Source organism: Zalophus californianus, chromosome 4 (genome assembly GCF_009762305.2).
Source record: "Zalophus californianus isolate mZalCal1 chromosome 4, mZalCal1.pri.v2, whole genome shotgun sequence".
NCBI lineage: Eukaryota > Metazoa > Chordata > Mammalia > Carnivora > Otariidae > Zalophus > Zalophus californianus.
The window spans coordinates 95,309,138-95,743,020 of record NC_045598.1 but is presented as its reverse complement, the minus strand read 5'-3'; the positions used below and the strand labels follow the sequence as shown (position 1 = coordinate 95,743,020).

Genomic DNA, 433,883 nt, shown 5'->3' with positions numbered 1-433,883 from the left:
ATAGCTAATGTATAATATAAGCCAAATACTTTGTATAGTTGAGTAACTAAATACTTGCCTAGGCTTCTTGACTTTCAGAGACATGTAGAAAAATTCTAAATACCACAATGCCTCACAGAGTATAAGCTTATGGGTCTTTTTATTTTTGGTTCATTGTATTTACAAGTAAGTGGACTTCTGCACTGTAAAATAACACTCTTCCAAATTAATTACATTCACTTTTGAAATGTTTTAGATTTACACACTCATAGTGGGCCAAATGGGTCTGACTCCCAGTATGGCATATGATTTGGGATTATGGAGAAATTCATTAAAGTGAATCTCATGTATGCATGTATTGACTAGTTTAATCATTTAAAGTAATCCTTTGCTTCTTGCAGTTATTGGTGCCCGTCTTGAATAATGAAGTTTGAATTTCACAAATGTGCAATAATTCCATACCTTTCCTGCAGCATGCCTGAGCATATAAGCTGTAATAAGGTATTACTCAAGGTAACAAATGATTGGTGCTTATTAAGGACAAAATAAGCCTCTTGATTTGTGTATTTGCTAATAATAGTTCTGCTTGGCTTTAATGTGAACACTGTGAAATAGACAAATTCCCAAAGGATTCTCTGTCAAAATTACAGGTTTAGGCTAAGCTAAAGCACTTGGCTATGTTTTCGTATTTTTAATGTACATGAGAAAGATTCAGAGTTCTCTAGTGGTTAGAATCACGCTCTTCCCAAAAGGCTCTCTTGCATAGCAACAGTGAAAACAGATCCAAGTTAGTAACTCTCTTAAACTAAGTTAACTAAAGCAAAGATTACAGATTTCATGTAATAATTATGGCATGCTTTGAACAAGTCATTGTATTGCTGACAAACCTTAAGAGCATGACCAGTGAAGAGCTGCCCAAATAAGTAAGTCTGTTATGTTTAACAAACACAGATAGTTCTTAGGCACTGGAGCATACCATGATGATGTAAAAAGGTGCTCTGATGTGTTCTTCATACCAGACCGAAACGTCACATTTTGTGCAAAAGTCCGTGTTTATACCAGTGTTCTGTCGGAGCCATCTATGACTAAGCTTCAGCTTAAACACGTCTTTGTGGAGGTCATTAGACTGTTACACAGCTTAACTAATTTGAATATTCCTTGCTTTTTAAAAATCATATTCTCTTTGAATGTTGGACATACTAACCACGAAATTCTTCATTTGTGCATGTGTTTAAAAGCATTTGGCTTTTTCTATGTGGGAATATCTACTGAAAGGAAGAACCCAAGATATTTTCATGTAGAAATAAAAAGCCAAATGCTTTTGTGTCTGAGACTTCTGAAATAGTTGACCCTGTTCAACAGCTACTTGGTCTATAAAATTTGATGTAACTACGATCTCGGTCTGTCATCTGTAGCAAGACAATGCAGTAGCATCCCAGAACTCCGGGAGAACATATGTCCACCCAAACTATTTTGCTGCCACTTTCTACAGCCTTTGCCATGACCTGCATCTCCACTATGGGACTTCAGGTTTATGGGTTTTTTAGTGTAAGTTAATGCAATGGTAGGAATTTTTTTTTTACCCGCAAGAGTAAAATAACCATGGTTGTGAAATGGGTTTCATTTATTTTTTTTTTGATATGATTAATGCCCAAAACCTGTCAAAACACTGCATTCTGAAAGTAAGTGTAACCCATAGTAAATGAAAAGATTCACTGCTGAAATGCCACAGTCTGATGAATTTTGTGACCTTACAGTAAACTGGACTTACACCACTCTATCCATTAGAACTTCCACTGAACTTCCAAGAAGACAAGTCCTTTTCTCTCCGTTTCTCTCCAACAGTGTAGGAAGCAAGTTATTTTTGCAAAGCTATTTTCTTTATAATGAACAGGCATAACGATAAGCTAATTTCAAGGTTTACATACAGACAGAAGGAAGCTATAACAAGTCATCATTATAAGTCTTCCTGATTGTAGGATTTTGAATGTTTGTGACTTGGAGTAACAACATCTATTTGAGGACTCAGACTGTGATGGGAATTCGCTCTATAAAGGGAAAGCAACATTAAATAAACCTAACAGTAAAAGAAATGCAGGCCATGAACAGTTTTTTGTTTTTGTTTTTTTTAATATCTATATAAAAAATAACGAGCGATTTACAGATCTCTCTAATCAGAACCTCAAGTGTGTATATATAAAGGTACTGTACAATATATAAACATTTACAACCAGTACATCCATATTTTGCTTAGCATTCCAAGGCCACATTGCTAAGTCAGTATATAATCAGTACAGTGACCGGTTACTTAGAAAGAAAAGAGCCACATCAGACTGACAACATATGACATCGAAGTTATGTCACAGTTAACAATAAAAATAGGATTTTTTTATCACTAATTGTGGACTATAGGGAAAATAAATCATTTCTGTGGTGCTAAATTCTCAGCATGGATCAAGCCTCCTAATTTTTCTCTATTCAAGTAGTTACAATAGGTGGGTAAATATAGTTCCGGATGGAAGGGGAGTTCAGAAATCTCACTCTGGGAAGCATGTCTCAGCTACAAGGGTGGCTTCGGTTGGTACGTTAAAGACTTTCACAGTTGGACTCTGAGAGGACAGGGCCTGGATGTACCATGTTTCACAAGAACAAGATGAACCCAGGGGACAGAACAGGTGTGTTCAAATACTCCATAAAATGGTTTTGTTCTGAGATTGTTCCTTTATTCATAGCTGCTACAGGGGCCTGAAAATCCTGGATCTCTTTTATGGAGCTAAAAACGGTCTCTACCTCCCAGCAAACATCTTTACTGAGATTTTTTCAAAGGACTCTGAAAATGTGTACAAGCTAAGCAGATGTCTAGTCTCCCTTTCTTGTTTTTTAAATAAGTTAACACAGCTAGAAATTAAAACGAAATCAGATCTAGCAAGGGCTGTCTACCGCCACGTTGGTCCTCTTGCTGAGCAGGTCTGAACGCAGGCCCTGCCTCGAAACACCTGAGCTCGGACAGCTACTGCCGGAGGCGTGGTCCTCTATCTGGGAAAGTGCCTTGCGATCGAGGCCCTCACGATCTGTACGATGTTTTGACTCTTCCCGTACGCACTATGTAGTAACGACTAACGGATGAGTAGTAGGAGGTCCAACCCAAATATCCAGAAATAGAAACCTGGTAGTTTTTCTCTGAACAGCAGTAAGCAATGTTTCCACATGCTGCTTTCTGGTTTCCTAACAAAATAAACTGAAGAAAAAAGGCCGACCTGAGATGCTAAGACCACACATCAGGGTTGGAGAATAACAGCAGGAGGGGGAACTCTTCATTGCCTAAAGCACTAGCTCATTTTAAACATCGAATTGTAAGTAATATCTGTAAGTTACCTGAAATACCTGATCCAGCCGAATTAAAAACCCTAAGAGAGTGTCGTTATCTGACTCCATTTTGTTTTTCTTTTCAGTAGTGATGTTTTGGAGTTTCATTTTTAAACTGGGCCTGCGCCATCACCTGTAGCTGTTAGAAGAGGCGACTGCCATCTTTTAATGATGAGCTAACAACCCCTTCTTCTGCAAGGACTCAAATGTGTCTCTCTGTAAACATGCAGCATGCTATTGAGAATATCGACTTCCAAGCCAAACCGAGTTTTCTCATTCCTGTGGGAACAGCTGAGTGAGATGGATAAAACAGACATGACACAGTAGATAATCTGGCACAGGTATCAAGGGAGCTGTGACCAGGCCGTGCACGTCCGCTTGCGTCACTTGGGACCCCCGCGGAGGCGGGAGGGCGGCTGCCCGGGGGACGGTTGGTTGGCAGCGGTCCCGAAGGCGCTTCATGCAGCCTGGCTAACCGGATGCTCAAATCAAAATGTGTCGTGTTCCAGAATTTCAGGAAAAATGACTTTGTAGGGTTTTGTTTTGGAAAAATGCCACTTTTTAGTAAGAAAAGATTACAACTTGTTTTTCTTTGTTTTATACCGGAGGTCACAGCCGTTTCTCGGCCACACCAGTAGTGCCTGCTGCTTTGTTTGCACTTGGCACCTTCCAGGGCCCTGGAGTTATGGGTGTTTTCTTAACGGGAGAAGCGCTCTCAGGTTGGAACCCTCCGCTCTCTCTGGTTCTATCGGCTGCCTCTTGTTCTTTTCCTCGGGGAGCTTGGGTTTTGTTTAAAACCATCCTTTCTTCAGGGTCCTGCTTCAGCTTCTTGTCTGATATTCTGGCATTTTCCCCTGGCTTCTTTTTGCTGGAGCTTGTCTCTTCTAAGGCCGCCTTCTTTCCTTTCTCCCTGTCAGATAATACTCTACTAGCAGCGGTACTAGTCTTTTTGGATGGAAGGGACTTTTCATCTATCCTCTTGCTTTTTTTCTCTGGAGACCGTGTTCTGTTTTTTCCAGACTGGCTCTGCTTTGCGTCCCTCTGGACAACACCCGATTCTTCTCTGCCCTCGGAGATCTGCTCGGCCCCGTCCCTCGCACGGCCCCCGCCCCCCTGACTCTCCGACTCTGATGATCGGCCTTTGCTTCCCTCCGTCTTCTGCTGCTTCTTTGGGCTTGAAGACCGTCCTCTGCTTCTTCCGCAGCCATCTTGTCCGGAACCTGGCCTGGTGCCCATCTGCCCCCCTTTACTGTCCCCTTTCCTGGGACTGAGTGATCGATCTCTGGGTCTTCTTTTGGGGTCAGTAGGTAGAGGACTGGGAAGCCTGTGTGAACGTCCTTCTGCATGTCGGCCGGCGGACTTTCTGGGACTGGCAGATCTGCCTCTTTGTGTAACACCGTTTTCTACTCTGAAGAGATTTTTCTTGTCACTCTGCCCATGACTGCTGGGTGGATCCCTTTTATTCACATTTTTCTGGAGAAAAGAGTGCTGCTTTTTATCAGACGGATTTTCATTTAAAGTGCTTTTCTTTTCAGGCACACCATCCTTTAATTCCTCGGTCTTTTCACATGTCTGACCTCTCATTAAAGAGCCTTCAATTACTGGCACGGGAAACTCCTCAAATATGGAAGCAGGACGGGAAGATGGGGGGAAGGGGGGCTGCTCGTCATAAATCACATTTGAAGACGAAGGATTATTAACATCCCAATCACCTACAAAAAGGGATTTGAGTGGAATATCATTACATTTTAGAATTACAAATAGGAACAGTAAGTTCTGAACTCTGACAGCCATTTGGATTGGACTAACTGCTTAAACAAACAGCCTGAGTACAGATGCTGAGCTCTCTCGATAAAGGCAGGTGTGGTTGTACGCGAGGTGGTTGTACTTGTAGGGTGGTTAAATATACACAAAATAACAGTCATTCTTCCCATAACTTATGTATAATTAGTGATATGAAGAATTTATACATCATATATGATAAGCAGTAAAGCCCAATGAAAAAGTCAGAAGAAATAAATAATACAATGGGACCAAATTACTTGGTCCAGGAAGCTCACTAATTTGGCCGTTATCAAAGGATACAGCCTACAGCTATGCAAAATCAGTAATAAAGGAGACCCAACTGTGGTAGCCAGAACGAGGTTCGTGGGCACTTGTAAATAATTTTCTTGCATTAAGCTGTCAACTTTAATGTCAAAAGGGAACTGAAAAGTGCAGAAGATAGAAAGGGATGTATTTAATAGCATCATTTTTAATTAAACAGAAAAAAAAAGAAGGAAGTGATTTACAAGACATGCAAATTTACCAAGTCTTTTTAAGGAAAGACCAAGAAAAGCCCTGAAAGCCTTAATGTTGCTCAGGTTTCACGTAGGAGCACAGACCGGAAGGAGCCAAACCTGAAGAAGGAAGAGAAAAAGCCTAGGACTATGTAAAAAAAAAAGAAAAAAAAAAATCAGCGCAGTTAGCAAAGATGTCACTGGGAACGTATGGTTTACAAGCAGATGGTGGAAGATCACACAGAGAATTATAGGCTGGAAGGGGACTGCAGGAGGTCACGTCTATACTTGTCCCTCAAAATCTCTCCAGGTTGGGGGCAGGGACTGGAAGGGACATGTCCTAGTGGCGTGGTGCTCTCTTTCCAGGCTAGTGCACTCAATTAAACAATGAGTTTCAAATCCTGTGATATTTCAAAACCAAACAGTGAAACCCAGGAAGCTGAGGATCAGTACAGGAGTCCAGACATGGTCCCACGTCCAACTCCCTGACCCCAGGTAGGGCCACAGTAACTTGTTTTCGACAAACGACCAGAAAAACCTAAAGGTCTTAGCATTTGAAGAGATTTCAGATATTTTTCATGGCATTTAAATCACTTGCTTCCGATAGCCTTGTTTTTTTACAGGCACGTTTCTCTACAAAAGCAACTACATGTTTTCTATGGAAATTGCTTCACATATTCCATCCCAACAAAAATCATGCCTGAAGTCGCTTATTTTGTAGTAGTATAACACCTATGCTGTGTAACTAGTTTCAGGCGGTTCTGCTGTTTACCTTTGAACTAGCCAGTCAAGTGTCTCTCCCCTTCCTTTCCTGCGCTGTCCCCTCCCTGACACATCAGCCACGTTTCAGCTCCAGGTGAACGATGTGACTTACCGTGGTCAGGTATCAAGCCAGTTCCTGGCCTCAAAAGCAGAAGAACTTTATTTCCACCGGCCTGAATGAGCTCAATTGCTCGAGTATGTGTGATGCCTTGTGTAGGCTCCCCATTGATTTCGACAATCTGGTCACCCACCTAGAGAGGGAACATTCACAGGAACAACATGAAACAATGCATCCTTCTTCACTTCTGCTCTGTCCGCTCTAGAGCCACCCAAGCTTGCTAAGTGACTCTCAATTGTCAGATGTGTAACTTGTACACAGTGCCATAGTGCTAAGGCTGATGACGAGTGGACAGAGGAGAGCCACAGGAAGAGACAGTGGCCAGCTTTATTTACTCCGTGGAAATCCTACAGGAGAAAGTTTTATATGACTAGTAAACGGGATCCCGGCACCTTGAAATCATGAATCAGATTCTGAGTTTTCTCACTGAAGGATAAGTGCCACAGGAGGTGAGGTCTCGCTAATCCACCTGATACTACAGGGCTGTCACTGAATGATCCACCTGTGAAGGGTACTTTCCAATTTGAGCTGAATCTTGAATTTATTTTCTGAATTCTGGGCAGGTGGGTCCTCATCTTTGAAGGCTTTCTGGGCCTCCGGGGAGAACTGCCCACTCCTTCGTGTTGCCCACACATCCTGTACATGTATGAGGCATTTGATAAATGGAATATTCAGAGACGAAAACTCTGAAAAACTGCAGCTTGGAGAATATATTAATATGAATACTTATTTAAAACCAATAACTGGCTTACACTCATGACTTTAATGTAAAATGATTTCCCTGAGAAACATAAAACTAGGGATCAGAAAAAGATGCCTCAGTATCATTGCTGTTTACTGGAAATGCTGTACAGTTATTTTTTAAAAAAGGGATAATACAGATGAGTCAAGTATAACCTTTGCAAAGGACCTAAAGATAACGATGATAGTGGTTTTAAAACAGGTGACAAACACACGAAGGGTACTGGCTTCAAAAGAGAAAAACTGAACAATGGAAAACTACTGAAATTCCAAGAAGCTCAAATATTTATAAGAGCTTACTAAAATGATCCAGAAATAACACAACACAAGATGGCCCAGTACTTATTTAACAGAGGCTGGGGGGAAGTCTGTATCCACAGATAGCACAAAGCGCAGGGGCCAGGAAGCTGGGCTTTGGCGTCCTAACGTCTGTGGTTCACTCTTGGCTCTTCCTTCTGCTGGCTGGGTGGTCTCTGGTTCCTCCCTGTTAAGTGGGGATAATATCTTGGGGCACCGGGGAGGATTTAATGAGAGAAAACCCGATTACACACCAAACCAAGACAAATGTTACTTTTCAAGTTCTCTATCTCCCCGTCTTGCCAAAAAAGACTTCAAGTGCATCCGGATGAAGGTTTACCTGAGGCTGGAGCCCACTCTCTACATTGCAAAAAATGTCAAGTCAACTATGAGAAAGAAATGAGATTGTTTTGCTTCATATTTATGGAAAAAAATAAAAGAGGAGTCTCTTGAAGAAATGGAGGCTATCAAGCTAGATAGATTGAACATAGAAAAAGGATTGTTAAAATAATAAACATAGGATGGAAAAAAATCATACACAATTAATAAAAAGCTTATATCTAGGATATATGTGAGACAAAAGTCAATACCCAGATTTCCCTAATAAGTGACTGAAGAAAAATTATTTGCATGAGGAAATACACATACTAAGTTAGTACTGGGTATAAAATCCTGCTGATAATTAGAGAAATGAAAATTAAGGCAGACAGTATTGGGAACATGCTTTGGGTGTGTCTTGTGAAACATGACTGAGGTCACTGATTGCAGTCACATTTTCTGGCTTAAATTTACTGTCCTAAGCAGACTATTTCTTACACTTTTAGTACAACAAATGAATCGCAATAAAGCTTGTAATTGAACAGATTTGCCACCAGGTGTCATTTTCGTTTAACTTTAAAACCACATTGTGGAGAAGGACGCTAGAACCCCATGGCTTGAAGATCTCTGGCAGACAGGCCCTCAGAGGGGGAAAACTTCTCTACTGGATTGTACGGAGCTGGAGACCTAAAAAATGGCACCTTTGAGACAGAAATGTGAACATTCTTTGAGAAAATTCTGTTACTTTTAAAAATTTTACATGTGGGGGCACCTGGGTGGCTCAGTTGGTTAAGCGACTGCCCTCGGCTCAGGTCATGATCCTGGAGTCCCGGGATCGAGTCCCGCATCGGGCTCCCTGCTCAGCAGGGAGTCTGCTTCTCCCTCTGACCCTCTTCCCTCTCGTGCTCTCTCTCTATCTCATTCTCTCTCTCAAATAAATAAATAAAATCTATAAAAAAAAAAATTAAAAAAAAATTTTACATGTGGAATGTATCTTTTGGATAATGTGGAATACGTATCGAGGAATACATCTTTTGATAAATAGAACCAATAATGATTCGAGTTCAGGTTTGTATGACTGAAAAATAAAATCATGGGGGACAGAGGAGAGGAGAGAGAGAAATCAGAGGGAGGGAAAGAGAAGAATAGGAGAACCAAAGGGAGAAAAGACATGGGAAGAGGGGCTAGAGAAAAATTATGTTCCTTAAAAAAGTTACTATATTAACAACAGCCGCTAAAAATGTACATTTTGTATTAAAATTACAAAATAATATTTCTAGCACACTGCTTACATGACCTTAGAAGGCCCTGAGAACCTATACGCTTCCCCCAAACAGTCCCATCTAGAAAGACACCAGCCAGGGCCTGACGTGGGAAGCACGAGGCCTGGGCTCACAGGACCAAAGCCTGGGGTCCCACCGCGGCCGCCACAGGCCGAGTGACCCCAGCAAGGGATTAGTCTCCTGGAGCCTCAGTTTTACATCAGTAAGTGGGGATAATGCCACCTCCCTTAGAGGGTTTTTGTGAGACTAAAACTAAGTGGAAACACGTGCTGCCTGGAAGACGCCAGACTCCACATTTTCTAAATCTGATTCTGTCCTACAGTAAAGATCTAACTAAATCCGACACTATCCCCTAATATGAGTTTTTCCCACTCAGCTGATCTCGTTCCCTTCGCCCCGAACACCCTTTTTCACTCCTCTCCAGATCTTAACCAGATTTATGGACGGCTTGAGACTCACTAAATGTAGAGATCCCCTTGACTCTCAACGCCTTTCCATCTGTGTGACAGGCTAACCTTCCCTTGTCTTACTGAACCGCACTCTTACACTGTCTGCCCAGCTGCTTCATCTAGCCCAGTCCCGTCTACGCAGCAGTAAGTTCCAGGAGCTAATCTTGAGAAAAACAATCCTCATTATAAGTATTTTTCATGCATTCTACTCTTTCAACAAACATCTACAGAGCATCTACCATAACCATTCAAGGCCCGGTACCAGGACCGAAGATACTGACATGATAGGTACAGATAACCTACCAGACCAAGCGAGGGAGGGGGGGCGCGTGAGGCGGGGAGGGAGCTGAGGCAGCTCCGCGGTGCAAGTTTGCTGGAGATAAACTCTCCTCATTTGGGCAGTGGCCCCCAGACTCAGTTGTCATCAGTAACAAAGCTCCCATGATCCTTAGCAAGTCAAGATTTTGAGAGTTTGGTAGCCAGAAAAAGAAAGCTTCTCTGAAAAGCTGATTTCTTAGAGTTTAGAACAAACCTGTGCATAATCGTAATAGCTTATTTCCTTTTGTTTTCAAATATCAGAGCTTTTGAAATGAGTTGGTTTAATCATGGAAGTCCAAAGCTCCCATTCATTTGTAAAGAATGGTATGTCTTAGAAACAGACTTTGCCTGCTTCAAGGCCTGTTTGCCTTTTATTTGTTTAGTGAGATTAGTGCATCTGAGGGTTATACTTGGAATCAACGTTTTAAAATTATATCCTAGTTTTTGGCCCCCCCCCCCTTTTTTTATGACACTCAATACAATGGGAGATTTTTTTTTTTTTTAAGTAGGCTCCATGCCAAATGCAGGGCTCAGACTCACGACCCTGAGATCAAGACCTGAGCTGAGATCAGGAGTCAGATGCTCAACCAACTAAGTCGCCCAGGCACCCCTACAATGGGAGATTTTTAAAAAACCAACCGATCTGGGGCGCCTGGGTGGCTCAGTCGTTAAGCATCTGCCTTCGGCTCAGGTCATGGTCCTGGGATCGAGCCCCACATCCGGCTCTCTGCTTAGCGGGAAGCCTGCTTCTCCCTCTCCCATTCCCCCTGCTTGTGTTCCCTCTCTCGCTGTGTCTCTGTCAAATAAATAAATAAAATCTTTAAAAAAACAACAAACCAACAGATTTAAAGTATACCCAAACAAATTTTTAAAAAAGAGGGGAAAGAAAAAGGACCAATCTTTCTCTACTGAAATCTTACCCACTTTCCACTGCCATCCATTCTGTGAGATCTCCACTCATCCTCACCTCTTTGAACTTGTGCACAAGTCTGGTCATTTTTAGGAAGGGTGGTATCTTGTTTTAGGGACCCCCCCCCCCCTTCTCCCAGCTCATTCAGTACTCATTCATAAAAGCTTTGGGTAAAGTAAACACTTAACACATGTTTACCAAGTGAGTAATGGGAGTGGGGCAGTGATGTGGAAAATTCAAAACTGCAATCACCTGGAAGCCTTTTCCAAACATTATTAGAATATACCATCTGATTTTTAAACAAAAATTATCTTCCCTGCTGCCTACGGGTGGGAGAGGGAGGAAATCCAAAGTTCTCTTGAGCAGTAGGGGGAAGGCTGTCTAGAATTTAAAATTTCGAATGTATCACCTAACAGTACCAGTGAATTGTTTTTTTAAAAATCGAGGCCAACACATGTCCCCTACATAACATTCCTCTTGAAGTAACATTCAGAGGCAGGGCGAAAATACCTTATGTGCAGATGCATAGACAGTCTGGTCTGCAGTGCCCCGGTACAAAGCTACGGGGTTTCAGAGTTGAGAACACCTAGGACGGACCATTACCCAAGTGAATTCTAGTCTTTCAAATAATAGTAAAGGTTGGGGGAGTCATGCTTTTTGATCTCTGGCTATCTCTGTGGGTAGCTAAGAGGAAAAAATAATCCTGGGCCTATTATTTCTGGGAAGAAGTTGAAGATTCTGTTTTATCCTGGCTTTTCCAAGACTTTTAATAAGATGAAAGTATATTTTATTTACGAACCCATTTGCCCTCAAACGTTGACGGTGTAAGTAAAAACTAAGTTTCCTTATTGCCCAAAGTCAAGACGGTAAAAACAGCATCAGTGCGGTATCGCCTAGGACACCAGAGCGAGGCCATGAAATCACCAGGCATCGGAAAGTGGAACAAAGAGCAGCTGCTTTCAGGTCTAATGACAGAAAACTTTGCTACTTAGCTTTGGGAGGTTTCTGCACTCCCTTTGATCATCTATTTTCAGTCATTTCCAGTCTGGAGCCAGAAGCAAAGGTCGCGGAAGGAAGCCAACTCACGTGAATCCTGCCGTCTTTGATGGCGGGGCCCTCCTCAGCAAGACGCAGGATGAACAGCCCCATGTTGTACTCCTTCCCCCCGCGGAGGCTGAACCCAAAGCCCCGGGGGCCTCTCTCCAGCTCCACTGGGTAACAACCAAGGCTCTGGGAGAGAAAGAAGTATAAGAAAAACAAGTTCTCGTGGGCTGCTTTATTGACAGCTTGAAGAAAGACTACTTTTAGAGCTGGGACATTATGACTTATACACTCAATATGCATTTCTATATCATAAGAAAGGAATGAAAGTTTTGGTTGAACAGCTACTTTATAAATGCAGTCTAAATTAAGCTGAAGATCACGTTTTCTCTACTAGTTGGTCAATGTGCAACAGGACGATCAGAGAATAGACTTTGGGGAAATGCTTCCTTTAAGGAGATTTTGACGAATTTTCCATGGGGAAAAAAAAATCGAAACCCTCCTTTGGTGAACTCAAACACTGCTATTGCTAAGTACCGGACCCAGGGTGTACATTTCTCCAATTACAGGGTAAACTTTTTCACTCTTTTACGTTCTCTCATGGAGGCTAATGGGATGCCAAACACACAGCAAGTCCTCAAGAATTATTAATCTTGGGAACAAATGTGTCCGAACTGATCTGTAATAAAAATTCACCAGCGTCAGCGATGTAGCAACTGAAAATAACAGTCCATATCTGGGTTGGGGGGTGTGGTATCCGTTTACCTGATTGTGCCGGGTGCCTACAATCGAAATCATTGCCGTGTCAGGCTGGGCAAGGTGCTTGTGGTCAGACCATGAATGTCTGTAAGAAGTGGGGACATCTTTCCCGATTTCACCTTCTAGAGCACTTCTACGAGAGAGAAATCCAGTCACTCTCTGAACTGAGGAAATGAAACCAGTTTGAAAGTAAAGGCGAATTAATTTCTTTTCAAAGCTGAAGCTGGCCATTCTCTGGACAAACCGCCGTGAAGACAGGCCATGCCTAGACCCGGAGATGCTGGGCAAATCTGGTTGTTAACTCCAGCAGCCAGTCTCTCAACACCCCACACTGGTTTGGTTTGGTCTTTGTTTTAAGGGCGTCTCGGTGCAGTTCATAGCAAGGAAAACTGCAGTCAGGTCACTGACCCCGGGGGCCGATGAGCGGACGTCGTCCGTGAGAAACGGCTCTCCGGCAGTGCCAGTGCCCCAACGCTGAGTTTCTGGAAATCTCGTTTTTGTTGCATGGCTAGTATTCTCAACGAGAGAAGAAAGAAATATGTGCAAACACTGCTCTGGTCTGCTCAAGCAGTCTGAGGAGAGAGCAGGCACGTGGGCCTGGGCCCCCACCAAAATGAGGAGGGCCTAGAGGAGCACAGCCAGGCGCTATTGTCCCTTCTTGTTTTCTAACCCCCATTCGTCAGGCACGGCTGGTAATTACGTTGCGCCCTGGGGATGCGGCTGGAGGAGGGATGAGGTACTGAGGGGGTGCAGGGTGTAGGAGCGCATCTGAAGGGGTACCTGTGTGGGGGTGCGGGTGGGGCTGGGTGCTGAAGGGTGGGGCGATGAGACAAAAAAACCCAAAGCTGGGGAGAGCAGCCTCACCTGTCCCCAGCTGTGTGGTTGGTCTGGGACTGCCCCATGGCTCTGTGCTGCAGGGCAGGGCTCTGCCTGGCGGAGTTTGTTCCTGAAGGCGGACCATGATGCTCTGTTCGAGTGAGAAAACAATAAAAATAAGACTTTGCACATAAACACGTAAAGGCCGAGTGGTCTGCGAAGGTGAGACAAGACCACGTGGTTACAGCCTTCCTGACTGTAGTGACTGCAGCACGAGCAGCACGGCCGTCAGCAGGCATGTCTGGAATCGGAACAGTAACGTTTTCTTCCCCCTGTGGCTTTGAGGAATGCTTATGTTTGAAGAGAACAGCAATCCTGTACTTTGGGTCATCCATACAACATGAAAATCAGAAAAGTACACACTGGACAATATTACCTAGAGGACAGAGCTCCAGGAACTATCCTGTAGCCTACACTATGGGCTTCCGGAGCACACCCCTGAAACTGGTAAACAGCTCTAGATGACAAAGGCGGCTCTCAGGAGTGCTGGGACACAGACGCCAGTCTGCAAACCACACACAGGTCTGTGAACCCACGTCTTTTAATGTTGGAGCGATTATTCTGCCTGACACGGACACCTAAGACAAACTTCCAGAACCATCCCGAGTGCTGACAAATGTCTGCGAAGACTTCGCTGCTTCTGTTTTCTGAGGGGACAAATGCAGGGGGAGAAAGGTACCATTTCTTTCTGTATCATCGCCAGCAGCCCCAGACCTCCCTGAAGGCAGGTTTCATAACTGGCTGCATCGAGATGCCAAGTCACGGGAAGCAACAGTTAGGAGACACTCTTAAGGCTGTCACACTCATATTTGTAAAGGTGGAACTTTCGAATGTTTTATCCTGTCCATAATATTAAACACAGGATATTCAAAACATGAGAGAGGGAGCCTAGCTTAGTGAATAAGACCATGAACTCTGCACCAAGACTGGCAGGGGTTAAGCCTGACTCATCCTTTACTAGCTGTGTGTTCTTGAGGAAATTACTTACCTTCTCTGTGCTTCTAATCATCTCATCCATAAAAAGCGAATTATAGCCACCTCATGGGGTTATCGTATTAAACAAGAGTCAAACAGCGCCTGGCATATTATACTCCCTATATAAATGTTTCTATTATCATTATCATAATCACCAAAATGATAAAGTCTTATTTGGGACTATATTTCTCTTAAAGTATATATTCTGAAATACTGACCTTACTTAGCAAAAATGTTCAATGCTTTCAAGTCAAGTGCTCTAGGAAGAGTGGAGTATGAACTTTTTTGGGGGGGGAGGGGACCTGGAAATTTGCTGCTCTTTTAAATTACTATCATGAATTTTATTTTCCTATTTAGCTTGACAAGCTACTTAGGTTGCTCCTCCTTGCTGATCTCCTTACCAAACCCATGTGCACTCCCCGCTTCCTGGAATCCAGTCCTAGCATATCAACTGAAACAAGCCTCTGCCTTGCTTCAAAACTTATGGTAACTTTTTATTGCTCATAAGCTACTACCCAGACTCATCACCTGGGCATTCGTGTCTTCCCACTTCATCTCCTGTTCAGAATATCACCTCTGTGAGATCTCACCTGGCCCTGTAAGCACACTGTCTTCACAGCATTTACCGCCCGATGTGAAGCCAGGAGAACACCTGTTTCTCCTGCTCGACCGTGAACTCCTTGATTGCAGGAATCACACCTCATTTACGTTTATATTCCTGTCCCCACCAGAAATTCCCAGAAGTCCTTCCACCTTTGCTCACTGGGTACATCAATTCCAAGTTCCCTGCCTCTAATCTTAAGTGCCCGTTACATAGCTGAATTCTGGTCTGTCATTGCAAATTCACGGCTACTATTAAGGGAATGGAAACTGATGGGAGAAGTTACTTCTATCAACAAGATGCCCGGGGGATACTTGTACCTTTGTAGGACTCCAACTTAGGTAATTTTTTGGCTCCACTAGCTTGGCTAGCGCAGTGGGTGTTTAACTTCAGGACAGGAAAAAGAAGCTGACCAATTTCATCCTCTCCTCTACCTTTCCCCGAGGATGAGATGCCACTTATGCAGCATCTGGGACCACAGATTGGCTGCAGTCCATGTTCTTTCCTTGTCCTCGTCAAGGTTAAATAAAACTTTCTATCATTGATATTTTTTTTTCAGTTTTAGTCCTCTGACCCATGCTACATGGCTTCTCCAATTTATTTCTGTGTTAAGAACCGTTCTATTTCTCAAAGTTAAATATCCCAAGATGCCAAACAGGCCTATGCTCTCTCAGTTTTATCTGAAATTTCTTCACATAGTAAAGCAATGGGTTAAGTATATCTCTCCTTCAATGAGAATTAAACTTTTGCTGGAGTTTCTGTGTGTAATTATTTAAGAGAAAGTATATTATCAGAGGAAAAACACAAATCCCATAAACTATAGTGACAAACATCATAATGTATTGTGAATCATCCTTTGCAAGAATAAATGAGAACCCTATGAGAGTACTTTCTAAAACTCTACTAAAGGACACAAAAGATGATCTGAATAATTAGAGAGACATCCCATGCTCCCAGGTGTTACAACTTAGTATTTAAAGGTATACATTTTCCCAAAGTTAATATATATTCAAAATATCTGAATAAAAATTGCAGTTGGATTTTTTTGGAAGAACTTAATAATTTGCTCTAAAATTTTATACAGAAAAGTTTTATGAATCTCTAGTCAATTTGGAGGGTGTGTGGGGGGTGGGTGGGTAAAAACTTTCCTGAACAGACAGATATTAGGATATACCACAAAGTTAAAGGTTTTTTTTTTTTAAAGTGTGTGTGGATAGATATACATGCACATACACACTTTAAAAATATATTATGTGAAGAAATATATATGTAAATTAACCCAAGAAAAGATGAATCAATAGAACAGAGCAGCTAGGAGACCCGAGCGGTGGCTCCATGGATCAATGAGATAAAGAAGTGATCTAATAGGTTGTGCCAGAAAAACCTGCTCAGTATGAGAATAAAAAAAATAAAGCTATTCTTCCTAAAACTATATATAAAAGGGAGGCTCCAGATGCATTAAAGAACTAAATGCAAAATTATAAATCGAATAGATGATGATATAAGAGAAAATCTCTGTGACATGGGGTGGGGAAGGTTAACTTCTCTGAAATGAAACTTCAAAAGCATAAGTCATAGGTAAAAATGGGCTAATGGGATCACGTCTCAATTAAGAATCTCTGTACAGTGGAGGGCACCATGGTCGAAGTTAACATACAGATGACAGGAAAAGCTCTTTGTACTTTCTCAAACTAAGCTGGACTATTGCCTACAAAATTCCCAAGGAATCTCTAAATATCAACAAGAAAAAAGACTGAAATCCCACAAGAAAATGAGTCAAGGATGTGAAGAAGCAATCCACAAGAAAAAAACCCCAGAAAACAAGCATCTGATGAGATGCTCAAATTCATGGGTAATAAGAGAAATGCAAGTTTAACACCAATGAGAGGACACTTCCCACACTTGGGCCAGTCTGCAAGTAGGCTCATGCCCCACCCTGGCGGACACGTGCAGCTATAGAACTGTCCATGTTCTGCTGCTGGGAAGGTAGGTGCAGCAATTATGGGGGGCAGTTGGACTGCACCTGGTCAAATTAAGCACATGTATATGCTCTGATCAACCACCTTCACTCCAAGAAATTCTCACACTATTTATAAAGTACGTATATGCAGGTGTTTAGGAAAAATAGAACAGTGGAAGGAAACCCCATAGCAGTACATGCTTTAAAGTCTAGTTCAGGGACACCTGGGTAGCTCAGTCGGTTAAGCATCTGCCAGGAGGGCGTGTGATGATGTGGCTGTCTGGGGGGGGGAGTGGGTGGGTAATATGTTGTAAACATACATTATGAAAAAACTGTCAAGTTGTTAAAAGCAATTGATTGTGTTCCTCCAGCAACCTCCACCAAATCTTAAAATTAGTGCTATGACACCAAAAGCATAAGCAACCAAACAAAATGTAGATTAATCGGACATCATCAACATTAAACTTCTGTGCATCAAAGGACAATATCAAGAGAGCGGAAAGACAACCTGCCGAATGGGAGAAAACACTCGCAGGCACAGATCTGTTAAGGATCTAATATCAGAATATACAAAGAAGTCTTACAATTCAACAATAAAAAAAGACAACTCAATTAAAAGTGAGGAAAATATCTGAACAGACATTTCTCTACAGAAGATATACTGATGGCCGAGAGCACATGAAAAGGCTCAACATCACTAGTCGTCGGGGAAACAAAAATCAAAACCACAACGAGCTACTATGTCACACAGGAAAAAGAAGATGTGACAAATAAATGCCCTGTAAGACCCTGGATCGGATCCTGGAATAATAATGTGACATTAAAGAAACATATGGTTCTGAGAATTTGGAGAAGAAAACCAACATAAAATCTATAGCACAATACTATTTATGTAACTCAAAAATAAGTGTCAACACACACACAATTATGTATTTTAAAAATAACCCGAGGCACACACAACACACTGGAATGGTTGCCAGTGGGAGTAGGGAGAGAAATGACAGTGGAAAATAGAGACAAAGGGAACAAGCAGATAAATAAATGGAAAACAAAGCCAAAAATTGGTGGCAACGCTATCAGAGCTGTCCTAACACGGTCCTCAGGAGCTAGGGTGACCTGTGTCACTCTTAAACATGGGATGGGGGCGCCTGGGTGGCTCAGTCGTTAGGCGTCTGCCTTCGGCTCAGGTCATGGTCCCAGGGTCCTGGGATCGAGCCCCACACCGGGCTCCCTGCTCCGCGGGAAGCCTGCTTCTCCCTCTCCCACTCCCACTGCTTGTGTTCCCTCTCTCGCTGTCTCTCTCTCTGTCAAATAAATGAATAAAATCTTAAAAAAAAAAAAAAAAACCCTAAAAACATGGGATGACCAGGCCCTGGCACGAAAGTAGAAATCAATGTGGAAAAACAGTATGATGTAAAGATTTCTTTACGATCAGCAAGAAGAGCCAGGCACGGTCTATTTCCGTCCCGTTCCAGGACATAGGTCGGCACGGTGGCCGGGCTGCTGACAAGGCTGGGAGCCTCGAGCCACCGACCGGTGGAGTGTTAGAGCAGACGTGACACTTGGTTGTCTGGCTTGGGAACTTGGTTAACCACTTCCCTGGTGCAAAAAACCGTAACTATTCAACAGTATCTGGTAAAAGGGGAAAACAGAATGGAAGGACCAGGTTTTTCTTTTTCCAGCTGTCTTTTATCTACGAACAGTGAATGGCTTCTGGGCAGTAGGGAAGGAGCACCCGAGGGGAAATACCGACTGATCTGAAGGTGTGATTTCTGAAAACAGCTCTAGGGCAATAAATATTCATTTGACTCTTCAGTGCAGTTGATAGATTTCATACCGAATACAATGAGAAACTTGGAAGACTTACAAACTCCACAAATGGGATTTTTATGGACAGAAGAGACACTTTCGACTTTTTTCCCAAGAAAAAGAAGAGATTCTGAATGTTTTCATAGTTTAATAACACTTGAGTATACAATAAAATAAGGTGTAATGCTGAAATGTGATTTTTACGTGTCAAATGTGATTGCATTTTAACAGGCTGTGCCTACATATGAAATACTTTATTTTTTATTTTTATTTTTTTTAAGATTTTATTTATTTGAGAGACAGAGTGAGCGAGAGTGAGAGCACATGAGCAGGGGCAGAGGGAGAGAGAAAAGCAGATTCCCCTGCTGAGCAGGGAGCCCGACATGGGGCTCGATCCAGGGACCCTGGGATCATGACTTGAACCAAAGGCAGATGCTTAACCGACTGAGCTACCCAGGTGTCCCTGAACTAGACTTTAAGGCATGTACTGCTATGGGGTTTCCTTCCACTGTTCTATTTTTCCTAAACACTGATTGGCACTATATAGAAAATCTTGAGTACGTCCAGAAGTATTTGGACCATAGTGTCAAAATTCATTTTTCCTCTAAGAAAAATGCCTGAGCAATTTTGGATAACCTCTCAGAGAAAATACCATCAATGATAAAAGGAAATTTTGGCAAAAAAAAAAAAAAAAAAAAATTCTAATTCTATTACCAAACCCTCTATCCCAGGGCTACTGAGTGTGTGGTTCTTGGGTCAGTCAGCAGTAAGATGTCTATAGATATTGAGAGTAAGCATTTAGAACATTTTCTAATAACTTGACAGAATGATTTTATGTCTTCGTTTTTATTTTTCATTTAACTTTTATGTATTTTACAAAAATGCTGGCTGTGGTGGACTGGAAAAGTCACTGGTCCTTTCGACACATGGTTAGAGAAACACTGAGCCCCAGGACTGCTAGGCCCACTACTTCGGGAAGCTTCTCTCGCTGCTGTACGCCAGGCATGCTGATGTAAGTGTAAGACCTCATTCTCCAAACAGACCTAAAATGTGATCTCCTGGGATGCCGATGCAGCTTTTCTTTGTGGGTCACAGAACAAATTTAAGAATAAAAAGCAGGCTCTGGAGATCGTAGTAAAGAAATCACAGTGAAGAAATGGAGACAAAGAAACCTGACCCAAATCACATTAAGTAACAACGGTCCTTCAAGAACTTTTTTATTGAGCACTTACTACATGCCTGACATTGTTTTAGGCCCTTGGGATTCAGCACTGAACATGACAAGACCTCTAGTTTCAGGAATCTTGTGACTCTACATTCTGGCAGGGGGAGAGGGCAATAAACCACAGCTTACATCATCTCAGGTAGAGATCGGTGCAAGGAAGCAAAGTCAAGCGGGGCGGGCTGTGAGAGCACCAGGGCGGGCAGGGTTATTCTAGATACTGTGGTTGGGGAAGGCATAGCTGTCACGAGCGCAGGTCCTGGGGCTAGTCTGCGGACTCCTACACCGTTTCTGTCATGAGTGTTATGACCGTGGGCAAGTTCTCTAACTGCTCAGGGGCTCAGTGTCCTCATCTACAGAATGGGAAAGTAATAGTGCCTGCCTAGGATTAGTGTGAGCATGAAATAAGTGAACAGATATCCAGCATTTGGGGTAACACCTGCCACATCGTTAAGTGCTCACTAAATATGACTACTCTTTCCTTAGGTGGTGAGCTGTGGCAGAGGCCTAGATGCGGGGGTCAGCCATGCAAAGGTGGGGTGAAATGACACAGCTACCATTAGATGAGCACCTCAGGGTACTTATGCAGACTGGGTACATTTTCACCTGTAATCTTCACGGAGATCCTGAAATAGACATTATCATCCCCATTCCATAGATAAAAACCTGCAGGGTAGAAACATGAACTGGCTTGTTTCAGGTTATCCAACTAGTTGATAAGTGTCCCTGAACTCTGTCAAAGGCCTCACTTCTTCTATTGGGTTTCTAACGCTTCTGCTGTGTACTGGCATAGAACTGAAAGTCTCCTGACTTTTACTTTGTCCCTTTGTTCATTCATCTCCTCAACCCCTCATCGAGGGGATGAATGTTCGTTCATCCATTTAACTCATTTCTTCATTCAAAAAATATTTACTGATGGCCTACTAAGATCACAGTCAACTGATAATATTCTCTGTCTTCAAAAGAGCATTTCGGCAGGGAGACCGTCAGGCAGGAGCAATGCTCAGTGAACTGCAGAGCGGCGGAGTGCGGGCGGGGCTCATGGGGCAGGGGCCGGGGGGGCAGCCCGTGGGCGCAGAGGCCGCAGAGGCCTCGTTCGGGAGTGGCTCCGGAAGGAACCCTGGGAGTTCGATGTAAAAGGTGGCTGGGAGCAAACTCATAAACCGCTTTCTGTGCAGAGGGTGGGAAAGCACTCGGGCTTCTGTGGAGGAGGATTTTAGGAGGAAGGAGTAGCAGAGTCTGGGACAGAGTCTGGGCAGAGTGTGGACCGGACGAGAAAAGGGAAATGGGCCGGGGCGGGGATGTCACCGGGTCCGAGGACTGGAAAAGGCCTCCCTGAGCGGCTGGGGCACTCACGCGCAGGTGCAAATGCCCCTGTGGGCGCTGGGACAGCAGGAGAGTCACGTACTACCTTCGCTATGAACAAGCGGAGGAGACAGGGGCAGAGCAAAGAATGGAAGAATCAAGAGCAAAAAGACCCCAACGCTGACGACACTAGAGGGCCACGGGGCACCGTGGGGCATGAGCACACATCACAGTACAAGGGATTTTAACAGGTAAGATGGACGGACTCTGCATAATTCCACTCTCTGGGGCTTCTCCTCCTCCGTTTTGCAAACTCGGGAAAAATGAGAGGCACATTATGTAACCCTTACCTTGTAATTCATGAACAAAGAGCCCGAACGGGTGCTATTCAAAATTCCTAATTAGAAACCCTTAATGACGAAAAGGCAAGACACTAGATGCATTTTATGCCCTATTTCCCGGCCATTCCTACGTACTGCCCGTCCCCCCACTTAGACAGCGGCTCCCCAGAACAAAGCCCCGGTCACTGGGAGGGGTGCCCTGGGCTCGGCTCTGACAAGAAAGGCTTGGTATCAACAGTTACTATCTTTGAATCTTTAGAGGATTTCCTCTCACTCAAGCAAGCAGACACTGAACACATTATTTTAAGAAAGTAAGATCTGAGAAGTATGACCAATTTCTCTCCCTTCTGGGTGTTTGCTTCTCCAGCACACAGAGAAAGGGCCACCACTCGTGCCGCTCACACGAGCTTGTGCAAGGCGAGGTGCCTGGTTCCTTACCTTCCTCAGCAACGACCGTTAGTGTGACGGTGACGCCAGCGTCTTTGATCAGCTGAACAATGTTATCATGGGACAGTTCAACAATGGACTGCCCATTCACCGCAGAGATGTGATCTCCGATTTTCAGTTTTCCACAGCGATCTGCTGGGCTTCCCTCTATGACTCGGCCAATTTTATGAGGAATAACTAGGGGGAAGAAAACACCCAGGTTTTTCCCTTATTTAAGATACGTTAGCATTGGATTTATCATCATTTAAAAATTCAACATCATGCGGCGCCTGGGTGGCTCAGTCGTTAAGCGTCTGCCTTGGGCTCAGGTCATGATCCCAGTGTCTTGGGATTGAGCCCCGCCATCGGGCTCCTTGCTCGGCAGGAAGCCTGCTTCTCCCTCTCCCGCTCCCCCTGCTTGTGTTCCTGCTGTCACTGTCTCTCTTTGTCAAATAAATAAAATCTTTAAAAAAAAAATTTAAAAAAATAAAAATTCAACATAACATCAAAACACATTCTTTAAAGGTAGAGCAAAAAAGTATCGCATGCGAACATCTTATCCAATTATAACTATCCCCATACTGTCGTCCGCTCTGGGCCCACATGCATACACACTCCTTACATAGCTGCAGTCATAGCACATAAACCTCTGTGCTGTTTTCCACTCATCATAAACCTTTCTCCAATTTTTATACTGCCTTCCTAACAATCCTGTTTGAAGGCTACTGACCTCCCTGATATTTATGATACTCCCTCATGAAACTGATGCTTCTCGCTTATTGTTGGCCATTGAGGCTGCATCCTATTTTGACTATTTCGGAAACTGCCACAATGAGACCATCTTTGGTTCTGCTGAAGGGGCATTTACTCCCACAGGGGGTCTTGTAAATAAATGCAGTTCAAATTCAAGGTTAGAACTCAGAAGTTACTGCTCAGAAATCCAGGCATGGTGAAATGACTGACTGTTAAATCCTACTTAGTTCTGTAGCAAAATTCCTTTTGTTTGTGCCTTTAGATTTTTTTAAATTGGGAAAGGTAAGGGGAATCAGAACATGAAATGTTTAACGTTGAGATTATTTGGTTCAGGGATAAAATCCTGCCCTGAATGCACAAAGCAGAGTCTAAGACATTTGCAAAGACACACCGTACAGTTCTACTGGTTCATGATGCTGAAGGCTTTCCTAGACTATGAAGACACTTTGTTTGCTATTATGGCTTAAAACGAGTTCTCAGACACTCAGGAAATCTTGTCAAAATATCTTTCACCCCTTTGAATAAGGGGCATTTGTATTAAGAAATGTTCCTCCCATGTTCCTTAAGAATTTCCTTACCTGGATCAGTAATCTTGTCGGGCATTTGCCTTCTGCTGACTATTGACTGTTAACGAATAGGGATAATTAATATTTAAAATGGCACTCTATGTTTAATTTTCATAGTAAAATGGGTTCCTTACTAGTATTTCTGAGTCATAGTAGGTATATGTCAGGGATGTTTTAATAGGCCTTCATTTGAACTGGAAGTTATTCTTGGCTGTGATTTATAGCCCCACAGACAGGGCCATTCCCTGGCTCTTCTAAGATTCTACAGTGAGAGATTTTATCCTAAAACAGAGGAAGTCAATGTTGGAAGCAAGTGCCTTTTAGCTCTGAATTATATCAAGCACTTATTATACCATTTTCCTTAAAGTAATTAGAAAAGCACCTGAGCAGTACAGGCCATGTCCTGTGCCAGGCGGTATGAGCAATTTGCAGAGAGGACAGCAGGTCAGAAGCATATGCTGAGGGGCGCCTGGGTGGCTCAGTCGGTTAAGCGTCTGCCTTTGGCTCAAGTCATGATCCTGGCACTCTGGGATCGAGCCCCGCATCGGGCTCCCTGCTTGGCAGGGGCGGCGGGGGGGGGGGGGGTGGTGGAGCCTACCTCTCCCTCTCCTCCCTGCTCATGCTATCTCTCTCTCAAATAAATAAATAAAATCTTTAAAAAAAAAAAAAGGAACATATGCTGAACCAGACAGTGGCCCTGTGGTGACCTTCTACCTCAATACCTTAGTTATTCTCCTTCTTAGAAAAGATCTGCTGGTACATGCTGTTATTCTAGTTGCCCTGAGAAGAAAATCATTCAGCCCCTTGGCACGCTGAAAAGGGTTTGTTCAGACTTGGGAAAGCATCAAACAAAATGAATCTCTGACGTCTCGGTGGTTCCTTTCTCATCATGTGAGCAATGGGCTCAAAAGGAATCAGCAAATCTTGGGACATAACTTCCCGAAGGGTTAGTTGTCTGGGTGAAGGAAGGTAAAAGTAGTCAGATTATCATAGTCTCGGCATTGACAGCTGTATTATCAAAACAGTTAAAAACAGCAAAGAGACCAGTAGAAGGATAACTTTTGAACGGACTGGCAAGTTTTCAAGGTAACCCTGTAGAGTACACATAGCTAGGGAAAAGTCTGAAGTCCTGCCTTGCTTTTGTTGGTTTACAAAGTCCACAGGCGTTTGCCATAAAACCAGTTTATCCGTCTTCATTCATCTTTGGCCTAAATCTTCTCCCAGCCTGGCTTGTCCAGCTGTTGAGGTCACTTCAGTGCTCTTAAAACATTTCTTTCGGGAAAAGAAAGGACAGTAACTGGAAATGTCCCCTCTCAAAGAATCCTTTGCAACCAGAACTGAAAAGTATATGCTAAAGAAAAGAAACACTAAAACCTCTGAAGCACTAGCAAAGCAAAAACTAGCCAAGCCCTTTTCATCCTAAATAGAGGTCTTTTCTAGGTACTCTGTTCACTGAGTACTTGCACAAGCTGGGGCTAGGGCAGTAAGGGTGCTGGACCAGATCGCTGATCTTTGAAAAAGTCAACCACAGAGAATCTCAGAATTTCCTTCCTTCTTTCTTTCTTTTCTTAAAAGATTTTATTTATTTATTTATTTGTCAGAGAGAAAGAGAGAGAGAGTACAAGGAGGGTGAGGGGGGAGAGGAAGAAGCCGATTCCCCACTGAGCAGGGAGCCCGATGTGGGGCTCGATCCCAGGACCCTGGGATCATGACCTGAGCTGAAGGCAGATGCTTAACAGACTGAGCCGCCCAGGCGCCCCGAGAATCTCAGAATTTCATGACTGGTGTCAGAGATGCTGCCGGGAACTCTGCTTGGGACAGATGTCACCAGAAAATACATTTAATCAGAAGAAAGAAAGAATCTATCCTGAACAGAGTACCAATCTACACCAAGACAAGGTCTATAAAGAATGATCTATTCTGAGAGCTTTCCTGCCTTTTCACCAGTGCTAACTCTTGTCTAAAGCACACCTTCTGTGTAATGCAGTGTGCAGGACTGCTCAGTCTTCGGGAGTGAAAGCTCCTCATCCAAGCCCCCCAGGGCCCTCCTTTTATCTAGACGAGACGCATGGGATCCCAAGAAGAAGGCTTGCAGGGCTCAGCATTCCATGAGATTATCAACTAGCATTTCAGTGGAATGACCAATTCTGGGTTTGCACCAATGACTGAAAAACTCAAGTACTTGATATAGAATTCACGGGCACCCGAAGCCTAATTTACCATTCAGGGTGATAATTAATGAGCTGCAAACACTCATTTCCTGCTACACATGAACTGCTGCCTCGATCTTACATTTTACTTGGGCTTTCTTTCCCATCTCGTTACTCAAGTATTGATAAACTTTTTAAAGTTTCTTAAAGAGAAAAAAAAGCAAGAGACAGTGCCAAACAATTTTATAAATAACACGATGGTGATAGCAGCAGAAGCTCCAACAAGCACCAGCAGCTAACATTTATTGAAGGTCCAGGCTAAGGGCTCACATGCATGATCTCCTTTAATCCTCAGACTCGTATGAGACAGGAGGTGTTATCATCATCCTCATCTTACAGAGGAAATTGGAACTCTTGGAGGGTAAGTAATTTGCCCAAGATCAGACAGCTATTAAAAGACGTAAGCAGAGCTTGAATCTGAGTTTGTCTGATTACAGAGCCCAACAGCTAATGACACTATCTTACACAGAGATTCAGCATCTATGGTACACAAAACCATCAAAATAGTAAGAAACAATTAAAGTGAGTAAATATAAAAATATTTGAAAAATTTAAATATAGACAAACACAAAAAGAATATACTTAATACACATTAAGATGCAACATACATTTCAAATATAAACGAATAATATAAAAAGGTTAAACCTATATAAGTAATGCAACTTATTTTACTGAATTCCTCTACACTGCTTTGTTTTATGGTAGGCCCTAGACTCTCCCCTAATTTCAGCAGTCCTAGAAAAGGAGTCTCTTTAGTATAAAAAGCGGCTAGCATCTCTCACACTGAGTAATAATCTTGCACTGTTTTTGTTAATCTGAATGCATGGGATTACTGGATGGCATGAGAATAAAGATACGGTTATCTAAAATGGTTACTTGGTTTGGGAAATACTGATTTCCAAAGCTTTAATACAAAATCCACCAAAAATCTGCTTTCTTTCATTTTTCCAACACAGGCCACATAATCATCCTCAGAGCATCAGTGACAGTTCCAGTTCCAAGTGTTACCATAGCAACTGCTTTTGGAAAATGGAAACTAGTATCCGTGAGCAGTGACCTGATACTATAGTAATAACTCATCCATGTCACAGAATCTTCTTCCTTCACACACTTGCATTAATTTTAGCAAGATTTTTGCAAATTGGCTTGGCTTCCGACACTCCTGCAAGGGTTTTCTTCTTTTTCTAAGATTTTAGTGACCCTCTAGTCTAAGAGGATCTCACTACTCGGGATATAATCAAATCCACCAGCAAAGGCAAGCGCACATTTTCCTGTGGTCAAAGATGTTTACCATTTGACTTGGAAAAATAAAGTCACCAGACAAGTATGATAGATCAATCTCAATTTTCTGGTTCTCATCTTATATTCATTTGGATCTTACAATTATATTTAAAGATGATTATTTCTTAGAAATATAAAGGCAAGACAAATATTTAATTTGCTGGACTGTAACAGCCCTGAACAGACTAGAGGTAAGTCCTCCTTTGTTGAAGGAATTAATATATATACTCATCCTTCCCAGGTGACAGTATTCTGTTAAACTGGATTCAGGATATTTAGATTAATGCTTAAGATTCTGACAAAATTTTTACCTTTCAATGACGCATCTATAAAAGATAAAAATACCTCTTGTCATTCAAGAAGGTTCCTTTATAGCTGGAATGTGGCAATTATGATTAAACAACACAAAAGGACTATTTAAGGCATATTTGGGTCAAGATTTTTCTATTAATCTGTTTTGCTTCTTCTCAACTACTTCTAGCATTTAATTCATTTCTGCATACACAGTTTCTCTTAATTAAAAAAAAAACCAAAAACGTATGCCTCCTTATTTGAAAAAACTCAGCATTGTGCTTTTGCTGAATCTCATAGGGCACGCCCCCCATATCCGGCCACGGTATAATCTGGGTGCGCAAATGGAGCCACTAAGACTGATGTTATGGAATCTGAGATGATAGCTAAACCTGAGGCTTGGAAGTTCAGATTCAGACTACCTGGTTTTGAAAATAAAGAAAATATTCATCATTCTTAAAAAGATAAGTCTCTAAGGCAATTTATACATAATTCCCTAATTAGTTTCACGAAGCCCATTGGGAGACTCAGAAAACTGAAATTGCAGGGACAGTAGGATTCAGCAGCCCTTACCTCCTGGAGGTGGTTTGTTTTTGGAGGTGAGGATGACAAATCCAAATCCTTCATTTTCCTTTCGGTGCAAGACTACATCATAGGCCTCCTGCGGAGCAGGCCTGGCTGGGACCTCTGCTCGGTTCAGGCGGGGCGAGCCATTCTGTGTTGAAAGGAAGGCTTGAGAGCTGTCATCCTCAGGTTGTTTCTCTATAATAAACATGACCAATTCTGATATTTCTGGAACATCATAACTTTTGTTAACTAAAGTGTTTCTGCGCTAAGCCTCTCACAGGAAAATGTAGATTCGAATAACCTATAGCCTAGAGAAGCAATCCCCCCACGTGAGCTCTGGACATCATCGGGTGCAGCTATAGGCTGCATCAGTGTGTCTGACATCTTCAATACTCTGCCAGTGTATAACCGGAAGAATGATGTCCTCTCATTTTAAAGGAAGCTTTTCGAAGCTTCCGTGAAAGTTCATGGTAAACCAATTCTTGAAATTGTCTTAATTCCAGGAGGATTCTGACCAGTAATTTTAATAAAAGTTGGTAATGAAAACTGACCCGGTACACTTCCTTTTAAAATCAACATTAAATATAACTTAGTGCAGGACGAATGTTATATATATATTGTATATAGCATATATATACAATATATATATAATAAAACTGAATAATGTGATGCTGGGGTCACTGCACCAGGGCAGAGGTGCTGCCCCTCACTGGTTGAGAAGTTAGCTGTCAACACAGGATTTGTCTAACAGAATGTGTTTTACAGCTGCAGTCTTCTTGATTGATGATACCAGATGCGCTAACCATCAGCAGTCCTCCGCCTACCCCATCCAGCATATGACAAGCTGTCCACATGAACAGCCAATTCTCCTAGGCATAGAATAGGTCATAGGAATCCCCAGCAAATGGAGAATTAACTTATACCTTATTTTCTTAGTCAAGTATGACATCAGAATTCAAGAAAGAATAACACAAGTTAGTCCTGATTAAAAAAAAAAAAACAGGCAAATTTTGGGCCATAATTTGATCCGAGCCATCATTAACAAAATATACTGCCCTTGAGGAATACCCACTTCTAAGTGCTCTTTTGGCTCAAAATCTACATGATTCTGAGATTATGTTTTTGAATTTCAACAAAATGCTGCCCAACATCCAATCATTAATGAAAAATAAAGGTTTTGTTTTGTTTTTGTATAACGCGTGGTTATAATGAATTAGCTAAATGCCTCCAATAATATCAAACTACTACAAAACTTCTTCATGATGCTTTCCAGGAGAGAGCCAGCCTCTGGTTGTACAACAGCACAGTTTTTACTGCATGTGGTTATGTTCTGACTCCAACACAACACTGCATTAAAATCTGTATGAGTCTCTAAATGCCTGATACTTAGGGAAACAGGCAGGCCTTTCCTTTGGATGTTGCAATCAAAAACACAGTGCCTCATTTTTAAGAGTAATGCAAGTATTCATCAAGTCAACAAACATTCGTTGATGTCCATTCTGTGCTGTCCATTCATTGTGTCCATTCTGTGTTTTATGTGTGGGGGATACAGCAGTTAACTAAATGCATAAATATCCCTACCTCGATGAGGCTTACACTCTTGTGCTACAGGGTTGTCTTTTTAAAATCTTTAAGTGGCGAGAATTCACTTCTAAAAATTCCAATGTAATAGTCACAAAGCTATTGATGAGAAAAATGTATTCATAGCCTCATGTAATGGTTTAGATCCTGGGCTCTACAATTAAACTCCCCGTTTTAATCCCTGGCCCTACTACTCAGCAGTTATGTGTCTCTCAACCATTCTGTGGGTAACTGTAAAACTGAATGACAGTATTTACAGCCTAGTGTTGTAAAGACTAAATAAAAGAATCAGTATGTCTGAGACAGAGTAAAGCACTCATAAATGTTTTTATTTTTTAATGTTAAATGACATTATATTAAAAATTCTCAAATAGAAACATTTGAGGGGAGCCTCTTTGAATACTTAGCAATTCATCAGGATCCAAAATTTTTTTATATTCAGCTCAAGGGATCTCTTGGTATGACTAAAAAACTATATTTGTTTTTAAGAAAACAGATTTAACTTAATAATCCCATCTACAATAGCACCTTGGCAAAATCTGTCAATACGTGAATATAGTCTTAATACAGAGGCCTAAATTTTGTCTCTTTAATAGTAGTATTATTTCTGGATCCTTTTGCCCTTAAATGGCCTTCCATGATGAGGCTCTGGATCACACCAAATGGCTTATCTGATACCCTAGGAAACATACTAAAATACCTGCAAAACCATATAGAAAATGGACTAAGTCTCTTTGTTTCTTGATTAACCTATAAAGCAGGAACAGGCTCACATACCACCATAGAAGATCTTTCTTCTGACAGTTAATAGCACGTGGCCATTTCGAGCCGCCGTTGTCATGAGATCCAAGACTTGTTTGTGAGACTTCCCTTTCACAGGAATCCCATCAATGCACATCAGCTCGTCAGCTGCACGGAGCCGACCATCTTTCTCTGCTGCGCCCAGAGGAATGATGGCCCCGATGTAGATCTGATATGAAAACAAAGTGTAGATTGGTCTCTACAGTCAACAAAGATCTACTACGACCCTTAACTAAGTTAAAGGCTTCCTGACCCAGTACTACACAAACTAACATATTTTGCAGTTCAACTATGAACACTTGAGAAAGGTAGTATCTTAGAAAGTGACCATTCTCTAAAAAGGCGCTTCACATCACCACACTACATGATCCCTTCTGGATCTTCAGGGATGCGCAGACATAAAGTGGAAAATGCAAAGCTGTTCAATAACTTAAAAACTGCCACTATCACTTCTAAGCAATACAACAAAAGACATTAAATTCAGAAAATGCAGTTCTGTGGAGTAACTACTAAAAAGTACAAAAAGTGTATTGAATGCATCAGCAAAGGTTTTCTACACACCGTTCACAGCAACTGGGATAATTCTCAAGAAACTCCCATTACATACGGTTACTAGTGGAAATTCAGTATATACAACCCAGAAACATTTCTTGTTCCTAAATCTCAAAGCAGCAGATGTATCTCAGGGGAACAGAGTGTCCTGAGGTCCACTTACATCGAGGCAAACAGATTTGGCTCATTTTATTTGCCGGCAATTAGAATCCTGTAATTAGGGAATCCTGAATGTTTGGGCTAGTTTCAGAGCTGCTAAAACCTGACATTGAAGAGAAGAGTTTCTCCCAAATTGTTTGAGATAAACTCTGAAAATGTCTTAGTCACCACTATATGTACCAACAAAATAGGAAGCATTAAAACAAAATCATGTCTTCCACCAAGAACAATCAAGGTATTTTATATTTGCCCTGTATAAGTTGACCTGCCTTGAGCTTTATATGTCTCTTATAATTGTTTTAACTATAGCCAATATGGCTAATTAGAACATATTTATAATACATAAATCAACTGTTCTATCCAGAAATAGAAAGACGACTGTCATTTTATTTTAAAAGGTTATTGTTACTCACCTATCTTCCAAGGATGATGATAATGTCTTTCTTATATCACACAGAAAAAACTTAAATATGTTCTCCAACTCTACCAAGTACATTCTTTTTTTTTATAATTTTTATTGTTATGTTAATCACCTACATCATTAGTTTTTGATGTAGTGTTCCATGATTCATTGTTTGTGCATAACACCCAGTGCTCCACGCAGAATGTGCCCTCTTTAATACCCATCACCAGGCTAACCCATCCCCCCACCCCCCTCCCCTCTAGAACCCTCAGTTTGTTTTTCAGAGTCCATCGTCTCAATGGTTCATCTCCCCCTCCGACTTACTCCCCTTCATTCTTCCCCTCCTGCTATCTTCTTCTTTTTTTTTTCTTAACATATATTGCATTATTTGTTTCAGAAGTACAGATCCGTGATTCATCAGTCTTGTACAATTCACAGTGCTCACCATAGCACATACCCTCCCCAATGTCTATCACCCAGCCACCCAATCCCTCCCACTCCCCACCACTCCAGCAACCCTCAGTTTGTTTCCTGAGATTAACAAGTACATTACTTCTCTGTCATTCAAACTAAGGGCAAAACTTAAAAATAGAAGCCATTACATTTGTTCTCTAAACTTTATGTGAGAATTGTGTACGAAGTTCTATATTTTAAATGCTTTACAAACATAACCCTTATGCTTTCTGAACAGAAACATCAATTATTTTCTATTTTCCTAGTTTCATAGGTACAGCAGATGAAATGGCACGCAAAGTACTGAGCATGAAAATGTCAACCCATTAATAAGAGTAACTGACATAATATGCAAAGGCTCATGCCACCTGTTTATGGAGCATTCAAAGGACAGACCAATGGTGCTAAACAGGATGCTTCTTTCTTAGAGAAGGCAAAGGTCTTAAAATTTAACAAAGGCAAAGGGAAATAAAAATTGAAAATAAGCTGTAGGCACATAGAGAAAGACAGAAATTAACTACTGCCCAATTGACAGTGCACATATTCAGTTCTTGCCTTCAGTTCTAGCCTCAGCCACACCTAGGTAACTGGGAGACCATCACACTAACAGAAATGCAGTTCTTCCTCTCATTCATGAGATGCTCAGAGAAAACAAAATCTTAGAAAAAAAAAAAAGAAAACCACCATATTCTACCAAATAGCCACCTAAAAGTTCATAGGAATGGCCAAATTCCGAAGTGTGTGAACTTACAGACTGGTCCGGTCCCTCTCCTCCCAGTACCCGGAAGCCAAACCCCGACTCCTGTTTCCGAAGAAAAACATCCAAGTCCTTGGTGTTTGGTGCTAAGGAAAACCAGAAAAATATACAAATAAATAAGTAAAACACAATACTTTGATTTATTTAAAAAGGATTACAATAAAACAATGCAATTATTTAGTAGGATAATATTACAGAGTTCAATAAACTATAATCTCAGAACTTTCTGGTAGGTGAAAACTTACACAAGAACATACCACTACATTCAATCTTAAATCTTTGTTTTCAGCTCTAAACAAAACTTTGTATCGAGATTGCTCAGAAACATTTACCCCCGCTTCCATTATGCTGCCATTAAGTCCTAATGCTTTCAATTCAATGTTGTGATATTAAATACAGAATCATCCAATTTAAGTTTGGCATTTGATAGGTACAAATTATCTCAATTAACAGTTGGACAAATCCTAGGAAAAGAGAGCCCATAAAATGCCTTAATTCTACTCCTAAACTAATACCTTTGTTTTTGAAAAGCATTCCATATTTGCTTAGCCTAATTTTGCAAACGGGTATTATTTTAAAAGAAAATGATCGCTAACACCTACCATCAGCCCCATTTTCTAGCTGTGGAAACTGAGGCCTCGGTAAGTGGCCCAGTGTCAGGCAGCAAGTAAATGGCAGAGCTGAGATTTCGAGCCAACTTGATTTCTAGGGTCCAGGCTCTTCACCCACCCTATTCTGTCCCCCAAGAGCAGGTCGCATTCATCAGAATATTAAGTCCGGAAAACCTACTTCACAACTAAAATAATTTGATCTTCAAGAAAATATTGATGTTATTCACAAGCAAGAAGTCTTTGCTGGAAAGATGGTGGGGAACTACATAAAACCTGAGATACCGTACAGGGTAAATCTTGATAATGTTCCTCAGAAGGAGTCTCTTTTGAGACATGATTCCTATTAGAATTATAGAACTTTAGGGATAGAAGACTCTGGAGCTCAACTCAGTCACTTTATGGGTGCCGCCTAAAGGGGCTGAGTAGTTTCTACCAATACTAAGAATACATCAGGCTATCAATGGCAAGTCAGAAGAAAGCGATTCCCTATAATTCTATTAATTTAAATTACTGCTTTGCTGTGTTTGCATCTGGTTTTCATCTTTCTGAATATGGCCTGGGCCTACCAAGATAAAGATCTGGAACTGGTTAAATAACTATGAAGTCGATTATACATAATATTTCCACCTGTGTACACAGTTTCCAAGGTAGATTTAGATCTATTTCTCAGAAACAAATTAATTTAAAAAAATTAAGCCTATGTAAGCTGCAATTTTGCTTTGGAAGAGATTTATCATTTTAAGTAAATTAGCACAAAACTGAATCTCTGTCTTCTGCATGCTCTCTGCTCATCATCTCTCAGCTGGGCTCCTCTGAGCGGTCTACTCTGGTTTCCTCCTCAGGCTGCACACCCTCTGATTCACCATCCCTCTTACTCCCGCCAGGAGAATCTCTCTGAAATGCAAGTCCAAGATGATCCCTGTAAACCATTCCGAGGCTCTCCATCCTTTCTATGATGGACTCCCGCTTCCTCAGAATGGCCTCGCCTGCCCCTGCTCTCCCCTCTGGTTTCCTGTGCCAAATGCACCCAGCCGAACTGGGCTACTTGTAGAACTCGGGCCGTGCAAGGTCAATGTGCAAAGGTTACTCCTGCTTTCCTTCCCTTTTTCTCTGTCTCATAAACACCTCTTCGTCTTTGAAGATGTGGTTCTGGCTTAACTTCCTACGTGAAGCAGGATCTGACACTTCCTACCACCCCCAGTGGTAAAATTGACCGTCTCCTCCTTTGGATCCCTGTGAGGCTTATTTGGACTTATTTATACATACTTCTTTGATTGCATATTTGTCTTTTCCATTCAGGGTTAATCATCTTTTTGGGCGCAGGGCCTATGGAACTTATTTATCTCTATATTCCTAACACCTACTTTGGTGTTAGGAAGATAGCAGGTACTTAATCCCTGGTTTTGAAAAAAAATGGATGAACGAATGTTGAATAGAAATGGAAGAAGCCCAGAGTCATGAAAATGGGGATGAAGGAATAACTTTTCAATATGGTTTTGAAAGATGGAAAGGTCCCAGTTTTTAGAAAATTCAAAGTGATTTTGTCACATGCTGTCCTGAAATATTGCACAGCTACTTACGTTTATCTTCATATAAAGTCTTCGATTTCAGGTAGACCTCAGAAGGATCCAATTTCGGGGATCCTGACCTGATAATGCTGGGTGGAAACGGCATAGGCTGGGGAATGGGCTCATTTATGGCCTCCAAACTTCCTGAATGTTCCTTTCTGTCTGTTTTCTGAAATGGAAAAGGGCCTTACTTAGTATTTTAGAAAACCAGATGGTCGATTAGTTCATAAAACTATTGTGTGAACCAGATGTGTCAACTGACGACAGGTGAGGAGGGGTATGGCAGGGTCAAAGCCACTGCAAAGTCTTGTAGGAATTTACCTTCATAGCCGTGTGCCCTTGGTTAAAACATATTTAACTTAAATTAGAAAAGATTTATACTGCTGTCAACCGAAGGGCCTGAATTAGTCCTAAGTTTACATGATCTTGCCCTTTCCTCCACCCCCAAGACACAAACGGACTTTGAGAAGAAGATGAGCAAGGACATAAGCCAGGGCGGCAGCGTGTGGTAAGAGGGGGGCCCCAAGTGAACAGCCTCGTGAAGCTCTTGATCCGCCCCACATCCCCACTCACTCACTTTAATTCCCAGTGCAGATGTTTGAGATGCCATTCTTGCTCAGAAAATGGAGTAGGAAGTGTTACCTCTAATGTGGGCTACAAAGAGGACACTATGAAAACCCGGCATGGCCAATTCAAATACATGAAGGAAAAACGCACAATTGTGTGGGACAATCTGGTAAAGGCAACCAGGGGCATTATGTTCGTATTTTTCCCATTCTTTTCCAAAATAATAGCCAGGCAAAATGATTTAAATAAAATCTGAAAAGAAAAAAAAAAAGGATCCAATAAACAGCCTGAGAAAATAAATATGGTTTTGAGAAGAGCCTGTTCTTCTGCATTCTTGCTGGGGGAGGCAGATTAGGGATGTCAGTTATAAAACAACAAATGCGGACTAGGATGCAGGAGGGAGTGGGGTGAGGACGGTCCCTGCAACGTGCTGTCCCAGAGTCACTGACCCACACCCCGTTGGGTGGCAGGAAGACGAGAGCAGCTTCCTCCCCTCCCCCTGACATGTCCTAGGGTTCTGGCAGAGCAGCACGAGGTCACTGGTAATAAAACATTAGGGTCACCACGGCTGCACTGGCGTCCATTATGAAATAGAACGGTAGCACGGGAGTTAAAAACAATGACCAAAGGAACCAGAGAAACGTAGAAAAACACAGTGCAATTTTAACTACGTGGGCAAAAAAGTATTTCTGTTCACACTGGTTGTAAGTGGTACAGTCTATACAAGTGCAGAATGTTTCTTTCCTGTTGAGCCATAAGACAGCAAATTTGTAGAGGATCCTACTGGGTGGATTAGAAAGAATTCACCCATTTTCTATCAGTTGGTCTTTCCTTTAATAGCCTATGGTGGATGGTTATGGAAGCCCATCTTTCCATTGCGAGATGACAGACTCCAAATCAAGCAAACTAGAACTAAATTAAGATTGTATATATAATTGTCTTTATAGCCAGACCCACGTAATTGTGGATATTTTGGCAGCTACACGTCTGCCCCTAGCCCACTTTCTTTCCTGGCACTGTTTGCTGTACCCTTTTTTAGATCTCATTTGCTATACAGGTCCTTAAATAGGCTACTCAGTTATTCAGAAGAATGCCAAAGAAAACACTGTTACAAGTCTGACAGCCTATCACTTTGATAACAAGCAAATTGAGCACAGAGGCCACAGTTATTCTAGAAAGTCTGGTGTAGTCCATTGTGAGAAGGTTATCTCAATGTGGGTATTTAATGTCCCCAGGAAATGATGTGAAGCTACCGCTCCTTCTCTTTGGGCGTCAGGGAGATGTCACAGGATCTATTCTCTGCCCTAACACGTAGCTACTTCCTTACCCTTGCTCCTCTGAAACACAAAGAAAGCAGAAGGACTTCTAAAAGTGGGCACTTTGGTGTCTTCACGCTTTACCATTTAGAGGACAGGGTTGCTGGCAGTATGGGCCGCTAGCATTCGGTAGAAATACTTAACCAGGAAAGCACGCCTCCTCTCTACCTCACACGCTTTCCCAGAGTTTCTGACACAGGCCCAGGGCAGGATGCCTTCTCACTTCTCCCAGTGGATAATCACCACCACAGAGCGCTGCTATTATGGAAGGGGACACCGTATCTCTCTCGCTGTGTTCGGAAGAAGCATGTGAGGACCACTGTATACTCACCATTTTGGCAGTTTTAGTTGGTGAAGGAGGACCTTAAAAAAAATGAGCCAGATTTTAAAAACAGAGGAAACATTTCCAGATCACAAATACTGCTCATGTTTATGATAAAACTAGCTTCGACTTTTAGTAGATTAGTAAATTCTATGGCCAACACCCGCTGTGTGCCAGGCCTTGGTACATATATTATCTCACTTCATTTTTGCGACAATTCTAAGGCATAAGCGTTACTACCACTTTACAGATCATGTCAACGAAGACTCAAACAGATTACATCACTTCCTCATACCATAGAACAGGTAGCAAGGCAGGAAACTGACATTAGGCCTGTCTGACACCAAACCCTGGTCTCTTTGTTAAAGGTGTTGGAATCCTGGATAACTCTCCAGCACTCACAGAGATCCTCCCCTTACTCTGAGCACATTCTACCATATCATCCAGAGAAGAAACAAAAATAGTTCAAAGAAGTGAGAAAAGTGAAAAATATCCCAATGAAGTTAAATTGCTCATTTGCCTCAAAAATGAAAACTAAAAGCCAGAGAGAGAAGGGTGAAGGGCTAAATTTTATTCTTTAAAATACTAGTCATTCATAGGTAGGGATTTAAGAAAGCCCATCAAAATGCAACTTTATGATTAGTCCTTGGACCTGGATTTATGTCTGCGAGCAGCTCAGGTCAGCTGATGACCCTGGAAAATAAAAATTATATTTCTCTCACACGAGGACTGTGGGGTTTAACTAACATTTATGGACAGAGACTAAAGCTTAAGAGAAAAGCTTCGTGAGCACGAACTACCATGATTGCTTTACAGAGCGATTACACACCATCCAACATTTTGCTTATTCACAGAGATGCTAGCTCTTTCAAAACATCCTCAGCACATCAGAGGCCCAGATGAAGAACCACCAGTGGAAAGCGTCAATTTCTATTACTGCCATCAACAGAGAAAATGAAATTAAGAGGATATATTTCATCTGAAGTAGCACAATACTGTGACTCTCTCTAATCACTAAAGCCATAAATCAGATTAATTTTAAAAAGAATATAGAGGAAAGAAAATCCGTAATGGACACGAATGAAACCACTAATAACTAAAAAAGCTGCTGCAAAAGATACTGCTTATGGAAGCAGTCAGACAGAACCTTGAGGAAAAGGCACACTAATTACCAGTTAAGTCTGCTGGGGAAAAAGATTCTGCCCTGGAAGGAAGGACGATTAACAGATACCAATGCATGAACAATGAAGATTTTTCCTTGTGCTTTTACTCACCTCCTCTTAAGATAAGCAATGGTACATCTGCACCTACGGGAAATTGCTTTAGCACGTCTACCACTTGGAGATGTGTTAAATTCTGCACATTTTGATGGTAAATTTCCTTAATTATATCCCCTTTCTGGAGGCCTTGACACCACTGACTATCCAATATCATTTTGACCTTCTGTCCTGTTGGGCTGTCAGCAATTGCAAACCCAAAGCCTTTAGGGCCCTTAATCAGAGGGATAGTCACTAGTTCAGGCTGGGAGCTGCCCGATGATGCCAGGGATGCTCGCTGCTCGCTCGGGTCCGATGGTCCATTGAGACGGTCACTGATCAAGGTGGGTCCCGGCTTTCCATTCTGGTCCAGGACCACTGCTCCTGACTTAAAATCCTGAGTATTCATGCAAGTCTCTCCCTTGGTTAATGACTGGCCATTGATGACAGGAGTAGCAGCAACAATGTCCACAACAGGGTCTTCATTGTCATCAGGAAGTGGATAACCACGGCAGAGAGTGAGGTTGACATACTGATTGACAGGTACCAATTGAAACATATGGACAACATCTGCATGGGTGTGACCAAGGACACAGCTGCCATTGATGTCTACAATAACATCACCTGTTAAGACATAATCGTATTAAAAATATTAAAACCACCAAGTAAGTTAATGTTTTGTTGGGGCAGGGTGGGACAAAAATAAATTTATCATCTAAATTTGAATTCTGGAAACCTCTTACTATTCATTAACTGCTGAAAAGACAGATTTCGAACACAGACACGTCATTCTCCCTTCTGTGGTTCTTCTCTAAAAAGAATATAAATGTATGAAACCTTAATTATCTTTGCAGCAGAGTGATGACCTCAAGCTCAAGGGAATCATTTGAAAAAAAACTGTGGATTCATACTGTCATTGTTAGTATATCCTCTGAGTCATACCCAAGCGGCCACACAAAGCCAGGTTCATGGCAGCAGGTATTCAGTACATAGAAGAGGAGCAAATAACTCCATCAGCTACTTGTACAAACAGGCGATCTTTCAATACCACCTTCTATTTCTTGATTTTAAGAGGCCAGTAATTACAGGGTACTTAAAAATTCATTCTAGTTTGAAGAATGTAGGGCTGAAGATTAGAATAATGTGACGTTATGAATGTATGTTCCTTTGACATCTTTCTTAATCGTAGAGATTTTCAATTTATTGTAATTTCAGATTTCAAAAGGAGAAACAAGCGACAAGAGAATCCAACACAAGCAAAGAATGTATTATTTAAGACATTGAAAAGTCAGCTAAACGAATTCTTGTAGAAGTTGGTTTTGCTTTCCTGATTTTACATTATTACGACCACCTTGTGGCAGAATCATTATTATTTGACATTCATCAGTGGTGAATTTTTTTAATGCAGCCTTAACTTTAAAAACCTGCCCTCTAATGTCTCATCTGTTTGCTGCTTTTATTTGAATATTGAATATTTAAAAGGTTATTGCCAAATAAAGTGCTTTAATTTGTTCTGATTGCATGTAGGCCTGAAAAAAATCAACATAAATGGTATTTAAAAACAAACGTTAAAGTGTGCAGGAATGTGTTTCATAATCTAAGATGACACAGAAATCAGACTAATAAGAAACAAAGTTTAGACTTTCCCTCCTCTAGTAAAAGTTTAGACTTTCCCTCCCCTAGTAAAAGTTAATTTCCATGGAAGTATTGTATTGCTATGCAAATTAGACATCAGTTTTAGACAAATCTGCATCTATATTATGAAACCCTGACAGCACATTCAACAACTACCAAATGTGTTTTGTGGACAAAATGTTAAAAAAAAAAAAAAAAAAAGTCGAAACTGAGAGCTTAAAAATTTTTACTAGTAATTTTACTCTCTCTAGTTTGTTAATCTTACAAAGTCATAAAGAAGAGCACAAATAATTTTCCTTATAAATATAACTTCTGATTATTTTAACTTTTCTTGTTTTAAGTCTTAAGTCTCTTGTTTTAAGCTTCATGTTTTAAGTCAAGTGGGAAAGCATAATATGAGAGATGCCATATCCTAAATGAAAATAAGTTGATATGTGCCATCAAAAATACTATGGCAACTGAATCGTCCAAATGGGGGGACACATTTGCATTAGCAAATAGTCTAAGAAGCGACCCTATTGGCATAGTAACATCCTTCTAGGAAAAAGTGCTCAAGCCTCCCCCATAACTGTAATTGTTCTTGAACTTCCTCTAACCCCCTCAGCCATAAAAACTGTCAGCCATATAAAAATATCTAACAATTACCAAGACTTAGGGAAAACTATAAAAAGGACAGATTTATATGGCTCTGTAAAAATGGTAATTTCATGTCTATAATTCTTAACATAGGAGTTTAATTTTACTAACAACCAGTAAGACTAAGGAAGCAAAATCCAAACGAAATCAAACAAAACAAAACAGGAGAAAAAAACCGTGGGACATCATTTGTTCACTATAAACATCGCAATGGGTCATTTTTCAAGAAAGATTATAGGTACATTTTAGATCGCTCCCAAAGTACCCTACATCATCGAAGAAAAACTACCAAACAGTTCTCTGAGATGGTTAATCAATCTTTATCTTAGCATACTCGAGGAGTTATCTCGAGATGATACAAATTACTCAAAAAAATCAATACCTTTAATATGCTTTCTCTAGTTGTACACTTATTTATAAAAAATGGCCCTCCTCAAAACTAGTATGCATTGAATTTAGAGGATAACTATTTTAATACAGGAATCTCCCTCCCCAGTAGTGTAATCTAGTTCTCTCTCTATATATAAGCGATATGTATATGTACATATAGTTATTATATATGTAAATACATATTTATTATATATCAGTTTTATAAATATATATGTAAATGAAATCTTTTCACTGTAGTTTTTTAAATTAAATTAATTAATTAATTATTTTTTTTTTATTACGTTGTTAGTCATCATCACCGTAGTTCTTAATACAGCATCACTGCTCTTCAAATCTTTCTGAGAAATTCATTACCTGGTGCAATTTTCCCATCCTGAGCTGCAGGACCATCTTTCAGCACATTTTTTACTTGTAAAAACTCATCAGGCCTATCTCCACCAATAATGGTAAAACCAAATCCCATTGTGCTTTTCTTCAATGATGCTCGAATAAGAATGCCTTTCAGCTGGGAGGGATCTCGAGTAAAGTGGGATTTTTCCATATCTGTACCAAAATGAGAAATGGGTTTGAGAACAAAAATAAAAACAATGAACATGGCCCTCAAAGTCAACCTTTAAGAGAGTCTATATAAACTTAAATATAACAAACCATAAAGGGAAGCACATTAGAGAGAATCTTTAATGTTATGAGACAGAATTTAAATTCATAAACTATTAAAAAAAACTTAGCCAATGACTCAGGTGTCTCTTACAGGCCTTCTCTATGTTATCTGAAAGGTAAAAGCACCTACTTTATCTCCCCCTCATTGCTTTGTTTGTTTGTACTTTTTCTTTAACCCAGAGTCCTTCATATGAAGTCAAAATGATACACCCGCAGGACCACCTTTATTATTAAATTCCTGAAGGTCCTGGACACCATTCAGCTGTACATTTCATTTAAATAAGCATCTACTGAGCTCTACTGAGAAAACACTATTCTGGGAGGATGAAGGCAACTCACACGCTTATGGAAAAGAATATACTGACATATACCGAGAACTTTTTATAATTCACAACTCAGGCTTTCTGCAGCCTTCAGTTTCTATCTGATGAAGGCATGAATTCCTGAACTATCAGTAAATAGCTTCATGTTTCTTTCCCTTTTACTTGTGTTCAGTGAATACTTTGGGGAGAAAGCAAACACAGCTCCACTGAAAAGCCTGTTTTTAGAGGTTTCCTCAGATGATCCTAAAACTGAAAGTGATCCATATTTGCAAATAATGAATTTTTACAACTCCTTCTCTCTCCTCTCCTCTCCTCTCTGGCTGCATTAGGGCACTTTTGAGAACCGTGAAAAGATCTAAGTGTACGATTAATAATGTACAAAGCATTGTTTAAATTAACGTTTCAAAAAATGGTCTAACATTTGCTGCCAAATATTTAATAGTTTTATTGAGATATAATCACATATGATAACTGAGCCACTTTAAGTGTACAAGTCAATGTTGTGCAACCATCACTTAATTTTAGGAACCCCCTGCCCCGAAATCCCCATGCCCATTAGCCACTCCCCATTTCTCCCTGACCTGCACTCACACACCCTAGTGTTAGGCAATCACTAAGCTATTTTTGTCTACAGCTCTGCCCAATCTGGACATTTCATATAAATGGAGTCATGGAATATGTGGTCTTTTGAATGATTTCTTTCACTGAGCGTCATGTTTTTGAGGTTCATCTGTATTTTAGCATGTGTGAGTACTTTATTCCTTTTAATGCCAAGTAATATTCCGCTGTAGGGACATATCGCATTTTACTTATCCAGTTTTCAGCTGACGGACAGCTAGGTTGTTTCCACTTTCTGGCCATTATGAGTGATGCTGCTATGACCACTCATGTACAAGGTTTTGCGTGGACATACATTTTCATTCCTCTTCTGTACATAGTAGGACTGGAAGGGCAGCAGTTACCAATAAACCTACAGTAACTATGTTTAACGTGTTGAAAAACTGCCACACTTTTCCAAAGAGACTGCACCATTTCACATTTCCACCGGCATCTATGAGGGCTCCGATTTCTCCACGGCGTGGCCCACACCGGTTACTGCGTGCTCTCCGGTTCTAGCCGCTCTAGTGGGCATGAATGGTATCTCACCATGGTTTTGGCACTCATTTCCCTAGTGACTTCAACCAACACAGGTGACGTGTTTCATACAGAGCTCACCCTCAGCACTAGTATCGAGCCCAGAGTTATCTGCGTATAGCTGCTGCTGCCCCTCATGGCAAAGGGTTCTGAGAGGCACACATAAAGCCTGTTGCCAGTTAGAAAAGAGTCATCTTTGGGGCTGCCCCATATGGTGGCAGGGACTGAGCAGTGTAAACAGCTCCCTCAAGAGGCAGGGCTGACCTGAAGATACTGACAAAGGCAGGCTTGCGGTGGGAGTAGGTTTACTTTATTTGACCTATTCTTCCCAGTTTTGCTGATCTCTTATAAATAAAAGCACTTGACACGAAATAAAGAAATAAAGAAAGGAAGGAAGGAAGGAAGGAAGGAAAAGAAAGAAAGAAAGAAAAGAAAGAAAGAAAGAAAGAAAGAAAAGAAAGAAAGAAAGAAAGAAAGAAAGAAAGAAAGAAAGAAAGGAAAGAAAAAAGAAAGAAAGAAAGAAAGAAAGAAGAGAAAAGGAAAAAGAAAAAGGAAAAGGAAAAGAAAAGAAAATCAGCTATTTCGGGCTTCTCCAAGTGGAGGACTAGACTCCAGACGGTAGTGTGTTGACCAGCATAAACACTATTTTGGGAGGCCTCTCGAAGCTTGGCCAGTCAGCCTGCTCCTGGTGATCTCTCTGTGTACTGCTGAGCTGAGCTCTTGCTGAGCCTCTGACATTCCAACTAGCCACCAGTCTCTGAACAAATATTACTTAAAAAATATTTGCCACATTCAAAGCCCATTCAGTCGTGTAAATTGATTATGACTGCCCACTGGGGTCACCTACCGGTTGTGGACAAGACCATCTGCTTAATGACCGTGTATGTAGGCAACTGAGAACAAAATCTGATGAAATGTACCTTTCTCGTTTTTAATTGTGACACTTCAAATATTGTGATACTTCTGGTGAGCTATCTCATGCTCTGGTCCTCGTGAATGCTGGAATAAGACTGGCTCCTGAGGGTGAAACTAGAAAATCGGCATATGATGGATGAGATCCAGATGTGCAAAGGGGGAGGGGGAGTTCTGGCTAATACCTAATTTTGCAAAGTATTAATATAAAACAGCCCAAGCTAATGAGAAGTTGGTCAGAATTAGGTCTTATCAGAATTAAACAAAGGGAGAATAAGAAAAGCACAAAGAAACTGTCTTTGATTCTAAAATACCTGATTTTAAATCCAAGCTGTGGGATTTAGTTGAGTGATCTTGGAATGTTATTAGAACTTTTAAAAGTCTCAGTTTCTTCATCTATAAAATAGGGATAATAGTACCTAATTCATGGGATTGTTACAGGGATTAAACTAGGTCAAGCACTGAAGCACAGGCAACAGGGCCTGACAAACAGTAAGTGCTCAATAAATGTAGATGAGCACAAACACATACATCCTGGCTCAGAAACTTGAGTACTCCTGTCCTTGTGGCAAGCATCTCCTTGGAATGGATGCATCCAATGACTGTTAACCAGATGCCATGGAGGCATCTGAGTGGGGACCATAATATTAATAACCTTGCAGAGATATTTTGAGTCTTAGATGAGATGATGTGTACGACGCATCCAATCAAGTACCCGACCCAGTATCTCAATAAATGGTAGCCATCATTCTTCAAGAACTAGCATAACTTCTATCACTTCTAGGAAGTTTTTCTTGCCCTCTCCACAGCCAAATTTAATTTCTCTCTCCTTTGTTCCAACTCTCTCCTTTGTTATGTCTGCTATCATACTGTATTAAAATTAGGTGTCTATTTCCCTGCCTAAATTGTGAGCTCCTGAAAGACAAAGGCTGGGTCATTATTCTCCTTTTAATGCCCAGCTCATAGGAGAGTGCCTGGTTATCCAGATTAATAACACACACGCACGCACGCACGCGCACACGCTCCCTGCCCTCAAGAGGCTTAGAGTTTAGTGAGGGAGAGAAGATCTCCCTTGATATGTGAAGACATGGGCATTCAGGAACTATATGTGATAATACAAAGAACTCTGAATTTAAACTCAGTAAAACTAAGTGCAAATTCTGGCTTGACACTCACTATGATTTTGAGCAAAAGGCTTATCTTTACTAAAGTCTCAGCTTCCTTATGTGCAGGGGGGATTCATGTTTCTCTCCACTTAGTGTCCTCTGTCTACCCTCTTTCAATCAAAGCTATCAAAACCGTTGACCGTACCCTGTCTCTACTTTGTCACCCACCATTCCCTCTTCATTCTACTGCATTTTTACTTCTTTTCCCTTTGATTTTGCAAATGACCTCCACATTGTCAACCTCAGTGTACATTTTTCAATTTCTGCCTTCTGGACTTTTCAGCAACATGGGACACAAACACTCAACTTCTTTTTGAAACTCACTCCTTCTAGTGGTTGCCTCCCCCTACAACCTCATCTCTTATTACTACCCCACAAATACTCTATGTTCTAGCCATTCTTCTCTGTTCTCTGGGCCCTGGACCACCCTTTCATGCCCCTATGGTTTTATACATTCTGTTTCTTCTACCTGGCATGCCTTCTTGCTTCTCTAAAATTATCATCCATCTGATTTAACTTTTCCTGACATTTTAAGATCCACTTCTACTGTGTCCTCTGCTTTGAAAGCTTCCCTGTGTCCTTGACTTTCTCCACCAAAGGAGAGGTGAGCACTCCCTCCTCTATGCCACCTATTAATACGTTTCTATTAATACAACATGTACATCTCTACTAATAACAATGAAAGCTAGTATTTATCAGCCCCTATTTGCCAGACAGCATTGTAAGCACTTTCCACGTATTAATTTGCACGCTCCAAACCACCTAAAGAGGTAAATACTATTCTTATTCCTATTTCATAGATGAAGAAACAGAAGCACAGAGTTTTGGGAACTCATCCAAGGTTATGCATTTGAGATTCACACCTGCTCCACCCTCTGGACATTTAACTGCTCTCCGAGGATGGCACCTAATACCATATATGGTAACCATTAATTTCCTGCGTCAGAATGTGAACTCTTGAGGGCAAGACCTTTCTTACTCCTAATCGTTTTTGAATATCGTGTGACTGGCAGAGCACTAGGCATACAGTAGGTGCTCAAAAATATTTGTTAAATAAAAATGCTTCCTAAATCAAATGCAAAACTTAAGTGACAGGACTATGTTTTTGAAGAGGAGCTATAAGAAACAAGTGCTTCTCTTATGGACAACAGAAGTGAGGAGTCGGCTTGATTAGTACAGTATGACCTTATAGACAGAACCCCGGTTATTGGAACAGACGGAAGAGGGGGAAGTGATGGGGAGTGATGAATAGAATATAAGAAATTCCTGGGCAGCTTTTTCAAAATACACATAGCTAGGCTCATCAAAATGTTAGAACCTATGTATTTTCAAAATATTCCCCAAATGATCCTGAATTTACTGATGCCCTGCCACCCCACTTGAGAATCAATGATACAGGCAAAAAATATGGTGGATTTATGCCAATCAGTTAATAAAGAACCCTGGATGGTTACAGACATTAGACCTAAGCATTACCTTGGGAGAAACTCATATGGATTAGAGATCTCAGACTGTCCTGGCTTGAAACACTGAGAAAGAATGCAATCTTTATATTACAACCTCAAGCCCATAACAAAGCTATTCAATACCTTTTGCCAACAATTTCACACTTTCCATCTAAGCAGCATGGGAAAATCACAGTATTCTCAAAACATTTAGATGTTTTATTAAGATTATTCCCTATCTTTACAGTGACAAAAATTAGACATTCTCTGTTGAACCTCAACACCTCAACAATAAAAAGTTCAAACTTATTTTCATTAATTCAGTATATAAATTTCACAAGGCATTCTTAGAAGAAAAGATTGAGGAAAATGTTCTACCTGGTTTTGAAGACCCAGTATCAGCCTGTCCTAACTGCTTTTTCCTTTTGGCTTCCTCCACTGGATTTTCAAACTGGGTTTTCTGGTTAAGGTGACTGTAAAATGTAGAAAAAAAGGCATTTTGGTTTAAGATGAAAGAGTTACATTATTTTTGAATAGACTGTTATACCATTCCATCCCCGTAGGTTAAGAGGCAAACATGTACCTCTAGACTATGGAACTCAGAGAGGCTGAAAGATGGTAGGGGAAGGACTTTTGGCAACTAAAGAAAGGCCCACGGAAGATGCCTAAAAGTGAAAGCTGCTGAAGCATTCACTATAGCTTCTGCATCGAGGTACCCAACGGAGCCAATAATAGTTTTCAAAACGGTAGGAGACGCCCTCACATCTAATGCAATCAGAACAGTTGGTAATGGATCAGTTCATTTTCTAAAAGGCAGTTAATGGTAGGAGGATTTTAATTCAAGTTTCTTTAAAATGAAGTAGCTGTAAAGATGCTTTTGGAAAAATCTGAGTATAGAAGCTTTCTTGAATTTTACTATTATTTTCCCAACTGACTCACCCACATCAGTTAAGCAGAACAACTGAGAGAGAGATTTGCTTTTACCAATTTGTATTGTAGAACAACTCTTCCACACTCAACTTTTTTCATAATTATATAATAATTAAAATAATTACATAATCATAATATAAATTTAACTGGTATTTCTGATTTGGGAGCATTCACAACTGCCTTGGAAAGCACACAAGTCTGTGGGGGAAAGCAGAACAGCATGCGGAGACCAAGGCTGAGCGATTGGCTAACAAGAGTCGATACATGATGGGCAACAGGATATTTCACTGGGGGAGCAGAGCACTGGTTGGTCTGGCAAATCAGTCAAGGGGAAGTTGGCTAAGAATGCAACTACTGAACAGAAGTTATTTAAATAGGTTCTGATACAGAAGCAATGGGAATTACATTCTAGCACTTCCATGGTACAAATATATTTCAGCCAACTGATAGCATTTTCCAGTAGAATTCATTTTAATGAGAAGTGACATTAGCAAATACCAACAATCAAACATCAAATCATGAGAATCTCAGATTATGACTGCCTTTAGATAGGCTGAATATTACAAAATTTGCATACAAATAGTCATACAACTTGGATAATTACTTTGCCATCTGTGAACATTAATCGTGGTGACGGAGGAGGGTAGCAAGGACCCGTGAGGGCAATGAATGCTGGTTTTCTCTATGTCATTTAGGCTTCTAGTGCATTATTAACTCTGCAACAGATGTAGTTATTTAGTTTCAGAGTTCTATAAACACGGCAAGTTCCACTTGAAATTCTTTGGGTTGCGATTTCACTAAAACTCAAGTATGCTTCTGCTTCCTACCAAGGGGAGCTTTTTAACTGTTAAACCCTCTGGGAAAATGGAGATCTTTGGTATTAACTTAGGGACCATTTTAAACATCATTTATTAGGTACTGACATGTAAAATGTCAGTTTTACATGTCAGTACCTACGATTTTACATATTCTTGAAAGAATAAAACCACCAGAAAGTGACACTTAGAAAAGAATAAACCTGTTTAGAATAAACCCTGGCTCACTTTAACGTCATCAGTTGGAATGACTCATTTTGCCACCTAGGCATTAAAACATAAGAAGTAGTAATTTGTATTTATACTCTTTGTAATGTGTGGGAGAGGAGAGCAGCAGTCTGCAAGTGAGTAATCCCTTTCCTGAAAATTCTTTGACAAAAGAATGTAAGATTTTAGTGCAGGGAGTAATTGCATGTCTCACCTTAAACTACTTAGATTAAAACGCTACCCAAATAACAAAACAAAACATAAAAGTTAAAACATTCTCCTTTTCATTTAGTTACTTATATTCACAATATTGTTAAGATGTAAGAGATTTTGTTTTCCATATAACTAGCTATGGGAAGTAAGATAGGAGAATCTCACAGATTACCGGAAAAATTACACACGGGTAGCAAAGAAGCATGACTAAATATAGGATATATAACTTGGAATGTCATCTGCATTAACATTTTGTGTATAATAGGTGGATTTTAAAAATTCACCTCCACAAACAAAACCCTTATTCTTTCATGATGAATCTGAGATATTCAAACTGATGTATATTTTGACTCTGAAACCTAAGCACACCAAGACATTTAATGCAATAAAAGAAGACAACATTTCTAAATATGTAAGCATTCTTATAGAAGGCCTGCCATTAAATTTTTGGAACAATTTTACTTTCAAAAATAAATTAATCCATTTCAGAATCTCATCCCCGAAAATAAATACTTGCAAAGAAAAAGTGCCATTGCAGTTGGTGTTACTACTACAAGCCTCTGCCAAAAGCAATCATTGTGCCATCTGGTTTGACAAAGTGAGAGAGCCAAAGAGTAGCCATTCAAGTAACAGCTTTTTATCTCCATCAGTAAACTCACTGCAGATTACTATGGTCGGGATTCAAAACCTGACTAATCTGGGAATCAAGCCACATTCCATAGCTCAGCTGACTCCATACTAACGTGCATCTTGAGCACAGCCTGCTCTTTCTTAATCTAATAAATTACCCTCCTGTAAAATGAGCTCGTTCTGGGAACAATCACACAAAATCATGTTGCTGCTGCTGTTGCCCCTAATTCACGCTATTTTACACACGCTCCATGACAAATGGGAGCAGGTCACTTCAGGATTCGCCCTGACGTTGCTTCAATATGATATCTTTGCTTAATGAGAAACAGATCATTTAGCCCAAGATTTTATAACAGGCAAACGACTTTCACCTCTTGACCATGTATTCAAATTTACTTGGAATGGACAATAAGAGAATGAGAATCATTACTGCAGAAATGTTCAGCAGTGTCAATGGCAATTAATAGTCTACTGAAGACAAATTTAAACAGACTAAACAGCTAGGGGGGAAAATCCCACAAAACCTTTCCAGTTGGCCCGCCAATAGTCCTTTGACTGAGAAATGATTGTTTCTTTATTTTAACTAAATATGCTTTAGAAAAAAACAACAGCAATGAAAGAGCTGCTATCTACTTTTCACATGACACTATCAGCAAGACATTAACACAATGAAAATAAAATTAGCAGAGTCTTCCAAAGGAACCAAAGTGTTGACACTGTGAAGTTATATACCTAAGGGTCAAACTGAGTTGTTTTCCTAGGGTTCAAGTTAGATTTTAAGAAATCATTCCAAAACTCTAGCCACAGGGACTCAAAGAACAATCTACACATTAGAATATAGATGTACACTTGAAACAAATGTGACATTGTGTGTCAAGAATACTTTGTTAAAAGAAAAAGACCAGAGTCACAACAGGAGTCAGAGATACTTACTATAGAGATAAATACTAGGAAAGGGCATTTGTTTACACCAAAAAGTGATGAAAAATTAATAAGCAACCATAAAACTAGAAGAGTCCCATGTTTGCTACTTTTTCAGGTAATGATATTTGGCCTTCACTACCTCGGCAGTAGGTCCAGACTCCTAGTTTCTAGGTACACAGTAGCAACGTTTCTGATGTGGTTATTTGCCTGAGGTCAAAATTCTACCTATAGCATTTGGAAAGAAAGCAATCCCTCATCATAACAACGTCGCAACTGGATAAATGAAGAAAAGGGAAAGAAAAATCCGAGGACGCTGATTTCTCTAACACAGGCAGGTGTTCGGTGCTCCACTCTGACATACACTTATGTTTAAATTTAACCATAACAGCTGTGTAAGAAGCAACTCTCTTCCCCCCAAAGTGTTCCTTGATTAACGCCCTAAAAGACAGTACACTTCTAATCTTGTACTCCAAAACTCTGGATCATTACGGTTCACTGCCCTTAGAGTGCTTTCGCTGCCTTCATGACCAAATAGCTCTCTGTGGTGTTGGAAGTGACCTTAACATTTCATCTAGTCCATGCCCTCATTTCACAGTTTTCTATATACTATTTTTCTCTTTAGATGCCGTGGTAGTAATGGTGACCACTTCTAGCTATTCATCAGCATGGTAACTTCCCTCTTGCTCTATTTACTTCAAAGCCAACTTCTGGGGAGCCCCGACCCACTGAAGTAAATGCTCACTGCCCCTACTTCTAATTCCCCTAGTGGAAAAACTTGAAAGCTGGATTGTGGAAACATAAAGTGTTGTATTCGGGTGATTCCCTAAAGCTGTACAGTGAAGGGAAAACGTTTGGGAGAATAGTAACTGAGGTAACAAACTTACTCAACATAGTATGTCCCATACTGCGGGTCCTCTATTTTCTCCCAGCCATAAGGAAGTTCTGGAAAAAAAAAAAAAGGAAATGGAGTAAAAAGCCAGATTCGAAACCAACAGGGAAGTATTCACCATGAGTGAATTTAAGTGTCTTTTATTTCATGACACTCATATTTGGGAGACCGGCAGAAAGCTGAGGACTCGCTTTCAAAGAACAAATATGGTTTGAGTTTGAGTGACTTCTTCAATAGCTAGTGAGTGTCTCAGCAAGTAATTAGGAGCCCAGAACAAAAGATGACATTCAACTCAAAAGTGTTTACCTGAATCAGAAGCCATAAAAATGTTAATTATTTAAAAAATCATCTGGTGTAGATCCTTCATTTAAACAGCTTGATAATGCCGGTGCAAGACACACTTAACCCTCTAGCTCAGTACAAGCAGTGCTGCTTGTTCCGTTCTTCCATGTATAAATAAGACTTGTCAATTATTTCTGTTATTCTGCCCCACTCCTCCCCCTAAAAAAAGGCCAGCCTTGGATTTTTTTCATTTCAGGTAAGCAACTGAGATTTCCTTAAAATCTAAGAAAATACCTACTCTCCCTTGCATGAACTTGACTTGAGCTTTGGGAGGAAAATGTGGAATAACTACCACAGTGCCTTGTGTAGAATCCATATTTGTGTCTGGTAACAAAGAAATATCTTACATAGGATTATTACATATTACTCATTCCAGGTAACTGACCAATGAAAGATACCCAGAAAAACTGAAGGTAGCTGAATTTCTGATAGCTTAAAAAAAAAAAAAAATCTGGTCTCTCCAATAGAAACTGACTCTGTCAAGAAAGAATCCTCATTTCCTTCCCACTCTGTTTTCCAAGTTAAGGCTTCTGAAGAATCATTTTATTAGACCTGGATTAAGTTGGCAGGAATGTTCCTAGCAGGTGGTTTTAGTGCTAACAATTTATACATAGGAGCCCAGCAAGAAGGAGTTTGTTTTTTTTTTTAAACCCACAGTTATACACTATGATGATCCATACTTTCATTTTCAATTTCTTTTAAAGTGTTTTCCTCTGAGGATGCAACACGCACACGCATGCAATATATGCTAGACAGCAAACAGGCTTAGATTATATCCAAAGATTTATTAATTTTCTCCTACTTAGCCGCAGTTTTGATGCACTGACTTTGTAAGTAAAAATGTCATGTACAAACTATTATGCTCTAATAAAATTATTTCACATCCAGAATAAAAGGAGAGAAAAGCTCTGAATCACCTTCACCCCTTTTTTTCCATCATATTTTTCTGCCTGTGTGTGTGTGTGTGTGTGTGTGTGTGTGTGTGTATTGACTGACTGGTGGTTTTGAAGCTTGGTGGGTTTTTGTGGTTTCTCCTTTGAAGGACCTGGTTGAAATGTCTAAGGTGGAAAAGACGGGGACAGTTGAAAATGGCTATGTGAAAACAGAATAAAACAGCTGAGAAGAACTGAGACACTTCAGTTCACTTTGATCCTCCACAGCTATGAAGCAAATAACTGTCAATTCAGTAGGTATAATATTTTATGATCAGGTAACTGTTATGGGGAGAAGAGTATTTGTTGGATTATATCTGTAAAAAAAATGTTCTTTAATAATATTACCAAAGTGTTACCATTAAGGCTCCTCCATGAAAGAGATTTTTTTTCTTTAATAGAGAGTTTCTTGAAACAGCGTGGGAACTGAGCAGTGCTGAGTGAGGATGGACCCTATTACTGCACCACAGCTGGATTTATCCTCTGTCTTTAGGAGTCTGGAGAGCTACAAGAGCCGTAGAAACCATCTGATACCTAAAAAACTCACTAGAAAGAATGTATTAACACTTAATAAGGATAAAAGATCAACATAAATATATTTCAGCATTCATCTGGAAGTTGATTCAGCATTTTAATTAGCAACTGACAGATAAAGCACATCCCTTTTTTAGGAGAGTAAATAAAATGGTAATTTATTTTCTGGGTTACTTTTAGTCATGGCTTTAATCCTTTACCATTAGCCAGTTTTCTGCAGGGCAGATTAACGAATAAAGAAGTGGTTATTATTTGCCCATTCAAAAGAAAGTTAAAAGCAAAACTAAAAAACCCAGCATTTTATACACTATCCAGTGGGTCAATTAATTCACTGGCTTCCTTCCCTTTTTCCCTCTCTCTCTTCCTCCTCTCTTCTTCTTCCTTATGCAAAAATAATTAGAAACACAACACAGTTCTTGAGCTCAAAAAGTTCACAGTCTAAGCAGAAAGGCAGAAAAGATAAACTATATAATAAAGATAAACACCAGCTTCTGGGGGGGTGGTGTGCAGAGGAATGACATCAATTGCCTGGTAAACTAGCAAGAAAGCCTTCTAAAAGAGGGTGATGTTCGAGCAGTCTTAAAGGATGATTTGGAAATGGGGAGAAGTGGGCCATTCCAACAGGTCAAAGAGCACTGAGGGGTTAAGAATGGGTGGCATTTTCCGTAATTACAGATAATTTGATAGGACTGGAGTGAAGGTTGTATGCAAGGTGCTTATCTTATAAGCAAGCACCAAATGACAAGGAGTGCCAGTTAAGGATTGCGATCTTTATTTAGATGACAATGGAACTGATTATGCTGGACAAAGGCAAAATTAAATTTATATTTGAGAGAGATTATGGGCAGCAGTAACAGAGCATGGAATAGATGGCATGGAGAATAAAGACAGACAAATAAGAAAATGGATAATAGCCTAGACAAGGAGTCATGAAGGCCAGAACTAAGGCAGTGGTAGATGGAACAGAGAGAGAGAACGTTTACAGAAGCCAGAGTAACAGGACTCAGTGCTGACCATGAAGCCTGAAGGAGGAAAAGACAAGAGGGGGCCAAGATGATTCCCAGGTTCCTGGCTCTTCTGGCGTGAAACAGGTACGTTATCAAATACTGACTGAACACCTACCATGAGAATAGCTCTGGGAATAGGAAAGCGGTATTCATTTGGATTTGGAGGCATTTAGGGGACAAATAATATGTAAAAAGTGCCTAGTACAGGCCTCAGCACCAGTGGACACTCAAGAGATGGCAAGCATTTAAAAATCAGAACTGAGAGAACAAGATGAAGAGGATACTATGGGTGAGGAGAAAGTTGAGGATGGGAACCGGCTGGGGCCCAGCGAACTGGGAGGATGTGACGTCACTGTTGAGGGCAGAAGGGGAGGGTATACAGAAGACTGAGCTCAGTTTGGAAGGTAACACATTCGAGGGGCCTATGGAACATCCCGGCAGAGATATCTCACAATTTCATGGAAAACAGAAACCTGGTCCTCAAAAGAGCAATGTGGGAAGATAAGGATTTGAGAGACATTGCGTTTAAAAGCCACAGCAGAGCAGGGAGCACTGAGTCTTATAGGCAAACAGTGAATCGTGGAACACTACATCAAAAACTAATGATGGGGCGCCTGGGGGCTCAGTCGTTAAGCGGCTGCCTTCGGCTCAGGTCATGATCCCAGGGTCCTGGGATCGAGCCCCGCATCGGGCTCCCTGCTCCACGGGGAGCCTGCTTCTCCCTCTCCCACTCCCCCTGCTTGTGTTCCCTCTCTCGCTGTGTCTCTGTCAAATAAATAAATAAAATCTTTAAAAAAAAAAAACAAAACAAAAAAACTAATGATGTATGGTGACTAACATGACATAATAAAATTAAATTAAATTAAAAAAATAAATGAATAAAAGCCACAGCAGAGGTGCCTGGGTGGCTCAGTCAGTTAAGCATCTGCCTTCAGCTCAGGTCATGATCTCCAGGTCCTGGGATAGAGCCCTGCATCAGGCTTCCTGCTCAGCAGGGAGTCTGCTTCTCCCCCTCCCTCTGCCCCTCCCTCACCCCTGCTCATGTGCTATCTCTCGCTCTCTCAAATAAATAAATAAAATCTTAAGAAAAAAAAAAGCCACAGGAGTGGACAAGATTACTTGGATAAATTGTGAAGGGAATAAGGTAGAGAACAGAACCTCAGAAGTGTTCACAATTTAAGGAGCAGATGGAGAAAGAAAGAATAGTCAGGTGGAAGGGTGTCAAAGAAGACAGGGGAGGAGAGCATGGTCAACACTAATACATGCTCTGTAAAGCTGTGAGAACCAAAGGGCTGAAAAGAGACCATGAAATCTGGCAAACAGGAGGCTATTCGTGACCTTAAGACAAGCACTTTCACTGAAAAGATAGGGGGCGGAAGTCAGCATATTGTAGTAGTCGGAGGGAAAACAGGAGGTGAAGTCCTTAAGAAGAGATGACTTTTTTTTTTTCCTTTTGAAACTTGGTTGTAAAAAATTAGTTGAGAACTGGCAGGAGTAGGGTCAAGAGAACATGTATTTATCTACTATTGAGAGAGGAAAGACCTAACACCATATCTTTCTGGGCTAGAAGCCAGAGCATTCTCCCCAAAAGCTGATTCAAAAGGAAAAACCATTTCTGGCAATATCAAGCAGCTGGTTGGTTCTACAGCCAATGAATTTATCTTTGTTTCCTCTTGCCCAAATAATGTTTTTCTTATTTAAATATATGAATTGCAATTGTTTTCTCATTGTGGAGCGGTAGTCAATTGATAATTCTTTTTTATCATTCTCTAAACTCCACAATACCATCAGCATTTAATGCTTTTTAGCCTTTAGTAAAAATGGAATCTTTCATCATAAAAAAGGTGAGTTAGGTATAAAACGGATTCCTGATGTTGTATTTTTAAGATAACTATTTAACCAAAACACTTATTTTATTTGAATGAATATAGATATGTACATCAATTAAACCATTAGAGATAGCATCAAGATACAGTTGGGTTCTGAATATCAGAAGACTAGGAAGGAAAAGGGCAAGTTTTAGAAACTAAGGTTTTTCTAGAAGATCTTAAATGTTTAGCAGAATGCAAGCAATAAGCATCTTAAACTATAAAAACTTACATTTAAAATGTCTTCATTATTATTATCCCTTATTGAGCATCTACTCTGCAAAGCACTGTGGAGATCACCAATGTTAAGTCAGATATAGTGTAATGGGAGAGAGTATACTGTGGGGCCATTTCCCCCATTCAGGGAGGAGACCAAGTGCACAGTGGAAGTGGTTAACAGTTGGCTAAGCATCAAACAAATAGGATCAGGGGTCCAAACAGTGTGGTTCCCACAGTAAGTACAGGTGATGTGAGGAAGGCATACCCAGTTGTGGGGATGGAGAGTAGCCCTTCTTTCAAAAAGTTTTGAACATTCTTAGAATACTAAATGCAACTGTGGTTGCTTAGGTTGACCATATAATGTACTGTCCACTTTTGAGTGTAAAAGGGGACAGTATTATTAATTATGCTGGGACAAAAGCAATAAGCTGGGCTAGTCCTGGGCCAACCAAGACATTGTCACTTTTAATGTTAAGAGCATTAAGGGGACACACTGATCCAATTTTTCAAATTTCCATAGAGGGGAAAGAATGGGAGAAACAGTCTAGTTTCTCGGAGCCCCTTTCCTTTCTTCTCCAAGGAAGAAAGTCTATCTTAACTGACTGGAGAGTTTTAGAAATGAATTCAGTACGCTTGGCTCAGGGCCTCTCGAGTTCCCTCACTGTTGCCTGCAGAGAGTGCAGTCTGGTCTGATTTGCCATGCCTGCCTTAGGGGAGGAGGCCCTAGCTGATCAGAGGCCAGAGATTGAGTGCTGAAGGCTGCTTCCCGCAGGGGTAAAATACCAGTAAGCCCACGTAGATGCAGAGCTAGCATTCTAACCCATCCCTCTGCTTCCTGGGTCTTATTTCTCTACTGACTCCCAACAAGTGAACAAAGACAGACTTACTATTTATGGCCTCCGCCCAGAACTTCATAGAGTTTAAAAAATATTTTCAAGAAGGAGACTGAAATAATCTGGGGGATAGAGTAGCTTCTTTCCATTCCTTCTTTTCCTTCTCCCCTCCTTCCAAACATTTAAGCCTCTACTGAAGGGACAGGGAGATGAGTGAGACAAAATCATTGCTCCTACAGAGTATATGTATCTAGTTACACTGCAATGTTAATACATGCTCTAGTAGAAATATGTGATATGGTACTTTTGAGCACAGAGAAGAGAACACCTAATTCTGACCTGCAGAGAATGACAGGAGGTGACAAAGAAATTAGACTCTAGAACCGAGCTTAGGAGGGTGAGTAGGTCTGAGCCAGGTGGACACAGGGAGTGAGCGAGGCTTGTTCCTGGCCGAGGAGATGGGCACATGGCAGAGGCAAAGACAAAAATGATGTCATATTTGTGACATGAAAATACTTGGGGAAAAAAAAAAGAAAATACTTTGAAAAAGAAATACAGAATATGGTTCAATTGTAAACTAGACTTTATTCTGTGACTGCAGGGAGCCATTACAGGTATCTGAGCAAGGGAGAGGTATAAGGCAGTTATATTCTAGAAAGATTCATAGCCAATGTGGCCAAAGATTTTGGATCATGTAGCCTTATCAGCAAAACATTTAACATGTACTTCCAAGATGTATATGGTTATTCATAAATATTTGTCCCATACTACTACTATGTACATAATAAAGCATACACAAAACAGAATAAAAAAGGAGATAAAGATGAAATGAACAATTATCAATTTTACATCAATGTGGTTTTAAAAAGCTCACATGAGGTATGTGAAGCATCAGCTCTCTGCTGTTTACTTATTGTTCGCTTGGGCTTGCATATTTGTATTATGTTCAACAGGCAGTATCTTTGCAGAAATCTTTTTAAGCCACATTTCAGTCGTGTATGAATTAAAAACGAAGTTACAAAGTCTATATATCCCCTTAACTGGGCACAAGTGAACCGTAAAACTTTACAGTGCCCTTGACAAAAGTAACGGTGCTACGTCCACTTTTCCCTCAAGACACTCTGGGTGCTGTACGTGATCATCTGACATACAGAATAAGAAAGAACGCGTTGTCAATCTGTATGCAAAATAGTAAAGAAACTTCCTTTTTTTTCCCAGTAGGAACGTTACGCAAAATAAGTTCTAACATTTTCTTCCTGTACATCAATAGATAATTTGAGCACCATCATTTTGGAGATCCCCAGCACAGAGAACATACTGAAGGAGAAGAAATGACTGTAGGACAAGAGCACCAAGGATACTTCAAGTCTGTGGTGACTGGAGGGATGGAGGAAGATTTAAAAGAAAAAAGATCTAAAAGATATAAAAGCATATGGATAGACAGCTACGTGAGAAAGCCAAAATGGCAAAATGTTCATTGTACTATCTCAGTGGTGGGCAAATTACTATCAAATTCTCTCAATTTTTCTATACATTGGAAAATTTTCATACTAATATATTGGCAAAAAAAGAAAAAGCAATGGGGATTGGGAACTGGATAGGGAACAGAGCAAGAGGAGAGGAAGAAGCAGCAAAATCTGCCTCTGATCACCTGGCCCAGAGGACTGTGAGCACGGCACCTGTGCCAGAAAGAGGGATGGGGATGGGGTGACTTTAGAAGAAAGATGTCAGTTAGTTTTAAACAAGTGTATTAGAAGGACTACTAGGGCAATTTTTTTTTTTTAAGTCTCTACGTGTTTTTAGTTTATGGAGATAAAGTTAATACAAGTTATGTTTTAAAATTAAAAAAATAAATAAAAAAATCTCAAATGCAGTAGGAAATACAGAAACAGAATTCAAAACAGGACAATACTAGAGCTTCAATAATGGGCCAGCTATAGTAAATTAATAATTAGAGCTCTGGCAATAAATTCATTCTGTGAGGGGAAAACAGGAAGAGGCAGAGAAGTGAACTGGAAGGATCAGTGTGCAGGAAAGGCATGAAGACCAGCAAGAGCGACGTGCCTGCGAAGGCTAACACCACATTCACAGGCTTAAAAAAGTCAAGTTATCTGGTATTACATATTCTAGTTTACCTTGACAGTAGCTGATTTCACCATACGGAACTTAATGATGAAAGCCTTATAGACAAGGGCGGTATGTTATTAACATCCAACAAAATACAAGAGATCTTAAGTGCTCGTTCAGTTATAAAAGAAAAAAATGAGTGTGGGCAATTGCATGTGCCTTCCTAACTGCCACCCCAAACAAGGCGGAGAATATATTCATCATTCCAGAGAGTTATTTCAATTCACTCACTTCCCCCTTCCCCGCCTCATTTTCCAACTTCTATCAGCATAGACGAGTCTCCCTGTTCTCGGACTTTAATGGCTAAGTGAGTACCCATTCTTTTGTGTCTGGCTTCTTCTATTCAGCAAGTTTCTGAGATTGTTGAGTGTTATCAACAGTTTTTTTCTTTTTACTGATGAGTTAGTATCTCACTGCATGAATATACCAAAAATCGTTTATCCATTCTTCTGTGGATGGGTATTTGGAATGTCTCCAGGTTTGAGTTATGAATACGGCTGTCGTATCATTCAGGTGGAGTCTTTCTGGGAACGTGTGTTTTCATTTCTCGAGACAAGTCCTCATGGGCAACTGCCAAAAGCTCTCCAAAATGTTCACGTAATGTCACATCACCACCAACTAGTAAAAGTTGCAGCTGCTCTACAGTCTCCCCTGTCTTTGGTGCTCTCAGTGTATTCGACTCCAGCCCTTCCAGGGAACGTGAATGCCTCTCACTGTAGTGATGGCTAATGATCATGAACACCTTTTTCATGTCCTTCCTGTCTAGTCCTCTGTCTTCTTTGGTGAAGTGGCCAAGTTCTTTGGCCATTTTGGAAAAACAACTTTATTGAGGTATATTTTGCATATCATAAAATTAATGTTTTAAGTGTTCAATTCAAGGAGTTTTAATAATTTACTGGGTTGTGCAACCATCACCACAATGCAGTTTGGGAGCATTTATATCACCCCAATAAGATCCCTCATGTAATTTAATCTCTATTCCCATCCTCACCACTGGGCAACCACCACTGATTTGCCCTTCTGTCTCTATAGATTTGCCTATTCCAGACATTTCATACAAATGGAATCCTGTAGTAGCTGGTCTTTTGTGTCTAGTGTCTGTCACTTAGCACAACACACTGAGATTTGCTCATGTTGTAGTATGTAAACTATTTCATTCCTTTTTATTGCTGACTAGTATTCCACTGGATGATTACACATTTTGTTTAACCATTCATTAGTTGGTGGACATTTGAGCTGTTTCCACTTTGGGGCTATTTTGAATAGTGATTCTATGAATATTTATAGACACGTCTTTGTGTGGACATATGTTTTCATTCCTCCTGGGTAGATGACTGGGGAGTAGAATTGTTAGGTGATAGGGTAAATTTGTATTTCACCTTTTAAGGAACTGCCAAACTGTTTTCCAAGGCAGCTGTACCATCTTATATTCTGCCCAGCACTGTACCAGGGTTACCATTTCTTCCCATCCTCACCAACATTTGTTATTATCTGTCTTTTCTGATTATAGTCATTCTCGTGGATATAAGGTGGCGTCTCTCTGTAGTTTTAATTCACATTTCCTCAATGACTAATGATGTTAAGTATCTTCTCTAGTGGTTATTGGGCATTTGCAGATCTTCTTTGGTGAAATGTCTATTTAAATATTTTGCCCATTTAAAAATTTGGTTGTTTGTCTTCTAGTTAATGAGTTATAACCATTCTTTATAGATTCAGGATATAATTCCTTTGTCAGATACATATCACATGCCCTACGACTTTGTCTCTTCATTTTCTTAATGGTGTCTTTTGATGAATAAAAATTTAAAATTTTTATTAAGTCCAATTTATCAAGTTTTCTTTCATGGTTCACACTTTCTGTGGCCTAAGAAATCTTTGCTAATCCTGAAATTATGAAGATATTTGCCTAAATTTTCCTCTAAAAGCTTTAGGGTTCTAGCTTTTATGGTTAGGTCTTTGATCCACCTGAAATTAATTTGTGTATGGAGTGAGGTATAGTTGAAGTTCATTTTTCCTTACGAATATCCACCCAGTTCTTCCAGCACCATTTGTTAAAGATCTTCCTCCTCTCATTGAATTGATTTGGCACCTGGGCTGTAGATTAAGTGATTACATATGTGTGCATCTATCTCTGGATTCTCTATTCTGTTCCAGTGATCTACTTGTCTATTTTTTTTTTTAAATCTAAAGTGAGCCTTGTTATTTATTTATTTTATTATTATTTTTTAAGATTTTATTTATTTATTTGAGAGAGAGAGAGAATGAGAGATAGAGAGCATGAGAGGGAAGAGGGTCAGAGGGAGAAGCAGACTCCCCGCTGAGGAGGGAGCCCGATGTGGGACTCGATCCTGGGACTCCAGGATCATGACCTGAGCCAAAGGCAGTCGCCCAACCAACTGAGCCACCCAGGCGCCCTCTACTTGTCTATTCTTACGTCAATGCCACACTGTCTTGGTTACTGAGCTTTATAGTAACTCTTCAAATCTGGTAGTCTACACCCTTTACCTCTGTCCTTTTAAAAGACTATCTGGCTAACTGGAGCTATATATATTTTAGAATTGGCTCATCAATTTCTTCAAGACAGACTTAGAGGATTTTGATTGGGATTGTGCTAGATCTAGATATCAATTTAAGGAAAATGAACATCATTAACGATACTGTGTCATTCTATCTGTGAACACAGTGTATCTCCTCAATTATTTCAAGTCTTCATTAATTTCTTTCAGGGATATTTTGTTGTTTTCAGTGTGTCTTGTGCATCTTTCAGTAGATTTGTGCACCTTTCAGTGGATTTGCTCCAAGGTATCTAATTTTTTTATATCACTGCAAACAATTTTAAAATAATTCCATTTTCCAATTGGTTGTTCCTAGAAAAATTCTTAATATTGCAGTCATGCTGAACAAAATATATAAATCGTTTAATTTTTTTAATAGATTGGAGTTCAACCTATAGGAGGACTATCTGAAACTCATTCGCAGCCATTCATTTTTAACCAAGGTAAATAATTTCTGATACGGTGATACAAAATGAATGCAAATTTTCTTCATCTTCACTCTATATTCAAGAAGGCATAGCAAACAGTTTTGGTTGGGGTAAAGTCTATATATATGTGCAAGACTATACTATTAAAAACTATATAATACATAAGATAGACAAGCATTATTACCTAAGAATTCTTAGAGAAATTTTTCTACTAGGCAGTAAAAACTGTGTGTGGGTGGGGTGGGGGGTGGGATATATTAGAGACTTTCACTCAGTTTCTACTGATGCTCTAAATGAAAGAATAGCCATAAATACTAACACATCCATCCTCGTGATACTAAATTAAATATATTTTTGAAGGTTCAATAGCCATGATGAGGCTACCCTGTGGTTAAGAATGTATCTAATTTATTAAAATATTTATTTAGAAATTGAAAACTTTTTCTTTAAAACGAATGTGAAAAAAGGGCAATTCATTTTTATTAAGACTCTTAACAAGGATTTCACTGTATAATTCTCAAAAAGAGAGAAATAAAGTCTCTCATAAAATTAGATGCAATGACACAATTGTGAAGAGTCAGCTGAATATGATATCCACCCACTGCTTATGTGCTTATGCACATTATGGTTTGTTTAGGGTTTTGGAAAACTCACTATCCAAGCAAGAAAAACAAGAAGGATTAAGTGAATAAGTACAGTATAAAAGATTTCTGAATCTCTACCTCCGTCTTCACAGTCTTCAGGGGCTTTGGCTTTCTTACAAAGACGAGGATCCAACCAGGTGGTTGTCTTGGTATTGTGGCTGCAGAATAAAGATTTCAATTAGAAACAGTAAAATAAAGAGGGAGGAAAGTATTTCAAAAGCAAAGATTAAAAGTGACTGAAAGGTATATGATGTCTGCACATTTATCTCCTACAGGCTCTGTTTGCACACCTCTGATTCAATAATCCTATTGTTCTCAATCTGCTCCTTCAAAACTGCCATACAGGGAAGGTAATCCTAGAGGCACTAATCTGAGAAAGAAGACGCTAAAAGAAGGGGTAAAATGCCAAGTACAGAATAACAGACACTGACTTAAGCAGTCAAAAATATTTCAAAGGGTGGGCTGGGCACATAGCCCCATACTGTGCATTATCCAGTTGAAAAAGCTGCCTTGAACACTTGGTTTGGTGCTGGCTGAATTCCTTCCTCCCTCCCTTCAAAAAACACTCTATTTCTTGAGTACCTGTCATGTGTGGCACTGTGTGCTGACGGCTGGCGATACAGTGCTAAACAGATTCCCCGGCCCTCAAAAGGGTTCTTTAAAATGAAAGAGTTTCATAAAATAAAAAGTCTTCAAGTATCTATTTCTGCAGCATGAAAGTAAAAATGATGGGTACAGTTAAAGTCTACTCTACAAACTATGGATCATATACTGAATAGAAAAAAGAAGGCGGAACCAAAAGCCCCCCCACCCCCCCACCCCGCCCCTCACACACACTCCTTTTTATGAAGCAGGCAACAGATGCTTCAAGGAGCAGTGTCACCATGCAGTAGATACCAATGCGGAAACAAAGCCATCACACTGCTGAGTAGACAGTGGTATAGTACAAACATCTGAAATATGAGGATATTAAAGAAAGAAAACACCATGGAGGAAAATATACCGGAAGACAACAAAATGTAAATTAAAGTTATTATCAAAGTAGAGTGAGAATAACGTGAATAAAAAATATCATTCATTGGTGTTTTTATCATGAGATAAACTCCCTATCCTTTATATAATTAATTCTTAGGAAATTAAGCCAATGGTTTCAGGGAATTAATCATACCTTCTATGCCTTTTCTAACTCCTGAGCTACTTAGGGCCATTGCAACCCCTTCTTACACATTGCCAGGTATAATACTAGCTGGTAGACTGGTAGAAACACTTCTGTATGTTGAATAATGGATAACCTGCATAGGAGAAACTGGGATTGTTTCTAGAAAGTCTGTGTTATCCATTCTGTCAAAGTGATAATTTCTCCACACTCAAGCCCGTTAAATGGATTTTAGCAACAGGAAAAGGATCAGGACTCCAAAGAGGCTTAGTAGCATGCAGACTGTTAGAAAAAACAAACAAACAAACATGTATGTATCTTGCTAAACCAAATTCAAAATTGCTACTTGAGAAAAGCTTAACTTTGGTTCCAATGCTCCAAAATTTTTATTGCTAAATTAGCAGATGTAGGCAATCTACTAGGATTTTACCCAGTATTTCCCAAGGTAAAGAAATGTCCATAGGGTCTATACCCAAAACATAATAGCTGAAGGCTACAAACCTATTTTCTTACAGATGCGTGATTTAACAGCAGTAGTAACACAGATCAAATACATTAGCTACAGCAGCAAATACTATTCAGCTATATTGTGGTTATAAACCCCTTATCAGATATGGGTTTGCAAATATTTGCTCCTATTCTCCCGGCTGTTTTTCCACTCATTGAGTGCTTCCCTTTGCTGCACAGTTTTTAAGTCTGATGAAGTCCTGATTTGTCTATTTTTGTTTTTGTTGCCTGTAGTTTCTGTATCCAAGAAGTCCCTGCCAAATTCAATGCCATGAAATTTTGCCCCTCTGTTTTCTTTTAGTTCTATGGTTTCAGGTCTTATATCTAGGTCTTTAATGCATTTTAATAATGTTCAACTCTAAAGGCATTTCTTTTATAAATTCTCTCCTCTCTCTACAATTTACTAACCTAACCCCATTTACAGGATAAAGCACTATCAGGTTCAATGTCTCATACTCTGCTTCTGAAGATACTCTAGCCACTTCTGATGACTCCACACCTTACTTGGGGATTTAGTACTGAAATCAGAATGAAAGCCAAAAGTCTAAATTACCCTTGAATAACCCCTCAAATTGTCCAGAGAGAAGAGTATACCTAATTTTGTCTGTTTTGCATAATCCATGTCATTAATGTTTATGTACATGTATAATATAATCAACACTGTACCATGTATGGTAGAAAGAATAAAATTAACACAAAATCTATGTCTTTCAAATACTGTAATTCCACTTGGTAAAGCAAGATGCTCACTCTATGGGAAAGATGTGGAACTTGGGACCAAATGAGGAAACAGATTCAAGTCTCCCACCCCTAACTCATTTTTAAGTATATGTTCCTTGACTGTAGTGTCCAGCCCTCAATATTTTAATTGTTATTTACCTGTTGTATTCTGTAACTTCACTACATTCATATTCTGCCTCTGTGGAAATTATTTTAAAAGATGAGAATTATAGTTGCATAAGAATATAAAAATGCTTCATAATGAAACTTCCAAGAAATTATTGGCATATTATTATTCTCTGGTGTAAACCATATAAAATTTTAGGTTGATCAAATACATGTGGTATTCTATATCTCTATAAATATATTTATATTTACATTAATAGCTCTTTCTCATAAATCAGGGTTTGTCAATTTATATTGTACCAATGAGTCTGAGGATCAGTGATATTTCCCTCCTATATTATTCAACTGTATTGCCTGAATACATCTAGAACTGAAAATATTCAGCTCAGATAATACATATGCCCTCCCTCCACAGGATGGTAATTCTTGAAATGTTCAATAAGTTGGACAATCTATCAAAAGTTTAAAAAAACATCAAGGCAAAACACCCTCCATGCCTACATTTTTCATGATTAGTGATAAAACTGTTTTTAATCCTCCTGTTTTTATAAAACCAGAAGTCCTTTATCCAAGTCAAATAAAAATGAAATATCATCCAGGGAAATCATCAGATTAAAGAATCAACTGTTAACTTGTATGAAAAAATTTTTTAAAGAAAGACAAAAGAAACGGAAGCCTTGTGAATGAGGATAAAGCAATGGTAAGCCAAGCCTCACAGTGACAGGGCGTGTTAGGAGAGATACAGACATTTGCTTACTCAATGAAGTAGACCATCCCCGTGTCGGTGTAGGCCATCTCCCAGTTTTTGGGCAGTGGTTCCAGATTCTCATCTCTCATCATATAATTTCTGAAGTCCATGGAGCTATTAGTTTGGTTATAACTCGGGACAGTCTTCATCCAATCAGATGACTCAGAACGCCTCTCTCCGTTTTCTGCCATTGAACACAGAGCAGCGTGCGAAGCAGGTAAAGTTACACTCCCTTCAAACAGCTCTCTTCATTTCCAACAAAATGACAAACACTTACTGCAAACTTCCATGTGTGTTATGTCCACGTTCTGCTATCATTTTTTTTTAAATTTTATTTATTTATTTGAGAGACAGAGAATGAGAGAGAGAGAGCACATGAGAGGGGGGAGGGTCAGAGGGAGAAGCAGACTCCCCGCCGAGCAGGGAGCCCGATGCGGGAATCGATCCCGGGGCTCCAGGATCATGACCTGAGCCGAAGGCAGTCGCTTAACCAACTGAGCCACCCAGGCACCCTGTTCTGCTATCATTTTTGAGGTAACAAAGAGACATACTGCATTTTTTTCATCTGCTAAGTGACATTAACCCAGTCACAGGACCTCTGACGCCAGTCTGGGAAAGAAGCGACAAGCAACACTGGGATCAACTGGGAATATTGTGAATATGTATCAGTTAGTGTACGACTGGCAGCAACGTCTGCAGGGCCGCTTACACGGTCCTTTCATGGGCCAGGCTCTACTTGGAGCACTTTACATATAGGAACTCATGATCCTCACAGCAGCCCTGTGATGATTTATTATTACTCTTATGTTTTTTAGATTATGGATGAAGAAACTAAGGCACAGTGAGGTTAATTTAGTCAAGGTCACACAGCTGATAACACAAAGTCAGGATTCAAATCTAGGTGGTCCACACTCTGAACTGCTCTACCAACCTGTCTCACACATATTTAACAAAGGCCTTTAACATAATACTAGTTTTTAAAAATTATGCTCAATAGACTTTCTGTCGTTAAGTATAATTCTCTGTTGGTGATACCACAATCCTTCGAGAGTCCCAGAGTCCACGACGTAGGTAAGAATACTAAAATTTGGTTACCATCTAGGGAATTCACAATTCCTGCACTTTGAACTTACGACAACTCCAAACTGCGGGCAATGTCTAGGAATCAGAGAATCTTAGAAGACGCCTTAGATATCATTACATATAGTACTTCCACTCTCACTGTCCTTTATCCAATCAAGTTCTAGAATCCATTAATACAGCTACTTACTACCCTTCACCGTTCCTCACCCCCCATCTGGGCCCTCGCCATGTCCTCATTGTCCTACTCAGGCAACTTAAGTTCCGTGATCAGCCATGATCGTCGCTCCCATGCAAACACTACTGGATCTTTTGCCTCAACCTTACTTCAGCATACGTGCCCGGCTGAGGCATAAGTCTGCTTACATCTCTCCACCTACTCTACAGAGGCACATGTAGCTGATAACTAACCTCAAGAGGGCATTTAATGGTGTATGCTAATCACAGGAAATTCCTTTAGTCCGTTCACTCTGACACTCCCCTGGATAACTACTTCATACTTTTCTTCTTAAATCTACCATTACTTCTCCCTCAGCCCTAACCTCACTGGATGACCCTGTCTCCTCCACATAGCTAAATCCAATGATCAGTTCTCAGTGGCTATCTTATCTGACTTATCGGTGGCATCTGACATAGCTGATCATTCTCTTCCCCTGGCTTCTAGGCCCCTCCACCCTCCTGTGTGCCTTCTATCTCACGGGCTCTTCTCAGTCTCCCTGAGCTCCACGTAGTAGAGGGTCTTCTCAGGGTTCCGTCTCTGGACATTTTCTCTTCTCTTTCTAGAGTTACTTTCTTGGTGATCTCATTGAGTGTCACTGCTCTGCAAGTTTTATGCTGATGATGTCCCAATATGCATCTTCAGACCAGACATCGACTTTTAAATCCAACTTCAAACAGGACATTTGCATTTGGATGTCTAATGAGCATCTCAAGCTTAAATATCCCAACTGGAGCTCCTACTACCCTTTTCCAATCCAAACTGACTCCTCTTACAATCTACCTCATCTCACTAAAGGCAACTCCATTCTTCTGGATACTCAGGTTAAAACCCTTGAAGTGATCTTTGACTCTGCGCTCGCGGACCTCAAATCCAGTCTGTCAGCAAATGTTACTGGCTCAGGCCACTTCTTCTTGTCACACTTTCATCAGGTCCAAACCACTATCTCTCACATAAATTACTGCAATAACCTCTTAATTGGTATCACTATTTATGCCTGCCATCCTACTGCCTATTTTCAATTCAGTAGCCAGAATGAGCCTATTAAAATCCGTTTTATCAGGTTACTCTCCTACTCAAAACCCTATAATGGTTTCTCATCTCAGAATAAAAAGCAAAATTCTTTTTTTAAAAAGCAAAATTCTTCCAACGATGTATAAGATCCTACATAACATAAATGCATTTCCACACACCCCCAATCATTATCTGACTGACCTCATTGTTTACTATTCTATTTCCTTCCATCACTCTGCTCCAACCATATATAATGCATTGTCCACGTTGTATCCAACTATATTGTTTCCTTGCCTTTGTCTGAGTATTCCAGGCATGCTCTCACCTCAGGGCATTTGTACTTAAAATTCCCTCTGGCTGGAATGTTCTCCTCCCAGATATTTTGGGTTTACAGCATCGCTTCTTTCAAAGTCTTCTTCTCAGTGAGATCTTTTCTGCCACTCTATCGAAAAGCCACTACTTTTTATCTCGCTCCTTCTCTGCTTTGTTTTTCTCTTTAGCACTCTCTAATATATCATATGCTATTCATTCATGTTGGATAATTTTTTTCTCTCCCACTAGAAGGCAAAGTTCATGAAGACCAGAGTTTTTGTCTGTTTTGTTCAGTGCTTTATTCTTAGCTGTTAGAAAAATGCCAGCACTTACTAGCCTAGCAGGTGCTCAATAAATATTTGTTGAATGCATAGCTAGAATAAAACCCACGATTCATTCTCCAGGCAAAAAAGTGACAGAAATTAAAAGGCACCCAGTGTGTAAATCAATCTGGAAGGGAGTTACAATCTTGGGACAGAAGTATGTTGGAGGAAAACAAAAGCAACTCTATGATGTCTCATACTTTTCTGAACATAGTTTGAAATGACTGTGTAAAAGAGTTCGCTTAATAGTCAATGACTTGAAAATACAGTTTATGTAACAACCAATACTTGGAAAAAAATTTTAGCATTATTATATAACATATGTCATCCTACATGGGCGTATTAGCATTCTCACATGAATTCTTCAGCAAGATATAAAATAATATACATATTGGGGATACAAATAAATCTTTAACTATCCCCTCACCACTTCCATCCCCAACAATTTTCTGATTTTTCAAGGCAGGAATTCTAGTCCCCAAAAGCAACACAAAAAGCCCATCTCCACAACTTTCAAGAAGTTAACAACTAGAGTTAGTACTTATTCAGAAAAAACCAAGGGCTATTAGTCCTGTCTTTTATTGTTTTCTTTTTCCTTAAAATAGTCCGAATATTTTCTCTTACAAAGAAATATATAATACAGTGGAAGTGCCCTATGGTATCCACACACAAGAGGTAGTATACAAACTGCCTCCCACTCTCGGATACACTCCCTTTAAATGTTAACGTCAAAAAGTTAGTAATGTCTGGTTTAACAACTGGCTTACATGACAAACATAAAGCTATGGGGATCACAGAGAGGTTTCCCTCTGAAGGAACTGCAGTGGTCACTGAGAAGATCTGCATTAGGAAGTAAAAACAGAACATTTTTCCCCCCTCAAAATAAGAATATATAAATTCCCACACTGGGACAGATTCATGGTCTGTAATTCCAGTCTTAAACATTTAAAAATGTTAACAGACTTAATTCTGTGGGAAAACAAAGCTGACATCAATATCAAAAGGCTCTACTGTATGACAATTTCCCTTACCAGCCCCTGAAGAATTAGATGTGAATTCACCTAAACCTTTTAGGCCTTTCTCAGTCTCTACACCCAAGTATACAGGAGTAATTAACTTAACACCAAACATATTACGTATCACAACTATGTGAGGTGTTAGGACTATAAGACAGGACTCCCACTCTGGAGGAGGGCAGAAATGTGGATGTAAGTAAGACAGTAAATACAATATACACAGCAAATTTTAGTAGCTGATGAAAGAAAACATCAGATGGTTTGGGAAAATAATATGGTAATGGGTTCTACAAATTTGGGGATGTAATCAAAGTCATGCATTTTTTGGGTATTAATAAAATATTCTTTTCGTTCCTACTTTGTGCCAGGCACTGTTTATGGTGCAAGGGGTACAGCAATGAACAAAAGCAAAACTTCCAGCCCTCATGAAGTTCATATTCTAGTGTTTTGAATAAACATGTTATAAAACATAGCGCTGAAATTAGTTCTGCTGTGATTCTGTAGCTTCCTACTTATATTCTCAATTAGAAGCGTACGAATTGGGGTGCCCAGGTGGCTCAGTCGGTTAAGCGTCTGCCTTCGGCTCAGGTCATGATCTCAGGGTCCTGGGGTGGAGCCCCGCATCAGGCTCCCTGGTCAGCAGGGAGCCTGCTTCTCCCTACCCCCACCTCCCACCCCCGGCTCTCATGAATAAATAAAGTTTAAAAAAAAGAAGAAGAAGGGTAAGAATCTCCTGAGCAAACACCACATTTTTTAGGGGTACTCAAAGGAAGATTCTTCACCACTAAATTTTTGTTGGTTTTGCATTTAATGAAAAATAAGACAGTCAGGTTTGGAAAATTTTTTTTGAGTGATTCAGAATTTAAACTCAACATAGTGCTAACAAATCTTTCAGATAATTTTTACTGGCATATTTCTAACCCTCTGCAGTTTTAGTTGAAGGTTATATCTTAAAACTGTATTTTGTCCATATCCTGTAAAGTGTGACTTAGGCTAACAAGATTCTTGTATCTTGGAACCTCAAATCTTTTAAGCAGAGGGATCATGGAATGTTATGTTTTTACTAATGAGAAGTTATTACAGACTTATCAAAACTGCCCCTTGGTGCAACCTCACTTCACCTTATACGGTGGTTGACAGGGATACACTTCGTTCCACACACAAGCTCTTAAAAATAATTAGAATTGCATCACTCGCTCTACACATGCTCTGGGAGAGGTTTTACCACTTCCAGTTCAGTGTCATGTTCAAGTCAACCCGGAAGATCAGTTAGAATTTGTTCATCTGTTTACAAACCTGCAGTTCCACTGCCATTAACAGCTTCCTTGTCCTCATCTTCTTCCTCTTCCGGAAGAGAGCTGTCCATTCTTTCCATCTTGCTGACGGACGTAGTTCGCTTTCTTTGGGATTCGGTGTCAAACTCATTATCGAAGAGGACCTGGTCAACTGGATCTGGCTGGAAAGGGCTGGGTTCTGCTGGAGGCTTGGGAGTTCCATAGAAGTTTCCTGAAATGGACAAAATAATGGCAGCTGAAAGGACTGATGCTGAATTGAGAGTCAGAACAATATGGTCCAGTGTATGTCTCTGCCCTGCTGCCTTATACCGAGGCTTCTGAATGGCCAAAAGGAAGCCAAAACGCTTCTTCCTGGGAGCAGAGGAGGGAGAAAGAACAGAAAGAACTAATTTCTCAAGTGCCCATGTATATTCTAACATTATCTAACTTTTTAATACTATTTGTACTAAGGATAGATAGGAAGTTGACTTCATGTACACAGATTGTTTATTCCTATAGGGCTTGCTTTGCATGGGCTCTAAATTAGGGCCTGATTTGTGAATTTAAATGCATCAATGCTCTTGTGTAAGACTAATTGGTATAGGAAGTGGGAGTAAAGGAAGAGAAAACGAACTCAAATAATTTTGTTCTGATATGTAACATAATGAACTATTTTGGTAAGATGAGGAAATATGTGGGTAAAGGATAAAGCTAAGAACCAGTGTGTGCTGAAATGTAGGCTGTTCATGTAAAAGTAATTTTTAGGTTCTCTGAGCATTCTAATTATATTATTTGACAATTTATTGAACAAATAGAGACATTATTAGAATAATTCGATATTGGCTTACTCTCAGGAAAGCAAGAAATACTTTAATATTCTAAGCCTTGAGGATCAAGAATTTTTGCAGTAAAAATAAATGTTCCAGAGTAGAATGAAAACAATTGAATATCTTCTTAATTTGTCATGCAGTTTCCTGTAGGCAGCCAAATACAATGGGAAACCACTCAAAAGGTCTAACTACATTAACAGTTTTTGGCTCCTGCTGGTTTCAACCTTTTATCAGCCACTAAGCTAATGCTATCGAAAAATATGGTTAGGGAATAAAATATTCATGATCTTCTTTCATTGATTTATTTTTAAAATCACACCTTCTAATCAAATTCCTGGGCTCCTAAGGAGGCAATTAAGATGCTCATCACATAAAGTAAATTAATGGGGGTATACAATGAATTATTTGTCCCAGATAATAAAAGTATAGGTTGTTCACCATAATACTGAGGCAAATCTACAGATCAGTTTACCTTTGGTTGTGTGTGCCTTGAGGGAAAAGCATTAAGATAATTCTTTGGACATCTGACTTTGGGTGGTAATTGTCATTAAAATATTCAAGACAAAGCAATGAAATAAAACCAAAAAATTTTTCAACTACATCTTGCCTCTCCCCACTCAACTACTCCCTTGCTCCCAAATCCACATCTGAAATGGAGTTACCCCTGTCAGGCAGATGGATGCGAAGATTTGTATTTAAAACAGACTCAGAGAGTCTTTGCAAACTTTCTAGCCTACAGTAAAACAAGGACCCAGTGAAGAGGCCACCTCACACTTCTCTGGGGCAGAGGGCCCAGAAACGTTCCAAAGAGAGGTCTGGTTGGGGAACAGGATGCTCCAGGATCTCAATTTTTCCTGCACTGTGTCCAACAATCACGCTACCCAGGAATTTGGACATTCCATGACAAAAATCAAACATCCACCTTCCCTAAGGATGGTAGTTCTAGTAGCAACACTAGATACACATTTTACTGTGTAGTCTTAGTACTTATTATCTCACTCTAGGAAGTTTAACCGTTTTCTAGGGTGAAATCAGACAAATTTAGGATATTTTGATTGCCACCCATGATCATTAAGATTTTAGGACTTCATAATAAATTCTGGCAGCTTCCTTATTTAAACACAATTATTGGACTTAAAGAAAACTAGCGTTGCTTATAAGGAAATTAGGCCTATTTTTCTTGAGTTGTTGGTAAGTATCAAGATTTTAGATATAGCAATGCATAAAAATGACATGGTTTGTGAATCATGACTACAGTTATTGACAGAAAAAGGTTTTCATCTTTTTGAAGCTGTTTTGGAAGGGTTTTTTCCCCTTCTTTTTTCTTTTCTGAAGGTTTTTTCATATTTCAAAAAGAACTACCAACTATTAAACATTTTAAATACATACAGAATCAGAGACAATTGTATTAGACGCATCCTTATTTGTTTATTTAACTTTTCCCGGATTCCTTCCAGGTCTCCCTTTTTTCCCCCTCTTTAAGGATATACATACATGGTCACATGTTCAATTAAGGCCCTAACTTCCTGTCAGTCCTTCCCATGTGCTCCCTGAGTTGTCCTGAAGTTGGTATGTGTCATTTCCCTGCACACTGTGTACAACTAGGATGTATGTGTATGCATATATAACATACAAATACCACTGTTTTCATAAAAGGTTCATAAAGGTTTTTCTAACATTTCATATCTTTTTTTATAAGCAGTATGCTGTATGTGTTCTTTTGCAACTTTCTTTTTATACAATTATATTTCTAAGACTTGTTCCTGTTCAATCATGTAGATTCAAGTTTATTTAATTGCTGTATAATAGTCCATTTTCATGAACAAGTTAAAATGCATTTTATGAATTCCCTGACTAAAACAGAGTTGTTTCCATTCTCTCACTATTTCAAATAACGCTGTAATGATTGTTCTGGTATGTGACTACATATGCATATAGATAAAGATTTCCTAGAGCAGGCATCCAGAGAGGGAACTGCTGGGTCAGAGTTAAGTGCATCTTCAAATTTACTAGCTGTTGCCAAAATGCTCCCCAAAGGGATTGTATCATCTTATACTCTTGCCAGCAGTATATGGGAGTTTCCACTTCCCACAATTATCAGACTTTAAAATTTCTGTCAACCTTATGGGTGTGAAATGGTACATTTCAATTTGCATTTCCTTTAAATTTAGCACACAGCATAAATTATAATATGTAATATGACACTTTGTCATTGCCCATGTTCTTATACTTAAGAGAGGAAAATGAGGGAGAATGTCTTTGTGATCTAAGGACAGAGAAGGACTTCTTAAACAAAACTTCAAAAGCACAAACCCTAAGAAAAACAGTGATAAATCTGACATACAAAAATTAAGGATTTCTGCTTAACGAAGAAACACAGGGACAAGCATAATTAAGTGACAGAACGGGAGAAAATATCTATATCCGATAAGGAATTAATGTCTAAATAGATATCTAAATATCTAAGGAATGTCCACAAACTGGAATGTGGATTAAGAGCCCTCTTTTGAAAAAATGTACAGTACAAATGAAAAGACAATTTGCAGAAGTCCAAAACACTAACAAGCATATAAAAAGATATTCCAACTCTCTGACAACCAGAGAAGCTAGAATTAAAAGGAGATCCCACTTCTACCAACCATCAGATTGGCAAAATGATACAGCTGGACGGTGAGGACGTGGAATCCTTACTCTAGCTGCTACAGGAACCAACCCCTCCAGCATGGCTGGCAGGAAAGCAGCTGCAGAGCTGCCTCGACTCCTTCATCAGATTAAGTACCTGCAGACCTTATAGTCCGACAGTTCTGCCCCTGGGTATATGTGCCACAGACATCCTCACACACACCCTCTAGAAAAAGAGGATGCTGCAGCTCTATCTGTGGTGAGGGGGTGCTGGAAGCAATCTAGAAGTCAATTACTAGAAGGGGGGTTAAGTAGAATGCAGTGGATCACTGTGCAGTGGTGTAGAATGCAGTGGGATCACTGTGCAATTACATGTAAATGCACAATATGGAGCGCTGTGCAGTGGTTAAAAAAGCAATGAATTACATGTAAATATAGGGCAGCGACATGGATGAATCTAAAAAAACACTGAAATAACTGAGAACACTTAAAAACTGAAGGAGATATAGAACACAGTCCAGATGCAAATAATACATGCATGCACAGAAGACACATTTTGCGAGAATGCATATGAACAAAAGCATACATATTAAACACACCTGAATGGTTGCCTCTAAGAGGGAGGTGAATGAGGCCAGGCTATTGGCCTCAAAATAAAAAATAAGTAGTGGTCATTTCCTCTCAGAAGTCTTCACTGGCCACTTTATCTAAATAAGACATTTCTACTCTTTTCTTTAAAGCTTTTATTTTTGTTTCCTTTATAACATCTCCTTTTATAGTGATTTTGCTTGTTTTCTGACTGCTTTTCCTACTCGGATATAGGATTTATTAAGGCAGTACCATTTCAGTATTGTTCACCAGAGTATCTCTAGCACATTGTAGGTACTTAATAAATGGTTTGCTGAATGAATTAATGAGTTGTGGGAGCTAAGCCCAGAAAGCACAGCTGGGGCAAACTGAGCAGGCAAAAATGAAATCACAGAAGATTCCGAAGAGGAGACACAAGCGGAGCAGCAGCGGAGGAAGACAAGCATGAGAGCAGTGGGCAGGTGGGTTAGACAGGGGGAAGAAACAGCTGCACTAGCCCAGACATGAGCTTGTCCAGAGTCTACGAGGTGGTGTGAGAGTGAAAAGAAACGCATCCTGAAAGCTGTTACAAAGGAAGAAATGTCTAGATTCGGTGACAGACAGATGGAAACTCTAAGGAAGAGGAGGGAGTAAATGATGAGTCCACCATTTTGAGCCCACGGTATAGCTAAAGAGAGAAATTACAAAGAATTATTCTTTTGGAGAGAACATCAATGCATACTTGGATATGTTGAATTCAAGGTTAGTGTTCATTGAACACCATCTCTAGGCACTGAAGATACTACTAAGACATGATGCGGCTTTCACCAAGCTTGTGAAAAAGGCAACTATAACAGCATGAGAAAGCAATGATGGAGAAGTAGAGCATGGATGGGAGTGGACAAGCTTGCCAGTGAAGAGTGTCAGGTAAGGGAGAACAAAAGAGGGAACACAGCATCATTTAAAAATTGAAACTGATCTTAAGTCTCTACTTCCTAGAAACAAGTGGGTAGAGAAGAGGTATGAAAAGAAAACCAATTATTCCATTTTTGTTGTTTTCCCCCCAATCTACATTCTCTTTTCTCCAAGAGTGCCAAGCTATAGTTTTTTTTAAGTGCACAGCATTTGGATTCCTAACCACAAATAGAAAGCAAACAACAAACACTTGTTGAGTTCATATGATGAATATGAATTACTACAAAATATGCAAACTGGCTGTTTTGAAGGATTTCAGTATATTCTTCACAATCAGCTTTATAATATGATGGAACGCTTCTGCTTAATTACTTAATCCCATTTTAGGTAGTAAATTACAAACAGGCTAACCAAAAGAAACCTTTCCCAAAGACCAACAGAAAACAACTTTAAAAAAAAAATGGTATTTTACTGATCAATTTCCCTTTGAAGTAATTCCAGCCATTCAGATAGTTCTCTGGGTTGCTGCTGTTGTCAATATTTGGGGACATACCGTCATACGTTCCACTTTCTAATAATGCTCCACTTTCTTCCAGTGCTTTGAACTGTTCAACAGAAATGAAATTATAGTCCACCCCTGGTACTTCCCCATCCCTGGGGGCCCTTGTAGTGCCTAAGGAAAAAAAAAAAAACAAGAAAAAAAATAGGTTGCTTTTAAACTTACAAAATATTGAGAATAGAAAATACAGTCTATAGAGAACACATGGGAGAAACACATTACTGAATATATGTACCTTCTAGAAAGACAACCAGAAAATTTTAGGCAACATTTTTAGGTGAAAATAGGACAATAATGTAGGATGACTAAATACACTTTAATATAATCTACAGATAGCTATGAAATTCAAAACACAAAGACTAAAAAGAGTTCTAGTGTCAAAGGAAGCTTAGCTTTCTAAGACATAACAATTCATTCTTTTATCTCAATTATCACTACTTAACATCTGAAGGAAAGATAAATCTACCAATGATAAGACCTCATATTTTGGGGGACATGGTTATTCTTTTTTTTTTTAATTGAAGTACAGTTGACACACAATATTAGTTTCAGGTGTATACAGATTTCATTTTTATCAAGCTACCTTATGTATTTTTCTTCCCCGGTATAAGTGAAGAGAGAAACAATTTTTAAAAGTTCCTTTAATGCACTTTAGTTTTAAAATTTGGACAAATATTAATTATGAAATTATTTTAGTTTAATGAATAAAGGACTTAAGGCTTAAGATAGGTATTCACATATTGCTTCTCAGCCATTATTCTCTTTAAGTAATTTCAAAAATTTAAGAAGTACACTGTTTAATGAAATACACTATGGCAACAGAATAGTAAATTCCTATCAAGGAATTCACACTAAAGTAAAATCTTTTAGATCAAAGTATAAATTCAGGTATGGCAGCATTGCTACATTGGACTGAATTTTACTGAATATGAATCAACGTTTCTGTGAACTGATACTAGAAAAATCATTTCAAATAGTAGAGAATACAAAAAAGAGACCCAAGTATTTAGCCTCGAAACAGAGTTGGGATATTGCAGCAAATCCTGCACAAGAATCCCTTCCCAGATCTTTTCTTCCACTTATACTCCCTAGTCATTAATGGCGCTCCAAGCCAGAGGGCAGAGAGTCCGCCATCTTGGGTTCCTCCCACTATTCCAAATCTGGTCAGTAAATCTGGTTGATTCCATCTCCTCAATACCTCTAGGATTTATACACTTTTCTTCATTCTCACACTCACCTAATTCATATCACTATCTATGGTCTGTTTTGTTGGTCTCATAGGGTCAACCCTTACTTCTGCCTGGCTATGCCCCTTACCTAGACTGCAGCCAGTGACATCTCTAAAACAATCATCTGAGCAAAAATCCTCTAAATCTATCAAAGGTTTCCCATGATCTGTAGCAATAACAATCCTCTTCAGGTTCTTTTTTGCCTTACCCCTTTAACATTCTAGGCTTTAACCATAATAGTTTTGTTTTGTTTTTTTAGTTCTTTTAATGATCCTTGCACTTGCTTACCTCCACAAGGCCTTTCTCCAAGTCATCCCTTTCCCTGGAAGACTTCCTCTTCCCTTTCCCACTCTTAACTCAGCTAACATCTACTCATCCTTTACATCCTGGCTTAAGGAGCTTCTTTAGAGGACCTTCCCTGATTCCCACCTGGGATGGAACATGAAGGAATCATGTCTACATGGTTCAAACTAATAGTCCCAAGTCTTAACACAGTGAAAGAATCATAGTAGGTACTCGATATAGACAGTGGTCAAGTAAATTATGTGAAATTTTACACAAATACAATTAGCACAGTACCTGGAAATATACTATTATTATAATTAATGGAAGATTATTAATTGCTCTTACTTTTTAGTTGTATTACATTCTATTATATTCTGTAACATGAAAAAAATCCACAAAGGTGATAATAAAACATTAATGGTAACAATCTCAGAAAATGATTTAGGCAATACTACAAGCAACAAAGTATATTCAGTAAGTTTCCCCCTTGTTCTTACCCAACTTTTTATTTTAAAATGAGCATTTCTTTATCTGTTTATATCACAGAGGATAAAAAAGCTGGAAAACATAACTTTTTCTGTTAAAATATTTTTGTCAGTCAAATTTTTGTTTTCTCATGCATTGGCTAAACTACATTGTTAGATTCCCCAAATCAACAGCTTTTAGCTCCATATTAACTAAAAATTAACATTGGAAAATAAATTTAATGATTAAATTTAACATTTATAGTTATCTGTGATAGAAAAACGTGGCTACAATATTTTGTACCTCCTCTCATCAAGAGATGGGGCGGCCTACTGCTTCACCTCTGAAATCTGGACTGGATTTATGATTTGTTTTGAAAAATTTAATGTGGAGGATGTGATGTTGTACAAGTTCAGGAGTCTAGACTTCCATTTTTGCTTTCTTGGAATGGTTCCACCACCAAGTATGGAAGTCCAGGTTACACTATGATGAGAGAGCCCCAGCCAACAAACAGCATCAAGGTTCTAGACATGTGAGTGAGGCCATCTTAGCCCCTCCAGCCCCAGTGGAGGTGCCAATGACTGCAGCCACATAAGTGGTCCCCGTTGAGCTCATCTAACTCGTGGAATCATGAGAAATAATACATGATGGTTATTTTAAGCCATTGAGTTCTAGGGTGATTTGTTATGCAGCAAAGGCTAATTGAAATATTATCCAAATAAACTCTACTATAAAATATACTGATTATATAAAACCTGAAAAACCCGATTTAAGAGCAAACCATATTATAGATAATACTATAAAAAGAGCACTGATCCAAGGGGCAGGAAATACTCTGTGTTTTAGTCTGGGATTGTTAGTAATGATACAATTTTAAGCAAGCACTTAATCCCTCTGTGCTTCATTCTCTTTTTGCAAAGTGGTGTTAAGCAAAGGTGATGTTCATGATTCTTTCCATGAGTAGATATGAAATGTCATGTGTGACACATATATATATTTCCAAGACTTAAAAAGGAGCTTTAATGTTACTTCTCTACAAATATAGGTATTACAAATTTTCACATCCTCTCTCCAAAAATGTGTAATCCCATACACATAAAAAGTTGTCTTTCATCTACCCTACCCTATTGCCTTCAGCATTCCAGAAAATTTATATTGATATTTTCCTGATACTCTATATATTTAATGTAAAGCTTTCTATATCACCTCTAGTCCCTACTATATTTCTTTTTACATAAAAATTCCTCCAAGTTCTGTTTACTCACAGTCTCCCAACTCCTCTCTTCTGTCTCTTGAGCCCATTCCAATTAGATCACTGCCCCAACCATTCCACTGAGACAATCTGCTGTGAGACAATCTGCTGTGTTCATCAGGAGTCTCCACTTTGCTTAACCCAATGCTCAAGTCTCAGTCCTCTTATTACCTGACCTATCAACAACATTTGATATACTGATCATTCCCCTCTTTTGTTTTATTCTGAAATATACATACAAGGTACATAAGACATATATGTAAAGTTTGACAAGTAATAATAAAGCAAACCCATCCAAGTGAAGAAACAGTTTCACCAGGAGACCAAAAGCCCCCTTGTACGCCTCCAATCATAACTCTCTCCTTCCCCCCACCCCCAAAAGTAGCCACCTTCCTGACATTTGTGATGATTTCCTTTCTTCTTTAAAAAAATTTTTTTTTTTACCAACTACGTAATGCATTCCTAAGCAACAAAGCTTAGTTTTGCCTCTTTTGTAATTTCATATGAACGGAATCATGCCATATGCATCCTTTTATGTCCACATTAACACTTGTAGTCAGGTTTTTAAACTTCTGCCAACATGAGAAGGCATCTCACTGTGTATTTAATGTGCAACTGATTTATGAGATCACACATTCTTTTTCAAATATTTACTAGCCATAGAGATTTCTTCTGGTGTGAAGTGACTGTTCAAGGCTTTTGCCACTTCTCTGTTGGGTTGCCTATCTTCTAAAACTTGACTTGTAGTTTTTTACTACAGTACTTCATCAAATCTAAGTAATCAACAGCTTCCAAAATGCACCACTATTTTATCACTAAAAAAGAAAAAAAAACTGGCAATTAAAATCAAAAGATTCTATCTACTGTAAGATACAATCCAATTGTAGAGAGGCTAACGTGTGAAATAACTGTGTCTTACTATTGATAAAGCACTGCAGTCCTTTGTCAGATATATATGTTGCAAAGGGGGAGTTTCTGCAAAAATGTGAAATAAGGGGGAGCCTGGGTGGCACAGTCGGTTGGGCATCCGACTACTGGTTTTGACTTGGGTCATGGTCTCCAGCCCCACGGCGGGCTCTGTGCTCAGCATAGTCTGCTTAAGATTCTCTCTCCCTTTCCCTCTGCCCCTCCCACTCGTGCTTTCTCTCTAAAACAAATAAATAAATCTTTTTTAAAAAATGCTTTCTAGAAACAGTACTTTCTGCAAAATCGTGTTCCCCAAATAGTGGAGATTACTGAGAAAATAGGGTCAGGGTTGATTTCTCAAAACCTATTGCAACTTTGTAACCAGAGCCTAGCAAAATCAGTAACAACCCTGATTAAAAATGCTAAGACAGCTTAAAAGATATTTTAAATTCCTGATAAAAATACCAGTGTAAATAAAATATTTTGTCTTTAAGTACCAATTTTAAAAAAAGAAAAGATAGCTTGACAGAAAGGGGTATAAAGACGGTTGGAGCTACTGAATAATGAAGATAAGGCAAAAGGGGCAATAAATGATTAAGATAAAGTACATGTCCAAATTGAGAAAAGAGGCCAAATCGAGGTGAATGGGCATTATGCACAGAGCATGCAACATTCAACTATGTTTGTATATTTTGTTTATTTGCTGCTACTTGATGACACAAAACATTTGCTTGCTGGGGAAAATGGAGTAAGAACCAATATTACCTCCATTAAATTGACATCATTATCCCACCTACTTACCAACCATATATGAACTTGTGTTACAGAAACAAACATTGTAGCAGAATAGACAGTATCTTCTCCCACTCTGTGATCTTTTTCATCTTTTTTAATGGTCTTTTAATGATAGTAGTTTTTCATTTCATTGTAGTCAAATTTATCAATCCTTTTCTTTATAGCTAATGCTTCTGTGTCTTATTGAAGAAATCCTTCCTAAAGCCATGGAGATATTCTATATTCTTTGTAAAAGCATTACAACTTTGCCTTTCACACCTAGTACTTTAATGCACTAAAATAGATTTTTGGCCTGATGGGAGGTAGTAGTCCAATTTCTTTTTTTCCAGATGGCTATTCAACACACTTATTGAAAAGTCAATTATTTTCCCCTCTAATCAGGCAAGTCACTTCTTTCATAGAAATCTCATATAGAAATGCTTAGATACAACTGGATGTGTTATTGGGCTATTACATCCTATGTACCCACTGACCAGTCCTGCACCATTATCATGGTGCTATAATTATATTTCCATGATAAATCTTGGTATAGAATAGAACAAGTTCACCTATTTTGTTTTCTCAATTTACAGCCCTTCTGTATAAAACCTGGAATCAGAGAAATAGGCTAAAAATGCTGGAATTTTTATGGGATTAGAATGAATCTATTAATCAATTTAAGGAGAACTCCTGTCTTCACCATATTGAATCTTTAATCCGGGAACAAGAAATTGGTCAGTATATTCAGATCTTCTTTATGGCCCCTTAATTTTATCTTACAGAAGTCTTTACACTGCTTTAGAGATTAATTTCTAGGTATTTCAAATGCCTATATGCTAAGTATCTTTTTGTAAAGTTTCATTTTCTAATTATTAATGATATAAAAGAAAACAATTGTGGGAATCTACTTGGTCACTTTATTTGAATATAACTGACCCACAATCAAATTCACTAAACTCACAATTCTGTGAGTCTTGGGACTCATCACTCCTAAAGGTTTTCTCAGGACCCTGTGGCAGCTGCTGATCTGCTGTCACTGTAGTTCTGTGATTAACAGAATCTCATATACATAGAATCATACACTGACTCCAGTAGTGGTTTGTACTACCTGGCCTCTTTCACTTAGCATGATGCTTCTGAGATCTATCCATGTTGTGGTTCAATATCCTTTTATTGCCAAGTGGTATTCTATTGTACAGATATACCAAAATTTGATTAGGCATTCACCATCAATGGGCATTTGGGCTGGTTCCAGATATGGGACATTATAAATAAAGCAGCTATAAACTTACAAGTCCTTGGGAAGACATATATTTAAATTTATGTTGAGCTAATACCTAGGAGTGGAAATGCTGGGCCATACGGTAAGTGTATGTTTAAAAGAAAATGTCCCAAAGTAAATATACTTTGCATTCTCACCAACTCTTAGATGAGAGCTGCAGTTGACAGACATTAGTGTTTCCATGTAGGGATCCCTCCTTGAAGTCTCTTGGCCAATTTACTTTTTCTAAATCCCCAGAAAAATCAGTTGATAGGGAAAATGAGGAAACAAAGTATTATAATTCTCCTGTAAAAATTAAAGCTTAATCATCTGACACAGAGATGTTACTGATTTGAAGGAATCTAAAAATATCAACTGAAAGCAAGAGCAGGAAATATTGACAAGTGAAACCGAATGGTCGAGTCGACATTTCCAGACACTAGGACAGAAGCATGTGGGAGAGCAGCATTCAAATCCACTCGTCAGTCTCACTTGCAGCTGTTCCTGAGCTACAAGTGTGAGGTCAAGGCCCTGTCTGCTAACAGTGAGTCTTTCTTGCAAATACAATATTAGTGCGGTTAGATGCATTTATACTTTATATAAATCTTATGAGTGGTGTTCTCCAAAAATCACAGGTTTTGAAGGCTAAAAAGTCCTTAAATCAGCAGTTCTGATGTGTGATTCTATGTAATGATGTTAACCTTGAAGGGGGATCTGAATGTTATTTGAATACTACCCAACAATGTCCCTTGGCATTTTCCACTGCTTAAGTATGCTGCTATGAGTTTCAGTGCTTTGTAAATCCCTTTAATAGAAGAAATGCAGAGAGAAGTGAATGTTGTTGTAGAACACCCCAACCTGAAATCAGAAACTGGTGTAAAATCTGAAGTAAATGCAATATAGACTTCAATGGCAAAACCAAAATCAGAACCAGGATATAACATATTTTCATCATTAAAAAAGAAAACAAGCTTATTCAAATGACCAATGCCTAATGCCCAATCTGAAGATGCTTTTGGACACACTTAACAATTTGAGGAGCATGGACACAAGACGATTTTTTTTTTTTTTTTTTTTTTTTTACTGTCTGGAATACTTGTTACCAAAGTCAAAACTATCAAATAATACAAGTGATACTTTTTGTACAATTTAATTTTAGGAGGGAAAATTTCAAATAGGATATAATGTGTGGATTTATCTTTCAAACTTTTAACTCATTTTTATTTGGCATTTATTTTGTACAAATGTTTCCTTCTTTAACGTTTTCTATTAGCAAATGTATCAAGAAGAGGTAAGTGTTGAAAAGTGTTATTATAGCCTTTTTTTATCGATTTGCAATAATAATAAACCAGGTGATTTTTAAAGTGCTTGGTATACCCAGGAGAATCCATTCCAAGCCATGGTGTTTGTAGCCATCATTCCTGCCATAACAATCAAGGGCAGCAGTCATATGGATTCCCAAGGTTAACCTGATTCAGCTAGTACTTCACCTCAATCAACCACAATTTATACTGTGATTAAATTATGATGCCAGTCGGGGAGCAAGATGGCGGAGGAGTAGGAGACCTGGATTTCCTCTGGTCCCAGGAATTCAGCTAGATAGGAATCAAACCATTCTGAACACCTATGAACTCAACAGGAGATCGAAGAAAAGAATAGCAACAACTCTCTGAACAGAAAGCGACCACTTTCTGGAAGGTAGGAAGTGCGGAGAACTGAATCCGAGGCGATATATGTGAGGACAGTTGGCGGGGCAGGGGGTCTCCATCGGCCCCTTCTGGCAAGTGACAGAGCAGGGCAGCACAAAATTGGAACTTTTAGGAGTCAGCTCCACTGAGGGACATCGCTCCAGGGGCTAAGCGGGGGGTGGAACCCTCATGGGACAGTGGTCCCAGGACCCTCAGGGTCACAGGAAGACAGGGGCTGCCTGAGGGCGGCAGAGCTCCCAGGTATTGGGGCAGGGAAGCCAGGTGCAGAGATGGAGCTGAGGAGCGGGCTCTCAGCTCGGGGTTGCCATAAACTGTGATCCGCGGCACAGTCGGGCCACTGCTCCTCCAGCAGGGACCCAACAAGCAGCAGATCCGGGGAAATTCTCCTTCCTCCCCCAGGAGGAGTGGCGCGGGAGCGCACCGCAGGGATCTGCTGGGTTTGGAGACTACACATGGGGTCGGGCGCCAGAGATAGAAACGCTCACAGGCCAGTGAGCACGGAGTGCAGCCAGAGACCGGGGAGACAGGAGTGACTGCTTTTCTCTGGGGGCGCACTGAGGAGCAGGGCCCCGAGTTCTCGGCTCCTCCAGGGCGGAGATTGGGAGGCCGCCATTATCACGCTCGTTGTCCAAAGCCGAACGGAAAGCTTGCAGGCAACAAAAGCTCCCGAGAGCAAACCCAGGCAGATTACTTAGCCCGGAACCAACAAGGGCGGGGCAATTTGCCTCCAGCAAAGACATTTGGGAACCACGGCAACAGGCCCCTCCCCCAGAAGATCAGCAAGAACAGCCAGCCAAGACCAAGTTTACTGATTAATGAGAACGGCAGAACTCCAGCCCTAGGGGAATACTGCACACAGAATTCATGGCTTTTCTTCCCATGATGCTTTAGTCTTTCAAAGTTAATTTTTTAACTGTCTTTTTTTTTTAAATTTTTCTTTTTCCCTTTTTCAAACATCTTATTGATCCCTTTTTAAAAAAATATTTATTTTTCATTTTTAGAGTCATATTCTATCCCTTCATAGTAGTTACCCGTAATTTGGTATATATATATAAGTTGTTCTCTCTTTAAAATTTCGGGATACAGTTTCTTCTAACAGATCAAAATATACCCTAAATCTCTAGTGTATGGTTTTGTTCTAGTCTCCTGACTGATCACATTCTCTCCCCTTTTTTTTTAAATCCTCTTCTTTCTTTTTAAACCAACTTCTTATCAATTCCTTTTATAAAATCTTTTATACTTTTCATCTTTACAGTCATATTCCAACCCTTTATTGAATTAACCCTTATTTTTGTACATACATGTTTTTCTTTCTTTAAAATTTTGGGAGGCACTTTCTTCTAACAGACCAAAATACGCCCAAAATCTAGTGTGTGGCACTGATTATGCACCAGCCTGATCATGTTTGATCATACTCTGTTTTTTTGTTTTGTTTTTGTTTGTTTTTATCTTTTTCTTTTTCTTTTTTCTTTCTTTCCCTTTCTTTTCCCCCAGTTTCAGGTCTTTTATGATTTGCTTAGAGTATATTTTCTGAGGACGCTGTTACCTTGTTAGCATTTTGTTCTCTCATTCATCTGTTCTCTGGACAAAATGACAAGATGGAAAAAATCACCTCAACAAAAAGAACAAGAGGCAGTACCAACTGCCAGGGACCTAATCAATATGGACATTAGTAAGATGTTGGGACTAGAGTTCAGAATGATGATTTTAAAGATACTAGCTGGGCCTGAAAAAAGCATGGAAGTTATTAGAGAAACCCTTTCTGGAGAAACAAAAGAACTAAAATCTAACCAAGTCAAAATCAAAAAGGCTATTAGTGATGTGCAATCAAAAATGGAGGCTCTAACTGCTAGGATAAATGAGGCAGAAGAGAGAATTAGTGATTTAGAAGACCAAATGATGGAAAATAAAGAAGCTGAGAAAAAACGAGATAAACAATTACTGGATCATGAGGGCAGAATTTGAGAGATACCATAAGATGAAACATTAGAATAATTGGGATCCCAGAAGAAGAAGAAAGAGAGAGAGGGGCAGAAGGTATGTTGGAGCAAGTTATAGCAGAGAACTTCCCTAATTTAGGGAAGGAAACAGGCATCAAAATCCAGAAGGCACAGAGAACCCCTCTCAAAACCAATAAAAATAGGTCAACACTTCGACATTCAATAGTAAAATTTACGGGTCTCAGAGACAAAAGAGAAAATCCTGAAAGCAGCTCGGGAGAAGAGAGATGTAACCTACAATGGTAGACACATTAGATTGGCAACAGACCTATCCACAGAGACCTGGCAGGCTAGAAAGGGCTGGCATGACATATTCAGAGCACTAAATGAGAAAAATATGCAGCCAAGAATACTATATCCAGCTAGGCTGTCATTGAAAATAGAAGGAGAGATAAAAAGCTTCCAGGAGAAACAAAAACCAAAGGAATTTGCAAACACAAAAACAGCCCTACAAGAAATATTGAAAGGGGTCCTCTAAGCAAAGAGAGAGCCTAAAAGCAACACAGACCAGAAAGGAACCCAGACAATATAGCGTAACAGTCACCCTACAGGCAATACAATGGCACTAAATTCATACCTTTCAATAGTTAGCCTGAATGTAAATGGGCTAAATGCCCCAATCAAAAGACACAGGCTATCAGATTGGATAAAAAAAAACAAGACCCATTGATATGCTGTCTGCAAGAGACTCATTTTAGACCCAAAGACACCCCCAGATTGAAAGTGAAGGGGTGGAAAACCATTTACCATGCCAGTGGACACCAAAAGAAGGCTGGGGTGGCAATCCTTATATCAGACAAATTAGATTTTAAACCAAAGACTGTAATAAGAGATGAGGAAGGACACTATATCCTACTTAAAGGGTCTATCCAACAAGAAGATCTAACAATTGTAAATATCTATGCCCCTAACATGGGAGCAGCCAATTATATAAGCCAATTAATAACAAAAGCAAAGAAACACATTGACAACAATACAATAATAGTGGGGAATTTTAACACCCCCTCACTGAAATGGACAGATCATCTAAGCAAAAGATCAACAAGGAAATAAAGACTTTAAATGACAGAACGGACCAAATGGACTTCACAGATCTATTCAGAACATTTCATCCCAAAGCAAAAGAATACACATTTTTCTCTAGTGCCCATGGAACATTCTCCAAAACAGATCACATCCTAGGTCACAAATCAGGTCTCAACCAGTACCAAAAGACTGGGATCACTCCTGCATATTTTCAGACCACAATGCTTTGAAACTAGAACTCAATCACAACAGTAAAGTTGGAAAGAACTCAAATACGTGGAGGCTAAAGAGCATCCTACTAAAGAATGAATGGGTCAGCTAGGAAATTAAAGAATTTAAAAAATTCATGGAAACAAATGAAAATGAAAACATAACTTTCAAAGTCTTTGGGATGCAGCAAAGGCAGTCCTGAGAGGAAAGTATATAACAATTCAAGCCTTTCTCAAGAAACAAGAAAGGTCTCAAATACACAACCTAACCCTACACCTAAAGGAGCTGGAGAGAGAACAGCAAATGAAGCCTAAACCCAGCAGGAGAAGAGAAATAATAAAGATGAGAGCAGAAATCAATGAAATAGCAACCAAAAGAACAGCAGAACAGATCAACGAAACTAGGAACTGGTTCTTTGAAAGGATTAATAAGATTGATAAACCCCTGGCCAGACTTATCAAAAAGAAAAGAGAAATGACCCAAATCAACAAAATCATGAATGAAAGAGATCACAACCAACACCAAAGAAATAAAACAATTATAAGAACATATTATGAGCAACTATATGCCAGCAAATTAGATAATCTGCAAGAAATGGATGCATTCCTAGAGATGTATCAACTACCAAAACTGAACCAGGAAGAAATAGAAAACCTGAACAGGCCTATAACCACTAAGGAAATTGAAGCAGTCATCCAAAATCTCCCAACAAAAGCCCAGGGCCAGATGGCTTCCCAGGGGAATTCTACCAGACATTTAAAGAAGAATTAATATGTATTCTTCTGAAACTGTTCCAAAAAATAGAAATGGAAGGAAAACTTCCAAACTCATTTTATGAGGCCACCATTACCTTGATCCCCAAACGAGACAAAGACCCCATCAAAAAGGAGAATTACAGACCAATATCCTTGATGAACATGGATGCAAAAATTCTCACCAAAATACTAGCCAATAGGATTCAAAAGTACATTAAAAGGATTATTCACCACGACCAAGTGGGATTTATACCTGGGCTGCAAGGTTGGTTCAACATCTGCAAATCAATCAATGTGACACAATACATTAATAAAAGAAAGAACAAGAAGCATATGATCCTCTCAATAGATGCAGAAAAAGCATTTGACAAAGTACAGCATCCTTTCTTGATCAAAACTCTTCAGAGTATAGGGACAGAGGGTACATACCTCCATATCATAAAAGCCATCTATGAAAAACCCACAGCGAATATCATTCTCAATGGGGAAAAACAGAGCTTTCCGCCTAAGGTCAGGAACGCGGCAGGGATGTCCACTATCACCACTGCTATTCAACATAGTATTAGAAGTCCTAGCCACAGCAATCAGACAACAGAAAGAAATAAAAGGCATTCAAATCGGCAAAGAAGAAGTCAAACTCTCACTCTTTGCAGATGATATGATACTGTATGTGGAAAACCCAAAAGACTCTACCCCAAAACTGCTGGAACTCATACAGGAATTCAGTAAAGTGGCAGGATATAAAATTAATGCACAGAAATCAGTGGCATTCCTATACACCAACAACAAGACAGAAGAAAGAGAAATGAAGGAGTCGATCCCATTTACAATTGCACCCAAAATCATAAGATACCTAGGAATAAATCTAACCAAAGAGGCAAAGAATCTGTACTGAGAAAACTATAAAATACTCATGAAAGAAACTGAAGAAGACACAAAGAAATGGAAAAACATTCCATGCTCATGGACTGGAAGAACAAATATTGTGAAGATGTCAGTGCTACCTAGAGCAATCTACACATTCAATGCAATCCCCATCAAAATACCATCCACTTTTTTTCAAAGAAATGGAACAAATAATCCTAAAATTTGTATGGAACCAGAACAGACCCCGAATAGCCAGACGAATGTTGAAAAAGAAAAGCAAAGCTGGCGGCATCACAATTCCGGACTTCCAGCTCAAAGCTGTCATCATCAAGACAGTATGGTACTGGCACAAAAACAGACACATAGATCAATGGAACAGAATCGAGAGCCCAGAAATGGACCCTCAACTCTATGGTCAACTCATCTTTGACAAAGCAGGAAAGAATGTCCAATGAAGAAAAGACAGTCTCTTCAACAAATGGTGTTGGGAAAATTGGACAGCCACATGCAGAAGAATGAAACTGGACCATTTCCTTACACCACACACAAAAACACACTCAAAATGGTTGAAAGACCTAAACGTGAGACAGGAGTCCATCAAAATCCTAAAGGAGAACACAGGCAGCAACCTCTTCGACCTCAGCCGCAGCAACTTCTTCCTAGAAACATCGTCAAAGGCAAGGGAAGCAAGGGCAAAAATGAACTACCGGGACTTCATCAAGATAAAAAGCTTTTGCACAGCAAGAGAAACAGTCAACAAAACCAAAAGACAACCAACAGAATGGGAGAAGATATTTGCAAATGACATATCAAATAAAGGGCTAGTATCCAAAATCTATAAAGAACTTCTTAAACTCAACACCCAAAGAACAAATGATCCAAACAAGAAATGGGCAGAAGACATGAACAGACATTTTTCCAAAGAAGACATCCAAATTGCCAACAGACACATGAAAAAGTGCTCAACATCGCTCGGTATCAGGGAAATCTAAATCAAAACCTCAATGAGATATCACCTCACACCAGTCAGAATGGCTAAAATTAATAAGTCAGGAAACGACAGATGTTGGTGAGGATGCGGAGAAAGGGGAACCCTCCTACACTGTTGGTGGGAATGCAAGCTGGTGCAGCCACTCTGGAAAACAGTATGGAGGTTCCTCAAAAAGTTGAAAATACAGCTACCATATGATCCAGCAATTGCACTACTGGGTATTTACCCCAAAGATACAAATGTAGGGATCCGAAGAGGTACGTGTACCCCGATGTTTACAGCAGCAATGTCCACAATAGCCAAACTGTGGAAAGAGTGAAGATGTCCATCGACAGATAAATAGATGAAGAAGAGATGTGTGTGTGTACACACACACACACACACACACACACACACACACACACACACACACACACACACACTGGAATATTATGCAGCCATCAAAAGGAATGAGATCTTGCTATTTGCAACAACGTGGATGGAACTGGAGGGTACTATGCTGAGCGAAGTAAGTCAATCAGAGAATATGACCTCACTGATATGAGGAATTCTTTATCTCAGGAAACAAACTGAGGGTTGCTGGAGTGGTGGGGGGTGGGAGGGATGGGGTGGCTGGGTGATAGACTTTGGGGAGGGTATGTGCTATGTTAGCGCTGTGAATTGTGCAAGACTGTTGAATCACAGATCTGTACCTCTGAAACAAATAATATATTATATGTTAAAAAAAAAAAAAGGAAGAAGATAGCAGAAGGGGAAGAATGAAGGGGGGGAGAATCGGAGGGGGAAATGAACCATGAGAGACGATGGACTCTGAGAAAGAAACTGAGGGCTCTAGAGGGGAAGGGGGTGGGAGGATGGGTTAGCCTGGTGATGGGTATTAAAGAGGGCATGTTCTGCATGGAGCACTGGGTGCTATACGCAAACAATGAATCATGGAACGCTACATCAAAAACTAATGATATAATGTATGGTGATTAACATAACATAATAATAAAAAAAATTGTGATGCCAGTTCTTGTCCTCAATTACAAGCATCCTACTTTCCATTAGAAGGAACGTGGCACTGTGCTTAAGCCCAAAAACACAACCAACTCTAAAATTCCTTCTTGGAGGGTCTGTCTCCTGGGACTACTACCAGTACCAATTCTGTATCGACCAGGATCCAAACAGGAGAGAGAAACATGGTAAGCTGAACAAGGGGAGCTTAATACAAAAATGATTAACTATTTATAAGGAATTAACTAAGAGGAAATAAAAGAGATCTTTAAAGAATACCACCCTAGAGCTGAGGAAGAATACTCAAATAAGGAACAAACTTGGAAGGGAGGGATGCTCCCACACTCTGGGATTCAGACTTCTTTGGAGAAGGTGTGGTCATAGCCTGGGGACGGATCTGATTCACAGTTGGTAGGTCAAGGCTGGCAGACAAGGAACAGTCTGCTGGGGTACTGATGAAATTCACCAGCAAGCTGCCTGCGATGGGGGCTGTGTCGAACTTCCTAGAAAACCATCTGGGACACTGGCTGGACTTGTCAGAAACCCAGTAGGAAACCACTTGCAAGGAATATTGTTGAAATCTGGGGAGCCATGTGGGGTGCCCATCGAACTCATTATGAAGCTGCAAGGAAGTCAGCAGGTGCACTGGTGGAATTCAGGAAGCCGCCTATGAGGTGGGAAACTGACTGCTGGAGCACTGCTGAAACTTACTGTGTTTCTGCAGGCAGGAGCAAAAAGAAAAAGACACACCGGAACTAGGAAGAGATGACTCTTTTTCCAGTATTCTACCTGCCAGCCCAAAGATAATCTGACGATGTACCTACCAGTTGGCAAAGGAGGAATGCTGCAATATTATACCCAGGCAAAAAAGAGTAATTTGAAGCCAAGAGGCACTAAATTAATAACTGGCAAACTAGTTTTCTGAGCGGTTCTACCATCAAAGGGAGTTGAATTTTGTCAAGTGTTTTTTTCTGCATCTATTTGAGGAGATCATCTGTTTTGTTTTGTTTTTCTTTTCCAGTCTGTTACTATATTAATTTCAAATGTTATCCCAACCGTGCATTCCTAGGACAAATACCCCTTGGTCATAATTTATTATCCTTTTTACACATTGCTATATATTTATTTGCTAAAATATTTTAAGGAGTTTTAAGTCTATGTTCATGAAAAATTGTGGTCTAATATTATTTTCTTTTACTGTCCTTGTCTGGTTTTAGAATCAGGATAATGATCAGATCACAGAATGAGTTGGGAAGTTCCCTCCTCCTCTATTTTCTTAAAGAGTCTGTGTAGAATTAGTATTATTTCTTCTTTAAGTATTCGAAACAAGTCACTCCTACCATCTGGGCCTGACACTTTCTTAATGGGAAAGTTACAAACTACAAATTCAATTCCTTTAACAGATTGAGAACTGTTATTAAGCTCATCTATTTCTTCTTTATTTTTAAAGATTTTATTTATTTAAGAGAGAGTGAGAGAGAACAAGCAGGGGCAGGGAGAGAGGGATATGCAGACTCCCCACCAAACAGGGAGTTCGACTTGGGGCTCGATCCCAGGACACTGGGATCATGACTCGAGTCAAAGGCAGATGCTTAAATGGACTGAGCCACCCAGGCATCCGTCATCTATTTCTTCTTGATTAACTACTGGTAGTTTTTTTCCTCCAAGGAATTTTTTCACTTCATCTGAGTTCAGTTTACTGTCACCAAGTTGTTTAGAATATTCCTGACTGTCCACTTAACATCTGTAGGATTTTTAATGATGCCATCTCTCTCATTCTTAATATTGTTAAACAGTGTTTTTTCTCTCTTTACCTGAGCAGTATGACTAGACGTTTACCAGTTTTACTTATCAGAAAAAAATCAACTTTGGGTTTCATTGATTATTCTGTTTTCTAGGATTTCTGCTTTTATCTTTATTTCCTTTCTTCTACTTAATTTGGGTTTACTTTGCTCTTCTTTTGCTAGAAGTTTAGATCACTGATTGAGATCTTTATTATTTTCTAAGTATTTAACACTATAAATTTCCTGTTATACCAACATCCCACAAATTGGTATGTTGGGCTTGATATGTTTTGAGATGCTGATATGTGTAATATTTTGTATTTTCCTTGTGGCTTCAACTCACAGGTTATGTAGAGGTGTGCTATTTAATTTCCAAATATTCAGAGATTTTCCAGATAATCTTCTGTTAAGTGATTTCCTGCAATTCCATCATGATCACAGAATCTATTTTGTAGGATTTAAATTCTTTTAAATTTATTGGATTTTGTTTTATGGCCCAGAATATGGTCTTCATTTGTAAATGTTCCATGTACACTAGAAAAGAATATTCTTCTATTGTTGGAAGGCATGTTCTAATACATAGCAATTAGATCAAGTTGGTTCAAAGTGTTATTCATGTTATAATCCTACTGATTTTTTGCTTACTTTCCCTAAAGGAGGTACTGAAATCTTAAACTCTAATTATGAAGTTGTCTATTTCCTTTCAGTTCTATCTCCCTGGTATCATTTCCATTACAACTGAAGAATTTCCTTTAGTATTTCTTATAGTGCAAGTCTGCTGGTGAAAAAAAATTTTTTTTTTTGGTCTGAAAAATTCTTTATTTCTCTTGGATATTTTTGTTGTATGTAGAAATCTAGGTTGGCAGTCTTTCCTTTCAGCATGCTGAAAATGACATTTGATTGATTGACTTTTGCCTTGTACTGGTTTCTGTTGACAAGTCTACAGTCATTCATTGTTCCCTTGTATTCAATGTATCTTTTTTCTGTCTGCCTTTCACGTTTTCTCTATCTCTGGTTTTCAGCAATTAGATATGACATATTTATAGATGTGTTTTTTTATGTTTCTTCTGCTTGGGGTTTGTTGAGATCCACAGTTCTGTGGATTTAGTTTTCACCAAATTTGAAAAAATTTCAACCTATTTCTTCATTTGTTTTTTTCTGTATCACTGTTTTGGTTTGACAGTGTGCATAGCTCAATATGAATGGATCACAGTCCTGTTCTATGACCCAATTTCTGAAAATAGTTATTACATATATCTTGCCCAATTTCTAGTTGTTTACAGTAAGAAGGTAAATCCAGTACCAGTTAGTCTTTTCTTTTTTAAGATTTTATTTATTTGACAGAGAGAGACATAGTGAGAGAGGGAACACAAGAGGGAGTGGGAGAGGGAGAAGCAGGCTTCCTGCTGAACAGGGAGCCTGATGTGGGGCTCGATCCCAGGACTCTGGGATCATATCCTGAGCCGAAGGCAGACGCTTAACGACTGAGCCACCCAGGCGCCTCACCAGTTAGTCTCTCATGGCAGAAGTAGAAATGTCTCTCTTTCTCTCTGGTTACTTAAAAAAAACAACAAAAAAAAACTTATGTCTTCAGTCTTTTTCCTGTTTCAGTTTGATTCATTTATATTGCTATGTCTTCAAGTTCATTGATCTTTTCTTCTGCAGTTTCCAATCTGCTGTTAAGCCCATCCATGAATTTTTGAAGTTCCATTTAATTCTTAAAAAAAAAAAATTCCATTTTCTCTTTATTTTATTCATATTTTTCTTTAAATCCTTGAGCATATTTATAATAACTCTAAAATGCATGCTTTGGTCATATCTATCTATATGTCATATATGCCATTTCTGTTTTGTTTTTTCTATTAGCTGACTTTTCTTTGGATTATGGGCCATATTTTATTCTCTTTTGTATTCCTAATAATTTTTATTAGACACTGGGCATTGTAAATACTATGTTATTCAGTGTCGAGATTTTGTTGTCTTCCTTTAAAGGTTGTTGATTTTTCCCCATTCCTCCTCCTATCCTCCCCTCCTTCCTTTCTTTTGGCTAACAGTTAAGTTGTATGCATGTTTGCCTGATCCTTTTGGGGCTTGTTTAATTAAGCTTTGTTAAAATGGGCCCCAAGGAGCTTACACCTATTTTAGCCCTACTAGTAAGCCATGACCCTTGAGGTCTCTCCACTCGGGTAGGCTAGAACTCAGATTCTCCCAGCCCTGTGTAAACTCTAGAAATTGCTAACTTTACAGCTCCCAGAGAATCTTTGCCTGGCCATGTGGAGTCTCATCCTATACATTCTCAGCTTAGTATTCAGCAACAGAGTCAAGGGGGCACCTATGCATATTATTTGAGCTCCTTTTCTTCATAGCTCTCTCCCTCTGACACCCTGTCCTGCAAATCTCAGGCACCTCAGACTTCGTGAACTCAGATTTCCGTCTCCTCAACTCAGAATCCTCTGTACTCTGCCTGGGCTTTCCCTCCTTGTACTATAGTCCAGAAAATGGCTCCAAGCAGAAGGCTGATGAAACCACAGGACTCCTTTGTGCGCAGTCTCTCCTTTCCACTTCTATTAGGGATCACAGTCTTGTCCTTTCAACACTGCAGTATCTGACAATGGTAGAAGTCTTTCTTTCTCTTATTAATTTTGTTGCTCAAATTGTTTCAGATCTTGTCAGTGGGAACCCCTTCTAGATGGCTTTAAAAAAAAAATGTGCTTCTGATATGTCCCCATAGTTTTTTAGGCATTTACATACTTCCTGGGATAATTAGATGTTCCAAGCTCATCTTGTACTTTCCTTGCTCCAGACCTGGAATCAGAATTTTCTCCAAGAAGATTTGGTATCTTTTAGTAAAGAATGGTAATTAAAAACCATTTGGTATGTTAACTGTCACTGATATACCACTGCATTCTTGGAGGAGTTGTGGACACTTCAGTGTGTTGGTTAAAAGTCCTGTTAGGATCTGAAAAGGCTGCAGCTGTTTGGACCCTATGAATGAAAACCAAATAAACTATAACTCCTTTCTAGGACAAAACCTCATACTGAGGAGAAACTGCAAAACTAGGACAGTACAAGTAAAGTTAAAAGAAGATCCAAGTAAAAGTGCAGAGTACAGCAGAAAGTACAAGTACATATTTTTATTAACTTGTTTTAACAAGGGATGAGGGTGCTCTAGAGCTATGAAACTAAAAATGCTACCGTGAGACACCCTATGCAGGCAAAATACCAAGTTATTTATAAGGGAATGAAAATTAGATTGTTTTCAGACTTTTAAAGAGCAATGTTTTATGCCAGAAGACAATCAGATAATCGACTAATAGAATTAAGATAGTCAAGGAAAGAAAATATAAGGCAAAGATTTCATACACATCCAAACAAACTTGAAAGTATAAAGGCCATAGACCAACTGTGATGATCCTCTCTTTCCTGGGGAATCTACTAGTGAAGAAGCAGCTTTAGAAAACCATAGTTATTGAAGAAACACCAACATAAGGATTGGTAGTTACATTCGATGTGTATTTACCTACAGAATAAAGAATAAATGATAATAAAGGGGAGAGTGCAATATGTAATGGCTGTTTGTTTTGTTAATATAGACACAGGTCAATAATCAAAAAAAACAGTGAAAATGAGGAAAGCATATATGAAGTGGAATAAGCTTGCTGATTATCTTTGGGGTAAAAAAAATATTATTTCAAGTCAGATGATGGGAGAGAGAAGGAAGGAGTAAGAAGCAGTAACTAGATCATTTAGGGAGGGAGGGAGAACAGAGTATTATATAAAAGTATAAAGATAGCCATTAGAATAAAGATACAAACCTTTCTAAAGAGAGAGATCAAATAAAATGGACTACGTGGTGAAAGCCTTTTTATATAAAAGATGTGTATATGGGTAAAATAGAAAACCAAGACAAAACAGAGACTAAAGACATGGATCACATCAATAAATATAAAGAAAGTTTCACATTGGCTACAACATCCAACACTATCTGTAAGACAAAGAGCTTCAGAAAGATGAAAGAATAAAAGACAGACAAAGATATACCAGACAAATGCAAAGAAAAGAAGGCAGGAGTGGCAATTCTGAAATCCAACCAGGTAGATTTACAGGAGGAAATCATACATAAGGAGTCGGATTTAAAAACAAAAACCAGAACATTTTATACCATGTTAAAGAGTCTGGACTTGTACTCAGTGAGAGACTTTGAAGGATAAACTGTAGATGGACAAGAGTCAGACATGCACTTACAGACAGACCAGACGGAGGGGATGTGGGGGGTGGGGATGCAGCTGGAACTGGGAAGAGGACAGACAGAGGACAGGCCCGAAGGCCTGCTCCAGGACATGTGGTCTGCCCTCATGTTCTCGTTTTAATTCTTGGAACTCCATGACGTGTCTCTTGTTATTCATATTTTATAGAGGGGGAACTTGTCCAAGGATCAATATTTTTCAGCTATCTCTTTGCCCCTACATATTGTTATCTGTTAAAAAAAAAAAAAAGTTCAAGCAAGAAAGGGTGAGCGTCTAAGGCAGTGCAGAAGGATCAGTATTTAAGGAGCATAATTAGGCAGGCTTGGTGACAGACGGGACACCGTGTAAGAGTAAATAACAAGAAAAAGAAATAAAGAATTCCAGAGCCATTATAAGAGCTACTATCTACAAGAAGTTACAAATATATTGAAAAGGAAAACAAACCAGAACATCCGTTTACGTCCTTTTATTGTTTACTGCTTTTTATTCTTCCCCAGACTTGTCCTAACTAAAATCTAAGCATACGTGGTTTCTTGTTTTGTGTTAAAACACACACACACACACACACACACACACACACACGGCATCCTTTACAACAACAACAACAACAACCTGGTCCTATGAAAACTACCAAGACTGGAATAGATATACAAACATCTAGATAAAAATTCAACATGGATTACTACAAAGAAGGTAGTGCACTCCTCCTTTTTTCCTTTGGGGAAGGGGCAGATCTTAAGTAATGTCCTAATAATACAAAAATGTTTGTTCTCAGTGTACAAGGCACTGAGAGTGAAAAAAAGCTTATTATTTATTCTTACTGAATAAACACTTGGAACTGATTTATAGAAGAAAATTTAGTTAGCAGAATGTACATGGATAGTCTTAAACTCTTATAAAGTCTAATGACTGTGTTTAAAGTTACAATATAGAATCTTCAAGTTTTTCTACTTTAAAAACAAAAGCCCTGCATGTCCTTGGAAAACTTTTCTCCTTATCCAATTTTTGTTTCATTCTAGTGCCCCAACTCAGTCTTCCCAATTTGATATAAGATACTCTACTGAATTAGTTCTACATGTTTGATTAGTTAAATAAGGATACATTGGCCTTTCTTTTATTCAATCTCATACTTACATGGAATGGTTCTCAAGTAGAGATTATCTCTGATCACTTGCTGCAATTTGTGGTCAATTGATCCTTTCTGAAACTGAAGACTCAGGTAATGTCGCAAATCTTTATTAATGACTTTGCCTACGAAAAAAACCACAGAAGACAGAACACATAACTGTTAGATCTCCAGTTAAATATCGATGGTAGTGACTGAATACCCTTAAACCATCTAGCTATAGACAGGAAAAAGAAATCAGAGTATTTTAGTAAAAACAACACTGCTTTACTAAAAAATTATTATAGTATTATAATTAATAACATATACCTATAGTACATAATGTGGGCATCATTTTACAATAGTAGGGGAATGACAAGGTATAGGTCAGAGAATATGACAAATACCCAAGATAATTTCCATCTATAGCTTCAAATACCATCTATATACTGATAACTTCTAGGTTTGTATCATGTCTCCATCCCTGATCTATGCCCACCAAGCTCCAGAGCCATCAAACTCATTCGTATACATTGCAAATATAGAAAGTCATATAAGCACCTCAAATTTCAGACAGCAGAAACAGAACTCTTAATTCCATCCTCCCCCAATTTTTCCTCTGCTCTAGTTTTCCTTGTCTTAAGCAAATAATAGCACCAGCAACCCAGTAGAACAGACCCAAAAGCTAGAAGTCATAAGAAGTTTCTGATTTCTCCTTTTCACTTCTATGCCTCAGATCCAATCCAGTAGCAACTTTTGTCATTTCTACCTCCAAAACATGCCCCATGTCCACTTCTCTCCATTTCCAGAGCCTCCACCCTAATCTAAGCCACCATCATTTCCCATCTCGAATTCTGCAACAGCCTTCTGTCTCCCCTGCATTCTTTCGTGCCTCCTTCCTGCTCCCACCATTTACACAGAAGCCAGAGTGAGACTTCGAACAGAAACCAGATAATCAATACTCTGTTTAGTGCCCCCCACCCCCGCCATGACTTCTTTTTGCACTTGGGATAAAATCCAAACTTCCACATGTTCTAGCTTTGGCCATCTCTGACTCAAACCCATTCACTAACCCCCCACTAGCCATGCTTCCACCCACACTGGCCATCTTCCAAAAGGCCAAATGGACCCTACCTTGGAGCCTTCTGCCTATCACTGACTGAACAGGCATTTTCTGTCCACTCACTTAACTCCTAGATACAAGGTGATTCAATAAGAGAATGAAAGATTTTTTTTTCTTATTTGTGGGGAAAATGGGAGATAAAAAGAGGACTATTAGAGATCTCAAAGAAATGTTAAGCAGAAAAACAGAGGATTGCAGAAATCTGATAGCAGTGAATTTATAGTAAATGTTGAACTTAAAATGAAAACCAAAGTAATCCAAACACTGTTCACTAGATAAGACTTCACAGGATTATAAAAGGGCAATGCTAAAACATGATGGATTACTATATTGAGTAAGAAATGACTAGGCAATTAAAATATACTCTTTGCTTTATTTGGAACAGCTTAATTATGACAAGGATAAGTCAAAAGGTTACTACAGATCAGTTCATTCTTTTAACTATTATTCCATAATGTAGCATTTCTAATCCCCCCTTTTTGGTCTTTTCTCACAGGTATAAACAAGCATAACCAAATGAGAAGGTGTTAATACAAGCAGGAAGCCAGGGTGCTGCTAAAGTTTAGAGATAACATTCAGATCCTAAACTAATAAACACAAACCAAAAAGTCCCTGTTTTGCCTTGCCAAAAATAGATGCTGAAGAAGGGGGACCCCTCTGTGATCAAAGAAGAAAGCCTGAAAGATATTTACAGGGATAACACAGAAGAATCCCTGGCCACAGAAGTGGTTTCTGCCAGGCATTCATGGGCTCTACCAACCTGAGTTCCATTTAGATGGAATCATATTATGCCATTTCTTATTTTTATCACAGTACTTGTTCTTTGCTGAGTGGAAGAAAAAAAACATAATTCATAATCAATACTGTACAGTCTGAGAACCCAGAAATAGACCCTCAACTCTATGGTCAACTAATCTCCAACAAAGCAGGAAAGAATATCCAATGGAAAAAAGACAGTCTCTTCAAGAAATGGTGTTGGGAAAATTGGACAGCCCCATGCAGAAGAATGAAACTGGACCACTTTCTTACACCATACACAAAAATAAACTCAAAATGGATGAAAGACCTAAATGTGAGATAGGAAATCCATCAAAATCCTGTAGGAGAATACAGGCAGCAACCTCTTTGACCTCAGCCACAACAACTTCTTGCTAGACACGTCTCCAAAGGCAAGGGAAACAAAAGCAAAAATGAGCTATTGGGACTTCATCAGGATAAAAAGCTTTCGCACAGCAAAGGAAACAGTCAACAAAACTAACAGGCAATCTATGGAATGGGAGAAAATATTCACAAATGACTTACCAAAGGGCTAGTATCCAAGATCCATAAAGAACTTATCAAACTCAACACCAAAGAACAAATAATCCAGTCAAGAAATGGGCAGAAGACATGAACAGATACTTCTCCAAAGAAGACATCCAAATAGCCAACAGACACATGAAAAAACGCTCAACATCACTCATCATCAGGGAAAGACAAATCAAAACCACATGAGATACCACCTCATACCAGTCAGAATGGCTAAAATTAACAACTCAGGAAACAACAGATGTTGGCGAGGATGTGGAGAAAGGGGAACCCTCTTACACTGTTGGTGGGAATGCAAACTGGTACAGCCACTCTGGAAAACAGTATGGAGGTTCCTCAAAAATAGAACGACCCTATGACCTAGCAACTGACTACTAGGTATTTTTATCCTAAGGATACAAACCTAGTGACTTGAAGGGGCACCTGCACCCCAATGTTTATAGCAGCAATGTCCAAAACAGCCAAACTATAGAAAGAGCCCAAATGTCCATCAACACAGGAATGGATAAAGAATACACACACACACACACACACACAGGAATATTGGAATGGACTATTACTCAGCCATCAAAAAGAATGAACTCTTGCCATTTGCAACGGCATGGACGGAACTAGAGGGTATTATGCTAAGTGAAATAAGTCAGTCAGAGAAAGGCAAATGCCACGTAATTTCACTCATATGTGGGGTTTAAGAAACAAAACAGATGAACATAGGGGAAGGGAAGGAAAAATAAAATAAGATGAAAACAGAGAGGGAGGCAAACTATAAGAGACTCTTAACTATAGGAAACAAACTGAGGGTTGTTGGAGGGGAGGGGGATGGGGGGATGGGGTAACAGGGTGATGGACATTAAGGAGGGCACTTGATATAATGAGCACTGCGTGTTACATGCAACTGATGAATCCCTAAATTCTACCCCTGAAACTAGTAATACAGTATATGTTAACTAAATTCAATTTAAGTTAAAAAAAAATACTGCATAGTCTCATTTTTTATTGAACAAAAACATACCCAATAATGAGTTTATTAAATATTTTAAAAATTAGGTAAGGTATGTTCCAAATGCTTTGTAATAAATATTATGCAAAAGCTTTGATGGGTTGTTATATAGGGGCTTAAAAGTTTTAGTGACATTTGTGGATGTTTAGAGTTCTTGAACAGATAGAGAATGCATCTTGTTTTTTTCCCACTTAAAATAATATAGTACCGGCTCCATTATCTAAAAATCCTCTACCCAACATATTTTCATTAATACACTTAATTTGGATAAAGGATAATGCCTCCATAATTCAAGAAGACAATATGAGTCCACACTTTTTTTTTTTTTAACTCAAGATTTTGTGTTTTAATTTGAAACTTTATATAAGATACGGTATAGCTCACAGAGGTAACTATAAAATGCTGAAAACTCAGATTGGATTTTAATCCAATTAAAATAACAGCCATTAAATCAGATATAATTAAAGACAAAGCCATAATAAACGTCATAGATCACAAGTTACAGCTTAAATGGGTTTCTTAAGGTGGAAATGAAGTTAAGACACCTCATTTCCTGTTTCAAAGGCCTACAAGATCTTAAGACTGAGAGACCAGTTAAAGCAGAAAGAACTAGATTTAAAGAATGGTACCTGGGATTATCTGGGCTGGAACTGCCCTCACTCTCAATTACCACCCACAACTCCTGCTGGGGTTCTGGATGCAATGATGAAATGAACAGTTGCCAAGAAAATGGTGAGGGACAATTTCATAAATGTGGTATTTTATTTAAAATGCGCAAGTCATTCAAAAAAGTCATCACACATCTTCAAGGTTGGAGACAAAATATTACAAATATCAGTGAAATGTCAATTATAAAAGTTAACAATTTAACGGGGTTGGCATTCTTTCAGATTACTAATTAACAGTAAAATATAATGAATATAGTAGTCATCATGAATTTCCTTGCCTCAAGAAACCAAAAGACCTTCTGAAAGGGGACAGAATATTATGGTTCCCTCTTTGATAGGATTCCAGGGAATTTGTTTAAAAAAAAAAAAAAAAAGTACAAATATCCTGAATAGGGAGATGGCTGTGGAATTACTAGAAGGCCAACAGAAACATTAACTTACAAAAACACTGCTGAGTATATCTGTATTATCAAGTTGTATATACACGTCAGCCTTTTATTTAGGCAGAGTTTCACAGAAACTTGACATTTCAAGGGTATGAAAAACATTTACTTGGGGTTAATGCAGTTGTTGCTAAACAAGGAAGAGAAAAAGATTCTTCATAATTTAGCATTCCCACCCATCCAGGCTTTGCTTTAAGTGTTAAGATTATTCCCTGACTTCTAAGTGATTTATTAAGTTTATTCATGGAACTTAAAAATAGATCTATATATCTTACAAATACAGCTCAGGTGGGGAAAAGTCTGTAACTGAAATCTCAATCATATGAATAAATCCAGACACTCAAGTTTCAACATACAAATCCTTAGTCAAAAGAAGCCATTGCTACAAATCCATACTTTCTGAATATATGTGAATTAATATTCACTAGCAGTTATCTTTGAGGAATCTGTGTGTAGAGACACTGGTTATAAATTAGATAAACCTTATGGCATGCCAGCATGGGAGTAGCCATTCAACCAGCTGTAAACTGGTCTAATTGTCAACATTTCACTGCCTTTTCCATAAGGATCGTCTAAGAGACTTTACCAACCACTTCCTTAAATCAAGATGGCACATGACTTTACTATTCTCTAACCCAGTAGTAATTATAAAATTGGGCGGGGGGATGAGATGAGTTTGGCATATCTTGTTCTTATAAAGTCACACTGATTCATAGTGATCATCCCATTCTTCTCTAAACACTTGAAATTTTTTATATTTGTTCAATCTCTTCAATTTTGCCACAGTTTCAAGTTAAGGAAGTTGACTTGAGTTTTTACAATCTACTTCACACCTTTTTGGAAACTGGCACATTTGTCTCTCTTCAGTCTCTCGGGACTTTCCATATTCTCCATGATTTCATAAAGAATACTGACAATAGCTCTGAGATAAATCTTGTGTGCCTTTAACTCCTGGGAGGCAATTCAGTCGAGTTTTGAAAATGTAAATTCATTTAAAGTGAATGAAACTTTTATTATCTTCTCATTTTAATTTCCCCCATTTCAGGCTGCTTGTTTTCCTTTTACTATTTGAAAAGTAATTCTGCTAGTTCAAAATTATGGAAGCAAAGTAAGAATGGTACATGTCTGATTTCTGCCTACAAACAGCTAACATTAACAACATCTTCTGACAGTAAACCTACCTCTTCCTTCCTGTTGCTTTTGCTCCAGACACAACGTTAAAAGCATTTTGTGCTCTCTGAAGTATCTTAGCTCCTTTTGAGCTTTGGCCTGTAGAGAAGAAAATTCTTAAATGCTCATTTCTTACAGTCTACTTAGCTCTGCATAAATGTGATTATGTGCTCCTTCCATTTGTCAATCATATACATCTTTAAAAAAAAAACGTGAGCTGCTCAGAGCATTCTGTGTCCCCATAAAGAATTTCCTCATACAACCTTTGTTTTAGAAATCTCTAGTTTTGGGGCGCCTGTGTGGCTCAGTCGGTTAAGCATCTGCTTCGGCTCCGGTCATGATCCGGGGACCCTGAGACAGAGCCCTGCGTCAGGCTTCCTGCTCAGCAGGGAGCCTGCTTCTCCTTCCCCCTCTGCCTCTCCCCTCCACTAGTGTGTTCTCTATCTCTCTCTCTCAAATAAATAAAATCTTAAAAAAAAAAAAAAGAAAGAAAAATCTCTAGTCTTGGAACCACACCTAGAGATGTGATAAACTTTTAAAAATCTGTTGTCCTCAACAGCAAAAAGTATGGGCATAAGCATGTCCTAGTTCTCTTTACTATGGTGACTATAGGATAGCCTAGTGACTTTCCCCAATCAACTGTTCCATATAACTAGCTCAACACAACGAACGTTACTCAGTAGTCCTTCCCCATTAGACCTAGCGGTGTATGTAATTGCTTCCTCCACCTCTGGAGCTCTACGGTAGTAAGAGAAAGCTGCGTGCAAGTGGTAAGAGAGTACACAGAAGCTTAACTCCAAACTGGCTCCTTGGTTAAGGCAGGATGCTCCTAAAACAAAATAAATCAAATGGTAGTCTACCTGTTGTGAAATGTAAATGGTATTTGAACAAGTCTTCTCTAGAAAGTCAAACCTACACATTTCACAGTAAAATATATTCTCTGACACAGAAGTTACTCAAAGGTATTTTTTTAAAGATTTCTTATTTACTTGAGAGAGAGAGCACGCACACAGGTGGGCTGGAGGGGCAGAGGGAGAGGGAGAAGCAGACTCCCTGCTGAGTAGGGAGCCTGCTGCAGGGATGGATCCCAGGACCCTGGGATCATGACCCAAGACAAAGGCAGACGTTTAACCAACTGAGCCACCCAGGTGCCCCCAAAATTATCTTATACAGTTGTTAAACATACAAGTTTGTCAGCTGAGGGCCCAAGCCATGGTTTGTTTTTACAGAGTTAGTCCTAGTATCTAGCACACAAAATGAGTGAATCAGTTGAATTTTACATTTTTGATTTTTCATTTGACCCTGTCCATCCTTGAATACATGAAATTTTAGAAGAGAATACTCACCTGATAAAGCACTTTTTAGTAGTCTGTATACAACTTTATCCTAAACTGTGTTTCTTAAACAATGAAACCGATTTTATTTTGACTATCAAAACACTAAAATAAATTTACATTGAAGCAGCATGCACTTATAAGTCTTTAAAAGGAGGTTTAACTATAGTTTATATGCTAATTCCTTAAATTACATTCTTTATTTATTAATACTTTTAAATGTATTCACAAAATGGTGTCTGGTTATCCTGAAATATAAAATAAGGCTAAATTAACTATTCGTATCTACTGTGTTCTAGCACCACTGGGGATAACAAGTCCAAGCAGGAAAAAAACCCCAAACCCTTTTGCTTTTCCTGGGGGGAGGGGGGGAAGATGCAGGAATGAGAAGAGGATGGGAAGTAGAGATCACTAGGACTTATTTTAGAAATGTTATTATATATATTACATGCTGTGCGTTTTCACCCCCATGAAAACCTCTGAGGTAGGTGTTACTATTATTTCCACTTCACACAGAAGGGGCTGAGGTATAAAGAGGTTGAGTAACTTGGACAAGGTGACATCATTAAAGGTAGCAGACCTGGGATCTGAACCCAGTCAGCCCGGCTCCAGAACCTATACTGCAGTACTGTGCTAAATGCCCGGCCGCCACCTGTCTGTCTGTCTATCTATATCTTTTGACGAATTTCTTCTCTTGCAAAGCTCTCTCATTAAGACCCTACCCTTCCTTGAAACAGCTGCAACTACTATGTAAACAAGGATGCACCCAGTCCTGGGTAGTAGGCACTTGGGGGTGAAGCCGGAAATAAGAGTTCACCCAAATGAAACCTGAAGGCTCTCAGGGAAGATGAACATTGAAAAAGACGGTTCAAACACAAGAGCATTAGGAAAGATTAGCATAGAGCACTGTGGGAATCCACTATCTAGATCCTAAGTCAGGGCAGCCCAGGAAGACATCACTAAGTAAGTTACACTGGAGCTGAAACCTGAAGGAAGAAACAGGAGCCAGCTGGGCCAAAAAAAAGGGGTGGGGGGAGTTGAGGGAATGGGACATGCAAAGACGCTTACCTGAGGTGGGAAGGAACACAGTAATTACAGGAAGGGAGAGAAATCCAGTATAGCTGGTTCTTAGAAAGTGAGGAAGAGTTCCCACAAGCTGAGACAAGAGTTCCAGGGACCCGTGGGTTGAGTAGCACGTTACAACAGTAAGAACACCAACAACTGAAGTCTGACACCAAGGCCCTTAATAATTGCTTTAAGCTAACAACTACGGATACGTTCTTACTGGCCACCTCTACATTCTGTACTTCAAATGCCATCTCATTATTTCTGTTCTGTCTTCTATCTCTACATTTACGGTCCTCAAGTTGGAAGACCCATACTTACCTAAACCTTTATGCCTCTGTCATTACAGGCAAGTAGGAACTTAATGAATTTTTTAAAATAATGTATATAATTAAATTCTGACTCAGTCCCAAATCTGAAAAGCATGAAATACTCTGGAATCCCTTGAGCCATTTCAGTTTTTATAACTGGTCGGTGTGCAGCACTGTCCCGAGTTAACAGTTTGAAGAAACCCAGACCGAAGCAATGATGCAATGTTGCCATCTCCCGCAGAACACTGCTGTCACCTCACCGGTTAGGAGAAAGCCTCCTGCTCATGGAGGTCACATTCAGTGTTGATTTCTTCCCCAGCTTTATGGAGATATTGTTGACATATAACACAGGTAAGTTTAGGGTGTACAATGCAATGATTTGATACACATATGCTGTGAAATCATTATCACAATAAGGTTAGTTGGCACCTCCAACCCCTCATATAATTACCATTTTTTTTTGTATGTGGTGATAAGATTCAAGATCTATTCTCTTAACTTTCAAGTATATGATACAGTATCATTAAATTATAGTTACCATGTTAGGTATAGTCATGTTAGTTACAGTGAGTCACCCAGAACTTAATTCATCTTACAGATGGAAGTTTGAATCCACTGACCAACATCTCTCCATTTCCCCCACCCGCAGCCCCTCGTGACCACCATTATACTATTTCCATGAGTTTGGCTTTCCTAGATTCCACAAATAAGAGAACACACAGTATTTGTCTTTCTCTGTCAGAGGTCACATTTTTTGCCTATATTATATATTTATGGCAATAGTAGATTGTTAAAATGGAAGTGTCCATTCTCCACTGGTTCCTGGAAGCAGCCATCATAAATACATGGGTCACATTTCATCTTACCTCCCTGGGTCCTACGTCACTGGCAATCTGAGGTCAAGTCTGCTGCTGCGTACCTGGTTCTTGCCCTGTACACCCGAGAAAGGTCTTCTTTTTTCCCTCCCTTTCTTTCCTTCCTTTCTTCCTTCCCCGCCTCCAGAACTGAGAGCATAGCTAAAGAAACAATTCTTTGGTTTAGGTACACTATACATATGAAAAATCTCTGAACTGTACCAAACTAAATGTGTTCATTCCCGAATGCCTAATACTGCATATTACATGTAGAATTCAATGTTAATGCAGCACTGAAACTGCTTCATTATATTCAAATTTTGTATAAGTAAAACACATTATCATGCTTTTTAAAGAAGTTTTCATGGTTTTTATTTGTTTAAATAAAGCAAGTATTTCAAGGTAGGATGTATTTGCAAATAACAATCATTTCTCTAAAAAAAACAAAAACAAAAACAAAAACAAAAAAAAACTCTGATGCATGGCCAGGGATCTGAATTATAAAGAAAAAGAGTGGGTATCCCAGAGGAAAATGCCATTGTACCTTTGTATGTTATTACTTCTGAGGCAACTATACAGGTCCTGTTAACACCCTGCCCTACCCTTCAAACCTCCATCTACAACTATTACCCCTACCAGTTTCAGTTTTCTGTCTACTCTACCTGGCACCCCTAAGTGTTGTGTACATATAAATACTGTCAGAGCAAAAGGTCTGCACACTGGTCACTTGTCCACCTGCTCTTTGAAGCCAAGATTCAAGGAGAACTCAGAAGTCTGCAGTAAGAAGCTCCTGTTTTCATCTCTCCTCCCTGCTGGTTCTTGCTACAGAACAGTGGGGCACACTTCGGCCTCCCTCACTGGGTCTTAGGCCTGTGTGAAGTCAGGAACTATGTTTCGTTCATCTCTCTTCTCTACAACGCCTAGCATAGCGCTGAGTAAATACTTTTACCCAACTGATACTTAAATAATATGGTTGCTATACTGATAGACTTTTAAATGGAATCCATCTCACAAAAAATACTTTTACTGTAATTCTCAAAGACAAAGAAGTCCTTTCATAAAGCAGCAGCATTAAAAATAATGTTTTCAGGGCGCCTGGGTGGCTCAGTTGGTTAAGTGATTGCCTTCGGCTCAGGTCATGATCCTGGAGTCCAGGGATCGAGTCCCACATCGGGCTCCCTGCTCAGCAGGGAGTCTGCTTCTCCCTCTGACCCTCTTCCCTCTCGTGCTCTCTATCTCTCATTCTCTCTCTCTCTCAAATAAAGACAATCTTAAAAAAAAAAAAAGAATTTAAAAAAAATAATGTTTTCAGTATAACAATGTGGTCAAATGCTCATGATATATTTTAAGTGAGAAAAGCAGGTCGCAACACAGAATATTCATTGTGATCTCAAACTGAAACAATCTCAGGACATGCAAATAAAAAACATACATAGGAGAAACTCATATTTAAATAATTAAAAATACTTAAGAGTATTACCACAGGGTATAATAATTGGGTAATTTTTCAAACGTTTTCTTTAAAAACTCTTTTCCTCATGGTTTTTGTATTTGCAATTTTTTTACAGCGAAAACCTATTACTATAATAAGAAAAAACTTTTAGAAATTAGACTATTTTCAAAAACTGTGCCCTTCAAAGGTCATTAGTGGAAAAGGAACCCTGACCCAGTGGACTATTATAACAAAAAATATGCCAAAGTTCTGTGTGAATGCTGAGACTATTTGTGTAGGGTTTTTTTTAATCATTTGTTTTTAAGTATTATTTTTGGGGTGCCTGGGTAGCTCAGTCCGTTAAATATTATCATTTTTGAAGTTTTTAACCTAAAAGCTGCTTTTATCTAAATGCAACTTTCTTTAAGATATCAACATCTCAGGGCGCCTGGGTGGCTCAGTCGGTTAAGCATCAGACTCTTAATTTCCACTCAGGTCACGATCTCAGGGTCATGATGACATCAAGCCCCACTTCAGGCTCTGTGCTGGGTATGGAGCCCGCTTAGGATTCCCTGTCTTCCTCTCTCTCTGCCCCTCCCCTCACGTTTGTGCATGGGCACTCTCTCTCTCTCTCTCTCTCAAAAATAAACGAATAAAAATAAAAGATAAAGTGAGGTATATAATGAAAAATAAGTATTATTTTCACCATACTAGGTTAAATTGCAACCATTTTGCTTTTAACCGAAACTCTCAATTGATAAGCTACCGAACTAAAATCTACCTTTGAAAAACAAGACAGAAATCATCAATCCAGAAAAGACACGACAAAAATCACAATTTTCCCTTAAGAAGTCATTTATCAGGAAGAGCAAAGTAAAATGAACCTTCCTAGCAGAAGAGAGTGGAAAAAATAAGGAATAAATCATCAAAAGTGGGTCCTTTTCTTTTTGAAGCTTTTATCTGATGGGATCATGTAGATTTAGTACTTAAAGAAAAACAGTATTTGTAAAGTGCTATCCTGTGGCTATTTACAATTTTTTCTTTGTGACACTCATGTCAGGAATCATTAGCAAACCTGTCATGATGCCAGATAACCAGCGCCTGGCTGGCACACCAATATCTGAATCACAGTATTAATGCTTCATCCTTTTGACAAGAGGGTACAAAGCCATCTATTGTGCCCTGTCATTTTCCCTGAAAACAGAATAACTGGGTTCAGTAGTCTTTGCAAATCAAAGTTATGTGCATCAACAGAATGTCCAAGACTTGAGGTGGAAGATCTGTTACTAAAGTTTCATTATAACAGCTGATACAGACAGCTGAAAGGGAATACAGATGTACTTGATTAGAGATCTGACGAGAACAATGACTATGAGAGAATTCATATTTTTAAAATGCATCATTATGTAAACAATCTCAATCTCTGGGTTTGGGTAGTAGGCTAAATATGGCTAATCACTACTAAAGAAGCAATTTCATAGACTCTTTTTCTCTGATTGGTTTTAAATATAGGAATTTATACGAATCCTTAGAAATTTTCTAAAGCAGATGGTCACAGGTGCTACAATTATAGTATACACCAAAAGTGATCTGACTCTAGTGGGAATCGACACTCATTAAACAAAATTCTTTAAGTATTTCCCATTTTCATTTCTAATCTCTATGTTTAATCAGGAACATATTTTAAAAGATTTTTAAAGTTATTTTTACAAAATATGGTTATGAAAAATGTCAAAATTCCAAAGAAACATTTTGGGGGATAAATGGCCCCTTCTGTGCCCATCCCCCTCTCCACTAAGAATTCTTTCCCCCACTCACCCTATCTGTAAGGCTGACTGCATCAAGACCTTCCAGAAAATGTCAACATAAACGAAAATGTCAGACGATCTCCAGTCTCCCATTTTCCATTAAAGGATAGGAAGGAAAGAAGAAAGAAATCAATACCCCTAAAACTAAACCAATGGCAAGAAATAAATCTATTCCAAAAGACAATGGAATTTCTATAAATTCCAACATCAATTAGAACTAAGAAACTGCACTCTAAGAACCACAATCAAGAGTACTAAATGGCATTATCTAGCTTGATAATCCTGAATTAGGTTCAAGTACTAAAAGGGAATCTTCTGGGCTATTGGCAGTGTAAGTCACTTTTACCAAAAAAAAAAAACAAAAAACCCCCCAAAAAACCCCAAAATTCTGTCTCCAATATAGAAGAAATAGGATATTATCAAAAATAGAAGGAACACTATATTGTAAACCTGAAACGAATATAACACTGTATGTTAATTATAACGAAATTAAATTAAAAAAAAGTTGAATAAGCTATGGATATCCATCAAAGTGGAAAGCTATGTAGCTATAAAAAAGAAATTAGACTCTCTATAAAAAATTAATCTGGAAAAAAAAAGGAAAAGAGTTAATCTCTGTCCATTCAACATTGACTTTAAAGGATGCAAAACAATTTGGACCACACTGAGAAAATACCAGAAGCTGATATGCAATGCTCTAGCTCATAAGTCCAACACATTCTGCAGACTCTGAGTAGGAAACATTTAGAAGGGCCCCAAAGACATCCCCAGCTCATACGGGCTCTGGGAGGGCATAACAGGGCTGAAGGAAGAATTCGTTGGCCAAGCACTGCCATTTTTCTTTTGACCTAGGTTCTTAAGTGGGAGGTGTAATGGCAGCAGGCAAACCTACTTCAAAGCTGCAGATCAGAGTGACTTTGAGAATGGAATGATACACGTTGATCTCCAAAACAAAATGTGTATGAGCTGCTGCTCCCCATTCCTAAGAGCAGGAGACAGAAGGTTCAGAGAGAAACAGTGACAAAGTTCCCAAAATGTAGCTGCCCTTTGCTCTGGCTCCCTCCCTAACCTGTACCTCACCAGACATCTGATGCTACAGAGACTAGACTCTTCTACATCAAGCTGGAGAGTTCATGTGCTAAGGATAAAAGCCAAGTGGAACCCAGGGACATAGGAAAGGTACTCAAGAAATAGCACTGATGGGCTCTAAGCAGAGAAATAACAAGAGCAGACACGGGCATATTAAAAAGTAACTGGAAAATACACAGGGGAAGGAGCCAAAAACAGCTACGAGGCATACAGTTAAAAGATGAGGGTCACTGTCCAGGTGAGAGATGATTTAGATCAGCAGTGGCACTGGAGAAGAAAAGCAGACAGATTTGAGATTCACTGTTTAAACCAAATATATGAAGAGATTTTCAATACCAAACACTATCTTTAGAAGAAGTAGTTGTGGGCACCTGGGTGGCTCAGTCGGTTAAGCGTCTGCCTTCAGCTCAGGTCATGATTCCAGGGTCCTGGGGATGGAGCTCCACACCAGACTCCCTGCTAAGCTTCTCCCTCTGCCCCTCCCCCAGCTCATTCTCTCTATCTTGAAAAAGTAAATTTAAAAATCTTAAAAAGGAAACAGTCAACAAAACAAAGAGGCAACCCACAGAATGGGAGAAGATATTTGCAAATGACACTACAGATAAAGGGCTGGTATCCAAGATCTATAAAGAACTTCTCAAACTCAACACCCAAAAAACAAATAATCAAGTCAAAAAATGGGCAGAAGACATGAACAGACACTTCTCCGAAGAAGACATACAAATGGCTAATAGACACATGAAAAAATGTTCATCATCATTAGCCATCAGGGAAATTCAAATCAAAACCACATTGAGATACCACCTTCCACCAGGTAGAATGGCAAAAATGGACAGGGAAAGAAACAACAAATGTTGGAGAGGTTGTGGAGAAAGGGGAACCCTCTTACACTGTTCGTGGGAATGCAAGTTGGTACAGCCACTTTGGAAAACAGTGTGGAGGTGCCTCAAAAAATTAAAAAAAGAGCTACCCTATAACCCAGCAATTGCACTCCTGGGTATTTACCCCAAAGACACAGATGTACTGTGTCTTTGGGGTAAAAAGAAGGGCCATATGCACCCCAATGTTCATAACAGCAATGTCCACAATAGCCAAACTGTGGAAAGAGCCGAGATACCCTTCAACAGATGAATGGATAAAGAAGATGTGGTCCATCTATACAATGGAATATTACTCAACCATCAGAAAGGATGAATACCCAGCTTGTACATCAACATGGATGGGACTGGAGGAGATTACGGTAAGTGAAATAAGTCAAGCAGAGAAAGTCAATTATCATATGGTTTCACTTATTTGTGGAACGTAAGGAATAGCATGGAGGACATTAGGGGAAGGAAGGGAAAAATGAAGGGGGGGGGAATCGGAGGGAGAGATGAACGATGAGGGAGAGATGAATGATGAGAGACTATGGACTCTGAGAAACAAACTGAGGGTTCTAGAGGGGAGGGGGACAGGGGGATGGGTTAGCCCGGTGATGGGTATTAAGGAGGGCACGTACTGCATGGAGCACTGGGTGTTATATGAAAACAATGGATCGTGGATCACCACATCAAAACTAATGATGTATGGTGACTAACATAACAACAAAATAAAATTAAATTAAAAAAAATCTTAAAAAAAGTTGTCTTATATTTGAAGCTTACAAAGTCTTGGATTACAGAATGATCTACAAAGTATTTTATTAAAAAAATACAAAGTATTGTCTGGAGAAGACATGTCAGCCGAACCAACAACTGCTTCCAGAGATATTCTGACAGAACTGCTAAGGGTGGAGGTGGGGGTGGGGTAGGGGGAGTAGGCAAATAAAGTAAGATGTAGTGATTATTCCTTGGGGTATGACTTCAGAGTTGCATGTGGTAGATGTTACTGTCAAGCAATCTTTCAATGATCACTTGAACAAAGTGACTTAGTCCATGCTTAGATTATGAGATCATGAATATATGCCAACAGAAAAAGTGAGGGGAAAAAAATTCCACCCTAATTGTACTTGTGGCTGGGATAGCATTATACATGGATTTTATTTTTTTTATTTTTTATTTATTTTTTATTTTATTTACTTGACAGAGAGAGAAGGCAATAGAGGGAACACAAGCAGGGGGAGTGGGAGAGGGAGAAGCAGACTCCCTGCTGAGCAGGGAGCCCGACGTGGGGCTCGATCCCAGGACCCCGGGATCATGACCTGAGCCGAAGGCAGACGCTTAACGACTGAGCCACCCAGGTGCCCCTATACATGGATTTTAAAAACAGTATCTCAAGCAACTTGGATGGAAGGGAGGAGAGGGGTGATCTGGAAAGCCACATTAGAGAACTCATCCCAGTGCTGACAAAATACTTAAGATGTATGTTGAAGAGCTGGAACAAAATGCTTACATGAAATAGTGGGCAAAGTATTTCTAAATTTTACATATATGTAACTAAATTAGATATTAAAAATAGAAATTTGATTCTATCCCTCAAAGTTTAGATTCATGCTGCCTAGTCAAGGGTATTTTTTCAAAGTGTCTTTCTAAAAACTGGGGTAGGGGCGCCTGGGTGGCTCAGTCGTTAAGCATCTACCTTCAGCTCAGGTCATGATCCCAGGGTCCTGGGATCGAGCCCCACATGGGGCTCCCTACTTGGCAGAAAGCCTGATTCTCCCTCTCCCCCTGCTTGTTTTCCCTCTCTCTTGCTGTGTCTCTGTCAAATAAATAAAATCTTTGAAAAAAAAAAAAACAAATTGTGGGGTACCTTAACTCCAGGGTCTCCTAATATTTGGATTTTCGTGATACTGTGTATAGAATACCCATAAGCCTTGGCGATCTGAAGAGTGAGGGAAAAAAGACAATAAAAAAGATCACTTCAGGTGTCTAACTTGAATCAGGTAAATTTGAATTCCATTTAAAAAAAATAAGAAAGGGAAGGAACAGTTTTGGGAATTGAAGCAAGAAATTGGGTTATGATTCGGGGCATGTTATTTGAGATGCTGTTGAGGCAGACACCATGTGAAAATATCAAGACTTCTGAATTTAGAGCTGTAAATTGGGAATCTTCGGCTCACAGGGATTAACTGACAAAAACGTGGCCTTGGTTGGGATGTGGGGCAATAAAAATTTCATGCACTACTGATGGGGATGTAAGTTGCCACAACCTTTCTCAAAGGCATGATGACAACATCTATAGCATGTATTTGCCTATCTTCTCATGGAAGAGGTCTACTAAAGCTCTCTTCACACATAAACATAAACATATGTATAGGATGAGTGTTCATCACAGCATTATTTACAAGGAACTTAAATGTCTAACTACAGGTAACTGGTAACTGTAAATGATGAAACACACCTTCAAATACTGATGGAATCTGACCATATTATTGAGTAAAAAAGAGGAAGCTGGAGAACAGCGTTCAGTGCAAAGTGTCATTTATGAAACAGGTGCATGCTTTTTATGTGTCTCTATGCAAAAAGGTATTCTAAAATGTGCTCATCTCTGAATGGTGAGAGGTTAAATGATTTTTACCCTCATCTTTGTAATTCTCTATTTTGTTTGAGAGGTTTATACAAAAAACCCAAAGCATACCATTTTTAAAGAAATCGATAAAGCTTTTTTCCCCCTTTTTCTTAAGTGTTTAAGAATTAGAGCACAATATAATCTTGGAGGTAAACAATAAAAACAGGAGAGGAAGACCACATTGGCTGAGTACAGCTGGCTTTCAAATTTCAGGGCTGTAAAACTAGAAACACACTGTCAAACTTGGAGCACCATCCCAGGCTTGAGACCAAACAATTAGGCTAGAGAAGTTAGTCCTGGTTGACCTATGCCTGTAATTTGATTACTGAAATGAACTGTGTGACTGGGTATTTAAGAGATCACTCACAGAACTGGTTTCTGAACCCTGACTCAGGGATTGAGTGCGATATTGTGATTTAGGACATGTTACTGTGAGACCACATCTTAAGGATTAGTAAATTACATACAAGAAAACAGACCAGAGAAAAATAATTAAATAGCCTGATGACAATAAATATATTTCCCATGAGAAAGAAAAAAAATAAAAAGATACAATAGAGATCAGCCTCTCCCTTGAAGTAAATAAAACCAAAAGACAGGAGGGTAATAAAACAAAACACCACGCACTGTGCTAGTGTTGAGGCTATAAAAATCATAATGTAGTACCTGCCCCAGTGTTATGGTATCATAGACAAGGATAAACAAATAACTAGAAAATGCAGCTAAGAAGCATGTATAAGGTGCACAAGAGTATGTAGCCAAGAGAAAATAAATAGTTGTGTCTGATGGGGAAAGACAGTTAATCGAGGCTGGGAGTGTGGATGGGGAGGATGGAAAAGGAAGCACAGCAGGCATTCTAGGCAGGGGAAGAGCATGCACAGTGGCATGGGGGTAAAAAGAGTGGTGCTTGATTATAAAACTGTGAAATATCTGGGAAGCTCAGATAACAGAAAGCTTTGCTTGGGAAAACAGAGAGTTGGAATATTACTCTGCAGTGAAGAAGTCACTAAAAATTTTACCAGGGGACCAACATAGCCAGACGTGGTTTAGATGGATCATTCTGGCAACAGTGTAGACTACAGAGACAAGAGAACAGCTGGAGGGCCAGGAGACCAGCGCAGAATGAATTTAGCCACAATCCAATTAATACTGGCACTAGAAGCAGTAATAGAGGAATCAACACAGCAGAAAATTGGATTGAACCAGGAAGCAGTCTCAAGAAACATATACTGAACAGAAGAAATTAACCAAGACATGAAGTGAATGCTTGTAGATTTGCAAAGTGCTCTAATTCAAATTACAGGAGTCACTGAAGGAGAAAAGAAAATGAACAATTAATAAACAAGGAGTCTCGGAGCTGGAAACTTGAAAAATTTAAAAGAAATGAGATTGGAAACAGAAAGGTTCCCACTGTGTCAAGAAAAAGAAAAACAATAGCATCAAGAAGACACAAATTTAAATTCTTTTAGTTTTTTTGGGGGGGGGATCTCTATGCTTCCCAAAAGAAAGAAAAGATATTTAAAGAGTCAAAATCGAGAGAGATTAAGATGACAGCTCCACGGTGAAAGACAGGATGTGATTTGCTTGAAAACAAAGAATCTTTCAGAGTTGTGGGATGGTGGTTAAAAAAATTTTTTTGTTCATCTAACTATCTTTCCTTCAGAGAACAAAGAAAGCTCAAGAAACCCAGAACTCTAGGATTGAAGGTAAAAGAAAGTAAGGTAAACTCTAGGATTGAAGGTAAAAAACAAAACAAAACCTTATAATTTAGAGCTGCTGCAGGCAAATCCTACGTTGTAGTGCTACTGTGATGAAAAAATAAACAGGTGACACATGAAGAAGTAACAAGAGACCTAAGCAAGGTAACAAGACCAATAAATACCAGAAGCAGGCACAAGCCACAAACTACCTTATTTTTCACAGTGGAAAGTCAAAAATTACTGCTTTATAAGAAAAACATAAATTGATCACAATTAGGTTGGAAAAAGTCTGTGGTAAGTTCAAGACTAACATCAATTCTTCTTTGTGACTCCTCAAAAACATGTATGATTATATCATCTTGTTACTAACATTTTGAGTCACTTTTATAATACACACGGCTGGAATTAATGTTTCTAAACTCTCTAAGAAATAATATGATTCGCTTGTGCCTTAACCTCAGTAAATTTCACATACAGTACTTTGTTAAACTTTAAATCTAAAACTAAAACCAAGCCCACTTTTGCAGCTCTTGAAAATACTACCTATCCTATTTAAGAGAAGGACCAGTGGATGACAAAAAACACCACAGAAAATAAAACTATTCTTAATTATTAAGGGCTTTCAAAGAGTCAGATATGATTATTTTAGATGATATCTTATAAGACATATTGGCAAAAATGAAACAGTCATTAGTGATAAGACTGAATGACTGTGCCTTAAGTTTTTGTCTTAAGTGGTTACTATTTTTACAATTAAAAACAACCCAGAAAAAGCCCAAACACAAATATGTAGCTATACTTTGTTTATATCTATGAAGACAAATATATATACATTAATAATGACTGAAAGGGAATTTGCAGAGCTGAAAACATGTTCAGTTCTATTTCTGGGAAGCTGTGTATATTTTTAATATAAAAACAATGAAAAACTGAGATATAAAAGTATTCATAGTTGGCTCTATAAAAATGAAATGCACCATTTTTCTTATCAAAGAATGAATAATAGTTAAGCAGTAAGGCTATATTTATGTGATAACTATTTTAACTAAATTGTCTAGTCAATTCAATTAATAATTGGTGAAGAAACCAATTTAACTGATTTTGTTAAATTAATGATTTCTAATTATTTTAGCCATAATTGTGTATCTGTCATTGAACAATGGTGCATGTATTATAAAATTTAAAATAACTCTATAGCACTGGTTTAAATATTTTTGGAAAAACAGAATTCTATCTTCATAAACATGTTATGAGGAATTCCAGGTATAAAAATGGATTAAGACTGCAGAGTCCAATTTGAAAAGCACTGCTTTTCCAGTATGGATCTACCAGACTAATATACATGAGATTGTTTTAGTTCCTCAAGAGGGCTGCAATATGCCTCAGCCACCTTAAAGGGGGAAACAGAAATTTCTATTAATGACATGTTATGTACTAAGGTTTCCCGTAAGCTTGATCAATTTAGGGTAAGATATAACCCCCCATATAACTTCCATTTAAATACAGAATTCTTTTTTTTATAAATTAAAAAGAAAGGGGGGTAAGCCACTAGGAAAAAAATGGCAAAATAAATGACTAAATAAATGCTAATTAAAACACAGATACCATTGGGTGCCTGGGTGGCTCAGTCGGTTGAGCGACTGCCTTCGGCTCAAGTCATGATCCTGGAGTCCCGGGATCGAGTCCCGCATTGGGCTCCCTGCTCAGCGGGGAGTCTGCCTCTCCCTCTGACCTTCTTCCGTCTCATGCTCTCTCTCTCTCAAATAAATAAATGAAATCTTTAAAAAAAAAAACAGATACCATTTCTTACCCATCAGAATGATGAAACACTCAACACCATTGCTGAGGTTTTGAAAAAACAGGCATTTTTATACACTGTTGGCAGGTGCAGTGGATACCAAGAGTGGGACGGTGGGAACAGCCCAAGCCAGGTGCCCGTAGTAAGAAAGAACATGGTCTACAGAGATTTTACAAACCAAAACTTAAAGTTGACTTGCTTATCATCATGTGCCAGTAATTTTTTAAAAAATATGAGCAATGAAATATTCCCTAAAAAATCTTTTGTTGTTCCTAATTCTAAATAATTGTTGTGGCCGCTGTTGTGTTTTAGTAATATTATGCAAACTCAAAGCAGATGTTTTTATTACTTATTTCTTAAACATTGAATTATATATGGAAGTTAATCTGGAGAACTCCCAGTTTAGCCTCTGATATACATGGACTCAATTCTACATATTCATTTCAGAAATTAAGTTTGTAATGGTTTGATGGTTCAAGCTCCACTTGTGCACAGTCTCAAGCCCCCATGATAGACTACATAGTCCTGCACTGAAACAATAGATTCCAAATAAACAAGGACAGCTGTATGCTATTTCTCTTTTCTAGGTTATCTGTTTTTTTCCTGGTAGGAAGTTTTAGATGAGTTAATCAGACCCCAAAATATTCCCAGACAGCTGGAATCAGCCTCAAACAATGAATAGTAAAACACAAAGCTTTAAACACAGTTATTTAAAGAACAGTGCACGGAAACTGTGGTTAAGGTCATTAACTATACGACAACAAAATGTAAGGAAATGGACATTTACATAGAAGAAGCAAATTTGGAAGAATGGTAGGAGAGACAACAAAAGATGCTACTCTTACTAGAAGAAACCAAAAAGGCAATGTTTATTTGAATGCCTGGTTATAAACTAGTGGATCAAATAACGTCAATATTCACGATCATTCAGTCATTTTTCTCTTCATATTGCAAAAGAAGAAAAAGTTCAGGAGTTTTTAAATCAAATATAATAGAAATTTAAGATGATTTTCTGGCAGAGATATTTTAGTAAATATTTTCTATAATATACTATTTTTAATTTACTTTTACTAGTCATGATTATATATTCAAATGCTCAATAAAAGAAAATAATGTTTCCATTTTGTTTCTATTATTATTATGGTTCATTTTACCTCATAGTTACTACTGAAAATAATTTTATCATATAGAAGAGTGATATACTAAAAATTACTTGCTCCAGACATCAAACACACTAGGTTTGCAGCTGTGGAGTGTAAAATGATACAACCAGCGATGAAGAAAAAAGCAGGGACAGTTAGAGTTTCATAATAACAAAGAGAAACACCGGGGGGCTAAGCCAGAAATTAATAAAAATGGTTACCTACCATGGAAGTGGGGAAAGAACTAAGGTAGGGGGTAGGGATAGAAAAATTGAAGAAAAATTCTAACTATACTTTTTAATATAGTTTGACTTCTGAGCCATACAAATGTTTTATAGTCAAGAGAATAAAACCAAGCAAAAAATCAAAATCAGCAAACCTTAACAATGAAAACAAGTGGAAATGAATGAACTTAAATGCATATCAAGTTAGTAACATAACCACATGAAGACAAAAAATATTTCAGGTCACTTTTTTTTTTTAAGATTTTATTTATTTATTCGACAGAGAGAGACACAGCGAGAGAGGGAACACAAGCAGGTAGAGTGGGAGAGGGAGAAGCAGGCTTCCCACTGAGCAGGGAGCCCAATGTGGGGCTCGATCCCAGGATGCTGGGATCATGACCTGAGTCGAAGGCAGACACTTAACAACTAAGCCACCCAGGTGCCCCTCGGGTCACTTTTGAACAGAGCATTCTGACATATATACTGGGATATATCTTAAGGATAATAAAATGGCAAAGAAATCTTAAACCTCACAAGACAGTTATAGTATTAATATTAGTTTATGTAATTTTGAACCTATTTTATTTGCACTGTACGATAAAACAGGTAGTTATGTAAATACTATTAGGAACCAAGAAGTGTGGCAGAAGACAGAAAACACCATATTGGACTGTGGTATTACATCTGCACAGTTATCAACATGAAGCCATGACTTTAAATACACACGTGCATGTACAAACATAACTAGACAAGTAGTATAATATATATACACAACTTAATTATATCCACTAGAGGTAATGGCATCCCAGTAGCAATGAACATCTCTAATGCTCAGATATTGTTTTCTAAATACCCTTCTCCATTTAAAGGAACCAGGGCTTCTTGAAGAAATGACTGGTTCCAGAACCAGGGCAGGAAAAATATAAGTGAGCATAGTTTATGTTTTTCTGAAAAGTAAGGAAAAAACTAATGAAGGGCTGTCAAAAAGGCCCATGAGAGTCTTTGAGAGGCTCTCACCAGCCACTTGAGAGAATCTGAACAAAAAAGAAAACAGTTATAACTGTTTATAACAAATTGAACAAATAAAAATCCATGAGTCCATAATGATACTCTAATAAGAGAGAGCAGAAAAAAAGAGCTCATGTGTAACCAGAGGTGGAGATTATAACACCAAATTCCGTGTCCTCAAAACTTCACATTAAAAGTAAAGAATTACGCATTTATTCTGCCTTTGGGGTAAGAACTGCTGTTTATCTCCAGCAGAAGAGAAAATGTGCTTTATATCAGCTAACAGATGCAGAAGAAATGATAGAATTAGGTACTGCCAATGAAATAATTGGTTCAGGCAAGAATCATCAATAGATACACTAAGGCATGTGGTATGCAATTATTACCTCACAGATTACTTGCTAATTTCAGAGGGGAAACGTATACTATAACACAGAAAAGATCGAATTTAGCATTGCTAACAGTCTGACAATCTGACATCCCCCTGATGCGGTACAACATGAAGTTCACAGTACCTCCTATAATGTATCCATATTCTTGTCCAAAATTTTAATTTGAATAGAATCAAGCCATTAGACTTATGTTCCAGTTTACAGGAATTCTAAAGGATAGAGGAACAAGATAAACGATACTACCAAGAAACACTCAGACAAATAGAGGATTTAGAATATTCTGGTTTCTTAAAAAGCCAATGCTCCCTTGTAAAACAAAACAATAACAGAAAAAGCATGAAGATGTTCTAGAATGAAAGAAATTATCGAGGTATAACACCCAAAGGCAACATGTGACCCTTGAATTGTTTAGGAAGGGAAAAAAAATCTTTATAAAACATTGAGATAATTGAGAAATCTGAATATGGCCTGAATAGTAAGGGATATTAAGAAATTACTGTTAATTTTCCTAAGCGTGGTAGTGGTATTACAACAAGAAATGCACGCTAGTTAGAAATATTTTAGGAATGAAGTATCACAAAATTTGCAATTTACTTTTAAATGGTTTGGCTAAACATTCAGAGGTGAAGAGTAAAGAATCTAGGTGGGTTATATGGGTGTTCATTGTCCTGTTCCTTTCAAGTTCCTCGTAGTTTTGAAAATTTTCCTAACAAGAAGTTGAAAAAATAGAGAATTCTTTAGTAAACACAATGTTAACTAATTCTAGCAATATGTGTTTCAACAGAACACATAATTCACAAAAAGAACTTAGAACTCACTCTATTTTCTGACAATTCGAAATTGGTCTTACATCTTTTATTTCCCTCAGTCTGAAGCAAAATAGCAGTCAGCTACATCTTCCCCATGTCGGCAAATTTACTTCTCTAGACTTGCAAATTTTCTCAGTGGAGGAAGAATTTTCTTCTACCTGACTGCCACTTAGACCTCAGCTCAATGTCCTCTGAAGCCCAAGTTAATGTAAATGAAGTTGTACTGAAAGCTGAAAGTCTTTTTATAAACCCTCCACTTGGCACCACGTTTTATACCTTGGCTTCTGACTTAAATAATACATTCTTAAAGATAACACAGCCTTTATATGCCTTCCTCCCTATTTATCATGCTCTTCTTTGGGGAGGTGGGTGCGGGGTTGGGGGGGAGTGTCTCATTTACCCCTACAACTTCTCTAACTACCACCTATATTCTAATAATTCCCCAAATGATATCTACTTCCAAACTCTTCAGCCTACTGAATGTTTTTACCTGGGCATCCCAAAAGTTTCTCAAAACCAGCAAGTCCAAATGTGAATTCATCATCCCTCCTCTGCTACCAAAAAAGTACCACAATTTGCCTCAGAGGCCAAACTAGAAACTCAGGCATCAATCTTGGCTCTTCTCCCTCAATGACATATCAAATCAGTAATGATAACAATAATTGCAACTATACGTATATTATATATACGTATAGTATGTATATTAACTCATTTAATCCTCACGACAATCTTCTGAGGTAAATACTGTGATTCTCTTCATTTCACAGATCAGGAAATGAGGTGCTGAGTGGTTTAGGAATCTGCCAAAGTTTACAAAGCTATTCAGTGGCACAGTGTTTGGATTTGAACCCCAATGTTTTGGCTCTAGAGTCTGTTTCTTTAATGCTGTACTTCCTCTCCCATCACCAAAGACTACGGATTTCATCTAAATAGTGCTCAAACTCAGTCAGTTCTCTCCATTGTAACGACAACTAGCCTGATGTGGGTCACCATCATCTCTTGCCTAGTTAAGCCAACAGCTTCCTCACTGGACTCCCTGACACCAGCCCTGTTCTTCAGTGGAGCCAGGGTGAATTTCCTGAAGTACAAATCTGATTATATCACACCTCTACTTTCAGACATAACCTTCCGATGGCTTCCAACAGAACTCATAATAGCAGCCAAATCCTTTAATATGGCTGATGAGGCCTCCAGCTCTCCTCTTCAGCCTCGGCTCCTCTGTAGTTCCCTCTCCATATGCCACACCCCCTGTAATTCTTACATTCCTCAAATGTTCGTTTTTCTCCCAGGGTTTGTATGCAGTGTGCTCTCTCTCTGGACCACTCTTCCTCCAACCCCTGGTCTGGCTATTTCTTGTACACCCTTTAGATTACAGTCATGTGTGTACATGAATGTCATTTCTTTAAAGAAGACTCCCAATCTCCCAATTCTAAGTTTGCTGCCTCTCTTACTTGATGCCCCAGGACCAAACTTACACACACACATGCCTTATCACACTGTACTATAATTGCCTAATTACTTGGCTGTCTCACTCCCATGATTGCAACCATTAGGAGAATACGGATGATGTAGCAAGAGCTCAATAAATACCGAAGAATAAAATATAATGAAGACATATCAGATAAAGGGCTAGTATCCAAGATCTATAAAGAACTTATCAAACTCAACACCCCCAAAACCAAGTAATCCAGTCGAAAAATGGGCAGAAGACATAAACAGACGTTTCTGCAAAGAAGACATACAAATAGCCAACAGACACATGAAAAAATGCTCAACATCACTCATCATCAGGGAAATACAAATCAAAACCACAGGGAAATACAAATCAAAACCTCACACCAGTCAGAATGACTAAAATTAACAACTCAGGAAACAACAGATGTTGGTGAGGATGTGGAGAGAGGGGAACCCTCTTACACTGCTGGTAGGAATGCAAGCTGGTGCAGCCACTCTGGAAAAACACTATGGAGGTTCCTCAAGAAGTTGAAAACAGAGCAACCAACGACCCAGCAATTACACTATTAGGTATTTACCCCAAAGATACAAATGTAGTGATTTGAAGGGGCACCTACACCCCACTGTTTATAGCAGCAATGTCCACAATAGCCAAACTATGGAAAGAGCCCAGATATCCAACAGATGAATGGATTAAGAAGATGTGGTATATCTATACAATGGAATATTACTCATCTATCAGAAAGAATGAAATCTTACCATTTACATCAAAGTGGAAGGAACTGGAGGATATTATTCTGAGTGAAATACGTCAATCAGAGAAAGACAATTATATGGTTTCACTCATATGTGGGAATACAAGAAATAGCACAGAAGATCATAGGGGAAGAGAGGGAAAACTGAATGGGAAGAAATCAGAGAGGGAGACAAAAACCATGAGAGACTCTTAACTATAGGAAAAAACTGAGGGCTGCTGGAGAAGAGGAGGGTGGGGGCATGGGGTAACCGTGTGATGGGCATTAAGGAAGGCACGTGATGGATGAGCACTGGGTGTTATATGCAACTGATGAATTACTGAACTCTACATCTGAAACTGATGATGATACTATATGTTGGCTAATTAGATTTAAATGAAAAAAAAAGCAAAATGTAACAGAACTTAAAACCTCTGTCAAATAAAACAACCTTTTTGGTCTAATCATTTTTTCTTCATAAGTCTAATAAATATCTTATCTTTGGGAATATTCTAATCAAAACATTTATTTTATTTTTAATGATTTTCCAAATCGTTCAAATTATTTCCATTAGTCATTTATCTTCTCAAAACTTTAAATTGTAACAGTTAAGTGGACTATAGAGAGAAGACATAGTTTAACAAAGTCTACTATCTTTTAATCTCTAGATCCAGTTTTCAAAAGAACATCTTACAAAGCAATTGCCCCAGCCTCTTCAAAAATGTCAATGTCATGAAAGGAGAAACAGAAGAAGAAAAGGCAGGAAGATTAGTCTAAATAGACTGAAGAGTCAAGACAAGTAAAGTAAATGTGATTCTTCTTTGATTCCTAGGTTTTAAAAAAGAGAGAGAAAAGAAAAAATAAAGAAAAAAAGTTACAGAGGACATTTTTGGAACAACTGGGTAAATCTGAACATAGACTGCATATTAAATACTTCCACTGTCTCATTCTTACATTTCTTGAGGGTGCAAATGGTATTGTGGTTATGTAGGAAAATGTCCTTATTTTTAGGAGATACATGCTGATGGATCACAATATCACGATGTGTGCACCTCACTTTGAAGTAGTTCACTTCAAAAGATTATACACACACGTGCACGTGCAAACACATGAAGGAGACAAAGCAAATTTGGCATAGGTTAAAAATTAGTCTAAAGCAAAAGGTATATGAACACTTAGTGACTCTTCTTTTCCCATTTTTGAAGATCTGAACTTTAAAAAACGAAGTTGGGTGAAAATAGCTACCATTTATTGAGTGATAAATATGGACTGGACACCATCCTAGCATATTTGCTTGTATTAACTCAATCCTCACAAGACCCCCTGTGAGTCTTAACATTGAACTTACTACCCACATTTGATAGATGAGTAGCCTGAGGCATTGAGAGGTTAGGTAGCTTCAAGTCATACAACTAGTCATATCATGGAGGTGAAGAAGCATCAGCAGGAGGAGGAGAAGGAGAAGAAAAGCACAGCCTCTAAGGGAGCAGAAGGTGAAGACAAACACCAACTAACTATAAAGACAAGTGCAATAAACCAAGGTTTGCACACATGGCACTGTTGGGACTTAAAGTGAAGGGGAAGAAGAGTTAGTGAAGTCTCTGATCCAGAGCCCTTGCCTCCTGGTTTCCCATCTTGTGTTCTTTCGTGGAGCTGTGGACATGACAGAAGAACCTGGTATCAGGTGAGAAGACAGACTGAACCAACCAGCTTAGAGGAATACAGACTGGAAGAAAATTCCAACCCTATCTTGTTAAGATGGCCAAATTAAAAAGGGAAATAAAGACACATGAAAGAAAGCAAAATGGACTCATAATTTGGTAATTCAGGAATAGAGGTGAGAGTATAAACACACACTGGATGGCTGTGATAGGAAACAAAGATGACTGACTTCTTTTCATCTAAAATTGTGTATAAAATCAATATGTGATTACTATTAGTATTGAAGATTAGCATTAAATGCAAAACTTTTCTGAAATCCAGTTACTAAAATGTTTGAGGTATAACAAGCAGAGCATAAATAGGCTCTAGCACAGTGATTTATCACAGCCAAGAATTATATAATCATACACACTACCCGACCTCATTGTCTAACACAAAACTCCAGAAATCTGAACAGGACACTAAAGAAATTTTAAAAAATAAAAGCCTTAAGATTGCAGCATAAGAAAATGTATTTTAAAACATCTTCTAAAATAGTTTGATAAACAGGGGTGCCTGGGTGGCTCAGTCGGTTAAGCGTCTGCCTTCAGCTCAGGTCATGATCCCAGCGTCCTGGGATCCAGTCCCTCATCGGGATCCCTGCTCAGCGGGGAGCCTGCTTCTCCCTCTCCCTCTGCTGCTCCCCCTACTTGTGCTCTCTCGCTCTCTCTGTCAAATAAATAAATATTTCAAAAAAGTAAAAAATAAAAAAAGATAAAATAGTTTGATAAACAAATTGATATCCCCTATGTTAATTTACAAACACTTATAGTTTACATTTCTATCACCTTTGGGAGAATATGGACTTCTTCAAGGCAGGAACCATGCCTGGTTCATTTCTATATCCCTGGTATCTAAAGCAGGGATAGGTACATGGTATGCACTCAAACGTTGCTGAATTTATCATATATGTTTACAGAACTTACACAATGAAGAATTGAGAAAAATACAGTCTCAGTATATTCATTCTGGTCATTTTGTAATATGCAATTTTTTATTTCTATTAAAAAAAATAACCCGGGCGCCTGGGTGGCTCAATTGGTTAAGCGACTGCCTTCGGCTCAGGTCATGATCCTGGAGGCCCGGGATCGAGTCCCACATCGGGCTCCCTGCTCAGCAGGGAGTCTCTTTCTCCCTCTGACCCTCTTCCCTCTCGTGCTATCTCTCATTCTCTCTCTCAAACAAATAAAATCTTTAAAAATAAATAAATAAAAATTAAAAAATTAAAAAAATAACCCATCAGGTCCCAAAGTTAATATGCTTGAAGTATTAAAGTCTGAACTGACCATGTTTATACTTATTTAAAACCATAGATATTAGCTATGATAAAACAGGCATGAATTTATTGTCATCTTCCAAAGTTATAATAATTATGAGAGACAACCTTGACCCATAATCATTCAAGTTATATAGCATGTGGGCAGAAACCACTTAACACAGCAGACCTGACACTGCTGCCCTTAGAAAGGCCAACTGGCAAGACTGGTCCTTGGCTGGCCTCTGGGAATGTGGATTTCGGGAAGGTTCCCACCATTCCCAGATAAGAATGTCTCACTGTGCCTGTTTGTGAAAACAATGTGGTTCAGGCTGAACACGTGCTTTCCCTCTGGGAGTCTAGAACTCTGGTACGTGCTAGGCAGAGGATACCGAAGTGACCAGCCCCCATAAAAATGAGGCACTGACTCTAATGAGCTTCCCTGGTAGACAGTATTTCACACGTGTTGTCATAACTCAATGCTAGATGAAGTAAGGGCATCCTGTGTGACTCCACTGGGAGCATGAACCCGGTTTCCTCCGACTTTGTGCCCTTTGCCTTTTCCTACTGCAATAATAAGTCACAGCTATGAGCAGGACTTTACGCTGAGTCTTGTAGTCCTCCTGGCAAATCACTGAACCTGTGAGTGGTTTTGGAGACCCCTGACACAGGCATACTAGATCAGACAGTAGTCCCATTATTCGGAGATAATGAACGTTATCAAACATTTAACACATTTCCATAAAAAGTCATAACAAAAAGAAATTTAATAGAAGCCATTAAGATTTTGACTTTGGACTGTGTTTTACAATAATTACTTCTATCCAGTGGTTAATATAGGCTTCCCTCATGGGATAAGGAAGCAAAAAGATAATTAATTATGAGAAATTCAATCAAACTTTAAGCTATGAATCAGGTCTCAAGCCTCTAAAGTAATGGAATTATTCTTAAGAAATCTCATTTCTCTCCCAACCCACCTTCAAAAAGTCCATATAAACCCCAAAAGGCATATGTCTAGAACAGGTTTCTGGAGCACAAAGATTACATTTTAAAAGAAAAGTTCCTGAGGGTTTTGTTTCTGTTTGCATACACAGGCTTAGGGTGATGTCAGAAAGCATCAATGCCCTACCCCCCGTTTTCTTTCTCCCAAAACAATGTGTAACTCATAATTATGTGGGGAACAAACAGTTGCTCATTCCTCCGAAGAAATAAAATTTGGAGACAATATATATTCAACAGTTGTTTAGCTGTCTCCTGCATTATATATTTTGATTTATAAATAAGCATTGACATTCACTGAATAAGATGAATAGCATACTTATTTTTAACGGATTTATTTATTTGAGAGAGAGAGAGAGAGAGAGAGAGAGAGAGACACTGTGTGTGGGGGCGGTGGTGAGCAGAGGGAGACAGAATCTCAGACTCCACACTCAGTATGGAGCCCTATGTGGGGCTCAACCTCACGACCCAGAGATCATGATCTGAGCCAAAATCAAGAGTTGGACACCTAGCCGACCAAGCCACCCAGGCACCCCCTAGATGAATAAGCATACCTTACACCAAGTACTAAACAACAGTCTAAATAAATTTAATTACTTTTTAATTAAAATAGTTACATTTAAGATCCCTTTAGAGACAACCCACAATACTCATTTTTATCTATCACAGGGCAATGTACTTTACCTAACAAGCTTCACAGCTATTTTGCTTTGAAATAATTCTGCTAGCTAAGAGAAAGATTAGGTGCTCTGTCAAAACGTTTAATCACGGTATGAATGGAGGTAGCTAATAGGAGTGGGGATGTGCAATTCTGATTGCGGGTGAAATGCTTCAATATCTAATCAAACAGCTAAGTGTAAGATACAAATAATTACGCTTTTATTGTACAATATATAGATGTGTAAGAAGAAACACAGCAAGGTGACTTTTTGACAGGATTTTAACTACTGTGCTTTTCCCAACCACTAAACTGAAATTAAGTATGAGGCTAATCATAATGTTCACTGGAAAGCCATTGCTTTTATAACTAAAAATATTTGGTTACAGGCGCCTTGGGTGGCTCAGTTGGTTAAGCAACTACCTTCAGCTCAGGTCATGATCCCGGGGTCCTGGGATGGAGTCCCACATCAGGCTCCCCTTGCTCTGCAGGGAGCCTGCTTCTCCCTCTGCCTCTGCCTGCCACTCCCCCTGCTTGTGCTCTCTTTCTGTCAAATAAATAAATAAAAATCTTTAAAAAAAAATATTTGGTTACTACTATTGAATGTATAAAGCATTACTCTAAGAAATATCAACGCACAGGAAATCAGTCACGTTGAACACAGTGAATGGAAACTAATCTAACTTCATTCATTCAGTTATTCCATCAACACGAATGAACCATCACTGGGATGGTCTTTGCACTCCAGGAACAATGTGAGCAGTACGTTACTGGTGTTAATTCAGGAGCAGGTAAGATACATGTGGGGACACACAAGAGGAAGGGGTCGATTTTAGAGAGAGCCAAGGGTATGACAGTACAGGAAAATCTTCCTTGCAGCAGTGAGGAACCATTACAGGGTTCAGAGAAAGGGAATTAGAAGGATCAAATTTCTGCTGCAGATCCAGCAGGGACCTAAGATACACTGGGAGGAATCAGACACGCCTGATGCTGAGTCCTGCCTCTGTCATTTAATTACTAGCTAGGTAAGTGGACTTGAGCAATTCACTTACCTCTGCTCCCTCACTTTCCTTAGCTGTAAATGATGATCATATCTATTCTATTCCACAGGGTTGTTTAAGGATTAAATGAGATAGTGAGATAATCATGTAAATGGTCTGGCACATTGGCACAGAGTATGCATTCAAAAAACGTCAGATCACTTCTGGAAGTCACATAGAAGTAAGAAAACAACTTTAGTTGTGAAATTTAACTGCTTTTTAATGTAATGAACTTCTTGACTAATTTTAGACAGTTGAGAAGAGACAGAAAAATTTATGCCCTAGTCTTTTTTTTTTTTTTTAAGATTCTATTTATTTTATTTGAGGGTGGGGGAGGGAAGGAGAGAGGGAGAGGAAGAGAGGATCTGAAGCAGACTCAGCGCTGAGTACAGAGCCTGACATGGGGCAGGATCTCAGGACCCTGAGATCATGATCTGAGCCAAAACCCAGAGTCAGACACTTAACCGACTGAGCCACCCAGGCACCCCATTAATGCCCTAGTCTTCATTCACTCATTCTTTTTATTCAAAACTCTATACCAAGCCTTGCTGCTACCGCTTTATAGGTTAGATTCCATTACAACAAATGTCACATTACAAAAACCAAACATTCCCAAACATTACTCACATCACTCAAATACCACAACAAAATGATAAACATCAGCAGCCTTTGACAGTTTGTTGCAAGGAGATCACAATTTTTTTCTGCCATTTTTACTGAAGAAATGTTTTTCTCCCTCCCATACTTTCATTTTGCCACTGTGAAGGTCTACAGAAGAAAAACTTTTATTCAGAGACCAAAATCAGCAACTACCTGAAAAACTCTTTTGTACCCTTATCAGATTTACTTATAACGACATATCATATATGCTCACAAATATCAGGCAAATGTTGGCAATTAGGGCACTGACCCAGAACTACTAGATGTCAGAATTCATTACAGTATGAAAATTCCTTTCTTACTTGTTCCTCAAATTTTACATTTTAGCCATTATGCTTTGCCATTTTTCACATGCTGGAGGTAATTCTATGTTTGGCATGTGGATCTGTGGCTTAAGAAAGCTACAGGAGTACAAATGTTTTGTGCACCATCATTAAGCAGACCACTGAGAAGAGGACAGCGAAGACAGCAGGTTTTAAAAGTTTTAAACATTGTGGGGCGTCTGGGTGACTCAGTGGGTTAGGTGTCCAACTCTTGATTTCAGCTCTGGTCATGATCTCTGGGTTATGACATCGAGCCCCGCGTTGGGCTCTGTGGTGGGCATTGAACATGCTTAAGATTCTCCCTCTCCCTCCCTCTCTCTTGCTCCCTCTCAAAAAAAAAAAAAAAAATTGACAAAATAAGTAAATAAATAAAAGTTTTAAACATTATGCCCCCAAAGCTTATTTTCATTCCTCTTCCTTATAGATGTAACAAACATAATTTTCGAAGGAAACACAATAAAAGGAACACAGAGAGCTACGGATAGCTTTGCAGAGAGTAATTCTCTCCCTAATTTTCAAACAGAACATTCAAAATTATTTACATCTTTAAATGTCTGCTGCAGTAATAGAGTTAATTATGCTCTCTTCAAGGCCTGCAATTTACAATTAAAGCCAAATAAAGAAAGATCTTAACATTTCATTTTTAAGTCTTTTAGTTTTCAGAATAGAAGATTAATGTGCTTAAACATCGGCAAAGTAGGACTTTGATTTAAAAATCTAACACTTGACATACAGGAAGACTTTTTTTATGATGAATCCCTTAATCCCACAAAGATATATAAATCATTTTACCCACTCTGTCTTTCCCTAAGAATAGTTATTTTATTGATCTTAAATGTGGAGAGTTTTTTTTTTTGCCATTTAAGTATTTTCAAATGGAAGTTTATAATTTAAAACTTAAAGTTTTAAATGTACTTAAAGTACAAAATGACTTCCAACTTTAAAGAGAAATAAAGAAGACTAAAGGGGAAACTTTTTTATTTTTTAAAATTTATCATGCATATAGAACAAGGCCAGGAAATTTGAGCCAGGAACTTCAGCCTCTCCTACGGTTACTTGAGGGGGCTTGGGAGGGTGTAATGGAGATAATTATTTGCAATGATGCTACTGTAATTTTGAAAATCATGCCTTCCCCATTCACCTCAACTTTTCCCATACATTTCAAATAGTTAAATCTTCCATACTTGTAACTGATTAATTCTAACTAAGAGGTAAGAAAGTAGTTTATACTTGACTATAATTGTACTGCTTTTACGGTTCCAATTTGCTGCCACCTGAGAGCAATGCTTCTGAAAGGTGACTTCTTCCTCAATTAATTCAAATTCCATTGGGTCAAAACCAATTAAGTTATAGTCGAATATCAGCTTCATTAAATATCCTTATTAATTTTCATAAAACTAGCCACTTATAACTCCCCAATAAGAACTCTCTCAGATTCCTGATTCAATCCTTTCATTGTATTGTACAAAGAAACTGAGGCACAGAAAAGATGAAGGACTTATGCAAGGTTGCCTAGACAGTGAATACCTTTTTTTTATCTTTAATTTTTTTATTATGTTAATCACTATACATCATTAGTTTTTTGATGTGGTGATCCACGATTCATTGTTTTCGAATACCTAACTTTCTTACAAAATTATCTTCATTCCACTTCCTATTAATTACTACGTAATACAATTATAAATTGTAATACTGGGTTTTAGGGGCCTAAAGCCACAAGAAAATATTGAGAACAAAACAATAACAAGAACGAAACAAACAAAACCATCCTAACTTGACTTCACATAAGAGAACATCCCTACAGTTTAGCAAAAACTAGGGAGGTGGTAGGTGGAGACGGTACTATCAATTTTGCTATTAAAATAATCTAAGCTCTCAGCCATCCATTCATTGAAACACATACCGAGTGCCCCGTTTGTGCCAAACCTTGTGATACGTGATCAAGACAACTGGTTGTCATGTCCATGGTAACAGGGTAAAGCTATCCCTCGGAGCTCTTCAGCAGTTGACCTTCAGGCTGAATGCTAGGAGGTGGCTTCATTTTTTCCTTCAATACTATTTGTGACGTTCAACTTAACTTGATTCTACTTAAGCAAAAATGTTTGGGTCTTTTTTTTGTGGGTGGGAGGTGAATACTAGCATAAATATTCGCCTGATGAATGTAATTATTCAACATAGTCCTATGCCAAATTTTTATGCAGTGATAAGCAAATTTTTATGCAGACAGAACATAAAAATGTAATCAACCTGTAATTACCTCATGGAGGCAGGGAAGACATCTGCCATTTCATGAAGCAGAATCTTCTAAACTAATCACCTAGAGACATAAAAGTGAAAAGTACACACCTAGAACATTTGCACAGCAAATGCTTAAGTTCAGTCATACTTATGTTTAAAATTTGAAACTGATTTGCTGCTGAAAGAAAGGAAACAACAAATTGGATGATATAAGGCAAAACTCATTTTTTTCCCCCTTGAGGCAAGGACACACTAAATCCAACCACCTGCTTCTACTGACTAGCTTCCAAGTAATCAACAGTTGGTACTCCGAACTCAACTATTTTCTAGTTAAGCAAAAACAAAACTCACAAATAACTCAAGAAAGGACAACTTTATAACTTAAGAGTTTGTCTGATTAAAAATGACTATCCCTTCATTCTTTCCCAGGTTGTGCTCATATATGATCACTCTCCTGTAAAAATTACCAGGTAAATTTTAACAAGGTCTTATAGATCATATTTTAAGGATGCCTCTCCTCACCCACAACTAAAATACCAGAATATTCTGAACAGGTGCTACTTTGGAAGAATGTGATAGAAAGAGGACGCTATATTCCTTAAGCATTTTTACAGCTGAAACAAATTCTTTGGGGAGTGAAAAAGTGTTTAAACCATATATATGCACTCAATTCAACATTCGAAGGCGTATGGAACACCTACTATATGTCAGGCACCACAACCAACACAGGAGGGAGAATTTACAAAAATAATGATTAGTCCATATCTTTAAAGAGCCTAATCTAGTGAGAAAGATAGACGCAATCATAAGGTAATGTATTAATGTTATAACAGAGATTTGGACATGTGTTATAAGGATACAGAGTCCTAGAGAAATCAAAGGTCATTTGAATTGCAAAATGAGAGAATGACACTCAGGGAAAACAGTGCCCGTAAAAGTGGAGTCACTGAGGTAAGTTTAGAGAAGCTGTTCAATACGGCTTTAATATGATGTGATGGGGGAGGGGGAAGATCACAGGGCAGATGATGAAACTAGTAAATTAGGCTGAGGCCAGAAAGTTGAGGGACTTCCACGTGAACCTAGAGCTTAGAATTTCTCCTCTACACAATTTAAGATGTTGGAGGTCTTTAGCATGAGTGTGGCATGACCAAGACTTAGCGTTTGGCAAAATAATCTGGCAACAGCGTGAAAGAGAAACAGCTGAAGGATGGAAAAAACTTCACGGAGAGATCCCAATGACAGTTTATTTTTTGTCTTGGTGAAAGATGAAGTTATCAGCAGAAGGGACAGACTCAAGAGTCATGCTGAAAAGACCAAACAGATATTTGGTGATTTGAGTCAAGTGCACATTTACACACTTGAAATGTCACGGGGGTAGATAATAGTCTCCCGAATGAAAAAGAAAACAAGTTCAGTCAAGGCCTAGGATTAACTTTGTATGACACCTCTGTTTATCTTAGAAGCTTACTGTTCTTCTGTGTCATGTCTAGAAGCATCTTAACAAATACTCAGTTCCTATTACTTAAGTAGCAGTTACGATATCAACAATATTCAAGAGATTATGGTTTGGAAATATCTGGTTAAAAAGAACTTAATAATTGCAGAAAAAATGGGGCCATAACTGATGAACAATACAGAAAATGCTCTTCACAGGCAACCTTTGAGACTTATTTGTATGAATTACGGAATAATCATCTCATGCCACAGAGACTGCCTGTGTACAACCATGACATAATTTACATGAAAAGATCATTGAGGAGCATTCATTAGTGATGAATGAAATCGAAACTTTCTCCTAATTTCAGCTGAGAGAATCCATAGTAAGGCAAAAGTAACCATGGAGTCACTCGCTGTAGGATTGAGAAATAGGTTTTTTAAATAATAGGGTTTTTTTTTCTTTTTTCTTTTCTTTTGGTGGGGGGCTGGCTTTGTTGTTTTGCGTTGGGAAAAAATTTCTAGATCTCAAAATGGTAATTTAAGAACAAACAAACCTCTCTCTATCAAAGAGCTTTGATAAATATGCAAACATAACAGCAAAGTCTTCACAAAGACCCTCTTGCTTAACATTTACGGTTGCCTGAGTGAAAATGGAATGGTTTATAAATGATACCATAATTTACTCACTTTGTGTAATTTCCTCCCACTCATTGTTAGGAGGGGGAAAAAAATCAAGAAAGATATTTTCTCCCCATCATTTATGCATAATTGTTTTCCTGTTTTGAAACAGCAATGGCAACATCCAACAAAGGCTCCCAAAGGTTTTTTAAAACATCAATCATTTTCACAGTGGGGAGGAGTGATGTAGGATAAGCAAAGATCAATAAAGCTTAGATGTTTCCTCCTGCTCTGACTCCGCTCTCCCATTAGGCAATGCTTCCTGCACAGGGCAAAATGTGACACAGGTCCATTTAGAGCAACAAGGAGAAGCATGCCGTCTGTCAGAGGGGAGAGCAGATCAGCACTCACACTCTCCCATCTCCCAAATGGTTCCCTGTCTGGTTCTCTTCTGTCTTTCTCACACCTCCTCTACAGTTAACACAAACAAGCTTGGCTGACTGGGAACTGTGATAATTGCCCCTGAGCGAAGTTCAGCTAACAAGGTGAGTTGTGATAGCTTCAAAGTGCATTTATTTACCACTTCAATGGCCCTTTGAGCCTGTGAGGAAAACAGTGGAAAAATGAGCCAAGGCCTGCAAACCCAGCCTCGACTCCAGACCTCTGCCCAGAGAGGTTAAGACCGGCATAAGGAAACCTGAAAAGAGAGGTCTTCACCCTTAAGATTCCCATCTTTCAATCACTCTACAGAGTCCACCTTCTGTCTCTCTTTTTCCCCTTAAAAAAAAAATACTTCCAGGTACACTTCCCATGTTTATGTACCATGTTTCTTTCTTTTTAAAATCTTTTTTTTTTTTTTTGTCTTCACACTTCTTCAATGAATTAGCAGGGATTAAGAAAGAGACTTGCTTGGAAAATCTCTCTTTTGGCCATACTGACAGTTCCAAGAGCCCGGGATGCTCAATAAGGCTGACAGGTAAATACTAGGAGATCGGACCTCTCTCTGTCCACTAGGGTGGCTAAATGGGAACAGTCAGTAGTTGTATTTTCCTGTCTCCTAACAAACCTGCCTTTCTTTAGAAGATAGAGATGATACCACGTTACAAAGAAATTGGTCTCTTCATTTAGTCATTCAGTTAACATTTGCTGAGTATCTGCTCCGTGCTAAGTGTCGTGCTGGGCAGTGTGGACATGAAAGCAAAGCAGTATGATGATTCTACTTTGTGAATAAAAAAATCAAGACCTTATCAGTTCAAAGATTTTTGTGTATCTCCTGGATGTAAAGAGGTCATCTGAGGAACACTGTTTTTATATAAGCTGGCTGGAGTGGAAAATATTATAAAACCTATTGCTGAGCTCTTGCAAAGGCAAAGCAGATAGTGGTAAAATATATGGCAGAAAATAGAGATAAATGCTAAGAGGTCAGCAGCCATGGTTTTTGTCAGCATCTAATATTACCGCAATAGGCTCTCAAATTTAGATTTGGAATCTTGACTTCCCCCTTGAGTTCCATTCTCACGTCTAATTGCCTGGTAATGCGTGTTCCTCTCTCCTCTTCCTAACTCCTGCCACCTTACTATCAGTCCCCAAAACACGTTAACCCCTCTAGTAATGCATTCTTCTACACTGTCACACGCTAATACATTCATATGAAGGTAGACATACATATATAAACCCATAGGTTTTTTTTGTTCTACAAAAGAACAGGATTATCAATACATATTTCTGTACCTATTTCCTTCCTCATTCAATAATACCTCACAGAAAGTCCCTCTAAGTTAGCTCATATAATGTTGTTTTTGATGGCAATATAATATTTTACATTGTGATATACTATAATTTATTTATCCATTCCACTACTAACAGGAATTGTTTGTAACTTTCCAAATTATAATAGGGCTGAAATAAACATTCTTGTACATACCAGTGCTTTTTTCCTGAGAGGCAGATTTCCTGAAGCGGAATTAGTAGGGCACAGAATATGTGTATTTTCAATTGAATAGAGATCGCCAGATTGCCTTCCTAGAAGCAATAACGACTCACATTTCCATCAGCAATGTATGCAAATAACTTCCCACAGCCCCATCCCAAGTAACAGGTGTTTTGGATCATTTTAATTTTTGCCAATCTTATGGATATAACATCATAGTTTGGTATTATTTTAATCTGCATTTCACTGCTCATAAGTCTGCCCATCTTTTGAAATGTTCTTGAACATCTGAATTTGCTTTCCTAAAATTCATACCCTTTTCCTATTTTCCTACTTGATTATCTTCTTATCAAACTGTAAGAGCTCTTTGCATATTATACATACAAACCCTTTTATCTGACATCCCTATTGCAAATATTTTCCAAATTTGTAAGTATTAATTTTATGTTCTATTTGCAATATAAGTTTTAACTTTTATATTGCCAAAATTATTTTTTCTTCTTGTCCAACATCTAGATTTCCTGTTTAGGAAATGATGAATTCTATTTAAATATCAAAGTTCCTTCCTTCCCACATATAATATGAGAAATCCTCCTTAAACTGTACTTAAAGAACCATACCCTTTGGTGTTTTTTTGTTTTTGTTTTTGTTTTTTACATCTAGTTCTTTGGACTCTCTAGCATGCTGTAAAATCTGACTTTCTAATTACTAAAGTAAATAGACTTTTCACAGAAATGTGAAGATAAAAAAGATACTAGATGTCACCTTAAATTTTCTATCCATTACAGGGACTCTCTCTTCAACATCATTGTCAAGGAATAATCTAATCTCTGCTTGCTCATTTCCAGTGAGGAGACACTTATCACTTCTCTAAACCTTAACATTCTATTTTCCAGAAGTTTCTATTCATTTCTTTCAGGGTGATATCTGTACTTTTCATATTCCTACTGAAATAACCAAACTAAGTAAATATAGAAGAGAATGGAAATTGGACTCAGTAATTTAATGGTGATGTTCTCAGTACCTGAAGATTACTCAATTTCTTTTTCCCTTCCTTCCAATGAGTAGCTACTTTATGCCAAATATTAGAAATACAAAGATAAAGGGGAGCCTGGGCGGCTCAGTTGGTTAAGTGTCCAACCCTGTATTTCAGCTCAGTTCTCAATGTCAGGGTCGTGAGTTCACGCCCTGCGTTGGGTGTGGAGCCTATTTAAAAAAAAAAAAAAAAGGAAAGGAAAGAGAGAAAGACAAAGATAGGGAAAACACAGCTTCTGACCTTAAAGTCATGGAAAAGTAGTATGTAGTTAATGTATATATGCATATATCTGAATATATATATTGTATATGGAGGGAAAATACTGTACAATGAAAATGCCTCTCAAGATCTGTTTTAAGGAATTCTAGTGCATATATTAGGTAGTAACTGGAATAATTGCAAATTATAGAAGTTAACCAAGCTGAAGACTGAAAAAGACATTTACAGTATTGAGAAAATTAAAATTTAGCACTGTTTTCTTGAATCTGGTTCAATCAATTAAGCTCTAATTAAATTGTATTACCTAGATGATATTATATTTTGGTCAGGCAATATAATGCATTTTGTAAGAAATCTAAGAAGCCTCAGGCAATAAATCACGTGTCTTAGAGTAATCTGGCCTAGATAAAAATTAATTTATAAAAAAATGTTTCCAGCCTGCAAATTTGCTTGTTTATTAAGGGCCAGGTTTTCCTTGAAAATCAGTACTGAGCAAAAAATTGGAAAAATATAAATACAAACATTTACACATCTTGAAAATCTAAACAACTGAAGATTGGTTCAATGTCATAAAAAAAATAGGGGAAAAATTTCCCAATAAAAGGCAATACTGATAAATACTAAGAAATTAATAAATCAATAAACAGATAAAATAAACAAAGGGCTAGGAAAATACACAAGCAGCTGATTATCAGTGCTTATTCAGTCAAGGCAGTGGTTTGCTCCTTCTGTGAAATTCCAAGAAACTTTGCAGATCCTTACTTGGATTTGGAGAGTAATTTGCTTCCTGATTTACTCAATGCTGACAGCCACATTAAACAGACATATGTAGGAATTCAGAGGCACTGAGCTATTGCAAGCATTTATCCATCCATCCATCCATCCACCCATCCAACTGGCACACCCAATTCCTAATTCTAACATCAAACTTAGAAACATGCAACCTCTTCTAGAACAAAAACACAAGAGAATTCTATTTATATTGGCCAGAAATGTTATTCTTGGCAAAGACAAATTTCAACAAATATTAAATTGAAGTAGTAATCAATTCAAGTATAATATCTACCTGAAAATTGTCTAAAGTCAAAATATTTGAAAACCATAAATAGTACTAATAAAAGGCAAAAAAGTAGCAAGTTAAAACACAATTCCTTTATCAGACTATGAGCCTAAAATAGTATCAGATAAAGGTAAACACAAAGCTGAAAAAAAGATTTTAAAAGATTTTAAGAGATTTAAATTTAAATTTTAGAAGATTTAAAAGCTTCAAAGCCATTTATCTGGTCAATCTGGTCTGTTAAAGAAGACCCAGGAATATCTTAGAGGATAGCACAACTATTTGCCAGGGCCAAGACCTCTATGAATCACTGCAGGTCTGATGATGTCAGCTGTTTTGATTTACATAGTCATAATACAGCTCTGTTTTAATATGGCAGAGTTACCTGAGCTCTCTGCTGTGTTTCCATATTTTCTATGATGATTATATACACTTTATTGTAAGTATTTGTTTACACCTCTGTCTCTGTTAGTCTGTAAGCTCCTAGAGGTAAGACTTTATGTTCCTAACAACAAACACAAACTTTAGTCTTAAATGATAAGTCAGTTTGTTTTATTAATAATATTGCATAAACAGGATCTTAATCAGTTTAGTTCCTACTATGTTTATCTTACCTTCACAGAATTATAACGTTACAAGTTCAAATATGATTATAAACCATCATTAAAAAAAAGGGACAGTATCCTCAAGAACTAAACCAAAACACAACGTCACATTCTTTGGAAATCTACAAGCTAAGTATCTTCTTGAATTCTAAAAAAAGCTTGTGGAACTTTCTCTACCAAGTGTTATATTTATAGGAGAGTCTGGCAAATGGGTTTTAAAACTCTTTAGATACTCTATGACTTCCTTAAGTCCATGTATTTAGTATTGTTTCTAATCAATTAGCAGTTATACGGGCTCCAAATGTTTTTGCATCTCTTGATGCTCCAGAGATGGAGCATCTGCCTGCAGACAATATAGTCTAAGAGGCATTTTATAAAAACTGATTCCTATGAAAACCTAGAAAAAATCAAGTACCACAAAAGACTAAAAAGAGTTTTTCTAATATACATGGGATTTTTAAAATTTGTTTTTGTTTTAATGTATGGTCTTATTTTGAGGATCTATTTAAGCTAGCATAGCAGATCTTGAATCAGGATTTCTTACAAATAACAAAACATGTGAACACAACCTACCTCGTTTAAACCATTATTAACAAAACTCATTAATTTGTATTAAGTATATAAAAGTACTCACATCACCACTCACTAAAGAGCCTTCAGCTGAGCGATCAAAATTCAAAAGGGAAAAGACCCCTAACTAAAACAGAGTTGTTTGTGGACATGTTAACTGAGTTGTCAGTGAGTCAGGCATAAAATGTGAACAGTACTTAAGACTCCTTCGACTTGAAATACTCTAGTACTGGAAATGATCTAAGTTTCTGCCAGGTTTCCTACTCTAGGGAAAGAGATACTTTGATACATCATTTAACATGTATGAACCATTACTAATTTAGAGATTGTGATTTTTTATAATTAGCATTTTCACCTTAGTCATAAATGATCAAACTTAACACCAATAATGAGACAAACTGACCATGATTTTCTGCAGTATTCTTGCCAAAAATGTTTAATCCAAGACTAATCATGAAGAAACAACGAGATGAATCCAAATTGGAGAAACTTCTACAAAACAACCAGCCTAGAACCTAAAGATGTGGATGCCAAGGAAGACCCAAAAAAGGCTGGGAAATGGTTCTAACTTAAAGGAGACCAAATAGGACAACTAAATGCCATATATGACCCTTGAGCAGGGGGGTGGGTCAGCTATAAAGGATTTTACTGGGACACTTGGGAAAAATTAAAATATAGACTCTGTATTACACATTACTCTTTATTACATACATTACATATGTATTAAATTCTCTAGTGTATTATATTCTCTATAATAATTATATTATATAGAAGTCTTTGTTCTTGGGAAATACATGTCAAAGTATTTGAGGGAAAAACTTAATGAAATATTTAGGGAGGAAGAGTCATGATGTCTGAACCTGTTCTCAAATGGTTGGGGGTAGGGGCAAAAGGATTTATATACAGAGATAAAGCAAATGTGGCAAAATGTATTCAAATGATAAATTCAGATAGAGTATATGAGGATTGATTGTTCTTTAAAATTTGAAATTTTCAAATTGTGAAAGGCTTTTCACAATAGACAGCCAAGGGGAAAATAATCAAATGCAAATTCTACAACTGAAAGAGACAATAACTGAAATTAAGAACTTAATACATGGGGTTCGCAAGCATGTTAACAAATTAGTGAACTGGAGGGTAAGTCAGAAAAAATTATCCAGACTAAAATACAGAAAAAAGGTAAGAAAGTATGGCAATGAGTGTATGAGCATGAGACATGGTGAAAAGGTCTCATAGATATAACTGTAGTCCCAGAGGAGAAAGAGGCTGTAGCAGAAGTAATATATGAAGAAAGAGCAGCCAAGAACTTCCCCAAATTGACCTCAGACACCAAACCATAGATTCAAAGCAATATGGACAATTAACAGGATAATCGACACAACAGAAACCATACTTAGCACATCATGGTACAAACTGCTAAAATGAGGAGAAACTCTGAAAAGCAGCAGGGTGGTACCTTCAAAAGAGCAACTCCCACTTCTCAATGGAAAGTATAAGTCAGAAGAAAATTGAATAAAATATTTTAAGAGCTGGGAAAAAATCATGCCCTACCTAAATTCTATACCTAGTAAAAATACTCTTCAAAAAAGGAGGTGGAATAAAGACATTTCTGAACAAATACAAATCAAGGGAATTTATCATCAGAATTGCACTAAAGGGAATAATAATGAAAGGAGTTCTTCCAGCAAACAAAGAATAATCCCAGACAGAAGGAATGACATACGATAACAATGCAGATCAATGGAAAGGGTGAAAATGTGGGTAAATCTCAATGATTATATAAAACAACAAAAATCATATCTTGAGTTTAAAATATACAGAGAATCTAAACTTACTACAAGAACAGCTTAAAGGCAAAATGGTAATAAATGGAGTTGAAGTGTTCCAAAGTCCTCACCTTGTCAGAAAGTGGTAATCAGACTAAATTAAAAAAAAAAAAATGCAAGTTTTAACCTCTAGGAAATCACTAATAGTAAAAAAAAGATACAACTAACAAGTTCATAGGATAAAATGAAATGATAAAAAATAATTCAAAAGAAGGCAAGAAAGGAGACCAAATGGCATAGATCAGGTGGAACAAATAAAAAATAACAAAAAGATTCAAACCAAAATGTTATTATATTAAATGCAAATGGACTAAATATTCCATTAAAAGAAAGATTATTTTACTGGATCAAAACCAAAAGTATAAGCTACTAACAAAAGAGCACCTTAAATATAAGGATGCAGAGAAGCTGAAAACTACAGGATGAGAAACATACCACGCAACATCATCATAATGAATTGGATCTTTATGCTTCTGCACATTCAACCAAGTATTTCATCTACTACAATAACAGTAAAACTCATATATCACTTATTAAGGTCACCACACTACAAAATGGCCTCCAATGATTACTGCCTCTTCCTATTCACCTTGTGAAGCGTGCCCCAAACCTACATTAAGTTGGGCTGGCCTGTGTGACCACTAGAATATTGTAACAGTGACGGTGTGTGGTTTCTAAAGCTAAATTGTAACAGACATTGTGGCTTCTACCTTGCTCTCTCTGGCATCACTTGCTCTGGGAAAAGCCAGAGGAATATTCAACAACCCAATGAAGAGAACCATGTGGTGAAGAACTGAGGCCTCCTGCCAACAATAGCTCAGGCACCAATTTGCTGGCCATGAGAGTAAGTGAGCCATCGTGAAGGTATATCCCCTAACCCCAAATAAAGCCTTCAGATGACTGCAGCCCTGACCTATCTCTTGATTGTCACCTCATGAGAGACTCTGAGCCAGCAAGCCACTCCTAAATTCTTCACATACAGAAACATTATGAGATAAAAACGTTTATTGTTTTCTTATGCCACTTTATTTTGGGGTAATATATTATGCTGCAACAGATAACTTATACATTTACTACGTGGCATGAACTGGCACTTCAACGTTGATTAATTCATTTTATGTAGAACAATCCATAGAGGCAGAAACTGTTATCATCAGTTCACAGATGAGAACACTGAGGCACATAATAGTTCAGCAACCTGCTCAAGATCACAGTAGTGGAAATGGCATTTGAACCCAAGCAATCTTCCACCAGAGCTGGTTTTTTTTTGTTTTTTTAATACTACACTCTACTTTTCACAAACCAGGCACTGGTCCAGGTAGTGAACTTTTCACAAGCCAGACATTGCTCCAGGTAGTGAACAGACCACAAAGCCTACTGGGGGGAAACAGACTAAAATAAGTTAATGTAAATCATGATGTCACGGAGATAAGTGCTATGAATTACAACAGAGCAAGTTAAGGAAATATGCACGATGGGGGAGAATGGGGTAACTGGGTAGATAAGGTAGCCAAGTAAGATTTGAAGAGATAACATCTGAGTTGGTATCTGAATGAACTGAGGGAAGCATTCTGTGGATGACTGTGTGGATATCTGGGGGTGTTTCAGGGGAGGGTAACTAAGAGGGGAGACCCTAAGGCTAGAGTATTCTTGGTAATATTCATGGAAACTAATGCTGGAACTCAAAAACACGGGAGAAAGTGGTAGAAGCTATGGTCAGCGAGGTAGCCAGGCCAGACCATGTAGGGATTTGTAAGCCGTGGTAGGAACTGTGTTACTTTATCCAAAGTGCTGTGAGTGGTCATCGAAGAATTCTAAACAGGGAAGTGTGACAATTGGTTAATGTTTTCAAAAGAAAGAATTTTAAAATCTCTGTAAGAAGTGACTTTTAAGAGGCAAGAGTAGACCTGGGGAAAATCATCAGGAGGCCAGCAGAAATCCAACTCTAGAAGAAAGGTAAGTCAGTTTGACTAGGGTAGGCAGAGGCGGTAAAAAGCTGTCAGATGTGAGATATTCTGAAGTTAAGACCTGCAGAATCTGCTGGTATTAGATACGGAATGTGCGAGAAAGAGAGAAGCTGAAGACAACTCCAAAAGTTTGGGCCTGAATAACTCAACAAATGGAGCTGCCATTTACAATAGAGGGAAACACGTGGAAAGTAACAGGTTGGGTAGAAAGATGGTAACCACGAGTCCTGTTTTAGGTGTGTGATGGCGAGATGCCCATGAAACAACCAGGCAGAGATGGCAAGTAGGTGGTTTAAGAAAGTTGAACCTAGAGACAGCTATTTGAGAATCATGAAAGAAGCTCCAAAGGTATTAAATCTTTTACATTTTTTTAGAAGATTTTATTTACTTATTTGTTTGAGAGAGAGAGAGTGCATGCATGTACACCTATGCGCTCGCATAGTGGAAGGGGCAGTGGGAGAGGAAGACAGTAAGAATCCCAAGCAGAATCCCAGCACAGAGCCAGACTCAGAGCTGGATCTCATGACCCTGAGATCATGACCTGAGCTGAAACCAAGAGTCAGCCACTTAACTGACTGAGCCACCCAGGTGCCCCTGCATACTGTATTTCTATTTTTAATTTTTTAAGGAACTGCCTGCCATCACTGATTTCAATAGCTGCTGCACCATTTTTTTTTAAAGATTTTATTTATTTATTTGAGAGAGAGAGAATGAGAGATAGAGAGCACATGAGAGGGAAGAGGGTCAGAGGGAGAAGCAGACTCCCTGCTGAGCAGGGAGCCCTCCATGGGACTCGATCCCGGGACTCCAGGATCATGACCTGAGCCGAAGGCAGTCGCTTAACCAACTGAGCCACCCAGGCGCCCGCTGCTGCACCATTTTACATGTCCACGAACAGTGCACAAAGGTTCCAATTTCTCCACATCCTCACCAATACTTGTTATTTTCTGTTTTGTTTTTTAATAGTAGCCATCCGAATGGGTGTGAGGTGGCTACTGTATTAAGTTGAATAATATGTTCATATGTGAATGTGCGTGAACATGTGCTTATATATGCACCAAACATCCTATAAAGAAACACAAGAACAGCATAACAGTAACTGCCCCCTAGAAGGGGAACTGGGGAATAATGCGGGGGTAAGAGAAAGAGTTTTTTTCTGTTCAGTATTATATGTCTGAATTACCAATTAAATAGTACACAAAATTTTAATTTTTCTAGATTTTTACTGGTTGTAATGAAATTCTTTTAGCTTTCCCAGTGTGCCAACCACATTTCTTTTTCACTTGCTTCTCATGCCTTTCCCGCTTTTAATAAGTTATTTTATAAAAGTAAAATTATATACAGAAGACTCCTTCCCAATAGTCAACAAAACACTGAATTTTTTAGACTCGATCCAATAGAAGGTTTAAATAATTTAGTAATGGTCTGTTAAAATGTTAGCCACAAATGAGCAAGAGAAATGACAATGAAACCGTTTGGTGTGGTGAACCGTCAGGGTAAAAAAATGAAGGTAGATTTTTCCAAGGAGATAAGTCTGTTCTCTCATCAGCACTTAACCATTTCTGTGATTGTTTTCTCTTTATAAAGACTGAATTCTTTTGTTTGACAATAGGAGATGGTTTTAATAAATCAGGCCACAAGCACTCAATGTTATGCTCCTTTTAAAAATGGTGTTTACAAGGGACGCCTAGGTGGCTTCGGCTTGGGTCATGATCCCAGGATCCTGGGATAGAGTCCGCATCGGGCTCCTTGCTCAGCGGGGAGCCTGCTTCTCCCTCTGCCTGCTACTCCCCCTGCTTGTGCACTCTCTCTCTCTGGCTAATAAATAAATAAAATCTATTAAAATAAATAAATAAAAGGGTGTTTACCAAAATGTGATACTAAAATGAAAAAAACTGGGGCACCTGGGTGGCTCAATTGGTTAAGAGTCTGACTCTTGATTTCAGCTCAGGTCATGAACTCAGTGTCCTGGGATTGAGCCCTAAGTCTGTGCTCAGCAGGGAAACTGCTTGAGATTCTTTCCCTCTTTCCCTCACCTCTCTCTCTTGCTCTCATATAAATAAGTCTTTATTTTTTTTTTAAAGATTTTATTTATTTATTTGAGAGATAGAGAGCACGAGAGGGAAGAGGGTCAGAGGGAGAAGCAGACTCCCCGCTGAGCAGGGAGCCCGATGTGGGACTCGATCCCGGGACTCCAGGATCATGACCTGAGCCGAAGGCAGTCGCTTAACCAACTGAGCCACCCAGGCGCCCTAAATAAATCTTTAAAAAATAAAATAAAATGAAAACATTGCTTATCATTTGAAACAGAATATAATTTACATTTGGCAAGATCTAATGTAAATATACAGACAAGACAGAAGAGATGATGGAAAGAAAATCGAGTGACATTGGCAGGTATTAGCTTTCAATGGGATGGCTATAGATATTTTTCTTGTTAATTTCTACTTCTCTACACTTAAATTTAGTTTAATATATTCTTTTCATTAAAAATTGTAATGGTTATTCGTATTTGCACTATATCACTTACAGGAGCTTCTATTTTTGTTCAGTTACACAAGCCTTGCGCTTATTGATACAGTTAATTCCAGTTAAAATTTTTACATAAACAGGTAAACTACAGTAGAAACCCTGGATTTCTGTTAACAAATATTTACAACCCAGTAAAGCCTATCTGTTCTCTTCTTACCACCCAGCCCACTTTCTTCTTTTTTTGAATTTCCACTGTATTTTGTTAATATATAGATATCTTACTGTTCTCTTCATATACACTTTACTTTCATTTATTGCTTCGTTACTTCTTTCTCCCTTAGAATTCTTAGAGATCAAAGATTATCTCCATATTTCCTAGAGCACCCAGCACGCACAATGTTACATATTTAATAGATAGTTAATATCTGTTCAATTATTGAAACCATAGAATTTTAGAGTTCAAAGAGAACCTAACAAGAAACCTTCCACTCCATTCCCATCTCAAGACTTTGGAGACTCCATGTTCTTATCTTCACAAAAAAGTATGTAAATTATAAGAAAACATCAACAGCACACAGAGTTTAGGACTTCACATGATTTGCTGATAGTTTTGATGCCTAAAACTATACTGAAAATTCACAGCTTGAATTCTCTCTGGCTTTGAACTGTACTCCAGGGCATTCATTTAGAATTTGCCATGGTTTTCACATGATAAATATTTAAAATTCTTTTCAAAGTGATTTTCCTGTTTTCAAAGTGGTAAATGCCCTTTCAAAATCATTTGCTATTTCAGAATCTGAAAAGTGGGGAAATTTGAATATGAACTACATAATACATAATAGTATTGTATCACTGTTAAATTTCCTGAGTGGGATACATGCTAAAATATTTCTAAGTGAAATGTCTGCAACCAACTGTCTAACAATTCGGGGAGAAAAGAATCTGTATTTCTGTCTATACACACACACACACACACACACACACACACACGTTAGTTAATATTTTGCTACATTTATGCACACATTATCAGTGAATATGGGTGAAAGGAAACACAAGTGTTTGTTGTACTCTTCTTGCAACTATGCTGAGGCTTGATATTTTTCAAAATAAAAAGGTAGAGAAAAATATGTATGTTCAAATCCCACCCCACCCCCAACAATATTCATTTCAGGCCTTTAGATCTCTTAAATATCCTTCGAATAACAGAGCTTTGAGGCACTGGCACTTTTATTTAGTAGCAGACTTGAATTTATCTAAACATCACTAAGAAGAAATAGCTTCAGAAGTCAGTTACCTAAGGATAGATCTTATATGTAAATATCAGTACCAGCCTGCTTTTGTACCAAAATGGCATTCACCTGTTAAAATATGAGGCACATTTAAATTTTCCAAAAATCTTTTAAGAGGTACGGAAAGTATAAGTATACTAGACATTCTTATTTCTGATATTGACAAAGCAATTCAAAAAAAGCCTTCACGTTTATAAACATGCTGTCACCTCACAAATACGTTTTCTTTTCCATATGAATTACAAGATTCAAGTCAGAGTAAGATCCCCAGGTACAATGAAAAAATGGGTTGAACAATCTGAACCAAACACGACACTCTCAGACATCTTAACAATTAGAAGATAATTCTCAAAAGACAACAAAAGACCTTTCATGTGTATGAAAAGGAAACTGAACTCCTCAAAGGTTCAGCATCATAATCACAATCACCATTACTGTCACTGTCAATATTAAAGCCTTTCTCTCGTCTCCTGAGCATCACAATTAAATAGAGAGTTGGAATACTGTGACTTAGATAAAACCAGTTATACTGAAGTTTTAGTCACAGAGATTAATTTTATCTCTTCTCAAACTCTAAACTAAATTCCCTGGGATTGCAATCGTATTAAAAGGGATGAGGGGAGAAAAAAGGAATGAGAATTTGTCTAAATTATTTTTTTATTGCTAAAGTCAAGCTGTACTTTATATTCTCTTTAGAAATATATATATATATATATATATATGAGAAATGCTGTAAGAGGCAGAATGCACTCCCAAAGATGTCCCCGTCCTAGGCTGTCCTCCTTCATCAATCTGGGAATATGCTACTTTACATATGACAAAAGGGATTTTGCAGATGTGATGAAGAGTATGAACCTTGAGATGCTGAGATTGCCCTTGAAAATCCCAATGGGCCCATACTAATCACGAGTCTGTAAAAGGAATTTAACTTGCTAGCCTGAGAGAAATGAGACTGAAGGAGGAGGAGAATTTCAGAGCCTGAGGATGACTGAACCTGCTGTCGATGCCTTTGAAAATCAAACAAGGGGCCATAAGCCAAGGGATGTGGGGAGTCTCTGAAAGCTGAGGACAGTTCTCAGTTGACACCCAGCAAGAAAACGGGGTCTCAGTCCCACAAGCAACTGAATTCTGACAACACCTGAATAAGCAAGGAAGCAGGTTTCCTGCTAGAGTCTCCAGAAGGGAAGGCAGCCCCAAGACACTTTGATTTTGGTCTAATGAGACCCATGCTGGACTTCTGAACTTCCAAACTGAAAGATAATAAATGTTTGTGGCTTAAGCCACTAAATTTGTGGTGATTTGCTACAGGAACAGCTCAAAACTAAATATAAATAAAGAATTAAGTTTATTGTACAGGTGACTGATGGGATTCTAAGGAAAATACCAGATTTGATCTGGGAAAGAAAACAGGAATGAGAGATTTGGGTTATATGTCAGACTGAGGAATCTGCCAATCACAGTAACAAAATGCATGCTACCAGCTCCACCTGCCTGAAGTTAAAGATCACGATAGAAGCTTACTTCTCCTTTTCAAAAATCTAAAGCTAAAAAATATAGTCCTCATTAGTTTAAAGCTGCAAGTTCTGTAAAATGATTTTAATCGATTTTAACTGCTAGCATAATTGAACTTAACTGTTGTGAAACTCATCCACTTGTTTCTTTCAATGTGTGGTGTTCATTATTCTACAATAATACCTCTACCTGAACAATTCAGATATATGGGAACAGATTCAGACGGTGAACTACAAAGGCAGACCTAACGAGGCTTATAAGCTTTTGGGGATAAAGTAGAGATCTTCTACAAAGTATCTATAAATCCTTGTGTATTCTTTGCTGAGATGCACATTCTAGAAAGTAATACTCATTACTAACTAGAAAATTGCTGCGGGAAACTCAGAAATTAAAGACAAAACAAAAACAAGCAAGCAATTAGAAAGACTACTGCCAGAAAAGGAAAGGAAAGAGATGTGTAGTATTACTTAAGTAATATGGGGGTAGTGATAATACCAAACTAGGTCTCAATTTGCTTTCAGATTCCCACTTTATTAAAAAGTAGCATATTGGGAATCGAGTCTCTTGTTCCTGGCTTCCTTGGCCCAGGTACTTCTGGCTATACTTCCCACTTCAAAGACACCATCTACGATTCTTAGGATGATAAAAGGTTTGCTACTGGTGGATTCAAAAGCAGTAAAGAGTGGGACATTCTGCTTCTGTGTCTGAGAGACAGAAACACACTGAGAAAGTTGAGGAGAGGAATAAAAGCTCATCTATGAAAGCAGTCTTTTCTAATTCCTATTCATCTCCCAGATCTTTTAAGGATGGAATATCCAGTCTTGGACCTATTCTCTTTATCTACACTTCTTCTCTTGTTTTAAATGCCATTTGTAAACTAGAAGCTACCAAATTAATGTCTTTAGCCAAATCATTTATGCTGAACTCAAAGTTCACATATACAACTGCCTACTCCACATCTTCACTTGGATTAAACAGGTATCTTAAATTTAAAATACCTTGAGGCAAATCCCTGATCATCTCACTCAACATTGTCCAACTTTTTTGTCTTTGTTAATGACAACACTATCTTTCCAGTTGCTTGGGTCAAAAATCTTGATCCCTTCTTCTGATTATTAAACTCTCAGGCATGTGTGGTGGGAACACCATGATCTTTGGGAGTCCAACAGACCTTGAGTTCAAATTCCAGCTCTTCTACTTCTGGATGACCTAACCTGAGCCATTAAAACTCTTTGGATCCCAGTCACGAGGACTCAATGAGAAAAGAGATAAAGCACTTAAGCATAATGTCTAACATACAATAGATGCTGAATAAATGAGAAGTATTCACAGGGCAGAGACTGACAACCTTCCAACACTCATTCTTCTTTTTCTTTTAAAAATATAACACCTGGGGCACCTGGGTGGCTCAGTCGGTTAAGCGTCTGCCTTCAGCTCAGGTCTTAATCCTGGGGTCCTGGGATGGAGCCTCGTGTCGGGCTCCCTGCTCAGCAAGGAGCCTGCTTCTCCCTCTCCCTCTGCCACTCCCCCTGCTTGTGTTCACTCACTCTCACTCTCTCTCAAATAAATAAATAAAATTAAAAAAACAAAAACAAAAACCCCCTACATTTCCGGGCTTCGGAAGCAGACACAGATGTGTCCACGTGACCACGTTCTAGCCAATGGGATAGGAGGCTGAAATGTTGCATGTAACTTCCAGGTCGTATATTTTTTAAAAGCTGCTTGCCGTCCACCTGTTTTTGCCCTCGTCACACAGACTAGAACGTGATTGTGGTGGTGGTGATTTACCATTCATCTCTGCTGGCAAGAGCAACACCTTGCTTAGGGGACAATGGGACAAGAAAAAAGATCCAGGTCCCCAGATGGCAGCGTGGAGCAGATGTGCCAACCCAAGTGCCCGCCAACAGAGACACACACAAGCAAAAGAAAAAACCAACTTTCTGCCTGCAAAATGATGATGCCTACAAGTAAATTCATTTTCACTACCTAGAATCCATCTGACTCCTTCGACATATTTTTCAAGCTAAATTTTCCAGAATACCCTTACAAATGTATGAATCCTCAAAAGGTATGTCACTACTGAAAAGAATAATGTGAACGGGGGAAAAAAACAGCATATATGGGAATTTGCGGCAGCATGTTAAAAATGAAAGGGAATGTATCTTTTCCCTTGAATATTATACCCTGCTGCTTCATGACTATTCATTTGATAAGATTTATTCGGTATAATAGCATACTGGATTTTCAATTAGATATGAAATAAAACTTTCAGTGGGAAATGTTAATAGAAAGCTGAGGAGAAATAAACTTACATCCTTGCCTTTTCACTTCCCCCCAAAAGTAAAGTATTACAGGTCTTGTCACGGAGAAGAAATTTTCCTTATTCATATAAGAAGAAAGGTGATTCCTGGGACCAGTATATAAGCAATCGTCTCATTTTCCTGTTTTGCCAGAAGCCAAATGACAATTTTCACTTATACCCCACCAGTGACAACACTTTCTTTATACTTTTCTATGAGCCGGAAAAAAAAGTCACTAAAAACACAAATATAAGAGCTCACTGAGTGGACAGAAACAGACTTTGACTGCTGAACTTTAATAAATCTTAAAGTAATTAAAAGCAGATTGCAAGTTCTAAGTAAATTTCCTTCATTCCAGGAAAGCAAAGGAATCTAAACACCAAAAGTCCTCCAAGTCTAAGTGTTCCCAAGATTCACTCACACAAATCCTTCCATACCTTCAAAGTAATTAAATAATCATGGATGACCAAATTATCTACTTTATACATCCTTAGCATAGTGGTTAAAAGTACAAACTATGAAGCCAGACTGCCTGAATTCAAGTCATGGGTCAGCCAGTTAATATTTTTGTGTTTTAGGGCAAGTTACTTAATTTCTCTGCCTCAGTTTCCTTTAAATGGAGATTATTAATAAAACCTGCCTCACTGATTAGCCATAGATGCTGTTTCAAGGACTTCATGATTTCCTTATAGAAAGTGCTCTGGAAAAGTGCTAAGACTATTGTGTTTCTAGTGTTTCTTCCTTCTATGTGCAGGTGTGTGTGTTTATGTATAATGTATCAAAATATACTATGAAATAGACCCACACCTAAAGACCTGCAAAGTCACTTTCTTTAATCTAAAGTTTCGATTCTTCAAAAGTCTTCTGGTTACAATTTCTAGAGACAATTTATTTCACTCATTCAACAACTGGTTATTGGGCACCTACAACAGCAGGTGCCATGATGGTTGTGATAAAATGAAAAAGATAAGGTCCTTGCCTACATAGCAGCTAATTGTCAGAGCAGCACTGTCCAAGAGAAATATAATGTGAGCCCCAAATGTGTGCCAAATGTAGAATTCTAAATTGTATCATTTCAATAGCTTATATTTAAAATTATTAATGGCATTCCTTTTTGGTACTGTCTTCAAAATTCAGAGCATATTTTATATTTACAAGCACACTTCAATTCAGATGCTAAACTTTTATGAGAAATACTGATCTTTACCACGTCTTTCCATATTCATCCTACTAGCACACTACAAAGGCTATGAACTATGCTGTCTAACCAAGCAGCTACTAGCCACAGGTTGGCTATTCACATTTAATTTATAGTAAGTAAAGTTAAAAATTCAGTTCTTCAGTTGCAGTAGCCACATTTTAAGTGCTCACTCGCCACTTATGGTTAGCTACTTACTCTATTAGACACTGCAGATCTAGGGAGAAGACAAATGTGCATCAACTATATTTAAATAGTTTCTACAGCAGAAGTATCTGCAGAGTATACCAGGAATATTTAAGAAATAGCACCAAAAGAAATACATTGAGAGAGGGGAACTGTCCCCAGAAATGTAAAGAATAAGTAGGAAGTTGCTAGAGAGGCAAGTTAGGAGACAATACTACAGGTAAAAGGTACCAAAAAAAAAAAAAGAGAGAGAGAGAGAGAGAGAGAGAGAAAAGGCCCACAAGTTTCAAAGGGTTTATTAGCAAAACTTTAGAAGACATGAAACTGGCCAGGTCTTGGGCAGGGACCAAATCTAAAGTATTTTACAGCCCATGATATAATGCTGCAGGATACTAAAGATTTGTTGAAGGAAGCCTTTTCTCCCTAAATTTGTGGTTAAATTTAAAAAGAAAGAACTGTGTGTTGAAATGAGAGGAAAAGGGGAAGAATCAAAGAAGCTAAATACATGTTAAAATACAAAATTTATGAGCATTAACATGTAAAATACTTTGGCAAACATTACACCCCAAATAAGTTTAACTAACCATCTTATCATTAACACCAAAGAATTTTGATATAGTCAACTTTAGAAAATTTTGAGATCTTGCTTCTTTGCAGAGTTTTAGAAACTAGGTTTGGAAATTAGTCTGAAGGGACTTTTGAGAAAGACGCTAAATAATTTCTACATCCAACAATCTCACTTAGTGAAAGCCAACCATGAAAATTTAAAAAGCCAAAAGACATCTGTATTGTTTAACTGCCACTAAGTTCCCAGAATATCACTTAGAACTGTTCCAGAAAGTCTTATTGTCTAAGTAGGCTTACAATATTGAGCTATCACATATAACACAAAGGATTAAGATTTTAACACAAAATAAGTAAAATAAAGAATAAAGATTTAAAGTTATAAAGATGATTTGATTCCTATAAATCATAAAATAATGAAGTTGGCACCACTACCTATCACAAACAACTGAACATGTTCTAAAAATCATATGCCAAATTGAAGGCAGATAAGAAAACCTGGGAAGTGATCAGAGCCAACTTCACTGGGTATAACCCTTACACACTCCGGAGAAATATCATTTTTTAAGGAAACAAAACAGTATCCAAAATAGTTTTTTAAGTTCTGACTGCTTCAAACTGGCCCATTCAATAGATATTTAGTAAATTAGTTTCTACAGTAAAGGTTCTCAAGACTTCCTCAATTTTAATTATTTATAACTCAAAACATAAAATACACTTCAGAACCTTTGTTGTTCATAATCCTAAGCAACATTGATATAAGAAAACAATAGCTAAATTCAAATTTTAGACTAGTCTAAACTAAATGTTATTTCAGTTCATCTTATCATTTAGATAGTAATTATTATAGTTCATACAAGCCCCAAATGATAAGGAAATCTTGCTACCAGTACATTTCACTTAAAGTATTAAATATAGACCAGAAAACTGGTATTTGCTTAAGATTCATTTTTTTCCCTGTTGATTTGCATCAAAAAAAAAAAAAAAACCAGACAAGGCAAGGCAGTGCTTAGTGTTTTGTCTCTAACACACAAAAAAGCAAGTAAAAATCTTACAGTTTTTTAACATCAAAAAAGGAAAAGAGAGGGGAGGGAGGGAGAAACTGAGCAGGGGCTATTCTGTTCTTTCCTAGAGAATATTAATATAGAACCTTATAATATGTTAAAAGGTACCAATATCTCCCTGGCTCACACACCCAATTCTAGGTACTCTACCCATTCCGCTCAATCCCCTAACGTGGATTAAAAGAAACCTCCACCAACTACCCACCATTTCTCTGCTTCCTCTTCACAGCAAAACCTACTGAAAGTTGCCTCTACTTTTTATCTCTACTTCCTCACTTCAATCCATTATAAATGTGCTTTTTACCTCACCACTTCAATGAAACAGCTCTTCTCAAGGTCATCAATGACCCCCCTCCATTTCTTTTTAAGTCCATGGTTAAACTTCTCTGACCTCACTTTTTTTAATTCTCTCTCAACATCCTTTGACCCAATTGATTACTTCCTCCTTAAAAAGCTCTTCTCTAAATATCACAGGGTCCTACCTCACTGATTATACCTTCTCAGAAGCTTCTTTTCCTTCACCAAACTTCTAAAAAGCCTTGTATGCACATACCCTCCCAATTGCTGGTATGTGCTATGGTGAGCGCTGTGAATTGTGTAAGACTGTTGAATCACAGACCTGTACCTCTGAAACAAATAATACATTATATGTTAAAAAAAAAAGAAAGAAAGATAAAGAAGAAGATAGCAGGAAAGGGAAAAATGAAGGGGGGGGAATCGGAGGGGGAGACGAACCACGGAGACTACGGACTCTGAGAAACAAACTGAGGGTTCTAGAGGGGAGGCGGTGGGGGGATGGGTTAGCCTCGTGATGGGTATTAAAGAGGGCACATACTGAATGGAGCACTGGGTATTATACACAAACAATGAATCATGGAACACTACATCAAAAACTAATGATGTAATGTATGGTGATTAACATAACATAAAAAAAAAAAAAGCCTTGTATGCCATGGGTCTATTCCTGGCTCTTTCCTCTTTCCAATCTATACTCTCTTCCCAGGTGACCCCATCTAGACTCAAGGCTTCAAATACCAAAAATGTGTTGATGACTCTCAGATGAAATCTCTAGCCTGGATCTCCCTAGAGCTCCAGCCTCACAGAGACAACAACTACTCCACATTACCACTAGGACACCTAATATGCATTTCAAACTTAGCCCTTGGTAATACCATCGGGGCCTACTGGATCCAAGTTTTTGTTGCTTAATTTCTTTTTTGAGCAGTTCTATTTGTAAGGATTCATATCTCATGACTTTATTTTTTCCTAGAGGTCTTCCAAAGAACAAAGAGAAAATTTACTTTAAAAAATAATAAAAGTCATGTTTTTCTGGCAATTACCATATAACTACATTGGACCCTTTTATAAATCCAAAATATATTATGGGACCTCAGTGTTTTTCCTATATCTTAAAATCTTTTCTAATTCATCATCCTGACAATTACTTCATCATTACTCATCAGTTATTTCCAACTATACTTAAAAATTTAAATACCAAGGAAGAATAATGGAATTGCCTAGAAGGAGGATGCACTACTGTACCATCCTTCAGTTTTCTTATTGCGTTATCCAAAAAGTATTGCCTCATCTTTCAAAAAAAAAAGAAGTCTGGAGAAACCACCCTTATATTCATTTTGGGTTTCAGTGGACATAACTGAGAATTCAGAATATTTCATTATCCACCCATAATGGCAAAGAGATCAATGGAAAAAAATGCTTCACAATTATTAGATGTTGAATGTGAACAGGCAGGTCATAGTAAAATTTCAGATAATGAATCTGCAAACAGCAATAATCCTAGATGAATCTTCTCAAATCTGAGAAGCAGTGAGTTTACAATATATTTTTAAGGACAAAAAGGAAATACAGGATTCATAGTCAATTCAATAAGGACTTTATCATATACTACGTTACAAGAATCTGGACTATCTCATTTACCTAAAAGGATATGTGGTAGTATTCTTTTATCTTTTATTTTTGTACAGCAAAATTTACTTGATAAATGCTGCAGGCAGATATTTGTACAAAGGTGTACAGGAGAGAAGGAAACTGGTGACATAGAAATGAAAAAATCATTGGACAGAGCATTCTAATTGGGAATTTATAAATTTAAAAAGCAAAAATGCTTTTCAACTGATAATGGTTATCCTTTTTTTCAAACAAAATCATCAGCCATCATAATTTTTTAAAGTATTGCTTCTGACAATGAAAATACAAGAACCAGAAGTAATGATAAGCCAAAGCCTACTTAGAAATGTATTTGAAATCTGAAATTAGTATGTATTCAATGTATATGTTCCAGGTTTATCAATGGCAGTTGATGAGTTAATTATTTTTAAGGACTTCTCTCATTTTGAATATGTATATGCCTTCACAACCAGGAAACAAAATAAAAATGAGTTTGACTCCCAGTAAACTATTTTGTGGCTATCGACAAACTGATTCTAAAATTTACATGGACTCTTTCGTCTTGGTATTGGAAACAAGATGATGAAGGCGTCGTTATCATCTGGAAAGTGTTGCAAAAAGATACACATGTGCTACCACTGTGACTCTGAGGTCTACCACCTTCAGAAGTCAACCCATGGCTAATGTGGCTATCCTGCCAAGCAGAAGAGAAAGTATAACTGGAGTGCCAAGGTTAAAAAACGAAATACCTCTGGAACCTGTCAGATGAGGCACCTAAAAATTGTACTGTGCAGATTCAGGCATGGATTCCAGGAAGGAACAACACCTCAACCCAAGAGGGTGACTACTGCAGCATGCAGTTCATTTTAAGGATTTCAAGGATCGGTCACACAATAAATGTGCTGGTTTTAAATAAATAAAGGTTATATGAAGAGGCAAAAGGTTCAGAATAGCTGACATAATATTGAAAGACAAGAACAAACTAACCAACTTCAAGACTTTCAAAGTTACAGTAATTAAATCCGCGTGGAACTGGTGAAAGAATAAACAAATAGATCAATGGAATAGAATAGAGGGCCCAGAAATATACCCACAAAAATATAATCAATTGATCCCTGACAAAAGGGCAAAGTCAACACAATGAAGACAGTCTTCTTTAACAAATGGTGCTGGAATAAATGGACATCAACATGAAAAAAATTAATCTAGACACAGACCTTACACTCTTAAAAAAATGAATTACACGCCTAAATAAAAATGCAAAATTTTAAAACTTCTAGAAGATAACATAGGAAAAAAAAATCTAGATGAATCTTAGGTTTGGTGATGACTTTTTAGCTAAGACATCAAAAGCCCAACCCATGAAAGGACTGATTAAACTGAAGCACTGACTTCATTAAAAATAAAAATTTCTGTTCTGTGAAAGACACTGTCAAAATGATGAGAAGACAAGCCACAGAGTGGGAGAAAATATTTACAAAAGATGTATGTGATGAAAGCCCATTAACCAAACTACACAAAGAACTTTTAAAACTCAACAACAAAAAAACAACTCCATTACAAAATGAGCCACAGGCCTTAACAGATACCTCACCAAGGAAGATATACTAAGATGGCAAATAAGCATATGAAAAGATGCTGAACATCATATGTCACCAAAGAGACACAAATTAAAACTACAGATACCACTACACACCTATTAGAATGGCCGAAATCCAGAACACTGCCAACACTAAATGCTGGTGAGGATGTGGATCAACAGGAATTCTTACTTACTGATGGTGGGAATGCAACATGGCATAGCAACTTTAGAAGAGAGTTTGGAGGTTTCTTACAAAATTAAACATACTCTTACCATACAATCCAGCAACCTTGCTCCTTGATATTTACCTAAAGGAATTAAAAACTTATACCCACACAAATTGGCCTAAGCACGTAGGTTACCCACACAAGTGTTCAGAGAAGCTTTATTCATAATTGCCCAAAGTTGGAAGCAACCAAGATATCCTTCAGTAGGTGAATCAACCAACTGTGGCACATCCAGATAATGGAATATTATTCAGCACTAAAAATAAATGAGCTTCCAAGCCATAAAAAGATATGTAAGAATCTCAAATGCATATTTCTAAGTGAAAGAAGCTATTCTGAAAAGGCTATATAGTATATGATTGTAACTATATGACATTCTGGTCAATGGGCTTTTATCATGCAAATTATTTCTTCTACTCTATGGCTTGTCTTCTCATCATTCTGGAAAAGGCAAAACTATAGAGAGAGTAAAAAGATTAGTGGTTGCTAGGGGTTATGGGAGAGGGAAGAATGAACAGGCACAGCACTGAGTATTTTTAGGGCAGTGAAAATACTCTATGATACTATAATGGTGGATAAGGGTCACTGTACATTTGTCCAAACCCATAGTATATACAACACCAAAAGTGAACCCTAAGGGGAACTATGGACTTTCAGTGATAATACGTCAATGCGCAATCGATGCGCATTGACATATGCGCAAATTCCCCACCAAATACACCAATTTGGTGGGGAATGTTGATAATGGAGGAGGCTGTGCATGAGTGGGGGCAGGGGGCATATGGATTAGCTCTGTACTTTCCGCTCAGTTTTACTATGAACCTAAAATTGCTGGGAAAAAGAAGTATTTTTAAAGTTGAGTTTGATATGTTTAAATTCTTATTAACATTTCTAATAAAGCTATCTTCATTATTCCTGTATATGCACTTCTATACATTATCTATAAAATAACTTAAAAATATAAAATTGAAAGTAAAAAGGGTACAATGGATTCAGATGGTAAATGAGATGACTATTTTTGTTGGTATACAGAGGGCTAATATGGCCCCAACAGAGAGGATGTCCTCAACCTACACTTCTACATCCAACTTCAAGACTTGCCCAATTGAGCAAACAGCACCACTATGCACTTAGTTACTGACACCAAAAAATTAGGGTCATCCTTAACTCCCTCCTTCATACCATTCCAGTCTCTCTGCCAATTTCCACTGGCTTCATTGCTTGAATCTCCACTGTAACCATGGTGATCTAAGCCACCACCATCTCCCCCCCCAACACTAGAAACAGCGTCCTATATGATCTTCCTGCTTCCATTTCTGCTGTCCTCTTGTCTATTTTCCACACGGATTATAAACACCTCACTCTGAAAAACCCTACAAATGTTTTCTGTCACATTTTTAAAAATCCAAACTCCTTCCTGTGGCTTACTAGTGTCCATGTGAACTGGTCCCTGGCTATTTCTCCAACCTTATCTCTTATTCCTCTTCCCCCCTGGCTCACTGTCCTTGAACATACCAGGTTTACTATCACCTTGTAGTTTTTTCTGCTGGGAATGTTCTTATACATGGCCTCTCATGGTTTCCTCATCTTTACCCCTTCAGGTCCCAATCCGAAAGTCACCTCTTCAATGCAGCCTTCTCTGACTCTAACTAAACAGCTCTCACCATACCCTATGACCTTCACAATCTACCAAACCTGTTTTATCTTCTCCATATTTATCAGTATTACCTTACTGATAATTAAAAATATCTTATTTATGTACATGTTGATTATCTATCTACCCTCCCACACACAATCTTCTTTGTTTTTAGTTTGTTTAATTAATTAATTAATTTATTTATTTATTTATGTGACAGAGAGAGAGACACACTGAGAGAGGGAACACAAGCAGGGGGCGTGGGAGAGGGAGAAGCAGGCTTCTCGCTGAGCAGGGAGCCCGATGCAGGGCTGGATCCCAGGACCCTGGAATCGTGACCCGAGCCGAAGGCAGATCAAAAACTATCTCAGGTGGCTCAGCCAGTAGAGCGTCTGACTCTTGGTTTCAGCTCAGGTCATATCTCAGGGTCGTGAGATCAAGCCCCTTGTTGGGCTCCATGCTCAGTGGGAAGACTGCTGGAGATTCTCACTCTCTCCCCTTCCCCAGCCCCCACACATGCTCAATAAATAAATAAATAAATAAAATCCTTTAAAAAAAAAAAAGAGTAGAAAATACCGTGTTCACCACTCCATTCCTACCACCAAGAACAGGGGCTAGCACTTAATAGGTACTCAATAAATACTGGCCATTTAAACAAAAGGGAATCCATGAAAGTTACCATAAACTCCTTGCGGAAGACAAGATGAGAAGTGTATAGGTCGGCACATTACCTCCACACCCACACTTACTCAATTTTCCTTACTGTATAAGGTGTAGAAATGTTTGTATATCAATCCATTATCGTCATACAGTCTCAGACTCAGATGGACTGTCCATAGTATTAAAACATTTAACGTGCGTGGGTCAAATAGGAAACTGCAGATACGTAAGAAAAAGAGAGTAACAGCTCTGCCCTCCTCCAAATCCCTTTCCCTGAAGAAAAGCCTGTTTATAAATATCAAGCAATTGAAAAGCTGCCAAATTTTGATCTCTCTCAACATTCATATTGGTTTAGTTCCATTGAATAGAAAAAATATGACTCAGAACAATGTAGGGGTTGGTCGGGCTCTTTCTTCTCCCCTAACTCATGATTGCACGCTACCAAGCCAACCTGCAGCAAAGACAACTTAGGAAGCACATGGGGGCTTGGAAAGCCTTTGGATGAATCAGCTCAAAAACATCTGTACTATCAGAAAATCAGCCTATAGCGTGTCCTCTACTGACCTACTGACCATGACTAAGTGACACTGTCATTGTTTTCATTCTCAGCATATTAGCTGTTACAAATATCTAGGTATCTCAAGAAAACAATATTAGTGTACTGAAAATATTCAAGACATCTCTTCTTATGAACTTTTGATGGAAAAGCAACGTAAAAACAATAATCCTATGAAACATATTCCTAAAAAGTGATGGATACATTAACCAAAACCCATCAATGATAGCAGCATTTTATGTTTCCCCAAATTAGTGAAACAAGAACTGATATAAGCCTATAAAACTAGTTACATCCTAAAAGCAAGGGTAGGTGAAACTTAGAAACACCTGTAACCCAACGATCAATACTACCTTGAAATTAAAGACTATAAAAAGAACTGCATTTTTAGCCACTGAGGCTGAAGAACTCACAAATGTAGGTAGTATGCTACAGGAGGGGCAAGTCTTTCACTAACACCACAGGATCTCTGGCCCAACGGGTGGAGTTTGATAGTAATCCCTGCTACCAGTAAAAAAAAAAAAAAAAAAAAAAAAAAAAAAAAAAATGCATTCTAGAGCATGAAAACAATTTACCGTATCTTTTGTATTACTCATCACTTTTCAGTAAAAGCATTCTTTCTTTTAAGTACATCCTTCTTTTTAAGATAGGGCGCAAAGGAATAAGAGCTGTGTCTTCTGCTGTTCTTTCTTTTTTTATGCCTTTAAAAATTTTTTAAATCCATCTATATACAGGACAAAGTCCTTGCTATCTATAAAATGTAATGTATCAAATTCTACAAATTACATTCATAATTTGAAACTAAATTCTGGGGCATAACCCCCATTAAATTCCTCAATCAGTAGACAAAAGAAAAGTATGTCCAGATTCCTACTCAGATTACATCTGGGCCATTCTTAGTCATTTGAAATGGTTTCTTTCCCTCCCAGCCCAGCTGCTGAGATAAGCTCTAGTCCCTTGAATTGCCACCCTGCTCCTAGTGTTAACCACTTCCTTGCCAAACAGAGCTATAGGGATTTTTTAAAAAGGAATAAAGACTGAAAAAAATAAAGGCACTAATCTCTCTTTATAGAGAGAAACTAAAAGGTAGTTTCTCAGCAGCCCCAAAGCACAAGGGTTTAGGTTAAAAGGGTCACAGACTTTGAAAACAAAAAGGGATTTTAGGAATCAGTCTACCTACCTCCTTTTACAAATAAGGAAACAGAAACTACTACATATCAAATTAATTCCCTAATTGAACAATTCCTTAAAATTCCATATTTTAGATGAAGAATATCTACCGAAAAATGTAAAGAACAGAAACTTTACAGTAACTTGCTTCAGAAGCATATCCCACTTTTCATCTATTCAATGAGCTTCATTGTGAACTTGATTTGTATGTAGCGCAAGTAAAAGCATTTCATTCATTCCACAAACGTGTGGAGTGCCTACACCATGTGAAAATAGCTGGTGTGGGAGGAGGTACAAAATTCCCAGCCCTCAGTGAGCTTACACCCTAGACAGGGAAAAGAGAAAGACAATAAACAAAAGAAATCAGCAATAAGTGAAACATAGTATGTAAGCTGGGAATAAGTACCATGGAGAAAAATAAAGCAGAGAATAGAAATAGGTAGTAGTGTTGGGGGCTGGCAGTGACTTAAATACAGTAGTCAGGGAATAGCCACATAGATGTCTAGAGGAAAATATTACAGGGAAGGCAAGGTCAAAGCCTGGAATGCTCAAGGAAAGGCAAGGAAGGTAATACAGTTGGAATGCATGAGGTGGAGAAAAGCAGGAGATGAGGTCAGAGAGGTATCAGGAAGCCAGATCTTATAAGTTCCTATAAGGCCACTGTAAGAACTCCAGTAAGATGGACTTATTCTAAGTAAAATGAATATCATACAAGGTATTGAACAGGACAGTGACGTGACCAGACCTACGCTTCAACATAATGACTCTAGCTACTGACATACCAAAGGCAGGTGTAGCATCTCAAGACCAGTTCAAAGTCTAGAACAATTATCTAAACAAAAGATCCTGGAGGCTTGGACTAGAGGAGTAGCACTGGAATAACAAAAGGTCATTGAATTCTGGGTACTTTCTGAAAGTACAGTCAATAGGATGTGCTGACAAACCAGATATGGTACAAGAGAGAAACCTAGAAACAGACAATATATCATGATACATACAACACAGACATACATACATAATAAATTGCATCCATTTCAAGTGTACAATTCAAAGAGTTTTGACAGATGTATGTATCTATGGAACTACTGCCACAATCAAGAAACAGATTTCTTTGACCCCCAAAAGTTTTCTCACACTCCTTTTTCAGTCCCTTGGCAAGCACTGATCTGCTGTTCTCGGTCACTGTAACTTAGCAGTTTTTAGAATTTTATATAAATGGAAATCTTAACAGTACAAGTCTTTAGAGCCTGGCATCTTCCATTCAATATAATAATTATGAGATTTATTTACACTGTTGCATGTCTCACTCGATCATTCCCTTGTATTCCTGAATAGTGGTATATCCCCTAGATAGTTACACCACTTTTTATAATCCATTTATCCACTGATGGACATGTGGGTTGTTTTCAGTTTGGGTCTGGGATATTGTGGTATAAGAAATACATATTTTTAGGGTGCCTGGGTGGCTTACTTGGTTAAGTACCTCATTGGCTGAGGTCATGATCTCAGGGTAATGAGATAGAGCCCCACGTCATGCTTTGCACTCAGGAAGAGTTGGCTTGTCCCTCTCCCTCTGCTCCTCCCCCCACTTGTGATCTCTCTCTCTCAAATAACTAAATAAATAAAATCTTAAAAAAAAAAAGAAATACATATTTTGAAGACATGAAAGCAACTTTAAGCGTCCATCAGTGGATGAATGGATGAAGGGAATGTGGTATATTTACACAACAGAATATTATTCAGCCATTAAAAGAAGGAAATCTTGCCATTTGTTACAACATGGATGGACCTTGAGGGCATTATGCTAAGAAAAATAAATCAGAGAAAGACAAAAACCATATAATCTCACTTATATGTCAAATCTAAGCAAAGAAACAAACTGAACTCATAGACACAGAGAACAGGCTGGTGGTTGCCAGAGGCAAGGGGGCAAGGAGGTGGACAAAATGGACGAAGGGGGTCAAAAGGTACAAACTTCCAGTTATAAAATAAAGAAGTCAGGAGGATGTAACGTGCAGCATGGTGACTATAGTTAATAATACTGTATTGCATATCTGAAAGTTGCTAAGAGTAAATCTTAAAGTTCTTATCACACACACATACAAATTCTATAATTATGTACAGTGATAGATATTAATTAGACTTATTGTGATCATTTTGCAATGTATACAAATTTCAAATCAATATGTTGTGCACCTGAGACTAACAATATATATGTCAATTACACCTCAATTAAAATATACATATTTTGGGCGCCTGGGTGGCTCAGTTGGTTAAGTGACTGCCTTCGGCTCAGGTCATGATCCTGGAGTCCCAGGATCGAGTCCCACAGGGAGTCTGCTTCTCCCTCTGACCCTCTTCCCTCTTGTGCTCTCTATCTCTCATTCTCTCTCTCTCAAATAAATAAAATCTTAAAAATAAATAAATAAATAAAATACATATTTTGTTGGTCTTCCTCCAGTTCTTGGCACAAAGCTCCTAAATCCTTGGAATTTTTTAAGTGATAAGGGTGACAGGAACATCTTCTGTTATTCAGAATAAGCCCCCTCTCAACCATATCTGAGTTCATGTTAATTAAATGACTGCCATGGTCTCCTTGATAGCTACAGAACAGGGGCTGGTTAGCAGGGGAACCAACTATATGACTAGAGGATTGAAACTACCAGCCCTAACCTTGACATCTGTCCTGGAGACAGAGTTCGACCACCAACAGCCAGTGATTTAATCAATCATGCCTACATAATGGAGACTTCACAAAAACCCTAAGTGATGGGGTTTGGAGGATTTCAAGGTTGGTGAACATATCCATGTATCAGCAGGGTAGCACATCCCAAACACCATGCGGAAGGAAGCTCCTGTACTTGGGACTCTCAGATCTCTCACACCTCTTCATCTGGACGCTCATTTGTATCCTTTATAGTATCCTTTATAATAAACCAGTAATTATATGTAAAGCCTTTCATGGAGTTCTATAAGCCATGATATAACAAACTACAGAAGCTGAGAAAGGGGATAAGAACCCTCAATTTGTAGCCAGGTCAGGCTGAAGTGTGGGTAACCTGGGGACCCACTACATGCGATTGGTGCCTAAAGTAGGGAGCAGTCATGTGGGCCTGAACCCTTAACCAGGAGGTCTGTGCTAACTTGTAGACAGTGTCAGAATTGAATTAAATTGTAGAAATCCCATCTGGTATCTGCAGAGAATTGGAGAATTACTTGATGTGGAAAAACCACATTTGGTGTCAGAAGTGTTGTGAGCAAAGAACAGATCTTAGTAGTAAGGGTTAATGTGGATAAAGCTGATATGAACATTTGTGGACCAGTGAACACATGTTTTCATTTCTCTTGGGTAAATAGGAATGAAATAGCTGGATTGTACGATTAGGTGTATGTTTAACTTTTTAAAAGAAGTTGCTGAACAGTTTCCTAAAGTGGTTGTAACGTTTTACATTTCTACCAGCGATTAATGAGAATTCTGTATCTTTATCAACAGTTGGTATTGTCAGGTTTTTTGACTTAGCCATTCTAATAGGTATATATAGGTAGTATCTCATTGGAGTCTTAATTTGCATTTGCCTGATAATTAATAATATCAATCTTTTCATGTGCTTATTGACCATTCATATATCTTTTGTTTTATGAAGCTAATTGCCTGATTTTTAAGTTTCTTTTTATTTACTTATTTATTAAAAAAAATTTTTTTTTTGCCACCCCACCAGCATTTTCTTTTTAAAAGCATGTACTAATTTCTTACATACAGTGAAAGGTCTTTCTGGGCTTATTCAGATAGGTTTGCTTATTCTTCAGTATTCTATTGTTTAAATTGCTTTTTTATAAAAAAAAATGATATTTGGTAATACTATTTCCTCCTGATTACTGTTCACTGAAAATTGTCTTTGTTTTTATCATTTATTCTTCCAAATGAATTTAAATTTTCTGGTCAAATTTCCAAAGAAACACTTTGGGATTTTGGCACAGTGAATATTAACCAATTTTGGAAGCATGCCTATTTTTATTCTGCCATCCCATTCAGGATCATAGTACGACTTTCCATTAAAATTTCTTTATCTTTCAGTAAAATTTTATAATTTTCTTCATTGATTAGCCTTATTTTTTTCATTAAAGTATTCTTTGATGCTATAGTAAATGGAGAACTTTTCCACTACATTACCTTTTTATGTTATAGAAAAGTCACTAACCTTATCTTTTATCCAATGTCAACTTTCACATGAATTCGTATCTATCCTAAGTTTTCCATTTTTTTTCATTTCTAGGTATAATCATCCCACCTGCAAATAATGGGAACTGTATCTATTTTTCCATAAATCCTGCTTCTAATTTCTGTTGTTTCATTATGTTGTCTTGCCCTTGGCAAAAACAAAACAAAAAGTGAACTAATGGTGGTATTACTGAGGCTTTGTTTTATTCTATTTCTACAGAAATGTCTCAGGCATTTCAATACATAGCATAATGTTCGCTACTGGGGTTTGATAGAAATTCTTTTTTAAAAATTTTAACTGAAGTAATCTTCATCCTATTAAAGAATAAATACTGAGTTTTATCAAACTCTTTTGGCATTGGTTGAGATAATCATATAGTTTTTCATATTTGACCCCATACCCACACACATTTTTATTCAATGGAGAAATTCTATCTGATTATGACATTGTTATTTTAATATCCTATTGAATCTGATTTGCTAGAATTTCATATTGGCTTCCCATAACTGAACTAGGTCTATAATAACTACTTTTTGGTGCTTTGTCAAATTCGATATCGGCACAGAATGAACTGAATAGCTTTCCATATGTATATAGGTATACTATGAAACAGTTTAATATAGAAAATGATTTCCCCAAAAGCTTGGAAGAACGTGTCCATAGATCCGTTTAGTTTTGTTTGGAGAAAATGGATTTGTAATTCTCATAATGAAAGAAATGGAAAGGTTATTTGACCATACAGGTATTTATTCAACCAGCAAGTATTTATTAAGTACCCACCTATGCACTAGGCACTAGAGTTCCAACGGCCAAACAGCCATCAACGCTACCCTTGAAGAGACTACAGTCTCGCTGGGGGAAGAGACACAGATAATCACAATCATTGTTAACAGATTAAGTATATGACGAAAAGGTACAGGGAACTATGAAAACATATGACATAAATACCCACACCAAGTCTGTAAAGATTAAGGGACAGTTTCCCCATGGACATGAAATTTTGAATTAAAACCTAAAGATACATAGAAATTAACTGCTCAAAACAAGCGCAACAGTATTCCAGGCAAAACAAGTAGGATGTACAAAAGTCCTGGAGTGAAAGAGGACAGTGTGTGAGACGAACAGAAGAATCGGTCCGGCTAGAGTGCAGGAAGCAAAGGAGTAAGGCCTCAGGCCTGGAGAGGCAGGCAGAAGTCACACACGATTTGAAGGCAAGAAGAAGGTAACTTACGTTGCGAACAATGGAAGCCAGCTAAGGGAATTTCACAGAGGGGTTACAGTCACCTTCTACTTCTCTAGTTGATTTTTATGGTTTACATTTGCTAGGAAGTTTTAGATTTCATCAAGATTTCCAAGAATAGTACCACAAAACTCTGCATAGCAGACTCATAATTTTTTAGATCTCTTCCCAATTTATAGTATTCCTTTTTATTTTTTTAGAGGGGGAGGTGGAGGAGCAGAGAGAAAGAATCTTTTTTTAATTTTATTTTATTTAAATTCAATTGATTAACATATAGTATATCATTAGTTTCAGATGTAGAGTTCAGTGATTCATCAGTTGCATATAACACCCAGTGCTCATTATAGCAAGGGTCCTCAATACCCATCACCCAGTTACCTCATCCCCCCACTCCCCTCCAGCAACCTTCAGCTTGTTTCCTATAGTTAGGAGTCTCTTATGGTTTGTCTCCCTAATTTTGCCTTATTTTTCCCTCCCTTCCTCTATGATCCTCTGCTTTGTTTCTTAAATTCCACATATGAGTGAAATCATATAATTGTCTTTCTCCGACTGACTTATTTCACTTAGCATAATACCCTCTAGTTCCATCCACGTCATTGCAAATGGTAAGATTTCATTTTTTGATGGCTGAGTAATATTCCAGTGTGTGTGTGTGTGTATACATACACACACACACCACATCTTCTTTATCCATTCATCTGTCAATGGACATCTGGGCTCTTTCCATAGTTTGGCTAATTGTGGACATTACTGCTATAAATATTCGGGTGCAGGTGCCCCTTTGGATCACTATGTTTGTATCCTTTGGGTAAATACCTAGTAGTGCAATTGCTGGGTTGCAGGGTAGCTCTATTTTCAACTTTTTGAGGAACCTCCATACTGTTTTCCAGAGTGGAGGGAGGGAGAGAATCTCAAGCAGGCTCCACACCCAGCATGGAGCCCAACACAGGGCTCAATCTCACAACCCTGAGATCATGACCTGAGCTGAAATCAAGGGTCAGACATTTAACTGACTGAGCCACCCAGGCACCTCCCCTAGTATTCCTTTTTAGATTTGTAAAGTCATTTCCTTCTCTTTTTCTCTATTAGATTTGCTATGGGTTCCTGTATTTTGATGGGATTTTTAAAATAAATCCACTCTGGCCTTGCTTAATAATGAATAATCAAAGTAAAAATTCCTGCTATATTCTTTGGGCGTAGTGAGGAAAAAAAACTCTTTTCGTGTACTTGAGTAAAACTTCCTCACTGAATTTTTCTCATCTTGGGTTTTCTTTTGCCCTATTTTTTTTGTTGTTGTTGTTTCTCCCTCATCTTACATTAACCCCCTTACTTTTTGGTCTGTGCCATTTTGCTGAATTGGCACATCACCCTAGAGGTTGTATAATCCTACTTAAATCAAGAGAGGAAAAAAAATATACAACTACAGTGTTTGTGTCTCTCCTTTTGTCACTATAAAATATTAAAGCAGTACTTCTAAGAGATTGTCCTGTATCAGAAGTCACTGCAAAAGGTTTTGGTATACTCTTAAAGATTAAAGAAAAAAGAGAATACCTTTATTGTTGAGGTAAAACTCACAGTACCGCATTTGCATCCTAATGTCTCTTAATAGTATATAAAAAAGGTCAAATAATTAAAAAATAACATTTTTAGAGGACAATGAGATTTCAGTGCATGTGTATGTGTATGCACAGAAGCTAATCCAGTAGAATTAGCACATCAATACTTGGCTAAATCTCATGTCCTAAGGAGTAGTTACAGAGAGATCTTTCGGAGAGGTCATCAATCCTCAAAACAGATTTCAAATTAAAATTTTGCAATGAGCCAGTCAATTGTCTCAAAACTCCAAAATGAACTGATGCCAAATGACTTCACTGCACTTTAATTCCCAAATAGAATCCCTTATGGCTACATACTTTGACTACCTAAAAATTGCACACCAGATCTCCAGGATTGGAACATTATTGCAGTCAGTACTAACTATACTCAGTTTACCTCCTCTCTTATCCCTCCCTCTTCCTGAAAGGGTAAGTTGGGAGAAGTAAGCAAGGTCCTCTCTTTGCAGGAGAAAGAGAAGTCAACAGTTTACACTTCTGCTCAGGAAAGAAAGACACTGAGATCTCTCTCTCCTCTCTGTAAGCAAAGACCATCCTTCCAGGAGCAAAAAAATGATGATTTCAATATGTCTATAATTGGCTACTTTATGAAATAGAATACTTCAGAATCCCTGTTGTGAGCTAAGAAAGCAATCATGAAGAAACATTCATTATCCACCCATCGTCATTTTTGCTTAACCAGTCGGGGGACTGACAATGGGGGATGGGAAGAGAGGAAAAACTACTGTGTACAGACACACAGCCTTGGCAGTTAAGATCACATTTATTTCTACTGCGTGTTTATTTTCTCCGTAGAAAATGAACCAAAATAGAGAAGAAAATGTTACAGAATTAAAACTACACACAATCCCACTATACAGAGGAAACAATATTTAGGAGGATTTTCTCCTGTTCGTTCTATATCCCCAGGGGAATATACCTGCTTGACTGTACTGCCCATCTCAGCCTCAAAAAAGCCTCCTTGAAGGATGTCTGTCTCTTTATGAGGGACAAATCCTCAAGTAAAACCTTGTTCTTGTAGTGATCTTCATCATGACACTTTTAGGAAGACTGGTATCAAAAAGTGAGCCTTATGGAACATCATAAATGAAAGAATGATATAACTGCATATATGGGAAATTTTTTTTAAGTCTATAATACTGGGACACCTGGTGGCTCAGTCAGTTGAGCGTCTACCTTCGGCTGGGTCATGATCCCAGGGTCCTGGGATGGAGTCCCATTCAGCTCCCTGCGCAGCGGGGAGCTCCTACTTCTCCCTCTCCCTCTGCCTGCGGCTCCCCCTGCTTGTGCTCTCTCTCTGTCAAATAAATAAATAAAATCTTAAAAAAAAAAAGTCTATAATACTGTATACAAATTTATTTTAAAGATTTAAAAATCTACAGAGTTTTGGCTCTAGGAAAACATACCTTACAAAAAGTATTTCAAAGAAGACAAAGACTATCTGAAGAGACTCAAAGCCAGAGACTGGAAAAAAGAGTCACTTACCTATATACCCTCAGAGTCATTTAGAATGAGTTCATTTTTAGAAGTTAAAGCCTAAAATAATACATAATCCTTATATAAAGTTAATCAGCTCATTCTATAGACTGACCTAATCCTGATAACGAAATTTAAGAAGAGCCTCCCTAAATACAAAGGCCAAACCAATTTCACTTATGCAGATACATTTTTCTTCTAAAAAACAATCAGCAAATTGAGTACAGATATTAACTGAACTGACTGAAAGAAATAATATATTTGCAGAGAATCTCCCCAGAATTTACAAGTTATTCTGGATGGATATCCTTCCAATTGTTTAGAAATTATAACCGCAAAATGTTAAATGATGAAAAATGTAGCTCCAACCCCCAAATCTCCTAGATAGGTTATCTTGTTTTTTCTTAACATTATATGACTTAAGGATTGAAGCCTACACACACACACACACCCCAAATGTAAAACAACACTTACAAAGAATTCATTACCTGTCCTAACATGAGACTGAATGAGGGAAACTCAGGACTCACACCTCATCTGCCGTGCCACTGTGATGTCACTCTCATCCTCAATCACGATCAGCTACTCCTTATCCATTTTATTTGGCCTAGGCACCTATGTTAGCACTGATCCTTTACCATCCAGTACGTCGCTGGATGTCAGATGGATTACCATCTGCCCCTGCAAATGTTCTTTTCTTTTAAGCAACTAATGTAACATTAAAAAAACACATTTGGATTGGGGCGCCTGGCTGGCTCAGTCAGTAGAGCATGTGACTCTTGATCTTGGGGTTGTGAGTTTAAGCCCCACATTGAGCACAGAGATTAGTTAATGAAAAAAAGAAAACTTCTTAATGCATTTGGATAATACCATAAACCATTACTTTATTTTTTGGAAGATTTTATGTATTTATTTGAGAGAGAGAGAGAGTGCGTGCAGGAGCCGGGGGGAAGGGCAGAGGGAGAGGGTGAAGCAGACTCCCTGCTGAGCAGGGAACCTGACACGGGGCTCAATCCCAGGACCCTGAGATCATGACCTGAGCCGAAGGCAGTCGCTTAACCAACTGAGCCACCCAGGCGCCCTGTAAATCATTACTTTAAAAGAAACGAGGTTTATCTACATAAAGAAATAACACTATTATTCTGAGCAGACATGTCTTAGTAACCTAAGGGCTATAAGATTAGTTTGCAGGACATCATACCTACTAACAAATAAGGAAAAGAATATAGATGTACTACCACACACAGATTATTTATCAATTAAAACAACTTTTCCTACCCATTATGTAAGAGAATACTGACAATTCTGCTCTTACAACCTTAGGAACACTGGTGACTAGTACTATTAAAGGAGAGGCATGGATTGAGGTCCACTTAACTCCCAATCAGCAGCTTGGGTAAAGAAAGAATCTTTACTACAGTAATCATGTTACCCCATGCACAAGGCCTATTCTAATATTAAAACTTAATCCTTATTCTTATATACATCCTCAAGAAATATTTGAGAAAATTAGTCAAATTAGCTGTATATGCTCCCCCCGCCAAAAAAAAATCAACAAAAAGCGCAAGTATGACTTTTAGCACAGAGAACCATTCAAAGTACTCTAACTGCCTTTAAAGAAGCTTCTTGGCTCTATCTCGGTCCAATTGAAGAAAATGATTAAAAGCATTATTTGCTCATTCTTTACTAGTATTTGTCTACTTAAAATACAGTGAATACTACCAAAACTAGCCCAAGACATTTCTTATTATAGCTTATTTTCATTTCATTAAAGTTGCCTTACCCATTTATGTGAACCTACTAAAATGCAACATTTCCATATTTTTAAAAGGAAAGACTTAAAATGCTATTTTCAATTACACTTCTAATCCTGTTTGAATCAACGTGAATATATTGACAAGAGAATTGTTCTTTCACAATCAACATGAACAATGAAAGAAAAAGCAAGTGTTCTGTGAGCTTAAGCACTTATGCCTTAAGTGTATAAAAATAGTAGTTCTCACATGTATTTAGGCGATGGAGTACCAGAAACATTTATGCAACATTTACAAGTGCAACTTTTTAAAGAGCATTTAATTTTATGTATCTGGAGCTGGTATAATTAATAGGTTTCAATTATTTAATAATTATAGAAGAAAATGTAAATTGAGTTAGTTTTCTGCAAACTGGAAAATAATTATTACCTTCATTAATTTAATACTATGTTATAAGGAAACTCATTTATCTTAGATCATTTCTCCCCCACTAGAATGGCTATCATCAAAAAGACATGTAATAACAAGTGTTGGTGAGGATATGGAAGATGTGGACTGCTCATACACTGCACTGCTGGTGGGAATGCAAGATGTCGCAGGCAGTTTGGAAAACAGTCTAGCATGTTCTCAAATGGCTAAACACAGACTTACCACATTACTCAGCAATTCTGCTGCTAGGATTATATCCAAGAGAAAGAGAACATATATTCACATAAAAACTTGTGTACAAATGTTCATAATGACATTATTTGTAATAGTCAAAAAGTGGAAACTCCAATGTCCCATCAGCTGATGAATGGATGACCACAATGTGGTAAAGCCATACAATGGAGCAGGATTCCACTATAAAAAGGAATGAAGAACATGCTACGACATTGATAAACCCTGGAAACATGCTAAGTGAAAGAAACCCAGACACAAAAGGCCACATATTGTGTAAACCCATATGAAATGTTCAGAATAGGCAAATCAATAGGGACAGACAGTAGATCGCTGGCTGCCAGGGGCTGGCCAGAGACATGAAAGGGAGTGCCTGCTAATGGGCATTGGTTTCTTTGTGGGGCGGTAAAAAAATCTCCTGGAATTATAGATTGGTGATGGCTATACAGCTCTGTGGATATACTAACTGCCACTGAATTGCACACTGTAAAAGGGTAAATTTTACTGTTTGTGAATTATACCTCGATTTTTAAAAGTCATGAATAAACACACAAAAAATACAGCTATTGACACTTATGGAGATATTAAATAAAGCCTATTTTAAATATTTTATCTACCATGAAAACTTACCCACCTATACATCTGTTAAGAAACTTTTTATGATGTAAACATTTCTATTAAAAATAATGTCACAACTGGCAGCCAATAACTTTTACATGTTTCAATGTATCCGCCAAAAGTTTAGATTACAAAAGACTTAAAAAGACGTGTTGCAAATTAAAACAAAACCAAGTATAGGATTACACCAGTTATCTGCTTTATCTCTTAGGGTGGTTCATGAATCATTGGTACATTTTGAATACCGTAAAAGATCCTGATTACAGACTTACTTACACAAAGTAAATAACATTAATTTTTGACTCAATCAAATTTCTACCAAGAAGTCAATGACTGTTAATTTTTATTCTGTACCACAATAAATGTCCAAAACCTAATGTGTAAGCTTTTGTTATGTCTCAATTCTGTTAATTCCCTTCTGGAAAAAAGAATTCTACAGGAACTCAGAACTGTAGGTAATAACTTAAAATCTTATTAATTCAAATTAATATTACTAGAGGAATATATGAATTATTACTACATGAAAATAATGTGTGAATTATTAATATACTAAAATAACCTTACTATAGCTACTACACAGAGTAATTCATTTTAATTCTAGCAAAGTATTTTCTGAATTGCCAAGCTAAGAACCTGCCTAGGTCTACCTCATTAAGTCAACGACCATTCTCTAAGCAGTTATGTCCAAAATATTGCAAGGAATACAAAGATATTAGCCCCCAGACTCAAGGAGTCTACAGTATAATACAAGATGAAAGTGAGCAGGTAATATAAACTGGGGACAGACTATAAATGTTGAGAATCTTATAGTTTAACCTATAGGTAGTAAGGAAAGCATTAAATGATCTGAATCATCTACCCCTGTGTTAGACAAGGAGAGAAGAAGTACAGGAAGACCAAACGGGAGACTCACACAATAGTCTGGATGATGAGGATGAAGAATCTAAATTAAAGTAAGGGCAAGGGAAGGACAGATGAGGAAAGGCCCTGAAGTCTTATTTATGAGGTAGAATCAATAGGACTTGGGAGCTGCATAGAGAAAAGGCAATATCATCTAGAAGTTAAGGCTTGCATATGCTTTGATAACACTCCTGGGTGAGAGGTTTGGCTCTGACTCATTTCAGCTGTGTATGCTGGGCAATGACTTCATCTCTATGGGTTTCCGTTTCCTCTGTAAAATGGAGGTAATAATAGTGCCGACATATCATAGGGTTGTCATGAGGCTGAATTAGAAAAGAATGCATGTAAAGCACTTAGCACAGAGCCTGCTACATAGGATGACAAGGTTAACAGTAATCCCACTGACCAGGATAGGAAATACAGGAAGAACTGTAAATAGGGATAAGCGTGGAGATTAGCTAAGTATACTACATTTCTGCTTGCGGTCCAATCTGTAAGTCTAGAGAATGGTGAATACTACAAGAGGATTTGTGAAAGTAAATTAAAATATAACTAAAGATTTCTAGCTATGAAAGGCCTTGAACACCTTGCTATAGGATTTGGACTGAATAAAAAATCTACTGTCTCCTAAATACAAAGTTTAGAGCTCATACAATGTATGATGCCATGTATTTTCCAGGTGAGAAAACGAAGACCCACAAAATGAAGAAACATCCCAAAAGTCACACCAGTCATTGATATACATAGTATGAGCACATTAATAAATTAAATGCTGGCTCTCTCCTCCTCCACATTCGACACACAGTTGCATCTTCTGGTGCAGTGCCAGCCGAGTTCCCAAGACACGGATAGTGGAGTTTGGAGTAAATGGATTTGGCCATTTTGGGTGCCTGGTCACCAGGGCTGCTTTTAACTCTGGCGAAGTGGATACTGTCACCATCAATGAGCCCTTCATTGACCTCGACTACATGGTCTACATGTTCCACGATGACTCCACCCATGGCAAATTCAATGGCCCAGTCAAGGCTGAGAAAGGGAAATTTGTTTTTTTTCGATGGAAAACCCATCTCCATCTTCCAGGAGTGATATCCGGCCAACATCAAGTGGGGTGATGCTGGTACTGCGTATACTGTAGAGTCCACTGGGGTCTTCACCACCATGGAGAAGGCTAGGGCTCCTGCGAAGGGTGGGGCCAAGGGGGTGGGTCATCATCTCTGCCCCCTCCTACTGATGCCACCACGTTTGTGATGGGCGTGAACTATGAGAAGTATGGCAACTCCCTCAAGATTGTCAGTAACGCCTCCTGCACCACCAACTGCTTGACCCCTCTGGCCAAGGTCATCCTTGACAACTTTGGCATCATGGAGGGACTCAAGACTTATGACTCCATGCCATCACTGCCACCCAGAAGACAGTGGACAGTCCCTCTGGGAAGCTGTGGCATGATGATCAAGAGGCTGCCCAGAACATCATCCCTGCTTCTACTGGTGCCACCAAGGCTGTAGGAAAGGTCATACCTGAGCTGAAAAGAAAGCTCACTGGTATGGCCTTCTGTGTCCCCACCTGCAATGTGTCAGTCATGGATCTGCCTAGAGAAAGCTGCCAAATGCAATGACATCAAGAAGGTGGTGAAAGAGGCACTGGAGGGCCCCGTCAAGGGCGTCCTGGACTACACTGAGGACCAGGTTGTCTCTTGGAATTTTTTTTTAAAGATTTTATTTATTTATTTGAGAGAGAGAGAATGAGAGATAGAGAGCACAAGAGGGAAGAGGGTCAGAGGGAGAAGCAGACTCCCTGCTGAGCAGGGAGCCCGATGCGGGACTCGATCCCAGGACTCCAGGATCATGACCTGAGCCGAAGGCAGTCGCTTAACCAACTGAGCCACCCAGGTGCCCCTGTCTCTTGCAATTTTAACAGTGACACCCACTCTTCCACTTTCAGTGCCAGGGCTGGCATTGCCCTCAATGACCACTTTGTCAAGCTCATTCCCTGGTATGACAATGAATTTGGCTACAGCAACCAAGTAGTGGACATTATGGTCCACATAGCCTCCAAGGAGTAAAAGCCCCCTGGACCACCAGCCCCAGCCAGAGCAAGAGGAAGAGAGAGGCTGTCAGATGCTGGGGAGTCCTTGCCAACTCACCCCCCAATTGAGAATCCCACGACCTCCACAGTTTCCAGTTTCTATCCCAAATCCCTAAAGAAGTGGAGGGGCTTGGGGAGTCCTACCCTGTCATGTACCATCAATAAAGTATACTGTACCCAGCCAAAAAAATAAAAAAAAAAATGCTATTCATACTCTTCATTTGCTTAACAAAACTGAGTCCTTATATAAAACTTCCTTCTATCCCCATCCTTGTGATATGGAAAATTTGAAATTACTGGGATAAAAATTAAAAGGATTTAATGTAATGTAGTGGTGATAGTTATAAACAGGTTTTCAACAAATATTATTAAAACTCTTCTTTAGGGGCACCTGGGTGGCAACAAGTCAGTTAAGTGTCTGACTCTTGGTTCGGGTCAGGTCATGATCTCAGGGTTGTGAGATCGAGCCCCATGTCAGGCTTAGGAGTCTGCTTGAGAGTCTCTCTCCCTCTCCCTTTGCCCCTCCCACTCCTGTGCACACACACACTCTCTCTCTAAAATAAATAAATAAATCTTTAACAAATAAATAAAACTCTTCTTTAAAAAATAACTACAGAATTTTAGGAAAACTCAAATTATTTTAATGATGATATAATTTTTATTTATCTTTTTTGAAATTAAAAGAGTACAACTGACATGACAAATTTTAAATATGGAAAATTTCTCTTTAATGATAATTTAAAAATTGTTTTTAATCAGGTAAATATATTGTTACTGAAATTTAACATGTTTTGTTCATTTTGGGAAATAAATTATAGAGACAATAACAATTATAAGAAGCTTTCTTTTTTTATATATGTTTTTTTAAGATTTTATTTATTTATTTGAGAGAGAGAGAGTGCAAGAGTGAGCATGAGCAGGGGGAGGGGCAGAGGGAGAAGCAGACTCCCCAAAGAGCAAGGGAGCCTGACACAGGGCTCGATCCCAGGACATTGGGATCATGACTTGAGCTGAAGGCACACACTTAGCTGACTGAGCCACCCAGGCACCCCAGAAGCTTTCTTTCTGTAGTTCTCTGTAAGACCCCAGTTCACAAAGATACTGTATGAATTAATGGAGTATCTCAAAGACCCTGTAGTAAATCTCTAAATGCCAATAATGACCACTACTTTCCCTCTCTTTCCTTTTTCTTTTTATAATTCACTCCTTTGACTGCATGCAGCCTTCTCTGTCCATTTCCAATCTAAGCTTCATATGGTACTACCAGAATGATGTTTAACCAAAACAAAGTTTCTCTCTCAGTACTCAACAATGCAAACATTACCACATTCTGTGCATAAAACATTTCAACTCCAATCAAAAGCATAGCTATATAGGCAAAAATAAGACCAGCCAATGAGCAAAAGTTTTTGTAGATATCATAACCAGAACAATATTACAAATTATGTGGGCTGCAAAGGCCCTCAGAATCCTAGCTTTTAGTTTAATAATAAGTTATATATTGGGGCACCTGGGTGGCTCAGTCAGTTAAGCATCCAATCTTGGTTCTGGCTCAGGTCATGATCTCAGGTCATGAGATCAAGCCCTGCATTGAGCTCTGCGCTCAGTGAAAGTCTGCTTAAGACTCTCTCTCCTTCTCCCCCGCCCACTCTCTCTTTCTAAGATAAATAAATAAATCTTTTTTTAAAAATACATTATATATAAAGAAACTTTAATACCTTAATCAAAGAATCTCCTTCCGGACCCATAGTATTAGAAGAACTATCTTCATTTAGTTCTTGAATCAAAGAAAAATATGTTTTCAAGTTACTGCACACCATTAATATAAGAATATGAATACCAAAGCTTATTAATTTTTGTGCAGCCTAATTTCATCACACCCACACATTAATAAATGTTTGATTATACTTCTTGTTTTTACTTCAGGCAAATTATATCAGCCTTGATTTCTATAAAGTTTTAAGATATTTCATTTTACTTCTAAGAAAAATCCCATGTTGTGGTTTGCAACATCTCTAATTACTAAGGAAGAAAATCGCTGAGCCAAAAGAAACTAATTACAAAGAGCTGATGTAGTATATAGAAATAATCTATGAGTATAAATTTTCAATTTTTGGTCCTGTAACGGAAAATGGAACAAGATTATTTTAAGTACTAAAGAGTGAACTTTTAGCTTAAGTAGGCCATCCTACAGACTATCATCTATTCAGTCAGAGGAGGAAGACTTTTAGGATGAGAAAACCCTGCCCTTTCTTACCCGAAGACCATGACAGGAAGGGTCAGTGGCGCTTTCCTTTGTATTTAAATGGTTATACATCTAAATTGGGCCAAGAAGCATTTTGATAGAAAATTTTAAAATAACTGATAGATTTGACCCGAAAAAATTCAAACAAGAACTGAACAAGAACAAAACAAAACAAAAAAACTGTTTCATAACATACAGAAGTGCCAATATAAAATTATTTAGATTTATATGCACCCAAGTGAAATTTACTTTACTGATATAACATTTTTCACTAATTCAAAGTGCCAAGACATGTGATGCTAATTTGAGAATGAAGACTCTATGGGTTAACCAATTTTTTTTTTTTTTTGGAAGTGACCTTGGTATGACTTACCCACAACAAAATCAACTTTTCAGTAACACAGATGGTAGACTAGACACTGCCAATGTTTTAAGCTTAGAAAATGCTTTTAATTTTTTTTTTATTTCCCCATGCTGTGCTTACTGCTTTACATCTGTCTCTGACTGCCAAAGAATTGTTAACTAATTGGCATGAGATTCATTTTGTTAGTACACAGCTGGGTACTTTAGTCATACAACATCTGCTTCTCAACAGATCTTCTGCCTTTTGTTCATATACCTCAAAACAGTTTCTCCAAGTTTTCACAGTAAAGCATATATGCCTCTCAATATCTGGAAGCTGAACTTGATCACCATCATTATGTTTATTATTATTTTACAAAATTATCAGTGGCTTCTGAATAACTAAAAACCATTCAGTGAATCTAAGTTGTAGAAAATCTGGCATTAACATCAATTTGTAAAACATAGTTGAGCCAAAGCATGAAACTCAACCCAAGTCATGCAATAATTGGACACTATTCTTTACATACATATCTCTGAGTGTTGCTTTAATGGAAAAATAACTGAACCTTCAAAATATGAGTATTAAAAAGAAAAAATTCTACGAAGTATACACAGGAAAGAATCTAGCACATTCTGCCTCCAAGACTCAGATTTTCTGTGCCCTTTGCTTTTTCTTATACAGGGACTAATTAACCAGTCTACGAGTTATCCATTTCCTTAGCTTCTCCTCCTGGTTTTTCATTTTGGACAAGTGTTACTCCAGCATTCTACCAACATGCAGAAAGGTGAAGCTCAAACATAGGCCATTCAACTCATGTTACACACTGTTCCAAGTGTTTGCTTTCAAACTGGTTGGAAATCATAGACTACTTCTGAATAGGAATAACGGATAATGGCAGTTAGATCTCATGTCAGTCTCCATAATGTAAATGAGCTATAGGTAGATACTATAGATAGTATATAACCCAAATGTCTTTCATACCACTGCTTCTATAGCAAATTCCACTCTAGGACCCAAATGAGGATTTGAGGAACATAACCCCTCATCACCGGCAAAGCGGCAAGAGCTCCATGGTTCAGTTTCCCTTTTCTCCCCAATCGGTCCAAAACCAATAGGGTGAGCAGGTGGAAGGAGGTCTAACAACTGAAAAATTCCAACACCGGGAAGCTGGGCAGTAGGAGGCAGAACTAAAGAAGATCCTGTTTTGAGTCTGATGAGGGTGGCAGGGGAAGTCCCAATGAGATAATAGAGGAGCAGTAGTGACATTAAGAATACCATTGACTTTGGGCCATTGAAGCCGGAGCTTTTGGTCCCTCACAGAAAACAGCAGGAGACATTAAACTATCAGAGGGACTCCAATGACATTATAAGGTTTTGCTGCTGTCTGTCTAGAGGTAATTGTCTACCTGACTTTTGTTGTTTGGTGTGTTGGCGAGCGTAAGGGGGGGGGAGGGTAAAAGGGGGGTAGTCAGGAGCTGCGGCAGTTTTTTGTAAGCATTCTTAAGCCAGTGAGATAAGAAAATGAAAAGCCATTTTGCAAGATGTTAGCACCTAAATAATTCTACAATAAGTACATAACTGATCTACTCTTGGCCCTTACCAGTAGGGACGAAAACAATGCACCATGCTTGCTTGTTCGCTGCTTCAGCCCAATGAAGCGATAAACACACCTTGTGACTGTTTTCAGTGCTAGGTCAGCTACTGTGGAAGGTGCATCTCTAATTTTATGCGAGGGAGCAAAGTGCTCCTCCCTCGTGAAGATAAAAGCTCAAGAATGATTATTGGTCTGATCGCCACCGCCCCCCCCCCCCCCCAGTCGCCACCGTCTGATCTCTCTCCTAGCTGGAGCAAGGGCGGGACTGTGGTTAGGAGAACAGTTAAGCCATTACTGTAGTCCACGCCCCCTCGCTTTCCCCAGCTTTTGATATGATGCCGGAGACTTCACAGATGCCCTGCGACTAGGAGAAAAAGAACCTTCAGTCATTGAAGACTGTCTCCAGACTTCTTATTATGTGAAGCTGTTTAAAATCTGTCTTTGCTTGAACCTTTGTTAGTCTTTCTTTTGCTTATAGCTATATATAGTGCTATCGGATACAAAACCCTCTTCCTACAGGATTTTATTTAATTCTCCCAGCAATCCCCTGAAATAGGTAATGTTATTAGCCACGTTTTTAAAAAGGGATAACGGAGATTTCTAGAGATCGTGAAACTTGCCGGCAGTTGGTTAAATGGCAAATTAGAATTCAAACCCAGATCCATCTGCTGTCCAGGCGCATGTTCTTTGCGCTGCCTTATACCACTGCCCATCGTCACTCACTCACACCATCCGCGTGGTAAAAGGAAATCACCAGAGACTGCAATCAAACCACGCCCGGATTCAAATCCTGGCTCCACCACTTCCTGTACATCACTGGACAAATCAACTTCAGGTTTCTGAACTGTAAAATGGAGATAATAACATGGCCTTGCACATTTTTGTGGCAACAGAATACATCCAACTGTTTCCGAAGGAACGAAGCACGTTCCTGGGCATATGAGACATTCAAACTTCAGTTTCCTCTTCCCTCTCCATTCTATCATTTAAGTGCTCTGTGCAAGCATGGAGAGAGAAAAGAGCCCATCTTACAAAGCTCTCAGACAAGTGAGTTGCAAACAATACTGTAGAGTCATCTTAGAGGCTTACATAAGATGCTGGGGAAGCCCAGAAGAGAAAGAGGTGTCATGAAGTAACTGGAGGAAATGACCTCTGAACATGGTTAAAGGAGCTTGCCAGGTGATGAGAAAGGACAAGGCAAGAGCACAAGAATGCTCTGGGGCGCCTGGGCAGCTCAGTCGTTAAGCGTCAGCCTTCGGCTCAGGTCAGGATCCCAGGGTTCTGGGATCGAGCCCCGCATCGGGCTCTGGGGAGTCTGCTTCTCCCTCAGCCTGCTGCACCCCCTGCTCGTGATCACTCTCTCTCTTCTCCATCAAATAAATAAATAAATAAATCTTAAAAAAAATTTTTTTAAAAAAGGATGATTGCCAGTGAGAGTCGAGGGGGTATACTGAAGAAAGATTTAACGACAAAAAATGTGGTATACAGCTAGAACAAATGAGACAAGCCTCTGAGCTTCTGAACTATTAAAACTATACTGCTCCAAGTAGAAAAAAAATTAATTCTATATGTTTTGGACTGAAAGAGTAACTGAATATATATAGTTTAATGTATCATTTAATATATACAAAGGTAGTACACAGATATTTCTGCCAGTGGCAGACATAGTTTAATAAATAAGTGAATGAAAATCAAGTAATCCCTAAGTTCTATCTTCTTTCCCTTTCTACTATCTGTGGAGGGGGGATCTAAAAAACACAAATTAATTACAAGACAATGAGATGGGCAAGAAAAAGAATGAAGGGAAGAAAGCAAGAGTCTAGAAAAATCAGGCTATTTAATTAGTTATGAAGGAAGAAAGTAGTAATCCACTTAAAAGGGAACATGTGTTTGCTCTAATTCCAACTCTACTATTCCTATTAAACATTAATAGAGGACAAGTTCAATTCCAAGCTTGTAAAGATTAAAAAAGGAATTTTAAAATTTAAACAATACTAATATTAAGCAATAGTTACATAAAATTATGTAAAAAAATAGTTATGTAAAAAGTAGGCCAAGAATGAGGATAAGGAGAAAAAAAAAATCAAAGGAACTAGATTTCTAAGATTATTACTTTTAATTACCTTATTTTATTTTATTTTTTTATTTGAATTCTTTATTAATATAATGTTCAAATCACTCTATAGATGCATGCACATATGCATCTTCATAAAACATGAAATGTCTTAGGGGGAAAAAGGAAGACCTATGCACTTTTTGTATATTATATAGACACACACACAGGACACTTCACTGTGGGAGCAGAGACTAAGTAAAACATAGTATCTAATTCATCTACTCAAAGTAAATACCAGGCTAATAATTATTAGTGCCTTTCCAAGGAGCAGTTTGGAGTTTAGAACTCCTCAATACAAAATGAAAATTGGCCTTCAAAGGGACTGCTTCTTAAATAAAACTTTTCAGAAACAATATTCAGAATTTTAGGAGTGACCCTGCTTTAATATAACAATATAATTTATACAGTTACAATTCCATCCCCAAAGTGTTTCAACAATTCCATCCCCAAAGTGTTTCAACAATTCCATCCCCAAAGTGTTTAAAAAAAAAAAGATGCTTATTTATTAAAGGATTACTGGGAGGGGAAAAAGTACCATTTCCCGTTCCCTTGAAGTAGCAACATTACGCAGATAATAGTTAAAAAACATCCTTTCCATTTTAAGTAAATGAAAAAGTTAACCACCCCCCAAATAGCCTAGCTTTTAATTTTGAATACTTTAAACCTCCTTGCTGACCTATGGATTAATTCATTAATCACGTATCAATAAAAACACAGAATAAAAATCACTTAGGCTTTAAATATATGAGCTGCTATATAGCCTCTTACCCTTCTTATAAACCAACTGGCCATGAGAGAAATGGTCTGCTTTTATCTCATTCATGTTTTCTTGTCTTAATATGGTCCTCTACACATAACAAAATATAATAATGGATGATAATTATACAATTTCACTTATATAAAAGTGTATGTCTTACATAACACACTGAATTATAAAAGGGTTAATGAGAAAAATTGTTTTTCAAATTTTTTCTGATCAAACTATAATTTCTCTAAATCTGCAATCAAAATAGTTTATTATTCTATAAGAAATCTAATTATTCCTCATTTTGAACGGCCCAGATATTAAATAATTCATCTGACATCAGCTGTCATAAAATGCACGTTTATATACGTTTTTCAACAATCATTATTTCCAAACATTTAATTCAATCCCTATACTCACTGCAACAAATATAAGACACTTAAAGATAACCAGATGCTATTAGCATTCCCAAAAATTCATCACTTTTGAATGATCTATAGCCTTATGCTTTCAATTCAAAGTATCAGAATATCATTTGCTACATTTCACAGAATGGTTAAGTGGGATGCCAGAAAAAGTTAAAATCCCATGGAATTTCTTCTTTGCTCTCCTTTTTTCTACTTGGTGAATATTTATATTGTAGCCTTCTGTAATATTTCAAACCTTGGAGATTTAAATATAAAATAAAGACTTCCCTCCACTCATTGACTATGTTTAATTCCTCTCTGTAACACCAGCACCTTGCACAGTGACTGATGTATTATAAGCATTCAAAAAAACGCTTATTAAATAGATGAATGACTGAACCAAAAATGAAAGAATAACTAAATGATATGCCTATCTAATAACATGTTAAAGAGAATCATATTATTATTTCTTTTCAGGTAATAAATCACTTCCCTAAATTGTCCTTAATTACTGCAGGCATCAATTTATAAAATTCAAATGCACATTTTCAAAATGCTTCAAGCAGTTTGGCAACTGCGAAAATAGAGACACTTCCAAATTTATACATTAATATTTTTGAGGGTTGAATGGGAGGAAAGAGAGAAAGTGAGTAATTCAGAATGAAAAGAAGTTATTATAATTATTATACTGAAGGTCAAAAATTTATTTAGCTATTTAAAAGCCAGGCAAGAATAATCATTTTGGGTGAAACTCGATGAAACAGAAAACCAAAGAGGTTATTACCAGGAAAAAATGCTAATTAAGTGCCCATTAGGTATAGGGCACTATAATAAACACTAAAATCAAATTTTCCTTGAGGAAAAAGAATATGGAACCTCAAACCTGTGTTCTAAAATGCGTAAGACATACTGTCCTTGGAGACGGACTACCAAGAATTTTAAAAAAGTGAATGACCAAGAAGAGACTGAACTACTAATCAAAATGGTATATGAATTTCAACATTAACAATTTAGTATGTTTGGTTTTCAAAATACACATATTGCATAACACTAAAGATGCAGCTGTAAAAATCAAAGTGACATAGTAAATGCCTTAAAGATAAAACTTCACAAGACTAAAACACAGAAGACTTACAGGTGAAAAATGGTTTGGAGCCATAATGACAAAACAAAACCTAATATACTAATCTTGCTAGAACAAACAAACAAAAACCAGTATTATTAAGAATACTACTTATGTAGTTCCATGAATGCAAGAACTTTCCTTCCTTGTCTGTTTTGTTTACTTCTACCATTCAGCACAGTGCCTGACAATATCTGTTGACCAGAAATGGAAATATGTCAATGAGGCAGGACCCTTGTCTTCAAACACCTTACTAAGGAGATACTGAACTACTAATCACAATTCAACATTAACCAGTGCTAAAATAGAATATGTCAGAGAATACGTAGAAACAGAGTACAGGGCATACTGTCCAGGAAATGCCTCCAAGAAGTGAGCGAACTTGAAGGAAAATGGAATTAACTAAGAATATGAGCGAAGAAACTCATACTATCTTTTCATTCCATAAATGTTCATAAAGCATGACTAAAGTACAGGAAAGTGAAAAATCAGAGAACTAGTTAGGGTCATGCAACTAGGACAGAATGGCTATTTGGGAGGTATAATGAAACATGAGGATTTATTGCCATCAATAGAATGTATACTCTACAAAGGCAAAGAGCTTTTTGTCTGTTTTTCTACTGTTCGTGGGAGGCAGTAGAAATGGCCATAACTTGTCTCCCCCTTTTATTCGCACCTCCTGAAATGTGATTTCATAGCTCCTCCCATTAAAAAAAATAAAGTCCTTTATTCAATCTGTTGAATTTCAGCCAACTTGTGACTTGCTTTTGCCAACAGAATATAGCAGAAACAACACTATACCAGCTCCAAATGTAAGCTGCAAAAATCTTGTATGCTTCTACTCTCTCGGAACCCTGTTGCTGCCAGAAAAAGCCTAGTCTAGCCTATTGGATGATGAGAGACACATAGCCCAGTCAATTCCTTTTACCTTAGACCAGAGATCATCGAACTTTCTGTAAAGGGACAGATAGTAAAAACTTCAGGCTTTAAGGGCCATATATATATGATCTCTGTCACATAGTCTTCTTTTGTCTTTTATTTTACAACTTTTCAAAAATATACACAACATTCTTAGCTTAGGGACCATAAATGGATTTCCAACCCCTGCCTCAGATGATGGCCAACCAACCAACTCCCAGAAGTAGAACTATCTAGCAGACTGTAACTGACAGCCCAGCCAAGACCAAGAGAACCTCACCTTCATGAGCCCAGTACAAACCAACAACCCAAAGATCATGAACTAAGTAACTGGTTGTTTTTTTGCCACTACATTTTGAGTGGTGAGTTAATCATTAAAAGCTTACAGGTACACTACTCTAGCTTTTGTCCCTAGAACAGTACCTGCCACTTAGTAGACACTCACTAAATACCCAGTGAATAAAATAATGAATAGGAAGAATTACAGGAGTCCCAACATGACATTTTATGCCAGGATTTGCAAACTCAAAGGTCCACAGGAGCCAGACAAGTAAATCAAGTGAAGTCATCAGTATAGAGAATAAATATGAAAACGGTGGCAGAGAATCTACACCGGGAGGCCAGGAAAACACCTGGGAGGCAGTCTAGGTAAGAACAAAGGCAGTGGGAGTGGGAAGAGAAAACAAGGAACAAAGAATCTGAGGTAGAAGCAAAAGATTTTAGGCAGAGACTGTCCAATTGGATAAGAATTCAAGATCTAACTATATGTTGTAAGTAACATACTTTAGATTCAAAGAAATATTCTTTTGCATAAATGGTGCTGGGGCAATTGGATACCCACTTGCAAAAAGATGAATTTTAATCTCTTCCCCACACTATACACAAAAATTAACTCAAACAGACCACACACCTAAATGTAAAACGAAATTATAAAACTCTTGGAAGAAAATATAAGAGTAAATCTTTGAGATCTTGAATTAGGCAATGCTTTCTTTTTTTTTTTTTTAAGATTTTATTTATTTATTTGACCCAGAGAGCGAGCGAGAGCAGGAACACAAGCGGGGGAGTGGGAGAGGGAGAAGCAGGCTTCCTGCCAAGCAGGGAGCCAGATGTGGGGCTCAATCTCAGGACCCTGGGACCATGACCTGAGTGGATAGCAGACGCTTAACGACTGAGCCACCCAGGTGCCCTAGGCAATGCTTTCTTAAATATAACACCAAAGCACAAGAGAACAGACAAAACTGATCAACTGACCTTAATCAAAATTAAAATCTTTTGTGTTTCAAAAGATACCATTCAAGAGAGTACAAAAGGCAAACTCGGCAAATCCCTAGACAGAAAAAAAGTAAGTGGCTGCAGGGGGCTGAAGGGAGTGAGGAAGGGGGAGCGGCTGCTAATGGATATTGGCTTTCTTCTGGAAGTAATGAAAATATTCTCAAATTACCTACTGGTGATGTTTGTACAACCTTGTGAATATACTAAAATCTACTGAACTGTGCACTTTAAAGGAGTCAATATTATGGTATGTGAATTATATCTCAAGTTTTTAAAAAATTTTAGTTAAAAAATAACCCATAGACAAGGAGGAAATATTTGTAAGTCTAATAAGAGACTTGTCTCTAGAATATATAGAGAACTTGTATGGCTCAATAATAAAAAGACAACTAATTCAATTTTAAAATGGGCAAAGGCGGGGTGCCTGGGTGGCTCAGTTGGTTGAGCATCTCTAACTCTTTATTTTGGCTCAGGTCATGATCTCAGGGTCCTGAGATCGAGCCCCCCACCCACCACCTCAGGCTCCGTGCTCAGTGGGAAGTCTGCTTGAAATTCTCTCTCCTCTACTCCTTCCTCCCCCACGCCCCCTCACTTACACACGTGCTCTCTCTCCTCCTCTAAAAATAAATAAAATCTTAAAAATAAATATTAAATAATGGGCAAAGGAAGACACATAAATAGCTAGTAAGCACATGAAAAGATGCTCAACATTGTTAATCATCAGGGAAATACAAATTAAAACCAAATGAAATACCATTTCTCACCCACTAGGATGGCTATAATCAAAAAGACAGTATCAAGTATCAGTGAGGCTGTAGAGAAATCAGAACCTTTTTAAGTTGCTGGTGGAAATATAAAATGGTGTAGCCACTTTGGAAATCAGTTTGGCATTTTCTTTAAAAAGTTAAACACAGATTTACTGTATGCCCCAGCAATTCCACTTTTAGGTATCTACTCAGAAATGAAAACCTATATTCATACAAAGACCCATATACAAATGTTCACAGAAGTATTACTCATAATAGCGAAAACCCAGAAACATCCCAAATGCCCATCAACTATTGATTGAATTGGAAAAATCTGACATATCCATACAATGAAATGCTACTCGGCCATAAAAAGGAACAAAGTAACAGATACAAAATACACCATGAATGAACCATAAAAACGATATGCTCAGTGAAAGAAAACAGACAGAAAAAAACATATTGTATGATTCTATTTACATGAATATTCAAAAAAAAGAGGCAAATATAGAGATAAAAAGTAGATTAATGGTTGCCTAGGATTGGAAATGAAAATGAGCAACTCTAAGTGGTTATGAGGCTTCTTTTCAAGGTGATGGAAAGGTTATAAAATTAGATGTGGTGATGATTGTACCATTCTATAAATATACTAAAGTTTACTGGATTGTACCCTTAAAACAGAGAAATTTTATGTTATGTAAATCATACCTCCATAAAGCTGTTTAAAAAAAAAAGAATCAGCAGAATTTGGTAACTGATTAGCAGTGGTGAAAAACTGGGAGAAATCTCATAAAAAAGAAAAAGAAAGAAAGAAACCTAGATGTTTGGCTTTAACAATTGGTACGGATAGGAGTACCCTTTATTGAAAAGGCAGAGTGGAATGGAGAGGGAACAGGTTTATGGGGGGGGGGGATGATGCATCTGGTTTTGGGCATACTAAATATTATGGACTGATATAAAGACATCCAGCTGAAGATGGCCAAAAGCAGTATGAAAAACAGATTTAAGATTCATTCACTCAACAAATGTGTATTGAATGACCACAACGCACAAGGAGCCCCATTTGGCCCTGGAAATATAGTAGTTGACCAGCAAGATGAAGTCTCTGCTTTCATGGAGCTCACAGTCAGTGGGGATAAAAATTAAAAAGAAGACTTCTTTGATATATTACTATGCAACTGAGAAGAATCAAAGAAGTGATAGTTTAGACAATGGTGTGACTTAAATCATCAAAGAAGGATGTGAACAGAGATTTAATGACTAGTGACTGTACATACAAGAAGTAGAGCCATGAAGATGACAGACAACCAACCAGAGAGAGAAGAAGGAATACCTATGACTGAAGGAGAGTTCGAGAAAGAGGGAGTAGTTAAAAGTACAAAGTATCAGCAAGATGAAGAAGGCAAAAAAAGCATTTAAATGATCTGATTTAGCTCTTCATTCATGCAACAAGCATTTTTTGAGGAGCTATTTTATGCCAGGGACTTTGGCTCTTATTCTGAGTGAACGGCAGGAGCCATTACAGAGTTCTGAGGAGAGGAAAAACATGATTTGACTGAACATTTTTAAAGGTCACTCAGAGAAGATTAAGAACACAAGGGCAGAGCTGGGAGACCAGTTAGGTGGCTCCTGCACTAAACCAAGTAAGAGATGATGGTGACAGCAGTGGAGAAAGGGAGTAAAGGTCAGATTCTGAATAAATTGTAAAGTTAGAGCCAACAGGACTTCCTGATGTATTTCATGTGAGGTTTGAGAGTAACAAGTCAGTCAGTCAGACAAGACTGTAGGGTTTTGGCCTAGACAACAGGAATTGCATTAAATGAAAACAGGATGGCTGCAGATGGAGACATTTGGAGGAGGCAGAGGACAGGAGTTTGTTTACAAACACATTCCATTTGCAATGCCTCTTAGAGATAGGAGTGAAGATGTCTGATGATCACTTGGATAGATGAGTGTAGAGTTCAGAAGAGAGGTGTGGACATTAAGAAGCTAGGGAGAGAGGAACCAGCAAAGCAGAGTGAGAAGAAGCATTAAGTATAAAGGAAGAAAACCAAGAGAAGCAATATCATATCCCCCAAACCCAGAGAAGAAAACATGATCATGGAAGAAAGAGTGTTCTACTATATATACCTGAGGTTCTCAACCAGGGGGGTGACTCTGTCCCCTCAAGGGACATTTGGCAATACCTGGAAGTGTTTTTGATAGTCTGACTGGAGAAGGTAGAGTATGCTACCAGCATCTAGTAGGGAGAGGCCAGGCATAATGCTGAATATTCTATAATGCACAGGAAAATCCTCCTCCTACCCCCTGCTGAAATTCAAACTTCTTTGGAGATGGTGACTCAACTTTTATGTGATTAAATTTCTAAGTAATTACAATTATTTTTTTGGCATAAGAAGTGGAAGCTCTTCTGTTAAAGTGGGATAGTTATCCTCAATCATGTACATAAAGATATAAACACTAAAGACCACAAAGGAATATATTATAAATCACAGTTCCCTAAATAGTTTATTATCACCTACATGTTTGTATTTTCCAAATTTCTCATAATTATGTGTTACTTTGAGAATTAGGTAAATTTTATACTTTTTTTTTTGAAGTATAATGGTCACTAAATATGAATGCGTGGGAATTAAAGCTGTATGGCCTCTTATGTAACAGGATTCTGAATTCTGCTGAAAGAGAATACATTAGAAGGAAATCACTTCTGCAAAGTAAATCCTGAAGTTTTGTTATTTTCTAATAGCTGTGGATTTAGAGAGCATAAATCAAATGTTAATCCGTTCAAATGTTATGACCTGTACCAGCAAATTCAGTGTCCTATTAAATGATTTAGGAGTACAGCTCTAAATGAAGATAAACAAAAAATATCCTAGAAATCAAAAATCGGCCAGAGAAGCAGATCTGATCACAGGTGCTTCTCTAATAAAATTTACAGATACAGGAGTACCTGGAGGTAGACCCACAATCCTCAAAATGCCAATGTCAGCCCCATGTCCTATCCTCTGCAGGCTCTTTGTTGAAGGAAAAATACAAATGGCCATTAATAACAGAAAGCGATGCTTATCCTCACTAAAAATCAAGGATTGCAAATTAAAACCATAAATATACCATTTTATGGCCACCAGGATCAGAAGAAATTCCAATCGTGGGGGAAAATGTGGATCAACAAAAGTCTTATACATTATTAGTGTGGTAGGAATTCGTTATATTTATGATTGCAATCCTTTCCTGTTCTAAGTATTACAAGTATCTTTCGCCAATCTCTGACTTGCCTTTTCAGTTATTTTATGGTACTCCCTGACAAACAGAAGTTCCTAATTTTAAGGCAGCCAAATTTATTGATTTTTTTGTTCCCTTATGAAAAACAAAATCCTTTTAAGAAAAAAAAAATCCTTCCCCATCCTGAGGTCACAAAAACATGCCTCTATATTGAAAAATTTAGGATTCTGTCCTGCTCATTTAAGTAAAAGCAGTATAGCACAGAGGTTAAGGTCACAGACAAATATGGCTCTGCCACTGTGACCCTGGGCAGATTACCTGGTTTCTTTGTGCTTGCCTCAGTTTCTTCACATTAAAAAAAATGGTGGTAATAATAGCACCTACAATTAAAGATAAATGTAATGATCAAAGGACTAAATGTGTGTTAAGTGCTAGAAGATCAAGTATATAATAAGCACAAGAGAAGGGTTAGCGGTTTTTATTAAGGCTTTAATCTGACTGAATTGGATTTCGTATAGGGTGTAAAGTAGATTCCATTCCATTTTCCCCCATATAAACAGCTAATTATTCCAGCAATATATGGTGAATAGTCTATCCTCTTCCCACTAATGGGCAGCACTCTGACATTCTAAGTTTCCATAGAGATCTACTTCTGTGCCTCCCTTCTGCTTCTCTGATCTATTTATCTCTGTGCTTCTACCATACTGCCAAACTACAAGTCCTTGACAGTAATTACTACGCTGGACAGTATAGACCTAGCCCCCACCCCTAACTTGTTCTTCAAGTTTCCAGGATAACTTGTCCTTTGCAAATTTTGAAATAAGATTTCACACTGCATTTTGGTTTTTTAAAAGATTTTATTTATTTATTTGAGAGCGAGAGAGAGAACACGAGCAGGTTGAAGGGCAGAAGGAGAAGCAGACTCCCTGCTGAGCGAGAAGCCCGATACAGGACCTGATCCCCAGGACTCCAGGATCATGACCTGAGCTGAAGGCAGACACTTAACTGACTGAGCCACCCAGGCGCCCCTACATTGCTTTTTTGAAAGCTACTGGAACCTTGAATGAAACGGCATAAACTTACAAATTAATTTGTTAGAAACTGACTAAATTCTTTTATTCAGTCTCCCTATCCATAGACATGATCTTTCTCTCCATTTACTTATGACTTTTTGTTTTCTTTCAATAAAATCTTATTATAGTCCCCATAAAGATCTTATACATTTCTGTTTAACTTACATCTACATATCTGTTTGTGGAATAAATGTTATCTTATTAAAATATATTAAAAAAGATTTCTAATTTATTTAAATGCCATTCATTTTTAGTCATTATTTTATATACAGCAATTAAACTAATAATTCCTCTGCAGACTCCTTGGAGTTTTCTATGTAGACAATGCTATCTTCTATAAATAATGACCATTTTGTTTCCTCCTAATTCTTAAATTCTTTTTTTCTTTAAGATTTATTTATCTGAGACAGAGAGAGAGCACATGAGTGCGGGGAGGGGCAGAAGGAGAGAATCTTCAAGCAGACTCCCCGTTCAGCGTGGAGCCCATTGCAGGGCTTGATCTAATGACCCATCAAATCATGACCTGCACTGAAACCAAGAGTCAGACACTCAAACCGACTGAGCCACCCAGGTGCCCCTCTAATTCTTAAATGAAAGAATTCTTTCAGTGTTTTGTCTTGTCTCATTAAGTTGACTAGAATTTCCAGCTAAAAATATATTTTCAATAACATAACTAATTTATACATTTATAACTTAAAATTTATAACTTCCAATATAATGTAGAAATAGTGATGGTGACCATCTTTGTTATGTCTTTAATTTAAAGAAAAAGAATGTTTCTACTACTTTATTATTGAGTATCTTGCTGTGGGTCTTTAGTTTATTTCAAAGGTTAAGAAAGTTCCTTCTACTCCAAGTTTGCTAGGAATTTTTACCATGAATGGAGACTGGTGAATTTTATCAATTTTTTTTTAATCTATTGAGATGTTACAGTACCTTTGCATTCCTAGCTGGTCATGAAAATATGACCATGCTGGGTTTTTCTTTTTTCTTTTTTTTTTTTTTTGAAGATTTTATTTATTCATTTGCGAGAGAGACAGAGAACAAGCAGCGGAAGAGGCAGAGGGAGAGGGAGAAGCAGACTCCCCGCTGAGCAAGGAGCCCGATGCGGGACTCAATCCCAGGACCCTGGGATCATGACCTGAGCCGAAGGCAGACGCTTAACCATCTGAGCCACCCAGGCGCCCTGGGTTTATCTTTCTTATATACCATTGCTTAATTAGCTAATATTTTGTTTGGGAATTCCGAACCCACATTAATAAGTGAAATGAACTAGTAATTTTCCTCTCTCATGCTGTCCTTATTTGGTTTTAGTATCCAAGAAATACTAATCTCACAGACTAGATTTTCATTTTATTTTAACTTTCTCAGTTTGTATACTACTGGAATTATCATTCCTTTAAAGTTTGAAACACTGACTGAGCCTATTTTCTTTTAGAAAGATCTCAGATTGTTGACAACTTCTTCACTCAAACTTTTGTTTTTTTAATTTCTTCTTCAACCAATTTCGATAAGCTACATTCTTTTAGAAACTTGTCTGTTTCATTTAAATTTTCAAATTTTGCAACATAAGAATGTTCACAGAATTCTCTTTAAAATCTATAGCATAATATCCCATTTTTCATTCCTAATATTGTTTTATTAAGTGCCTTCTTTTTAAAAGAATTTTTGGATTTGCTAGATTTTATCTTATTAACTTCTGCCCTTTATTATTTCCTTCTTTCTACTTAGTTTAAATTTATTCTATTTTCTTTCTTTTTCTAAACTTCTTATGCCACATGATTAGTACATTAGTTTTCAGCCTTTCTTCCTTTATTCCTTTAAGACTGTAAATTGTCCTGTGAACACTGTTTAAACTGCATTCTGCAAGCTTGGATTTATAGTAATTTTATTATTCAGTACTAAGTATTTTTTAAAATTCCCATTATGATTTCTTCTTTGATCAAGAAGTTAGAAAGATTTTTTCCCCCCAGAAGTGTATATGATGGTGTGGAAAGGAGGGTGCTGATTTCTAACTTTGTTCTACTTCAGTCAGAAAATGTAGTCTTTATGATAGGGAGATTTGTTGAGACCTTCATGGCCTTAAGCAGGAGGTGGTAAACTAAGACCCTATATAGGCCAAATCCAGCCAGTCACCTGTATTTGTTAATAAAAGTTTATTGGAATATAGCCACACCCATGTGTTTACACATTGTCTATGGCTGCTTTCACTCTCACAGCAGAGCTGAATATTGCAAAGAAGTTGCAAATAGTTGGGGGGAAAATCCCCATATGACCCACAAAGCAGAAAATACTTAGGATTTGGCCATTTATCAAAAGTTTGCAAAGCCCTGGCCTAAAGCAAGGTCAATTTTCATGAATGTTCAATAGGTGCTTGAAAGAAAGGGGTTACATTTTCCAATTGTTGGGAACAGGGATCTATATACATTCACCAAATTTGTTAATAATGTTCTATCTTCTGTAACTTCACTTTTTTTGTCTGCTAAATCTAGACTTATTAAGATGTGTGTAAAAAATTTCAACTATGATGAAGGATTTGTCAAAATTTTCTTATAGTTCAGTCTACTTTTTTTTTTTTTGATAGTTGGGAGTTAGGCTATTAGGTTCATATAAATTTAGAAACAGCTTCCTACCAAAAATCAACATTTTATCATGATATAGAGCCCTCTCAGATGTTAATAATATTTTGCCATAAAATATATTTCATCTGATAATATCATTACTACACAAGAAATATTTTGGTTAGTATCTGCTATTTTTCCCCCACTGTGTTCAATCTTTTTCCGTTCTCATCCTTTAGGTATTCTCTTATAAATGGCATATAACTAGATTGTTCCCCTTTTCAGTTTGATTTAATACTTAATTTGATTACTGATATTTAGATTTTATTTCTGCCATTTTATCCTGTGCTTTTTATTTTGCCCACATTTTGTTTTTCTCTTTCCTCCCTTCTGTTAAAATTGACTAGTTTTTTCCTAATTTCGTATTTTTTCTTTCCTCATTTAGAATATATCCTGTTTCCATTCTTTTGAATGTTAAGCTTTAACTTTTAACTTCCATATTTATAATACAAAATTTAGCTTCTTCCCAAATAACACAAGGTCCTGAAGATGTTCTAGATCTAGTTATCTCCTTCCCCCTTACACCAAATTATAGTACAGTACTTTATGACTACCCTGATATTACTGAGGTCTTTTGAACTCCATACATTAGATGTTTCTGTTTTGCATCATTAATGTATGTTTAGATTTATCCCCATGTCTACCATCTTACTTCATTATGCTCCTTCTTACATCTCAAACCTCGTTTCTAAGATCAGAAGCAAATCATTCAAAGATACTTGGAGGAATGGGGGTTTTAGCTAAACAGGTAAACTCCCTATTTTTGTTTATCTGAAAATATCTTCATTTTGCCTTCACGTTTCAAAGAACTGTTTCATCCCTAGAAAACAAGCAAGTGTATTTTTGGGCTTCCAAAATGTGAAGATTACAATCTTTTTTCTAAGATCTTTTTCACTTCAAATAGTCAAATACTGTCTCTTCTCCCATTTTCCCCTCTATCATCTTCTGAAATTTACTCCTCTCTTTTTTGTCACAATTTCTACCCCTCGGCCTCTGTCCTATCTTCTTTGTACTAGCTTCAGACCTACATTTTAGTAATTTTTATCCTCTGCTGTGTCTAATCTCTTATTTAACCTTACCATTATTTTTTTTTAATTTGGCATTTCTATAAATTCTAATTGGTTCATTTTCAAAACTGCCTGGTCAATAATAGTCACTTCCTCCTTACTCATGCTATCAATTTCTTTTATTTCTTTAACAACATTAAAATGCTTCATTCATAAACTGCATTTCTATTCCAAGAACTGGAGTCTACTGAGTTTGGTTCTTCAGTATGTTGTTCCTACTGACTTTCACTCATGGTGGCTTATTATGACAGTAATTTGATTGTGTGCTCCTATTTTATGTAACTCTGTGGCAATTCTTTGCAGCTTGATTGAAGATGTTTACTTCCAAGCAGAATTAGAGTATGGTTCCGCCAAGCACGTACAGCATTTATTAAAGACCAGGTCCCATCTTATAATTCTAGACTTAGGCTTTTTCAGATTGTGCAAACAGTATTAATTTAAACCCCAAATGCGCACATGAGGGCAAGTGAGTGGCCACAAATTCTCACGGGAGACTTCTGCTTTTAACCTCCATTCAGAGACAAAACCATAGAGAACCTTTCCTTTGCCTACTTCTGGAGGGTAAGAACGTTTCCCCTTTACGCTTGCTTGCCCTTACCTTAGTCTCCAATCTGACTTCCCAATCTGTGGAAGCCCTGATCTTAGTCCCCAGCGCCTCTGTGTTCTAAAGTTACAGGTTACCTACGTCCATATATGTTCCCAGGGTATCCAATGGCTTCAAAGCCATCTCACTTCCCTGATAGCCTGCTTGTTCCTTGTTGCAGACTCATCCATTCATTCGAAATAACTTTCTGTTGTGGGATTTTTTTTTTAATCAAGCATGTTTTAAATGTTTTAGAACTGAAAGGTTCAGGTAGTTATATGGTCATAAAAAGAAATCCAATGAATACTTTCTTAACTGCTCAACCTAAAATCCAATGAATATTTTCTTGACTGCTCCACCTAATGCCATACCCATATCAAGTTCTTAAACATTTTCTAGCTTAAAAAACTGTGTACATTTCGGGCTTGAACAGTTGATAATCACAACTGTCCTGAAAAGCCTATGCCACTTCATATTATATTTTGTAAATTTGCAGAGTTGCATATAATGAATGGCAGGAACAGTGAGGCTGATGTTTCAGAACCAGTTGTTTAGCTAGGAAAAGAACCAAGGCAACTAACTACCCAAACTCCATATCTCAATATGGTTTTGTTTGTCTTGCTATCATTTATGAGGGTAACATAGTGAACAGTACTAATTATGAAAAAAATGCTAGTGAAAGTTGACAAAGGGATTCTAAAATTTATACGCAAATTTAAAGGATTCATAATAGGCAAGAATAAAGTTGGAGTGCTTATATACCAGATATTAAGACTTATTATAAAACTATAGTAATTAAGACAGCATGTTACTAGAGCAAGGACAGACAACAGAAAAATGAGCTGCACTGTCCAATATAGTGACCACTGACCAACATGTGACCACTGAGCACCTGAAATGTAGCTAGTGCAATTCAGGAAGCAAATTAATATCTTTTTTATTTTAATGAATTTAAATTCAAATTTAAACTTAAGAAACTTAAGTACAGGGATGCCTGGGTGGCTCAGTCAGTTAAGCGTCTGCCTTCGGCTCAGGTCATGATCCCAGGGTTCTGGGATCGAGCCTTGCATCGGGCTCCCTGCTCAGCAGGGAGTCTGCTTCTCCCTCTGCCTGCTGCTCCCCCTGCTTGTGCCCTCTCTCTCTCACAAATAAATAAATGAAATCTTAAAAAAAAGAAAGAAAGAAACTTAAGTACAGTTTGGACCAACTTAAGTATGTGAATCTATTTTTTCAACTTTATATTTTACGAAATCTAAATACAAATCAAGTATTAATAATGATGATTTTATGTGTGAGTTGAGATGTGCAGTAAATGTAAACTACATGCCAGATATCAAAGACAGTACAAAAAATATAAAATATCTCAATAATTCCATATTGATTACATATTAAGATATTATTTTATTATACCAGGCTTAATAAGATATCATTTAAATAAATTTCATCAGTTTCTTTTTACTTTTTTTAACAGGACTACTAGGAAATTTATAGTTACATGTATGGCTCACATTTGTGACTTGCATTATACTTCTACTGAACAGCCCAGGGTATAGTGTGGCCAGAAAAAGACTCACTCATGTATAGCTGATTTATAAGAAAGATTACATTGCAAGTAAGTGGGGGAAAGGATGATCTTTTCAATAAATAGAGGTAAGTGAACTGAAGGGGGGAAAAAAAAAGGAATCTTGAGCCTTCACATAATAAAAATCAATTCCAGTTAGATTGTATACCTAAATGAGAAACTCAAAATAATAAAGCTGTTGGAAGAAAACAAAGAGAGTATCTTCATTACACTGGGTGAGGCAAAGATTTCTAAACAGGTTACAAAGTATTAATCTTGTTTTAAAATTGCTAAATTAGACTACACTAAAATTAAGAACTTCTGCTCATCAAAAGACACCACTAAGGGAATGAAAAGGCAAGCCAGAGTGGGGGAAAAAAGCATTTGAAGGGGGAAGCACTGAAAGAGACGGGAGTATGTGAGACACATGCACACATGTGCACACATACACACAGAACATATCCATTGTATATACACTAATACCTTAATATTTTTAAAGATTTTATTTTTTTTTTTGACAGAGAGAGACAGGGAGAGAGGGAACACAAGCAGGGAAGTGGGAGAGAAAGAAGAAGCAGGCTTCCCACTGAGCAGGGAGCCCAATGCGGGGCTCGATCCCAGGACCCTGGGATCATGACCCGAGCCGAAGGCAGAAGCTTAACGACTGAGTCACCCAGGCTCAGATTTTATTTTTAAGTAATCTCTACACTCAAAGTGGGGCTCGAACTCACAACCCTGAGACCAAGAATCACATGCTCCACTGACTGAGCCAGCCAGGCACCCTAATACCTTAATATTTGACCATAGTTTTCCTGTTAATATGTTTTACTTAAGCAAAATTTCAAGCAACTGAATGTTACCCATTCAAGAAACAAAAATTTTTAACCAATTTTTATTCATTTTATAAATAGTTATATATTTTCTTCGTTGTGAATGTAAAGATAACGCACACAAAATCAACCTTTACGTAGACTACATGAGGTCACTATTGGAGTCAGTATATAAAAAGATATCCTCAAACGAAAGGTATCCTCTGAAAAAGTTACCTTCAAATTAAAAGTAATATTTAAAAACATAATTAGGACTTACAGTCCCAGACAAGATGGCTTAAACTGGTTTCTCCCTACTCCTCCCTCAAGGTAAAACTATAAGCCCTAAAAATAATGCAAGAGACAGTTGGCAGTTGTCTTTTCTTATTCCAGTTTTGAATTTCCAAAGGAGAGCTTTGGAAGGTATCAAAAGGAAGACACACTGGTTTGGGATCCTAGGACTAGAGGAACAATACAGAGGCATGGCTTCTGTGCCCTCCCTTCCATCCAACAGAAGAAGACCTAACCCAGAAGAAGGTGACATAACCCTGGCATGTCCCAATTCCCAACCTAGTACAGAAGACAGTCCAGGTGGGCCAGTTCTTCTCTGGAGTTCAACAAGAATCTCTCCAATGGCACCACCAATTGAGCCCACCACCAAAGGCAAGAAGGTATGACTGGAAGTCCCACTAACAAGCAGCAGTCAGGGGTAACAATCTCCTATCTCTTTCCTTTCAAGAACTGAGATTTCCCCATCCTACAGGGAAATAACAGGATGGCCAGATAACATCGGCAAGAAGGATTCTGCCACAAGTGACCAGCCCGGGGAGCACCTCTGGTCTCAGAGGCCTGAAACTCCCCTCTTCCATACAGAGATATGAGGTGGCCCAGTCTGAGGAAAGCCCTTTCACTTCCTCTGGCAGCACCAACAGGGACCAGGGGGAGCCCCAGAAGCACCAGATAAACTAAGCAGATCAAAATAACACCACAAAGCCTCAGAAAATTAAGCCATCATTGGAACCATATCCCCAAGAGGAGGCAGAATGTCATGCCAAACCTTAACAGAATACCTGTTAAAACAAAACATTTAAATAGGATTCAGAGTGTCCAATATAATAGATAAAATGCCCAGAATACAACAAAAAATCACCTATCACACCAAGAAGTAAGAATATCACAACTGGAATAAGAAAAGACAATCAACTGTCATCAACACAAAGATGAATCAGATGTTAGAATTATCTGACAGGGATTGTAAAGAAGTGGCCATAAATATGTTTCAACAATCAATTTCATATTCTCTTGAAGCAAAAGAAAAAATTAAAACCTCAGGGGAAAAAAGTTATAAAAAGGAGCCAAATGGAAATTACAGAATTGAAAAATATGTTAACAGAAATAAAAAATACTCTCTAAAGGGGCTCAATAGTAGAGATGACAGAGAACAGAATCGCTAAAGCTGAGAAAAGTATGGTAGAATTTAACCAATCTGAGCAACCAAGAAATAGACTGAACACAAATGAAGAAAGCTTCATGGAACCTGCTGGACTCTAATAAAAGAACCAATAACATTTGTATCATCAGACTCCCAGAAAGAGGCAAGAAAGGAGAATAGGACTGAAAGAGTACTCAAAGAAATAATGGCTAGAAATGCCCCCAAACTGGCAAAACACAAACACAGAGATGCTAGGAGCTGAGCAGACACCAAACAGGATAAACCCAAGAAAATCTACAGCAAGACATATCAAAATCAAACTTCTGCAAACTAAAGAAAGAAAAAATCTGGAAAGCAGCCAGAGAAAAACAATGGATTACCTCATCAAACTATGGAGGCCAGAAGTAACACCCATCATTTTTCAAGCACTGAAAGAAAAGAACTGTTAACCACAAATTCTATATCTAGAGAAACTATCCTTCAGGAATGAAGAGAAAAAAAAGACATTACAAACAAGAATTTCTAGAAGAATTTGTCAATAGCAGACATATTCTTAAAGAATGGCTTAAGAAGTTTCTTAAAAGAGAAAGAAACTGATAAAAAAGAAATAAAGGAATCCTGGAGCACCAAGAAGAAAGAGTAACAGAAAGAGCAGAAATATGGGTACATGCAATAAACTATCCTTCTCATGAGTTTTATAGACCATATCTGAAGATGGAAACAAAAATTATATCATCTGGTGTTTAATATTTAAAAGTGGGGAAGATAAAGGAACCTAAGTAGAAGTAAGGTTTTCATACTTTACTCAAAGCGATAGAATCTTGATCCAGGAGACTAAAAATATACCGTCCACTTTAATCTATGGGACGGGCCGGGGGTATTCCAAGTGGATGCCTGAAACTACAGATAATGTCGGAACCTATATATACTATATCTATTCTATACATACATACCTATGATAAAGTTTAAGTTATAAATTAAGTACAGTAACAGATTAAGAATAATAAAATAAAACAATTATAAAATATACTCTAATAAAAGTTATGTGAATGTGGTCTGTCTCTCTCAAATATCTTACTGTCCTGTACTCACCCTTCTTGTGATGACGTGAGGTAATAAAATGCCTACATGACGGCATGAAGTGAAATGAATGATGGGCACTGTGATGAAGCTTTAGTCAACTACTGAGTTCCTAACCTTCGGCAGGAAGAGGATCATCTGCTTCTGGACTACAGGTGACTGCAGGTAGATGAAACTTAGGAAAGTTTAACTGTAAATAAGGGGGACTACTGTGTGTGTGTGTGTGTGTGTGTGTGTGTGTGTGTGAGAAAGAGAGTGAGAAACCCCAAGCAACACTATAAAAACTATACCGAATAGAAATAAAATGGCAGAGGGGCGCCTGGGTGGCTCAGTCGTTAAGCATCTGCCTTCGGCTCAAGTCATGGTCCCGGGGTCCTGGGATCGAGCCCCGCATCAGGCTCCCTGCTCAGTGGGAAGCCTGCTTCTCCCTCTCCCACTCCCCTTGCTTGTGTTCCTGCTCTCGCTATCTCTCTCTCTGTCAAAAAAATAAAATCTTAAAAAAAAAAAGAAAGAAAGAAAATGGCAGACTTAAGCACTAACACAGTAATAATTACTACTATTGCAAAAAATAATAATAATAATTACTACTATTCATACAGGTGAAGCCCTAACCTCTAATGTGACTATATTTGGAGAAAGGGCCTTTAGGATGTAATTAAAGTCACACAAAGTCAAAGTGGGGAGCCCTGATCCAATAGGATTAGTGAAGAAGAGATACTAGAGAACTCCACAATCTCTCTCCCAGACACAAAGAACAGGCCATGTGGGCACAGAGAATGACAGTGGCTACCTACAAGCCAAGAGAAGAGGCCTCACAACAAAATCTACCTTGCCAACACCTTGATCTTGGACTTCTGGGGCTCTAGACTTGTGAGAAAATGTCTACTGCTTAAGTCAACTAGCTTACAACATTTTGTTACAGCAGCCTGAGAAGACTTAAGACAATTACCTTAAAAGTAAATTATCTAAATACTAATCAAGACAGATTGACAGGATGCATTAAAAAAAAAAAAGCGACCTAAATACAAGCTGTCTACAAGAAACTCGGTTCAAATTCAACAACAGAAGTAGGTTGCAAGTAAAAGGACTGGAAAAGGTATGCTATGCAAATGTTAATTTAAGAAAGCGAGAGTGATATCAATATCTGACAAAGTAGAATTCAAAACAAAGAAAATTATGAAAGACAAATAGGGATATTATAGAACAAAAAAAGGATCAATCTACCAGGAAACATAATAAACTTTAATGTGCATGCACCAAAAAACAGAGCCTCAAAACAGAGGAAGTAAAATCTGACAAACCTGAAAAGGGAAATAGACAAATCCACAATTAATAGTTGGAAATTTCAATATCCCCCTCAGCAACAGAATTATTAGAAAGAAAATCAGCAAGGATGTAGAAGATCTAAACAACAAAATTAATCAACAGGATCTAATTGACATAAATAGAACACCACAACCAACAACAGCAGAATACACAATTTTTTTCAAGTACCTGTGGAAAATTCACTGAAAGAGATAATATCATGGGCTTTAAAACAAACCTTCACAAATCTTTAAAAATTGAAATCATATATACTGTGTTCTTTGATTGTAATGGGCTCAACTAGAAATCAATAAAAGAAACAGGATAATTTGTAAACACATGAAAATGAAGCAACCCACTTCTAAATAACCAAACACGTGTCAAACATCAAGTCTCAAAGGAACTTATAAAAAATACACAAAACTGAATGAAAATGAAATTATGGCATACCAAAATATGTAGGATGTAGCTAAAGCAGTACTGACAGGGAAATGTGTAGCCTTAACTATTTACATTAAAAATAAGGGAAGGTCTCAAATAGTCTAAGTTATTACCTCAAGAAATTAGGAAAAAAAAAAAAAAAGATAAACCCAAAGCAAGAGGAAGAAGGAAATAAAGATAAAAGCAAAATCAGTGATAGTGGGAGAGGCCAACAGAGAAATTAAAAAAGCTGGTTCTTTGAAAACATATCATTAAAGCTGATTAACCTCTGTCTATAGGTTAGAGAGCAAACACAAATCACCAATAACAGGAATGAAATATTAGATATCACTACAGATCCCAAAGCCATTAAAAGGATAATAAGTAGGGGTGCCTGGATGGCTCAGCTGGTTAAGCACCTGACTCTTGGTTTTGGCTCAGGTCACGATATCATGGGATCAAGCCCAGTGCTGGGCTCCGTGCTAAGGGGGGAATCTGCTTGGAGATTCTCTCCCTCTGCCCCTCCCCCAACTCACGTGCTCTCTCACTTTCTCTAAAATAAATATTTTTTAAAAATTTTCTGGAAAAAAGGATATTAAGTAAATAGTAGCAAATTTACAACTTTATACTTATAGATTCAATTATTTAGAAGAAAATGGTAATTCCTCAAAAACGACTCAACTAAGATGAAACAGATCTGAATAATCCTACAAACATTAAGGAAATTAAATTTGTAGCTTAAAAACTACAAAAGAAATCTCCAGACTTAGAAGATTTCACTGGAGAATTTTATTAAATATTTAAAGAAAAATTAAAACCAATTTTATACAACCTGTCAAACTCTTCTAGAAAAAAGAGGGAACATTTCCCAACTCATTTTGTGAGGCCAGTGCTACCTTTTCATTTATGTCTACACTAAAACCCGTGCATGAATGAATGTTCATACTATCACTACATGCAACAACTTGAAGAAACATCCAGGAAATTATGCTGAAAAAAGTCAATCCCCCAAAATTACATATTGCATGACTGCATTTATATAACATTTATGAAATGACAAAGTTGTAGAAATGGAAAACAGATTAGTAGTTGCTGGGTTAGGAAGAGGGAGAGTGGGAAGGAGGTGAGTGTGGTTATAAGCAACAACTGGAAAGATCCTTGTGAAGGAATGGTCTTACAGCTTGTCTACAATGGTGGATACGCAAACCTACAGAAATGATAAACCTGTACAGAACTAAATACATACACACACCCACACCCACACACTCCCTTACAGACAGTCAAAGGGTTAAGATAGAGCCAGGCAGGGCAGGTTTTATCTACAACTGTAAAGTCAGTTCACACTAATGGTAGAAGTGAAAATTCCAAAAACAACATGACTTCTATGGAAGCACATGGTCCAGCATCCAGATCACCAAATCCTGTATGAGACAATCAGTAGGCAAAGCCAAATCCAAACACACATAGGAAAACAAACAAACAAACAAACAAAGCGCCAAGGTAGTTACAGACCATAGAGTATAACAAGAACAAAACAAGAGTAGACCAGAAAGACACCACAAAGCTAAGAACCATAAGTAATGACAGAGTCATAGCCCCTTGTAACTGGTTTATTGCACTAGATGTAGATGTTCACTTCTGATTTCCTTCCTAAAATAATCAGAACTCTGTGAGACCTACTTAACCACAAAAATTATTGGCACCCATTATCATAATAGCAATACAGTTCCCTAGCTCTCTTAAGGTTGGTTACTCCCTACAAGCCGCAGATAAATAAAAAAGCCATGTATGTTCAGGATTATATGTTATATTAAGAGTAAAGCCCAAGTGCCTGGTACAAGCTTGACACAGAACATTTATTAAAGAACAGAAATGAGAGATAGAATAATTTATCAATGAATTAATAAAAGTCAGTGGACCCTCGTCCCATAAAAAGATACATTCACAGAAATTTTACACGCAGCTGCCGAGGGTCCTTGAAGGCCCTAAAGCCCAGATTTTATGAAACCTTGGGTTTAGATCCTCCATCTTGAGGAACGTACTCCAGCAATGTAGGTCATTTGCCTCTTTAAAGAAGAGGGTCACCTAAGACAATTTCTCAAAGCCCTCTCCCTCCAATGTTATTATTTAAGGAGTCATACCCTGGTCAAACCACTGATGGGATTACCTCTCTTTCATTCACTGTCTAATAAGTGGTCCAGATTTTTAACTGAACATCTGATTTATTTAACAGAATCCTGAGACATATTTACCATCTGGGACAGGTCTGAAATATAAGTTGGAAGCTAAAGAAATCATGGAAATCTTTTGTGGATTGTTAGTAAAGTCAAAAGATCATTAAGTAGAAAACATGAAGCACAATAGCCTCAGGGGGAGAAAAGGTCAATACCATGATGCTGCCCTATGCCAGACTGGTTAGAAAATATGCTCAATTTAGCTCCGTTTCAGCAAAAATACATCTCAAAGCAAATGCGTAGCCCTCTCAAAAAAAGAGAAAGTTTTAATCTAGAAAACTCATTAAAAATGTATGGAGGAATGAATTTGGTACATAATACATCATGAGATGTCTAAAAGTACACAAACTTTTTCCAGTCTCCCAAAGCAATCTTTATTGACTATCAGCATAAAAGCCACTCCCCAGTGTACAGACCTTTGACTTGGATTCCCTGAGCTGCAAGGTAGCTTTTTGAATATACCTGAAAGTGAATTACTAATAGAGACTAGATCTTCCCAGAGAAACCATAAAATATTCAACATGGATAAACTGACTCTATCCTTATTACTTTCTTCACCTAAAAGTCTTGCCATCAACCTATTGAATTCCAAAAATTTATCTTCGATTTGGAAAACTGCAGGATTATTCAAACTCCTTTACATATAAACTTTTTAGGAATGTCATCTATTCTGTTTTTTAAAAAAGGCTGATTTTTTTTCACCTGAGCAAAAGAATTGGAGTTTTTAAAACAAATGAAAATGGGGCAACTGGGTGGCTCAGTCTGCTAATCATCCAACTCTTGATCTCAGTTCAGGTCTTGATCTCAGTCAGGGTTGTGAGCTCAAGCCCCCCAGTGGGCTCCATGCTGGGTGTGGAGCTTACTTAAAAAAAAAAGAAAAGAAAAGAAGTGAAGATATATTTAATCCACAAGAATGTTTACCAAACAGAATTGGGTCACTGTCTTGGCAGTGAGTTCCTAAATCGTAGCCCTTGTTTTCAATCTCTTGTTTCAGACTTTCATTTGCTGCAATGTTGAAAGAGTGACAAAAGGCAGTAAAGCAACTAATGGAGCCAAAAGGGAATTCCTTAAGGCAGGGGCCATGTTCCATGTCCAAATGCTAATGGACTGGGCTGTGTGTAGAGAATCACTCAGTCTCAGGGCTAGCAAGGAGCCCTGCCTTAGGTCCAGCCAAAGCTGAGATTCTTCTGCAGCAATTCCAATAAGAGGTCATTCCTCCTCTGCTCAACACTGCCAGCGTCTAGGGACACGCTGCTGCTTTCTGAGACTGCCCACTCCATTCTCACAGCTCTGGCTGTTAGAAAGTTCTCTTATAGTGGGTACAAATCTGTCTCTCTGCAATTTCCACCCACGAGTTCTAATTCTATCCCTTGGGACCACACAGAAAAAGCCTAATCCTTCTTCCATTTTCCACATGTCAGCCCTTCAAATATTTGAAGAGAGTTATCAAGTTTCCCATGATCATCACAGTAGGTTGAATACATCCTAATGCCCAGAATCTCCAAGAATGTTATCTTATACGGCAAAAGGGACTTTGCACATGTGATATATTAAGGATCGGGAGATAGAGAGGTTAGCCTGGATTATCCTGGTGGGTCTGACGTAATCACAAGGGTCCTTGTAAGAGGGAAGTAGGGGGGTCAGAGTGAGAGAAGAAGATATGAAGGAGGAAGCAGAGGCTGGAGTGATGCACTATGAAAATGAAGGAAGGGGCTAGAAGCCCAGGAATGCAGGCAGCCTCTGGAAGCTAAAAAAAGGCAAGAAATTAGATTCTTTCCTACAGCATACGGAGGGAATGTAGCCTTGCATACCCATGTAGACTTCTGACCTCTGGAACTGTACAGTAATACATCTTTGCTCATTTAGGCCACTAATAACCTGTTGCAGCAGCAATAGGAAACTAATAGACTCATTCTCTTTCCAGACTGAAAGATTTCTTCAACCACTCTTTAAATGGCACACAATTGCAAGTCTCACCCTTTGAGATACTCCCAATCTTTCTTTTGTCTAAAATCCTATGTGTTTCCTTCATCCTAGGCTTGTAACCTCTTCTCCTGGCCCAAAATAGCTTTAAAATTACCCTCCAGCAATGATGTCTAAAGCCCTATCCATTTGATGCACTGGCCCTTACCAAGTACATTCTCAGAGTAAGTGCTCAATAAACAAGTGTTAAGTTGAAATGAAACTGTTTAGAAATCCCAACAAGTATTGAACACTACATCTGAAACTAATGATGTACTGTATGTTGGCTAATTGAATTTAAATTAAAAAAAAAAAGCAATCCCAACAGTTCTGATTTTCTAACAGATTATTCTTCCTCTTCTTTCCTCCCAAACTCAGTAATAATATAATTTAACCTTTAGAATCCTCAATTTCTTCCCCATCTCTAAGGATTTAACGCAGCACATAGAGGACTTCTCAAATGAGACTTTTAGTCATATGACTCCCTGATTAATAAAACCACTGTGGAATCTGAAGATAAAAGTAAAAGTTCCCTATATTAGGCATATGACTGATGTTTCTTAATATTGAATCTCCTAAACTACATTTATTTTTAATTACCATGCAAACTGTAGAATTTATCACAAAAATCAATTAAATAAAAGTATAGTGTTAGTTAAGCCAAATGTTTTTACAAAATATTTAAATGGCTATATAATAGCTTTATCTGCCAACATTAATTTCTTCCAGCAAAATAATGATATAGCAAAAAAAATAAGTGAAATGTTTGACAAATGCACTCTAATAAGCATTGTACCAACAGTATAATTCATTCTGTAATCTTAAAAGTTGTTCTACCACACTTCTATTCATAGATACTAAAGTTTAGTGCACTCTGATCATTGTATTTCAGAATTATATTGGATATTAAATGATTCACTGTAATACTTTCTCACCGAGCTTCTATGCATGAGGGCAAACAGGTTTCTACTTAACTCTAATCAAATATATGTTTACTGAAGATCACTGAGCCCAAGTCCTACATTAAGGATAGTGGGAAATTCAAATGTGTCTAAGGCATCCCCAGCTCCAACTTGCTTTCAATCTTATACATGAAGATAGCATATTTATTAATAAAAGGAGGAAAAGAGGAATAAATACAAGGCAATATAACAAATGGGCAGCAGAGACAGTGAGTGCCATAAAAGAGTTCAAAAAAGAATGCTTTCAAAGAACTTGAAAGTAGGATGTGACCTGGGGAGAACTCAGAGAGAAATGGAAAAGAAGAACACACCAGACTAGTGAAACAGCACACATAAAGGCAAGGTGGCAAAAGACTTATTCAAAGAACAGCAAGCAACCAAATCAGACGCTGCGGAGAATTTTATGTTGGGAATTAGGAAAAGATGGCACCAAAAGTGGGTTGGGAACAAATTACAGAGCCAAATAAGTCACCCATTACAGTGCACTACATGTATCCGACACTCAAACTTTCTAAATAAAGGTCTTGAATGCTAGGCAAATAAGCTTACATCTTCTCTGGTAAACAAGGAACCACTGAGGTTTCTGGGTAAGAGAATGACTTACATAAAACTGAATTAGCAGTAGTTTACAAGATAAAAGGGAAAAGCAAAAAACTGAAATCAAAGAGCCCCAGATTTGAGGTGAGAAAAGCCCAGACAAGAAAAGTAGATATGAAAATAAATGGATGAGAATATAAAAAAGTATTACAAAGAAAGAACTGACAAAAGTTGGCACTTACTTTTTCTTTTTTTCAGGAGGGGGTGGTTTAAAGAGCCTAATGTTATTCTAAAGTATTTAAGTCCGGACGAGAAGGAACATGCATTCAGAAACTGTTTATTGAGTACCTAGTATGCCAGTCACTGAGCTAGGTGGTGGGGATAAAATAATGATCATGACAATGAGCTACATCAGTGAGGATTAAGGGCTAACAGGGCACAGACAAGTAACTATTGTTATTAACAGTGTGACAAACACTATGGATGAGTAAAGTACATAGGACAAGTACATAACCCTAAAACTGAGAGCAGGAAAGAAATAGATTTTAGGAAGGAAATCAAATAGGGAAGCAGGTGGAGCAAGAAGCAGAAACATGAAAGGACGCATATACATTAGTCTCTTCCTTAAATTACTCAGTTAAATATAAGCTATCAGAAATCAACAAATGTCCCCAATTTAAGACTCCAAATATTTACTGCGATAATAATTTGGTTGAAACCCCAAATTTTTATCTTGATGAAGTATATTACAAGGTAAAATTACATGCTGAAAAGATCACCAACCTATAAAGGGGCACTAGAGAATTTTATGGGTGATGGAAATATTCTGAATTTTGATTGTGATAGTGGTTATATGACCATCCATTCATCAAAACCAACCAAAGTATTTATCTAAAAAAGGGAGAATTTTACTTTAGGTAAATTATATTTTAGTAATCTGACCTAAAAAATCACCAATGATTTAACTGCTGAATTCAGTGGCAATTATTCAAAGGTGATTCAATAGTTATTTAATGTTTTATTAGAAACAAAGTAAATGCCAATATCACCTTTACTATTTATAGTACTATATGCACAGGCTATAAACACATACATTTTCTTAATAAATATATGATTTTATAATTTTTATTTGAATGGTACTCCACATATTTCATCCTGAATTCGAGAAACAAGTCTTTTTTAAGATTTTATTTATTTGTCAGAGAGCGAGAGAGCACAAGCAGGGGGAGTGGCAGAGGGAGAAGCAGACTCCCCACTGAGAAAGGAGCTCCATGCAGAACTCAATCCCAGAGCCCTGGGATCATGACCTAAGCTGAAGGCAGACGCTTAACCAACTGAGCCACCCAGGCATCCGAGAAACAAGTCTTAATGCTCAGGATCAGCATCTAACCTGAGCTCCCCACTCATCTCCTATCATCATCCTAACAAATTTTAAAATCTAAATCATATTCCCCTTAAAGCAGCTGTCCTTTCTTCTGTATTTCAAGATCTGTCACCTTGGATACCTGGTATCTCTTCCTTACCACAGGATCAGTTCTACCTATCCTGGGAAATAGGACTCCTCCTTTAAAGGTTTCCACACTAATCTCTACCCCCTCTACTATGTCCTACACACCAGTGCCAGATTAAGCATATATCCTTTTATTAATTATATAAATCCCAGCTCAAAAACATTTGGTTATTCTCACTGACATCAGGATAAAATGCAAATGTCTCTCACTAGCTTTCAAATCCTCCATAATCTGACCTAATCCTATATATACAACTCTATCCAGAAAGTACAAAATGAACTGATTTAAAAATTATTAGAAAGGCAAGATACCGGGAAAGGGGGTAAAGAGATAACATACTAGAAGTTTTAAAACTTCAAAGAAATACAAGGCATATTCTGGAGTAAGGAACAGGCCAATCTCACTGGTATAGGAGGGGATAATTGGGTGTGAGGTTGCAAAAGCAGGCTAGGTCCACACTCTTAAGACTTACATGCTAACTTGAGGGTTTTAGTACATAACAAGAGAAATCATCATGGATTTTTTTAAAGATCTTACTTATTTATTCTGGGGCGGGGGGCGGAGGGCAGAGGGAGAGGGACAAGCAGACTCCTCACTGAGCATGGAGTCCAATGTGGGGGCTCGATCTCAGGACTCTGAGATCATGACCTGAGCTGAAACCAAGAGTCAGATGCTTAACTGACTGAACCCCCCAGGGGCCCCCACCATGGATGTTTTTGAACACAGGAACGACATAACAAAAATGATGCTCAAGGAAACTATTCTGGGGCTGGAGTACAGGATGTAACGGTGAAGACAAAACAAAAAAGAGAGGCTAAAGGAGATCACAGCCGATGGAAACAGTCTAAACAGGAAGTGAAAAGGACTTGAAGAGGAATTTAGGAAACAAGGGGAAATGATCATTCTAGCTCTTATTGGTAGATGCAAACCTCCCCAAACAACCAGACAGTGGTGGGGGTCCTATCAGGCACTTGTGTAGGGGTGAGTGGGTAGGGATGGTTATAAGATTCATCCATACAGTATTCGATTAAAATTAACAGAAATTATTCCATCTGGAAAGCAAAGGGCCTGGGTAATTCAAAAAACACCCCGAAGTCCTTTACATTTAAATGAACTTTTAGCAAAAAGACTTCAGGAGTTAAACTGCTTACTTTGGTTGTTAGTATTACTCTGTTCCTGAAAAGGCTCCTAGCTAAGCATTTATGAGAGAGCTACCCAAAAACACGGTAGGGAAGAGGGTCTGGGATTAAAAACTGCTTGTTTCTGAAAATGCAAAGATTTGCTTCAGATTTTCATTATTTGGTCTAGTAACACATTCACACAAATACTGTGAAACTTTTAATAGGGTCATCTTATTAAGAATATAATATACAAAATTTCACATCACAATTGGAATTAGTGTTGTAAATATGAAAGAAACTCTTAAGTCTTAATTATAGCATCGAGCAGTGTATTAAACATAAATATCCTTTATTTAAATCTGCTTTTGTAATTTACATTAACTTGAAGTTAATTCACAGAACTATTCTATTACTATTATTATGTAAATATCTAATTTTTATATAGACACTAAACAACAGAACGTTCAACTTCATTCTTTAAAAATACATTTTTCGGGGCGCCTGGGTGGCTCAGTCGTTGAGCGTCTGCCTTCGGCTCGGGTCATGATCCCAGGGTCCTGAGATCGAGCCCCACATCGGGCTCCCTCCTCTGCGGGAAGCCTGCTTCTCCCTCTCCCCGCCCCCCCCCCCCCCCCCCGCTTGTGTCCCCTCTCTCGCTGTGTCTCTCTCTGTCAAATAAATAAATAAAATCTTTTAAAAAAATAAAATTAAAAAATAAATAAAAATACATTTTTCCTCAAGATTCAGGGAGGAAACCAAGGAACAAATCAATTCCCTTCAAAGCAGTTATAAATTAATTTCTAACAAAATTTATAGCTCATTTACTTCATCACTTTTTCAAGAAGCATTGTGAATTAAAAAAGACACTTTCAAATACTACTTGAGGTTAGATATGGGAAGTATCTGAGGCAATAATTCACAAATGTACCAGGACACACATGAAAATCAGCCTTTATTTATGAATTAGCCTCCTGACAAAAGATACAACAGAGATGCCTAATTATACTATCAGAAATCATTAATGAAAATATAAGGTTTAGAAACAAGAATTTAAAAAGGAGGCCTTTTGTAGTTACTAAAATGGAGGTTCTGTATGTGTCGATTTAAAAGCGTACTGCTTTCCACTAGATTAAGGTCAATGTGTCCAAACAGCTCAGCTTTAATACTGAAACACTGCCATTCAACAAAGAGAAGATTAAGTCTCTGAGAACAGGTTGTATATTAGGGTTTTTATATTTGTCAAGGTCATGTTTTTAGACATTTGGGCAATTTATTGGTAGCTTTCCCCCAGTTTGGTTTTGGTTTTTAACTGACTTGCAGATTCAAAATTTAAGACTGATTCAGTTGCTTAAAATGGAAAGATCAACAACTTTGGTTGTATAGCCAAGATTACTTCGCTTTACATGAAGTCCATCTGGCTATCCAAAGGAGGGCAGAAATTGGGAAGTCAGGAGTTAAGTGCCAGAGATCCAAATGAGAGAAGATGTTTATATATAGAACACAAGGACCGTATCTCATGTTGATCAAAGGAATTATCCACGGCAAACTTTTGGGTAGAAGACAGAATACAACCAATCTCCAAGAGCTACTCAGCATCCTCACTGGGCCATTTAGCTACCAAGGCAGGGCTAACAACCTGGAATATCGTGATCATTTATCAACATGCCAGGGACTGCTGTGAGGGAAGGGTTGGAGTTTTCCTGCACTGTTAATAATTTAGTAAATAATCCAAAATAGTGGAAGACCTTTAGAACCAAAAGAAGAAAGAATCTCTTTTTGGCTAAAAGATCTGACATTTGCCTAAAAAAGAAAATAAAACTCCAGAGATATGAAGACAATACGGTATGATGAGAAAGTATTAGGTAACAGTTATCAAGATCCCCAGAAATGTTCCTCTTTTCTTACCAAGTCATGTCATGTCTAGGAATGTCACAGCCAACATAAAATAGTAAAAGAAAAAGTAACGTGAATGATTGCTTCTGGGTGGTACATCACTCAAAGCCATTGTTTTGTCCGAATTCTTTACGAAACTTTTGAATACAGAATTGTGGCAGGGCTGGAGTTCAAATGTAGGATAAACAGCCAAAATCCACACTCTAGACTTCTTTGTAATCTCTTTAGATTTTTAGGTTTGTCAACCCCACACATAGGACTGTCACTCAGGGAAGATGAAGCTGACTTATACTTCAGTCCTTACAATATAATCTCAAAATACAGGGCACTCCCTCAATTTGTTTTGAACAGCAAAACACTGTTACAGAAAGCAATCTGGTGAGACAACAGATGGGGAAAGGTGACCCTCAGGCAAGAGAAGTGCAAGCGCCTGAAAAAACAGGATGTGGAGAAAGGGGGGCTAGGAGCCACAGGGACCTTCCTTACACTTTCCAGAGTCCGTTAAATTAGGCAGAAGAAGTCTAACGGGGCAATTTGAGGAAAAGTTCTTACAGCACTGCTTGAAATTTCGAGTCCTATTGGACACAAAGGGGAAAATGTCCCTGAGTAGGTTTGGCAGTGATAATTTCTCACATCAGTTTAGTGTTAACTTGGGACAGGTTAATCAGAGAACTCTCCAGACACCTACCTATTATATAATGGGAAAGTGCCAAGTGGTAGAGGGTGCCAACCAGGGAGGGGGGTACTGGGACTAGACAGGAGACAGTGTACACACACAGGAAAATAACACCAGGAAGTAAAAATGAGGGTGAGATAAGAGAAAACAGTGTGTGGGGTGGGGGTGGTACCAAATACTAATTCCACTTAAAATCTTAGCTAGCCCTAAGCTCTGTCTCTCCCCAATGAAACGACACTAATGTTTAAGTCTTACCCCAGACATCCTATTTGATTTTGACCAAACTGGTACCAATTATGACAACTTCCCTGTGTTAAGTGTAAAAATTTCTGGGATAGTTCATGGGGATAAATCAGATGTCAAAGAAAAAAATTCATAATATGATAATTTTATTCTTTATAAAACCAGATATTCAGTTTATGGGAACTACATAAATAACATCACATCTCCCTCCTTTACTGGACTTGGTTTCTAAAACTTAAGTTAAAAAAAAAAAAAAGACATCTAACTTGTTTAATTCAAGTAGGTCAAGTCATTTTGTGTTTGTGTTATGTTTTTAAGAACAGGTTTTAAAAAGTCAACTCCTGTTGAAACATACATCCCAAGTAAATTCAAATGGGCATCAATTTTGGCTTCCACTCTCCTCTATATATATATATATTTTTTTTTTTTTTTTAATTTGAGAGAGAGAGAACAAGAGAGAGCACAAGCAGAGTGAAAGGCAGAGGGAGAAGCAGACTCCCCGCTGAGCCGGGAGCCCGAAGCAGAACTTGATCCCGGGACCCTGGAATCATGACCGAGCCAAAGGCAGACGCCTAACCGACTGAGCCACCCAGGCGCCCCTCCCCTCTATACTTTTCTAATTCTTACCCACAAGGAACTGAATTCCACTTGTCAAACCTGGGAGAGTAAACTGTATGTTCTTCTTGAACCTTCCATCAAGGTGGAGCTCTTCTTAGTCAAAGGTAGAGAGTTGCCTTTCGGCCCAGAAAGTGTTTTATTGATTAATGTAAAACTGAACATTTTTTCAGCATTGATAATAGACCAATTTTATCACCATAGTCTATAGTCTGCTGGGTGGAGTCTAAGTTACTGACCTAAAGAGCTATAAAATTAATAACATATTATGGCAAGTACAGAACTATTTAAGTATCCTGGAGTTGCAAAGCATAGGAATAAAATTTGTAAGATTAATCCTAGAAAAATCTCTGAAGGAAATAAGTTTAGGACGAGGTTTTGAAGAAGTATGGCAAATGCTTTAGTTTGGCTATAACAGAGTATCCACACTGGGAAATAATGAGAAATGAGTTTGGAAAGATAAGAGTGGAGAAAGCTGCTGGAGGATATTAAATGTTCGAACAGAGAGCAACCACAGCAAGGAAAGAACACTACGCTCTATTGGGTTAATTTCCTTAAAACCCAAACTATCAGAAGTCAATAAAGAGTGAAAATGTTTATTCTACAAGAAAGCACAAAAATAACATCAATCTAAGATACTGAAGTCTTATGTTTAAAGATAAATGTGTCTCATATTCCTATACCAACTCAAATCATTATTAACTTCCAAGCTTGACATTGACTTTGACAACCTAGCCAGTTGATTCCATCAGACAGGAACTAAAACGGCGTATTTTTCACTCCTTAGAAAATAAGGTGCTCACACAAGGCAAATGAAAAATCTGTAGCCTATGTCTATATGCATACAGAGGCTTTGCCACAGAGGCTGAAATTTTACTTAAATAAACTTCCTAACCCTTTTGAACTACATCTTTAAACAAACATATAGCAAAAGAGGGAGAGAGATTTGAAGAAACTGAAACAAAACTCAAAGGCTAAATTCCTTGAAAGGAAATGAATCATTCCCTGTTGTATCTTGGCCTGGCGTGAGGCTTAGTGCATAGTAGGCATGCAAGGAACATTTGCTAATTAAATGCAAAGGCTTTGCCAACAAGAGGATTAATTCTTGGAAGAATCCCAAGCTACATTCCTGGACCAAATATCTGAAAATGTTCTCAATTCTACATTATACTGTACTTTCCAACAAGTCCTAAGTGATAAGCTAACTTTGTAATCCAATCAAATGCAACAGTATTACCACATCCTTTGCATTTTGTCTTTGAAATTTGGGTCCAAGAGGTTTTTAGCACATACACCAGTTGGCAGCCAAACTTGTCTGGTGTCCAAAATTCACTTTTATTCTTATTTATATGTCAAAATGTAATCAAATTAGAATCCTAGGCTAATGATAACCTGCATGCTAATCCTGGATCCAAAAAATAATTAGCTACATGACCTTGAGCATATCACCTCAGTTTTCTCATCTGTAATATGAGAAAACTGGATATTGGAAAAACCTTCCTTGGGGAAATGTACTGATGACTGCAGGTTACTTTGAAACACATAAAAAATACTGATGAAATGCATAAAAAATACTGAAATGCATTAAAAAAAACCTGATGGATGGCGACCGGGACAGGTTAATATATGATAAAGCAAGGGGGCTAAAAAGTTAGGAAAATAATCTGGATGGTGGATATACCTCTTCTACAAAAAAACTTCTTCACTAGCCTTAATCTCCCATCTTTCCCACTCCTAGGAGTGGCGCTCAAAGCAAAAAAACTAGAAGTTACCCTGAAGTCCACTCCTTCCCCCACTTTGCAACCCATGAGCCCAGTAGTGTTAGCTCCTCCTTCAAGACCTCTCCCAAGTCCCACTTCCTTCAGCGCCCCTCTTCTCATGTTAGTCCAAGCTGACCTCCTCCTCCTTCCCCTCCTCCACTCCTGCCCCTCCCCAATCAAAAACAATGACTTTTTGATATACTGCACATTCACTTTCCAACTCTAAACTTTCTGGTGACACTAATAATATAAATATAACTAAGAATATCCAACCCCTTCCTGGGCTGACAGACCCCCGCTGGCCTCTGCCGACTTCTTCGACCTCATTCCTAGGGCTTCTACCCCTCATTTGCCAGGAATCAGCCACACTGGTCTTTATCGTCCTATGACCCGCCCAGCTCTTACATTAAGGCCTCCATACTTGATAATTCCCTCTGCAAGGCTTCCTTTCAAAAATTTCACTTGGCAGTCATTCTAGTCATTCAACGTGCAACTTCCATGTCCCCTCCTCGGGGAGGCCTTCCCTGACCACCCAAACTAAACAACACACTCTCTATCTCCTCATCCTGATCTATGCTTTTTAGAGGGGCAGAGTATATCACTTATGAACAGAGACTCTGCAGTCACACTGCCCAGATTCAGGGTCCAGCTCAATACTATCCTAAACTGTGTGACCTTGGGCTTCTTAGCTTCTCTGTGCCTAGGTTTTCTCATATGTAAGAGAGAGACAAAACGACTTCATAGGGTCATTGTGAGACTAAATAAATATGAAGGAGAACACTTAAAAGCAATGCCTGGCACATAATAAGAGCTACTGATGTCTTCTTTGATATTATTATTATGGCATTAGCTTATATTTTGTTTATTATCTACCTCTCGCAACTGGAATGCTAACTCCGTAAGAGATCTTGCTTGCTTTGTTTATGGCCATATCCCCAATGCCTAGAACACTGTCAGAGATTTAGCAAATGCTCAGTAAATTTCCACCGAATGAAAGCATTAATATGCTCTTACATTTGACTGTGGCACAACTTCATTTGTCCTCAGTAAACATTTACCTACTGTGTAGCATTTTTTCTTTGGCTTAAGGAGTTTCTCAAATTATCTGGAAAACATAAAGGAAGATCACGCAGCCCTCTGCATCTAAATGGTACACATGAAGGCACAAGTGGGGAACATGAGCAAGGAAACCGTTGTAAGAAAGAGACTTATCACCTACTCTATAATGGTGTAGTCCTTTAGCCTTAGGGAATCTATATAGTAATTAGCTTTTGTTATCTAGCATATTAATTGCTGAAAGAAAAAATATTTAACTACCCATAGCATATGAAGCCACAATTTAATATGTTATACAGAAGGTGATCATTTTAATACACTGACATGTTTCTTAAATAATGTGGATATATTTATCATTATAAAAAATATAGCAGTTTCCTAAAGCACTGTAACAAAGTACCACAAATCAGGTGGCTCAAAACAATAAAAGTCTATTCTCTCAAGAGTTCTGGAAGCTACAAGTCCACAATCAAGGTGTCACCAGGGCCACACTCTCCCTGAGACTCTGGGCCGAGTCTGTGCCTCTTCTAGCTTCTGGGGATAGCTGTCAGTCCTTAGTGCCCCTGGATGTTCTGCCGCAGAACATTATCCCACAGCCCTTCAAGTTCTGCCTCCGTAGTTATGTGGTCACACAGCATCCTCCTCTCCTGAACCTCTGTCTCTTCTCTTAAGAACCCACCCTACTCGGGAGGACTTCATCTTAGCTAATTATGTCTGCAATGACCTTGTTTCCAAACTGCGGTACTGGAAGTAGGATTCGAGATACCTTTTGGGGGCACACAATTCAATCCATAACACATACCTAGGTATACACTGCATTATTACCGAAAGTTGCAAACTTTTCAGCTCACCAAGGTATTTTTCTTTAAGGCAGACCAGGCATATTTCTGAATTTTGGTACTTAATAAGAACAGCTATATTCATGTCTGGTCCCAATTCTCTAAGATAACTCACATTTATCTCTATGGTTGAATTCCCAGCTTCATGATGATGAGAAATGTAATTAAATCAGTAATCTAAAATAGTAAATATTCTAAACCTGTTACAAACAAGTGTCATGAATAAAGTAATGACTTGGGGGGAGCATTTTAAAACAGTTGGGGAAAACACCCTACCCAACTGCAGCTAACACAATGTATTTTTCAACCCTATGAGATATGTAGTATTATACTCACTTTATAGATGAAGAATCTGAGGCCTCTAAGTAATTTGTCCAAGGTAACAGATGATAAGTGGTAGAAACTGAGATCCCACCACAGATCGACTCCAAGCACACATTTTAAAGTCATACAACTTGACTGTGCTTTGCCACAGCTTTATGTAAAATTCCATCAAGCTTTACTAAAAAGCTGTTTAGATTTGGCCCAACGATGGGTTGGAGGTTGTGATTTCACCTCTGTGAATATAATAAAGACAACGGGTCCTAAAATGTGCTGTGTAAAGTAAAATTACATGCACTGAGTGCTGTGTTTCTATTTAGTTATGTTGTTTTTAAAAACGAATGAACAACAAGGACAACAAAAGTGGAGGTACTCTTGTTGCCCCCAGTGAAAAGATTCTGAGAGCAACTTAAGGTGAAAACTGTGTGCAGGAAAGAGACCTGGCCAAGTGATACATGAGGACCACACTCTTGCACAACTGTTCTTTCACTTAGGTTATGAGCAGTAAACTAATGAACAGCTCAGTGAGGCTACACCATTGCTTAAAGAGAGGGGCTCCATGTTAGCACAAAGAAGAAACTCTGACCATATCCTCTCTTCTAATCATCAGGCCCTCAAAGTTAGAAAATGACCACGGAAGGGCTGTGAGCTTTTAATATCATTCCCATAGATGCTTCTCTAATACCACCATGGCCACTGATGGAGAAAAAGTAGTATCTCAGGAGGTGAAAAGTTTGCCAACTGCAGGTAATAAGGCAAATTATACCTATTCCCATTGAGTATTTTGGGGGGAATGATAAAATATTTCTTTTTTAAGATTTTATTTATTTGAGAGGAGAGAGAGAGGGAGATAGAGCACATGAGAGCAGGGGGAGGGGCAGAGGGAGACGGAAAGAATCTCAAGCAGACTCCGCACTCCATGGAGCCAGATGCAGAGCTCAATCTCACAACCCTGAGATCATGACCTGAGCCAAAACCGAGTCAGACGCTTAACCGACTGAGCCACCCAGGCGCCCCAGGGAATGACACAATATTTCTATATTGTTTAGTTATAAGAAGTTCCTTAATACTGATGAAATTCTCATCTGCCTTTTATCACCTTAACAGCAGACTAATATGCCATAAATAGGCAATTTTTTATTCTTTCAATTAGTAAGAAATAATCCTAAGAGATTATCTACTGGCCTTTCACAGATCCTTTTCCAATCACTATTTTTTTTAAGATGACTTTTTCAAAGACAGGGTTTGTTTAGTATGGGCAGTCCAGTTTGAACCTCGAAAACAAGGATATTAAATAAAATATTACCTAGAAACCAGGCTTCTGGCATATTTCCAAATCCAGAAATAGAAAAGACATATACACACATGTTCTGGGGGTACAGAGCAGCTCCTGAGTAGCTAAGCAAGGACAAACATCAAAGAAAATAGAAGAATGCCACCCTAGGTTTCCACCTGACCTCCTAGGAGATTGGACAATCCACCAGGGGAAGTGAAGAAACACTGCAACTGGCTGACAGGATCCCTCCAAGGTCAGTTTTTTCTTTGGAAAGCAGAGATGCGTGGGAGAAGCAATCAGAGTAAAGAGAAAACAAAACTGGAGAGATGAGCAGAGAGTGAGCAGCTGATCAAAGGCAGCTGAGGAGGCTGAGGCGGTGAGCTCCAGATACTAGTGTGTATGTACCTCAGCAGTTCCTAAAGGCATAGGCCGGAGCTGCAGGAGAGAGAGATGCTACCTGTGCCCCAGGACTCTAGATTTTGGGGCTTAGGGCATTTATACAGAAACAAGCTACTCTACGCACAAGCAACTGTAATAGTCTGTGCTATGCTTACACATGAAAAATGCCACAGAATAAAATGTATATATTTAGGCATCCCTTAGTGGAGATTTCAATCTTATTCTACTACAGAATCTACTTGGGGGAGGGATGTGGACCAAAAACTACAAGGTGCAAATGCCTCTCTGAAAATTCCCACATATCACACTGCTCCTGCCCTTCTTGATCTTCTTTACTTCCATCTCCATCCCAGAAAATCTGAACCCAAACTTTCAACAGACCATCCCCTCTTCACGAGTAAAGCCACAGAAACATAAATAAAATACCATAAAATTCCAGAGGGTTCTATTAAGGTCAATGACACAGAGAAATTCACAATTTCACATAATTCCAAGAACAGGGAATAAAACAGGCCTGCATCTCCTGGAGGCTGGAGCTGTAGGATGACTCCAGAATGATTCTGGGCCTTGGAAAGAGGAGTTTGTGGCCCTTCTCTCCGGTGGTCTTCTAGGAACCCCCCTCGGCCCTACAGCATGTGTCAATTGCTTCTGCTCACTCATGGTTTCTTCTCCCAGAATTTTAGTTTGTACATGGTTTAGAACGGCCTTTCCAACCTTGACTCTCCCTCCCCACCTCACAACCGGTGGTGTGTTTTGTAAATGCTAACAACTCCCACCACAGCCATGACAGACAGGGAAAACAGGGCTGGGGAGATAACCTATTACACAGCATTTCTGCCACTCAGAACAAATGTAAAGAGACCCAAGAGAATAGAGTAGTAAAATGTACTAGAATAATTAGGAAAGGGCACGGAATCTTAAAGAAAGAAAAGAAAAAAGGAAAGGAAAGATCAAACTCACAGAAGCAGAGTAGACTGGTGGTTGCCAGGGGCTAGGGTGGGGGGGAGAGGTTGGTAAAAGGCTAACACGAATTACATCTGAGGATCTAATGTATAACATGATGACTACAGTTGATAATACTATATTGCATAACTGAAATGTTAACTTAAGTGTTCTCATCAAAATAGGAAATACCATAAAATTCCAGAGTATTCTATTAAGGTTGGTAACACATAGGAAGGAGTTATGTATATCAAATCATCATACTGTATACTTTAAGTATCTTACAATTTTGTCAGTTGTACCTCAACAGAGCTGAAAATAGTAAGGAAATCACTAACTTTGAGTATTAAGTAACTTTGTTTTTTTTGTTTGTTTGTTTGTTTTATGTGACAGAGAGACACAGCGAGAGAGGGAACACAAGCAGGGGGAGTGGGAGAGGGAGAAGCAGGCTTCCAGCTGAGCAGGGAGCCCGATGCGGGGCTCGATGCCAGGACCCTGGCATCATGACCTGAGCTGAAGGCAGACGCTTAACGACTGAGCCACCCAGGCGCCCCAAGTACTTTTGTTTTTAACATAATTTGCTTAATTGTAATTTTATGCAACTTAATGTTTTCAAATGGCTGTGTTGGACAACTAACTCACTCAATTCCTGAACATTTAACCATCAGGCTCAAGAAAGAGTCCAGCCAACTCCAGTGCATCACTGCAAAACCTCTCAGCTGAAGTCCCTACCCCTAAGTGGAAATGCTTTCCTTTTTGTCTTAGTTCAAATCCCCAGGAAAGATTCTCACTGGCCCCATTCATCTTTCTAAGTCACAGAAATCACAGGTTGCTGACCAGCTTACAAATTGGTTGTTTCAGCAGAGGTGCTCCCCCTGCCCTGGATGCCGGCAGCTTGTAGGGAAGGTTGAGATGAAGTGATAGAAAACACAGATGTCTCAGCAGCAGGGACAGGAGGTAGGACAGACGTAAGCTAGTACCAAGATAGAGATGTTAAAAATCCATCAGTCCTGTGATCATTCCTACCACAGGCCATTTCAAAAAGACAAGTGCACAGAAATGACAGTAAGTTATCAGGGAAAGGATTAAATTATGTTTAAATACTATCTTTAATTAGATGAGCATGTGGGGGCACCTGGGTGGCTCAGTCGTTAAGCGTCTGCCTTCGGCTCAGGTCATGATCTCAGGGTCCTGGAATCAAGCCCCTCATCAGGCTCCCTTGCTCAGTGGGAAGCCTGCTTCTCCCTCTCCCTCTGCTGCTCCCCCTGCTTGTGCTCCCTCTCTCATGCTCTCTGAGTCAAATAAATAAAATCCTTAAAAAAAAGAAGAAGAAGAAGAGCATGTGGGAAAGGGTCAGCAGGCACTCAGCATGAAATGCAGAGGCTGGAAAACTAAAAACTGTATTTCCCAGGTTCCTTTACAGCTAGTATTTGGGATGAAAATTCAGTTCCACCATGTAAGATGTAGGACACAAAACATGGAAGGCAGAAGTGAAGCGGAGCTCCATCAGCCTGGGGCTTTTAGCGGTCTTTAGCCAGCAAAGGAGGCCACAGGCCAGTCAGAATTCACTCTCCAGCTTTGGGGCTGTCGAGGGACAGTGGCAGAAGCTGCAGTGGCAGTAGCTGGTCAGTAGCTCAGAGGCATCAAGAAGCTTGTCACAGCACGGCCAGACACTACCTCCCAGACTTCAAGCAGCTCTGAGGGCCACAGCAGGGGCTGCTACGGTCCCCGTCGTCACAAGGGCCGTGATATTTTCCTGCCTTCACTGCAGTGACAGCCTCCTGATTGCCACTTTCCTGACAGTGGCAGAGGGGGCAGCTCCCATGGCCTTTTGTTCCAAGGTGTCCTAGAAGTCATTCTCAGAGTCCTGGCCTAGAGCCCAGCTCGCCAGCCCTCTCCAAGAGTCCCTAAGCAGCTAATTCCCTGTATTACACCCCTTTCTGTTTCCTGCACTTAAGCCCCACTGATACTACAAGAGTCTGGTAGATTGACTGTAGACAGATCTTTCCAGGTCTACGCTCAGGCTGCTGAGACATACACAAAGGGCCCAAGCAAGACGTTGCTATTCCCATTAGTCATACCTCATGAAAAGAGTCTCCCCAGAACTGCCACCTAAACCACCCTTCTTCAATGTTGCCTCACCCCGGTGAGTAACTTCTTTACTGTGGCCAACTCTCCGAGGCCCGAGACATCTACTTGTCCCGTACCCAACAGGAGCACAGCCCCCCTTCTTGGTCATGTTCACCATCATTACAGCCACACAAGCTCAAGGACCCAGAGCCAAAAGTGCCCTTGATGGTTCATCTACCGCATCCCTGAGCAGTCCCTAGCTTTAAAACTCCTCTACACCCATTGCATCCCCTAGTTAGGCCAAGGGGAAAAAATAAAAGTAGAGCTGGCTCGAATTCAGACTTGCGCTATGGCCCCACCGAGAAGGGCAAAAAGAGCAACAGCGTATGTCTGCCATACAGAGCACCCATTCAGAAGGATTCTACTGAAAGCATTGCGAAGAATCTTTCAGATGGGAGAAATAATTTTTCAAAGCTAAAACACCTAACAAGAACCAATACTTAGATGTACAGCTGTTACACCAGCTAACAGTTTTCTGACTATTTAGATCTTAACCATAAGCTATGATGTTATGTAAGGCTACAAATGTCCTGGAAACCTGTGGCATGTAATGATCAAAATTCTTTTCTGGGTTCCAACCCCTGCATTACTACTACTGTCTCTAGCAACGCACATGCACGCTGACGGCCTAACAGACCGAGTCTAGCCTGTGATACTTCATTGCAAAGCAACACAGATTTCATAAAGAGATGGAATATGTTTAACGGGTTACTTCTCTTTTTCACCAACTGCACTACAATTTCCTTCAGAAAGCCTTGTGCCAGAAACCAAAACAATAAAAGCAACCAGAGTTCCAGTCCACACTCTGCCAGCTTTGTGCTAGGACTCTGAGCAGAGTTACCTGCCCTTGCTAAGCCTCAAATCATTTATCTGCAGACTAAGGGTATTAGTTGGATTGCTGTGGTTCCTTCCAGTTGAATGACTGACTTTAAGCCCAAACAGAAAACATAATAGCACAAACACTTAAAGAACAAGAGGTGCCAATACTCCACAATCTGCTTTAACAGCCTCTTCAATGACGCCACCTTACCATGTAGTACTTGAGGCCCGGAAGAAGAGAGATCTACTTGAACACAATGGGTTATTCTTCCACCTAGCTTGGCTACATTTTATTTAAAAGCAAAGTATACTTTGAACAGAGGCTTCAGACTTAGAAAAAAAATTCCTAGTTCCAAAATTTATTCATTCTTACATTCATCGGAACATTTTTAGGCCACCTGTCTCAAGATAAGCGTGCTAACAAACACCTTCCTGATGAGTCAATTATAGAGTGAGTGGACAGGAAATATGAGAACAAGATCTTATTTGCAGTATCAAGTATACAATTTTCCCAAGTATATCTACCCTCAGAGTATCCAGGCCTTTACAGAGAACAGCTGGAAACATTATCTTACCAAAGGTGGCAAGAATTAATGCTAACTTTCTGTTTGATGGGTAATTGGTAAGTCCTCCATCGGGCAATTCAGCTACACAGATTAAGCCACACTGCTGCAAACTTTGTTTAGAAACAGAGCCAAGCAAGGAAGCTTTTATTTTAAGTACTTGCCCAATGTTTTACTGCATTTTAACACCCACTCAAACAGTTCAGAATTGTGGGGGTTTTTCCTTTTAATAGAGAAAAAGGAAGGCAGATTTTCAGACACAAAGAAATAATGTTCTATCTGAAAAGCGAAGAAGGAAGACTCAAAGCTGCTTCAGTTCACAGTCCTCCAGGTGAGTCTGTGACCTTTGGGGTTCTGGACCTTGGTTTTCTCATGCATAAAAGGGAGAGGATGATGCCTGACTCACGGAGAATGACAACATATAAATTTCTTTACAGGAACACATGTATGCCAACATATACATCCTTATAAACCAAATGAGATGGGTGTATAATGTACAGACATATGATTCTTACTCAGTAAATGGCAGCTAGTATTATCGAGACAAGTCCCCAAGTCAGAATATTCCTATTACACTCAGAGCAAGGCTGCCAACTTAAGAGTCACCGCCAAAGGAAGGCTGATGTGTCATTTCATTCACCAGCATTTCACTATGAGATAGCTCTAGTTGGCAATTCTAAATCTAAGGAAATTAAATTAAGTAGTCTGGACATTCTAACTAAAAAAACTGAAACTCGTGAAAAGTATCCTTAGCTAAAATTAATAATATTTTAACAAATGTCCTTTTGCCCAAAGCTACAGAAGTGGGATAAGATACAGTTCTGTGAGCAGAAATAAGGAAATGGTATTATTTTAACAGTTTTCGTGGCTTAATTAATCAATGTATGGAATTAATACTGGAGAACGCTAATAATATAGGCTTCTGCAATAGAAGCAGTGATTTTCCAAATATGGTTTAAAGACATCCCAAGACAGACATACACTAATCTAAAAATACAGTCATGCTATGATTTTTGATGAATCACACCCAATTCCGTGAATGTTGGCTTTGATGTACAATAGCATATTTACGAATAATTTAACAATATTTAACATTCACTAAAGATACAAACTACCAGACAACACTGAGCCAAACTGCAAAACTCCTACCATGCATGTCATACATAAACTGAAGGTTGATATTAAACTTGTTTTCATGGTACTGAAGTTGAAGATACTCATCTGGTAATCAAGAATATAAAAACAGTGTGAAAAGATATTCAGAGTACCCATCCTTCTCAACCCTCCACCTCTACTCCAAGTACCTTCCTCCAGTGGAGGAAGGAAAAAACAGAGGTGGTCAGATTTTATCCTAGTGTCTGCCAAATAACTTTTTAGGTGATTAAAAAGACACCACATTACACACTTAAACAGTGTTTCAAAGAGTCAGTGAAGCCGTTTCTTTATGTTTGACTTCTATGAGATCATGGTTAAAAGGTATTATTAGAGAACGCTTAGAAATAATGCAATAAAAATGCAGCCTCAATTTATATTTAAAAAGACCATTGTCTTAAAAGCAAAACATCCTGCAGGCACCTGGGTGGCTGAGTTGAGCCTCAGATTCTTGATTTTAGCTCAGGTCTTGATCTCAGGGTGGAGAGTTCAAGCCCCACATCGGGCTCCACGATGGGCATGAAACCTATTTTAAATTAATTAATAAATAAATAAACAGCAAAACATCCTGGAAAGCAATTATTTTAGAATTTCATCTTCAAAATGGTCCAAGAATATTAAATTCAAAAAATTGCATTAACTAGATCAATAATCAGTTTCTCAAAGCCAAAGATAATTAAATGATCCTCCAAAGTATCCTATCCACCTAAGAACAAGCAGCACTGACTTAGAAAATGTTGATGTTAAAGAATACTGGAAAACTACAAGCAGTACTTTTTAATTGCACACATTAAAAAATTGAGATGTTGATATCTTTTTTTAAGATTTATTTATTTGAGAGAGGGAACACACGCAAACACACATGTGCAGGGAGAGGGGAGAAGCAGAGGGAGAAGGAGACAGAGAATCTCAAGCAGACTCCCCGCTGAGTAAAGAGCCTGATGCAGGGCTCAATCCCACGACCCTGATATCATAACCTGAAGAGAAATCAAGAGTCGGATGCTTAACCAACTGAGCCACCCAGGCGCCCCAGGAAAAAAGCATTTGGATAAAAGCAGCCTTTAGATTAAAAACTTCAAAAATTATATTACTTAAGTAAACTAAGTAAAATCAGTGCCTCAGTTTTGGTCTATAGTCAATATCTGGTTTTTAAAAAATGATAGCTTTATGACAACTGTGTACTGCTGTTGGCTTCAAAGCAGGAGAGATTAAATGTTTTAAAAGAGGCCATTTCCTGTAGTGTTGTCTCCCCAGCATCTCATCTTTTGAGGAACTACCCATCCCTTATCTCCTGGGGTTCTAGGACAGTTATTAATCACACTGTGCTTTCTATACCCAACTGCAAGAGTAGACATGTCACTCAGGCCTGGCCAATCATGATACCCCATTGCCCTCTCTTTACAACTGGTCCAAGAGATGGGCACAAAGTCCCCGCATGAAATTTCGTTATTGGATTCCAGAACAAAGATGAGAGGCTTTAAGGACTCCGTATGACTTGGGGGTTCAGAGCTACCTTTCTTGCTACACTGAGAGCTGAGCTGAAAAAGAAGTCAACTCAGAGGAAAAGAGCCAAGTGATAGTCCCAATAACCATCACTTGAGAGCATGAATTTAGCTGTTATAGCCCTAGGGGTGGGTTTTCATGTATGTAAGCCAATAAACTTCCTAGCCTAGATTAACCTCAGTAGTTCCTATCACTTGCTACAGAATCCTTACAAACACAGAAACTGACATGTGAATTAGGATTTTTTTTCCCTTCCTGATGAGATCTGACCTACATTATCACCAGATACCTGTTGTAAACTAGATAACCACATCCAAAGAGTAAGAGATCTCTAGGGCTACTCCATTAAAAGGGATTTTTTTTAGTTATTTTATTAAAGGGAAAAAAGCCAATTTCACTTAATTCTATTTGAAGGTCAGAAATAAAGCATTTATTAATAAATACTTCCTTTTTCCCTTTCAGAGTATTTTCATTCCATAAAACTGTTAAATGTCATCATGTGGATATAAATAACCCCACGGGGGGGGGGGGGCGCCTGGGTGGCTCTGTTGGTTAAGTGTCCAACTTGATTTTGGCTCAGGTCACGATCTCAGCTCATGAGATTGAGCTCCGTGTCAGGCTCAGCACTCAGCAATAAGTCTGCTTGAGATTTTCTCTCTCTCCCTCTCCCTCTGCCCCTCCCCTTGCTCACACACTCTCTCTCTCTCTAAAATAAATAAATTCCTCAAAAGGAAAACAAAAATATTTTTCATAGTCACATATAATTCCCAATCAGAACAACGAGAAACAGGGTACCTGCTCACAAACTTCCTGGAAGCAAGAAAAATAATTATGTGTTTAAAATTATCTCAAAAAAAAATAGCAAAGAACCTAAGATACTGGAGAGTTTTAATTAAATAGATCAGTTACTGTTCATAATGCATACCCAAGACAAGGACAGCCTCCAAATAGAATAGATGCTAATTCTAATAAATTTGAAGAAAAATGTCCTTCCAATATGCATTCCGTAATATTTTTTAAACCCCTAAACTCCAAATACATTATAGCAAAAAGTTTAACCCTCTGTATTTCTGAATCTCTAAAACAATATCTCCAGCATAAGTATTACTAAAACAAGGTACCTTACAATTTACGAGCACCGTCTGTCCTTTCTCAGCTATTACAAGTCAAATTATGGTCCTCAAAATGTAATTCATGCTCCCCTGGCCATGAGGGGATGACTGAAATTGGGGGGGGGGGGCAGGCAAAACAGCTCCTGGGAAACACTGCAGAGTAGCTGCATCAGGACACATTGCTAAGGCTGGGGGTCGGGGGATGGGGATGAAAATATAATGGTGCTACCCTTTTCTCGGAAGCTAGTCAACTGCGACTCTAACAAAAGAGAAGGGGGAGTTAAGGTGGAAATCTATTTTCCAGTTCTCTTTTTACTAGACTAGCAAATTGCATTTTCCTATAAAATTGGCTAGGCTTCCAAGGCAACACAAGAAAGCCTATTACCATAAAGCACAGTACTACTAGTAATATTTCAGCTACATTTTGGGTTAAATAAAAATACTGATTACATTGTGAGTTGAATAAGGCTGAAGGTAGAAATGGCATTAGGCGCTTTACTAGCATTATTTCTAGAAGAAAAAGCATTTCAAGTCCCAATTAAAAAAAAACTTTATATAAGACAATTCATATTAGAACTACCTACATATTTAAACAATTAATGATTCTCCATTTTCCAATTATTCTATAATGCGGATTTTGTGCATTTATACAAAACAAGGTTTTATACACATACACAATTGAGATGAAGTATACTGAAGACCTATCTGTATTGACCACTCTTCTTCTTTTTTTTTTTTTAAGATTATTTATTTATTTATTTGACAGAGAGAGACACAGCGAGAGAGGGAACACAAGCAGGGGGAGCGGAAGAGGGAGAAGCAGGCTTCCTGTGGAGCAGGGAGCCCGATGCGGGGCTCGATCCCAGACCCTGGGACCATGACCTGAGCCGAAGGCAGACACTTAACAACTGAGCCACCCAGGCGCCCCTATATTGAACACTCTTGCCCCATGTTTTTCCTCCTCCTTTCTTACATACTACTGAGAGGATACTAATTTCTCTCAACCAAAACCTATCCATCTCTCAAAGCCAGGCTAAGTTCAAAACTCTTCACAGTTCTCTCCTCAGCTAGCCAAGGCAGAAAATCAGGGCACGAGGCAAGGACCCTAACAAGACACAAAAAGGAATGAAAGCTTTCCTTCACCTCATGGGCACATTTAACTTCTACAAATTCACTATGCACACCCAGATGAGGATAATTTCCTAAAATTAAAAGATGGGTTTTATTAAAAAACAAAAACAAAAAAACCTCTCTTTAATGCAAGCAAACTATTTCATCTGGTGTTCAACCAAAACAGAGCAATTGGTTCCAACGTGGGGGGGTAAACAGGCAAAAAGAACTCGTCCTAGAAATGGTACAATACAAACAGAATTTATAAAATACATTGTGAATAAAACACAGATACAACGCATTTTGAGGGCAATTTAAGGGCTATTCAAAAGATAATTGTGTTTATATTTGATTTCCCTCTTTTTGTAATGACTTGGAAACCCAAATCCTAAGAAGCAGTCCCACACCCCTTTTTTAGAACATTTGTGCTTGGCAACCAGTTAGTCTAGCTTCCACCAAAATTCATACTCAAACTTGTCTAGAGTTTTAAGTACTAGAAGAGTGAAAAACATAAAACTCCTACTACAGGTATTCTTTGCCAATGAAACCTTAAGCTCCCATTAAAGGGTGAGTTTCCCGAAGACAGAGAGATCATTTCTGATTCATTTTTATATCTGTTTTTATATTGCCAGTGCTAGCTCACATGGCTACACCACCAAATGGTTGTTGAGGGAATGAATGTGTGCCAGTAATCAAACTTTTTGTTTTCTCTTTATAAAGTAAAATAAGCCACCTTTTGGGGGAAACATTCTAAATAATATTCTTTCAAGGAGAAGAGCAAGAGTCTTCCCGACAAACACATCTCTCATAACACTAGCCTCTGAGCCACTGAAAATCTTACCCTTAGGAGCAGTTTTAAATAAAAGGCATTCATTCTCTCTGCCAAAATGTAGTACTGGAAGGAAATTATTCCTCAAAAATTCAGAGGGGAAACAAAAGTGCTTAATTAATTAAAAGGGTCACAGTTCTAGTCTTCAATACCAAAACATTTATCCTCTGTCAAATCACAAACAACCAAAAACTGACTTAGGAATTGGCAGAGTTTGGAATTGGTACCTAATACTGAAGTGGTTCATAAAAATGAAATTCTCCTAAAAGACACTCCCCAAACTCCTAAGTGCTCACAAAATTTATAAAGCACTTAGAGGTTATATAGTAAAGATATTATATGAAACTATTCACCTGAGAAGATTATGCACTGACTTCACAAGTCAGATACTGGAGCAAATGTAGATTTGTTTTACCATCATTTTACATAAATTAGAGACCAAGAAACATACACACACACACACACACACACACACACACACACACACACACTGAAATTTGTCTCTTATGAGAGGTTTTATAAAGTACATCCCAGGATCTCAGAGGAAAGACAATTTATATTCCCCAGGAACACAGTTATGTTCCATGAAAATCAGTTTCAGCATTCAGCTGAATAAAATAAAAATGATCTGAAAACTGAAAAGGGCCAATTATTAAGTGTTTCTTCTGCCTCTATGACATAAACCCATTATTCACATGAACTGAAGGTTTCAATGAATAGAGTCCAGAACCTGAAGTTACTTGAGTTACTTGAGACCAATTTTAGACCCAAAAAATTGCTACCAAATTTTAAGAGGACAGGAAAGTTTCCAATTTAAGGTTTATCAAAATTTAACGGGTTTTCCCTAACAAAGAGGCTGCCTCACCCCATCTCTAGGTTTCTATTGTTAAAAAAGAAATTTTTTGTATTGGAAACCTAGGAGGCTATCAATTAAACTCTAATTTCTCTCACCCTTCCCTTCTTCAAATATGACAACCACTTAAACAAAACGCACAAGTTCCAAATTACCCATTAAATCAAAAAGACAAAAAGACCCAAAAGTTAAAAGAAAGGGGTAAAGTTATTCATTATTGGCATAACATAAACACCCTTACTTAAAAGCTTCTAGTAATGTTTCTTCACCAATGGGGAATGGATTTCTAGGAATGTGCTCATTTTAACAAAATTCTTCTAGAAGTCAGATGTCTCAAAGAGTCAGTGGCAAACTTTGACCAATGATTAACTGGCATTAAACAAGATCTATTTCAAATTAGTTTTTGTTTAAACAATAACATTGTTCCTCATGATTTTCATCTTTAGATACAATAGCAGACTTAAGGTAGTTGAAAGCACTGTGCATAATAACGCAGTAGCCAATGGTTTCATGTTCTTAATGTATCAATACTTAATCTCTGGAATACAATCCACATAATTTGCAACCACTGATATACGTGTTTAAGTATATGAAGACGTGAATATTCCATAAAAGTCTGTACATTCATAGTCCAGAGAATTTTAGAACAAAATTAACTACTTCTATCATTAACCAGAAAAGAAATTGCTTAAAAATATGCTCCGAAATAAAATCAAAGAAACTAATCCAGGTCACAGGACTAGATCGTGAAACAATTTCATCAGAGGTCCAAAGTTTAACTTCCTTTACTACTGTGAAACTACAAAGATCAAATTCAATTGAAAACTTTTCTCTCTGCAGATAAGAAAAGAAAGAAGAAAAAGAAAAACAAATAGAAAAAGAAAAAGAAAAAGAATGGAAGGAAGGAAGGAAGAAAAAAGGCAGGGTTGTACTTAAGAAACAGGTGATCAGTTGCGCCAAGGACTAAGTAGAACTAAAGACTGTCCTTGAAGCAGGAATGTACTGACTGCTACGTACTATGTGAATACTAAGTAAGAATAAGATTCCAGTAAGAAATTCCCTAATTCTCTCAAGAAAAGCTCAGGATTAGGAACCATATATTAAAGAGATATTGTTGTTGTTGTTGTTATAATCTTTAATGGAATTTGCAAGTAAGAAAAAAAAATACTAAAGCTCAAATCAAAACTGAAGACAGTCACTGCCAGAGAGAACCTTCCTTAAATCATCCAGGTGTTGATGCTGGCTTTGGCTGAGCTCCCCTTAGCATGCACTAGACAAAAAAGGAGAAAGCTAGGAAGGATCCATACTCATCCTTTTGCCATGGACTTTGTCAGAAGACAATGAATGCGAGATCATTCCACACTAATATTACATCCTACAGAAATGTTAAATATACTCTTGCACTGTACTAGTTTCTAAATGTTATGAATATAGTTTTACAAAGAGTTACTAATCAAGACAAGAGACAGTGAAAGGTACACTTTGCAATTCCTTATTAAAATGGAAAATCCATTTCGCTCACAAAGTTTAGATAAAATAAAAAAAAGCAACGTGCAGAGCAAATTCCTTTTTAAATTTCCTTACTTTGTATTTTCATACTTTTCAAATTTAAGCCTAACAGTATGGAATCCTTGGCTCCTCCAGAGATGATATTTATGCTGTTTTTAATCACACCCAGAGTTCTAGGAATAACCTCTTCTAGTTCCTTAATTTCTAATATTTGAAGTCTTGGGTTTAACCTGCAAAAATCCTGCTATTTTATAACAAATGTTGTTTAAGCAAAGCCATTTAAGAAAGCCATTTCATGGAATGCTTAACATGAGGCTATTAAGAAACTAAGAATACTATTCTTTGAGAAATTAAGATTTTTAAATTACAACTTACTTAGAAACGAGAATAATAATCTTAGAGGACACATAGTGGTATCCTTTAGAAATTACTGAAGCAGAGCATATCTTTAAAAAAAATAAGTGTAGTATTCAGAACTTTTATTATTAATGATCAGAAAATATGCTAAACCCATTAATATAAATTATTCCCTTTTTTGGCTAAACATTTAAAGTAGGAAAGTACGTGCACTTGTCAAGAGGGAAAAATTTTATTACTACAGAAATGTCAACTACATTCTGGGGCATATGATGTTTATTCAACACAGCTAATCTATATTACTGAATACACTCTAAACTTCGAATTATTTTCTTAAATTTGCTATAAACGTTGAGAAATATATAACATGCAGATCAGACTAATATTAAAGATCTTCCCAGTCTTCTAAAAGAATTACAATACTTTGAGACTATATTGACTTCCTCAACCTATTAAATCTTAAACTATTTTTGAAAATAACAGTTACATTCTCATTTATGCCCCCAACTAATCAAAACAAAACACAATGATGCAGATGTTCTCATTATTCCCTGACTCAGGGGATTTGAACTAAATGGCACCTACACTAGTAAACCGTGTATTATATGGTTTTTTTGCATATTACAGACAGTGCCTGACTCACTAAATTACAGCCCCCAAAACCTTTCCTCCACCTTTCACATATGGCTCTGAAAGTTTGAGTTAAGAATTTCTTAATTTGCAAAACTATACAGAAAAAGATGTTTAAAGTCTGCCAAAGTTTTTTAAATTAGCAATAAAAAAGAAAACCTTACATAAACTGTAAGCTTAAAATGAATATGATGAAACAGACCACATGAAGAAAATCTTAATTTCAGATTTGCAGAGACATGTGAGTGCGTGTGTATACACCCACAATACTCACACATATGTATATTGCACCACAAACCATCAGTCCCCATTAAGCCCAAGGACTACGAAAGAGAAATTTTCAAAGTGAGCTGCTGAGAAAGAAAAAAACACTGTGAGGGAGAGAACATGTTAAATTTTTCTCCCGAATTTTCTAGCATTTTGCAGCGAAGGTCTGGACTGATTGCTCCAGCCCAAGTCACAATTAAACAGCCCATTATATTTTGATGCACTATATATTCAGCAGAGCACACTGAGCGAAACTAGTTTGATTTCTAATAACGTTGTGATAATTCCCTCTCCTACAAGCATCTCAGAAAACAGAGCCACCTTCTAACCAACGCTGAACCGACCAACAATGCTGTAGATAACAAATACATAAGAACCATTGCATACTATCAGATTTCACTGTACGCAATCTGATCAATGCTCTGAAACATAAATGTAACGTGCTTTGCAGTAGATCTGACTTGCATAAAAGACACCAGGGCAACGGAGGTCCGTTTTACCCACCACCACTTCTACAAAATGTGTGTAAAATCAGAGATTTAGAAAAGATTTTACTCCGAAGAGACAGCTAGGTCTTCTTCCGAAGCTCAGACTAACAGCTCCCGGGAAGAACACACTACTCGGCCACATATATTGTACAGCGTCTGTACCCAGACATCTGAAACCACCTGAACGGAGTTAGGCTCTCAGCTCTAAGGTGTTGCTAGTGTGTAAGCAACACCGAAGCAGCTAAGCCCTTCTAAGTACACTAGGTGGTAACCTTGGCACCAAGTGCCTCAGTAGTACAAAACCTCTTTCCCTATTAGAAAATGCGTAAGACTTCCAAAGAATCGTGAGGACCTTTTCCACACAGGGGAGCAGCTGAAAAGGCTGGGTTTTTTGTTTGTTTGTTTTTGTTTTTTTTTCTCTCTGGTCAGAAACTCTCGGTAGGACGGGGCTACAAATCTAGGAAACCCAGCTTCTGGTTGCAATACTATGACAGCTTGCAGAGCAGCCCCGCCAAACCAGAGCTCAGTTTTCCTATCAGCAAAATGGGAATCACCACCGCCACCCCTCCCCCCGCGCCAGGGAGTCCGGCGCACCCTGGAAGTCTAAGATTACCCAGGGCGATAAGCGATGAGGAGTGGCCGCCGCTTCCAGGACGCCCACCCCGACTTCCCCCTCCAAGCCCCGAAACAGAAAGGCAGGGCTGGCGTACCTGGCTTCACAGTCTTGAGACGGATGGGCTCTCGGAAGTGGCGGATGACAGCCAGAGTGTCCCGGTTGGTGAGCCCGCTGACAGGCGTCCCGTTCACCTCCAGCAGCACATCCCCAGGGCTGGGCGCCTTGCCCGAGACTACGCAGCAGGTGCCCCCGCCGGGCTCCTCCCGGAGCCGCCCCAGGTAAGGGAACTCGCCGCGCTCCGCGCCGCCCCGGATCTCGGCGCCCAAGTCGCCCGGGGGCCCGGCCCAGGACACAGCGCACTCCTGCACCTTGCTGAGCCAGTGCTTCTTCTTCTTCAGCGTCTTCGACATCCCGAACCCCGCTGCACCATGGGGGAGACCCCGCGCGGGCGGCGGGGGCGCCGCTCCGGCCCCCTCTCAGCCTGGGGGCCCGGCGGCCCGTGCAGCCCGGCGAGGGGGCCTCGACGCTCCGGCGCCCCCACCCCCGACCGCAGCCTGCTAGGGCTGGGCTGCTCCAAGCCCCGAGACGCCCCTCGGACGCCCCTCCCGGCTGCGCTCCCCGGAGCTGACGGGCTCCGCGAGGACCACCCCGGGCTAGGCTGAAGAAAAGGGAGGGGAACTGTCCCCGGGCAGCTCCAGAGGGGTTTCGGGCGGGGTCACGGCCGCCGGCTGGCCCCCGGGCTCCGCGCCGGAGCGGCGGGAAAGACAGAAACAGGGGGGCGGGGAGGTGAACAGGGAAGAGCCGGAACGGGAAAAATCCGTCGGGGGCGCGCAGAAGCGCGCGTAGACCCGTCGCAGGATCGATCGTGGCCGCTGCGGAGCTGGAGCGCGGAGACCAACGCCTGCCCAAGCTGCCAGGAAACTGCCGCTTTCAAACCCGCCGCAACCTCCTCCACCTCCCTCTTCCCTTCCCCCCGCCCTCGCCCATCCCTCATCCAGAGCCCCGCCCCCTCCTGCCGCGCGGCGCCCGGCGCGCTGCCGTCACAGGCCAGGCGCTTGGGAACGAGCCCCAGCACTCGTCTCCCTCGCCGGGGATTGGCCCCCAGCGGGTAGGGGGCGGATCCTAAGCGAGAGTGAGGACCACCTATTGGTCGGTGGGAGTGGAGAAGGCGGGCAACTAGGATGAGTGAAGTTTAAAGAGGGTGGAAAAAAGAAGTTTGAAGAGTGAGGGAGGCCGAAGGGAGGGGCAGGGGAATGGAACTGGCCACACATCGCAGGGCCGAGAGAGGCCCTCCTTACGGCGGCTGGAGCCAAGCGAAAACTCGGACACGGAAGAGCGAAGAGAACTCCGAGGTGGAGGCGTGGCTGGAGAGCCGGACGGAGTAGGGGGTGGAGCCCCGGAGCCTGCACGCGGCGCTTCCAAGAGAGGGTGTACTTTAGAGGGGAGACGACGAGCCGAGTCTACTGCCCGAGGTGGCGGGCTCTCCAGGGTGGCCTGTCACAACCGATCGGTTGCACTCTTGTTCGTTCATTCACTCATTCAGCAAATGTTATTGGACGCCCATGATGGAAGGTAAGATAGAGTTCTGCATACTGCTGTGCGACCTGGGGCAAATTAGACAACCTCTCTGAGCCGCTGCATCTTGGGCTGAAAAGTGGCGATAATTACACCCCTCCAAGCAGTTGTGAAGATTTCATGAGGTACATATAAAATATCTGCACAGTACCTCACAGAAGGTGGGTGCTTACCTTTTGGTAGCTGGTGATCTTAACAATGACTTTATGTCAGAAATTGTGCTAGGTACTGGGTTTCAAAGATGAAGAAAACATCCATCAAGGAGGTCATAGTCTAGTGGGAGAGACCGACAAGTTCACAGACTGCCTGAGATGAGGTAGGGTGATGTGGAAGTAGAAGGTAGGATTAGAACTAGCCCAGGAACTAGCAGACCTGCATGCTACTTACTTGTTGTTTGACCTTGGCCAAATCTCAGCTTCAAGTGTATTCATCCGTGAAGGAGGTGGAGGGAGGACTAACATTGAATAAAGAACATCTTAGGTCCCTTCCAGCTCTAATTTTTCAAAAAACTCCTGAGCATTCTGTCTTCCCTCACTTGACTCATGCTCTCCCAGTCTTTTTGTCTTTTAAAAATCTTACCATCCTCAGTCCAAATGCCATCTCTTCCAGGTAGCCTTCTTTGATTTCTTGTCCTCCAAGTAGAAACTTTTCTTGAGCTATAATACTTTGTTTTACTTTTGCAGAGTGACTCCTAATTATATAGTCTCCTGTCTCCCTTTAATGGTTGAGGAAAGCCCTTATTTACACTATGAATAACTCCACAGAATCTCATCATGTATCAGATAGAGGGGACCAAGTTTCAACCACTGCAGTGATTTTGTTCACACCATTGTATCAGTCAGAGCCTAACAGGAGACAAATGGTACTTTACCAAGATGTGGGCAGGCTGTGGGAAACCACAACGGCAGTGTGGAACCCTAGGGCTACAAGCTCCTAGGTCTTTAGGAGGGGAAGGAACCAAAATTAAGCACCAAAAAGGCAGCCAGACAGGAGCCTGTGAACTTCAGTCAAGGGATGCAGTCAGCCTAAGTAATTGCCCAAGGAGAAAGCTGGGGGATTTATATCTCACTCACCTCCCTCTTCCAGTCTCCTGCTGGTACATCCCAGTGGCCAAATCCAGCCAGAAGCCAGAGGGCAAGAGAACCCTTTGCTGCAGTCCATCTCAGTCAGTCACACAGAGAAGAGGAAACCCTGCATCTGGAGAGAAAAGGGGGAAATATCCAGGACAGACATGTGGATTGCTCAGATTTACCCAGATCTGAGACAAAGCTGGAGTATTTTTTTCTTAAGTATTACCTACACTAACAGATTCCTGGATGAGATCTTGATAACCTCCACATCATCTGCTTTCACAGCACCTCTTGAGAAAATGTCTTTTCCTGCCCAGATTGTATCCGTTAGGATACTTTTGGCCACAAGGAACAAAATATCTAATAGCTTAAAGTATAAGGTCATTAATTCTATCTTTAACACAAGGTTCAGATGTTAAGTAGTCCCAGGGTTAGTTCAGCACCACAATCATGTCACTAGGGACCCAAGTTCTTTTTGTGCCTGCTATCATCATATGCATGTTGGCTTCTATCTCCAGCTTATCACCTCTTGATTGCAATGTGGCTGCCACAGCTCCAGATAGGACATCCTCAGAGGTCACTGTACAAGCAGGAAGGGAAGGCAGTGCTGCTCCCATTTTTATGAAGGAGAATAACCTTTCCCAGACTGTAACCCCCACCCCAACCAGTAGAATCTCCCTTATTGGCCAGAAAACGGTCACATGCCCACTGCAGCCCAGTGACAAAAAGAAAATGAGATTGCCACAGTTCATTAAGTTGATCATGAGTCACCCCAAACAAAATAGGGGTTCTGTTTGAGAGGAGAAAGAATAGGTGTCAAGTAGGCACCCAATAGTGTGTGCCACGTGCCTCAACCAAGAAATTATCTTGACTCTTGGGCAGAAAACTGCAGTGATTAGGATCTTGAGCTCTGGAGTCAGACTGCAAATCCCAGTTTTTCTACTACTAGCTTTGTAATCTTGAGAAAACTATTTAACCTTACCTAAACTCCATTTCCTCATCCATGAAAGGGGTATAATAACAATCTTAGCTAAGTTGTTGTGAGAACTGAATGGAGCTATTTGAGTCAAGGAAGCACTTAACATATGGTCTAGCATAAAAGCAAACATTCAATAAATTAGTTTGTGCTAGTTATATTTATGACAAGGCAAAAAACATTGTTCATCACCTTTGTAACTCTCTAAGTATTAAATTCACCCATCTTAGTAAGCCTAGGTTCCATTTTTAAAAACTTCTAGAAATAAGCTGCCAATGCCAGTGAATTAATTCTGGTAGGATACTATTCTGGAATTACTGCATAATTAAAAGAGTCACATTACAAGTGTCTATCTGTAAAATGGCACCTAACCAAATAATCAAATTTTATGTATGTTTATCACTGCTTCCTAAACTTAATAGTTGCATAATAGTAGTTATGATTTCTACTGGGGAGTATTAATAAGTCAAACAATATGGAAACTGGTTTAACAAAAAGAAATGATACAGTTGAATTTGATGATCTCCAAGGTTTCTTCGAGCTACTTCTAACCATCCATAAGTTAAACATAGGTATGTTTCAAGATGCTGCATACCACAGGAATTAGGTCCCAAGATGGTTGTAGAGATGCCAACACAAGTATCGTAATGTCTAAAGGCGGAAAGGGGGGAAGTGGTTTTCTCCTTTCCCCACTTCTTTTTCAGAAATCAAGGAAACCTTTCCCCAAAGGCTCCAAGCAAGTCTTTCCCTCCAGCTTATTGGGCAAAATGGCCCAAATGCCCTTTCCTACACCGAAGGTACAAAGACTAATGAAATACCCTTATCCAGTTTCACCCTCTGGTGCTCAAAACGAGATCCAGCGTCTTACAAACCACACAGCTGCACGATATCTGAACTTGGGGGTGGGGGAGGGCCTTGTGTGTCTCTTTTCAAATACGAAGAAGGGAAGACTGGGCTTTTAGGTAAGCAATCCACAGTGTCCTCCACAAAGAGACTGCATTGATTTGCTTCTAGTATATATTTCTTCTGACAAGGTGGGGAATTGGTTTTGTTTTATGATATTGCGCAGAGTGCTCCTAATGAGAGTTAAATAAACCCTTCTACTTCGAAAACTTCAGAATGACAGGTATAAATTGCCAATTTTTCTGAAATGACCCATGCTCGCTTACTCCTCTGTACCATCAGAGGTGCCTGTATGGTGGTACGGTTTGTGTGCTGACGGCTCTGGGACCATCACTCACATCAGCGTCCATGTGGATCGTGCTCCTGGAGTTGTGCATGGCTTGGTGCCAAAGCAAGGCACGTGTAGGGAGAAGTGTTCGATTTTATTTATTTCTATACTCTCACTTGTTTCTTTCATAAAAACTTAAATCTCTAGTAATAGTAAATCAAATCATTATTGAGATGAAGTTATTCTCAAGTATTGATGGTGGCAGAGGATCGGGGCGAAGTAGAGTATACAGATAAAACAAGTATTTGCCTTCCCTGCAGAATAGAAGAACATTCATCCTGTTTTTCTTCCCACAGATTATATAATAAAAATTATCTTGAATTTTAAAAATTCTGGTCCACGAAATCTTTCATGTTTGGACAAAAATGTCCATATTTACTGGTATTATGGAAATGATATATGTAATGTAGTCTAACATTAATAATCTAACCAAATTCAGTATTAATGTTCTATTCTATCTTTACATTTTATTAGCATTTTTATTTGCCTAGGTCTATGGGCTAATTTGTATGCTAATGCTAAAATATGCTCAATTACAAAAGCAGTTACATGGAAGATTTTATTTCAGTTAAACAAACTAATTTATTGTCTAAAATCTGTATTACTATGTCTCATACATAAGCGTGCATTTTTGGCCATGGGCACACTTACCTGCAAATGACCAAATGAAACCAGCCCAAATTCACAGAACAAGAGAAACATTCAAAACCAAGTGCAGTGCCAACATGCTTTGAAAGGGCGGTTAGTTAAGCAGTCAGATGTCAAGTTCATCTAACAAAGCAGGACAAAGAGAACATTGAATGAAATAGAAAATACCAAAATACCTATCTTTCAACTTTCAGCTTAAATACAATCTCCTACTCAAGGCCAGCCTTGATTTTCTACAGCTGGATGTCAGTTCTTCCTTCTCCAGAACTAATAACATGTGCATAGAGATGTGCTTTGTTTTCCAATAGACCTCAAGATCCTTGAGAGCAGTGTCGATCTCTGATTCATTCGTGCATCCCCCATTGGTCTGGGTACTTTGTCTTTAGTAGAGTTAGCACACATTCATTCAAAAAACAGAGTACCCGTTATAAACAGGCATTGTTTTAGGTGTTGGTTTACGGCAATGAACAGATTTACAAGGTCCATCATTTCATGGGGAAGAAGACAGTGCAGGGGAAGAAGTTTTCCTCCACCCTGTTAGGGTCCCTGGCTGGGTCTGAAAATTCAACTGACACACATTAACAGAAGAAAAGCACACAACTTTATTTAATATAAGTTTTATGTGACACAGGAGCCTTCGTAAGGAAATAAAGACCAGAAGAAATTATTAAACCTGAGTGGTTTTTGATGAAGAGTTGAAAGTCATGAAAAGATGTGATAGGGCAAAGAATATAAGCTGAGAGTAGTAAACCCAGGAAAGTCAGCAAATTCTGTTCGCTCAGATTCTTGTTGATATCTCTCCATCTTGGATATCTGGATGCTCCTTTTTACTCCAGGTATGGAGAGGGCACCTCTCCCATGAGGGTCTTATGACCTGCTTCAGAGAAGAAGGGCAGGGAGAAGGTCAGAGAGACTGCTTCTCCTATTTTCTCAAACTGCTTCAGTTTAAAATATTCAATACACCAAGCTGCCATATTTTAGGGTATCACATCCTGAACTCCATCAATAGCAAACCCAAAGCAAGTAAATGATCAAGAAAATTTCCAGTAGTAATAGTACTATAATTAAAATAGAAGATAAAACAGAATGAAATGATGGGTATTTAGGAGAAGACACAGGTTACATCAGATGGATATCATGGAGCAGATCTGCTTGAGAAGGTGACAGTTTTGCTGAAACATTAATGACAAGGAAGAGGGAGCCAAGTGAAGCCTGGAGACCTGAACATTCCAGGCCAACAAAGAGACCTCAGACACTGTGAAGTTTTTAGGAGAGGAGTGGTAGAATCTGATTGACATTTTAGACTGATAGTTCTGATGGATCCATGGAGAAGGAAGAGGGTGACAGTGGAATCAGGGAAGCCAGATAAAAACCTGGAACAGGAACCCACCGAGAAAGCTCAGTGCCATGGACCAGGGTAGAAACAATGAAAATGAAAATTTATCAAGTGCACTGTGGAAATCAGAAATTATAGTTTTAATTTCTGAGACTGATCTCAATGAAAGAAATATGTTACAGTTGTATTTAATGAGAAGCTCTGTGAAATGTAATTGCTTTGTTGAAATGTCCCTTCCCAGTGAGAGGGAGGAACTTAGAAAATAAAAAGTGGGGAAAATACTTAAGTTTAAATTTATACAGGTTCTTTCTTTTGCTGTGTTTATGGAGTAGCACGCCTGGAGAGATGAAACGCTACGTTCAAGGTTTTTCTTTAATCTCTTAAGAAAGTAACATCTACTTGAAGTATACAGTGACCTTAAAGTTTGTGAAGCAACATACTGTTCTTTTAATCTACAGGATGTGTTGTTTTAAGAAGTAGAATTTGTTTCCGGACTTATAAAGGAACTCACAAACTTTGTTTTTAAAGAGCTTCACTACCATACAAAAGGAAGAGAGAAGAGAGTTCTCACCAGAAACCAACCATGCTGACACCCTGCTCTCCGAATTCCAGTCCCTAGAACTATGAGAAAATTAATTTGTTGTTTAAGTCACCAATCTATGGTATTTTGTTATGGCAGCAGACCTGGCTTAGACACATGCAATCACAGTGATCCTTTAAAAAATAAATAAATAAATAAGGGGCGCCTGGGTGGCTCAGTCCTTAAGCGTCTGCCTTCCGCTCAGGTCATGGTCCCAGAGGCCTGGGATCGAGCCCCGCATCGGGCTCCCTGCTCAGCGGGAAGCCTGCTTCTCCCTCGCCCACTCCCCCTGCTTGTGTTCCTGCTCTCGCTCTCTCTGTCAAATAAATAAAATCTTTAAAAAAAATAAAAATAAACAAGATGTTACTCCTTGCTCAATACCAATTATATCCCCATTTTACTCAGAGTAAAAAAAAAAAAAAAAAAGCCATTGTTCCTACAATGACCAACAGAACCACCATCATCCAGTTACTTCTCTGATCTCTTTTCCTACTGCCCCCTACCGACCCACTTGTCTCCACTCCAACTATGCTGGGCTTCTTGCAAATCTTTCAACATGCTAGACATGCTCTCACCTCAGCTCTCCCCCTGCCTAGAGTGCCCTTCCACCAGATATCTGTGTGGTTCGTTCTCTTCCCTCCATTTGGCATTGGCTCAAATGTCACTTCTCAATGTGCTCTACTTTACCTTCCTATCTAAAAATGCAACATCCTCTTAACTCTTAGAACTCCTCACTCTCTTCTATCTTTTCTTTCCTTTGTCCACAGCATTTATCATTTTGTTATAAACATAATAATTATATATTATTTTTTCTCTGTTTCGACCTTTGAATGTAAGTTCCAGAAAAACAGCAATCTTTGTTTTGTTCACTAATTTATCCCGGGTGCCTAGAATAGCACCTAGCTTATAGTTGGCTCTCGATAAGTACTTGTCTGCTCGAGTGCTTTCCCTTCAAAATTCTTTCAGATATATTAACTATACTAGATCACTTACTCTTCATAATAATTTTAAAACAGCAATTCAATTTTTGTAATAATCCTATGAGGCAGCTATCATATTCCCATATACTAGTGAATCAGAAAGGTTACTCTGGGCACCCCCACGTTTCTCCACACTAAATGAGAGTCAAAACTTGAACTCAGATATTTATATTCCATATCTAGCCTCCTTCCTTTGCCATGGTGGTCATACTAAGACATTTTCACAGTGGAACAAAATGTCAAGATACTCAAATTAAGAAATCGTGGTCTATTACAACTGCATCAGAATGATTAAAATGAAAAAGACTGACCCTATTAAGTGTTGGCAAAAAAATGTAGACATGTGGACATTCTCATACACTCCAGTGAGAATGTAAATTGGTTCAACCACTTTGGTAAATTGGCTGTTTCTACTAAAGTTAGCAAATGTATATGCTGGGATCCAACAATTCTACTCCTGGGTACAGAAATGAATACTTATGCCCTCCAAAAGATCTATACAAGAATTATTTGTAATAGCCCCAAACTGGAACCCAAATGTCCATTAAGGTTAGAATAGCTACATAAATCTCGGTACGGTCTTAGAATGCTAGACAACAACATAGGAATAAAACTCATCTGCACACAGCAAAATGGATGAATGTCATAGCCATAATTTTAAGCAAAAGAAGACAGACAAAATTATATACTATCAGATTCCATTGATAAGAATTTCAAGAATAGGTCAAACTAATACATGGTGATTAAAGTCAGAATTATGATTACCTTTGAGAGAGTATTGACTGAAGGGAGCACAGAAGACCTTGTGAGGCCCTGGCAATGTTCTAGATCTTAATATGGGTAGTTCTTGAAAGGCTTATCAACATATATAGAAATCAATTTAGCTGTATACTTAAGATTATACATCTTACCATATAAGTTACATACCAATAAACAAGTTTTTTTTTAAAAATGAACACTTTCTATCAGTGAGGAAATGATGGATTATTCGATAAATAGTTACAGAACAAATGACTGGACATCTGAAAAAAATAAATGTTGATCCTTGATCCCTGCCATATTCCTTACCTGAAAATAAATTTCAGATGATCAGATATTTAAGTATAAAAATATCCAGCTACTTTTAGAATAAAAGATGGTAAAATTGTTTTATAATATTGGAGGAAGAAGGCTTTTCTTATCAAGATACAAACAGTAATCTTGAAGAAAGATTCTTAGATTTGACTACAAAAGACTTCGAATGACAGAACATGACAACACAATTACAACAGACAAAGTTTAAAAGAAAATTATACTCTTGGAACAGTATTTGTTGACAAAAGCAAATTTCCTTCATATACAAAAGTTCTTATAAATTAGTAAGTAAGCAAAACAAAACAAAATAGTCCAGTGGAAAGACAGGCTAAGTTATAGGAGAAAAAGCCCGTCTTCAAACATATGAAAAAACATTAACTTAATTTTTAAATAACAATAAAATTCCATTTTTCATACAACATTGCCAAGGATCAAAAACCTTGATAATATGTTGTTGAGACAGGACTATATATTGGTACACTTCTTTGGTGAGTAATAGGCCAGCATCAAAATTTTAAAATTTTCAATGCAGTTCTACTAGGAATTTCCAAAGACTTATGTACTAGCAAGTATTTTGCAGATTGTATGTAGTAGAAAAGGTCTAGAACAGAGACTGGTTAAGTGAATTGTGATGTATACATTCAACAGAATACTGTGCAGAATGAGGTAGAGCTTCATATCCTGATGTGGGAAGATCCTTAAGATAAATTTTTTTTTTTAAAGATTTTATTTATTTGAGAGAGAGAGAGAATGAGAGATAGCACGAGAGGGAAGAGGGTCAGAGGGAGCAGCAGACTCCCCGCTGAGCAGGGAGCCGGATGCGGGACTCGATCCGGGGACTCCAGGATCATGACCTGAGCCGAAGGCAGTCGCTTAACCGACTGAGCCACCCAGGCGCCCAGATAAATTTTTTAAAGTACAGAAGTGTTTTCTCCTATTTGAATTTAAAAAGGAGGTATGGTGGATATTTGCATACACATATATATGCCTGTGTCCTCTGGAGCATCTGGGAGAAATTAATGGCTGTGGTTGTCCCTGGGCAGTGTGACTAGGAGACTGAAAGGGAAAAATGATTTTTGCTAAATACTCTTTTTGCACCATGAATTACGTTTACCAAGTACAATTGATCCTCAAACAAAACCGGTTTGAACTGTGCGGATCCATTTATATGCAGACTTTTTGGGATAAATACAGTACACACTATAAGTGTATTTTCTCTTATGAAATTCTTCAAGTTTTTAATTCCAGTTAGTTAACACTGTGTAATATTAGTTTCAGGTGTGCAATATAGTGATTCAACTTCCATACAACACCCGGTGGTCATCATAACAAGTGCACATCATAACAAGTGCACCCCTTAATCCCCCTCACCCATTTCACCCATCCCTCTGCCCCCTCCCCTCTGGTAACCATCAGTTTGTTCTCTACAGTTTAGAGTCTACTTCTTGGTTTGCCTCTCTCTTTTTTTCCCCTATTATAATTTGTTTCTTAAATTGTTTCTTAAATTCCACATAGGAGTGAAATCATATGGTATTTGTCTTCCTCTGACTGCCTTATTTTGCTTAGCATAATACACTCTAGCTCCATCCAGGTCATTGCAAATGGCAAGATTTCACTTTTTTCTATGGCTGAGTAATATTCCATTGTATATATATATACACACCATATCTTCTTTATCCATTCATCAGTCAATGGACACATGGGCTGTTTCCATATTTGGCTATTGTAGATAACGTTGCTATAAACATTGGGGTGCATGTATCCCTCTGAATTAGTAGTTTTGTATTCTTTGGGTATTATTTTCTTAACCTTTTTTCTCTGGCTTACTTTATTGTAAGAATACAATATATAACACATACAATATATGGACTGTGTTAAACAGCTGTTATTGGTCAAGGCTTCCAGTCAAGAGTTAAGTTTGGGGGGAGTCAAAAGTTATATACAGATTTTTGACTGCACAAGGATTTGAGTTATTCGAGGATTGGCTGTACATGTATTACTTAAAAAAAGACAAAAATAAAAATACTATGTTCAAATAAAAGTAGGAAGAGGAGCAAAAAGGACTGTGGGGAGGGGAAGGGGAAGGAGGAAGAGAAGAAAGAAAAATAATCAAGACCTGCTCTTCTGCATGGCCCACATGGCCTAGCCCATGTCTTACACAGAGTATGCTGGATAAATAAAACTCCCCAATCCAGTCTCCCAGTCTGGAATCTCATCTGAGCACCAGTTCAGTATTTTCAGCTCAGGTTAATCTTTTAAAAACCAAACTACTTGGGGCATGAGATACTTGGCCTAGGGAATTTTCTGGTTCTTGAAGGTAGCCTATGCTGATAAGAAATGAAACCTTACCTAACGCTTACTGTCTTTAGAGGATCTGATGGGTGAGTCAACATTTTGTGAAAACACACACATGTTTGTATATATACCCTATATATATAAAAAACACTAGCATGTTACTTATCCGAAGCTAAAGATGGAGGGGTTAGGAGTCACTCGGACAGTTCAACAGTTCTGTATAGGTGCCAGTTTTGTACTTCTAATGATTTTAGATAAAAAATAGTTTTGCTTTCTGTTGAATTGTATTTTTTTTTTTTTTTACTTATTTGACAGCAAGAGAAGGAACACAAGCAAGGAGAGTGGGAGAGGGAGAAGCAGGCTCCCCGCTGAGCAGGGACCCCCCCCCCAATGTGGGGCTCGATCCCAGGACCCTGGGATCACAACCTGAGCCGAAGGCAGACGCCCAACGACTGAGCCACCCAGGTGCCCCTGTTGAATTGTATTTTAACTAAAAGCTGATGTTTTAAAAAAAGAAATTACTAGAACAAAACCTATTGGCAGAAATTTCATCAACATTAGTTTTTGGAGAGACTTAGGGTTCAGCTAATTTTCTAGACTTGGGGTGTTTGTTCTACAGAAAGTATTCTAGCCCATGTTTATCTTGACCTAGGAGGTTATATGTGTACCAAAAGGAAGTTATTTTAAAGTGAATTTTAACATGGTTTTACAGAATATTGATAGAGCAACAGCCAAGGTAAACAGGTGGTAAAACTTGAGAAATTCTCAAGAATTCAGTTTTGAATATATTAGTGTCAAACTGAATTCTTGAGAATTTCTCAGACAGAAAGACAAATACTATATGATCTCACTTATATGTGGAACCTAAAAAAAAACAAACTCCTAGAAACAGAAGAGATTGGTGGTTGCCAGAAGCGGGGGCGGGAGAGGGGGAAATGAGTGGAGGTGGTCAAAGAGACAAACTTCCAGTTATAAATAAGTTCTGGCAATGTAATGTAGAGCATGGTGATAATTAACAGTACTGTACTGTGAATTAGAAAGTTGCCAAGAATAGATCTTAAAAGTTCTCATCACAAGAAATTTGTAACTATGTGAGTTAATGAACATTAACTTACTGTGGTAATTTCATGTTTTATACTTATGTCAAATGAATATATTGTACACTTTAAACTAATACGATGTTATATGTGAATTATATCTCAGACTCGAAAAAAAATGAAGGTTTTAAGTTAACTTTTGGCTTAAGTCCTTTTGTATAAAACTCAAATAAAATTTACTTGAGTAAACGAGAAAACTGGATAAATACATATATATCTGATTTGGTTATTTTAATATCTAAGAAACAAAGGAAAACTCAATCTATTTTTTAAAGATTTTATTTTTGCGAGATAGCGCGCATGAGCACGCATGCACAAGTGGGGGAAGAGCGAGGGGGGAGGGGCAGAGGGAGAAGCCGACTCCCTGCTGAGCAGGGAGCCCAATGCCAGACTCCATCCCAGGACCCTGGGATCATGACCTGAGCCAAAGGCAAACATTTAACCAAATGAGCCGCCCAGGTGCCTGAAAACATAATCTTTTGGCCTTGTCAACTAGTTCTATATGTTTGCCACAATTAAAAGAGAGAATAAAGCACAAGACAATAGGTTCTGAGTATTCTTTAAAAAAAAAAAAACAAACAAACAGCAACAACAAAAAACAACCAATTCACTTGGGACATCCCAAGTCTGAAAGATTTTATCCATTCCCTTAATAATCACTACAGCAATGATGCATTACACTGAGAACGGTTCTGAGTAGTGACGATAAGACACCAAAAAGCCATAGTTATCAGAGAGAAAGATTCATAGGCTCATAACATTTAAGATGTGGAGGAGTTAAAAATCACCCACTGCCTAGTAATGGGAAATGAATTTGAGCCATTTTCAACAACATAAGGATTGATCCAAAATGTGTATTGCAGTTTAAGTAACTGAACAATTAAATATATGAAAACAATTTTCCATTCCCTTTTACCGACTAAGGCTCTACAATACAAGGGAATTTTACCATGATAGGCTTTCTTAGGTTTGGGGAACACGAGCATAACAAAAAGCCCTCTTTCTCTCCATCCTACAACTCATATGGAGGGACAAATATTCTCTTTTTCAAATCATCTTTGCAGAGGGTCATATATTTTGATACAAAGTATTAGGAAGCATGTGGGATAGAAAATGGAAGGAAGAAATTTAGGAATAGATTTTCATTTGAATCCTAGTCTTGACCACCCATAATGGTATGAGCCGGGGCGGGGGGAAAGGCTACTTTTTAGAAGATTTGGTAAAAATAAGCAAGAGGATAATATTCATCTATCATGAGTAAGAATCTTTCCAGTTATTAAAAAAATCTACACAAAATAATTGACATACAGAACTGATGTTTAGAAACAATGGAGTTACACTTTAGATTACCAAAATTATCTTTTGTAGCTGCAGAGGTAGAGCACGGTGAATGCAGTGTTGTTGAAAAAAAGGACAAGCTTATTCAAGGGACCAAAATTTCTAATTCTAGAAGAATGTGATGCTAGGACCTTTGGGGAACCTCATGCTCCCTGTGCTCAGCTAAACAAGAGGCCTGCTATCACTCCTTCCATCACCACAGAGCAGAAACAAATATCACAGAAACATTATGACCTGTGGAGGCAGATTCTCCCACCTTTTTTTTTAGTTTCCAATCATCCCTTACAGGCTGAACTGCATGCTCTTGATTCTTTTCCTGGATCTCGGCAAAATGCTTATGTAACTTCTTGGCCTTTTCACAAAAATTAAGTTTTGTGCTGGGACAAGTTGCTAGTTGTATCAAGAGTACTAAACCATGAAATCCCAAAATATATTATTGTAAAGGTCTTGAGTGTTCATTCAGATTATAAATAAGGACATCTATACAGAATCCAATCTGAGCTGAAATGTAGGCTATCCAGTGTAGCTGGAGCATAGGGGTCTATGGAGACAAGGTAGTAGACAGAATTCTGGAAAGAATGTTGGAAAACCTTGAATGTCAAGGAGCCCAAACTATGTTCGATAAGCATGGAAAGCCCTTTCAGATTAGAAAACAGTGTAATGATATAATCCAAGTGGTGCTTTTAGGCCATGGAAGATAGAAGTTGAAGGAGAAGAAATTTGTTTTTAAAAATTTACATATGCACTGGAGAATGTCAAGAAAGCATTACAAGTTATTAATAGTAGCTCAGTAATTATCTCCGAGTGATAGAATTATCAGTGCTTTTTATTTTATTCGTGTTGTCTAGTTTTCTGGAGAATGCATAGGAGTTGCTTTGCATTAAAGAAGGTCTAAATGAACCCCACACGTGTGTAACCCAGATTGAACAATTGTCGAGATTTTGCCATATCTGCTCCATTTCTTTTTTCTTTTTCATTCCTTTACCAGTTTCTTGCCCTGGGTGGTTCCTGTGTCTTTCTGACCTGACCCATTAGTTCTTGATAGCTTCCTTGCTTTCCAGCACAGCAAGATATCCCAGACTACTCTTAATTTCCTGCCACAGGCTTGGAATCAGCCTATCTTTCAAGGTGCTTGAGTTTCCTTTCAGTGGGTACTAAAAAAAAAAAAAAAAAATTGTTTTAAGAAATAAAGGTATAAGCAAAAAACCAGTTTTATACAGAAGTGATTTCTGGATAATTGTGGGTGCTACCATCCTGGGGACTTGTAGAGAAAATATTAGAAGTAGCATTAAATAAGTGAAAATATGTAAACATTCTGAAATGAATCTGCTTTTAAAACAAAGCAGACTTGTCAGCATTAAAAACCCCAGAAGGTAACCCTTCTTCAATTGGGGAAATATTCTGCTTCTTTGTGATCTTTGCAGTAAAGATTTCAAGCCAGCTCTCACTGGATAGAATTTAGCATCTGTGACACTAGATCCCTCATTTTCATAAATTGGAGCAAAATGCTAAGTAATATCTAACACCTTCTCCTTTCTGTGTCAGGGGAATCTTCATCCCCTAGTCCAGCCTAAACAGATAACATACCAATGCTCTGTTCACACCATGGAAGGAAAGCTTTAACCTTTAAAGCGGTGATTCTTAACTTTTTCCTCCCCACTGCAAGTGAAGGATACTGAGCTGAACCTCTGTGTGGGGGTAGGGGTGTGTGTTTAAATAGCAGCTAAGCTCTCTTCCTCCTTGGCTGCTTGAAACTTGGCCACCATCATGAACCACACAGTGACTATCTGGACCAGGAGGTTCATGACCAACCGACTACTTCAGCAGAAACAGATGGTCATTGATGTTCTTCACCCTGGAAAGGCAACAGTACCTAAGACAGAAATTCAGGAAAAAGTAGCCAGAAATGGACAAGACCACACCAGATGTCATCTTTGTATTTGGATTCAGAACCAATTTTGGCGGTGGCAAGGCTTTGGCATGCTTTAGGATTCCTTGCATTATGCAAAGAAAAATGAACCCAAACATAGACTTGCAAGACATGGCCTACATGAGAAGAAAAAGAGATCAAGAAAATAGCAAAAGGAATGCAAGAACGGAATGAAAAAACTCAGGGGGACTGCAAAAGCCAATGTTGGTGCTGGCCAAAAAAAAAAAAAAAAAAAAGCGAGCTAGAGATTGGACAACAAAAGGAGTAAAGATTCTGAAGTGACTTTATCTGTGGTGACTATGCAGATTTTTCATCAGAGGATTAATAAACTAAGAACTTAAATAATATAAAGAAAAGCTAAAGCGTAAGGCGTGTTCATGACATCAACACTATTCTCAGTCCTTACATGCATTAGCTCTTTTAATCTTGACAACGCTATGAAGTAGACACTAATTAGCTTCATTTTTATAGATACACACTGAGGAATAAAGCGAAAGAAGAAAGGAGCCTAAGCCGACTCAGCCATGACTTTCATGGAGCCGGAATTTGAATCCAGGCACTCGGACAACAAACTCACTCAGGGTTTTTCCCTTCCCTGAGCAAATGGAAAAATCCTAAATCTCAAAACCCCTGCTGGAGAGAAGTTACTCTATGTAAGAGGGAAATACCAGAACCATTCACTGTGAAAGCAAGAAAACAGGGACGCCTGGGTGGCTCAATTGGTTAAGCATCCAACTCTTGATTTTGGCTCAGGTTGTAATTTCACATCTTGAGATGGGCCCCGAGACGATGGGCCCCACACTCAGCGGGGAGTCTGCTTGAGATTTTTCTCCCCCTGCCCCTCCCCCAATTTTAATAAAATCTTTTTAAAAATTTAAAAATAAAATTAAAAAAAAAAAAAGAAAGCAAGAGAACAAAATGCCCACGGTCACCATTATATCGTTCTGGCTAACCCAACAATATGTTTGGTTGACAAATATATCATTCTTACTCAGAAAAGAACAAAAAAAATGTGTTTGTTGAATGTTCACTATCAGTACAGGGCACTTTTCACATTGTATCATGCAAGCACCTTGAGACCACCTATACGTAAGGACAACATCTTCATTTCTCTAACACAATCAGTCTTGGCACAGAGGAAGTAAACAGTATAAAAGCAAGTAATTTTTGAACAAATTCAATTTGATAAAGAGCTCTGGATCTTACACAAGCCCTGACACGTACACGTGACCATGTCTTGCCCAAATCCACATGCTTTTGAGAGTGAAAGAGGGTGCTAGTGCTTGGACACCAGGACAATGAGCCCTTTCCATCGGAGCAGTGTTGCTGCATTAAAGCACGACCAAATCAGTGGAGTCTCAAGGCAAGGTAATTTATAACTGTGGTAGAGTACTGTATTTTAGAAGAATAAAGGCCAATTTGTAGGACAGATTTGTCAGACCTGCAGCTCCTTCCTCTTTACCTGTTTTTATGAGCCATTAGTGAAAACTTTTCCTGCCATTTTTACAGTCCTTCATTTATGCTGTTGTTCGGTTCTAAACCTGAGTGCCTGCAGATGTCTGCCTGTCCCTTTGGTCTTTGTTCTTAGTTTAAGTTTTAAAATAAACTATAAATACTTTGCAAGGTTTTCAAGGTCAAACGCAAGGAGCACTTTTATCCATAATTCCAATTTTAAAAGATTAAACATTGGGATCATTTACATAACCTTAGGAGTGGCAAAACTTTATAGGCAATTCAGAGAAGTATCTGTTCTTTCTAGTAAAAGAAAAAAAAAGCCCAACTGTGTAATTTTTCGATCTTTGTTTCTGTGGCCAGAAAAAAAAAAAAATCAGTATTTCTGGTTTCTATGAATTCCTTCCATATTCTAGCATTTTGGGACTAGTGGTAGTGGGGGAAATCTGGTTGTTTACATCCTTATAAATGATTAAGCTTTCCTATTTTGCCAACTCAGCCTTTTAAGTCTCCTAGGAGCTAGAGCAAGGATATAATATCATCTGTGGTGTTATTTGCAAACATAAAAGGAAATGACTCTGTGGCTCATAGATACCACTTACATTCCATTGTAGACAAGGAAGCAGGAAACATAAGCATAGTAGTTATAGATTTAAATGGTTTGCCTGTTGTTCCATAAAACACTTGTTTCATTTACTCCTCTAAGTCTGTGCAATTTAGCTCAGCTACTGTGAAGTAGAAAATACTATCAATTAGAGCCGCAGTATGCTGGTCCTGAATCACAGGGCTTCAGTACCCTGGTGTGTTAGGATACCCGAAGCTATACCCTGCTTCCCACCCCAGCACACACATCGTAGCAGGGCTGGATGTGTTCAGGGGCTAGATCTGTACGGAAAATTAATAGAGAGCAAAACCAAAATGGCACAAAGTTAAGAAACAAAAGTTTTTCAGAAGGTAAAGACCTGGAAAATCGTAACAATAAAAATGAAAGAATGATATCTGCCCCACAGCTCTGGCCCCTTTTAGTTCTCTAAGTCTAGATCTCTAAATTGGCAAAATTGGGAGGGACTGACAGGTCAGTTAGGCCCTCACATCAAATTCAAGACGTCTAAAATTGAGCTTATTTTCTCCCTTCTCTGCCATCCTACCCCAGCTGCTCAGTCAATGGCAAGACCACTGGCAAAGGCCAGAAACTGAAGTCATTTTAACTGAAGGCCAAGCCCCTTCCATCTGCACAGCAATCAGTGGGCAAGTGCCGTGGACCATTTCTGTTTTGACATATTTCTTGTATCCTTTGCTCATTCCTCATTTCCACCGCCTCACTCTGGTCCACGGATTCCTTGGTGGACCATTAAAACAGCTCTCTGGCTGGTTCCTCCAGCACCACATCATCCTCTGCTTCTAGTCTGTCCTACATACTCTCCAAGGGACAGGCTCATCTTCCTGAAACTCCACTTTCCCTTTCTTCTGCAGGGAGGGTCAGCAAGCCCATGGACTCCAAAGCCCTCCATAGTCTAGGCTTCCTCCATCCTCCTCAACCCTATCCTACCTTCCAAATATTTATTCTCTGATCTGGTCGAGGTCTTCTCTTCACAAGCCCACAAACAAACTACAATCCCTCCCAGCTATTCACTGGCCTCCTTGTCTGGCATACCCTCCTTTTCTCCCCTGCCGTTTGCAATTCAGCAGCAAGTTCAAGCCCTAATGTCAACCCTTTCTTTCTCTGAATTATATTGTTTGACCAACACTGGATTTTTTTTTTTTTTTTAATCAACAGCAGAGCTGTGCTATCCTTGTGGGTGGTCCTGTCAACCTTGAACAGGGGAGGCAGAGGGAGGGTCATAGTGCTGGTGGGCAGGCTCCCATGCCAGATGTTCTCTTTTAAGAATGTGATCTTGGTATGGAACCTGTGTCCAACAGATGAATGGATAAAGTAGTAGTATATATACACTGGAATATTACTCAGCCATAAAAAAGAATGAGACCTTACCATTTGCAACAACACAGATACACCTAGAGGGTACTGTGCTACATGAAATCAGTCAGACCGAGAAGAACAAATACCACCTGATCTCACTTACATGTGGAATCTAAAAAAACAAGCAGAATCTTACATACAAAGGACAAACTGGTGCTTGCCAGAAAGGAGGTGGGTGGGGCAATGGGTGAAATAGGGGATTATGAGGTACAAACTTCCAGTTATAAAATAAATAAGTCACGGGGATGAAAAGTGCAGCACAGGGAATATAGTCCCTAATATTGTAATAACATTGTATGGGGACAGATGGTGACTACAATTATTGTGGTGAGCATGGGGTAATGTATAAAATTGTCAAATCGATGTTGTACATGTGAAATTAATATAACCTTGTATTTTAATTATACTTCAATTAAAAAAAGAAATATGATCTTGGGTTACTTCTCTCAGCCTCAGTTTATTAATCTGTAAAATGGGGATAATATTAGGACCTACTTCATGGAAGTGTTGCAAGATTAAAAGGGACAATCCAAACGAAGGGGTCAGTGTTATGCCTGATATGGCAGGTGCCCCCAAAATGTTAGCTATTATTACTCATGAGACATTCGCCGAGTCTAAGCTCAAGGACCCTGCCTCCAGAAGTTCACTACCCAGTGGAAGAGAAAGACTTGTATACGTGCATGTGTGCACATGCAGGGCAGGAGGGAGGAGTCAGGGAGGACAGTGAAGCATAAAGGCACCACAAACCAAGGTAACTAAGGAATCCAGGAGAAAGGTCAGGTTCATGGAGGAAAGACCATGTGGTTGGTTTGGGAAATGCTGAGATTGAAGTGCCAGCAGGACATCCATCAATGGAGCCATGCTTGCCACCTATATTTGGTTTGCCCCCTTAGACCTGCTGTCCATTGTCCCCCACTCTGCTCTAGGCTCTAAGCTCTCAGGGTATTCATCTGAGAGACTGCATCTATAGCCTCCTATGCCCCCTGCCTTCTGTTTGAGTTTGGCCAATGGGCAGCCAAGCAGAAGGAGGGAAAAAGGTAAAGTCTAGGTATTTTCTTCTCTGGTTTCTTTCCAAGGAGGCCACCTCAGGCTGGTAGAGTCCCTTGGTAGAAGGTTCTCTCCAGGCAGCCTGTTCTCCACAATGCTCTCTCCTTTTGGTTCTGGTAACCATTCCCTGTCCTTATCCCTTTGGACTTAGGGCTGGTGAAAGCCAGGCTCCCAATAGCCCCTTGTGGGTTCTCCTATCCCCAAACCATTGTAAACAGTCTCTTTGTAAATAAACCCTTCTGGAATTGTCCCAGTTTTGATGTGCCATCTGTTTCCTGTCGAAATCCTGAGTGATACACCATGTTGATCTGGCCATTGGGATTTCAGGTCTAGAATCTGGGAGGGAGATATAAATTAGAGACCAGTCTAAGCTGGAGGGAGTGAAAGACATTGCTGACTGAGAGGGAGAGGAGGAAAAGAGCAAAGGCAGATTGTTGGGAGACCTACTCCCAGTAGGGAGAGAAAGAACATATCAGCTTCGAGGCTGAGAGTAATAACAATGCTCTATTCTTAGGACCCTGATGTTCCTAATAACATCCTTCTAAGAAAGATGTAGAAATGCAATCATCTTATTGATGGGGCAGCCACTTTAAAACATCATCAGGGTGCCTGACAGCTTAGACTTGGCTTGGAAACAAGATTGAGTTCTTTGTGCATACCTATTTGTGTAGGAACTTCACCTTTCAAATTTTAAATTTTTGTTTTTAATAAGCAATACATTCACATGACTCAAAATCAAAAAGTAAAAATAATTATAAAAGGAATACATTGAGCGTCCCTCTCCCATCTCTGTCCCCATTCACCTTGCTTGTCTCCTGCTTTCTCCAGTACTGTTTATTGGTTGCTTATACATTCTTCCCAAGTTTCTTTATGTAAATACAAGCTAATATAACTGTATACTCTTACTTCCCTTTCTCACACAAAAGGTATTATGCTAGATGTACTATATCTTGATTTTTTTTTCACTTAATGATATATCCTAGAGATGGTTCCATCTTCCTCTCCATTTTTTCCCTGTAAATGGTATGGAATCCCATAGACTGGAGGTGCCACTGTTTATTCACCCAGATGTAGAGGAGCCTTGGTGAGTGCTGCCTACCAACCACAGGTCCCTAACTGCAGCTCTGAAGCTCTCCCCACAACCATCCCCACAACCATCCAGTGTCCCACTGCTGCCTGCTCCTCTTCAGGCTTTGTCTCCCACTCAGTGGGGAAAACTGAAGGCTTCAGAAGGATCTCCCTCAATTCCCTACTATCAAATATAAAACCCCCACCTCCATCTGTGCTCACCCTCTCCTTCCCTCAGGCTGCAACTCAGGGCACACTTCACCTCCTGTTTAATGCCAACCCTTTCATCTCCAATTAGGATCCCATCTCTGTTCCGCCTTCTAGGGACCTTACATTACCAATGACCCTAGTTTCCCTCTTGTACCTTAAACTTCTCTCTCGAAACTGAGTCATATCAAAATACAACCACTGCCCTGTCCCTTGACGCTATTCTCCCTCTAGCTATTTCGCCCTCCTTCTCCTTCAGAGTCACACTTCTTGGAAGAGCCGCCCACAGTCAAAGTTTCAACCTCCCTGTTTGCTACTCACTCCTCCATCCATTTCAGCCCATTCCACCTCCATCAACCCACTGAGGCTTTTCACTGAGGCTGATCCTGAGGTCAATCAACATTTCAGTCTTAGCCTCATTTGACTTCATAACATTTGACACTCCGTGATTCTCTCCCCTTTGGAAATTCTTCCTTTGAGGACATTACCTGCTCTTGGATTTCCTCTTTCAAGTCTGGCTTCTTTTGCCATAAACTGGTAATGGTTTTTAACCCACGGTCAGGTGTTCAAGAAATAGCCCCTGAAGTAGAGGGAAGCGAATGAGACATTTGGACTCATTCACTGAGGCACAAAATTTAATGGAGGAGTGGGGTGCTAAATAACTCTGTAAACAGGATATTTTAATGAATAGGTCTAAAAATTCAGTCCATGCAAAAATCCACACTAAAAATATCAAAATTTTAAATGAACACCAGTGCTGTGCTGATTCAGATTGAAGCCCAAGAGGAAAGAAAAAATGTATGTCTCTTTATACATGTTTTGATGTATTTCCTAATAGCTAATTTGTTCCCTGAACACTGGCTAAGTTGGAAAAATACTGAAAAATTGAAAAGTAGATGTGTCAATATGTTGTTTAAATATATTTATACCAACAAGGAAGTGATTATTTTACTTCAATTTAAAAATTATTAAAGATGATCACTTGTCAAAAGAAATTTTAAAACATGGCAATTCGGGCGCCTGGGTGGCTCAGTCGTTAAGCGTCTGCCTTCGGCTCAGGTCATGATCCCAGGGTCCTGGGATCGGGTCCCACATCGGGCTCCCCGCTCAGCGGGAGGCCTGCTTCTCCCTCTCCCACTCCCCCTGCTTGTGTTCCTGCTCTCCCTGTCTCTCTCTGTCAAATAAATAAATAAAATCTTAAAAAAAATAAAAATAAAAAAATAAAAAATAAAACGTGGCAATTCTGTTATCTTAATTGAAAATGAGGAAATCAAAGAAGTAGCTTTTGAAAGTATGGTTGAATTCACCTCCATTAAAGCTGAAGTCCCATTTTTCCTTGGGTCTCAAAATTCAGTATACTGTATTATGGAACTGTCCAGAAACAACATATTGTACTCTATTTATTAAACCAAATTTCAGACTTTTTTCTACTGTCCCGCCAGCTTGGTGAGAACTTTAACCTCAGTCATTTTTGGAGCTTTCCATCCCTAGAGCTGCCACCAGGCACTGAGGGGCACCTTCTGTTCATCGGCCCACTGATTCGTATATCTCCAAAATATGCCTGCCCACGTCCTCCAGGGGCCTTCAGGCTCAGTGCTTCTGTGATGTCTGAGGTCTCTGAAAGGCCCTGGGATCTTTGCTAAGGTTGGGAGCTTGAGCTGTGTGTGGAGGTCTTTATAATTTGAGACCCTCAGGCCTCTGTCTCTTTGCCTCTTAGCTTCTCTTTGCCTTCTGGACATTTATCAAAAACTGCTAGAGGCTTTAACTTCAAGACCCTTTTACTTTAGGCCCTGCCAAGATCCCTGAAGCCAGAAATCATAAAACCAGGCTATCCACTTGAAAGGGGAAAACAAGAGAGAAAACACACATTAATATTTCTAGACTATCCTGCCACATGAGCTTCTTTTTTGGTTCATCTTTCTCCCCCTGGTCATTTGGAAGCTGGGCTCCACACTCTCTCCCAGACAATCCCTTTCACTCTCCATTCTATAGCTTCTACCCATGAGCCTGGGCTCCCTGATTTGTTTCTCTGGCCCAGAGCTCTACACTGAGCCCCAGAGCAGTATGTTCAGCTGCTCAGTACCTCTATGTGGACATGTCTCAGTGACAAACTAACCATGCCCTGTGCCACACTCTGCCTTCTTCCTCCAATCCAGTCCTTTCCCAATCCTTTCCAGTTCATCCCTGAATCCCAGCCACTTCCTCTCCAACACACCTCTTGAATTCTAAGTAGCTCCATTTCCACCACCTCCCCTCTATCAGCTACCCCTGCCTCGACTATTGTGAAAACCTCCTCATTGGTCTTCCCTGCACACCCACATGGGCCTTTTCCAGTCTTGTCTACATGATGCCACCAGAGACACCTTTTTTGAACTACAAATCTGAACATGTCACCCTCTGGCTTAAACTCTTCAAAGGCTTTCCATTGTTCCTGGAAATACACTCAAACGTGCAATGGTCCTGCTTGGTCTGGCCTCCTCCTCTCTCCCACCTGATAGCGTACCTTGCTCCATCTCCCTCCCCAGGCTCTCTGAGCTCTAGCTGCTCAACCTGTTCTTTCCTGCACACGTGTTTCTCATTCTGGCCTGACTTTGGCCTGACTACGTGATTATTGTCTCCTCTCTCTCTAGACTGTATGCTCCATGAGAACAGGAACTGTATGTCCCCAAGACTTCACATAGAGCCTATAACATTATATTTGTTTGTGGAAACATTGATATATTTATTATATTAATATATTATAATAATTATGCATGTAATATATTTATTGACATTATTTCTTTGAGAGTCAAATCCTTCTGAAGTTTAGAACCATATGTCTGAGGAATTTTTCTTTCAATAACATTTGAACATTATAGTGTTCCAGACACTTTTTAAATGCTTTACATGGGGGCGCCTGGGTGGCTCATTTGGCTAAGCATCTGCCTTCGGCTCAGGCCATGTTCCCAACTCTGCATCGGGCTCCCTGCTCAGTGGGGAGACTGCTTCTCCCTCTCCCTCTGACCCTCCCCCCTGCTCACGCTCTCACTCTGTCTCTCTCAAATAAATAAAAATTCTTTAAAAAAAAAACTATAAGTGCTTTATATCTATTAACTCAGCTAATCCTCACTATAAGCCTAGGAGTGTTATTTTTATTCCCATTTTAAAGATACTGAAACTGAAGCACAGAGAGGTCAAATAACTCACTCATGGTCTCATAGCTAATAAGCAGTGGAGCTAGGGCTCAAATCCAAAATTGTTGCATTGGACCTCTCTGTATTTGGCAAATATTACTGAGCAAAGTGCTGGGCACCATGATAGCAATGGGCTAGAACATCTTTCAAAGATAAGAGTATAGAGATTAATGTCTATTAAAACGTAGGAGTCACTATGCAGAATACATACCCCACCCTGTTTGATCCTCTCAAAGTGGAGTAAGCTAGGTATTTTTGTGCCCGTTTCGTAGATAAGGAAACTGAGGCTGAGAAAATCTGCATAACTGCTTGAATATCACATAAGCAATATGACATACCTGGAATTCAAGCCCAAGTCAGTATGACTCGAACACCAACCCTCTTCTCACCAGAGAAAGCTGAGACTGCTTCCTTCCCATCACAAGTCAATTGACCTATCTACTGGGTCAATGATCCACTTGTTAGTGTGCATTAAGAATCACCTAGAAAACTTACTAAACTCCTGTGTTCCTGGGTTTTACCTTTAGAGATTTGGGTGTGGGTGGGGCCCTTTAGTCTGCAATTTTAAACAAGCATCCCAGGTACTTCTGGTCTAGGTGATTTTGGTCTGGTGGTTCCAGAACTTTAGCACTAACCAAAGTCACCTGAATGGGTTGATAGAGGTAAAATTATTGGCTCTACTCCTAGATTTACTGATTCAGAAGATCTGGGGCAGGCTGAGAATCTTAATTTTTAACAAGTTCCTAGTGATGTAGGGACTAGTTTTTGAGATCCACCAAATGTCCTAAGGCAAGATTCTGAGAGGGACTTCACTGGTTATTTAATTCAATTCTCCTGGATTCCACCAGTTTTGAAGCAATTTCCAAAATCTATGTGCCTCCATACTGCCAGTCCTCCAACCGCACCCACCCCCACCCCCACCCCCGACCTTGAGAATTGCAGAAAATTGAAGACCTGGAGAAAATTTATCTTGGGGTAAAATCTTTTAGCAGCTTTAGTTGGAGAATCTCCTACCTTTCAAAATAATGTGACCTTTGCACAAAACTCCAAAATATTAGATGTTTCTAGGTAGGACTGATCCTAGATTAGAAATAGTAAAAGCAGTACTTTTTTTTTTTTTTTTACTCTCTCCTGTTTAAGATTTAAAAGGCAGGGAGATTCTGTTCAACTGTGTGTGTGTGTGTGTGATTGTTTTCAATAAAATATAATTTGCATTTAAAGTTGTTTTTAGCTTTTAGGAACCTAGGAGGCTAAAGTATCAGACATATCCCACTTAATAGAGAAGGATATTTAGGGTGCCTGGGTAGCTCAATCGGTTAAGTGTCTGCCTTTGGCTCAGGTCATGGTCCCAGGGTTCTGGGATGGAGCCCTGCATTGGGCTTCCTGCTCAGTGGGGAGCCTGCTTCTCCCTCTGCCCCTCCCTCACTCGTGCAAAAGCGTGCGCTCTCTCTCTCTCTCAAATAAATAAAATCTTTTTAAAAAATAGCAAAGGATATTTTAAGTCAAAATTAAAAACAGGATTAAAAATTTTAATTTTATACCGTTCCTCTGGGAAAATCACCTTGTCTTAGGTTACATAATAGTGCCTAAGATGAGAAGATAAACTGCGTGTGTGTGTGTGTGTGTGTGTGTGTGTGTGTGTGTGTGTGTGTTAACCTTGGTCCAAACTTAGCCAAGTGCACAAAAGAAGCAAAAAGCATAAAGGATGAAGATCTCGTGGTTCAGGGCCTATTCACTTGATGAATTTTTTATATATGTTAGGTAATCTTTTCAGCATATGTGATCTATGAAGATATTTTTCCATAAAGGCATTTGGTGAATGAGTTCCTGACGAAACGTACTTCCAGACTCTAGTATCTTCAGAAATAATTCAGTACTTCCATATTTTTGAATTAAAAAAAGATTTATCTTCTAGGCATCCATGAGGACAGATGTCAACATTTCATCTTGAAAAATCTTTACTAAGATGGATGTGTCCACAGTGCCTCCTCTCCTGGCTCTCCAGATCCTCATTCCAACACTAAGGACTCCCATCCACTGGAAGCCTGCTTCACTGTAGTTATAACACTCACACATCTGACTTACCTTTTCTAAGTCTTTATGTGCTTCATTGACTGAAAATCAACTCAACTTCATTTATTTCCCCTTTCTCTTTTTACTACTTTCAGCTTAAATACAAATAGAGAACTCTTCTTTCCTACAGCTATCCACAGGAAGTGAAATGTTTTAAAATTACCAAATCAAGTGTCTTGGTGTGTAGGGAATTATGTTTTTGTAGACTCTTGACGATTAAGCCTTCTGAGAATGCCAATGGGTGTTGCAGATTTTTTTCTTTTCCCTATGAAAATAGACCCAATTTCAGAAAAATGTGAGATCTATGGCAGAGAGATATACCCCACTAAGTGCAAGGCTGAACTAATTTGACTCAACACTCAGAGGAAGTGATCGAGGGCAGAGCTGCCAAGCACATGAGCTCTGGAACCAGACTTTGTGAGTTCAAATTCTGGTTCCCACACTTACTCATCATATAAACTTGTACAAGTTACTTCATTTCTCTGCATCTCCTCTGTAAAATGGGATTCTAGCAGTCCCTACTCCAAAGGGTTATTCTGAGGATTATATGTAAAAGACAGTCAGAACAATGCTTTGAACATAATAAATGCTTAGTATTAGCAGTGCTTGTGTGGTTATGATCATTACTGAAAAGTTCATAAGGTGTTAACACAGAAATGAGAAGCATATGATTCTAAAGGAATACATTTTAAGGAAAAATAGGGTAGTTATTAGTTTACGTGATTCCAAATTAAAATGAGAAAGCTCCTTTCTGAAGAAGGCTTCTACATATTGCTAAGAAAGTTAGGAGTCATAAAACATATAACAAACACAATATAGCTCAAAAACATCCCTTTAAAAAAGCCCTAGATTTTAGTGATGAACAGAAGCCATCATATTACTACCTTGAGACATTTGCTGAGAGGGAAGCACAATTATATAATCAAGCATAATGAATGCATATTCATTTATTTACATTGCAACTTATTCCAGAAAGGAATAGAGGTTGCTATAATGAGTGAGTCATAAGAGAAACATAACGACAAGGAAATCTTCAAATGTAGTAGGTTAGCTCTCCCTGCATGCCGAATACATCATGAGAAAATGTTGCAAAGAAATATAAACAAATACAAATAGAAAATGCTCCTTCTACATTTTTACTCCCGGAACCACATTTCCTTTCTTGAAGGATCAAAGTTTTATTTGAATCTTTCCCATCCCTCATTCTCCAAATTCAATCCATAGCCATGACCTATTAGTTTCACCTTTCCAGTATTTTTTGGATTCCAATCTTTTCTTTATTTCTACAGCCAATAGCTTAGTTCATATTACCTCTTTAATACGAGTAGTTTCCTATTCATTGCTTTGCCCCAGTCTCTCCCCTCTCTATCCTCCTTCCCTTTTCTTCTACCACTATAATTCGTCCAGTACAATGCTACTGAACTCATTTTTCTAAAGGACATCTCTGGTCTTGTCCCTTACCTGCTAAAAATTACCTTCTGTGGCTCCTCATCGCTTTCTATTTTTGATACATTATATTTGTACCTCTCCTATGTCAATGAATAGCTTCTACCTTATATTACAATAAACTTCATATACGTTTGAGCTTCTCTACTAGAAAGTAAGCGCCTTGCATTATTTCCCCCACGGCATCTAGCATATTGTCTTAAGGTATTGATATTGAAAAAATAAATAAATAAAGCCCTAGAAGAAAATATTATCTTGTGATATGCATTTCTAACTACAGCAACTCTATCTTTATGATGACACAGTTTAATCAGGACAAGATGGATATAAATCATCAAATTAAGAAAATATAACTAATTCAAGACCTTAATTATAGATTTGCAAGATGGTCACATAATTTCTCTAAATGGAGAACACATTTTCATCTTGTTGCCTGCTATGTAAATTATGCCAACTAAAATATTACTCAAATGTTAAGGAAAGCTGGTAGAATTTTTAAAAAATAAAGTAATTGTAAATAAAAACATTGAAAAAGGTAGCATGACAGCAGAGATTCTAATGAAAATAATAAACTGAAATGCCTTTACATGTAAAGAAGCGAGCTATTTTGTAAGTTGGGTGCTTTTGAGAAGATTTATAAATACATGACCACTGAAAGAGAATAATTCATTTGTGCAGTTATGACTCTGCAGACAAACAGCATTCTTGGCAATGTGCATTTAAATGTTGTGTGACCCCAGAGTACAATTATATGAAGATGAATTTTTAGCTTGTGTGCAATTTGCATTGTAGCATGTTCAGTCTCAGAAGAAAACTCATCCAGGGATTTCAGCAGATGTTAAAAAAGAGCCTAGAAAAATAAGCAGTCATTCCAACAACAACTCAGGTAAGGTAAAGATAACCATTCTCAGTATCTGTAATCATTACAAGGATTAAGGTTTGTGTCTTTCCATACAATGGTAATATCCATAGCTACTTCTAGGGATTACAATTGTTGCTGTATAAAGGTCCACAATATTTTTCTTCATGGCATCCTAAAAGTTTATTGAATTGAATTTGAATGAAAACAGGATCTTTATTATACATTCAGATTTTTGCATGTAAGGTATTTTAAAAGCAAACCACCCCCCACCACCATCACCTTTGAGTGTGGGCTAAATTTTAAAGATTTGCTTACAAAAACCAAGAGTACAAAGAGGGGAAAAATAGTATCTTTATGGGGGAGAAACTCAGCAAATGCCACCTTAACCAAGTGATGAAGGTTAACACCTCCAGTGATGTGTGGATGTTAGGTTCGTCCTGATATCCTGAAAGAAGTTCACCTCTGTTGGATTCTTTCCAAAAACCCATAACCTAGTTTAATCATAGGAGAAACATCAGACAAACCTAAACTGAAGGACACTCTACAAAATACCTGGCCAATACTCCTCCAAACTGTCCAGGTTATGAAAGCCAAGGAAAGACTGAGAAATTGTGACAACCAGGGGAGGCTAAGGACACCTAACAACTAAGTGCAATGTGGTAACCTGGACTGGATCCTGAATCTGAAAGAGGACGCTAATGAAAAAATGGGAAAGCCAAATAAAGTCTGGAGCTTAGTTCATTGTCATGTGCCAACACTGGTTTCTTAGATGCAACAAATGTACCATGGTCATGGACCATGTTAGCCATAGTGGAAACTGGGTGAAGAGTGTGGGAACTTTGTGTAGTATCTCTGCAAATATTTTGTAAATTTACAATGTTTGCAGAATGAAAGCTTCATTTTATTTTATTTTTTATTTTTTTAAAGATTTTATTTATTCATTCATGAGAGACAGGGAGAGAGAGAGAGAGAGAAGCAGAGGGAGAAGCAGGCTCCCACGGAGCAGGGAGCCTGATGCGGGACTCTATCCCATGACCCTGGGATCACGACCTGAGCCGAAGGCAGACGCTTAACCATCTGAGCCACCCAGGCACCCCTGAAAGTTTCATTTAAAAAAAAAATCTTAGTTTCTCTGCCTCTGACACACAGCAGACATATAACCACTATATGCGATTGCCATCCAGGTTAACCTGTATTATCGTTCCGGGAGCGCTTGGTTAACAATGCTGTTCAGTGAAATGGACAAGAAAATGTATGGAAGAAAGCAATTTAAAGACAGGGCATGGGAAAGCTTGAAGAAAATCAGAAGCTTTGGAAACAATATATAATTTAAAAATTTTTTTAAAGAAGTATTGTACTGTTTACAGACAGCCCAGGTAATAGAAATTCACTGCCATTGTATTGTGATTCCATTCAAGTACAAGTAATCTCTATGTTTATGCTTTTCTCAGGAAAGCTTCTGTCCTGTTATCTCTGCATAGAGTTCTAAGCTACCATTACCCTCTGGGGAGAGCTGCGTTTGTTGGATTGTGTGTAACAAGGTTGCAGCCCATATGCACCCTCTGGGAGAATATCTAAGCATTCCAAGATCCTCTTTCCTTCTTTCTTTTTCTTTTTTTAAAGTAGAATTTGGCTGCTGACTTCTTTTAAATGTGAACAAAGGGAGATGCCATTTTAAAAATTGATATAATCCTAAAACTGACGACCAGCAAGCCAGGTCATAGCATTTTCCACCCCATCTTGGTTTCTTCGGTGGCAGATTGTTCTTGTTGAATATTCATGATGACCATGATGAGCTGTTCTTAAATATTTACAAGAATATAATTGTATTAGTGCTTTGGGGAGGCTAGTTCATATTCTCACTGTAAAATTTCTTCTCAATAAATGTTAATAATCCAATAAGCAAGTTTTATTCATGATTACCAGTTTACCTTTAACCACCCCTCTTAATAGATTTTAATCCTTGTCGTATCGTACATTTGCAAACACTAATATATCACTGGTTAACCTCTATTTTCCTTCCACGGGGAAAATTTTAAGAATTACTGCATTTTCGGGGCGCCTGGGTGGCTCAGTTGGTTAAGCGACTGCCTTCGGCTCAGGTCATGATCCTGGAGTCCCAGGATCGAGTCCCGCATCAGGCTCCCTGCTCAGCGGGGAGTCTGCTTCTCCCTCTGACCCTCCCCCTCTCGTGTACTCTCTCTCTCTCTCTTTCTCGTTCTCTCAAACAAATTAATAAATAAATCTTAAAAAAAAAAAGAATTACTGCATTTTCTGCATTTGTAGCTAGATGAATGCCTTTGTATCAGGTCCATTACTGAAAGATTCACTCATCACTGTGCTGGGATGATTACACATATCTCCTAAAATTTGTTCTCATAGAGTTTGCCATTAGGGAGAATGCTGCATATCCAGCCTTATTTTCCTGTGGATTCGGGTAACAAACATTACATGATTTTCAGTGTAGAGGTAGAATGAAGGAACAAAGTCTCTTTGGCATAGGAAGAGCAGTGACAATGAGAAAAAAGTACAGAACATCAGATGGTCAGGATTCCATGGAGCCTGACCCCCACCCCCACCCCCATGAGGAGACAGTACAGGAAGACTGGCTGTTTGTTTTCCCAAGGTTTTCTTCCAGTCTGATGCTTCCCGAGTCCTTGAGCATAATGGGACCTTGGTGGGAGGAAGAGATCACTTCTGAAGGACAGGACTGAGGGGGAAAATGGCTGGTCATCCTTCCTTCATTTTCTTCCCTCCCTCGACTATCACTCGGACATCAGAACTAGGCTGCATTTAAAGGCTGACCTGGGAGACTTGAACTCCCGGGCAGAGCTGGCTCTGCTCTTTGGGATAGGCCCTAGAACACCTGCTGTGCTTAGTACAGGAAATGGCAATATTTGCATTGTTTCGGCATATAAAGAACTCTATGTATTTTATGGTTCAGCTACCGAGATGCCAAAAAGCTGTCTCCAACATGATAGGCATGATTTTCCTTACATTAAAAGACACTTGTGTCACTTAAAAAACAGCTTTCTATGTAGATAATTTTCCTTACATTTAGAACATTTCTGCTTCTAAGAGTTTTGCTTCACTGTGAGGCTAGTATGCCTTGATCTTTATGGATTCCATGTTTTCCAGACACTAGTCTTCTTTAGGATGATTTTATAGGTAACTTTGCATATATTTGTGCTGATTTTTTTCTGCCCTGGCTATGCATTTGCTAAGGAAGCTACTAAGAATGGGGACAGTTTCTTATTTACAGATATTTGTATCTCCAGAGTCTAAGTGCTTGACACATAAAATATGTTTCATTCCTGTTAATCAAAATATGCAGAAAATCATTTTCTTATCCCTTTCATTCTAATGTTGTTTGTCACTATAGTATGCACCAGAATTCAGGGTTCACGATCTTTGGATGATTCTGTGATGTCAAGGGTCCTGCATCATTAATAGGTTCTGGGGAGCTGTGAGCAGACTTACCAAATTTCTTTCCTGTTGGCCTGACATGGGTTCTCACAAATGACCTGATTCTATAGCAAATATCTATTACCTTTTGGTGTCTGTTATCCACTGACCTATTTTTCTGGGGGCCACTTCTTTTCTAACTTCTCAAGTTGTTGAGGTGTTTAGTTGCCTCTATTTCTGACCTCATTTGTGGAGAAGTAGAACAAGTTAGAACACCTATAGAGGCTTTTAGTGAGTTGAAAGGAGTAGACTGACAGATAAAAAATAATAACTCTGATGAAGGGATTCAACAAAGGGTAGGACACAAGGCAGCCAAAACTGTGAGTCAACTGTCAGCTCATCTACCTCCTGAGGAAGACATTTTGTAGACACAAAGAAGCCATTTGGAACCTTAAGATCAGCTTAGTTGCAAACTTCTCTGTTAACTCAATTCTAGTACATTCACTGAAACCCTTCCCCAGTTCCAACATATCCTTTTAATAATCTCAGCTTTGAGGTTCATGCTTCCTTAGTGTGGGGCACATCCCTCCCCATTTCTGCCTCCTCCTCCTAAATCCTCATTTCCCATTCAGCACCGTCTCCACCCAGTTTCCCTTCGCTTGCCCCCTTTCCCTCACCTCCAACACCTTTTACTGTTTTTTGTTTTGCCTGTGTTTGCAACCGACATTATTTTGCAGAAAAATCTACTTGGTCTTATATGAACACTGCTCCCTTTTTTAACTCCTGTTGACTCACTGGGCTGGGTGAAGGGGATCAGCACACTCTGCTCCCCATTTCCTTTCCTATTGTTCCTTCAACGTGTGTCTCCAAATTTCCATTAATGACCCCACTGGGCTCAGTATTTCAAAGACTCAAAAGCAACTTCTTTTCTGTATTAGTCTATGGATTATACTTCTATATGTCATAGTCTTTGCCAGTGCCACCACAAACACTCAGAAACTCTTTTCTGTGCCCCAACTATTTTTGACATCCCAACGAGTCGCCTTGTTGCCACTCCTTCTCCCACTTTTAACCATTGTCCACTCCACATACTGCTTATTTAATCTAAAAAGTCAATTCTGGGGGCACCTGGGTGGCTCAGTTGGTTAAGCGTCTGCCTTCAGCTCAGGTAATAATCTCAGGGTGCTGGGATTGAGCCCCCTGCTCAGGGGGGAGTCTGCTTCTCCCTCTGCCTGCTGCTCCCCCTGCTTGTGTGTGCTCTGTCTCTCTGTCAAATAAATGAATAAAATATTTTAAAAATAAATAAATAAAAATAGAACGTTAATTCTGATGTAGTCAAAGAAGGAGGGGGGAGACGGAAGAGGAGAAGGAGGAGGAGGAAGAAGAAGAGGAAGAGAAACAATCAAGGATTTTTTTGCTTACTGGAGTGAGCGCCAACTCCTCAGTCTGGCATCCATGGCTCCTGATAATATGGTCTCAACATTTAACTGCAGTCTTATCTTTCAGTGTTCTCCCCTTTAACCAATACAGACTATTTTTCCCATCTTGTGGGATTTTCTGGTTTTAATAATGGGAGTAATAATGTCAATTCATAGCTCTACGTTGTAGGCATCGCATTAAGCACTTTCCATTTCATCAACCCAACAACGGTGTAAGGGTAAGGACTACTAACCCATTTTAACAGATGAAAACATTGTTAAAGGGAGTTACAGAAATTTCCTAAATCACATAGCTAGAAGGTGGCAGATACAGATTTGAACCCTATCTGTCTCCACAACCCATGCGCTTTCCTTTGTTTGAAATGTGCTATTCTTGACTTATGACAATTTTCTCATTCTCCAAAAACCATCTCAAATGCATCATACTTCACGAACCCATTTTTTATCCTTCTACCAAATGGGCCCACCCTTCCTCTGCACCCTCACCGTTCTTGAATTGAACCTCTCTTGTGCCACAAAATATTTTGCCGTATCATAAAGTTGTATAGATACTTGGCTTAGCTTTTTCAAAAGTCAAATTGATGATAAGATATGGTTGCTGTCCTACTGGACCTCAGATAGCCTGCGTTACTCATTGCCTTTTGTATTCCTTATGAACATAGTAGGCATTTATTACAGGGCTACTGCACTGAGTCAGTATGTATGTATACATGTTATATGTATCCATCCTTACACCAGGCTATTTTTGTGGAGGAATGTGACAGAATGCTTTCCTAGACCATTTTTCTCGAACACTGTGGCCACAATGGCATTCTGGGGCCTCATTTTTACAGTTGTCATTTGTGTAAAAAAGAGCATGCTCCATGTTCAAGAAATACTTTGTTCAAGTAAAATAATGAGCTGTATATCTCTCTAAGTATAATGAAAGGATACTTGTCATCAGGTTTTTTTTTGTTTTTTTTTTTTTAAGTCCTGCTCCTGGAATCTGATGTGAAGACAGCTTGTTTTTCACTAAACAGCGCTGGGGACAAGCCAGGAGTGAGGAATGAGAGGCAAAAGTGACAATAAGTGGCACAATCAGGATTTAAATCTAGACGCATTTGATGCAAATGCCACAGTTCTTAATCAATATGCTGTACTCTCACAAAACAATTGCCTAGCCATTATGTTGCCTGCAAGTATAGTCTTGTTTTTTTGACAATACATTCTGGCCACTGGGATTAGAATTTGTATTTTCCCAAAACAATTTAGCTGCCCATGGGTAATTTAGGATGTGGGCTCTTTGTTCTTGTTTTGTTTTTGATGTAGAGGAAATGTCCTGCTACTTGTCCGAGAAGAATCCCTTTTAACTGTGCTTTAGAGTCTACCCCAATGGTTGATCTTATTATTTGTCATTTTTTCCTATTACATTTCAGAAGGCAACTTCAAGTTTAAGAGTCACACTCTCGTATCTTCTATCCATATAAACTGAGATTAGGTGTAATTTAGAGAACAAAGAATAATATTTAAATACCCAGCATTTTCCAAAACAGAGATAGACCCAGTTTGCAATCCAGTATAGGGCATATGGGAGAGAAAAGTCAAATTTAACCTGCACATATGATAAGAAATCTATTAAAATGGATCTTGCAGTAGGTCTTCATTGCTTTCAAAAATAGCATGTGAGTTTCTTCCAAAGGTGCATTCCGTTCTTCATAAAATGGTCCTTCTTTACCATTCTAGCCTGTTTTCTCACCATTTATTGAATTTCTTACAGGTCTTCCCAAAACACATGGCTTTTCCTCACCTCTGGAAGTCTGCTCATGCTGAGATTTGCTTCCTTTCCCTCTGCTACCTAACCCCAGTTGATCCTCTAGGACTAAACTTGGGCTGCACTTCCTTCTGGGTTCCCTAACTTCCCCAAAAATGCCATCATGAGGAGGCTTACTCCACTTTTTTCCCATTGGTAACACATGTCCCACTGATTTGCAATTGCCTTTTAGCTCACCTCTCTTCCCAATCACCCTGTAAACCACCCTGAGGACATGACCATGTCTTGTTCACTGTTGCAGTCCCAGGACCTTGGGTGATTTATGGAACATAGTGGGTGCTTGTTACATTTTTATCGGATGGATGAATAAGTGGATGAAAGAATGGACTCCTTTCTAAGATGAGACAATCTGCTCTGTATCTTTTAAGTCTAGATATTATTCCCCATGACCTTACTACTCCCTGAAGGATTTGAATGACTGAATTATAATAGTTAATAGCATCCAGATTATTAAAATATTTGGGAAACTGCCAGATTTTTTTTATCATATGCATTACTTTGCATCTGGATATTTTATTTGCACGGGGATTATTCTTCTGGGAAATAATATAGGCATTCCCAGTGAATAAACCATCAAAAGAGATGGATCAGCCTAAATTAACCTGAGAAACTAAATATAAATGAGTGGAAAGAAATAATGCTTACTGTTATTAAGAGGGAAAGCACACACCATGTTTTTTTCTGTAATCAATTGCAAATTTACATTTCATAACTTGGTTGTTGTTTAATCAAAAATGATTCTCTTCCTTGATTAGGAGTATCTTTTTTAAGGAAAAGGAATTGCTAATTAGTTTGCTAGCTCTCTGTTGAAGGTGTTTGCAATTAAATTGAGGAGGTAAAGAAAGCTGCAAATGATTCCAATGCTGAAATTAGTCACCAACTATTGAAGGAGTTCCTTTTTCAAAGTGTGGGAAGTTTTAAACTTCTTAAAAAAAAAACACACAATAAAAACAGGGGCACCTGGATGACTCAATCCATGAAGTGACCGACTCTTGATTTAGGCTCAGGTCATGATCTCAAGGTCTTGAAATTGAGCCCGGCCTCCAACTCCGTTCTCAGCAGGGAGCCCGCTTGAGATTCTTTCCCTCTGTGCCCCGCCCCCACAGCCCCCTCTTGCGCAGCGTCATGCGCACTCAGGCATTTGTGCGCGCTCTCTCTCAAACAAACAAACAAACAAATAAATCTTTAAAAATAAAAAAGCCCTACTACCCAAAGCTATTCTTACCAAAAAAAAAAGAATCTTGGTTGAGGGTAAAGAGACTAGGTATTCAACATTTTTATTATACCTGTACCTAAGTAGGAAAGCAAATTGCTAGTGTCTATTTAGATACAAGTAGATAAAATCATATCTAACCATTTTGAAGTTGTTCATTCTCTTCATTAGTATGGCACTGACTATGCGTGACAGCGACCTCTGATTAGGTCACTTAAGACTGAGTCCATGAGTCTCCCCAAAGCTGTAGGTTTCACACATCACATGACTTTTATTTCTGTTCCTCTTTTCACCTGGAGACAAGGACAAGGGAGCAATCTAAAATGATGCATTGGTTTCTTTGATAATAACATTTGAAGACATTTGCTTCCTGGAAAATCAAATTGCCTAAAATTAATTCTTTCCATCTTAACCATCTTAGGTGTACAGTTCAATCGCATTCACCATATTCATGTTGTTGTGTGACGGATCTCCAGAACTTTTTCTTCTCGCCAAACTGAAACTCCGTACCCAGGGAACAACAGCTACCCACTTCCACCCTGCCTCCCCGAGTCCTGGCAACCACCATTCTACTTTCTGGGGTTTTCCCTCAATTTTAAAAAAATTGTAATAAAATACACATAAGAAAAAATTTACCATCTTAACCATTTTTAAGCGTGCAGTTCAGTGGTATTAAATGCATTCATAAGGCTGCCCTGCCAAAACCACCATCCATCTCCAGTACACTTTTCATCTTGGAGAACGGAAACTCTACCTATTGAACAATAACTCCCCATTCTCCCCTCCCCTCAGCCCGTGGCAACCATCATTCTACTTTCCGTTTCTATGATTTTGACTCTTTAAGTACGTCATATAAGTGGAGTCACACAGTATTTGTCTTTTTGTGACTGGCTTACTTCACTTAATATAATGTCCTCAACAGCTACATGCAAAAGAATGAAACTGGGCCACATTCTTACACTATACACAAAAATAAACTCAAAATGGAATAATAATTAAAATAAATGTGAGACCTGAAATGATAAAACTCCTAAAAGAAAATATAGGCAGCAATCTCTTGGACATTGGCCTTAGCAACATATTTATGGATATGTCTCCTCAGGCAAGGGAAACAAAAGCAAAAATAAGCTATTGGGGCTACATCAAAATAGAAAGCTTTTGCACAGTGAAGGAAACCATTGACAAAACAAAAAAGGCAACCTACTGAATGGGAGAAGATATTTGCAAATGAAATACTTGATAAGGGGTTAAGACCCAGAATATATAAAGAACTCATACAACTCATCTCAAAAAAAAAACAAAAAACCCAAAACAATCCAATTAAAATATGCGCAAAGGACCTGAGTCCGAATCTTTCCAAAGAAGACATACAGATGGCCAATAAGCACATGAAAGATGCTCAACATCACTAATCATCAGGGAAATGCAAATCAAAACCACAATGAGATATCACCTCACACCTCTCAGAATGGCTAAAATCAAAAACACAAGAAATAACAAATATGGATGAGGATGTAGAGAAAAGGAACCCTCTTGCACTGTTGATGGGAACACAAGTTGGTGCAAACAGTGTGTAAATAATACGATATGATCCAGGGGCCCTTGGATGGCTCAGTTGGTTGAATGTCTGACTCTTGATTTGGCTTAGATCATGATCTCAGGGTCGTGAGATCAGGCCCCACATCTGGCTCTGTGCTGGGCAGGGAGTCTGCTAAAGATTCTCTCTGTCCCTCTCTCCCCCTCTCCCTCTGCCCCCCCCCCACTGCGTTTTCTCTCTCTCTCTCTTTCTCTCTCTCAAATAAATCAAATAAATAAATACTTTTTAAAAAAGAAATACCATATGATCCAATAATTCTATTACTGAGTATTTACCCAAAGAAAATCAAACACTAATTCAAAAAGATACATGCACCTTTACATTTATAGCAGCATTATTTACAATAGCCAAGATATGGAAGCAACCCAAGTGTCCATACATATATGAATGGATAAAGTAGATGTGATATGTATAAATAATGGAATATTACTCTGCCATAAAAGAGAATAAGATCTTGTCATTTGTCACAACATGGATGGACCTAGAAGGCATTATGCTAATTGAAATGTCAGACAAAGAAAGACAAATACCATATAATTTCACTTATATGTGTAATAAAAAAAAGAAATGAACACGCAAAGAAACAGACTCTTAAACACAGAGAACAAACTGATGGTTCCAGGAGGAGGGGCGGAATGGGCAAAATAGATGAAGGAGATTAAGAGATAAAAAACTTCCAATTACAAAATAAATAAGTCACAGAGATGACAAATACAGCCTAGGGAATATGGTCAATAGTATCGTAATAACATCATATGGTGACAGATGGTAACTACACTTACTAAAGTGAGCACTGAGTAATGCCTAAAATTGTCAAATCAGTAGATTATACACCTGAAACTAATATAAAGAGCTCATACAACTCATCTCCAAAAAACCAAACAATCCAATTAAATATGGGCAGAGGATCTGAGTAGATATCATATATATATATACTCATATATATAATAGATTATTATAATATATTATACAATATATAATATGTATTATTCAAATATAAAATGTCAAGATTCATTCATGTTGTAGCATATTGCATAATTTCTTTACTTTGCAAGGCTAAATACTATACTTCGTATTTATATACTACATTTTGTTTCCCTATTCATACATTGATGGACACTTGAGTTGCTTCTACCTCTTGGCTGCTGTGAATAAGACTGCAATGAACATGGGTGTACAAATCTCCCTTTGAGATTCAGTTTTCAATCCTTTTGGAAATATACCCAGAAGTAGAATGCTTGATCATTTGGTAGTTCTATTTTTAATTTTTTGAGGACTGTGTTCCATAATGTCTGTGCCGTTTTACATTCCCACCAACAGTGCATATGAGTTCCAATTTCTCCACGTCCTCACCAACATTTGTTTTCTTGTTTCGATAGTAGCCATCCTAGTGAGTGTGAGGTAGTATCTCACTGTAGTTTTGATTTGCACTTCTCTCATATGTCTGACGTTGAGCAGCTTTTCTTCTGCTTATTGGCCATTTGTATATCTTCTTAAGAGAAATGTCTATTCAAACCATTGGCCCATTTTTAAATTGGGTTGTTTTCTTGTTGTGTCTCTATATTCTAGATAATAGTTTTCAGATATACAGTTTGCAAATATTTTCTCCCATTCGGTGGGTTGCTTTTTTATTCTGTTGAGAGTGTCTTTTGATGCAAATATTTAATTTTTTAAGTCCAATTTATATATATTTTTCTTTTGTTGCCTGTGTCTTTGGTGTCATATCCAAGAAACCCTTTAAAGTCTAGTCTGAATGCTTATGAATTAATCTTATTACCCTGCAATTAAAAAAAATCCACATTAGTGCTTTTGTCTTGGCTTAGCCTAAAAACTAAGCAATGTACTGATCTATAGATGCAACACAATCCATGTCAAAATTCCTGTTGGGCTTCAAAAGACACCATTAAGACAATGAAAAGACAAGCAATAGACTTGGACAAAATGTTTGCAAAACTCATATCTGATAAAGAACTTGTATCTAGGATATACAAAGAATATGTATGACTCAATAATAAGAAGACAAACAACCTATCAAAAATTGGCCAAGAGCAACTTGAATAGACATTTTACCACAGAAGATATATGAATAGTTAATAAGCACATGAAAAGATGTTTAACATCATTTGTCATTAGCAAATGAAAATCACAATGAGATACTATTTTACACCAACTGTAAAGGCTATAATAAGAAAGACAAGGGAGAGAGAGAGAAATGAATATACATTTTTAATAAATAAAAAAATAAATATCTATACATATATAATATAAAAAAGACAACAATGTTGGAAAGACAGGAATCTTCCTACACTGCTGATAGGAATATAAAATGGTACAGCTATTTTACCAAGTAGTGTGGCAATATCTTAAAAAGCTAAACATAAGTTTACTATATGGCCTCACAATTCCATTAGGCTACCCAAGAGAAAGGAAACCATATATCCACACGCAGACTGGTACATGATTGTTCTTAGTAGCATTTTTCAAAAGAGCCAAAAATTGGAAAAAAATTTAAATGTTCATTGATTGGTGAATGGACATATAAAATGTGGTATATTGACACAATGGAATACTATGCAGCAATAAAAGGAACAAGCTACAGACATATGCTTCCACATGGAACAACCTCAAAAATGTTATTCTCACCAAAAAAATAAAACCAGTCACAATAGACTACATATTGTATTATTCCATTTATATGAAATATTCAGAAGGGACAAAGTTATAGAGACAGAAAGTAGATTAGCAGTTGCCTGGAGCAGGAGTGAGGAGGAACAGGATCAACAGTAGATTTCCATGTGAGAGCTTATTGGGGTGATGAAAGTATTCTAAAAATGACTCATGGTGATGGTTGTATGACTTTAATAATCATCAAATGGAATATTTGAAAAGGTTGAATTTTATAAATCACAAAGGCATGCCCAAATAAGGTTAGAAATATCTTTAGATTAAAAAAATCCCTGGCTTTTTTTTTTTTGCAGAAATTGACCAACTGACCCCCAAATTTATATGGAAATGCAAAGACCCAGAATAGCCAAGATAATCATGACAATGAAGAACTAAGAGAATTTACACGTCCCAGCTTTAGTAATTTAGAGAGAGAAAGAGAGAGCATGCAAGTGGGGGGAGGGTTAGAGAAAGAAGGGCAGAGAGAACCTCAAGCAGACTCCTCACTGAGTATGGAGCCCCACATGGGGCTCGATCCTATGACCCCAAGATCATGACCTGAGCCTAAAACAAGAGTCCACCACCTAACGGACTGAGCCACTCAGGTACCCCATACACATCCCAACTTTAAAACTTACTACAAAGCTACAGTAATCAAGACAGTGTGAAGCTTGCATAAAGACAAAGATAAAGATCAGAAGAAATAAGAGCCCATAAATAAGCCCTTACATTTATGGTCAATTGAGTTTTGACCAATGTGCCAAAAAATAGGAAAGAATGGCCTCTTCAACAAATTGTGCTGGGACAATTGGGTATGCATAAGCAAAAAAATGAATAAATTTGGATCTCTTCCTCATACCATACACAAAAATCAGCTCAAAATGGATGAAAAATCTTAATGTAAGAGATAAAACTATAAACATTTTAGAAGAGGGGCGCCTGGGTGGCTCAGTAGGTTAAGCATCTGACACCTGATTTTGGCTCAGGTCCTGATCTCAGGGTCCTGGAATCAAGCTCCACCCCCCTCCTGCTCCGTGGGGAGTCTGCTTGTCTCCCTCTCCCTCTGCCCCTCCCCTGCTCACACTCTCTCTCTAAAAAAATAAATAAATAAATCTTTAAAAAACAGGAAAAAAATCTTTGTGAGCTTGGATTAGGAAAATAATAAAGGAAAGAATTGATAAATTGGATCTAATCAAAACAAAAAACTTTAAAACACACATCAAGAAAGTGAAAAGATAATCTATGGAATTCAATAAACTATTTGCAAATCATATATCCAATAAAGAACATATATCTAGAATATATAAAGTAATCTGATAACTCAGTAATAAAAAAACAACCAAATTTTAAAATGAGCAAAGGATTTGAATGGGCACTTTTCTAAGGAAAATATACAAATGACAACTAAGCATATGAAAAGATGATCAATATCATTATTCATTGAGGAAATGTAAATCAAAACCACAATGAGACACTTCACATTCAGCAGAAATACTATAGTCAATAAGACAGACAATGACCAGTGTTGGCGAGGACTGGAGAAGTTATGCCTGATACATCATGGTGGGAATATAAAATGGTACAGGCACTTTGGGAAACAATTTGGCAGTTTCTCAAAATGTTAAAGATAGAGCCACCACATAGCCCAGCAATTCCATTCCTAGTTATCTACCGAGGAGAAATGAAAATAAATGTCCCCACAAACACTTGTGTGCAAATGTTCATAGCAGCATTATTCACAATAGTCAAAAAGTGGAAATAACACATACGTCCATCATTGGTGAATGAATTAAAAAATGGAATTATACAATACAATTCACCAATAAAAAGGAACAAAGTACTGATACATGCTTCAACACGAATGATCTTTACAGCATGAATGAATCTCAAAAACCTCTTGTTCAGTAAAAGAAGCCAGACACAAAGGAACACACAATGTAAGATTCCATTTATATGGAATATCCCAGAAGGCAAATCAGTAGAGACAGAAAGTATGTTAGTGATTGCCCACAGCTGGGGGTAGGAATGGGAAATGACGTAAATGGGCATGAGCTAGGGATGCCTGGGTGGCTCAGTTGTTAAGCGTCTGCCTTTGGCTCAGGTCATAATCCTAGGGTCCTGGGATTGAGCCCCACATCATTGAGCCCCCACAGCTTCTCCCTCTCCCAGTCCCCTTGCTTGTGTTCCCTCTCTCACTGTGTCTCTCTCTGTCAAATAAATAAATAAAATCTTGAAAAAAAATGGGCATGAGATTCTTGTTTGTAGTGATGGAAACATTCTAGATTCCAATTGTGGTGGTGATGGTTGCACAACTTTATAAATAAACTAAAAGTCATTTAACATACACTTAAAATGGATGGATTTTATAGGATGTAAAGTATACCTCAAAAAAGCTGCTATGAAAAATAATCATTTTAAAAAGCTGTTAGAAATGGAAAGGATCTAGAGATCACCTGGTCTAATCTCATTTTATAGAAGACCTAAATGAGGTCAAGATAGGTTCAGTGATCCACTGAAGGTCATAAAGGCAGCTATTATCCTCATTTAATCTAGAATCCAGGCATTTGGGTTAGCATACTCATCAAGTTTCTTTCTTGGGTATGCATTTCTTGACTACCCAAACTAGGAAGAGTCACCTTTTAAGATGCTCTCAAAGCACTGGGTATATTTCCTTTATGGCCTCAAATACAGATTATCACTGTCCTTTGATGGGACAGACAACTCCTTGAGAGGCCAACTCTCTTCCACTTTTGCTCACCATTTCATCCCTTGTGCCAGGCACAGCGTGCAGAAGTGATAGGGGCTCTCAATAAATATTTGTTGAGTTAATGAATAAATGAATAAACAGATGGACCTGAAGCCCAAACATTCACAATAATCATTGTGAAGTAATGCCTCACAAGGAATCTGCCCTTGGCAAAGACTGGGTGACACCCTTCACAGAGGTCTCCAGAGATGTGTGTTACCCATCTGTAACAAGGTGAAACCGAATATTTTATTGGATTTCAAAATAAGAATTACAGCTTCTTTCGAATGGAAAGAGGGGCCGTTACAGAGGAAAAGACCCATGGGGTTTTGGACAACTGTAAGGAAAGAAGAGAATTTTGGGTGAAGCTTTTGTTTAAGACAACACAAGCCTGAGGGACAGCTAATGTAAGAACTTGACAGGTTTTGCAACTGTTCAGCTGGTTACTTTTGTTATCTTTCTGAATATGTGCTGGGGGGGGGGGACATGAATGCGGGGGAGGGGAGAATCTACAGTTGGGCAAAAGTCACATACTTTTAAATGCTTTTCAATTGTCCTGACAATTTTAAGTATCATGAAGATGACCAGAAAACTAGCTGAACACAGAACTTCCTATTGCAAATAGAAGATTGTGGTTGATTTCTGCTCCTAACAAAACAATATGTTGGTCCCTCCACTGATCATGCCATGTGTCAGTAGTCATAGTTCCTATTCCCAAGGAGCATCCCCAAGAAGCTAGGGGAGGATGGATAAGTAAATTGTCGATTATGGCCTGTAGTGACAAGTGCTGAATCTACCCAGATCCTCAGGGTACAAGCAAAACATGCTAATCTGCTCTCTCAGGCAAAAAACCAAAAAACCAAACAACAACAACAACAACAACAACAAAAACCCCAAAAAACTTAGGGAAGGATATGAGACAGCTCATAAAACTTAAGGAAAAAATGAAGAACCACGCCCTCAAAACAACAGAAACCTGAATAGCACCAAGAATCTAGAGGATAGGAAACAACTGAGAGCCCGTTCAAGGCTCCACAGTTGGAATAAATCAGCGCCATCATTTCCCAATAGTGTGTCTTTCACTCTCGAGCAATGCAAATTTCACAAGAGTCTGATTGGTCCAGGTGGATCACATGCCCATCCCGTGGCCAGGGAACGCCCTGCAGCTTCACTAACAGTCCCACCAAGATTGCATGCAGCAGGGAGGGACAATTCCCCGGAAGAAAAATGCATTTTTGTTCCAGAATAAGGGCAGACCCAAACGACAGACAGCCCCATGAGAGTGTTAGAGGATCCACCGGGCCAGGATTTTGAGAGCATAGCCCTAACGAACTTACAACTGAGAGTCTCAGTTAAGTTTCCAGAGACTTCCTGGAAGAGGTTGCTGTAAAATCCTTTCCATCACATCTGGACAAAAGCAGAATTAGACCTATCAGCTTCTCAAAGTTTTTTGTTTCCTTAAATAAATTCTAAATCTTTGGGTCGTCAGAAGGAACAGGAATTCTTCAATAAATCAGTATTTGATGATAACAGTAGCAGCTGGGCTGGTGTTTCTGATGTGCTTATTGTGCCCCTGACACTATGAATTACATTATTACATTGAAACCTGTAAAGAATCAGTGAGGCTGCCCTACATTCCTACAGGGGAGAAACTCCAGTGTCTGGCGTTCAAACTCACGCTGGTCTGACTCCAAAGTCCATGTTTATAACAAATATGCACTAAACTCCCAACATATTTTCTCTAGAAAAGAAAAGAAAAGAAAAAAATCAATTATAAGTTCTTTTGTTAGTTTGGGTGTTGTTCTAAGTTCAAGTTAGTTTAAGTCGGCTTATTTCTATTTTAATGGTAATATTGTTAAGGCTATAAAAGAAATCTAAAGGAGTCCATATTTCTATACTGACAAATATGCCATAAAGGACTGTAAAATGCTTCCCTTAAATTCAGAAACAATGATTCTTAATATTAAACACTTGCAATGGCAATTGTACAGCCAAGGGGAAGTCTGTCTTCTCCTCAAATCTAGGTTGTTCAACTCTTTTCAATGACTGCTATTACAAATTCCTATGAGTACATTTAAGTTTGCTTCACATTTTTCTGGACTGGCTTGCCCTAACCTACTTTTTAAAATTCTAACCGGGGTGCCTGGGTGGCTCAGTTGGTTAAGTGACTGCCTTCGGCTCAGGTCATGATTTTGGAGTCCCGGGATCGATTCCCTTATTGGGCTCCCTGCTTGGTGGGGAGTCTGCTTCTCCCTCTGACCCTCCCCCCTCTCATGTACCCTCTCTCTCTCTCTCTCACACACACTCAAATAAATAAATAAATAAATAAATCTTTAAAAAAATAAAATAAAATTCTAACCAATCGTTAAACAATTTTTATGCTGAACTTAAATATTCAGTAAAGAATTAAAGATTCTGTTTGGTTTGAATGTGTATGGTTCATTAAACCCCATGGTTTTCATTACAGTAATATTTAGAGGACTAATTATCTTTTAGTAATCAGAGTATGAAGCAATTTAACTGTCATTCCTGGCACAGGTTAGAAGCAAATTTACTTATTAAATTATGAATGTTTTACTTTATACTGGCCACTGAATAATTTAAAAATGAACATGACACTTAATTGCAGAGATGAAAAAATAGATACAATGGCACTAGCCTTGTATCAACTCAGAACAGCCTGGGCTGAGTTGGTTTTCTTAAAAATCGGAAAGTTCTGTATTTTGGAGTTGCCGATTCAAACGTGACTTTCAAATAATTTAGTTTCAAGTAATTTACTAAAAATTTTCAAAAAGTTAGACTCTGTTTTGAAGCTTAAGGAACAGTTTAAAATAGACATTAGCAACTTTTATTTGAAAAAAGGATTTGTTTAGGGGCGCCTGGGTGACTCAGTCAGTTTAGCGGCTGCCTTTGGCTCAGATCCTGATCTCAGGGTCCTGGGATCCAGCTCCACATCGGGCTCCCTGCTCAGTGGGGAGTCTACTTCTCCCTCTGCCCCCCCCCACCCCACTCGTGTGCAAGCATGTGCTCTCTCAAATAAATAAAATCTTTAAAAAAAAAAGATTTGTTTTGTTAGTTGGACAGTGTTAACACAGTGTTAGGCTGAACTCTCTGTTGCTATTTTTGTAAGTAAAACAATGATTGGAAATTGGCAATTCCATAGTGTGATCTAATGAATATACCACAGCAGATGATAGGTCTTTAAAAATAGAAACTAATTTTACAAAATCATAAATAGAATTGAAAACATTACACAAGATTTGGAAAAATAACGAAAAATCCATAATCTCACCACCTAAATATAAGATCTATAATCCTTCCTATATGTTCCTTTCCATTATTTTCTCTGATACATATGTCTATATGTTTGCAGTCACCATACATTAATGTTTGCATATATAAAATTGAAAACCTTACATCAACTGTATTTTTAAATGTGTGATACTATCTTTATATGTGTATAATTTTCAATAATTGTGTAGTCCACTACTTGAATGTACCATAGTTTACTTACTCATTCTCATATTGCTCAACACTAAGGTCTCTTCCAGTTTTTTGATATTACAAATAACTAAAATAGTATGATGAGCATCTTCTGAATTGCTAAGGAAAAGCTGCCTTATATTTATACAACCCATTAAAAAAAATCGATGTCTGTATTTTTCCACTGTTTGGGTATTTTTAATCAAGTAAATTGTGATGAATACTCGTGGTACATCAGGAAATAAAAGGAGTTCCATAAGTTTTTCTTCGTAATTTACCATTACCACTCAAAGCTGACATTTTATAGTCATTAATCCTAAAGACAACATAATAATAATTTTCAGAGCTCACATTCTACTATCAAACTTTCCACTCAGCTTGTAATTAAAATGTCAGAACTCATTCCTGTCCTTGAAAACAATGTTTTGCTTCTGATGATTGATTCAAAACTTTGTTTCGTAGATCTTAATTCTCACATCTTCTATTTGAGCTGCAAAATGAGTCCTCCAGGTAAGGAAGAAAATAGGAGTTTAGAATTTAAAATCCGTTCTTACTAGGTTGACACAGACAACAGGGTTGTCTTTTTGCCCACCCCCCCCCACATTGAAAAATAAAAATTTGAATTGTTGCACAACCTGGAGTTTAAACTTTCATATTGAACTATTTGATAAGTTACAGTTCCTAAATTTTCAAGTGGTATTTTTGTGTAAAGAGAACGTACTCAATTTGTTCTTAACTTAGACTCACACATCTTGGCCTAGGCCAGGTTTTATACTGTCATATTTGATAGTAGAAAAGACTGCTGACACACAGTTGTAAATTTGAGATATTCACCGGTGTCACCTATTATCCACCTTTGACTCTTATTTCTTCTGCAGTCACCAAATTACCTGGAGCTCCAGTGCTCAGGACTCATTTGGAGGACTGTTCACCATTACTCCACCCCCAAAGGGCTAGCACAAGTGTTAGGAAGTGGCTGATTTACAGGTCTCTTTGTTTTGATTATTTAATCCAGAATAATGGTAGTAGGAATACATGTCATCTCTCACTCATCCCCGTTAATCATCCTCGGTGCTAATACTCAATAGTTGGCAATATGTACGTAATTAACAAGGATGCAATATCCAGGCTTAGAATGAATCATTTTTATTGGGAATGCTCCGATCTACTTTCTGCCTCCTACCAAACATGCTATGAGGAGAAATCATTCAATTTGACAAATATCTGAGTGCCTTCTCTATGTAGGGTAAGATATGTATCAAGGAAAGCTGTGTCTCTGGATTTTTTTTTTTCACTTTTTTCCTAGCCTAATAAAGGGCTAAATTCTTCCAAAACACATCCTGTGGCTGAAAATGTTTTTGTTCGCAGTTATGCAACCTTATGAAAAAGCATGGTCTTCTCCAAATTGGACATACTATAAATTGAAGACATTAGTCATAGCTGGTGCATTTTTCTTCCATTTAAAACACACACTTTAATACTTTTTTCAGGTCAGATTTTAAGTGGTATATTGAAATATTGGAGAAGAAATACCATATATAAAAAAAGATAATATTTTAAAAAGCAATCTACATCAGAAGGAGGAGAAATAGCCGTGTCATTTTCTCACATTTGAAGCCCGAGGCATATATGTATAATTTAACAAAATGCAATATGACACAGCACTCATTCATGTGCTCAGCATGTAATTACTGAGCACTTGTCATGGATGTCACACAGGAATCATCTTTGTGGGAGACACAAAGGAAACTAAGGGCCTATCCTTGCCCTCAAGCAGCTTACAGCACCTTTGGGAAGATAAGACAGCATGGGAAAGCTTTGGAGCAGTGTGGAGTACTGACCCCACAACACAGACAACAGTGCTTTGTGCTTTGGGAATGCATGCAGAATGTCTTGGGAAGGCTGCCGAGAAGCAGTGAGGCTTGGGTTGAATCTTCCAGGATGAGTAGGATTTAGCTAGATGAGGACTGCCAGGGAAGGCCCTCTAGACTGAGGAGATTTAAGAAAAGGCAGCATTGTGTAAAATGTTCAGGGGGCGGTGAGTAATAGCCTGGCGGAACTGGAGGGCTGTGTCACGGAAAATTAGACTGGAACAGATTTGGGGGTGGGGAAGCACAGGGAGGGCTACTGAGTCTTACTGCTACCCCCTTTCTGTGCCAGGCCCTACATGTATCTTACTGGGTCCTTCTGACAAGTCTATTACTTCCCAGCTTTATAGAGGAGAAAACAGGCTCAGACAGATGATGTGATTTTTTTTTTCACGGTCATAAGACTAGTCGGTGACAGCATCAGGATTCCAATCCGAGTCTGTGAGCTCTTTCCCTTATGCTAGTTCCTTTACATGTCTTACAGAGGGACTTGAACTTGGTTCTATGTGAATATGTGCCCACGTGACAAAACATAGCCAGATGTGGTGAGCGGCCTTAGCCTCCAGTGGCCTAATATCCTAAACAAGGGTAAAAGAAGTACAAACATGCCCTAACTCTCTTAGCTCACAGAAGCCAGGAATCCCCAGCTTCTGACAATAGAAAAGTCAGGGTGGAGTTCAAGGGTGCTTGGGTTTTATATGTGACATAATTTAACCTAATGTTTTAGTTTTGTTTTATAGAATGTAGTCCTAGTTAAATATTGTTCTGAAAAACTTTCAAGCCTTCCACGGAATTATCCACCCGAAACTTTATGGCAATAAGTTTTCCAGAAGAGGGTGAATATGGATTTTTTTTTTTTTTTTTGGTTTGATAATATTTACAGACATCACCTGATCTCCATTGCTGACGATGGGTATGCTGAAAACTTGGGACAGCACAGGTTCATTGTTTCTAATTAAAAAACAAAACAAAAACAAAAACACCTGACTCTATAGTAAAAAGAGCAAGAATTCCGTTTCTGTCTGCACGGTTTTCCTGCTATCCCTTCTTTGTCATGCAATAGAACAGCCACAACACACTGCACATAAAAAAAGAATGTGGCCACTTGCTAGTCAATGTGTGTGTGTGTTTTTTTTTTCAGCAAATAGCACACTAATGGTTAATTTAACCCAGTTTACAAACTTCAAGTATCTAATTTTTATCTATCATTAATAGATTTCTGCTTTTTCTGAAAAAGAACACATTAGCCTGGCCTTGCTCTGACCTTCTGGCCACCGCCGAAAGCCCATCTGCGGGCCCCAAGAGCTTAGGCTTTAGTAGGACCTCAGGTCTCAGAGTTGGCAAAGTGCAGTAAATGCAGACCAGAGAGTGTAGAGACAGTCTTCCCTCCCTAGGGTCCTACATTCTTTCTTTTTGTTTTTAAAGATTTTATTTATTTATTTGACAGAGAGAGACACCGCGAGCAAGGGAACACAAGCAGGGGGAATGGGAGAGGGAGAAGCAGGCTTCCTGCAGAACAGAGAGCCCGATGCAGGGCTCGATCCCAGGACCCTGGGACCATGACCTGAAGGCAGACGGTTAATGACTGAGCCACCCAGGCACCCCATGGGTCCTACATTCTGAAGGGCCTCACATTTGGCTTACTGCTCTGCTGTCACTGTTTAGAAATTCTTTTTTAATTTTTTAATTCTTAATTTATTTTTATCAATCAATCAGTGAGATTGAGAGAGAGAGAAGAGGAGCAGAGGGAGGGGGACAAGCAGACTCTGTGCTGAGCACGGAACCTGACATGGGGCTTGATCTCAGGACCTTGAGATCATGACCTGAGCCAAAACCAAGAGTTGGACTCTTAACTGAGCCACCCAGTCACCCCCACGGTTTAGAAATTCTTCATAATTTTTGAACTACGGGACTGGCCTCACATTTTCATTGTGTGCCAGGCCCTGCAAATTACGTAGCTGGTCCTGCAGCCTAGTCAAGTATATGGTGGGAAAGATGATCGTTTTGATCAAAGCAAAAGGCTTATATCAAGCTGGCTGAAGAAAAAGAAGGCAACACCAGGAAACAAGAAGTTGATGGAGAAGTGAACAAAGGAAACAGTAGTACTGGGCCTGTTCATGACTAACAATGTTGCATATGCAGCTTGTTCTGAAGGGAAAGGAAATGTGTTTGGAAAGAGAAAATGTATATCTGATGCCTCTTTCTGTGTGGTTACCTTTTAAAAAAAAAATTAATGAATTAATTAATTTGAGAGAGAGGGGAGAGAGAGTGAGCATGAGTGGGGGAAGGGGCAGAAGGAGAGGGAAAGGGACAAGCAGACTCACCAATGAGCGGGGAGCCCCACATGGGACTCAAACCCAGGACCCTGAGATCGTGACCTGAGCCGAAGGCAAACGCTTAACAGACTGAGCCACTCAGGCGCCCCAGTGTGGCTACTTTTTATCCAAATTCTACATTCCTTGTTTATATCCTCCCCATACCTACCCTGCTCTGTGCTAATAGTCTGTTAACTGTATAATTCACAATTGCTGCTGATGTCGGAAGTATCTTATGTTGATACTATTTTTAAAAAAGAAAAAACTGGCCCCAAATAGAGTCCCTTGTGTTAAGCCCATATCACCAGAACAAGACTTAGTACCTAATCTAAATGCAGTTTCAGCCTCTCCCAGGAATGTAATCTTAACTAGTCAGTCTGGAATGACCTGGCCAGCAGCAGTGAGGTAATCCACCTGATAGACCCCTGCTATCCCCCAAAGCCACCTTGTCTGAAATAACCAGCTCTTTGCTGGAATAACTTCCTGTCCCGCCTCCTTCTGCCTACAAGAGTCTTCCATTTTGTAGAGTGCTTTGGACCTCCTTTCTATCAGCTAGATGGAAGGCTGCTCAATTCATGAACTGTTGAATAACGCCAAAGAGATCTTTATACTCCATTGAATTTTGTTTTTTAGCACCATTAAAACCAAGAGTTCTACTATTATTTCTATGTTCTCAAGTATAAAAATAAATGAAGACTAACCAAATTAAAAAAATAAAAAGCAAATGCTGTATATTCTGAGCTTGCTATATAGCAAGGGAGTCAGCCACCGTCACTTGCATTTTGGCAGAGATGCAAAGGTCGGCAGTGAGGTGGGAAAGCTTTATAGTGGAAAGAAGAAGGCTTTCCGGTGTGCCCTGACTGGAGGCTGTTGGCTTAGGGAAGCTGTAGACAGGCTAACTAGAAAGAGGGCACTTATTGGTGCTCTCTTGTTAGAGTCCTAAGTTAGAAGCAGAAACAACATTTAGGGAGGCTGTCAGTCATTAATCATGTCCTGGCCATTTGGGGCCAGTTGTTATAGAAGTTATTATTTAGCTTCCCAGATTGTTACTAGCAATAGCAATCTGGCATTGTGTAGGTCTGACTTACAGCGGGCTGGATTGCTGGGTGGTTTATTGTAGATAAGGAGCTGGTCTTGTGGGCAGGATGCTGCAGGCTGGGGATCAGAGCTCTATTTTTATATATGGTCTGGCCATTGTCCTGCTGTATGTTCAGTCTCTCACATGATACCCCTTAATAACAGGGTTTTGTTAGTCTGGTTACAACAAATTGTCTATGTCAATCCTTACACAACATGTCTTCTTCCCTGCTAGTCTAGGTAACAATCACTTTTCATAATAAATGTGCCAGATAATGTATGGCTTATCTAGTCTTACTGAATAGACCTTATTAGCTGATTCATTTTGAGAGTGTACATGTTAGGGGAAGAAACCAAGCTGATTTAACAATTCTTTTGTTCTGCTTCAGTGAAAATAACATGTATCCCTTAATTTTTTTTTTTTTTCTAAATTGCAACCTTAGCATCCATGAAATGATTCCCGACCTTCAAGGGAGAAAGGGGGTGAATCCAGCATATGTTTGGGACATAATGCTTTTAGCCATCAATTCTTAATATTTACTGGGCATTATTTCTCCCTGCTTGGATCCTGTAGACTAAGAATATGTCTGGCTGAGTTCTTGTTACACCATGATTCCATTTGACAGATGTGGATTTCTGGTTGAAGGTTGTTACAATGATATTTGACGGGCTTTTAAATCTTAACTGAATCTCCCCTTCTTCAATTGGGTTAAAAAATATCCATAATTGGGGCCCCTGGGTAGCTCAGTCAGTAGAGCATTTGACTCTTGACCTCAGGTCTTGATCTCAGGGTTGTGAGTTCAAGCTGCGCAGTGGGCGTGGAAGCTACTTTTTAAAAAACATCCATAATTCATATTAATTTCATCAGTAACATAGATTAAAATTTCAAGACTTGGATCATGAAATAAAGTTAGTAGAAATCATTGTCATTACTGAGATTTATTGATAGCCTTTAAAAATACAATGCTAAAATGTTTGATGGAACATATATTTCTCTAAAAACACATACCATTTATAGAATCGAAAAGGATAAAATAGAATGTAAGACATCAGAATTCGCAGGGCCCTAAAGCTTCTAGCAACCACACTCACAATTCCCACTGTCGCACCTGGGAGCTCAGTGTTTTCTTTCCTCCCCTGCACTCCTGCCAAAGCCAGCATCCTCCACCAAGTCCTCGCAACCTCACATCCAGGTTGTTGAACAGCCCCCTGCCTCCTTTACCCCAGTCCCTCTACACAGCTGCCAAGAAGAGTTTCCACGAACATCCTTCCATTGTGTCCCTCAGCAATGCGGCGGCATAAGCAACAGAATTAACATATGTGGTCCTTCACACATGCCGGGTACCGTGCTGCTGCATAAGCACAATAGTGTAGCAGGTAGGTTCTACCACTTTGAGCTACAGGAACTGCTACTGAGAAGGTCAAGCAACTCACTCAAGATCTCATCACCAGAAAAGTGTGGACCGATGACTTTATGACCCCAAAGCCCAATCTCTTCTCTTAGCCACTTGGGTCTTCTATGTAGTAGAAAGGGCATCAGGGGTGCCTGGGTGGCTCAGATGGTTGGGCATCTGCCTTCGGCTCAGGTCATGATCGAGCCCCTGCTCAACAGGGAGTCTGCTTCTCCCTCTTCCCATGCCTCTCCCCCTGCTTTCACTCTCTCTGCCTCTCTCTCTCTCTCAAATGAATAAATAAATCTTTAAAAAAAGAAAAAAAGAAAAGGCATCAGACAGACTTGGACTTGAACTATCTCTACCACTTACTAGCTATGTGGCTTTGGGCAACTTAACCTATATGGACCTCAGTTTTTTCATATATAAAATGTGAATGTTTTGAGAATTGGATGGTGTAGCAGGGCCGGGATTCAAACTAGTCATTGAGCTCTGGAGTCTGGCTCTTAACCACTACGCCAAGGCAATTTGCATGAAATGCCTAGCACCAAATCTAGAATGGAGTGGATACTCAGTAAATGGTGGTTAACTAGCCAAAACAGCTCCCTAGACTAGTTCTCAAGATTCTCCATCAGTTAGATCCTCCTCCTCCCTGCTAGCTCCTCAGCCTCTCCACCTACACCTCTTTAATCTTAGCAGCTCAGGAAGCAAGCTTGAAAGAAAAGAGAGCACTGCATTAGGGATCTGAACACCTAGGTAGTGGTCTTGACTCCACCCTATGCACTGTGTCACCGTGGCCAAGTATATTTTCCTTGAATCTTGCATTTCTTGTCCATACAATAGGGATTATATATTTCTTGCCTACTTCACAGGGTTATTATGAGGGTTACAGGTGTTATTACATATGAAAGCCCTTTAGAAACATTTAAGTGATATTGATCTGTTTACTTGAAACATACAAGTGATATTGATCTATTTACTTTGGGGAAGCAATTGTGTGTGTGCTGTACCAGGAGCGGGGCTACTCAGCCTACTCAACTCCTTGTAGGAGCTGACACTTGAGGAAGGTGGAGTATTAGCAGGTAAAGAGGGTTCCAGACTGAAGCAACGGTGTGAACAAAGTCAAGGAGATGTGAAGTGGCAGTGTGACCTCAGAGACATTTTATGTATTCTTAGAGCTGGAAGTGAGATGGAGACATGTAGACAGGGGTCAAGTCAGGAGGACCTTGCCAGCTCACGAAGGAACATGAACTCTTACGGCTCTTGAGCCATAAAAGCCACGGAGAGGCTTAAGCAAATGAATCATGTGGTAGGTCAGGGTTGTAAGAAGATTACTCTCAAGGCAGAGTGCAGGATAAAATGGGAGGAAACAAGAATGAAGCTGAGAGAGTGGTCAGGATAAAAGCTTTAGCCAGGGCCAACAGTGGGGGCAGGCAGTAAGACAAGGAGAGGTGATGTCAATAAATATTTAGAAGACAAAACTAGTGGCACTTGGTAATAAGCAATTAGTATCTTGGGATAATAAAAATCAACAGGTTTGATGACTGGTCCTTGGCAAAATGCTATAGTCAATTTTTAGAAATGGCCAATGAGCATTTAATTTAGAAATTAAACTGGTAGATCAATATAACATCAGCATAGGTTGACTATGAACAAATCATAACAAAGGTGCATAATTTCCTTCTTTATAGAACAGTTATTTTTTTCTCTTATAACTTAAGAAATGTTTGTTACAGATAACCTGGAAAAAATAGAAAACCAGGGGAGGAAAAACTTCTGCCCCCCATTAGTGACATTTTGTTGTTAGTATTTTTTTTCTTGGAATATTTTTTAACATGATTATAATCATTCTATACATTATATCTAACAGTCAATATACACTTTTTCTTTTTTAAAATAATTTTTTCTCTTAGTGTGAGGTCTTAAACATGTGTATCTTGTAACAAAATCTGTAAATATCATTTTAAATATTTAGATATTAACTTTCTGTGGATGTTCTTTAATATATTATTGGATATTTAAGTTAATTCTAATTTGGGAACATTTAAAATAGTAATTTGATTGATACCTTTATATATAAAGCACTTTGCCCATGTGGGACAGATTCCCTTCAGTGAGATTTCTATGAAATCGTAGAGCTTTAAAAGATATGACTACTTAAGGCTTTTGCTACATATTATCAAACACTTTCCAAAAGGATTGTAGCAATTTACAATGCCATAAATGATGTAGGGGAATCCATTTCCCATCTTTTCCTGCATAGAGTTTTGTCATTACAAAAAATAAACAAAACCAGGGGCATCTGGGTGGCTCAGTCGTTAAGCGTCTGCCTTCGGCTCAGGTCATGATCCCAGGGTCCTGGGATGGAGCCCCGCATGGGGCTCCCTGCTCGCGGGAGCCTGCTTCTCCCTCTCCCACTCCCCCTGCTTGTGTTCCCTCTCTCGCTTTCTCTCTCTCTGTCAAATAAATAAATAAAATCTTGAAAAAAAAAACCAAAACACTAACTCGATTACTAAAAATGACATCTCACTTAATTTTCTTTGTTCTTAAAAATATGAATAATACATGCATACAAAGAAAAAGCCAAATGGTTTAGAAGGGCATAAAATAAGAAAGCAAAAATCTCCTTCTTTCTGCTAATCCCAAACCTCCTTGCTTCCCCAGAGCAACCACTATAAAAGCTTTCTTGTCTATACCCTTCTGAATTTTTAAAAAAAATTAAAAGTCTTTGCAAACTAGTAGTGGGTACTATTTATATCAGACTATTCTGGATCTTGAAAACCTTTCCATTTCAATGCACATAGCTCTACTCCGTGAATATATGATATTTTCTTTAACAAGTACCCTATTGATTGACATTTAGGTTCTTTTCAATATTCTGCTATTGCAAATAATGCAGCAATGAACATCTTTGAATTAAGATCTTGATAAACTTTTGTAGAATATTCCTACATGTAGAACTGTATAAAATTTTATTTTTTAATTTATTTTTTTAAGATTTTATTTATTTATTTGACAGAGAGAGACACAGCGAGAGAGGGAACACAAGCAGGGGGAGTGGGAGAGGGAGAAGCAGGCTTCCCACTGAGCAGAGAGCCCGATGCGGGGCTCGATCCCAGGACCCTGGGATCATGACCTGAGCCGAAGGCAGATGCTTAACGACTGAGCTACCCAGGCACCCCGGAACTGTATACAATTTTAGACCTAAAAGATGTTTGAGGCAATTTATAATCTCACCAACAATATGCAAATATTTATTTCCCATACTTCCACTGGTAAACCTTGAGTTATCAGGCTTAGTTTCTGTCAATCTGACAGATTAAAGAGTGTCATTTCAGTGTGCATTCACTCATAAATATTTATTGAGTTCCTACTACATGCCTGGCCCTGTTCTAGATGCTTGGGGCACATAAATGAACACCGCAAAGATCTCCTGTGGAGCACAATAAATAATAAACATAACATACAAATGATCAGTGAGTTAGAAGGTAAGTGCCGGGGGCACTAGAATCTCCGCCTTTGAGACGGGTGTCAAGGCTGCGCTTGTACCAGTGTCACCAGAATGGATGTTGGGCAGCCACTCTTCTCAGACTCACTGGATTTTGCTCTAAGTTCGGTCCAAAAGTATCTGATTGGTGAAGCCTAGGTCATGTGACAGCATCTTGCCATAAGGTAAGGATGCCTGGGAAAGTGATCCTATGGAAATTGCAGTTTCTGTGCTGAGTGGAGCTCTGTCTCAGAAGGTGGGGGATTCCTCCAACACAGATGCTGAGTTGTCAAAAGGAAGGACAGATGTCTGCACACTAGGTGCTTGATTCCCTTTCACAGGTGCCTGGGCAAACCTCAGGGAATAAAGTTCCCCTGAATCAAACCGGACTTGGGAAAGTAGGTACCCAGAGTGGCCAGGGGGCAGATTTATGTAATCTGATGGGCAAGTGCAGGCAAGAGCCAAGGTCAGACCTTAAGGAGCATGGTCAGTCATTGGGCCTGAGGGGATAATGCCAGATGTCACAGATGGGAAAGCTACATAGCCCTGGGCACGAGATTTCAGGGAAATGGAGAGCTGGCCTTCATGTGTAGAAGGGTTGTCATATGGAAGAGTGACTATATGTGGGTCACATGTATTTTTGGAAATTGCAGAGGGCAAAGCTACATTTATCATGTATTCAACCAATATTTAGGGAGAACCTGATATATACCACTCACTGGTCTAAGCACCGGAGATAGAACCATGAACAAGGCTCATAAATTCCAACTAATGTAAAACTGATATGTGGGGAAGCAAATGATAAAAAGAGCTCCACACACATATTTATAACATAATATTAGATAGTGCTAGGTGCTCTGAAATAAAATAGCACAGAGTTAAAAAGAAAAGAAAGCATGGAGCATGATGGATAAAGCAGTGGGAGAAGGCCTCTCTGACGTGGTGACATTTGAACAGAGACCTGGATGAGGGGGGAAGCAAGACCTGCAGATATCTGGGAGAAGACATTCCAGGCAAGTGCAAAGGCCCTGAGCTGGGAATGCAGATAGCATATTTGAAAAATATTGAGAGGTTCACGTAGTCAGAGATCGGTGAGTAGTAGGAAATGAGGTTGGAGACACAATCATGAACCAGGTATTTAGAGCCTTAGAAGCCAAGGTCATTGTGTGACTTGTTCTAAATGCTATGAGAAACCATCAGAGCTCCTTGAGCTAGAAGATGACGTGATTTGACTCACATTTTATAAGGTTTACTCCAGTGGCTGCTGGGCGGAGACTAGAGTGTAGGAAGGGCAAGCGTAGAACCACAGAGACTAAGTAGGAAGCTACTGCGCGGTCCAGGTCAGAGATGGTGGTGGTAACAGTGGGTGGGAGTTTCAGGTGGATACAGTGTAGCTTTGTATAAGGAAAACCTCCAGGTATTATAACTATGCAAATATGAATGCGCTGGGTGCTGCCACAAGAGGTTTCTGCATTAGGAGGAGCTTAGTCTAAAGCAGGGGTCAGCAAGTCTGGCCAAATCTGGCCCAGCGCCTTTTTTTTTTTTTTTTTTAGATTTTATTTATTTATTTGTCAGAGAGTGTGCGTGCACAAGCAGGGGGAGCGACAGGCAGAGGGAGAAGCAGGCACCCCGCTGAGCAGGGAGCCTGATGCAGGACTCGATCCCCAGGACTCTGGGATCATGACCTGAGCCAAAGGCAGGCGCTTAACCGACTGAGCCACCCAGGTGGCCCCCAACACCTGTTTGTATAAATAAAGTCTTATTGGAACACAATCACATTCATTATTGTCAATGGCTGCTTTTGTACTAAAATGGCAGAGCTGAATAGCTGCAACAAAAACCATTTGGCCTGCAAAACCCAAAATATTTACTGTCTAACTCTTTACAGAAGAAGTTTGCAGACCACTGGTCTAGAGGACTCCACAGGTGCTTCCTCCCTTCCAGAGTTTCTATCATTCCATATGTAATTGTTCACTTAACACTTTTATGTTGTCTTTGTCCCATCTAGTTAATAAACTCCTCATGAGTACATGGGTATGAAGCTTGTTTTCTACTTCTCAAATCTTTCTTTCTATTACCTGAGTATAAACATCCAGCAGTTTCCTTAAAATATACTCTTATTTAGGAGGTCAAGTATGAAACCATCCTAACTTTGGGGTGGCTCCGTGGCTCAGTCGGTTAAGCGTCTGACTCTTGATCTCAGCTCAGGTCTTGCTCTCAGGGTCATGACTTCAAGCCCTGCGTGGAGCCTACTTAAAAACAAAAACAATCAAAAACCAAGAAAACCCATCCTAACTTTGTGAAAGAATAAAAAATTGTTCCAAACTCCCAAGGGTAAAACTAATTTTTCCCTCTAGAGAAAAAGTCTACGCCATTGGCAGTATCCAGGAAGTAGCTCAGTAGTTTGCTTAATAAAGTCATCTTGATAATTTTAAGAAATGATATGTGGAATTGAGGACCAAATGCTTGAAGCCGGAACCTCGCTCCTGATAATACACCTAGGCCAAGAGTAAAGGAAACAAGTAACTCACCAGCCAAGAGAGGCCGATCCAGTTCTCCAGTTTCTGAAGATATTCCATGCCTGAATAGTCGATTCCATTTCTCTTAAAGAATGAGAAGAATGTTTGTCCAAGATACAAACCAATCTTAATTATCCAAAAAACAAAACAAACAAACAAAAACACCCCAGCCAGAGTTTCATCTCTGCCATGCAAACCTCTGGAATTTGCAATGCAAACAACCTTCATTTTCTCACACAAGGCATAGGGCATCGGGAGAACAACAGAGCTGAACAAAAACAGAAATTCTTCAAAGCAACCTTTTGAAGAAAGGAGAAGATTTCTTCCTTAACAATAGGTTCGAGATCCTGAAAAGGATGAGAGAACAGGGGGCAAGTAATGAGTCATATTGATATTTACTGGTGCTCAGGGAGAGTCAAAGCCAATGCTGTTGGCTCTCTAGAAAGCAGGCTTTCCTCTTCCCTTTGCCTCCACCAACAAAAACATCAGATGGACCTCTCTTAAGAGGGATGGGGGGATGGGCAAAATGGGTGAAAAGGAGTGGGAGATCCAGGCCTCCAGTTATGGAATGAATAAATCCTGGGGATAAAAAGCACAGCATAAGGAATATATTCAATGATAGTGCAGTAGCGTTGTATGGGGACAGATGGTAACTAGACTTGCAGTGAGCCGAGCATAACACAGAGAGAAGTTGAATCACCATGTTCTACACCTGGAACTAATGCAATGTTTTGTGTCAGCTATACTGAGAAAAATTTTTTGTAATGCTATCATTAGGACCAGTTTGAGGAATAGACATTTTTTAAAAAGATTTTATTTATTTATTTGAGAGAGAGAGAGTACAAGCAGGGGGAGGGGGAGGGGCAGAGGGAGAAGCCGACTCCCCACAGAGCAGGGAGCCCAATGCGGAGGATTCGATCCCAGGACCCCGAAATCATGATCTGAGCCGAAGGCAGACGCTTAACTGACTGAACCACCCAGGCGCCCCTAAGGAATAGATTTTTTTAAATTAAAATTTCTTAAATCATTTTCAGTTCTCCATCTAATATACATACAAAATAGTTAAATGAGAGGTTATTATTCAGATAATTCAAACACCAAAAATTCCAAAACCTGTTGTTTTGTGTTCTTTGTGTAGATAATAATAACGATCATAGGAAAATCCTAAAGCAATGTTCACTTTGCCTCAGCAATTGCCTGGGCCCTTCATTTGGGCAGTAGTAATCACTGCAAAATTATTAGGGTCCTCTGTATGTTTAGTGATATGCTAGAGTGACCTCATCGATTTTAAACAGTTTTGTAGAATGTTAATAGGATTGTTGCATAAAAGGCTTTACTTCTGAAACTCAGCTTTATAAATTCTTTATAGAACACCCTTCTTCAAACATATCTAGGCTAATAGCTATTTGGTATGGGACTGTTCCTTTAGGTATCCACACCCATGCTTACTCAGTGCTTTTGTATCGCTTGAGGCAGGTTAATCTGGCTAACCTTTACAAGCTGCATAGCAAGTGTTAATACCAATACCACCTTACACCTCTGTACAGAGGAGAAGCAGAGCACTGGGGAAGGAGTTGTAAAACTTTACCAGGCAGCCTGGGACAAGCCACTGGCCATCTCAGAAATTCTGTTTTTTCCATCTATAAAATGGAAATAGTAATATATATAGGTATATTACCAGAACAAATTATTTTAACATCATAATTGTGAACAGACTAATTATGAATGGATGTCTCAGAGAGGATTATTATCATAAAACACCATGTCTTATATGGGATCCCAGACTTCCTTGGAACGATTCTCTGTCTGGGGAAGAATGTGGTCATTATCAGTAATGGTCTTGGTAAGAAAATATTAGGCGTCAGTCATTATGAATGCCAAGATTTCATTACTAATGTGGGAGACTCTGCAACAGGTCAGAGCCATTCTCTTATAGCAGATTGCAATAACAAATTCCTCGAATTATACCTCTTTTAAAATTTGGGGTTCTCAGGGTGCCTGGGTGGCTCAGTTGTTAAGCATCTGCCTTCAGCTCAGGTCATGATCCCAGGGTCCTGGGATCGAGCCCCTCTTTGGGCTCCCTGCTCAGTGGGAAGCCTGTTTCTCTCTCTCTCACTCCCCCTGTTTGTGGTCCCTCTTTCACTGTGTCTCTGTCTGTCAAATAAATAAATAAAATCTTTAGAAAAAAAATTTGGGGGGTTCTGGTGGCCACAATCTCTAAGTTCCAAATCGGGAGATGTAATTTGACCTGGGATTTTTGTCCTGTGACCAAGTATAAGAGACATTTTGTGAGATACATTGTGAACATCAAATTTATTGGAATTTCTGGGACTTTTTTTTCATGGGAAAGAATCAGAATATTTGAAATCTAGAAAGTCCCTGATAATCAAGGATTTATGGACATGGTACTTAATGACAGCCCACAAATGCCCAATTTTGAGAAACAGGGTTCAACTTTAAATGCAGAAAAATCAGCTGTAACTTGGTTAATACGAGTTTTAATGAGGCAGATGTGCTTTCTGTCCAGCAAATTCAATTGCAAAAAAGAAGGCAGAAAAGCAAACACCCCTTTATTATCAAATGGTTCTCTCAGAGTTTCCTTCAAAGGAACTCTTCAGAATCCTGTGACCCAATGAAGGTGTCACTTTCCTTTCTGATTTGTTCCAGTTTTTTAAAAAAGGGGTCTGGAGTAGGGGGTGGGGAGGGCACAGGGTAGGAATTTGAAAAAGTAAGAAGTCTGTACCACAAACTACATAGATCAAATATTCTAGAACATTTCATGTGAGTGGTTACTGTTATTCTCAGTTTATTTTCTATAAACTCTGCCAAGTTTGGTTTTGAATAGTATTTGGGACTATCAGATTTAGGAAGAGTAAAGGTGGGGAGGGAAAAGAGAGGTGAAAATTATATTTTAGCAGAAACATGGGAGAAGAAAGCTACAGTGTTTGCATCCAAAATTTAGTTTCCTAGTAACCAAGGCAAAGAGGAAAATATGATGAGTTACGTAACCTCTTTTTTCTAGGAGAAGCAAACAGGCCAATTATTCAGGAGACACAAACCTTTTCTGACACTGAACTCTGAAAATGATTTGTCAAAGAGGTTTTTGAATAAGGGACCTTGAACAATTTAATGGATGATATTTTCCAGTTAGGAGATTTTACATATGTATGAGAGCTGAACTGTTAGGGAAATGCTCTTTTGTGCAGGATAGGCAAGACAGCACCTTTATCTCTCTCCCACACCAAACTCCCCCCCACCCCTCACCCCCTCCAGAAACAAACACCTGCAGCCTCATCCATGCACACATACTTCCAAAGAGCACGTGTCCAGATGGACATGGCCATTGAGAAACCACACCTGCGTCATCACTCATGGCTCTTCAGCGAGATGATAAGGCGGGGGTGCTCCCTTTGAAGCTGGCCTAATCATTCACGCCACCCCAACAGCCTACATATGGAAAGTGAGATCTGTAGCAGCTGTTTGGTTTTGCTGCCTCTCCTGCCATTCCTCCTTCTATTGAGAAGTTTAAAAAATAATAATAATAAAAGCTAGGGAAGAAAGGCGGTCACATCATCACTTCCACCCAGCGTGGTTTGCAGCTGGAGTCCTTGGCCTGAAGGACAGGTCTGGATCTCCTTGCTGTGGTCCTAAGGGAGCAGGAAAGTGAACTAAACATGAGACATGCCGGCAGATGTAGACGGAAGTAGGAGGTTCGCTGGACTCCGGGCGTCATAAAGCAGGACACCTTCATAGAGAGATTAGGGGGATGGTGTTGAGGACTGTGCTTCCTCAGAATGCTGCCTTCAGTACTTGGCTGCTTCTTAAAGACCTATCAAAACACAGCCCGAACAGGCCACTAAATGGTGCTTTGGTAGACTGACATGGGGCTGGATCTTACATTCCGAGATTTCAAAGTTCCTTTGAAGTAAGCATATTAGGAAATCACTTTCCAAATTGCACCATGTAAGCGTTAGAAGTTCTCTAATAGCTCTGTCATGAAAATAGAGTTGACTAATTCTGTAGTATTTCACAAGGGGGAAGGAAAAAAAACTTTTTTTTTTTCACGACAAGCACGCAAATAGTAACATTCCCTCACTAATGAACAAAACAACATGGACGTCGCATAGATTTGGCCCAAGGTGATTTTTCTTTCTTCTAAAAATTCATTCCTTTCAGACGTTCAGAACAGTTCTTTTCCCTTGATATGGCTCTACATCTTCATAATCTTAATATTAGGGTAATTCTTTAAAATATTAAAATTTGACTTGTCCTTCAAGTAGCCATTATCACCCTGGATTTTATTAATATCACTTTCGCGACCTTTCTGTCTGAGGGACTTGAAGTCCTTAGTAAGAGGAATTGGTCCTCTGCTTCCTCTTAAGATCACTCAGGTTGACTTGAGGAGTGGGCTGTGTGAACCCTGGAGGACACAGAGGGGAGGGGACAGACTCCTACCGCCAAATGGAGACGATCGGCTTTCCAGGTGTGAGCATGATCGTGGAACACAAATAGTTCCTCGAGAAGCCCTCTTTCCAACCCCAGTGCTCCTTAGAAAAGCGAAAAGTAAATCAGGCAAAAATAAATAAATAAATAAACAAAGGAAAAAAGCATCGGACTCATTAAAGAGTACGTAATAGAAACGCACTGCTATTTTAAGGTGGCTGTAGCATTTGGATATGACTCTAATGACTTTCCTGTTAGCACATCTGTGTGTATTTATAAGCCTATCTCAGCACAAAAACATGCGTCACGACCGATCCCTTGAAAGGAGTCGAGGTTATGGTGTGGGAGATGAACGTGAAATTTAACTACAAGATGAAGCTTCTTAAAAGGTCAGTGGGGTGGAGAATAGTAATTGTTCAGCTGAGCAACTCTCCACAGTGTATTTTTGATGCAATGACTAATTATTGTGATTATTTTCACCAGCAAAGGCTCCTTTCGAGCTAAACATATTCATTTTCTCTTTTCCTCCCTAAAAAATATCTCTAGCCTTGGAGGAATTCCATGTCTTCTACCTATACTTAGGAAGCATGCTTTTGGATGTCTGCACACATGGTGAAGCCACCTTTCCTCTCCCCGCTCTCCTGTCTGTGACACAGTATTTCTCTCTTCTCTGTACCTGCTCTAAAAAGCCAGCCAGAGCTTAACAAAAACAGTTGGCACCTGAGATGATAATCTCCTCATCCACCCTCTGACGACCCCGTCAGCTAACTGTGCACACAGCCTTTAAACAATCAGCTACAGTTTAATATAATGAGTTGACATCATTTGAATAGAAAGAAGTGGTGAGTGTAGAAATTGTGGGGTTTTTTTAAAATTATTTTTAGTCCCTGAAAAATTACTGTCCACAGTTTCACAGTTTTATACCAAATGTGGCCTTTTTACTGAATATTTACCCAAAGAGCTTGCAGAAGAGAGTGGTTTGGGAGCTGATACACCCACGGGGATAGAAAGAATGAAAGATTAACAAAACAATTAGATATAAAATATCACTTGTAACATGATCACCATAATAATTCCTTAAATTCCTGTAATCTCTGAGACTTTTCAGTGGGGTTTCACACACATGCTTGTCTGCTCTTTGTGCAGCTGGAGGTGACATACCTATTGAATTTGAAACCAAATGAGCACAGCTGAAAAACATATTACTCAAGACATGACCCGTGAAGAACAGTGCAATTTTCCAAATTGTGAGCCATCTACACTTCCATAAAGATAAACACTCAAGATGGGGTCTTCGGAAGCAAAATAAAGAAGAAATTTGGGGCATATTCACCAGATTATCATATTCTGTCTCTTTCTATCTCTTCCCCAAACTTTAATTAAGAAAAAAAAAACCGTCTTGGCCTGTGTTGTTTGAATTCATGTTGTTCGATTCATCTGCATTGTTTGAATTCATGGTGTAATTGTCTGTTATTCACTCAAGCAAATATGTGATTAATTTGATTTTTCAGTCTTTGAACAAAATCTTTGGTAGTTTAAAATGTCTGATGAGTGAAAGATTTTGGAACCACCTTTCTTTTCACATGAATTATTTCTGAGAATAATCATGCACAAGAATCAAACTTTGTTTGCTAGAGCCCATATATGTAAACCCAAACACAATGAATTCATTTAGTCAGCAATTTTAAAATTCAGAACTCCAGAATTTTATAACATTGGGATGGGGCAGAAGATCAGTCACAGGGGGATGTTAAGATACCTGTCCATTCAATAAAAATGTGTGAAACTAGACAGAGAATTTATGAGCATGGATTTCAGAAAGTTTCGTTTAAAATGGCACCGGAACTTGCTAATATCTCAGAGAAGACTCTAAATGTCAACATATTTTATACTGTCTTCACTCATAATAGCTCCCCTTATACTCGGATTATGGCTATTTATTGCTTAACAAGTTGTAGTTTTTAAATGTCTTCCGTCTTATCTAGCGATATAACAAGAACCCACCATTATGAGTTTCTTTGCAGGCACTTTGGAAACAATCCCAAACTAGACTCTTCATCTTTGACTGCATAGTATGTCTTCATGGAATGGTTATAATGGTAATTATTTGTATTTATTGTATTTTCCTAAAAATGCTTTAAATACATGTTTCACACTCCATTACTCTGTTACAGTGTAGCATCATAAACTGAAACACTTGTTACAGTACGAGTACTAAACATCTCTATAAAATGGGAATCCTCTTTAAATTACACCTTGCGAAGAACCGTTTTTCTACATCTCTCTACATATCACCTTTCATAACACAATTCCTTTCTGTTTTAACAGTAGTTGGCTTTTCATAAAATCTTAAAGTTGGGAGGTCTATTACTTGGAAGGGTTGCATTCAGCTACCAGAAACAGCAAACTTGACAAACAGTAGCTTAAGAGAGAAGGGCATTTCCTGGGCCCTGATGCCTTCTGCCCAACCTCTTTAGCAAACGGTCTTTGTCTTCATTATCATAATGTGGCTGCTGCACGTCCGGCTTACCATTTTTATTCCAGGATGGAAGAGAAGGAATGGGGGAAAGGACAACAGGCAAGAGGCCTTACTGGTAGGCCAGATTAGTTTCTCTTTCTCTCTCTCTCTCTCTTTTTTTTTTTAAGAGAGAGAGAACATGTGCATGAGCAGGTGGGGGGGGGAGAGCGGAGGGAGAAGGAGAGAATCTCAAGCAGACCCCCGCTGAGCAAGGAGCCCAATGCGGGGCTCAATCTCATGAACCTGAGATCATGACCTGAGCAGAAATCAAGAGTCAGGCGCTTAACCAACTGAGCCACCCAGGTGCCCTTCTTTCTTTTTTGAAAGAGATTTAATTAACATGCCATGAAATTCACCCCTTTAAATTATATAAATCAGTGGCTTTTAGTATATTCAGAAGGTTGTGCAATCATCACCACTATCTAAGTCCAGAATCTTTCCATCATTTCCAAAAGAAACCTGTACCCATTAGCAGCCAATCCGCATCTCCTGCCCCTTCCCCTAGCCCGTGGCAACCACTATCCCCTTTCCCTGTGCCTCTTCTGGACATTTCATATAAATGGAACCATACAGTATGTGGCCTTTTGTGTCTGGTTTCTTTCACTTAGCACAATGTTTTTAAGGTTGTATGCACATTTGGGTTGTTTCCACTTTGAGCTATTCTGAATAACGCTGCTATGAATATTTGTGTACAAGGTTTTATGTAAGCACATGGTAACTGTGTTTTAGCCTTTTTTCCTAAGATTTTATTTATTTAACTGAGAGTGAGAGTGAGCACGAATGAGAGGGAAGGGCAGAGGGAGAGGGAGAAGCAGACTCCCTGCTGAGCAGGGAGCATGATGAAGGGCTGGATCCCAGGACGCTGGGATCATGACCTGAACCACAGGCGGACCCTTAACCGACTGAGCCACCCAGGCGCCCCCGTGTTTTAGGTTTTTGAGGAACTGCCACACTGTTTTCCAAAGTGGCTGTACTACTTTACCTCCCCACCAGCAGTGAAGGAGGGTTCCAAGGAGTCTTTCTTTTTTAAAACCTTATCTCAAAAGCCTCCTTCACCCCTCCTCATCTGCGAACATCTCACTGGCCAGAACTGGGTCACATGGTCCCTGCTCTCTTCAGCTGAGCGTGGCAAAGCTGCGGTCCAGCCTCTCTTGCAGAGAAGGAAAAGGAGGTTGGCATTTTTGCTATAGAAGTGACCCTGGTCATCTTTTCTGTTAGGAAATCCCCTCTTCAAAATCCCCCACAGAAGGGCATCTTGCCTCTGCTTGAACACTGCCAGTGATAAGACTTGTATCTCCAAAGGGAGCCCCCATTCCACATTGGAATGGATCTTATTAAGAGTTCTTCTTGTACCCTGAGTAATATATATCTGGTGTTTTCTTTTCAGGAATAATAAAACAAAGGGAATATGGGAATCGAAGTGAAATAGAGTCATTAATAATGTAAATGTGATGTTCCAACTATTATTGCCTAGCTCACAGGAGGGCTCCGTAATTGTTTGTCTTCCTCCCTTCACCCCTACCCCACCCCGCCATTCCCTTCTTCCCTCTGTAATGGGATGGCAGGGAAGACACGTTTGGTTGTTCTGTTAAATTATACATTTCTAGGACATCGGGGATGGTGTTGTCTAATTGACTTCCATCCACACCTGCTACAACTTAAGCGTGCGCATGCATTCTTGATTTTTTTTTTCCTACAGAAGAGGGGAGAGACAACCGGGGGCAGAAGACACCATTCACAGACCTTGCCATTGGATTATAAGCATGCTGGGTGCTTAATGAGCTGCTGAATAATATAGGGCTGCCTCATGATTAAATGCTATAAATATTTATAATTTATTACTGATGCTTTGGAAAGATTAGGCTTTGGAAGGCCCGTGGATCACAGTGATTCTAAAGGAAAATAAGAAAATACAAACTATATTAAAGCTGCTTATTGACAATGCTGCTCACAGGAGTTATGTAATTTTTCAGAAGCTGGTGGAGGTACAGCTATTCAGCAGCCCTGCCGTTTGAATGGTTTCTTTCATAGTGATAATATATTTCACCTAAGAATATAGTTATAAATAGGAGTTCAAGTGATCAGTCTCTACTAAGAATGCAGTCACCTTTGACTACACGCGCCGGGAAAACAGAGCCGGAAGGTGAGCGTGGGTCGAGCCCTGCAGTTGCGGGGGTGAATTCGGAGGAGTGAGACGCCACCCCCGTGAGAACCTGGAGGCGAGGTGACCAAAGCCACACAATGTCAGTAGTTCTTTCATCCGTCCATGCCAAATGGATCGTGGGGAAGGTGATTGGAACAGCAATGCAAAAAACCGCTAAAGTGAGAGTGACCAGGCTTGTTTTGGATCCCTATTTATTAAAGTATTTTAATAAGTGTAAAACCTACTTGGCTCACGATGCTCTTCAGCAGTGCACAGTTGGGGATATTGTGCTTCTCAAAGCTCTACCTGTTCCACAGACAAAGCACATGAAACATGAACTGGCTGAGATCATTTTCAAAGTTGGACATGTTATAGATCCAGTGACTGGAAAACCCTGTGCAGGAACTACCTACCTCGAAAGCCCAGTCAGCTTGGAAACCACCCGCCTAACCAAAAATCTGGAAGAACTCAATAGCTCTTCAGCACAGTGAAGGAGGATTGGAAGAAGGAGCCAAAGGGAAAGATTTATAAGTTTGCTTTTTGGAAAAAAGAAATTTTTCTAAGTTTCATTACAAAGTGTCCAATTTCTCTTCCAGTATTTATGGAATAGCTAAAAGTAAATGAAGTAAAGGCCTTGTTAAATTCTCAAAAAAAAAAAAAAAAGAATGCACTCACCTTTGAAGGTTCCAGTCAGATGGCAAGAGCAGAGAGCTCGGCATTACATTTACTGCAAGTATGTGCCCACCAGGGAGAGACCAATACCTGGGGCTCTTTTCCCCCAAAGTCAGCGCATATGTCTTTGGGAACCAAGGCATGAGTGAGTCTGCGCCACCAACTGCCGTTGCATCTAATGACCCACTTGCACAACATTTTGCTCCCCGTTTCCCGGGTTCCACTGCTTTAGAGAATGAGTACCCGAGAAACAAGCATTTGCAGAAGATACATGCTGGTGCTTCATGGGCAGCTATGGTGTGGACTCTGAATTCAGAGAACTGTGCTTGATTCCTAACTCCATCGAGCTGCATGGCCCTTAGCAAGTCATATAACCTCTCCGGGCTTCCATTTCTCCGTGGAGTTACCGTGAGGATTGAATGAACGAATGTATGCTAAGCGCTTGCCTATAGTTAAGTGTTCAATGAAATGTTAGGTTTATTATCTCCATTAATAGGGCATCATAAGCAAACCTTTTTAATTACAATATACTTCAGAACAGAGGGGACATCTCTGAGCATTGTACTAGATAGCTTATTGCTCGGACAGGAGGGAAATGTAGCACATAGAGAAAAAGAGAAACATTAAAATGTTTTTCCTGAAACTGATTCCATCCCCTAGTATGTGTACGCAGAAGACAAGGATTGAGGTTGGCCTCTTCACATATCTTACCTCAGTGCATCTTTACACCCATCTTTCGAGATTCTAGTTAGTCTCTCCATTTTAGTATAAATATGAGGAAACCAAGTCCTTGAGAGATGAAGTGATTTGCCCTGAGAGCACAGAACTAATCAACAGAGCCAAGATTTGATCCCGTCTTTCAACCAATCAACTTATACACAGAATGATGGCAGGGATACATTTGCAATTAGTCCCATGTCTATACCTTCAAAGGTGAGTGCGTTTGTATAATTCTCTGTGAAGGTAAAGGATGGGTTCTCCTTGAAAAAGGGTGAACCCAGCCTTCCTGTCATCCAGATATCCATCACACAGTTATGCAAAGCAGATCTCTTTTTTCCTGGGTTTCCCAAATGGACTACTTTTAAGTACAAAGTTCCACTGATTGTGAGTCACCAAGGCAGGGTGCTCAAACAAAATTACAGCTTCTTTTTGTCGGATAGGTGTAGCCTGGGCAGAGTCTAAGAAATCTTTGCATTGCAGACTGAAGTATTTTACTATTGCGTTTACTCATACCATTTAAGTGGAGGATAAAAATTTCGCAATTTCTTATATGTTAATGCAGATGAAGAAAGCAAAAGGCTGCTGGAAATTTGTGACTGACAGCTCAGTGCGCTTAGCCAGCTAATGAAGCCTCTTCTGCGTGCAGAGCTGCCTCGTGTACCAGGGCTGAGGTCAGATATTCATGTCACTGAGGGAATGTCATCTGTTTCCTTATTTGAAAAAGGATTCTTAATACCCCACAATTCCCATATCTCCCTAGTTTTGCTTCAGACAAAAAGGAATTAGATAATCATGTCACACACTGAGAAGAGAGCATTTATAATACCCATGAGATTAAAACCTTTTCAGGACTGAATGGAAGGCCACTCAGCCTCTCTGAAACATAAAGCCCCAACTGGAGGGAGCAAAAAAGCCAGCAAAACCAACCTGGCTAGTTGTATCATGCCATAATTGTTCCAGAAGGGGAAGTCTATGGCAATAAGTAGCATTTATTAAACATTTCATCGGGCAGATACACTATCTGGTTTACTACATCTACTAAATACTATACCTGGTTTACTCCTGCAAACAGCAGGATGAGGCAGAAAATATCTTCATATTAGAGATATGGAAACTGAGGTTTGGAGAAGACACGGGACTAATTCTAGGTCACTCAGACACTAAATGGCATAGCAGGGACTCAAACCCAGGGCCCTCTGGTATCTGTGCCCAGACTCCTTTCAGTTTTCTGCATCTTCTCCTTCTTTCTTCAGCATGTGAAACATCCCCCCCAGCCAGCCGTTTTATCTTTGAGGTGTACAATAGTTACCTATTGCTATATGACAAATTACTACAAACTTAGTGGCTGAAAACAATGCACACACTATCTGTGAGTCAGGAATCTGGACACAGCTTGGCTGGATTGTCCACTTCAAAGTTTCCAACAAGATCACCATCAGGGGGTCAGCCGGGGTTGGAGTCTCAGCCGGGGCTTGACTGGGGAAGGGTCCGCGTCCAAGCTCGCATAGATGTTGGCAGCATTCAGTTACTCGCAGGTTGTTGGACTGAGGGTCTCAACTCCTGAGGGGCTCTATCAGCCAGAGGCTGCCCTTAAGTTTCCTGCTACATGGGCCTCTCCTGTGGCAAGGTACTTGATCAAAGTACACTGAAAGAGAGTCTGCTGGAGAGACTGAAGTTACAATCTTATATAATGTGATCACAATAGTGACATTCCACCACCTTTGCCATATTCTGTTGCTTAGAAGCAAGTTGCAGGTCCTGCCCACACTCAAGGGGAGGGGGATCACATGAGGATGTGGAGAATAGGAGGTGGGGGGGGGGTACATCTTAGAGTCTATCAGTCACAGAAAGAGGTCAAATGTTTCACGTTTTCTTTTCTATCTCTACCAACTCCACAAATTTGTCATAAAGCTCCTTATCCAGAGCTAGAGGAAGATTTATAATTTTTAAAAAATGTTTTAAAATCCCAACTGGGATGTTTATCTCATGCTGGTTGTTAAAAATATTATTATTTATTTCTGAAGACATGGAATTTCATTCTTATTAGTTGTATTATCACCTTGCTTCTGGGAAGAAGCTATTGCTTACAGGACCCCAGGGTTTAGTGGGATTAGCAGGGTCATGAAATAAATATACAGCAGCAGTTCTAAGCCCCGTGTGTGAGCTCTAGCGGCCTTCCAGCCCAGACCCTTCTAGGTCATGCAAAGCCCACCATCATGGGCAATGCAAATAGAGTAGTCCTACAGAAATGCTCTAGCACAGGGCTTCTGGAAGACTAAAGGGACAGGCTTACAGTAAATAGAGAATACCTATAATGAGAAATTGGTTATAGCGATTATAATTATCATTGCTTTTTAGTGTCTCAAACCCAGTTGTACCATTGGAATGCAGCCTTCCTGAATTATAGCAGCTTAAAAAAATCTTTTCATCACCATCACCACATACATATGTCTGTGTGTATATATATGTATGCATGACACCCAAAATTTAGCACCATGAATTCTCACTGCTGCTGCAAAACTCTGTTTCTTCTCAACCCTCTTGACGTACACTGCATCCAAAAGAGGCTTTGGAAATCTTCCAGAGCCCAGTTACATTGGGGGGATGCCAACCCATTTTCCATCTCCCTATAATTTCTTCAATAACTTCAGCATAGAGTGACATTGGTTTACCAAGGAAAAGCTAACAGATTTTTTTCTATAAATAACTGGTTGGCTGTGCTGTGGTGACAATTTATATAATAGAACTCATGCTTAAATAATAAGGTAACAGCTTTGGACTGTGAATTTTAAAATGTTTTATTGAAATGTAGACTGATTAACAGGCAAGATTCTTCTTCTAATTATTTTAATTAGAGGCTCTTAATGACAAGAAGCTGTAGAAATAAAAACACGTTAAAATTGCATTTTTAATGAAGCGGCACCTGGAAACCCCAACTTCTCCAAAGCAGGTAGCAGTAATCTGTTGTTACCTGGAAACAACACATGTGTTCACAGAGGTTAAGAAGATGTTCGTTGTCGTTGGGGGAATAGGATTATTTATGACCCAATTTCTCAGAATGCAAGGAGGATAAAGCAGACACATAGCATGGTAAAAAGGACACTGGACTCAGAGTCAAGAGGCTGACTTCTAGTTCTGGTTCTGTTAAACTGCTTGGCTGTGAGTCCTTTTTACCTCTCTTGGCCGCCATTTTTTCACATGTAAAACATGGAAGTTTTAGCTAATGAGCGCTAAAGCCCATTTAAGCTTTATAATTCCATGATTTAATTGTCTTATTATAAAAGTGACACTTCTTTTTAAAAAGATTTATTTATTTATTTGAGAGAGAGAGAATGAGAGATAGAGAGCATGAGAGGGAAGAGGGTCAGAGGGAGAAGCAGACTCCCTGCCGAGCGGGGAGCCCGATGCAGGACTCGATCCCGGGACTCCAGGATCATGACCTGAGCCGAAGGCAGTTGCTTAACCAACTGAGCCACCCAGGCACCCATAAAAGTGACACTTTTAAGGGAAATAGATCAAACATATCTGTCACAAAATATAAATTCATATGCGTACACAGTGATGTCAGCTTTTAGGACATGGACAGGGCTTTACATGGATTTTTTTCATCAAAACCAAGCTGGACATTTATTCATGTACCCAGCACTGTCCTAAGTACCATGTACATGTGGGTAGTAGGTAAGGTGGCAATTGAGAAAGGATAGTATTCATCCACCTACCCATTCAGTCATTCATTTCCTAAGCAAATACTTATTTGCTTCTATCGGGGAAGGTCTCTGTGATACCGTAACATTTGAAGGGAAATTTAAAGAGAATGTGAGTGATGAGCCATAGAGAGTATCTTGGGGCAAAGCATTTCAAACAGAGAAAGAGCACGTGCAGAGGCTCTAAGGTGGGAGTGGGCTTGTTTTGTTCAAGGATTAGTGAGGCCAGTATGGCTAAAGCAGAATGAGCAAGGAAGAACTCAGTAAAGGATGAAGTCATGGGGTTAGTAAGGAGCTAGATCACGTGAGGCATTCAAAGAAATTTATCCTGTTCAGCATTAGTTGTACCCTTTTATTGTTCTTCAAGTCCAGAAGATTACCAGCCACTGTCTCCACAAATATGTCTTATCTGCCACTCTCTATTCTTTTTTTCGGGAATTCCTATGAGGGCCATGTTGGAGCCTTTCCATCTACTTTCTGTGTTTTCTAACTGGCACCTCATAGGTTTTTTAAAAAAGTTTTTATTTAAATTCCAGTTAGTTAACATACAGTGTAACATTAGTTTCAGGTGTACAATATAGTCAATATAGGGATTCCATAATTCCATACATGCCCGGCGCTCATCACAACAAGGGCCCTCCTCAATCTCCATCACCTGTTTCACCCAGCCCCCACCCCTGCCCCTCTGGTCACCAGCAGCTTGTTCTCTATAGTTAACAGTCTGTTTCTTGGTTTGCCTTGGCATCTCGTGGTTTTAATCTCTTTACCGTTCCATGCTGTGTTCTAGGTGAGTTTCTCAATAGTATTTTCCAGTTCTTTAATGATCTGTTCAAATACATCCAGTCTAGGGTTTACCCCATTCACTCTGATTTTTATTTCAACAAATGCATTTATTGATCCCAGGGTTTTCAGTTAGTTATGTTTTTATATCCACCTGTTTTTGTTTTTGTTTTTTAATCTGGCTGTTTTGTTTCAGCATTTCTTGTTCTTGTTTTTTATGAATGCTCTTCTCCCCTTTATCTCTTTGAGGATCTTAAACATACCTTTTAAAAGACATTTTCATATTATTCCCTTATTTCCATTCCATTTCATCTGCTCCTAGTTATTTATATCTTTAATCTCAGTTTTCCCAATGTGTTTTGGAATTTTGGTTTGAAGGCTCATCGTGGTTAGGAGATTTTATTGTCTCTCTCTCTTTATTCCCCCAGGCTCGGACAATGTTGTGGTTACTTCATCCTGGCCCTCCATGTCCCAGTGTAGATTTCTTTTTCCTTCTTCCCTTCTGCCCTCCCCTCCCTTCCCCTTTCCCCCTTCCTAACAGTTCAGAAGTGCCTGTCCCATTGACATTGAAAAGATTCTGTTACCAACTCAGGGGGGATGCTTGACTCATATTCTTGCTTCAGAATAAGATCCATTATTTCCCACCTTTCAAGACACTCAGCTTCATAGCCTCCACTGCTCCAGGCAAGGGGCCAGTGAATCCTTTCCTCATCTTCCTTTCATTGGGTGGCAAAGTCCACAGAAGCACTGGATCCACTTGGTAAAACTGGCTCTGTTCCCTGCCTCTCATCAGATACATTGGGTCCCCATTCCCACACCAGATATTAACGTCTCACAGCCTGTGCCTACGTTCACACCTAGCAGCCAATGGCTTCAGCCTTGCTCATAGTATTATGTTTGGTCAATAAAAACTTTTATTTAGTTTTTGAGCATGGCCATTTGTATTTGGGTTTCTTTTAACATATTTTTGTCTCCCACTGTTAATGTGTTTGGAGCCCTAGGACACGGTATGGACCGAAAAGTGTTAACTTACATATCATCTTCACCAGAAATCTCTTCGGGCAGAATTTGAGACACAAGGTAGACCTTAAAGAATCGGTAGGCCCTAAGTAGGCTCAGTGAAAATATAATCCCAGGCCTGAAGTCAGGAACATGTGGCACACATGGAGGGCAATGGGAGGAAACCAACCTGGCTAGAGAAGCCAGTGGCAACTGAGACCTAGCGGATCCCAGAGCCAAGGTTAGATGTCCTTTGTGCGTGTCCCTGTAACAAGCTCTGTGTCACACTCATCATTCCTTTGTAATTGCCTGAAGGCAGAGCCACGTATGTCTTATTTACCACTGTGTCCTCTCTACCTTGTATGGAGCCTGGCACTTAGTAGGTACTCAACAAATACGTGTAGAATAAGTGATTCAATACTGGGCAGACAAATTAGGGTGTGAAAAAAAATATTGATCACCTGTCACTCCCTCAAACACGAAGCATTCATTCTTTCCTCTTCAGCTAATCAAAACCTTGCCCATGCTCTCTTCTTTCTAGCAGTATCTTGTAATCCGTCATCCATTCTCAAAACTACTATAAAAATGCTTCACTTGAAAGTCTCCAACAGCCTTCCAGGCACAAAATAAAACTATCTATTTTCAATTTTCATCTCATAAACCTCTTTGCGGTACCCCCGACCTTGGCTTTGGCGGCACCATGCTGCCCTGTCCTGGAGGCTTTGTGACAGCTGCCAGATTGGACAGCTGAAGATACAAATGCCTCATTATAACCAAGCATTTTATCGAGAGCCTTAACAGAGAGTAACTGGACAAAAGCCATATTTTAGAAAATCAGGTCTGAATGTGAGAGACAAGGCCAACTGGAGAAGGGCAAGATTGGGGGCCAGGGACAGTCTACGAGACAACTGCCCCTGACTTACAGGTCTTTCTGGGATCTTTCTTCTCCACGAGACATTTCCTGATCTACAGGTCTTGGTGTTCAAGTGCATGGCCTAGGATTTTAGTTTTTCTTCCTAGGACAAGAATCCCAGTGATGGGTACTTTGTATACCTCTTGCTAAGCATCCTCTCTAGGACTAGGTCTTGTCCCGGAGACCCCAGCCTGCTGTCTGGGGCACTGGTTGCATGTGGGTAAAGAATGGCCACCTCCCTATCCACCTCCTCTACATGGCTCTCCCCGCTGCATTCCCTCCTCCCTACATACTCACCCCCCAGCTTCCTCTGTCCAGGCCCTTCTCACCCTGGTGAGGGAGTGCCTGGTAGCTGTTGCTTGGTTCTGCCTCCCTACTAGTCCCGTGACTGGTTGCCGAGGACCGTGATTGCTGGCACTCCATGCCCATGGGCGACGCAATAGCCTTCAGGGGATGCACGGCTGGGAGCTGGGAGTGGGAGGGATCGGCTTGACCCTGGGCTCTGTTGAGGAGACTCCAATCAAGCGGGATTTGCTCAGCCTGCTCTTCAGAAAACACCCGACGGCGTCTTTTCCGTGTTGCTGTTTCCTGATGCGTTTGTGGAGTTTGGGTATTTTATCTCATGGAGGTAATCGATTCATCATCTGTTTCAAAACCCCCGCATTTCCCGAGTTGATGATCCAAGCCATTAAAAAAGCAGGAAGTTGGCTCTGCTACAAGAAACTGACAGCGATCTCATGTGCTTTCAGACTTACCTCATTGTGAATTCCGAGGCCAAAAAAACGCTCCCGCCCTTCCTGGCTCTGGGTCTCACCTGCCTCGTCTCTTTTCCTTTGAATCTGACTGAGTTGGTTGTGGGATACCTTCACGCGGAGACTTTTCTCCTTGAAATCGGCCTGCGTGTGACCTGGAAGAGGGACGAACTTTCCCTCCCTCTCTCCTTTCTCCCCGCAGGCCCCCTTGTCACTTTCCACTCTCCGCCTGCCAGGGCCAGGTCAGTAGGGGCTTCCAAAGGCATCCTGGCTATTTTGGGAAGTGCTGTTCTTACAAACCAAAATGATTTGGTTGCTTTAGGAAGAGCCGTACAATGATTCATTGGCTCCTCTTCAGCTGTTCCCTCCTCCGAAGGTGCCAGGCCCTGTGCTAGCTGCTGGCCTTGTTTATAACCGCTCCCCCCACCCACCCAGTAAATGAATTCCCCAGTAAGGACTTGTATAACTTAGGGTGAACTTTCCAAGGCCTCCTGGGCTAACTCTCTCCCCTTGTTACTCAGCATCCATCCATTGTGCCTGCCGTTTAAGTGACGATGGCTGAGACTGAGCCCTTTATTGGAAACCTGGTATCTGGGACGGGAGGTCCCCTGATAGTACCTGTGTGAATGCAGCGTGGCGTGACACATGCATTTGAGTTTCCTACAGAGTGTGCTTTCTGTGGAACCAAATGTGGAACCAAATGACTCCCCCTAGCCTCTCTGAAGCTTTGCATCCCTGTTCACTTCCCTTCCTTCAGAGAGTCCGTGAGGAATGTGGCCCCTGGGCCACCCATCTTCGCCTTAGTGTGAGTACCAGCTCTTATCTCCTTTCTCCCTCTTCGGGGAAGGGCCCCTCCTCTGCCAGCCCTGAGGGTTTGTGCCTTTTCATGGGATGTTTCTTATCTCTGATTGCTTCCCGTGCTCCTTTACTGATCTTTGTGTTGTGGCATACAAAACCCTCCAGAAGAGACCATGGGGTGTTTTCTTGCTTCCTCACAGCGTGGGGGTTTGGGCTTTTTGGTTTCCCTTTGGTTTTCAAGGACTGGGGAACATGGCCGCTTGAGCTCCTAAGCAGACTTGGTTGGCAGCTCACCCATCTCCTCGGCTGGAACTCCAGCGCCATGGGAGTTTGCCCCCTCCAACCTGTTTCCTTGGGTCACCACCTTCCCCCAGAGACCAGGCGGCCCTCTATCTTATTCCCACAAGACACCCATGCACTCCAAACTATACGAGGGGACAATTCCAACTTGAACTGAGTGTCAACTCCCACTGATGCCAAGCCCTGCTCTAGGTGCTGGTGATACAAAGATAAACGGGACTCAGGCCTTAACCTTAAGGAGCTCCCACCTCGTGTGGAAAATATACACATGGACTCATCCATTATAATTTGGTGATGGCTAAGGGTCATGACAGCTGCATGCACTGGGGCTCCGGGAGCACAGGCAATTCTTCAGTGAAAACATGGGAAACAGAAGTTAGGTTTTAGAAAGAACGCTCTTAAGCTCTGACGTGTCATGAAGTCTGGTGTGTAAGTGGGAATGGAATGGGGGACAGGGGAGGGGAAGGAGAGGCCTTCCTCAGAATGTGCTATTTGAACACCTGGAATAAATTGCACACTGAACATCAAATAATGGAGGATGCACTTATAGCACCCCCTAAAAAATAGGAACTTTCCAGAAAATGGAGGAAGGGAAGATTGTTATGGGCGGGGGGGAATACCAAATTGCAAAGGCATAGCTGGTGCTTCAGGGTGGTGGGGCATACTGGAGAGTAGAGGGCAAGGGATGGGGAGGGGTGGATGAGGTCAAGGGAGAATGGGCAAGTCTTTGGGGAAAGATGCAAGTCCTGGGTAGCGTGAGGACTGGGTGGATTTGGGGCAGTATTTACTCAGAGCAGCCAGGAAAAGATAGGTTTTAAAGCAGTTTGTTTTCAAACTTTTTTTGCCTATGTGACACAGAAAAAAAAATTTATGTAACAAACCAACACATACACATTGAAAATGTACTCTTATTATGCACCATTTATCCTGGCCTAATTTCTTTCCTACTCCGCCTTTAAAAATGCTAGTCATGACTCTCTCAACTTCTGACCCACTGGGTCATGACTCAAAGTTTAGAGAACACTAAAGGGCAAGTATAATTTACAGTCAGAGAGGGAAGCCAGGGTCAACTCAGTTTGGGAGGCAACTAGAACAGAGGAAACCAGGAACTTACCAGGAAAGAGAGAACATGGCATGGAGTTCGAGATAGAGGTGGTGAAGGCAGCAAGGGTGTTGGGAACCAGTTTTTACATGGGCTGGTTAGCCTAAATGGAGCTCAGGGAGTTGGTCAAAGGCCTTATGTGTTAATGCGTTAAGGAATTCTGGCTTTGTTGTAGAGGTGAATAGAGGCATTGAAGAGTTTTAAATATGTGTATCAGTTAGCTACTGCTGAATAACAAAGCACCCCAAAGCTTAGAGACTTAAAACAACTTCCGATTGTTTTTCACAAGTCTATTCACTGGTGAGGCAGTTCTGTTGCTCTAGGCCAAGCTCACTATGTATTTGTAGGCAGCCAGCAGGTTGGCTGAGGCCTGTCTCATCTAAGGATGGCCCTGCCTGTGACAATGAGACTTTTGTACACGTGTCTCCCACATCCCTCAGCAGGCCAGTGTGGGCATGCTCTGTGGCACTAGCAGAGGTCCAAGAGAGGAGGAAACACCGGCAAGTGCTTTTTCAAGTCTCTGCTTGTATCAAGTTTGTTATTATCCCCTTGGCCCAAAGCAAGTCACAGGCTGAGGCCTAGAGTCAGTGTGGGAAGGCACTATCTGGGGGCATGGGTAGAGAGAGGCATGAAATCAGTCTGCACAGTAGAGAAGGTATAGGGTCAGATTTGTGTTTTAGAAAGATCACATTGGCTGTCCGGATTGGAGGAAGGTGATGCTAGAGGCAAGGAGGCCAGACAGAAGGATATTTTAGTGATCCTGATGAGGGAGGATGGGTGTTCAAACTAAGGGGCTAAGTTTCGGGAGAAAGGGAGTGCTGGAATTCTAGGGAGTCAAGAAATCTATATCCTCTTCCCTCCTGAGTTCAGAACCAATTGAGAGATGGACACGTGGGTCAAACAAGAGAGAGCCCGTCAGAGAATGTGGTTTTAAATCTGCTACCAGAAGAGCTTTCTCTAACTCTCTGGACTCTGCTATTCTCCCTCTCCTAGCCTGGGCCTTGGGTCTTGGGTCAAAGAAGAAAGAAAAGGGGATGACATCTTACAGTCTTTAATTGATTGGCTCTACCCAACCACGAGATTCAGCTGTCAACCAGGAGTTGGAAGAAAAAGCCAGGGACGATATCTAGTGCCGGGGTCACACATTTTCCCTCTCAAGGGCCGCAGAGTCAATGTTTTATATTTTGCAGAGCATTTGGTCTCTGTTGCAACTACTCGATTCTGCCAGGAGAGTATGAAAGCAGCCACGGGCAATATATAAACAAATGAATATGGCTGTGTTCCAATAAAACTTTTTTATGGACTCGGAATTTTCACGTGTCACAAAATATTCTTCTTTTTGATTTATTTTCAACCATTTTAAAGAATGTTAAAAACCATTCTTAGCTCAGGGGTTGCATGTAGCTTGCCAACCCCCGCACTAGAGGAGGTCCTTCGGCAAGAAAATACGATGTCAGGAGAAAGGAGCTCCCTCTTCTATCAGTCAGGGTCTCTGCAAGGGACATAATCAAACTGCGTACCTGAGGAAAACTTAAAAATGGGGTTATTTACAAACGTGTGAGCAGGGTGTAGGGAAACTAACAAGGGACACCCAGGGGTGGCAACTTCGGGAACTGCTGCTACCTCCCAACCCAGGTCATGAAATGGCAAAGGAGGGAGTACAGAGCAGACCCGGAAGAGCTGTGCTAGAGAGGGCTGCTGGGCAGAAGCCATGATCATTTGGTGGAGGGTCACGTATGACCTGCTGTTACCTGCGAGGAAGAGATCTCAGGTTATCAGCATTCTGACTTCAGAATCCTGCACTTTGATACACTTCTGGTGCTTCCCATTAGCCAAATGTAACTGGAAACCAGAGGGCAAGCAAGCACCGTTGATATAATAATCCATACACCTGGGGGTGACCCCCCAGGCTAGGGAGGAGGTTGGGGAAGGATGGTGAGTGGATCTGAATGTGCAGATGGAGAACATCCAGCGTGTTCCCTAACAGGAACCAACTAGAAGGATGGTCAGGAAGTATGGCTCGTAGGACTCTCCCTTCCCCTCAAAGGCCTTAGCTCCTCATCTATGAAACAAGAAGGTAAGATTGAGTGATCTTCAAGAGACAATTCTAACATTTTTTACTTCTATGGTAATGCTCTTGACATTCCTCATTGTGCTAAGGAAGGGGGGGCCTAGAAAAGGAGGGTCTTTCTTGATTTCTGGCCCCGGACCCCGTTTCTTCTAAGGCCCTCACTCCAAGGTTACAAACCCGTGTAACTGTGTGACCTAATGAGACCAGCGTTGTTGTGACATTGTAGGAAATGACTTCTATGATAAGAAGTTCTAGCCAAGTCAGGGGGGCAAGGTGAGGGGGCTGGGAGATGGGCCAGGAAAGAAGGCTATTATAATTTATTAGTGTCTCCTCTATGCCAGATGCTTTGCATATGGTAGTAATCTTTTTCTAAACCATGCCAGGTAGTTTTTATGATCCTCAATTTGCCAGTGAGGAAACAGAATTTCAGAGAGGTTAATTAACTTGCCTAAGGCCACACAGCTAGTTGGGGCAGCTTAAATCCACTGTCCTTTCCCCCTGCACACTGGTATTTTGGTTCCCAGCTCCCACCAGGTAGGCAAACTCCTTTCCAGTCTTCACGGACTTGTGTCCTAACCCAGAATGGCCAGAGAATTGTAGAGCCTTCAAAATACCAGATGGGCACTGGTCCAACAAAAGACAGCTGAGACACTCACACAGATATTTTGGGCCCCAAATGCCCCTTCCTTTCTAAGCGTTAGCCTTCTTGTCTCCAAAGAGGATGGGCAAAGTTTCCCAAGGACGTGGGTTTCCTCCGTTCTCCTTGTGTGTCTCTTCCCAGCACATTTTTTTAAAAAATTGAGGCAAAATTCATATCACATAATACTGACCATCTTAAAGTGTACAATTCAGTGGCATTTAGTGCATTCACAAGGCTGCACAAACACCCACCCCTATCAAGGGTCAAACTTACGGCACATCTTGTCTCATATTTGCGAGATGCTTATCAACTATGCTGGACACTTCATTTCTTGAGGCCACAGTCTCTGTCTGCCTCAGGTACATAATCCGAGAATACCTGGTAAACATTCCATGCCCTACATATCTTACTTGAATAGCATTCCAGATACCCTCTTCCTCATTTCTGCTTCGGAGCAACACTTTAAAGGCTGGATTTGGCATCAGAATCTAGGCCTCCTTCCTGCCATGTACCTTCATTATGCCACTGAATCAAAACAACAAGCTTTATGGTGAAAAAGACTCTCCGTCCCATCTTCTTTGAAGACATTCTTTTCATTCCTTTTTTAATCTGGCTGCACATGGCCCATGTGGATATTAATTTGCATCAAGTCATGGTTAAATTTTCAATGTGCCTCTAAATTTATATGCTATTTCTCAGAGAACTACCACAAATCTGAATATTGAAACTCATTAAATAATTATTTTTTCTAGGATGTCTTCCACTTCAGAGAACAGCAAATTTTATATATACAGAAATATGAACTGAGATCTTGCAAGTGGAGCTGGGTGATATGTGTACATCTTCAGTGCAGAATTAGAAAAATATTAACACATTATGTTTTTCAAATCAATTTATGAGTCAAGAGGTTTACTTAAAAAAAAAAAAAAGACCCTAGCCTATTTATGTCTTCTATAAATTAACAAATGGAAAGTAAACCTTCCAGTTACTGTTACGGAATGTTGTCGTCTCTAGAAATACTATAAATTAGACCCATTCACCATAGGGTTTTCCGCATTATAATTCTATGCAATTTGCATGCTATGCAGATCTTGCTTCACTGAATACCATCTAACACATTTATTCTTCTTCAAAATTAGCTAAACACTGCCTTCTCTTCCACTCAATCATTCCCTCTGCAAAGACAGATGTAAGAACACTTGTCTGACACGTGCTGTTGCTTCTTCGCTCCTCTTTGCCAAAACACATAATGACTGGACGACGGCAAAAAGATCTGTGGAGTCTCATTTGTAAAAACCTAATTTAACATCTGGACGATGCTCAAGGTGTGTTGGAGGACACATGAGAGAATGGAGCCCAAGTTTCTTGGAGGCAGAGGTGGGGACTTGGGACTAGAACACCGACATGTGGGGACTCTATTCACTTATATGCCTATGACCTTTTTTTTTTAATGTCTGTGAGAGAAATGGACTTAATTCCAGAATAGCATTTCTCACCCCTCATCACACTGTAATCATCAGCATTACCTATTGGTTTTATTGGAAGAACTCCATTCTGAAGATGTGTTTGGAGGGCAGTTATTCTCAATCTCTGAGCTTCAATTACACGGCTTGGTGGGAGGGTGCTGGTATAAACAGAGGATTTTTATACCCTGAAGACCAGATATGCTGGACTCAGCAGCCATTTTGCTGAGAAACATAAGGGATCTCGCCTTAGAGCTGGGTAAAGTGAGAAATAGGTTTGACTTTTCTCGAGCAATAGCCATGGCAATCTGAAAGTGCTCTCTGCAGCAGTAATTTAACCGGGAAAGGGTCCCAGAGCTCAATTAGGAAGGAATCAACCCCATCATCAACAATTCTTATGTTGTAAGAAATATGGAAACCATTGCCATCCCACAGGCCCTCCTGGATTCCCCGTTTATGGCTGTTAAGTCCAGGGGAAAGAACCTGATCCAAGAAGGAAGAGCCTGCAACAGGACTGCACGTTTGGGCGGCAGGGCCTGGGAGAGACATCATTTCATGGAGGCCATCCATTTGTCCCGTGCAATGGAAGAAGTAGCAGGACTTAGCGTAAATAACCGAGGCTCTAGAGACAGACAGGGTTCAAGACCCAACCCTTCTATTTGAGCCTTGTGAGCCTGGGGAAGGTAAGCTTTCTCAATCTCACATTTCTCTTTTGATAAATGGAAATAAGATTGCTACCCACCTCACAGAGTTGTTCAAGGTTTAAAGGAAATCAACCACACATAGTGACTGAGAATCAGTGCTCAGAAAGTGCTAGTTTACCCTTAATGGTCAGTCACCTTATTCTCTCCCTACTTATCAGGACTGGGGTGGCCAACCTGACTTATCTAACCAGTAAATGGCTCCCCTTCTCCTCTACTACAAGTTCTTGGTAAGGGCCTTAAATGCAGTTGCATGTCAAATATCTGGGCAGATCCTATGTACTGGCCTAGACTCATTTTAGAAGTGTGCTTGGTTTTACCATTGCGGTAATGCTTCAATGCACAGACCATGTTCCTCTGGTGCTAATAGATCTATAAGAGGTTTATATCTCTGCTCCGTATCTATAAATCTCTGATAGATTTTCTTCCCGGTAATGGTTTGCCCTGGTTTGTCCTGACACTTTCCCAGGTAAATCTCATTTTTCAGTGAAAGATAGGATATAGACATTTAACTTATGTGATACATTTTTATAGTAAGGGCCCTCCATGGATCCTGCCTCCCTGCACTGAGGCCTTTGGGTGGTTGCCCTCCCACTCTGACTCTGGATTTGGTCACATGACTTGTTTGGCCAATGGAATATTAGCAAATTTGATATGAGCAGATGATTGAAGCAGGCTAAGCTTGACTCTCTTGTTGCTGGGAACTCTTCCTGCACCATGGGAAGGAACCCAGAGTAGCCTGCTGGAGACAGTGACTTAGCTAGCAATAACCCCCATGCATATGAGTGAGGCTTCTTAGACTATCAGATCCCACCTGATGTGCCAGATGATTGCAGCCACATGAATGACCCCCAGCAAAAGAAGCCCCAGGAGAGACCAGCAGAGACCAGCTGAGTCCAGCCCTAATTGCTGACCTATAGAACAATGAACAAAGAAAATGGTTGTTGTTTTAAGCCACAAAGTGCTGGGGTGGTTTATTAACACAAGAGATAACTGATATAACAAATGAAAATTTATTAATACAGTGGCAGACATTTTTGTTTTCTTTTTCTGTGTTTCTAGCAAAGGCAACAGAGAATAAAGCCTCTTACTAGGTGATAAAAGAATGTGACTCATATATGGCAAATCCAGAAAGCCCACTGATTCATTCTAGTCGATTCTGGATAAATAAGAAGTGGGGTCCATGTAATTTTCAAAAAGTATGGTGACAGAACCTTCATCTGAACAAAATGAGAATTTCCAAATGGCAGGAGGGAGATTTGCTGGCTGCGAGGACATGCCATGCTCCTGGGAATAACCCGCTGATATCACATGTGTCACAGCACTGATTCTCACCCCTGCCCATTAACATGCATGATCACACAGGCATTTCCAACAGTTTCTGAAGAACCTCGATTTCCAGTTTACAAATGGATGTCACCGAGTGGCCGAGTCAAATCTGGGGACACGGTTGAGGGGAATGGCTGCATGATGTCTATCTATGACCAGGAAGTAAGTGGGGAATTAACACCAAGAGTCTGAAGGACTCAAAATAATGATGAGAAGAAAAAGAAACGAATGCATTCAGAGCATAGAGATAGTAAAGCCTCTGACTTAGATGTGGTTCTGGTCCAAAGTCCAGATCAAAAATAAACAGCTGTCAACACTTGGCAAGTTTCCCAAACAAAAAACACAAGCAATGTGGGAAAGGAGCTGTGTTCTCAGATTAAGGTAGCACCAAAATCGTCAGGACGTGGGTGAGAGAGGTAGGGAAGTAAGTAAGACTTATCAGGATTCGGTGGGGAAGCCAAGACTCCACTAACATCCCCACAAGAACCAGAAAGAAATACTTGTGAAACACTTTGTTCTGAAGAAGACACTGCGGGAATCTGAGTTTGCCGCTGGTGGTAAGGAAGGAGAAAGGGACACAAATGGGGAAACGCGTGACTTCCTTCAGCTTTCCTCAAACAATCGCAAACTAATTATGGTTTTTCTACCGGGAACTACTCTTCCAATTCGGGGAAGATTTTACCTGGGGTGCTGGGGTGCGGGGGGGGGGGGGTCCAAAGTCTGTTTTAAAATTTTAATTGAAATACTACAAATGGTAGGAAGGCCACTTACTGTTCCTGCCCCCTCCCCACCCCCCCACTCAGGATTTGGTCTCCCTTCTTAGCACATCGTCCCTCAGCGGCACACTGAGGCAGCTCCCTGTCCTCTCCACACAGCCCTTGTGCTTGGAGGGACACGCTGCCTCCCCGGTTCAGGCCCGTGACCTAGGTTAAGCCACAGGTACAGTCTAGCTGCAAGGATGGTCATGTGACCCCGGTAGGGCCAGTGAACTGCCGCAAGACTCGGGGGGGGAGTTGGGGCGTGCGCTGCCATTTTCTACGACGTGCACTGGTAGTGGACAGCCGTGGAAGGTGGACCGTTGCTTGAGGTCTGAACCCAGACGCCTCTGAAACTATGCTTTACCCCGTGCAGGTTTCATTTCTAGAAGCCCATAAACCCCATTTTTGCTTACGTCAGTTTATATTAGATTTTATGTCACTCGCCACCAGGAAAGTACTAACTACGCATTCCTTATCAGAGTTTTCATCTGTAAAACAGAGGAATTCTGTTAGAAGATACTATCTGCAGCCTATATATAAATCTGGTTTTAAGAGAAAAATGGGAGAGGGGAAGCCTTATAGTATTCTGAAGCAAAACAGGTATTTCCAGATAAACTACATTCCATGCTTGTAATCAATTCAAAATTTATAGAGTGCCCCCTATATGTTAAGTATGTGTTATTTCTTCCTTTCTGCATCACCCTGGAAGGTAAATGCATAAATCACATTGAATGTCATTTACATCATGGGTGGAAACATGCCCTTGAGCATGATATTGCCACAGTGATTGGAATCTAGTTGTAGAAAAAACCATTAAAGTGAGCAAACTGCATTCTCATCTTTCGAATAGTATGTGTTGGACCTGTGTGAATGTAGTCTCTACCTTTATAAATACTGCCCAATACTGTGTCTTTAACTAGAGTTATGCGGGCATAAAATATTCTTGTCCTGTCAGTTTTCTATTAACGTGAACATACTGGGAATGCTTAGCAGCAACGAAGTACAGAAAATGCCAACGAAATTAATGGCTTTGTGCTTTTCCTACTGAAACATGTCCACTAATATTTAAAATTCCACATCACAGGACATCACTCATATCTGCTGATCTAAGCTGTAAGGCCTGGATCTGCTGGGTGGATCAGACCATCCCTCATGGCTCTGTCTGTTGGAGTCTTGTTTCTCCCTTCTGCTTTTCTCCCTCTTTCTGCCCTCTCCCCTCCCTCACCCCCAGTTTCCTGGGATTAATTGGCTCACAAGAGACCAGAAAGGGGTGATACATATGGAGCAGGTTACGGTTTGTCAGGATATATTTCATATTTCTTAGGTTAAAAAAAAACCAAACAAATGTACTACATATCCAGGTCTTGCTTAAAATAGTCATGTGAAGTCTACATTTATCGGCCTGGAAATCCATAGTCTTTGTTGTCTTTGAGGAACTCTCACAGGCCTTGTGCAGCGTCCTCACGGCCGAACGTCAATGTCACATCCAAGAACTGAGGTCTGAGCCCCACCCTCACCCCAGTCATCCAGTCACGCCATCCCTCTGTGATGTCTGTCAGAGAAGATGGCGCGTGGATGTCCACCAGGCCACACACTGACCTACTCGAGGACCTCTGTACAATCTCACATCACTAGAAGCACCAGTACGTATTGTATTCTTTGTCACTGAAAGTAAGGGCATGGCCTTCCATGGGCATTTATTTATTCATGTAATGCTTTGTGCCTCCTCTTTATGGTCATTTCATGTCTCCACAGACGTTGGTTAAACTGGGTGCCAGGCATGGAGAGAGGCACTAGAAATATTTAACTGCTACTCAACCTCTCCTTATCAATGCCCGCCAAGCGCCTTCCACAAAAAACATCTGCCGGTAATCTTACCTCCCACATCCCGAAAGCCAGGAACGACAATGGCAGCAGCAAGATCCACGTCAACCAGCATTTCCACCTCTGTCTCCCTCCCTTACTCTAGCCTCTCGAAGTAAAAACCTCAGTCATCATTCTCAGGTCCTTGCTCACCAGATCCAACAGTCTACCATGTCCTCCTTAACATGCCTGGTATCAACTGACCACCCTAGCCCCCTTATCCTGGCCTTTGCTCAGGCCCTCAAAATCTCCTGGCATCTCTCCCTCGGGTGTCTCCAGCTAGAATTTATTCGTGTGCTACTGCCAGAGTTAATTTTCTAAAATACGGATCTGATCACGTCACTTCGTGCCTTATGAGCCTCCCCGGGCTTCCTACCTACCTTGTGGGATCAATTCTCAAGTTCTTCGCATGACCAGGTCTTCTCACCTGGATGCTACCTATTTTCCAGCCTCCTCCCCTGGTGTTTTTTATTTTAGGAGTTCATTTATTTATTTGAGAGAGAGAGAAAGAGCACAAGCAGGGGGAGGGGCAGAAGGAGAGGGAGAAGCAGGCTCCCTGCTGAGCAGGGAGCCCGATGCAGGGCTCGACCCTGGGATCATGACCTGAGCTGAAGGCGGACATTTAACTGACTGAGCCACCCAGGCACCCCTTCCCCTGGTGTTTTTTCCCACAAGTTTGCTCTCTTACCTCACCCAGCCTGACACATACAGGACATGCCTCTGGGCCTTTGAATGTACTGTTCTCTGTTCCTCAAAAGGCCTTCTCTGCCTTGCGTGCTTGGAGGGCTTTTACTCTCCTCTACTCACTCTTCAAGAGTCAGCTCAAGGGTCACTTTGTGAGGCCTGCCCTGGTTTCTCTAGGGAATCAGAGCTCCTCTCTGTGCTCCCAGAATCCTTGAGGCATAGCTTTATCCCAGCCCATTTCATACCCAGTGGTGATATTTGTATACGTGTTGATCTAAGCAATCACCCTGTGAGCTCCCCAATGTAACTGGTTCCTCTCCAGATTCCCAGCATGCAGCACGGTGCTCAGCTCACAGCGGTGCTCACGTGGTGCTGTGTGGGAGGGAGCGAAGTATAAATTGTGTTCTCTAACCATCCCCCTTCCCTCTGAAAGGTGCAATAAGGTATATACATTATTTGTGGAGAATTAACTAGCAGTGTGTGATCATAAACAGAGGATGGTGAGTAGCGTACTCTTACTGATTTGGGAAAAGGGAAATATGGCTTAGGAATGGAAGTCAAGGAAGCACTTGATTTGGGTCCTGGAGAGTTGCCATTCAGTAGGTAGGGAGAGAGGAGAGAGAAGAGGAAGGACAGAAAGGAAAAGAGAAACATGAGCTAAAGTACAAAAGCAAGAAAGCACAGGGCATGCTCAGGGCTCGAAGGGGATGTGGCTAGAGCAGGACCAGGCTCTGAAGGCCCAGAAACATCAGGCTCAAGGGCATGGATTTTGTCCAGCAGGCAACTGAAAGTTTTTGGCCGAGGGAGTGAGTAAGTGTTGAAAATGATATGTTAGGATCAATTAGCAGGTGGTGTGCCGGACAGACTCGGGTTAGAAAAACAAGTTCAGAGGCTCTTAACACAATCCAGGTCTGAGGGAAGAAGGCCTGCCCGTGGTCGTGACAAAAGGAATTAGGAGGCGGGAGGAGAGAGCTATCTTGAAGATGGAACTGAACAGCTAGGGTGACTCCTCACTGGAAAGGAAGAGACAGAGATGACCCAGAGATTTCAAACCCCAAAACAGTAACTTTGACAAATGGGATTGTTGGTGGAAAGACTACAGTTTGAGAGGAGATAGCAAATTTTGTTTGAGGCTGGTTACATGTGAGAGAACCGTGGGATATCTGAAAAGAAATGTCCAGCAGGGAGTTAGAGATTAAAGACAATATTGTGCGGTGGCCCAGAGCATAGATCTTGCTGCACTGGGTTTGAATCCTGGTCACACTAGTTATTAGAGAGGTGATCTGAGGTCTCAGTTTCCTCATCTGTAAGAAGGATACATTAGAGTACTTACCTCATCGGGTTCTTGGGAAGATAAATGACATAATTATACATAAAAGTGCCCTAAACACCATGTCTGGCACATGGTAAGGGCTCAAGAAATATTGGCCATTATCATCAATAACGAAAATTGAGAAAAATTCTTTAGAGTGCAGAAAATATATTCATTTTATTTATTCATTATGCAAGGTAAATATTCTTCTTATTATTATCCTATTTTAGAGTGAAAAAACCATAGGCCAGCAAGGTTAATTGACCACATAACTAGTAGGTAGCAGAGCCAAAGCTCAAATCTGGATTTTTCTGTGCCAAATCCTGTGCTATTCTACTGAACCTGCTGACTCTGGTTTAGATGGGTGGGGATGGGGTGGGGTGGGTGAAAGCCACAGGTGGCCAGTCGCCCGCCTCCAAGCACCACGGAATATCAGGACTGGGTTTTAACGTAAGGTCCTTGTTGTCTCAATGACAATCCTATGTGAACTATACCAAAGCTATCAATCCAGCAAAGAATAATCAGTTCTTAAAGAAGGGGGTCTTTAAAGGTGATTTAGTCTCTGCCAAGTGGTTTGTTTGCTTAGGTAGTCTCATGCCCACCTCCCCCTACCAACCTGGCAAGGCTCAGGTACATATTCAGAGAGAGGTTTTCTCCTTTAAATTATAACACAGAATGCTAATAACAGTCTGATACCTGTCAGCAAGAATCTCACCTGGCTGGAACAGCTGCCCATAAATCTCACATTTCAAGTGACTCCTCCAACATTAAAAAGATTGGGAAATTGTGTTGATGATGAAATTGACAATGAGTTTCTGCCTGGTGGCTGTGAAAATGGTTATTGCTGACCCCTTTCTGTTTTTGAATCACTGCTTAGCTTTCTGTCTGGACATATGGAAAGAAGAAATCTTTGGGGAACACAGCCAGACAAAGCTGGCTTACCTCGGATTCCTGAACGGATGGTATGTCTAAGAATAGACTCCAAGGGGAGATGCAAGAGAGCTGAGTGGAACCATAAGAACTGGGCATTTTGTTCACTTTTTCCCCATAACTCCCCTGATTGAAGAAGTGAATAAAGTCATGGCATGATGCCATACGGAATGAATAGGAAAGAGCACTGGAGAAAAGGGCAGGCTCTCTTGAGGAATGTAAGAAATGAGATGGCTAGATCATATCCTTCCACCCAGGCATCAAGGTAGGAGACGGGGCTGGTGGTTTTAAGAGGTGGAGACAGGACATTTCAAATTCTAATCCTACCTCGGAATGCTGATTCCATCATGACCAAGGGCATTTTTTATTATTTCCATGCTTCTTTTCCCACATCTATAAAAAGGAGTTAATCAAGGGTGTTGCTGAGGCTTAATTAGTTAATACTGTAGAGTGCTTTGAAGATGAAAAGAAGATTATAAATACTCACAGTTAAGTTCTCCTTTAAGAAATGTGGGTTGAAGTTAAGATGTAACAAATCATATGTCCCAAAATAGCTGGGGGCAGATGAAGGTGGTTTGGCTTTGATAGGTAACTTTCCCTGACATTACTCAGACATTGCGGCTGGGCGAAGACAAATGATGGCACCCTCTTCCCGAGCTTTTCAGAATTTTGTTGAGAGAAACTGAGAGTGAATAGTTGGTCTCCATGGGGATAAGAACATGAGGAAATCCAAAGGAAAATAAAAATGGATGCAAGTATTCTTAGTGAGTCTCCACTTCCCTGACCCCACACCCTGCAGGATAATCTAGCCCCAAACTCAAAGTGACCCAGAGCCGGGAGCCCAGCCTTCCCAGCCAGGCGCACGTAAACCAGCTTTCCTTAGATCAGAGTTCTGTGAATGGTGCCGTTGAAAACAGACAATGGAGAGAAGTGGGTGGAAAGAGGCTGTGGCATTGGGGAGGCCGAGTGTCAGGTTGGCCTCAACTGTCTAGCTGTGTGATGCTGAGCAAGTTTCTTTACTTCTGGAACCTTGGTTTCTTCCTCTGTGAAATGGGGATCATTCCTTCCTCCTAGGATGCTGTGAGGAGAAACTGAAGGAATTGGTATAAAGTATTGGTATCATTGGTATGGTATATAGTTCCCCTCTGCCTTTTTATAATTATTTTCACCCAATTCCCCTTCTTCCTTCAGCCCAGACTGGCTTTCTCAGAAGCTTCTGAAATGCCAATGTGCTGGATTATCATTTTCAATTCAGAACTGTCAGGGCTGCTCTATTTGAACTTTCCATGTTTTCACTGGAGAACCTAAGAGCTCATTCCTACTCTGAGACAGCATTCTAGGAAGGAGACTGTTTCAGCCAAGGTTGTTTCAAGGGGAAAGTCAAGTAAAAGACACACACACACACAAACATGCGCGCGCGCACGCGCGCGCACATGCCCTAGATTATTTTTTAAATCCCAGATCTCAAAGCAGCTGTCTTTCTTTTCCACTGTCTTGCAACTGACATCCTGATATTAAATTCCTGAGAATGAAGGCTCTCTGAAAACATAACCCACAGTAAAGGGGAAAGGCCTGGACTGGCAGGTATGCGCTCTTTAGACTGTGTCTCTCATCAAAGTGACGGAAGCCTTCTTCACTTCACTTCACTTCAAAGTGACACAGCCCAAGTAGGCATTCCTGCAGGGCTTTTGGGAGGTAGCTTGTGTCCCCAACAAATCCCATCCTAAAGTCCTCACTGAGATCCACAGGTAACTAGAATGGTTAGAACTGGGGGTGCAGGGTGGGGGAGTTTAGAGATCACGCAGTCTCCATGCCCCTATTTCACTGGCAGGGACACTGAGTTCCAGGCTCCCAAGAGATGCACAAACAAAATATGTCGGAATCATTCACCAGGCAGGTAAATATTACTCAGCTCTCTACCCATTCATAGGCCGATCTATAAATAAATGCCTGACCTTTGCTGCAGGGAAAAGTGACCAGGGTTTACAGTTATAGTTACCTAGATGTCAAAAAGCACAAAAGAACACCTTAAAAAATTGAACTTTTAAAAAAATGAACTTCAAATTTGGGACAGTAAATTGGGTGAGTCGTGGAGGTGGTAAAGGACAGTGGGATGCTAGTGTTGGGATGGACTATGGATTGTAGTGCCTGGATCGTGGGAGTTAAGTGAAAGCAGCATGGAATCACTGGTCTCCCCTCTCCTCTCCTGACTCTCTTCAATAATGTCATAGATACCGTCAGCATTGGCATCTTTTGGTATAGAGGACAAAGAGATGAAATGATGAGCAAAGACAGGTGTACATTTTATACTTTGAATATACCCTCAGTGTTTGGCCATACACCGGTTTTGCCAAATGTGAACCTGCTGCAGCTTGATTGATATAAGAATTAATTTTGGAGGGAAGAAGAAGTGCTGACTTCTCTGGTATCACACCACCTGTTTGAGTTACAGGGTATAAGCAGGAGGAGAGAAAAAGCAAGCAAGGGAGACTATGCGATGCCATGTCACACATCTTAGATGTCCTAATTGTCTCCAGGATTCTTCACCATGGAGTGAGGATTGAGACAGCTCAGCTCCTGAAGTCCTCGGCTGTCACCACAGAGAGAGCATGCCTGTCATTTGCTGCATCTATGAAGATCAGCAACGTCTTGGGTTCTTCAGCCTGAGTTAAATGAGGTGCAAGGTCAAGAATAAGGACAAGGGTAGAGACACAACCCACAGCCAGACCATTTCACCTTCTCATTCTCCTACTTCCAGGGTGTCCCAGATCCTTAACCATGTAAGAGAAACAGAAGGCGCCGAAGCAGAGTCTGTTGCTGTGATTTTAGCATGATCTCTTGGGGGTTCTGCAGCCTTGGTCCTCCTTGGCCAAGATGGAGCAGGGGGGTAAGTGCCAGAGTGAGGTGGGTCTTGGGTAGTAGTCTCCCTTCTAGTTGTTACACCACAGATGAAAAACAGACTCTGACTATGTCATGGATGTAGACTCACTCACTGTGTTGCCACAATTTCTTTAGTGTCAGTGTTTTCAGAAATGAGATGACTTTTCATCACCTCACTTACATCTGTGCTCAAAGGACACTGTCCCACCATGCCATTCTGCAAACACCATGTACCTTCATGACCGTGCGTGCCTGTATGCCTACACTCGTTCTGCCTAGCATCACCTCTCCCATCTCTGCACTTAGACAGTTCTTACTCATCCTTGAAGGTCCAACTCAGACACGGCCCTCTCTAAGAAAGCCAGAGTTCCATGGATTTTCCTTAACTCTGTCCTCATCCTCATCAAATTGGTAGAGTGCAAACATGCATTTACATGTCTATGTTTTTCACCAAACTCTCAACTCCTTGAGGACATGGAATCTGATATTCAATTTTTAAAAAACCTTCCATTACTAGCACACTCTTTGGCATATGAAATATATCCAATATAGGTTTACAGAATGAAGGAATGACTAAAAAAACCCACAGCCAAAAATAAAAGGGAACCAACAGGGAAAAAATATTTTCAACAAGTACTAGAAAGAAATGATTATTATCCATAATATATAAAGATATTTTTCAAATAATAAGATAAATACAAACACAAGAGTAAAACAGGCAAAGGACAAACAGTGACTACTAATTAAGGAAGAAATACAGATAGCAAATAGAACTTATGAACACATTTCAACTTCATTATTACCAAGGAGATGCAAATTAAAACAATGAGATAATTTTTTCCTCTATCAACTTGGCAAAAATAAAAACATATATTTGCAGTGTAGTTGAGGGTCTAGTGAGATAGGCACTCTGGTGAGTATGAAATAGAATCTTTCTGGAAAGCACTTTGGATATACATATGTATGGACCAAAAGTCTTAAAAATGTTTTATACGGTTTGTCCTAGTAATCCCACTTTTAAGCATCTATTATAAAGAAATAACTAGAATTGCAATAAAAAATCTATGTATAAGGATGACGTTTAATGAAATATTTATAATGTCAAAAATTTGAAAATAACATAAATGTCCCAAAATAAACGAAGAGTTTAAAAATTATCTCCATAATAAACAACCTAAAGGAGCTAAAGGAGAAGAAGAAGAAGAAGAAGAAGAAGAAGAAGAAGAAGAAGAAGAAGAAGAAGAAGAAGAGGAAGAAGAAGAAGAAGAAGAATGGGCAAAGCCCAAAACTAGTAGAAGTGTGGAAATAATTAAAGATTAGAACAGAAATAAACAAAATAGAACCTAAAAAAAGAAAAGAAAAGAAAAGAAAGATCAATGAAACCAGGAGGTTGTTCTTTGAAAAGATCAACAAAACTGATAAACCTTTAGCTAGACTCATTGAAAAGAAAAGAAAAAAACTTAAATGAAATAAACAAAATCAGAAATGAAAGAAGAGAACTAACAATTGAAACCACAGAAATACAAAGAACTATAAGAGAATTTATGAAAATACGCCAACAAATTGGACAACCTAGAAGAAATGGATAAATTCCTAAAAGCATATAACCTACCCAAACTGAAGAAAGAAGAAATAGAAAATTTGAACAGACCAATTACCAGCAATGAAATTGAATTAGTAATTAAAAAAAACTCCCAACAAACAAAGTCCAGGACTAGATGGCTTCACAGGTGAATTCTACAAAACATTTAAAGAAAGAAATTAAGGGGTGCCTGCCTGGCTCAGTCGGCTCAGTGTCTGATTCTTGGTTTCCACTTAGGTCATGATCTCAGGGTCATAGGATCGAGCCCCATGTTGGGCTCCAGGCTCAGTGAGGAGTCTGTTTGGCATTCCCTCTCTCTTTCCTGCTGCCCTTCCCCCAGTTTGTGCACTCTCTCTCCCTCTCTCTCTCTCAAATAAATAAATAAATAAATCTTTTTAAAAAGAAAGAAATCAATACCCAGGGTTCTTCTCAAACTATCACAAAAAAATAGAAGAGGAAAGAAAACTTCCAAATTCATTCTATGAGAGCAGCATAACTCTGGTACCAAAACCAGATAAAGACATTATTTAAAAAAAGAAAGGCCAATATCTCTGATGAACATAGATGAAAAAAATCCTCAACAAAATATTAGTAAACTGAATCCAACAATATATTAAGAAAATAATTCACCACAATCAAGTGGGATTTAGTCCCAGTATGCAAGTGTATTTCAATATTTGCAAATCGATTATGTGACATATCACATCAATAAGAGAAAGGATAACAACCGTATAATCATTTCAATAGATGCAGAAAAAGCATTTTACAAAAGTACAACATCATACTCAATGGTGAAAAACTGAGAGCTTTTCCCCTAAGGTCGGGAACAAGGCAAGGCTGTCCACTCTCACCACTTTTATTCAACGTAGTACTGGAAGTCTTAGCTTTAGCAATCAGACAAGAAAAATAAATAAAAAGCATCCAAATTGATAAGGAAAAAGTAAAACTTCCACTATTTACAGATGACATGATCAAATATGTAAAAAGCCCTAAAGACTCCACCAAAAAATTACTAGAAATGATAAATGAAGTCAGTAAAGTGGCAGAATACAAAATCAATATACAGAAATCCATTGTATTTCTATACACTTCATTATTATGAAGCAGCAGAAAGAAAAATTAAGAAAACAGTCCTATTTACAATTACACCCAAAATAATAAAATACCTAGGAAGAAACATAACCAAGGAGATGAAAGACCTGTACTCTGAAAACCATAAACATTGATGAAAGAAATTGTGGATGACACAAACAACAAGAAGATATTCTAGGATCATGGGTTGGGAGAACAAATATTGTTAAAGTGTCCATACTACCCAGAGTAATCTACAGATTGAATGCAATTGCTATCAAAATACCAACAACATTTTTCACAGAGCTAGAACAGATAATCCTAAAATTTGTTTTGAACCACAAAAGACCCCAAAGAGCCAAAACAATCTTGAGAAAGAACAAAGCTGGAGGTATCACAATCCCAGATTTCAAGATATACTACAAAGCTTTATTCATCAAGACAACATGGTACTGGCACAAAAATAGACACATAGATGAATGGAACGGAATAGAGAGCCCAGAAATAAGTCCATGATTACGTGATCAATCTTTGACATGGGAGGCAAGAATATGCAATGGGAAAAAGTCTCTTCAACGAATGGTGTTGGGAAAACTGGACAGCTACATGCAAAAGAATGAAACTGGACCATACACATGGACCTTACACCATACACAAAAATAAAGTCAAAATGGATTAAAGACCTAAATGTGAGACCTGAAACCATAAAAATTCTGGAAGAGAGCCAGACAGTAATTTCTTTGACATCAGATATGCCAACATTTTTCTACATATGTCTCCTGAGGCAAGAGAAACAAAAGCAAAAATAAACTACTAGGACTACATCAAAATCAAAAACTTCTGCACAGCAAAGAAACCATCAACAAAACAAAAAACCTACTAAATGGGAGAAGGTATCTGCAAATGACACATCTGATAAGGGGTTAGTATCCAAAATCTATAAAGAACTTATACAACTCAACACCAAAAAAACACAAATAATCCAATTTAAAAATGGGCAGAAGACACGAACAAACATTTCTCCAAAGAAGACAGACAGATGGCCAAGACGCACATGAAAAAAATGCTCAGCGGCACTCATCATCAGGGAAATGCAAATCGAAACCACAGTGAGATATCACCTCACACCTGTCAGAATGGCTAAAATCAAAAACACAAGAAACAACAAGTGTTGGCAAGGATGTGGAGAAATGGAACCCTTGTGCCCTGTTGGGAATACAAGCTGGTACAGACACTGTGGAAAACTGTGGAGGTTCCTCAAAAAATTAAAAACAGAAATACCATATGACCCCATAATTCCACTAATGGGTATTTATCCAAAGAATATGAAAACACTAATTCGAAAAGATATATATACCCCTATGTTTATTGCACCCTTACTTATGATAGCCAAATTATGGGAGCAATCCAAGTGTCCACCAATAGATTCATAGATAAAGAAGATGTGTGTGGGGGGGTGTGTATATATGGAATATATATGTGTGTGTATATGTGTGTGTGTGTGTGTGTGTGTGTGTGTGTGTGTATAAAATGAAATATTATTCAGCCATAAAAATAGAATGAAGTCTTGCCATTTGCAATGACAATGTATGGAGCTAGAGAGTATTATACTAAGCAAAATAAGTTAGTCAGAGAAAGACAAATACCATATGATTTCACCCTTATGTGGAATTTAAGAAAAAAAAAAAAGAGAAAGAGAGGCAAACCAAGAAACAGACTCCTAACTATAGAGAACAATGGTTACCAAAGGGGAGGTGGGTGGGGAGATGGGTAAAATAGGTGACGGGGATTAAGGAATGTACCTGTGATGAGCACTGGGTGATGTATGGAATTATTGAATTACTATATTGTACACCTGAAACTAATATAACACTGTGTGTTCACTATGCTGGAATTAAAATAAAAGCTTAATTAAAAAAAAGAAGAGCTGTTATATATACAATGGAATATTACTCAGCCATAAAAAAGAATGAAATCTTGCGATCTGCAACAATATGGATAGATCTAGAGGGTTCAATGCTAAGTAAAATAAATCAGCCAGAGAAAGACAAATACCACATGATTTCACTCATATGTGCAATTCAAGAAACAAAGCAAACAAAGAATAAAAGAGACAAAAAAAAAACACAGACTCTTAACTATAGAGAACAAACAGATGGTTATCAGAGGGGAGGTGGGGGGGTGTGAAATAGGTGATGGAGATTAAAAGTACACTTATCACAATGAGCACTGAGTAATGTGCAGAATTGTTGAATCACAATATTGTACACCTGAAACTAATATAACAGTGTATGTTAATTACACTGGAAGTTTAAAAATGAATAAAAATAAAAATTATCTCCATATGATGGAATATCATATAGCCATTAAAATCTTGTTTTTCCAAAAACCTCAAGAAAAACAAAAAACATGTTTTCAAAGAGTATTTAATGGGATACATAGGAAAATATTTCTCATATAACGTCATCAAAAAGAGAAAGATGCAAAATTGTATATGTCATGTTTCCAGCTTTGTAAAATATAGATAGCTAAACAAATATTTATGAAGAAAACACCCACAAGGACACATACCAATGTTAACTATAGTTCTCTCTGGGTAGAAAGATTATGGGTAATTTTATTTTCCTTTTTATAATTTCATAATTGTCTTGTTTCTTACATTTTTCATAATAAGCCTTTATACTAGGACAAAATGAGTTTTTCTACTGAGATTAAAAATTTAAGAAGAACTATGAAACTTCACTACATAACTATCAAATGGCTCTTAAATAATAATGACAACACCAAATGCTGGAGACGATACAGAGAAGCTGGATCATTCATACATTAATTGTGGGAATGTAAAATGGTACATTCCCTTGAAAAAGAGTACAGCAGTTTCTTACAGAACGTGCTTACCAAAAATCCCAGCACCTGCACTCATGGACATTTATCCTAGGGAAGTAATAACTTCACACAAAAACCTACACACAAATATTTCTTTACTTGTAATTGACAAAAACTGGAAATAACCCAGATGCCCTTCAGCGAGCGGACAGTGAAGTGAACTGCGGTTCATCCATTCCATGGACTGCTACTCAGCAATAAAAAGGAACAAACTATGGATGCGCACAACAATTTGGCTGAATTTCAAGGGAACTATGCTGAGCGGAAAGACAGCCAATCTCCAAATGTTACCTGCTATATGATTCCATTTATATGGCATTCTTGAAACGACAAAATTATGAAGATGGGGAAGAGAAGAATGATTGGCCCCTAGGTTAGGGAAAAGGGAGAAGAGGAATGAGGGGTTTGGCTGTGCCTATGAAAGGGTAGCACAAGCAATCTTTGTGACAGAACTGTTCTGTATCATGATGGTAGTGGTGGATACACAAATTTACACATGTGATAAAAATGCATAGAACCAAATACACACACCCATCCACTCATACACACAAATGAGTGGTGAGATCTGCATAAGGCTGCTAGATTGCACCAACACCTTCCTGGTTGCGATCTTGTACTATAGTTATGTAAGATATTGACACTGAGAGGGGAATAGGGATCTCCTGCATTACTTTTTATAACTGCACGTGAATGTCCGATTATCTCAAAATTTAGAGTTAAAAAATTGAAGAAATGGACAGGAACCTAGAAATTAAATGAGATTTAAGAGACATATCATCTAGGGCACCTGGCTAGCTCTGTCAGTGGAGAGTGCGACTCTTGATCTCAGGGTTGTGAGTTCGAGCCCCATGTTGGGTGTAGAGATTACTTAAAAATAAAATCTTTTTAAAACAAGGAGAAAGACACATCCAGTTGCAGTATGCGCTTCATATTTGGATCCTGATTCAAACTATAAGAACATGTGACATTTGTGAGATACTACAAATGTGAACATGGGCTGGATAGCTGATGCCCTTAAGAATCACAGGGTTTTTGCAGGGATGGTGTTTGTGGTTATGTTTCCAAAAAAATGCGTCCTTATCTTTTAGAGATTCAAACAAAATATTTAGAGATGAAGTCATATGATATCTGTTGTGTGATATGATATCACACAAAACAGTGTGAGTGGGCAAGAGGCTAAAGGGGTAACTGGTTAGACTCAGTCACAGGTGGATGTGTGAATTGGTGTAATTATCCTTAGTCTATTTATGTGTATTTTCAAAATTCTCCATAATAAAACTTTTTTTCTTAACAAGGTAAAAATACAAAGAAGACCAAATCTCCAAGGAAATCCTTCCAAGGTACTTATCTGCTTGTCAGAAAAGCATGTGGCTTTATCTGAGTACCTTGTGTACCAGCCACTGTGTTAGGCTTTAAAGATATGGCCATAAAGAGGTTGCTCCTTCCCAGAGCTCAAAGGCTAGTAGAAGCAGAGAGAGATTGTAAAAACAAATAAGTACATTTCTAGATGGTAAGTGCTAATAAGGATTGTACAATCGTGGAAGAACTGACTGTTCTTTGCACCGGTGAAGTGGTGTCTGGGCCAAGTCTTCAAGGATATGCAGCGGGCTGGGTCTGTTTCAGTTGGGAAGAGAGTTCTTTAAGCAAGGACTTGATTCCTAAATAGGACTTAACACCACCTGTTTTCACGTCAGTGCTTTTCACTTCAGCTCCTGTTCCAACCCAAACTGTATTACATTCTTATTGTCAACTGACTCTGCTGTCACCTTCGGGGAGTAGCTGAAACAGGGCTAATGATGTTTACCGAAGTCTTTCAGTGCTGGGAACAGGATGATTTGAGCTCAGATTCAATCTCTCTCACCACCAACCACCACCTCCAAGGTCCTTGAACCTTTCAGCTGTGGTTCCATTATCCGGATATTGAATCAGAGGAAACTTGTTAAATGAGCCTTTTAGAGGGAAGGAAACTTGGTCATATGTCTTAGGGGGGAAAAAAAAACAGGACAATAATTGCATTTGATGAGGAGAGTGATTCATTTCACCTTAATAAAAATGGGAACTTGAGAATAAGTTGTTTTATTCACTCCACACACACACACACACACACACACACACACACACACAATATAAACACATATATAATCACATGACACCTGCCGCCTAATCAGTTGTAATAATGTAAAGGGTGCCATGCGGTTAACGGTATTAAGGCCATAAATTATGTTTCCTAGAGTGTGGTTTCTCCACAAAGCCACTTGGGAAGGCACGTTGTGATTAATGTCACACTAGGGAAGGCGTGATGACGGTGACGACGATGGAAGGAAGGGTGGCAGCAAACGACATGGGCACAATGGGGACAGCAGTCTCTTCAGCGCTTGGCCGGAGAGGCCAGTGTCGTCAGATCATGGCTGGTGCATGACACTTGCTTAGCTTATAAAAACAAAACACAAACAAACAAAACTCCCCGTCAGAAAAGCGTTAACCCCTGTCCTGGATATTGCTGTTGACGTACATTATTTATCAGCGCCGTGTTCCGTTATTACTAAATGGAGAATCAATACACTCAAACGTAAAAGAGCTGCAGAAAGAGCAATCGCCAAATGAAGGTAAATCTTCTACTGGGACTCACCCCGCAGCCTAACCACTGGAGCAAACATGCGTTTCCAGCGTCGCCATTTGTCACTATTGATTCTGCCTGTGCGAGACAGGATGCACGTCACTGCCCTGACAAGGAATGATTTATCCTCCGTCACAAAACACAATTTGCAACCTTCAGTGTCATTTGAATCCTCACCTCTAGAGTCTTTATTCTGATAGGAGAAACCATGGAGGAATTGTTTGCCTATAATTACTTTTAGTATCAAACAGTTCCCAAAGCTGCAACATAACGATATTGAGGGACACAATGCTGGGCCTCGGATAATAGGCTTAAGCACAGTACGCAAGCGGCGGTGTCTGGAAGCAGAAAAGGGAGAGTTGGTGATAGGGAGACTAAGAGAAGGAAAAATGCCCTCACCTGAGTCAACCCTGGAGACTGTGTGTTTCCAAGGAGTTGCTCATTTATTCCCTCCACGTGGTTTAACAGCCTGGTCTTCTGGTTAGGAGAGACCAGTCTTTGGGAAATGGCTCAATGATCTACTCTGTCTTTTCTTTTGATTTTAAGGGAAAATGGCTCATCCTAAGTAAGTCATAAGCAGTGAGATAAAATATATTTTTCCAGTATAATTCAACAAACATCTGTAGAGCTTCTATCAAATGCCATCGTAAGGCACTACGGGATCCATGTTCATTTATCGAACGCTTGCTGAGTGCCTGCTCTTTGCCAGGCTGTAGGCCTTACACAGCCATGAGTAAGACAATCCCTCTGTCTCAGTCCATTCAGGCGGCTATAACAAAACTACCATAGATTGGGTGGCTTAGAGTCAACGGAAATTTATTTCTCCTAATTCTGGAGGTTGAAGATTCGGTGTCTGGTGAGAGTGAGCTTCCTGGTTCATAGATATCTGTGTTCTCTTTGTACCCTCACACAGCAGAAGGGACGAGGGAGCTCTCTGGGGTCTCTTTCGTAAGGGCACCAATCTTATTCATGAGGGCTCCACCCTCATGACCTCATCACTTCTCAAAGCCCTCACCACCTTCACCATCACATTGGGGGTTAGACTTTTCAACAAACGAACTTCGAGGGACCACAGCGTTCCTTCTATGGCACTTTCTCGCATAGAGCTTCTAGCCTGGTAAGGGGGACAGTCATTAAACACATCATCACACAATGAAGTGATTCACTGAAATTGTGGAAATCGATGGAGCTGGACACGTGCTAGGAGGACCTATGAGGAGGGTCTGGTCTGAGTGCTTGAAGAAGGTTTCCCTAAGGAAGTGATATTTATGCTGAGAACCGAGGGAGTTCGCTAAGTGAGGAAGGGGGCATATCGGGAAGGGGAAGGTAGTCTGGTCTTGCTCTCCAAAAGCTCCCAATAGAGCACGGAGCCCAAAACATGAATGAGTAGTTCTGATCCTGGGCAGACTGTAGATGTCGTGTGCTGTGAGACTGTGGATGGATTCCCACAGGGTGAGTCTCCCTGAGCCTGACCCTGAACCCCTGGCTCAGTGTGGGAGAGAGCAAAAGGAACAGCCGCTGCCACGGAAAAAGAGCAAGAGAGAGAGAACTGTTCTTCCCAGCCAGTCCTGCTGAAGCATCACTGATGCTTAATAAACAGAAAATAATATGACCATCCTTGGCATTCTTTCCTCACCTGGAGAAGTACTTCAGTTTCTAATCTTTCCTTTGAAAGATGAAAATGAGGACTTGGCAAAGACGCAACACATCTGAGATGTGAAAAATTAAAAATCATCCTCCTCTAGCTCAAGTACAGTGAAAGGTGCCATCGTGAATGTTATGAAAAAGGCATTACGGTTTTATGAGGCAGTGCCGCATGTGGCTGAAAGTAGGCCACACATGCGAGTTGATTCTGGGAACTTCTCATTCATTCCTCCAATAACTATTTAATGAGCATCTACTACATGCCTGGCAGACAGGGTCCTTGACCTCCTGGAGCTTTGCATTTGAGTAGGAGAGAGAGAGATGATAAACAAATAGAACTTCAGGTAGTTCTAAGAAACTGGAGTGGATTCAGGGAATGGAGAAAGCTAGGAAGGAGAACAAAGAGAACGTGGCAGGATATAGTGGTGGAGAAAGTCCCCTCTGCAGGGCCGGCTTCATGAGTGCATGCCTGGGGCAGTGGCACAAGCCCACACTCAGAGGGGACTCTGTGCCTGGGCTTTAATCCCCCACAGCCATCTTACGTCTTTTAATAACGTTAGATTTGCATTCATAACTCATAAGTGCAATTTGATGGGATAATGGAGCCTGTGTCTGGGGCTTGAAGCCTTAGCTCCCACCTCCTGCCACCTCCGTTGGCTTCTTGACTGCCTGCTCCCCAGGCCCTGAGCAACAGTCCGTTGGCTTCTTGGCTGCCTGCTCCCCAGGCCCCGAGCAACAGTGGGAGCAGGGCTTGGGCACAGGGGGAATCAGGGCAGGCACAGGGTAGGGGCCCCTATGAAGGTCTGCACTTAGCCCATGAGCCCATAAGTATCCTTGCACCCAGAGGAGCATGATGACATTATATGGCAAGTAAAACACCTTGACAGATTGAGAAAGACCACAAAAGAAAGGAAAAAGCTTTTCTTCCTGCTTTTTGATCGAGGGGCCCTGCCCTACATTTTCATGGTGTACTGGGCCCTGTAAATTATTATCCCTGGCCCTGCCCCTCTAAGGAGGGGACATATGAGCAGAGATATGAAAGGAGAGATATGGGCGTCTGCACCCCAAGCAGAGGAAACTTGAAGTGCTAAGGCCTCGGGCTGGAACAAGCTTGATGAGTTGGAAGAGCAGCAGGAAGGCTGGTGTGGCTGGAGCATGCCCAGCAAGGGGCGGGCGGGGGGGGGTGGGTAAGTTCGGAGATGTAGCCCGGGCCTCAGCCTGTGGGGCTCCCTAGGTATGATGAGGCTACCCCCTTTCAGCCTAGATGGAAGCTGTGGGGTGTTCCAGGCAGGAAAATTATATGGTCTGATTTAAGGTTTTAAAGACTGGATTTTGGGGGGAGACGGTGAGATTTATCTTATTTTTGGTTTGTTAATGAATTAACTGAAACCTATTCCATCTTGTCACTGAGGAGGTTGGTGGCCTTGAATGAAGACAGTTACAGAGGCAGGAACAGCGGTGCTATGAAAAGGGGGGGCGGAGACAGGTGACAGGGCCCCCGACCGCGGAGGCCATGGGAAAAGCTGGCTTCATGGAAGCCAAGAGAACGAGCTGAAGGGAAGGGTGTGAGGCTTTCATTCTCCTCGGCGAAGTGAGAAGCACGGTCCTGTGCCAAGACTGCAGCGTGGCAGGGGAAGGCGATCTGAAGAGTGAAGAGAAGGTTTGAAACATGTGAGAAGAACAGAAGAGCCCCGCCTTGGGACAAGAACCAGGATCTTGGCAGCACGGGTGGCCTGGCTCTGGTGGGAAACCCTTCTCCTTTTGGAAAGTAAGCTCCAGCACCTAAGTTCTGCACCCCATTCTTTAGCATCCCTACAGGCTCTCCCACCGAACCCTACTCTCCTTCCTTGCTCTCCTTAAAATGCACCGATTTCCACTTTTTGCGCCACAAGATGCCTCGTGACACAGCTGTTGGAGCCGTGTGCCTGGCTCTGCTCCTATCTACATCTGTAAATGCACCGCACCTTCGCCACCTGCTCGCCCACACTGTCGCCACTCTAGTCTCTCGCCAGAGGATGTGATGTTATCATGTTATCGAAATTGCCCTTAGAGGTCCCCTAGGATTCTCATCCTATTCTTGTCATAGATTGTGTGTGAACGATGCTTCTGTCTTCTGCCTCCACCTCTCATTTAAAAGTCTTGTTCTTCATTTGCTGGAACGTGATCTCCCATGACACTCCTCCTACCTCTCTAGTCACCATAATCTTTACCTTCTCTGTGGCTCTTTTTCCATCTCGCGGTCCCTCATGATGGGCACTGCCCCACACTCGGCCCTGGCTCACTGCTTGGCCTCCTCACTCCCTCAGGAAGCTCACCTGCTTTCCTGACATCAACTATTCCCGAATAAACCTGGCCTCCCAGCTTAATGATCAACTCTTGGTACATGATTCCCAAACATAACTTTCACCCAGACTTCTCTCTCCCAGACTCTGTTGTCATATTTCCAACTGAAAATCGGCATGTCCAAAACAACCTCAAAACTTTTCCTGCAAAAATTCCTTTGTAGGTTCCTCAAAGAATTAAAAAATAGAATTACCATATGATCCAGCAATCCCACTTCTGGGTGCATACCTCAAAGAATTGAAAGCAGGGACTCAAAGAAATAGTTGTAGACCCATGTTCACAGCAATGTTGCTCACAATAGCCAAACAAGGAAGCAACTTGATGAATGAATAGATAAATAAAATGTGGTCTATGCATACAAGGGAATATCATTTGGCCTTAAGAGGGAAGGAAATTATGACACCTGCTACAACATGGATGAATCTGGAGGACATTATGCTAAGTGAAATAAGCCTGTTATAAAAAGACAAATACTGTATGAATCCACCGTTTATGAGGTATGTAGAGTAGTCAAAACCATAGAGACCAGAAAGTAAGATGGTGGTTCCCAGGAGCTGTGGGAAGGAGGGAACTGGGAGTTATTGTTTAATAGTACAGGGTTTCAGTTTTGCAAGGTGGGAGGGTTCTGTGGAAGGATGGTCACCCAACAACCTGAATGTACTTAATCCACTGAACTATACACTTTCCAAAAGTTAAAATGTAAAAATTGAATGGTACATGTATTTTATCATAACTTTTTTTAAAAATCCCTTTTCAGTTTCCCAACTTCTAACAGCATTACTATTCTTGAGGCCACCATGCCCCCAGCTGTGACGCTAATGTTCACTGTGCTCTACCCTTGTCCTCCCCACACAATGTGTCTCATCAGTTTTGTCTTTCAAGCGTGCTGTGATGTATTCCCTCTTCTTCATTCCTATTGACTCACCTGCCGAAGACACAGACTGAAGTGACCCCAGAGGTCTAAGCCTCCCCTTCCTCCTATAACTGGAATCTTCTCTAATGTCTCTGGCCAAGACTATTCAATCACTCATTCATTCAGCAGGTATTTACTGAATACCTATTATGTATACTGGGAATATAGCATTGGATAAAGAAGGCAAGGTCCCTGCCCTCATAAAGTTCATACTGTAGTCAGGCAGATCGACTGCAAACAGGTAATGATTTAGGATAGTGATAACTGGTAGAGAGAAAACAGCACAGCTGTAACATGGCAGAAAGTGATGGTGGAGGAGGTAGGACGGAATTCTTCTTTAAACTGGGTGATCAGGAAATCTTTTCCAAAACAGTGACATTTCAGTTCAGACCCAAATGAAAAGAAGGAGACAATCATGGTTCCAGGGGTACCAGGCAGCACACATCCAGTGTGAAGGCCCTTGGGAATAAACCTGGCTTCTTTAGGAAACCACGAAAAGACTGCTATGGCTTGGGATGCCTGGGTGGCTCAGTCGGTTAAGCGTCTGCCTTCGGCTCAGGTCATGATCCCAGGGTCCTGGGATCGAGCCCCACATCGGGCTCCCTGCTCAGTGTGGAGCCTGCTTCTCCCTCTGCCTGCCCTCCTCCTGCTTGTGCTCTCTCTCTCTCTCTCTCTCTCTCTCTCTCTCTCTCATAAATAAATAAATAAATAGAATCTTTAAAAAAAAAAAAAAAAAGACTGGTGTGGTTTAGTCCAGGGACCTAAGAGGAGAACCATATAAGATGAGTCTGGAAATGTGGCCATGGTCAGGCAATGTGGGCATTTTAGGTCAGTCTGAGGAGCTGGAGCTTCATTCTAAGTTCGAGGTGAAGCCATAGCAGGGTTTTAAGCAGGCATGATGTCCTGTTTTGCTTTTTTTAGAGGATCCTCCTGGCTACTTTACTTACTGTATGGAGAATGGGTTGTAAGGCTCATAAGAGGAAGGGCAGTTAGGAGGCAGTCAAAGGAGTCCCCCTGACAGATGATGGTGGCCTGGGCTGGGTGAAAGCAGTGCACGTGGAGACAAGCGGACAAAGATGTGTTAAAAATACTTTGGAGGAAAAAAAAATACTTTGGAGATAGAAATGGTAGGATTTGTGGATGGACTGGATGTGGGGATAAAGGGGAGGGAAGAATCAAGGCTGACTCCCAAGGTTTGGGCTCAAGCAATAGGTGGACAGTGATGTCATTTCATGAGGTGGGGAAGTATGGGTGGACAGAATCATATATCTGCTTGCACATTCCTAATACTGGGAACTCACTGCAGGGACAGGCTATCATGCCACTGATATTTGAAGTCTTGTACAAAGTCCAAATTTGTTTCCCCATAAATTTATTCTTTTATCCCAATTCTTCTCCTTCAACAAAATGAATCAAGTCTTTCCTCTTTCCTATACGACAGTCCTTTTCTATACCGTACGTTGAGGAGAATTACTATGCCCTTCTAAGTGTTCTTTTCCCTGAGCTAAATGTCCCTAACTTACTAACATTTATTTCCTTATTCCTGGATCACTGCAGATTCAAACTAGTCTTGCTCATACCAGTCTATCATGCAAACTTCAGCTAGAGTCATCTCCCTAATGCACCAGTTATCAACCACCAAGATGTAGGCATTGTCCTGGGAAAATATATGTAATAGGTGCTAAAATTAGATTCTTCTATCTCAGTTTTGCTAAGGCAAGAAGATAATAGGTGCTATTTCCTAAAAACACCACCATGCAAAAATTTCAGAGTTAGCAGCCAAGATGATCCTTAAACCCTTTTGACCACATCTCTAATACGAGTTGAGGATGAAGATTAAGAGATTTCTGTGAAGGACAATGTGTGACCTGGCTGTGAATCCCATGCCTCCCAAGCGCTGGGGAAGGGATGCTCCCCTTTTACTACAGGTCAGGGGAAAAGGGCTTCAGGCTATCATTTGGTGAGCTTGATGTGTGACACCAGAGTTAGGTGGGCATCGGAGACTGGTGTCTGACCCCTGTCTGGAAAATCTAAAAGGTAAAGTTGTTCTGATGGCCAAGGTGAAGAAGCAGAGGCTGAACTGGCAGCCTCCCATACAGAGTATGTGGGGGCAACAAAGGTGAGGTTATTTCTCATGGAACTCACATGGCTCATGTGGGGATGACGGCTGGCATGGAGCCATTTTGAGTTCTGCCCAAGAGGACCACCTGGAGATCTGTGGAGAGAGGGTTGCCAGGAAACTGGGGCTGAGGAGGGTGTCATTTGGAGGAAAATGTACCACCTGTGTCACAGGAAATGCTGTTAAAATTTCCCAGTGAAGCCTTCTAAGAATCTACAGAAAGGCTCAGGAAAGAGCCTTAAAATGGGTCCCCACATAGTGAAGCCCTATTAGGATAGTACTGTCGAATGAGAACTTTCCTGCTTTCTCTAGCTGTCATCTCCTATTCCCCTTCCAACGTAGAGAGTCCAGAAATCACACTTAGTGGAAAGGGTGAGGAGAGGCAGAAGCAGTCGGTGAGCAAGGGAGAGACCACATCCCTCCTTCTCCTTTGTGTGGAAGGGTCTAGCTGGGAACTAGGAGGAGGATCAACTTTGAAATTTTGATTAGTACGTGGTCCTGCACGCTATTAATTATTGAACTAAAACTGTGATTATTATTTAAAGAGACTCTAAGGGTGAGCGAGGGAAGAACTTGCCCCATTTTTAAGACACTGCCGAAGTCCAAAATAGTCTCTTTCTGATAGCACTTCAAGAGCCCTCCCTGTTCAAAGTTGTGCTTATACGCAGAATGAAAGAAGCTTTGCTTTGTCATTCTCTTGCTTTAAGAGGTCCCTTTAATACTTCTCTTGCCTTTTAGATTAAAGCCAACCTCCTAAGCATAGAGTTTGATGTCCTCTATTACCTATCTCGTGTATATTTTTCAACTAAACCTCCCATGATTCCAAATAGAACATTTGACTTTAGTCAGGTGGTCTTCTGTGCTTTGTAATAACAACTAGTATTTATTGCACATTAGTTGTGCTAAGCAGTATATCATTTAAGCCTCATAATAACCTCTTTTTTTTTTAAGATTTTTATTTATTTATTGAGAGAGAGGGTGATAGAGAGAGAGACCATGAGAGGGGGAGAGTCAGAGGGAGAAGCAGACTCCCTGCTGAGCAGGGAGCCCGATGTGGGACTCGATCCCGGGACTCCAGGATCATGACCTGAGCCAAAGGCAGTCACTTAACCAACTGAGCCACCCAGGCGCCCTCATAGCAACCTCTTGAAGTCGGTGTTATTATTACCCCATTTTACAGATGAAGAATCTGAAACCACTAATAAATGGTGAGGCTGTGATTAGAACCCAAGCAGTTGATTCCAGTGCCCACAATCCAAACAGTTAAGCATACTGTGTGTCCTCTCACGACATACATATATTCTTTGCTCTCAATCTATTTTGGGCATGTCCCCCTACTCTCCTCTCCTCTGCTTATGCCATGCCAGGTATCTTTCAAATACCAGCTCAAACTCCTCCTCTTCTGTGAAGGCTTCCCTAATTACTTCGCAGTTTTCTCTATTCTCTGAGCTCCCAAAACATTGAGTCCATGTCAAAGACTTTAAAATTTGAACTGTGCTATCTGTTTCCCTGTTGCCATTTTGGGCATGTCATTTGGGTAAGCCCCTAGACGTTTCTTCAAGGATAAGGCCTGTCTGTGTTCCATGCTGTACTTGTATTCACCAGGGCAGGGGTTCACCAATTTTAGTACAGAAAGATGTCAACAGACAGTTCACAGAATAAGAAATGTAAGTGACACTGAAATGTATGAAAAGATGCTGGACCTCATTATAATAAGAGACATGCAAAGTCTCACTGAGTTACTATTTATCACCTCTCAGATAGACAAAAATCCAAAAGCGGAACAACGTATCCTGATGTCAAGGCTGTAGGGAAGTAGGATCTCTCATACATGGCTTGGGAGAATGCGAAATGAAATAACTCTCATAGATGGGAATTTGGCAGGTCTAGCAAGATTACATGTGCATTCCTTTTGACCCAATAATTCTACTTTTTTGGAATATCCTAAAGAAACACTGGCAAAAATCTGAAATGCTGTATGTTCAAAACTATTCTTTGTAGTACTCTTTGTAAAAGCAAAAGACTGGGGGGAACGCCCAGTCAGTGTCATTCAATAGAGGCCTGGTTGAATAACTATGGTACCTCTATATAAAAGAGTACTGGGCAGGAAGAAGGAAGGATTGCTACAGACCGCTTTGGATGATCTCCAGAATCTACTGTTAGGTGAACAAAGCAAAGACAAGAAAAATGTGTACAGTATGCTACGGTTTGCATAAGAAAGATAGCAATATGACTATTTCTATATGTGCTTATTTTTTCAAAGGAAACAATGGAAGAATAAACTGAAAACGAATTAAAATTATCTGTGAAGGGGAGAAACCACTGGAGAAGAAGCTGGGATGAAGACGGATATCCCTGAATCTACTGACTCACAGTTTTGACTTTGGAACCAAGTAGTCCATATAATTCAAAAACAAAATTGAACCAAAAGAAAATATTGAAACAAACTCTAATAGTAATATGCTAGAATTGAACAATTAAGTGAAAGGACGGGAGCCAGTTTTATCTCTGTTGGAGTGGGATATTACAGACAAATAAGAGGAGGAAGCCAGAACGATCCATGTTGTAATGAATTAGTGTTCAAGACATTAGCATGAACTCATGTTTAGCTTAATATTAACTATATTATATTGAACAATATAGACCTACATGGTTACACATAGAAATATTTATAGATATGTGTACATACACAGGTTAATATATATGCATGTATTTCCTGGTCTGCCGGTTGAGAGGACCCAGAAGCAATGATACACCAATAGCAACAAGAACACTGAACACCAAGATATTGGTTTCTAATACCATTTTTTTTTTTAACAAAAGGAACCAGGGCTTCTGGGAGAAATGTCCAATACTAGAACTGGGGCAGGAAATATACAAGATAAGCCTGGAGCATCTTGTAGTACCAGAAAGTAAGGAAGTGCTTCCAAAAATTTGTGCGGTCATGTCAAAAGGATACAAAAGCCAACTAGAGAGCTCCCAGTGACAAAAAAAGGAACCAATTTGAGCAAAAATAATAATAAAGTAGAATTATACTCAAAGCATAAAATAAACATCTATGTACCTACATTTATATGAGGAAATGATTGAGTCAATCAATCAACCAGGGGAGAAGACATAAATCACCCATGCAAAAGAATTCCAAATAATTTATGTAAATATCTACCCTCAAGGAGAGAAAGGATAACTCCCACTCCTTACATGTAGGCTTTACATACTGACTTTCTTCCAAGGAGTACAGTACAGAAAGGGGGCGAAAAGAATTTTACAGTGGAGAAACTTGACACACGCTACCTCAGCCAGACAATCAAAGTTAACATCAATAGTGATTAAGTCATGTTGAGAGAATGTACCCTTGATATGATGTGATGAGAACAGTACTTGATATCTGAGGTCTTCCTCCCCCAAACACATAACCCCAGCCTCATCATGAGAAAAATATCAGACAAATCCCAGTTGAGAGACATTCTACAAAATACCTGGCCACTACTCCTCAAAATTATCAAAGATTATAAAAAGCAAGGAAAGTCTGGGAAGATGGTGGAGTAGAAGGACCCTAAACTCTCTTTATCTCATGAATACAACTATATAACACTCACATGAGTGTAAATAACACAGCAAATGACCCGAAGACTGGCAGAACAAACCCCACACCTAAATGTAGGGAAGAAGCCACATCAAAGAGGATAGAAAGGGCAAAGATGCGGTGGGGAGCTAAGTTCTATGGGGGGGTCTGGCTGCTGAAGGGAGGGAGCCACAGGTGCAGAGAAGAGCAAGAGACAGACTATCACACCAGGGAGACTGCACAGGGAAGATGAATCTCCCTAGCATCTGGCTTTGAAAATTAGAGGTGTTGAATTTCATGAGTTCTTAGAACCAGCAGGACATAAAGCCTGAAACTTTAAAAAACAGTAGGGTCGGCTCTAGGAGAGCCTGGAGGGTGATAGGAAGCTAAGTCCCCACCTTAAAGAGACAGCAGACAGACAACCCACAGAGATGCAGTGTTGAAGCAGCAGTTTGAAAAAAATGCCTGAGGCATACAAGAGGCAGAGTTATTTACTAATCTGAGTTCCCTGAGGGACTTCTCCAGGAACAAGGGAGCTGGCAGACACCATTTCCTTCTGCGCACCACCCCCACCCCGGCATAAACACACAACCACCTGTGGGAGCCAGCACAGCTGACACTTGCTACCTAACTCGCTTACAGCAAGTCCCCCCCACCCCCCACCCCCTGCGCTCTAGGAGATCCACCCTTTCCAATCACACTTGCCTCTGTTCTGGTGCTGCTGGTCCCCTCCCCCAGAAGACTGGGGTAACCCTTGCCAACACTATGATTTCCGTTTTGCAGGACCTTAGTCCCAGTGGCAGTGGCTGGTCGCCTCCCAGGAAAGACACAGACACCTTGTTAAAACTGCACCCCCTGTTCACATGCTCTTTGCAGAATAGTCAGGCCAGGCCTGATCTTGGCAGTGGCTACACATCACTTGTAGAAAAGGACCAGGGCCACCTTGTTAAAAGTAGATGCCTCCCCCCACTACTTTTTTTTGGGGGCGGGGGAAGAGAGAGAGAGAGCAACAGAGCAACAGAAGGGTGAAGGGCAGAGGGAGAAGCAGACTCCCACTGAGCAGGGAGCCTGATGCAGGATTCGATCCAGGACTCCAGGATCATGACCCGAGCTGAAGGCAGACGCCCAACCTACTGAGCCACCCAGGGCCCCCCCAGACACACACTACTTTCAAGAACACGAGAGGTAGCTGACATTTCTAACACCCAGAAATAGACACAGAGAGTTAGGCAAAATGAGGAGATAGAGGAATATGTCCCAAATGAAAGAATGGAACCAAAGCACAGCAAGAGACCTAAGCAAAATGGAGATAAGTAATATGCCCAGTAGACAATTTAAAGTAATAATCATAAAAATACTCACTGGACTTGAGAAGAGAGTGAGAGACATCATCAAGACCCTTAACACAAATAAAAAGAACCAATCAGAGATAAATAACACAATAATTGAAATTAAAAATATACCAGCTGGATTAAATAGGCTAGAAGAAGCAGAAAAATGATTCAGCAACCTGGAAGACAGAGTAATGGAAAGTAATCAAGCTCAGCAGGTGAGAGAGAAAATTAACTATGCAAAATGAGAATAGATGTAGGGAACTCAGTGACTCCATCGAGCATACTAATATTCACATTATAGGGATACCAGAAGAAGAAGAGAGAGAAAAGGGGGCAGAGAATTTATTTGAAGAAATAATAGCTGAAAACTTCCCAAATTAAATACATTATATGTTAATTAAAAAAAAAAAAAAAAAAACCTTCCCAAATTTGGGAAAGGAAACAAATTCAGATACAGGAAGCACAGAGGTCACCCAACAAAATCAACCTAAGGAGGTACACACCAAGACATATAGTAACTAAAATGGCAGAAAGCAGTGATAAAGATTTTTAAAAGCAGCAAGAGAAAAGAAAACAATTACACACAAGGGAAGCTCAATAAGGCTATCAGTGGATTTTTCAACAGAAACTTTGCAGGCCAGAATGGAGTGGCATAATATATTCAAAGTGCTAAAAGGAGAAAGTCTGCAGCCAAGAATACTCTATGTAGCAAGGCTATCATTTAGAATAAAAAGAGAGAGTTTCCCAGAAAGAAAAAAAAGTTAAAGGAATTCATGACCACTAAACCAGCCCTACAAGAAATGTGAGTGGAAAGGAAAGACCATAAGTAAGAGTAAGAAAAGTAGGAAGCACAAAAGCAGTAAAAATAAGTATATCTGTTAAAATCATTCAAGGGATTCACAAAATAAGAGGAAGTAAAGTATGACACATATACCTAAGACATGAGGTAAGGAGGAAAGAATGGGTTCAAACATAAGCAACCATCAACTTAAGATAGACTGCTATATGCAAAAGATGTTATATACAAACCTAATGGTAACCACAAATCAAAAACCAGTAATAGGTATGCAAAAAATAAAGAGAAAGGAATCTAAGTATACCACTAAAGGAAGCCAACTTATAAGAATACAGAGCAAGGGAAGAAAGGAACAGAGAAGATCCACAAAAACAAACATGAAACAAATAACAAAATGGCAATAAATACATACCTATCAATAACTGCCCTGAAATTAAATGGACTAAATGCTCCAATCAAAACACACAGAGTGATAGAATGGATTGAAACAAAACAAAACAAAACAAAACAAGACCCATCTATATGCTGCCTACAAGAGACTCACTTTAGACCTAAAGACACATGCAGTTGAGAGTGAGAGATGGAGAAACATTTATCATGCAAATGGATATCAAAGGAAAGATGGGGTAGCAATACCTATATCAGACAAATTGACTTTATTTATTTATTTTTTTAAAGATTTTATTTATTTATTTGAGAGAGAGAGAGAATGAGAGCGAGAGAGCACGAGAGGGAAGAGGGTCAGAGGGAGAAGCAGACTCCCTGCTGAGCAGGGAGCCCGATGCGGGACTCGATCCCGGGACTCCAGGATCATGACCTGAGCCGAAGGCAGTCGCTTAACCAACTGAGCCACCCAGGCGCCCAGACAAATTGACTTTAAAACAAAGACTTTAACAAGAAACAAAGAAGGACGCTATATAACCATTAAGGGGACAATCTAACAAGAAGACATAACAATTGTAAATATTCATATACCCAACATGGGAGCAACCAAATACATAAAACAGTTAATAACAAATATAAAGGAACTAATTGATAGTAATACAGTAATAGGAAGGGACTTTAAGAGTCCACTTACATCAATGGACAGATCATCTAAATAGAAAATTGACAAGGAAACAATGCCTTTGAATGACACACTGGACCAGATGGATTTAATAGATATATTCAGAACATTTCATCCTAAAACAGCAGAATACATTTTTTAAGTGCACACAGAACATTCTCCAGAATAGATCACATATTAGGTCACAAACAAGTCTCAACAATTTCAAAAAGATCAAATTTATGCATCTTTTCTGACCACAATGTAAGGAAACTAGAAATCAACCACAAGAAAAAATCTGGAAAGAACAAAAATACATGGATATTAAATAACATGCTACTAAACAATGAATGGGTCAACCAAGAAATCAGAAAGGAAATTTAAAAAAATACATGGAGACAAATGAAAATGAAAATACAGGGATCCAAAATCTTAGGGATTCAGCAAAAGCTCTTCTACGAGGGAAGCTTATAACTATACAGGCCTACCTCAAGAAGCAAGAAAAATCTCAGATAAACAACCTAACCTGACACCTGAAGGAGTTAGAAAAAGAAGAACAAACAAAACCCAAGTCCAGCAGAAGGAAGGATATAATAAAGATTAGAGCAGGAATAAATGATATAGAAACTAAAGAAAAAAATAGAAAAGATCAATGAAAGCAGGAGCTTGTTCCTTGAAAAGATCAACAAAACTGATAAACTTGGAGCCAGATTCACAGAGAGAGGGAGAGAGAAAGAGAGGGAGAGAGGACTCAAACAAAATCAGAAATGAAAGAGGAGAACTAACAACTGACACCACAGAGATACAAAGGACTATAAGAATATTATGAAAAATTATATGCCAACTAATTGGACAACCTAGAAGAAATGGATAAATTCCTAGAAACATGAAATCTACCAAAACTGAATCAGGAAGAAAATTTGAACTTAACAACTACCAGCAATGAAATTGAATCAGTACTCAAAAAACACCCCCCAGGAAGCCCAGGACCAAATGCTTCACAGGTGAATTCCACCCAACATTTAAAGAAGAGTTATACCTATTCTTCTCAAAGTTTTCCAGAAAATAGAAGAGGAAGGAAAGCTTCCAAACTCATTCTATGTGGCCAGCATTACCACATACCAAAACCAGATAAAGACACAACAAAAAAACAGAACTACAGGCCAATATCCCTGATGAACATAGATGCAAAAATCCTCAACAATATGTTAGTAAACTGAATCCAACAATACATTAAGAAAATCATTCACCACAATCAAGTGGGATTTATTCCCAGTATGCAAGTGTGTTTCAGTATTTGCAAATCAATCAACATGATACGTCATATCAATAAGAGGAAGAATTAAAACCATATGATCATTTCAATAGATGCAGAAAAAGCATTTGACAAAGTACAACAACGATTCGTGATAAAAACCCTCAACGAAGTAGATTTAGAGGGAACATACCTCAACATAATAAAGGCGATCTAGGAAAAACCCACAGCTAACTTCATACTCAATGGTGAAAAATTGTGAGCTTTTCCTCTAAGGTCCAGAACAATACAAGGATGTCCACTCTCACCACTTCTATTCAACATAGTACTGGAAGTCCAAACCACAGCAATCAGACAAGAGAAAGGAATAAAAGGCATCTAAATTGGTAAGGGAGAAGTAAAACTCCTACTATTTGTAGATGACATGATACCATATATAGAAAATCCTAAAGACTCCACCAAAAAAACTACTAGAAATGATAAATGAATTCAGTAAGGTTGCAATATACAGAAATCCATTGCATTTCTATACACTAATAATGAAGCAGCAGAAAGAGAAATTAAGAAAACAGTCCCATTTACAATTGCACCAAAAATAATACAATACCTAGGAATAAACTTAGCCAAAGAGGTGAAAGACCTGTACTCTGAAAACTATAAAACACTGATGAAAGAAACTGAAGATGACATTCCATGTTCATGGATTGGGAGAACAAATATTGTTAAAATGTCTAGACTACCCAAAGTTATATGCATATTTAATGCCATCCCTATCAAAATACCAACAGCATTTTTCATAGAGCTAGAAGAGACAATCCTAAAATTTGTATGGAACCACAAAACCCCAAATAGCAAAGCAATCTTGAAAAAGAAAAGCAGGGGTCCCTGGGTGGTATAGTCGGTTGAGCATCCAACTCCTGATTTTGGCTCATGTCATGATCTCAGGGTCGAGCCCTGATGTTAGTTTCCACACTCGGCACGGCATCTGCTTGAGATTCTTTCTCTCCCTCTCTCTCTGCCCCTACCCCCTGCTCATGCACATGCTCTCTCTCGCATGCGCTCTCTAAAATAAATAAAATCAAAAAAGAAAAGAAAAACAAAACTGGAGGCATCACAATCCCAGATTTCAAGTTCTATTACAAAGCTGTAGTAATCAAAACAGTATAGTACTAGCAAAAAAAAACAGACACATAGATCAATAGAACAGAATAAAGAGCCCAGAAATATACCCACAATTATATTGTTAATTAATGTCCAACAAAGGAGGCAAGAATATACAATGGTAAAAAGGCAGTCTCTTCAACAAATGGTGTTGGGAAAACTGGACAGCTATATGCAAAAGAATGACACTGGACCACCTTCTTACACCACACATAAGAATAAACTTGAAATAGATTAAGGATCTCAATGTGATAACTGAAACCATAAAAACTCTAGAAGAGAGCACAGACAGTAATTTCTCTGATGTCAGTCATAACAACATCTTTCTAGATAGATCTCCTGAGGCAAGAAAAACAAAAGCAAAAATAAACTACTGGGACAACATCAAAATAAAAAGCTTCTGCACAGCAAAAGAAACTATCAACAAAACAAAAAGACAATCTACCAAATGGGAGAAGACATTTGCAAATGACATATCCGATAAAGGGTTAATATCCAAAATATATAAAGAACATACACCAGCAGGGAGCCTGGTTGGCTCAGTTGGCAGAGCTGTGACTCTTGATCTCTGGGTTGTGAGTTTGAGCCCCACGTTGGGTGCAGAGATTACATACATACATACATAAGAACTTATACAACTCAACACCAAAGAAAAAAACAAAAACTCCAATTTAAAAATGAGCAGAAGGCACGAACAGACATTTTTCCAAAGAAGACAGAGAGATGGCCAACAGACGCATGAAAAGTTGCTCAACATTATTCATCATCAGAGAAATGCAAATCAAAACCATAATGAGATATCACCTCGCACCTGTCAGAATGGTTAAAGTCAAAAACACAAGAAAAAACAAGTGTTGGTGAAGATATGGAGAAATGAAACCCTCGTGCACTGTTGGTGGGAATGCAAACTGGGTGTGGCCACTGTGGAAAACAGTATGGAAGTTCCTCAAAAAATTAAAAATAGAACTACCCTATGATTCAGCAATCGCACTATGGGGTATTTACCCAAAGAATACCAAAACACTAATTCAGAGGGATACATATACCCCGATATTTATAGCAGCATTATTTATAATAGCCAAATGATGGAAGCAGCCCAAGTGTCCATCAATAGGTGAATGGATAAAGAATATGTGATATATATATACGATGGAATATTATTCAGCCATAAAAAAGAACAAAATCTTGCCATCTGCAATGACATGAAAGGAGCTAGAGAGTATTAAGCTAAGCAAAATAAGCCAGTCAGAGAAAGACAAATACCATATGATTTTACCCTTATGTGGAATTTAAGAAACAAAACAAACGAACAAAGAAAAAAGGAGACCAAAAAAAAAAAAAACCCCAAAAACCAAGACTCTTAACTATAAAGAACAAACAGATGGTTACCAGAGGCGAGATGTGTGGGGAGAACAGGTGAAATAGGTGAAGGGGATTAAGAGTGCACTTGTCGTGATGAGCACTGAGCAATATATGCCAGTGTTAAATCACTATACTGTACACCTGAAATGAATATAGCATTGTACGTTAACAATGTTGCACTTAAAATTTCTTAAATTTTAAAAAACCCATGCCATATATTTAACAGAGAAAAAAAAAATCACAATCTATTTATAAAAGGGGAGAGGAAAAAAGGGAAAGTACTTATATAAGGAAAGAAAAAAAGGAAAGTCTAAGAAACTATCATAGCTGAGAGAAGCCTGAGGAGACATGATGGCCAAAAGTAATGTGGTATCCTGGTCGGGATCCTGCAAAAGAAAAAGGCCATTAGGGAAAAACTAAAGAAGTCCGAATAAACTATGGACTTTAGAAATGTTTCAGTATGGGTCCATTAATTGTGACAAATACACCACATTAATATAAGATAATAACAGAGGAGATTGGGGGTGGGATGTATGGGAACTCTGTACTATAATCTCTAAGACTGTTTCAAAATTAAAAGTTTATTTAAAAAGTATAAAGCAAATAAATATAGCTGTATATCAAGTTGATTCTATAAACATGAAGAGAAGAATTATTTTAAGTGACTTTAAAACACAGTATCCTCAGGATAAACTTAACACACAAAGACATCTTAGGTGGCCTTCAGTATTGCTAGCATTGGTTACTATGTTGGTATTTCATATATGATATATTGAAATATATATTAATATATCACAATAAAATACCAATATATGATATATAACATATATTAGATACTTACATATATATATATACATACATATATATAAAGAGAGAGCATATACATGATTATTCTAGTATCATTAGAAGCCAAACTTTTAGCATAAGAGAAAAGAGAAACTATAAAACCAAAGGAAGGGGCACCTAGGTGGCTCAGTCAGTTATGCATCTCTCTTCAGCTCAGGTTGTGATCCTGGGGTCCTGGAATTGGGGTCCCGTGATGGGCTCCCTGCTCAGCTGGGAGTCTGCTTATCCCTCTCCCTCTGCCTTGCTCCTGTATCTCTCTCTCGTATAAATAAATCTTAAAAAAAAAAAGAAAACCAAAGGAACTGTGTAAAAACTTACCTTTATTTGAGTTAGAAATATATAATTATTAATACATAATTGACTTTTTCTAAAGAATATATATTTCCTAGCTCTGCCCACTAAATATGCTAGGATTGAGAAGCAATGAGCACCCTGAGAGCCCAGACTGTAATCTCTAAATACACTTTCCCACTAAAGGAATCAGGACTTCTTGGAGAAGAGGTTAATTATTGGTCTGTGGTAGATGAGCCTGGAGCATCTTGTTATGCCCGAAAGCAAGGAAGTTATGGAGACTATGGGGTCATATGAAAACAAACAAAAAACAAAAAAAACCACAGCAGCCAACTTGAAGTGGCTCTCACTGGCCAAGGATGGAACAGTTTGAACATGAAAAAGAGAAACAACAACAAACAAATAAATGAAAAAAAAAAAAAGACTAACAACTACAATTAATTAAAACCCATCAAACACATAGAAATTTATGAGCCCATAGCGTGTATCCCTTTCTTCCCCACACCAAGGAAGCAAACTTCCTTGTCACCTTTTGGGAATACTGGCATATCAATCATTCTGATACATATACATGCGATACATAAAGGGAAGGAATAAAGCTTTTGTCTTGCCTTTTCTCCACAGACTGTATTTCTTGTTAACCAAATAGTTTATGAAGGAAATTTCGTCTGTATAGAAGAATCACAGCTAATAAATGCAGGAATAAAAATACAACTGAAAAACAAATCACCATTTTGTAAGCCCTAGTGAAATAGTAGAACGAGGCAATGATCAAATAGGCTGCTAAAGCCCTTAAATGAAATGCTGATGGAGAACTTTATAATGGATGGATCAGGACAACACCACTGGAACCCGCCAATCAATCTTAACTAAAAGTGGAATAGCTGGATATAAAGTTCTTCCACCTGAAATACTGAATCTAATGAAGCCTCTAACCATCAGCTTACAGAAAATAAGAGGTGTTAAAAGCAGCACCATGAGAATACACTCAGCCACTTCTAGAATGTGGGAAATTCTACAGAACAAATGATACAGTTTCTTCAGCAAATAAATGATGTTACCAAAATGGAAAGGGGCTGTCATAAGTTGAAAGAGACATATGAACCAAACACACTGTGTGAATCTTTTTGGACCCTAATTTGAACACATCAAAAGCAAAAAAGATATTTTTGAGGCTACTACGGAAAACTGAACATGGACTAGGAATCTGATGCCAAGAAGTTAATGTTGTTGGCTGTGACGATGGCATCGTGGTTATGTTAAAACAAAACAAAACAGTCCCTGTCTGTTACAGAAACATACTGAAGAATGGATGAGCAAAAGGATAGTATGTTTGGGATTCACTTTATAATATTTCAGCTTCACCTCCTCCCAAAAAGTTGGTATAGATGGGTAGAATTGAAACAAGAATAACAGGATGTTGGTAAATTATTGAAGCTGAGTGATGGGTACATGGGGTCCATCGTACCATTTTAATGTTGTGTATGTTTGAATATGTTCACAATAAATGGAAAACAACTTTTAATTTTAGGATTTCATTTTTTTTAAAGATTTAATTAATTGATTTGACACAGAGAGACACAGCGAGAGAGGGAACACAGGCAGGGGGAGGGGGCAGAGGGAGAAGCAGGCTTCCCGCGGAGCAGGGAGCCCGATGCGGGGCTCGATCCCGGGACCCCGGGATCACGACCCGAGCCGAAGGCAGACGCTTAACAACTGAGCCCCCCAGGCGCCCCTAAGATTTTATTTATTTACTTGAGAGAGAGAGAGAACACAAGTGAGAGAGAGCACGAGTGGGGGTGGGGGCAGAGGGAGAGGCAGACTCCCCGCCGAGCAGGGAGCCTGATGCGGGGCTCGATCCCAGGACCCCGGGACCATGACCTGAGCCGAAGGCAGACGTTTAACTGACTGAGCCACCCAGGCGCCCCAACAACTTTGAATTTTTAAAAATGGTGCAAGTTTTGGGGTACCAAGGAGATTTTGATTCTAGATTGAGGATCTTTTAACAAGCAGCTCAGGGATTCTGACCAGATAGTCCAGGACCAGATTAAGAGAATCTGCTCTAGTATGGCTCTGCTCTGGGTAGTGAACAAATCCTCAACAGATTTAAAGTGAAGACGAGGAGCGCCTGGGTGTCACTGTTGGCTGAGCGTCCAGCTCTTGGTTTCGGCTCGGGTCATGATTTCAAGGTTGTGAATTTGAGCCCCGCCTTGGACTCTGCGCTGAGCGCTGAGTGTAGAGTCTGCTTGGGTTTCTCTCTCCCTTTCCCTCTGCCCCCTCCCCACTCTCTCTCTCAAATAAATAAATAAATCTTTAAAAAAAAATACATATTAAAAAAATGAAGACTACATTTTGATCAGAAATTGAAGATGGAAAATTCTTTCCATATGGAAAAGGTCGGACGTGGTAAGAACTGGCAGAGAAGTATTTCAGGGGCCTGACCAGAGTGCCCAACTATTAAGGTTACATAATATCATTATTTCAGGGGTTCCTCGGTGGCTCAGTCTGTTAAGCATCTGCCTTCGGCTCAGGTCATGATCCCGGGGTCCTGGGATTGAGGCCCGCATCGGGCTCCCTGCTCCACGGGAAGCCTGCTTCTCCTGCTCGCCCTGCTTGTGCGCTCTCTGTCAAATAAATAAATAAAAACGTAAAAAAATATATCATTATTTCAGAGCCCATTTCATAACAGGGTATTCTGGGTTCTCCAAATTCATTAACTGAAGGATCAGCTGGATTCCTAATGACTCTTTTTTTTTTTTTAAGATTTTTATTTATTTATTTGACAGAGAGAGAGAGAGACGTCGAGAGAGGGAACACAAGCAGGGGGGGAGTGGGAGAGGAAGAAGCAGACTCCCGGCTGAGCAGGGAGCCCGATGTGGGGCCCGATCCCACAACCCTGGAATCATGACCTGAGCCGAAGGCAGACGCTTAACGACTGAGCCACCCAGGCGCCCCAGATTCCCAAAGACTTTTAAGTGGGTGCTGATTTTGTAATTGTCTTTCCTCCAGCTGCTGGGCTGGGCCTGCCTACCGTGTCTTCAGTCTGGCTTCGCAGTCTAGCAGCCTCCCTTTGTCTTCTACCCAGAAGCCAAGAAGAGCATGTGATCTGAGGCTTGTGACCCATCCATCCTCTCAATTTGCTTCTATGTATATTTTAGCTCAGTTACCAACAGCAATAAAGAAGGAAATCAGCAGAGCCCATGCTTCTGTACAACAGTCCCCTACGATCTCTAAGAAAGCAGATTTGTTTAGGTAAACCAGAAGTGAGAATCCTCCCGGGCACCTCAGCTACTGAGTTTAATTGGGAAGCAGCTGCTTTTCCTCCTTCCGCACTCATTCCTAGTTCAGCCTGCAGACAACAGGGAGTTACCAGTTAATTGACTGTTTCTATGATTGTCATTCACTTTGGCACTCTTCCCAATTCTTTGTTGCTACAAAACACTTCTTTTAAAAGTATTTGCTTTCCTCTGGACCCTGACGAAAAATGTGCCATGCTAAAATCTTTAGGATTTTTTAAAGAGGGGCCAATCTATCGGGGAAGATGGCGTGTGTTGTGGAGTTGGGGGTGTTGGTGTGAACAAAAAGCTGAGTGGAGCCAGGACTAGCGTCCAGGTTATATATTACATAAAGGAGCTGGACAAGTTTCCAGTCTCAGAACCAGTTGGGCAGGTTGAGGGAGTTTCTTTTTATTTCTCACCAAGCAGTTGAACACCAGGAAACTTTCAACTTCATCAGGTGAATGGTTCACTTGGAATCATTGAGAAAGGTTTGCAAGCTGGGTCTTTGGTTTCATGGCTCTATCATTCTCTCAGCTGGGTGCTGGACCCCACCCCCCGCCGCCGCCGCCCCGCCAGGACAGGTGCAAGGCAACAGAATTAAGCAAGATGTGGGACCCACAAGCTCTCAGTCCAGCTCTAGTCCTAGGTTGCCAATGGTTTTTCAACTTGGCTGTCTTCTGATATAAAAAAAAAATGGGGGACCATTGCCAGAATCAATACATCATGTTTGTATGTGTGTGCCCACCACGGGTGACATCATGGTATTGGATTTTGGTGGTCACCCCGTCTCCTCTCCTCATTGTTTAGCATGTAACTGCTGCCTGACCTTCTGCCAAACTGGCCCAGAGCCTCCCTTCAGTGGAAAGTTCCAGAGTAATTGTGAGTGTGCCTCTTCGGAGTGCTTCATGATTTTTATTAAAAAAAACAACAACAACACAAAACAGGAGTTTTGCCATTCGGGAACCCTAATTGGTTCCCAGGAGATGAGATGATTCTTTTGGCTCCTACAAACTCCAGAATTCTGCAAACCATTCTCTGTTCACCAAACGAATAACACCAGTCCTGGAGCCAAGTGGAAATCTGTTCCAGGCCCTCTCTACTTAAAGAAGAAAAGAACGCTGTATGTTGTAAATTGAAAAGGAAGGGAGGTTGAATTTCAAGAGCCTCTTTTAACTTCAGAATTCACCCCAGTAAAAGGTGAGGTCCAATGGATGAGTGTAAATACCCTGCAAATTTGATGGGCGGGGTAAATGTCTTACAAATATGTAGTATGTACCTTGCTACTCAGTTGCCTTTTTCCTTCCTTCCACTACTCACAATGGGGAAAAGGAGTGTTTTAAAACTTCCCAGTGCCCAGGCGGCTTGCCAGACCAATTAAGTCCCTATCTCTGGGGCAGGTTTTGTTTTTGTGTTTGTTTGGGTTTTTTTTGCTTTAACTCCCTGGTGATTCCAGCGTGCTGCAAGGTCAAAACCACGGGTCCAGCGGAAAGACCAATGAGCTGGGAATAAAACGCACAACTTTTCAAATTCTGCCTTTGCCACTGAGTTTCTCGGCCTATAAAATCATAGATGACTTGAACTCTAAGATTATTTGAGCTCTAAAATTCTCTGATTCTCTTTCAACTTATCTCTGTCCTGAAAACCAAGAGCATACCAGAGCCAGCTGTTTTTCTGTAACACCTGGAATGTCACTAAAGCTGTCTACAGGGTAAAAAGATCCGTCTAATCGGGTCAGTGTGTTGGTGAGTCCAGATCACCTTACCGGACTGCAGTAAACAAGTAGTGTGGTTTACAAAGGAAAAACACAAGCTACATGGTGTTTCTGATACTTACGGGCCTACCAACTAGTTTCAAATGAGTAGTGGAATTTTTTCTTAATGCATATTTAAGTCCTGGGGCTGTGCTAGTTTCCAATTGCTCTGATATTCAGTTAATTGGAAATACACCCTTCTCAGGAACACCTTAAAATAAAAATGGACCCTGCCCGCCACCCCACCCCCCACCCCCACCCCCCCCACCCCCGCCGCTGGTGGAAATTTAAATACTTATGAAGCTAAGGAAACTATGTAATCCAAAATATGCATTTTTGTCTGTCCTGGACTTTAATTAGATATTACTGTAATAGCCTAAATGGATAGAGAGAAGCTTTAACTCTTGAACTAAGACACAATTAGTCAGGCATAAAAGAACTCTAAAGGGATACTAATTGCTTTTAAAAAGATAAATTGAATTGAACCAGAGAAGCAGAAAATTACCTTTGTTGGGAATCTTCGTGGTTGTTTAAGGGAAGGGAGGGCTGGTGGAAATTGGAACAATTAAGTGAGCATGGCTGAGAGGAGGCCGCTACTTGCTACTCGGTTCTTGTTTCTCAGCCAAATGCACATCCCAAAGGCAGAGACTCTGGAAGCTTGCATGCCGCCCACTTAAGGCCAGGCCTTCTTTTGGTCTCTGGTAACCTGTGTGCATACCTTAAACTTGTGCCAGGGACTGTTTTGACATCTTAGGGCAAGGATTGCCAATGTTCTTTGTAAATGTTACCTCAAAGGGTGTGTCGTGAAACTGTCTCAATGAAGGTAATCGAAATTCAGTTTAATTTTGAAAATGAACCTTTGGGGCAAAGGTGAAGTGGTTTTTCCTCCCTGTGAACTCCGCAGCCCTTTGGGGTGCTCACCCCCAGGATGAGTTCCCTGCGTGTGGAAAGTGTTGCATTTATAGCACTGTGAGTCAACCAAACTCAAACACCACGCGGCGTGTCACAGCAACACAAACACCGGGAACCACTGACCTGGAGGCGAATCCAGAGATGCTCTTTCGAGGAGGAGGCTTTCAGAAAAATTGCCCTGCCTGCCCCCAGAATATCTTACAGAGGGCCAAGGACGTGTTTGGGTTATTCAGTACCATGTGCCAATGGTCTTCGGTTCTCCCCTCACATAATTGAGCACTAAATTTGGAAATATTTATTTACTAAAATCCATCGGTGACCCCTGGATACTTGGGTCTTCATGTTCTCCCACCTCTCAAAAGCACTTGCAATCAGCCAGTCCTGCCCTAACCATCTCCCCTCTGGGCTGCTCATCCCACCTCGCTGCCTGCCTTTTTCCCAGACCCTTTTAAGGGCCCTTGGCTGGACTGCCTGACTAATGCTGGAAGCCCTGGCTCGGCCCTCACCTTCTCTACGCCAGCCTTCCCTCTTGGTGATAGCATCCGAGGCCGTGGCTTTAAATAGTGCCTCTCTGCTGGTATCTCCCTCATCTATATGCTCAGCTCAGGCTTGCGCCTCAGCTCAGACACACACCCAACCACCTGCCCCACATCTTCACTGGGGTGTCCAACGGGCATCTGAAACCTTGAGCCCTGCCCTCCCTATGTTCTCCATTAAAGGGGGACCACCTAGGGGTTCCCACCAAAACCTTTGCAGTCACCCTCAACTCTCCCCTCCCTCACCCCACATCTAATCCACCTGCGAGTTCTGTTGGTTTTATCTCCAAAATATATTCCCGACCCTCCCACTGATCTCCATGTCCACATTTGCCACAATCTCTGGCCCGGACGACTGCGATAGATAGCCTCCCGGCTGATCTTCCTGCTTTCCCCCTTGCTCCCCAACATGGCACTCTCCACTGAGCAGCCAGAGTGAACTTTTCAAAGTGTAAATCAGATCATGTTAATCGCCTGGTTAAAACCCTGCAGTGTTAGCCCAGGAATGCCAGGGTATCAGTTGCGTAAAACACCATATTAACAGATGAAGAGAGAACGACTACTCGATCCTCTCCCCTGACGCGGAGAGAGCATGCAATAAAAGTGACAATTTTTTCAGAACAGAAACCCTTGGCAGACTGGAAATAGAACTTCCTTAATCTAATAAAAGGTGCATCTATGGAAATACTGGAGCAAACACAATCATATTTAATGATCAAACTCTAAAACCATTTCCAGTGGAGTCAGAAAGAAAATAAAGTAATGCCTATCAATCGCTTCCAGAACGTATTGTCCTGGACATCCCAGACGAGGTGAAAATCCAATTCGACAAATATTTATCCGGTGCGTACTATGTGCTAAGGGCTGTTCTAGGCTTTTCAGATTCACCAGTGAATGAAGCAGACAAAAACAACATTGGGCATACACCGCAGTGAAGGCAGGCAGATACAACAGATATTGTGAGGGGCTGAACTGTGTTCCTCCCTAAATTCGCATGTGAAAACCCCAAACCCCAGTACCCTAGGAGAGGACCGTATTTGGCAACAAGGTCTTTAGAGAGGTGATCATGTTAAAACGAGGGGTAGGTTGGGCCCTCGTCCAACCTGACCGGGGTCCCTATCAGAAGAGGACATCTGGACACACGAAGTACACCAGGGATGGGTGGGCACAGAGGACAGATCAGGTCATGACCCAGAGAGGGGCACCATTTGCAAGCCAAGGACAGAGGCCTCAGGAGGAACTGAACAGGCTGACACTTTGATCTTGAACCTCTAGCCTCCAGAACCGTGAGAAAATAAACATCTCTTGTTTCAGCCACGAGTCCGTGGCATTATGTTTTGGCAGCCCACAGACCAAAACAGATACTAGTTTATACAAATAACTTTATAGTATGTTAGAAAAGGACAAAAGAGCATTTTTTAAAGGGCGTAAGTAAAACAGATCAAGGCTACTAGGGAGGCAGGGAGTGGGTTGCGGTGTTAAACTGGATGGTCAGAGGAAGCCACACGGAGAAAGGAGAAGATAAGACCTATGAGAACAGGAAAGAGGTTGGAGGGCAGGGAGCAGGTCAGACATGGTACGCAGACAGCTTTACTTTTGTAAGGTTTTTGTTTCTTGCGCTTGGTGGTAGGATCATTACATTATTAGCTGCACCTTTTGGTTTGCCTGTAAGATTTCATCATAATTTTTTGGAAAGGTTAGCACCTGGACCCCGGCTGGTTGTAATGACAGGAGCGTGGAGGGCAAGGCTGAGCTGAGACTGCAGAGGACGAAGAGGGTGTGCAGGTACCAGCGACACGAGCCACAGGTGGCTCAGGATATCGTGACTGAGTGCGGGAGGTAGGAAAGGGAAAGATGTCTAGGATGACTCGCTGCCCACCCCCTACACAGGAGAGTGGAGAAAGGAGTGCCCTTCCCAGGACACGGGACAAGGAACAGGTGCAGGGGCTAGGGAGTGGGGACCCTGAGCTCAGTGTTGACAAGTTGTTTTTGAGGCCTGGTTGGTGTTCAGTGGCAGGAAAAGAGGAAGGAGATGAAAGTGTGTGTCACATCTATGATTCTGGAATGCTCAGACTTGATTCTTGAGGGTAGCCTCTTTTCTGCTTAGACACCAAGGGCAGGACCCAAGATCAAGTCGAAATCATGTTCCACTGCAGTTCCTGGCACTCAGGCGCTGCTCACGCTGCTGGATTCCGTGCTCGGAAACCCTGGAAGCTGCCTCTCTCACCCAGCCCTGTCCCAGGCCACCTGCACACACTGCTCAGGGAATGCCAGCCTTGGTCAAGGAGGGACTTAGACATAGCTCAGCAGCAGCGCCCTCCCTCTTTTTCATAAAGGCTTAAATTTTACAATAGACTTAGGTTCACAGAAAAGTAGCGAAGATAGTACAGAGTTCCCATTTTTCCCACACCCAGCTTCCTCTATTATTAACATCTTACAGTAGTGCATTTGTCACAAGGAATGAACCAATATTGATATATTATTATTAACTAACGTCCATTCTTTACTCCTTAGTTTTTACCTCTTGTCCTTTTTCTGTTCCAGGATCTTATCAGGGATATCCCATTACATTTAGTCATCCTGTCTCCTTAGCATCCTCCTGATGGACAGTTTCTCAGACTTTCCTTGTTTTAGATGACCTTAAAGAGTTTGAGGAGTGCTGGTCGGGTCTTTTGTAGAATGTACCTCATTTGGGATTGGCCTCGTGGCTTTTCCCCATCCCCCTACTTTTTTTAAGTAGCAGAGACTGTTCCTTTCCCCCCAGACAAAAGCAGGGACCAGCTGCTGGCTTGAAGCCCTAGGTGGTGGAAGGAGAGCCTCAGGGCATCTCTGTGGAACTCGGCAGGGCTCTGAGAAACCCAGTTTGGAACAATCCCTCATTTATAGACCAGGAAGCAACTCTCCCAGCCTCCACCCCTTTCTGGACAGGATCTGCCCCCATCACCCACTCACTGTAGATGCAAGCATCTCCTTCCCATGTGCATTTCCTGTCCCATTGGGGATCGACAGTCTCTCTGACTGTTCAGAACCTACCCACCACCCACCTCTGTCTCACACACACACACACAAATTTATCATTGTTGAGCAAATGTATTTACATTCAGATCCTTTAGCTCAGTCAGAAGGGTCAGTGGGTCAAGGACCACTTTGAAAAGTTAGCCAGAGGGGCGCCTGGGTGGCTCAGTCAGTTAAGCGTCTGCCTTCGGCTCAGGTCATGATCCCAGGGTCCTGGGATGGGGTCCTACGTCCTGCTCAGCAGGGAGCCTGCTTCTCCCTCTGCCTCTGCCTCTCCCACAGATTTTGTTCTCTCTCTCTCTCTCTCTCTCAAATAAATAAATAAATAAATAAATAAATAAATAAATAAATAAAATCTTTAAAAAAAAGTCATCCAGAAAAACATACCTTTAAAGTTTGATTCCACCATTTATTTCAAGGGCCCATGAACCCTCTGAGAATGGAACATGGACCCCAGGGAGGAACCCCGGCGACCAGGACAACTTGTGGAATACACACGCACTGGGACCTGAATATTGTGCCCCCCCCCACCAAATTCGTAGGTAGAAATCCTAATCCTGATGGTATTATGAGGTGGGGCCTTTGGGAGGGGACTAGGTCATAAGGTGAAGCCCCCAGCAATGGGATTAGTGCCCTGCGCTAAGATTAGAGACCCCAGAGAGCTCCGGAGCCCCCTTTCTGCCGTGTGAAGATACAAATTGACAGTCCCGGAAGAAAGCCCAGGGACCTCACTGGAACCCAACCATGATGGGGCCCTGATCTTGGACTCCCAACTTCCAGAACGGAGAGAAAGAAATTTCTGCTATTTATAAGCCCCCTGCCCCCAGTCTGTGGTACTTTGTTATAGCAGCCCAAGTGGACCAAGATAATGCTCTACACAAAACTAGAAGCGACAGGTCTCCCAAGTACCTTTACATCAGTGGTCATACCCTGAATACTTGGGTTTGTCAAGACCCAGGCTCTGGCATCCAGAAGACCCTAGGCTAATGTCAGCTTGGGCCCTTCATAGTGCTGTCCCCTTGGTGGGTCCTCTGTGCTCCCTTTCACACTCTGTAAAATGGGGTAACAGCCAGCTTTGGCTTTGGTGAGGACTGAGTGAAGACAAAGCCCGGTACAGTCAGTGACTGGTCAAGCTTAATAAATGTTGGTATTATTATCATTATTATTATTATTACTATTGCTGCTGCCGTTGTTGTTCTCAGGCACGAACAGCACAGCCCACCCCTAGTTTCCTGTGCCCGTCTCTCACCAGCATACCATGGCCAGAACAACACTCGGATCTTAACATTTTTCTAGAACCTATACTATTTGTGGCAATGACCAAAGGGGAACATCTCTCAGCTGGCCAAGAAAGGCCCAGGAAGCAGCTCAAAACTCAAAATAACCCTTGAAGCCAAGGGGGACTTTGGGCTTCATGTGGATCATCTCAGCTGGAAGACTGGCCGTCAGGGACAGTCTCAGCACATCCTTCCGCTAAGCGATGTTTTCCAGACTGCAGGTTGCAGCCCGTTAGCAGGTATGGAAATCAATTCCATGGGTTGTGACCAGCCCTCCCCCCGTGCCAAAAAAAAGAAAAAAGAAAAAAAAGGAAATAGACTACAATAGAAAATTTGTAGAAAGGGCGTCATTTGTAGAAAGTATACTTTTGTTTTCAGGAAATTAATTTTGTCTTGAGTGCGTGCACATGGTTGTGTGTATGTGCGAGTCTGCTGGGTCATGCTGGAAGATGTCTTTCCATGGTCAGTAGTCAAAAAGCTTTGTGAGCCACACCTCTAAAATATGTGCAGGAATGAGGCCTGGGGGTGTTTATTAAGCACACCACAAGGAACAAAAGAGAAGGGAGAGCTTTTAGGACCAAGAGTCAGGACTAGGGGCGGGGAATGCATGGAAGGTGCTGGAAGCTTCTCACTCCACCACAGGCCCCACCCATACCTCAGGTTGTTGTATTATCCTTTTCTGGCTCCTCTTAAGATTTAGCGGCTAAAAATAATAAGAAGCACCATCCCCGTAAACAATAAGGACTTGTGTGTCTGTCTGCAGGGGCAGGGAGGATGAGGTCCTAGAGCCGGTGCAGTGGGGCCCCAAGCCCCCAGGGACGGAGCAGGAGGTGGCAGCATGCACCAGCACTGGCAACTCCAGCAGGAGAGCAGGGGCCTAGAGGGGGGCCTTCAGCCCTTCTCGTGCCCTCAGGGGACAGCCTGAACTCTGGTACCTCCAGTCTCTCCTCAGTTCTGGGCACTCCCTCCAAGCCCCCGGAGCACACACATCCTGAACTACGTGCACTTCCCAGGTGGGCTCACTGCCCTCTCTTTCTTCCGGTCTCACATGTCTTACCCACACCTTCTCCTCGGAACCCTCGCGGGCCTCCCCTCAGAAGGCACCTCCTTCCTGCAAATACCAGGCCCCATGGTCTCTCTGCGGCGTGGCTCCCAGGGTGTCCATTTCAGTGTGAGACTGAGCTCCCCAGGCGGGACCTGGGTCTGGTGCCCTGCATTCCCACTGCCTACCTACACGCGGGGACACCGAGTGATGCCTGGTTCATTTTTTTAGTTAATGAGTCGGTAGGGAAGAGGAGGTTGAGCACTCTCCTTTGCTCTATGGGGCTCTGGGTCCAGAATTTCCAGGAATCTGAGCTATGAGGAGGTCTGGGAGCCGCAGGAAATGCAAGTCCGAGGACAGATGTGAGTCAGAGAGGCCAAGAAACAACACCAAGGGAGAAGGGGGCACCGCCCAGACCCATGGGTGGGACTGGGGCTGGGTTCCAGAACGGGCTGTGGCGGCCTTTGTCTTTTATTCGTGGGCTGGTGGGGGCCCAGCTCCTGTCCCTGGGGCACCCGAAAGGAACTTCAGGACCTCTGACTCCCAAGTTCAAAGGTGGGAAAGTATGAGGTCCCTGTGGGGCGTGGCAAAGAAAGCAGAAGGGGCTGGGACCCGTTGTGGGGAGGGGTGGCCTAGAGGGCCAGCGGCAGGGTGGGGTGGGGGCACAGATTTGTATCGGAGGTACTGGGAGACCACCACCGGGGGAGGGGCTGCAACCACCAACCCCTATGGTTCCATGCAACCTGGCATATATTGTTCTAGGAAGAAGACCACAGCTTTCATCACATGCTCAAATATGTCGTGACCACGAACAGTAAACAAGCCCCGTGTTCGCGGCTTCCGAGCAGGTTTGGGGAATCTCCTTCTGGCCACGGTGGATAGAGTAGAACCGAGTTTCACTAGTTTCCCTGGTGGAAAAACATGTGCCATGGCAAGATAGTATGTAAATATTTGGTATCTGACATTCGGTTGTTTAATAAGATTGCCTACCGCTCCACAGAAGAGCTAGAATTTTCATTTTCTAGTAGAGCTGGCCGCCAACGAGCTACACGCGCCTGTTACATTCACAGGGACCTAGCTGTCCCGCTGTGCGCTCTCAGCCGTCTCCCCCGGGGCCGTTTTCTCCTTTGCTCCTTGCCCCACAGCCGGTTCTCACTCTTTGACTCAGAGGTCCCCTGATAGGACACCCCACCCTCCCCAGGGGCAGTCCCAGGCGGTGGTGGTGAGGCACACTGCCCTTCCCTTTTCTGTCCTGTCCCACCATGATGGCAACAATGGTCCCTGGTGTGTCCGACTTCTCTGAACAGCTGGGGATGAAATAGGGGGAACTGGAACATCAGAGGCAAAAAATTTTAACTGTCCGTCTCATATGATTCTCCTCCTGCCCCAAGAGTTAGGCAGGAGGGAAGTTTGACCCTACATAAGGAAGCCCTTCATGGACTCTTGAATTTCTCATCTTGTCCTCTTAACCGCTGTTCCTCCCTCTTCTAGGCCTACGTTGCAAATATCCACCTTCCCCTTTAGGGAGCCCCCTTCCTTATGCACAGGGCTGGTTTCACCCCAGAACATATCCGCCTCTTCTCCCGAGAAGGACATGGTAATTCCTGGTGACACTGTCCCCAAAGCCCAATGTACTTGGCCCCTCGACACTAATCCCAGAACTTGGAATAAGGGGGGCACAGTGGGGAAGGTGGGGGAGGACCCTACCTATCCATTGGGTCTGAAAACTCCTGTCCAATGGCCATTATAGAACAGGATTCTTCCTGTTCATCTGTTGGGTCACCATCATTCAGACACAAATACATCTCCTAAAGACACACTTTAATTCTCAGAAATGGTACAGTCTAGGTCCACATTAAGGGAGGCAACTGTTGCTCCAAGCACAGTATCATCTGCACAGATCCCTTGCCCATGATGGATACAGTGATTCTTGTGCAGAGCAGTGTTCGCCCCTTGCGCGGCTCCCCTGCCTGCACCCTAGCTTCTAGGAAGTGCCTTCCGGCCCCACAGAAGTCAAAATACACTTTGCTGTATTATGCGATGACATTCAGTCCTGCTACAGAAGATAAGGAAAACAAATGGGATGGATGCCACTCCTAAGAAGTCTTACGTAGGGATAGAAAGCAAATAGCCTGTAAACGATGAGTGAAGCTCATGTGTTAAAGCAGATTGTAAGTAACTATAAACATGGAATGAAGAAGAGCGTTCCCTATAGATAAAAAGGGATGGAGAAGGGCACCTGGGTGGCTCAGTTGTTAAGCGTCTGCCTTCGGCTCAGGTCATGATCCCGGGGTCCTGGGATCGAGCCCCACGTCGGGCTCCCTGCTCCGCGGGAAGCCTGCTTCTCCCTCTCCCACTCCCGCTGCTTGTGTTCCCTCTCTCGCTGTCTCTCTGTGTCAAATGAATAAATAAAATCTTAAAAAAAAAATAAAGGGATGACAAGACCAAGTCATAAGGTACAAAGCATGTCAGGCAGATAGCTAAATCATCTCTACATTGGCCAATTTGAAGACCCCGTGTACTGGTGCCATGTCAGCCTGTGAGTTCTGCCTTAGAAATGAAGATCAAGCCCATGGCTGTGGAGCTCACTGGTGAGCAAGCTGCCTCTAACATCCTTGCTACTATGTTGGATAGAGCATGTGTATGTTGCCTTCAGGCTGAGGCGCCATGTTCAACCTTGTACTAGGCAGGTTCTCCAAAGAAATAGAACCAATAGAATGTGTGTGTGTGTGTGTGTGTGTGTGTGTGTGTGTGTGTAGAATAAAGAATTGGTGCATGTGTTTATGGAGGCTGCCCAGTCCAAAATCGGCAGAGTAGGCCAACAGGGTGGAAACCCAGGGAAAAGTTGCAGCTTGAACCCAAAGGCAATCTGCTGGCAGCATTCCCTCTCTGTCTCTGGGGGGGTGGGGGGAATCAGTCTTTTTCTTAAGACCTTCAACTGATTGGATGAGGCCCACCCACATTATGGAGTTCAATCCGCTTTACTTACTCTACTGATTTAAATGTTAGCCCCATCCAAAACATACCTTCACAGAAATATCTACAATAGTATTTGACCAAATATCTGGGTGCCATAGCCTAGCCAAGTTGACACATACAATTAAGTATCACAAACCTCAGCTCTGGTTCTCATAACCTCCTCATCACTGGGCAAAGCTGATGTAGCTGAGAAAGACAGAAATAGGAGCTCGCACAACCCAGGAATCAGATAGTGAGGTCCTTCCACACCACTTGCACACTACCCTAAGTGTGTTACCCTGCCTCATTTCTTTCCCCTTGCTTCTTGTTTTACGTTTTTAAATGGATTTAATAAACTGTGTTATTGGGGCATCTTAATTTGATCTGTGAACTTTTCTCTTCCATGACCTCTGGAATAGCTTACCTGGTAGTGGACTTGGAGGGTACTATTGCATAAGGTACCCAAAGACCTGGCATCAGCTTTGCAATGACTTTTTCTGTGGGCAGTGGGGATGGGAATGGGGGTGGTAAGGATCAGAACCCTCTACTCTATTACTGGCTGAATAGGTTCCATTCTTTTTTCTTTTTTTCTTTTCTCTTTAGAGAGACGGGGGGTGGGGAGGGGCAGAGGGAGAGGGAGAGAGAGAGTCTTAAGCAGGTTCCACACCCAGCATGGAGCCCAACGCAAGGCCCAATCCCGTGACCCTGAGACCATGACCCAGGCTGAAATCAAGTGTCAGACGCTTAACTGACTGAGCAACCCAGGTGCCCCTGAGTTCCAACCATTCTTCTACTTACACACTCCCCATAACTATTTGGCTGTGTTTTTCAGGGACCAGACAGCTGGGGAGAAACTGTATGTGCCTTCTGTCTGCAGTAGTTGGTTATAAAGAAGGATAGGAGTGCTAGTCAGAGGCTCTGATGAAAAACAGAAAAGACAAGCAGAAGTCCCCAGGTCCATCCCCTCCCCCCATCCTCCTCCAGGAACCCCAATCTCAGCCATCATAGAGATCACCACCTCCAACTTGGAAAGGGAGTCTTTGCTCTCCTGATGTGCATGGGTGTGTACAGGAGCCAGGGGTGGCCCAGGTTGGCAGTTAATCTCCTTGAAAGCAGGGACTCATTTTTCTTTGAAGCCCCAGCACCTACATCGTGCCTGGCTCATTAGAGGTGCTCAGAGAAGTTAGCTGAATGGAGGAAGAGCTGGAGGGAGATGTGTTGCTAACATCCCGTGTTGGAAATCTGAATGCAACGTTGCCTGGGAGCGGTGATGGGAGTGCTTTAGCGCCATGGCACGCACTGATGGACGTAAGTCAGCTTTTGGCAATGGATCTGGGGACGTCACTAGCATATATAACTCTATTTTATAGAATTTTATGGGATAGCAGTTATAAATTCTAACGAATTTACTTTCAGATTCAACTTACTTGTGAGTTGAGAACTGCCTGCCCACATCACCCCCATTGCCAACCAACCCCTAAATTGAAACGTGTCTATATACTGGTGAATCTCTGGGAAAGTGCACCTGGGTGGGTCAGTTGGTTAAGCGACTGCCTTCGGCTCAGGTCATGATCCTGGAGTCCCGGGATCGAGTCCCGCATCGGGCTCCCTGCTCGGCAGGGAGTCTGCTTCTCCCTCTGACCCTTCCCCCCTCTCATGTACTCTCTCTCTTAAATAAATAAATAAATAAATCTTAAAAAAAAAAAAAAAAAAAGAATCTCTGGGAAAGCTCTCAGCTTCACCTAGTCCGCTGTCTCGCAGTGACTTTGCATTCCATCCTGCGCCTCTCCTCTTGGGTGCCGTAACACCCCAGGGCAGAAACTGTTTCTTGTTTTCACTCCTTCTCGCTGCACATTCTCAGCTGCCACCCAGTAAATTGTGAATGCAAGAAGTAATCACACTACTTCTTAGGAGAGACTCATTTTCCACTCACACCTTCTCCCTGGGAAGCGGGAGGGGGTGAGTGATGGGGAAGGGTGTGCACAGCGGTGTTCACAGCGTCCCCCATGCACACCCACTCATTCCCAAGGAGGGTGAGCCACCACATTTAAGAGCTTCCTGCTTCCTTTCACTGAAATCATTCCGCCTCACTTAATCCTCTAGTGTTAGCAGTAGAGGAGGGGTTTTTGTTCTTCAGAATGAATGTTTTTAATAGGGAAAAGACTCAGTTTATGAGAGAGTTAGTGTCACGAATGAATGGAACATTCTAAATGATTGTGAACCTCAACAGTTCCTCCACCATGAGCCTGTGCAAACCTTTTAGAGTAGCCGAGGAAATGGGGTGTGGAGAATATTTTTGTAGCAACATATATTTGAGTTAGATCAGTGGTTCCCACCCGGGGATAATGCTGCACCCCGGGAACATGTGGCTATGTTTCGAGACATTTTTGGTGTTCGAGATTGGCGGGAGAGGTGAAGGCCTGAGATACTGCGAAACATCCACCAATGCACAGGACAGCCTTCCCCCCACCCACAAAGAATTATCTGGCCAAAAATGTCAATGGTGCCAAGATTAAGAAACCCTAAGTCAGATATATGTGGTCTGCCAACATTATGATATTACCTGGGAAAACATCCAGAGACCATTAGCAAACTCCATGTTTGCAAAGATTAAAATGTATAAAAAGGCAAATTATGTTCTTCTAAATTCTATTTCCTTAGCATTGGTTTACTCTACAGGTTTTAAACCACGACTCGAGAATTTTTGTTTCCCTTAAAGTTTCATCTCTCCCTGTTAACCATCTTTCACAAGTCAATCAGGTTTTTATTACTCAAAGCATGTCATTATCGCATGAACAGAAGAAAAACTACAAAATGTACTGAGATACGGTAGCTAGTGCCCCCACCAACTAAGTCACTGCGGCAGATTGCATTGTCTGAAAACGACTCCATCATGTCTCCCATCCTACCTGCTCTTCTTGGTACGTGATTTCGCATGCCTCCCGTGGCCAGGTGGGGCCCAGGTTCCCTCCAGCTGAATCTGGGAGGGTTTATAATGATGGCACAAGTCACATGATGTGACTTTGGAGGCCAGGTCATTAAATAGCTTCCTCTTAATCCTCTTGGAACCTAGCCGCCATGCTGTGAGGAAAGCCAAGCGGCCACATATGTATGTTCTGGCCAACAGCCCCAGGTGAGGAGGCGAGGTCCCCGTTGACAGACAACGTTAATCACCAATATGCCAGTGAGCGAGCCTTTCGATGGTTTCTGCCCTCGGCCACCGAGTCACCCTCAGTCTTTGCGTGTTCCCAAGTAAGGCCTCAGACTTTGTGGAACAGAGACAAGCTGTCCCTGTGGCGTCCTTTCCAAGTTTCTAACCCACAGAATCCATAAGTATAATAAAAGCATTGACTGAAGCCACAGAGTTTTGGAGTAATTGTTATGCAGTAAGATATTAGGAACAATAATTCTCCCCCAATCATATATAAAATATTTCCTGCAATAAAATTGCCAAATTGCTATACAAGATCTTCTGCCAATATGGTAAATAAGTGGCAAACATACTATCACTGTCCTCTCCTGTAGCTCAAGCAGACATCACTAATTAATCACAGAACCCTTTCTTGGTGAAGAGGGATCCAGTCTTAAGACCCTCCCAACAAAACACAGCAGCAAACAAGTGATTGGGGCTGACCCACAATTTGAAGCCTCTTTGCTATCCCCAATGTGTTTTGTAAGAGTTGAGGCTGGTTTCCACTGACTTATTCCCAGACAGAAGGATTTATCTCTTGTTTAATCAGGTGCACACAAAAGGATGTATGACTTTGTAGCACCTGTTCACAAACATTCTGTTATGTTAGCTTGGTAGATGACTATGGGGGGAATCTTTGTATCATAATTTTTGAGAATTTGGCTATAAAACAACAATAGCAATCTATTGATGCCAAGAGCCGTTTTTATTAAAAACAAACAAACTCAAATCTCTACTACCCCAGAAAAATGTGTAAACCACTTTTTAACACTGGAAGAGAAGAATCCCCATAAAAAGAAAAAAAAAAAAAAAAAGACTAACATAATGAGATGGGCCTGTCTGTCTAGTCTGTGATTGAAGATTGTCAACTTTATGCAATAGTTCAGACACAGAACCTTTCATTTTAGTGTGATAAGCCAAGCACATGGTGAAAGGGGGGCCTTGGGACACGTGTCATTTTTAGGTTTGTTCAGTGCATTTTTGCACCAGGTCTGGGGAAGAGCATGAAGTGACTGTGCCCTCTCTTTTTCAATTTTCTGTTTATGAATCTGATGTCCATACCTTATGACTGACAACTAAATTTCTCTCTCTCACCTATCAGGGATTCTGGGAAGCCAAAGTTGTTTATTTTTTAAAGGAATGTAATAATGGTTATTTGAGGAAAATGACTCCAGTGATTGAATTTCTGGACGGGCAGGCAAACCACATGTCAGAAGGACTTTTTAACCCAAGATTTCAAGGATTCTGGAGACAACAAAGTCCTCTTACTCTCTCATGGTGACTTTTTGGACTTTAAATAAAGTCACCTGTCAAGGGGGGTAGGAGTGGGGACGGAAAGGAAAAGTCACACCGGCTGGAATTCTCTAATAGTCCTTTGGAGTACATTTAAAAAAAAAAAAAATCATAATTTAACCAAGGCAATAACCATAGGAATATTTTTGAGATAATTAAGCCTTGCCTTCTGTGCCTCTCTGTCTGCTTCCCTGGGTCCCTTTCTCACTTTCAAACACACCCACTCCCCCCTCCACCCCTTGTTCAAACCTACCAACCAACCCTGTGTCTTCCCTTGGTTTCCTCTGTCCTCCCCTGTCCCCTTCAGGGCTTCCCAGTTCTGTCATAGTCCTCTAGAAAAACAGTGTGACCCCTTGGCTAATCTGGTGAACTGATTCAAGCTGAGGTGTTAACTGTCGTCTTTTCTCTATTAAGATCACTGCCCTATAGGAAAAATTGAGAGAGCCATCGACACTTTAAAAACAAATTTCATTGTTTTCATTATGTAGAAGACTACATAAAAATGGAAAATGCCTGGGACACCTGGGTGGTTCAGTTGGTTAAGCGTCTGCCTTCGGCTCAGGTCATGATCCCAGGGTCCTGGGATCGAGCCCCGCATCGGGCTCCCTGCTCAGCGGGGAGCTTGCTTCTCCCTCTCCCATTCCCCCTGCTTGTGTTCCCTCTCTCACTGTCTCTCTCTCTGTCAAATAAATAAATAAAATCTTTTAAAAAAAACGGAAAATGCCAAATGAGGTAAAAAATGTCCAAGGACGTTAGACACTCTCAATTCTTTGAGATATATATTGTGGTGTCCATTTTCCTGATGTGGAAATGGAGGCTTAGGCGAGTCAAGAGATTATTGACGGCCCCAGGATCCAAACCCAGATTGACGGAACCGTGAAGCACATGCTCTTCACGGCCAAGCCTCCCCGCCTCCCGTTACCTATCTTGGCTCTGAGAGATTGAGTAGGATCGGCTTTTCTGGGCAGCTTGTATGAGCCGGGGCACTTTACCATCCTGGTTCCCCATGGCCAACATTAAAAACAGCACACGTTTATGGCAGCCGCTATGCTGGAGCACTTAGCAAATGACTTGCTTTGGCTGGCCAAGAGCTTACTCATTTGAACACCAATTTTTAAATGTGTGTGGAAATTTTCCTTAAGTGTATTATGTAATTCCTTGCCTTCTTAAGCTGGATATTCTAAACATAATTTAGCCTTTAGCCTTTCCTTATATACTCAAGGTTCTGCAATGTGAACATTAGCTACAGTTAACGAGGCTCTAAAACAGTAGTACCCTCGGGACTGGTGAAGTCCATAGGGCTGGTTTTAACCTACATTTTAAGTGGTCCCAGACTACTGTGCTCTCTGAGTTCTTGTGTCTGCTTTTCATAGATTTTCTGTCATGCTGTCAGCCTCTTGGGTATTGACTCTCGATGCTATTCATATCTGCCCACATTAGTCCTTCTTTGCCCTCTTAGATTTGCTGCTAAGAATCTCTGGTGGATGTGAAGCCAAGATATTTAAGCATATTTTGTCTGGAAAAAAAAAAAAGGTAAATACTCATTGAATGGCTGAGGGGATTTCTTGTGAGGAAGGAATATGAATTTTAGGGAATGGAATTTATAACATCTATTTTAACTTCCTGATTCTCTGGGTCAGTAGTTGATGAGATTGTCAGTTAACCAATGTACTAGCAATATCCATTGGTACCTGCCTGTCCATAACTCCCTTTAAGGGAATCTTTCTATTTACCACAGTCCCTGCTTCTTAGGCGGCCAGACTTTGCCCTACTGAATCATGTCCCACACTCTACCAGCCCCATAACCTCCCCTGCATGGATTGGATGAGTGGAGTGCCTGACCCAAGGGCAGCTAGACCACAGACTGGCCAATGACCAGGAGAAAAAGATAAGGTGAGCTTAGCCTGTCCCAACTCTGGGGCATTTGAAATTGGGGAACACATTAAGGCAGGCTGGTCAGGGTGGTATTTGAAACAGAAAGTTCATGAAGTGGAGTTGTGGTCCATGAGGCCTCACTGTATCATGAGCCATCTGAAGTGATGATGCAGCAGAGCTAAGGAAACCAGCTAGAAGAGAGAAGGAAGGACATGCACGGGGAGAGGCAGAGATACACTTCAGGCAGGGAGAGAGAATGTTGAGATTTGGTTCATGTGTATCTTTGCTCCAAACACAAGTTTTCTTGAGGCAACTTGAGTGAGTCTCTGTGTCTCCCACCCAAAAGAAGTTAAGTATAAAAATCAATTTCTGAGAGCTGAGCTGTTAGCGTACCTTACTATATTCTCTGGACTCTGCGCAAGCAGGAAAACATAAACAACGTAACAACAAAAGAAAAATAACAGAAGGTGAGACACCTAAAGTCAGAATTAACACAAAAGACAAATATGTAGGAAGAAAAAGATAACAGCTGATAACAGCTAATAATTACACTAAAATACACGACCAGCCCCCTATAGTAGCTTGAGTAGTCAATGCATCAACACAGAAGCAAAGATGAAATGTAAAATAATCACAAGGCTCTTGAGTCCCGCTAAGTTTCTTTTTTTAATTAAGTGATTACAACCTGCATACAACTCCTGGTTACCTGTGTGTAGCATGTGTGTATGCATGAGTGTGTGTAAGGGGAGCACCGTATAGGGGGTAGGGAGGGATTTAACCATCCCCATGAGGTCCTACAACAGTCTGTGTAAGGAGGCACAGCTAGACGGGTGCTCCCAGGAGAGCCCCATGGAGAAGAAGAGCAGACTAGAGTCAGACAGTTACAGAAATAGCCAAACCAGACGCCACCACATATTCCCTCACTCATTCTTAGTGACTCTGGAGAATGTGCCTCAACGGATGCTTTCTTACCTCCACAGGCATTAGCGAGGCCCGCTGGAGAGCCTCTGACCTCTGTTCTTACCACCATAAGGCAGTTGGCCTAAGGTCAGAAAACAGTGGATACACACCTTCCCCGTAACATCACACATTCCTGAAAACCACTGACCTCCAGAGATTTCTCTGCAGTTGTGCTGGCCTCGCGCCCAAGGCCGGGGAGAGGTGGGTGGGGCTGCTGTCTATCCACATGATGGCCAGTGTTTCAAGAGTGTCTTGCTGGAACAAAGAGGCAGAGGCCAGGAAACCAGGGTTGTCACTGGGAATGCAAGAGAATGCACTGGGGATGATGAGCAGGACAGTGTCCCGGAAAGGTGAGAACAACACACCAAGGTGCTAGGTACCCAGAGCCCAACTGCTCAGGTCTGTATCTGAAAACCAGGCTCCCGGGGGAAGCTGCCACCAATAGGAGCCATGATGAGGGGGCGCGGAACACCGGGCACTTCCAGACACCACATTCTCTGCCTACCACAGGCAGTTAAGGGACAGGGATTAAAGGGGAAGAGGAGAGAGAAGGGATGTCAGGTGGGAGACACAAGTACGATGCAGAGAGCGACAGAGAAAGGGAACGGGGGAGCCCGTTTAAGAAAGTGCAACTCAAATCGGCAAACTGTGGCCCAAGCCGTTAACATTTTCCCCAGAAAACATCCTTCCTTCAGATAACAAAACAAAATCATGACCCAAACCGGAAAAATGATTGGGGTAGTCCTCATGAAACAGACAAGAGGGTTTCGTGAGGGCATCATCAACAAGTCAGTGACCTTTGGCCTAGATTCTAGAAACTAAATTTGCATTGTTCCCGGTGGCTTCACCAATTTCCCCTTGAGTCCCATGTCAACAGATCTTTTAAAATTGAACCCTGGCAGGACATCAGTGGGAGAGAGGAGCGGTGTCACCTACATACCAGCCTCAGGGACTCTGGGAGTCCTACTGGCCTGAACCTCGCTAAGTGTTCTGGGGGTAAACAAGGATGAGGCCAGGAAGTGAGGAGGCTAAGGGAAGCCCCTGCCCCAGGACACCACCCCGGGTGGCAGGGAGCTCACGCCCGAGTGAGAGCAGCGTGTGGACTCCTTCCCCAGTGACACCCAGTGTCATCCTCAGGGCTCAGCTACCTGACCAGCAGTGACATCCAGCCCACGTAACCACTCCCGCCTTGCTGAGCATTTCTTTCCTTGGATCTTGGGATATTATGCTTCCCCCAGGCCTTCTCTTCTGCCTTCATTCATGGCTACTCTTTGTGAGAAAAATTCATAGTCTCCCATAGTCTCCCTCCAAGTCTTTTCCCCTTTTTCTTAAAATTTTTCTGTTGAAGAAGCTAGCTTATCCTCTAGAATTTCCCACAGTCTAGATTGGGCTGATTACGTCCCATAGATTCTTTAACATATTACAGTCGCTTGTATCTCCTGTAAATCAGATCTAGGGGTCTAATCAGATTCCAGTTCTGTGTTTTGGCAACATTTCATAGGTGGTGTTGGAAGTACATAGTGTATGGTTGAGTCTTTTTATAAAGTCAGAAACCACTGGGTGCCTGGGTGGCTCAGTCGTTAAGCATCTGCCTTCGGCTCAGGTCATGATCTCAGGGTCCTGGGATCGAGTCCCACATCGGGCTCCCTGCTCGGCCGGAAGCCTGCTTCTCCCTCTCCCACTCCCCCTGCTTGTGTTCCTGCTCTCGCTGTGTCTCTCTCTGTCAAATAAATAAATAAAATCTTTAAAAAAAAAGAAAAAAAGAAACCACTGATGTTCATTGCCTAATGACTGATTCTATTAGTTCAGTATGGAGCTACACCATGGTGATAGTCCTCTCTCATTCTCCCTTCACTTGCTAGCTATAATATTCCATCAAGGTAACTTCCTGCACCAGTTATGTGGTGATCTGAGCTCACACAAGAAATTCAGCCCTCCTGCTTCACCCAGCTGCAGCTAGCCGAGCGGCCCAGGGTCATCTCATCTCTCTGAACTGGTTTTCCCATTTATAAAATGAGAATGATTGTATGGACCAACTCATGGAATTGTTGCAAAGGCTAAAGGAATAACACACGCAAAGTTCCTGACGTGCAAGCGTTTCATGGATGCGAACAGTTGTGCTTGTTTTTGCCATTGGAATACGGATTTCCTAACCAGCACCCAGAGATCACAGCCCCAGCATGCTGAGCAGGGGTTTGGCTTTTTATCACAAGTCATTACCACGGGCTTATTGCAGCCCCCGACAGAGCTGTTTGCAAGAAGGATAGCCATCCCTCTGCCTAGTGCTTCAACCTGAGGCCCCTGACAGTCACCAGCACCCTGCTCTACAGACAGGAGACCCTGAGAATTGGTGGCAGAATCTGAGCAAGGCAAGCCCCGGGGTCATTCTCAGTCCCGGGCAGTCCCACCTCTCCCGGGGAAAGGCTCTAGAAGGCAGAAAGGATTAAAGGGTACCCTTTCAGCAACATCTCCAGGCTGAGCTGCCTTTTCTTCAGAAAGTCCTATTAGGAACATACTTACTCTTCCTCTGGTTTTGGCAAGTCCGTGAGTTAATTTAGCCCTATTGTCAGAACAGTTGGTTGCTCATTTATAACAAGAAGAATTTTATCGGCTTTGTAAAAACCACTCAGGCACATTTAAGACCTAAAGGCATTTGTCTCAAAACTGGCTCTGGGTTTGATTTCTGCATTTCTGTGCATATTAAATCTTTATACTGCCACTTACATCCCTTTAATGGTCCCCACTTAGTGGAGGATCCTGGAGTCTTTGGTAGGAGTTATAAAACTAAGAAGCCATTTGTAAGTCAATCTACTTCTGTTGTAAAGGCAAATCTAATTTTAGTGGCTTAAACCAGGAGTTGAGTTTCTGGGTTTTTAGAAAAAGTCTGTGCTCTCCAGCCTTTATTTAGAAGAGAGCTGGGTAGCTGGCCTGGCCTGCAGGGTGATCACATTCGTGAGGGGTATGGCCTATGACTTGTCTCCTCTTGAGGCCTAGGAATAAAATGCTGTTTCCTCAGTATCTGCTCATGTCAAGAGCTTGCACTCGGGGTCCAAGACCAAACTTATTAGCTGCTTAGCCCTGAAAAAGCTACTTAACCTCCCTGAGCCTCTGTTTCCTGGTCTGTAAAATGAGAGATTCAAGGTGTCGTTGTCATGAGAGATAGCATGGGATAATGCAGGTGAAGCACTGAGCACAGCATCTGGCGCCTTTTAAGGACTCGATAATTCTTATTCATGAACGTTATTATAGTGACTACCAGACTCTGGTCCTGGCTGGCCAGGCATTATATCACAATTTTTTGTTTAAAAAGTTGAGACTGGGTGGCTCAGTTGTTTAAGTATCCAAGCATCCAACTCTTGGTTTCAGCTCAGATCGCGATCTTATGGTTCATGAGATGGAGCCCCCGCGTCGGGCTCTGTGCTCAGCAGGAAGTCTGCTTGAAGAGTCTCACCCTCTGCCCATCTTCCCACTCTCTCCCTCCCTCCATCTCTCTCAAACAAATAGATAAATCTTAAAAATATATATATTTAGTTGAAATATTACTCAACACCAAAAAGGAAAAACTATTGATACACACAACTTAGGTGGATCTCAGGGACATTATGCTGAGTGTGAAAAAAGCCCATCTCAAAGGGCCACACACTGTGGAATTGGGTTTCTGTAACATTCTCAAAATCATAAAATTACAGAGTCGGAGAACAGATTCAGAATTGCCAGGGTAACGTTAGAATGGTGGGAGGCAGGTACGCAGCTATAAAGAAGCAGCACGAGGGACCATTTGGGCTGATGGTTTTCTGTACCATGACTGCAATGGTGGTCACGGGAATCTATACATGTGATAAAACGGCAAAAAGAAATATACACACACATTGCACCAATGTCAATTTCCTGTTACTGTATTATAGTGGAGTCAATGTAACCAATGCAGAAAACTGGGACCTCTCTCGCTATCTTTACAACTACTTGTGCATCTATAATTATTCTAAAAGAAACATTTTTTTGAAAACGGTTTTTAGTGTTTTCATTAAAAAGTCTAACTATAGCTCATAGCTGGGACACATAGTGTACATGTCCTTTCCTTTTTCCGTCTGCATTTCCTTTCTCGAGGGACATTTTTTTCCTCTAGATTTAAAAAACCGCCTCATCTCTCCTTCGCTGTGATTCACTATTTACCTAGTATCTGTGCTTTCCAAACTCTGTCAGGATGTGAAATCCCCCTGGAGGCAGTCATATACTTCAGGATATCCATCAGTCCCATTTTTTTTCTCTTGTGAACTCGCCCCAGAACTCTCTGCCAGCTCCCGTCTAGCTCCAAAATCCACTTGTTGGACACTAGGCCGATTCTGTACCCATTTGCTTAGGAAAATATCTGGTAGGCTGCACACCAAAGTCTTTTTTTCTTTAAGATTTCTTAAAATTTTATTTTATTTTATTATGTTATGTTAGTCACCATACAGTACATCATTAGTTTTTGATGTAGTGATCCACGATTCATTGTTTTTGTATAACACCCAATGCTCCATGCAGTACGTGCCCTCCTTATTTTATTTATTTTTTTGTCAGAGAGAGAGAGAGCACAATCGGGGGGGAAGGGCAAAGGGAGAGAGAAGCAGGCTCCCTGCTGAGCCGGGAGCCTGATGTGGGGCTCAATCCCAGGACCCTGGGATCATGACCTGAGCCGAAGGCAGCCGCTTAACTGACTGAGCCACCCAGGTGTCCCTGCACACCAAAGTCTTAAATTCTGGATTTTATAGGGGGCTGGGATTTCAAAATATCTAATCATTATTATTATTTGCTTACTTACATTTTCTGATTTTGCTGTAATTTGTATTACTTGTCTTAGACCATCATTATATCCCTTATCATGGAAAAAGGGAGGAGGGCATACAGTCCAGAAAAAAATAATAAAAGGTCTAACTCAGCCACCGTGAGCACAGGCAGGAAATCCTGGGGAGTATTTAATCGGGTGCTAAATGCTTGGCAGGTACCACAGATCATCCCTGGCTCATAGCGGCCCCCCAACCCCCTGACAACACCCCTTATTCCCACCCTCTCTCATTTCCCTCTACCGAATCCCTTAGACATGTTTAGTCTCTGTGTCTCCTACCCCGAGCCAGACTCAAGCCCCAGTTCCTGGTCATTGCAGCGAATCTGACTCCTGCAGCTGGGTGGGGAGGCAGGACGTAAAGGGGCTTCAGATGCTCAAGCTGTCAGAAGGCGGGATGGAAGCCCGTGCAGAAGTCTGGCCTCAAAATGGAGTATTGAAGAGACCAGCAGATTTTCTCGTGCTAAATTTAACCTCACTCTGATTCTCTCACACCGTATTAGACCAAAGAGTTTCTTATCTCCTTTCTAGAAGGGGATTATTTTACAAAAAGTGACCTTCTCTTAAGTACCACAAAAAGAGGTGGAGTGGGCGTTCCATTATGCTTGGGTAAAAGGCAGTAAAAAAGAAATGTCTGGGGTGGAAGGAAGGAGGCCTCTCGTATGCAGAAGGTGTGAGCTGTGCAGTGCACCCTTCTCTCAAAATGAACTCATTTTGCGTAGGTGCCCCTGTGGAGCTGGGGAAGTACCGTGCCCACTCCCCACACCACTGTCACAGTTTCTCGAAGATTCTCACTCACTCCTTACTCCTTACAAGCTCGCGTGGGGGGGGTGCATGGAACCTCAGAAGTATGTGTAAGTGTAACAAATTCTAAAGAAAAGAGCTTTAAATACAGTGTGTCAGGTGGAAATAAGCCTTACCAACTCAGAAATTCTGAGGCAGAACCTACCAAACAAGCCATAGAGCATCTCAGCGATTGCTGCAGATTTTCTGTGAGTGGATTTGCTGCCTTCTAGTAAAACAAAAACACGTTTAACAGGCCCCCAAGTCCCCCCGGCTAGATTTGTTTTACGTTCAAGAGCAAAGTCATTAACAATATTTCGTGGTAAGTCTCAAATTCTCTATCTTCTGTAATCTCTCAAGGTTTCTGAGTATATTAAAAACACTTCCCAGGAACATTATAAGAAAAACGATCTTCTAAAGTGCAACTCACCATATAATAGGATTTTTTTTTTCTATGTCCGTTCCATAGCTCCTTTTAACAAAATGTCATGATTCAAGTACAGAAGTCCCTGGGAATCCCTTGGCATATTAAAGCATTTTGAATTTGCTAATTTGATTTAAGAAAAAGCCTGGGTAACCTACTTAGAAGACCTATCAAACCTCCACTTCATATGTGGTTGGTTATATTTCCTTAAGTGCATAAAAGACCTTGGAAATTCTTAATTTAATCAAGATTATTCACGTTGGCAAGATACCCCAGCAGTGGCAGATGAGAGCAAATCTGTATATCTGCATAAGGCAAGAGCTGTGATTTTACTATGGAGGCAGAACAAGGACTGAGGACAATCCCGAAATCTAATAATTAGAAGTAGAGACAGCAAATCTCTTCACTGTAAATTTAAAATTTGTAAAGCATCTCTGTAGTAGGCTCTTCTCTGTCTGTCTGTCTCTCTGCTATGGTATTTCACCATTTGCATAGACAAATCATTAACAACAAAAAATGGTTCTGCCAGAACAGAGGAGTTTTTTGTTTTGTTTTTAAGATTTTATTTTTATTTATTTGACAGAGCGAGAGAACACAAGCAGGGGGAGCAGGAGCAGGGAGCCCGATGCGGGGCTCGATCCCAGGACCCCGGGATCATGACCTGAGTCAAAGGCAGATGCTGCTTAACAACTGAGCCGCCCAGGCGCCCCCAGAGGGTTGTTTTTTTTTTTTTAAGATTTTATTTATTCATTTTCTAGAGAAAGAGAATACACATGCGCGAGCAGGGAGAAGAGCAGAGGAGAGGGACAAGCAGACCCCGTGCTGAGCACAGAACCAGACTCAGAGCTCAATGCGAGGACCCTGAGATCACGACCTGCACCGAAACCAAGAATTGGATGCTCAACCGACTGAGCCACCCAAGGCACCCAGAACATTCAGTTTTTATTAAAAATCCCCAAGAAGTCAGAGCCTTATGGACAAATGTATGAATCACAGGGAAGAGATGAGCTATTCATTATTTAATTTTATTTTTGTGCCAGAGGATGTTTCTTTAATGATGGAAAAATGGTGCTCAACTAAGAGACCCTAGGCCACCTTACCTTGACCAGCATCTCTGAAGACAAGACAGATTCATTTCCTCTCTCCTTCCTGCCGTCCCCTTTCCTTCATGCTCTAGAATCTCTTGGAATCTCGGGGGAAGCCTTAATCTCTGCTCCTTTTCCTGAGTTTTAACAAAATTGAAATCTCCTGATCTTCACCCCACCTTTTTGTTTCTGCTTTGCTTTCATTTCATATTTTATAAAACTTTTTTTTTTTTCTGTAAGGATGTACAAAGCAACTCTAAATTATGGTTCTCTCTGTGGAAGTAGGGTGAGCAAGAGGGGCCTTTTAACTGTGTTCCCTTCAGCACTGTTAAGATTTTGTTTTATTATAAGCATACACTACTTCTACCATATTTAAATATTATTTTCTGATTACAAGTCGTGTACATTCATGGTAGATAATTTGTAAAATAGCAAAAAAAGGAAAACTCGAAAACCATTCCCACCCTTGGCCATGCCTGGTGAGAGCCATCGTCCGCAGTGTGGATGCTACTCAGCCCATCTCAGGAGGGACCCTCCAGACTTCTGTGGGGCAGGAGGAGGGGAAAGGAACAGACCTATGGCTGGCGAAAGGTTTTCTCCAGGTCTAGATAATTTTTATAAGATCTCAACCACTCCGCTTTTTCAGCTTCACCCATACCCAACTCCAGCTTCCTGAGACTTTCTGGGGTCCTGAGGAACGGATTGGCTTGCTTCTAGTTCCCCTCTGGCCCCTGCCCCCCAGGCCCTTAGCGACCATCTTTTTGGTATGTCAAGTCAAAGCTCATCTGTTTGCTTTCAAGCTTTTAAAATTGTAGGACCTCTCTTAGGTGCTCTGGCCTCCTCTCCTGTTTTTACCTTTATGGGCTTTTGCCTTTTTGATCATTTAATGTAATTTTGTAGGGTTTCCCAAGGGAGGAGATGTAAATACGTAGGTTCGACTTGCCACCTTTAACTAGGAGTGCCCATATACTGCTTATATTTTTAAGGACTACATAGTATCTTGCATATCAATGTGCCATAATTTGTTTAACCTTATCCTACAAGTACCTTTTTGCCTATATTATTTATTGCCTTAAGATGAAACACAAAACATGGACCTGTTGGCCCTAAGAATTCCTCATGTTGGAAGGGGGTCCACTTTCTATTCGGCCAAAGCTCTTCGGAAGTTCTCTTCCCTGTCCCCGAGAGCCCGCCACTTCCCTTGGGGCTCCATTTCCTCTTGCATTATTTCTCCTTAAAGGGTGCTCCTCAATTCTGTTTGACTTGACTTCTGTTTGGTTGCCATTCCCTGCACACGGCTCCTCTGGGCCTCAGGGAACCGGCTTCTTGCTCTGAGCACACCCAACCAGGATCAGAATGTTTTCCTGAAACGCTCCACAGGGCTCTCTTCCAATAATGTTTTGCATTTTGCATTTAGCCTGAATTTCCATTTTGGCTCTTCTGTTTGGGACGCTTCATCAGAATGCTGGTCCCTTTGCTTTTCTGCCCTGTTTTATCTCTGCAGCTTATGTTGTGACATTCTCTCGGCTCCTCTACTTGTTGGTATGATGAATATTTGGGCCTTAGACTTATTAGTCTGTATTTCAGAATCTCTTAGGCAATTGCATGACTAAATCTGCCTATGATTTTGTTGGTCTACTCTCAGTAGAAAAGAGAGCTTGCTTAAAAACAAGACAAGTGCTGTGTATAGATAGAATGTCTCTTGCTAAAACTTTGCAGGATAGTATGCTCAAGCTGCTCGATTTTTTTACTGTCTATTGACTTGAGCATGTTTTGGGGTGGGGGAGAGAGGTCCATGGGTGGTACACAGTCCCTGTTGGGCTCACCCTCTCCTAGTTCCAGACACATGTGGAATCCCTAAGGACATTTTAGCACATTTAAAACCCAACAGCAAACAAGCCTGAGGGTCTTCCTCAGGGATGGGATGGGGGGCGGGGGGCTGTGCCCTTAATTCCATGTACCCTTCCAGTAAAGAGAGTACCACTAATACTGCACCTATTAATACTTAAAGTCACAGAAACACAGCAGTAATTTTAGATTTTAATGATAACATCACAAGAGCCAAAACGATGGAGGTTAGACTCCATGAAATTTGCTCTATGCCTGTTTCTTGCTCCTTTTGTGAGCGTTTCTGTCATTTTGTATCTCTGCCTGTTTTTGGATATGTGTCAGCTTGTCCATTTCTGTTGCTCAATCAATGTACCGATTTTATTCTCCTTTTCATTTTTCCCTCTCATTAGCTTTTCCACCCTTCTTTCCCTCTTCTCTAACAGGTTATAATACAGAATTCTTCTCCCATTTACAGTTTTGTTCTGTGTCTTGAATGGCTGTCCCTGTCCTGTCGTATATATTTAATAGTTTTCTGTTCGCAATTTGAAAGGAAGATGACTGAATTCTTTTTATGTCTTTCTCTTTAAAATATAAATTGCTTTCGAATTGTTGGGTTTGGGGCTCATTTTTCCCCCTCTGTGGGTCTGTATCACACCTGGTAGCAAGGTTTCTTGATACAACAAAGCGTTCCTTGACTAACATTTCCAAAACACTACAAAGTTTCTGCTATTTATTCCAGTCACTTCTGTATGTCCATATATCCTTCCTCTTGGTGATTTAGCAAGTTTAATATTAACACAACAAGTAAAATATATTTCAAATACAGATGATAAAAATAACAGCTAACAGGGCACCTGGGTGTCTCAGTTGGTTGAGCATCTGACTCTTGATTTCGGCTCAGGTCATGATCTCAGGGTGGAGAGATTGAGCCCCACGTTGGGCTCCACACTTCTCGGGGAGTCTGCTTGGAGAGTCTCTCTCTCCCTCTCCCTCTGCCCCTCCCCCTGCTCTCTCTCTCTAAGTAAATAAATTAAAAAAAAAACACACACACACAAAAAACAGCTAACACATATCAAGTGCCAGGCATTCTTGAGACTTGATGGTAATCGCCAACTTTGAGCTTTACTCAAATGTCCCCTTCTCAGTGAGGCCTTCTTCAGCCACCCTATCTAAAATGACAATGTTGACTTTTACTATCTCATTGCCTTTATTTTTTTCTCCTTAGTGTTCATCCCTAACATTCCATATTTTTCATTATTTAGCTTCTTATTTCTCATTCTCTGGAATATATGCTCCCAGAGGACATAGGTTTTTGTGTGCTTTGATCATTGCTAGATATCCTGGCACCTAGAACAGTCCCTGGCACATGGCGGGCCCTCAGTAAATACTTGTCAAGTGAATGAATGAATAAATGAGCTCATTTAACCTTCACCACCACCCCATAAGATAGCTGCTCTTATTTATGTCCATTTTTTAAAAGATGTTATTTATTTATTTGAGAGAGTAAGAGCGAGAGAGATCACACAGGGAGAGGGAGAAGCGGACTCCCCGCTGAGCGGGGAGCCTGATGCGGGGCTCGATCATCATGGCCTGAGCTGAAGGCAGATGCTTAACCGACTGAGCCACCCAGGCGCCCCTGTTTATCCCCATTTTAAAGATGGAAAAGCCAAGGCACAGAGCGGTTAGTGAACTTGCTAAGGTATCTAACTTGTAAGGGAAACAGCTGGTAGCCTAACCCCGGCAGACTGGTTCCATAGTCCTGGTCTTTTTCTCTTTTTTTAAAGGAGGCTCCGTGCCCAGTATGAAGCCCAACACAGAGCTTGAACTCACAACCCTGAGATCAACACCCGAGCTGAGATTAAGAGTCAGTCGCTCAACCAACTGAGCCACCCAGGCACTGTTCTTAATAACTAACAATGCTTGGGGACCCACTATGCCCATTTATTTTTCAAAGAAAAAAAAATTTTAAGGAAAAAAAGTTACAGAACAATTGAAGCCTTCCCAGTTCTGACCCCTTCCAGCCTTCCTCAGAGGTAAACACTGTCCTGAAGTTGTATATTTTAGGTATGTAATTTACTGTTTGGAACTGCCTTCCCAATGGCCTCTGAGCCACAGAGAGAACAGTGTGTGGAGGCAGAGGATCTACATAATTGAAAACTCCCTAAATCCATCTCTCAAATAAAGTATTGACTGCTTTTGTTCCTTTCATTTTCCTATTATTTTTTTTTCCTTCTCTACTTACAGACACTCATTTTTCTAGCTGGAAATAGAAAACCTTATCAGATTGGAATAACAGTCCTTCTTGCTGTACTTTTTTCCCCAAAGACGGGATGAATTTGAGCCTCGTCAGAAAGCCATCTGCTGTGTATGCACAGACCTATTCGGAGCCAGAAAAAGAAAATGAAGAAGGGGGAAAGCCCAGGCTTAATCATTTTAAAACAAAGAGCGGTGGCTTGTGAACTGCATGCCTTTGACAAAGGCTGACCACTGGGCAGTGTGCACGACAGGGAACAGAGGGTGTGAGGAGCTCTGCACTATTCACAGTGACCTTGCTGACCTTGGCTGCCCATAAAACAAAAGGCGCTTAATGAACAGGGGAGAAGGCTCCACATCCAGCTCTCAGCAATCAGGCCAGTTCTCCTGGAAAATGGCCATTGGATTTGTGGTTTTGCTGCCCATACCATCATTTCCAACCCCTCTACTGGTTAGAATGAACTCACTGTTATTCCTGTGGTGTCAGACCTTGCCAGTCTTGGTTCAGGACTACCACAGGATGATGCTGTGAGGTCTTCAGAGGACACGTCATTCGATCCATGGGACCACACCTGCCACCCAAGGGAGAGTTCACGTTTGCTGCTGCAGACCAGCAGATCTGAAGCTGAGGGGCTGCCCACTCCTGGTTTCTGCCCAAATACCTCATTCTCTATCTTCCTGGACTCAGCACAGCAAAAAATAAATGGCAGCATGAAAGCTCAAGCCAAAATCAACACTTTCATATTCTTGAGCACATTTGAATACTGTTCTTTTTTTTCTCCAATTCATCTTTTAATGCCTCTATTTTTTATAAACACAAATATAGACTGGTTGTAAAAAATATTTAAAGAATATATAAATATATAACTTAGAAAGTTAAACACCTTTGTTATCCCACATCATAGATAATTGTGAACAGTTTGATGTATATCCTTCTAGACTTTTTTACCATCTGCACACTTTTCATCTACGTAAAGCTCTACACTTCCTAGCACTCTTAGTACATTATGGAATCTCCTTTCCGTAGTTATCATTCTCCAATACACCTCTGCTCACTCAGTGGACATGTCTTCCCTGTTTGACTACAATCTCCATCAGGATGGAGACCCTGCCTGTCTCACGTAGTGGTTGCACCCCCCAGGGTCTACCACCATGCCTGGCACACAATTGGCACTCAGTATAAACTGGCTGAATGCATGGTTCTCACTCTGGCATGTGAAACAGGTGGGACAGGTTCTATACTGCCTCTTCTCTGGTAAAGAAACAGACTCGGAAATGATTCGTGACTTGTCCACGTTCACAGCTATCCCACGGTCGAGCTGAGTCTCGAACCCGGGTCTTCTGATTCCAAATCAAGAGTTCTTCCCATCAAAGTACAGCTTCCCCTTAATAACTGCCAGGAAATCAGGACCGAGTCCCCAACCAGAGGCTTACCCATGTCCCACCTACCCCATGAAGTCTCCATTTCACAGAGAGGGGGAATGCATTCAGTTTTGATATATTTGAGTTGGCAGAAAATAAATTAGAATGGAAAGACCCTCCTTCATTACTTCAGAAGATAAACCAGTGTTCAGGGAGTGACCTGTGAGGCTGCTTGCGGGGTAAATTATTCAAACATGGCGCTCAGTTCCTTTTGGCCATGTTGACAGAACAGTTGGTGTCTCTTAACTCTTGCTCCCACACCCCTGGGCTCCTGGCTGCACACAATTAGCTTCCAGAAGCTCGGGCAAGCTTGGGTCTCCATGGTGTCCACTGGAGGTGAGGATCTACACAGTCAGTTGACTACAGAATGACTTCTCTGTCCAAACACTCAAGCCTGGCCAAGGAGTAATTGAAACTGGGATTGGTCCAGAGATTCTCGGGCATACGGCTCCTGGGAAGAGACTGACCTCCCAAATGACTCTCTTTTGTGGTATAATCCTTTTTTTTTTTTTTCCCTCTGCCACTCTTGCATAGAGCTGAACTCCTTTATTTTCAGAGGGGACAATTTTCTTCAGGGAGGAACTGTGCCAATTCTTCAACAATAATGTTACTATTTAAAGGACATTTGTCTTTCTACCCTTATTTTGATTTTACATTAAGCCAGTTTCAGTTAGTGATTCTGGTATAGAATCACTAAAGGCAGCCCTTTCGACACTCATGGTTTTAATCACAGAAAAAGAAATATTTTTCTCTGTTTCTGCTCTTTTCTTCTCTCTTCTCCCTTCCTTCTCCTTGTCCTCCTTCCTCCTCCATGCTCTTCCTTTCTTCCTTTCTATATAGAACATCTTAAGATATTGTTTTGCAAGTGCTTTGTTCATGGAAGACCATTGGTTTTGTATATTTTTTCAAAAATCGTACACAACCCTGACTTAACCAGATATTTAAAAAGTCCCAGCTATTAAAGCAGTCAGAGTAGATGGGCCTGATCACGGATAGATCAAGAGTATAAAACTCATACGTAGTTGCAAGTATATATGGGAATAAAGTACATTCTAAAATTAACGATTTTTCAGATCAATACAGAAAAAGTGGATTATTCAATAAATGGTGATGAAAAACACTGGCCCTTTGGAAAGAATAAGCCTAATCCAAACCTCAGTTTTTATATCAAAATAAAATCCAGAAATATCATTTTAAAAGTTCATGTAAAAAATGAAACCATGAAAACAGTACAAAATAAGTGAAAATTTTTATAATTTGGGAATGGAAGAAACTTTATGACATTAAAAAAAACTGAGATTAGAAAGAACTGGTAGATTTTGCAATATAAAAATTACATCTCCTCACGAGAAAGAAACATACCCTTAAAAAGTTAGATGAGAGTGAACAAATTATGAAAATATATATGACCCACATAAGGTTAATATCTTCAATATATAAAATGCTTTCATGAATCAATAAAATTTAGTCATCTATCCTTCTGTCAGGGTAGTAGGATTTGGGACAATTTTTGCTTTCTTTACAGTTTTCTGTATTCTGATTTTTTTTTTTTACAGCTAGTTTTTTTTTTTAAGATTTTATTATTTATTTGAAAGAGAGAGACACAGCGAGAGAGGGAACACAAGCAGGGGGAGGGGCAGAGGGAGAAGCAGGTTTCCCACTGAGCAGGGAGCCCGATGCAGGGCTCGATCCCAGGACCCTGGGACCATGACCTGAGCCGAAGGCAGACACTTAACGACTGAGCTACCCAGGCGCCCCTACAGCTAGCATATTTTTAATACATCAAAGCCATTATCAGTTTGAAAAAAAATTACTTAAAAAAACACGCAGATGGGCATCTTTTTCAAAAAATACTTAAATTCAAAGCCCAAAATAACTTTTCCAGAATTGTCCAGTGCTTCTGCTTTATAATATTAACCATTACACTTAGCCTTTAATATTCTCATGTAGTAAGATAAGACCAACTAAAAAAACAAGATACATGAGAAGTAGTAAGAAAAACTCATAAGACAAAAGAATTTTAAAATGACAGGGCAGACCCCACATTGAAGTTATGTGTTCTTTCAAAACCAGATTTGTACCTCGGAATAAGCCTAACCAAAGAGGTAAAGGACCTATACTCTAGGAACTACAGAACACTCATGAAAGAAATTGAAGAAGACACAAAAATATGGAAAAACATTCCATGCTCATGGATCGGAAGAACAAACATTGTTAAAGTGTCTATGCTACCCAGAGCAATCTATACCTTCAACACCATCACGATCAAAATTCCAATGACATTTTCAAAGTGCTGGAACAAACAATCCTAAAATTTGTATGGAATCAGAAAGGACCCTGAAAGAGGAGAAGGAAATGTTGAAAAAGAACAACAAAGCTGGGGGCATCACGTTGCCCGATTTCAAGCTATATTACAAAGCTGTGATCACCAAGATAGCATGGTACTGGCACAAAAACAGACATATAGACCAATGGAACAGAATAGAGAACCTGGATATGGACCCTCAACTCTATAGTCAAATAATCTTCAACAAAGCAGGAAAAAATATGCACTGGAAAAAAGACAGTCTCTTTAATAAATGGTGCTGGGAAAATTGGACAGCTATATACAGAAGAATGAAACTTGACCATTCTCTAACACCATACACAAAGATAAACTCAAAATGGATGAAAGACCTCAATGTGAGACAGGAATCCATCAAAATCCTAGAGGAGAACATAGGCAGTAACCTCTTCGACATTGGCCCCAGCAACTTCTTTCAAGATACATCTACAAAGGCTAGTGAAACAAAAGCAAAATTGAACTTTTGGGACTTCATCAAGATAAAAAGCTTCTGTACAGCAAAGGAAACAGTCAACAAGACAAAGAGGCAACCCACAGAATGGGAGAAGATATTTACAAATGACACTACAAAGCACTGATTTCCAAGATCTATAAAGAACTTCTCAAACTCAACACCCAAAAAACAAATAATCAAGTCAAAAAGTGGGCAGAAGACATGAACAGACACTTCTCCAAAGAAGACATACAAATGGCTAACAGACACATGAAAAAATGTTCATTGTCATTACCCATCAGGGAAATTCAAATCAAAACCACATTGAGATACCACCTTACACCAGGTAGAATGGCAAAAATTGACAAGGCAAGAAACAACAAATGTTGGAGAGGTTGTGGAGAAAGGGGAACCCTCTTACACTGTTGGTGGGAACGCAAGTTGGTACAGCCACTTTGGAAAACAGTGTGGAGGTGCCTCAAAAAATTAAAAATAGAGCTACCCTATGACCCAGCAATTGCACTCCTGGGTATTTACCCCAAAGACACAGATGTAGTGAAAAGAAGGGCCATATGCACCCCAATGTTCATAGCAGCAATGTCCGCAATAGCCAAACTGTGGAAAGAGCCGAGATGCCCTTCAACAGATGAATGGGTAAAGAAGATGTGGTCCATATATACAATGGAATATTACTCAGCCATCAGAAAGGATGAATACCCAACTTTTACATCCACATGGATGGGACTGGAGGAGATTATGCTAAGTGAAATAAGTCAAGCAGAGAAAATCAGTTATCATATGGTTTCACTTATTTGTGGAACATAAGGAATAGCATGGAGGACATTAGGAGAAGGAAGGGAAAAATGAAGGGGGGGAATCGGAGGGAGAGATGAACCATGAGGGACTATGGACTCTGAGAAACAAACTGAAGGTTTTAGAGGGGAGGGCGGAGGGGGGATGGGTTAGCCCGGTGATGGGTATTAAGGAGGGCACGTGCTGCATGGAGCACTGGGTGTTACACGCAAACAATGAATCGTGGATCACTACATCAGAAACTAACGATGTATTGTATGGTGACTAACATAACATAATAAAATAAAATTTAAAAAAAAACCTGATTTGAATCTAAATCTTTGGATTAAAATTTCACTTTTTTTTTTTTTTTTTTTTTGGTAAGGACAGGAGTCCTTCGAACAAAAGCTCTTTCACCCCTCAAATAGTTATTTCTAGCACTAAGATCCTTTTTTCTTAATACACAGTGTTTTTTCCCTCTTTTTTCTCCCTGACATCTAAGGTGTACCATTAAATAAAATGTATGATTTAAATTTCAATTTTACTGAAGCTGCAGGTAGCATTAAAGGGATCAGACAGATGAGCAATTTCATTGAATGTCACTTCACATAAATTTACATAAAACTGCAAAAATCTACACAGCCTCTAAAAATTCTTCTGAAGGAGAAAAGGGAGAAAAATGTCTATTTATTGAGCACCTATGGTTTGCCAAGCCCTCTATTAGACTGCTTTATTTATGTCATCTCGTTTACTCCTTAGAGCCAAGAGGTGAAGTTGGTGTTATCATCCTCATTTTATAGGTTTTTACAGGCTCTGAGAAATTAAATGATTTTTATTTTTATTTTTAAGATTCTATTTATTTATTTGAGAGAGAGCGCGCATGTGCACACAAGCAGGGGGGAAGGAGCAGAAGGAGAGGGAGCCTGATGCGGGGCTCGATCCCAGGACCCTGGGATCATGACCTGAGCCAAAGGCAGCCGCTTACCTGATTGAGCCACCCAGGCACCTGAGAAATTAAAAGATTTCCTGGAAATCACACCCATGTGATTCAAGCACCCCCACATGACCTTCTCCCTACACCCATGAACTTTCTCCCATGTCCTGGCTTCCCTCACCACGCAATCTGACCACCAGCAACTGCCAACTTCAGTGACACTCAGGTTTGTGTTTGGTTCTTTCTGTTGCATTTGTCTGCACATACGCCTACCATGCACAGAAGACTCTAGCAGAGAGGCCCAGCCAGTGGGCAGGCTCTGCCAGTTCCTAACTAGCTGTGTGCCCCTGAGTGCTGACATAAGCTCTCTAAGCCTGTTTCCGTACCCATAAAAGGGAGATGTCACCTGTACATGCCTGACACCGCTGGGGCCTTAAGGACAGAATGCAAGGAAAGTACTTATCACAGCACCTGGTGCCACCTAAGGGCTCCATAAACATGAGCTGTGGCAGCCCATCAGCCTGGTGTCTGAGGCCTGTCCATTGGCAGACCTCAAAATTACCCTTTCCTGCTGACCGGGCCATTGTGTCTGAACCAAACTGGCCTTCCGCCTTTAGGACACAGATCGCCCCAGGGCAGTTCCAATAAGCCTGGGCAGGCCCACCCTCTCACCCAGGCTGTGGGCATTCTGAGCTCATCTGGATTCTGGGATGGCCCCAATCCAGGCACAAGCCTAATCTGGGGATAGACTCTGGTCTCCACTAGAATCTGAGATAACTTAACACTGGGCTGATATGCTCATGGAAGCGACAATGAAATAAACCCTTTCCTTCGGACAATTCTTCCAGAAACTTTTTCCAGCAGAGGAACGGTGGCTAGCTGGTGAATGAGCATCATCCGGGGGAGCTGGCAGCTGCCAATGGTGAGCTACCTCTGTCTCTGCACGTCAGGGCTCCCAGCACACCTGTCCTGGGCAAAATGGAGCTGCTTCGAGATACCTTCCTCCCTGGTCTTTGCCTTCCTCAGCACCATCCACTTTCTGAACTTCCTTAGCAGATTGCTGCTACGTGAGAGACGCTAAAAGCTCACTTTCCCGTTACTAGTGGACTGACTGACTGAGAGAAGGACAGGTGATTCACTGCAAATTTGGTCCACCCCCACTACTGGCCAGGACAGACAGAGAGAGGACTGAGTTACACGAGCTCAGTGTTGCCCGCCTCACTTGATTATATTGTTTCCTTTTGCATTCCTTTGTTTCCAAGTGTTTGCTCATGCTGTTCCCTCTGTGTGGAATGCTTCCCCCAGCCTGGTCCTTGGAGGTCCTCAACGTCTCCACAAAGTTTCCAGACACCCGCCACCATTATGCTCTGCTTGCCCCTCTGTGTTAGCAATAATGCATTCCTCCATGTGTGCATGAGGCCCCCATGGGCTTTGATCTCATTGGTTTCCTTTGTTATCTTATTGCATTTTATACACTTGACAACATCATTCTGAGAAGAGGTCCATACCTCCCATGGTCTCCAAAGGCACGAGAAAGGTTAAGAATCCCTGATGTAGATTGCGTTTAATGATTCAGGAGGATGGAGACCATGCCGTATCCTGTCTTTGCCCTCCACATCTAATGCTGCCCTGCACACACTGGGCTCTCAGCGCCTATCTGTTGACTTGCCCTGGGCCGATGTCAGGGACTCTGCTCCCAAAAGCTGTGCCAGCACGTCCCCAAGCAGCATGCACATGTCTGGTATCACAGTCCAGGGTCACTCTGATTTTGCATGTGCCGCTCGGCTGCTCTGATGACCAGGCCCCAGACTGGCCTTTGGGGTTCCCATGCTGCTGACCCAGCTGGGGCCACATCAGGCTGGGATCCAGCTGTGAGCACATACAGGGCTTCTCAGGGTCACCTAGAAGGCTCCATCTTAGGGCTCAGGATCTCAAGCACTAGATACAGTGGGCTAGTTTGTCTTCTTTAGTATCCAAGGATGAAAATCAGACTCATTGTTCTGCTCTTAATCAAATTCAATCTGGAGAAGCTGAAGAAAGCAGGTGGTATCGGCTCCGTTACGCAAGCCTGCTTTTCGCTAAAATGGATTGATAGTTACGCGAGCGTACAAAAATGATATAACTTTTATGTCCCTAGAAATTCCTCATTACACATTTTACCCCTCCTTGAGGATTTTCAGTACTGAATGGTTTCACAGTCAGAAATGTTCTAGGAAAATCTAATGAAATGCAAGAGGGAAGGGGGAGCCAGGAGGGAAGGGGGAGGGGGCGGCCATCTTTGAGCATCTACCGTCCCAGAGCCTGCATTAGGCTCGTTACAGATCTTTTCTCGTTTATTCTCATAGCAACCCTCTGGGCTAAGTATGATGATCCTCACTTTACAAGGGGGGAAGCTGTGGTTGAGAGAGGGTAATAAACTTGTCCAAGGCCACATGGTAGTGTGGAGCAGGGCCTGGCTGGACTCCACTTTGTCCCACTACAAAGCCTATGCACCTCCCCATCTGCCAGATGGCCTAGGGTGAGGTTAGCTTTGAGCTTGACCTAGATCCCTGGAGTGACAGATGTTTGGTCCTTTCATCTGGGTCCATCTGATTGTCCACGGCCTCTGGTGCTGCCTGACCCAGGTTTTGCTGATTGGGTGAAATATCCACCGCTTTACTAATAGTAAACTGACTAACAGGCAAAATCAATGCCAAAAAGCCCCAGAGCAGGTGGCAGCTCTCAGCCAGCCTCCCCGGAATCATAGGCAGAACACTGGCTTTTCTGAAATCCCCAAATTCCTGGCTGTCTTTGCTCCTTGGGGCTGCTGTCCCTTCCAGCCACCATCTTCTCTCTTCTCTTCTCTAAACATCCTTGCAGTGGTTTCCTCTTCTTTTTTTTCTTGTAAAACTGCCAGAGCCAGCAGAAGATAAGGCCTAGAGTGTATCCCTCCCAGAGATATTTATTTTTTCCAGGAGCCCAAAACTTTTATGTATAAGAAATGAATTTATAACTATTAAGTCTTTGGAGGCAATGGGTGAGGAAATCTGAGAGAAGATACAGGGACAGAGGGAGGGAAGGAACTTCTTTTCTGTGAAGCCCCACAATTGCATTTGGTGGGCAGTTGCCAATAGTAAAAGGAGTCCTTTAAAAGGCAGCGTCCAAATGGGAATCCTGGGCTTAGTTCCATCACCACTAGACCAGTCTTCCCTGAAGCCTTTTCCTGGATGCATTTAAATTCCCTGCAGGACTTGCACGGAGCCGTTATTTTCTCCTTCGTTTCTGATCTTTGTCTCTTTGCAGGGGTGCCTCTTCTGTAGCTGCCCATTGGGCTGATAAGTGGTCTGCAAATGTATCAGGATCCTAGGATGAAAGGGAATGTCTTGATGCGCTGGTGCAGGCCTGTAACTGTTGTGTCTCAGGCAGAATTGGCTTCCAGTCAGGCTGGGAACTTCAGGGCAAGACAGAGGCCAAAACTCAGTCCCCACCCTCGAGGAAATTTCAGTCTGGTAGGTGACGTGGGGACTTTAAAACATGTCCGCATATTTTTAGTACATGGAAGTGGAGTGCAGTCCTACCTATAACAAAAGCCTAAAATGTAAGAATGGCTTTGGAAGCAGCTCTGGTGAGTGACTAAATGGGAGCATGGATGGATGGGTGGGTGGGTGGATGGATGGATGGATGGATGGGTGGGTGGGTGGATGGATGGATGAAAGCAGATTAAAAAAAAATGGAGTGTTCTAGGAACTGAAATTATTTTGGATTTACTAGAGCAGGGGGTCTATTTTGACAGGAATTACAGGAACTTTCTTCATTCAGAAACTATTTATTGCCTATTCTGTTCCCGATACTAGCAGAGACTGCGGTGATGGGCAGACATACAGAGGCTGGGAAGCTGGCCACACAAGCTCTCCATCTTCAGAGCCTCCTCTTTCTCCCTCTCCTTAATCTTCACAGACTGTGCACCTCAGCTCCCTCTCTCACTCTGCCTCCTCACTCGCCCCTCCGGCTCCTAAATCTGTCTTTCTGGCCCAGACCCTGCCCGGGCTTCAGTGAATCTCCATTCTCCTGATGAACCCAGTGCTGCCGAGAAAAACCTGGGGGACCACCTGCTGGGCACACCACCGGGGCCTTTGTCCTGCTCCCTGGAGAACGCAGGCAGAGAACCAAAGATGTGCAGCTCAGTTCACGGGAGAGGTCAGAGGTCTCACCAGGAAAAGGAATGAGGAGGCAGGAGTAAAGAAATACCTGTTTCCACTATCTGGTAAGCAAGCTCATGATTATTCCCTGATTCCCCTGGAAATCTTTGGCATTTTATCTATTTATATAGAATACCCATTTATTATGAATATAGCATCTAGTATATATTCATTAATATTAGTAATAATACACTAATATACTACCTGTTTATCGTTAATATATAATAATAAATTATATCTATAATATGTGTAAATACACCCTGAGCACCTCCGTGTAACAGGCACGGTTTCTTAATGCACTGTGGAGTTTGCTCTGATCGGAGGTGGGGGTGGGGTGGCAGAATGTGCAGTGAAGTACTAAGTACAGTATCAAGGTGGGGGTGGGGCGACAGTGGAGGCCTTCCATGGGGGCACCCCACATCTGAGTGACATACCCCTTGCACAAATATTTGTCGAGCATCTCGTGTGTGCTAGGCCGTCTTGTAGGTGCTGGGGAGGCAGAACTGGACAAAGTAGGCAGAAAGTTCTTTGAGAAGAATAAAGCTCGTCTTCTTATGGCGTGACTCTCCACTGGCCATTCTCTTGGTGTCCCATCTCAAATGCAAAGGTGCCCAACGTTCAACTCCCATCCTTACCTCCACCAGACTGGCTTCTTTTGTATTTTCCATCTCTAGTCTGTGGCACCTGTGTTCCATGTCCCAGTAAAGAACACTCTTACACATGCAGTTGTTCAAAACACAAACATGGCGCCATCCATCACTTTTCCCCACTCTGCGCTGCCACAACACCATCTATCAGACAAATGCTCATTGTCATGTTCTCCACCATGACCTCGGCATCACGGCACCCTACATATAGAAGCAGCTCAGTAAATGCTTACCCAATAGAGGAGGGAAGGAGTTGTAACAAAATCGGCACAGACAAAATACATCCCGCAGGGACGCCTGGGTGGCTCAGTCGGTTAAGCATCTGCCTTCGGCTCAGGTCATGATCCCAGGGTCCTGGGTTCAAGCCCCGCATCAGGCTCCCTGCTCAGCAGGAGGCCTGCTTCTCCCTCTGCCTGCCGCTCCCCCTGCTTGTGCTCTCTCTCTCTCTCTCTCTCTGGCAAATAAATAAATAAAATCTTTGAAAAAAAAATACATCCCGCAGACCTTGGGAAATGTCCAGTTACGAGTCTCCTCCCCACCTCTCCTTTCTGGCCTCCGCTCCTACCGCTCCCAGGGTGCTGGCTCTGCTCGGTTCATGACAGCTTTTGCTCTCTATTCCAGCCTCCATTTGGCAGCCTCCAATCACATCACCCTCCGTGCTCCCAAATCATCACACCCTGCTTCTCAAAATCCATGCGAAATTCCTGCTGGGGCCTGGGCTCACCCTTGCTCCGGGAGCCCACTCTGCTGAGCATATCTGCACTTCTCAAGCCGCCTCTTCCAGAACTGCTCCCCACCCCCACCAGGTGTACGGGATACTCTCATGCCAGGACCACCTGCTCCTCCCAATTTAGCAGCCTCCTCAGATATGTCATCTGCATGCATGCATGCATGTATTCATTCTACCCCTCTCCTTGCTCTGCAGAGTGTTTCTGCAGCTTACAGAGAAGGAAATGGAAAGCATTAACAGGCCACCACATTCAGCTGTGCAGGGTGTTCACTGCACAAGAGCACCACCTGAGGGAGCAAACGGGGGCCCAAATGCAATCCTTACCTGTTCACTGAGGCTTGCAGCTCAGCACAGAATGCACCTGCCCAGAGGGGCTTCTTTTCCTAGCTTGCCGAGCATCTGCTATGGGTCCTAGTGAGCACTAAAAGCAGCATGAAAGAAGAAAGAGAGAAATAAGACAGAGGACAAAGGGCAGCCGGGTCCTCAAGATGAGAAAGCAGCCCCAGGCAGATCTGTGTTCAAATTCCTGCCCAAGTGAGTCATGCAGGAAAAAGAGGAGCCACACATGTCTCCCAAGACACATCCATGTGCTAAAGCAAACAGAAAGGTGAACAGTGTCACGATTTGGGAAAAGAGAAGCAGCATTTTCAAGAACACATGCCACGCTGCTTGGTACTCTGGCTGCCCCAGCCACATTTCTGCCGCAGCGTAACTGGAGAGTCCAATCCAGTAACACAAATCCTTATGGATGTAAATGCAGCACCGCCTCCTCCTCCCACGCTAAAAAGTTACCATCACGAGTTGACTCAAATCTATTTACATGGGTAAAACCCTTGGACCTGGGCACTGGCCACACCCCGCAAGCAGATCTCCCAGGTGAGCTCGGGATTACAGAGTTACTCTGCTTACTTCCCTTTGCCCTTTAGCTTCCCTGACTCTGATAGGAATTCTGTAGCCAAAGAGAACAGGAAATCGGATTCTGTAAGGCTACAAGACTCTCAAAGCTGAAAAATTAGGATTAGTGGCAATCCCTAAACCTCCCATGCTTGGGCCCTACACACTGGCTTCCTTGTACTTGGCAAAACAATTCAAAAGGGCTTTTGCTTTAGGATCTAAGAGTCAAAACTGCAACAGTATCTCACTCCGGCTGACTGACATTGTATTGATCTCCTGATAACTCAGATCTATTCAAGAATTAACTCATGGTAGGACTAGGAAAGGATTGTAACCTCTGTTTACCGGCCCAAGGGGCTCAGATGAAGAATTTTATTTTGCTTTGTTCGGTGTTAATGCCTGGAAATAACTATTACAATAAACCAGATGATAGCTCTTTACTTCAGGCCCACCTCGTAAGACACATGGGCACAAAATTATATCAACACATGCAATCAACAAAAGCTACAAAATCTAACGTAAACTAAGCAGACGTTTCAGGAAGGTGATACAGGCCTTCAACTGCCACCCCACTGGAGAAGGCATCTGGCTTTGTGGATGAGTTGTCACTCCAGGGACAGCTAGGGATTAGGGAGGTTCATCACACAGGCTACCTTCCTGGAGCCTTCCCAGGATCTCTGCCTCCTAACTTCTGCGGTTCTGCTGGCCACCCAGCAGCTCCCACCTGTGTGCTGGTCATCTGCCAACTCCCAAAAGCCCAGGGCCACCTCCGGCTTCACGAGAACCCTTTCATTTCTTTTAGGTATTCCCTCAGCATCTGAGTTTGTTAATTTATAAAATAAGAATCACACTCCCTACCCCATATAGTTCTTTGGAGGTTTTTTTTTTTTTTTTGAGATAACATATGCCAAGCACTTAAAGTCCCTGGCACATTAACAGATCCTCAATAAATGATAATCATTATAAATCTTAGGGGAAACAAAAGGGTGGAATGTAGAGATTACTAGTCGAAATCTTTTCACGGTGTTCCTTCTCTGGGTTAGCTAGAATCTGGGAAGCCAAAGCAGAGAGCGGACCTCTAGTCACTGCATCCCATAAAAGGCGAATTAAGGCCTATGTACTCAACACTTGCAGTGAAAACTGCTTTGTATTCATATCACTGTGGGCCTAGAGGCTGGCACAGCTCTTCACGCGCAGAAGCAGGTGAGGCTCCTGGAATAGTAGATCATCATCAATAATAAAAGGCTTTTTATACAGACAGGGCAAAAGATATGTAGCCACGTTTTTTGTTTTTTTTTTTTGAACTGCTTCAAAGAAAGGACAAGAAGCAACCTTTAAAGAAGGTGCAATTTGACAGTAAACATTAAAGGAAGAATAATAGTTGGGCTTTGTCCAAACCCTCATGATGTGTCACAGAGTAGGGAAAGAACCCCAAGCTGTCGGGCTTATCCAGCGGAGAAGCGAATTAAAGTACCTCACGCAAAAGGAAACAGAGGATCCTGCAGATCGAATGTTCAAGGGGTGACTCTGTTTATTACCTCTGAAAATTGAGTTAGAAAAGCTTCATTAGGCCCTTGGAGTCAGAACAGGCTCTCATTTTGCAAACCTAAATGAAAGTGAAAATTAGAGACGCCATTCCCCTCCGTGGATCTTGAGCCCCAGTTGCAAACCAAACCCAAATGTAAACTGTTCTTGTCACTGGTGAGATAATCCGGGTGTGAATTTGGTCTTCATACTCAGCCCAGAATTAATTTTATAAGAGGGCTCCAGCCAAGGGGAAACACAATAGGCTGGTATCTCCGCGGAGGCTTGGTACAAACCCTGCCCCACCAGCCAGGATTCTTCCCTTCGCCAGTGACAGCAACCCAGCCCCAAGGAGGGTAAGCAGAAGAAGAGAGACATTGTCTTTAAGGTTTGCTTTAGCATTCCATTTCTCAGCTCGGTTTCTCTTTGCACGTTGGCTTCATTTACTCCAGGGATGAGATTTCCTCTGTGACTCTGTATCTTGGGGATCTTGGGGGAGATGACTCCATACAGCTCCAAAATTCCCCGTAGGGTTCATTTGCCAAGACGAAGGTAGAGCACCACACCCCCGCTTCCATAGCAACGCCTGAAGCGGGCTCTGATTGGCTGTGCTTCAGTCATGAGCCTAACCTTATACCAATCACTGTGTCAAACACAAGAGGCTATTGTCATTGGCCAGACTGAGGACAAGTACCAGAAGGGGAGGTCAGCTCCACCTGACCACGTGGAATGGGTTTCTCAAAGGAAAGTGTGGTTTTATTTCCCGGGGTAGGGAGGTAAGCTGGGCAGGCAAAAACAACAGAGGTCCGCTACTTGGGGGCAAGAGGAGATCTCCGTTTGAGACAGTGGAAAGTTGAAACGACTAGATCCTCTCCTAGAATAAATCTAGATATTTGGAAAGAGGGCATATCTATGGGCCTTAAATTGGAATCCTGGTTTCCATGAAGAATGCTGAACCCTTTCCCCACCCCCAGCACCTTGGAAGACCAGAGTGATTGCATGTTGGGATGGGCTGCTGGGCCACTCGGGGTTGGCTTGCTGGTAAACTGGGCACATCCACATCCACAAAGATCCAAGATAATGTGGCAGGCCCAGACAGCCTGACTTATTGACAGAGGCCCTCCTCCACTTGCAGTGCCTGAATTCGCAGCTCCGGATACTGCAGGCTCTATGCCCTCCTTCTGGGTCAGGCAATGTCTGTTTACTACATAGGCCATACATTCATTCCACTCCCCAGCACAGCCTCAGGCACCAAGGAAGTCCTTGATAGATGTTTTGAGGCCCTTGCTGAACAACTGAAGTAAATACTTTGGGAAGGATTTGGAGGAAAAGTGACCGACCAGGCCTCCCTATGGTAGTTTATCGTTCAGCTGATGAGAGCTCGTTATAGGACCTGGGTCGGGTGTTCCAGAAGACTCTCACACCTGTTTCCCCCTGTGTTAGTAGCTGTTAAGTATTGACGATTCATTTGCTACACAAAAGCATTTCAAACCCAAAAGGAAGACAGGCTGTTTATTTGCAGAACAAGACTGGAGGCAGAACAGCCTCAGAAGATCCCAGCAGCAGGGAATAAGCTCAGAGGTTTTGGCAGGTATCTCTTCTGCCTCTTGATGCTATAATGGAAAACAGCAAGGCTGTTTCTTACTGTGTTCTAAATGCCCATCATGGGTGATGCTGAGTAAGTCCAGAAAAATACATACGCTGTTATGGGCTGAATCCACCCCAAACTCCTATGTCAAAGTCCTAAACCCAGTACTTCAGAATGTGACTATTTGGAGATAGGGTTTAAAGAGATAATTAAGTTAAAATGAGGTCATTAAGGGGGACCCTAATCCAAATGACTGTTGTCCTTATAAGAAGAGATTAGGACACAATGGAAAGACCATTTGAATAGACAGAGAGGAGGAGGTGGCCCTCTATAAACCAAGGAGAGGCCTCAGAAGAAATCAGTGCTCGATCTGATGCCTTAAACTCAGATTTCCAGCCTCCAGAATTATGAGAAAATAAATTTCTGTTGTTTAAACCACCCAGCCCATGGTCTCTTGTTTTGGCAGCCCTAGTCAAGTAGTACATATGCTCAACAGTTGACCAAGCTGGTTTTCATACCTGAGCTCCCTTAATCGTCACAACAATCCAGGTGAGTAGAGTGTTATCCTCATTTTATTGATGAGGAAATGAAAACGCTACTAGCCTGAAGTGGTAATGAGTGGCAGAGCCCTGGCTTGAACCCAAACTTCCTGACTCCTGATCCTGTGTTCTTCCCAACACACTTGCTTCCTATTTGCAAAGTGCTGGATGCCATTGTTGTCATTCATGTCCCCACCCATCACTATTTAGAGGCGGGTTACACTGGGTCCCCTTCATCTGGAGAGTTGGCTGAGTGATTCCCTCTGCTTTACACAATGGCTTGGTGGCAGAAATGGAATTAAAGTGGCTCCTGAAATTCTGAGTCATTGTTAAGTGGTGATTTTTTATTTCTCCCGTTCACTCAACAAATCCAAAGAGTCAAGGGCTTTCGAGCTGGCAGCTTTGTTTCAGGGCAGAACAGTAATGGGCCCCACCTCTCCTGCCTGCATCAAGTGAGCCCAGAATTCAGACTCTGAGCACCTGAAGATTCCTACATTGTTTACAGCTGCAGTGCAAGGATGGGATTGATTTGCCCTTAAGGAGCTGCTTTCATTCAGTCACCACCTACTGGGAGGAGAATTGAACAGAGAACCCGGTTCATCTGGGGTTTGCTTTCAATCTAAAATAGTCCTGTCTTTTCCCAAGAATATTGATTGAAAAGTTGATGTCAAAATAAGCACAAGAGCCAGACTAGCAAACTCCAGTGGTTCGGCTTCTTTTTCCTTTTTTGGGGTAGGATGGAAGTACATGATTAAGGCAATAAGCAAGATTTTAAAATGAGTTTCTTATTTAGTGCACCAACAGCAGAAATCGATATCAGAATACATTTTTAAAAGGAAAAATCGTACCCACAATCTTATCAGCCCATTTTTTCCCTCTTTTTGGTCTTCCTTTCTGTCCTTGTCCAGATGCATAAATAATCTTCACAGTTCTACTCATGGCAAAGATGAGATTTCATATTTTCCTTGAACATCATGGTATAAGCGTCTTTCCGAGTCACCACATAATTTTTGTGATTATATTAAATGGCCACCTGTTATCCCTTGAAGGGATAGAACGAACCTTCATCTGCACAACCATTCTCCCCTTAGCCATTTAGGTCGTTTCCAGTTTTTCGCTTCAAGTGATATACTCCCTGATAGACTGTAGAAAAGCAGCAGATCTTCGTTTCGCTGGTGATTTTCTGGTCTCAAGCAGTGGCTCCATTTACAGGTGGGTGCCCAGGAGCCGCCCCGCAGTCATGGTAACTGATGGAGGGGATACCCTGGAAGGAAGGCTGAGCGCAAAGGGCACCTGGGAGCCAGCTGGCGAGAGTAGGGCCACGATCATCCATTTTCCCACCCAGTCTTTCTGGCCTTGCAGGGACCCCTGGCAGCTACTCTGCTAGTACTGAGGTGGGAAGCAGCCTGTGAACACAGAGGGTAATAGAGGGTCCCGATTCAGCTCCTGCAAGAAGCAGAACCAACGACAATCTACCTGGGAAGGCTGTGTGCCTTCAATCCTTCCCACTCCTTGAGCGCTGGGTTTTCTGAGAATAAACACACAGGATCCTCGAGGGACCTAACCGCTAATCCCAGGAGCCTGAGCAGAAGAAAAATGGTGTTTTGCTCATTTTATCAAGCTGCAGTCTGTCTGACGGGTCCTGGCATATTTTCTGCTCGCCTGCCACTTCTGCCTGAAGGGACAGAAGTCCCAGCCCAAATACAGCCAGGGCACAACCCCGCGGGTCCTGTGGCGGCCAGAAATTTTTTCTTGGGACTCCTCATCCTGTAGCTTCTCGCCTGACCCCTTTGGGAAAAACACCGTGTAGATGAGAGAATTGCTGACTGCTTTGGAAAATTAAAATAAGCAGGAAGGGAGAGGATGTTCCCGTTGCATTTAAAGTCAGCTCCATTTGGAGACAATTCAAAATGCAAACGTACTAATGCAGCCACTGTAGGCCAAATTAATTATTGCCTCCTGTGTTCCAAAACTGGTCCCACCCCCTTGGAATGAGTTGCATTTTGGGCAGAAGCTTATGGAATCTTCTCCATTATCCTCTTCATGGTCAAACTCAAGGTCACTCAGGGCTTGCCTTGACTGGTAATTACAGAAGAAGCCAACAGTGACAGAGAATTTATTGCTAGGTACTGGGCTAACTGCCTTACATAAAATATGTCAATCCTCACAACAACCCTATGAAGAAAGTTATTATTAGCCCCCTTCTATAGGTGAGAAAACCAAGGCTCAGAAAGGTCAAGTAACTAACCCCAAATCACAGAGCAGGTAAGCAGTACTGGTTGAGATTCAGACTCAGGCAGGCTGACTTGGGTGCACAAGCTCCCTGCTGGGGACACCTCCCCCGCCAGCCCAGCCCCACTCGTAATAGTAGTAATAACCGGATGCTTAGTAAATGCCAGGCACTTTGCTAAGGTATCTGCTTGCATTCCTTGAACTCTTGAATGAGGAAACTGAGCATCAAGTTAATTCACTTCCCCAAAGTCACATAGTAAGTGAATATGGCAGAAACTGTTTTTCTCTAAAATCCAATTTCTCCTTCTTATAGAATAATAGACTCCCATTACTAGCCGAGCACATGGCCTTCTAGAATTAAGACTATATTCTCCAGGGGCACCTGGGTGGCTCAGTCGGTTAAGCATAAATCTCTAATTTCGGCTCAGGTCATGATCTCAGGGTCAGGGGATTGAGCTCTGCATCGGGCTCTGCCCTCAGCAGGGGATCTACTTCTCTCCCTCTGCCCCTCCCCCAACTCATGCATGCATGTGCACGCTGGCTCACTCTCTCTCTCAAATAAATAAATCTTAAAAAAACAAAACAAAACAAAACTACATTCTCCACTCTGCTGAAGCTAGGCACGTCCATGTGACTAAATTGTGGGTAACAGGATCTAAGCAAAAGCAACTTCCTGGAGTTGTGAGTCTCCTCCCCTTTCCTCCTTCCTGCTGGTGGAATGTAGTTATGAGAGTCGGAGCTGGATGGGGGCCAGCCTGAGCCATGACATGACAAATGGTACCGACAGCAGAGCCACAAGGTAGAAGGAGCCTGGGTCCCCAAAGACTCCCTGGAAGTCAACTCTGCCATCTTGAGGTGACCACCTCTAAACTTGTGACATGAAAGAGAAATAAGAGAAATGAACACCCAACTTGTCTAAGTCACCACTGTTTGGGGTTTTCTGTCATTTACAGCCAAACCTAATCCTAATTAACATAGTGGTGGAGCTGGAATTTAAACCAGTTTGACTCCAAAGGCCATACTTAACCACTTGGCCTGCCATTTCTACCATAAAATTTCATGCCTACATTGCTTCATCTTATTATTTCCAACATCTTCCATTCCCTTTGTTTGGAGAGTCATTCAATAGATATTTGACAAGTGCCAGGCTCTGTGCTAGTGAATACACCAAGAATATAAATATGAATAAGATTTGGTCAGTGCCCTCGAGGAGTTGGCAGTCCATCTTGGAAGACAGATGGCTTGACAAATAAATAAAATACAGTGCAATGAGTCCTGTAATAGAGACACAGAGCCAAAAGCTGTGGAGCACAGAGCGGAGTGACTCACTGCCTGAGGGTCAGGAAGGCTTCACTGGAGTGTAGCAAAGGAGCAGGACATGCTAAGTGGCTGCAAGAAAGGGTGAGGTACTCTTGGTTCTCCTACACCAGCACATTTAAACCACTGGTCTGTGGTGACCACCTTTGGTCTAGAAATGCAACCCACCCTCGTTACCTGGAATTTCCAATGAATTCTCCAGCACTGAAGACCCCTGTAGCCTTCTGGGAATCCAGACTGCTTCTGCTTGCTGCACCCAAGGTCATGAAGGAAAATGAACGCGGGCCCCAGAAGGCCAACAGCCCTCACAACGAGGAAGAAAATGGAAGTGGGAAACCAGAAGGCCCCAGTGGCAGGGCTGGATAAGTAAAAATTCCTCAGCATAGCCATGAAAGCCAGAATGAGTTCTGTCTGTAATTACTCTGTGCTTGGAAATACTGTTTCCAATGCGACATTTCTACCTGCAATTCTAACAGTGGAGCTCTGTCACTGTTAATAAAGCCCAGGCCCGGCTCTCCCTGATTGGAGCCAATTAGAATTACGGGGAGAGGGCGGCCAGGGTGCCTCGAGGCTAATGAGGGCAGCTGAGGTGCTGGTGTTGGTTTATTTGCCCAACGACGAGGAGATGGAAAGCTTATCCCACCAAGTGGTCCCTCCACCCCTGCCCCCCCACAGCAGTCAATAACTCTGCTCAACTATTCTATGAGCACCAACTTTAAATCAAAGCAATGAGATCTACTGAGGGAGAAGACTATCTCCTGAATAATGAGGCCAAGCGACGCTTCCCCTCACTCTGCATATGTTTAGTGACCAACTACTCTGTGCCAGGAGTGGTACCAGGGGCAGCACGTCATAGGGGATAAGATACACATGGAAGCAAGTTTACCATGAGGTTGACGAAGCTCTGGTTTTAGGGCCTCCCATTGACACAAGTTCTAAAAGGGGCCCTAACAATGTGGTCGAACATTTTTGTAAATTCAGCAAAAGCGAGCGATTTTCACCACACTTGGTGAAGAATGCTGTCTCTTTCCACTCAGACTTCCCCTCTGTCACGTTTCCTCCAGTGTGGGGTGGCACTGAAGGGACCAGGGGCATTTGTGGGATCTGGTGAAGGGGAAGTGAAGTTAGGGCTATAACTGGGTTTGTGTTTTGTGATATATATTTAGGGGGTTGGCAGTCACTTTTGTGTATAACAATTTTGACGCTAGCCCTCTCAGTGTGGAAATGGCTTCCAGAATCCTCCTACTGCTCATGGTGCCGACTCACTTGGCATTGTGGCACCAAGGAGCAGGGCCAAAGATCATATCAGATTGGAGAGTGTCCTATGGAACTTGGCACTGGGAAGCATGTGGGTAGCAGAGGAGAAACAAAATTTGCATTGTATAGCACCAAATGCTAGTCTATGGGAGTTTCTTCCTATCATCAGATGTGCAAAATTCTAAGCACAAGATTCAGTTCTCACAGATATCTACTCATATGTACTTGGGCTATTCAGTAATACAGTGATATAACTCTATGCAATACTTTTTTTTCTCTTTTTTGATGGGAATTATGTCAAATGGGATTTATCATAATTCCTATGTTTGTAGGGTACAAACTATAGCATGTTTGGTTGTGAAATCACATGCTTTATGCATCCCAACCATTAATAATATATATAATTTTTGTTATTCCAGAGGAAAGACTTAATTCTTTCCTTTCTCTACATAGAAAATATTACAAAATTGTTGTCATGTGAAGAGTATTCAGATAAAAGAGTATCCAGCCAAAAAATACAGAGGAAGAAAGTATTATAGCGGTGTGCTAGGCAGTTAATTAATAAAAAACACTGTAGGAGCACCAAGATGGCTCAGTCAGCGGAGCATGCAACTCTTGATCTTGGGTTCTGAGTTCAAGCCCTACACTGGGTGTAGAGATTACTCAGAAAAATAAAATCTTTAAAAATAATAAGTAGGAGCACCTGGGTGGCTCAGTCAGTTGAGTATCTGCCTCTTGATTTCGGCTCAGGTCATGATCTCAGAGTCATGGGATAGAGCCCTATGACAGGCTCCATGCTCGGTGCAGAGTCTGCTTGAGATTCTCTCCCTTTCCCTCTGCCCCCTCCCCGCTCACATGTGCATGCTCTCCAATATGAATAAATAAAATCTTTTAAAAAATAAAATAATAAAAACACTATTATTTTTCTGTATTTTGTGATATTTTTGGTATTTTCAGCTTTAAAATTCTTATGATTTGTTGTCATTTCTTGTTACATTCTAATAAAGGTCCATTGTCATGCCTAATTCTGTTTTTGTAATTTTGTATTTTACTTAAAGAGTAAAATTTACTTTACAGTCCTTTATTCCTTGCCATGGTCCAATGGGAGAACCCCATTGCTTTCCTCTCCCCACCACATACGTGATCCGTGCCCAATGTATGCCAAGCTCTAAGCTAGGGATGGCCACACAGGGTGGATGAAGCAGATCTGGCACTTTCCCACATGGAGAGGGGGACACAGACATCAAATAAGCCAAATCATACAGGCTGCTGTTCGGTTCAGGAGAATAAGAGAGAACTTTTTTTTAAAGATTTTATTTAAGAGAGCACAAGTCGGGGGGGGGTGGTCAGGCAGAGGAAGAGGGAGAAGCAGACTCCCCACTAAGCAGGGAGCCTGTGGAGGACAACCTGGGGCTCAATCCCGGGACCCTGAGATCATGACCTGAGCTGCAGGCAAACGCTTAACCAACTGAGCCACCCAGACATGAGGGGAGTACTTCTTGTAGGAAATAACATTTCAGCTGAGGCCCAAAAGGTAAGAGTTAGTCAGATGAAGAATTAAAAAACATGCCAAGAAGAAAGAACATCATAAGTGAAGGCCCTGAGGTGGTGAGAGCTTGATGCATTACAGGTATTTAATAAATACCTATTGGATTTTAAAAATAAATATTATGGTTTGGGCAAGGCCAGGATGTTATAGGAACATACAGGAGAACCTTTGCTAAGGGTAACCAGGAATGAAGGAATAAGGAACAAGAAAAAGTTAGGTTAAGAATTGAGTTCCTGGGGCACCTGGGTGGCTCAGTCAGATGGGTGTGTGCCTTCCAATCGGATCATGATCCTAGGGTCCTGGGATCAAGCCCCATTGGGACTCCCTGCTTGGCAGGGAGCCTGCTTCTCCCTCTCCTGCTCCCCCTGCTTGTGCCCTCTCTTTCTCTCTCTGCGTGTCAAATAAATAAATAAAATCTTAAAAATTTTTTTTGACTTCCTGACTTTTTGGAGAAGAGCAGGTGCCACTCTCCGAGGTGAGAGTGAGATCAGAAAGTAGTTCTGTGTCACAGTGGGCTGGATTTGGAGAGAAAGGTTTGGCTGAGGGGAGGTTGAAAGTAGAAAGGGAGGAGAACTGGGGTAGAACGGGCAAGAAATAAGGCCAGACCATGAAAATCCTCGCAAGCCACAGCAAGGTGTTTGCACTGCCTGTTGGCTGCTATGGTCACGTGGCTTTAGGAAAGGAAATGACATGCTCAGATCAGCGAGTTGGAAAGATCTGGTTGCAGGACAGAGAGGAAGGCGTGAGGCGGCGAGGCAGGAAGACCAGTCAGGAAGCTGTTAGAGAAACGCAGTCATGAGAAGGTGGTGGCCAGAGGTAGAGGCAGTGGGGATGGGAACAGACAGATGCAGAGAAGAAAATTGTGGTACTTGATGCCATTAGACAGGCAAGATAAAGGAATCACATCAGGGGCTGGTACCAGGCTGCTTTGTAGTTCCTCTTCCTTCGTGAAGCCAGCCAATCTCATAGGACATAGGGTTCTTGCTTACAAGGGAGGGATTCTTTCCAGGAACAGCATTGCCTGCGTCCTTGGCCACGGGTCACCCTGTGCTGCATATCTTCTCTTCACCCCTCAACCCTGCTCTCTGTCCTCTCACTTCTCACTGGGTTTGGCCAAGGGGGAGCCAACAGAAGACTAGAGAGCAAGGAAGTAAGGTGACAGTATTCCCCATTGCCTCCCTGTGAGGACGCCCCAGTCTCTCTCAAAACAACCTTCTCATCTCTACCTTTCTCTACGCGATTCTTCTTCCTGGTTTCCTATCCACTTCCCCACCCTTCACTTAGGGCTGACCAGGAGCGGAATCACCCCCAACATCTCCGTGGTTCCCCCACTCCTCACTCACACCTTTGTCACTTCCTCTTCTTCAGTTATTCTAATGAAGGTGTCATCTGTTTCCTGTTGGGACTCTCCCGAGTCAAGCGCATCCCCTCCCTCCTGACACCAGGCCACAGTTCAGGGAACACCTTGTTCTTTTAAATCAGGCCACGCCCCCACAAGCCCAACAGCCAATGAGGCAAAGGCCACGCCCATCAGCCCTCTCCTAGTAGCCAACCAGGACTTTCCTGCGCCCCTTCTCTCAGGGGCTGCCCAGCTGCTACCGCTAGACTGGAGTTAGGCTCCTTGGAGCTTTCCTCCAGCCCTGATGAGACCGGAGGAACAAGTCATCAAGTGACCAGTGACCAAGATCCCCACCCGCCCCTCCTGAGAGTGCTGGATAAACCTGCCCAGTTGTTGTTCTCAGACTCACGGCCCTCTAGGCTCCCTTGCTGACCTGTAATCATTTTCTTTATGCCTGTCTGCGGTGTGTGACCTATGGCCATAGAATTATTTCCTGTTCCCTCCTCCCCCGCCCTGAGGACAGGGACATCGCCATGTTCATGCTGTATCCCAGTGCCCAGCCCAGTGCCTAGAACACAGTAATTACTATTTGTCAACCAACAGTCCGACCAACTGGCCTCCCATCATCTGTTACAGTCTTCACCAGACTGTAGATAGAGCACCATTAATTAGGCTTTAGGTTCCCTAATTACAGTCCCTTCTAGTCTTGCCTCCCTGAGACCAGCCTCTTCAGCATCACGACTATTTCCATTAACTGCTCTGACATACCAGTATAGTATTCTTCTGGGACACTCCCACGGCCCAATTAATGTCTTTATCAGCCCTAACTCCTGACAAGTTTACAGGGACTGACTTCACATGAAATTCAAAATAAAATTTTATTTTTTGATCTAACAGTAAACATTAATTTATGCTAAAATTAAAAAAAAAACTTTCTAGATTTTGCAAAATTTGCCTGCAAAATTGTGAATAAGCTCAATGCAGCTGAACTTACCCTTCTTGCTGGCTGGTGCCCCAGGCATGTGTTTGAGTCTGCCCATTGGGCACTAGTTACCATGATACAAGGGTAATTCCATTCACTATGTGTGCATTGTATTAGTTTGACTTGGCAAAGTCAAGCCAAGGTGGGGTTGGGGGAGGATGACCCCATTTTTCAATTTCTTGGGAGGATGGAGGTGGCAAGGAGGAGTCAATTACCACATATGTTTTTCAACCTTGGTGCTACTGTCAGGACAATTCTTTGCATGAGACTAACCTGGTCATTGCAAGACATTTATCATTTCTGATTTCCAGGCACTAAATGCTAATAGCATTCCTCAGTCATTGTGACAACTAACAAAAAAAACCTCCAAAATCTCCTAGGGGAGCAAGGTGAAAAAAACATGAAGAAGTGTCATGACCTATGTGGTTGAACACGGGTTGAAAGAATGTTCTTTGAATGGTTCTCTCTTCCCCTGTACTTGTGGAAATGAATACCCCTTTCTGCCCCTCCCTATTAAACTTGCTGACTGCTTTCGGCTCCTACACGCCGAGGAACAAGGTCGTGAGAAGGGGAGGACTTGGTGGTGCTGCCATTTCTACGGTCTTAGGGCTCTGCCCCTTTCGCAGAACTTCCAACAGCGCCATGTTGGGATAGAGCATCCAGAGGTTCACAACCTCTGTGGTCCGTAGGAGCCACTATGAGGAAGGCCCAGGGAAGAATTTGCCATTTTCAGTGGAAAACAAGTGGCGATTACTACTTATGATGACTTTGTACTTTGGATCTGGATTTGCTGCACCTTTTTTTATAGTAAGACATCTGCTGCTTAAGAAATAAGGATGGGGCGCCTGGGTGGCTCAGTTGGTTAAGCGACTGCCTTCGGCTCAGGTCATGATCCTGGAGTCCCGGGATCGAGTCCCATATCGGGCTCCCTGCTCGGCAGGGAGTCTGCTTCTCCCTCTGACCCTCTTCCCTCTCGTGCTCTCTATCTCTCATTCTCTCTCTCTCAAATAAATAAATAAAATCTTTAAAAAAAAATAAGGATGTTTTAATTAATCCATCAAACAGATGTGAAAAGGAACATTTTAAGAGGTGCAGGCTCTTTGAAAAATGGATCAAACTCATGTTTTCAACGTACTTAATATGTTTGTAAATAAACTTAAGGCATGAATCCTAAAAAAAAAAAAAAACTTGCTGACCCATGTTCCATAAGACCTTCCTGGGCAAGAGAGTGCCCAGCTTCTCCTCACTCCGAGCAAGCAATGGTATTGGTAAGACCACTCACTCACTTAACATTTTGTCATGTGATATGACTCTTGTTATATCAGCACCTTTAATTTTAATTAAGTCTCAGGGTTTGTTACAGAACATTTGAGAATCGGCATGTGTGTCTCTCTAACTAAATTATAAACTCCCAGAAGACAAAACCCATATTTCACACCCCTTTCCCTGTGGGAGGAGATGAACAGGGTTTAGGTGGAAGGTGACCCAGATGGAAGCATCTGGTGAGCTATTTGGCCTGCAGGCTGAGGGCGACAGGGAGCTTGGAGCTGCCCACAGGGATAACCTACAAAATGGTGGGAGAAGGCATGCCATTGGCCCAAAGACACCTCTTGGAGGAATGACCACCTTTAGGGTATGGGAGGAAAAATAAAGCCCAGCAAAGGAAAGGGGTTGGGGGAGGTGATGGGAATGTTGCAGAGTCACAAGTCACCAGAGCAGGACCGGTCATCAGGACCGGAGGAGGCAGGAGGAAAGCTGAGAAGTTCATGGTGGCCTTCTGGCTCCTCATAGTGCAGTGGGGAGGGTGGGCCATGCCGTAAGTGGTGGACCAGCGAGGAAACTAAAGCAGAGAAGGCAGTTTTCCTGAAGGGAAGGGAGGGCAGCCACATGAAAGCACAACTTGGCACATAGGAGGCATTCCATAAACATGTCCATTTACATAAATGTGTAATCGATATGTATATTTATTTTCATAACTCTGTCTGAATATTATAGGAGAGATAGGAACAGTGTTTGCGACCAGAGGTGGAAGAACCATTTGCAGTGGAGGGTTTGTGGATGGAGCCACAGGTCCGGGCTGGAGAACTTGGGATCCCGAGAGCATGGGGGCCTTAGCCTTGGGAAGACAAAAGGCGTTCCTGGAAGACAGGAATGAAGACATGCAGGAAGGATTATTTTTAAAAATGGGTATTTTAAAGGGAATGGTTTGCTTTCCCGGTAATTTTTCCAAAAATGTGAAGTAACTGACCCTTTCTTATTTAGGCAGAGGCATTTTGGTGGATTCTAGCAGCTCCTGAGCCTCATAGAGAATACAGAATTCCTGTCATCAGCTTTAAAATGACTTTTTTCAAACATTTTAGCTCTAGCTTGGATAGGTCATGTGAGGGAAATCTCAGAAAAAGGAGGTAACATTACCAAAGTGTCCAGAAAACCAAAATGCCTCCTTTGTTCCAAGCATGGAGGTCAGTAATAAAAAAGCATTTATCATAGATTAATCCGCAGCCTGAACGCAAAGGTTAGATGGGGGGAAAAATAGAAACCCAAACCTATATGACGTGCACTCTTCCTTTTTACAACCCTGGCAAAAACAAGCAGGAGACAAATCCCATTTACAAGGACAGCAAAAGTTCAGTCTCCTCTCTGACCCAGGCCCTCTCCATGCATCATAAATATTCCCATAGTCATAAATATCACTGATGAGGAAGCAGAAGGCTCTTAATTGGCTTCAGCTCATTTCATGGTGGAGGAAGCTAGGAAGAATGCACTGAATAAGAATAAGACAGGCTGAGAGATCTCCCAGGAGGAAACTAAAATCGATTCTTCCATCACCGTGATGCTCTCTCTATGCACTGACTTCAGCCAAGAAAGAGCAGGCTTAGGTAAGGAGCACCTTTTCCCACTGGCTCAGGACCTTCCTGTCTCAAAGGTGCCGGATCCCTTCACGTGGAGTTTTGTGGTGGCTGATGTCATTGATGATGAGCTACCAAAAGGAAAGAAGGGAGATAACTAGCATTTATTAAAAATGAATAGCAGGATAATGGATAAACAAACGGGGATGTGTTCATACAATGGAATCCCATCCAGCAATAAAAAAGATGGACCACTGATCACACATCATGAATGAGCTTCAAAAACATCATGCTGAGGGAAAGGAACCCTACACAGTACATACTACATGATTCCATGTATATGACTTTCCATAATAGGTGATCTAGGGTGAGAGCAAAAATCCAAACAATGGTTGCCTCTATGAGTGGGGTAAGGATGAACAGGGAAGGGGTTTGAGGGAACTTTCTGTGGTGATGGGAATACTCTGTATATCCTGATGGGGGCCTGGATTACACAGGTGTTTGCGTTTGTTAAAACTCAGTAAATGTACACTTAAGATTCATGCATTTCATTATAACTAAATTTTACATCAAATGAAAAACTAATCAAACATTGAACTCTAGTTAATGATATGCATGCTGAAGTATTTAGGAGAAAGTGTTCTGATGTCTGCAATTTACTTGGAAATGCATCACTTGAAATAAATTAGATTCATGGATGGGGCGCCTGGGTGGCTCAGTTGGTTAAGCAACTGCCTTCGGCTCAGGTCATGATCCTGGAGTCCCGGGATCGAGTCCCACATCGGGCTCCCTGCTTGGCAGGAAGTCTGCTTCTCCCTCTGACCCTTTCCCCTCTCATGCTCTCTCTCTATCTCATTCTCTCTCTCAAATAAATAAATAAAATCTTTAAAAAAAAAAGATTCATGGATGGATAGAGGGATAGAGGGATGGATGGATATGTGAAAAAGCAGTTTTCAATGTTAATGATGGAATCTAGGTGGTTAGTAGACAGCTGTTCATTGTACAATTATTTCTTCTTTGTTCTGTGTTTGAACATTTTCACAATAAAATGGAAGAGATAAGAATGATATGGGGCACCTTGGTGGCTCCGTCGGTTGAGCGTCAGATCTTGGTTTCTGCTCAGGTCATGATCCTGGGGCCGTGAGATGGAGTCCCGCATTGTGGAGTCAGCGTCCCCTCTCCCTCTGCCCCGCCCCTGTGCACACACACTCTATCTCTCAAATAAATAATCTTTTTTTAAAAATAAGAATAATATGATTTTTAAAAAAAAGGAAAGAAGAGAAAAACAACCACTGATTGAGGGTCTACATGTACCAAGTGCTGTAAGTGCATTTCCCCAATCCGCAGATGAGCCTGATTTTGCAGACCAGAAGGTTGACATTCAGAGAAACACAGCTTCGAGATGGCGGGATGTTTCTTGACCCTTCTTTCCCGAACTCCATCCAGAGGCAGGATCTGGTGGTGGCCAGTATTTTGGGTGACAAACACTCTCTTCTACAGCTGCTCCCTCTCGGCCTTCATCTCCTTGTCGATGAAATAAGCTTGAACTAGACCATCTCTCAGGTCCCTGGCAACCCTCATGTGTCTGTGACTTCTGATCCATGGGAATTTTAAGCGTCGATGACTGGTCCAGGTAGTGTTTGCTAACGGAACACTGATGAGGAGCAGTCCCTCGGGTAGGGAGTTGCCTCGCAGGGAGTGGGGTCTAAGTGTACCTGGTGAATGGGTGGGGGGGCAGGAGAGGGTGTTCCAGGCGGACGAAATGCAAATGCAGGGCCTGGAAGGGGCGGGGGGGGGGGGACACATGGGGACAGTAAGGAGAACGTGACTGGAGCGGGGGCCCTGTGTCCATGTCCAGGGAGCAGAGACGACACTGGAAACATACTCTGACTTTAGCTTCGGAGAAGCAGCACTCTGTGGGGGATGTTAAGCACAGGAAGTGTGAGATGACACAGTATCTAAGGAAGATGAATCTAGTTACTTGCAGTCATGGGGGAAAACACGCAGTGCGGACAATCACAAATGACAGATTATTAGAAAACAGTGTGGCAGACTCTGGAACGTCCTCAATCTGTGGTCTTCAAGTGATAATCTTTAGAACTTGAGGGCTGCCGGGAATGGCCTCGGGGACAGTGAGTGGGGCAAGGGCAGGTGGAGGGAAGGCAGGGCCGGGTACCCTCTCTCACTTCGGTCTGGACTGCAACAGCACGACTTGTGCTGGACGGCTACCTGGGAGTTCCAGATCAAATGTATTTTGAAACCAGGATTCAACAGACCTCAGTTAGCCAAACAAATGTGTCAGGAGGGGGTTGTTTGAGGATAATTTGCTGGGCACTCCTCTGATTGAGGGGACTGCACATTTTCACTCCCTGCACCAACCAGATGCAATGGACTTTCGACTATTAGGCCCCGAGGGCCTGCCTCAGGCCCTGCCAGGACCTCACTTGCTCACTTCCCCTCCTGGTAGACCCCACCAAAGTGGCTTTGAGTAGGGCACTGTCTCTTCCTACCCTTCATTGTTTGTCACCCTAAGCAAACATTCAAGAGCATTTCACTCTGTAAACCTGGACCAGGGTCACCAAAACAGCCAAGTTGGGGAAGTTACACAGGTTCTAGATTCTTACGGATATTTTGGCTGAATCCCCTGGCTACTGGCATCTTCGCAAGAGATAATAACGGCCAAATTCTGCCCTCCATGGTTAGTCTTCAATAATCTCATTAACAGTCTCTTCCTACCACCTGCTCTTGGCTGCCCTCCCCTCCCCTCAGGTGTCCCTCACCCCCTGCCCCACATGGCGGGGCTCCCTTTGAAGACTTCCTCATGGTTGTGCTTCCACCCACTACTCCGTGCATGACCTTCTGCTAGGCGTTCTGGTTATCTGTTACTGCCTAACAAATCACCCAAAACTGAAAGGCTTAAAAAAACAATCCTGTGTTCTCTCTCACGGTTTCTGTTGGGCAGGAAGCAGGGAAGGACTCAGCTGGGCGAGTCTGGTGCAGGGTCAGTTGCCATCATACGTCAGCTGGGGCAGGAGGACCCACTTCCGAGGTGGCTCCCCTCACAGGACTGGCAAATTGTTGCTGGCTCTTGGTGGGCAACTCACTTCCTTTCCAGGTGGGCCACTCCACATTGCTACTTGAGTGTCTGCATGGGGTGGCGGCTGGCCTCCGCCAGAGTGAGGAAGCCAACAGACCAAGCCAGGTGTTTCGATGACTTTTATGGCCTACCTTGAGGGTCATACACTATGCCTTCTACGTTATTTTCCTGGTCGCACAGGACAAGCTCGGATTCAGTGTGAAAGGAGATATACAAGAAGGCAAGGATCATTGGAGGCTGGCCCAGCCCACAATAGAAAGGTCAGAAGAGGGGTCCCTGCTTGAGCCATTAAGTGGTTTGCAACTTCTTATCTCGGGGGGCGGGGAGAAATCTTACATACTTGTACCTGTAATATTAAAGGGATAAATAACAATGACAAGGCAGATAGCACATGCCCTGGAATGCAACCTACATATTGAATGAGCAAGATAGATAAAGACTCTGCCCTCTTGGAGCTGATAATCTAGCAGGAACAGGAATGACAGGTTTCACATAAATTATTGCACTTGGAATAAAATCCTGTCTCCTTAACCTTGGCCCTGTCCATTCTTTTCATCTACTACTCATCTCCTTTGTCATGGAGTTTCAACCACTCACCTTTTCTCCAATCCTCCAACAGACTAAGCCCCTCCCTGTCTCAGGGCCTTTGCACTTGCTATGCCCTCGAACCCTCTCCAGGTCTTTCGAGCCATCCAGGTCTGTGCACTTAGTTGCCACCTGATCTTTTCTTGTGTATTTGTCACCGCCCCACCCCTGACTAGAACGTAAGCTGCATGCGAACAGAGACTGTGAAATCTCCCTCACTGCTGTGTGCCCAGCCCCACGTGGATAGCACTTATGACAGAGTAAGTGATGATGTATGCTGTAATGAGTGAATGAAGTACCCACTTTCAGGCCATGTTCTAAAATCATGTAAGGGGTGCCTGGGTGGCTCAGATGGTTAAGCGTTTGCCTTTGGCTCAGGTCATGATCCCAGGGTCCTGGGATCGAGTCCTGCATTGGGCTCCCTGCTCCTTGGGAGCCTGCTTCTCCCTCTGCCTCTCTCTCTTTCTCTCTCTCTGTCTCTCATGAATAAATAAATAAAATCTTTAAAAAAATAAAATAAAATCATGTAAGATTCTCCCTCGAGGATATTGAAAACATAAGTGCCAGCCCTGCCACTTGGCCATCTCATAATCCAAACCAAGGCCGGTGAATTGCGGACTCCTTGATGTGGAGCAAATAGCGCATGTCTGCCCCACCTGCTTTTTCACTCACTTCCGGACTCGGGTGATCCGGCTCAGGCTGACTGTGTTCTTTGTTCTTCTCCTCAGGGATGGTCCTCAACCTCTGACTACCTTCACTTGGCTTCCTGAACAACTTCTCTCTCCTCCAGAGAAAGGGCGATTCCAGCCCTGTTTTGCTGGACTCACACGTGGGTCTTCAGCATTCCTGGGCAATAAAAATATTTAAAACAGTTGCTCATGAACATCCCCGCTCTCCTGCTTTTCAGGAGAAAGAACATGACAAACGGAGACCCCGCACATATTTATTTTGAAAATAGGGTTTTTAATTTGCCAGCACACGGACGCTGCTGGTCTGCAGGTCATTTCACCTGCTGTGGCGCGTGATTAGTGAGGCCTTTTCTCTCTGGGTGGTGGTGCCAGCTAATGGATTCGCACTCCCTGTGTGTGTTTATCTTCAGTTAATTAAAATTTTGCCAAGTCTTCCTCGCAGCGCCTGTGCCCAGCAAGGCTGAGCCTTGGTTTGTGGCACTGATCCGGGCTGGCAGGCTGGGAGAGGGCGGTCATCCTATTAAATATTATTCCAAAAGGGCAATCAGGCCTGTGGCCTTCCACCCCTGAGCTTCTCTCACTGGGAAGTCACAGATCGATGCCAAAGCTCAAGGCCTGTGACAACTATCCCTGCCAGGCCTGAGTCAGCGTCAGTTGCAATTTTTCAGAACTGTTATTTGACCATAAATCTGAGCAGGATTCTGGGAGATCTCTCTTAAAAACGGAATGAACTACACGTACATCCATCTTTGAAGGGGATGTTAACCGTCATGTGAAACTGTGACTTATCAATGATAAACAGGCCAATTTGCCAGCATTAATTTTGAAGTTACGGGTCAGGTTAAGCCTAGCACTTCAGATGTTAGTTTTGAACATCTGCCTTCGCCAGGAATGGGGGACGATATTAAGGACTGAGCTGGCACTCAAGAGTTCCATTGCCCCATTTTTGAAAATGTGGAAGTTGCTCCCCACAACTTTACCTTCCCATCCCCCCTTCCTTCAATCACTGTTAGGTCCTAGCTGTGGAATCACTTCTGCAGACAGCTTTGCCAGCAAACTTGAAAGAGAAGAGCACTCTTTTGTGGGTTGAATCGTGTCTCCCAAAACAGTAAGTTGAAGTCCTCATCCCCAGGACTGGTGACAGTGACCTTATTTGGAACTAGAGTCTTTGCAGGTGTGATTAGTTAAGATGAGGTCATCCTGGATTGGGTGGGCCTGATCCAAAGGTTGGTGTCCTTATAAGAGGTAACGGAGATAAAGAGACACACAGGGGGACCACCATGTGATGTCAGAGGCAGAGATTGGAGTGATGTGTTTCCAGCCAAGGAAACACCAAGGATTGCTGGCAATACCAGAAACTAGGAAGAGGCAAGGAAAGATCTTCCCCTAGAGCATTCAGAGATCATTGCCCTGCCAGCAATTTTTTTATTTCCAGCCTCTAGAACCAAGAGGATAAATGTGAATTGTTTTGAGCCACCATGTGAGTGGAACTTTGCTACAGCGGCTCCGGGAAACTAAAACACACTCAACTCAAGACCCTACTGCTGACCGCCTTCACTGACTTGCCTCTCTGCCAATCCCACTGATGCGCTTGATCACCCTGATTCCCTTCTCTTCCTGGGAGGTTTTCTACAATGAAGTCCCACCTTGCTGGAAGGCTTAGGAAGTGGGACATCAGGCTAAGAAGAAAACCTCATCACATCTCATGTTTTACCGATGAATTTTGAAACATCTCAGTCCACATTCTAGTGTAAGCGGAAGGCAGTGTACATAATAAGATGGCTCTTTGATGATGGAAGATGCCACTCTGCCTCAGGGGTCATCGCTCCAAATTCAAGTTTCCCTGGCTGGCATCACAGATCCACAGAGAGTGAGGCTTTGTCATGACTTTGTACTGGTCCCAGCACATACTCTGCAAATTGAATTCTTACTATCACATTCCTGACTTACTCTTTGTCTCTCCTAAAAAACAAATGTAACAACAACAAAACTAGCAACCAAGATTCTACAAAATTCTGTTGTCTTGAGATAGCTGTGGGAAGGGATATTGAAGTTGAGGTCACAAACTTGGACCTGAATTCCAGCTCTGCCCATCCTCACAATGGGTTTGCCAAGGGAGTATGATCATCCCCCATTCACCTGTGGCGGGATGGACTGAGGCCACCCCATCCCACCTGCAGAGAGACACAGTCAAGAAGAGGAGTTTCGGCTTGGTCTTTGTTTTGCTGAGTGGGGCGCACTGGCTGAGGGTAGGCGTGAACTGCTCTGGACAACAAAAGGGGTTTTAAGAAGTCCCAGAGGTGAAGAGAAGGAAAGAGAGAGAAAATGATTGGCAGGGAAGAGGAACTTGGGAGATGTCTGATGGAGGATTTGATTTAATTTCTATTGTGTGGTGTGTGACCTGTATCTTCTTCCCCATATCCCCCCAAAAGATTTCTAGTTAATACATTATGGAATTGGATCTGCTTTGGGAGGTGGGCATCAGACAAGGAACAAAGACCACCCATGAGGATCCAATCAGCTGATGAGGGGCTGATTAGGAGCTGAAGCTCAGAGACATTGAGTGCCTTGCTCAGGGTGACGCAGCCTTAGGTTCTGAAGTCAGATCTGTGTGACTCCACACCTGTGTTCTTTCCTCTAACATAGGGTGGACTTACCAAATGATTTCAAGCCCAGGAAGTAGTCCAGATTGAAAATTAAAATATTCCAAGATTAGAGGGTGCCTGGGTGGCTCAGTCAGTTAAGTGTCTGCCTTTGGCTCAGGTCATGTCTTGGGGTCCTGGGATGGAACCCCAAGTCGTGCTCAGCAGGGAGTCTGCTTCTCCCTCTCCCTTTGCCCCTCCCCCTGCTCATGCACTCTCTCTCTCTCAAATAGTCATCTCTAAAAACTAAATAAATAAAATAAATCAAAATTATTTGTATAAATGCCCTGAATGACAAACAATAATAACTTACTAACTGTAGTTTTCATATGACTAGAGCTTTGCCGTCCAGAGAAATACCTTCTGTTTATTGAGCATTTACTAAATGCCAAGCTCCTTCATGTGCATGATGTGATCTAATCTTCTGAGTAGGCCTGAGAGGCAGACATTTTTATCCTCATTTCACAAATGAGGAAACATTAAAGTGTGGCTAGCCCAGGTCATTGCTGGGAAGCAGCAGACCCAAGACCTAAGTGCCAAAAATAGTTTCTCGTTTATTTACTTCCTGAGTAGGTAATACACACACATGCCACGATGTTTACCAAGGAAAAGGCCAACAGTGAAAAGTGTCTGTGTCTTCCTCCGACCAGGCTCCCTCCACTGCCACGCTCAGATCACCCACTCTGTCCGGTTCTTGAGTGTCCTTCCAAGATATCCTTGGTATTTACAAGTATGACTACGTTCTTCTGATAGCACAGTTACCTCCCTTGGGGAAAAAGGACATTTGAAGTTAACCTGAGGAGACAATGCCTTCTTTCAGCCCTCCTGGTAAGCCTCTGTTTAAACCTTTGGAGCTCAAATACCAAATGGAGTATGTTTTTGTGTTTTCCTGGGAGCTGGTGGGATGTACTGAAAAGAGCATTCAAGTCCATACCCAGAGCAGGTGACATCACCTCTTGGAACCACTTCTGAGTCTCAGAAATGGAGACACATGTCCCACCAACCTGCTGTGAGGATGGTAGAAAAGAGAAGAAAGGTAAAACATCTGGTGCATCTGGCATCTTCCTTCTCCTCCTGAAGGAGAGCCTAGAGTTTCCCCCATGCTCCTTTCAGAACACAGAGAAAAGGAAAAGCAAACACCCAAATCTACACGCTGTTTAATGATCAGCTTTGACCTAATTCTACTTCAGAGCGTTTCTGTCTCCTTCCTACCTCCCACCACCTCCCACCCAGCTGCCAAGTATAGAGAATACATGAAAACTTGGGCCAAATGGGAACCTGGAATGTTCAAGCCTTTGAGATAGCAGCTGTTTGTTTGTTCATGTATTACCCTGTTTGTGCCCCTGTCTTGTTTGATTACAAGAACCCGTGGGGAGGAAGAATCCTCTGCGCTTTGGTCTACATGGTTCTCTTCCACATTCCGTTCTCGTTCACAATGCTGTGAAAACAACGAAACCGTGGTTCAGAGGTTCATGCTTTGGCTGGGAGGCATGAGGCAGAAATGGGGCTAGAACCCAGGTCTCCTCCCTGATCACCTCGCCTCCCACTGTCTCTAAAAGTTCTTGATGGGTCATCGCTAATGCATCAGTTAGGACGCGCTGGGCTGCCAGCAACAGAAAATCCAAGTCGCACTTGCTCATGTAACTGGAAATCTAGAGGTTGGACGGCTTCAGGATCAGCAAGACAGTGACTCTGCACTCCTTCTCTGCTCCCCTCTTGCTTTCTTCCCCTCCTCTGTGTACTGGCTTCATTTTCAGGCTGGCTTCCCTCATGCCGGATGACTTATTGTACTCCAGACTCCACATCAACACATCACAACGTGCAGAGAAAAGAGTCTCTTCTTGTGTCCCTTTTACGAATAAGGACGATTCTTTATAAGAAGCCCCAAGAAACAACCCCCTTGCGCCTCATTTTCTCAAACTGGAACAAATCTTGCGGCAGACATCTGTCATACTTGTGGTCACTCGGGCTCTTTTGAACACTCATCCTTTGTTAGGACAAGTTCAAAATTATAAGTTCCACCTCTCCAAGGTAGAAGCCAGATTTGGCTCTTCCTTGTTAGGACAAGTTTGAAATTATCAGTCCCACCTCCCCAAAGCAGGAGCCAGACTTTGTTCTCCTGACACAGCCACGGGTCTTTTACTCAAGAGTTAGTGGTGCAAGAAGAAAAGCATGGAGTATGCCTTCTCCTTCTGCCCCTCCCCTCCGCTCCCCCTGCACACCTGCCTCACACACACACACACACACACACACACACACACACACACACACACGGAGGCATTAATGGCTGCTGAGTAAAGTCAAGTTCCCGGCCCAGAAACAGCTGGAAGGCAGTCAGTAGCACGTGCATCCAGATCTTGGTGTTGGTGGCTGTTTTCTTGTCAGCTCTGACCTGTGGAACGGTTTGGGCCAGCTGGGCCTGGAGCCTGGCTTTCCAGCTCTCCCTATGATCTTGTGAGCCACCCATTGTCCTTTCTATAAACTTTGGAAGTGCCGAACCACCCAGACTCGGCTTCTGTTGTTGCAGCTAAGAACCTGCCTGATGCACACACCCGTTCCTGAGCACATGGCTAGGGCTGGGCCTGCGCCCTTCGCTGACCCACGTACACCTGAGTTCCTGAGCCAATGGGCGGCGAGAGTGTTGGGATTTCCCTTACGCCAGTCAAGACCAGCTCTGAAGTTCAGGGTGCGGTCAGCTTCCCAGGAGGCACAGGGGGACATACGGGAAACCTAAACAAAAACTGGGATTGCGTGAGAAAAGGTGGGATGCCTGCTTCGTGGGCAGCCCACAACATCGCCGAGCCGTTCTGTGTGAGAAGCTCTCTGGCTGACCACCTTCACCCTCAAGCAACTCTATGAGGTAGGTGTCACCCCCACCTTATAGTCGTGGAAACAGCCACGGAGACATTAAGTAACAAGATGATAGAACTCACAGGGTGGAATTCAAACCAGGTCTCTTTGACTCCAAAGTCGCTTGTACGTTTATACACCGATTCTTTTCATTCACAGGTCTGTGGCTTAGCTGTGGCTCTCTCGAGTTTGGCTCCAGCTGCCAGTTGGGTTCAGGTTGGCTTCATGAACTTCCTCAGTTTTCTTGGACCCGTGGTTACTCAGTGGCCACCCAGATTCTCGAGGTGATGAGGAAATGTTCTGAAACTGGATTGTGCTGTTGGTCGCACAACTCTGTGAATTCACTAAAACCCACTAAATGATACACTTTTGAAGGGTTGAATTTTATGGTATGTGAGTTATATCTCAATAAAACTTTTATTTAAAAATAAAAGAACACTAATCAAAGCATCTTCTAGTGGAGGGAGCCCAGTGAAGGCAGGTGGCCCGGGTTGCTCAGAGGAACACCACCTGGAGATTCTGAGGATTTGGTTGTAATCCTGGGTCTGTTTCTTGCCAACCTTAAACATCACTCTTTTGGACCTCTGTTCCTTCATCACTAATGGGAAGAGGCTTATTAGATCAATGCTTCCCAAGCTTTCCTCATTTGTGAGCCCCCTACATTACTTTATTATTTTTTAATTAACATATAGTGTATTATTGGTTTCAAAGGTAGAGGTCTGTGATTCATCAGTCTTATATAATATCCAGTGCTCACTACATCATGTGCCCTCCCCAGTGTCCATCACCCAGTCACCCCATCCCTCCAAACCCCTCCCCTCCAGCAACCCTCAATTTGTTTCCTGTGATTAAGAGTCTCTTATGGTTTGTCTCCCTCTCTGGTTTCGTCTTGTTTCATTTTTCCCTCTCTTCCCCTGTGATCCTCTGCCTTGTTTCTTAAATTCCACATATCAGTGGGATCATATGATAATTGTCTTTCTCTGATTGACTTATTTCACTTAGCATAATACCCTCTAGTTCCATCCACGTTGTTGCAAATGGCAGGATTTCATTTTTGATGGCTCCATAGTATTCCATTGTATATATATATATACCACATCTTTATCCATTCACCTTCATGATTTTTGTTCTATCACTGTGCCAACCGATTATTTACTGATTATTGTTTACCGACTTTTTAAAATTAATTCACTTTTTTTTAACCTAACATCATTCTAAACAAAAACATTCATAAAATCACGGGTTTGCTGGGCTGCTTGTATTTTCCCCAAACACATTAAAATCAACGATAGATAGCGAACTTAGAAATGTTCCTCCACTCCCCATGTCACCAGTCTTATTCCTCCCATTTGGGAACCCTGACTGAGAGGTCTCCAAGGCTTGTCTACAAACTAGCTCACCGGGGAGAAGACAAGCTCTGCCTTTGCTCCTCCATCAACCAACCAATGTGGACACTTAATCATTGCTTCTTAGGACTCGGCCTTGCCTGTGGCCTAACCTTGCTCTGGCTGTGGGGATTCCTGGTCTGATCCAAGAGGAGGACTGTCCCAAGGCTGACTCTATTTAGTAACCCAACTGCAAGTCCCAGGAGGTGCCCACTGAATAACCAAAGAGAGTCAGCCACGCTGGGGATGGTTATTGTTATTCTCATTTTGCAGAGTGGGAAGATGATCTCAGAAACATTAATATCCCAGAAAAGGAAGAGGCAGGATTGGAAACCAGATCTTTTCTTAATCCCCATAGTTTTGTAACTGTATCATAATAGGTGCTGGGGCTGGACATTTTGGGGTGGATGTACTTGCAGTCCCCATGAAATCAGTCAATGCACGTAACTGCCACCTTTGCCTGTGGGTGGGATCCACCTGGAGGAAGGGGACGCAAGTGTGGCTTCCAAGATAAAAGCCATATCCACTGAATTTCTAGTATTTCTAAGTATCAGCGACAAACAGTAACAATCTCCCCGGACCTCCTCCATTGTGCACATCCCACTTTTAGCTGCTAGTGCAAAATCTCTATTCCTGCTAGTCATAGACCATGTCTTTCTCATTAATTGCTGCATCTGCCACACTCAGCCCAGTATTTGGCACAGAGTAGGCCCCTGAGAAGTCTGAGTGTAATTCACTAGTAGCCCCTCGCCTCAAAGATCCTCTAGCCCAGGGAGGAATGGGGTAGGCTAAGTCAAGCCCACAGACAAGGGGCAGGATTCACACTGTGTCCAGGCGACTGCTCGGCAGGCAGGAGGACACTGGTAAGCCCATCAGCCATGTACCCCACATGATCGACACATGTCCACATCCCCTGCCCTGGAGCAGGCTGCAGCTGCCACCTGAGTCCATCTGTGGAGGTGGTTTCAATCTGTCCAGATAGGAGAGCAGAGCAAGGATGCATTTATTCTAGCCAACAAATAACTACTGATGAGCAGCCCCATACCAGCCCCATACCAGGCACTGTGAAGGCAACAAACGGCCTGCAGTGAGCCCCATGCAGGGCTCCCAAGTACAGAAACCACCAGCCTAGGCCTGCCAATTCTCTGAGCCCTGTTCTTGCCACAAGAGCATGGCCTTCCAAAAGAGGTGCCCTTGCTGCCAGAATTAGGAGCTTTCTTCCAGCAGCATGTTCTAGAAGGCTGCAACTGGGATTTCGTATGAGGGGCCGGCGGTGGGCTAGATGTGCGGCTATAATGGAAACAGGACCCATCCTGCCCTAGGGAGCTTCAGTATCTAGATGAGATGGTGGGGGAGGGGAGGATAAGAAGGACCTGCTTGCAGAGACCTAGACCAGTGTCTGGGAACCTGGGAGAGAGGAAGCCACAGGCAGAGGGAGGGAAGAGCACCTGGGTTAGGGTTAGGGTTAGGGTTAGGGTTAGGGTTGGGGCACCTGGAGCGCTCTCTCCGGGGCTTCAGTAACCTGGGGCTTTCTGGCTGGTCCTTGTCACGGGATGGGGCACTGCTCCCTAATGTAACAAGCCCAGCAGCTCCTTCTGCAGCCCCCGCCCCTCTTTGGACCTGCAAGAACAATGGACACGAAGGCTTTCTGGGTTTTGCTTCCTGCCTTCAGAAATCTTTCCCCATGAGGAAACTGAGCACCAGGGTGTGCCCCCCTGGAATGTCTACGCTCCCTTGTGCAGACTGTGCCACTATGGCTACAGTCACCCAGCCCATCCGGGGGCATTTTCAGTTATCCGGGCAGATCAAGGACAGAGAACCAGGCTAAAGAGCTTTGGGGAAGCTTAAGGAGATGATATACGATAATGGTTGGTCTACACAAGGTGGCTCAACCTCAGCACTATTAATGTTTGGGCCAGATCATCCTTTTTTTGGGGTGGGGGGGCCTGTCCTGTGCACCGTAGGATGTTTAGCAGTGTCCCTGACCTCGACTCACTACATAATACAAGGAACTCCCCAGTGGTGACTACCAAAAACGCCTCCAGACATTTCCTATGTCCCCTGGGCGTAAAAATCATCCCTTGTTAAGAACCACTGGTGTACAGGCTTGGAGTTTGCATCCCGGCTCTACCATCTGCCAGCTGTGTCAGCACAGCAAGTTAGTTAACTGCTAATCTGTGCCTCAGTTTTCCTATCAGTAAAATGGGGATAATAATAACTTCCTCATAAGATCACTGTGAAATAAGTTAATACTTGTAAAGAACAGTGTCTAGCACATAATAAGCACTCAATAGACGTCAGCTATTGTTCCTACCATAGAAACCAAATTGCATCATCCAAGTGCAGTAATCCAAGCTACACCTTTTTTGGACTTTTGCTGGCCTGTTTTAATTTCCCTTATATAAATGTGATTTTTTTTTTCAGAAGTTGATTTTAAACACTATTCTAGTCTGTTCGTCATCTGAACTATTAATTGTAATTAAAATTTACTGCTAATGAGAAAAAAAAGAAACCAAACTGCAGATAAAGTGGATGGTCAGAAAGACTGCTCCATAAATACACGTTGAGTACACAAACAAGAAATTTAATTCAGTCATTCATTTTCTGCCCCGCTTATTTCTCATAAATTATTTGAGGCAGCTTAAAATAAAAGCACAGAGTACCTGAGTGGCTCAGTCAGTTAAGCATCTGCCTTCCGCTCAGGTCATGATCCCAGGGTCCTGGAATCCAGTCCTACATTGGGCTCCCTGCTCAGCAGGAAACCTGCTTCTCCCTCTCCCTCTGCCTGCCACTCCCCTTGCTTGTGCTCTCTCACTCTTTCTCTCTCTCTCTCTCTGTCAAATATATAAATAAAATCTTTAAAAAATAAAAATAAAATAAAACAAAATAAAAGCATACACCAATGGAAAATTCAAAAAATTTTACAACCCAAGGGTAAATAATTTTAATACTTGAAAATTCACACAAATCAAGAAATGAATCCCTAATATCACCTAGATTAATAAGGACAGGCGATAAACACAAAAGTTTATAGGAGAAAATAACAACATGGAAAAATGCTCAACAAAGACGTAAGAATTTAAATAGCAACCAAAAATAACCTGTTAAAAATGTCAGATTAGCAGAAGATGGTGAAACTGGCACTCATATATTATAGTTAGAAACATGGCAAATTAAAATTAATTCAGAGATCAATAACCATTAAAACTGGAGGAAAAACTGAAGAGAGGAGTTAATTTTGTCATTAACTCAAAAATGAGACAAGAGTGTTCCCTTAAGCAACAGATAGAATCC

At 40.4% G+C, this 433,883-nt stretch overlaps 2 protein-coding genes and 3 pseudogenes across 4 annotated transcripts; 4 read left to right on the top strand and 1 right to left on the bottom strand.

Annotated features, from left to right (window-relative positions):
- Positions 1-386: 386 nt before the first annotated feature.
- On the bottom strand, positions 387-237,708 carry MAGI3 (membrane associated guanylate kinase, WW and PDZ domain containing 3). 3 transcript variants are annotated; one of them, XM_027610111.2, is made up of 22 exons: positions 236,845-237,708; positions 98,425-98,541; positions 76,528-76,647; positions 71,063-71,272; positions 65,814-65,988; positions 62,626-62,705; positions 51,054-51,111; positions 46,829-46,923; positions 41,165-41,353; positions 38,168-38,773; positions 36,903-36,934; positions 34,701-34,857; positions 32,504-32,595; positions 30,162-30,354; positions 27,810-27,998; positions 22,148-22,333; positions 13,485-13,587; positions 12,627-12,753; positions 11,907-12,050; positions 6,499-6,637; positions 5,654-5,744; positions 4,941-5,057 (listed from the first exon to the last, which is right to left on the bottom strand). In XM_027610111.2, exons 1-21 carry the CDS (start codon positions 237,158-237,160, stop codon positions 5,695-5,697), a joined length of 3,378 nt encoding a protein of 1,125 aa, XP_027465912.1. In that variant the 5' UTR covers positions 237,161-237,708; the 3' UTR covers positions 4,941-5,057; positions 5,654-5,694. The 3 variants fall into 3 exon arrangements, with proteins under 3 accessions (XP_027465898.1, XP_027465906.1, XP_027465912.1); XM_027610097.2 differs by lacking the exon at positions 5,654-5,744 and having other exon boundaries at positions 387-5,057; XM_027610105.2 differs by lacking the exon at positions 5,654-5,744 and having other exon boundaries at positions 387-5,057; positions 12,627-12,750.
- On the top strand, positions 162,420-162,553 carry LOC113917536 (annotated as a pseudogene).
- Positions 237,709-252,717: 15,009 nt separating the features above from the next.
- Positions 252,718-253,125, top strand: LOC113926402 (annotated as a pseudogene).
- A 53,255-nt stretch (positions 253,126-306,380) lies between these two features.
- On the top strand, positions 306,381-306,810 carry LOC113914868 (28S ribosomal protein S17, mitochondrial-like). Its single transcript, XM_035727405.1, has one exon. The coding sequence runs from the start codon at positions 306,403-306,405 to the stop codon at positions 306,793-306,795; it is 393 nt and encodes a 130-aa protein (XP_035583298.1). The 5' UTR covers positions 306,381-306,402; the 3' UTR covers positions 306,796-306,810.
- Positions 306,811-417,134: 110,324 nt separating this feature from the next.
- On the top strand, positions 417,135-417,326 carry LOC113914636 (annotated as a pseudogene).
- Positions 417,327-433,883: the final 16,557 nt, after the last annotated feature.

Coding starts and splice junctions, on each gene's coding strand:
- LOC113914868 (XM_035727405.1), top strand. CDS start 306,403: ATGTCAGTAGTTCTTTCATCCGTCCATGCCAAATGGATCGTGGGGAAG.
- MAGI3 (XM_027610097.2), bottom strand. CDS start 237,160: ATGTCGAAGACGCTGAAGAAGAAGAAGCACTGGCTCAGCAAGGTGCAG. Junction 46,924..51,053: donor TATGGGACATACTATGTTGA/GTAAGTTTGTTA, acceptor TACATTTTACAG/TCACCTTAACCAGAAAACCC. Junction 32,596..34,700: donor GACTTTATATGAAGATAAAC/GTAAGTAGCTGT, acceptor GGTTTTCCTTAG/CACCAAACACCAAGGACTTG.